The following is a 486,293-nucleotide window of genomic DNA, read 5'->3' on the forward strand; positions in this document are numbered from 1 at the left end:
ACAAAGAACTTCCCTTGAGGTGTTTTGTTTTGTTTTGTTTTTTTGCTTTTTCATTTACTAATGTAGTAATATGAGACCAGCACTATATCCTTATAGAAACCTGCTTTGAAAATATGGTATGTTGAGCATATACAGTAGATATTTCAAAATAGATGTGTTAAAAAGCATTTGGTACCTTCTAATAGTGATGTCCTCGTTTCTACTTTGGATTTTTGCTTGGATGCTCCCAAACATGACTTCTACACTCTTCTACTAGGCTCTAAACTTCTTGGGGGCAGGAAATGCGTCATATTAATCTATGTAGCCCTCCTGTGGTGTGCATACAGATTGGGCTCAATAAATATTTGCTAGATGGAAGACTGGCCACATTAGAAGAAAGAACTCTAAGCCACCCTGAGATTTACTTGTTACTCTAACTTCCCTTCAGGTTTACAATACTTCTGAGAATGCATTCATATGGAGAATAAAGATGTCTTGCTGTGGGGAACACAAGTGGTGGCGGCAGGAATTTTTTTCCTAGATGTCTAAAAAGTTTCACATCAACTTATAAATAAGTACGTGCTAGTGGCTGCAAACCAATGAGGAATCCTTTAGTGTAACTAATCAAAAATATTTTTACTTGTCAAAAATGCCTTAATTTTATTAGGATTACTGGTCAATGTTTAAAAAAATGTTTTTATACTTCTTGATAAATATCACAAATGCTTTTGAAACAAGTTTTCTTGTTTTCTAGCACTATTATAGAAGGATAAGAACATAACCTTTCACAGCACTTGCCCAACTCTGGATAGTAATCTTTTTTTTTTCTTTAAGTTTTACTCTCTTAATAAATTAAAAATACAAAGTTTCTTATGCTTTCCATTCTCATTTTTTGACTACTACTGAGGCTGAGCAGTTTCTCCTATTAATGTCCCCTCCTCATTTTTACCCTTAGCAGTCTTAGTGGCCTTCTTGCTAATTTGCATAAATTTTACTCATAAAAGTAAAACCTAGTATCCCCTGCCTTTGTGCTTATTGCAGATATAGTTTTTCCAGTCTATTTGTCTTTTGCTCGGTTATATATTTTTATGTGAGGAAGTTTTAAATTGTGTGCAGTGAAATCTCTCACTTTTGCAATTTCTCACTTTTGCAAGTTTGCAAGTTTAGACTGCCGAAGTTTGATAAATATTTTATTTTCTTCTGCTTTGAAAAAAATGGTCTGAGTTTTGTATATAAAGACTGAATCCATTTGAAATTTATTGGGATGTATGTGTGAGATAAAGATCTAAATAATATTTTTTCTGCCAATTTTTGACAAGGATTTTAATACCATTAACTGAATTATTGTTCTCTTCTATATTATTTGGTGATGCCTTTGTGAAAAATCACATATTAAATTATTATATGTAATAGGATCTACATCTTTTAAGTTTGCTCTAGTACAGTGATCTGTCTGATCTTGAAAGATTACTACACTATTTCAAATATTGCTTTAGAATCTTCTGTGTAGGACTCTTCACCACCCTATGTCTACCCCACCCACATTATTACTGCTCTTTGAAAGTTATTTTATATCCACCTTTGTTTATTGCTTCACACAAACTTTAAAAGATTTCTCCTCCCCCCCCCCATAAAAATAGTCCTGTTGGATTTTTTTTGGATGTCATTAATCTATGAATTAATTTGTGATGAATTGACATCTTATGCTATTTACTTTTTCAATATGATATACCTTCCATTAATCAGGTACTTCAACTCTCAGCAAAATTTTGGAATTTCTTTATAGAGGTCATACACATTTCTCATAAAAATTACTCTCAAGTACTTTATCTTTTTCTTGCTACTGCAACTAGGATTTCATTCTCATTATATTTCCTAATAGCTTCTCAGTGGTATGTAGATATGCTATTGATTTTCACAAAATGCATTTAACTCTCATCCTGCCTTTTTAAAACCATGGGTTCTATCTTTTGTAGGCAAGTATTAGGGGAAGCATTTGTGAGGAGAACATTTCTGTATCATTTGCAAAATCCAGAGTCACCATGTGTCTCAGTGCCCCTCATATGAAAGATGAACATAGGATTCTTTTTGGGTGAAGAGATATATCTATGTCCTTCATATCCCTGGTCCTAGAAATGCTGCTTTCCTTCTCGCCCCTTGGCCACCCCTGAAATTCCAGCTGTGCCCAACAGCTGTTACAAAGGGATGCACTTTTTGTCTTCTTGGTGTTCCAGTTTCTGCTTTGGGCCCTTGGCATGGTCATCCTGATCAGAATGCTCTTGTGGCTTGTAGAGTGTGATCTCTCACCCATGTCCTCACGATGCCACTCTCCTTGTTGCGATGTCTCCAGCTGCTCCCCACTGACTCTTTGTCTCCGTGTATCCTGCTCACCTGGGAATCCTTCTAGCCAGACTACGCCCTGGTGAGGATCCAGAAGCAATAGCCCATCTTGTTTCCTTTGTTGCCTAAGAAATCCAAAGTGAAACTTGTGACTCTTTAACTTGGTTCATGCTCGTCTCTTTTTTTGATGGATTTTCAGTCTTATAATTTGTTATTGTTCTGTTTTATATGGGACTCAGCATCATCAACCACATCAAATCTTTAAAAAAGATAGGCAAGATATAAATCATTAGCTAATAGAACTAGTAAATAAATTATACCATATACACTATTTAGATTGACAACATTAAAAAAAGACGAGGGGCTCCTGGGTAGTCCAGTTGGTTAAGGATCCAGCTCTTGATTTTGGCTCAGGTCATAATCTCATGGTTGTGGGATTGAGCCCCATGTTGGACCCAACACTGGGCATGGAGCCTGCTTGAGATTCTCTCTCTCCATCTGCCCATCCCCCCTCATAAAAAAAGAGGATGAAGTATTTAGGGATACAGCATGTAAAAATGTTACTACATGACTAATTTTCCATTCAGGAAACAAGCTAGAACACCTTCTGGGTATGTGTGTTTGTGTGTGTGTGTGTGTGTATTTGTATTTGTATTCGTATATATACCCATATATGTATGTGTACAGGTCGTTATTCAAATATACACATATGCACAGGTGATATGAAAAATATTTTAAAACAATATAGTCATTAACACCTGGAACTACATCATTCTGTTGAATTCCCTTAAAAACAGTTTTTAAAAGGCTCCAGCAACTTTAACAAGATAATTTTTGTTCTAGAATGGAAACTTCTAATCACTGCATCAAACTCTTCCAAATACTTCCTCCATTGAACTGATGGACATTAGGTTTCTGAATCTAGAGAGACTTTGTTACAGAGCAGCTAAGCCTGACTCCCACTATCACAGAAGGCAGCCTCTGGATGCCCGCACCTCCCATGTGGACTAGACCCAGATTATCTTCACCTCAACCTGCAATCCTGCTTGGGAAGTAGGAAAAGGAAGACCCAAATCATCTTCACTTCAACCTGCAATCCTTGTTCCCAAAATACTCCTGGCCAAACTCCCAAATCGAGTCAGGGAAATGAGGGCTACTACCTAGAGATTCTTGGAATCAATACTGATAGGACCCAGAACACCACCGTTCTTCTTTTTTTTTTTTTTTTTTTTTTTTTAATAAACAGAAGCAGACAACTACCGCCAGGTGGCGCCAAGCGCAGCGTCCTGGACTAGAACAGGTTTGGCTCTTGCAGCTCTGTTAAAACTTGCCTCATTTAATCAATCTGGCAATAATGACCCCTTATTTGTTCGATTTAGGATTTTGTTTTTGTTTTTGTTTTTGTTTTGTTTCTCATTCTGTATTATGGGTGGGGAGTACATTATTATGAGACTTTACCTTAATTTTTTTCCCCTTCCCATCAATATTTTATTTGGAAAAATTTGAAACCTGGAGAAAAATTACAGTACAATATGTAATGAACACCCATATACCTTCCACCTAGATTCACTGGCACATTTTTTTTCTCTCTCTCTTCAGATCTATGAGTACATTTTTCCCCCTGAACCATTTGAAAATTAGTTTCATCATCCTGACTTTTCATCCCTAAATACTTTAGCAAACTGTCTCCTAAGAACGAAGACATTCTTCTACACAACAGTCACACTCAGAAAATGTAACGTTGGTACAATATTATTATCTAATAGGTAGATCTCAGTACTGAATTTCCTAAATTGTCCTGGTAATACCATATATATATATATATATATATGTATATATATATATATTCAGGATCTAATCAAAGATCACACTCTATATTTAGTTGTCATGACTCTTGAGTCTCCTAAGTCTGATCTGGCATGGTTCCTCAGCCTTTTTTTTCCCCAGTCTTTTATGAAATTGACATCTTTGGAGAGTCCAAGCCAGTTTTTGTGCATTTGTCTGATTTTTTTTCATGATTAAATTTGGGTTAAATATTTTTGGCAAGAACACTGCAAGGTGATGCTGCATTCTCTTAAAAACAGTTTTTAAAAGATTCCAGCAACTCTATTTTAATAACAAACTTTTTGTTCTAGAAAGAAAACCACTAATTATTGGCTTCTACATTAATTTTTAAACACACACAGACTTTATTGGTGCTTCCAAGTTTGTCATTGCCTGCCACTTTCATAAGTACATCACCAATTATGGAGAGTACGTAAAAGGAAAGGAAATTAACACCATGAAAATTGGCAGGCCCAAGTTCATAGGGGATGGCTTCTAAATTAAGTCCCAACTAGTTCTCTTCACTTCTGTTTCTGATGGATACCTGAATTGTTTGACCAGCAACCTTCCTTTCAAAGAGCCACCACTTCCCTCTCCGCGTGGCCCTGCTCAGCTGTCAATTGTGGGTCTCAACCTCCCTATTGTGGTGACTGGTTTGAGGATAGGTGGGACATGACCTGAACAGAACTAGTATCTTCCCTGAGAAATTATGGATTCTGGAAAACAAAGTCTCTTTCTTCCCCTGGGATCATGAGATAAACTATAACACTGGCTGGACCCACTTGTGGCCATCTTTCTGATCTTAAAGGGCAGATTCTACAGAAGAAGAGAATAAAATTCACACACACTATATGAAGCAGTAGCAAGATGCTGGGATAAACAGATCAATGGAGAGATGGAGTTAGTCCGTGTGACATTTTTTTTAAAATCATGGATCTAGCTGTGTCTGAAATTAGTTAGATCATCTAAAAGTTATTTCCTGCCCCCCTTACCCCCAAGCTAGTTTGAGTTGGGGTTCTGTCTTTCGCAACTGAGTTTTGACTAATGCACTCATGATTTAAGGACTTGGTCAGAATCTCATGGATACTTTTCTTTGCGATTGTGGAAGCCGTATCAAATCACCAAGGAGCCCCGGTTCCTGGGCTATGCATAAGGATGTTAATACCCACTTCAGGGGTACCCATTGTGCAGATTAAGGACAGAGCTAAGTACTACACAGTGCCTGCCTCATATTAGGGAACTGATCAATGCTAGACACATGTACAAAAGTCTAGGGTATCTGTCAGGCTTCTGTCATTTGCTCTGTGCCCTTGAATTTTCTTTCACTCTGTGCAGACTAAGTCAGACTTTGCTGAGAACAGTGCTTGGTCAGGTAGTATTCATTGCTCACTGTCATCATCTTGGTTATATTCTCTCCATTTGTCCTATAAATGCAGCAACATGAACAGAGCATTGAATATGTCTTGAGGGTATCCAGCGTTTGTTAGGTTATTATTTTTCCAGGTAAGAGAGAAGCCATGGGTGAGGCTAAGCAGAACTTAATTGCACTGACATTTTTGGCAGCAGGCATTTCCAGGATAAGCTAAACCTGAGGCTGGGGGCGGGGGGTGGGGGGGTGGGTGCGAAAGGGGAGGGGCAGGGAGAAACCTTGGGGTTGTTTATGTTTTTGTTTTTGTTGTGTTTTGGTTTGCTTTGGTTACCATTTGTATTTGTTTTGGTCTCATTTGTTGTCTTTCTGCAATGGTTTCCAGAAGCAAGTTTGCTCTGTCAAAACCCATAATATCCTTGTATTTGTTGCTGTCAAAGGGACCAGTGTCAAATAGTCTTTCAGAAAAGTAAATTTCTCAGAGAAGAAATCATGAAGTTTCTGAAGCACCTTCGCAACTCAGGCATATCACAGGGATTCCAGAATTGCAAAGACCCTCACAATTGCTGCATTTTTTTTCTTGGCTCTTGCTCTAAAGCACCTTAGCAACCACTAAGAAGGGGTCACCCCAGGCAGGAAAGAACAGATATCCTTGCTTACTTCAGGCCTGGGAGACCAGTGGAGGTGACACAGAATTGCTGGCTGGGGCAAGCTGTCCCACAGCATGTATTTCTGCCCATTCTGTGTTGTGTCTGGAGCAGGGAGCAAGTGTGCTGCAGGGACCTCTCATGCCTGAACAATCTACCTCATGTGGGGAGAATCTGCAGGGCATGCTTTGCAGAAATCAACCAATCCAGTTTCCCGGCAACTTCCTGTATATTTTTGGGTTGAGTGATGGTAAACCCAGGGTTAGAAGCAGATGATTTGATCAGACCTTGGTTCTAAGGGTACTGATTAAAGAGCAATCTCTTTCTGCTATTTGGATTTACTTGCATAGGAAAAGGGCAGGTGAGCCTGGCAGAACCTCTTTGCTTGAGGGGCTATTAGACCTTCCTGGGAAAGAGTTGGTACTTAGGACAGAGATCCAGCACACAAATTCTGCCCAAGAACAATGTCCTAATGGTCTGAGGCAGGAGTGGTTTGAGTACAATGCAGTCCACCTCCCAGGTGCTCCCAAGAGAGCCCTAGAGGAAAAGCTACAATTAAAAACCCAAGAGCTGTTCTCACACATCTCTGTGAGTGTCTGGAACACAAGTCAGCACTACTTTGGGCCATGCTTCGGGGAGGGCGTTTCCTCCTTCTAGTAGCATAGCTGTGAGCATCACAATGAGACTTCAGGGTTCAATGCAGGGAGCATGAAAGATGGTGGGAGCCATGGTGGCCATCAGGAGGAATCTGGGTGGAGTTTTTGTGGGTCCCCATGCCTTGGCAAGCCAAGGCAGACAGTGGCATGATGGAGACAGTGCCCCCAGTGGGCACCAGAGGGAGTATCACACTGGCCTTGCTTGATGGATGAGACCTGGACAAAGACATCAGTGATGGGGCATAATTGGGACAGGGGGACAGATGTATGGGACAGAAATATGATTTGTTGCTGTAACAAATGGGGAGGCAGACACGAGTTCTCCCTGTAATTTCAAGTTTGATTATTCCAATGATAAAGAGCTGGTCCACAGAAAGGGAGAAATGAGAAACGATACAGTGTTGTTTTACTTAATTGGCTGGGAAGCAGAATTTGGAGGAAACCTGCTTTGGTGCCATTGTGCTCTGGACAGCATAAAAGGGTCTTGTGAAGATCAACTTGTGGCTTTCTCCTAATTACCCCTGAGGACCCAGAATTTAGAGGTAGATTTAGGAATGCCCAGGGATTTGTAAGCAAAGCTTCTCAGGAGAAGGTTCAAGCTGAAGTATTAATAGGAGTAATGATCACATCTAAATCAGATTTTGGGGCATCATCTACCTTCCAGTCTCAATAGTGGAACAATTCCATAATGACAATAAAGTGAATTAAAGGGGAGGGAATAACACTCATATGGCTCCAATACAGGCTCTTTGGAAACACCACTTGCAAAAACAGTGACTATATTGGATTGCCTTTTATTCTCTGGTGAGACTAGTTTGTAGTGTAGTGTAGTATGCTGTGAGACTAGCATAAATGTACAACATGATTGCTGAAGCCGCAGAACTGAGTCTTCTGATTGTTTTCTGATTTGGTTCTTGGGAAATTCAGTATGGCACAGTACAAAGGACATTTACATTGTACTCCTAACCTGGTTTGCTCTACTTTCACCAGCTTGTGTGCCCTGGAGAGGATCACATGACACCTCTCAGGTTCAGTTCTGTAGTACTGGGAAAACGTGGGTAATAACATCTGCTGGGTTCCCGTTCTTGTGTATAAGAAAGGAACATTTTTCATTTTCAGCATGAGTCATTAATACAGTGTAACATTTATTGAGATCTGATTGTTAACAAAGTGTGTGTAAGCAAAAATAGCTCTAAGAAACACATTGCAAATTAATCCCACCACCAAAATGATGATGACTGTTGCTAGCATCCAGAGCTTCAGCTTAGGTCCCCCTGCTTGCTCTTGCTTCTCTATTGACTGCAACGTTGGGTGATGCTGACTGCCAAGCTTAGCAACTCAAATCTGAGTCACAGCAGTTATAGTTTTAAATTGTTTGAATCTTGGTTTATCTACAGAAGTAGAATGGTTTAATACCTTATAGAAATGTCATTCGAATACTTGGATTAGACATTAAGCTATAGGGTACTGTGATTATGCTATATCAAGCATCCAGAAAATCCAAAACTGGAAGGGGGAATGGAGCTGAGCTCTACTTGTGCTGTTTAATTCTAGCTTCTACCCTTGGTCACCCTTAAAGTCATTCTCCATGGCTGTACCTTGTGACTGAGGATCCATGAAATCTGGATCCACCCCTGGGTAGGATATGCTGAGCATCACAAGGAGGAGGTAAAACTTATAAATGAGATTTGAAGGATGAGAAGGGGGTTTGCTCCACAATATGGGGAGAGCAGAGCAACATTCCAGGCAAAGGGAATAGTCACTGTGAGCAAATAAGTAAATGGATGGATGGATGGATGGATGGATAGATGGATGGATGGATGGGTGGATGGATAGATGGATGGATGGATGGGTGGATGGATGGATGGATGGATTGATGGGTGGATACCCTTGCCTAGAAGTAAAGTAAAGGTAGCTCCTAAATATGACTGGGGCTTATGCTACATAATAGCTAATACTGACTCTTCTCCCACTGGAAGCATCATAGTGGCTAAGGGCATACCCATTGTGTGATTGTTGAGGCTCCAATTTTTTAAAAACATAATTTATTGTCAAATTGGCTAACATACAGTATATACAGTGTGCTCGTGGTTTTGGGGGTAGATTCCCATGGTTCATCGCTTCCATACAACACCCAGTGCTCATCCCAACAAATGCCCTCCTTAATGCCTATCACCCATTTTCCCCTCATGTTCACTACTCTCAATTTGTTCTCTGTATTTAAGAGTCTCTTATGGTTTGCCTCCTTCCCTCTCTGTTTGTAACTATTTTTTTCCCATTCCCTTCCCCCATGGTCTTCTGTTAAGTTTCTCAAGTTCCACATATGAGTGAAGACATATGATATCTGTCTTTCTCTGACTGACTTATTTCACTTAGCATAATACCTTCCAGTTCCATCCACATTGCTGCAAATGGCAGGATTTCATTCTCCCTCATTGCCAAGTAGTATTCCATTGTATATATAAACCACATCTTCTTTATCCATTCAACAGTTGTACATTTAGGCTCTTTCCATGATTTGGCTATTGTTGAAAGCACTGCTACAAACATTGGGGTACATATGCCCCTATGAATCAGCACTCCTGTATCCTTTGGATAAATTCCTAGTAGTGCTATTTCTGGGTCATAGACTAGTTCTATTTTTAATTTTTTTGAGGAAACTCCACATTGTTTTTCAGAGCCTCGAGGCTCCAATTTGAATCCTGGCCATGCTGGTTACTTATTACCTGTGTGGTCTAAAACTAGTTATTTCTTGCAACTTCTTAGGCCTCAAGTGTCTCAATTTAAAAGATGGGGATGTTAACATCTACCTCAAAGATTGTTCAAAGAATGAAATGAAAGTTTGTAAGGCTGTTAGCACAGTCCTTGGCATGTATTAAGTACTGGATAAATGATAGCTTTAATCATCATCATCATCACCATCATCAACAGGTGATTTCCACTCAAGAAAAAGCAGCGACTGATTGCAACAACCACCCAAACAACATTTAGCCAACACCAAAGTAAGCTAAGTCATCTTAAAACCAGAGATTTCCAAAAGAAATACACAGGGATATCATCTGAAGATCTTCACTGATCCAAACACATGACTCAGCCTGAAAGATCAGAGGCTGGTTCGGGATGTAGGCTACTGAACCCCCCAGCAAACTGAACGCTGTGCTGGGTATAATAAATGCTGCATTCTGTCCAGGTAGTACAGACAAGCAGAATGGCTCATCTGAAAAGACATTCTAGGGATTGTTGCCCCTTGTAAGAACTGTCCCTGTGGACTGCAATTTTTGCCTTACGTGGAGAGTAGCAGCACGTCCAAAAGAGACGAGTTGGAATACTGTCTCCTGAGCTTTACTGTCTCTGTAACCTTATTTACTCTTTCTTGTGTTTCTTCATCTTTAAAATGGAGATGCTCTACTTAACACCCAAGGTTGCTGTGCTCATTAGACAAATGACCAACACAACGGACATGGAGTTGCTATGATTAGCATTGGTGGTGCTGTTACCCAAAGGCATCTAATTCTTAGACAACTTGCTTTTCTCAGAGAGCAGAAAAGCCACCTGCCTGTAATAAATATTTCAGGGAAGCTGAATTATTTATTTATTATATACTTGGGTTTACAAGGAAGGAAATTGGTTTCTTTAAAACAATAGCATTGATTGGCTTAAATGGCAAAAACAGCACTCTCCCATCCTTATTTACAGACCCTGGACTGAGTTCAAGCACGCAGTGGCACATTATAGACCTACCTCCTGACCTGAAGACAAATATCAGGGTCAAAAGATCAATTAAGTAATGTTAACTAGTGAGTGGCAGGGGCAATGTTTCAGCTAAAACATTGATCTTGGTTCTGAAATGTGAGACAGCAGAGTTAAATAAGTTCATGTGTTCACAAGCAGTGGCATCATTTTCTGGCTTTTATCCCAGCCGTGGGGCTATCTGACTGATGGAAGGCAAACAGAACCCAGGATGGGAAAAGAGAGTAAATACCTATTTACTTAGCACCTATTCTGGCCAGGCACCCTACCTGGATGCTTCACACAGGTGGCTCACCTAATGTCTTTTAATCTCTGGGAGGTTAAGTTCCTTATTTCTTGTCTTCCGGTAATACAACTGGTCAGTGGCTAGGGTCACTAAAACCAGGATCAGATGCAAAGTCCAATGTTCTTCCTCACCCCCAGCCTGGCCATTCAGTTAGTTAACAAACATCCACTGAGCTGCTTCTATGTACCAGGCACCCAGGATGAGAAGACACGCCACATAAGTTCTCTGCCTCCAAGGAGCTCACAGTCTAAGGAGAGAAACAGACAAGTGAAGCTACAATTACCATACAAGGTGGAAAGAATAGGCTCAGAAGGAGATTTTCTGTGAATCTTAATCTTTAGGACTCTAGGACTCCTCATTTTTATGTGTCCCTTCTAAATAAATACCCACTTTTATGCCTAAATCTGTATTCGTAATTTTGTAGTATTTTTCTTAAAGCGGTTCCCTCAAATTGTATAAGCTTCAGAACCCACTAAACCTGGATTCAGCCCTTGGTAGGATGCAGTGAGCACCAGGGACATGGAGATGAAACGTCTGTTATCAGCCAGGAAGGCTCCCAGAAGCTGGCACACAAAATGAGACTTAAGTAAGAGAGGGATTTTAGCTACACCAAGAAGTTGAGGTTGGGTAGGGGGTGGGCAAAGAGACCAGTTGAGAATAAGTTAACTTTTTCAGGAAGCAATGAGCTGGATGGTTGTCAGGAAAGATGTGTTGACTGTGGGGGTGGCCAGTAGGGGACAGGGTGCTGGTGGGGAGGGGCAGGAAAGATGTTGGGGGCCAGTGTAGGAAAGGACTTTTGTGCTGAGTTCTATAGAGCTTTAATTTTACCCTCCAAGCTGGAAGGAACCATTGAAGGATTTTTAGGACCCCCTTTTTAGGCATATATTTTGCAAACATCCCCCTGGCAGCAGGGTGTAGGATGACCTGGAATTATGGTGACCGACTGTTACCCAGGACTCTGCTGGTTTTAGAACTGATAGTTCTGCATTCCGGAAAACCCCTCGGTCCCAGGGAAGCCAAGGCAGTTTGTTATCCTACCTGGAGGAGAGTAGGCTCAAAGCAAGAGAACCACGTAGAATGTGTGCTCAGTGACCCCACCTGAACTCCTGAGTCTTCATGCACGCAGCTACCCTCGTCACAGCTCCACTTTGATGTCTAACTGGTATCTCAAAAATCAGTGTGTTTTAAAACCTTATGACCTTTGAACTTGCTGTTTCCTCTGCTGGAAATGCTGTTCCCCACATACCTCATAGATAGTTCACCCCTTCTCCTCCTTCCGGTCCCTACTCAGTCTTATTCTCCCAATGAGTCTTTCCCCAAAGCCCTTCTATACCTGCAACCCCTACTCCTGCTGTTTCCTATCCCTATCCTTGCTTTGAATTTGTTCTTAGCACTTGCCACCATCCAACATCCTTCATATTTATATGTTTTATGTTCAGTCTTCCCCACTACAAAGAACCTTCATGAGAGCAGGCATTTTTGTTTGTTCTATTAGCTGTGCCTAGGATGGCGTCTGCCAAGCAGCACATGTCGTTTTCCCGAATCGATCCAGTTCTCCTTGGCTCTTCTCTCCTCTCTCACATCCCGTATCCGACTCTTCCATGAATTCTGTTGTCTCTCTGTTCAAAATACATGCAGAACCATAACCACTTTTTACCACTCCCACCACCACCACCACCACCACCCTGGTCTAAGCCACATGATCGCTCACCTGGATTATTGCAAGAGCAGCCTTACTATTTCACTCTTGGACAGTCTATTCTCAAAGCAGCAGCCAGGAGAACCTGTTAAAATGGGTCAGGTCATGTCCTGCTTCTCATGCTCCTCCACTGACTTCCTGTCTCATGCTCAGTAAAGCCCCAGTACCTACAAGTCTCATCCTGGTCTTCTCTCTCTCTCTTTCTCTCTCTCTCTCTCTCTCTCTCTCTGCCCGCCACTCCCAACCCCCCACCCCTCACCTCAGCCTTTGGGAACAGTCTCCAACTGCCTCCAGTTGAAGTTTGCTCACTCCACTCCAGCCCACAAATTTCCTTTGTGTGCTTCAAACACACTAGGTACTTTCCTGTCTCAGGGCCTTTCCTGCCTCAGGGCCTTTGTACTTGCTGTTTCCCTCTGTCTGTAATACTCTTCCCCAGGTATTTGCATGGCTGACTCACTTCTTGCAGGTCATAGCTCAAATGTCTCTTACTAGAGAGCCTTCTCTCCCACACCCAAAGAAAATAACAAACCCTGCTTTGCACAAGTGAAGGCTGTTTGTTTTCTCCCTTAGTGCTTGATACCTCGTGAGTCACATATGGTGAATTTTCTATTGTTTTTCTTCTATTCCCCCTCCCCACCCCTGCCACCGCCACCCCACATTTGAGTGTAAACTCCATCAGAGCAGGAGCTTTTTCATGAGGTACCCTTAGTGCCTGGAACAGTATCTGGGCCAATATAGGTGTACAATAAATATTTGTGGGATAAATCAATGTTGAATGAGGGGCGCCTGGGTGGCTCAGTCAGTTAAGCATCTGACTTCAGCTCAGGTAATGATTTTGTGGTTTGTGGGTTGGGTCCTGCATCAGGCTCTGTGTTGACAGCTCAGAGCCTGGAGCCTACTTTGGATTCTGTGTCTCCCTCTCTCTCTCTGCCCCTCCCCCACTCGCTCTCTGTTTCTCTGTCTCAAAAAACAAATTAACACTTTTAAAAAAAGTAAATGTTGAATGAAGCATTCAATCTGAATTGAGAATCTAAACTAGGGAGGGAGCATCAGATATAAGACCCAGTAAGGAGGTCCTAACTATAGGACTTGTTGGAAGGAAAAAAAAGATAGAGTCCAGACCCATTACAAAAAAATTAATAAAATAAGTTAATTTAAAATTAATAAAAGCACTTTAATTTCATTTTTAAAAAACAGAGCTAACCCCGTTTTGAACCAATTTCCTTTCCCTTTTAGAAAAGGCATAAACCCCTGTGTGCTTGTCATATTGAAAGAACTAATTACTCTTCTCACCACTAAAGACATAAATAAGCTAGAAGAATAATTTCAGAAAAAAAAAAGATCCTTCTCTTCTCTCTTCTTTCTTGCCACTGTATTTATCAACCTTCAGGGAATGAAGAGTTTTGCTGTTCAGACCTTCTTCCTGACTCCCAAGAAGCAAATCTCTTGAAAGGTCTTTGTGGGAAACCCTGTTTGCTGCTGAAACTTGTTGAAGAATATTGCTTCTTTCACAAGTTTTGTTTAGTATTTTTAATTCATAACATTTATTTTTTTTTCCTATTTACCACCTCCTACTTCTCCCTACTCATTCCTCTTGGGTTTTCCATGTGCTTCCCTCCTTGTCTCACAATTCTCACATTTAGTGAACTCACATTTATTGCACCATGTGCGATGCAGGACATATGCATCATCTCATTTAATTCCATAGCTATCCTGTGAGCTGTTATGATTACTCCCACTTTATACATGGGGAAAACTCTCTCACTCTCCCCTTGGTGTTTCCTAGGATTACTTCCTAAATAAATACTGGCAATGGAATCTTCCTCCCAATGTCTGCTTCTAAGGGAACCACAGGCAAGTCCTTGCTTAAGTTTGAATAGCTCCCAGAGTAGAGCTACACTGCATATTCAAGCTGTGTGATGCCAGAGCCTCTGTGCTCAATCACAATGTCCTAACTTTTTTTTTCTAATGTGTCAAATCATAGTAAACAATAGCTTTTGGTTAAAAAAAAACTATCTTGATAAACCAACTGGAAAATGCTAGCATATTCTTCAGATTGAAAATTTGGTTTATAATGACAAAATTATTTTAGCTATGAAAGGACAAGTTTCTACAAGTCCGCAACCTAGCATTAATGGGGACACTGTACGATGTGAGTTATGACAGGAACAAGATCCAGGGTTGATTGATGATGAGTCAGGAGTCTTTTGTTAAGTTAAAACTGAATTTTCTGGAAGGTCTTGGTTAGCTTATGGGATTGAGAGAAAAGCTGGACAGTCAAGTCTCAGAAAGGATAGAAAAACCAGGGCAGCTTTGGGGAACCAGAGACTACAATCTTTTTGGTATTATGATCAGGTTGATTAAGCTTCAGTTATTCTCCATCTTGGTGAAGAAGCTAATTCCAGGGGGAAAAGTGGGACTGGTTGAGCTGAGACAGGGGTTAGGGGAGCATTTTGATTGACACAAGCAAGGGGGAAGATGCTGTTTTCCCTGCAAAAAGTCATCTTGCTGCTTTAGAAAATGAGGAGTGGGATTCTGGGCAGTCAAAATGATAAATGTTCTTGAGGAAGAAAAAGGAAAATTACTGTTGAGTAAAGAAAAGGCAAGAGAAGGGGAAAATAACAGCACACAGAGGAGACACATAAGGCATTCTATAGAGAAAAACAAGTATCAGTATTCCCAGCTATCTGCAGGAACTGTGGAATGTGTCTGTTCTCTTCTGGTGTAAATCTCCTACTATTCTCCCTTTTGTTCATTCTTCTCCAGACACACTGGTTTTCTTCCATCACACCAGATACATTCTTGCCTCAGTATGTTTGTGCTTGCAGTTCCCCTTTCTAGAACAGTGTTCTCTCAACCATTAGCATGGCTGTTTCCTTATCTCCTTCAGGTCTTTGTTGAAATTTCACCTTCCAAGAGATGCTTTCTCTGATCATCATGTCCCCTCACTTCCTGCCCTCCTTTCCTGTTTTATTTATCTCCATTTATATTGGATGTTGTCTACTATCTACCATTATATGTTTATTTGCTTAATATACGTGTTTTTTCATTGAGAATAAAAACTCCATGAGGGCAGAGATTCTGTAACCCCAGTTTCTAGAGTGCTCCTGACACATCATAGGTGCTTGATAAATATCTATCAAATGAACAATGAATGGTCTCTCCCCTTTCTCTCCATTAAGGCAATCAGCTCTGAACATCAGGTTTCAAAATGAGCCAGAGAAACAAGCTTAAAATGAGGTCCAAGGGCAGGCAATAGAGGGATAGAGGATGTCTAGCAGAGGCCTCTGTAGGAAATATGCCCAGAGGATTCTCTGCTCCTCCAGTCACTGCACACATGGAGAAGCCACGGGCAGATGGGGATTCCGGCAAGGCATGGAATTCTGGTTCCTATATGCCATTACTCTCTCAATGTTTTAATTGATTCCTGTTAAAGTTCAGTTTTATAACCTTGTGGTTATAACAATATTAGTATATAAGAATAAGAATAAGAATAAGAATACTGACGGACCCAGCGCAGCCAGCCTCTTGTCCAGACCAGCACAGCCACCAGCCCCAGGCACAGATACCTGTTTTCTTTGTTTTGTCTCGTCTCGTGCCTCTCCTCTCCTCTCCTTTCCTTTCCTCTCCTCTTCTCTCTTCTTCTTTCTCCCCTCTTCTTTTTTTTCTTTTGGAATCAGGCTCATAATTACTGATTTGGTTTTTGGTCAATTTTTATTATAATTTATAGATAGATAGATCAGGAATATTTATTCTATTCCTTTTCCATCTTTTTCTCTTTGTTTTCCTTTTTCTTTCTCTGGAATTAGCCTTATAGTTTTTTGATTCTCTGTTTTGTTTTCTTTTCTCCCCTCTCCTTTCTCTCCTTTTTGTGGGATCAGACTCCCCCGCTTTTTTCCAGGGTTACTTCAACAAACAAATCAAAGCACACCTAGTTAAAGGAACAAACACTCCACTGCTGCAAGCAATGAGGAGCTCTGCAGAGGACTGACCAATGGAACAAAGCAGGCAAAGTTCAACAGCAGAGTGCATGCAACATATACCAGAAACACTTCCTGGAGTGCCAGGCCCTGGACAGTGTATGACTCCTTTTTAATACAGTGGTACTCTCAGGTACAGGACACATAACAAGCTTTTAAAACATGCAAAAGACAGAAACTTAGCCAAAATGACAAGATGGAGGAAATCTCTGCAAATGAAAGGTCAAGAAGAAATCATAGCCAGAGAATTGCTCAAAAACAGATATAAGCAATGTAGCTGAACAAGAATTTAGAACAATAGTCATAAGACAACTAGATGGGCTTGGAAAAAAGCATAGAAGACACCAGAGAAACCCCTGCTGGGGAGATCAAACACCTAAGAACTAGTCAGGATGAATTAAAAAATGCTATAACTGAAATGCAAAAAAGCTAGATATAGTGACAGTGAGGATTGAAGAATCAGAGGAGAGAATAGGTAAAAAAAGAAGATAAAATTATGGAAAATAATGAAGCTGAAAAAAAAGAGGGAAAGGAAATTACTAGATCACAAGGGGAGAAATAGAAAACTAAGTGATTCCATGAAATGAAACAGTATCTGTATCACAGAAGTCCCAGAAGAAGCAGATTGAGAAATAGGGGAAGAAGGAATATTTAAATAAATTATAGTTCTCCCTATATATTAGGGAGAACCTCCCTAATCTGGGGAAGAAAACAGGCATCCAAGTCTAAGAAGAACAGAGAACTTCCTTCAAAATCAACAAAAACAGGTCAACACCATGACATACTTTAGTGAAACTGGCAAAATACAAAGATAAAGAGAATTCGGAAAGCAGCTAGGGACAGAAGGTCCTTAACCTGCATGGGTAGACACATAGGTTAATAGCTGACCTGTGCATTGAAACTTTGCAGGCCAGAAGGGAGTGGTGGGAAATATAGTATATTTAGTATAGTATATAGTATATATAATAACAGTAACCCTAAGAGGAGTGGTTGGATGATTATGTTATTTTATATGTTTCTAGGGCTCTGAGAAAGGAGGCAAGGTAGGCCAGTAAATATATGAAATTAATTCCCTGAGAAACTCATTAAAGGGTGAACTGACCCCGGTCTTAGTCAAATAAAAAATAATCCTTACCAGTCTTGAAGACCCACTTTCTATGTGGGTCTTAGAGTTTCCAAATACAAACAGTTGACATATATTTCTTATTTTGAAACTCATTGGACAACAGTATTAAGATGTGTGTGTGTGTGGGGGGGGTGGCTGATTCAGGTATAATTCTGCAAAATAATTCTTCTGAGTTAAACACATCTCAATCTCTTACTCCAAGTTTTCTGAGAACTAAGTAACAACAAATTAGCTAAAGTCTGAGAAATGATGAAAAATAGGTACGTGTCATCAAAAATAGATTTAATGACCACTATGACATTTATTGAGCACTAAAATGTACCAGGCACTGTGGGTATGGTTGACCAAAATCATCTAATTTAGCTCAAAAATCTTTTCAGTTTCAGATCTATGAACATTAAAAGGCTCTTATGCCAGGTTATGAATATACAAAAATAAATTGCAATTTCTGTCTTCAATTTTTTGCATGTGCTAGATTAATTTCTTTTATGTCAATGAAATAGCATGGAAAAGTCTCCATAGATATGAAGACACATGTGCCCATATTATCTTCATATGGGCACATGTAGACCTTCATGCTGGCTTCATGCTTGTCTATTTTCCCTGCTTCATTGTCTGTTTTCTCCATGAAATCATATCCTAATCCTATTCATTTTTCTAAATAAGCCATATGTTCTCACATCCTTAGGTCTTTATACATGTTCTTCTCTTTGCTTTGAATTCTCTGGTCTGTCAGCTCAATTCTCAATGCTGTAAGTTCAACTCTCCCCATACCTTTTCCGATGGGATCAGGAGCTGATCTGTAGTTATGGATGTTTTGCCTTCTCTGTGTCCGGTTTCCCATCATTTGGTAATAGGACCCACTTGTCTTGATGAAGCCACTCCTCCCACTCTTTTGTCCATAATGTTTATGTGGGACTGATCCCACCTCCAGCCCTCCAGAGAGGGTGCTTGAGCTTAAAGTCCCAGTCCAGAGTCCCTGAGTGGCTCAAGCATGGGCATGTGACTTACCCAGACCACTGAGAACTGGTTTCAGCACTTTTGTTAGAATTGTTTAGAAAGAGGCTCCAGATTTCAGAGGTTGCTAAGCTAGTTGACAAACCTGATGGCTCTCTTGAGTGCATGTGAGGAGAACCTGAGAATAAACCCAACACAGAGGAAAGCAGAGTTTAGAGGTACACAGAGAAAGACTTCTAGAGATGCGGATTCAAATTTGAAATGCTTGAGAGTTTCACAGTAAATATTTCAGCAATTTTTTGTTGAATAAATGAAGGAATGAACTAATAAATTCTCCCTTTCCTTTAAACTAGTCTGAGCTGGGTTTCAGCCATTTGCAACAGGAAGTATTCTACTAAATAGTCCCTTTCTCACTATTATTTGACAGATCAATAGACTAGATAGATAGAAAGATAGATAATGTTATGGACAATAACAGCATTAATTTTGGTATCCTGGATATCTGCTTTCCCACAAAACTGTGCAGTTATTTTTTTAAAAATTAATTTATTTACTTATTGTGTGGGAGAGAGCATGTGCAAGTGGGGGAGGGGCAGAGAGAGGGAGAGAGAGAGAGTCCCAAGCAGGTGCCACAGTGTCAGTGCTGAGCTCAATGTGGGGTCAAACTCACGAACCATTACATCATGACCTGAGGTGAAGTAGCTTGCTTAACCAACTGAACCCCCCAGATGACCCAAAACTGTGAGGTTCTTAAGGAAGGAGCACGTCTTGTGCCTCAGTGTACATAGTAGTATAGTGTTTGTTGAATGAAAAAAAGGAATGAATTGTTTCCTTTCTCTACATACCAACATAGTAGAATGCTACAGAACTTAAGACGGACATAGGGAATCCCAGGTACTTTCTGAGTCATGCTTAATACCTTTATGTCATATTGATATTGACTTGAATAGGTATAACCCTCAGAACCTCTGGGAAAATTATTATAATGATCACATCTATCATTTTGACACTACTCTTTCGATAAGAGATAAAAATCCCTGCTTTCAGAAAGTTATAGTAGAATGTGATATGGGCCAAAATTAAGTATAATAACCTTTATATGGTACTTACTATGTATCAGGCTCCATTTCAAGTGCTTTGCATGAATTAACTGATTTAATTTTATAAGATAGATACTATTATCATCTCTATTTACAGAGGCATAAAGGGATTTACAACTTGCCCAAGCTCACACAGAGCACATGGCAGGCCTTCCCTGAAGTAAAGGATTCAGTTGAAGCTGGTAGAGTGTGAGTCAAGAAAGTTACCTAGAAAATGTCATAGCTGAGTAGAAGGAGAAGAATATAAGGGAGAGGCTAATTTTATAGGGGGAAAAAAAAAGCTCAAAGATCCAGACTCTGTTTCATTTAAAAGTTCAGAGCCAGCTGTTTGCAAAATAAGGAATTAGGAGATGTTTATAATTTGTACCTATGCACCTCCTGTTTCAGTGTCCCACCACAGTGGTCCTTGTCTCTCCAGGTACCTTCATGGCTCCCTAACACTCCAGTGTCCTCTATGTATATATATTGTGGGCAGTGTCTGTGCCACACCTGTGATTCTAGTCTCACACTTGACTGAAATGTCTCACTTCCTTCCCTGCTTCCCCAGGGGACCTAGTACACACAGGAGCAATGAATCCTAATGCTTTAGTCACTTCTGCCTTTTAGTGGTTGCCCCTTCCAAGGGGTGTTTGGATTAAAAACATTTTTTTAATGTTTATTTATTTTTGAGAGAGAGAGAGACAGAGTGCAAGCAGGAGAAGGACAGAGAGAGAGGGAGACAGAATCTTAAGCAGGCTCCAGGCTCTGAGTTGTCAACACAGAGCCCGACACAGGGCTCAAACTCACCAAGGGTGAGATCATGACCTGAGCTGCAGTCTGATGCTTAACCGACTGAGCCACCCAGGTGCCCTGAGAGGTGTTTGGGTTTAGAGGGCTCCAGAAAATAGGAATATAAACCTTTAGCCAGGGGCACCTGGGTGGCTCAGTCGGTTAAGTCCAATTTAGTCTCAGGTCATAATCTCACAGTTCATGAGTTTGAGCCTTGAGTAGGGCTCTTCGCTGACAGTGTGGAGCCTGCTTGGAATTCTGTCTCCCTCTCTCTCTGCCCCTCTCCACTTGCACTCTCTCTCTCAAAATAAGTAAGCATTTGAAAAAAACAAAAACCAAAGCCTTTAGCCAAAAGAATACTTTGGCTTCTAACTTCCCATATAATTATAGGCATAGAGATACAGAATAATGTAGCTCTTGAATGTTTTTGATAAGAAAAAAATGATAAGTAATATTCACTAAATGTTTACTGTGAGCAATTTCTGTCTAATGTTTATATGCTGTGGCAGAGACTATTAATTTCTTCTCAATATCTGTTACTCATTTCTTACATATTAAAAGAAGTCCTAGTTTTTACCTAGGCATGTGGCCGGCTGGAATAAAATAAAAATCCCCAGCTTCCCTTGCAATTGGAATGGCCATACAGTTCAGTTCTGGCCAATGGGGTGCAAATATGTGTCACATTGTCCCTAAAGGAAGGAGGCATGCCCTTCTTTGTGCCTGCCTCTTTCTTGTAGACTGTATTGTGTACCTGATAGGGATGTTGGATATTGTGATTAATCATAAGAAATCTATATTCGGTCTTTGGTGCTGTTTGTGGCACAAATGTCCTAAAACTCTTGGAATTTCCTAAGTGATGAGAGTGATAAAGGTGTCTTTTGTTATGTTAATGAGCGACTTATAGAGCACCTGAGGATGGTGGCTGGTTGCCAGGAGAACCAATCCTGTGATTTGAGGGTTGGAACTTTCAGTCCCACCCCTGTGACCTCTCAGGAGGAAAGAGAGGCTGGAGGTTAAATCAATTACCAACACTCAATGATTTAAGCAGCCATACCTACATATGAAGCCTCCATCAAACCCCAGAAGGATAGGGTTTGGAAAGCTTCTAGGCTGGTGAACACATGGAGATTTGTGAGAATGTCTTTTCCTGAGAGCATGGAAAATCTACACCCCCTTGCCCAGGTCTGGCTGTTCCTCAGTTACATCTTCTTATAAAACAGTGATTAAGATGTTTCTCTGAGTTCTGTCAGCAAATTAATTGAACCTGAGGAGGGTGTTGTGAAAACCTCTGATTCATAGACAGTTGACCAGAAGAACAGGTGACAACCTGGACTCGGCTGGTGGCATCTGAAGTGGAGGTGGGGGCAGTCTTGTGGGACTGAGCCCTTAACCTATGGAATCTGATGCTGTCTCCTAGCAGACAGTGTCAGAATTGAGCCAAACTGTAGGACACCCAGTTGGTGTCTGAGAATTGCTTAGTGGTGTGGGGAACCTATCCCTGCCTCCCCTCACCCCTGGAATTGGGTGCAGAACTTTTAAATGCTCAAGCAACTCTCTTAGCCCATGACATTTGATGCCATGTGCTAGGATGGCAGAGTCACACATGCTGAACTGCTTTTCCTAAATTCACCAGTCACCCAAGTCACTCCTCCCTTGGAAATCAGAGAAAAGCCAGGAGTGTGACTCTAATGGAAGTTCTCCAAATGGAAACATGAAGAATGGGAAGTAAGTGTTACACAGCACAGTACTTTTTTAAAGCTTAATTTTATTTGGTGAAACGAATGTTAAGTAATATAGTAAGTGTGAAGCTAGGACTCTGGTTCAATTCAGCCTGACTCTCAAAACCTGTGGGCTTAACCAGTAAGTAGACTGCATAGTTTATCATTACTAATAGTAGTATACTGGTAAACAATTAACAACCAGCTGTGAGTGGGAGAGAAAACCATTATTTTTAGTGTTTGCCTATTTCCTTGGCGTAAATATTCCCACCATGTCAATTTTAACCTACCAATAATTGAACAACTGACTTGCAAAATTCCTGAAAATTTAACAATCTGCCCTTATGAGCCCATATAAGTCAGCTCTGGAACACCTCTCAGCTGTTAGCTGAGCCTAAGAGAAAAAGCTCCAGGCAACAGCAAGATGTTTCCAACTGTCCTGCCTAAAACCCAGATTTTGTGGCTTTGGGTCTATTTAGGATAACAGCATTCTAGAGCCAGTGGAACACCTGGTGAGCCCTCGTGATGTTGGATGGGAAGTGATTAAAGAGTAAAGGCTTGACTTATGGCCTCTGAGGAGCTGCATAGGATGTGTCCTGGCTTCCCTGTTTCTTTTTGATGGGCAATCCATTTTCAGAGAGATCACAAGTAGCAAGTGACTCTTCTGGTCAAAAAGAGTTTCAAATACTCCTCCTGCTGACAAAATGCTACCAATGCCATTGCTGGAGCTGAAGAATTGAAGGTCTGCAGAGAGAAGCAAGACCACAGTGCTTGGGAGAGACAGAGAGAGAAAGAGAGAGAAAGCTCTGCTGTCACAGATCCACAGTTGACATCTTGCAGGACATGTTGGAGGAATGCACTTCTTCCTCCAGTAATCAATGGAGGGCTATAGCTCAATGAGGGCTGTAATTTGAGCAAGTGCTGAGTGGAAAGATGAAGACTCTTTAATAAGGTGTCTGTGGTGACAAGGGCAATGCAGGGCACACAGATGAGGATTTGGACAAAATTTGCCCCGAGAAAGTTCTCTTACCACATCCTTAGGAGGAAGGCTGAAAACTGTTATTGAACCCACTGTACATCCTCTGTGGTATGTGGATGGTGAGTTTATGCCACAGCTAAAAATAGTTCTCCTAACAGAGTGGGTTCAGTCACACTCGATAAATCATTTTGTTAACTACACAAATTCCTGAGTTGAAGAAGCTCTTCAGCTTCATTGAATACAGATTCCAGACCTGGAGGCCCCCACTCGAGGATGAGAGATTCTCCACATGAACAGAACAAGGCCATCAGCCCCTCCTAGGATTGTAGCTCAACTGAGGCCTAATCCTGTCTTTCTGTGTTATGTAAGCTGGATGTTTTGACCTAGTTCTGTTCTCCTTCGCATCCCTTGGCTCCTTAACAGAATCTGTTCCAAGGCCCCAGTGTTTTTGATCCAGCTCACTTATTTCTAATCGTTTTATCACTCCCAAGGTTGAATTGCAAATTTCAATTTTCTAGTGGTGGCACAGTGCTTGTCTAGTGACAGGATTGTAGACATCTTACAAGCAGGTATTGGAGGGTGAGGATCTTGCCCTCTGGTCCCACCAGGTCCCTATTCATGAGGCAATAGTGCTCACCTATTAGTCCATAAACAAGCCTCAGAGGGACCATGGACTTTTAATTTGCATGCGTCGTGTCACTATGTCTGTTTTTCAGGGTAATGGGTCTATCAGATTCTAAAAGTATTCTGTGACCCCCCCCCACCCAATTAAGATCTGTTGAAATTGTTCCTACCTTTTGAAAAATGTGAGCATGAGACTTTGAATTATGTCCTCTTTTTGTTCCCGCTCCTCATTGGCATTTTCTTAAACTTAGAAACGTGAGTTGTCATCTTCTGCATTCTCTCTTCGTGATCTTCCTATCATTGTCCTCCTTCTCTTCATTATTATTAATTTTATTTTAGAGCTTTTTATAGAAGGCTTTTGAAAAGTAAGTAAACAAATGGGTGATCTTGAAACTGGTTTTTTTTTTGGTGGTATCCAATAAGCCTCAATTTTAATGAGATCCTCTACATACACATTTGCTACTGAAAATTGAACTACCACAAAAAAATTTTTATTACAACTCTAATTTTTGAAAACCAGAAAATCTAGCCTATGCACCCTGCCATAATTATAATTATGCTCTCTAGCCAAACCACCGAATATTCTCTATATATTCCTCCTGTGCAAGTTACTTGGCTTCCAATTTGATGTTAGGTTTTTTTTTTTTTTAATGTTTTTATTCTTGAGAGAGAGCATGAGTGGGAGAAGGGCAGAGAGAGAGAAACACACACACAGATCTGAAGCAGGCTCCAGCCTCCCAGCTGCCATCACAGAGCCCTATTATACAGAGCTCTAGTTGGATGCTTAATCCAACTGAGCCACCCAGGAGCCCCATGTTAACAGATTTTCATGACTTCAGGCTTCTCAAACACCCAGGCAACACTCAAAACCTACTAGTGCTTCCTTGGGTCATATCAAAAAGTGGAACTAGGGGCGCCTGGGTGGCTCAGTCGGTTGAGCGCCCGACTTCAGCTCAGGTCACGATCTCACTGACTGTGAGTTCGAGCCCTGCGTCGGGCTCTGGGCTGATGGCTCAGAGCCTGGAGCCTGCTTCCGGTTCTGTGTCTCCCTCTCTCTCTGCCCCTCCCCCGTTCATGCTGTCTCTCTCTGTCTCAAAAATAAATAAACGTTAAAAAAAAATTTAAAAAAAAGTGGAACTAAAGTATATTGAAGTCATTCAAATGCAAACTACAAGATTTCTCACAAATTATTGGTATCAAGGTAGAAAAGACAAGACAGAGATAATATCATAGATTATCAAAATATTATAGTTTGTCTTAATAGAGCAACTTTCCCAAGCTGCTGCAAACTGATTCTAAAATTACTAGCAAGAAAAACACCATATAATAATGTTTACATAGACTCCATGTCATAATTATTCTCCATGCTGGTATCCTCAGGAGGTCTATGATACAAGGAATAATAACATCTACATCTAAATCTTTCTACTCTGGATTCATCCGTGGAACGCTGGTTGAAGTAACAAAGGTTTTTAATAAACCACATCAGCCTTTCCATCCTTTCTTTCCGAGCAGTTAACAAAGTTTACTCCACCCCCCCTCCTGTTGCTGAGTGTTCAGTCCACAAGTCGCTGTGGTTTCTTCTCCCTGTCCTGCTGTTGGGGTGGATATTCTGGTAGAGGGGAAAGAAGTTTGATACTAGGGTCAAGAGTCAATTTACTAAGGTTCTTTATTAATACTTCAGAGATAGTTTGAGAGGCAGCTGAGCTTCCTTGGGAATTTTCTTCACTGGCCATCTGAGAAGGTTCCGGGGCACAGGATGGGTAAGGCTTCGTTGGCGAATCCATCGAAAGCCAAGTTGCAGACTTTTGGATTCCAGTGGAAAGTGATGGGCTCAACTAGCTGCAAAGTAGCCTGGAGAGAACGAGATAGCCCAGAAAGAGTGAGAAAAACTGAGTCTCCAACAAACTGTGGTGAGAGAAAGAACCTTGAAACTATTATTTCTGATCTGGGTCACAGAGTATGTCATGCAAAAATAATTGCATCCTGGAAATCAGAGCAGGTATCTGCAAGTGGTGACCATATGCTGGTTCCATGCCAACACTCGATGTGGATTATCTCTTGAATCTGGCAGTCCTTTGAGGTGGATACTGTTAACCTCATTTTATAGTTGAGGGAAGTGAGGGTTACAGAGTATGAGTAACTTGCATCGGCCTCCAGCCTGTGTGTGTCTGACTCTAAAGCCCAAGAAGCATTTAATTACCACCTTGAATAGATTTTTTTCTTCATCTAAAGAGGATCCTCTTACTCTTAAAAACTGAGAACAAACAGGGTAGATGGGGGGGTGGGAAGGAGGGGAGGGTGGGTGATGGGTATTGAGGAGGGCACGTTTTGGGATGAGTACTGGGTGTTATATGGAAACCAATTTGACAATAAATTTCATATATTGAAAAAATAAAAAAATAAATAAACATTAAAAAAATTTAAAGAAAAAAATTAAAGAGGATCCTCTTTCTTTTTCTAACTTTAGGCGAGAAGAGTATGGATCACAAAGAAGAAACTTGAAGCTATCAGGTAGGATATTTTTTCCTTGCCAACTTTTTATTTGGAAATATTTCAAACTACAGAGAAGTTGGGAGAATCATACAATGAATATCCACACATCCTTTATCTCAATTCACCAGTTGTTAGCATATGCCACATTTGTGTTTTCTCTATACAGATAGATCTCTTCTCAACCGTATGAAAATAAGTAGCAGATGTTAGGACATCTCATTCTGAAATTCTTCAGCATGCATTTCCCAAGAAAAGGGTTGTTCTACATTTACAATACTATTATCACATAAAGAAAATGAATAATTCTCGGCTATTTTCCAATATACAGTCTGTATTTAAATTTCTCCAGTTTTTCCTAAGAATATTGTTTATTCCTATTTTCACTTCTTTTTTTTTGATGCAGGATCCAATCACATTTTATGAATTGCATTTCCTTATGCTGAGTGTCTAGTTTGTTTAAATCAGAGCACAACCTCTGCTTTCCTTTGCTATCCTGTGACATGGACATTTTAAGAGTCTGAGCCAATTGTGTTGTAGTCCGTCCCACATTTTGGGTTTGCTTTGTTGTTCACTCATGATTAGATTCTGGTTAAACATTTTTGGCTGGAAAGTGTCATAGGTGATGTTTTATTGCATCTGATCAGTAGGTACCTCACGCCAGGTTGTCCCACTGTTGGTTGTACAATGTTTGATCTCTTGGTTAGTGTGATGGCCACAGAACTTTTCATTGTTAAGGTTACTCTCCTCATGTAATTAATAATTTGTGATTATTTGAGATTTTGTGAATTTTCTACTTCCCAACTATCTTTCATCCAATGGTTTTAGTATCTATTGATGATTGCCTTAATCAGTTAATATATGGAAGGTGGAAAAATTGTGTTTTTCTTCTTATTCTATTATTCCTTTTACTTTCTTTTCTTTCTTTATTTGATGACATTATTCTTTTAAAAAAAGCTTCTCCCTCCTCCTTTTATGAGTATCACAATGGAATCCTAATTTCTTAAAACTAAGTCAATGCTTCTTTGTCCTTTTGACACAGCCCCATTAACCTTTGAGCATTTCCTTGCTATCTGGCACAAGATGTCTCGATACTACCTTTTACATTTCCTGCTCCATACCTGGAACCATGTTGATAAGAAACCCTAATTTCCTTGAGTGGGAAATGGAATTACAAACAAAGAGCTCAGTGTGAGGTATACCTACTACTACTGGAGTATCATTGCTTCTGGTCCTTTTTATAGATAAAGCTAGAAAAAAATTAAATATGAGTTAATAATGATTCCTCAATTAAGATAAAAACTGACCCAATAAAAACCAAATAACATAAAAATCTTAATCCCCCATTCCATATATGCATGTATTTTCCTTATCCCACAGTGAAAACTTTGGTTTTCAACATCAATATATTTACTCGTTTATACTATTATGCAATAAACACAATGAGGTTTCAGAAACACAACAACCAATAAATACTGTCAATGATAAACCTATGAAGTAAAGTTCAAGATGTCTTTGCTTAAAATATATTGTTACGAATGTACAGTCTTGGGGCACCTGGGTGGCTCAGTCAGTTAAGCATTTGGCTCTTGGTTTTGGCTCAGGTCATGATCTAACAGTTTATGAGTTCGAGCCCAAGTTGGGCTCCGCGCTGACAGTGTAGAGCCTGCTTGTGATTTCTCTCTCCCTCTCTCTCTGCCCCTCTCCAGCTTGCACTCTCTCTCTCTCAATAAATAAATAAATAAATTAATTAATTAATTAACAAACAAACGTAAAAATTTTAAAAAAAGAATGTACAAAAAGTTGACTTCATTTATTATTCTATGTGGCTAGGTTATTTATTCGATGTACAGTAAGATTCACTTCTTTCTTTAGTCATTTTTAAGGTTTCCTTTCATTTAATTTTATGGTTTGACTATATAAAATATTTACACAGCTTAAAAGTTATAACTAGTAAAAAAAATTTCTAATCAGAGTAGTCTTGTAGCACCCTTATTCCCTACACCCCACTGGTTGCCCCCTGTAGGCATGCCAGCTGTACTCATTAGTTTTTTATTTATCCTTCCTAACTTTCTTTGTGCAAAAATAAGAAAATATGTACGTATACATTTTAGTTCCCTCTTTCTTATACAAAAGAGCATACTATGAACACTCTTATACTTTGCTTTTTATCACTTGACAGTATGTCCTGCATAGAGGTCTTCCTCATTCTTTTGGATGGCTGCATAGTATTCCACTGTATTTGGATATACCACAATTTATTTCTAATGTCCTATAGATGTGTATCTGGATTATCTTAATGTTTTGTTATTACAAATAATATAATGATAAATAACTTGTACATATTTTTTTCAAATGTCCATTTTATTTATTTTGAGAGAGAGAGAGAGAGCATGCAAGCAAGTGGGAGAGGGGCAGAGAATGGGGGAGAGAGAGAATCCCAAGCAGGCTCTATGCTGTCAGCACAGAGCCCAAAGCTGGGCTCAATCCCATGAAACTTGAGATCATGACCTGAGCAGAAACCAAGAATCAGAGTCTTAACTGACTGAGCCATCCAGGCACCCCATGTGTACATATTTTTTGCATCTGTAAAGGTATATTTTGTAAGGTAAATTTCTAGCAATGGGATTGATGGGTCAAAGGGTTAATACACATGTAATTTTGCTAGAAAATGCCAAATCCCGCCCCCCCCCATATAGGGTGTATCATTTTTCTCTCTCACTATCAGTATATGAAAGTCCTCTTTTATTCCCCATAGTCTTGCCCTAAGTGTATTGTCAAGTCTTGAATTTTTTGCCAATCATATAGTAGAGAAATGGCATCTCAGTGTAATTTTAATTTGTGTCTCTTTTATTATGGGTGAAATTGAGCATTATTATATATTTAAGGGCCACTTGTGTATCTTTTTCCATGAACTGTCTGCTCACACCTTTTACTATCTGGTAGGTTTTCAATGGATATTTTAGAAATCATCAAATTCTATTTATAGCATTGAGGTTTTCAAAAGACTTTCACAAATCATCTTATTTGATCCTAAAAGATTTTGAAAACCTCAGAAAGAATAAGGGCAGCACTGTTGAAACAGAACAGTTTCAAAGATAGTATTGTTAATCTGGAAAATATGAGAATCCCTGCAATTATACGCATGAACTGTCTTGTCTGATGCTGTTAGAACCCGTGAGCAGAATGTTTCACATAGAAGATTATTAATGCTGCCCGAGGGCAGCTTGTAACATCTGTATAATCATTTAATAAACTTTGTAAGATGTCCAAAGTGGTCACATAAAGCTCCAATTGTTTTCTGCTTACAGTAAGCCTAAAAGCAGCTGTGGGATGAAAATGGGGCTTAACAGAATAACATCTACACGTATCAGACATTACAGTCTCATGAGTCTGTTCACTTGGCTGATTTTGTGGTTTGTTTTTATTTTTAATTTCATTTATTTATTTTTAAAATTTTAATGTTGATTTATTTCAGAGAGAGAGAGAGAGACAGAGAGAGAGAGAGAGAGACAGAGAGAGACAGAGTGTGAGCAGTGGAAGGGCAGAGAGAGAGGGAGACACAGAATCCAAAGTAGGCTCCAGGCTCTGAGTTGTCAGCACAGAGCCTGATGCAGGACTTGAAATCACAAACTGTGAGATCATGACCTGAGCTGAAGTTGGACGCTTAACCAACTGAGCCACCCAGGTGCCCCATGGTTTGTTTTAAAATTTTTGCTTTTCTTCTCCCTTTTATTCAGAAAGTAACTTGAACTCTGCTCAATATCTAGACTGGCTACTAAGTCCAGCAATTCTCCTTAAGAGGTTCCCTGCTGAAAACTTTTTTTTAAATGTTTATTTACTTTTGATAGACAGAGCATGAGCAGAGAAGGGGCAGAGAGTGGTGGAGACACAGAATCTGAAGCAGGATCCAGGATCTGGGCTGTCAGCACAGAGCCTGATGTGAGGCTTTAACTCACTAACTGGGAGATCATTACCTAAGCCAAAGTCAGATGCTTAACTGACCAAGCAACCCAGGTGTCCCTGAAAACTTTTCATTTAACAAACCAAACCACTAAATGCAAGAGGGATTGAATTATTGGAATTGTTTGGCTAGTGCAGAGTGATCAACCCTGCCACACTGTGACACAAAGATTTTTGGAAAATAAAAATCATTTTCCTCAATTGGAATAAAACTACTCTGCAAGGAATCAAATTGGCTCTCTGGCAGCATGATCTTCTCAAGTAAAGAGAAAGATGAATGCGCTCTGTCCACAAATGAAGTTGGCCAAGCAAACTAAGGGGGGAGAAAAGCCTCACTAGCTTCCCTATTGATCTGAAAATCACCTTCTCGAAGAAGTAAGGTGAGAGAGAGCATACATCTCTAGTTTACAAACCACTTTCACTCATAGGCAGGAAGAAAGATACAATATAGTGTCTCTATTAAGCTTAGACTATCCTCAGAAATCATGCCAAAAATCAACACAGGGTTGAAAATGGAGGAAAATGGATGACTCGGGGCTTTTTTTCACGAAGGATGCAAAACAGCTACCCTCTGAGGCAGTCCCTTGACTAAAGTAGAGGTCAGAAATGACTAAACATAGTTTCCATCTGAGGTTAAGCGCTGACCACAGGCAATGATACCTGAGGCTTCCATATTTCTATAGGTTTGAAGGTTACAAAGGTAAACACCAGGGCCTATAATAAATTAGAGAAATAAGATAGTGCAGGTGGATTACAGAAGATTAAGAGTCAGGTACATAAGAGTTCATGTATTTTTAAAGTTTGTTTGTTTGTTTGTTTATAGAGAGCATGAGAATGAGTGGGAGAGGGGCAGAGAAAGAGAGAGAGAGAGAGAGAGAGAATCCCAACCAGGTTCCACACCGTCAGCATGGAGCCCATGGGGCTGGATCTCATGAACTGTGAGATCGTAACCTGAACTGAAATCAAGAGTTGGAAGCTTAACCGACTGAGCCACCTAAACACCCCAAGAGTTCATATATTTTTAAACCAACTTGATTGAGGTATGATATATAAACAACAAAATGCAGACATTTGAAGTGTAGTTTCAGGAGTTTTGACAAATGTATATACCCATACCCACCACTGCTGTCAAGATATAAGATGTTTCCAACACCCCCAAAAGTTTCCCGTTTTTCCCTTCTCATTTGTGGACTCAAGCAACCACTGACCTGCCTTCTGAAAATATAAATTAAATTGAAAATTCCTGTGAGTTTCACATAAATGGACTCATGTAGTATTTATACTTTGGTGACACACTTCTTGCATTTAGCATAATGTTTTGGGATGCATCCATGTTGTTTATACCAGGAGTTAGTTCCTTTTTATTTATCTGTTGTAAGGGTAGATGACAATTTGATTATCTATTCACACACTGATTGACATTTGAGTTGTTTACAGTTTGAGACTATTGTAAATAAAGTTGCTATGAACATTCATATACAAGTCTCTGTGTGGACTTATGTTTTCATTTCTCTTCTTTCTCTAGGAGTAGGATTTCTGTGTCATCAGGTAAGCATATGTTTAACTTTATAAGAAATCACCAGACTGCTTTCTGAAGTGGCTGTAATAATTCTACATTATTTATTATTATTATTATTATTATATATTTATTACCAGCAATAAATAAGATTTTTAGTTCCTCCACATCTTCACCAACACTTGGTATTGTTATTCTTTTAATTTTAGACATTCTAATGGTGTCTTGATTTGTATTTCCTTGTTAACTAATTATTTTAGCATCTTTTCATATGTTTATTGGTATTTACATGTCTTTTACATAGTTTTTGCCCACTTACAAAATGGGAGATTGTTTGCCTTATTGTGGTTGTAAGAGAGCTCTCTAGAAATATTTTTGATACAAATCCTTTGTCACCTATATTTATTGCTAATATTTTCACCTAGCCTGTGTCTTGCACAGAGTGCTATTGGTGGACAGAAAAAAAATGAACCCAAATGAGAGGTAAGAAAAAAAGCTTTCTGAAAGAGGAGGTGGCTTCTGAATTCAGACTTGAAAGAAGAAGAGTTAGTGGATAGGTGAGCCCACCATGATGGAACTTTCTCAAAGGCACTAAAAAGTGTTCCAACCTTACATCAGTTCTTTCTTTTCTCATAGATAAAGCTCCAATCTGGACTGATTATATCCAGGTGTGGATATCATTAAATTAATAGATAATAATATTTGAATCACTAATAAAGATATTCCTCCAAGGAGGTATTTGAAACTAAAAGTAACAATTTGCTTACCAAATTACTTTCAGTCCACTATTTTTCATAAATCTAAAACTGATGGAATTGTAGGGGGGAATTTTGGGGAAGGAAACTTCTAGTTTTGTCTGCAAATGTTTGTCAATAAGTGTCTGTCAATAAACTGAGGAATATGCTAAGACAACACTGAAGTTATTTGTTTCAACTTCATCACCAGTAAGTGGTGAAATAACCATCCTCTGTAAATAATCATTGTCAAAGTACTAAAACAATCCATCTCTAAGTCATCTGGACAGACCATAGCCTTGATAAAGTTGTTTCATTCTCTTTTCTGTAGTAGCAGCTAGAAATACTATGAAGTGAAGAAACTCAATAGTTTCTGGTCACAGAAACTGGGAGATAATAATGGTTGTTTCCTTTGGCAGTGTGTGTGTGGGGGAGGGGAGTTTCCTGTTGGTGTTGCCAGGAATTGAGCCCTTTCCTTCCAAAATGATGGGGATTCCTGAGATAGATAATGGGTAAATAGGTGAACAAGTGGATGGAAGAATGGATGGATGAATAACCAGGCAGCCAGAGGGGTTTTACCTGTCTGTCTGTGAAAACAATAGATAAAGGAGAAGTGGAAACATTATGCATTGAATGGGAAGGGATAGAAGAAGCCAAGAGAGAATAGATAACTGTGGTGCTAATCAGGGAAAACAGGAAAAAAAGCACAGAGAAGTTACCTGTAGCAGAAGCCCACATGCACCTTTCAGCACCTGTAACTGACTGGACAACGAAAGAGTAAGATTATTACCAGCTGGTTCAGCGGCTGGCCTTGCTGTACATCAGAAGGTGATGGGCAAGGTTGCAAGGCAGGAGAGAGAAACATCTTTGCTGTTTCCCTTCCCTCTTCTGTATTCCAGTGTCTCCTTGTCAAATGAAAAAGATAAGATCTTCATTCCACTCAGTACAAGGTTTTGATTTGTTTTATTGAGATATTCACATAATATGAAATCAGCCCTTTCAAAGTATAGACTTTGGTGGCTTTTAGTATAGTCAGAGACTTGTGCAAACATCACCACTATCTAATTTCAGCACATTTTCATCACCCCCCAAAAAACTCCAAATCCATTAACAGTTCTTCCTCATTACTTCCTCTCTTCAAGCTGCTGGCAACCAACATCCACTTAATTTTTTTAGAGCAGTTTTAGGTTACAAAAATTTGACAGGCATATACAGAGATTTCCCATATACCTCCTTCCCCCACACATGCATAGTCTCCCACATTATCAGCATCACTCACCAGAATGGAACATTGTTTACCGAGGACATCATGACACATCATAACACTGACCCATCACGATCACCCCAAATCTATAGTTTACATTAAGATTCACTCTCGGTGTTGCACATTCTATGGATTTGGACCAGTGTATAATGACGTGTATCAATCATTTAAATGTCATACAGAATATTTTTATTTCTCTAAAAATCCTCTGTGCTCTGCCTATTCATCCACTTCCCTCCCATCCTCCAATACACACTATCTATCTACTTTCTGTCTGCATAGATTTGCCTATACTGGGAATTTCATATAAATGGAATCAAACATATGTCATTTTGTATCTGGCTTCTTTCACTTAGCATAATGTGTTTTTTCTTTTTTTAATTAATAAATTTTATTTTTTTAGAGCAGTTTCAGTGTACAGAAAAATTTAGCAGAAAATAGAGAATTCTTGTACCTTCTTTCCTCACTCCTTACAGAGTTCCCCATTACTTTTTTCTTTAACATATTAGCCATTTTAAAATGTACACTTCAATAAAGTCAATTATATTCCAGTGGTTTTTTTAAAAAGTTTAGGTGGAGAATAGTATTTTAAGCCAAGGAGAAAAAAAAGTTGTGCCCTCCCTAGAACTGAGAGCTCATGGCCTTTAATAAGACTCTCATTTCTTATTGTCAAGTAGGACCCCAGAGGCAGCCACATTACCCCTTGCCAAGCTCCATGAAAGGTCTGAGGAGCAGTGGTGACTCTCCAAGAATGTGGACCTTCCTCCTTGACCTTGTAGCATTGATTTGTTCTCCTCCACTTTAGTAAATATTTTAAGGCATTGAATTGGATTTTAAATATCAGAGGCTTATTTTTATCCTGAATAAAACTTAACTGAACTAATATTGAAAGCACTAAATGATTCAACTTTAAATACTTGTTGAGTAAATCTTCTTAAAACTACTTAAATCATTTATTTGTAATATATCTCTTTGAGCACAGAGGGCACCTGATCTGGAATATTGATATTGATATTGATATAAGATCTGGAATATTGGTAATATTCTTAAACATTGGAGATTTTTGCATACATGGAAGATAATTTAGAAATAATTCCCATTCCCATAGGACTGGATTACTTTTCTATGAGTATCTATGAAAGACTAAATTGGAAAGTACAAAGACATATAATAAGATGTTCTCTGCAGTTTTAGTGTATCCATATCTGGTAGAAAAAACCCTGGATTGGAAATAATAATTGCTACCATTTGTTGAATGATTAATATGTACCAGGTACAGTGTTAAGCATTTTTACATGTGTTTTCTCTTTTGAAACTCACATTAGTCTTACAGTTAGATGTTATTATTTTTTTATTGAGATATACTTGACATATAGCATTATGTAAGTTTAAGGTGCACAGCATATTGGTTTGGTACATTTACTTAAAATATGATGGGTACTGTATCATTAAGTAACACCTCTATTACATTACATAACTATTATTTCTTCTTGTGGGAATAATTAAAGTTCTGGTCTCTTACTAAGTTTAATATTTATAATACAGTTTTGTTGTCTCTCATCACTGTACTGTGTTTTAGATCTCCAAGACTTATTTATATTTTAATTGCAAGTATGTACCCTTAAACAACATCTGTTTAGGAAGACAAGTACTTTTGCAGATGAATTTAATTTCAGAGTCAAAATGTTCAAGCACTCTTCTGGCATGCAAGTTCGATCAAGTAAATTCTTGCCCTGATTATGTGGTTTAATAGTTGGGCCTCACTTTCCACATCTGTGAAGTAGGGATATTGGACCATATCCATGATGCCTAACCTGTGGTTGCCTTGGAAATGTGCTGACCCATCTGGTGGGGAACATGGTTGACTAACTGCCCCCAGCTATTACCCTGTGAGCCTGAGGCCACACTTATACCAGGCTGCTTCCAGTCAATGACTGAACATGGGAGGGGTACCAATGCTGGCCTAATTTGGACTTCCCCTGCTAGGCAGGTTTGGCTCAGGGATTCCCCATCAGCCGGGTAAGAGTTCCTCAGAACTGCACTGCAGTCCAAGCCTCTCCCTACCTAATTCTTTCTTCCCTACCTCCTTCCCAGGGGTTGAACCAGCATCATGATCTGAAGCCTCTCCAAGCCTACTCTAGCCTATATCCCATTTACCCTTTACTGAAATATTCCTCAATAAATCCTTTGCACAGCTAATCCAGTCTTGATATCTGCTTGATATCTGGAAGAACCAACTTCCAACCTGGGTGGGAAGGTCAGGAGAATATTTAGAGTCTAGAAATTCCATGTTCAGTAAGCAATGTCTTTAGACTCTATGAATTCTAAGTCTCACATTTATATGAATTACTACTCTCCAAATGAATATAGGTGACAAATACAATGTAGAGTCATATAAGAGCATTATTGAATTTACAGCTACTTTTGTCACTATCACGTTTTCAACCAGTGAATTTTAGAAGAGAGATAACAAAGGTCTTCATGCTTGAAAATATTGGAAACCACCATGCTGGATGCCCACTCAGGGCCTCTCAGGACAGATATCCTTTGATTCCTGGCAGTGGCTTTGACAACAGTACAGCACAGTGGTTGCAGAAAAGGGATAAAAGCATGGGCTTTGGCACCAGATGGACGTGGGTATGAACCCTTACTCTGTTTCTCACTAGTTGTGTAAGCTCAGGCAAATTGCATAACTTCTCCAAGTCTTTATTTCCTCATCTATAAAATAAAGATCTTAATAGTGACTTCTGTATGGTATGGTTGTAAGGGTTAAATGAGAAAAATCAATGTAAAATACTTTGCCTGTCTTAGTGCTTCATAAAAGTCCACTGGAATTATCATCATTAATTATTCTTAGTTTCATTTTATATATTCATCTTCTAACTACTTCTAAACAAAAGATTGTTTATGGTGTATTTCATAGTCTTTAACTCTTACTTCATGAGAACAGGAGATAGTATTTCTTATCTTCCTAGATTACATGGTTCATCCTTCCAAAGAAATTGCATCTCATGTTGAATACACCCCCGCTGCATGAGCTTAGACCTTTTGTAACCAATTTGATTTAATCATCTGGGATAATCTGGACCTTCGTGTTTTCCCCTTATGTGATTTCCCTTCACAGCCAATTTGTCTTTAATGCTCAGAATGGGCCATAATAGTAACATGGAGGACTGAGGAAATCTATCATTCACACACCCCCATCACAAATAGATGACAACTTCAGGCAGATGCAGGGATTTGAGGTTCGGGAGCAGGGCAGCTTTTGGAATAATATAAATAATTGCTAATCTGAGTGCTGATTTTACAGTTGACAGCAAACAGTCATCTGGGGTGGCTCATTAGTGGGACAGGTGCACAGGCAGCTGTTCTAATTAATGTGTTAGGAATCCCCATTCTTGATTTCTATTAAGGATTAGTGAAAAGCTTTGCTATCTACCTGATTACACAAAAAGACTGGGCTGAGGAGGTGTAACCACTAGGAATGTTGTTAGCTGAAGGTAATAAAATACACGACTTCACTGGCTTAAACAAACGAGTTTATTTTTCTCATGTAAAACAAAGTCAGGGTGCAGATAGTTGCTTTTGTTGGTTTATTAGCTCAACAATGTCTATGCATATCTCTCTGAGATTCTTTTGGCCTTTCCTTCATTGTCTCAAAATGGTTATAGGAATTCCAGTCATCATGCTCACACTCAAGGCAAGAAGAAGGAGGAAGGAGGGGGGAATGAACAGGTCCTACAGATCGCCAGCAGACCATCAGGATGAGCAAACCCCTGCTTACGACTCGTTGGCTAGGACTGTGCATGTGGCCACTGCCCACCTTCAAAAGAAGCTGGGAAATGGAGTATTTAGCTGGGCACCTTGCTATCTTGTAAACAATCAGGATCCTATTAGTAAAGAAAAGTGAAGCAAGTATATTGAGAGGGCTACTGATTCAATCTGCTCTCAGCGGCAAGCCTAAGAATGTTATTGGTGTTTATGTCTTGGATCCACCTTGTTTTATTTGTGGGAAGAATGAGAAAAGTAAGAAATGCTGTAGCGAATATACTGGAGATCAAAACAGATCACAACAAACTTCAAAAGGTGTCAACTGCATTGAATTTAAACTTGCACCATACGGAGAAATACTTGTGGTAGAACTTACTAATCATATTTTTAGTAATGAAGAAATGTTTGCTGTGACCATGTCATGGCAATATGATTTACTGGAATTTCAGAATATAACAGAGATTCCTATGAAATTGTCTTGATTTCTCTGAAACAACAGGATATATTTAGGGGGAAATACATTCTGGAATCTGAGAGGCAGTTGTAATTCACTGGAATTAGTTGTCCCCAAATTCACAATTTAATTTTGAGCTACAAAAAGGATTCAAACTACATCAGGAGCTTAAGCAGAATATAAATAGATCTTAGAGTCCTGAGGTGTGCAATATAAAATAGGCCATGCCTCAGGAGTTTCTTATGAAGATGCCTGCAATATGAACTTTTGGACTCTGATTCTGCAAAAATTACCCATCATCGGAAATAGGTAAAAGTGTGAAAGGTGGGCAAGTGCCTATCTGTGCTCTTTATTCATTTGTATGATATTTGCTACCTTTGTCAGAAATGATAATGGATGTATATATAGTTTTCATTTATGTTTTAAATATTACTTAAAATTAATTACATATTTGTCACAGGTAAAATCAATTATCTTTTTGACTTGTAGCATATATTTATATTACTTAAATCATTCTCCTCTTCCCTGACATCTTTATTCTAACATCTTTAAGTCATTTAGGCTTCATATGTTCCTGTTAAAAAAATTAGTGATATTTTCACATTATGTTCTTCATGGAAAGTTTGAAAACTACAGAAAAGTAAAAAAGAAAACCTCATATTTAAGACACATTTATATGTATTTATTTGTTTCAACCCCTGCTGACCACTTGATGCAGTGTCCAGGATGTTTAAGACATACACAAGATACACAGTGATGTTATATTCCTGGAACATACCAATAAAATCATGTTCCTTTTTTCCCATCTTATTTTATTTTATTTTATTTTATTTTATTTTATTTTATTTTATTTTATTTTATTTTTAAATATGAAATTTATTGTCAAATTGGTTTCCATACAACACCCAGTGCTCATCCCAACAGGTGCCCTCCTCAATACCCATCACGTACCCTCCCCTCCCTCCCAACAATGTACTAATTGATGCATTTGGTGACAGCAGTCAATTTATAGGCCAATTTGAAAATGGGAATGAGGCATTTTATCATTTATCACACTCTGAGTAGCCCTGGTAACTCATTAATTTAATATATGTAAATACATATAACCAGAAAAGTTAAGTGACATAACAGGACAGAGAGACAGAGAACTAGAACCTAGAACTAGAACTAGAACCTGCCTGAGCTTTCTTATCCTTCCACTAATGAGTTGTCTCTCTAAAACTGGATGTTCAGATCATGCGTGTGAACTGTCGGTCTATTCAGCTACAAAGTCCCCTTTCTATATTTTCATATTTTGTATGTGCTTGAAGATATGTTGAGGAGATAGAACTATTTTAATATAATGCTCTTATTTCTTGCTTTGCTTTCCTCTCTCCTCCCTCCTCTTTATCTCCCTTCCTTCCTACTTCCCTTCATTCCTTCCTTCCTGCCAGGTGACGGACCAGGAAATTTAATGCAGGGACTTGGGAATCAGACAGACCTGGATCTGAATCCTGGGTCTGCCACTCACTAGATATAGGACTCTAGGCAGTTTGTTTAAACTGTCTATGCCTCAGTTTCTTCATCTATAAAATTGATTTACATGTATTTAGTGCCTAGTTGTCCAATTAAGCTTGGTTCTACTGCAGTAACAACTCAAGTTTATTTCTTACTCAAGCAAAGTCTGCTATGGGTCTGGGTGACTCCAGGCTCAACATTCCACATTGCCTCGATTTTATGGTATTTGCATATTAACATATTCTTGTATGATCACCATAGGAATTAAAAACTTCAGCCTAGGGGCACCTGGGTGGCTCAGTCAGTTAAGCACAGACTTCGGCTCAGGTCATGATCTCGCGGTTTGTGGGTTTGAGTCCTGTGTTGGGCTCTGTGCTGACAGCGTGGAGCCTGCTTCAGATTCTGCGTCTCCCTCTATTTCTGTCCCTCCCCCACTCACACTCTGTCTCTATCTCAAAAATAAATAAACATTAAAAAAATACTTCAGCCTACCAGTGACATGTATCATTTCTGCTCACATTTCTTTTTTAACTAATAAACAGTTTCATGGAAATACCTGATTTCAACAAGCTAAAGAAATGCAGTGCTTCTGTACGTGTAGGTTGGAAGAACTGGAAATGTTGGTAGGCACCACGTATATCTACCCCAACCTGCTTTCCTCATCACCAAGTGTGCTCTTTTCTGCACACAGAATCCATTCACCCTTCCTCAAGGAAACAACCCAGTAGTTCCATCTCTCTGAGTCCAGGATGAAGCATACTTCAGATCCAAATTTTGCTTCTCTTAATCCAGAGCCCTATGATATAAAGTTCATGAAGGGCTTAGTGCCTGGAACAGAGCAAATTCATTATGACTAGTAATCAGGAGGAGTAGGTTGACAACAGCAGCAGTAGCACTATCTTTTCAATCATGTTATAACATAGCAACATCTTTATCATCAGAATATTTTTATAGCTCAAGACACCCATTGTTTTGGCAGCTAAATACCAAGTCCCCTTATTAGAGAATTCTTAGGGAATTCACCTCTTCTCATCTTAGTCCATGTGATTTAGATGGAACTGCTCCTCCCCTCCTACCACTAAGGCTGGGCATATGACAAAGGCCTAAAGAATCAATTTATTCCTATCTTACTGGCCACTGAGACAGGTTCACTGAGACAGGTGCTTGACTTAACTCGGTCCAGAGATACTCCATCCTAAAACTTCCACTGGAAAGGGGTGGAAAACCCCACTTTTTTCTTAGAGTGTTGAGAGGTTAAGATGAAAGTCTGTACCTGCTGAAGGTCACCTTGTGACCAAAGTGAGAGCCTTCCAGAAATGAAATAAAAAAAGAAGGAATGCCAAGGAGTGGTGACAATGAGTTCTGCTGATAGCATTTGAACCCCTGGATTTAGCCACTGTTGGTTCTCTGGTATTTTCAATAACTTGAACCAGTAATTTCTCCTTTTGGTTAACTTGGACTGATTTGTGTTACTTACAGTGGTAGATTGCAAAAATGGCCACAAATTCTTTCCCTCCTTGTATTCATACCTACTTGCCATACAACTTTGAGGGCTTTTCCACACTGACTCTGGACCTGGTTAGGTGATTTGCTTTGGAAAAAGATGCCCACAAACATGATACAGAAGAGGTTTGAAAACCATGTGTACATCAGAGTTTTTCCTCTCTTGATGCTCTTTAGATACCTCATCACTGCTGCCATGTGAGTAAGTGTAGGTCACCTCCTTGAGGAGTTCTGAGAGATCATGAAGCCGAGAAGAATTGTCTTAGCTGAGCTATCTTAGATTAACCAACCCAGCCATTCTATTAACTAACCACAGACACATGAAAAAGCTCAGTAGAGATCGGCCAAGCTTCGTTCAGACCTGAAAAACTTCCCAGCAGGATCATGAGCCAAATAAATGATTGCTATTTTAAATTAATAAAATTTGGGGTGGTTGTGATGCAGCAAAAGCTGACTGATACATTTTCTAACAAAAGGGTGCTATTTGCTGCACCCTTTCTTTTATATCTTGTTCTTTATTTTATTTTACTAATTTTTTAAAAATTATTTATTTATTTTGAGAGAGAGAGAGCACAAGCAGGGGTGGGGCAGAGAGAAAGGGAGAGAGCAAATCCAAAGCAGGCTCTATCCTGTCAGTGCAGAGCCTGATGCTGGGCTTGATCTCATGAACCATGAGATTGTGACCTGAGCCAAAATCAAGAATCAGATGCTTAACCAACTGAGACACCCAGGTGCCCCTTGTTTTAACCTTTTTAAAACATACAATTTTTGTGGTAGTTTAATGATTGTGTAAGTAGGTGCTCAATAACTATTCCCTAAATAAATGCTTGAAATGAATAGGGGGACTTAAAAAACAATGTCTTAGCCCACAGAATTGATTCCAATGCTGACTGTTTTAGGAATCCGGGAAGAACTGTGGAGATGTTGATTATCTTTTCATGCACTTATCGACTATTTACAACCTTTTTTGGGGAAGTGTCTGTTAAAATAGTTTGCTTGTTTTTGGGGGGAGGGTCAGGGGGAATAGTTTCATCTTATTATCAAGTTGTACAAATTCTTTATATATTCTAGATACAAGTCCTCTATTAGATGCAAATACTGTGAATGCTTTTTTTTTTTTTTTCAATCTGGGGCTTACCTCTTTGTTTTCTTAATGGTGTTTTCTGAACAGAAAATTTTATAATTTTAAGTCTAAATCATCAATATTTTAAATGGTTCATGATTTTTATGTTGTATTTTAGAAATTTTTACTTAACTCAAGATCACAAAGATGTTCTTATTTGCTTTTTACTGGAAATTTTTACTGTTTTGGCTTTTTACATTTAAGGCTATGATCCATTTCAAATTAAATTTGTGTTTGGTGTGAGATAAAGGTCAAAGTTCATCTTTCTTCCTACCTCTCTTCTTCCCTGTCCCCTCCTACTACTTTCCCTCCCTTCTTTCTTTCCTTTCTTTGCATATGAATGTCCAATTATTCCAGAACCATTTGTTGACAAGACTATCCTTTCCTCATTGAATTACCTTGGCATGTTTGTTGAAAATCAATTGGCCATATAAATGTGTATCTATTTCTGGATGCTTTATTCTGTCTCATTGATCTACATGTCTATGCTTATGCCAATACTACACTGTCTTGATTCTGTAGGTTTAGAGTAAATTTTGAATTAGGTAGTGTAATCTTCCAGGATAGTTTTTCTCTTTTAAAATTGTTTTGGCTTTCCATTTTCATATAAACTTTAGAATTGGCTTATTAACTTTTTCCTGCTGGAATTTGCATATGGATTACATGTAATCTATAGTTCAATTTGGGGAGAATTGACAGCTCAACAATACTGAGTCTCTGAATCCACAAACGTAATATATTCATCCATCTATTTAGATCTTTACTTTCTTTCAGCAATGTTTTCTAGTTTTAAGAATACAGATTTTGTGCAATTTTCGTTAAATTTATTCTTAATTATTTTTTATGCTATTGTAACTGGAACTTTAAAAAATAGTTGCTGGTATTAGAAATAGAATGGCTTTTATTCAGTTATGGTAATTTGTGTCTCTAAAGTAATTTGTCCTTTTCATTCAAGTTGTCAAATTTATTGGCATGAAGTTATCATAATATTATTTTTTTAATATCTGTAAAATCTATAGTATTGGCCCTTCTTTCATCTCTAATATTGATGATTTGTGTCTTGATGAGACATTTTTTTCTTGATGAGTTAGGCTGGATGGTTTCTACTGTAGTAATCTTTTCAAAGAAACAGCTTTTTGTTTTATTGACTTTCTTTACTGCTTTTATGGTTTCTGTCCCTTTGGTTGCAACTGTTATGTCTATTGTTTCCTTTCTTCTACTTGCTTTGGGTTTAATTTATTCTTTTTTTTTGTAGTATATTTAGGTGGAAACTTAGATCATTGGTTTGAGACCTTTCTTATTTTCTAATATAAGCATTCAAAACTATACATTTCCCTTTAAGTGCTAATTTAGTGTACCCCACAAATTTTGATATACTTTTTTTCTGATTCTTATCCAGCTCAAAATATTTTCTCATTTCACTTATTTGTTCTTTGACCTATGGATTATTTAGAAGTGTATGTTTCATTTCCATGTATTTTAAGATTTTTCAGGTATCTATCAACTATTGATTTCTAATTTAATTCTATTGTAATGGGGCACACACTCTACAGGATTCAATCATTTTAAATTTGTTGAGACTTGCTCATGGCACAGGTATGGTTTATTTCAGTGATTGTTCCATATGCAATTGAAAAGAATATGCATTCTAATATTGTTCGGTGAAATGTTTTATAAATGTCGCTTAGGTAAAATTGATGCATAACGTTTCTCAAATCTATAGTCTTACCCAAATTATTTTGTTCTACTTGTTTTATCAGTTACTGAGAGAGAGAATGTTAAAGTAGTCAACTATAATTGTGGATTTGTTAATTTATTTCTTTAGTTCTGTCACTTTTTTGCTTCATCTATTTTGAAGTTTTGCTATTAGGTCCACAAATATTTAGGATTGTTGTGTTCTTTTGATGAGTTAATCCCTTTAATAGGAAATGTGCATCTTTATTATTGGCAACATTCCTTGTTTTAAAGTTTAATTAATCTGATGTTAATATACCCCTTCTAGCTTCTTATTAGTAGCGTTTTCATATTATATTTTTCTCACTCTTTAAACCTATCTGTGTCTATATTTAAAGCACATTTCTTGTAAATAGTATATAGTTGGGTCTTTTTTGTTTGATGTAAAAATCTCTTCCTTTTAATTGGCATATATAACATTTATATTTAACACAATTATTTTTATTGCTGGGTTTATTTCTACCTTCTTGCTATTTGTTTTATTTGTTCAACCTGTTTTTTATTCCTCTCTTCTTTTCTTGTCCTCTTTGGGATTAATTGAGGGTTATTTTTTTTCCCCTTTATTTCCACTATTGGTTTATTAGCTATCACTCTTTGTTATACTTTTTGTTTGAGGATTAGAGCAGGCTTCTTTAACTCATATAATAGTATGGATTAATAACATGCCTCTTCACATATAATGCAAAAATCTTTCAATTCTGTATGTTCTACTTATCACCTTTTATTTTCTTTTCTATTACATATTTTATATCTATAAATTTTATAAATCCTACAATATATTGCTATTACTTCTTACTTTAGTTATCTTAGTTGTAGTTAAGAAAATATATCTCATTTTTAAGCAAATTACCACATGAATAGCTGAATGCCATGAGTTGATTTACTCGTCTGATGAAGTGAATTGATCATTGTGCAAGGGGGATGGATTTGTCCTTAGACCACTAAGGCCCATAGAAACACTAAACTGGACACTTTTCCTGAAGAACATAGGGTTTTTAGAGAAGAAATAGAAACATGAAGAAACAAATTTTGTTCTGTTTTAAAGGGGAAAGGAAGTAATTGATGTGGTCTAGGTAACCAGCAATGGCCACTGGCTCAAGTCATTTACTTACTGACTTTTAATGGGTTTGGCTCTACTACTTTAAGTGGCTGTTATCCAGTAGAAACTCACATGGACACACTCTAAGAAGGATCAGTTCTGTGTGATTTGATTTATTAGGTTTCATTGGTATGGTTTAATATCATTATTATGTAACACACATGTCAATACATTGTTATGTGGGTTGCAATTAATTTTATGGATCGCAGGGGTATAATTTCTCTGTTTTGCCTAGCACTCCTGGGAATCTATGACATATAGAACAAGTATCTTACTATAAAGTTATATCAAGAACATTGATTAGCAGAAAATATTTAAATGGAATTTTTGAAAATCAGCTTATGTAAATCTATCACATCATTAGGCTAAAAAAGAAAAATCAAATTATTATATCAAAAAATGAAAAAATATTTGATAAATCCATCACTTATTCATATAAAAGCTCTCAGTAAACTAGAAATAGAGAGGAACTTCCTCAACTTAATAAAGATTATCTATAAAAACCTACAGCTAATATCACACTTAATGGTGAGAAACTCAAAGCTTTCCCATTAAGATCAGATACAAGACAAGGATGTCTCTCTCACCACTCCTTTTCAACATCATATTGGAAGTTCTAACTAATGCAAGAAAAGGAAACAAAAGCTATACAGATTGGGAAAGAAGAAATAAAATTATCCTTGTTTGCAGATGACATGATCATCTATGCAGAAAATCCAGAGCACCTGGGTGGCTCAGTCAGTTAAGCATCTGACTCTTGATCCTAGCTTAGGTGTTGATCTCAGGGTCATGAGTTCAAGCCCTGCACTGGTCTCTGTGTTGGGCATGAAGCCTACCTTACAAAAAAAAATCCAAAATATGACAACCACCCCTCCCCACCCCCAGCAAAAAACAAAAACAAAAAGAAAAACAAAACAAAACAAAACACCCAAAAACTCCTGGAATTAATAAGTGATTGTATCAAGGTTGCAGGATACCAGGTTAATATACAAAAATCAATCATTTCCTATATACCAACAATGAACAAATAGAATTTGAAATTAGAAACACAATACCAATTACATTAGCACCTCCCAAAAATTAAATACTCAAGTTTAAATATGACAAATACATACAAAACCTATGTGAGAAAAATCATAAAGCTGATGAACAAAATCAAAGAAGAAATAAATGAAGGCTCTTCCATGATAATGGATAGGAAGATTCAATACTATCAAGATGTCAATTTTTCCCAGCAAGTTATTTTGTGGATATTGACAAACTGATTCTAAAGTTTGTATGGAGAAGCAAAAGACCCAGAATGGCCAACACAATATTAAAGGAGAAGAACAAAGTTAGAGGTTGACACTACTTGACTTTAAGACTTACTATAAAGCTATAGTAATCAAGAAAGCTGTAGGATGAAAGAGTAGGCAAATAGATCAGTGGGATAGAACAGAGAGCCTACAAATAGACTCACATGAATATAGCCAACTGATCTTTGACAAAGGAGCAAAGGTAATACAATGGAGCAAAAATAATCTCTTCTACAGATGGTGCTGAACAACTGGTCACCTACATGCACAAACAAAATGAAACAATAAATCTAAACACAGATCTTACACATTTCACAAAAATTAACTAAAAATTTACCACAGACCTAAATATAAAATGCAAAACTATAAAACTCCTAAAAGGTAACATATTAGAAAACCTGGATAACTTTGGGTATGGTGATGACTCTTTTAGATACAATACTGGAGACATGATCCATGAAAGAAAGAACTGATGAGCAGGTCTTCATTAAAATTAAAAACTTCTGCTCTGTGAGGGGCACCTGGGTGGCTCAGTCCCCTGGGTGACTTTGGCTCAGGTCATGATCTCACAGTTCCTGAGTTCTAGCCCTGCATCAGGCTCTGTGCTGACAGCTCAGAGCCTAGAGCCTGCTTTGGATTCTGTGTCTCCCTCTCTTTCTGCCCTTCCTCTGCTCACACTCTCTGTCTCTTAAGAATAAATAAACATTGAAAATTAAAAAAAAAAAAAGAATGGGAAGACAAGCCACAGGCTGGGAGAAAATGATTGCAAAAGACACACTGATAAAAGGCTGTTATCCGAAAATATACAGAGAACTCTTAAAAGTCAATAATAAGAGGGGCACTTGAGTGGATCAGTCGTTTTTTTGTCTGACTTACAGCTCAGGTCATGATCTCACGGTTTGTGAGTTCAAGTCCCACGTTGGGCTTTCTGCTGTCAGCGCAGAGCCGCTTCAGATCCTCTGTCTCCCTCTCTCTCTCTCTCTCAAAAATAAACATTAAAAAAATAAAAAAGTTCTTAAAGAAATTCAACAATAGGAAAACAAACATCCTCATTAAAAACTGGGCCAATGACCTTAACGGATAGTTACTAAAGAAGATATGCAGATGGAAAATAAGCATATGAAAAGGTGCTTCACATTATATGCTATTAGGGAAATGCAAATTAAAACAACCAGGAGAAACCACTATATACCTATTTGCATGGCCCAAATCCAGAAAACTGACTGCACCAAACGCTTGAGAGGATTCATGGAGCAACAGGAACTCATTCATTTCTGGTGGGGATGTAAAGTGGTATAGCCACTTTGGAAAATAATTTGGCTATTTCTTACAAAGCCAAACAGTCTTATTAGACAATCCTTGGTATTTACCCAAAGGAGTTGAAAACTCACGTCCACACAAAAACCTGCACATTGATGTTTGTAGCAGCTTTATTCATAGTTGCTAAAATTTGGACGCAATCAAGATGTCCTTCAGTAGTTGAATAAACAGTAGTGTACCTAGACAATGGACTATTATTCAGCACTAAAAAGAAATGAGCTATGAAAAAAATGGAGGAAACTTAAATGCATTTTACTACATTAAGTGAAAGGAGCCAATCTGAAAAGGCTGCACATGGTATAATCCCAACTATATAACTTTCTGGAAAAAGCAAAACTATGGAGGCAATAAAAAGATCAGTGGTTGCCAGAAGTTGGGGGGAGGGGTGAATAGGCAGGGCACAGAGGATTTTTAGGGCAGTGAAAATACTCTGTATAATACCACATTGATGAATACATGTCATTATACATTTGTTCAAACCCATAGAATGTACAATACCAAGAGACCCTAATGTAAACTATGGACTATGAATGATTATGATGTGTCAATGTATGTTTACCAGTTGTAACAACTGTACCACTCTGGTGGAGAATGTTGGTATTGGGGGAGGTTATGCATGAGTAAGGTAGGGGTATATGGGAAATCTCTGTACCTTCCCTTAGTTTTGCTGTGAAGCTAAAACTGCTCTAAAAAAATAAAGTCTTAGTAAAAAAAAAAAGAATGAAATTCTCTTCTTTCTTTTTCTTTTTCCTTTCCTTTTTCCTGGACAGTGCCCCCCAAAACCAAAAGCAAAATGAATGAAAAATGTTTCATTCCAAAATGAGATGTTATTTTCCTCATCCAGAGCTTGCAAACAAGGTGGTCAAACACTGGTTTTGCAACCCCCAGCCCTACACTCACCTTAAAAATATAGTATTGCAAATGAGAAGGGTGAACTACCAGAGTCTTGAGGGCTGAGAGATGAAACACAAACAGCTAGTGAGAGGAGAAGATTGCCTATGTCCTGAGAAGTCTAGATGGATATTCCCAGAAGGGAAATCTCTGAGGAACCTACAAAAGTCCCCACAAGAGACAGAAAGGTCCAACTTGGCAAGAAAGGTTATTGTGACCCAGTATTAATTCTGGGGGCTTTGGGTTGTTTCACCAAATGGAGAACCCTTAGTTCAAGTCAGTGAGTGGAGAACTGGGGAGCTCTTTCATGTAACATGTTCTTTTCACTTAAGGATTCTACTGCCATTATTGTTTAAATCTTCTGTGGGTTTTGTTTACTTTTTATTTCTTGGTCTGCTTTTCTGCAGTGGAGGCAGATATTTTTCTCCCTAATGACCATATTCTTCTCACATGAAATTTGTTCTCAGTAGACAGCTAGCAAAATCCATTCAGCATTCTCTTGGTATTGAGTTTTTAAAATTTTGATTGGGTTGATGTTATTTTAAGCCACCTTTCCCCATAAATGTTGTATCAAACAGATATTTAAAATATCTCTTACTAACAAGTGCTCATAGATGGTTTAAATGTCTCCCCAAAATATCAATTTCTTATGTGCATTCTGATAACCCATTATGTTCACTTTTACTTCTCTCGGTGGGGAATTAGAAACTTAAATATGTTTCAGATGAGGTCTAGTTTGCTCTTTTGAGTGACCTTGAAGTTCAGTGGCTTGGATGTCTAGGGTGGGAAGGTGGGAATCAGGGCGGATATACAGCCAGGATACATGATACCAGTCACAAAGTATTAAAATACCTCCATACTTGGTTGGTAATAAATAGGCATTGCTCTAAGACCCCCATTGCCTGACACCTTGGTTCTTGAAGACTTTCCCCAGCAGCTAAAGGGTTAAGCCTGGCAAGCCTGGGGTGCCTGTTTGATTGGTGGTGACTGGTGCAGTACTGTCTGTTTAATTATTATGAAAAGCACCCCTTGGTGAAAGGAATGGAAAGGATTTACTGCTTGATTGGCATTCCTAAGGGAATCCTGAAAAACTGGACATAATAATCATAGGGGTTAATATCTACTGATAACTGTTCGAAAGGTTTTATAGATATTGACTCACTGGACACCCTCAAGAATCCTTTGCTGTGGCTGTTATTATTACCTGCATTTTGTAGATGAGAAACTGAGGCCCAGGTTAGGTTATTTGCCCACGGTCACATAACAAATACATGGTGGAATTTGGAGTATGAACTCAGGCTGACCCCAGAACCAGTGCTTTTTTTTTTTTTAAGTCTACTCATGGCTCTGACCTTCTGTGAGACTATAAGCAATAAGCATTTATTGGGTTTCTGCCATGTAGAGCACCATGTAAAGTACTGTGGGTGAAATAAAGAAAAACAAGACCTAAATTCTATCTTTCCATAGTTCATCATCTTGCGAATTTAATGGTCAAGTTCCTTTTCTCCTGACATGGACAACATAGGTCCCACATAATCCCTTTCCATTTGATGGTCCAGAGGGACCATTTGATAAACAAACTCCAGGGGAAATATTGGGTGCATAGGACTCCAATTTGATGGTGTTCACTGAAGATCAGAAAAGTAATGTTTTCATAGGTTGCTTTCTGGGACATGAGAAATAGTCATTTACCATTTAATGTAAACGCTTTGGCTTTCCCATTGAGATGGAATATGAATTTAGAATACGAATTTAGAATAAGGTAGACCAACCTGCTCCCCAACCAAATGGATCTGAATATACAGCATTTTTCACCTGTACAACTATTGCAACACTCAGAATTTTAGGATGAGATGTGTGTTTCTGTTTTCAGAAAAAAAATTATGTCATTTGTATAACAACATAAAGCATTTTTAAGGTAAATGTGATTGGATCCTATAATAAATTTCCTCGTATTCATGCATGGTATTTGATAAAAAGGCAGTGTCCTCTAAAAAGCAAATTCTATTTTATCATATATTCAGTTAAGTTGCCATGACAATAATTAGTGTGATATGTTATGAAAGGCATTCATACAAGGACAGAATGCACGAAGCTGACTCCAAACACATATTACTGGCAAAAGTTTTTCTGTTATAAATTGAAGAGAGATTTTTCATGACACTTGAGAAATGGAGACCAGGAAGCCAGAAATTAAATAATCTACTCTCTTCTCTGAGATAAGAACTCACTGTTCATGTTTACTTCTGCAGTGTGATTCAACTGGCTGGCCCTGATGTAGTTAGGAAGCCCTCACTTAGCCTCTTCTCGACCATTACACCTTTCGGTGCAACTTTCCTATTTTGTCTTAAGGAAAAAAAGTATAAATAACATTTTAAATTGAAGATTTAGAAAGAAAGATAACCAGATGGTTTATATATATTCAACAACATTTGGGAATAGGATATCATGAGCTCTGTAACCTGGTTTCAAATCTTAGCTCCAGTCCTTACTGACTGTTAATTGGTCACTCAGTGACTCAGTTTCCCTAACTATCAAATCATCAATAGTATCTATTTTGTTATCTTAATATTGATTAAGACTACATATATTATTATATATAAATATATAAGACTTTATATATGTGCTTACATATATATTAAAATAAATAAATTTGCATATATGTAATTAATTGTAAGATATGTAAATAAGTGTACCATTCATTGTTACAAATCTGCCAAATTTTATAGAAATGTGTTTTAAACATTCATTTAAAGTCCTAAAACATGAACTTGATATAGTTGTTTCTTTGACATCTTATGTTATTGGGTTTTTGTTTTTGTTTTGTTTCAGGAAAATAGTTTTGGGGATTTTACATTTCCATTTAATAGCCCCAGATTTGGGACACCTGGGTGGCTCAGTTGGTTAAGTGTCCAACTTCGGCTCAGGTCATGATCTCACAGTTCATGAGTTCGAGCCCCACATTGGGCTCCATGCTGACAGCTCAGAGCCTGGAGCCTGCTTTGGATTCTGTGTCTCCCTCTCTCTCTGCTTCTCCCCTGCTTGCACTCTGTCTCTCTCTCTCTCCCAAAAATAAACATTAAAAAAAAATTTAAAAAACACAGATTTAATCATGAAGGGCTAAATGTTTTATATAATTTAAATTTATTTAATTTTGGAATTTTGAAAAACAAAGATTGTCATTTCATTTTAGCTATAAATTTTTTTCAGGTGTAGAAAATTAAAGGATGGATCCAAGGGGGCCATTATTATTATAGTGAAAGGATCTAATATGTAGCTATAATTCCTCATTGTTGTAATTAGTTTTCTTTAAAGGCTATGTTTTGGATGCAAACTATTTGCTATGCCATTAATTTTTTATCTCTATTGGATCAGGCTTACCTCTAAAAATCTGATGAAAATTATGGATCCTCTCCCCATCCCAGAAAAAATGTATGTACATACCCAGTTCTGAATGTATTTCAGAAGTCATGATCTCCATGAAGCCCACCCATAGACTCTTTCTCCAATCTTCCAGGTCCAGGAAGAACTCCATTTGTGCCTCAATAGAACAAACACTGTAGTTCTGACAGAGTTCTCTGGCCTGGCCAAAGTGTTGCGTAGAATAGTTTGGTGCAATAATCTCTCTTGAGTGAGGAAGATGATTGAGATCTATAGAATAAACTTACCCACAACTCAGGTCTCCTAAGCACTGACCGTTTCTCAACTATCCTTCCCCCATAATCAAACATTTTTTTCTCTCACACTAATTGATTCAACTAATATTAATTGAATACTTAATATGGGCCAAATAATGTGCTAGGTGTTGTGATACACTGAGATATAAGACATGGCCCCTGCTTCCCAGTGGAGAGGTGTATGGATAAATAGACAAATTATAACATGATGTAATAAATGCTATAATAGAGATGTTATGTGTTACAGGAATACCAAGGACGTAGGGCTATAAAAGCTTTGATCTGTCAATAGCAGCAATATCTTAAAATGTTCAATTTGTTAAATCTTTTATAATTGGACCAAGTTGATCACGAATGAGTATTTGTAGTTACTAACCTACAGAATTAAAATAATTTGCTAAAAATGTTGATCACAGAGAGACTCTTTCACTGTCAAATGCATTATAATCACATTTAGGAAGTTAATAGTAAGTCAAATAGATCAAGTTTAGAGCATGCTGAGAAGAGGAGAACCAGTTTTCCTCAGTCTACCATCTGAAAAAAGCATTTTCCTGGAAAGATTTTGAATACAGCTTTCATCAAGGTTGTGGCAGTTCATATTTTACTCCTGAAAACACTGTGAATGAATAAAACATAAGAAAATTTGAATGACAAGCTTGGCTTCAAGAAGTCTTACTGGCAACCACACAAATCCTGAACCTCATCTTTCAAATGTCATTTCCTCGGTGAAGTCATCTGTGAATCCTGCAAAGACAGAACCACTTGCTCCTGGCGGCTAGGTTTAACAGCCTGAGTTCCAGGATACTGTCGCAACTGTTTGTTGGCCTTTGTTCCCCTCAAGAATGTGAGGCAGAGAGACCACCCCCTTCTGCTGCAGACATGAGACTGCTTAAAGACGTAGGTCAGTGTCAACTGACAGCACAGGGCTCTTAGCAAGTCTGAGGTGTATTTGACCAACAATTCCTCAACCCAGAGGCCCAGTATTTTCAATCTTAATTTTATTGAGGACACTGAATATCTCAAGGACTTGGAATGGTATTATGTGGGCAGAAGTTCAGGTGGCCTTAAGAGAGGTTAATTAATCAGACACCACATTTTAGTTCCTGCTAATTAGAAAGAGCTGCCAAGAAGAATTAAAGTGCAATTTGGAACTCATTTTGATTGTCCTTCTTCATGACCCTACCTGAGCTAAAATGTGGAGGTAAAGGGAGAGAAAATCTGGAAGTCAGAAGACAACTCTGCCCCCTCAGTACCTCCACCGAAGTTGGCACAACCCCAAATGCAGTTACTAGGCTCCACAGCATCGCCCCCCAATTTGTTGGACGCTGGCGTTTTTCAAGGCCGAGACTCTCTGGTCATCAGGCCAGTGGAAGCCCTGGGCAGCGCTCAGGAGCTTGTGAATTTAATTTACTCTTGGGATTTGCGAAACACCGGGTGTTCCTGACCCCAAGGGTAGTTAGGCGGCCTCTAGGTTTTCCTGTTCTCCCCACTCCCCTTTGCCTCCCATTTCTTTCTTTCTCCTCCCATTTGCCAGGGAGCTGATTCTTAAGTGGAGAACCAGCACGACAGAATGGGTGGGCTTCCAGGTAGAGAGAGCTGGGAGGGTGTTGGGTCTTTAGTCATTCAACAAATATTGAGTTCACGCCCTGATTGAAGCATGAGCAGAGCAGAATAGGACACTAGACGCAGCCTCACGGGGAGACAGACACACCAATAAAGGTGACAGGATGATGCTCTAGGACAGGTCTGGGCTGTTGGGGTCAGAAGTCTGTACTTAGCGGTCAAGGACTTCATTAATAAAAATCCACGGGACACAGTTGCCACTCTCCCTTGGGCTTCGGCCTCGGAGGCAAACCCTTCTTGAGACTGTCCCCTACGCTGGGAATCGCGCCCTAGAGTCACAGGCGGCCGGTCCCACCCCCTGCGTCCCCAGTCGTGTTCTCCAGTGGAACTTCCCTAGAAAAAGAGCTGGAGGCTCGAGGTCCGGGAGGCTGTGGCACCCTCGGGACTCCCCGATCCCACGTTTGCCCGCGTCACCCTGTCGCCCCCACCCCGAGGGCCACCCTGCTTGGAGTGGACCCAGCCGGGTCCTGCCCGACGTCCGCCCGTTGGGGCCACATCCGCTGCGCGCCCCAGCACCTCCCACCGCCTGCTTCGCTCCTCCTCTCTCCGGGTCGCCAGTCCTCCGCTGCAGGTTCAATCCCCGCGGGGACCCGGAGCACGGGGACCCGAAGCGCGGTTGACCGTCTGCCCTTGCAGCCGAGACCCGGCCAGGGGCACCTGCGAGCCGCGGGCACCTCTCGGGGCGACCGCGGCGGGCTGACTGGGCATGCTCAGCAGCGGGGCGGCCGGGCGCCGCGGGAGCCAAGCGCATGCACTCGCGGGGCCAGGCGCCGGCCGTCCAGGGGCGCGGCGCGCAGGCGGCCGCTCTGGCCGACGCCCTGGCCAGCCTGGGCAGGACGCGAGCCAGGATGGCCTCCCTTACGGCATACGGTAACGGCGGGCGATCGCGGGCTCTAGGGGCGGCTGGGGCGGGCGGGGCCGGGAAGCCGTCAGAGCATCCTGGGGAACTTCGGGGTTCGGCTCCCGAGAGGGTCAGGAAGGAAGGAAGGAAGGGGGCTGCAGCGCGCACTGCGTGGGGTTGGGGGTCCGACGCTCTGCGGGGTTGGAGCTGCCCGAAACCCGGGAAGGGAGTATGTGCAAAAGGAGTCGGTGGGGGTAAAAACGCCCAAAATTTGGGAGGTGTCTGGGAGCTCTGTGTCTCCAGAAAAATCCCACTAGCTTCAGAGCACCGAAGGGAAGGGATACGGGTGTTAAGTTCGTTTCTAGTGGTGCGAGGCTTGGGAGTTGGGAGGTCTGCGTTCAGTCAGCGCTTGCCTTGTCCCTGACTGACCTTGGGCAAGTTATTTAAACTTTTTTGTTTCTGTGTTTCTCCATCTGTAAATTAGAGATGAGAACATCTCCCTGACAGATGCTGTGGGGTTAAAATAATATGCACCAAAATATGCTTTTAATGCAAAAAAAAAATCAGCTTGTAAATAAAAGTTCCATGGGAATAGAAGGCATCATTCCCCCCCCCCCCCCGTTTTGGGTTAAAAAAAAATATATATATATACATTTATTTATTTTTATTATTATTATTATTATTATTATTATTATTATTATTATTTCTTAAAGGCATTGCAGAGTTCTGAGGAAAGCAAAATCACAGTATGAAGGTTTCCAACTCAGCTAGAAATCCCACTGCACTGGGGAAGCCAACAAGGCTTTTTATCAACATTCCTGCTTGCGTGGAAAAAGCAATTCTCTGTAGACCTTTGTCAGAGATGCTGCCGAGATTGGGTTATAGGAGGGAGAAACTCAAGTAGACCTCCCCCCTCTTCCCCTGGCAATCAGTTGCTGTGATAACATCTAGTTTTGGCGTTTTAAACGTGAAGCGGATGAGCAATTGTTGGAAAATGTTTTGCAGGGACATCTCCCAAGCCTCGGATTTGGGGGGGCGGGGGGCGGTGGATTTGCTGATCTTTGGTATGGTTGGTATGGAGGCTTCATTCTGCAGGCCAGTGATGTCCCCTGCTCATTTTGCCAAGGTTAAAGGAGTCAGTGTCTTTTTTTAACGGGGGATATAACTGTTTAAAGGGATCACTCAGGTGGCTCTGAGGGTTTGCAGTTGATCCTTGTGAACTGATAAGGAATTGTGAGAAGATTACCAACTGCATACTAGTGACTTTTTTTTTTTTTAACTTAATGCATCTTCTGCTGGGCTGTGAATTGTTCTTACTCCTGCCACACATTTAACACAGAACATTGTCATTCTTGGGTTACCATCTGGGGATAATCCAACATTCTGATGGTGTTTTAGGCATATTCATTGTCAGGAATCTATTTTTTACACCTTTTTTGATCAGTGATCCATCGTGTTGAATTTCACATGCTACTCTGTGGATACTGTCAGTGATAGTTAATAATAATCAGTTCTTTAAATTTCTAGAAACTTTAAAAGCCTAATTGGGCACCTAGGTAGAGAAAATGAAATCAGAAGAAGTGAAATTGTTTTTGAAAAGCAAGTATATTTCAATAATTAAAGGAAAAGGGTGGCAGACCTTTTGTTTGTTTGTTTCTTTTTTGGCAACAAAGAATTACACAGGTTTCTCTTTAGGGCCTTTAAGGGAACTAAAACAGACTTAAATATATATATCAATTAGAATTTGTGCTATTTTAAATATATTCTTGACACGCTCTTCTTTCTTTCCATCCCTAACGTGGTGAATACACTTGGCCACAAAGTGCACATTAGTTCTTCAGCCCATAGCAAAGTGACCCAAGACATGACAAGATAAGTTAGTCCATCAGGGTTTCCATTCTAGTGAACAAGTTAAGGAAAAACAAACTTGAGGACATTCAATATATTCCTCACCTGCTGAATGTTGTCGAGATCATTATCTGATGAGAGCTTGGCCCAGTCTGGAACCTTCTACAAATCATCTCTCTGACAACTGAACTGCTTTAAAAATGTTCCCTTTTGGTTCTGTTGGATTTGGATTTAGATATCATGATGGGGGATGATCTAAGATTCTTTCCTGGAACTTATAGGGTTCAATTTTGTATTCATTTGACTGATTTAATAAATGCCTTAGTCCTATCTTTAGCACAGAATGAACAGTTATACTGTAGACCGTGTGTTTTAGGTTCCTGAGAGAGAAATTTGGCTTATGTATGCATTTCATTAGCAGCAGCCTCCAGTAAACCTCATTAGCTTCCCATCCAAATATGCATTTTTGATCTTGTATTGGAACTTGTTCTGTATTTTAGCATGAATTTTTACTTTTAGACAGCCATCTAGGCTTATATATTCTGGAAATGTGAAATGAGATTCAGGTAATCAGTAACTGTAATATGCACTCTAACAAATATATGTTCAGTGGATGATGCAGTTTTTAAAATCCTGGATTTTTAATGCCTCAACCTTTTGAGCTTACCACTGATTTTTCTTTGCTTGTCTTTTAAATGGTTTGGGTTCTTATCCACTTTTAGCTCATTATATAACCAAGTGCATGACACCAAGGATGGGTGACAAGTCTCCTTTAGAGAGAAATGGCTGGGACTTGATTTGTTCTTGGCCATGCAAAAGAAGGCAGAGGGGCTATGTTCTAGTCTGAACCGGGAAGATGACTTATGTTTGGACCTGTCAGCTTCGTATCTGAAGAGGCTTAATATGGGGCCCAAGTTGCTTATAGAGCACAGTGGGGGCTATTTTAGGGAAAGTGTCTCTGAGGAGATATTTCAGCAGACATATAAATGAAATAAAGGAATGAACCATTGCCTTATGTGGGGAAAGAGCAATCCTGGCAAAGGGAATAGTGAGAGCAAAGGTCCTGGGGTAGGAATGAGTTTGTCATGTTCAGGGTTAGCCAGAAGGTCAGTGTGGCTTGAGCAGAGAGAGCAAGTAGAAGACAAGAAGGAAATGTAATCAGAGCCAGTATTGTTCTTATAATTATTCTCCCTCCCCCCGCCCCCCCATTCCTCCTATCTCTTAAGTTGCTTCTTTTTGGAGTTCTGTTTATATTGGTGTTTGCCTGGGTTGTGTCCTTGAGTTTATAATCTTACTCTCAACCATTTGGAAGACATTGATTAGCCACCTACCAAATGCTGGACAATGACCCTGAGTGCAGAATCAGTCCCTTGGTGGGATGCCTTTAAACTGGGGTGGTGAAGTTTTCTGTATTTTAAGTAGAAGTGTGGGGTATGCTGGGACATAATAATGGTACTTTATGTGAATTACCTTAGTTAAATCTCACAACAACTTTTAAGAAATTGGTCCAGTGTTAGCCCCATATTCATTTGAAGAAATCGAGGCATAGATAGGTTGAGGAACTTATTTAACCTCACATAATGAATGGGGAACCCCAGTGCAGATTTAGAGTTTGACTCTGGAGCCTGGGGTTATTGTTAATTAGGAGGAGGAAGGAAATGAACAAATGTGTGGATAATTCCAGGCAAAAAGCATGGCTTGAGCAAAGGCCAAAAGACAATGGGGGGCAGACGTTCAGTACTGGTAATTAGAAGAGGAAGCCAAGCCTAACCATGCAACATGGAAGTGAAATGGGGCAGAGAGCATAGGATATAATTTCCCTTCGTGCGACTTCGTCTTTATTTCGGTGACTCCCCCGTGGAACTCACCAGCTCAGAACTTCTTTCTTGTGTGTGCTATGCTTTTATACTTAGCTGTTGGCTAGACTTCTCTAGTTGTATGCCTCTCTGGCCTTTCAGCTTAGCTCAATGTGTCCAAAGGAGAATCCGCGCCCCCCTCCCCCAGCTGTTACCTGTTTCCCATAGAATAACTCCAGCTCTCCAGCTGCTGAGCTCAAAGTATGTGCCAGGCTCTAGCCTGGACCTAGGAGGGCCTGATTGAGTGAGATCTCATTATTTCTCTCATAGATGGCAGGATCAGCTAGAGGAGACAGACTTCTAAACAAAAATTATAATGCAGTGTTGTTGTAGTGGGCGGGGGGAGGCTGGGAGGAGTGAGGGATAGGTCAGGAATAGCTCCCTGGAGGGGATGATGTTAAGAGGCTAATTGGGAGAAGGAGGACATTCCAGCAAAGGACAACAACATGAACAAAGATAAAGGGGAGAGATGGCAGGGCGCATAAAGGTAGCTGCCAGGACCACACGTTCCTAGAGTGTGACAACCTGGAAAGGTTGGCAAAGACCACTGTGTTCTATGTAGGCACCTAGGCCAGACCCCTGGGAATCCTCTTTGACTCCTCTCTTTCTGGAACATACTAACCATAATACCTTGGGCAAAGGGATTCACCTCCTGTGTCTCAGTTTTCTTATCTGTAAAATGGGGTCACTGCAATAGTACTTGTAGGTGCATATGTGTGGTGCACAGTGAGTACTCAGTAAGCATGAGCTGTTACTATCGGCTTCTCCTCCAGCTGATATACTCTCAGTCACCAAATCCTGTTGATTCTTCTTCGTTAACATATTTCTACTCTATTTTCTCCTCTTTCTGCCCACTGTTCTTATGTTAGTGGAGGCCACCACCTTTGCAGTAGCAGCCTCCCATCTGGTTTCTCTACCTCTAGTTCTAATCCCTTCTGGTCCCATTTGCAAATCTGATCCTGTATTCTCCAGCTTAAAACTTTTCAGTGGCTCTCCTCCTCTGCTTACAAGTCACAATTTAACCTTCCTTGTTTGGCAAATAAGACCCTTAAGGAGCTGACCATCCTTCTCTCTTGTGGTCCCAGCACCCCACCTTTTTTGGGACACCGGTGGTTTAGCATGTCTGATTACATCAGGCTTTCTCAGGTGTCTGGACCTTGGCCCATGCTCTGAAACACACCTCCCTTCTCCTTTACAACACTCACTCCCCTTTCCCTTGGGGATGTCTCAGGGTAAGTCCTCTTCCACCCAATTCTCCGTTTTGTTTTGTGAATATTCCCCTTTGTGGATTGTAAAATCCCAAAGGACAAGGATGATATCTTTTATCTTTGAATTCCTGGTGCCTAGCACAATGCCTGACACATAGTAGGTGACCAGTACTGGGGTGTCTGAATAACTGCATAGACTGTGTCAGGGGGCAGTACACTGTGCACAAGTTTTTAAAACCTCATTATCCTATTGCAAATAACAAGCAAAATAACTTTAAGAGGAACAAGCAAAAGACCAAAAGCGTCCACACCATGTGGTACAATCAGATGCATGCTAACTAACTGGAACTCATGCTTTATTTACAAAATAAATCCAAGGAGGTATTTGATGACTTCTCTTGTTTTTGCCCTCCACCACCTGGCATGCTTGTTATTATGCAATCCAGACACTCATGGTCAACATTGATTAGGATCCTTTTGATTAAAAAGCTGCAGCAAAGCATGTACGCATTATTCTTTCACCTTCAGCCTTCACATTTTAAAAGTCTCTTTCTAGGGTAAGATTAAATTAAAATTTTATTTTGATCCTGCGAAGAAACATCTTAATCTTTTCCTTTAAAACATTATGTTCTTTGTAATAGCCACATGGAGTTTTCTATTAGAGCATAGTCCTAGACAAATAGTTCACAGCTACTAAGGAAGTTTCTAGAATAGATGTGTTTTGTGAGTGCTTACTATGTGCCAGGCACTGTTTTAGGTTCTGGAGGTAAACAAAAACCAAAACAACAACAACAACAAAAAGCCCGTTTTCATGAATCTTACATTGTACTAATAAGGGGGGCGCCTGGGTGGTGCAGTCGGTTAAGCGTCCGACTTCAGCCAGGTCACCATCTCGCAGTCCGTGAGTTCGAGCCCCGCGTCAGACTCTGGGCTGATGGCTCGGAGCCTGGAGCCTGTTTCCGATTCTGTGTCTCCCTCTCTCTCTGCCCCTCCCCCGTTCATGCTCTGTCTCTCTCTGTCCCAAAAATAAATAAACGTTGGAAAAAAAAAATTAAAAAAAAAAAAGAAATGGATCTTTACCTTCTGGAAAAAATGAAAATAGAATATAGGATTTTCAACACTGAATCAAATAGGTAATGTGGAAAAGAAAGGAAAGGAAAGGTTTTCTCTAATTAGGGTTCATGAAAGGGCTTTTGTCACTGTGGAGACTGTGAGTGGAATCAAAGGGAAGCTGAGCTAATGAGTATCAGGCACAGTGTTTAAAATTCAGGAATGGTGATTAATGTATTTGAAAGCTTACTAGAGGCTTTGGCAGACATTCATTGTGTCTTCTATGCATTAGGCAGAGCCAGGCACTGTGGGCACAAGATGAATAAAGGATGGCCTTGCCCTCCAGAAGTTTGGGTCTAGCACAGGTCTTGTGGGGGATGCAGAGGCTGCTACTACGAGTATTGTTACAACTAGTACCTCCTAGTGCTGTTGCAAAAGTCACATGAAAGAACAAATGCAAACATTTTATGAAAACCTAGAAAGCCCTATGGCAATTTAGTATACAGCACTATGATGTGTTGTTTTTGTTGCAGTAATAAAGAAATCTGTTTTTATGGGAAACACTGTGTTGAGTGGAAACATACTTTCTACACTTGGATTGATTCGTCAGCACCTTAGCAAGACCTCCCAAGACACCAATTTCTACCTGGGACCAGACTGTCTACTCTATGTGGTGGGCAGGCAACACTTTTCGAATGAATGAATTTCAGTCACAATATAAAGGAGGAAATTGAAGCCCAGGGAGATTGGGTGGTTATATGGCTGGGAGGAAAGAGTGGGTCCTGAATATTAACTTTTCTGTAAGCCTATAAAATGTACAGCAAACATGGAATAAATCACAGCACTATTTCTGGGGAATAGATACATGGATATGTACACACACGTATCATTTTATATATAATTTTTTTAACATTCATTTTTGAGAGACAGAGACAGAGCACGAGTAGGGGAGGGGCAGAAAAGAGGGAGACACATAGGCCAAAGCAGACTCCAGGCTCTTAGCTGTCAGCGCAGAGCGCAACGCTGGGCCCTAACTCATGAACTGTGAGATCATAACCTGAACTGAAGTCAGATGCCTAACTGACCGAGCTACCCAGGTGTCCCATCATTATATATTTTTAATAGTACGTTCTGTAGAATACTTTATAAACAATTTAAAGTGATTTAAAAAAAAATCAGCTGCAGTAGGCAGCTGTAGCTCCTGCTACACAATGAATATGTATTTTGTAAATTAAATAGTATTTCCAGTGCACTAGCATGGATAGTTATTAATGGAATTGTATGGTGAGTTTGTTTTTGTAGATTGGTAGCTATGCGTCATTTATCTGTTTGGCGAATTCTTGAGTTTCCTCTGTCCATGTGTATAAGCAGATTTATGATATGATCTTAAGGGTTTAGTGAAAACATTTTCTTTCCTTTTTAAAAAATTCCCTTCCTTTTTATTTTTATTTATTTATTTTTTTTGGAGAGAGGCTTTCCCAGACTTTGTGGATTCCAGGGGAGGGCTTTACCTCAGTCTGGAGTCCCTCAACCAGCAACGCTGGCACCAGCTGGAAGTCTATTCATGCGTTTGTCAATTGTATCTCAGTAAAACTTAAAACAAAAAAGGAAGAAAAGAAAGAAATGTAGACTTAAAGGCCCACCCCAGACCTATGAAATCAAGATCTTCATTTTTTTAAAGATCTTCATTTTAATAAGATGCCAAGTGATATGCAATATTAAATTGTCCTTATTTTTACTAAATTTTTGTTTGCTCCACCAATCAATTATTGTGTGTTAAAATCTCTCCTTATGATAGTGGAATTTGTCAGTTTCTCCCTGCAGCTATTAACTTTTGCTTCATATATTTTGAGGTTGTTTTATTTTGAGCACACAGATGTTATCTCTTCCTGAAGCATTGAACCTTGAACCTTTTATCATTATTTATTGACTCTGTATACTTAATGATGCTTTCTGCCTTAAAGCTTTTTTATCTAAAAATAACATAGCTACTCTGGCTTTATTTTGGTTAGTATTTGCTTGCTTTATTTTTTTCTTATATATATCTTTTACTTTTAACATGTCTGTGCCCTTATATTTGGAGCATTTCTTTTGTAAACAGCATTTGATTTTTTTTTTTTTTTAGAAATTCTTCTCACAATCTCTTAAATAGCAAATTTAGACCATTTACATGTATTGTGATTCAAATATATTTGAACTGAATTCTACCATTTTACTTTGTATTTTCTCTTTGTCTTATCTTTTATTCCTGTGCTTTATTCCAATTTGTTTCCTTTTTCTAAATTAATTAATTTTTTTTGTGTGTGTGCTAAATCCCCTCTCCCATTCTTCCCCACCACCTGTCTCTCCCTCCAACACAACAAACTGGTTTGGAAATATAGTCTATTTCTGTTGTTTTAATAATTGCTCTTCTAGTTTCACTTAAACCATACTTAACAAATTCTACACTTATTCATCATAGTTTTTTAAACTATGAATTTAATGTATTGACCTCTCCCCTGAATAGTTCTGAGCACCCAACTCCTGGCTCCTATACTATTATTATTCAGTATTTTAGTTTTATTCTTTGTTTTTAAATTTCCAAAATTAGGTATTATAATTATGATTTTATATTGAGAGTTTTGTTTAGGTTTGCATACATATTTCCTAGAATTCCACAGTCAGTGGAAGGATATAAATAGGCTCAGTGCTTTCTTTTTCCCCCTGTGGTTAAGATGAAAGTAAGATAGATTGCGTATTGAAATGGGTGAGGTTTTCTTTTTGTTGTAAGAGCATTCTGTTTATGAGTATAACCAAAATAATTTGAGATCAAAAAAGTGTGTTAATTTTGCCACACGTTTCTGATAACAGAAGTAAATAAGATGATGTCCACCTTGTTCCCTGGGGAACCTCAGTGCTTAGCACATCAGAGAAATGACTACCACAGGTATAGCACCAGATACCAGAGGACTCTACCTAACCCAGCTTGCAATAATAATCTGTTCTCCTTCTGTCTTCACCTCTGCTCTCATGTAAGACAAACATGGGTTTTAATTCCAGCTTTGTGACCTCTCAGAAGTGTGAGTTCTGCACGTTCTGTAATTTTGTGAACCTCTAGTTCCTGATCTGTATAGTGGCATAATCATACCTACCTAATAAGAGTTGTTTTGAAGCTTAAATGACCTAGGGATGTAAATGAAATAATCAATGTTTAGCATAGTGCCTGGTAAAGGTCAAGTGCTCAGTAACTAGTATTATCTGATTCTACCACTGTCTCATTTTCTTAGATATTTTTTTTTCAGAATTTGCATTCCTGGTTTGCCCTGTCATAATTTCTGCCCCTCTTTATTTCTTTAAAAAAAATTACTGTGAGTTGTAGTATATGTACAGGGAGGGGGGAGGGAGAGAAATTTATAATTTAACAAATAATTACAAAATGAATACCATGTGACCACCACCTAAGTCAAGAAACAGAACATTTTCAGTACTGCAGAACCCACCCCTGCTGCCCATACTCTCTCCCAAATCTAAGTTGCTTCTTTTCCACCAAATGGAACCACCAAATGCTAATTAATTTGTTACTTTTCTTTTTTTTTAATGTTTTATTTATTTTTGAGAGAGAGACAGACAGACAGACAGAGTGTGAGCAGGGTAGGGGCAGAGACAGAGGGAGACACAGAATCCAAAGCAGGTTGCATGCAGGCTCTGAGCTGTCATCACAGAGGCAGACATGGGGCTCAAACCCATGGACCATGAGATCATGACCTGACTCTAAGTCAGAGGCTTAACTGACTGAGCCACCCAGGCGTCCCTCTACCATCCATGTTACTTATCTTTACCATCCACATATGCATCCGTAAACAATTTAGTTTTGTTGTTGACACTTCACCAATAGAATCACGAATTGTTTTTTGGTTGCTTCTTTCATTCAGTATTGTGAGATGGATCTATAATATTTTGTGTAGCTTTACTTCATTTATTTTCTTTGCTATATGGCATTCCATTTTATGGATATCCTCATTCTTTTGCAGTATAAAATAAAGATTAGCTGACACTAATTGAACACTTTCTGTGTGTTGCCTTATAGGGTAAGTGCTTTTATTATTTTCATCATACATATGAGGAAACAGAGCCTCATAGAGATGAAGTAATGTGCCCAAGGGTTGGAGCCAGGTGTCTAATTTAGATACTGACTCCAGAACCCTCAAGGTTTATTAATCTCATTCATAGTCTCAAGTTTTCCCACTAGTTAACCTGATTTTTTTCTCTAACTGCAATTGGTTCCTAAAGGATTAAATGGATATTTAGCCCTCCAAAAAAATCTAGCTTTTTTGTTTTAATTCCTGTACAGGGGAAACATCTTCCTTTCCACAGAGTCATCTTGTTCCATAACTGCCACAGGTCTTTATACTTTTGCCCTTTGAGTCTCTTCAAAATATTGCCACCAAATTGTGCCCTAGTTTTACCATTCAGCTTTTGTTCAAATTTCAGTTGTTTTACCATTAAGTTTTATTTACAGCCTCTTTCCATGGATTCATTCCTTATTCAAGCATCCTGTTTCTTTGTTGATTACTAATTTCTAAGTATGCTTTTCTCCTTCATTTCTTTTCTCTTCTCCCCATGCATAGCTACTTCTGAGCTTGTGAATCTCTTTCTCTGTATATATTTATTTATATATCACCTTTGATGCCATTGACCTTATCCCTTGCAGGTCTCCTTCCTTCCAAAAATCTTTTAAGGACAGTTCATTAGTTAAGGGTTTATGAAGAATTAGGAATGACAACTTTAGAGTAGCTAGGTATATGTTAGGTCTGGATTTTGTTGATTCAGCTGATTCCACAAATATATACTGAATTATTTGCTAACTATGCATTTGTGTAGCCTATTTATTTTTATTAACCATATCACATCACCTCCCCAACCACCACTAAAAAAAAAGTGAGATAAGCATTATTGTCACTGTCAGGTAGAAACAGTCAACAGCTCAACCAAGTTGTAAGAGTTTATATGCAGAAGAACTGGGCCAACACTGGCCTGCGGATTCCCAGCCCAGTGTTCTTTTTGATCCCAGCCACCTCTAATGAAGTTATGCTAACAAGAAGGGGAAATGGTCATTTTTAATTTTTTTAATTTCATGCATCTTTTTTTCTTTCTTGCAACCAATGAACATGTTCCAAAAATTCACCTGATGACAGGCACAGCACTAAATTCTGGAAATTACAAATTGAATAAGGCATGGGTATGCTCTTGACAAGCCCATGGTTTAGGGTCCATGTCAACCAGTGCAGTCTTGCCTGCTCAGTGCTGTTGGGGGCGTGTCTGATGCTCAGGAAGCACCTTACAGAGTGGCAATGGTCTGGGGATGTTTCTTAGAGGATGAGTTGGCCACATGCACTTACTAAAATTATTTTTCCCCTGTTAAAATTAGTTTGAATTTTACCTCCCTGTTTGTGGACATACAGTGGCCTTTATGTGGCTTCTGAGGGCCACCACCATTTCTCTGCCCTCTGGCTCACCATTTGCTTTTTTAATATTCCCCAAGTGCTTTCAAACCCCAGGCATATAGGGACGTCCCTGCAGAAGTACCTGCTATTATTTCCTCCCAAGAGTGTTTACGTATAAAGCTATCTTTTCTACCAATCCATATTGTGCTCTCACTAAAATCTGACTCTCAGAATGTTTCTATAAACCCTTCTCTTGGAGCACAACTGACTTATTCTTAGTAATTATTTATTTCCCTGAGACCATTTGTAGATCAGAGTTTCAAAGTTTTCCTAGTATTACATACTAGGAAATATGTTATTACATAACGTATTTAAATAATTCTTTTAGGTCAGTTTTGTAACCATGATCATAATAACTGTCATAACCTGAAAAGTTTTATATTAGAAAATATATATTTATTTTGATATTTTAAAATCACTTATTTGTGCCCTGCTGTGTTTCATAAACAATTTGAAATGTTCTGACCTCGATGTGGGCTCCATTCTGCCTCATGCTGTCATGTGACCCTGGTGCCCAGACTCTCAGCCTTTCCATCAGAGAATAGGGTTGGGCTGCGTGGGGGTGATGACTGCCTGTCTGACCTCATGCGTGAGGTGATGTGGAGGAAAATGCTAAGATGCTATGTCAGCGGAGGCTTTGGGTTTCTTTGGCTCCTGGGCCTACAACATTTTCTGTTCACAATTGTGAGGAATTCAGTACAGCGTGTTGTACTTTTAGCTCTGAAGGGAGCTGCATCCACGTCTGTGGTATCCACTGGGACATCTCCCATGGCTCGGCCACCCTCACTGCTCATCAGGATTATTGCAGCGGCCTCAGAAAGGAGTCTTTTGCCTCTCATCTTGCTTCTTCCAGTCTGTTCTCCACATGGCCTCAAAGTGACCTTTCTAAAGTGAAAATGGGATCCTGTTCTTTAGGCAAAAGACAAACTTGTTAACATGGTTTATAAGACCTGTCGTAGTCTAGCTGCTGTGCACCTCTCCTTCTCTTTCTGTGCTCAGCTGCTAACTCAGGAGGCTATTTGTGGCCTCTGAGCCTCCAGACATAATGAAGCCTCTGCCTGGATCTTTCCCCTCAGTTCCTCCCTCTTTGGCTTAGTGAGGTGGTACTCATCTTTAGGTTTAATTTATATGTCGCTTCCTCCCGGAAGCCTTCCCTGCTACCCTCTCTAGATCAAGTGTTCTCTTGACTGTCCCTGCACTTCAGCATCCTTTGTCACCCCCCTTACAATAATAGTGGCATCCAACTGAAATTGCCTGTGTGGGGCTGTCTGGATTGTTGGCTGAACGTTTCAAGTGCCTGGCACTGAGTACTAGGTAAGTACCAATGAATGAACTGATAAAGGAGTATGAGACTGCCCAGAACAGGGAGCTGGTTAATCTACCAACGGTCATATATTTACACTGTGTTCGTGGTGTCTATCAGGATGTAATCCACTGTCTCTTATTTTCTTAACAGACAGAGATGTGAGCAGTGGGAGTTATAACCTTTCCTCCGCCACGACAGGCAGCTACTACAGTTGTGTCAGCCAGATCACCATAGGTGAGCAATTGTGACATTTTGTTTTATAAAAATTATTATTGCCTGGAAAGGCCCAGGGTAGTATAATAGCAGGAGTCTGTGTTTCCAGAATCAGAGCAAATGCTTGCGGACTTTCTTGCTGGGGCACCCTCTTGTGGATTGTTAGTGCTTTTGCATGGATATTGCTGGAGGCAATGTGGTTGGAAAAGCTAAAAAAAAAAATCCCCACGTTTTCCCAATGTTTCATCATTTACTTTAACTCTTTAATTTGTATATCACCTGATTATTATGTACTTGATATTAAAACTGACTTTTTAAGATTTATATTTAGCTATTGCTGCTCTTGGCCTTCGACATACATTATTTTGCTTAATCAGGACTGTATGAGGAAGGTATTATTACTTTTCCATCTCACAGATGAGAAAATTCGATCTTTACCATCTAGCCAATAATTAATGTATCCATGGTTTCAATCCAGGTGTGCTTGACACTAAAAGTTCATGCTCTAAAACACTATATCATCGTTTCTCAAACCTTAGTAATGTGGACACCTATAAAAGCAAATAATGATTATGAACCTCTAAAATTGGTTTAAATTATTTTTATTATAATAATACTTAAGTATGTTCAAACATAAAACTAAGTATAAATACCTTATAGCCATACCAATGGCCATTCAAATCAAATTGAATTTATAAATAAAGTTTAAAACACTGTAAAGCAAAAAATTACAAATTTATCACATTAATATTATAGACATCATTATTTTGCCAAAATACAATCACTTCTTGTAATGCAATGTGGGACTGGCTGCAGCAGCATGGGATCTTTGAGTTGAGTACAACTTTACTGCTACGTATTTATGATAACTCTGCTCTGCCCCCACCTTTCTCTGTTCAACTCACTGTGAAATCTCTGCTAATGCTGGTGAGGTTATTGGATCTTCATTTGGTGTGGATGCACCTTGACATATCCATCTGTCTCCTTTTCTCATTGAGTGTACCAATTGGTGCCAACTTGATGGAAACACAAAAACAAATCTAGGCACTAAAATTAAGTGGTAGAACTTGGTCTGCAATATGCATCTATTAATTTTAAGTGATTAAATTAGATTTTAATTTTTTTTTCAAAGTTTATTTATTTTTGGGACAGAGAGAGACAGAGCATGAACGGGGGAGGGGCAGAGAGAGAGGGAGACACAGAATCGGAAACAGGCTCCAGGCTCCGAGCCATCAGCCCAGAGCCTGTCGCGGGGCTCGAACTCACGGACCGCGAGATCGTGACCTGGCTGAAGTCGGACGCTTAACTGACTGCGCCACCCAGGCGCCCCTTAAATTAGATTTTAAATGAAAAATAAAAGCAGTTAAAAAAATTCTTGTGGAGAGTTCATGGACCCTGGTGTGAAAACACCAAACAACCTACAGTGACATTCCTAAAGACTTTTGTTGAGTAGTGGGAGGTTCAGAGCAGGAGGATGACAAGATGAATGCATGGATGAAAGAAGGGATTTTGATGGTGAACAAGGTGGATTTCATGCCGGGCAGAGGATCTCACGTCATAATAGAGTAAGTAGCTGTGACTTTAATTTTGACTTGAGACAGTAATGAACTTGGCAGGTGCGATAAAGAGCAGGTCTGGAGGGAGAGGTGTGGGAGAACTGGCAGGACTAGTCATTGATTGGATGAGGGAAAGACAGAAGTGCCCTGAGACTTTGATTCAGGGTGACAGGGAGTCTGAGCCATCTCTAGAAATATAGCAGTCAGGAAGAGGACTTGATGGCTACTGCTTGGATGTGGTGGGTTTGAGGTGCCTGTGAGACTCCCACCTCAGAATGACCCACAGGAGGGAATGGGCAGGAGATGAAGATATTGACATTCTCTGCACAGAGGAGTCAGTAGAATTTTTCCAAGAGGATGAGATTATAAGAGTCAGTATATTGAATGAGTGGAGGGCCAGCTCCCAGTCTTTGAGGGAAGCATAGTTAATGGAAATAATGACAGAGGTAGGAAGACCAAGTGAGCATGGTTTTTGGAAAGCCTAGGGAATTTCTAGGAGAGGCTGAGGAGGGTTAGAATTCAGGGACTGCCCTGGGGACATCCCTGAGAGCCACGGCAATGGATGGTGGGAGAGAAGTCAGGTTGCAAAGTTTGGAATAAAGAGTGAAGAGCTATGAATAGAAACTTATCTTTTAAGACACTTGTCAATGAAAGTGGAGGGTAAATAGGGAGGACCACATGAGAGCTTTCTCCATGCCAAGCTCTCTTCTAGGTACTTTTTCTGTATTTACTCATTTAATCCTCACAAAAATCTTACGAGTTAGATGCTGTTATTTTCCCCATTTTTCAGATGAGGAAGCTAAATTCTAGAGAAGTTAAAAAGTTCCTGGAAGATGCGTGGGTAGTAACAGCTGGGATTTGAACCCAGGTAATCTAGCTCCCATTAGATGACACTCTTGTTATTTGCCATGGGCCTAGTGCCCTTTCCTGGTCTTTTTGGGTTCCCAGACCCAAGTTCAGTGTGTGTGTGGGTACCCTCCCCCCACCTCCACAGTACAAAGCGATTTTTAGACACCAGCCCAGTGTCTGAGATTTCAATTCAATTCTTACACAAAAAGTCACCTTCATTAGTAACAAGACATCCTTGTCACTAAATTTTATGGCTCTGAAGCGTTTTCAGGTACTGTGTGTGGATGAAGACCAAATATATCTGGAAAATATATTTTGGCCATCTCAATGACCAAGTATATATTTATTATAAGTCATCATATTGCACCTAGTCTAGTCAGCTTCGGCCACTATGTCAGCATGTTATGGGTTGAATTATGTCCCCTGAAAGGATATGTTGGAGTCCTAACTTCTGAATGTGATCTTATTGGAAATAGGGTCTTTGCAGATACAATCAAGTTGAGACGAAGTTATTCTCCATTAGGGTGGGCTTCTAATCCAGTAGAACTGGTGTCCTTGTAAGTAGAGGAGAAGAGACACAGAGACACACAGGGAGAACATTATGTTATGATGGAGGCAGAGATTAGAGGGATATATCTGCAAGTCAAGGAACACCAAGGATTGCCAGCAACATCAGAAGCTAAGAGAAAGGAATGGAACAGATTCTCCCCTAGATACTTCAGAGAGAGCACAGCCCTGTCAACATCTTGATTTCAGACTTCTAGCCTCCAAAGCTATGAGAACAAATTTCTGTTTTCTTTTAAGCCATCCTGTTTGTGGTACTTCCTTAGCAGCCCTAGGAAACTAAGATAGCAAGTCTTACTGCCCTAGGGAGTCGCTTCTGAAGGGGAGGTGGGTATGACACTTAGTTTTCTCAGAAGGTGATGGGGTAACTGAAAGGCTTTTAAATGTTGCTTCGGTTCCCTGACTCAAAGTGGCTGAAACCATAAGGAAATTTATTTCACATAACAGGATGACCAGATGCAGGCCTGCCGTTAGGACCAGATGATTAAGCTATTCAGTGATGTTGTGAAAGACTTTCTCCCCTTTGCTTTTGTGGGAGAATTTATCTTAGTGTGGCAGCCATCTGGCCACCACAGTTCCAGGAATTGCATTCAGACACAACAGTGATCAGAGGGAGAGGAGCTCTGGTGCCTTCCTCAGGCTTTGACTTGAGGAACTGCGACTTCCCCCTGAAGCCCTCAGAGACTGCTCCTATCTCATTGAGCAGGATTGGGTCACATGACCACCCTTGAACCAATCATGATTCAGAGGAGATGAGCATCTCTTTAGATGAATCAGAGTTCATGCAGAGGAAAGAGGAGGATGTCAGCTTGCCCTGAGTGCCATGTCTGGGTAGGGGTACCCTCAGTTGCCAAAGTGGGACTCTGTTGGGAGGAAGGAGGGGGATGGATTCTGCACAGGCGTCAAGCAGTGTTCACTTCCCACAGTCTGTCCAGTACCAAATGCTTTTTGCACTTTGCAATATTTATAGTAAAGGCAGAAAATAATTAACAACCGTAGATTCCAAAGCACTCGAGGGAGGACAGATCTCTGGATCATCCAGAGATGTTCTTTTTTTTAAAGCTCTTTTTGTTCTCTTTCATTTCCTGCACTGCAGTGCTTCCCCTACAGAACACTCCATTTAAGAAAATAGCATACTCGTGGACTCCCTGTTAATAGTTCCTTGTAGGAACCTATGTCCTGCCAAAAGAAAAATTGCCAAACAAAATAACAACAAAAACAACTAAGAAACAGAAAAAGACTCCTTCTGAAATCTTTCTGTTTATCCATGAGACTCTTGGATAATTCCTTACATTCTGGTAGTGAACTCCCGGAGAGATTAAATTGAGAGATTTAAGAACTTCATAGTTAATTGACATTTTTTCCTCAAAGCAGTTTATAATTTTTGAGTGTTCCTTACATGTCTCTCTTCACAATTTGGGGTGATATGTTGACATAAAACTCCAAGGGAACTGAGACCTTTGCTCCTACCCCACTGTCCACCAAGGGATAGGATAATGGGTGAGGGAGAATGGGTTGGCTACCAATGTGGACATTTTCTATTACTTGCCTCTTAGACATTTGGGTGCCAGCTGTTCCCCTGGATAGTTCCTTATCCTCTCAAAATACTTTGACCTCATTGCGAATTTAGGCTGATCCATTTATACTCCATTATAATCATGCGGGAATGATCATAGCTAATTTGTATCAATAGCATGAATTAAAATATTTGCTAATGAACTCCATTTCTGGAGTAAATGATGTGGTGATTTTCTAAACTAAAAAAAAGAAAAGGCTTGTTAGCTATGTGAATGATGCCTTTTCAAAATTAAGTGTATACTATTAGTCAGCTATCATTTTAGAAAAGAAATGGTAAAATCTGAAGTTGAGGAGAGTGCAGAGTTCCTTGGGACTTTTAAACATAACATTTCTGCACTGTGCTCTATTCTGTATAATGACTCCAGAGGAGCTTAGAAATGTGGAAAGAGAAGAGGGATTTAAGCAAAGTTTCTGAATGAAGGATCAAGGCAAGGAAAAACATGGTCCTATTATTATTCTGGTAAAAGGATTCTCTGGTGCAAATAGAAGGTAATATGTCTTCTAGTCTTTAATAAAAACATAATGGAACATCAAGTTAAATGGAGACTTCTGGAATTGCATTCTATGGCCCAGTAGTAGGAGCTGTGGGAGAGTACTGATCACACAATAAACAAATTTGCATTAGAGGTTTAGTCAACAAACATGGTCAGGGCAGTTCTGGGGTCACCAGCATTCAGTTTAGTCTTATGCGACTCTGGCTTCATTGCAGTTCCAAAAGCCCTCACTCAAGAGACATGCTCACCTTCATCACAACATTCCATGTAGTGGAACTCACCTTTTAGGAAGGTGACTTACCAAGAAGAGTCTAAACAATCCAGTAGGCGAGTTCTCAGGTTTGTCACCATTTCCCTTTCCTTGAGTATTCTGGTCCATTAGGATTTGTCTGTGAAACATTGTTCAGAAAAGAATAAATCACCTAAGAGTGATTTCTAGGGGAATGGGCCCCATTTCAGGCCCAGAATCCCTCCTGCTACCTGCTCTATTAGCCAGACGGGACGGCTTAGTGGTCGTGAGTCTTACTTATCTTCAGTGAGCCTGGGCTTGAATCTTGACTGCTAACTTCTGTGGAGCAATAGCTCAGACCTTGGGGAAGTAATAATGTCCTTTGGCCTCAGTTTTCTTATCTGTCAAATGGGAATATTAGCATCTGCCTGACATGGTTATTGTGAGGTTTAAATGAGGTGGTGCTGGTAGATCCCTTAGCACAATGCCACTAAGTATTAGACAGTATTGTAATTTTTAGCAGATTTATTATTTTATGACACTGAAGCCGGTTGTTTATTCTTAGGTCTCACCCATGACTTCTATGTGGGTAACTACCATGTTGATGAGTCTGGTCCCATTTCCCCTGATCCTTATGTTCATTTTTTTCCCCAGCTACCTGCCAGACATCTCCATATAGATATTTCCACTAAGGCTCAAACTCCTCATTTCTAAAAACACGCTCGATCTTCCTGATCCCTTGCAAGGCTGGTCTTCCTGATTGCCACAGTTAGGCTGAGGAAATGCACCATTCTATTTGCAGTGAGTCTTCTCTGACATCTTGCGAGTGAGAGACAGAGCTCCCTGGTGGCCCCAAACCCCTTTCTTTTGTCAATGTCATGTATTTCTCTGGACTTGTTTTCCTTTCTTGCAGCCAACACTTCAATGTGGCCCCTTAATAATGCTCCCCTAGCCTCTGCCTCTCAGCTTTTTGCATCTTCTTCTTGCTGTTGACATCTAGGAACTCAGTGAACAGTGGGTATATACTGGGTGCCAGCTCTGAGCCTCGCCTTGTGCTAGGTACTGATGGGAGATGAGGGAGGGAAAGAGTGAAATAGATGTTGGGAGGAGTTTCAAAGATGACTAAGACATCCTCTAACCTTGAGGGAAGCTCAGTTCATGAGGGAGCCACACATAGAAAGAAAAAAAACAGTTTTCATTAAATGTAGGCAGGGACTGTTTGACATATGCCTGTGTTTAGGTGGTCTCCAGCACAGTGTGGGAAGGCTGCCCCAGGCACCCTCATCCAGGCTTCGGAATCTACACAGGTGTCCTTCACGTTACCTCTTTTGGGCTTTCTTGATTCCTCCACCTGCCATCCCCAATTTAGACTTTCTCTTCCAACACCTCAGTCCCCAGACACCAATACTCTTTAGTGAGGCTTCCTTCACAAATGGTTAAGAAAGCTTGGAGATGTCAGAGGAGGCCTCCTCAAAGAAATAACCACTGGAGCAAGAAGGGACAGATTCTGGCTGCTTTCTCTGCCATTAGTTTGATTATGGAAATGCTCACTTCACAAACTCTCAGGGATGTTTTGCTTGCCAAAATATTTAGTTTTCTTACATTGGCATTTGAGACCCACACTGTCCTGTATCAACCTACCTTTCTAGTTTTTTTTTTCTGGATTATACTTATATTCCTAAATTCTGTATCTATGTTGCAAATGTAAAGTCCTGCAGAAGTCAGGTGTGTAAGACAAATGAATGAAGCAGCCTGGGGGTAAGGTATTAGGGAGTGGTGGGGACTGTGGCAGATGGGAATCCCCCTACTCCGGCTGAAGAGGACAGCTGCTCTAGCTGACATTTGCCATGTGGGGATGTGGACTTCTCTTAAGGAGAAGATCAAGAGAATTTTTCAAGATAAGCCAGAAAGCTGGATTTCTCTTGAGAACTCTCTAGCCTTTTATTGTTGTCACTTTTAATTTGAGTTTCGCTTCAAATTAAGAAAAGTGTGGTTAAATAAAACATATCTGCAGAACAGAAATGTCCCTCTATTTCCTCTGGCCGCTAGGTTGCCACCATTGCCTATAAGGCCAAGTTCATACCACCTTCTCCATGACCTAGTCTCTCCACTCAGAGGAGCTTTCTCCCGTGAGACTGCGGTGACATTTCTGTCCTGCTTTAAACTATTTCTTTCATCTTTGTACTGTAGTTAGTTGTGGTTTGGGGGAAAGAACATAGATTTTGGAGTCAGATCTGGGCTTAAATTCTGCCTCTGGCATTTTCTGGCTACTTGACCTAGGACAAGGTGAGATCGAGTTTCCTCATCTGTGCAAGTGAAATAGTAACAGTCTCCTAGTACTGTTGCTGTGAGGATAGAATCACTTATGCAAAGTACTGTATCTAGCACATAGTAGGCTTTCAGTTATTTTTCTTTATGAACACACGACTTATCTCCTTTATTGGATTCTTAGCTCCTTAAGGGCAAAGGCTGGACAACCGCACATAGCATGTGCTTACTAAACGTATGTTGAGCAGTGAATGATCTGGTAAGTGTAATGATTCCTCCCTGTTTATTAGTAACATGCATCTTTATTTCAAGTGGTACTCAATTTGACTCACAGCTAAGACTTTTGGGGAATACAAAAACAAATATGGTATGAGGCTTTGCTTGCTGTTTCTAACCGAAGGTATGTGTCTCGCCAGGTTATGATGTTGCTGGGCCTGTTGCAATTGGGCTCACCCACTGGAAAAATCCATACGCACAAGGCAGACCCACCCTCCCATCAGATCTGCCTCTCTTCATCTCCAAAGATGCGGGCATCCCTGTGTATCACCGATCCCTCACCCGCAAGACTGAGCTGCCTACACCTTTGTCTTGCCCAGCCTCACTGTCCATCACTCCAGTGCCTTCTTACAGCAGCAGCAGCCAGGAAACCCTGAGTCAAGACACGACAGGTAACAGTGTTGGCTCCCTGTTGGAGATTCAGAACTCAGTGTATTTAAAGGTTCCTTCACACATTTGCCTGTTGAACAAATTACATCTGCGTTTTTGCTTGTGTGATGCTGTAGATTCCAACAATTCCCCCATGTTCACTGGCCTTTCATAGCGTCGCTGTGCCAGAAGGAAGGTTAGACGTATTTAGAAATATTTGATCTATGTGTTAGTTCTGTTTGGTAAAATGTCATCTGGAAATCAACTCTGAATCAGAATTCCAAGTTTTGTCTTATGAATATTTGTTTAATTTCTTGAATCCTCTGCTTAGTGACAAGGCATCTTTCTTGGATTAATGTATTCAGAAGAGTTATCAATAAGTCATTTTTGAACACCTTAGTTACTACGCATTCATGTGGCTTCACCAAATTGGTCTATGTCGGGGGTCTGCAAACCACTACCAATGGGCCAGATCTGAGATGCCACCTGTACAGCTCAAGAACTGGGAATAGTGTTTACTTTTTAAAGATTATTGGTGTCATTGTTCAGTCATTAAGTCTAACTTAGTGATAGCTTTTATAACAATACCTCAGACCAGGTAGTTTATAAACGACAGAAATTATTTTATTTTATTTTATTTTATTTTTATTTTGAGAGAGAGTGAGCATGTGACTGGGGCAGAGGGGCAGAGGGAGAGAGAGTGAGAGAAAGAGAGAGAGAGAGAGAGAGAGAGAGAGAGAGAGAGAGAAAGAGAGAAAGAGAGATTCCCAAGCAGGCTCCACACTCAGACACAGGACTCAATCTTATAACTATGAGATCATGACCTGAGCTGAAATCAAGAGTCAGACACTTAACTGACTGAGCTACCCAGGTGCCCCTATAAACAAGAGAAATTTATGTCTCACAGTTGTGGAGGCTGGAGGTTTGAGATCAGGGTGCCAACATGGTCAGATGTGGGCCCTTCGTCGGGTCTCAGACTTCTTATAGTTTTCTCATATGGTGGAAGGGGTGGAGGATCTCTTTGGGGTCTCTTTTATAAGAACACTAAATCCATTCCTGAGGGCTCCACCCTCATGACTTAAGCATCTCCCAAAGACCCCATCTCCTGATACCATCACATCAGGTATTAGGATCTCAATATATGAATTTGGTGGTTGGTGTGTGTGTGTGTGTGTGTGTGTGTGTGTGTGTGTGTTGGAAAAAAAATTAAAAGAATAGTAGTATTTTGAGACATGTAAAAGTTACATGAAATTCAAATTTGATTGTTCATATATAAAGTTTTATTGGGACATAGCTGCACTCATTTGTTTATGTATTGTCTCTGGCTGCTTTCGTGTGACAATGGCAGAACTGACGTAATTGTGACAGAGACTGTATGGCCTGCAAAGCCTAAAATATTTACTGTCTGGCCCTTTGCAGAAAATGTTTGCCAGTTGCTCATCTACATGATCTTTTGGAGTCATGACTTAAACAATAAAGGCAGGAAAAATGCTCACAACATATTGCCTTAAAATTTATCACTTGAAATGAGTTACAGAAAATTTTATGCAAGGATAACCAGTTGTTTTTATTTCTAAAGTCTAAGTTGGAAGTTTAAATCATGAAAAATCTATCATGCTACATTTTTCTTCTATAGATATAGCACTTAGAAGTAATGGTTTAGTTGGACAAATCCAGTGTGTAATTCCTGTTCTGGGAATAAGTCTTTTGAACCTTAACAGTCACAAGGACACTGAACAATTCACAAATGCTGCCACCTAGAGGTGAGATGCTGATGTTGCAGAAGTTCCAGATTATCAAAAGCAATCTCTAAAAGCAGTAAATGCGGACTTCACTAAATGTGAAGGATCACCATTGAACTTCTTAAAAATGAGGATTCCTGGGCCCCTCCAGGGGATGCCGTGTCCATGGCACAAAGTGGGCTTCAGCCGTCTGCACTGGGCAGGCTGCTCTCTTCTGAGATTTTGGTTTCTGAGGTTCCTATATATACCTTGGGGGACACCCTCCAAAGTGTCTTTGGTTAAGTGGATTGATGGTATTACAGAGCATTGAATAATATTTGCATTCCATTAGCTCTGCCATGGCAAAGCAAACTATCTTTCCAGTTGTCCTGATTGAGGGTCAATTTGAGAGTAGAAAAATCATGATCTGGGCTGAACTTTGAAATCTCTAGGGTTTTGATATTATCATGAATGAAAACTGACTCTGCTTGCTTTTAAAATTTAATAAAATCTGAAGTTAAGAAATGAAGTGTTGTTGCCTTTGGCCAGGGTAGCTGCAGGCTTCTGGCATTTCTTGGCAAAGAGGAGTGTGAAATGGCAGCTGCCACATTAACATTTTATCACGTTTCTCTGTGAGTTGACTTTTTTCTTTCCACAGAGCACCATACTCAGAAGCAATCCAATTTCTAGAAGAGGTTTCTATTTTTACCTTGCAGATTTTCAAAAACAAATTAAAAGTGCATAGTTTTCTTCATTCCTGGGAACTTTCCATTAGCAATAAAATACTGAGTTTTTCCAAGCAACTGTTTATTATTTTTATTTGTATACTTATAAAGTTAGCCTGAGCATTTAAAGATATATTAAACAAGCATGTAGTATTTTATTATAGAAAATTGTAGATGCTGGGACCTCCTGTAAGTCTCAGTTATGATTATATGTGGGTTAATTATTATATTTATTTGCTTTTTTACAGAAATTTATTGATTTTAATGTGTATTTTCAGTGTGAAAGCACCCAGTTTCCTTTCTCCGTCCTTCCTGTTTTTTTTTTTTAAATAAGGTTGATATTATTACTTATCTATATTTTAGTTTTTGCTTCTCTTACTAGTTTGAAGAGATCTCTGGGGTGAGGTAAACAGTTCAGCTTTACCAGAATTTCCTGAAGATTCCACATTTTGCTAGACCCCTCCTCACACTTGTAAGATATCTTTCTTCTGTGCAAACGGCAGGTCTGATGTGGAGGAGCTCACAAATTTTAGTCACAAAATCACTCTGTACTTGTTTATTGATTGTTGTTTTCTTATGTTTAAGAATTTCACCAGACTTCTTTATTTATTAATTAAAAAAAACTATTCTTTTTTTAAAGTTTATTTATTTTGAGAGACAAAGTGCGAGTGGGGGAGGAGCAGAGAGAGACAGAGAGAGAATCCCAAGCTGGCTCCACACTGCTAGTGCAGGGCTTGAACCCATGAACCATGAGATCATGACCTAACCTGAAGTCAGATGCTTAACCAACTGAGCCAGCCAGGCGCCCCTTCACCAAACATATTTAAAAATAACGTTTCCATTTATAAACCTCACCACTCTACAGTTCTAGAAACAACTAAAAAAACCCAGAATTCTCATTTTATTGAGCTGTTCTTACTCTTGCCACCACACTATGCTATCATCCTTTCCCTTCATTTGCATGGCTAACTTGCACATTAGGTTCTCTTGATTTGACTACACTTAACCCTACCTGCCACCTTGCACAGTGAACAACCTGCGAAACTGCATGGTGGCCCTGGACATGGCACTCCTTCCTCATGGTAGAGGATGTTTTACTCAGTAAATAAATTGTAGCAGGTTCAGTTGGAAAAACAGTCTCTATTGTCTGGCTGGCTTTAACCATTCATCCTTCTATCCATACATCCCTCTGATCCCACTCTGTTCTGTGTACTATGATAAGTCCTCGGAATAGAAAACTGAATAGGGCATCACTCCTAGGGAGCTCAAAGTCTACAGAACGAAGTATATAAGTAAATCAAGTATTTTAATTCAGTGTAGTAAGTGCTAAGATAGAAAATTTCACATTAGGTGATCACATACACATTTTTGTTATTGAATTATTTTATTAATATACTATTAAGGTACAAATAATAGAGTATTAAAATATGCTATTCCAAAAAAATGTAACATTAAAATATATTAGTAAAAATACATTGAGTACAAAAGATGTTATTAAATTATTTCCTCAATTAAAAGAAGATCAATTGGGGAGAACCATAGGAGGAAAGTCTGGAAACTGGTTCTGTCTCAGATATTCAATGTAGGTTTGATACCCGTTTTTGATGATCAAGCTTTACAATTTTCTTTACCACCAGCACATGACTTACATTTTTGGTCATTCCCTGGCATCAGCTGACTCTCAGTCACTTTCTCCCATTGTATTCATATCCTAGCTGCGTGCTCATGACTCCAAAGTGCCATTGCCATATCTGATTTCCCTGCCAGGCTTTAAAGATGTATTTACAACTGCCTTCCAGAACTTTCAGCCTGGATATATCCCAGACATCTAAAAACTACACGCTACAAAAGGAACTTTCTTCTGATAGCTCTCTGAATTGAATTTCTTACTCTGTTTAATGGTGTCACAGTCTGTCCAGACTCCCAAGCCAAAAAGTCAGTGTCCTCATGCTCAACACTGTGCTGGCTATCGGCCTCCACAGCCAGCTGGCTAACACATTCATTATGTTTACCTTAGATATATCTCTAATCTAGAACATCCTCATCATCCTTATTAATACTATCTCAGCTCAAACTCTCCTCATCTCTACCTAGACTAGTACAGCAGTCTTATACCAGCCTCCCTACATCTTAATTCTTCCATGTCCACAAGATTCACTTTTCCAAATTTATCTCTTTGTCTCTCTTTCTGTCTTCCTGTCTTCCTCCCTCCCTCTATTACTACCCTCCCCTGCCACCCATGAAAACCTCTGTTGCCTCCCCATTGGCAACAGAATAAAGTCTAAACGCTTCATATATGGTACTTGAGGGCCTTCCTAACTGGCTTTAACTGATGCCCTAACATCTCACCACTGTCTTCAGATGTATCCACACAGTAGTTATACATAATTCTTTACTGTTCCATTAAGATCCTGATTTTGCACATGCTGTGCCATTTGAGTGGATACCCTTCCTTACACTCTCCTAGAAATTTTTTTCTTCAAACCTACCTAAGAGGTGACTTCCTCTGTGAGTTCTTTTCCTTTTCCCCTCAGCATATTTAATTATTCTTTCCATTTCCATTGGCAATTCCTATTGACATCTTGAATTCTGCTCTTGTTAGACTGTTTTCTTTTCATGTATGGCTGGACAACTATATGTAAAGTTCTTGAAATGAGAATTAGTGTCTTAATTATGTATTTGTTTGGTCAGTGTAGAGCCTGAAATATAGTTAGCATATTTTGTATGACCATTTCAACTGCAGATTAGACAGTTGAAGAGAGAATTAGGCCTAGAAGATAGAGCCGAAGGAATTACCCCCAAGTGCAGGATAGAGAGATAGGAGGTAGGAAAAACAAGAAAGAGGAGGTTGAAATATAGAAGACAGAATGAGAAAGTCCAATATAAATTTAATAGAAATCCTGTTTTGGATTAAGAGAATAGAAAGAATGGAGAGAGATAGAATATTAAAAAAAAAGAAAATGAGAAGTTTCCAGAATTGATTCAAGAAACACAATGAGTGCCAAGCAGAATAAGTAAAACTAAATCCACATATTATAAACATATCATGGTGAGTCAGCAAAACACAAAGAGAAAAATATTAGAATTCTAAGGGAAAAAAACAGATTTCCTGCAAATGAGAAATAAACTGAGAATAAACTTTCCAACAATAATGCTAAAGGCCAGAAGACAGTGGACTGGTATCTTAAAAGTGCTGAAGGAATAACAGTCAGTTCAGAATTCTAAGTCCAGTTAAGTGATTATTGAAGAAGGAGGTCAGCATAAGAACATTTTTGGGAAAAGATTAGGAAAGTATACCCAGTGCACACCTACTGAAATAATGACTGAAAAGTCTATTTTGGAAAAGAAGGAAACTGAACCTAGAAGAAAGGACTAAGATGAAAGAAATAAGGGGAAAATGCATATATACATATATACATATATATACATATATATGTATATATGTAAATATCTATATATCTATATCTATATCTATATCTATATCTATATCTATATCTATATCTGTATCTATATTTATATCTATATCTATGTCTATATATATTTGTGTTTTTTTAATTCCAAAAGATACCTCTAGAACCTCTTGAATAGTTTTTAACCAAAAATGATTTTACCTCATGGTGGACATTTGGCAATTTCAGGAGATATTTTTGGTTGACACAAGTGGGCAGGAGGTATGACAGACATCCAGTGGGTAGAGGCCAGGAATGCTGCTAAGCATCCTGCAGTGCATGTGACATGGTCCCGAACTCATTGTTTCATGTTCACCACTAATTCTTAATGCTACTTTCTCCCTTGGAGTTTCTCTTCCTGTGTGTTACACCTTATCCTAGCAGTGGGCCCTGCCTTTGTGGCATTTCCAGGGTTCTGTTCTCTCTGCTCTATCTGGGCCTATCCTTGATAAAGTATGCCTTTGGCATTTTTGATTTTCCCTTTTCCATATTTCTTTGTGTCTTTTAACTATTCCTAAATCTTATCTCGTGCCAAACCTAGACCTTTTCTCTTTTTGTTCCTTTATATCAGTTTTTCACCCTTGGCATTATCGACATTTTAGAGTTGAGTAATTCTTTGCTGTGGGGCTGTCCTGTGCACTGTAGATGTTTAGCAGCATCGCTGGCCTCTACTCAAATGGCTGCTAGTTGTGACAACCAAAAATATCTCCAAACATTGCCAAATGTCCCCGGATGGATGGTGCAAAATTGCCCCCAGTTAAGAACCACTGATTTACACCAATTAATCTGGTCCTGTTCTCTGGAGTTCTGCTTAGTAGGAGTATTCTGATAACCTAATTGTTGAGAATGTGTTTGTAGGTTATAATGACTTTTAGCTTATATTTAACAAGAGCCTTTTGTGAACTGTATCCTAGTCAGAAGCATGGAGGGGATTTCCTTCCAAAGAGGGAGATTTACCCCCAAGTTTAAGGTGACACCTTTGTACTTGCCTACTGGCTCCCAGTTTGCAGTCCTCTGAGATTATGTCATAAATCAGAACTTTTCCATTTTTGTCCAAGACCATTGGTAATCTGCCTTCACACACAGGAATAAGCAAGAACTCATTCCTTGTGTGTTGTGGCCTCCTTCTTCCCCTCTTATGTTATGCCACTTTCCCCCTAGTGGGCTCCTAGTAGAGTTGGGTCTTAGAAAGAGATTCTTAATGAATTCCAAACACTCCTTATGGATTTTAAATATGTTCCTCATTTGTGAAAGGAAAGGAAGATGTGAAATGACTATTTTCTGTTTCAGATTGGTGATCATTTCCCAAGAGTCTTGCTTTTACCTGTGTACCTATAATCTAAGCACAGCACTATGTCTTGCTATAGGATGGAAGGTGTTCTCTTACCTTTCCCAGTGACCTCGTGGGGCTTACCAGTGCTTCTGTATGTGTGAGCTCTGAAAACTTGAGATATGACAAACTATGGTGATGCCAGGGATTTGCCTGAAGATATGGAGTACTTTAGAAGAGCTCTCTATTTAATAGCATGAATTTAATTTCTTTCAACAAATTGTGGCCAGATACATTCAGAATTGATGCTGAAGGAAACAGGGGAGTTCTAAATTTCAGAGGTAAGGTGCCACAAAAAGTGACCCTGCAACTTGAGCTACTGGTATGACCATGAGAGTAATCTGACCCAGCTGGGACATCAGTGGTCTCCCTTTTAGAGATGCCCAGAAATGCTCACTGGCCTGCCCCTGCTTGCATACTGTGTGCCCAGTCAGTCTAAAGCCAAAATGTCTGCTTGAGTGTTAGCCCAGCTCAATTCATGGTACAGAGTAATGGGAGGACATCTACAAAAAACAGGACAATATAGATTAGACACCAGTTTCTAAGCTATTATATTTTGAAAAGGTGAAGGAGGTCAAAAGAAAGGAAAGAACAAAAGAAGGAAAGAAAGAGGATTTCTTGTGCACGACATAGAGTTGGGTCTTATGTTTTTATCCATTCTGACAATCTGTCTTTTAAGTGATATATTAGACCATTCACATTTAAAATGATTATTGATATAGTTGGATTAATATCTACCATGTTTATAGCTGCTTTCTAGTCATTGCATTTGTTCATTGTTTCTTTTTTCTCCCTTTTTCTGCCATCTCTGGCTTTAATTGAATTTCTTATATGATTTTTTTTTTTTATTTTAGAGAGAGGGAGCGAGAGAGCATTCAAGTGGGGGAGAGTAGCAGAGGGAGAGAGACAGAATCTTAAGCAGGCTCCAGGCCCAGCACAGAGCCCAGCACAGATGTGGGGCTCGATTCCATGACTCTGGAATGATGATTTGAGCTGAAATCAAGAAACGGATGCTCATCTGACTGAGCCACCAGGCACCCCACCATATGAATCTTTTTTAGTGGAATGGGAATCTACCTGCTTCTCTCTCTGCCTTAACAGTCTTTCCTTTTGTTAAAATGTCCCTGAAGAAGTGTTTTAACTTTAATCTTAAACTATGGAAAAAATTTCCTGGTAAGGTTTATATGAAATGTGGGTCTGATGGTTAACCTACTTAAGTTGGGTAGTTATAACAAGTAAAATCACTTGTTCTGGCTTTTGGAAGGTGATGTGAATACTGGCTGGATAGAGGATGTCACAGAAAAAGAGCAGCCATTTGAGTAGAGGTTGTTTAGGTGAGGGACCAGTGTTTTAGGCAGTGGGCAGTGTACAGATTCCAGGGCAGCTGGGAGTAGCTGTATCCTTCATATTCAAGGTTGAGTACAGAATGCATTATCCACAGAGATACTCTTGCATGTGGTAGTTGGGTTCTCTTGGGCTATTACTCTGGTATTTCCAGGGTTTTTGTTTGTTTGTTTTTTGTTTGTTTGTTTTTGGCATTCCATGAGCTAATTGACATTTGTGATCAGGTCCAGAACCTTAACCACCACGTATATGCCACTTCTCCGAGAAAAACTGACATCATTAGGGGACCACCTGCACTTTAGAACAAAGAGGATCATCGGAAATGTTCATTTGACAAGAGAATTGGCTAAGATAAATAAATCACTGAACTTCCTTCAAGTTTCCTAATTTCCCTTCGTTCTCTTAAATTTGGCTATATTGTTCTTTTCAGAATTCAAGGCCATATCCATCATTTAATTTGTGATTCTAGCACAATCCTGTTAATTCCTTCTCTGCGTGTGGTGGTTATTTAGCTTTAGAAGATTGAAGACACCAGTGAATCAGGGAATGATTAATGGCACATGAGGACAAAGTCAATTAAATGATGCAGCTCTGAAGTTACTGGAGGATTTCTGATACAAGAAATTGAAAAGTTTGATTTAAAGCTGTATTAAATCTGATTTATAAAGAATGATCTATTTTAGAATCAAAGGCATTCAGATACTTGAATAAAGTCATCCATTCATCTAGTTATCTAAACTCTTGCTACTCAAAGTGTGGTCCTCAAGAGATAAGAGGGCTTGACTGAAATTGAGAAATATAATTCAAAAGGAGTGGGTGTGATGGACATTTTAGAGATAGCTTCAGTGGGGCTTGTGATTAATGGATGTGGTATGTGAGTGAGTGGAGATCCCAAGTATTTCCATAAGGTCAAAATATGATGAAGCTTTATGGTTTAGACCAGTGGTTTTTAAACTTTAATGTGAATAAAAATCACCTAGAGATCTTGTTAAACTGCAGATCCTCATTTAGGAGGGGTGTGTGTGGCATGAGATTCTGCATTTCTAACAAGTTCCTGTGTGGTGGTTGTGGAGCTTGGAATGTAGTGTGAGATGCAGATAACAATATTATACCGAAGAATGTATGGTTACCAGCAGGCGGATACTATGGAGGAAAGTGATCTTAAAGATCGTTGGTAGTATTGTTTTGATGAAAACATGCTTCTAAGTTCCCAAAAGAGCACTCTGCAAAAACATTTGCCTTACCACCAGCTGTAAGTGGAAGGTCTGCTTGTGATGGGAAAATTATTATTTATACCTCTGAGGTATAAATGTTCTAATTTTTTCATATACATTGTTTAGATACTAAAAATCAAACAAAAAACCCAACAACCATGGTATTGACTTGGGAGGGAGCTTAGTTATCTTGATTTGGGTTCCCTGGGAAATAGATTCTGAGCCAGAGATGTACATGTAAGAAGTTTATTGGGGAGAGCCCTTGGGATCAATGTGTATGTGTGTATGTGGTTGGTGGGGGAAGGGGGGTGATGGAAAGGTGGAGGATTAGGCAGAGAGAGGATCTGGGCTGTGACGATGTACAACAGCCTCAGGCCATCATAAAATTGAAATGCAGAGCTGGGATGTCCCTTCAAAATTGTCCCACCATGGGGTTTTTGGAGCCTCCCATCATGGCCTGAATGTAACCTGCTACAGGGAAGGCGGGGAATGACCTGGAGAAATTCTCTTTGAGAGCAAGGCCCAGAGGGAGACTCAGCTGAGAGCCATAAAGCACTAACACTAGCAGCAGCTGGGAGAGTGACATGGCACAGGCTAGCATCCACCACGTTGGCTAGTTGAAATGAAGTTGGGAAGAGGATATAAATGGGAAGGTGAGGCGGAGGAACCCTGGAACTCTCAAGCCCCGGGAAGGGTAAGTCTCCTCAGACCTTGGTGGTGGAAGGGGAGGAGATAACTGGCTACTTGTTTGAGTGCTGAGTTGAAGTCCGTTAGGAGTTTTGAGATATGGCTCATCAGAGTTCATCCAGCAAGTTTGTGGACACAGGGAGACTTGTAAATCATTTTAAAAGCGAAGACCCAGGTAGAGGGGTCAGGGCTCAGTTCTGTGGATAAAGACGTCGAGCATCTGGGCAGGTTTTCTGAGCACCTGGATTCAGATTCACTTTGTTATGAGTTCACCTTGTTATGAGGGTATATGTTTGGAAACTTTGTACAGTTTTTGTCTTTTTCGGGAAAATGACTCAGCTGACTTAAGGTTGTAATTGGAGACTGGGAGAGTTGGCTGTTCTTTTCTCATCAGAAGCAGTGATTCATATTCATTTATTCAACAGTTGTTCATCGAGTGCCTACCACGTGCCAAGCACTGCATCAGGTGCTGGGTATACTGTGCTGAACCCAGATAGGGTCCCTTTCTTTATGGAATGATAGTGATGCAGGCTAGTGGATGCAACAGATATTAAAGAATCACACAAATAACATTTGGTTAGCTCAGTGAAAGAAAAAAAAAACCACTAATTAGGGATTTCTCGCGGGCGGTGCTGGCCGGGTGCAGCGCAGCGCTAGCCCGTGTTCAGGCAGCGTGGGCGACATCGGGGGCTCGGGGACTCGGTGGTGGCTGCGGCGGGCTGGCTGCGGGGAAGCGTGGCGTGGGCGGCGCCGAGGGCTCCGCGGGGGAGGCGGCGGCGGCGGCGGCGGCGGCGGCGGGCGCCCGAGCGCAGCGCACCCTGCAGGGCCACCGAGGGCGAGCCCGGCCACCTGGCGGCGCAGTTGGATCCCAGCTCCTGCAGCGGGTGCTGCGTTTACTGGCCCCAAACAAACAAAACCGAAACCTTACTAGGAAGTCTATCAAGAGGGTGTTTACTTTAGATTTTGGAAACGGGTGCAGTCTCTGTGGCAGCAGGTTGAGCGCCATCTCCAGGATGCGTTGGAACTGGTGGAGATTATAGCGGGAATATGGAGACCAAAGACCTGGCTTCTCTCCCACGCTGTCACGTATGACCTACCTTCCCACGAAGGGCTTGACCTCTTTGAGCCTTGACTTCATCTGTGCAACGGTGCTCTTATGAGACTCAAATGAGGTACGGTAGACAAAAGTGTTTAAAATCCGAAAACGTGAGTGAAAGCTGCTCTTAATTACTCTGGCCCATTGATTCTTTCTCTTCTCTCTTTTAAAAAATTTTAAAAATGTTATTTATATTTGACAGAGACACAACAGAGTGTGTGAGCAGGAGGAGGGCAGAGAGAGGGAGACAGAATCTGAAGTGGGCTCCAGGCTCTGAGCTGTCAGTGCAGAGCGGATGCGTGGTTGAACTCACCAAGGGTGAGATCATGATCTGAGCTGAAGTATGACACTCAACCAACTGAGCCACCCAGGTGCCCCTTTTCTTTTTTTTCTTACCTGACTCCTCACTTCTCCTGGGGTGTGCTTGGATGCAGAGTTTGATGGGTTGTAAAATGCTATTTAGCTACTTTCTTTGAACTTGTGGCTTTTTTTTTTTTGACTCTTACCTAAAGTGAGAAATACTTTTGTATTGTGATCTCCCCCTCCCCCCATCTCCCGTGAAAAATGTTGCAGAAAATACTTAGCCTTATTTGTCATAAGCTCAGGTGTTTTTCATTCCATTCGTCCCCCAAAAAGTGCTCATCAATATCCATTAAAGTGATGTTATTGCCTACTAATGAGTTACAACTTCTACATTGAACAATATTATTATCTTTAATCCTTCTGAAACAATATAGGGATCGTAGGAAAAATTTTTTCTGGGGTATGTGTGAGGTCTATTGTACAAAGAAATTATTTCTTTCTGAAGACTGGTTAATAATGTACCTTCAATCCTGTATGATGCCTGTGGCAAGGGGACTGTCTCAAAGCTGGATGCCTCAGAGGGGCTCTATGTTCCCTGAAGTTTCCAACAGTGTTGAGTCAACAAAGAACTGTGGCAAAGAATCTTGTTTCAGTTGACCATTACCACAATAATACTGTATATCAAGCAACTGTAAAACTTCAGTGGCATATGATGCTAAGCATTTACTTGTGCATCTGGGATTAGGTGGCTCGGTTGATCTGTGTGGGCCTCATTCAGTGTCTTGAAGGGCTATTGGCTGATCCAGGCTGGCCTGACCTGGATCAGCTGGATGATTCTGTTCTGCTCCACAAGTATTTTATCCTCCAGTAGGTTAGCGCTGGAATGCAGTCATGCAAGAGAAAGCTTTGCAGGCAAGCTTATGCTGGCAACATACTTGCTCATATCCCATTGACCAAACCATGCTAAATGGCTGAGCCCAGTTAAGGACGGGGCAGAATGTCTGTCATTGGGAGGCACTGCAAAGTTACATAGCAAAAGGATGTGGACTTAGGGAAGGGTAAAGAATTAGAGCCAATGACACCATTTGTCACGGTTGATCTCACACACATTGTTTCCTTGACTCAAAGGAGGCTTTTTTTCTCAAGTAGGTCTTAGATCTCAGTCCGTGGGGCTGAGCTAGCGATATTTGAGAGAGACACCATGCTGTCCTCCTCTTACCCTGGTTATTTTGTCTTCCTTTTACCTAAACTTCCTTGTAGAAGCTCCTCCTTTCCAGTGCCACCTTAAGAAAGTAGATGCTTGAAGATTGCATGTTCTGCCAACATGAAATGTGCCTGGGGCTGAGTCCTAGCTGTGGGCCTAACTGAGATTAATCTACAATGCACACCACTGTTTTTGCTCATTTTCCCCAGTTCTTCCTAGGAAGATATTGATGCTATTGTATTATGGTATTTTGAGCTGATTTATGAAATTAGGGATCTCAATGAGAGATTCTAATGAGCAAAGCTGCCAATAGTGTATGTTGAAATACTGTCTTTTGTCTCCAATTTTTCCTGAGACTTCGTTCTGAATTTCTTGCTGTCTACTGGACATCTTTACCTTCATGTTTCCACAAACACCTGTCTAAACCACTTCCTGTTTCAACAAAATTCATCACTCTCCATCCTGTTTCTCAAAGAGTAAAAAGTCCTCTTTAACCCCTCATTTACAGTCATGATCTGCCAGTTGTTCTTTCATGAATAATAATGCAGGCATCATTATTCAATCAGACACAATATTGTTCTTGGATCACTTATGGACCAGGTTCCCTGTTAAGCACCAGGGATGTAGGAGTCACTAAGACAGGACTCTTCTTTGAAGCACAGCATCAGTTCAGAAGGAGGTGAATTGTCAACACATAGTCCATGATCTGACATAGCACTATGAACAAAATTTCTTCCATTTTTTTTCCCATATTGTTCATTAATTCTTGCTCATTCTGCCTCAGAAATGTACCTCAAATCTACCCTTTTCTCTTCACTCTTGTCACTTTCCTTGCCATGGATTGAAGCTCTCTTGACTGGGACAGTAGCCTCCTGGATGGCCTCCTGGCCTTGACTCTCTTCTCAATCTGTTCTCTTTCCTCAGCTACTGATTATCATTGGCTAAAACATTGATCCCAACATTCCATTACTTGACCTGAAAACCATCAGTGGATTTTGTATTTCTACAATAAGTAGAACATGGAATTATATAACCCAGCAATTCCACTCCTAGGTACATATCCAAAATTGAAAACTGGTGTTCAAACAAAAACTTGTACAACAATGCTCACAGCAAAATATTCACAATAGCCAAAAGGTGTAAACAGTCCAAATGTCAATTTACTGATGGATAAGCAAAATATGGTATACTCATACAATGGAACATTATTCAGCCATAAAAAATAATTAAGTACTGATATATGCTACAACATAGATGAGCCTTGAAAACATTGTGCTAAAAACAAAAGAAGCTGAACACAAGAGGCCATATATTTTATGATGCCATTTATGTGAAATATTCAGAATAGGCAAATCTGTAGGGACAGAAAGATGATTAGTGGTTGTCAGGGACTACGGGGAAGGGGAAAATGAGGAGTGATTCCTTAATGTATATAAGGTTTCCTTTTGGAGGGCTGAGAGTTTTCTGGAACTGGATAGTATGGTTGCACAGAATTATGAATATACTAAATGTTTCTAATGATAAATCTATTGTAATAATAAATTTAAAAAATGCAAAGTATCGGTGGTCCCTGACCACTGATAATTTGAGTCTGAATTTTAGAGTGTGGGGTTTAAGACTCTCATGCTCTTGCCTGGCCTATCTTCTTGGCTGTGTTGCCTCCAAAGATCCTGTGTTCCAGCCCTGCTGGTGTATTGTAATGTCTTCCCGCCTTTTTATGCTGAACTCTTACCTGGAGTGCCCTGTTCTTCCTTCTTTTCTCCCTGATACAATTTAAAATCTGGATCAAATACCACTTCTCTGTGAGGGCTACCTCATGCTCCTTCCTCTGTTTTCCCATAGCGCCCTATTCAGACAGTTAACCACAGTGACTTCTAGTTGAGTGTATATCCTCACCCTGAGCCATGCATGAGGGGAAAATGTCTGATTTGAATCCCTATGCCTTGGACAGTAAGTGATACATAATTGTCGATCAATATTTGTCAAATTAAATGGTTTGGTTGTTAAAGTCTTAGTTCTGTCCTTAAGCTAAGGCTGTATCCCTAATCCTTAATTTAAAACTTCTTTATAACAATCATAATACTTGGATTACAAGCGTCCTTGATCATCTTCATCTAATTACAATTAATAGACCTAACCTTAAATTTCTTCCCAGTTTATTGGCACCTGCTCAACACAATGATTTGTTTTCTTGGCTGTTTGAACACTCACTTTGCTCTTGCCTGCTCTCAAATTTGCTGATTTTGCAGCTGATGTACCTCCCTTCCCTATGCAGAGAAGTCTTTTGAAACCTTAACATTTAACCATTTTCCCTTTTCTGGGGAAAGTGTGACAGAGGAAAAATCTTTTATTATTTTAATCTATAACTCTTTTATCAGAGGATCATTTGGTCCTAGAATGTCGGTTTGCTAAGAGGAGTCTGAGTGGCAAAGCATGAAAAGAAATAGGGTAGTTTTCCCCACTTAATCCCAAGTCAGGGTTTCAAGTGTCATTAGTACTACTGTTACCATTTTATGAAGCCTTAGATGCCACTTCCTTACTAAATAAAATGCAACCACAAAGATTTGAAAGTTCCATCTAAGTGATTTTGGGTATTTTACATTATCCATCTGTACTGCTAGCTTTTCTCTCCCAGTTTTATTGGGATATAATTGATGTATGACATTGCATTAGTCTAAGGTGTATGACATAAGAATTTGTTACATGTATTCTGTAGATCACCTTTTCATTTTGTTGATGGCTTTCTTTGTGCAGAAGCTTTTAATTTGATGTAGTCCCACTTGTTTTTGCTTTTGTTGTCTTTGCAAATCCAAAAACCCAAAACGGTCATTGTCAAGACTGTTCAGGACCTTACCACCTCTCATGGTTTTTTTTCAAGAAATGTTATGGTTTGTACTCATAGCTTTGAATTTTCAACATAGTAAAGGCTATTGTAGCTAATACTTTTGAGTTGAAGATTCAGGATGAAACTGAAGGTGTCACTTTAATTTGTGCAAGAAAATTATTTTATAATGTGGTTTAGTGATGGAATAGGAATTGACCAGGAGGCCCAAAACTTAACAGGGGGCAGGAGAGCAGTTAGGTGATACCTCTTTTCACTCCACCCAACATTTGATTTCTTTTTTTTAAGTCTGTCTTGCATCTTGAGGGGAAAAAAATCGCTGTGTAAATTCAGTTGTACTACTTAGAAATATTTTCACCATTTGACTAAAACAGAATAGTAGCCAAAAAAAAAAAAAAATCTGAATTTTCAATTTGGTCTTACTTACCTGCTCTGGATATTTAAAAATAAAGTAGGGATGATGATAATACCATCATTGTATTTTTGTAAGGATTCAAAAAGTCAATCAACTTGAAGTTCTTAGAAAGGGCTGGCACCTAATTACTGCTATTTTCATGACCATAACTCTAGTTGGGTGCTTAATTCATCTAATAATTATTGAGCACCCCTTATGCATCTGCCATTGTGTCAAATAAAATGAAAATGTAGGGTCCCTGACCCCTTTGAAGCTTCTAGAAGAGACCATTATTACATAAATTGTTATGATTCATTGGAATACACTCCTCTCTCATCACCTCCTTCCCTCACACCCCTTCTTTGTTTCGTGGCTGCTCTTTGTAATACTGGGTTCTGTCCCTTTGGCCTTTTCAGGTACTTTACTTTCTTAGTTCCCCTTCTTTACAGTGAGAATATACATTCATTCATTATATATCTTATAAACAAAGAGACAAAACTCAATTCTCAATCTATAACAAAAATAAATTAAAAAAACCCAACAAAATAAGCAAAACCCAACTCAAAACTTGAATCTCCTCTAGCTACTGCCCAGTGTCCCAGCCAAACTTCATCCAAGAGAAAATAGAACTCCTTCTCCTCCCTCCCCTTTCCTTTTTAACCTCTTATTATTTAACTCTGTACCTGTCATCTCCCCTTACCCCTGCATGGGATATATTCTCAGGTCATCAGTGACCACCTAATTGTTAAACCCAGTAGATACTTTCCCATACTTATCTTTCCTCCTCTCTCTGTGGGATATTTCAACTCTTGGGAGATCTCCTCCTTAAAGCTCATTAGCCATGAGTTCTGTTCTACTTCTCTGTCCATCACTAGACCTTCTCCTCTATATGTCCCTTAAAAGACCGTCTACACCAAGAGTCTGCCCTTTGCCTCCTTTTTTACTCCATTTGCCCTTCCTGGTCTGTAGCCACAATTCCTATTTCACCTGAAGCCTGTATTTTAGGCTCAAATCTCTCACCTGACCCTTTCTGACTTCTTTCTTGACACATCCATATAGATGTCACACAGCACCATAACTCAGGTTAACCAAAAACCATCTTTTTGCCCCAAATTCTTATCCATCCTTTCTGTATTTTCTATCTTGTTGAATGCTCTGTTGTCTAAGCCAGAAAACTAGACTAATCCTAGGTTCTTTGCTCTCTCCTGTTGCCCACATTCAGGTGGTAAGTCTTGCTGAGTCTATCTCCTCCTCATCCCCACTCTCCCTGCCTGGGTCCAAACCTTGTTACCTTTGTCTGGACCATATTTAGTCCCTGGTCTTCCTTGGATTCTCTCCAGTCCATTCTCACATGGCTGTTGCCTTAATCTTTCTAAAGTACAGATTTTGGTTATATCACTCCATTTATAACTTTTGTGGTTCCCAGTTGTCTAGAGAATAAAGTTCAATCTCTTTAACCCTTCATGATTGGGCCTCTGCCTGTCTGTTTTCAATCTTATCTCTGATTACTCCTATACTCTTCTTCCCCTGGTTTAGCTATGAAGGTAAGCCTGATTGTGAGGGCCTTGAGTGTGGTATGCCAAGAACCTTGACCTTATGGAGGATGGGGTCACTGCAAACTTTGCATGTGAGGAAGATGAATTTCAGAATTGAAAGAAGCCATTGAAGGCCACCGAGTCTACTCCATTAATTCCTGATAAGTAGATGTCTATTCTCTGAACACAGATCCCTAACCTGCCCCCTGTTCTTTGTTCTCATTTATGAAATGGGAACAGTACCGGCTTTTATACAAGCATATTGTGAAGTTGAAAATTACCTTAAATTCATCAAAGAGGACCATCTCACCTTTCTCTTCCATTCCTTTTTCTTTATGGTTTATGCCACACTTTTTCCTTCCCTGTGTGTCTTTATCCATCTAGGATCTTACTCTTTTTGCTCTTTTGCACTGTCCATGTACTTCAATCAGTGCATATCTATTTTCCACTCCCTCAAGGACTATGGATTTTCATATAAAGGAAAATAATAAAACACCCAAGAGTCCTCAGATCACATTATACCTGGGAATGTCCTAGATGAGGCTTTTATGGATCTGAGATTGACGGTTGAGGGCCTTGCCTTGGACCCTTCCTTTTTCAGCCTGGAGTTCATCTGCTCTGAAATCTTTGTCCCAGAACTGCTCTGTTTGTGGAAAGACCCTGGCCCCAGAGTCACCTGCCCTTGTTCCTGGCTCATTCAGGATTAGAGGCAGGTTGACATTGAACTGTACTTGGAGGTGAGTTGTTAGTGCAGATGGTGACCTCAGAGTGGGATACTTGCCATGTGGTCAGTGTCTGAGAGCAGATGGGCCCTTCTTTACCAGCTGACACTTGAGTCCTCCTCAAAGGCACACCATACAAGTGGAGCGAGTGGGTCTGGAGCCGGCAAGACAAGGAGGCAGATGCCAGCATTCTAACAGTCCTATCTGGAGAGAGCTGTAGGGTATGTGCCCTTAGGGGCAGGTCAAGAATTTGTTTCCTCACAGATAAGTTACTCCTAAATTTTGTGACTCATGACAGCTACCACTTCTATCCCTGTAAGTAGTTCACCACGTGCTTTCACATGCATGCTCTTCTTTGATGTTCACATTGACACTATAAGGCATATATTAGTTTCCTATAATTGCTGCAACAAATTGCCACAAACTTAATGGCATAAAATAACAGAAATTTGTTCTCTCACAATTCTGGAGGCCGGAAAATTGAAATCAGTATACCAGTAGGACTGGACTCTGTCCAGAAACTCTAGGGAAGAACTTTTCTTTCCTCTTCCAGTTTCTGGTGACTCCCCTTTGTTTGTGACAGCATTACTCCAGTCTCTGGCTGCAAATGACCTTCTCTGGGTGTGTCTTCCCCTTCTCCATCTCTTATAAGGACAGCTGTCATTGGATTTAGGGTCCATTCTAATCCAGGATGAGTTCATCTCAAGATCCTTACCTTCATCATATCTGCAAAGACCTTTATTCCAAGTAAGGTCACATTCTGAGGTTCTAGGTAAACGTACATTTTAAGGGGCACTATTCAACTTACTATAATTATTAGTATACTCTCTTGAGGATGGGGAAACTTAAAGAGGGTGTTTTTTAAAAATTTTCTTTAATGTTCACTTATTTTTGAGAGAGAGACAGAGCACGAGCAGGTGAAGGGCAGAGAGAGAGACAACAGAATCTGAAGTGGGCTCCAGGCTCTGAGCTATCAGCACTGAGCCCGAAGTGGGGCTTGAACCTACGTACTGTGATATCATGACCTGAATTGAAGTTGCATGCTTAACCAATTGAGCCACCCAGACACCTCTTAAAGAGGGTGTTTTTGCTCAGAGACATTGGAGCATGTTAAGTCTTTGGACAACAGACCTCTTCTTTCCACTGGGTCTTACTAGTCCTCAGTCTCTCCAAACGTGGGCATCTGTATGCAGTGGGGGTACTGCTTTCATTCTATGTATTGAGAACCTACTGCCTGCTTTGTGAAATGCATGTATCTTTGTCAAATTAAGAACAGACTAATTTAAGAGCTTTTTAAAATTTGGCTGAGACCAGAATGAGGAGAGAATGAGTTCATAATGGATTCCTCTGTCTTGGCTCAGTTGTTTTTCTCCCCTGCTTCTTCTCTTTCCCACATCTTTTAGGGCTACCAGGAGGGGCTGGGCAGAGCCTACCTAAGGTTTGTGGGTGGTCAGTGTGGCTGAGCTGACTCGATGAGGACATGTGACCACTTCACTGTGGCTAGGGTTTTTTTTCTTTTGTCCCTGGACAAAAGGCACTTAAATTTCATGCCTGATGCTTGAAAGGAAATGTAAATATAAACAATGTTTTCTGTCTCTCTGTACATTTCTTAGGAGGGCCAGATGAAACTGTGATGGAGGTCAAAGTTGTGATGTGCTTTTCTTGAGCTCATTTGCCCAGGGACCACCCCAGCATCTTGCCGTTTTTCAGGACCTCTTTCGTGGGACACTGGCGCATATTCCCAAAGTGTTCCCTTGTCTGCCCCCTTATAAAGACTTTGTGGTCCCATGTGTCATTTCTTCAAGGATTTTTGTCTTGCTTTTATTTAAATACTTTATTATGAAATATTCCAGATATGAGAAAATGCATTAAAATATGAAACACACCTGCCACTTATCTGAAGACCTCAATATTGCTGGTACATTTGAAGCTCTCATGTTCCTTTCCTTTCCTCTCAGAAGCAACTGCTATTCTGAATTTGGGGTTTGTCATTGCCATGTATTTCTTTATACTGTTCTGCCATTGCCTCTGTCCCTACGTGACACAAAATCTTGTTCCCAAGGGAATGCAGAGTTTCTTTGGGCTTTGAAGAAGGCCATTAGTGATGGGAGATAAGTTGCTAATATTTATTTGGTACCTATTGTGTACCAGGTTCTGTGTCAGGTGTCTTCCATGCACTCATGACACTGACCGCATTGACGTCAACCATCAGCATTTGGAGTTGTTTTCCTTATTTTGCAGCCATGGACACCAGGAACCGAGATGGGAAGTAGTTGCCTGTCCAAGTTTAACCGTTAATACCTACCTGATGGCACCATGTTTTCCCTCAAATTGCTGCTCCTCTCTTAATACAGGGTGCTAGCTGGGAGCCTGGCTGTGTGACTCTGAATGAGTTTCCTGACCTCTCTGGTCTTTCTTCTTTTCTAAACAGATGGCTCCTGTGCCCCCTCCAGCCCTGGCACAGGAGCAACTGCTGGTGCACCCAGCATGATTCATCCTCAGTTCGTGGGTTTCAGTGCTTTATTTTAGTCATGTGGGCTTTTGTGAATTGGCCTTGAATTTTACCATGACTTATAATAACCCCACTTCTTCCATTCATTCACCAGTCTACCCCACATTTATTGAGCATGGGCCAGGATTGGTGTTTCACCCTGACCATATGAGAGGCATACATACTCTTTAGTCACACGGCAAGCTTCCTTTCTGTGTTCTAAACAAAAGGCCTAGTAACTACCTCTTTCCTAAACTGAGGACCACCTGTTAGCATCTCAAGGAGGGACCATATTTGGGTAAGAGTGGCCTCTAAGGAGACCTAATATGTTTAGCTGTAGACTACCTCTAAACTATAGAAGGCCACCTGATACTCATGGACAGCTGGGCTAATTACCAGGTGACCATTTTTGTTCATATGCTTCCTCAGTGCATCGTTCAATCAAGCATGTGTTCTGGAAAGAATAGTGCTGGTAATATATAAAGTGAAAGTTAATAATATTGGTCACACTCTTATTGAGGATGACAAGAGGTGAGTCCAGCAGCCATGGTGATTATAGGTGAGTTAATGGTATTGCTTGCTTGATTATATGGTCATTCTAGCTATTAGGATTTACAAGGAGAAAGCTGCCTGAGAAAGACATCAGTTAAAGTGAATAAAAATGTCGAATCGTTTTATTTACTTAGATGTACTGAGAAGGAATGAAAATGTGGCAAAACCTTGTTTTTCTGACAATGGAAGGAATGAAACATTTTATTGATATCCTGGATGAAACAGCAAAGTAGACTCTGGAGGGGGACTGCTAGGTTTGGATTTTGAGTCAGGCTCTAAGTTTCTAAGTATCAGTGCTACAACAGATTTGCCAGAGGATCTTACATCTAAGTTCTGGTCTGATAATGCTGCACTGAATTGCATATTACGCTGCCCAGGAGTACCATTTTTATGCTGGAAATTTGAGTTAATTAATATAATAAAGTTGTTTAACAAAATAGTAGGAAGAGGTATTCAGGTAAGATTTGAGGAATTCCAGAACCTATGCTGCTTGAGACCAGGTGGAATCACAGCAATGGAAGATGAGTCTTAGTACACACAGTGCTCACCTAAGAGTCTTGCCAGGGGCTGCTGGGTGGCTCAGTCAGTTAAGCATTCAACTCTTGGTTTTGGTTCAGGTCACGATCTCAGTTTGTGAGTTCCAGCCCTGCTTCAGGGTTTGCACTGACAGTGTGGAGCCTGCTTGGGATTCTCTCTCTCCCTCCCTCTCCCTTCCTCTCTGCCCCTCCCTTGCTCAATCTCTCTGTCTCTCTCTCTCTGTCTCTAAATGAATGAATGAATGAATGAATGAATAAATAAATAAATGCCTTTCTCTCCACTAGCTCAGCAGAAAATAAGGTCAAAACCAACCAGAGGGAAAAGAGACAAGTTCTTAATGCTTTGTAATACACATATTTCACATGGTGGGTGGAATGAAGGTTATGGAGATGACAGATTCTTTGAAACCCATGGAAAATGTTAGGACTCTGACCTTGTACATCTTACATTTATTTCAGCTCTCATCATGCTGCATTTTAACTTACAGGCTTACATATCCATCCCTCTCCTGGGTCTTGCAGTGCCCCTCAATCAGGAACTTCATCTTATTCCTGTATTTTCAGTATATATTTTTAAATGTTTGTTATCTTAGAGCAAGCACACACACACATGGGCATGTGCAAGCAGGAGAGGGGCAGAGAGAGGAGGACAAAGGATCCGAAGTCCTGATGCGGGGCTTGGACTCACAAACTGTGAGATCATGACCTGAGCTCAAGTTGGATGCTCAACCAACTGAGCTACCCAGGCGCTCCATTTTCCATGTATTTTTAACGCAGGGCCTGGGCATCATAGATCCTCAATGCATTCATTGAATCAAATTACTTTGGTTTGTTACAGCTTTGAGTAGTAAATGCTGTACTTTAAGTTAGTTTTTACTAGTATCTTTGAATGACAGGAGATAGATTTTTCTGTAACTTAAAATTCTGTAGTTTCCCCCAATTTTTAGTTTCCCCACACTGAGTTCACGTTATGTTTAGATGTTTCAGGGGGAGTGGGTGGGAGTAGCATTAATTTTGATGGCACAACTCTGTTTTTATAAAATCTCAGACTTTGACTCTTAAATAAGTAATTAGCACATATTAAAAATGTGTTGTGAATCTCTGTGCTTATGATGGCATCTAATGTGTGAGGAACCATTTGTTTAGGTAGCTATTTACAATGTGACAAATAGCTTCTCTGTTGAAACCAACAACCAACCAAAATACAATATAGAGAAACCTATTCATACAGTCATTTTTTTTTAATGTTTTTTTTTTTATGTACTTTTAAGGCAGAGAGAGGGACAGAGCATGTGCAGGGGAGGGGCAGAGAGAGAGGGAGACACAGAATCGGAAACAGGCTCCAGGCTCTGAGCCATCAGCCCAGAGCCTGACGCGGGGCTCGAACTCGCAGACCGCAAGATCGTGACCTGGCTGAAGTCGGACGCTTAACCGACTGCGCCACCCAGGCGCCCCCATACAGTCATTCTTAAACCCACAGAACATCCATGCTTTCTCACAGAACTTCTGAAATCAATTTTCTTGGCTGGCATTCATTTAATAACAAAACTATTCTTCCTTATCCATCTCACCTTTCTCATCAAAGATGCAAGGATATCCTGAGAAGTATGCAGCTGTGAGTTTTATACAAAGGAAAAATGCTAGTAATCTAGCTGGTTCCTACAATTGATCTGACCTCTTGATAAATAATTCAGAAAGATTAACAGGATATTTATGAAGATAATAAAAATGTAATTGTTACTTTGGTGTTATGCTGTAACAATGAGAGTTTCTAGTATGGTCATCCCACCAGGATGGAAGAAGACACCCTGGGATTTCATTCTTGCCTCTGCCCTTTTCAGCTATTGTCCCCTGGGCAACTCTCTTAGCATCTCTGAGCCTAGTTTCCCAATTTGTGATGTGAGGCTCCTAGAAATTTATATACAGTGTTATTGTGGTGTTCAAAGGAATATGGGAAATCTTGGTATGAACTCTAAAGGGATATACAAATACAAGGAATTATCATAGAAGGGCAGGCCATCTGGATTGTGGATTACTCCTAGGAAATCTTTGTTCTGTGGACATAATAAAGTACAAGTACGTTCTAGAATGATACATTCTAATTCCCATGTCTAATAGGACCTTTTTGTTTCCCACCCCAAAGTGCTATGGTAGGGCTCCATTAAATTTGTTGAACTTACATACCATGAAAGCCATCTCTTGTGAAGGCTTATGAGCCAGAGACAGAAGTATAATGGCTATAGGATATTGGCTTAACATATTATTTCCAGGAGTAAAATGAACTTAGAATTTTATTGACTACTATTTTTATAGATTTTTTTTTTCTCAGCCAAATTATCCAAAATTTTAGGAGCTGGTATTTACATATTTTAAGTAATTCAGTTTCTTACATAGATAGTAATAAAAACACATGTTATATTACTTCTAGAATTTATAAAATTTTTATCTCCCTGAGTAAATATAGAGATGGTTATATGATGCACCATGTTTCCCCTTTTTGCTTTGACTACCAGAAAACTCAAAGCTCAGCTTTCAGTTATAGTGAATATTCTGGCCAAAGTCAGTTTTTTTTTTTTTAATTTTTTTTTCTACGTTTATTTATTTTTGGGACAGAGAGAGACAGAGCATGAACGGGGGAGGGGCAGAGAGAGAGGGAGACACAGAATCAGAAACAGGCTCCAGGCTCCGAGCCATCAGCCCAGAGCCCGACGCGGGGCTCGAACTCCCGGACCGCGAGATCATGACCTGGCTGAAATCGGACACCCAACCGACTGCGCCACCCAGGCGCCCCTGGCCAAAGTCAGTTTTGTTTAAGAGGGCTCACCTTAGGGGAGCCTGAGTGGCTCAGTTGGTTGAGCATCCGACTTGGGTTCAAGGCATGATCTCATGGGTTCATCAATTCAAGCCCTGCATTGCATTGGGCTTGCTGCTGTCAGTGGGGAGTCTGCTTCAGGTCCTCTGTACTCCTCTCTCTCTATGCCCCTCCTCTGCTCACACTCTATCAAAAATAAATATTAAAAAAAGGGATCTCCTTAGACTATTGGCATCAGAATCACCTGGAGTGCTGTTCATATGGATTCTGGAACTCACCTACTGGTGTAGATTTCTTGGACCTTGGGCCTTAATAATCTGTATTTTATACAGGACGCTAGTTATTCTTGGGCATATTAAAGTTTGAAAATTACTGGCTTAAGATTTTAGAATCTTGATTCTTCCACTATATGAGTGAACTTTAAATAGCCATAATTTATATCTTAAAATCACCTGTAGCCTTTTCGGAATAGGCAAAGCAGAATAACTAAAAACATTTATGTCCATTTGGAAAAGATGATTCTGGTTGTCTTATAAAGTACTTTCTGCCAGTTCCCTTGTATTCCCTTTCCTTAAGTGTAAGTAAGGTCTTCAGATCTGCTCTTGTGTTGAAGGAGGTGAGAAAGAGGACTTGTGGCCCAGAACTGCGAGCTCCTATCTGACTCCTTTGCCCTGGCAGGAGTGATGGCATAGAGATATAAAAAGGCACTGGAGATCTATAGAGCTCAGAGTTAACAGCGTAAGAGGCTCTGTCTTCGGAAAGAGGGGTGGACGTTGCATTAACTTAACTGTTGCTAGTGCAATACTAAGATCCTTGAGTCAGGGACTTTTTCTGTTTCTTGGGCATAGCGCAGAGCCTGCACTAAGACCATCAGGAGGGGAAGAGGTGCTGATGGGTGTCCAGAATCCAAATTGAGAGAGAGAGAGAGAGCGAGCGAGCGCTAGAGAATCTTAAGCAGGCTCCACACTCAGTATGGAGCCCAACGTGGGGCTGCATCCCAGGACCCTGGGATCGTGATCTGAGGCCAAAATCAAGAGTCAGATGCTTAACCGACTGAGCCACCCAGGTGCCCCATGGATATGGTTATCTCTAAAAATACACATTTTAGAGCCAAATTTAAGTGATCTTACAATATGATTTACTCTGTAATACTCTCCCCACCGTGGACTCTATTGAAAAGGAATGGGTTAAATTAGAACTAACATTTTGGCCCAAAACCAAAATGCTCTTTGGTTTTCTTTAAATATGTGTACTGTTCTTTCCTCTCTACCTGACCCCTGTTCTTTCACTCCCAAATCTCTGCATCTCTTTCAGTGTCAAACACAGATGGCATTTAAGGGAGACCATGTGGCATAATGGAGTGACTCTAGGCCAGGAACACCTCAGTTCATGGGTGAGAAACCCTCCAGGGGTATTGACACTTTGAGACCTGTGACCAGGACATGCCTCTAATTGATTGTAGATCCCTGGTGGCCACCCCCCTCCCCCACCTTGGAGCCTGATACAGCTGCAGAATTCCAAGGCCATGCCATCAACCAGTTAGGCTGATAAGAAAGAAGAATCCTGGTGGCCATGATGACCAGCTTTTCCAGTTCCTCCCAGTCAGAAGTAATCTCTCCTTCTCCTTTAATTATTTTTTAAAAATATTAATTGTTGAGTAGACCTAGAAATATTTTTGAGGAGATATATAAAGTGTACATAAGATAAAGGATGACACAGCTTCAAACACCTGTTTATCCACCACAAGGTTTATTTATTTAATTACTTATTTTTTTATTATCATTTTTTTTATGTTGAAAAAACTTAGATTTAGCCAGCTGGACTCAGTTTAGATGATCCCAATTTTGTTGGCAACATCCAAAGCATCATAGTCAGGAGCCAGTCGAACATATGCTTTCTTTTCTTCATCGGACCCGATCAGAGTGTTGACCTTGGCCACTTGGTCAATGTCCTAGAGCTTCTTCACAGCCTGTTTGATCTGGTGCTTGTTGGCCTTGACATACACAATGAACACAAAAATGTTGTTGTCTTCTATTTTCTTTGTGGCTGACTCGATAGTCCGGGGAAACTTGATGATGGCATAGTGGTCAAGCTTGTTTCTCCTGGGGGCACTCTTTCGAGGATATCTGGGCTGCCTTCGGAGATGCAGTGTCTTGGGCCATTGGAATGTAGGTGACATGCAGATCTTCTTCTTCTTCTTTTTTTTTTTTTTTATGACTGTGGATGCCTTTCAGCACTGCTTTCTTGGCCTTCAAAGCCTTTGCTTTGGCTTCCGCTTAGGGAGGGGCAGGGGCTTCCTTCTTCGCCTTTGACACCATCTTCGCAAAAGGGCTCCACCACGAGGTTTAAACAAAAGATCATAAATATTGCCTTTCAGTGCTCTTGTGGCCTCTCCCCTATCGTATTTTTTTCTCTCCCCCATATTAAAGGTAACCATTCTCCAAAATTTGGTAATTTTCATATTCTTGATTTATTTTATAGTTTTATTACACATTCATATCCCTAAACTATACATAGTTTAGTTTAAAAAAACTTTTAAAAAGTTGTATTTCTTAAAATTCAAGTATAACTAGCATGAATCATTACACATAGTTTTGTTTTTATTAAATTTTATTTAAACTGGAGCAAACAGTATATTTTTTTAGACTTTTTCCACCTGAAGGTACGTTGGAGGAGATTCATCTGTGTTATGGACAGGAGTAGTTCCTTTATATCTGCTCCTATGTAGTATTCCATTATATTAGTATACCTACTATCTCTCTTACACCATTTACAGACACTTGTGTGATTCCAGTTTGGGGCTATTAAGAATTTTCTGAATTCGCTTTTGTATGTGTTCAGGTGCAGGAGGTTCTCTAGGGATCTACCCAGGAGTGGAATTGCTGGACCATAGGGTATAAACCTGCTCGGCTATATTAAAGACCAAATTGGTTTCCAAATTGGTTATAGCCATTTACACTTTGACCATCTGTACATAATTTCAACAACCATGGTGATGATGATGACTGATGGCTAAGTCACACAGTTTACTGCGTGCCTGCACTCATGTCAACTCATTCAATCCCCACAATAGCCCTGCGTGTCCTCATTGCTCCATATCCTTGCCAGCCCCTGAGAGTGTCTGGCTTGTACGTTTTGCTGGTCTGGTGGGTGCCAAATGGTACCTTAGTGTGGTTTTTACTTTGTACTTGTGTGGTAACTAATAACATGGAGCATCTCTTCCTAGGTCTGTGGAGTGCCTGTTCAAATCCTTCCCTCATTAAAACATTTTTTTAATGTTTACTTATTTTTGAGAGTGAGAGAGACAGAGTGCGAGTGGGGAGGGGCAGAGAGAGAGGGAGACACAGAATCCGAAGCAGGCTCCAGGCTCTGAGCTGTCAGCACAGAGCCTGACGTGGGGCTCGAACCCATGGACCACAAGATCATGACCTGAGCTGAAGTCAGACATTTAACCGACTGAGCCACCCAGGGCCCCCCTTCCCTCATTCTTAAATTGGGTTGTCTGTGGTCATCTTTAAGTCATAATAACTTTCTACTACTTCTACTTTCTGTTGTAACTATTTGCATCCTATCTTATTTCTTTCATTAGACTGTGAGCTCCCTACAGGACTGACAGTGTCAAGGATGTTTGTGTTCTCACAGGGTCAAGCCTTATGATTGGAACCTGGTCATTGCACAGGAAGATTTATTTTTGAAAGTTTGTACCCTTTTACCAACCTCTTCCTATTTCCCCCAGATACCCCTCTTCTAGTCTGTTTCTATGAGTTTGACTTTTTTTTCTTTTTTTTGGTTAAGATTCCACTTATAAATGACACCATGCAGTATTTGTCTTTTTGTCTGGCTTATTCACTTAAGCGTAATGTCCTCAAGGTTGTCCATGTTGCAAATGGCAGAATTTCCTTCATAGTTATTAAAGAATAATATTCGTGTGCGTGTGTGTGTGTGTGTGTGTGTGTGTGATATTATGATTTATAATAAGAAATGCTTGTTTTTTGTCCCTGTTTCTGGTACAGAGCTCCTAAAATGCTTGGAATTTTCTAAATGCAATAAAGCTCTTTTGTTAATGAGGTGACTTAAGCAGGTTAGAAAGGGGGCTGGTTGCCAGTGGGGCTAACCATGTGATTAGAGGGTTGGCACTTTTAGTCCCAGAAGGGAGGAGGAACTGGAGGGTTCATCAGTTGCCAATGGACAATGACTTAATTGTCATGGCTATGTAATGAAACCTCCCTAAAGCCCCAAAAGGTCAGGGTTCAGAGAGCCTCCAGGTTGGTGAACCCATGGAGCTGATGGGAGAGTGGTGTACCTAGAGAGGTCATGGAAGCTCTTTGCCCTTTCCCCAGGTCTTGCTCTATACTTCTCTTGCATCTGGCTGTTCCCAAGTTCTATCCTTTTGTAATAAACCAATGATCTAGTAGGTAAAATGTTTCTCTGGGTTCTGTAAGCTGTTCTAGCAAATTAATCAAATCCAGAGAAGGGGTTTTGGAAATCTCTGATTTTCACTTAGCTAGTTGATTGAGAAGCACAGGTAATAAATAACCTGGGCTTGCAAATGGCCCCTGAAGTGGAGGATGGTCTTGTGGGGCTGAGTTGTTTTGTCTGTGGAAGCTGATGTAATCTCCAGGTGTAGGTAGTGCCAAAATTGACTTAAATTGAGTTGAAATCTTGGAGACCATGCTAGTGTCTGAGAATTGCTTGTTGGTGTGAGGAAACACACACACACACACACACACACACACACACACACACACACAGTGCTGCAGTGAACATGGGAGTGCAGATATCTCTTCAATATCCTATTTTCATTTCCTTTGAATATATACCCAGAAGTAGGATTGCTGGATCATATGGTAGTTCTATTTCTAATTTTCTGAGGAACTTCCATACGGTTTTCCACAGTGGCTGTACCAATTTACATTTCTACCAACAGTGCGCAAGGGTTCCCTTTTCTCTACATTCTTGCCAGCACTTATTTCTTATCTTCTTGATGTAGCCATTCTAACAAGGGTGAGGTGATATTTGCATTTTGATTTGAATTTCCCCAGTTAGTGATGTTGAAAACCTTTTCAAGTATTATATCCCTATAAGCTATTTGTAGGTCTTTTAAAAAATGTCTATTTAGTTCATCTCAGTTTTTAATCAGATTTTTTTTTTTGGCTATTGACACAATTTGCAAATACTTTCTCACATTCTGCAGGTTGCCTTTTCATTTTGTTGCTAATTTGCTTTGCTATGCAGAAGCTTTTTAATTTGATGTAGTCCCACTTGTTTGTTTTTGCTTTTTTGGCTTTGCTTTTGTGTCCATAAGCATATGTATTGAATGAAATAGAGAGGACCAGTTTTGCTTTATAAATTGGTAATCCTTCCTCCCAATCTAGCCCAAAACATTTTCCCTCAGAGGTTAACTGAATACCTGCCAGGGGTGTTGCAAAAGAAATTCCTTCATTGGGAAGGAGATTGGACTGTGTAATAGTGCGTTGCGTCCAACTCCAAAGTTTCTCAGTCTCTGTAAAAATCTTTGACCCATCCAGAAAAGTTCCCTTTGTATCCTTCTTCTAAACCTTGACCAACCTTCCTGATCACTTGATCACTTTGAAAAAAACAAAAATCAAAAAACCCCCAAACTTCATTATGAAATAGAACACAGATATGCAGACAAGTGCATAAAAGGCAATATGGATAATCATAGCATCTCAATCACTAAATTTGTTAAACAACCTATGTTGTGGATTTGGGTAGAAGATCAGCAACCCTGAGAAATTTAGCCTTTTGATATGCTCCAGGGAGGGTTGGAAAACTATGACCTGTGGGCCACACGTGCATCACTGCCTGGTTTTGTGAATAAAGTTTTACTAGAACACAGTCATGATAGGTTGTCTGGTGGCTCAGTTGGTTGAGTGCCTGACTCTTGATTTTGGCTTAGGTCATGATTCCAAGGTCATGGGATCAAGCCCCAAGTCAGGCTCTGTGCTAAGCATGGAGCCTGCTTAAGATTCTCTCCCTCTCTCTCCCTCCCCCTCTCCCCCCACCTGCCCCCCCCCCCGCCCCTTTCCCCACTTGCTTCCATACACCTGCTCTCTAAAAAAAAAAAGAGCCCAGTCCTGCTAATTTGTTTCTATATCATCTATGGCTATTTCCATGCTACAATAGCAGAGTTGAGTAGTTGTAGAAAGAACTGCATAGTCTGCAAAGCAGAAAATATTTACTCTCTGGCCCTTCATAGAAAGTTTGCCAACTGCTCTTCTAGAGTCTGACTTGGAAAAACAGAACTGCCTCTGTCCTGTGTGGTTTCTACTTAACAAAAGTAGTTGAGAAAATCTTTGTTTGAGAAAAGCAAGTTAAATAATTATAACATTCAAAAACATTAAACTCTAGGATCTATTTTAATGAAATCTTAAGAATAGCCAGAAACTAAACCCAAAGAAAATTACCTCTCAATCTTGACCTCCTTAAGAGTGTGCTGAACTGCACCAACAACATTTTATAACGAAAAGACTGGAGCAACCCAATAATTTTTTAGGTCACAGGGTATATCTAATTGAATAGAAAAAGAGATCAACATCTTGAGATTATATCCCTGGAGAAAGTAACACCTGAAACAGATTGAGTTTTTTGATTAAGTTATTCCTTAGTGAGTAGAGGTTAAACAGTCAAACAGATGAAAATACTTGATAGGAAATAGAGCTGGAGCACACATGATTCTTGAAGTGACATTTGGGAAGTGCACGTGCACACCACATCCTTCCCCACACTGCACACACACACAATGATGCTTAGTCAAATACAAACCAAAATGAGATGACCCCTGTCTGCCTGTTTTCCACTTGAACACAGAAAGTTTTGACTTTCAAATTGTCAATTGTCATTTTCACTATAGCAAAATCAATCTAATTTTCTTTGGGCAATCTCACAAGTGAAGAGAAAAAGTAAGTAATAACTTTAATTTGCCTGCCTATAGGGGAAACGCAATTGAAACCCAAAGATTGTATCAAATTCATTAAAACAAGCAAGCAAAAAAAAAAAAAAAACCAACTCGGACTCTTGATTTTGGCTCAGGTCATGATCTCACAGTTCAATCTGTGAGATCGAGCCCCACGTCAGGCTCTGTGCACTGACAGTGTGGAGCCTGCCTGGGATTCTTTCTCTCCTTCTCTGAGCCTCTCTCTCCCTCCCTCCCTCCCTCTCTCTCTGTCTCTGTGTCTGTCTGTCTGTCTGTCTCTCTCTCTCTCTCTCTCTCTCAAAATAAGTAAACATTAAATAAAAAAGAAAAAAATATCCAGTGTAATCTTTCCTCCAAGCTGTATTTCGGTCTAAAGTCTGATAGGCTGAGAGTGGGGTACCTCTTGTGCTGCTTTGAGGCAAAGAGTGAGTTGTAGTCTAAGAAAGGGCTATACGGTTCAAAGCCTGATTACACCACCTTCCTCTTCCTCCCCTCTCCAATTATAAAAATCATTGTATGTAAAAATGCCTCACTTTTCAAATTTGCATTTAAAGAATGCTTGTTTGGGGCTTCTAAGTGAAAAGCTAAACACCTTAAAATAGCAGCCTCTCAAATAAAATAATTTTTCCTTCCTCCAGAAAGTAATTGCCCTTTGGAAATGCATTCTTAAAAATGATGTTTAGAACGTAGGTGAGTTGGAGATCAGAAGGAGGCCATAGACCCAGACGGAAACCCTGCCCTCTAAGAATGATCCATGTGCACGTGAATACGTAGCTCTTGTATTCTTCTTTTCTATGCTTCATTGAAGCAGGGTGTAAATGACATGTGGCAGTGGGGTAGATACAGTGCTTGGGAGTTCAGTGTTTATCATCAAACCTGGGATCACTTCCTAGATCCAAGATTGTGTGACCTTGGGGAACTTGTTTGTCCTTTAAATCACAGGTACCTGACCTGAAAAATGAAAATGGTACTAATCTTCACTAAAATGTTGTTTTAAGTGTTAAATGAAATAATACGTATAAAAAACCTTAACGTAGTACCTAGAATATAGTAAAGGGGTGAGAGAGAAATGAGCAGGATACTCATGTGCTTATTAGTGGCCGCTCCAGGAGTGAAACTACTGACAGCTAGTAGATGGGGTGTGTGTGTGTGTGTGTGTGTGTGTGTGTGTGTGTGTGTGTGTGTGATTGCCATTCTGATATCATAGAGATAAGAGCCTTTTGCTTGTTAAGGAAAACATTTAGTAGCTTTCTTCCAACTGTGTTTTTAGACACCTATGTCTTTTAAAAATTTGCAGTCTGGGGGTGCCTGGGTGTCTCAGTCAGTTGAGCGTCCAATTTTGGCTCAGCTCCTGATCTCACGGTTCATGCGTTGAGCCCTGTGTTGGGCTCTGTGCTGCCATCTTGGAGCCTGGAACCTTCTTTAGATTCTGTCTCCCTCTCTCTGCCCCTCCCCTGCTTGCGCGCATGTGCGCTCTCTCAAATGGATAACATTAAAAAAAATCTGCAATCTGTACTGAAACCATGGACTTCCTACCAATCAGTGATTAAAAGCAGCACTGAATGGGGCTCCTGGGTGGCTCAGTCGGTTGAGCCTCCAACTCTTGATTTTTGGCTCAGGTCATGATCCTAGCCATGGGTTGTGGGATCGAGCCCCATGTCAGGCTCTGTGCTCAGCTTTAATATTCTCCCTCTCCCCTTCTGCCCCTCTCCCCTGCTTGAGTGTTCTCTCTCTAAAATAAACAATAACGACAACAAAAACCAGCACTACGTTAAGGTGCCAAAATGTTAAATGATGATAGGAAAAACTCAGTGAGTGCTTGCTACAATGCCTGGTGCTATTCATTTGTGAACTAGTTTCCTTAATCTTCATAAAACCATAGAAGGTAGCAGTTATTATCCTTGTTATACAGGAGGGGAAGAGGAGGAAGAGGTAAAGTAACCTGTCCAGGTTACACAGCCAGGAACTGGTTGACCCAGTACTCAAGGTCAGGCAGTCTGGCTCCCAAACCTGTTCTGGGCATATCCTTGTGTCCTGGATACTGAGATTTTCCCAACCTCTTGTTGGCAGTGAGGAGAGGCTATCAGAACGAACTCCTGAGAGCAGTCTACAGAGATCTATACCCATGTTAGAACTCGTGTAAGTTAATGGTTTGGTTCAAAAACCACCCTAGGAATTCTGCACCAGAAATGACTCTGGGCCCTCCCTGCCAGGGAAGATGAGAACCTGATGCCTCAGTGTACTTTTCTTTCTAGACCTTTCATTATGGAGGTCAAAGAGTGTAGACTCGAGTATAATTTCTGGAATCTATTGATGATATACCTTTTGGGAACACTTTTAATGTGAAGGGGCTATTTGAATCTGTCATAAAAATAATTGTAGCCTTTAAGAGTTTTTAAGGATTAATTTAAGACTGAAGAAAATCGCTTTCATCTGCAGGGCCTATTCACGGTCACTTGAATTTTTTGCTTTTATTTCTTTTACAAATACTAATCAGAAGAGAAAAAGGGCATGTCTTTTCAAATAACTCCTGGCCTTTTCCTTTTGGGGTAATGTTTCCTTACAGACTACATTTTTAAGAACTGGTTGGGGATGAGTGGAGGATGAGCAAAAATGATAGGAGAAAAATATGCAGGTAGTGGTATTTAAGATAACTCTTTTGGGACACTGCTTACCAAATGTCTTAGATGGAATACACAGGTATTGAGTCCAGGGTTTTAGCATTCTAAGACACCTGAAAAGCCATTTAGACACCATTTTTGCAGGTAAGGAAGCTGAGAAAAAGCAATTTAGTGACAAAGCTGGGACTAGAAACCAGGTCTCCTGATTTATATGTCCTATCCTTATATTTTGAACTGACTGCTGGGAAGAACAAAAAGCCATGAGTTCTCCCTGGGCTGGCAGATGAAGCCTTAATATTTATCCCTAATGTTTGGGCTCTTCCACAAAGAGATTCCGTAAGTTAGACTTTTCCTAAGTTTTATGTGGGAATAGGAAAAAGTTGCCTTTCTTGCATATAAAATTTGGCAATAAACAGTGCCCTTATTTTGTAACGATACTGCTTGGAATTCAGACTAATTTAATTTAATCCCTGTCTTTCCACTTCCTTCCACAAAATTAATCTTAGCATCTATAAAGGTCATTTTCCAACCTTTTACTGATGCTAATATCCCCCATTCAGCAATTGCAATTTACTGTCTTATTATTCACTTATGATCAGGAATGTTCTTGTACTGTCATTTTGTTGTGACGTTTCCTCGTTGGCTTTAGAGGATAATGCTTAACATTTTTGAAAATGTCCTTTTTCTTCCTCTCTGTGACAACAAGGAGTTTCAGTGGGCTTTAATACTTCAGAAGGCAAATGAAGGTGAATGTATGCTGGAATTTTCTGTGGAATCTGAAAGTCCTTGAAGGCAGTGTGAATCAGTAAGGTAGAGAAGTGTAATTTAATGAACATACACAAAATAAAGATCGTAGCATCTGAGTTATAGTGTTGTTTTCTGCCACAAGGAAGAGTCAAAATACAAGAGTCTTGGTCATTTAAAGTTGAGAAAAGGCAACTTCTATGTCTCCTTGCCTTGTCTGCTCTGGGGCTGCTTCTCCTGTTGGAGATTGCATAGTATGTTGGAAAGAATACTAGACAGAAATCTGGAAGATCCGGGTTCATGGGCTGACTCTGACCCCTACCCTGTTAGATTTGGGGCAGATAGGATTACCTCTGTTGTCCAAAGTTTTCTCATTTGTAATTTTGGGTTATGCTTAAACCAGTGGTTGTCAACCCTGGCTGTGCGTTCTTATCAGCTGGAGAATTTTTGTTTCCTGGATATCTTATGATTACATCTTAAAACAGAAATATATAATGAATTTTTTAATGTTTGTTTATTTAATTTGAGAGGGAGAAGGAGACCAAAAATCCCAAGCAAGCTCTGTCTGTCAGTGCTGAGCCTGACCTGGGGCTCAATCTCATGAGTTGTGAGATCATGACCTGAGCCAGAATCAAGAGTTGGACACTTAGCCAACTGAGCCACCCACAGGTGCCCCTGTAGGATGAGTTTTATAGTGAACACCCACCACCCAGATTCTACTGTTAACACATTATCTATTAGTTGGGAGGCCTTTAAAATACACACACTCCCTCACATACTCCTACATGTTATGGAATAAATGCCTCTGGGATTAGAAAAGGTGAAGAAGGGAAATTTCTCTTTTTACTTCATATACTTGTGGTGTTCGAGATTTTGTTAAACAGTGAATATATATTACTAATACTGCTATTACTAAAAACCACCATAACAAAGTAAATATACACATTCTTGGGACTCCCCCCCTCCAACGAGTGATACAGCAGGTCCCAGATGGGGCTTTGGCATTTTTAGTTTTTTGAAATGTAGCTAGGATTGAGAATGCAGAAGTATGCGGTCTCTAAAGTGCCACTGAGGCTTAATATTCTAAGGGGCTACAAGTTCTCCTTTTCTATTAACCAGAAATTCTCCTCTATAGTAGATTGGTTCCAGTTTCTTCTAGTTTGGTTCCAGATTCTTCCTGGTTCAGAGACAGGCAGCTGAGTGCTGCTATTGTCATAATGATGAGCCTGCAGCCAGCAGAAAGAAGAACATCTTGTGTAAGCAGAGAAAACCTCAGTTTCAGGCAATACAGCCTAGCTTTTTGCCTTTTTTTTCTTTTCTCCTGGTTCTCCCGTGGAACTGTTTGAGATCTCTCTAAAGCCTTTAGAACCACCTCCTTTGCCTCTTTTCTTTGTAGATTATTGCCTGGTTTGCTGTGATTGAGACCATTATCAGCCATTGTTCAAGGTGGCCCCCTATTCCACTCCACAGGCTCAGTTCTCCAGGGAGATCTCCCTCAGATCAGGGCTGGCTGTGCCAACCTCCCCAGGCATCCTGGCCCTTCCTCCTTCTGAGGTACTTTTCTCCATGTTGTAGCTGCTCTTCTGTGCTCCTTTCTGTCTTCCCCACCATGCTGTCTTCGGTGTCTTTGTTCTCTCAGCTGGTGGCGCACAGTAGTAGGTGCCTGGTATGTAGGTTGCAGATGTTCGTCCCTCCATATCAGTGACCATGTCAATGTGAGCTTCTTGCTATCCTTGATGGGGCTCTTGTGCTCCCCAAGGACTTTGTATTTGCCAGCCATTTAAACATTAATATTTTATTAAGGTTACAAATTCAAGATTCTAGTTTTTCCTTTAACTTTTAAACACACACACCTTATTATTTAATTCTAAATCTATAAATGTTAATTGTCACAAGCAATCTGGTTACAGTTTGGCCTCATTTAAAGTCTCCTAAACATTCTAATGCATTGATAGTTTTAATATTCTGTTTCCTTTTTAAGACCTCATTTTCCTAATGAAGAAAATTTTTCATGATTCTTACAAATACAATAAATGTGTAACGTGGTAAAACTTCTCCTAAACCTCCCAGTATTGTGACAGACTTAAGCAAAGTTCTGCCATACATCTTAACTTGAAGTCACCGGGCTTAGTTATTCAACCACATAATTTACCTTGGAATTGAAATGGTCATCTGCTAGCTAGGCCAATGTGCCAGATTCTCATAAACATTATATACTCTTTAAATACTGAACACAAAAATATTGATATGATAGATTTAATTTATAACATTATTTCCATGTATTTCTAGATACTCCCAGGCTTAACAGATGTTTACCCACCAAGAAAACAATTCTGCCATCAGCCATTCTGCTAGGCTTTAAGGTCAGGAGGTGCTTGTGTCCAGGTGGATTTTTCTTAAAACTGTGGGGGACACATAGACCTCTCTTCCAAGGTTGCAATGCCAGGGAAGTCTCCAAATCCACATGTCCACGTGGAATGGTCTTCTAGTCCTCATCAGATGGATTCTGGTTATATCTTTAGTCTGATTTAGGTCTATAATCATCCATCTGGATTGCTTCACTATTAGATTGGTTAAATCCAATCTATTTACTGCTTGATTGTATTCCATTTTCTCTTTTCTCATTCCAATGTTTGTAGCTATTTAGATAATATCTGATTGTATTCTGTGTATTTCTGTAGTTCTGCTGACATAGTCTTCAGTGACAGTTAATAATTGTTTTGCTATGAAGGACCCTTTTCATTATCCCCTACCATGGATTTTGGAAGACTATGAAAATAAAAAGACCATCTTTAATAAATGATAATTACTGATCACTTTCTTTTGGCTGACCAAATACAAATTTAACTTCCTATCAGAGCTTCTTATCCGCATGAGCTAATCAGTGCTATGAAATAGATTGATAGAATTCCAATCAAAAGGAAAATTGTTTCGCTTTGCATGTAGCCTGATCAGTGCATATGCCTGACATCTGTTAGGTTTATTGGCAAACAAAGTAATTTGTTAGGTACTCAACGTTTGCTTTGTCAGTATCAGGTGGGGGACCACAACTCAATTTTAAAACTTTGTCTGTTGTCCTTCTTTTCTCAAAGGCTGCTTATCCATTCTTTGCATCTTTTTAAGACGTTTCTTACTCATTGCCTTCACCTCTTACATCTCTGATTTCTACCTTTCACTGTTCTCTTTGGCCCATAAGCATCTTGCTCTTGTTAAAGAAACTCCTGATTGACTTCTGATTCCTGTGAGCATCTTCTAGTCTACAGTCTTTTTTTTTTTTTATCTGCTTAATTGGCTTTTGTGTTCTGTCATTTCTCTACTTCTCTCCTTTCCTCTCTGACCAGTCCTTTGTCACTGTCACTAACTCCTTCTTCTCATGTCAGCTGAGGGAGAACAATGAGCACAGGTTTTAGAGTTGGGGAGACCTGGGTTTGAACCTCAGCTCTGTCCTCACCAGCTATGTGACCTTGGGCAGTTCTTCACTTTGCTGAGCTTCAGTTTCCTTCTCTGTAAGATGAGGATGATAACACCTCACTTATAAGTTGTTGTAAGATTAAAAGGACAGTGTACATATAGTGTCTCAAATGGTGACTGGCATTTTAGACTCTCTTCACTGTGTAATTATAATAATATGGGTATCACCCAAGCTTTATTGAGGCATCATCTTTTCCTGGGAAGTATTCAGCTTTCATTCTGTGCAGTAATTCTAAGATTTGTGCCAAAGCTCCTACTTCCCAACCACCAGACTCTTATGTCTACTGGTGTGCTAATATTCTTCACCTGGATTCCCCATGTAATCCAAGATTCAGTATTACTCAAGCAGTACTCAGCCTGTGACTACTTCCTTGGTTAATAGAATCTCAATCCTCACAGTGTCTCTGAGGTTAGAGATTTCCTTTCTCCCTTTCTATCCACCCAACCAGTGTCTACTGAGCATTCTATTAGGGGCTATTTGCTGTGCTCTGCACTTAGGCTGCAGCAAAGAACAGAAAGGTCTGAAGCCTGAAGAGAAGGATGACTTTTAAGGAAGTATGACAGGTCCTATGATGGTGAAGAACAGAGTGCAGAGGACCCCGGCAGGGTTGGGATGAAGTAGGGCGAAGTTTAAATTTCCTCTCTCATCTCCATTTTCAGTAGATCCTATAAATTCAACTTAGGGAGTATCGTATTGCCATTCCTTCTCGCTTCCCACTACAACTGTTTTATTCAGTCCCAGTATCCCAGGCACATTGGTCTAGGCTGGACATTCCTAAGAGTTTCGTAAATCTGTCTCCAGTTTGTTTTTGAAGCAGCCACCAAGGTCCCTTCATGAAGCACAAATCTCCTATCTCTCCCTTGCTTAAAACTCTTTATTGGCTATACTCATCAAAATTCAGTGTAGGAAGCAGAGGTCACTCTATGTATTTCAATCGGGAAAGGATTTAACATGGGGGTTAGGAATGATAATATCAGAGGAGGGTTAGAGGAACAGGTACAGGAAGGATGCACCAATGTCTACTAAAAGCCTGGAGTTTAAGAACTTCCAGCCATAGTTGTTCATGGATCAGGAATCCATGGTGCTACTGCCCCTCAACTGCTTTTCCTCACCCAGCAAGACATTGTACCCCAGAATGCTGCAGGAAAACATCATACCTTTATGGTCTTATCAAAGTGAAGAGCAGCCAAAAGAAGTCAAGAAAATAGTCTCCTTCTAATTTCCACCTTCCAGAGTTCATGCAAATGCATCAAATTGATGGAACCTAATTCTCCTTCAGAACCCTGGCTTCAAGGAGTGTAGTAAATGTAGGTTTTAATTTGCCAGCCTCTGTATGGGAAGGGACACTAGAAAGAGGGAGGAATCCACAGGGAGCAAGGCACCAATGGCATCCATCCCACCAGGCTCTCTGCTGCCTCTAAGAAATGTAACCTAATGTTCATATTTGTGTGAAGTTTCACCCTGATCATCGTATTTTGCCTAACTTCTTCCACCACCTACAATGTTTGCCATTGGCAGGTGCTAAAGAGATGTTTGTTGAATGTGAATGAATGAATGAATCCATTTATTCCTGACCCAGTTCTGTCTTACCTCTGGCCATAACTTTATCAGGCATGACCTTCATGGCTGGTCTTAACTTCTACCTGCAGGAGGCCTGCCATTTCTCTGAGGATCAGCCAAATCTGCCCTCCTCAGAAGGTCTTCTAAAATGGCCCTGCTTGCCTCCACCCCCCTTTCTTTTTGACCTTTGCATCTGTGTCATAGAGCTTATCACTGACTGCCTATATTGCATGTAGCTATGTGCTTACATTTTTTTTTACCTACCATGTTGTGAACTTCAGAAGAAGAGTGACTGTTTTATTCACTGACATGGCACCCTTCCCACCATGCCTCCATTAAGCTTTTCTCACCATTGTCTCCTTTCCTCCTCCTTTTCTCCAGACATAACCACTCTAAAACCCTTATTTTGTAAAGACATCCCTTTCAATTTTCTTATTTTCCTGTAATTTCAATTCAAAGTTGATAATTTGCAGGTGTGGTTTAGTCTTTAACTGCTTTTCTCTTGTCCTTCATGGAGACCGGTATGCCAATTTTTTCTTATCCTAACACATTGGTCTTGTTTTACTCCCGGGCAGTAATACAGAATAAACCTAAAAAGGGAAGAGCCTTAGAAAGAAAGAAAGGAAAAAATTTAAATTTCTTTTAAATTTTTCAGTGGAATTCACATTATGTTCCCAGTGTTCGGGTTTTCTAGGCCTTGATAATAGAAACTGTATTAGCAGAACATGACAGCCATTATCATGTTCATAATTGGGATTCTGAGGTATAAAGACAGGGCTATGTGATTTGTCTGTGTTTGTCACAGTGAATTTCTTAGAACTTCACTTTATTTGGGGTAAGGAGCATTCTCTTATTCTTTAAAGTTCATTTTCCAGAGGTATCTATCTCATAAGACAACTGAAATTTGGAAAAGCAAAACAAAAACAACAATGACAAAAAAAACAAACCACCTATTCAGAGAGACTGAGATTTTTTTTTTGTTTACTTAAATAGACTTTGTCTTGGAGGTTTTAGGTTCCCAACAAAACTGAGCAAAAGTACAGAACATTCACATACACCTTTTCCCTCATATTGATTGCCTCAACCACTGTCAACATAACACACCACAGTGGTACATCTCAAAGCTGATGGACCTAAATTAACACATAATAATCACCCAAAGTCCATAGTAAACATGAGGGATCACTCTCGATGTCATGCATTTGTCAAAACCCATGAAATATATGGTGTATCTACCATTACAGTATTAAATTTTTACACCATAAAATTCCTTTGTTCTGTACTTATTCATCTCTTACTTCCACTTAAGACCTGGCAAGCATTTATCTTAACTATCTCCATAGTTTTGCCTTTTCTAGAATGCCATATGGTTGGAAATATACAATATGTAACCTTTTAGTATTGACTTCTTTCATTTAGTAATATACATCTAAGTTTCTTTCATGTCTTTTCATGGCTTGATAGCCCATTTCTTTTTAATGCTGAATAATATTCCATTGTCTGGATGTACCACAGTTTTTGTGCTTTCACCTACTGAAGGACATGTTGGTTGTTTCCAAGTTTTGACAATTTTGAATAAAGCTGTTATAAATATTTGTGTACAGGTTTTTGTGTGGACATAGGTTTTCAACTCTTTTGGGGGGAAAAAACAGGTGCACAATTGCTGGATTGTATGGTAAGAGTATAAAAGTGTGTTTTAAAGAAACCACTAAACTGTTTTCTAACATGGCTGTATGACTTTTGCATTCCTGCCAGAGATACAGATTTATTTTTGTTACAGGTTCAAGGACTTCTTAAAAATTCATAAAAGGAAAAATCCATTCCTAAGAAGGTGTAGAATGGTCAGTGTATGGCCTACTTTCATTTTACCAAAATATGAACATGTTAGTTATTTAAAATGCTCATTCTGTTTCTCCTCTCAACTCAAATAATAGAACTCAAAATTGATTACAGAGAAATGAGGAGAAATTGTATAAAAAAAAAAGCAGGCAGGATAACCACATCTGTAGCACTAATACTATGGTTCATTCTTGATTTTTTTTTTTTTTTTTTGCTTGTGGATCAGCAACATTGGGAGAATGGGAGATGTAGGTATTCTTCTGACCCCCACCCCAGCTGACTTGGCCAGGTGTCTGCAATCGCTTTGGTGGGCTTCCTTGCCAATGAAGATGTTCCCCAGTTAGTCATACCAAGGGGAGACTGTTCTTTTAGGTGCTAATGGCCATTGCAGCTATGCACGAAGAGGAGTTTTATTCCTGTTCTTTAGGTCCATCATAGTTAATTTCCTGTGAGGTAGGGGGAGTGGGTGAGAAAATTAGATAATCCTTTGGCTGGTATAGAGGGTCTATTATAAGCCCTAGGTCTTGCCCTATTTCTTCAATCCATATCCCTTCTTGTAATGGTCCTGTATGTTGGATGGGGCACTGGATTTCCAAGTAACAGCCACAGCCCATTGGTGGCCCTGCTCTTAAGAGTAAAATTCTGCACATAGAAACACAGGGTTGGGGCGCCTGGGTGGCTCAGTCGGTTAAGCGTCCGACTTCAGCTCAGGTCACGATCTCGCGATCCCGCGGTCCGTGAGTTCGAGCCCCGCGTCGGGCTCTGGGCTGATGGCTCAGAGCCTGGAGCCTGCTTCCAGTTCTGTGTCTCCCTCTCTCTCTGCCCCTCCCCCGTTCATGCTCTGTCTCTCTCTGTCTCAAAAATAAATAAACATTAAAAAAAAAAAAAAAAAAAAAAAAAAAAAAAAAAGAAACACAGGGCTCTGTCCCCTCCAAAGTTAAATGCTGGTGAAATTTCTCCAAGAAGGCCCTTCTGCTCAAGAAAATCAATAGCCTTTCATCTGCCAGGCAATTCAAAGTAGAAAGTATGTTTGGAATGCCTTATTGTCCCCAAGGTGCCCCAATTAGTTGGGTTACCATTGAAAGCCAGGAGTTGCAGAGATTGAATCTTTGTGGAGTAAATTAATGCTTGCGGTGTTCTGTAATTTCAAGGAGAAGGAAAATTCTTAAATAAAAAAGTGAGCTAATTAAAAATAAGCTCACAGGGATTTTTAAATTTTTTGAACTGAAAGTTTTTTCCCAATCATATTAAAAACAATTCCACAAATACACACTGAGCATCCATATATACCAGGCATTGCAACAAGCGGAGAGGTTAGACAGATGGACAAGATACTCTTACATCACTCAAGGAACACAGGCTCTAATGAGACAGATACACAGGGGAGCCCAATCTCCCTATTACCATTTATTTGAGTATGTCCAGGGAGAGTTCACCTCTGGGGATACAAAGGTAAATAAAACTCAGGACTAGGACTTTCCTGAAGAAATCCAATAATAAGACCATTAGAATAACACGTGATCAGTGCCATAAGGTAGAAATGGTTAACTCTAGAATGTAGGGAGTGTGTATCTAGAAATGCTTCAAGGATGAGGGAGATGCTTGAGTTGGGTCTCAAGAGAACTCAGTAAGAGTTCAGGAGGAAGGCAGGGAGAAGAAATTCTAAGCAATGGAAAAAGCTTGTGCCAGGACCCTGGAATTGTTTTTTAAGTTTGTTTATTTTGAGAGAGAGCATGCACACATGGGTGGAGGGTCAGAGAGAGGCAGGGAGAGAGAATCCCAACCAGGCTATTAGGACATGGATGAATGGGAGGAGGCAAGTGGGGAGTGATGGCAAGAGGAATGACAGGAGGACGGTTATGGGGTATCCTTCATCCTGTACATGGTAAGAATCAGGCAAGAGTGTTGAGTGGGAGAGGGCATGATGGTGTTTTCACTTAAGAATTCTTAGGTGGCTGTGAGGGATGGATTGAACTGAGTGAGACGCGAGTCAGGAAAGCACATGTGCTCGCTCGCTCTCTCTCTCTCTCTCTCAAAAATAAACATTAAAAAAGGGGGGCACCTGGGTAGCTCAGTGGGTTAAGCGTCTTATTCTTGATTTCGACTCAGGTCATGATCTCACAGCTCGTGAATTTGAGCCCGGTGATGGGCTCTGCACTGATGGTGTGGAGCCTGCTTGGGATTCTCTCTGTCCTCCCTTTCTGCCCTTTCCTCCCTCCCCCCTTGAAAATAAGCAAACATTAAAAAAGAAAGAAAGCTGCTTCTAAGACCATCACATTAGACCAGCGGAGAATTGGTAATGAGACTGAGGTGGTGGAAATGGGGAGATGATGGATGGAAGAAATGTTTAGGAGGGACTATGGGCAAGATGAGTTAAACAATGATGCTGAGATTTCTAGACACCCTATAAAGGGTCCCAAATAGTCTTCCATGTAAGAGTCAATAAATGTCCTTTCATTTGGGCAGCAGAGTAGATAGTGATGCTCTTAAATGGAAAAAAAGGGGGAAGAAAAGGAAGTTCAGAGGAAGAACAGATTTGGGAGAAAAAGATATGTTTGGTATTGAGTCTAGGATTTTTTTTCCTTTGGTGGCTTTTTTTTTTAAATTTTTTTTTCAACGTTTATTTTTGGGACAGAGAGAGACAGAACATGAACAGGGGAGGGGCAGAGAGAGAGGGAGACACAGAATCGGAAAAAGGCTCCAGGCTCCGAGCCATCAGCCCAGAGCCCGACGCGGGGCTCGAACTCACGGACCGTGAGATCGTGACCTGGCTGAAGTCGGACGCTTAACCGACTGCGCCACCCAGGCGCCCCTCGGTGGCTTTTTTTTTTTTTTAAACAAAACTACCTGTTTCTGTTTCTTGCCAATGACAAATCCATATGCCTGTTTTGTAGATTGGCGTGCTATTGCTAATTGAAAATACTCTAATTGAAAACTATGTCCTTCCAGATGACCATTGGAAAATAACCTTCATACATTATACAGGATTGCCATGGTTATTTATTTATTAAGCCTCCTCTCAGGCTGGGTAATCAGAAACAGGGATGATGTGGTCAGGCCCAGAGGATTTCTATATCTTGCCTTCGAGGCAGCTCCCTGGGAGGAGAGAGAAATTGCCTAGATTCCTGGGCTCCTAGTATTCTGAAACTATTTGTTCTAGTTGATGCTTCAGAGATCAAGGACCTTGTCAACTTCTTCTCAGGATAAGTTTGGGCCAGAGCAATTTTAACATTAAAAAGAAGGACAATGTGAAATAAGGATCCATAAAATCTCTTGATTTATTAAATAAACATAATTTAACATTTTTGCTCAGTTTTTCAGTTCCTGTTATATAGGTGAGGATCAGCATGCAGTTCTTGGTAATTCCTGTTTCTAATGGGGCAGGAGTTGGCATATTACATGTAGGTACCCCCTGACCCTGGATACCACTTTAATGTCTGTTATACATTATTAAATACCTATATAAGCTTGAACATTGTGGTATGGTCCTGAGTACTATATTAAGTGACCTCCGAGATTTAATTCCTCAATAGTCAAGGATTATTGGAACTTTATATAGATGGTAGAAAGCATATGAACAGTTAATATAAGCATTGGTTGTCCTGTAAATATTCAAGAAATATATACTGAGTACCTATCATATTCTGGATACTTCAGGCTTTGGGGACACAATGAGTTCAAGAGACCATCCTTGCCTGAAGGGAGCATATTTTATAGTTTAGAGGACAAATGTTAAATCAGCAATCAAATAAGGAGACACATTACATAGACCACATGGTGGGAATGAGCTCTGTGAGTTCAAGAAACAGAAGGAGGATAGTAGTTGGGGTATATGCATATACTGTAGAATGAGGAAGAAATGGCTCACTTTTCCCAATGAGCAATGGAATGCTTATTAGAGACTCGTAACTATAATAGATTTATGTATACTGCATATAAATCATACCCCATCTTGTTCAACAACATAGTGAGGTGACTCCCATTTCCTTGACAAGGGAGCTGGCTATGTGGGACCGGGTCTCCAGGACCTGAGCCTGGGCCTTCTGACTCTTCCATTGCCCCTAACTGCAGACCTGTAGGATTGAACAAGGCACTTGGAATGAAGAAGTGCTGAGTCACTGGCCTCCTAGGCGGCCTTTCAGAAGATATGGGTCTTGAATTTTGTGATGGCTTTGATGGGATATTAATCATCAAGCAGTGATAGTGGCAGTAACTCTGCCTACTAACATATAGTTTTATACTTTGCAAAGTACTTTATATGGTTCCTCATTTGTGGCTCAGAAGAGCCCTCACAGGTAAGCAGAACTTGTTTTATTCTTCTCATTTAGGTTAAGAGATGACCTGAGGTGACACAGGGGACTGGGCTGGGACTTGGCTCCATTGATTATAATTCAGGGTCCTTGCGTTAAACCACAGAAACTCCTGAAGGAGGAGATCTATATGGCTCATAAGCTTATAGTTCTTCAGACTTCCAGAAAACAAATTTGTGCTTTCTTCAGAGTGCTTTTGATGGTGAAAAAGAGACATAAAAAATGGACTCTCTCATGAATATATTGAGCTCACCACACATACACACACACACACACACACACACACACACACACACACACCCCCACCCCTTGGTCTCCTCAGATTCAGCCCAATTCTGACTCTTCTGACCTATTGTGTGCCAGGGACTATCAAAGCATCTCAAATATGTTAAAAGATACTAATTATTTTAGCACAATGTTAATTGCCCTGTAATAAAAGACTAGAAATAATGGTATTTACATACATAGAGAGGAAGATGTGATTAAGTCACTTTGGGGAATTTGGGGAAAGCTTCACCAAGAAGATAATAGTAAACTGAGCTTTAAAGGATTATTCTAGGGGGAGAAGGTTATTCTAGGAAAAACATATTCTTCCTCAGATACACTATTCCTTTGTCATGGTAATTGGGTGTATACAGAATGTGGGATCTATGGGAAGGAATGGTGGGAAATGATGCTGGTAGATTGAAGTCTGGTTGCAAAGGGCCTTGAGTGCCAGGCTCAGGAGGTGCTATATTTGGCCTGAGCATGCAGGCCACTGTCATGCAGTGACATGATTAAACTTGCTGTGTTTTAGAAAGCAAATGCGGTTGGTAAGGGAAAGTCAGGTTGGGACAAGGGATAAGTCAGAAATTATTGTAATAGTTTAGGAGAAGGAAGATGGCCCTCACCCGGCCATCATGCCTAATTATACATTGAGGAGAATGGTAGCAACAACATTAGTGAGGCTTAAAGACCAATTGGATGTGGAGACACACCAGTTGGATTTTGGATGCACACACTGGTTGGTTTTTCATTGGTACACACACACACACACACACACACACACACACACCCTTTGCTCTCCCCAGATTCAGCCCAATTCTGACTCTTCAAGCTAACCATTGATGTAGTTTTCTATCCTCAAGAAGGAGAGAAAAAGTTTAGGTCTGTGATCTTAAGGATCCTTTCTGTGTGATGTGATTGTTGACCCCATAGGATTCTTCTGGCTGAGAAATGCTGAGTGTAAACACAGTTTTGAAGGCTTGGATGCGATGACTATATGTATTGCAGATTATTTACCTTTTATGTATTTGGAACTGTTGTTGCCTATTTGAAAGCCCGCCTACTAAGCACTTTGGGGAAATTACTCTCACTCATCGAGTGACCTCTGATAGGGAAACATTGGCAGGGCAACCTATTCTCCCTTCATTTCATGCTGAAGGAGAGCTGAGGTATTAGACAAGGGATTACACTGCAGTGCTTATGTCCAATCCCACACTTTTCTGGAATCCTCTCCACTCTTCTAGTAATTAGGGGTCACTCATCCTGACTTTCAATGTAATGCAAGGTAGAGTTAGGAAAAAGAAACCAACAAATACCAACTGCTTGCTCTTCAAATTACAAGCATCAAGAATTCATTTCTGTTGTATAAAGGGTTAAATTTAATCTGAGGTAAAAATGAGTGTTTCTTCTTTAATATGGATTTGCCTCATTCCTACTTCACCCAAATTCATGTAACACTGTGGGAAGAGTCCCCAAGTAATCTGACATGCTTAGTCAAAAAGATTTTGGGGGCGTCTGGGTGGCTCAGTCCATTAAGTGTCTGACTCTGTTTCTGCTCAGGTCATGCTCTCAGGGTAGTGAGATCGAGCCTTGTATTGGGGCTCCATGCTGGGTGTGGAGCCTGCTTAAGATTCTTTCTCTCCCTCTGCTCCTTACCTTCTAGCTCTCTCTCTTAAAACAACAGCAAAAAACAAAACACAGGGGTGCCTGGGTGGCTCAGTTGGTTGAGTGTCTGACTTTGGTTCAAGTTATGATCTCACAGTTCTTGAATTTGAGCTACACATTGGCTGTCTGCTGTCAGCCCAGAGCCACTGCAGATCCTCTGTCCCGTCCCCCCTCCCCCCACCTCTCCCCTGCTTGTGTTCTGGCACGCTCTCTTTCAAAAATAAATAAACATTAAAACACACACACACACAAAACAAAAAAACAAAACAAAAAAAACCTTCAAAAAGGTTTTTGGGTCCTCTTCTATGTCCAAGTCCTGTGTTTCCATGGATTAGAGAGGCATTTTGAGGCTGTCCTGGTTGTTAATATACTGGTATTGCCGCCTGGGCAAGCACCTTCAACCTCTCTGAGCCCCAGTTACTGCAGTGAACATAATCCTATTTGTGTTCTGGGAGTGTTGTGAAGGCTGAGACATGTGAGGCCACTTGAAAAAAGTCTGGTACAAGGTAGGGTTCAGTATATATTAGTTTCTTTAGATACTGGTTGATAGAAGTTAGGGCAGAGACAAGCTTTTCCTTTAGGGAGATTTTGACTTTGTTTTTAAAACCATTGGTTGGCAGCATGTTCCTTAAAATTTCTTGATTCTCATATCTCCATTAATAGATCCTGATGTCAAAAATGGAAGTATATGCAGGTGCCTGGGTGGTTCAGTGGGTTAAGCGTCTGACTTTGGCTCAGGTCATGATCTCATGGTTCGTGAGTTTGAGCCCCATGTCGGGCTCTGTGCTGACAGCTCAGAGCTTGGAGCCTGCTTTGATTCTGTGTCTCCCTCTCTCTCTGCCCCTACCCTGCTCATGCTCTCTCTCAAAAATAAATAAACACTTACTTTTAAAAATTTTTAAAAAATTTTTTTAAAAATGGAAGTATAAGGCCATGTACCCTCTTGATGATCTAGAAAATAGGTGTATTTTTACTTTGTCTCTTCAGGCTGATTACAGAAAGTAGAATCATTTTGGCATTGAAAGATGGAGATTTACAAATCCTTGTCTTTCAGACTTTATAAAACTCTGTCAGCATGCTTTTCTGAAGCAAATTTACTAAAACTATCTTTTTTTCTTATTTATTAAATTTTTTTTAATGCTTATTGTTGAGAGAGAGAAAGCGTGCGAACAATGCAGTACTAACAGGGAGGGACAGAAAGAGAGGGAGACACAGAATCTGAAGCAGGCTACAGGCTCTGAGCTGTCAGCACAGAGCCCGACCTGGGGCTCGAACTCATGAACTGTGAGATCATGACCTGAGCCAAAGTTGGACGCTTAACCAACTAAGTCACCCAGGTGCCCCTCTTTTTTTTTTTTCTTTTAAAACAAGTGACTGGTATAGGTACATAATTCAAATTACCTTCTAGTCTTCGAAAAGAAGTGTTAAATCATGCTGTTGTATAACTTTAGGTAAATTATCTTGGCCAGTCAAATAGCCGTCTAACATTTGGCTGCATCTCATTTATTGAGAACCTTTTATGCATTAAGTACTGGTGTTATACCAGGGAGCAAAATATAGTCCCAGAAATTGTCCCAAGTTTATTTGACTTGGATATTTTGTCCTTTACAAAATTCAGTGGGCGTTTGTTGCTATGTGGAATGTAAGGTGGTTCTCTTGTCTTTTCAGGAGGGAGGGGTAGAGAAGTGGCCAAACTTTAAAAAATTAATTGCATTAGAGTAAGTGATTGAAGTACCCGTTTTCATTGACCTAATTGCTACATAGATGTGCAATTATTTAATCTAAGTAATTTGTACTTCTGCAGTTTTATCATTTTCATGCTTCATCATCACCCTGTATATTCAAGGTATTGAACCTGTTCCATAAACAGTATTAATCTCAATTACTTTGTGAGCTTTAAATAATATTCCCTTATTAAATATATTCTTTGTTATGCTGCCCATGTTTTTACAGTGTCATAAGCTGTTGATGCTGATAAAAGCAAACATTTAGTTTAAAAACCTTTTCATGTTTTAATGAGATTAAAAAAATAATGTGTACATTTATATTTCCCAAGGTTTTGGTTATGGAAAACACCTTGTTAGGCAAATATAGAACTTTGAGTCCAGAGTCCAACTCATGGCTTGGGTTTTTATTCAGGGGACATTCAAATAGAACATTTTCAGTCTTGGCCAGAACCATGGTGTTGAAACATCGAAAAGAAGATTTAAATTGGCCCATGAGAGTATAAACTTCTTGAAGGCAGGGCCTGCCACTTGGATCTCTGTAGCTCTGAAACATGGTTGGCTGTTCTTTAAATGTTTGCTGGTTGAACTGAAGTGAGTAATGAAACTGAATTTGGGACTCTGTGTCCCAGGTTTTCCTTATTTTCTGTACATAGGCCTACCCTGGCAAACCATATTTTTTCTCAAAAATTTCATTTTCTTATGTTCATCTTTGTGGAACATTTTTATGGCCTGCTGTGACTCATTTGGGTAATGAGTTAACTGCTTCCTTGGAGCCCAGCCCTTCCTTTTAAGCTGTGGTATTCAGGTCCCCCAAAGTAGTTTGCCTCTGGGTAGAAATCACAACAAAGTATCCAAATAATACTTCAACTTCTAGGTAAAGACAGAACTAAAATTAAAAACTCTATATCATGTAAGCCATCTGAAAAACAAACCTAGGAGCATTTGTATCTTTCCATTAACTCTTGGCTACTGCAAGGGAATTCATCTTTTCTACAGAGATATAAAAAGGTTACCCAAGACTGTCTCCCCAGATTCAAAAGTTCTGAAGTTTTAGTGTGGAGTTCAGTTTGACTGGCATTTAACTTTAGAACCTATGCCCCTATCTAATTTAATTGTCACGACCAAAAACAGATTAATTCAGATATATGTGCAAAGTTTTTAGACTCATTGTTAGAATGGGGAAAAAGGCAAGAAGGAAAAGTGTCACTTTCTCTAGTCTCTAGTCACCACGAAGGGATTCACTCCTTTGCCTCTTCCTTTTTTTTTTAATTTTTAAAAAAACATTTTTATTTATTTTTGAGAGAGAGGGAGAGAGGGAGAGAGGAAGGAGCAGAGAGAGAGGGAGACACAGAATCCGAAGCAGGTTCCAGGCTCTGAGCTGTCAGCACAGAGCCCAATGAGGGCCTTGAACCCATGAACTGTGAGATCATGACCTGAGCTAAAGTCAGATGCTTAACCAACTGAGCCACCCAGGCACCCTGACTCCTGTGCCTCTTCTATTAGTCTAGCACAGTTTCGCATACTTCATTTCAGTGTGCCTGTGAACTTTTGTACAGGTTTGTATGCCTAAAACCACATTTTCCCTGTCTTACGGGTGACTTAAGAGACCTCAAAAGGAACTCTTAGCTATCTTGATGAATTCATCTCTGACAACGACTCCTGTGCATATAGTGCACAAGAAAATGATAAAACTAAGGGAGAAATTTCTGGAGAGACCTTTAACCCTTTTCTGCCTCAATTTCTCACTTGTGAAATAGGGAGACTAGTGCCTGGTCCTCACATCCTGTGCCTTGGCCATAAAGAAGCTTATGTCCAAAGTGCTTCTACTGTACTCAGGGTGATCTCTCCATGCCCACTATCAGGCTGTCTGGTCTGGAGATGCCAGCAGACCTCATTTAGGGTGGGTTCCAAGTCTGGCTTCTTGCCGAGATACTGTGGGATGCATAGGAAAACTTCCTGAGCCTTCTGGTGTCACTATGGGGCTTTGGAGCTTGTTTTTAATCACAAGCAAATATTATCAGCAACTGAATGGAGAGTGAGATGCCAACCCTGCCAAAGTTCTGTTGGAGGCAGGGGGCTGTCCTGTGTCTCTCAACCCACTGTCTCTGATGCTCTCTTGTCACACTGACAGGGCTCTCGCTGGCTGGGCTGATTGGTCGCCGGCAATAACTGATATGGAATACTGATATTCTCACGGGCAGTTCCTTCCACTCCAAAGAAGCTCCTTTCCTCCCCTCTTCCCACGTTCCCAACCCCAGCCTGGTGCCCAGCCACCCCCGACCGTGACGCCCCTTCACCCGGGGGAGGACAAGTCCTGGGCGTGATGCTCTGAGCTGGCGGTGAAATCCACCAGGCTGCTTTCACTCCAGCTCGCTCTCGGGAGAGTCCTGCTCCAGACTTCTCAGGGTTTTTACAGCACAAACAACTGCATGCGGGCCGAGGGGAGGCTGAAACGGACTTGTGTGTGGTGGTTTTATCGTCTTTCATCACTTTGCTGGCCTCATCCCGAGGCACTTGCCTGGATTTCTTTCTGCCTAAGACTGAGGAAGGATCCCTTCTCCTTCTTTTGACTCTTTCTATTTTTATGGTAAGTGCTTGCATTGAATGAGCTGCTCTGCTGCAGTGAACTGAAGGCTCTTGCTCGCTTGCTCCCTCTCTTCCCAGCTAAGCTTTAGTGACCTTCTCTCTGCGTTTCTCCTTTTTTCATGGATCCGTTGTCTGGGGTGAACCAGAGAACTAAAATGCCAGGGCTCATTTGTCTGGACTGTTTTTCTTTCTTTCTTTCTTTCTTTTTCTTTTTTTCATAAACCCGAGCTTCTCAGCTCTGATGGAAACATAAGCACTCTCTCTTTGTCCTTGAAGCGGCAGCCAGGGGAATGTGTTCACGCTGGTAAACTGCAGCAGTGTGCAGGGAATCTGTGGAGGGTGACTGACAAATTTGGGCAAGATGAATCCTTGGTGTGCTGAGGTTCACTCTCAGAATCCGGAAGGGCCGGGGCTGGGCGGCCCACATAGCAAACTATTCCATCTTTCCAGGTGAAGACAGCACCCGCGTGAGTTATGTCGGAGTCTGCCGTGGGCAGTGGCACTTGGAGCACCTGCCCCCCGAGAGTCCAGACCAGCCCTGTGTCTTGTGGGCTTCACAACTTGGGCAGTAACATTCGCGGCGGGAGGAATCCTGCACTGGCGGATGGAGTGATTCATGACCTCATTGCTTCCTTTTTCCTTTGGAATCTCAGGGTGCCTGCTTTGCAAACCATATTTTACATCCTTTTCAGAGGCTGGTGGGGCAGTGATGACAGGAACATTTTTGAGTTGGCAACACAGTTTCATCCTCCTGCTGGGAGAGAAAATGCTTTGAGGCTACTGGAATGGTTAGACTTTTTTAAGTGAAAATAAGCAGGTTTCCGAGGAAGAACATGTGTGTTGCAGCATCCACAGGCAGATTGTTTATTCCAGGACATCACTCTGAGAATAGTGTCCTAATTTTTCACCTGGTCTCCTGAGCCTTGCTGCAGACAGAAACACAACTTGAGGTCTATTACTGGCTTGCTGCCTCCTGTAGCCCAAAGGAAACGGAGAACATTTGGTATAGATCTCACTGGTGGTTGACTGAGTACCTCTCTTCACAGGGAGATGTCCTTCTCTTTTTGTTTTTGGTAGCAGGTGTGTTGAATTATTTTGGCATTCTAGAGAATAAGCTTCGCAGTGGTGTTTCTGCTTAGTTCTTTTCCAGCTTGGGCTGGAAGATGGGTTGTCTTATTTGATTTTTGTATGGGATTTCTAATTCTGGTCCATTTCACTCTAGGGAGGGTTCTGATCAAATGTAATTCAGCCTGTGATTTGTAAGATACTGCACTAATAAATGTGATTTTTTTTTGGTAACAAATGAGAGAAAAAAGGTGGGGTGAAATTTCTGGTCTTTCCCCTGTTGATTGGGAATTGGAATATAAAGTTCCTCAACTGTCTTGCTCATTCTCACCACTTTTATTTCTACTGCCTGTGTGGATTTTTCTTAAAATAGTGGTGATGACATCAGGCATATGCTTTCATTCTGTTCCCTGGGTTCAAAGTAGATACATTTGGTGGAGGGTTCTTATATGAAAGCATACATTTAAATAAAGAGCAAGAATTTGTAGATGTTTATGTGACAGTCCAGTTTCAGAGTGAAACCAGCAAATAGGTTAACAGCAACATAACAAAAAATTAGGATCCTTGCAGACTGAAAACTCTGAATCCTTAAGTAATGTTTGAAATACTTTTGGCATTGTTTGGATTAGCTCTTCTAATATCCGTTCTTTCCTACACTCAGTTATAGCTCATAGCAATGTTGTAATCTGACTGGTAGACTTCTCTGCTTCCTTGAATCATTCTTTCATTCTTACTTGTTTACTTACATCCTTAACGGTGTTTTCTTACCTTATTCTTTTATTCCTCCAATTGCAAGGATTTTTATCAGGTGCCTGGCAACACAGCCTGAGGTACTCAAGATGGGAAGCGTTAGAATCGGCTTGTATGTCAAGGAAATAGACTCTGCATTTCACACTGCAAGCAATTTTGCATGCATTAGAAAAATATATTTCCTTTTAATTAGTAGCAACTTCAGCTTTGAGAGAAGAGAATTCCTTAGGCTTCTTTATCTTGCTGAGCAGAATGTTTGCCTATACAGCCAGAAGTGTGTGTGTGTGTGTGTGTGTGTGTGTGTGTGGTATATGCAAGTATATACACAAATGTTTACTTAGGACTGTTATGTGAATATACTTTTAATAGTTGTAGCATGCTCATTTAGAGGACTGAAACAAAATTCCTAAGCTATTGCTTACCATTCTCTAGCTAACTTTTGTTGTTGTTGTTATTGTAGGGATTTCCCCACTTTTCACACCCCTCCTCCAGATAACGCCTTTGGGAATTTCTTTGAATTGGGAGAATTCTAAGGCATTTCCTTGTCTCACAGCATGGTGTCATGTTAATTCCTTTGCAGGGTCTCTGAAGGCAGCATAGAAAACTACAGCAGGAAAAACTGATAAAAGCTGTGCTGAGTGGAGCCAGTAGCCTCTTGTGATGAAGTCACCACAACATTTTATTTGTGTGTTGATTCAGCTGCTGTACCTTGCAACTGGTTTTGCTTGCCACTCTGGCAAATTGTAGTTATTTGAAATAGGTCTAGAAGCACCTACATTGGTGTAGATGCACTTATTCACTTTTCACACTTGTTAATTACAGCCATCCATAAAACCCGTGCTCTTACTGTTTCTTTCGGGGGTGGTTTAATTTGAAATCTGCAGCTTCTACTGTAAATCAGTATTCCATTTTTATCCTGTTCTTCTCTGTGTTCTTTCCTACTTCTGCTTTATATATGTTGCTATATGTGAGCACTCATATGTGTATGCTTAGAAACTCAGGCAGTGAAAATTGACAACTAATGAAGAGTTGGTTACAGCTTCTTGTTTAGTAGCTGAACTTAAGTGTTCAGAGGGAAGAAATTGCCCCCATTAATACAAATATAACCTCATGTTTCTACAGGCATTCTTGTCATTGAAACTGTTTTCCATAGTTGATTACCAGGACTAGAAATAGAATCAGTTTTGCATTTTAATTAATGACATTCTAGATCTGTCTAGGTTGGACTGCCCTCAAATCTTGACATGTTTACTACCCAAAAGGTCTTTGTATTTAGAGGGGGAGTTGATGGTGTCTATTTTTAAAAAGTAAAAACTTTGATTCTATAACACAGCCTTTTTGGGGGGGGGGAATTGGATGAACCATATCATTAAGGATGTTGGCTGATTTTTTTCTGTTGCTTTTTCCAGTACAATTAATATAGTCCCTTTACCATGTCTCCATGAGCCTTTTTTTTAAACAGAGGAAAAGAAGAGGAATGTACAACTCCCACATAAAGCTGCTTAGGGAGAGAACTGTTCTTTAACAGAGATTCAAGACCACTTCTAACACCAGCTATGGTGATCTACTTTGAAAGGAACTTGCTATTCAGTTGGCAACTTACATTGTATAAAATAGGAGAAATGCTTCATGAGCTGTGTTGAATGTTGCATTTTTGATCTGTGCTTCCCTATTGATTTCATTTAGGACTATAGTCACTAGACAGCTTTGCAGGAAAAAAAAATCATGTCCTCAGTAGCATAATAATCTAGCCAGACTGTCATAAATGTTTATGTTGCAAGTTATATCTCTTGGGTGGTAGAGGGAGATGGCAGAATTTTGGAGCAGAACCAAATCACAGCCCCAAAATAATGTAAGACGAAAGGGGAAATTCTTCCCTTTATGTAGCATTTAATTCTCCAGTCAAGCTGTTGGCCCTTAAGTCTGAAGATCCAAGAAATTGTTAAAAACAAATAATAACACGTTTTGTGGACCTTGTCTCTAATAGAAATCCTTGACCCTTAATTAGGCATCTGCTGAGTGGCCTTTCTTTCGGCTTGTGTGAACCAGCAGCCATTCTTATAGAAAACAGACATAGTGTCATGCAGTAGGAATTTACTTACTTACATTTTTCCTGTTGGTCTCCCACTGGGGACCTCCTGTGAGTGTCGGAGGGAATGAGTGTCTGGAGACAGAGAAGACAGCTAGTCACAGTGGGATGTCTTCAGGACCCCAGGGTTCCAGTGCAACCTCAGGCACCAACTGCTATGAGACTCCTACTCCTAACAGCTCCCTTGGGCTTGGGCCAGATAATCTCATTGGGTTCCCCCAGCCATTGAAAATTATGAACTGTTATTTTACCTCTATTTTTTACTAGATGGATGGTAATTTTTAAGGCAATGGATCCAGATTAGACATTCTTAGGAGGTGGGCTATACATGCCCTTGATAACCTTCCCTGAAACTATAACCATGACGTGAACATCAGATTCAGAAAAGTGTGATAATGGTGAGCCTTCATGAACAGAGCTCCTGTGTGTATGACTACTGCCTGATTACCCTGGGACATTTTGAAATGTTCCTCCTAACCATAGAAAAGGACCTTAAGGCATGTGTTATCAACCCTCTCATTTCCTATATAAGGAAGTTGACTCTCAGGGAAGTTAAATGTCCTCCCCAGGGTTGGAGACCTGATTAGCACCTGGGAGGACATTTCAGTGCAGTGTGCGTGGATTTACTCAGATCCCTTGTTCTATTCCTAGTGTGGGACCCTTTCCACAATACACAGCTGACACTTACTGTGTCATTCATTGCTCACAAAACTGCTTTGTGGCATCCAACTCACTGGTGTCCATTATTTCTGGGTTCATTTCATGCAGATTACGTGGCTGTACCAGTCAGAGTGAGTCACATCAAGCCAATGTTTATGGTAATTTGTTCATGCTTGTGTAGAAATGCATTTTTTATATTGAAGTTTTGCTTTTCTTATGAACATTTCAAGAATTTTACAAACATTATGCTCAGTTATTTTTTCCCCTGGCATTTCAACTGTTTGACTGATGATCAGTTTTGTAGAGGGGTTGATATATTTATAGATGGATTCTTTCATCCATTCATTCACCTAATACATATTGAGCACCTATTATGTCCATCCATATGCCAAGCAGTAGGGATCCAGTGATGAAACAGCTGGATGCCACCATTGCTGAGAGTGTTCAGAGTGTAGTTATGCTTCATGGAGTTTGTCTTGATTCTCAGCCAGTGATGTTACTGTTTCACATGGTTTCTCAATCCATTTGAAAAGCCATTTGCTTGGTCAGTTTCTGCCTGGGAGTATTCCACTGACAAGTTGTTTCCCCACAAAGGCACCTTTGCTGTCATTGCAACATGTATTTTCCAGTTTTCAAAATAATATTCTTAGCTCCTGTTCTGTTACCTGACTGAACAAAAGAGATTGATTGGCTAAACTTGTTTATACTATTATGATTCACAAAATGATTGTTTCCTTCTTTGGAAAAATTAGCTATTCCCTGGAAATCCTAAATGTGTAGTCTAGATAGCAAGGTGTTTGTGGAACTAATTGCCGGTTAAAGTCAAATCCCTTGACCTTGCATGGCAAGCCCATTATTACATACAGCCTTTGTTTGCTTGTTTGGCCTCTTGCTCTGCAGCTCCTATGGAATTTTTTTAGAAGTATCAAACCATTTGTAGTGCTCTCATTTGCCTCGGTGCCTTTGCATATGCTGGTTCCTCTGAAATGTGTCTGCTGTCTTCAGACTAACTTTCAAGGCAGGTTGAGATATCATCTCTTAAGGAAGCTCTGTGATACTTAACACCTTTACTAACCCCTGTCATGCAAAGCTGAGGTAGGTAGATCATGTCTATCCTCTTATATCCCTTAGTACAAAGATCTCATAGGATTTTATAGACTGTACTGTGATTGTTTGTCTATTGGTTCTCTTTCCCAAATAGACATTTTGTTCCTTGAGGACAAGGACTATATTTTCATCTCTATATCCCAAGGCATAGTTTAGTGACTGCAGATACCAATAGCAAATACCCAGTAATCCTTGAACAAGCTAGACTGGGAATCACCATGTAAAACCCATGGTGCTGGTATTGGTAGCTACTGCTCTATGTGGAGAAATTAATTTTTCAAAATAATCTGACTGTGAATTATACTGAGAAGGATAAAGAGATAGGCAGTCATCCTGATGGAGTCTATTAGAAAACCCCCAGAAAATGTTTGTCTCCAAAAGAGTTTCAACAAAGTAAACAACTAGAATTTATTAAGTGCCTTCTATAAGCAAAGCATTGTGTTAGGTCTCCAGGAATGCAAGATTTTTTAAAAAGCCAGAAACTAGTAAGGATTTGTGTCGTGTGTAAACGATCTGGTTACAAGGCAGATGATTACAGAGATTCTAATAGGCTGTAGATGTGCAGGTAAGGTAAGGGAGCTGGGTTTAGAGAGGGACAGAGTAACTGGCTTGAGCAAGAACTTAGAGATCTGGGGTGCCTGAGTAGCTCATTTGGTTAAGTATCTGACTCTTGGTTTTGGCTCAGGTCATGATCTCATGTTTTGTGAGTTCTGGCCCCACTTGGGCTCTGTGCTGACAGTGTGGAGCCTGCTTGGGATTCTTTCTCTCCTTCTCTCTGCTCCTCCCCTGCTCACATTCTCTGTCTCTCTGTCTCTCTGTCTCTCTGCCTCTCTCTCAATAAGTGAACATGTAAAAACAAAAAAGGACTTAGAGATTGATGGTGTGGTCAACAAGAAGATGGCTTGGGGAGTGGTGGTGGGAGGGAAATGGAAAAGGCAGAGAAAGTCCAGGGACCTTTGGGTGAAGATGGGGACAGTATTCAGAAGAAGTAAGGGCAGTTTATTATTTCTGAAAGATGGGAGATAATTAATAGGATCTGGATAAAGCCAAAAAGGAATCTCTCCTCAGGTTTAATTAATCAGAAGTCTATGTCCAGGGAAGGAGAGCAGTTGCTCAGTACATAAGCACATAAGACGTTTGCTTCTCACCCAGCCCGTTTACCCTTGAGGGTACACTTTGACATTCAGAGTCCTCACAAGGAAATGAAGCCAGGAAATCTAATCTAAATCAATCAGTTTAGACCTAGAGAGAATTTAGGATGGAGGTCACTGAAGTTCCTGTGAAAATACTGTCCAGAGTGTAAATAATCCCATGGTCCTTTGGTGCTTTATTGCCCATAACTTCTGTTTCTTTTTCTTTGGCAGTTAGCTTAGTGCTATTTACAAAGAATATAATCATTTTATAAATCAGTGTATATATGCATGGATAAGCTATGTTCATATATGTGAAAAAGTAGCTTATTAGAAACTTCTATCTGTAATCGATTCCATTCATCCCCAAGATATGATTTCTGTTGTGCCTTTTCCTACTTTTCTTTTCTCTAAAAGAATTGGGGAACATAGGTTTAGGGACTGGTAAGTTAAGTTTTGCGCATCTGAGAATTGGACCTGGTCAGATGTCTCTCCACCTTGATTGTAACCTAAGAAGATGGAGTTGGACAGTCTCTAGATACCTTGGCCAGAGCATGAAAGCAAATAGATTTTCAGTGAGAGATTAGAGGTAGAAAAGAAGCTCACGTCATTTGCTCACTCACTAAACAAGTGCTTATTATGCACTTACTATGCTTCAGGCATAGTTCTGGGCACTAGACAAACAACAGTGAACAAAACCATCTATATCTTGCTTTCACAGAGCCAACATTTGGGTAGAAACGGGAGGAGCAAACAAACAGACACCATTAGCAGACACAAAGCATGTCAGATGGTGATATGCACAATGGTGAAAGTGAAGACTGTTGATGCTACTGTTATCTTCATATTTAGGTTCTCCATTTATTGAACTTACTCGTTGTGTTTAAACTATTTTGTTCCATGCATTGTTTTTATAGCTTGCTGTTATGATATTTTACTTTCTAATTAGTCTCCATAAGCCACAATCTTGACAGATTTTTCCCCTAGGTAAGTGCAGCTATTGAAACAATTGGTACTGGGAACAAAAGTTATAATCAGGCATTTAGCTCTTGAATTGACTTAAAGGAGAAGTAAGATGGACACCAGAGCTCATGAGTATTTTTCTCCAGGGTAAAGTTGTCAGAATTTAGATGAAGAATATAGGAAAGAAATAGACCAGTCTCTCAGTTGAGTCTGAGGGGAGCGGATTGGAGTGTTCTTCTGGGAGACTGAGAGCTTGAGCTTCAGGAGCTCTGGCCCTGGGAGGGGGGCAGGGAAATTATGGACATCACCAGTGAGCACAGCTCATTAGGAAGAGATGAGATGATATAGAAAGTAAACATACAAGAAATTTAGCAAGTTATTTCATTTTGGGAGGGAAGAAGCATAAAGCCAGTGAGACACATATGTATCAATGAGCAACAGTTATAAAAAAAGGTTCTGCCTGATGTAGAACATCTGGATGAGTCCATTAATAGAAGTGGTGTCCTGAAACAAAAAGAAATGTTTATGAATTTTTAAAAATTCCTACCCTATTTGTGATCTTTAATTCAGTATCCATGTTCTATTTTATTCCAAGCATACTTTTGGTCAATACTTTCTACCTTTCTTCTAAAAGAATTTGGATTTAAAGAAAAATCTCTCCTGGTGGTGGAGAGCTTGGGCTCTGGGATAAGCAGTTCGGTTCCCATCCTGACTCTGCCACTTATTCACCTTTGGGCCTTGGATGAGTTGCATAGTCTTTTTGTATACCATTGTCCTCAATTATAAAAATGAGAGTAACTAACAACCCCTGCCTCATGGTTAGAGCTGTTGAGTGTTAAATGAGATAGTACATGGAAAGCACTCATCACAGTGCCTGCAAGATGGTTACGTTGACCAACAGTTGTTAATGTTACCATTATTTGTCTCTAGTGTTAGGAATTTGGAGGAATTTTCCTATGTATATGTATGTTTGTGTGGACATATTTACCTCCGTGGCAGACTTTCTTCTAATGCTCATGGTCATGCTTTCTTGGATGAATGATTTTATGATGAAGCTTTTTGGAAGGATCTCAGTTTTTGCTATCAGACTCTTAAATGCTTATTCAGTTCACTTGAATTACAAGTCTGTATCACAGTGACATATAAACAGGGGAATTGGAGACGTGAATGACCACAGGGGACTATGGAGGAGGACCTACTAGACACGTTAAGTGACTTTCTGGCAGGAAAAGAGAAATTGAGATGGAAGAGAACAAGGAGCAAGGTGGCAGTGGTTAAAATGAAATTCCTTTGATTCTGACAGAGGGCTTAGGGATGGTTGCTCCTTAGATGGTGTGTGGTCTAAGCAAGCTGTTGCCATAATGTCATTAGCAGTTTCCCAGGGGGAATAACCAAGGAGATGGGATTGCTGTAGACAAGGGCAGGGTGGTTAGAGAGGAGTTGCTACCTGGCAGTTTGTAGGAAAGATTTCTAAAAGCAGAATGGCTGGGTCACAGGACATGTGAGTTTAAAATTTTGATAATTCTACCTAATTCCTAGTGACAGAAGTGTGCCAATTTATACTTCCACAAGCACTGAACGAGAATGCCTGTTTTCTTATTCCTAAGCCCACAACAAACATTTTATTTAATGTTTATTTATTTTGAGAGAGAGCATGAGGTTCTGGGAAGGAAAGAAAGAGAATCTCAAGCAGGCTCTGCATTGTCAGTGCAGAGCCCAGTGTGGGCCTTGATCTCATAAACCCCAAGATCATGACCTGAGCCAAAATCAAGAGCCGGATGCTTAACTGACTGAGCCACCCAGGTGCCCCCACCAGCAAACACTTTGATCTTTGCTAACCTGCTATGTGAAAAGTAGTATCTCATAGTTTAGTTTGAGCATCTTTTCGTGTGCTCACCTATATTTTCCTCTTGTGTGAACATTCTGTTAATGTTCTTTGTGAGTACACTTTTGAGTTTTGGTCTTCTTGATTTTTAGGAGCTCTTTATATATTAAAGAAATTAAAATTTCCATTATGATTTGCCCCTATTTTGTCATCTGCCTTTTGATATTGTTTGTGGTATTTTGGGGATAAGAAATTCTCAAGTTTTATGAAATTGAAATTGTCATGTTACTTCTCTTATTTCTGTATAGATTTTGTATAGTAACAAAGCCAAACATGTAGGGATTATAAAACTAATTCAACAATTTGTTTTTTGTATTTTAATGATTTTATTCTTATTCACACTTAAGTAATGAAATAGAAATTCAATTTTATTTCTTCCCAATAACTACCTACTTGCTCCCAAATATTTTTTGAATGATGTATCTTTTCTTTGCCTGTCATATGTCGATTTTTGAAAAAGATGATCTTTACTTAGACCAGGGTGGAGGTGGCATGAAAGGGTAGCATCATCTATTAAATTCCCTTATACAGTTTGAACTGTTTGGGGAGTTTGCTCTGTTTTGTTAACTGTTAGTTTGTTGGCTAGCCTACACTGCTGATTTCTCTAGCTTTTTGTTTATTTAAAACATTTTTATTTTAGAAAGAGAGCATGAGCACAGGAGAGGAGCAAACAGAGAGGAAGAGAGAGAGAATCTTAAGCAGGCTCCAAGTTCAGCACAGTGCCCAACGCTGGGCTCAATCCCATGACCCTGGGATCTGACCTGAGCTGAAATTGAGAGTTGGATCCTCAACTGACTGAGCCATCCAGGTCCCCTGCCCCTGGCCTTTTTTGTTTGTTTTAATATCTGGTGTGGCTAGCATCTCTTATTTTCCTTTGTTCCAGAATTTTCCTGGGTCTTCTTACATCCTTGTTTTTCTTGTATAAACTTTAGATATTGTCTAGTACTGAAAAAAATAGTATTTTTGGGGAAGGGTTAAACTTATAAAATAATTTATTAAGAATTTATGAAATTGAATCAACCTTTCCCCAAACAGAGTATATGTTCCCATTTACTCAAACTTTTTATGGATCTAAGTAGTGTTTTTAAAGTATTTTTCATATATCTTGATAGTGTTTTTTGTTGAAATACTTTGTCCTTTTTTCAACGTTTTTTTAAATTTATTTTTGGGGGGACAGAGAGAGACAGAGCATGAACGGGGGAGGGGCAGAGAGAGAGGGAGACACAGAATCGGAAACAGGCTCCAGGCTCCGAGCCATCAGCCCAGAGCCTGACGCGGGGCTCGAACTCACGGACCGCGAGATCGTGACCTGGCTGAAGTCGGACGCTTAACCGACTGCGCCACCCAGGCGCCCCAATACTTTGTCCTTTTATGATAGGTTTTTGTCTAGCCTTCATATATTTCCAGAGGTATTGAGGGATGAGATGGGAATGGGAGTGTTCTTCAGGCACCATAGGATGAATGAATAATTTAGGGGAAGAATAGTGAAAATTTGCATAGATGGATATGACTGACTCATTTTTCTTTTAGCCCTATGTTAAAACCCCATCTTTTGCATTGTTGACCTAACTATAAATTCATATTTGCTTTAAATCTCTAATTAGTTTTAATGCCTGTTTTTCTCACTGTCAGATTGAGAGCACCAGTTGCTCAGATCCTTTTGCACAGTGTTTTGTAACATTGTCTTGGAATAATTTATTTGCCTATTAATAAATTAACTGAGGAGGCTTTTAACAAGTACTTACTATAGACCAAGCATTAGGAATATGCTAATAAAATGTCCCTTTCATCAAGGGGTTTGCTGTTCATTAGGAGACTGGCCTGAAAACAAATCATAATAAAATAATGTACTTTCTTGAAATTATATTAAGGGTGGAACTGAATGCTGCGGGAGAAGAGTGCTTAAGGCTATCCTGGGACAATCAGGGAAGGCTTCCCTGAGGAGATGGTATCTGAACTGGGACCATTTAAATGAGTTGCTACCAGGAGGGCAAAGCAGAGGAGGTTGTACCAGACCTAGCAAGTGCAAAGTCACTGGGACATGAGTGGGTTACAAGTAATGTAGTTTATGAGACTATGGTAGGAGATGATGCTTAGCCAATGGGCATGTGCCACATTTCAAAAGACCTTGTATGACAGAGGAAGTTTTCCTATATTCTATAGGCATTGGAAAAGATTTTGAGCAGAAAAGACAAGGTCAGATTGTAGATGACCTCAGTCTGGTAGCCATATGGAAGTTAAATGAAGGGCAGGGGTAAACAGTCAGGAATACTAGTATGGAGGTAACAACGCTAAGCCCAGCGAGAGGCTATTTTCTCTTAAACTAGGGCTTTGGCACTAAGAATGATAGAGAGGGGTCCTATGCAAGATCATTCAACAATCATTCATTACATTCACCTATAGGTCAGGCTTTGTACTTGGCTTCTAGGATGCAGCAGTGTATAAGATAGGTATGCTGTCTGCTTCCAAAGAGGTGACATTCAAGTGGGAGGAGACCGACAAGCTGATGAATAAGCTGATGTGAGAGGTGCTGGTAAGTTAAATGAAGCAGGATTAAAGGGAACAGGGGGGGGAGTGGTGTGGAGCATGCTCCTCAGGCAGTCTTCTCAGCAGGGTGATAGTTGAATAGAGACCTGAGGAGGAAGGGGAGAGAGTGTAAGCCAGAGGATATATGGGAAAGAGTGTCCAAGAAGAGGGAACAGCTAGTGCAAAGGCCCTGAGAAGAGATTGTGCATGCCATGATTAAATAGCAAAGAGGCCAGGTGGACTAGAACAGAGAGACAGAAGAACAGCTGGGAGCCAGTGGCCGTAGTAGGTATTAACTAAATGTTAGGGTGAGGTGGGAAGTCAGGAAAGTGTTTTGAGTACAGGGGTGTAGTGATTGATCTAGTAGCCTTGAAAGAATCTCACTTGTTGCTACATGGAGAACAGACCATTGGGAGTCAGGGTGTGAGTAGACTGGTTAAGGAGGCTGGTCCAGGAATTTAGGAGAGGTGATGATGGAGCAGGGTGTTGGCATTGGACGTGATTGAGGGGTGGCAGGATTATGGATCTATTTCCAAATTCAAACTAAAAGGGTGCAGGAAGATATGCCTAGGAAGTAAAATGGGCAAGTATGGATAACTGCTGCTAAAGAAGAAGGCAATATTTTATTTTTATTTTATTTTTTAATATGAAATTTATTGTCAAGTTGGTTTCCGTACAACACCCAGTGCTTATCCCAACAGGTGCCCTCCTCAATGCCCATCATCCACATTCCCCTCCCTCCCACCCCCCATCGACCCTCAGTTTATTCTCAGTTTTTAGGAGTCTCTTATGGTTTGGCCCCCTCTCTCTCTAACTTTTTTTTCCTTCCCTTTCCCCATGGTCTTCTGTTAACTTTCTCAGGATCCACATAAAAGTGAAAACATACGGTATCTGCCTTTCTCTTTATGACTTATTTCACTTAGCATAACACTCTCCAGTTCCATTCATGTTGCTACACAAGGCCAGATATCATTCTTTCTCACTGCCAAGTAGTATTCCATTGTGTGTATAAACCACAATTTCTTTATCCATTCATCAGTTGATGGACATTTAGGCTCCTTCCATAATTTGGCTATAGTTGAAAGTGCTGCTATAAACATTGGGGTACAAGTGCCCCTATGCATCAGCACTCCTGTATCCCTTGGGTAAATTCCTAGCATTGCTACTGCTGGGTCATAGGGTAGGTCTATTTTTAATTTTTTGAGGAACCTCCATACTGTTTTCCAGAGTGGCTGTACCAGTTTGCATTCCCACCAACAGTACAAGAGGGTTTCTCCACATCCTCTACAGCATCTATAGTCTACTGATTTGTTCATTTTAGCCACTCTGACTGGCGTGAGGTGATATCTCAGTGTGTTGTTTAATTTTTTTTTCAACGTTTATTTATTTTTTGGGACAGAGAGAGACAGAGCATGAATGGGGGAGGGGCAGAGAGAGAGGGAGACACAGAATCGGAAACAGGCTCCAGGCTCTGAGCCATCAGCCCAGAGCCTGACGCGGGGCTCGAACCCACGGACCGCGAGATCGTGACCTGGCTGAAGTCGGACGCTTAACCGACTGCGCCACCCAGGCGCCCCTCAGTGTGGTTTTGATTTGTATTTCCCTGATGAGGAGTGACGCTGAGCATCTTTTCATGTGAAAAACAGTATTTTAAAGGAAGGCAAGGATAGAATAGCGGGGAGGGCCACTGTAGCAAGAGCACTCAACGCAGCTGGTATGGTGAGTGGGCCATCATGAGCTCTTGCAGGGTCCTTTCATGCCTCTGTATACTTGTAAGCCACACTGGAATGTGTGAGATGATTCAATAGAGAATTCCCAGAATTGCCTTACTCTAAGAGGTGGTGTTAAATAGGGTTAATTGGAAGTATATGAATGGTGTCTACTTTCCTGGGCAATAAAATTGATAAAAAGACTACACTTAAATTGAACTTTAAGCAATTTCACAGCCTGAGAATTTTCAGCAAACAGTAATCAGGGCTCTCATAATATAAGAAATTGGCAGCCATTTGCATTGACATGGGTCAGAGGAACAATGTGAGGGGCACAGAAAAGGAGCCACATATTATGGATCTTAGGAATGTGGGGAAAATGAATTAAGTGTGGCTGAAAATTATAAATTGCCTAACATTTTATCCAAGTGCTTTTAGCTAAGAGTTTTCTCTAAAGCCTAGCTACTTTTTATTAGCAAAAGGTTATAAAATGTTCCAGGGAGTTGAGTCAAGGCTAGTTCCCTTATCTTTGGAAGTTACCTTTGAGTGATGCAGTGCTATCTGTTCCAAAAAGTAAGTATATTTCTGTAAATCATGTGGCGTGTTCTATTATGAAACTGAAAATACACTCCTGAAGGTTTTTTATGGATCCAAGCCAGGTACCCCTTTTGTCAGACCTTGCCTTTTGAAGGATTTTAGGCTGATCATAAGAATTCAGATTTCCCTTGCAAAATTGAGGATGAAAACCATGCTCAAAGCTGTTCCAGTCACCTTGGACTGGGTAAATTCCCACGGTATAAGGCAAGTTAGAGAGAAAAACTGGACAGGAATGGAGACTGTTCTCATGGCTGTACTGATCAAGGCATGTAGTTTGACACATCTTTTCCAGTTAATTGTATAGTAAACTATGCACAGTCCTCACTGAATTGCGGGAGGAGGCGTGTTTCATTCTTTCTTGAGTTCACCGGTGTTGTCCATCATAAGTCACAAATTAAAGAACTCTTCAGTTATAGCCAGAGTGATGGGTAAGAAAGAATCCCTTAAACCATGGCAGTGAATATGAAATCTTTCTTCTGTTAATTGGTCACTGTTTTTCATAACTTCATATAGGCTTATATAGACTTATGTCATTGTGTTAAGGATATAGTATATGTGTGTGCATATATACATATATGTAGACATATATACATACATCATTCCTCTTTTCCTCTCTATACTATAGTAGTCTTCTTGAAACATGAGCCATATTATTTTTCTCCTAATTCTTTACATATAGGGGTGCCTGGTGGCTCAGTCGGTTGAGTGTCCGACTTCAGCCTAGGTCATGATCTCACGGTTCATGAGTTCGAGTCCCGCGTCGGGCTCTGTGCTGACAGCTCAGAGCCTGGAGCCTGCTTTGGATTCTGTATCTCGCTCTCTCTCTGCCCGTCCCCTGCTCATGCTCTGTCTCTGTCTCAAAAATAAATAAAACATTAATTCTTTACATCTAGCTTAGTGTCTAGCACAAGGTAGAAGCTCAAAAAATGATCAGTGATCAAATCTAGAAACATTTTTTTATTGTTCTGTTGATTAAATACTATTGTACCCTGTTTAGTTTTGAATTAATTTTAGAAACCTTAATGATTGTACCTGGTAACTTGGTTTTATTTGACAGTCTATGGCATATTCATGACTCTAAATATTTTTAAAAAATAGGCAACATTTAATTAAATTATTTTTAATATTTTACTTTTAGAGAGTGTACAAGTGCTGGGGGTGGGGAAGAGGCAGGGAGAGGGAGAGAGAGAATATCCTAAGCAGGCTGCACACTTAGTGCACAGCCCAACGTGGGGCTCAATCCCATGACCAAACTCAAGAGTTGGATGCTTCACTGACTGGGACCACCCAGGAGCCCCCAAATAGGCAACAGAAAGTGGCTTTGTACATGAATTTAGAAGGATATGGAAGGATCATGAGATTATAGGACAAAACCCCAGTATGTATGTGTGTGTGTGTGTGTGTGTGTGTGTGTGTGGGTGGGTGTGTATATACATATACATATATATACATGTATATATATACACACACATATATACATATGTGTATGTGTGTGTGTATGTATATATATATGTAAGTATTTATAGGTCTATTATCTCCTACTAGAAGGAATTTAGGCTGCTGATAGGAATAGATGATATTTGACACAGTGAAAGTTCAAAAGCAAGGAAGAAATGTGGGGAACAAAACGGAACTAGGTATACAATTAAATTGCGTGTCAGAATGACCTAAGCTTAAGACACAGAGGCCACAACTTTGGCTCTAAGCTTTCTGTCAGCCAGCAGGAAGAGGAAGCTCTTGTAGGAGTAAAGAGAAGCCAGTTGCTCAGGATGATTATAACTATTCTTGGCACCAACATCAGACAAGAATTTCTCCCAGGAGTCCCCGTAAAGAGTACACTGTGTTTTGTTTTGAAAATCATCAAGTCTTGTAAGGCTGATTCTCCTAAAACACTTTTATTTTAATAGCATTGCTTCAAAGCAAATTTTTGTAAAAGCAACAGTAGGGTTCTGTTTAGGTACTCCATTCTCTGCTGATGTGGTTTGGCCCAGAGATCTGAAGAGTAGATGGACTACTTGTCCATAAGTTTTCCCTGTGTATTGTTTTTCACAGCTGAAGTTTTGAGAATTATTCATTGGCATTGAACTTAAAGGTGGCATTACTCCTCCCTACATAGACCTAGAGTTCAGCTATTTGGTGTGGCCAGTTAAGGCGAGACACAGTGCCCTAGCAGAGTGTCAAATTAAAGCTGGGGTTAGCTTCCCTTAGAGTGAGCTGAGTTGCTAACAAAGACGTTTGCCTGAATAGCAGGCTGCCCTCCTTATTTCCAAGGGCAGCACAGGGGGAACCAAAGAGCTAGGCCATGATTATACGTAGAAAGTTCTTTAGTACTCAAATGGGTGGTCTACTCCAGGGACTTTTAACAGGTATTCCTGGGGTGTACCTGAACACACAGCAAATTATGGAAGGTTCTAAGGGCATCAGTTTCCAAAATCTGGACTGTGCTCAGTCTTATTTCTCTCCACCCTTTCACAGTTACTCTTTCCCCACTTTAGTGAAGAAAGGCATCTCTCTTATCTGTCCTAAATCTTGCTGCTGTAATGTATTGTGCATGGATTTAGAATCCACCTGGGCACTGAACAGAGCAGCAATTTGAAATATTTTCTTACAAAGTAGTATGGCGATGTGAGCAATAAAAGACTTCCTAACATAAACATATGCTATCTTGGGATAAACTTCTGTGGGGAGGCAGACTGAATATAAGAGTTAAAGAAGAAAAACAGTATAAATTTTCCAACTGGTGAGGAGGAGCTTGAATTTAGTTATTTTTAAAATGGATGATGATGCTTATATTACGATTCTCTAGAGAAACAGAACCCAATAACATGCATAAATACACACACACACACACACACACACACACAAACACACACCTGGTTGTGGAGGGGCAGACAGAAAGAGAAAGAAGATGAGGGAAAGAGATTAAGAGATCATGAGGAATTGGCTCATGTGATTATGGAGGTTGCGAAGTCCCAAGTTCTGCAGTTGGCAAGCTACAGACAATGGTGCAAACTTCAGTCCAACAGCCAGCAGGCTTGACACCCAAGAAGAGCCATTGTTCAAGTTCAATGGCAGGAAGATACCAAAGTCCCAACTCAAGGCAGTCAAGAAGGGGGAATTCCCTCTTAGCTTTTTTGTTCTATTCAGGTCTTTAGTTGACTGGATTAAGTCCCATCTACTTTAGGGAGGACAGACTGCTTTATTCATTCAAATATTAATTTCATCCAGAAACACCTGATTCAGACTAATGTTGGACCGAAAGTCTGGGTAGCCTGTGGCCTAGTAATGTTGAAACATAAAATTAACAATCATGGTGGGAAATAGAAATTATGTCTCAAAATTATACTACTTACATATTCCAGAAATTATATTCTTTGTATTCTATATAATTTTATGATGATGTCAGCTTAAAATTTCACTGGGGAGTCCAAGTCAAAACTTTGTGAGGGGATACATAGGTTTTTGTTTTGTCTTTTGTTTTTACTTTTTTAGCAAAAGTGTTTGAAGACCATAAATTACTCCCTATAGTATTACCAAAATAACTGTTAGCTTGATGCATGCTTTACCCAAAACAAAATCTGAAAGGTAGTTAGAAGGTTAGTCCCTTCTTTACGAAAAGGGCATAGGTTCAGAATAGGTCATTTCAGCAGTTTTCACTACTTCCACGACCTCCACAGCCCTCTTATGACTGGATCATCACAGCAGCCTTCTTGCTTTGACCTTGACTGCTACACTGCGTTCACAGCACGAATGTCCAGAGTTATCTGGTTAAAACAGAAGTCCCGTCATGTCTGTCTTCTGCTCAAAATCCTATTTTGACTTCCCCTGGACCTAGATGATTTACTCACCCCATCTTATCCTGTTTTCCCCTACACTCAGCTAGATCACGGTCCTCCAGCCTCAGTGGCCTCCTTGCTTGTCCTGCAGTATGTCACCATGCCCTTCACAATCTCCGATCTTTGCACTGTTACTTCCTGTGCCTGAGAATACTCTTCTCTGCTTGTCTTCTTAGCCAATCCCTACCCCCAAGTCTGGGCAATTCTCAGTGAAGTCTTGCTTAACCACCCTATTTATGACTGCACCCCCAACCACTTCATATTTTGTCTCCTTTGCAGCTTCATTTTCTTCATAGTACTTCCCATCTTCTAACATACTGTAGAATTTACTCACTTGCCATGATATTATCACATTGACCAGAAAGCAAGGATTTTGTGTGTCTTGTTCACTGGTATTCCCCAGTGCCTGGAAAAGTACAGAGTAGGCACACAGTATGTATTTATCCAATGAGTAGTCCTACATTTTGTGTTCATAAATCAAGTTCAGTGTTTTATCTACATTTTAACAAATAACAAGTAGTACAAAAAAGAGTAAAGAATCTTGAAAAGACACAAGTATTTACTGTTTTACTAAATTTTTTCTTTACCCTAGTTTTCCCTTGTCCCTGATATTGATTTTGTTTAAGTTAAATTTTATTTTTTTATGTGTTTGTCTTGTTTGAATTTTTAACCTAAAAATGTTTATTTTGAAATCTTGGTTGAATGCCTGCATTTCTTAAACTGTCAAACCCATTTTAGAATGCATTGAGGTGAACATAACCATACTCAGCTGGGCTTTCTCGATGACTGCAATGCCAGAAGAGGAGATATTGCTCAGGGATACTTCGGTGTTGACTTTGTTTCTCCAAGTCTCCCCCACCTATTTACCTTGGGAATATGACCTTGCTCATGCTCAGCTAGGTTCAAGAACCAGGAGATGTTTGTAGCACCCTTTCAAAAGGAAAAGCAATGTTAGCATAAGTTCTTCCAGAGTAGTGAACTAAGGCTGAGAAGGAAAAGGAAGAAATATGGTGAGATTTAGGTTTCTCTCTAAATTCTGGCAATACCTGCCCTACATAGAGAGGGAGAGCATCCCACATCCTTCAAGGCAAAGGCAAATCTTTTGTTTTCCTATTAAGCCTATTAGCAGCATTGGCATCTTGATTCTACAGTGCATTTTTCAGCATACTTCACATACTCTTTTCCATTATCTCCTTACAATAGCCATGGGAGTTAGGCAAGGATTGTTATTATGTTTATATGTCATTTGAGGGTTCATTTTATAGATAACAAAAACGAAGACTCAGATAAAATGAATGACTCAGGTCAGTAAATCCCAAACAGAATCAGGACAAAGACCTGTGTCTTGTAACTCTTAATCCATTTATCAATCCATTGGTTTTCCTTTCTGATCCTTTGTGACTCCACTTCATCCTGTCCTTCTGACAGCAGAAGGGAACATCCTCCTTTTCAGCATTAGCTCCTTGCCCCGGGGTCATCAAATCCTTGCTCTAGGTCAGTTCTTTAGTTTTTGTACCAATATAGAATGTCAGGTCAGCCTCTACCTATAATTTTCCTTTTTGTTCCTATCGGCACCTGAATGAATTATATACTTGAATATAAATTCTAACAGATTAGATTGTGTCTATCCCAGTTCTTCTACAAATAGAAATATCTTTAGTTCTAGAAAACTGTATAACATTTCCCAGGATTTTTTGAGAGGTGGCTTATGTAATATAGAAAGACACACTTAAAAAATTAACTTTATTGAGATATATTGTACATAGCTATAATTCATCCATTTCAAGGATAATTGACCCTTGACCAATGTAGGGATTAGGGGTACTGATCCTCTCCACAGTCAGAAATCTGGGTATAGCTTTGGCTTCTAAGAACTGCAACTACTAGTAGCTTAATGTTGATTGGAAACCTTACCTATAACATAGTTGATGAACACATATTTTGTATGTTATATGTATTATATACTATATTATTAAAATATTTTTTCTTTTTTGTGTGTGTTTGTAGGCTAGCAGTTCATCTACGAGTTTTTCAAATCATCACAAATCTAAATTTTCTTTTTAAAAAAAATTTTTTTTAATGTTTATTTATTTTTGAGACAGAGAGAGACAGAGCATGAATGGGGGAGGGTCAGAGAGAGGGAGACACAGAATCTGAAACAGGCTCCAGGCTCTGAGTTGTCAGCACAGAGCCCGATGTGGGGCTCGAATTCACGGACCGCGAGATCATGACCTGAGCCGAAGTCGGCCGCTTAACCGACTGAGCCACCCAGGCGCCCCACAAATCTAAATTTTCTAACATATTTATTGAAAAAAATTCTGTATATAAGTGGAACGACACAGTCCAAACCTGTGCTATTTAAGGGTCAACTATATAGAATTCAATATAATTTTTAGTGAACTTTTAAGTTTTGAAATCATCACCACAAGCCAGGTTTAGAATATTTTCATCACCTTGGCGCGCCTGGGTGGCTCAGTCGGTTAAGCATCCGGCTTCGGCTCAGGTCATGATCTCACGGTTCGTGAGTTCAAGCCCCGCATCGGGCTCTGTGCTGACAGCTCAGAGCCTGGAGCCTGTTTCAGATTCTGTGTCTTCCTCTCTCTCTGACCCTCCCCCGTTCATGCTCTGTCTCTCTCTGTCTCAAAAATAAATAAACGTTAAAAAAAATTTTTTTTAAATTAAAAAAAAAAAGAATATTTTCATCACTCCCAAGAAGATTCATCACATCCATTTACATTAATCCTATGGGTTTTTTTTCTTCTTCTAATTTTTAAGAGACTGCAAGTTCATATGACAACATCCTCAGGAACAGTAAGCTAAGGATGGAAGAAAGCAAGAAGTGCGGGACCAGAATTTCATCATTTATCAAAGCATGAATGATAGCATCTCTTATTTTTATTTAAAAAAAAAAAACATGTTGGAGTGTCTAGGTTGCTCAGTCGGTTAAGCGTCCAACTTCGGCTCAGGTCGTGATCTCATGGTGCATAGGTTCAAGCCCCACATTGGGCTCTGTGCTGACAGCTCAGAGCCTGGACCATGCTTCAGATTCTGTGTCTCCCTCTCTCTCTGCCCCTCCCCTGCTCATGCTCTGTCTCTGTCTCTCAAAATAAACATTAAAAAATAAAAACCACAATGTTTTTCCCTGTTCTTCATATATTTTTACTGCTGTAAATGCAACAAGATATTAAGGCGGGCTCTGTCTATCTCACTTTTGCCAGAGATCCCAAAGGCCAAGACTAGTATGATAGGTTTGCCCATATCAGTTACCCATTCAGAAGATGCTAAGCATTGTGCAAGAATTAGTTATCGTTCTGTTACTGTGTGGCATGAGATTGAAGTTGGGTCCCATTGAGCATGTGAGGGTAGAAAGAGTGTGCTCATCCTTACTCCAAACTAAGTGAGGGCAACCCTAATTGAGCTTGATATGTATCCAGTGGCTGGAATTTGGGGGGCATGAGGTTCTGGAATCTCCTCTACATCCCAAACCTGAAAATGTGAAAGGCTGTGAGTAGAGTTCCCATGAGAACGGAGGGGGAGAAGGGACTGCATGGACAGGACTGTAAATTGGTGGGGCAGGATTGTGAGAATTTTTTTATGAATCAAGTAGATGGTCTGGGATTATTTTAAAAAGGGAGTGCATTCAGGAGGACTGCCTGAGAGGCTGAATGTGTGTGTGTGTGTGTGTGTGTGTGTGTGTGTGAGAGAGAGAGAGAGAGAGAGAGAGAGAGAGAAAATGTGCATATGAATGATTATTGGTTCCCTAAATATTCTTGAAAACATAGGAATGTAGACAGATCATCCAGCAAGTGACCCATTTGCAGTATGGCCATTGTATAGAACTCTGGAATCTGAGAAGCCTGGATTTAAGTCTCTCCATGATCCTCAGCAAGTTACTTCAAGCTTTCAGGAGTTATCACCAAAATTTGTTGTAATAATATAATCATTGACTTATAATCCTGAAACTTGGATTTCAAATACTGAAGTTTTTGATATGTGACATTGGTTGGTGAAAGACAAATATAAATATTCTATATAAATAATGTCCACGATTTAGCTAGAGATCTGAAATAGTCATTAATAGATAATTTGAGCATTCAGCCTATAACTCACTATTTAGCTATATTTTTAGTATTTCACTTACTGTCCTGCCATTTACTTATTTGCATTAAATTTGTTACAAATTTTTATAAGCCTGTTTTCATATACCTTGAAAGTGGAAATGAAATGAATATAAATGGTAATTCACCTTTTATCCTAGACTAAAATTTAGATTTACTAATTTTAAAATAAAGCCTATTTTAGGCATTATTGTTAATAAGACTTTTTTTTAGCAGATAACATCATATAAATATGTGTGTGTTGCAAATTTGAATGCATATTTTTCCCAACCAACAGAAGAGTGTTTTGAGGACAAGATTGAGTATTTACAACCATAAAACTGTAAACATTTGAAAAATTTGGCATATTTGGATATTACAATAAATAAGCAAGACCAATTAACTATTAATGCAATTTGTGTATAGAAACCTATTTTGCAGATTGGCAGATAGGATCCTTGAATGTTAAGAGGAAAGTTTGGTAAGATTTAGAAGAGAAGTTAATTTTTAAAATGTGTTTAATTCAGCGTTCTTTAATTATCTTCCCAAAGCATTTAAAATACGTAACTTTGATAGCACTTACTACGCGACATAAAAATTTTTTTTGTTGTTTAAAGTATTTACTGAACATCTACTGTATGCCAGGAAAACTGCTAAATATTGGGCATACAATAATGAATAAATATGGTATAATCTTTGTCCTTAAAGAATCTGGAGTTCAGTGGTATATGAGGTAAACAAATGACGACATAATAAATTGTGATTATTGCTATGAATAGTAAGCAAATGACGTGAGAGGATAATTGGGGAAGTATAACTTAATTTGTGGTATTGGTGAAGACCTTTTTGACAAAATGGTATTTACATCACGATCTGATAGATGAGGAGGCATTATTCAGTCCAGAGTAGGTAAGAGTAGTTCAGATGGAGGGAATAGCACCTGCAGAAGCTCTGTGTTGGGAAGGTTTATGAACCATTTAAGGAGGAGACAAGGAATGGATATGAGTAGCTGAGTTAGGAGGCTATGGGAGTAATTCAGTCTAGAAATGAGGTAGTCTAGAGACTAGACCAGATGAGGTTAGTGGCCATACAGTTACAAGTGAATGGATTTTAAGAAATACATAAATGATAGAATCAACTATGACTTGGGGATGAACTGAGTATAAGGGGAAAAGGAGGTATTGACAAAATGGGGCTATTGATAAAAATGGGTGAATTGGAATGTATCAGATTAAACTGTTATTGTTATATTTTATCATCTATGAACATGGCAAGGCAGTTTGTGTGCTTATGATGGTGTGCTAAGAGTACTAATTTTTTTCTAAGCTTTTCAATTGTAAGATTCTTAGAAATGAGATTTTTTAACTTCTTTTCTTGGTGTATCTTCAGAGTTTTTAGCCTTCTAAACTCAGTTGTTGAGTCAATTTTATGTAGAGAAAGAAATATTTAATTTTAGAGAAAAAAAATCTTAGGTATTCATTTGGTGGGGGGAATGACTTAGAGTTTTCTTGAAGGCAGAGATATAAAATGTAATTACTTGCCAATTTGCCTTTGGGTCGTTATTTTTTGTAGGGATTGGGGAAAATACAAAATTCAATTAAAGGGCATGATTGCTCATTTACATAGTTCCTTAAGTGTATGCCATAGAGACCTTTCAAAAGATATGTTAAAAAGGTAAATTGTACTTGATTATCTGACTCTGGGGTATATGTATAGAACTTGCCTGTTTGGTAAGATTCAAACAGGAAGATACAGTTTAAGTTCCATTAGTAATCATTGTATCTTAGTAATTTAACTGGTTTCCAACAGACAGAACCAAGGATAATCCTATTTGCACATAGCATAGAGCCTGGTTTAGGTCTTCTTTGGTTATGACTTGAGAATTTGAAAACGAAATACCTGAGAAGAATCAAACCAGTGTTATAGTGAAGCTAAAAGCAGGTTTACTGAGCAGCTCACTTTATCATGTGTCTAACAAATTATATGTGAAATGCAGCTTTTACTATGATATGATCACTATATTTCCTTACTAAAGTTGGTGGATAAACTTGATAGCCATGAATGACAAAGGAAACTTTGAGGTTCAATTGTTGGATTCTGTGTTTTTATCTGCTAAACTGACCATTGACGTTCATATTGTGGACTTTTTTTTTTGACTTAATATTTTTAAGAGCAGTTTTAAGCTCACAGCAAAATTGAGCAGAAAGTATAAAGAGTTCTTATATACCCCTGACCCCCACACATACACAGCCCATCCCATTATCAACATTGCCCACCAGAGTGGTAAATTTGTTAAAATTGACAAACCTATGTTGATTCATCATAATAGCTCAAATTCCATAGCTTACAGTATGCTTTATTCTTGGGGTTGTACATTCTGTGCATTTGGACAAATGTGTGACATTATTCATGCTTATGGTATGATAGAATATTTTCATTGCCCTAAAAATCCTTTGTGATGGGAATTCTCTGCCTGTTCATCCCTTCTCCACTCAACCACTAGGAACCACTGATCTTTTTACTGCCTCTGTAGTATTACTTTTTCCAGAATATCCTATAGTTGGAATTACACAGTATGTAGCTTTTTCAAATCAGCTTTTTTTCAGCGAGTAATATGGATTTTAACATTTTCCCTCTACTGCCGACCCCTCGTGTCTTTTCATGGCTTGATAGCTTATTTCTTTTTAGCACAGAATAATATTCCATTGTCTAGATATCTGTTCGCCTACTGAAGGACATCTTAGTTTCTTCTAAGTGTTAGCCATTATGACTAAAGCTGCTATAAGTATTTGTGTGCAGGTTTTTGCGTAGACATAAGTTTTCAACTCCTTGGAGTAAATATCAAGCAATATGATTGCTGGATCACATGATTGAAAGTATTTTTAGTTTTATAAGAAACTGAACTGTCAGCCAAGTGGCTGTACTATTTTGCATTCCCATCAGCACTGAATGATACTTCTTGTTTCTCCATATCCTCACCAGTTAATATTCTGGATTTCTACCATTCTATTAAGTGTGAGTGGTATCTAATAGTTTTAGTCTACATTTCCCTGATGGCTATGATGGAGTGAACTTTATTAATATCATCAGAAATAGTTAGAAGACATTTTACTCTAAATTGCTTAAGATAAATTTTGTTGATCAACGGAAAAAAAGTGTTTAAATAAGAAAATAATTAAGACAATTTCATATGCATTTTTTAAACATTTTAACTGAAAACACAAATTAGTCTGATTTGCTAATATTTTGTGTGGGACTAAGGGCTTTTCTTCAAGTAAGAATCTGTTGATTTATTAATCTTTTAATCTTTTAATTTGTTCTATGTTACCTTTAAAATTTTTTTTTTAACATTTATTTATTTTTGAGAGAAAGGACATGAGCAGGGGAGGGGCAGAGAGAGAGGCAGACACAGAATCCAAAGCAGGTTCCAGGCTCTGAGCTGTCAGCACAGAGCCTGACATGGGGCTGGAACCCATGAACTGTGAGGTCATGACCTGAGCTGAGATCAGATGCTTAACTGACTGAACAACCCAGGTGCCCCTCTACATTATCCCTTCTTACATAAACCATGCCTGTAATTCATCACTTATGATGACTTAGACACTTAAGAAAATAATCTAAGTGCATACTTCATTTAGTGTTTTATTTTTTGTCATTACTGTAGTTTCTTGTTGTATAGCAGCAATTTTTTTATGATTCAGCTTTATCAAATGTTTCCAAAGCTTTTTTTTAATTAAAAAAATTTTATTTTATTTTTGAGAGAGAGAGAAGGTGTGAGTGGGGAAGGGGCAGAGATAGAGAGAGGAACAGAGGATCTGAAGTAGGCTCTACACTGACAGCAGAGAGCCCCATCCGGGGCTTGAACTCACAAACCATGAAATCATGACCTGAGCTGAAGGCAGACGCTTAACCAACGGAGCCACCCAGGCGCCCCTTTCCAAAGCTTTTATTTAAAATTTTTCATAGAAACACAAGCTCTCTTCATGTATTTTTTTAAAGTTTATTTATTTATTTTGAGAGCGAGAAAGCAAGTGGAAGAGGGGCAGAGAGAGAGAGAGAGAGAGAGAGAGAGAGAGAGAGGAGAGAGAGAGAATCTCAAGCAGGCTCAGCACTGTCAGCACAGAGCCTGATGCAGGGCTCAAACTCATGAACTGTGAGATCATGACCTGAGCCAAAGTTGGATGCTCAAGCAACTGAGCCACCCAGGTGTCCCCCAGCTCTTTTTAAATAAATACTTAAATTTCATTGGTTTACACATTATTTAATTAAAAATCACAAAATTACAATAATTATAAATGGTGTAAGAAGGTTTGGGAACAAGCACAACTGATTTTTGAAAATTGTACAACTTGAAGGGAATAGAAGTAGATGAGTGTGCTAAAGATGAGTCCATTTAAACTATGTGTTTTGGTGAGTTGTAGTATTAGTCTTTACATTTTACAGAGAGACTGAATATTGTTGGTAAAGTTGAGGCTAAGTTGGTTCAGTTGGCAATGTCTAGAAATCACAACCTTGTAGGTTGTGATTGACAAGATTGGCCTGTTGGAAACTGATAGGATAATCTAGTTCCCTGCAATATGATTGATTATCCAAATTATTTTCTAACTTCTCCTTCATATAAGCTCTGTCATAACTTAGTACTTGGAGCATAGGACTGTGCTTCATAGGCAAAACTAAAATTTTTACTTTATAACTGTGTGTAGGTTTTATAATATACTTAATATAAATATAATTCATGTGTGTTAAAAACTAATATTTTTAAATGAAGAAATTTATGCTTTGGAACAAATTTATGAATGATCAGTTTTTGAAAACCCTTGTATCCTGGCCTCCTTAGCTCCCTAACCTAATCTTTGGTCATTCATTTCATGGTTTGAAAGATTAAATGACAAATTGCTGTTCCCACTGTTTCATTGTCTTGCCTTTGCTGTGGCCATTTCCTTTATTGATATGATCTTCCCACTTTTGATTAATTGGCTTTCTAATATAGTATCCTTAAAAACTCCGTTCATGTGTGGTTTTCTTCAGGAAACTCTTGGCAACACCCAGTTTGGGCTCATTTCTCCTGAATTTTGATACCATGGCACCCTTTTAACTGTGTATATTGTACATTGGATTGTACATATTTGAAAGGTAAGCACTGTGTCTCATTTAACTTTATACACAGGACTCATCAAGGTGAACATGCTGGACACTCAGTGCTTGTTCAACTGAAGAGCCATGTGCTGAAGCTCATGTTTTACAAAGTTCAAAACAACCATGCGGGTCTAGATCTTTATGATCTGCCCTTACGAAGGTTGGCTTTAGACATCAGACACTTGGCAAAGGAGTAAAAAAATGATAATGTGAAAATTGCATTTTAAAATTGCTGTTAGTATAATAGATTTGTTATCTTGGCTGCATACTGGTATTGTCATATTAGGCTGTGAAAAGTTTGGGTCAGCTACAGTAGATATACAAATGGTAGAAGCTTAAATATGTTCATCTACAGTTGAGCATTTTAATCATCCCAGGCTACTTTTTGGAAATCTTAGATTGCCCTCAAGTAGCTAAAGAAAACTGAAGGTGGGGGAAGTTTTCATGCAGCGCAAATAGTTAACTGATTTTTTTAAGTCGTAAAAAAAAATGTATTATTACATTTTACATTATTACAGCTTCATTGTAATAAACTGATAATTTAATTACCTAATATAGTACTGTCTAATGGGAGAAACAAAGGCATTGTTGAAAGAATATTAACCAAAGAATCCAATAATTTGGCTCTATTCCCAGTGATGCCTTATTCTAACTTTGTGGCCTTGAGTAAATTGCTGAAACTTTCTGTGATTCAACTTCCAAATATGCAGGCTGGTAGTTCTCATCTGTGGGTGATTTTGTTTCCCAGGGGACATATGGCAGCATCTGGAGACATTTTGATTATCATGATTTGGATGACATTACTGGCCATTCAGTGGATAGAGACCAGATCTACTGCTAACCTACCTATAGCAAAAGAAAAGCTGCCAACAACAAAGAATTACCCACTTCAAATCTCAGTAGTGGCAAGACTGAGACATCCTACGTTAGATCATCTATCTTATGAGGGACTGACTTTTCCAACCTAAGTGTCTCTTATTCTAAAACTTAGGCTGATCATGTATTTTTTTTCTTGCTTTAAATGACCTGAGTAATGTAAAGATGAGGACGTTCAATGAATTCAGTTGTTCAATAGGTCTTTAAGTGGTGTTTTAGTGATTTAGAATTAATTAAGTAATATAAGCAGAGGGGGGAAAAAGTCAAAATTTACTACTCTGCCCTTCCCTTTTTCTGATTCAGCATACTCAAATGTTAAAGTTCAATATAACTGTAGAAAACACAGGATAGAGGAGGATGTTTTATCTTTTCAGTAGTGTGACAGTTTCCCAATGCTAACTGTCAGATAGGTACTAGTAGCATTTATAGAAAAAGGGGAGAAAACTGTTTCATGTTGGAGAGCTTAAGTACTATAATTTATCTGAAAACCATATTTCAATAAATAGCTTTAGGGGTGGATATACATCCCTATGATTTAAAGTAAGATTCATCAGTGGTATAAAAATATTTTAGTATACTGAATTTTATGGCATGGGACAGTTAAGAATGACCATCAATGCTAGTAGAATTCTAAATTATTTTGGAGGAAATGTGTATTGTGAAATTCTTGGTGGCGATTAATGGTTATAACCTATCGGCTCCATATTTTTATGATCTAGAGGTTGATTTAAGGAACCTGAGAAGAGGTTTCAAAAGCAACAATATAGGTACCAAGTACACTTTTCTAAGCATAAGATAGTTTTTCATTTGTTGTCTAATGGTGGAGCATTTGACAGCATTTGTTGTCTACAAGGGCTTTTAAAGGCTGTGGTGAAAGCATGTAACACTTGAAGTACCTACGGAAGAAGTTGGAGTGGGTTTCTGTCTTTTGCCTTGTTACCTTTCCCTGTTTCTCCCTCTCTGCTTGCCTATTCCAACCCCATGCACACTTACTTACCCTGCATGGAACCCCCACTGAAGCCCATGCCAAGTTCCTTTGATGGTGGTGCCATGTCTTAATTGTCTGTCTCTTTTGGCTGGCCAGTGCTGGTTCTAAATTACTTTCCTGTCCTCAGCCTCTTTCCCTCAGGCAGCCCTGGAATAGTTTCTGCTTTTTGTTTTGTCATTGAGTCCCTTCTCTCCATTCCCCCCTCTTCCTGCTCCCCCCCTCCCTTCCTTCCAACTTGGCTTGGTATTTAAAACTTGTGTGGTTGTGTAGCTACATTTTGCCTAGCATTTGTAGTTGTTTAGAGAAGGAAAGAAGCCTTCCCAACTTACCTCATCCTGCCACACTGTTGGAACCCATTCATCCTTCAGTCTATTAAAATATTACACTTTCATTTTATTACCAAAGAAGCTCAAACAGCTAACTGATGGGTCTCCTGGTTTTCTTTCCACCCCAGCAAGATCAGTTTCTCAAAACCAATGTTCCCTTTCCCTACCCTGATTATTATGTAGCATGAGATTTGACAGAGCAAAGAAAGGAGATGATTACAGAATAATTCCTTTACTCTGTGTTGAAATACATTTGTGGCATTACTGTCTTAAGGAACACCAAACACTTGGCTCAAAATTGAGAAAAATGTGAGTTAGCAAGCTGATCTCTAACTCCCCATGATAAAAGAAATTGAGTGTGTCAGAGCTGTCAGTAGTGCTTGTACAGTTCTTTCTCTACTGCTATGTCAATTAGTTTTATCCCCCTCAAAATAGAACTGGTGTATGGGAAAAATTTAAGCTAGCAGTTGAGATTCTGGGCTACCTCCATCATTGGATTTAACTCCATAGTGTTTCCCAAGGGTCTGTTCATCCCTGGTTTGCAATTCAGAGTTGTAGTCTTAATCTCTTTTTTCATGTGCTGAAAAGGCAAATAATAAAGGAATGGATGCTCCTCTTTCTCTGCTTTGTCATCCTGACCCTGGCTGTGCTGATTGACTTCTTTATTCATGATGCAAGGTCCACTTACCTGTATTCCCAGATAGGCATCATTTTTCATATCCTTCTTTTTATTGGTCAGCACTATATTGAGTAGTCTTGGAACTCACTTACCTGGCATGCTTTAACTATGCTCTAGCCAGCATACTTTCAAATAAAAATGCTTATGGTTGTCAGAACCGAATGGACATGCCTGTATTTCTGATTGGCTCCAAAATTTGTTGATGCTCTGAAGGAAATTGTCAACTGTTCTATTTATAGAAATGGCTTATTCAGCTTATCTAGTAAGCTGCCATGTGGTACCTTGGTATGCCATGAAATGGGTAATCAAAGCTTAGGGACTAATTTCCAAGAACTAATAAAACAAATGTGATATGTAGAATGAGCTTTATTTGGGATAGTAGACGTGAGTAGTTGGGACACTGAGAAGGATTTTGCCTTTCTCTCAGCTCTTTGGTAAATAGCAGTTTTTAAACAGGTATGTCCAGTACAGTACTTTAAAATGCTTTGTTTTTATAATTATTTTATTTAAAAATCAGTATGGACTCGAAGAATAAGAATGACTCCAATTATCCCTTTGCTACTCTTATACTGCTCTTGGCAATATACTTTCAGATAATCATAGAAATAGAAATGGAGTCAGTCATATATATGAAATTAAAAAAAATGAATATATCATCTATGTATCTATCATCTATGTATCTATCATCTATGTATCTATCATCTATGTATCTATCATCTGTGTATCTATCATCTGTGTATCTATCATCTATGTATCTATCATCTATGTATCTATCATCTATGTTTCTATGTATCTATGTTTCTATGTATCTATGTTTCTATGTATCTATGTTTCTATGTATCTATCTATCTATCTATGTATTCAGCTTGTTTTTTCAGTTAATAGGTCTTGGAGCATGTTACATGTCAGGATATGTAGGTCCATCTCATTCTTTTTAACAGCAGTGTGGTACTATGGATCGTAGAAAAAATGTGCCATAATTTAGGTAAGTCTTCCACTATTGATAAACGTAAGGCTCTTTCCAGTATTTCATCATTATAAATAGCAACTTGGTTAACATTGTTGTATATATATCTTAGAGTAAATAGGCTGACATTTCTGTAGGATTTATATGTAGCAATGGAATTTATCACTCAATAGTGATACATATTTTGGATTTTGATATTCTCAAATTGCTTCTCCTCAGATATTCTTGTAATTGACATGTTCAACAGCTTTGAATATGAGTGCTTACTTCCCCCACACCCCACTCAGTGACCAGTACTTTTCCTTGATGGCAAAAAGTTTTAAGGTTCTTTGGTGTTTGGGCCCATAATCCCCAACCTGACCATACTCACCAAATAGATTCCTATTGCACTCCATGGAGAGCATAAAAATAAACAAGAAAATTCTGGGGATAGATACCTTTTGAGCAGCTTAACCAAACTTACGCAAATGAAGTGACTGTTATCAGCAGAGTCTTCTGCTCACCCTTGTGCTAAACATGCAGACAGGCTGGATCACATGGAGAACTCCTGCACAAAGCTGGATTGTCTTGAAACAGTTGGCAAGTAAAAGATTTTTTCCACTTCTTATTCCAAATTCCCAGCCTGAGTCTTGGATCTAACAACTTCCATTTGAAGAAAAAGTTCACACCTACTAGTGTTCAAGTGATAGCATTTGCTTTGAGACTTAGTAGTCACCCTTCTCAGATCTTCTCAAGCAAGACAGCAGCCCCTGGACCTGGGAGCAAGCGTGTGAGAGAGTCTGGTAGAAAGAGCACCCCCTCCCAACCCTGTGTACACATATGCACAGAGACAGAGCAAGACAGAAGGAAACATTTTTCCAAGGGAGTCCAAAAAATGAGCAAGGAGAATGAGTAAGAGTGTTAACTGAGTGGTATCCCAGCTACTGAGTGGGGTGAATTTCTTTTAAGAAAAGTCTTAAATCTTGATCACCCGTAGCCTATTACTTGATAGAATGAGAGGTAGAGGGGCAGGTGATAGGAGAACCTTAAACTTCCAGTAGGAATTGTTACACATTGTATTAGATGTGTACCCCTTATCTTTGGGTTCTTGCCCATACTTGCTTTACAGGTAAAACTCAATATATTTATATTTTGGTTTTTTTTCAGATCTTATTATTTACTACATTTTGCTTTGCTTTATATTTGCCTAACGCATCTCCTGATACGTTATTTGCTCTATAACAACAAATCCACTTGAAAAAAATCCAACCTTAACCTTTTCATTCAAGTATGTGTTTTTTAAAAAAAATCATATGTATGGATAAGACAGAACACACAGAAGTAATTGTATGCTGCAATTATATCTGGGTTCCTTGTCATCTTTGTCACCTACTTCCTGTATTATATAAACATTCAGTTTATTAAAAGCATAGAAATACTTTTTAAAACTGTGCCTTAGTAGGAAATTGGCAGCCAAATTATTTGTCTTCTACTTTAAAAATTAATGTACATATACACAGTAAATTCTAAAATAAGCCAGCTCAACTTCCATACCAATTCAGGAAGTCATCTATAAGTAGATTCTCATGAGGAAGAGTTGATAAAATCTGTTATATTACTTAAAGGGTCACTCCTTTTTGTTAAATACCTACCTCTTTTCCGCACTTGCCATTTTCCCTCATTTGTTGTGGTTGCTTACAAGACAGTTGGGACATATATTTCTGCTACCTTTTACTTTCACATGTAGGATAGAACTCTGGAAAATTAAAGGCTTTTGTGGTATCATCCTTGACTAAAACCGTGACCTAGATATTTAAAAACAATTTTATATTAGGCAATTTTTAAAACCAGTTTATTTGTATAAATCAAGAATTTTCCCCCCATAAAGTTCTTCCATTTTTTCCCCCTGTAAGCCACTTGGAATGGAACTACAAACTGTACAATTCCTAAGTACTTTATAAATATGATAAAGCTGTATTTTGTAGTTTGAGATGACTCTGCAGGTAGCAACAAAATCTATTTGGAGAATGAGCTATTATACACCCACAGTGCAGATTTGATGAAATGGTAGGCAATTAAAGTTTACACAAACATGTACTATTTTAGAATAGCTCATATATAGCAAAGATAATTGGATTTTTTTCTGTACAGTAACCAACCAGTTAGACTATAGGAATAAAAACGCTATAAAACTTATTTATGAAGACTGTCATTAAAAGATCTAGCTCTTGTTAATGTGGAGAATTTTGGGGGGTGTGAGTGGGCAGATGAGTAATTGAAAAAATAGCATCAACGGAACTGCAAAACAGCTTATTTTTCACAATTGGGAGCTTCTGAGGCTGTGTAGGAGACTGTGCACTTTTGAAAGAGCACTGGGACAGGAGCAGGAAGATCTGGTGTTGGACTTGGCTCTCATGTAAATTAGTCATGTCACTTGTTCCTCCAAGTCTCAAATTGCTCAAATTAAAAAGAAGGGCTCTGTACTGCAGAGCAAGGTCTTAATAAATGCTTATTGAATGAATGAAACTTAAATTCCTTTCCAAGATTAGGAAATTTCACTAGGAATAAAAGAATAAACAAAAAAGACAGCATCACAGATTAAAAAAAAAACAAACCTCCAGCCAAACATTCTATTTTTAGTTTAAATTTTTATATTTACAGATTTTCTAAAGAATACATTTTCTTAGATTGAGCACAAAATGACTTCTGGTCTCAGAATACAATGCCATATTAACTGGTTGAGAAAGAGTCTTGTATTCTACAGAAATACAACTCTGGATAATGCCAAGTTGTCACAGATGGGGATGAATTAGTTGTCCAAAACATGCAAGTATGTGATGCATAAAGCAACTTTGGCAGCCTGTGGGAAAGATCTTATCAATGAAGTACACAAAACTGTGAATGTTTACTTCACACAGGAAATGGCTTCAGAGACCAGAAAACTAAGTTGTCTTAGAAACTCCTATAACAGATATTTTAATTCTAGTATTGATACATAAAGTGAAGTCAGAAACAAAGGAAATGTATTCTGCCCTTTCTTTTTAACTTGCTTAGTTGTCTCTTTTCAAAAAGATGGTTAATATCTAGAATGGAGTAAAATATTTTTGTGCAAATTGCCATAGATTTTTGCTGAAAAGCTATATGATATTCAATCTATTTTACAAAATGGTGAGCTTTCTCATCATAAATTATCTTTTTACTTGAAATCAAAATAAGTTCACTGGTATCAATTAATGAAATAGGGAAGGAATATGTACCAACTGTCTGTATTTTCATACACAAGATCCTAAATCTTTTACTTAAGGAATCAGATGGTAGCTGTTACTGGTTTACAAATAAAAAGTAAGTTTTTCAATCCACTCAGTAGTCAGCCATCTAGGAAAATAGGCAAATACTGAATTACTTGATGATCTCTGAAGCAGTATTTATTGAGGGCCTGCTATGGGTCTGGTTAGGCTAGACTCTCTGTGTACATAATTCCCATTTAATCTTCTAACTACCTTGTAATATGTATTTTTATGTTTTGATGTATAAGCTAAGGCTAAGAGATATGAAATGATGTGGCCAAGATCTTACGTAAGTTAATAGGGTAAGGTGGAATTTAAACCCAGTTGACTTCCATAATGCACCATGCTGTCACATATAATTAACTGGAGACGACTATCTAAGGACAGAGTGGACATTTTATGATAAATAAGATGTGTCTGAGATAGGATAAAGAGTGTGGTAAGAAGAACTAGGATAATGTCCAGGCCTCACAAGTGAGGGGCCAAGTTAGATATGGAGTTAAATATTGACAACCATATTTACAGCCTTACATGAAAATTGGAAACACTCAATTATGGACACGAACATATTTCCACATAATTTACCTAATGCTACTTTGGCAAATGATCCAAAGTATGCCTGCCTTTGTTTTCAGTTTTTTTTTTTTTAAAGGGAATGATGTGATTCTGGATTTTTGATTATTTACAGCCTATTGACTGGACATTTTCAGATGTTTACCTGTAACATGTGTGTGTTATTTTCTAAAATATTACATATTACTTCAAAGCTTAAACTGTACAAAATATTTTATAATAAGACTTGTTACCAAAATTAACCATCTTATGAAGATATATCATTGAGAAATTTGGACTGGTCAAATCATTAGGCAGAGAAATGTAATCTAATCATCCATACCTCAGGCACGCACTAACTAATGATGGGCAGATTAGTTGCACCATGCTCTGCTGTGGTTGATGTGATATTTTGTAAGATGAACATAGATTATTTGAAAAAGAGTAACATTTAGAAGTGAAACACAATGTAATAGAGACTGAAAATTTGAATTGGAACACGAAAAATGACTGAAGAGGACAACTTTGGAAAATGTATAAGCAGATTTTCTGAAATATGTGCTTAAAAACAGAAAAATAAGTCTGAATATGCAGTTGAGAAAGAAAAATAAAGATATGGAAAATGGTGATTGGCTCCAGAAGATTCACAGAGCTCATTCATTCAGTACAATATGATTTGATAGAAGTAACTAATAAAATGGCTACAGAAAACCAAGATATTCTGTTAATATTGATACATTGAGTTTCACTAATTTAACTCATGGATGTACTGTAATGAGTACCTTTCTCTTTTTCTCTTTTATTCTTTTTGTATTTGCTCTTACCAATATATTGGGTGCTGTCCTTGGTGCTGAATTAGTATTGCCTGTGAAAGGTTGTGGCAATGTTTTTCTTTTCAGAAGAAAAGGGTGCCTTGTTTCCTTACCTTGCACTGTGTTTGGATTATAAATGCAATATATAATATTTCAGTAATATTTCTTCTTACTGCCATTTCCAAGTTTGGGATTTCAATAGTGGTCCCAAACTTGGCTAAAATTGAGCTCCTGATAATTCCCCAAACGAATTCCTCCCCATCTCCGTTAATGGCAGCTCTGTTCTGTGTTACTCAGGCAGACACCTTTGATATCATTCTTTACTGCACTGTCTTTCATATCCCACCCACATTTTATTGGGTCTACCTTCAAAATATATTCGGAATCTGACCAGTTTTCACCACCCTACTGTGACCATCCTGTGCAAGCCACCATTATCTCACTGTTAGACTTTTCACTGGTCTTCCTCTTATGTCCTGCCCCCACCTCATTTGACTTTCAAAGTCTGTTTTCAACCCAGAAACCAGAGTCATTTTGTAAAGTGTTAAAGTCCTATCATATAACTTATTTTCTGCAATCCTATGATTGCTTCATTCGTTAGTCAGAATAAAAGCCAAGGCTTTATAATGGCCCTTGCATGATGTGGCTTTCTTTACTGTTCTGTGTTGAACTTATCTACTTTTCATGTCCTCATGTACTTTGTTTCAGCCACCTAGGCCCTTTTGATGATCCTTGAACTCACCCAATTATGTTCTTGCTTAAGACCTTTGAACTTCTGATTTCTCTTCTGCCTGGGTTGTTTTCTCATCATTATATATATGGCTCACTTCCTCACTTTCTTCAGGTCTTTATTCAAAATCTCTTTCATTGGCTTTTCTCTGGTCTTCTTATCTAAACTTGTTTAAAAAAATCACAAGAAGCCCCTGCCCATTAATAATTATACTACCCCTTCCTTGACTTTTTCCCTTAGCATGTCTATGATCCAACAAACTATGTATTTTAATTAAATGTATTATTTTTTGTTTCTCTCTCTAAAATGTAAACTCAAAGTAGGGATTTCTTTTTCTGCTTTCTCTACTTCTATGCCTAGAATAATGCCTTGTACATAGTAGGAGCTCAACAAATATTAACTGAATGGATCTAATTTACAAATGATTGATTTGGAGGGAAATTAAATGTCAGTATTTGATATGTACAGACACGTCTCATTCTGTAAAACTGTGAGGAAACAAAGAAAATATTTTTAGCATTGATTGCTTTATAGTTTGGATTCTGGTATTGGTATTGATAAAATAGGTATGAAGTCTATCCATTTAAGATACAGGGGACGTTAGCAGAAGCTCCAGTGCAGGTGAGTTCCCCAGGAGAAAACTTACATGAAGTCCCTTTATCCTATATATTTTGCCTTCATTGTTTAACCCTACTTCTAACATATGTGTCTTAGAGACATTGAAGGCTTCTAGGGGTGTAGGGCTGAGAAAGGTATTTCCCTGAAACTATTAAGGATGGAAAGAGGTAGGTTGTATCTATCTTACTTCTAGAAACAATATTGAATATGTGTTCCTGATTAAATTTTTTTTTTTATAAATGAGCACCAGCCACAAGGGGGTGCTGGGCATTTATATTCAGAGTAGGGTCCACAGTCTCATTTGGCTTGGCCAGTTAGGATGTCTACTGTAACTTCATACCATTTCCTTATTTATGTCCCCTTTAGCATTTTGTACAAAACTTACATATATTTAATATTTTCCTCATTCACCTCTTCCCCAATATTTTCTGCAGTTGGAGAGGGAAATTATGGGAGCTTTTGGTTTCTCACCTTTAAGTACTGTGTTTAATTATTGATAACCTCATTCCCATTTGCCAAGGGGCAGTGACTCATGCAGGGGGGGTTATGGCACTGCAGCCCTGCTATTGCTTTCCCACCTTTAGCAATCCCTAACTTTCATTAAAAAAAAAAGGTGTAAAAGTGTTTTAAGTGATTTTGCCAATGTGTGTAACAGACTTTAAGGAAAAAAAAATGTTCAAAATTACTTGTATTTTGTACTTGTTATTAGTATTTGTACTTATGAGTCCTTGTTTTTTTCAAATTTTTGGTTTTATGCTATTTTAGTTTAGGAAAATAGCCCACACAACACCACCTTATTCTTTATAATTTTTGTAATGACTGATTGTAAAGGTAATGGGAGGATCAGTATTCCATTACCAAAAATTAAGCAGGAATCAGGTAAAAACAAGGGGCAAAAAGTGGAAGTAGAAATACATATACAAATAATTTTCTTCTCTCTAACCTAAATAGCTTACTAGATCCTTAAATTAAATTTTGTTCTTCTTTTGTTAGGAAAAAGTACCCTTATAGAGTACTCTGCTGGTAGAGATCCACATGCAAAAAAAAAAACATATCTTGGTTTCTTTGGAATATATTACCATATGGAAAAACTGAGTCAATTGTATGTTGTCATAATGTAGGGGTTAAAGTCAAGTTCTTTGTTATAGACCTTGGTTTAAAACTGACTCTGCTGTTTGTTAGGTGAGTTACTTCAGGCAAGTTACTTATTAGGTCTCTCTTGATACTCAATTTCCTTACCTAATGAATTTAATAATCCCTACCCCATAAAGTAATTGTGAGGTTTCCTAGAGATTTTTCTATCTATATCTGTATCATCAGTAGTACTTATGCCGTTCTTTATATATTCATATAAAAATACACATGCACATGTGTATGTATAATGACCAACAGCACAAAGTATGGCATGCAATGGCTGCTCTGTGGAAGTTAGTTCCCTTCCACTTTCGTATCACACTTTTTAATTTAGTTGTTAGATTATTCCAGTCCTAGTGGAAAAGTTAGAAATTGACTTTGTTCTCCCTTAGCATGGTACAATATGTGTATAGGAATTCTGTCATTAGAATTTTTAGATTGTAAGCAAAAATCAATATTTTGCTTTATGAAGATGATGTCTTTATTACTCCAGGGTGGAATTCAGAGAAGAAATCAGTACAAGGTAATTCACTCAATAGTAAGTCGTGCATATAGAATTATGCTTGATATGCTTAAAGAATCAACTTTAAGTATAGTGAGCTGCACAAAAAAACTTTGCACGCCATTCTTTCTCTGGCTCAATGAATGACAAGACCTAGTCCTCGATGAAATCGGGGCCATAGCTTTCAGTGATGCACTGTTCATGTAAGAGTATGTCACTCCATATTTTCTACAGGTTTCACAGGTCACGTGTCCACAATTTAAGATACTGCCCCATGTTAGAGAGTGATCACAGTACTATATTTAAGTCTCGGCTCTTCTGCTCTGTAATTGTGTGACCTTGGACAAGTTCATTAATTTGCTTGAAATACGGTTCTTGTCTAAAAATAAGAGTGTAATTTTGCCTATTGCATATTCTTGTATTGGGGCTTATGTGAAAATATAGACATGAGAGCCTTTATAAACTGTAAAATTCTCTCTAAATGTAAGATTTTTTTTTTATTGCCAGACTGGTGGTTTCTTCTTTCACTTGTCAACCATGTTTCCGGAGCAATATAGAGTAGCTGTTTAAAGTAGAGAATATATAAGAGGCCCCAGATGATGTGGGGAAACCATCTCTCTCTGCTTTCTTTTTCAAATGGCAGTGGTAAGAAGTCTGAAATGGAAAACCAGGGGATTTATTAGGGGATGATTCTATATTTGCTACAGAAAATGATTGATGTTTTTAGGATGCTTTGGAAGTTTAACAGTATGCAGGAGTTTACTACATTTTTCTATGTGTTTCAGTATATTTTTTTGTGTAGGACCCAAACAGATTCTCCTATCTAATCCCAACATGCCTTTTCCTTTACTTGGGATAACACTACGGTAGGTTCTGTCACCCCCAGGGCTGCCTCCTGGGCAATAATGAACATCATGTAGGCCCTCCAGCCTCTCATTCAGGGCTCTTTTGTCATCCTCCTTGACTAAACAAGGGTTCCATACAATGTTTTTCTTCTGCCATCAGTTGTGACCTGGCTACTGAGACAATGTTTCTCATGTTTTATTTCACTACTACAGCATATTTATCTTAAGACATAGTTAATCTGACTTATATTCATTGGTGGCTCTGCCATGAATTTGCTTTTACCTTATGCACCTACTTTGAGCCCAAAAATCTGGTGGATTTTTTTAAAGAGATTTTTGAAACTGTTTTTTTGTTTCTTTTTTGGCTGTTTCAGTGAGATAACAAAGCTTTTATAAGAAAGCTTTTATAAGAAACCTGTCTCTTGTGGAAAGTAAGCTGGACCTATACATTAGTGAGTAGCATAAAAATATATTTCTCTCTCATGAAGAGCTTAACATGTAGATAGTACATATTAAAATTTTAATGTGTTTACAACTTGTTTTGTTACAGTCCCTTTTCTGTTGCATTGTAACTTGGCTAAATGTGCTATTTTAAATTGATACTTAAAAGTGTATAAAGATCCTGTGGCTATTGATAAAAGTATGTAAGTAGAAAACACTGTGACATTTAACACATTGCCACAGTATACTGGGTGATTTTTCTTTGACGTTGTTGCAAACATCCCATAGTTGATATTTAGCCATTTTCCTGATGCCAGGTGCCTTCTGGTATATTGATGCTTGTGAATTTCATGTTTCAGAGGTATCTGAAGAGGGCCCCTTACAAAAACAAAACATTTTCTCTATCAGTTTTCTGATGGAGGTGTGCTAAAATTCCAGATTGGTTCCTTTTGAGTTTTTGTTTTTGAACAGATAGCTTCATAAGTAAAGTCACTCAGTGAATATTTCTGTATGCCTACTATGTGATATGTACCACAATCAGTCACTTCTACTATGTGATATGTACCATTTCTACTGGGGATAAAACAATGAGCTGGTTTCAATGGGACTGGGGAGGAAGAAAACAATTTGAAAACACTGGGCTCCTGAGTCTAGTAATAAAGGGCTGACACAAGGAAAGGGGTATGTGCAAGTTTGACCATAGGATATGTTTAGTAAATTCTTAAATGTAGTTGGTGAAATAAATCTGTAATCCCGGCTGCATCCTATAGTGGACTGCCTACTGGCCTAGATGTAGGCAGACATGGGTTTTGAATGGCTGTCAGCCACTAAGCCATTTAGCTATGACCCCTTTAACAAGTTGCTTCACTTCTCTGGGCTACAGCTTATTAGTGGAGCGATAGAGTAGAACTAAATAATTTATAAAATGAATATCTTTTCTTAAGCCTATACACCTGAATTTTAATGAACACATTGTTAATATTTATCGGGAAGTTAAAATATAGACGTCACCATCTTTATTCCCATATTACAAATGATATGATTTGTAAGTTAACAATCTTCTAATATGCTCTGGTGTCAGAGTCAGGATTTGAACTGAGACTCATTAGTCTCAGCTATCCCTATGCTTACCTGGTATGCTGTAAAGCCTGTGAGTGAAGTCTGATGAAGACAGGGAGGCTTATCCTCCCTTGATCCTCCGAGTAAGTCTTGAAGGTCCCTCTGAAAGATTCCACCTATCATGAAAGAACACAGATGACCTTTTCAGGAGAGTGATGTTTCTTATATTTCAGGGTGCCCAACAGGCACCTGGTAAGGATCTGGTAAGTTCCATATTTATCTTTTTGTTCAATGCAGCAATCTTTTCTATAAAATCTATGACCCAAACTGTATTTGCTAAAGGGTGGGTAGGAGCTGGTGTTGGGGTCAATTGGCCAAGAGGCAAGTCCAATAGTTTCTTTGAAACACCTATTAGAAATAGCAGTGAGAAAAGAATGTCTCTTTAAATAATGCAGTCTTCCAATCCACAAAGAATTGATGACATTTGCCAGCTTTTACTCATGACCTCAGGAGTCATTCTGGTTTCTCAGAAACATGTGTAGTGTTCACTAGGTTAACGTTATCTTATGTTGCGGATGTTAGAGTATTAGGTTTAGTCAGGAATATTCAGTTAATAATTCTTTTCCTTGCTGTGCTTGTGTGTGTGTGTGTGTGTGTGTGTGTGTGTGTGTATGCACATGAGCATGCACGTGAGCATGCACGTAGACCTACTGCTCAATGATTTCAGCTAGTCTCCTGCCAAGGCAAAACCACTTGCTTCTCAGATGTGCTGAGTTCATTTTATCTCATCACAGTAGAAATGAATTTTCTGGACCATTTGGGGCTACCTGGTCTTAAAGATACCATCTTATATGAAGAGAAAGTAAAAGAAACAAGATTTAAATCACTGCTTTCTTTCCGAGATCTGTTTCATCACCTTTAATATATTAAATGTTTATTTTCTGTTAATGCTTTAAACACTTAAGTTCAGTAAATATTTAAACTTGTGTATAAGCAACTGATTTTTAGACTTTTAGCAGATTGATTGCCTGGGACTGACACTTCTAACCAAGTAAAATCTTTTTTTTTCCAAAATACTTCTGTAGGTTATTTTCTCCATTTATTTGTGAACACTAGAACTTAGCCCATAGGAAGGGTATGGGGGAGAGAATACATGGTTTCAAAAAATTAAAGAACTGGACACTGTGATGAAAATGGAATATCAAACTTATGGTGCCCAGTCTCTCTCCATTTTTAAGTAATTGAGAAGTAAAAACTAACATTTAACACCTTCTTACAGCACCTGATGACAGTCATTGGGGTTTATTGCAGCTCAAGGAAAACATTGCATGAAAAGAATAATAAGCAAATGGACTATATCATCAGTAGTATACATAAATGCATTAGTTTACTATTTTAGATAGCTCATTTACTATTCCATATTCAAATTTGCGTTTCTTACCAAATTTGTTTCTAGTGTCACTTTCATTCCTGAATCATATTCAGAGTTGAATAGTCATAGCCTAAAGATTTAAATTGAGATATTCTATCATTTACTACCTCATACTTAATCTCAGACCTTTTCAGCTCCTCTCTAATTAAGCAGTTGTTTTTCTTTTTTTTTCTTTTTTAATTTTAATTTTAATTTTTTATTTTTTTCAATATATGAAATTTATTGTCAAGTTGGTTGCATACAACACCCAGTGCTCATCCCAAAAGGTGCCCTCCTCAATACCCCTCACCCACCCTCCCCTCCCTCCCAACCCCCCATCAACCCTCAGTTTGTCCTCAGTTTTTAAGAGTCTCGTATGCTTTCCCTCTCTTCCACTCTATCCTCTTTTTTTTCCCCCCTTCCCCTCCCCCATGGGTTTCTGTTAAGTTTCTCAGGATCCACATAAGAGTGAAAACATATGGTATCTGTCTTTCTCTGTATGGCTTATTTCACTTAGCATCACACTCTCCAGTTCCATCCACGTTGCTACAAAGGGCCATATTTCATTCTTTCTCATTGCCACATAGTACTCCATTGTGTATATAAACCACAATTTCTTTATCCATTCATCAGTTGATGGACGTTTAGGCTCTTTCCATAATTTGGCTATTGTTGAGAGTGCTGCTATAAACATTGGGGTACAAGTTAGGCAGTTTTTTTTCCTAAGTCACTTAATCTTGTATCCTCTTGAAACCCCACTTTTTTTTGCCTCTAATTGAGAGCTCCACCACTCTCTTGCTAGTTGTGGATTCTGGAGTCAGGTGTCTAGCAGAGTACCTGGCTCACAGGAGTTCTTAAAATCTTGGTTTTGTTTCCCTTGCCTCAGAGTTTCACCCTTCTCTACCATCCAGATTCTGTCTATTCTTCAAAGACTAGGTCTGGTCACATCTCTTACATGGAGCCTGTGGGACTTGTATCCTTCTCTGAGCCAAATAAGGAAAGTTATTTGTCACTAAATAGATACCATCTGAATTATTTTCTTTTTCATTCTGTATCAGTTGGGGCTCTTTGGCTAGAAGCATTAGAAATGGATTTGGCTAACATGAGTGAAAAGAGAAAATTTATGGGAAGGCTGTGGGTAACCCACTAAATTCACCAGAGCCTGGAGAACCAGGGCTGGAAATGGATGGGAACAAGGCAGTATCACATGGATGAGGAATGAGGAATCCGGTGCATGGTTTCCTAGCTGGAGCAGTCTGATCAACAGGCCACTGCTGAGATGAATGAACTCCAACCACCTCTTCTGTTGTGGCAGTTTCTCAGGATGCAAATAGGAAGACATCATGTAATGGGCTTGGCCCAGCCACACCAAAGCAATGAGTGAAAGATTTGCCTTTTTGATTGCCCTGGAAAAAGGCCAGGTGGCATCTCCAAAGGCTACACATAGTGGGAGACAGATAACTCCCCTAAAAGAAAACTGTGGTGCTGTTAAGGAGAAATAGGTGATTAGTGACCAAACAAGATGTTCCCTCCCAGTTATGCCCTTCAGTCTCCAGAAACTTTCAATTCTTTGAAGGCATAGATTATATCATACTATCTTTTTAGAGCTCCTATAGTTTATTTATTGCATATGTATTAATCCTTATGTGTGCACCAGCAATAATTTTAGGTGCCGCATATGCTGTATTCAGCAGTATACGCATAAGCATTCCTTTCTTCTGGAAGCTTGTCTTACGGTGAAGGAATGAGACAATGAGCAAAATGAAAATTTGGGTTGTGTTTTTAATGTTGGTTTTGGAGGAAAAATAAAGCATGGCAGGGTGGTAGAAAAGCTGTGGTATAGAACTTGCAGTTTTAAAAAGTGGTCAAGGCAGGACTCACTAGGAAGGGGACATTTGAACAAAAAACTGGGGTTTGCACAGGAAGCAAACAATGCAGATATGTGAAGGAAGAGTGATCAAGTCAAAGAGAACAGCAAGTGTAAAGGCCCCAAGGCATGTGTTTCTTTCACATGCTGAGGACCAGCATGGAGGTTGGTCTGGTTGGAGTGGAGTGAAGGAGAGGAAGAGGAGATCAGAGATGTAGGAGAGAACCAGGTCACCATGGAGTCATTGCATGAACTACATGTAACCTCTGTTTCCATGGGCCTTGTGGTCTAATAGGAACAGATGTGTGAAGACCTACTTTAGTACATTATGGTGAGTACCCACATTTGGCTTGGGGATGGGGCTCAATGCACCCAGGCAGTAGGAGAGGACTGGCTAGGTTTCTACCTTCCTGTGAGCTCTTTTTTTTTTTTAATTTTTTTTTTACGTTTATTTATTTTTGAGAGAGAGACAGAGCATGAATGGGGGAGGGGCAGAGAGAGAGGGAGACACAGAATCGGAAGCAGGCTCCAGGCTCTGAGCCATCAGCCCAGAGCCTGACGCGGGGCTCGAACTCACGGACCGTGAGATCGTGACCTGAGCTGAAGTCGGACGCTCAACCGACTGAGCCACCCAGGCGCCCCTCCTGTGAGCTCTTTAAGGGAAAGACTTATCTTACTCATTTTACAACCTGAACAGTTTGTAGAGTGCCTGGCATATATCGTTTATATATTTTTACATTTATTTTGAGTTACGGAACAATGAGTAGTTTGGGCACAATATTCAAGGACAAGCAGATTTTCCTTAATCACACATAGGTGAGGCTTACAGAGATGACAGAAAATAAGGAAAAATCACAGAGGATAGAAGAGCTGGGATTTGAATCTCTGCAATTTACTCTCTACCCAGTACTTTTCCTGTCCCTGGCATGATTGCCTCGATGTTGTGAAATACTGAAAACAAAAACTGCTAAAAATATTTGGGGGAGATAAACATAATATCTGTATTAGTTGCATGATTTGTAATGCCAGTGTAGTTGATTATTTCACTGCAATACTGGGATTTGATTTATTGGTTTATTTGTACTGTTTTATCTCCATGTGGAAATTTTTGTGCTTGTTATTGTAATTTTTCTCTGCGGTGTCCCCAAAGAACACCCAAATGTAAAATGGAACACATCCTGTATGGCTGCAGGCAGCTATCAGGGAGCTGATAATTTGAATTGTTCTGTTGCAACTGGTGCTGCCAGTATATTCAGCTATTTAGTGTTATTTAATGCTGAGTGCCTCCTTCCACCATGGCCTCTTGAATTGTGAAGTGGAAATTTGGTGCCCTTATGTAACCCAACACTTGTATTATTTAATTAAGCAAGGTGCTACATGAATCAACAAACAACCCGAGCTGAAATCAGGAAAACACATTTCAATTAGTGACAGCAGGACCACTGCCCGAGGGCCCTCATTCATCAGATGAAAATATGACAAAGCCAGAAAAACAAATGCATTTCTTATAACATTCTGTCTGTTAAACTACTATTTATTGGAGTTGATTATCTTTGTACATACACCTTGCTTACTTCCCTTTATATTCTATCTGTCAGTAAGTTTTTGGAGTCCCCACAAATAGAAATATAAATTTCTGTTAAGTATTTAAAATGTCTAGTAAGGCTTGCCTGAGCTCTGAAGCCTATTAATCAACTTGAAAAACATTTTGTGTCAGGTACTGTACTAGGCATTATGGGTACAAAAATGAATTTAAATGTGAAATCTTTCCTTAAACTCTTAATAAGAAAGAGAGAAGCCAGTAACTAACATACCATGTGCTAAGAGCTATGATGCTAGAATATTTGGAATAGCACATTTTGAGAGTCTAAAGGAAAGAGAAGGTGTTGTAGCAAGGCAGAGGAAATGCTTCTGAGAAGTTTTGTTGAAATGAAGAAAAAGGGAAAGAGATTCCAAGTGAAGGGAACAGCATGAGCCAAGGCCTAGATAACTGAAAAGAATAAGCACTGTTAGTGGATGCACACAAGAAGGCTGGCTGAGGGATTTGGATGTATCCCATTGGTAATGGAGAGCCAGGGAGAGATGTTATATGTGAAGTTCTTATGGAAGGAAGGATTGCTTAAGTGAAGATGTCAGAAAACCATTAAGAGACCATAAGTCACGAGGGAAGTAGGGTTGATATTACCAGAGAAGGAATTTATGTTGAAAGTGAAAAGGACTGGTGACAGGAGGTTAGAAAAAAGTACAATTTATGGATGGGTTGAGGAAAGGATGCCAGAGGAGTCAGGCTTTACCTTGTGTTTGGAATAGCTACTTTTAAATTAATAAAATATAAAAAAACAATGATAATGATAGTGGTAGCTAATATTTATTGACCACCTACTCTGTACCAGACACTGCTCTAAAAATTTTTCATTTAATTTTTATTGGAATCCTATGAGACAAGCAATATTGTCATTCCCATTTCACAGGTGAGGAAACAGATTTAAAGTCACTTACCCACAGTCACGCAGGTACTAAGCAGTGGGTCTGGGACTCCAACAGAGGCAGGCTGGCTCCAGAGTCTATACTCTCAACCTGCTGCCATATTGTATCGCTAAATAGCCTAACCATTGTTTGGGAGAAGTATTACAGATAAAAATTGTTTTCTTATGACCAAAAGTCAGGGCCCAAAGATTTTCGTGGTTAAGTCACATAAAACTATAGCTTTAACAGAGTTTTTTCTTCAGATTTCCAAGTCAGCATGGGATTGTCTTATATAAGTATCATAGACATATTGATGAAGCAATTCTACTTCTTAGAAAACCCCAATGCCTCTTGTAACTACCCCTCCCTTTCTAACACACCAGCTGATTCTGTTCAACATGAGTGAGCCTTGAGTACTCATTCCACAGAAACATATCTGGCCTGTTAGTGGTCAGGTAGGGGGCATGGCTGATCCTTGTGATTAAGTATGGGATGTACGATACAGTGGTGCCAGATGACTGAGGTTGGTGGTGGTGAAGGTGAAAGAATATAGTAGCAAATGGCTGGAAGGGGTATGGACTAAAAATGAATTGGGTGCCAACTTGATAGATGACTGAGACCCAAGATTGGTTAAGTTTTTGATGATTCTAAGCTGGCAGTCTCATAGGGTAGAAGAACAGAATGCACATTCGGTCTAAAACCAAGAAATATCATTAGTGTAACAAGAATACAGCAAAAGGGGGAAGTTCACAAGGCCTGGAAAAGTCAAGGAAGACTTTGCCAAGAGAAAGGGATTAGAACTGGATAAGTGCAATAGGAGATAGCTTGAGCAGATAGGTTGGGAATGCAGGTGGTGGGCACAAAACTTAGGAGAACAGCCACATGTGTGATGAAGGAGGTGGGAAATAAGTTGAGTAGAGGTCAGATTATGGGAGCCTTCAAGGGAGTTTGGTGTTTGAACCATGAATAAAAGGGAGCCAATGGAGATGCATGAAACAAGGAATTGATGAATACAGAAGTGTTTTAAGGAAGGTCATTGTTTCTAATACATTGGATTGCAGAGAGACTGTAAGAGGGAAGGGCAGTTTTACTGAGCTCCTATAGTGTATGAGATGGATAGAGACTTGGAAGAGGATGTGGCTGTGGGACTATGGAGCAAAGGGTAAGTCCATCAGGCAGTGTGAAGTGAGGATTTGAAAAGGATATAATTAGAGTAGATGAAAGAGAAGGGAGATGACTAGTAGGTTCCAAATCTGGTCTTGAGGAATGGAAAACCAAGAACATCACCAATGAGGTACCAGAGAAAATAAACCTATGCCATTAATAGTTAGAAGATTATTTGGAATTGGTTCTCCCAGGAATTATATACTATATTTTACTGACTCCAAGATGCAAGCCTTTATCTCTCTGGGATCAAGATGCATCCTATATGTGCTGTTGGCCAGTCTGTAGTTATGATGTCCTTGCCTTTAACTCAGAACTTGCAGAGTTGGTGTTAGTGACTCAGAAAATCACGGAGACAACACAGGATCCCTCTCAGTGGCACAGAGGATGATTTTGTGTGGAAACCACTGAGACTGGAAACACATAGTTAGCTTTGGGTAGTCAGACTCTGGTTAAGGTATCCCTAAACTTTTTTCATTTGCAATCTATTTCTTTTTAACTTGTGTACAAGAATGATATTTGATAAAATACCAATCTAAGTAGGTTTAAAAGAGCAATAGAGATAAAATAAAAATTATAAGTGATAAGAAAATATCATTTCATAATTTGGAAGTTGTGGGGTTTTTTGTTGTTGATTGGTTGTTTTTAATTCTCTGTACATATAATAGGGATCTTAAAATCAGATATCTTCCATTCATTGAGATAAGGTAAAATATCCAGAACCCACTGCTTGTTTGAAATTTGCTTGCTGAGGAATTAAGACAAACAAGCATTTCAGAGATGGCAGAACTTTGTTTCATTTATATAGGTGGAGTAGATTTGGATGCTGTCCATGGTTAATTTAGGGTGGCAAGAAACAATGATTCTGTGTCCGTGAACTTAGACTCTGAAAATTAATGAATTATTGTAAAATTTGCAGTAGTCTACAATGTGTCTTGATCTTCTCTGAAGCCTGAGTAAGTAATGCCTTGCACATAATTACACTGTTTTTCATATGAACATGGATACCATAGTACTTTTACATAGTATTTTTGGCTCTCAAGCATAGGATAAATGACTTCTTAAAGATAAATGATATCAGCCACATTGATAACCTGCATTTTTAGTTGCACTTTCAACTTACCCAGTTTGAAATAGTTTGTACTATGAGGTTGGTTCAGAAAAACAAAAACAAAAAACAGGCATTACGCCACGTAGAATTGGGGAACTGAGACCCAAGGGAGGGTAAGTGACTTGTTCAGGTCATGCTGGTTAGTAGTAAGTATCAGAACAGAGATAGATGGAGGTTGGCTGGCTTCTTGTTCAGTGTTCTTTTCTTTTTACTTGTTTCTGTTGAGTCATTCCAGAGGTTGGATTTAGGAGCAAAACAAAACTATACCCCTTTTTTACTGAGTGATAGCTTCCCAGGTATGTGAAGGCAGCTCTTATGAGTTGTCACTTGATATCTAGACCAAGAATGTCCCTTTTCTAGACTGTAGCAGTATAGGAACTCCCCCAAAGATCCTTGAACTGACAGAGGTAAAGACATTTACTGGAGTAAAAGGTCAGCTTTACTCAACTACGAATTGGCCAAAGGGGCACGTTGGGCTATAGAATGTTATTTCCTGCATTTGTCTTTGGTTAGCTTCCACTCAGTATACCATAAAACTACCTTTGAAACTACCACATCATGTTATTTTTGAGTTGGATCCCCAGCTCCTGCCAGAATCTTTTAGGTATGCATGCAACATTGGTTGACAAAATCCAGTGAAATGACCATTTGTCTAGCTACTGGTTCTTAAAGGAAAGTGAGCAATGGAAACTTGTTTAAAAAAAAATGTTCATGCCTCATCACATACTTCCTGGAACAGAAATTTGGGGAGAGGAGCCCAAAGATAGATATTATGAAAGTAAATACATGTGAGAGATTCTAATGTATCCTTGAGATATAACTGTTATACTAATAAGGCCTAAAATGACATTAAAAAAATACTCCTACCTAACTTTATTGGCTCATCTAATCTTACCACCATTTGATACCATTATGACTTTTTCACAAAAACTGTTACTGAGCTAGGTCTCCCTACTCATGCACATAATCATTTATTTATTCCTCCATTCAACAAATACACATTAAGTGCCTGGTATGTTTTAGGTGTGGTGGATAAGGTGGTGAATGAGCAAAATAGATAGTGCCATGGAGCATATATTCCAATGCAGAGGCAAACAACAAATAAGTGGAAGCATCTCTGAGGAAGTGGTAAATGCTATGAAGAAAGATGTAGCTGGATGAGAGGATAGGGAATAATGGATAGGAGGTTGCAAGCTGTACAAATAGGCTGGTCAGGGAAGGCTGAGGATGAGGTGAGAGGAGAGTCATGAACAAAGTGAAAAAGCAAACCATAAGACAATCCAGGGTGAAAGGTAGTCCAGCCAGAGGAAATAGTAAGTGCAAAGGCCCTCAGGCAAGGAAGAATCTGGACTGTAACATTTCATGTTAATATACAACCATTTTTTTTTAATTCAGCAAGACAGTTTGTCTAGTCCTTCAGAAACTTAGAATATAATTTATCAGAGCCTGAAGGTTGAACATGACCGAAATAGTTAAGAGATTTCTTATTATCATTTTCTTATCTTAGCTTCAAGTACTTTTTAACTATATTTAGTCTTTTTCTGCTTGCTCTTTGTAGAAGACTGATTGAAGTTTGATGGTTGTATATCTTGTATGACATTTTTGTTAGTATGTTTTAAGAAGGGTGCGTTGCCTCCTTGTGGGTGTCTAGAATCTTCCTGGCAGCTGAGTCAACCAGATAGGTGGACCCAACACTGGCATAGATTTCAGCCAAATATCCTATATAGCTCTGATAAATGCTAATACTGCAGTGTCCAACTCCCCCCCCCCCAACCCAAGGTCAAGGACATAATATTCTTTATTCCTTTTCTGGCTCTTAATGTCTTTGTTTTTACAGCCTAACCTTTTTATCATCTTTGGCATTTTTCACAGGCTCCATCTCATTCCTGGCTTTAGTTAAACTTTACTGACATTCTTACAGGTCAGTGCTTCTCTTCTATCTCATTCTGTTAGTTGTTTCCCCTTCCATCTTCTATACGCTTATTATTAAACCTGACCCCCTCAGAAACTACGTTACTTTATCTAGAAGCTTGTTCTTTGACCTCCTCTTTAGAGCTGTTTGTGCCTGTGTGTGCACATGTGTGTATGTAGATGTCATTCATAGAGTCTCTAGTTCCTTTTGAGGTAGGTGGGTTTCTATTTAGAAACTCTTGAGCATAACATCATGCTTGCTTTACTTCTCATGTTAATCAGTTTATTAAAATCCTAAGTTCATGTCTTAACCTTTCTCTTCTTTTGTGGACAAACTCCGAGATGACACAATTTCTTTTTCTCAAAATTCCTGTTCCACCAGCATCACCAGCTAGTGGTTCCTTGTTAGAATTATGCTAAAGGAGCTGTTATTCTTCTGTTAGCATAGTGATTAAGAGCAAGGGCAAATATGTGTTCAAGTCTAACTCTGTCATTTACTCTTGGGGTGACTCTAGGAAACTTGTTAGAAAGACTGAAATAGCACGCTTCAAGTGCCTAGGACAGTTTTTGGTACATCATCATTGCTTAATAATTTTAATGGTCACTACCACCACCACCACCACCATCATCATCATAATCAATCATGATTCTGAGAAAATGAATTTCCAAGGCCAGTCAAGAATTAGTAGGTTCCTAAAGAAGTGTCTGGATTGGTGATGTTCCCAATCACTATGATATTGTAACTCTCTAAAATTATTTCTCATCTATATTAAGAAAAAATATCCTTCACACCTTCTGTTCCTAAGAACTTCAATTTCTTTTTATAGAGCAGTTTAATTCTCAACTTCAGGCCCCATACTTATTTATCCAAACCCTCATCATGGTGTCCAACAGAAGGAAAGGGCCTTACCAGTATCAAAAAAGTAGCCTGTAAGTTAGAAGGCTGGGAGATAAAAGAAAATTCTGTTAGTGTTAGGAATGATTGCCAGTCCTACAAGATATACAGATTGCTTTTGACTTGATTAGAGTTTTGAACAAGGAGAAAGGAGTAGCTTCTGTAGTCATTTTAGGGTAAAATGGATATATATTTAGACTATGCTAGATAGAGTAGCATGGGATACTCTGAGAGTGGTGGTAATATATTTTTCATATTGAAAAACTGGCCAGAAGGGAAGAATGTTGTTGATTAGACACTTCTCTTCAGATAGAAATTAAGCTAATACATTTACTACTTTATTTCTGTTTCTTTGAAGTCAGAGATAAGAAAAGGCACATCAAAGATGTCAGTGCTTCATTCATTCATTCATTCATTCACTCACTCACTTATTCAGCAGTTACCTATTGAGTGTCCACTGTATGTCAGACACTGTTTTGTGCCTTACGGTTACAGAGGTGTAACAACGAGATAAACGAGGTGCCTGCCTTCACAGAGCTTATATTCTAGAGGCAGGAATTATATGTTAAGTAAATCCGAATGATAATTTCAGCTGGTGCTAAGGAGTATGAAGAACATAAAACAGTATAATGGAATGGGGGTGGTGAAAGAGGAAAGAAGTGAGATATTTAGGAAAGAGCAGGAAGGATAAAAAGTTACAGGTCTGGGGAGAGGTACTTGGAGGTGAAACTGGGTTTTAGGTTTTCTCCTACATGGATTGGGAAGCCATTTATAGGTTTGGGCAGAAGAGTAATATACTCTGAATTTCATTTCACAGCAATTCTTCTGTCTCTTGTCAATAATGTATTAGAAAAAGACTAGACTTGATGTGAGGAGACCAGTTAAGAGCTGGGTGCATAGAAAGGAGGATGGTGATTTGGACTGGATGCAGGAAGTGAGCTTGGAGAGAATGAATATGTTCAAGATATATTTTGGGAGATGAGTTAACAGGACTTTCCAGTAGACCAGCTGTGTGGAAGGATGTTTCTGGCCTATCTAATGGGTGAATGGTGGAGCAAGCCCTTAACTAGTATAAGCAGAAGAGAAACTGGCTTTTTGAAGAGAGGGGAGTTGGAGATTTGTTATGCTTGAAAAGCCTGTGAGGCATCCACATGGAGGTATAAATAGACAGCTGGTAAGTGGGACAGTCAAAACAAGAGTTAAATTTGGGAGTGTCTGCATATTCATAATATTAATACTATGGGGATGGGGGATGTTGACAAGGAGGAGAGAGAAGAAAATACCCCTGGATAACTCTTGGAGAAGTTCAGTTTGTTTGTTTGTTTGTTTATTATTTATTTTACTTCACATAAATTTTTATTGGGGCACAGGGAGAAAAAAGAATTGAGAATCATCCTCATTTCTGTTTGCACAGCATGATTGATATGTGTCCTTGTACAACACTCATTCATTGACAGGTAATTTCATATAATTCTCTGATAAATTTTTTGAATTGACATGTAATTCACAGACCATAAAATTCACCATTTCAAAAGCACACTCTAGAAATTTTTAGTGTGTTCACAAGGATGTACACTCATCACAACTAATTCCAGAAAATTTTCTCATTCCCTAAAGTAAAGCTGTACCCATTGAGTCACTCTCTAACCTTATTTTCCCCATTCTTCCCCTACCCTACCAGCAACCACTAATTCCCTTTCTGTCTCTATGGATTTACCTATTCTAAACAGGAGAAATCCAGTTTAATTGGTGGGTAGAGGAAGAAGAAATTGTTAAAAATAAAACGTTTTTAAACAATAGCATCATTTTTTCCCTTCATGATTCTGGGGGTTGAGTGGCCTCATCTAGGTAGTTCTCATTTGTGATTTCAGCAGCTGGGGCTGGGGTCCTCTCAAAACTTTTTAATACCACGAAGATTGCCTGGCTGGAAAGACTCCAGTGGCTGGGGCTCCTCAGGCAACTCTCTCTCCATGAGGTCTCTCCATATGGCAGCCTTGAGGATCTGAACTCCTTACACAACAGCTGAAAAATTGAAGAGGAACAGCCAGAGAGGAAGGGGGAAAGCCAGGAGAATATTTTATTGCTGAATCCAAGAAGAGAAATTTGAGGAGGGTAGTTGTATATCATGTCAAATTCTACTAGAAGATTAAAAAGCTGAAAGCACAGAAGGTACAATCGTATTGGCAAGATGGAAGTCCTCATTCCCTAAGCAAAAGTGGTTTTGGTGGGATTGGGGTAGGGGGGAGATTGGAGGGATTAAACAGTGAACAGAAGGAGAGGAAAGCAGATGGAGATGGTGGGTGCATAGAGTTCTCTTAAGCTGTGAAGGGGCCAGAGAGAGTAGGACCTGGAGGGGGATGTGAGTTAAGAGAATCTTAGACATTTGAGATGAAACCTAAAAGAAAAGTTCATATAGGCAGAGGACTGGCTGGCATATGGTAATTACTCTGGAGCTTAAAGGGTAGAGAAAGCTTGGAGTCAAGGTCTCTGTTCCCTTTTCAGCTTAAGGCAGTCTTTCTCCCTCTTTGTCTCTTGCCAGGGGCTTTTTGAGTATCCATCTGTGACTGAAGCTAGCCTGTAACATGAGCCAATAAATTTGCTTCCATTTTTCATGGCTTAACATACTTGCTGTAGACTCTTTTTATTGTCTGTATGATACATCTATATAGAATGCATGTCTACATGATGAGGTTTCAAAGAATTTTAAAAAGCATGTTGTGTAGCTCCCTCTAACAACCATGCAGACCAAAGAAGGGAGGAAATGGGGGAAAAGTAATATTTTATTACAGAGCTGTTGTTAGATAGCATATATGTAACATTGACTTTACCATTTCAATGTAAGTTACCAGATATTTAGAACTGGAAATGAAATCTGACACCATCTGGTTCAGATTCTTCACTGAACCGAAGACCTGGATTCCTGAAGCAAGTGAGTGACCTATGGAAGGAAAGAACCTAGCACCTGGGTTGTAACTTAGAAACCAGGTTTTAGGGTCATACAGACAGGGGTTTGAATCCTGGCACTGCCCCTCGGAAGTCTGGAGCTTATAAAAATTATCTAACTTCTTTGTGTTTATTTTCTAATATTTAATGTGAGTTGTTAATACATTGACCTTACAGTTATCATGAGGTATAAATGAGACTGCAAATTAATTAGTAAGCCATCTTGCACCTAGGTATCCTTGTTAAGTGTTAGTTGTATGTAGTCCCAAGAGCTTGAATGAATTAGTAGTGTAAACACTGAAAAATTGCAGATCACGATAATAAGGGTCATACTTTTATCTTCTTCCAATAATTTGATTTTTCAGTTGAAATTATTTTTCAGATGAATGTAGATTCACATGAAATCATAAGAAATATTACTGAGAAAACCCATATTTAGTTCACTCAGTTTCCCCCAATGGAAACATTTTGAAGAAAGCTATAATATCACTCAGTAATTTGGTGTTATAAAGAAAATTTTTTATTGATGCTAATATCTATTAAAACATCAGAAGTTATTCTTTAGTACACATAACTTCAATAGAAAATAAAATTATGAAGCTTCTAAGTTATATCATTGCTCAAATAGAAGTATGGATAGCATGCATTTTGATTCTCTTTTTTAAAGTTATGTTAACTTTACATAATTTGGAGCTAAAGCATTGTCCGATCTGAGCATTTGAAAGACCCATTAGTCAAGAGGATGTAGTGCAACAGACTTCTGATTTTACTCTGATTGGGCGACTTTGGCCAAGCCACTTAACTTTTATATCGAGTTAATTGTAAACTGGGGCAAAAGTACATAGCTCTGCCTAATCCATGGGAATGTTCTGCATGAATCAGATACCATGTTTATCCCCTGCCTATCTTTCCAGCCTCCTTTACTGATATTCTTTTGCCTTCTGTACTTAGCCATAATCCTCAAGCATAACGTGTTCTGTCTCATCTCTTCCCATTTTCTTATGCTCTTCTCTCTCCCTGGAATATACCCTCATTCCCTTCCTGCCATTCCTCCCAATCTATTCTCACATATATTCCCTCCTTCCCCACTCTGCTCTCAGTCCTACTTATTTTCCAGATCACATCTTTAGCAAAGTCAATAAGGGAAGCTCTCCATGATCTCCAGGCTGGATTAGGTTCCCACATTGTATGGTCTCTTAGCATTCTGTGCCTTCATTTCATGGGACTTATCCCATGTCCTTGCTCTGCTTTGTCTGGTGTCAGTTCTCACCAGTATATGAATTAAAGGCAGGAAAGAGTATGGCCTAGATCACTACTTTATCACAATTATTACAGTACCTGCCACAGAGTGGGTGCTCAATAAACACGCATGGAATGAGTGACTGAATAAATTTAATAAACATATGCTTAGCTTTTTGGAAGAAAATACTTTGCAGGTCAGGTGGAATTGTGGGTGGTATTTATTTAGTATGTGACTCATCTATCTAGATTTAAGACCATTAGATGTTTAAAAATACATCTTTGTGGGGTGGTTTGGTTTTCCTTATTTTTTCCCTTTTCTTTTGTTTTCATGTCCTCCAAATTGCTGTGTAATTATCTTGCAAAATACCCCAAAGTGTGGCCAAGACGAATTTTAAAAAAGAAGACAAGCCCAAAATAGAGATGAATGTTTACTTTGATGCATTAAAGAGTTGTGAGTGTCAAGCTTTTGCCAGTCCTCAGGAAAGCATGTACGGTAGCAAATCACTGCTTCTCATTTTGCCTCAGATGGTGAAACTACCTTGCGGTTTTCAGGTCAAATGAGGTTTTATGTGTTAGGTGCATCTGAATGTCCAATATGATGCTATACCTCTAACTATGTTGCTGAGATAAAGATAATGTTAAAGTGTGCTGTCTGCTTTGGTGTCTTGTACTGACTTTTAAGAAAAAAATCAAATTTTTGTGTCTCTGTCAACTGAGGTCTCATTGGGTTGTTTTTTTTTCCTTGTAAGAGGAGACTTATAAACATTACCTTCTGGGGGACTGGCCTTGATTTATCTCATTGTTCCTGCTTTCCATTTTCTTTCTCTCAGGTGTTGGGAACACCCCAGTGAAGCCAGCTTTGTGCTTGCTTATCAGTTACATTGGGAGGGAGGAGCCAAGACCTCTCTCTGTGTCTCTTTCGCATTCATCAACAGGGTATTTTGAACCTCAGCCAGGGGATTCTAGATACTAAGGGTTCTCACACTTGGTTTACCATCAAAACCACCAGGCAAGCATCTTTAAAAACTTAAATTCAGGGCCTAATGCTCTAAAATTCTCATCCAGTATGTCTGGAGTAGAACCTGAAAATCAAACTCTTTTGGTGATACTGATGTACAATCATGTTTGGAAACTCTATAGGAATACCAAATGCTTGAAAACATTTTTGTCCCTTTGATGCCTTTGGGCTAAAATCTCAACCCATGAGAGGCGTCTGGGTGGCTCAGTCGGTTAAGCGTCCGACTTTGGCTCAGGTTCGTGAATTCGAGCCCCATGTTGGGCTCTGTGCTGACAGCTCAGAGCCTGGAGCCTGCTTCAGATTCTGTGTCTCCTTCTCTCTCTGCCCCTCCCCTGTTCATGCTCCACTTCACTCTCTCTCAAAAATACATAAACATTTAAAAAATTTTTAATCTCAACCCATGAACATGGTCCTTTATGATCTCACTTCGGGTCCATTGCCCCCAGGTTCATTTCTCCTATAACCCCCTCAATACTTTCAAACCAAGCCAACCACTGGTAGGTTACAGAATGTACCACAGATTTTCTCCACCTTTGGACATGGTGGAGAGTTCTTACCCTTTCCATGCCCTGGGTAATTCCCACTTACCTCTTGGACTTCTTCCACTTCTTTTGATTGAGCTGGCATCCCTTATCTGGGCTGTCCTTGGCCTTTGCTCTTGCCTTCCTTTCCATACTTAACACACTGTATTAATTTGTCCTACACATAGTGGGTGCTAAATAAATAGTTGTGGACTGAATGGGTTGCCTGTCTTCCCTACTGTATAGTGAGCATCTTAAAATAAGACCTGTGTCTTTTCCACTTTGTAATCCTAGCATGGATGTTGGCACATGGAGAGTACTCTACTAATCATAGTTAAATCAATGAATGCATGAATTAACTGATAATGAAAATAAAAGAATCCTGACCTTTGGCTAGAAAGATATTATACTAGTTGTCATTGTTCTGAGTTGGAGAACATTTGTCAATTATAATAGACACATATTTTAGTAGAATAAAAAAGACCTGGGCTGTTATTGTGAATATTGGAGAAATAGAAACATACAGGTAAATTGTCCTGTATGTATTTTTCAAATGTGTTTTATTTTTATATCGGCAACACCTACATATCCTGTCACAAATTCTAAAGATATAGGAAGGTATACAGAAAAGTTTCCTTCCTGCCTCTCTTCCCCAGCTACCAGTTTCTTCAACCTGAAAGCAATCAGTGTTTCAGTTTTATGCCTTTTAAAAGAAATGGTACCATATGCTACACACTTGTTCTACTCTGAGGTTTTTTACTTACTGCTAGTTTCAGTAAACATCTGATATAAATGAATACACAGGATCTTCTTTTTATCTCTTTTACAACTTTAAAGTAATCCACTGTATTAATGTATCCCAATCCATTCATTCATTTTAGTCCCTTATTGATGGAAATTTAGGTTCCTAATTCAAATTCTGTGAAACTAATCTATGAATTCGTTTCCTTGTACATGTTATTTTGGATGTGCATTTGTATATTCAGGAAAATTTTTAGAGTTATACTTCCTAGATTATATGGTACATGCCTCATAATATTGGCAGATTGCTAAAAATAGGGATTATCTTAATTGTCCTCACGCGACTATGGTGGTGTCTTTAATATCTAGGACCTGTGGCTTTGTGCATCAAGCAGCTGGTCTTTTCTTAAGTAGAGTTGGTTGAAATGAGTTGAATGTATTTGGGGGCAGCTGGAACTTGGGGAGCTGCCTGTAAATTACCAGGGAGGCTGAGGTTTTAGAATGTTTGTGTTTATAGATTAAATATAAATAATGGTTAATTGGGAATACTTGATTAAATATTGTTAATAAAAATCTAAACATGTTCCCATCAGAATTTCATCAGTATTCTGCCATGGATTCTTGGAGAGGGGACTTTGTGTGTATGATTAAAGGAAGGAATTTGGAAATGGTAGTAAGTAGTAGCAAACATGACCATTGACTAAAACAGTTTAAAGATTGATCTGGGGTGCCTGGGTGACTCAGCGGGTTAAGCGTCTATCTTTGCCTCAGGCCATGATCTCACGGTTCGGTTCATAAGTTCGAGCCCCGTGTCAGGCTCTGTGCTGACAGTTTGGAGCCTGGAGCCTGCTTCGAGTTCTGTGTCTCCCTCTCTCCCTGCCCCTTCCCTGATCTCACATTCAATTTCTTTCTCTCTTAGTCTCTCTCTTTCTCTCTCTCTCAAAAATGAATATTAAAAAAATTTTTTTAGTTAAAAAAAATACAGATTGACCTAGATGGGCATGGTTCTCTCCTGTATATGTACTATCATACCTCCTAGGAGAATCATTATTCTCCTATTCATTCCATTTCAATAAGGGATCATGATAATGGGCAGCACTTTCTGGCAGAATTTCCCATAGTACTGGTGCCAGGTTCAGCATCACTTTCTTTTATATTTCTGTTTTGGAGCTATAGACTTTTGCCTTAGGTAGTTTTTTCTGGCATTAGAAAATGATAATCTATTATTCCTTATATCTAAATGATAGGCATAAATTTTACCTAATTAGAATGATTAGAAATACCCGGTTAGAATGATTAATATTCACTGTAACTCGTAATTAAACTGGTAGAACTTAGACCATGAGCACTGTGTTTTAAAATGTGCATTTTTATTGTCTTTTAAATAAGATTCATTTGTTCTGTTTTTTTTTCCCAATCATTGATGAAAATTTAGGAAATACAGAAATATATTTTAAAGAGGAAAAAATGCCCTAATTTTATAATGCAAAAGTTATTGATAGTTGGTTTCTTTGACATTTTTGATGATATAGGTATTGTAACGTATTCAAAAGTTTACTCTGTGTAATCTATGTGGCATCCTGCATTTTTCAACTACCATAATGTTAAAATATACATTTTCCCAGGTTGTTAAATTCTTTTAAATTAGCTTAATGGGGCATTAATAGTCCATGTTTATATATACAACATAATTTATTTACCCATCCTCTTATTGTGGGGTATGTTTCCAATTTTTAGCTTTTATAAAATATGCTGCAGTGACATTATCTTTAATGCTAGTCTGCATATATGATTACTGTGTGTGTGTGTGTATATATATATATATATATATATATATATATATGTATCTGGAAGTCTTAATACTGGATCATGGGGTATAAATATTTTCTAAACTCTTGATATAGAACACCAAAATACTTACAGAAAGACTCTACTAATTTATAGCTCCACCATCAATTTGAGATTCCCTTTATCACCATATTCTTTCAGCATTGTTATTTTTTAAAACCACATAAAATTATATTTTCCTTATTAAAATTTTAATCTTATGATTAGTGAAGTAGAATACATTAGAATTTTGTTACCCATTTTTCTCTCCCTTTTTATTAAATATCTATTCCTTTTGTATTTCTGTCTTTAGGAGACTCACTGTTCTTCGTGGATTTTAATGCTATTTCTATGTAAACTGTATTTCTATGGTCACAGATATTTTTTTCAGATAATGTTAGTTTGCTTGCCTTTTAATTTTCTTGAACTAGGCAAATTCAGGAAATTTTATTTAGATCAAGTCTATTGATGTTTTCCTTTGTGAATTTTTCCTTGCTTTTGTATTTAGAAATCCTTTCCACATCCACAATGTAGACAGAAATTTACCTATATTTTCTCCTATATATTTTTACACTCGACTGACTGAGCCACCCAGGCACCCCCCCAAAATTGAAATTTCTTAAGGAGTAAATCTATAAAGCATCAGGTGTAGTAACAGAAGAGGTGAAGTAAACCAACCATGAGGATATTTGAAGTGAGGCTGTGAAGGAACACCTCACTGCTCCCTATGCATTTGAGCAGAGACTTGAGGGGACCAGGGAGTGAGCCAAGCAGATATGTAGATGTGCATGTTTCAGGAAGAAGGATCAGCAAGTGTGAAGGTTATTAATGGGAGCATGCCTAACGTACTGAAGGAACATCAAGAAGGCTAGTGTGGGTGGAGCAGAGTGGGTGAAGAGGACACAGCAGGAAATGAAATCTGAAAAAGGATGGGCTGGAAGCAGTAGTCCAGCTCTTCATAAACCATTTTGAGTACATTTTTTACTCCTACTAATGACATGGGACCATTGCAAGAGTTTAAATAGACGAGTGATCTGACATGACTTGCTTTTTAAAAATTGCTCTAGCTGTTTGATAAAGCAGATACCTAAAGAAACACATCCAGGAAAGGGAAAACGACAGCAGGAACCCTGGATGGGAGCAGCCTGACATGTGGGAGGAATGACTGAACAGGGTGGGGGAAAGGAAGGTGAAGGGTGAGGTCAGAAAATGTGGGAGGTGGGTGGGGAAATGTTCTTCCTTTTCTTTCTTACTGGTTATCTTGTTTTACTCCTTTTTGGGTTAATTTTGCTAGTTGATAATTTATCAGAAAATTATTTAGGGGTGCCTGGTGGCTCAGTTGATTAAGTGTCTGACTTTGGCTCAGGTATTGATATCATGGTTCGTGAGTTCAAGCCCCCTCTGTGCTGACAGGTTGGAGCCTGAATCTTATTTCAGAGTCTGTGTCTCCCTCTCTCTCTGCCCCTCTTCTGCTTGTGCGTGCTCTCTCTCTTTTTCTCTCTGTCTCAAAAATACATATAAAAAAATTAGAAGAAATTGTTTACATTTCTACTTTTTTCAGTACTCAACTGTTTAATTTTCTCTTAAGAACTTTTCATCCATCTGTATTTACCATGTATACCCTTTTCTTTTGAAATTTGTATTTTCTTGATTATACATGTACTAAAATCCATTTGCAACATTAAATCATGAAAAGAATAGTATACTTAAAAATGATTTCTACTTATCCCTTTCTTATTCATCTGTAGTATCAGGTTGCATTCAAATGTATGTGATAAACCCTACTGCAGAGGCTTGACCCTAATGGGGCTTTATTTTTCTCATGTTAAAGTCAGTAGGTAGGTAATTCAAGGCTGGTTCAGAAGTCTCTAGGAAGGTGCCAAGGATATAGGCTTCTTCCACCATACTATGCATATATGTGGCTGTCATGCTATTCACAAAATTGTCCTCCAGATGGGAAGTTCTGATTCCAAAAAAGAGGAAGGACAGGGAGCAGCTAAGACTGTCCTTTTTCATTAGGAAACAAATAAGTTTCTTGGACCTCCAGTAGTAAGCATCTGATTACTTCATAGCCAAAATGGGGTCACATAACTGCTTTTATCTTTAGGGGAGTCTCTAGGAGCAGGTATTTTGAACTGAGCACATTGCTGCCTTGAACACAATCTGCACCTTCTTAGTTAAGAAAGAACTAACTGTATTTGCCACAATGGACAGCCTATAGTAGAAGCAGTGCAAGATAAGTCTCAAAAGAAAAATATATGTGGTCTAGTCAATACATACATAAAAATTACAAAATATAAAATTCCAAAAATGCAAGTTAAAACAGTTATCACTTTGGTTCATTAATTTTGCAAATTAAATAATAATGATAATACTCAAAATTAGCAAGCATAAAGTGAAACAGCACTCCTTTAGGAAGTATAACTTGGTATAACCTTTCTGGAAGCAATTTAATAATACATGTGGTGTGTGTATAAAGGTATCTTATTAAGGGTTTGTTTTGCATTTCCCTGATGACTAATGAAGTTGAGCACCTTTCATAGGTTTCGTGACCATTTGAATTACCTCTTTGGTGAGTTGTCTGTTCAAGTTTCTTGCCCATTTTTCTACTTAATTATTGTCTTTTTCTTATTAATATGAAGTTCTTTATAATTTCTGTATACAGACCATTTGTCTGGGATGTGTGTTGAAATCCCTTCTCCAAATCTGTAGCTTGACTTTGCTAAGCTCTCCTAATAATGTCTTTTATAAACAGAATTTCTTAATTTCAGTGTTGTCTAATTTATCAGTCTTGTCTTTATTGTTAGCACATTGTATGTCCTGTTGAATAAATTTTTCCTTACCCCAAGTTCATAAAGATATTTTCTAATAAGATGTTCTAGAAAATTTAGTATTTTTACCTTCATACTTAGATCTAAACACATTTATTTAAAAGATTTGCCTTTCTTAATTATTATCTTTCCCATAATTCAAATACCTTTATTTGCATCTGTCTTCTGAGCTCTTGCTTCTGCTGCATTGGTCTATTTATCAATCACTGCACCAAGACTACTCTTTCTTACTTGCTGTAGTTTTAAAATAACTTTTGATATCCAAGATTTGGCAGGTTCTTCTATGTTTTTTTTCCTCTCTGTTTGAAACCTACAAAGTCCTTCATCTCTCTTTACTGTAGAAATTATAGCATACTTCCTTGACCTATTAAAATCTAATGTTAATTGAGGTACGCATAAATGTTTAATATATGTACTTACTAAAGGCTAAAGATAGTGTCTGTCTCCCAAACAACATAAGGTTCTTGTTTATTCTTTTCAAGAGTGTCTTGTGTTCTGCCTATTCTGTTTACATATAAATTCTAGCATAAGCTTGTCATGTAAAACCTGTTAGGATTTTGACTAAGATTGTTTTATATTTGGAGACCAGTTTGGAGAGAATTGATATTTTAAACATATTGAGACTTTAAATCTGTGAACAAAGTATAGCTCTTCATTAGTTTAAGGCTACTTAATCATGTCTTCCAGTTTTCTGTGTACAAAATAATGCATAGCATTACTTTTAGGCTTAGTCTTAGATATTTGTTATTTTGATGATGATACAATGACATTTTCTTAAATTTTCTCTTTATTGCTGGCATTAGAAATATAATTAATGTTTAAATTATTTTAGCAACATGGCTAAATGTATTTGTAGGTTCTCTTTGATTTTGTATGAACATAATCATATCATCTGTAAATAATGATAGTTGTATTTATTTCCTTTCAAACCGCATACTTTGCTTGTCTTACTGTCCTTACTAAATTTCATCTGTTTAGTGTTGAACTGGTGATAGTAAGCATATGTACCTTGTACCCTATCTCCAAGAAAAACTTTCAGTAATTCACCATTTAAGTATGATGTTTGTAGCAGATTAATCATTAGATTAAGATTTCCCCTAATGTGCATATGACTTCTCTCTTTTATTCTGTTCACTTTTAAAACTTGTTATTTTGAAAAATTTCAAACTTACAGAAAGGTTGCAAGAAGAATGCAGTCTATTTTTTTTTTCAACATTTATTTATTTTTGGGACAGCAAGAGACAGAGCATGAACGGGGGAGGGGCAGAGAGAGAGAGAGACACAGAATCAGAAACAGGCTCCAGGCTCTGAGCCATCAGCCCAGAGCCTGACGCGGGGCTCGAACTCACAGACCGCGAGATCGTGACCTGGCTGAAGTCGGACGCTTAACCGACTGCACCACCCAGGCGCCCCTATTTCTTAATACTCTATTTAGATTCACTGATTGTTAATGTTTTCCCACATTTATTTTGTCACTGTCTATTCATATTCTTATTGTAACTATTCCTGAAACATTTGGGAGTCAGCTGCAGTTATATGACCCTGTAATCCTAGGTATCTTCTAAGAGCAAGGATATCCTCTTATAACACTCTACAATGGTAAAATTTAAGAAATTTAACATTGATTTGATTCTATTTTCTAATATACAGTCCATAGTCAAATTTACCCAGTTGTCCCAATGTCCTTTACAGCAAAGTTTTTCCTGTCTGGGCTCAGATATTGTATTTAGTTGGCTTATCTTTTTAGCTTTCTTTAAACTGTAACCTCAACTTTTCTTTGTCTTCTCTTTTACTATGTACTTTCTATTTTTTCTTCCTTTTGATTTGAACATTGAAAAAAAACCTGTTTTTTTTCTGTTAGTAAAAGACAGTCTTTCTTTTCAAACTTTCAAGATTATAGTCTTTTACTTACCTTTTCCTTATAAATCATAGCATTTTTCCTTGACTTATTAAAGTCTAGTGTTAGTAGTAGTATCCATAGGTGTTTTGAACATGTATAGTAGTCAAGAGCTAAAGATAATACCTGTCCTTTTCCCCAATAGCACAAGGATCCAAATACTGCTTAACCATCTTCGCACACCTTTATGTAGTATCTTGGTTTAATATTTTACTTATACCTGCTGTCTGGTCTTCTCTGTATTAACCATTACTTTTTTTCTTTTTTTAGTCAGTAGTTTTACATAGATTTGCCAACACAATAACCAGTTTGCTTATTCTTGCTTTTTGCATTTCACTTATTCCTTCTGGATTCAGCATGGTTCTTAACAAGGAACATCTTTTTGACTCTCTGCGTGGTAAAATCTTCCTTGTTTCTTGAAAATGTCTATTTTGCTTCATTCATGAATAATAGTGATGCTGAGTATAGAATTATAAGGTGAGTTATTTTTCCTCAATTCTTAGAAGATAATTTCTTAGCTGTTGGAAGATATTTTTTCATTGCTTCCTGCATCTTTTGTAGCTCATGAGAAATCTATCAGTCTGCTTATGATTTCTTTGTTGGCAGTTGTCTTTATTTGCTTTAGCTCTTTGCTCTTTCCTTTGAAGGAGTGCAGTTTTCAGTTGTGATAGCTATGGTCAGGTTAAGAAGTATTAGAGACGTATGTTTTCTTTCAATTGTGCACATTTTTCAACCACTATTTTGAATTTTCTCCCCTGCTATTCTTTCTTTCATTTTAAAACTATGTATAGACAGGTTTGACTATGCTTCATGTTTCTTAATGGATCTTGCATATTATTTATATCATTTCTGTGCTGCATTCTGCGTGATTTTCCTTGTTTTGTGTTCTAGTTTATTAATTCTCTCTTACGTTGGCTTCTTTGTTGGTTCTTTCTCAAAATAACCTTTTGTTCCCATAGAATTATGTCCTAGTCCTTTTTACTATTGTGATACAGTAAAATATTGTTTTTTAAAAAGACTTTTCTATTTTTAGTTCTTGAGGCACAATTATTATTTTTTATTATGCTTAATCTTCATCATCATATTCCATTTTCTTGTATAGTTTGTAGCTTTCCTTTGTGAACTGACCTTCTGCAGGAATTTTGATTATTGTGGTTGTTTACGTGTGCATTGGTGAATGGAGTTCCACGTGTCCTGGCTCCTACATGGGTCCTTTCAGAAACATTTCTTTTTTTAAGTTTGTTTGTTTATTTTGAGAGAAAGAGCACACACAAGCAGGGGAGGGGCAGAGAGAGAGGGAGAGAGAGAACCCCAAGCAGGCCCCGTGCTGTCATCATGGAGCCTGACACAGGTTTCAATCTCACAAACCGTGAGATCATGACCTGAGCTGAAATCTAGAGTTGGATGCTCAACTAGGTGAGCCACCCAGGTGCCCCTGGGTCCTTTAAGAAACATTTCATGTCTGCCTCTAAATGACCTAGATCTTGAGATGGTTCCTATTTTAATTTTTCAACTCAGGAGTCTCTCTTCATGCAAATACAAGTTTGAATTCTTTACCCACACATGGTCAAGTCTAGGGCTTGGATTTCTCATAGGTGGTTTTCTCTTTTCCTTCCTCATGGCATTGTTTAATCAGCAAGATTTTTTGCTATTTTTTTTTTTTTGAGTGAGTGGGCAATTTATTTACTGCCTTTTTCATGGACTGGGTGACATTTTGAGTTCTTGAACTTTGTTTAGGGAGTCTTAATACTAACTCTTACCTCAAGTGGTCCTAAGCCCATTTCTTTTACCTCCTCCTATGCCCTATGCCCCAAGTTCCTAGGTTCTTATGTCTTAATCTGAAACCCATTTGGACCACAATTATATCAGTTCCTGCTTTCTTATCAGGAATTAAGTTCCTTCTTTGTTTTTGTAGTAGGGAGTATTCCATTTCTTATTTTCAAACTTGGCTCTGATCACTTTATTTGCTATATCTGTATGTATAAAATTTCTCTGTGTTAGTAATGTCAGATTGGTTCAGCACACGCTTTTTCACCTTTATTTCTGTTATTTTCATTAACTTATACTTTCTGTCCATAAGCTTTTATTATTATCATTATTCACTAAAACAACTTTATATTGGCATTGAAGGAGGCTTATTAAAAAAAAAAGAAATCCCATAATTGTGGTAGAAGGGTCTGTTTGTGGTTTCTGGATATCCTTCAAATCTTTATTCATAGGATTTTATAGTTATAACTGTGACACATATTTAATTTTGTGTTCTAACTGTCTTGTTTACATTTTTTCCACATTTCTAAGTAATCCTTGAATTATCACTTTTAATGTCTCTGATAGTTTCTTGAATTGATGTACTTTATCATACTTAGTTTCCTGTTTTCAGTTTTTTATTATTTTAAACAAAATTTTCCCAGAATATCTTTTTGCATTTATAGCTTTTACCTTATTTTCTATGGCTAAAATTGAAGGAAGATGTTCAATTAAAAATGCTTGTTTAGAGGTTCTTGTGTGGCTTAGTTGGTTAAGCATCCATCTCTTGATTTCAGCTCAGGTCATGATCTCACAGTTCGTGAGATTGAGCCCCATGTCAGCATGAAGTCTGATTGAGATTCTCTCTCTCCCTGTCTCTCTGCCCCTGCCCTGCTCACAATAAATAAATAACTAAACACATACATACATTTATTCATATATACATTCATAATCTTGTTTTGGCATTGCCAATTTGTCCTTTGAGTGGACTTTCTTATTTTATAGTAACATCAGTAATACGTTTACATAGCAACCAAAAGGATTTATTTAACACCTACTGTGTGGGCAGCTCTGTGCATTTTGAATGCTAATAGTGATGAATAAGACCTACTTTGTGTTTCAAGTGGTTTATAGTGAAGTCAAGGATGTAGCTGTGTTAACTTTTATAATAGGGCAAAAGGAACAAGTGCTATGTCAAATCTAATCAAGGAAGAAATGTCACAGTAGAGCTTGCATTACAGCTATGGGTACAGAAGAGAGTGGGATCTCTCTGAGCAAGGAGAGGCTGGACAATGTTCCATGCTGAGAGAACTTAATGGACAAAACCAGAGGCATGGAAAAGTCTACAGTGCATTTAGAGAACATTGAAATTGATGGTGTGGCTGAAACAATGGGTGAGGGAAAGGCACAGGTGGCAGATGAAGTTGAAGGTAGGTTGTTGGGTTGTAGATCTTAAGTATGCTAAATGGTTTTGAACATAATCAGCAAGTTTTCATTTCTGCCTCTAATTGCAAATGCTGGTTTTAGAAAAGCACATATTGTAGAATCATGGTACCTTTTGGTTGACAGAGGACTTAGCCAGTTCTCCATTTTATAAATGAGGAAGATGATTGCCATGGAATTTAGGAAACTTTTCCAAGTTTACACTGATATGTTGAGCTGTATCTGAGGGTAAAGTTGCTCCCTCTTTCAGGAATTATTTGTTGAACATCTCTTCATGGCTCTGTACTGAACACTGGAAGAAGATAAGATGAATAAAGTATATGGTCAGCTGTCAAAGCTAGTTGGGGAAAATAGAAAAATCAATAATTGTAAAACAGCAGAGTGAGGACAATGATAGAGATGGATAGAGGGTATTCGGCGAATGCAGAAGAAGGGCAGCTATTTCAGCTTGGCAAAGGGGGTAGGAGAGAAGCTGTGGAAGATGATGTCTATATTGTATCATAAAGAGTGGGCAGGAAGAATTTTGCCAGTTATACAAAGACTATGGTGAAGGAAAGGCATTCTAGCATGAACAAAAGCATGAGGTGGGAAACGGCAAGGTGAATATGTGAACCAAAGCAGTTTCATATTATAGGAGAATCAAGTGTGAGGGGAGTACCAGGATCTAAATCAGGGGCTAGATGGCTAGATCATGTTTTCCATGGGAAGCAGTATGGGCTTTATCTTTTACGATTAACAGAGGATCTTAAAATATTTAAGAGGGAAACTTGGCAGGACTTTCTGATTGATTGGAGGTGGGGGTAAGGCTGAAGGAGAGATGAACAAAACATGATTCTCAGGTCGACATACCTTTTCTTCTCTGGTTAATTGGGTTCATCAAGATTTAAGGTGATGGTGCTTTTGTTTCTGTAGAAGCAGTGCAGTGTGGTGTCTGTGACAGTGGAGAAGACTTTATTGGGCATTTGGAGGCTCAAGCATTCTTTTTTTTTTTTTTACTGATAAAAAATGCTAGTTTTATTTATTTATATGTATTCTAATATATGAAATTTATTGTCAAATTGGTTTCCATACAACACCCAGTGCTCATCCCAAAAGATGAGAAAAGAAAAAAAAGAGGTTAGAGTGGGAGACAGCCAAAGCATAAGAGACTCTTAAAAACTGAGAACAAACTGAGGGTTGATGGGGGGGTGGGAGGGAGGGGAGGGTAGGTGATGGGCATTCAAGCATTCTTGAAATGCTTAAGAGGATGTCCAGGTACATTTGGAGGTCACTTCCAGGGTCCATGGACATTTTCACATTTTTAATAATACCCTTCTTTATTGCTAAGAAGTGTGCAAAAAAATTGCACAGTGTATAAAAAAATTGTAAGGTTCAGAAAACCTTAAATGGACAATCTCAAATGTGCAACAGGAAAAGCAGAATCAGACATTCTTACGGATAGATGGGTAGAGGACCTCCTCGTTACAGAATGACAATACTAGGTGGTTATAATATAACTAACATTTATGGGGTACTCCTTATTTTCCACATGTGGTGCTAAATGATTTACATTCATGATCTTATTTAATCCTCACTACAACCCTTAAATGAGCAAACAAAGATACAGAGAAGTAATTGCGTGCCCCAGGTCACTAATTAATGCAAATGCTGAGGGATACCAACTCTGAGGTCCTTACTCATAAGCTCCAGGCCATCCTGCCTCCCTGTGAAGCTGATAGGCAGACAGGTATGGTGCCACATGAAGATTTTCAGGGTTCACCTGTCAAAACAATAGCATCATTGAATCACCCATGTTAAATTAGAGGTTGAGGGCTTTATATCATATCAGCTGTGTTTGAGAAGTGGTAGATATGAGATGAAAGAAAGAAATTAGACTGTCTCTGAAGCTGAGTTTGTAACACTACTACAACCTCCTTAAAACAAAATTCTAAAATAATCTATGTTACTGCTTCTCTTATGAAGGATTATTCTTACTAAATAGGTCAATATGAGAAGATAAAATGAAGCAAATTAAATATTAAAGGCCTCCATTTGAAATCAAACCATTAGAGCCACAAAAGAAAATTAAAGGTAACCATTCCTTAATTTCTTGGCAGGGATATATGTGTGAAAACATTCTATTATCAGAGGTAGAAGAATTTGAGATTGAGGACTTCATGGGTTGGGAAGAGCATTTTTTTTTTAAAACTAAGCCTATGAAAACCACATATAATTTATATTTGCTAAAATAAAGCTATAAACATCATACTAAATATAGAAAACTGACATTTCCTATATTTATATGGGTGTGGATTATATAATTAATTTCTACATCATCCCTTGCTTCTTAGAAACTTTATTCTCCTTCATAGCTTAAAGAAGATCCCTTTTAATTTCTTCTGTTGACATTAATTTGGACATAAAAAGGCTTTTGTCTTATTTGAAATGGAGAATAAGGCAAAGAAAATAATCGACGCCTGTGTGACTTAGCTTCCCCTCTTCTTACAAATCTGAGTAAAGTTTCAGGATTTGGTGTCTATTTTCCCTTAGCTTCCTGTTTCTTGCCAATAATTTCATTGCAAAAACCACTTCTCCTCTGCCATCTTCCCTGCTTTCTTTCTCTATTTCCACCCTGTTTCCTCATTTTGTAATTACTCCCAACAGCAGTGACTCAAACAAGTATTGGAAGCAAGATTCACATAGTTGCCAAATAGGAGTAGGAATTCCACAAAAGTAGTCATTGTGCATCTGGATTTTCATCTCGCAAAGAAAAAGAGCAAGGACTCTTAAGGAAAGTCAAGCCTCAGGGCACAAAGTAACATGATAAACATATTCAGGAATAGCACTTTCCTGCTTCCACTTGTGTCACATCTTTAAGGCAGCTTTCCAGGATGTTCACAACTATTTGATTCCTTCCTTTTGAGATACAGTATCGTACAGTTGTTCTTCCCTACTCAACTCAGATATAGTCATGACTTGTCATAGCCAGCTAACTGTGAGTGGTAGAGACAGACATCACTTCTGGGCAGAATATTTGAGAACCAATGCATGCTTTGATATATTCTAATTCTTGACAGTAGCTACTCCCATCAGCTTGAGTCTCTCTGTGTGATGATGTGAACAGTTCTCTAGTTGACTCACAACAGGACATGTAACCTGAGCAAGAAATAAATCTTTGTTGTTTTAAGTTAGTGAGATTTGGGGGGTTGTTTGTTTGTGTGGCAAAACCTAATCCATCCTGACTAATACACTGAACTCTTCTAGCATCTTAGACCCATAAAAAAAACCTCCTACATACAGATCACAGATGATTTGTAGACATGAAAATCTAAAGTGTTTTTAGAGCATTAACTCTGAAATGTACTTTTTCTGCATCCCTATAGTAGGGCCTAACATATTGAACAATAGTTTTGTGTTTATAGATTTGCTGTCATACTGGAGGGTTCTTAGGGGCAGAGTGATGTCTCATTTTTTTTTAATGTTTATTTTTGAGAGAGAGACAGAGAGACAGAGAGTGAGCAAAGGAGGGGGCAGAGAGAGAGGGAGACACAGAATCTGAAGCAAGCTCTAGGCTCTGAGCTGTCAGCATAGAGCCGGATGCAGGGCTCAAACTAACGAACTGCGAGATCATGACCTGAACCGAAGTCAGAAGCTTAACCGACTGAGCTATCCAGGTACCCTGATGTCTCATTCTTTCTTAACCTTGGCCACCTAACACTGTGTGTGATGTTTAGTGGGCACTAGATGATGATAGATTAATGAAAAGGACCAAAAAATTCCTTGGCACTTAACAGGTGATGAATAACTATTTGGTGTTAAATATCTTAATATTTGTGGTTGCACAAAATGCGTGGTTGACATTTCACCTTTTTGTCGGTAACTAATTTGGCTAATTTTCGAGGCACAAAGTAGCAGTTTAATGTGGATTCTCAAGTTGTGTTTTCCATGCCATCAGGGCCTTTAAAAAGCTTTATTTAAAGAAGTACCATTAGTGTTTTGGCTGGAGGGATGATGTATTTGCATATAAACTTGTTTGGAGCTGGATGCTGAGCTTGCATCTTGACCATCTTTCCACTGGGCATTATAATTAGGAGAAAATCCTGATGCTAAAGCTTGGCTGGTGCATAGTTACTGATTCGGAGTTTATTATTTCACCAAGGATTGTGAAGAATTTTATTTGGTTCAAAAAATGCTTAATACATGTTATTCTGAATGCTGAAGAATTGTCAGCATAGGTGCTTTGTGTGCTAGCCTTGGTCCAGTGAAAGCTCTGTCTCAATCCCTCCCCTGCCCCATCAGCCTCCATTTTGTTTGTTTCTTCCTGGAAAGGATTTCAGGCATCGGGGAGAACATGCATGCACAAAGTTGTTGTGATCAGGTCCCTACTTGCCTACCCTTCCATTCTCTCTGTCTTCCCTAAATTTAAATTCCCTAAATAGAGCACAGTTTTTCATGTCTCTTTTGTTTAGGCAGATTCTCTAGTCCCCATTCCCTGGGTTCATTCATCTATTCTCAAATATCTATTAACAGCCTACTCTAGGTTGATGGAAGTAGGTGAGTGGGGGATAGGCTAGATGGGGATGGGTATTAAGGAGGGCACTTGTTATGATGAGCACTAGGTGTTGTATGTAAGTGATGAATCACTGAATTCTACTTCTGAAACCAATATTGCACTGTTAACTAAATAGAATTTAAACTAAAAGAAAAAAAAGAGCCTACTCTATACCAAGCAATAAGCCTCGTGAGTACAGCTTTTTGGGAATTTATATTCTATTGGAAAACACCTGTGATTAAGTAAATACATAGTATGTAAGGTGGTGATATGTGCTGTGGTGAATAATAAAGAGGGTAAGTGGGATCATCAATGTAGGGGTGGGGCAGGGCAATGCTGCTAAGTTTTGCAGGGAAAGGAAAGCCTAACAGGTAAGGTGCTTATCACATGCCTTAAGGAAGTGAGGAAAACCATGAGCACAGAGAATGAAGAGGAGCTGGAAGGGTTCACAGCAAAGAAAAAAGCCAAAGGTTCTGAAGTAGGACCATGCTTGGAGGACTCAAAGAATAGAATGGAATCCTTGCCAGAGTGAGAGGGGTGGGTTGGGGATGGGCTGTACAAATTATGTAGGACTTTTTGGTCAGTGTATTTTGATCTTTGGTCTAAATGAAGTGGGAAGCTTTGGGCAGAGGTATGTATATCTTTGGGCAGAGGTATGTATATCTTAAAAGGATCTGGCTGATATGCTGAGAATAGATTATAAGGTGGGTTGAACAGGGCAAGGGTGAGCAGTTAGGAATCTCTTAAACATATCTAGCATGAGATGAAGCATGAGATGAAGGCATTGACCTTCAATATTCAGCTCAAGTGTTGTCTTTTCTGGGAAGCCTCTCCTAATTTCCCTAGGCTGAGCTGGGCCCACTTCAGAGCTCCCATAATGAATTTATTTTTGAAATGTGTATAGTTGAGTTTGCTTAAGTCTGGAGGTCAACTATAGACTTGAGAGTTCTCTGAATTAATTTCCAATTAGAATACGAAGTTTATTTAAAGATAATAAAATAAGCTAATTTAAAACATATGTATAGTATGTTATTAAACTTAATAGTAACTGCAACAGTTATTTAGAACTTTGGGGGAGGAATACTTTGATGTTTAAAGTTACCATTGAATGGTAATAATAAAAAACAGATTGACTCATATGGGTTCTATTATTATTTTTAAATTCTTTATAATCCACCCTTTTAATACCTGCACACTGGGTGGGTTTGTCCTACCACCATGTCCTTGGTTTGTCACTGATAGTAAGAACTTTCTTCATTGCAGGTGATGGAGCACCCAACTCAGAGTGCCTTGAGCAGAAGAAAAGTTCAAAGGAATATCTAGCTTCAGGCATGATTTGATCCAGGGATTCAGTTTTCCTCTGGGTTGGCTTCATTCTCAGGCGTGGTATTCACTTTTAGCTGCAAGGTGGCTAATAGTGGCTCCAGCCATATGGATGCCTTGCTCCAGGTCACTGCAGCCAAAGTCCCAAAATATGACTCTAACACCGTCATATACTCACTTTCAAGCCAATCCCAATGGCCAAGAGGATGTGATGCTCTAACTGGCCAGAGAGGCCTGGGCATCTTGTCCCCTTTTCACTACAGCTTTCTCTCCCTTTAGGGTTAGGTTTCTCAATGGGAATCCCCTTTTCAATACCTCTCTGTCTCTCTCCCTGTCTGTCTGGCTGTCTGTCTGTGTATCTCTCTCTCACACACTCACGTTTCATATGCTGTGCTTTTGCCTCAAGAACTTGAGCTGATCTTATCAGATTTCTTGTGTGTCTGTGTTCAGAAAAACAAACTAATGCCTTACAAAAGCTGCATTTTGTTTTACCCTGTTGATGCTATATAAATCTGGGTCTCAGCAGGAAACAGATGGAACACTCAAATTAGGGTAATTTGAGAAGAATGTAATAAAGGGATCATTTGCAAAGGTGTGGGCAGGGTGTAAGGAAACTACAGGGACAGTACAGCACTCTGGGGATAGTAACTGCAGCTCTGTTTACTTCCCCTAGGCCGAAGGGGTAGAGGTAGATAGAACCCTCTGGCAGACTTGTGTAAGGAGACATGGCCAGTTGTTGCTGGAAATGGAGATACATAGTTGAATCTGCTGAAGTGTCCAGGCCAACTATGTAATTGGCCTCCAGATGGAAGCAATTAACACAGGGGCATTAACACCCTGACATCACTCTCCTTCTGCTCTTCTGTCTTTTACTGGTGGCTCCCGTTGGTAGGACCCAACCAGAAGCCACAGAGCAGAGGAGCCCACTGATATCATCCATCCTATTTAGCCTCTCAGTTCATAGGACAACATGGAGAAGGTAGAGAGAAAATCCGGAGGGACAGGGGTTGATACCTGGCACAGTCAGCCCCTTTTGCCCCTTAGTATATGCATTTATCTTTTGTCTAAGTGAAATGTTCTTGTTGCCTTTATAGGGGTGTCAGGAAGTCCCATCAGCTATGGGTCATTGTTGAATAATGTCACTAGAGTGGTGTTCCCTCTTCAAACCAGTAACAAGGGAATAAAGAACAATGAAAAGCCCAGCTGCCACAGCCCTGGATTCTGTTGCACAAGCTGTCTTCCTCCATCCTCACTCTACGTACCCCTTACTTGCTCTAGCTTCTCAGCTAGGTAGGGCTGGAAGAGGGTGACCCAAATCTTTGTTCCTGCAGAATCTCATTCCTGACAGTCCCTTCTTTATTGGGTTGCTTCAGTGTTCCCTGGTTCCATGGAGGAGGATAGTCCTCCATATTGTATTAGCAACCAAGTTTCTCTGTGGTAGAGGGGATTAGTCAGTGAGCCCTTCTTTCCTTCTTGGTTTATTGATATGGCCAACCCAAACTACCCAGGGCAATCTCAGCTTCCAACTAAGTGGAACTCTGGCTGTGTTTACTAATTAGAAGCATGTCACCAGGTACTAAGGCAATAAGACTTCCCATGTCAAGGTCAAGGTCATTGAGATGAAAACCAAAATTCTATAAGTGGGTTGTTAAGTGTTACAGTGAGAGTTAGGATAGGAACACTCACTTTTCCTCCTTTTTTTGGACCAGTATATTTTGGTGGAAGAGGAGATAAATTACATAAAGTGCTATTTACATGGGAAATATGGTAAGAGCAGTAAATCTATGATGATAGTACAATGCTGCACTTATTTTGTCTTAAAATACATTCCCTGGACACAGGCAATGTTCAATGAGATAACACAGCAAATGGATGAGGCATTCTGCATGTCCATGAATAGTGGTGCTGGCAGAAATGCTCCAGAGCATGATATGTCAGAGAGATCTGATGCTACAGTAAAGGTGTACTTTTTTTTCCCAGTAACAGAAAGCAAATTCATTGTGATTTTCTTTACTATGGGGATAGAGGGTAATAGTATTTGCCTGGCTAGTAGCTGCATACCATATGCCACAGTCTGTCGATTTCTACAATAAAAATGCTGCTGGAGCCACAGTTGTGATTGGCAATGCCACTTGATTCAGTTTGTGATTGTCTCCCAGTAGTCTCTATAAACCATCTGGCCTTTTCTGAGTTAAATAAAGATAAGATGGGAATCACCACCCTTAAATTCTTCCAGCCTTGGATAGTAACACCAATCTCTGCAATTCCCCTATGTGTGGCAATGATTTCAGTTTATTCTATTGGATGGAGTAGTTCTAGGAGTATCCGTTTGTCCCTCACTCAATGAATCAGTGAACCAATGTGGAGGGTTGCCAATTGATAAATATATCTATTTCCGCTGTACATCCTGGCAGTGGGGAAATAACCCTGAGGTAAGTCTCTGGGTTCACTGGATCTATAGTGAGGTGAACTCAAGCTAAGACTCCTATCACCTGTCTCCACTAGTTGCCTCCCACTGAATGGTGCACCAAAACAGTATTTCAGACAGCAGTGTGAATTCAGATCCAGTATCTAGTTTATGGAAGTTCTGAGTATTTTCCTTTCTCTAGTACATAGTCACCCTAGAAACAGCCACAGGATCCTCCATGGAAGACTTGAGGGATGCTTGAGGCAGCATTGTAGGGTCATCCTCAAAAGGACTCAGCCTCTCCCTCTGTTGAGAAGCTGTGGGTCAGTGAAACTTGGTAAGAGGCCGAGAATCCCCACTATAGTGACTGCATTAGATTTTGGCCCATCACACATAGAATTTTTCCTCTCATATGTGTCCAGAAGTAGCACTTTCATAGATCGATAATCTATTTTTATTTCATTTCTTCAAATCTTCCGATAATTTAGTTGTCACCACAGATCCTTGTGGATCAAGGCTCTGATTACCCCTCATCCCTGTGGTTGGTTGCATTCATCTTGTCACTGACAGTCAAGTACCACCAGCTGGCTCCTACCATTCTTGGATCCTTTTATCTCCATTGAGATCAAAGAACTCGATTTCACTTCAGCATCTTTCCTGCCCTGTACCATCTTTACCTGCAGAGGACAGCCACTGCAAGCTTTTCAAGGGTGCCACCCTCCTTAGTCCTCATGAAGAGTAGGAGTTATGGTTACGGAGTGATGATTGCTCATAATAGATCCTGTTCAGCATCCCATCTCTCTAAGGCTTTAGACTCTTTCTCCTAAAATAGAAGTCCACTCATGCAACTTCTATACAGAGCCAGATGGTAAATATTTTGTCAGGAGACAAAATTCAACAATTGTTCTTCCCAAAGACTGATAATTTTTGTTGTTGTTTGTGTGCTTGTTTCTTAACATTAAAAGAACTGAAAAACTATTCTTAGTTTGTGAACTATACCAAAACAGCAGTCCAGATTTGGCTCACAGGCCATAGTTTGCTGACCCCTACTGTACAGGATGGCAGGGAGGTTCAGTCTGATGTCATAAACTTAAGCCACCTTTGAGTTCAAGCTTTAATTTGACAGTTTGTCAGATCACTGATGCCACTCTCTGGTGCCCGAGCAAAAGCATTAAATCCTAAATCTTGGGTGAGTGTATACCGTCAATGAATTAATTCATTGACCGATGTCATTGGAAACTCATAAATCTCCTGGTTCCTGACAATGCAGATTGGCAAGGTTCTATAAATGTTAAGGTGTGTAGGCTGTCTGATACTCCTCCCTCTGGGCTTTACTATGACCTAATTTTAGGGTATAGACCTAGAGGCAATGAGAGGTGGTAGGAGTGGGTCCTAAGGGTGGGGCAGGGTGAGGGCCATGAAGCATCAACAGGTTATTATGCAGGGAGAGGTTTATCTGATTTTCTTAGGAAATGCCTAGCCCCCTGTATAGGAGGATTTTCTGGGTTCAGAGTTTTCAGCATTGTCTGTGTCTGCCCATTTATCAGGGTGTGGCCATACCTTAATATCCTGCACCTGATGAAACTGATTGTGTGATTGCACTAAAGCTCTACAGCCTTTACAGTCTGGCTCTGGGCTTGGTCCTTGGCCATATCTGCTCTGTGATTCTAGAAGATGAGAGATGCCTATACTGTAGGAGATGAGTAGCTATGGGAACTTTCTCGCTTATCCATGCATGCTCTTAATTGTATATTCACTGATTTAAATTTCTCATTTTCCATTTGTACACCTTCTAGGGCTGTGAGAAGAAGCCAAGACACTTGGTGCTATTTATAATCACTACCATCACCATAGCAATAAATGCCTTGGCCACTTAACTACCCAGCACCTTCCCTTCCAGCTGTCCTTCATTCCATGCCACCACTGGTTACAACCTGAGTAACTGATGTCACCCTTGGCCTGGGTCATGGGTCTTCCCTTTCCTCTTGGCAAAGAGGTTTTGCCTGTATTTCTCAAACACATGAGCAATCCGATGCCAGAATCCCACTTTAGAGTCTTAGTAGAGAGCAAAAAGCATGTTCAGATTAGGATACTTTGAGGAGAATTTCATAAAGGGATAGAGTGGCCTGAAGCAGTGATGGGAGGGACAAGTTGATGAAATGCAAGGCATACATAACTGTGTAGGAAGGGTTGCCAGAAAGGGGCTGAGAAGATCCCAAGTTCAGGGACACAATCAGCACTTTTGACATTTTCCTGTAGTATTTTATGCAGTTATGCAGCCAATCTCATTTTAAATGTACCTTATTTATAACTCCAGAGCATCATATGACTCCTGTTTCTAAAAGTCCACGAAGTAATTATTTCACTTTCTTTAGACATCTTTATCATGTTTTTCAGCTGATGGAATTCAGTTAAACAGCCTCAGTTGTCTATTGAAAAACGAAATGAATACAGTGAGGATTTATTTTCAGTTTTCATTATTTTTTTTACAGCATAGTCCTTGAAACACGACAGTTTGTCATTCCATATATTTGTCTGATTTTTTATTTTTTAGAAAACCATCCTGATCTTCTATTTTCTTCAAATACCATCATAGCATAATTTATTTTAATCCCTTAGCCAGTGGGTCACTTTTATCTGATGATTGCCTTCATTTGAATTTTAATTAGGGTTTTCAAGCCTTTCTTTTAGACACTGCAGGACAATAAATAAACTTTGGTAGTGTGGCAAGGTGATCCATAGTCCAGGAAATCAATATCCAGGCTTCCATATGCATTAGTTCAAGAACTGTTTTCTCATTTGTCCTTGAAATTACTTTAGATTTCCAAGCACAAAATTATACAACATTCTGTAAGTGGAGGATGTATGTTCATTGGTTCTTAGGTCTCTTTCTCCACAGTGGTACTTTTCAGGTATTATTGGGATGTGTCCTTATTTATCTGGAGAATGGTTCCTCACTCCTCTGCATCTTTCCTACCCAGTACTAGGAGATGACAAAAAACCTCATTTACTAGGTGGCATACATGCCTCTTAACATCACTGTCTCCATATATGGGGCTATTAATTATTCCCTGGAAATCATTTCACTAGGGCTCTTCCTAGTGGTCTATCTCCATCCATCACTTTGTGATTACTGAGTTTTTATATCACCTTAAATTTTGATGAACTGTTGCTAAAAGAAAGAAGGTCATTTATCATGTCTGTTTTATTGAAAGAACTAGACAAGATGAAGAGGTGCTACATAATCCATTATGTCCATGAAACTTTCTAAGCCATATTCCTCAATCAATAAAGATTTCTTTAATCAAACTCTGTGCAAAATAAATGGGGTGTTGTTTGTGAGAAACCCCTCTTTCTCCACACCAAACCTTTTAGCATCTTTCCATATAAAACTGAAAGTCTGCTTCTCTTTCAAGTGCCTTTTTTTTTGAGGCAATTAACTGTTCCCAGAGCTGTGCCCCAATGCACTTTGTATGCACTTCTGTTATAGCATTAAACACCTCTTGGCTTGTTAATGTATCTTTTTACAAGTCTTTCGCCTCCTGTAGACTGAGCACCCTGAGAGCACAGACTGTTAATTATTTACCATTGTGTACACAGGGCTGTTGAGTGCATGATGGCTGACTGAGTAAATTTTGAGCAGCAAGCTTAGTTGACGTCTTTGCATTTATGTGAGATTGCCACTAAGAACCCCAGTAACTGAATTTATGATGCATTGATGATGCTGTTTTCTTAGTCTCCAAATGACTACTGGATGAACTTTTTCAATATTTTTTCATTCATTCATTCAACATTTATTAAGCACCTACTAAATGCAAGTTCTGACTTGAACTTTGAGAATTATAGAAGAGTAACACCTTGTGCTGCCTTACCTTTCATTCAGTTAGGAAGAAAACACAAAAACAAAACAATTACATCATAGCACTATAGATGCTGTCACAGGGCAGAGTGTAAGCAAAAGGGGATCAAATGGAGCAGGGCAGCTGAAGGATGCTCACCAGTCCCACAAAAGAGAGTGAATGCATGATCATGAGATCAGCTTCATTTTCTGAGCAACGCTGGCAAGCCAGTATAGTCAGGAACAGGGGTTCATGTGTCCAGGTAACCATTTGCATTTCACTTGATGATGCTAAATGATAATGGGGATTAGCTGCAGAATTAACATACATTTTCAGCTAAGCAAGTCATTAAAAATAAATTTAAGTCCAATTTAGCTACCTTTTAGATTTAATAACTAATATGTTACCATAAGAACCTTGTTAATTTGTATGTTGATAGGAAAAAGCCACAAAAATGACCTGATTTGCACTTTTATTTATATTTAAGCAGCTGTAGTTTTATAAAAATGAGACACATTGGCCATCTACAAAGCACTTATGTAATTTCTACAAGTCATTGAAAGTAATTGTCCTATAATCCAAATGCTTCCCTGAGATTCCCATGGGAAGTAAAGAATATGCACTTCTAAGTACCAAGGGCTTTTTCTCCCCGTCATCTATTTATTTAACAAATACTTACTGAGTGCCCACTATGTGCCAGAGAACAAAAAGACAAAAATCCTAAGATTACTTTTGGCCTGACTCCTGAGGTCACATAGAATAATTACTGGAAAGGATACTTTCAGAGTCTACTTCCAACATCCTGCAACTGGGACTCTTAAGCCAGTCCTTTGTGGGGCTGTCCTTTTGAAACTGCACATACCTCAGAGACCTGCTGCTGTAGAAGTGATGAGTTTGTGTTGATTAAAGTAACTCTGGTTGCTATATCAAAAACATCAAAATTCTTGGGGCTGAACACAAAAGAAGTCTCCCACTCAGGTCAAGTCCAGTTGCCCTTCAGGGAGGAAGTCAAACTCTGCCCCATTTCCAGGGATCCAAGGCTCGCCTTTGCCATCATCAACACGTGGTTTCCAAGGTCAGCCTGGGGTATATCAACCCACTGACAGACCCTGAAGAGAGAGTGAATGATTTCATGCAGAGAAAGTTTCTATGAGCCAGGGAGGCACACATCACTTGTTCTACTGTTTGGAATTCAGGCATGTGGGCACGCATACTGCAGGAGAAGGAGCTTGGGAAATGACAGTCTAGCTGTGTGCCCAGGGAAAAAAAAACAAAACAACTAGGTTTGATGAATAACTAGCTAGTCTCTGCCACAATGATGATGTACTTTATTATTAATCACGTTATTTACAGTTACCACTTATTGAAAACCAACTTGTAATAAGAATTTTATACTAATTGCCTCATAATTTTCAAACAACCCCATTTGCCCATTGGTTCGTTGGCACATATTTATTGTGTTCCTCTTATGTGCCAAGTATCAAGCTAGAGTGCAAGCAGAACGTAGAAAGTTGATCAGGTTAGGGATATATTTTGATAGGGTTTTTTGATATATTGCATCTGATATAAACAGGAATCAAGAATTACTTTCAAGTTTGGGCATGAGCAACTGGGAGAATGAAGATGTCATTTACCAAAATCAGAGCACCAAGGCAGGGGCAGCTTTGTGCAGTGGATGTGGGCAAACTCAAAAGTTTTTTTTGTTTTGTTTTATTTTATTTTATTTTATTTTATTTTATTTTATTTTATTTTATTTTATTTTATTTTATTTTATTTTATTTTTTGGTCTTATCAAGTTTGAAATATCTCCTAGACATACTGGTGGAGATGCCAAGGAGGCAATTGGATAAAGAAATCTGGAGCTTAGGAGAAGTTGGGACCAGAGATGTAATTTAGATATCATCAGCATAGATATGATTATTAAACCTGGAGAACAAATGAGAGCATTAGGGGGAAGGCATAGACAGAAAGAAGAAAATGGTTTAATTTGTGCTTGTGGATCCTCTAACCTTGAGACAAAGAGGAACCAGAGCTAGCTTTATGGGCATGCAACTTTCACAGGTGTGTGCACAGGGTTCGGTTTAATGGTTTACTGTTGCTGTCTTGGAATTCTTAATTTTTTAAGGGCCCCACATTTTCATTTTTCAGTGGATCCTGTAAATTATATATAAATTCATCAGTCCTAGGAGAAGTTCCTAGTGAAGCAGAGGAAACGGAGTATGGTATCCTAAAGGCAAGGTATGGAAAAGATTTTAAGATGGAAGAGGTAGTGAGAGAACCAAGGAAAATAAAGACAGAGAAATAACTATGGGATTTGACAAAATGGGGATTTGCAGGTGACTTTGACAAGAGGTATAGAGTGGAATGGAAAGGGCAGAAAGCCCACTCGAATCGGTTGAAAAGAGAATGGTTTTATTGCTGACTCCACCCACAGTTTTGTGGTAGGCAGGTGTAGGGAAATGTGATAGTAGCTGGAAGGGGATTCTGAGTTGAGGAATGTTTTTGAAAGTAAAGGATGTTTATCTGCAATGTGAGTGACTCAGTGGAGAGGGAGACACTGCTGATGCAGTGAGAGAGGGAAGAATTCTAGGGGAAAGTCCTTGAGTGGGTGAAAGGGGATATGTGAAGGGGTGATTGTAAGAACAGACATCTTCATTTCAAAAGCAGAGAAGGCAGAAGCTATGGGTTCAGGTTGGTTGGCGATTTGGAGTTGGTTCTAAGCTGAGTGCCTCTTTTTATTATTTATTTATTTTTGAGAGAGAGAGAGCAAACACAAGAGAGGGGGATAGAGGATCTGAGCAGACTCTGTGCTGACAGCAATGAGCTCAGTGTGGAGATTGAACTCATGACCCTGAGATAATGACCTGAGCCGAAGTTGGATGCTGAACAGACTGAGCCACCCAGGTGTCCCCTGAGTGCCTCTTTAGAAATGGAATATGAAATGAAGTTAATATTTGAAGAAGGTGTCTTGAGTTTGGTGAGTTACTTTGGAGAATTGAAAGGTCAGTTTACTATAAAAAGGTAGGACTTTGGGGAAATCTTGTGCTAAGCTCCCATTTGAGATTTTGTGAACATTCATTTACAGTCAACATGGTTGAGTGGCTTTTTCCCAGCATCTTTCAATTGCTCTGGTGCAAGTCTAGAGTAGAAGAATAGTGGGGTTTAGACAGAATTTGTTCTATACTGTCCTTGTTATACAGAGGAAGAAACTGGGGTTTAGAGAACTTGCTAGTAATTGGCAGAATTTGAACATAAATCTTCTCTGACCCTAGACACCAACTTCTTGAGTACTATGTCATATTTCAGGGCTGTTCTTGATGTTGCACTAATCAGTATAGATTCTGTGATATTCTGCTCCTTCCCCCTGTGGTAAGCAGGTGAGTAATACCATAGTTTGTATCTCAATTTTTTTTGTTGTTGTTGTTGTCCAAAATGTCATGTTTTTCAGCTAGTCAACAAATCATGGCCTTCAGAATCCCAAAGGAATATTCCTCATTAAAAATATGCTGGTGGGGTGGAAAAAGTTTCACCAAGTCTGAGCACCACTTCAGCTGTCGACCATGTGATTTGCAGGGCTGTATAAGGATACATTCAACATTTATTGAGCACCTAGAGTATCCCAAGCAATATGGAACACACTAAGGAGATAGTCGTGAATTAGTCTTACCTCCAATGGAATTACACTCCAGTGAATTCAGTGACATAATATATGTACAATGTTGTGTTCAACATAAGTTGGGCACTTGATAGGTGTTAATTCTCTTTGCCTTCTTTATGCAGTTGTCCTCAAGTAACTGATGATACTTCATGGTGAGAACAACAACAACTTAGTATCCTGATCAGATACTAAGTGAAGGTCCCACTTACATATAAATATCCAACTGCATTACTATTTAAATATTGGTTCCTAGCCAACAAAATCAGAATCCACAACTTGGAGCCAAGAAAAGACTCCTACTGAATTGGTTCTCCATATATATATTATTTATATTTGTATATATTGTATTTATATTTATATTATAATATATAATATAAAATATATAATATATAAATAAAATATAAAAATAAATATTTATTTAAAATATTTATATAAAAATATAAAATATAAAAAATTATAAAATATATAATATATTTATATTAATATATTGTATTTATATTATTATATATATGGAGAGAGGGGAGGGAGGGAGAGAGAGACAAGAGGCATGTGTGTGTGTGTGTGTGTGTGTGTGTGTGTGTGTATATATGCCATTTTCTTAAAGCAATAGGAATGAACACAAGTTAACATGATTGTCTATTGTCATAATCCCTGAGTAGTGCTATTTGTATAGTTGGCAGTTATTTATTTTATTGTATTTTATTTTATAATGAAAGAAGCATCAGCTTTTTGTGATTTTATTTGACTTCTAAAACCAATGATAATTCTTAACTTTTATTTATTTTTGAGAGAGAGAGAGAGACAGAGCACGAGCAGGGGAAGGGTAGACAGAGAGGGAGACATAGAATCTGAAGCAGGCTCCACACTCTGAGCTGTCAGCACAGAGCCCAACATGGGGCTCAAGCCCATGAACTGTGAGATTATGACCCCTGCTGAAGTTGGACACTTAACTGACTGAGCTACCCAGGTGCCCCAAACCAATGAGAATTCTTTGAGTGAAATGATTCAACCATCGATAGATCTAAAATTTTACTCTCTCATTGATGTGTGCTGTGATTCACCCATCAATATTTATTTCTGAGCCTCAGACCTTGAAAGCTCCATCTATGGTGCTTGAATTCATGTTTCCCAAGAAGCTAACCCTTGGGGTAATGCTTGTTTTGTAACACAAATGAGAGTGGATTTTGTACTCCTGGAGGAGGAGGTATTTTGTCTTTCATCCCTGCATCAAAGGGTCTACTGCAGGAAAGTTTGTAAAATGAATGAAGAAATGGACCCACAGTAGGGAAAAGGGCTTGCTTGGTATTAATGCATTGAGTTTAGTACCATAAATCTCACTTTTTAAATTTCCTAGTACCATTAAAATTTCTGATAGTGAAGCAAACCATTGAAACGTATTCTTGTCAATATTAGCATATGCTCAACTTAACTTTTTATTTTTTATCATTCTTCTCCAAGTGGAAATCATGTTGTAGATAAGGGAGTAAGAAATTAAGTTTGGTGACCTGTAGATTAGTCTCAGCCTCCTCCAGTAGTGGAACTGATAGCTTTGGGTAACTGTGAGCCCCAGTTTCACTTGGAGATCATGGATTGGAGTAGAACTTGTGGTTGTAATTGTGGTCTGCCTATGAGATCAGGCATCCCTCAGGGCTGAGAGCAGATTGTCTCCTTTTACACCTATTTCAGCACTTAGCACAGTGCTAGGCACATTGCAAATGTGTAATATTTGAATTAAATGCTAAATATTCTGTTTGGAGAAAGATGTGTATAGACTTCTTTTGTATACTTGAAAGTTGCTGAGATCTTAAGAATTTTCACCAGACACAAAGAGGAATTAACTATGTATTGGGTGTGTGAATTATCCTGACCTTAGTAATCATTCTGTAATGTATATGTAAATCAAATCAGCATGTTTTATACTTTAAATATATATAACATTATTTCTCAATTATTCTTCAGTGAAGTTGGGACAAAATTAAGGCAGATACTATTTCTTTATCTTGTATTTCTAGCATCAGATAAAATAGTAAGGATGTAGTAGGTATTCAGTAATTGTTCATGGACCCTTTCTCTCCCTCTTTTTCTTTCATCCTTCTACAGAAATTTATTGAATGCCTTCTAAGTGCTAGACACTTGGGATACACCAATGAAAGAATAGTCTAGAGGGGACAGAGTTACATATGTAGACAATTACAAAATAAAAGGATAAAGCTTATAATAAAAGTATGCAGAGTCTCAGTGAGGCATGGAGGGAGGAGAACCTATATCCACTTGGGGATTGGGGAAGGGATCCAGAATGGTGATTTCTAGAAGAGGGAGAGTAGGGCTTGTCCTAATGGAGCAGGATTGAGGGGTGGAGGAAGCACTCCAGGTAGAAAAGATGTCATACACATGTTTATGGAGTTGTGACATAGCACAGTACATACTGTGGGGATAGTTTAGAATGGCTAGAGGCAGGAGTGGTAACGGGGAAAGGTTGTGGATAGACAGCTGAGAAATAGATAGTACTTAGAGGTTATTAGAGGTCACATCCTGAAGAACCTAACAAAATAGGAAAAATTGAATGGTGTATGTGCTTTTTTAGAAGACTAAATTCTTTAGGTCTTTCTTAGTAGTAACGAGCAATGACTAATATTTTATTGAGTGCTTGTTAGCAACAGGTACTGTTCTAAGTACATGACTCATCTAATCTTCATGATAAGTCTTTTGAGGTAGATTTTATCTTTATCCTTAGTTGACATATGAGGAAACTGAGGCCTAGAAGTGCCATATGCAAGGTCACAGGTCTTGTCCAGACTTGAATCCAGAATATCTGGCTCCAGAATCTGTTCTTAATCACTATGCTCTGCTGCAATGTGGAAAATATATTGTATGGTATTGTAAGTCTGAAGTTAATTTGTGAAATAAAAAGTCACATCAAAACTTAATTCTTATTTCTTTTTTAAAATTTATTTATTTATTTAGAGCAGGGGAGGGGAGAGAGAGAGAGAGAGAGAGAGAGAGAGGAGAGAGAGAGGAAGAGAGAATCTCAAGCAGGCTCTGCACTGTCAGCACACAGCTGGATGTGGGGCTCAGTCTCACTAAGTGTGAATCATGACCTGAGACAAAATCAAGAGTTGGACACTTAACTGACTTGATCCACCCAGGTGCCCTCAAAACTTAATTCTCATTTCATATCCAAAGAGCAGCATGGATCACTGCTTCCCTGCTAAAGCATTTAAAAAAAAACGCCTTAACTATATTTGTTCCTAATGATGTGATTTTTCTGTGAGGTGAGCAAGTCAGAGCCACTGCCAGTGGATCCTCACCACCATTGCCCATATGCAAGATCTCAGTAAAACGGGTCAGTATGTTTAGTGCAACTTACAACCAGGCCTTGTGCCACAAGAGTATCTGGTCTGTCTATGCTATGAAGATCTTTATCTATGTGACCATTTGCTCTGAAATTCACTTCTTTATACCCCTACACCTGTCATGCATCCACCCAGTGCACTCTTAGGACTCAGATTTTGTGGACAAGTATGCCTTTTCATCAGAGTTTATTTGCAGAATATACTCAAGTATTGATTGGTTCTGCTTATCACATTCTCCACTCTTTAGTAAGTAGATCACAATGTAAAATGATTTTTCATTAGGCTTCTATTGTTAAGTCTTATCAGTCATTGTGATTGAAGAGTTTGAGACAAGAAGATCTGATTTTAGTTTTTACTCTGCTGATGAAATTGTTGTATGGTTCTGGACCTATCATGGAACTGTTATAGACCCCAGCTTCCTCATCTGGAATATGAGGTGGTCGGAATAGATGATCTGTCAGCTTTCTCCCAACTCTGATGTTACCTGCTTGTGAGTTTTATAATCCAACATGGTTGTTTAAATGGGAGAAGAGCAGTTGTCATAGCAACAATGATTTAATACACAACTCTATTTCTCTTTTTTCAGATTTATTGAGGTATAATTTAAAAACAAAATAATATATTTAAACAGCATGATGATTAGATACATGTATAAATTGTGAAGAGTCCCACATTCATCATCTCATATATTACTTTGTATGTGTGTGTGTATATATGTATGTGTGTGTGGTGAGAACACTTAAGTTCTCTCAGCAAATTCCACTTGTATAATATAGTATTATCAACTGTATTCAGCATATTATACATTAGATCCACAGACATTATTCATTTTATAATTGACAGTTTGTACCCTTGTACCAACCTCACCCAGATTTCCCCACCCCTTGACTCTGGTGATCACCAATCATTCTGTTTCTATGAGTTTAATGGGTTTTTTTTTTGTTTTGCATTTGTTTTTGTTTATTTTTAGATTATACATTCAAGTGAGATCATACAGTATTTGTCGTCTTTGACTTATTTCATGAAGCATAATGCCCTCTAGGTTCACCCATGTATTGCAAATAGCAAGATTTCCTTCTTTTTTATGGCTGAATAATACTACATTAATAATATTAAATAATATTGTACAGATAATTACCAAATGTCCTTTATCCATTGATAGACCTTCAAGTTGCCTCTATGTCTTGGCTATTGTAAATAATGCTGCAATGAACATGGGGGTACAGATATCTCTTCAAGATAATGATTTAATTTTTTTTGGATACACACCTAGAAATAGGATTGCTGGATCATATAGTAGTTCTAGTGTTAGTTTTCTTAGGAACTTCCATACTGTTTTCTGTCGTTCCTGTACTAATTTATATTCTCACCAATAGTGTACAAGGGCCCCCTTCTCTTCACATTCTCATAAACATTTGTTATTTCTTGTCTTTTTGATAACAGAAACCCTAGTAGGTGTGAGGTGATACCTCGTTGTGGTTTTAATTTGCATTTCTCTGATGATTAGTGATATTGAGCATCTTTTCATGTACCTGTTAGCCATTTGTGTGTCATCTTAAGAAAAATGTCTATGTAGATCTTCTGCCATTTTTAAATTGATCATGTCCTTTTTGGTTATTGAGTTGTATGAGTTCTTTATATATTCTGGATATTAACCCCTTATCAGATACATGATTTGCAAATATTTTCTCCCATTGAATAGGTTGCCTTTTCTTTTTGTTGACAGCTTCCTTTGCTGTGCAGAAACTTTTTAGTTTGATGGAGTAACACATATTTATTTTCTTTTGTTGCCCTTGCTTTGGATATCAAATCTAAAAGAACATTGCCAAGACCAATGTCAAGGAGCTTACCTGACATTGTCAAGCTCCTATGTTTTCTTCTGGGAGTTTTACAGTTTCAGGTATTCCATTCAAGTATTTAATCCATTTTGAGTTGATTTTTGTGTATGGTGTAAGGTTAGAGGTCCAGTTTCATTCTTTTGAATGTGGCTGTTCTGTTTCCCTAGCATTTATTTATTGAAGAGACTTCCTTTTCCCATTGTGTATTCTTGGCTCTTTTGTCATAAATTAACTAACTATATATGCATGAATTTATTTCTGTACCCTCTTTTCTGTTCCATTGATCTATGTGTGATTTTTATCCTAATACCATATTGTATCAATCACTATAGCTTTGTAATATAGTTTGAAATCAGTAATTGTGATGCCTCCAGTTTTGGCCTTCTTTATTTATATTGTTTTGGCTATTGGAGTTTTTGTGTGTGTGTGTGAGTCCATACAAATTTTAGGATTGTTCTATTTCTGTGAAAAATGCCACTGGAATTTTGCAACAGATTTTATTCAATCTGTAGACTACTTTAGGTGGCATGGACATTATAACAATATTCTTCCAATTCATTAGCATGGGATATCTTATCACTTACTTGGGTCTTCTTCAATTTCTTTCATCAGCGTTTTGTGGTTTTCAGTGTACAAATCTTTCACCTGCTTGGTTAAATTTACTTCAAAATATTTTACTTTTTCTGACACTGTTGTTAATGAGATTGTTCTCTTTATTTTTCTTTCAGATAGGTTGTTGTTAATGTATAGAAATGTGACTGATTTTTGCATATTTTTATACCCTATAACTTTACTGAATATATTGTTCTAACAGTTTTTTTTGTGTGGAGTCTTTAGGGTTTTCTATAAATGATACATCATGCAAACTGAGAGAATTTTACTTGTACTTTCTCCTTTCCAATTTGGACATCTTTCTTTTTTTTTTTCGTACCTAATTGCTGTGGCTAGGACTTCTAGCACCATATTGAATACATGTGCATCCTTTTTTTCTTAATGTTTTTATTTATTTTTAAGATAGAGACAGAGCATGAGCAGGGGAGGGGCAGAGAGAGAGGGAGACACAAAATCTGAAGCAGGCTCCAGGCTCTGAGCTGTCAGCGCAGAGTCCGACGCGGGGCTTGAACTCACAGACTGTGAGATTGTGACCTCAGCTGAAGTCGGATGCTTAACCGACTGAGCCACCCAGGCGCCCCAGGATAGGCATCCTTATATTGTTCCTGATCTTACAGGATGATGTTAGCCATAGGCTTGTCATATCTTTTTATTTTTATTATGTTGAGGTACATTTCTTCTATACTCAGATTGTTGAGACTTTTTATCATGAAAGGATGCTGAATTTTGTCAAATACTTTTTCTGCATATATTGAGGTAATCATCACTTTTATCTTTCATTTTGTTAATGTTGTATATCACATATATTGATTTGCATGTATTGAACTATCTTTGAATTCCAGGAAGAAATCCTGGAATACACTTGATCATGGTGTATGATCCTTGTAATGTATTGTTGAATTGAATTTTCTAGTATTTTGTCTGAGGATTTTTGAGGATGTTCATCAGGGATATTGGCCTGAAATTTCCTTTCTTTGTAATGTCCTTGTCTGGCTTTGGTGTCAGGGTAATGTTGGCCTCATAACATGTTGAGAAGTATTCTCTTCTCTTCGATTGTTTTTTTTGAAGAGTTGGGAAATGAATGGTATTCATTTTTCTTTAAATATTTGGAGAATTCACCAATGAAGCCTTCTGTTCTTAGACTTTTGTTCCCTGGGAGGTGTTTTTTTAAAGTTCTTTATTTGGGGGGGGTGGTGAAGCATGGGTCAGTGCATGAGTGGGGGAGGAGCAAAGAGGGGAAGTGAGAATCCTAAGTAGGCTCCTTGACATTAGTGCAGAGCCCGATATAGGGCTCAATCTCATGAACCCTGAAATCATGATCTGAGCCAAAACTATGAGTTGGTTGCCCAACCAACTGAGCCACCCAGGCTCCCCATGAGGTTTTTGATTACTGATTTTTATCTCCTTCCTAGCAATTGGTCTATTCAGATCTTCTGTTTTTTCATGATTCAGTCCTGGTAGGTTATACATTTCTAGGAATTCATCCATTTTTTTCTAGGTTATCTAATTTGTCAGCATACAACTATTCATATTCGTTTTCTGCTGAATCTTAGTATTTCTGTGTTATCAGTTGTAATGCCTCTTTCATTTCTCATTTTTCTTGCTCTTTTTCTTAGTCCAGCTAAAGGTTTGTCAATTTTATCTTTAAAAAGAAAACAGCTTTCAGTTTCATTGATCTTTCAAGTCTGTTTTCTTTTCACTCTGATCTTTGTAACATAGTCTCTTCCTTCTGCTAAATTTGGCCAGAGTTTGCTTTTCTCTTTCTAGTTCTTTGGGGTATACAGTTAGGTTGTTTGAGATGTTTCTTTTTCCTTAATGTAAGTGTTTACCACTATGAGCTGCTCTCTTAACTGCTTTTGCTGCATCCTATACATTTTAGTATATTGTGTTTCTGTTTTATTTGGCTCATATTTTTATTTCCCAGTTGATTTCTTCTTTGACCTGTTGGTTGTTCAGGGGCATGCTGTTTAATCCCTATGTATTTGCAAATATTCCTTTTTTTTGCAATTCATCTCTAGTTTTATACCATTGTGGTCAGAAGTGATGCTTGATATGATTCCAATATCCTTAAATTTATTAGGAAATTTTTGTGGCCTAACTTATGATCTGTCCTGGATAATGTTCCAGGACCTCTTGAGAAAAATTTTTACTCTGCTGCTATTGGATGAAATGTTCTGTATATATCTATTAAGTCCATGTGATCTGGCATGTTGTTTAGGCCAGTGTTTCCTATGAACAGGCTTTCAACACTATATAACAGATGACAAAATAGCTTTAAAAAATCATATAGAGTAAAAATGTGTGACTATATGCCTTGCTTTGAGTTATCTCAAATCCTTTTGGTAAATATTTTTGCAAAGTAAGGGATAAATTATTTTAAATAAATGTTTAAGGAAGGAAAATATATATATTTATAATTTAAGACCTCTCAAATGGGCCTTACAATATAACAGTTGTCTGCCAGATGAATTTTTATTAATTATTAACAGTATCAGAAATTTAATTAAGACTGAAATTAGTCAAGATCAACTTTATAACTCAAATTGCATAAATAACCTTCATTGTTCCTTTGAAATAATCATTGTATATTTGATTAAAAAGTTGCAAAGTGCATGTAATTTAATGTAATTTTGTTGTTGTTCAAACATTTGTTATATCAGGTGTCTATAGAAGCACATTATATGGCTAAAAATTTAATTGCATTGTTATTAGCATAGAGCTATAACCAGTAAATAATTCGTGGGCTGTATTCTGAATTTAGTTTTGATAAATTTTTAAACTTTTCTAAATTAACATTTGTTTTATGGTCAGTTAAATCAAATATTGATTAAGGACATTCAGACAGAGCCAACTTCACCATCTGTCTCCTTCCCTGTCCCCAAAGTACACTGCCTTGAACATCTGGGAGACTGCGCTGACTTTGAGGAAGGTTCATTGTCAGTAGTGGTGGCCTGAGATAGACCAGGGGCTTGGAATCATTAGCAAAAATATCAATTAAATTAAGGAGAGATGGGGACCTGGATTACTGTTTCATTGCTATGGTAACAAATTACCACACACTTGGTGGCTTAAAATGGCACAAATTTATTATCTTAAAGTTCTGCAAGATGGAAGTTTGACACAGGTCTCAGTTACCTGCGATCAAATTGTTAGCAGAGCTATGTTCCTTTAGAAGGCTCTCTGAGAGAATGTTTTTCTCTTCCTTTTGCTTTTCCAGCTGCCACGTTCCTTGCCTTGTGGCCCCTTTGAGGAGCCAGCAATGGAGCATCTTTCTCTGACCCCAGCCACAAAAGGCTTTATTTTGGATTTAAAAGACTGCTTTTAAGGACTCATGATTAGATTAGGTTTCCCCATATAACCCAGCATAATCTCCCCATATCAAAGTCCTTAATCAAATTTGCAAAGTCATCTTTGCCATGTGTGGTAACATATTCACAGATTCCAGGGGTTAGGACTTGGGCGTTTTAGGGAAGCCATTATTCTGCCTGCCACAGGACCTGAATTCAATGTATTGAATTCACTGTCTGCACTTCCTGTGTTCAGTGCCCATCTTTTCATTCTCCAGCTTCTTGTGTTTTGGCATCTATTTCTGTCTCAGTTCACTTTAACCCTTTCTCTTCTCAGTTCTCAACTTCTTCCACCTTCCTTTAGCATGCAGTTAGTCCCTTGACTCCTTTCTCCTACTGAAAGCAATATTGCTGTGTAGGCTAATCAGGCTGCCTGGGTTCAAATCCTGGCTGAGCCACCTATGTGTGACCTTCAGTAAGTTACACACTATTTCTGTACCTCACTCGCCTCCTCTGTAAAATGGAGATAAAGAGTGTGTATGTACCATGTATGACTGACACAATGATTGAATGAGTTAATGTATTTATTACTCTTAGAATGATGCCTGACACATAGTAAACCCTCAACAAATACTAACTATTGTTGCTATTGTTTTGGTTACTCCCCTTCTGGAAGTTCCCTCAAGTTTATCTAGAAGATCTCATTTCTTTTCTCCAGAAATTACAGCATCCCTCAGAGCTTTATCATTAATCTGTCTCTTTCACTGGTCCCCTCAGTGCAGTTCTAGGCAAAGAACTCCAGCCAGAAACATTTCCAAACTCCACACCTCTATTTCTGACAGTGCTGGGTGAACGTTTTATTTTGATGTCTAAATCCAAAGAGTGTGGCTTAAAATTAATACCTTGTAAAAGACTTTTACTTCCAGGGGGAGCCAGAGACCTAGCATATCTAACATCTTACCTATCAAATACCCCATCTGTGTTTTTATTTGTTACTATCTTCAAATCCTAAGTTAATTTTGATTCTTTCCTCACACTCCTAAATCTCAAATAGGTCATCCAATTCTACAGAAGCTACTTTCAATCTCCCTTTAATCTGTTTGTATCATTATTGCCACTGCTCTGATCCAGGCCCCTATGGCTCTTACCCTGATCTATTTCCCCAGTTGAAGTAGGCAGTCTCTTCTTAAATCCCTGTTCTGATGATGCACCCTCCCAACCTTGCTCACATATCTTTGGTGATTCCTCACTGTCCTAAAATGAAGATTATACTCTAAGTTCAGTACTCAAGGCTCTTGACAAATTGTCTAAAAATTTTTAAATTCCATAGAAAAGAAAGTTGTTGTTATCATTACTTTTAGGCTAAAGAGCCAGTGTTACTGCTTATATATCTGTGTTTTTAAAAATTTTTTTAATGTTTATTTATTTTTGAGAGACAGAGACACAGAGTGTGAGCAGGGGAGGGACAGAGAGAAAGGGAGACAGAATATGAAGCAGGCTCCAGGCTCCGAACTGTGAGCACAGAACCCGATGCGGAGCTTGAACTCACCAACCACAAGATCATGACCTGAGCTGAAGTCAGACACTTAACTGACTTTGCAGGTGCCCCAATGCTCACATATCTTTTATTAATTAATTTTTTAATGTTTATTTTTGAGAGAAAGACAGAGAGATAGACAGAGCATGAGTAGGGGAGGGGCAGAGAGAGAAGGAGACACAGAATCTGAAGCAGGCTCCAGGCTCTGAGCTGTCAGCACAGAGCCTGACATGGGGCTCAAATTCACGAACCATGAGATCATGACCTGAGCCTAAGTCAGATGCTTAACTGATTGAGCCACCCAGGTGCCCCCACTGCTCACATATCTTAAACATGTTTGAAATTGGACACCTCTTCCTTCCATGAATTGGCTCTGTTCTTTAATACCCTCATGCCTTTGTTGCCAAGAATGCTCTTTTCCTCCTTCTCTGCTATTAGAAACTTACCCAGCAGTCTAGACTTAGTGACATGACATACTGCCTTCTTGAAGAGGCCTGATAGTCTTCCCCACAACTCTATGTGGGGAAAACTACAGCCCCTGGACCAAATCTGCCCCACTGCCTGGTTTTGAAATTAAAGCTTTATTGGAACTCAGCCACACTTCTTTATTTACATATTATCATGGCTGCTTTGGGGCTACCACAGCAGAGTTGAGTAATTGCAGCAGAGATCATATGGCCCGTAAAGCCAAAAATATTTACTCTGTGGCCCTTTAGAGGAAAGGTGTGCTGACCCCTTTCACCCCTTGGAGTGTATGTAGTCTGGATCTCCCCTCCCTTGTGGGCTTTCACCTCTCCCTACTGTTAGTTACTTCTACATACCTTTTTTCCTTGCAAGAACACAGATTCTGCCTTCATCATCTTTGTTTCTGTCATTGGGCCCAAGAGCATGTACAGCTTAGTAGTTTTCAATAGAAATAAACCATTCTGTAAAAAAGAATTCTTTTCAACTAAACTGTGCTCACTTGCCTAAATGAACAAAATCTTATATAAAGCATTGTTCCCTTTTGAGGGTTAATGATTATCATTTGAGGTTACTGGTAACTTCTAGAAGCATTTTATTGACTGCCAAGATAAGTTAAAGTTGAGTCCAAGGATTTTAAGAAATAATGTTCTTATGCTATTTGAGTCGCTCACTTGGTGATATCACTTAATCATTGGTTCCATTGAAGTTTAGGAATTGCATTGTGTACTTTTTCACAGTGTGTGGGTTTTACCATGTGAAGTAGATAACTAGCTTCTTGGTTACTTTTGTTGCCTACCCCCAGCTGTATGTGCTTGGGGTTTGATAACATTTGACCATGCCACTCTATTATGAAAAATGCCAAATAAATTTGTTTCAGGAATAGCAGAGATGCCTTTTCACTGGCTGCTTAAGGAAAGACCAAATGACCTGATCTTTCTCTCTTCTTTTTATTAAACCCAGGAAGTGTTGACATCTTTTTCTAGATTACATTAGAAACCCTAGCTTTTTGCTACTTTAGGACTAGGGTATGCCTTCTCTGTCAGACTGTGAGCACTTTGAACTGTAAAGACTCTATCCTTTAATCTCTGAATCCTCAGTGCTTAGCACGGAGTGAGCTCTTAACAAATGTTTCTTCCATGAACCGATCAGTTAACAACTGAAGATCTCAAAAAGAGCTCTTTCCCAAGGTATTAATTTTAAACCATACTCATGTAACTGCCTACTTCCATCTTATTTACATCCTTAAATATCATCTACGACAATTTTCTGTTATAAGTTTAATATGTGTTGGTGTGGGGGGTGGCGGGAATATGTTGTGCCTAAGGCCACAGAACACAAGGAAAACCCTTAAACTTTCATGGAGTAACAAGAATTCCATAGCCATTTTCTCAGTGCTTTCCTGAGTGAGAATGTAAAGATTTAGGATAAGTTAAATATCACAGGATGAGGTGAAGTGAGAAATTCAGGGTTTAGATTAGCCTTCAGAGTAGCGAAGAAAAAAAGTTGACCAAAGTGACACAGAACAAGACAACTTGGGAGAATAAAGGTGAAAGATAGCACGCATGGAGTTTTTGAGAAACTTCCAAGGAAATTTTCAGTGATACTGTTGTTCACTGATGAAGATGTGGAGCCTTTAAGGGTTAAAATTGAAAGGGATGAATTTCCAAATCTATGATAATCAAGGTTCAAGATAAAACAGAATTCTAACAAATGAAGAGATTTTAATAAAGGGGATTCTTCTGTTGCAAAGGAGGGGTTGCATTAAGGAAAGAGGTAGTGAAGAATTCAGAGTCTAGCAACAGTGGGAAGTTTAACTATGTGTAAAGAGGCAAGGGTAATATTAGAGCCCAGTAGAATGAGAGCCATGGAAATGGATGTAGCCACTGTAGGGAGGGAGCAGGGAAGAAGTAACTCAGGCAGAACTGTGCAGGCACATTTCATGTCTCTGCTTTCATTACATCCAGTAACATCCCATTGACTGAAGCAAGTCATGATCACCAAGTCCAAATCACTGGAGCGGGGAACACACTTTCCCTCCCAACTGGGAAGTACTGATGGGCCACATGGCAGAGAGGAGGTATGAACCGGGGACAGTAATCTACTGTGTCACTGTGGTTCCCTGAAATGAAGTGCTTCTGGTAGAATTCTGTAGCAGAAGGGAAAAAAGGAGACTTGAAATCTGCCTCAGCCACAGGAAATAAAGAAGTTACAAAAAGGCTATTTAGAATCTAGTGGTGGGTTTGAAGGAGAGAAACCCTAGTAATTTATATCCAGCACTTTATTTGAATTTAGTAATGCTGGTTAAATATTCTTTTTTTTAATTTTTTTTTTAAATTTTTTAAACATTTATTTATTTTTGAGACAGAGAGAGACAGAGCATGAACGGGGGAGGGTCAGAGAGAGGGAGACACAGAATCTGAAACAGGCTCCAGGCTCTGAGCTGTCAGCACAGAGCCTGACACGGGGCTCGAACTCACGGACCGCGAGATCATGACCTGAGCCGAAGTTGGCCGCTTAACCGACTGAGCCACCCAGGCGCCCCTGGTTAAATATTCTTATAGGCTCTTATCACTCTCTGGTTCTGTAAATTCTTTTTTTTCCAATATATGAAATTTATTGTCAAATTGGTTTCCATACTGTAAATTCTTCATGTAGACATTGAGCCAAAAGTTAAATCTCGGTAATATACCTAGTCTTTAGCATGTTGGTCTTTTTTCAAAGTGCTTGAGCATCTTACGATGCCATGGTAATCCCTGTTACAATGCAGACCAAACAGAAGGAGGCATGACACACCTAAGGACCTGATGTGATGGAGGAAGGTTGGATTGTTGCAAATCTTCTCATCAGGCCTACTGAGGCCAAACAGTGCTTCATCTTCAGCCCTCCAGGAGGGCCTCATATGGGTTAAATCTCAGCATCTGTGACTGCTCCCTGGAATGCACCCACATTCAGTTACCCACCATTTCTGGCACTCAAATCTCCTCAGAATGTTTGCTCTGGGTCCACCTGAGCTCATCTGACTGAGATTGCACAAATTCTGCCCCCTGTAATGGGAACATGCCTAAGCTTATGATAAGTGGGATGCATTCTTGGCCAAATGCATTCTATATGTTTGAGTCTTTTTTTTTTTTTCCTTAGGAGACTGAAGGGTATCAGCTATCTTATAAATATTTTGTAAACTGTATTTTGAGCCAAATGAGAGAAGATATTAGAAAAGCTCCAGAAGTTTGAGAAGTAATTCTAAGCCTCAGGAGCAGGCAGGAGAATTTTCACCTCCATTCTCATAAGTGTTCTGGGAAGAGGAAATGCTGGATTTGTTCTCCACTTTGTAGTTAAATCTAAGAAAAAGAGAAAACTAGAAATAAACATCCCCTTGCACAAATTAATTTTTTCCTTAATCAGGAATAGATGAGATTTTTGTTTTGCTCATGGTAGTGACATTCAAAACATAGGTTTTCAGTGTTTTGAAAAATAATTTATCTAAGAAATGATTAGGAGTGTGATAGAACACAGAGGTGCTATGGCTGCAAGTTGTAAAACACCAACAGAACTGCAGATGTTCCTGTGGCACAGAGCTCTTCTGAATCACAGGAGTGACATTTAGATGAAAGCAAATCGTTTTTCCACGGGCGCACTTGTACTGCGCAATGCAGCTGGAGCTAGTGCACCTTGGAAGTGAGCCAGAGAGAAGGAGCACCAAAGAATATTATTTTATTGAGAACAATATTCACATGTGAGATAGGATTTTAAGAGAAATTAAGGAGGTGCTTAAAATAAATCTGAGTTTGTTTTCTGTTCTCAAAATATTAAACATTTCTTGTGTTCTGTGGACTCACCAAATTTTTCGGGAAGAGATTCAGGCCAAGTGGGAAAGATGGGTTTGAAATATGGGAGACAGTGTAGAACAAGAGTGACTTTGGGACATGTCCACACAGCTGAAGACATGGAGTCTGGAAGATCACTTGGAGAAGGGGTGGAGAGAAAGAAAAGAGCAAAGTCAAAACCTTGGGGAACACCTGCTATGGTAGGCTGATAATGGCCCCCCGATATACATCCATGTTCTAATCCCCAGACCTTATTTGAAAAGAGTCTGTAGATGTGATTAAAGACCTTAAGGTGAAGAGATTATCTTGTATTATCCAGGTGGGCCTTATATGCCACCATGCCTGTCCTTGTAGAAAAAAGGCAGATGGAGATAGGAGGTGATGAGACTATGGAGACAAGAGATTGGAGTGATGTGGTCACAAGGCAAATACCAAGAAATGCCAGCACCCTTGAAAGGTTGAAAGTAGCAGGGAAATTTCACCCCCAGAGACTTCTGGAGGAATCACAGTCCTCCTAACACCTTGATTTCAGACTTCTAGCCTCCCAAACAGGGAGATAATAAATTTCTGTTGTTTCAAGCCACCAGAGCTGTGGCAATAAGTTATGGTAGCCCGAGGAAACTAACACTTTCACCCTTGAGAACAAGAGAGAGGAGAGTTTACAGTTAGGAGAGGAAGCAGTAAGAAGGGTGTCCTAGAATCCAAAGAGATTGTTTAAAAGCAGATGAGCAGAGCCAACAGTGTTAAATTCTAGGGCCTAAGGGGTGAGATTGAAAAGTTCAGCGGAGTCATTGATATGATAGAAGGCAGTGATGACCTCTGCCTTGCACTGAGCAGCTGCTGTGTGCTGGGCACTGCCCTGAGCACTTTGCAGATATTAACTCATTCTCACGATTCTGAGGTAGAAAACTGTCATTATTCTCATTTTACAGATGACTAAACTGAGGCACAAAAGATTAAGTAACTTGCACTAGGTAAAATAGGTAGAAAAAGGTGTGGCCAAGAATTGGACCCAGAAACCCTGACTCCAGTACTCACATGTTAATACCTACTGTACTTGCTGTCTTCGTTCCTAAAAAGATGTGTTTCTCAAGGTTCTGCCTACAGATTTTTTTTTTATCAAGTAAGGTAGATGATAGGTCTCAAGAGAAAAAGATACTCTTTTTTAAAGATATTTTAAGGTAGAAAAGTAGGAAGACTAGAAGCTTTACATTGTCTGGGCTCCACCTTTTCAGCTGAGTTGGGGAGGAAGCTATCTGCTGAAGCTGAGGAAAGCAGCCAAGTTTCAGGCCTGAAGAAGTCTAGGAAAGGCGATGAGTGTATAGTGAAACAGGAAGCATAAAATTAAAAGTTGCATGAGTCAACATACTCAGTATCATTTCCTTGCCTGTCTTGACTCTGCTCTGCCTATGCCGAAGGAGTCTTTGCACCATGTAGAATGCAGCGTGCAGAAGGAGAAGGAGATGAAGGCAAATTGTCATCCCATATCTCTGTATGGATTGTACTTTTTTCAGAGCTGAGGAAGGAATTGAAGTACATAGTGTGATCCTTGCCCTTAGAGACTCTTGAGATAGCTGGAGAAATGGGACAGCCATGTGCTGATGGGTGAAGGAGAGTACAAGAGCATAGCATGGTAAAGGCTAACTGCAAGATTAGAGACAGTGTTGACTCTGAGCCAGAGGAACCAGAAAGGCTTCAAGGAGAAGGTGCAGTTTCAGCTCATTCTTAACTAAGGCATTTGGTAGCTGTTTAAGAACCAGGAAGACATTTCAGAATGGATGGAAAAGAGGGTGAAGACATGGTTTGATAGGAGTTTGGGTTAAAGGAATGTCAGCATACCATACCTTCCAACCCTGCCTTGTTAAATTATTTAGAACCATTATACACTTAAAACTGTCTATGTATTGGTATATAGCTAATTTAATCAGTTTAATTACATTAACCAGGCTACATGCAATAGTGGAAAAGATTAGGGTTAAAATTTCAGTTACTTGTTTGACCTTGGACAAGTAACTTTGCCTCTTGGGCCTCAGGTTTCCTGTTGGTAAAATGTAGATGCCAATTCTCTGTCTTGTAGGATTGGGGTGAGGCATTAATGGGGTAATTATCAGTATTTACCACAGTGCCTGGCATTTAATAGATAATCATCAATGTTTTTTTCAAAGTAGTTAAGACCAAATTGGATGATGCAACTTATTGACTGATAATTCATTTCTGAAGATGTGACTGCTGAGTCTTCTATAAATGTTAACTTTTCATGTCTGGAGTATATTTGATGTTTTGTGTGCTATTTGTTTACATATCTCTCTGCCATGGACTTTGCCATTGTATGAGGAGAGCTCTGATGGGCCAGGTACTTTATCTGCAACTCTGAGAAATCTTAATTTCTGGAGGACCGTATGGATTTGCTGAGGCAATAAGGGTTTCTTCCCAATTCCCTTGTAACATACCCATCTTCCTCATTTCTATTCTCTCCTGGCCATACTCATGAATTTTTTTTTGTTTTTTACATTTTGACATCACACCACATGATCTACATTACTATATTTTTAACATGTAATGTTCAACAATTCCAAGTATCTGTGCCGTTTATTTCCACAGTGTGATTTTTATTCTCATTTCTAACATTTTATACCTCCTTGACAGGAGTTCTATAAGAACTAGAAGTGCCACAGTGAGTCACAGTTCTAGTTCCTTTAGCCCAATAATCCTCTGTAAAAGGGACAAGAAATGTTGAAAGAGTGGTCTGTTTCATGGTTGCAGACTCAGACTGCATGTACTCTCTGATGCTGACTTAAAACATCTCTCCCAGCCCCTTCATCTGACACCTAAAAATTTGTCTGCATTCTTCTGGAGTCTTTATGGGTCTGAAGATACTCATTTTGCATCTCTCTGGAAATGTGGAACATACAACCATGATAGAAAGCATGACATGGTGAAAATACCAGTTTGATGCCACTGTGTTAGTCCTGCCCACAGAGAGACACCTAGGAGTAGAAGGCCCACACTTGCCCAGGCATCTGAGCATCAGAGTGGGACATGTACTGTGAGGGCAAAGCTGCCAGGCTGTCTCCCAAGGGACCACCCAGCATGGCTGGCCTTACCTGGGTGAATTTCCCAAGAACAAATCTCAGACTTAAAGCATTGAGGGCTTAGAACCAGATCTTGTGGGCAGATTCATTCTAAGCAATCATGAGGAGATTGGTGTATAGAAAGAAACTCAGGATGCCAGTTTGTTAGCCCACACTGAGAACCTTGGTTCCTGGGTAGATAGGAACATTAGTATGATTACTCTCTTCCTGCAATGGAAGCCAAATCTTAATCTGAAGGTTGCCTGGTGAATGCTGTTAGAGCAAGGGCACTTAAATGGATAAAGGAGAGTAAAATTGTGTCTCAGGACTGTCTGGCTGTTGGAACTCTTTTTTAAAGTTTATTTATTTTGAGAGTGAGAGAAAAACAGTGAGCGGGGGAGGGGCAGAGAGAGGGAGGGAGAGAGAGAATCCCACTGTCAGCATGGAGCCTGATGCAGGACTCAAAGGAACCATGAGCTCAGAACCTGAACCAAAACTAAGAGTTGGATGCTTAACAAACTGAGCCACCCAGGCACTCCTGGCTGTTAGAACTCTTGAACTTAGAGGCTGTTACCTGGATGGGCACTGCTCATGTTTGTTTATTACAGGTTTTGTTATTGTTGTTCTTTTTATACTTGGCTGACCAAACTTCATTCTGATTTGAGGTTTCTTAAAATTTTTTAGAATTTACAGTCTGGCCCAAGTCACGTCTTTTTTCCTCCCCTTGGGGAAATTTAAGATGACTCTTTATATTTCTGACGTGACTCGTGATTGCTGATTTACAATTTACCTCTGAGTAGGCTTTTATATCCCTTATTTCTGAGTTTTTGGTAGACTTCTTACTGTGGCCTTCCAGGACTAATAAGTAGACTGATTGTTTTACCCTGACAGGGTCAGTTTCCTCATCTGTATAAAGCACCCGATTAAATGCCAGTCACTAAGGTAATTTTCAGGACTAAATTTCTACCTTCAAATTCAAGATATTCTCCTCTTAATAAAAGGTTTTGCAATTTGTTGAAACTCAGCTTTCCTCCATCAGATGGCATCATTCCTGACCATGTTTCCCTGACTGGTTGGCATTAAATAAGGCTAACACCTTTCCTTGGCTTTCTTTTTTTAAAGATCTGGATTTAGTTTTCCATGTGCTTGAATTCTAGCTCTTTCCTCATGGTGCTTCTTTGGACAAAACTTACTTTTATATTCACTGTAGCTTCTAAAATGATTTTCCAATTCTCTTTTCCATCGGTAATTTATTAGCTGGAAATCTGCAGTGAAGAACTTTATCTTATCAGCTATTTGGTTACCTTGAAATGTGGTTAGTAAAGGAAAGGCAGGGATAAATGCTTCTTTCCTTTTATTTATCAATTTTCTGAGCAATTGGTATTTTAGCAACCTCAAATGGTGATCAATGAGTGTTCTTTAAGAAAATCTTTTCATTATTAATTTGTTATTAATATTTTAAAAACTCTCTTGAATTTTTTATGTGGTTCATATGTATTAGTAGGTATAGTTCATATTGATATAATGTGTAAGGCAATACAATTAATATTGGTTTTGATCAGATTAACAAGATGTCTAGAGTTTGCTTTAAAATACTCCAGCACCTAAAAAACAAATCAACAACAAAGGGAGTGGAATAGATGAAAAAAGATTAGAAAAATATTTTATTCTCCTCAGCTTTATAGAAAAATCTTGATGTTTGTTAAAGCTAGGTGATGGATATGTGGGTTTTTTTATACTATTCTTTTTGCTTTTGGTATGTTTGAAATTTTCCTGGAAAAAATAGGTCTCAAAAGGTATATAATTCTAAGGTTATCAGAGGTGTAAATCCAAGTTCAGTCTTGAACTGTTCTCTACATGAGTCCTGTGGAAAAACTTCTCAATTATTTCTTAATTAAAAAGTTGCTTGGGGACTACCAGGAAGATGGTAGAGAAGGAGGACCCTAAACTTACTTTGTCTCACAGATACAACTAGATAATACTTGCTTCAGAGCAAACAACCCAGAAAAGGGCCCAAAGCCTGGCCAAACACACTCCACAAGTAGAGGTAGAGAAGAGGCCACACAGAAGAGGGTAGGAGGGGCAAGGACTCTGAGAACCTAAACCCCTAGAGTCTAATCACAGGAGGGAGGTAGCTGAAGGTACAGAGTGGTGAGAGACAGACTAGCACACTGGGGAGCCTATCAGGGGAAGAGAAATCCCCATAACATTTGGCTCTGAAAATCAGGGGCTGAATTTCATGAGTACTTACAATAACAGGACTTAAAGCTTAGAACTTTAAAAATCAGCGGGCTCAGCTCTAAGAGAGCCTAGAGGGTGATAGAAAGCTGAGCCCCTGACCTTAAAGAGAGCATAGCTAACAGCCTGTGGATATACAGCTTGAAGCAGCAGTTTAAAAGTCACCTGGAGTCCTCCTGTAAAGGAGGGAAAGTCAGTTACTAATCTGAGTTCCCTGAGAGACTTTTCTAGGAAAAAACAAGCTTTTCTATGAACAAACAAATGTTCCTTTTCTAGGAACATTTCACTCCCCTACCTCTCATCATAAACACACAGCCACCTGTGAGAACTAGTGTGGCGCCTGCACTCACTTCCTAATTTGCTTACACCATACCCTGCCTCTCCAGCCAGACCTGCCTCCGTCTGTGGATCCTCTCTCCCAAAAGACCCATGTAAACCTTGCCAGCACTGTATCTCCCCACCTTCCATGGAAGACGTGGGCACCTTGTTAAAACTGTACCCATTGCCTGGGGACTCTTTGTGGAGTGACCCAGCTGGCCCAGGTCTCCACTTCAGCTGTGCCTTTCATGTGGAGGAGGACCTGCACCACCTAGTTAAAAGTGCACAGCTGGTCTACTTTCAAGAACAGGGATGTAGCTGACTTCCTGAACACAGAGAAACACACAGAGAAACTAGACAAAATGAGGAGACAGAGGAATATATCACAAATGAAAGAATAGGACAAAACCACAGCAAGAGACCTAAGTGAAATGGATATGAGTAACATGTTTGAGAGAGAATTTAAAATACTAATCATAAAGATACTCACTGGACTTGATAAAAGGGTGGAGGACATCAATGAGACCCTTAACAAAGAGATAGATAACATAAAAAAAATGAACCAATAAGAGATGTGTAGAACATAATGAAATTAAAAATAAACTTGATGGAATAAATAGGCTGGAAGAAGCAGAGGAGTGAATTAATGAACTAGAAGACAGTATTGGAAAGTAATAAAGCTGAAGAAATGAGAGAAAAAGAATTATGCAAAAGGAGAATAGACTTAAGGAACTCAGTGAGTCCATTGCGCATAAGAGCATTTGCATTATAGGGATCCCAGAAGAAGAGAGAGAAAAGTGGGGGAAGAAAATTTATTTGAAGAAATAATGGCTGAAAATTTCCCTAATCTAGGGAAGGAAACTGATATCCAAGATCCAGGAGGCGCAGAGATTCTCCCAACAAAATCAACCAAAGGAAGTCCACACCAAGACATAGTAATTAAAATGGTAACAAGTAGTGATAAAGAAAAAATTTTAAAAGCAGCAAGAAAAAGAAGACAGCTACATACAAGAGAATCCCCATAAGGCGATCAGTGGGTTTTTCAGCAGAAACTTTACAAGCCCGAAGGAAGTGGCATGATATACTCCAAATGCTGAAAGGGAAATATCTACAGCCAAGAATATTCTTTATAGCAAGGCTATCATTCAGAATAAAAGGAGAGACAGAGTTTCACAGACAAAACCTAAAGGAGTTCATGACCACTAAACCAACGCTGTAAGAAATATTTTTAAAAAAATTTTGACAGTCGATTTATTTATTTTGAGAGAGACAGAGACAGCGTGAGGTTGGGAGAACCAGAGAAAGGGAGAGAGAGAGAGAGAGAGAGAGAGAGAGAGAGAGAGAGAATCCCAAGCAGGCTCTGTACTGCCAGCACAGAGCCCAACATGGGGCTCGAACTCACAAAACTGTGAGATCATGACCTGAGCTGAAACCATGAGTTGGCTGCTTAACCAACTAACTGAGCCCCCCAGATGCCCCTACTAGAAATATTAAAAGGACTCTTTAAAAAGGAAAGACCATAAGTAAAAGTATGGAAAAACTCACAAAAGCAGTTAAAAAAAAGTATTTCTTGGCACAAGAACAGACACTGAGATCAATGGAACAGAATACAGAACCCAGAAATGGACCCACAAACATATGGCCAACTAATCTTTGACAAAGCAGGAGAGAATATCCAATGGAATAAAGACAGTCTTTTCAGCAAGTGGTACTGGGAAAACTGGACAGCGACATGCAGAAGAATGAACCTGGATCACTTTCTTACGCCATACACAAAAATAAACTCAAAATGGATGCAAGACCTCAATGTAAGACAGGAAGCCATCAAAATCCTCGAGGAGAAAGCAGGCAAAAACCTCTTTGATCTTGCCTGCAGCAACTTCTTACTCAACACGTCTCCAGAGGCAAGGGAAACAAAAGCCAAAATGAACTACTGGGACTTCATCAAAATTAAAAGCTTCTGCACAGTGAAGGAACAATCAGCAAAACTAAAAGGCAACTGACAGAATGGGAGAAGATATTTGCAAATGACATAGAAGATAAAGGGTTAGTTTCCAAAATCTATAAAGAACTTATCAAACTCAACACCCACAAAACAAATAATCCAGTGAAGAAATGGGCAAAAGACATGAATAGACACTTCTCCAAGGAAGACATCCAGATGGCCAACCAACACATGAAAAAATGCTCAACATCACTCATCATCAGGGAAATACAAATCAAAACCACAAGGAGATACCACCTTAGGCCTGTCAGAATGGCTAACATTAACAACTCAGGCAACACAGATGTTGGTGAGGATGCGGAGAAAGAGAATCTGTTTTGCATTGTTGATGGCAATGCAAGCTGGTGCAGCCACTCTGGAAAACAGTATGGAGGTTCCTCAAAATACTAAAAATAGAACTACTCTACAACCCAGCAATTTCACTACTAGGCATTTATCCATGGGATACAGGGGTGCTGTTTCAAAGGGACACATGCACCCCCATGTTTATAGCAGCACTATCAACAATAGCCAAAGTATGGAAAGAGCCCAAATGTCCATTGATGGATGAAAGGATAAAGAAGATGTGGTATATATATATACTCAGCAATCAAAAAGAATGAAATCTTGACATTTGCAACTATGTGGATGGAACTGGAGGGTATTATGCTAAGTGGAATTAGTCAGAGAAAGACAAAAATCATATGACTTCATTCATATGAGGACTTTAAGAGACAAAACAGATGAACATAAGGGAAGAGAAACAAAAATAATATAAAAATAGGGAGGGGGACAAAATAGAAGAGACTCATAAATATGGAGAACAAACTGAGGGTTGCTGGAGCGTTTGTGGGAGGGGAGATGGGTAAATTGGTAAGAGGCATTAAGGAATCTACTCCTGAAATCATTGTTTCACTATATGCTAACTAATTTGGATGTAAATTTTTAAAAATAAAAAATTAAAAAAAATTATTTCTGTAATCAGTCAAGGGATCCACAAAATAAAAGGATGTAAAATATGACACCATGTAACTAAAACATGGTGGGAAGGAGAGAAGTAAATAATGGGTTCAAACTTAAGTGACAGTCAACTTAATATAGACTGCTATATACATAAGATGTTATACATAATCCTACTGGTAACCACAAAGCAAAACCTCCTAATATGCAAAAAATAAAGAGAAAGGAATACAAGTATATCACTAAAGAAAAGCAGCAAACCATGAAAGAAGAAAAATATCAGAGAAAACAACTATAAAAACAACCACAAAATAATTAACAAAATGGCAATAAATACATATCTGTCAATAATTACTTTGCATGTAAATGGACTAAATGCTCCAATCAAAAAAGACATAGGGTGACAGTGGATAAAAAAAAAAAAAGACCCATCTATATGCTGCCTACAGACTCATTTCAGACCTGAAGACCCCTGCGGATTGAAAGTGAGGGGATGGAGAAACATTTATCATGCAAATGGGGGTCAAAAGAAAGCTGGAGTAAATATCTTCTCCCATTCTGTCAGTTGCCTTTTAGTTTTGCTGATTGTTCCTTCATTGTGCAGAAGCTTTTAATTTTGATGAGGTCCCAGTAGTTCATTGTGCCTTTTGTTTCCCTTGCCTCTGGAGACGTGTTGAGTAAGAAGTTGCTGCGGGCAAGATCAAAGAAGTTTTTGCCTGCTTTCTCCTCGAGGATTTTGATGGCTTCCTGTCTTACATTGAGGTCTTGCATCCATTTTGAGTTTATTTTTGTGTCTGGTGTAAGAAAGTGGTCCAGGTTCATTCTTCTGCATGTATTTATCCAAGGGATGCAGGTGTGCTGTTTTAAAAGGACATATGCACCCCAATGTTTATAGCAGCACGTCAACAATAGCCAAAGTATGGAATGAGCCCAAATGTCCATCAATGGATGATTGAATAAAGAAGATGTGGTGTGTGTGTGTGCATCCACACACACACGCACACGCACACACACACAATAGAGTATTACTCGGTGATCAAAAAGGATGAAATCTTGCCATTTTCAACTACATGGGTGGAACTGGAGGGTATTATGCTAAACAAAATTAGAGAAAGACAAATATATGACTTCACTCATATGAGGACTTTAAGAGACAAAACAGATGAACATAAAGGAAGGGAAACAAAAATAGTATAAAAACAGAGGGGGGGACAAAACATAAGAGACTCTTAAATATGGAGAACAAACAGAGGGTTACTGGAGGGGTTGTGGGAGGGGGATGGACTAAATGGGTAAGGAGCATTAAGGAATCTACTCCTGAAATCATTGTTGCACTGTATGCTAACTAATTTGGATGTAAATTAAAAAAAAAAAAACAGTAGTAGCAATATTTAAATCAGACAAAATAGATTTTAAAACAAAATCTATAAAAAGATGCAGAGAAGAACACTATATAAATAAAAGCAAAAATAAACTATTGGGACTACATCAAAATAAAAAGTTTCTGTACAGTGAAGGAAATAATCAACAAAACTAAAAGGCAACCTACTTCAGAAGGTATTTGTGAATGACATATCTGATAAAGTGTTAGTATCCCAAGTACATAATAAACTGATACAACTCAACACCAAAAACCCCACAAATAATTCAACTAAAATATGTACAGAAGACATAAATAGACATTCTGCAAAGAAACAGACACATGAAAAGATGCTCAACATCACTAATCATCAAGGAAATGCAAATCAAAACTAGTGAGATAGCACCTCACACCTGTCAGAATGGCTAAAATCAGCAATACAAGAAATTAGTATTGCCAAGAATGCAGAGAAGGGGAAACCCTCTAGTACTGTTGGCGGGAATGCAAATTGGTGCAGCCATTGTGGAAAACGGTATGGGGGTCCTCAAAAAATTAAGAATAGAACTACTTTAGAACCCAGGAATTGCACTACTGGGTATTTACCCCCAAAATACAAAAACACTAACCCAAAGGGATACATGTACCTTTATTGTAGCATTATTTACAATAGGCAAATTATGGAAGCAGCCCAAGTGTTCATCAATGAATGAATGGATAAAGAAGATGTGGAATACATATATACACATATACATACATACAGTAGAATATTATTTAGCCATAAAAAAGAATGAAACCTTGCCATTTGCAACACCATGAGTGGAGCTAGAGAGTGTAGTACTAAGCAAAATAACTCAGGGAAAGAAAAATACCATGTGATTTCACTTATGTGGAATTTAAGAAACAAATGAGCAAAACTAAAAAAAAAAGAGAGACATGGCACAAAAACAGACACATAGACCAATGGAATAGAATAGAAACTCCAGAACTAGACCCACAAACGTATGGCCAACTCATCTTTGACAAAGCAGGAAAGAACATCCAATGGAAAAAAGACAGCCTCTTTAACAAATGGTGCTGGGAGAACTGGACAGCAACATGCAGAAGGTTGAAACTAGACCACTTTCTCACACCATTCACAAAAATAAACTCAAAATGGATAAAGGACCTAAATGTGAGACAGGAAACCATCAAAACCTTAGAGGAGAAAGCAGGAAAAGACCTCTCTGACCTCAGCCGTAGCAATCTCTTACTCGACACATCCCCAAAGGCAAGGGAATTAAAAGCAAAAGTGAATTACTGGGACCTTATGAAAATAAAAAGCTTCTGCACAGCAAAGGAAACAACCAACAAAACTAAAAGGCAACCAACGGAATGGGAAAAGATATTCGCAAATGACATATCGGACAAAGGGCTAGTATCTAAAATCTATAAAGAGCTCACCAAACTCCACACCCGAAAAACAAATAACCCAGTGAAGAAATGGGCAGAAAACATGAATAGACACTTCTCTAAAGAAGACATCCGGATGGCCAACAGGCACATGAAAAGATGTTCAGCGTCGCTACTCATCAGGGAAATACAAATCAAAACCACACTCAGGTATCACCTCACGCCAGTCAGAGTGGCCAAAATGAACAAATCAGGAGACTATAGATGCTGGAGAGGATGTGGAGAAACGGGAACCCTCTTGCACTGTTGGTGGGAATGCAAATTGGTGCAGCCGCTCTGGAAAGCAGTGTGGAGGTTCCTCAGAAAATTGAAAATAGACCTACCCTATGACCCAGCAATAGTACTGCTAGGAATTTACCCAAGGGATACAGGAGTACTGATGCATAGGGCCACTTGTACCCCAATGTTCATAGCAGCACTCTCAACAATAGCCAAATTATGGAAAGAGCCTAAATGTCCATCAACTGATGAATGGATAAAGAAATTGTGGTTTATATACACAATGGAATATTACGTGGCAATGAGAAAAAATGAAATATGGCCTTTTGTAGCAACGTGGATGGAACTGGAGAGTGTGATGCTAAGTGAAATAAGCCATACAGAGAAAGACAGATACCATATGGTTTCACTCTTATGTGGATCCTGAGAAACTTACCAGGAACCCATGGGGGAGGGGAAGGGAAGAAAAAAAAAAGAGGTTAGAGTGGGAGAGAGCCAAAGCATAAGAGACTCTTAAAAACTGAGAACAGGGGCGCCTGGGTGGCGCAGTTGGTTAAGCGTCCGACTTCAGCCAGGTCACGATCTCGCGGTCCGTGAGTTCGAGCCCCGCATCGGGCTCTGGGCTGATGGCTCAGAGCCTGGAGCCTGTTTCTGATTCTGTGTCTCCCTCTCTCTGCCCCTCCCCCGTTCATGCTCTGTCTCTCTCTGTCCCAAAAATAAATAAACGTTGAAAAAAAAATTAAAAAAAAAAAAAACAAAAAAAAACTGAGAACAGACTGAGGGTTGATGGGGGTGGGAGGGAGGAGAGGGTGGGTGATGGGTATTGAGAAGGGCACCTTTTGGGATGAGCACTGGGTGTTGTATGGAAACCAATTTGTCAATAAATTTCATATTAAAAAAAAAAGAGAGACAAAGCAAGAAACAGACTCTTAACTATAGAGAACAAACTGATGGTTACCAGAGGGGAGGTGGGTGGGGGGATAGGTTAAAAAGGTGATGGGAATGAAGTCGTACATTTGTTGTGATGAGCACTGAGTGATGTGTGGAATTGTTGAATCACTATATTGTACATCTGAAACTAATAGAACACTATATGTTAACTCTACTGCAATTAAAATATTTTTTAAAAAGAAAGAAAAAAAGTTTCTCAATTTTTATTGAAAATCCAAATAAACCAGCAACAGTTTCTAACTAAATAAATGCATATTTTCCCAGGATTTTGGGCAGAATTTTAATATTTGACTTTTTTGGGTCTCCATTCATAAAGCTTTTGTCATGATAACTGAGGATGTCCACTTCTGAATGAAATAATGTTCAGTATATAACGCAATGTGAAAATCAATTGGTGTCAAAATTGTAGTGTCATTAGCATCCCTTAACAAGTGAACCATAGTTACTTATGCTGCCTGTATCTCATGCCAGAAAATAATTTGGCATCTTAGCCATTCAGAACTGACTTATTTAATATAATGCTTCTATTTCTCATTCCAGGTTTAAGTTTATCTATTCATGGGGCTGAAAAGCGTTTGCAAATCCATCAACGGCGAAGTGTCGCAAGCCGCCCAGGGTCACGTCGCCTGCCTGTGGTCAGGCATTCCTCACTTCCACCAGGCAGAAGGTCAGTAAAAATGGAGGCAAGCTCTTCTGGAATCACTAATGGGAAAACCAAAGTCTTCCACCCAGGTAAGGCATGGGGAATGCTTAAGACACCCATTTTAGCAGCAACTTAATGCTGCCTGCATTATATCTTGTTACCTAATTATGCCATACTTCCAGTTAAACTTGCCTTTTTAAACAGTTTTGTTTTTTTCCTTGTCTTCTCTTTGGTCAGTGGTAAATGTCACCAAGACCAGTAAGAGAAAGAGCTTGACGTGTCAGAAAAGGTTAAGACTACATTCTACCTACAGTGGTAGAATCTAAATAAAAATCCAAGTGAGTAAACTTTCAGTTCAAAAAACCATATTGTACAATAAAACAAAAGAGAGATTTGACCACTTTCTTCATCATTTTCTCTATGATACTCCAGGGAAAAAGCCAAGCTAAAAATGCCCACTTTGAATTGTAAGTTATCTGGCTTGCCTTGACTATATTCTCTGGAGATTAGGAGAGCATACTGGAGCTGTATTAAGTTTCAAGGCTCTGGAAAATGTCTGTATTTCTTTAAAATGTTAAAATGAGTCGATATTAAAATAGGTAATTTCAACTAAAAGGTTTTATTTGCTTGTGTGGATGAGGAGCTCATCTAAGCATTGACTCATTCATTCATTCATTCAGTGAATTTAATGAGTACCTGCTCTATGCCAGGCATTGTTTTGGGTGCTGAGGCAACATTTCTGCCAGTCTGATTCATAGGCACATTGATTGAATTGTGAGGCAGTTCAGAAGTCCTTTAGTATAACTGTCATGTGATCCTTATTCCTCTGTGTTATGTCTTGACAGGTGGCTACCCAGCCTCAACTAAAGCCAAGCCTCCATCTCTAGATATGTCACACCATCTCTCTCTCAACTGATGACCTTGTTTCCTAACCTCACTGAGCGACCCCAGGGCTGTGGGGCATTAATTACTGAGGATTCCTTACTCTCCACCTCCAAATTTATCTCTACTTACTTTCATCAGACTTCTCTTTCCTTCAGAAAATGAAGGTCTTCCCACTGTCCTTGACTAAGCCTTCACCTGTGGGCTTGGCCACCCCTCTTCTCTTGAACCTCTCTCAAGAGGGTGTGTACCCTCGTTCTCATCTTTTCCCCTGCTTTACTGTTGGCTCTTCCTCCTCAGTCTATGAAGAAGGCTTAAGCTTCTCTCATTCTAATGTTTTTATTTAACACTGTCCTTTTCTCTCTACTGCCAGTTTTCCTCCTCCCTTTTAAGCCACGCTTGTAGAATAGTTTTATTTTCTCTTCTCTCTCACTTCTCAGCCACTCTTGAACCTAGTACAATCTGATTTGTAGATCATAGCTGTTCTTGAGTGACCTCCTTAGTGACCTCCTTTTATCGTAGTGTGCTGAATGGCAGACTCTTCTGATACACCAGACTGGGTGCTTCAGATTGCCACTGCTTCCCCACTACACTGTTCCCTGTCTTCCATGATAGCCTTCTTTCTTGGTTCTCCTCCTACCTCCCTGACAGGTAACATGGGTGGTTTCCCAGTCACTAGCATCTCTCTCTTCCCCTTGCTTCCTGTCCTAGGACCTTCTTCATATCAAATCCAAAATGATTCATCTCTACTCCTAATAATGCCGTTCACCTTGTTGGTCCTACTGATTATGAGGTAAAGTTACAACCTCTGAGCATGTTAAAAACAAATGCCCTTGCTGATTTAGTCCTCCTGCCTCTCATCCTTCATTTGTCCTCCCTCTGCCTGAAACTTTATATTCTAGTATATCAGTCCCAGTTCAATCAGAAAAGCAGAACCAGTAGAAGATGGATATTTAGAGATTTATTTCAAGGAATTGGCTTCCATAATTGGGAAGGTATATAGGCAAGTGTGAAATCCACAGAGCAGGCCATCATGAATGGCATGCTGTAAGTTTTGGGCAGAGGTGAAGCTGTTGTCAATACGAGGAATTTCTGCAGAGAGGCCTCAGCTCCGCTTTTGAGATCTTTCAACTGATTGAATCAGTCCTCCCTAGATTATTTAGGATAATCTTTCTTACTGAAAGCAACTGATTATGGACTTTAATTGTATCTACAAAATGTCTTCACAGGAACACCTAGGTTAGTGTTCATTGAGTAACTGGGGACTGTAGTTTACCCAAGTGGTTGCATCTACTAGATCATCACATCTAATCAGACTGACTTGCTTTCAACTCTCCAACATATGATGCTATTTCATGTCTCCCAACCTTTGTTCATGCTGCTCTCTCTAGGATGCCCTGGTTTTGCTCCTTTGTCTTTTAACATTTTTAAACTACCTGTCTTTCTACCATAAGGTCTTCAAGGACAGAGATTCTGGCTTATTTATCTTTGTACTTTCAATAAATATTTGCAGGGGAGGATTGAACTGAACCTTCATTCGTGGTTTTTCAGACTACTACAATAGTTTTTCTTAATTTTTTCCAGCTTTATTGGGGTATCATTGACAAATTTTAATACCTTTATAATTGTTCTACCTGCTTTTCATTGAACAAATATTTATTGAAGGCCTCTTAGGTTGCCAGGTACTCTTCAAGTTTTGGGCATACCTCATGGAATGAGGAAGGAGTCTGATAGTTTGAGGAACATTACAGAGACCCCTGAGCCTAGAGTGAGGGGGAAACATCAGTGTAGATAGAGACCAGATGGAGCAGGGCCTTGTAGACTATTATAAGGTCCTAGAGCTCTTTGCAAAATGGGAGTTCTTACAGGTTTTTGAGCAGAATAATCCCATTATATGACTTAAATTTTAAGAGGACTGCATTAGCTATTGTGTAAGAATACACTACAGATGGAGAGGGTGAAAGGGGAAAGGTCAAATAGGAGGCCACTATAATAGTCAAGTCAAGGGATGATGGTAGCTGTAACTAGGGGTGACAGAAATGGTAGTAAGAATTTGGATTCTGGAAGTATTTTAATGTTGGGTCATCAAGATTTCCCAATGAGTTAGACGTGGATTAAGAGAGAAAGGAGAGCTAAGGATGGCTCCAAGATTTTTGGCCTGAGTAAATTTGGCTGGTATCAACTGAGATGGAGAAGGCTGTAGGGGAAGATTTGGTGAGTTTTAGGGAAGAAGTAGGGCCAAGATTGGAAGTCTGGTTATGGACATGATAATAATCCAGAACTGGCCAGATCACATGAGTGGTGGGATAAGCATGTCTGGAGTTTGAGAGATTTGTCTGGGAAGGAGATATAAAATCAACTGTTGTTGACATTTAAATGGGCTTTAAAGCCATGTAATGAAAAGAGATGACAGAAAGAAGTAAAGATGGAGAAGGGGAGAGAATTAATGGCTGGAATTTGGGTGACCCCAATAATAAAGGTAGGTGCGAACAAAGACCAAGAAAGAATGACTGTAAAGGATGTTGAGAAACTAGAAATTACATGTTTTGGAAGTAAAGAAAGTCAATCAAGAGTTGAGGAGTGATTATGTAGTTTATTTTTTATTTTATTTTATTTTATTTATTTTATTTTTTTTTTATGAAATTTATTGACAAATTGGTTTCCATACAACACCCAGTGCTCATCCCAAAAGGTGCCCTCCTCAATACCCATCACCCACCCTCTCCTCCCTCCCACCCCCCATCAACCCTCAGTTTGTTCTCAGTTTTAAGAGTTGAGGAGTGATTATGTAGTTTAAATGTTGATGAAAATCAAGTAAGATGAGAGCTAAGAGTTGGCCATTGATTTGAGTAAAGTGGAGATCCATGGTGATTTTGATAAGAACAGTTTTGGTGCAGTGGTAGGGATGAACCCCTGAGTTAAGTGTAAGAGAGAATGGAAGGATATGAATTAGATATTGTGAATATGGACAACTTTTTAAAAGCCATTTTTCTGTGAAGGCTAATGAAGAAATAAGGCCCTGGCTAGAGAAGAGGTAAAGTCAAGAGATCATTTTGTTTTTTTCAAAATAGCATATCTCCAGCAGATAATTTATGATGTTCAGGATAGGGGAGAATTCATGATGTGGGTGTCAGTGAGAGACGAGGGCTATGCACAATAGAATCATGAATAATTTATCTGTGATAACAGATGGGAAGGGAGAGTATGTGTGGCTGTTGGCAGGGTGACGAGGGTCTAAGAGTTCTTTCCTACTGTATCAGTTTTATCTGTAATGTGGGAAGCAAGGTCATTACTGAGAATGAGAATAAAGCCTTGTTCAGAGAGGGAGGGAGAGGGAGATGGTATGATGATGTGTGGAATGGGCAGGGGAAATACAATTGCCAGCCAATCCACATTAAAAGCCCATTTGAGATTCATGGTCATGAAATTAAAGTAGGACAGGTCATCATGGTTGTGTGTTGTTCTTTAACCTTGTTTAGAGACATGTGTGAAGACATAGAACAGATGGACAGTTATATTTAGTCAGGGTTGTGATTTTGCCAAGGAATTAAGAAAAGAGAGAGGGTATCAAAGGTGCATAAGAGGGAATTAGAGCAATCAGTTATGTGATTCAGGCTTGGTAAGGTGGGGAGTGAGGCCATTAAGGGGATAAGGAACAGTGGAAAGTTGATAGATCAGTTGGTTGGAGGTTTCAGAGGGGTTGGAAGGGTGTCAAGGTTAGGATAGGAAGAAGAGCTAGAAAGTTAAGAGGTGGTTATGAGAGAGTGGAATGCTTGGCACTGATATTATGGAGGGGTTGCTGTTATTAGTAATAACAGGGTCTAGACTAGGGTATGAAATGAGTCGCTCTAATAGGGTGGAGGGCAAGAGTATTGGAGGAAAGAATTCTCAGAGACTTGAGAGGCCAGGGTTTGGGAAATATCACCTATATAGATACTGAAATGGTCAAGAATTAAATAGTGTTTGGAAGAGTGATAATAAGCCAGGAGTTTACCTCATCAAGAAATGAGGGAGCATGGCCTGGAAGGCAGCAAGTAAATGCAATGAAGAATTGAAGGTTCATATAACAACCTGAGACTTAAGGCTGGGGATGCTTAGAGAAAAGGAAAGACCAGTGGTCTAAAGGTGGCATTAAGACTCAATGAGGATATTTTCTCCCCTCCAGGTCCATTGGTGTGAGGACCGTAGGAGAAAAAGAGTACCATAGGAAAGAGCCACAAGGAAGCAGTGGCCTGTGGAAGAGCCAGACTTTCATAAGAACAAGATAATGAAGGGAACATTCTGAGAAAAGACTGATGATAGGAGGAGAACTATGGAGGGCCCAATGGAAGGGTTTTGGATGTTGGGGAATTGCCTTCCACAACTTTCTTTAATTATTTTTCTGGACCGTCTAAAGTTTTCCTCCAAATAAGACCATTAATAATATCCCTCCTCTACTTAATAATCTTTATGGCTGTCCAGAAGAAAACGCAACCTTGTGAGCCCAGTTTTTCAAGCCCTCTGCAATTTAACCTCTCCCAGTTTTTCTGGCTTATCTTTTGTACTCCATAACCTGTCTTATTCTATTTTAACCATCTACAGCTCCTCACTGTTTCTCAGATAAGCTCATGTCACTTTTGAAATGCCCCTTTCCCCAGTAAATCTCTATCCAGCCCTTATCATTACTCAAAATGTAACCCAATACCACATTCTCTCAAAAGTCTTCCTACATCTCACTAGTCAGAATTGACCTCCCACTTTCCAGTACTTCACACAATTTGGAAGCCTTATCAAAGTCAGTATGTTTTTTAGACTTCATAGTTCTCTTGGAATGCAGGAACTGTATTCAATTTATCTTTGTATTCTCCATAATTCAGAGAAGGTTTTACTAAATGATTATTTGCTGTTTGTTGAAATCTATTCCACCCCCTGGGTATAGGTTTGCATTCTGAAGTTACACAGGATAAATCTAAATTCTTTCAAATGATGTTCCTTTAGTTGTTTAAAAACTCATCTTGAGCTATTTGCCAACTGAAACATTTCCTAGTTTCTTCAGTTCTTCCTTCAATGATACGGTGTTAAGATTGTTTACCATTCTACCCACTTCTGCCTCTTTGAATTTACAGTGCCCAGAATTACATAGAATATTTGTTCATCTCTGACCCAGGTAGAGTTGAGTCAGTGTTTACTTGACATCCTATGCTGAAATTAATGTAATAAAAATTTAAAGAAGTATTATTTGCGAATGGTGTGATGTCAGTGTGGGATAATTTAGCATATCTCATGTCACTGATATCACCTTAAGAACACATCACTATGTTTATCCATAATTTTATCATAGATATTGAACCCTACTTGCATTGGATAATGGTAGAAAATATAAATAAGGCCAATTCTTTAGCATAGAATTATAATTAAAATTATATTAAATAAGTTATAATTAAAAACCCAAATACATATATTTAAAACTCCTATTCTGCAAGATAGATGTGACTTCAGTTACATCCTTTTATTTTTAGTGTACTTAGCAGTAATGCATCCTAGCTCTCTGTTGAGAGATAAGAGCTCTCAAACTTATTTCTAGCGAGTCATAGATTTTAGAAGCATCATGGACATTTTAGTACTATTGAGGCCTATCAAGTGATTCATCCACTTTTTACACAGTTAATAATCACAATTCTCAATGTGCTTTCCAAAAGCTCACTCAGACTGATTGTGAAGTACAAAAAGAAAAAACAAGAGAGCCTTGTAGATCTTCTGTGCTATCAGCTCTGAACAATTTCAGTTAATTTATCCCCCTTTGAGTTTGTAAGCATTTCTGAGTGCCTACTATATACAAATATGTATTTGGAAGATAACTCCTTGGGACTGGAATGGGGTAGAACTCTATTACACCTGGACCTTAGGGAGCTTAACACTCATGTCCAAAGAAACAATCAGTCAGGGTTCTTTGGTTATAAACAACTGAAACTATTTAATCCAAGCAAAGAAGGAATTTAAATCTGGAAGATATGGATGGAAAGCCTATAGAAACCAGCCTTGGAAAAGGAACAGAGACCAAGAAATAAATTACTTAATTATCTGAAATAAATGAACCCTTACCATCTGTCTTAGTTATTTATTATTTTTATTACCATTTGTCTTAGTTTTCAAGACTTAGGAGAGACAGTCTTATTTGCCATGCACCTTTTCCTTGGTTGGGAGGTGGTGATGAAAGAAAGGATAGGACAGAAGGAGACTTCCCCCTTCAGCTTTTATAATAGGATTGTAGGACCTCTTGATTTCTCCTCCCACCTGGGCTACATGTAGTAAGGGAAAGACACTGTCCCAAAAGGAAATAGAGGTGATGTTAGAAAAGAGAAATGCACATAGAAGAATGTCCACTACAGGGACCTGTATGTAACCTGCTGTAATAGAAATCAAACTGTTTTAAGGGCTGGAACAAAGATAAAAGTAAAGTTATAGGAATATTCTTATTTGGAAAAATCTAAGAAGGATTCACAAGGCATATAATCTACAAATTGGACTTCGAAGGTCAATTAGAGTATCAACAGGAGGATGGATGGATGGCTATTCCTATATAGGAAAGAGCATAATAAAAGAGACAGTGCATTATACTGGTTATGAATACAAGCTTTGTTGTTAGAGATTTTGAACCCAGATATGTTACCTGACAGCTATGCAGACTTGGGCAAATGACTTAATTTCTGTGAATCTCAGGTTTCTCACCAGGATATTAATACCTATTTCATGGCCTTAGGGTTGCCGGATGAAATACAGGACTCATAGCAATTTCAGATAAACAGCAAAACTTTTTGGTGTGTGCCCCAAATATTGCATGGGGTACACTTATAATAAAAAATTACTAGCTGTTATTTGAATTCAAATATAAATGGGCACCCTGTATTATTATGCACTATATCTGGCAACTCTATGTAGCACTGTTAGGACAAGTTAATAAATTCATTAATGTAAAATGTTCAGTATGATTTTTGGCACATAGTAGGTGCTCAGTAATAAATGGTAGTGATCACTTTTGTTCTCACCATCACAGACACAGTTCAGAAGCCTGAAAATGAATATGTCCCAGAACCCTCTCTTGCTCGGTCACTCTACCATAGAGCAGTTTTCCAGTTAACTCATGCTGGAATGAGTATCAGTAAGACAGCTTCTCACTGTGCTGTACTGACACAGGAGCCCTTTACCTCTATCTTGTATTGTGTGGTTTCACTTTCCTTCTGATTGTTTCAGATGTTGTTCTTGTGTGTTGATTTTATTTTGACCTTATCTTTCAGCCACTCATAATTTATGCATGTTATTTTCTATTCCCCTTTATAGGCAAATAATAGAAGTATTAAATGGCACTAGGCTTGGGACTATAATTTAAGGGTCAAGAGTAGAGTAAACTGAAGCATTGATTGCAATCTTTTGAATTTGAAACCATAAAGCTTGGTGTGAGTATAGATCACATTATCCCAGTTTAATGATTATGCCATATAAAATAGAATTAGAAGCCTTCTGCAATCTGAAATATTTCTATTGCCTTCCCTTAATCTGTTAGGCCTATCATACTGTCCCAGAGAAATATTATTGATCCCATTATATGTCCTATATTCTCTTTTAGAATTTGTGAATTGATTTTTTTTGCTGATACGTTTCATGGTTTTCCAAATAATTTCTAACACAATTTCTTTTATCTTTTAAAACCTGAGCAGCCCTTTATGCATGATTATGTAGACATGGTACCTAAATGCTGGGACACGTCAATTTCACACAAGAGGAACTTTAGTCCTCTTGTAGGACTAATGTCTGTAGTTCTGTCTGTATACAGAGGTGTTAAATGTTTGACATAAATCAAATTATAGCTATAATTTATTAAGCACTGTATCATATTCCTAACCTCAAAAACTGTTAAACTGCTTGAATTCCTTATCTTATTTAATTCCCCTAATATTCTCTGCTGTTATCCTTATTTTATGGCTGGGGCACAGAAAAGGTTAAGTAATTTGCCCAAGAACATACAGCCAGTAAATGGTAGAGGCAAGATTCCAAATCAGGTAGTTTGATTTTGTCATTCAGTGTGTGATGTTACCTTCTTCTTCAAACAACTTGGTGGCTGTATATTTCTAGCAAGTTAGTGTAGCAAAGTCTTGGAAAATTTAAATTAAAAGACCTGTAATAGTTAAAACCTTGATGTAAGAAGAACTTACTGAAAAAGGGACCAGTAGGATTCCATTGGAAACTTATCTAAGTGATGCTCTACTTTTTAACTTCTTTTTTGTTGTACTCTGCATTACACTTGGTTTTTTTTTATCCTCCCCTTTTCTAGTTCCAATATTATAAAACACATAACCATTGCCCTGAGTTTTAGTGATTACTTTCTGGCCCTCATGTCAAGGTCTGGTCTCAAATTAGGGAACAGATTGAACTTAGAATTGCCTTTCATGTTTACCAGGAGCTACAGTGAAAGGGACAGGGAGAGACAAGGAGCAAGTAGGGAGAGATTTAAAAATGGACAGCCAAGAAAGACTTGTGTCTTTATTTATTATTAAAATTTGTTAATGCAGCTCTGTCAGTGCAGAGCTGAAGCTGGGCTCAAACTCACAAACATGAGATCATGACCTGAGCCAAAATCAATAGTCGGATGCTTAACTGACTGAGCCACCCAGGCGCCCCTAGACTTATATCTTTCTTAAGAAGCCACACTAAGGCTGACTTGTCTCTAGTTCAGCCAAGATGAAAGTCAAGATTCAGCTCATTCCTTAGAGAAAAAAAAGTAAGGAAAAAGCAAATGGATGACCATTCTTTACAACAATAATAATCATGATACCACTACCTCACATTAGATGATGCTCCATTGTTTCCAAAGGGCTTTCATAAATATTTCTCCTACATCTTGCTAAGTTCTTTTAGCAGTCTCTGAGGTGGAATTATCCTGATTTTACTATGGGTCAGGAAATGAAATTTCTTGTCCCAAAGTACAAAATTAATAATTGATGCACCCTGACTAAAACCTACGTCTTGTATTTCTTATGAGTGTGTGTGTGTGTGTGTGTGTGTGTGTATGTGTGTTTTAAACTGTGCCACTTTTTTCCCCTTGAAGATGAGAATTACTTGAGTGTGAAATTTTGGTGTTTTTCTCATCACCTTATCTGGAAAGAAAAAATTGAGAATTGTGGCCGAAACTTTTTTACTGAACCTGAGGAACCTGGCTGCTCTCCTTGAATAGATCTGAAGTTTGGGTGAAATTACATATTTGTTTTACTTGTGAAATGGATTTTGGGTGTGACTGGAAGATAAGATCTTCCACATGGCTTTGAAATTATGTGGTAAAAAATGTATAAGAGTTACTTTGGACTTCTGTTTTATTTCTCATTGAATTGAAGGTGAATGTGGTATCTTTCAGAACAGTCAGTGGTGGGATTTGGAAATAACACTAATTATCCTTCATTTGAATCTCTTCCTCTTTAAGTGTTTTTTTTTGTGATGTGTGATGTGAGTTTAGTAAACAGGGGGTGCTTAGGAAAACAAGCTATTTTGGGCGTTGGTATCTGTGTTCCTTGCTCTCATTTGCTGAGTAACAGAATTGTGTTTTCTAAAAATATGTACTAAATTCTTCCCTTAGATATTTGCATTTTTGTTTCCCTTTGCTTAGAGACATATGCACATATTTTGACTTATATGATGCATGTAGAGAGAATTTTCTGAAGTCTTTTCACAACCAGTTGAACACACAAAGTGAGTGAAGAAAAGCTACAGAAAAGGCAGCCCCAGGGAAAACAAAATGACTAATTTCTGGAACAAGGATTGTGTTTTGTGAAGTATAAAACTGTATCTTCTGCCTGAGGTTATTTGAAACAATTTTATATTTAAGAAGCTTGGAGAAATTTAAATAATAATTTAACTAAAGATCATACAACTATAACTAGTTACCTGAGCCCATAATTGTGGTAGGTAGTTAATAGTAAGCTTCCATTCTGCTTAATTTCCTAAGTTAGAGGTAAGAGTCATGTACAAGATGGGCAGAACCCTAGCGCTCATGAAGCTTGCTGTCTTGCAAGGCCATACTCTTTCATACATTCATCTCAAGCCCATCTATAGATTTATCATGCAAGAAAGTAAACAACATTATAGTAATGCTGAAGGTCTCATGTTTTCTATTCTGCAACCCCTCCTAATCCTAAATACTGTCTTCTCTTCCTCTAAAGAATGCCTGTTATCATAGCAACAGAACTCACCAGCTAGGATATTGCAAGAGCCCCCTGCCCACCCACCAAGAAGCCCTGCCTACAGAACTCACAAATCTTTCCAGCTTTGTAGCTTTGCAGCTCTGGTTTCCAAACTCTCTTTGGAACTGCTAGTGCAAGGATGCATTATAATTTAGGAGATCACAGTCTTGCCAGTCCTGAGAAACATGGAAACAGTTTTGTTGAAAGTCAGCCATTATTGGCTAAAGCACTGGGATTATTATTTCCATTTTAGACCTGAGAAACTTCTACCCGCTATTAGCTAAATGCGATTTTCCAGTCAGGATCCAGTCCAGAATTGAGTCCTTAGAACTACTCAATGTTAAACATTTGAAAGAATATGTTTAGCTAGTGACTGGTATGGGTGAATCAGTCTGTTTATTCCTCTTAATACAATGCTGAGCTTTCTTTTGGAAGAGAATAATCTTCCAATATTACTAGATTTATAGTTATGAAACACTAATATGAAAGAGTGTGATCTGTGTGTCTTTTCACAATAGTACTTACGAAGCATCCTCTATTGTAAAGTCTTTTTAGCTTGTGGCACATTAAATAGATTTTGGTAAGCACCATAAATGAAGGTAAGACACGGAGATGGAAAGTTTTTCTAGAGCCAGCGGAATATCCCACATGTGAATCTAGGGTTTTCGACTTCAGATCCTTGAGAAGAACTGAAATCATTTTCTTCATTCTTAAAAGATACATTTTGAACCCTGGCTTGATGCAGGAAAAGTTTGTAAAGAAGACAGAATGTACTGCTTCCTCTCCTTAATACCATTCTTCATCTTAACATTGTCATAGAAACACTGAATTCACTATGAGGAATTGAAAACAAACTCTCAATTACAAAAAAGGGTATTTTTGCAGCCTATTAAATCCAAAAATATTACATATGAGGATTTATTTTAGATATTTATATAAAATTTTGGTATATCACTACTTCCTATATTGTAAAAATATTGCATTTGACAATTTGTATTAAAAAATGCCTCTCAGGACAGGAACTACCAATTTTTATTTACAGAATATAAGTAAAATGTAGACAGATGCTCACATCTAGCATCATTAATTATGAGGAAATCACAGAAAATACCATTTGTCCCCTCTGGCCTACTTTACAGAGTCCCCAGTCTTTTGTGTTGCATGGGGAAGGTAAGATTTGACCTGTCATACTTCTCTTTATTTCTCTTTCAGTGTGAAATAAATATTCCAAGTCCAAGTTACAGAATTTTTTTAAGGCACTGTTTTTGTTTAGTCTATACCCTAAACCTGGAATTGGCCTTCATTTTCCAGAGAAGGAATATGCCATATAAAATTAGATAAAACATAGAAAATAGATACTCACCTGGTGATCTAACACTATGAGCCATATTTGCATATATATATATATATAATTGTCCATAATTTTCAATGGAGCCTCCAAAAATTTCATCTTTTCCATTTTATAAATGAGAAAAACGAGGCTCAAAATAATGACATTAAATAAAATGTCTCAGGATCACATATAAACGAAATTCAAATCCAGGTCAATGTAATGTCAGAATCTGCTTTTTTGTACCATTTTGTGCTAATTTGCAAATATAAGATCTGTCTGAATTCGGTTGAACAAGAAATTGAATTTTAAGTCATTTAAAATTATTAAACTATAACAGAATATTATTATATATTATATAATATATTATTAAATGTAACAGAATAACTAAGAATAGTGATTTGATGGGAGGGTGGAGGACAAAGGGAAGTGGCAGTAATATAACTTATATTGTCTTACATCATAGCAGGTAATAATAAGTAATAAATAAAATGGATCAAGAAACAATGGAACACCTACACATAAATAGCCAAAAGAAGTAAAAACAAACTCTTGAGAGTGTACTCAGGGGATAGGTTTGGATTGAGAAAGGGGTAAGTTTGGCAACTCTTGACTTTCATTATAAGCTTTAAGATTTTGGTACCTCAGCATTTTCTTTATTATTTGACAAAATTTGAGAAGACTTCACAAAAAGTAAATGGATGATCTAGAACATGTCTTCCATAGTTATCTATAGATAACCTGTCAAGATGCCTTAAAATTATGGACGAGGAAAGAAAACTGGGATGTTTTCTTAGTCTGTATCCACTGTTACTAGTAATGTGAAATTGCAGTATAAGAGCATTAATTGAGCAATTAAAATGTTCAAGGCCTTGTTTTAGATTCTCTAGGAGATAAAAGTGAGTAAAGTTTGTTATCGGGCCTCCATCATGTTACAGTCTAGTTGAGAGTGCTAGAGATGAAGAAAAAACCTAGATGGGAAGAAATGAGAGCTCACATGTCTGTGTCTACTTTATCCTGTGCTAGGTACTTTACCTACCTTATTTTTGATAGAAAAATGTACCACAGAAAAGATAAAATATAGGTAGCCGTAGAAGTTCAAAATAGAAATAGTAGAAAGTGGTGTTTGCTTATTAGGATCAAGAAATGTTTTCTGAAGCAGAGTATTTAGGATGGGGCTTAGAAGTAGAAAAGGATTTCTATAGACAGAGATGGAATGGGAGAGGCATTGACATATTTGCTAATTGAGACTCCTATTTAGAGCTTGGTTTTTTTGGTTCCTTTTGTATGTAAGCATTTAGCTAAATCTGTGTAAGCTAGTTATAAATCTAAAATGAATTTTTAACCTATTGTTTGCCCAGCTGAAGATCTTTTATTAAATGTAAGCACTGCTGTCAAGGTTACTTTTTATTGAAACTACTTTCAACTTTACTCTCACACTGCAGAATCATAATTAAGATTTGAGTATAATCAATCAAGTGTGAGAGAATCTCAAGGCAAAATTGGAGATCACATGAATTTTGTGGCTATTTTTGATTTTTAAAATTATGCATTATGTTCTCCACATCTTTAGGAAAGTTTTCAGCTTCCCTCTTTAATGTAACTTGCTGGTTTAGTTTCGTTGGGATTACATTTGGTTTGCATGTCAGTTACTGTCAACAACAATGGGCGTTATATTTTATTTTAAAACTTGATCAGTTTGAAACCATGACGTTTTCACCATCTTGCCTCTGAAAAAAGACCTTTGTGTTTTGACTCAAGTCAGAGGCCTCTTTGACTACAGAAGATATGATTCTCAACATTTTAGAGATCACATTGAAGCTATAGGACTAACAATAAATAAATACCAGACATTCAAAGTAGACATAGAATGTTTTGTATTGAAGTAATTTAGTCTTGTTCAGTTGACAGTATGTGCTAAAGGTGAAGATTGTCACCTTGAAGGATTTATTTGAAAATGTCCTTGCACAAGTGATCACTTTCTATTTAGGAAAGTTTGCAAAAGCCCTACTTTGTCATGTTGGACTTTAATGAATGACTTCCTGTCAGAAGTTCCAGACCCTTATATTATTACACTTTATGAAAGTATATTTTTTATTTCTTCTAGAGCAGATGAAGAAAGATACCTTAAATGTTAAGGATTCTAAATGTGATCTTAAGGTTTTCCATGAAGAGAATGCTGCATCCTACAATTTTGAGCTCTTTAACGTATACATTTAAAGAATTGAATTAATTTAGAAAATTTTATATTAAATTATTCCCTTACTCGTTTAACATCTATAGTCTTTAAGACTTGAATCCTGAATTCTAAATATTTAATATTCTCTACTGACACAATCTGAATTTTTTAATGACTTTAAAATTATAAAAAAATTTTATTATAAAAAAAATAGAGAAGATAAAGAATAAAACAAAATATACCCATAATGTTATAGGTGAGATATAACCTGTGTACCCATTTGGACTAATTTCTTTCTGTCTTTTTTTCTAGTTATATAAAAGGGTGTTTTTTTAAATATACTTGAGACAAATCTATTTATCTGTATCTCTGTATTCATTTTCCTCACATTTTAATTTTATCTTAAGCATTAAATGTTCTTTAAAGAGACGTTAATGACCTGAATGCCCCCTTTATGTTGCTGTTTCTGTGACTTCTTATACTCCTATACTGCTCTTTAACAAAAAAAAATATTAAAAATTTGTGTAATTTTAGTTATTAAAATTTGTGGCTATTAGTCAAAACTACTTCCACATGAATTTATGAGCTTCTGACTAAGGCAAACAAAGGTAAATAAGTTGGGCTTCTATTGATTAGTCTATTTAGCAAGTCCTTTGCTTTTTAAGTTATGCAGTGGTATTTATCTTGGTCTGAAGTTCTAGAACATGGGACTGTTGGTAAATCCAGTTTTCTTATTTCTGACAGCCTCTATTTGTAACTGCTTTGATATAGGGGCTATTAAAGAATGGTAGTTATGAGCATGGATTGGTATTGCATCTTTACAACTTAGTAGCTGTGTGACATTGGGCAAGTTACTTCTCACTGCACCTTCTTTTCAAAGGTAAAGACTAAATGAGATGAACAAGCACATAGCCCAGAGCCAGCCTAGAGGCAGTAGTGAATATTCTTGTTCTTTATTTTTTTATCGTTGTTATTATAAGGTCTTTGGTTATTGAACAGAACAAAGGACTTAGTAGAGGTTGAAAAGCATCAGAACTTCTCCTTATTCACAGTGGCTGAACTTGGTGGAAATAAACCAAATAACCCATTTTAATTCCTGTTTGGAAGCTTAGTCTCAACTTCAGTAAGGCAACCGCATGCATGCATTTAAGAAGTTCACTGTGTCTACAGTGCTTGACAGTGCTTGACAGTCACTGAAATGCATGCTGGTATCACAAAAAATGGACTTGTGGCTTCTCATTATTCATAGCTAGATAGTTCTATACAAATGTCAGTGTTCCTTTGAAATATTATTATGGGTGATAATAGTAATGACTTCCAATTTACTGAGCACTGACTGTTTGACAGCTAAGAGCTTTTCATGCATTATCTCATCTAGTCCTCATGGCTATTCTGTGAGATTGTTATTAATATCACCCCTATCTTATAGATAAGGAAACCAAGATTTAGAGAGATTCAATGTTTCCTAATAAGAATTTGAATGCTCAGTTGTAAGACTCTAGTATCTGAGCTTAGCTTGCCTTGTAGCTCTATGGCCTTTATGTTTCATAACTACCACACAGCCTTAGTCATTCATTCAACCTACATTTGTTGAGGGCCTACTCTGTGCTAAGCACTGTTCTAAGTACCGAGTGATAGCATGCAGATAAAAGTTCCTGCCCTTCTAAAGCTCACCTTCTATTATGTTAAGTTACTTATGTCCTTGTCCCTCCTAGAATGAGTGTCCCTGTGCAATCATGACTATGTCATACTCTTTTTGAGTTTTAGGGACATAACAAGTTTATTGAAGGCTAAGAATAATTTCTGGGCTTATGAAATAATTATTTTTACAAAAGTATTGGAAGCTAGGGCATGGCCTACTCTGTTCATCAGGCTATCTTTTCCTTTTAGCACTGGCTTTTAACCCTACCAGACTCCTCAAATTGGAGATGTTGTTTGTAATTATTTTAAGAAGGATTTAAAGGTTTGTTAGTAGTAATTGAGCTACTTTTTGATATCTTGGTTTCCTTGACTTCTTTAAATGTTCTATAGGTATGTGGAGCAGCCTAAATAACCCTCTTTCTTTAGAACACACCAAAAATGCATCAGGCAAATCTAGTACAAGAGGTTTAATTATTTCATAGAATAAATAAAAGCATTCTGGTATAATTGAAAAATAAGTGATGTAGTAGGGAAGTCCAACTGTGAGGGGGAAAATGATATCTTTTTTCCTGTGATATCAAGAATATTAAACCCTTTTCTAAGAATGTATTATAATTTTAGAGAAGATGCTATAAAGTATTTGTATTGAATGTCACTTTTGAGCCATACGAAGCTAAAAATAATTTTAAATGTCCTTGGGTGGAGGCTAACATGTTTCATTCTTCACCTAGGAAATTATCAGTAAATACTATGAAGTGTGTGGTATTTTAAAAAAGTAATTGCCTTATTTTTTACATTGGAAATACAGTTAAACCTTTTTGGTCCCATAAGGATCAAATGGCTGGTAATGTTTCTCATTTTTTTTTTTAAGTAATTTTTCCAAGAGGGAGGATCACTGGCAAACCAGCTGGCTGTTCATTTTAGATTTTGACGTTGCCTCTCCTTGGGACCCTAATGCTGGGCTCTCTGATAACCAGTGCAAACTCCATGAATATCTTTCATTTCTCTAGAAGGAGGTGTGGATTTGCAAGGCTACCAGCTGGATATGCAAATACTACCTGACGGCCCAAAGAGTGATGTGGACTTTTCAGAGATTCTTAATGCAATACAAGAAAGTAAGTTTCACTCAAATTTTAATTTGACCATGAAAGGAGAAACTCTTCTAATACTTGGGAGGGATAATAAAACTAGAAACCTAGATGCCATGCTTTAAAAAATGTCTTAAAAGAGATACTGTGTAAGATAATTTTGAGACCAGAAAAGATGGCTACTGAACTGCAGGTTTAATTTGTGAAACTGAGTCACATAGTATTGGGGTGTTTGAAGAAACCTGATGGAAAACTGGAGTGGAATTATAAATTCTATATATTTAGTATTCTGTGATATTTAACCAATATCTAGGAATTGTAATTTTTAGATTCCTTGATTAATCATAATCAAATAAAACTCTTTGAGAAACCAGAATATTATTCCTTTGCTCAAATGTAAGAGTATTAAGAAGTAAATGTTGATGCAATAAACTGAAATCAGGAATTTATTCTCCAAAATGGGTATCTTGAATCTTTAATGATGGGCTGTGACCCAGGAATGACCCCTCTCTTGTAAGCATTTTGATTAATCAAGGTTTACTCTTCTTACATTACTTTGTGTTTGGTAGTTGTCACTACGAATTTGATCATAAACCATGCATTTACTCAAGTTGTAGATTCAGCATTGAGGATGGATGATGTAGTATCACATACTAAATCATTAACATTTGTGTCTCATTATTGGAGCTCTAATTCGAGATAATGATACTCCTCTTTTAAGATCCAATAGTATTGTACAGTTTCATGTTTGAAGGGGTTAGATCTGAAGAGCACTGCAGAAAGAACCGCTATAATTTTTTTGCTACTTTTGGTTTTGTGACACTGCATTTCTGTACTAAATTTTTAGTGAGAAGCTTTAAGCATTTTCATAGCAGTTATCCTCTTTTGTTATTATATTGCCCTCCTGACCTTCTGAGATAATTAATACTTTCCTTTCATAGGTAGGACAGCTGAGGGTGGCAGAGGTTACCTGTTGAGGTAATATGATCAAGATTGGAGACCAGAGGAGGATAGAGGGTCTCCTACCCTTCATTTAATTCCTTTCTGAATGTGCTCAGTATGGGGTTTAAACACATCAAGGGGTAGGATCCTGAAATTGAAGATAAGGCTGGTACTAAGAGAAATATTTTTAATGAAGAATACAAGAGGACCAGTTATTTGTTCTGGTTGGGCAGTCCCTTCATATTAGCTTAATGAATAAAAGAGAAAAATTTCCCCAAGAGATTAAAAATCCAATTAATAGACATTGGAGAGAAAATAATTTTTTCATGGGAAGTTATAAAATTCTGTAATTACTTCATCTGATTTGAAAGATGATAGATTATATAGTGCTGAGAGGATTTTAAAAAATTTTTAATAAATGATAAAAGTTGGCTTCTATGCAAGTGCAGGAGATGAACTTAGAAGTTTTTAGGGCTGCGTGAACTTACATAAATTTAAATGTTTATGAGATTATACTTATAGTAATTTTTGTTAGTATATTTTACTACAGACATTTATATATGATAACGCTGTGAACAAGTAGAAGAGTGGAGGCTTATGAGTAGTTAATATTTAAATGTAAAACTTGGGGCGCCTGGGTGGCGCAGTCGGTTAAGCGCCCGACTTCAGCCAGGTCACGATCTCGCCGCCCGTGAGTTCGAGCCCCGCGTCAGGCTCTGGGCTGATGGCTCAGAGCCTGGAGCCTGTTTCCGATTCTGTGTCTCCCTCTCTCTCTGCCCCTCCCCCGTTCATGCTCTGTCTCTCTCTGTCCCAAAAATAAATAAACGTTGAAAAAAAAAAAATTTAAAAAAAAAAAATAAATGTAAAACTAAGAAAAGGGAAGTATTTTACTTTAAAATGAAAATAAACTTTTTATAGGTTTAAGAATTTTCTAATACTTTGTAACTAATCTGTTTTCTTGTTAAAAAATAAGTTTGATGCTGGGACGCCTGGGTGGCTCAGTCTGTTAAGCTTTCGACTTCAGCTCAGATCATGATCTCGTGTTTTGTGGGCCCTGTATCAGGCTCTCTGCTGTCACTATAGAGCCTGCTTCACATCCTCTGGTCCCCTCTCTCTCTGCCCCTTCCCCTGCTGGTTCCTCTCTCTCTCTCTCTCAAAATAAATAAATAAACTTAAAAATATAATAATTTTTATGCTAAGTAGGTTTGAGAAGCTGGCCATGTGGCCTGAGTCATTACTGGTAGGAGGGATTTGGACCTTTTATCTCCCTTCAGTTTCTCCCTGCATTTCAAATGTGATTCAGATATTTAACAAGTTAATTGAAATTTCTAAGTATAAAAATACATAGTTTGGTTCTTCAAGGGACTGTATTATAGATTATTGTTTACAGGAAGCTTTAAGAGACCAACTTACAAAAATGTAAAAATATATAGGATTTGGACATCAGGAAAATTCTTTCTCTCCTACAAGTATTTTTCTTGAGATGATAGAAAGATTTCATTATTTTCTTGGAATTTCTTGGACATACATATATGACCTTTAAGAACAAGCTAGAAAAGAGAGAAAGAGTATTTGAAACATGTTTTGAGTGTCAAAGGTAGGCTGACTGTTACAGTAAGTGCTCTTCCATTCTATCTCTTCCTATTCTTAAAACAACCCTATAAGTAATAGATGCTATTTTTTCCATTTTAAAGGTGAAAAAAACGGAGTATACCTCCCTAAGGCTAAATGGTTAATATTTGACAGTCAATGTTTAGACATATGTTGGCCCTTGTTCTGATAAATAAAAGATTAACTAAAAATAATTAGGAAAAATGAACTCCAGATTAAAAAAAAATTATTCTTATTTTGGGCCAGCTAGGTGGCTCAGTTGGTTGAGCCTCTGACTTCAGCTCCGGTCATGATCTTGCAGTTTGTGGGTTTGAGCCCCATGTTAGGCTCTGTGCTGACAGCTCAGAGCCTGGAACCTACTTGGGTTTCTCTGTCTCTCTCCCTCTCTTTCTGCCCCTCCCTCACTTGTGCTCTCTCTCTCTCTCTCAAAAATGAACATTAAAATTAAAAAAAATTATTCTTACTTTGTTATGTCTTGATGCAAGAATTCTTCTCCATGCTTCTACATTATAAAATACATTTACATTTTTTTTCCTATAGTACTTACGCCCTAACAATAGTTACATCTGTCCAACAATAGTTTGATCTGTCCAAAAGGTGTCTTAGAATGGCTGGCCACCTATAAGTTTCTCAGCTTCCCCATATCAGATATACAGCTTCTAAGGAAGAAAAGAGTCATTTTATCCATTCATCCATCTATCCATCTCACCTGTCATGTGCCACACACTATGTTCCTCATAATCTTAAAGCACTGGTGAACATTTTGGTGCACAGTTAAGTTCAAGAAAAATTAAAACAGTCACAGATCACATTTGTTTTATTTTTCAAAATGAAAACTTGATTGCTTTCTAGGAAGAAAGCATTTATATGTGGCAGTATGACATAAGGGTGTATGTGTGTGTTTTCCTTCATTATTTTCCCCTCTTTCTTTATTCTAACCTTTTGTTCCCCATCCCCATCCTTTGTTTCAGTAGAGTTCTGTGTTCATGAAGTTTCTGGCTTTTGTTTTCTGAAAGCCTGGGCTTCTGAGTGACTAAAGCTTGGTAAAGGGAGAAAGAAACACACATAGATACCCAGAGACAGAGAAAAGGAATTCCTGTCCAGCTCACTTAGATTGCCCTGCAGTGGTAGCATGGCTTCCCTTCGGTGTGTAGAAAGGGAGGAAATGACTGGGTTGTGTGCTGGGAGCCTGCACCTGAGCCACCAGAACTGCCAGTCTTGGCTGAGATTCTCTAGCCTGAGGAAGAAGCAGATCTTCTAGCATTCAGGGAACTTTGAGGGTTCTGGGAAGGTGGCAGTCTTCTCTTCCTATTTCTTTGTTGTATCTCTAGTATCTTGAGCAGAAAATAGAGTATAGTAGCCACTCAACAAATTTTGTTAATGAATGAGTGAATGAATGAATTCTATTCTAGACTTGCAAAGGGGGTGGTTCATGAGTAGCAGTGTGGCTTGGAGAACTGAGCGGTCTCTTTAAACATTCTGCTGTTTACAAAACCTCTGTAACCTTTTACAGTCCTACATGTGTGAAGTAGAGGAATGTCAGCAATGGCTGAACTGAAATTGTCTACCAGGCCAGTGGGGTGGGGACTTAGAGACAGATTTCACTTGATGTAATGATGACAAGATCATGGGGGCAATTCTTAGTCTTGAATTTGTCTAGTAAGATTCATAGCCCCTAGTAGTCAAAGGATTTTAGTGCCTACTATAGTATATATAATAATAGCAACTAAAACAAAACTATTCTGATTTTTTTTGTCCCCAAATTTTTAAAATCTGGACTTTTTCGAGAAGGATCACTTAGAAAAATAATATATTTCATTCTGCAATTCGATTGAGAATCACATCTTAAAGATCTGCGGTCCATGAAGCATATGTGTGTGTACTTGTGAATGAGAATTTATTACATTAGAAAGCCATTAAAAAAATATACCATTCAAAGGTTATACTGAACCTTTTAATTCTTGTTTTAAATTATCATCAATGCCCATCCTTTTCTAGAGATCATTCCTTCCCCCCACTTTTTTGTTGTCCACTTCTGCTTTGTCCTCGGTTCTTGTTTTCTTGATTCCCAGCATATACAGATAACAGACTGTGGGGACTCTAGAGTGGCATTCACACCATGGCACATTATTGTGTCATAGTCCATTAGATTCTTGTGAGGGAAAGAGAGCAAAAAGCAAAATGTTTGAAATGAGAACTTGGAGGTTGGAAGGCTCATTGCTATCCTATAGTCTGACCCTCTGTGCTTGCACGTGTGCCCACATAATCACAGTGCTGTTCCTGCACTGGTGGTCCTCTGTGCTTCTGTGCCTGCAGAGACTGAGTCATTTCTCAGTGACATCCAGTGAGTCATTTTGAATCCAATTTTTTGAGCCCTGATTTCCAATTTTATTTTTAATCTGTATGGTCATGCTGTTTTCAAAGGGGAAGATGGGGAAGAGGGAGGTGCTGACATATATTGCACATGTAATCTTGCCTGGCAACTCTCGCTTGGCTTTTTACCTATATTATTGTATTCAGTCTTAAATTCTTTTTGCCTTAATTTCCACATCTGATAAAGGGGAATAGTTACAGTAAATCTGCATAAAGCCCTTAATGTAGTGCCTGGCACATGGCAAGTGTTGGCTGCTACCTTGTCCTCATTCCTCTCAATAATCCTGTATGGTAATTTGTATTATCCTCACTGAAAAGAGAAATGTATTAAAGCTTAAATAAGTTAAATAATCTAATGGCTAGTAGGTGTGAAGACTAGCATTTGAATCCAGGCTTGTCTGATTCCAAAGCTCATGCTCTTTCCAAAGAAAGGGAAATTATGGTCAGGAGACTCAGGATCTTTAATGTAGAACATCATTGACCTCCTTTCAAGTTGCTAAAAGGTAACCAAGGCTATTGAGCAAAGCTAGAATTAGGTACTCAGTTCTTCTCTAAGTATCACTCTCAGATTTTAAGAGGTGCTGTTATTATCTGCCTTGTTGTAGAAGTAACCACGGTGTCTGTCCGTTTCTTTAGAATGAAGTAGTGGCAAGAGAAGCTCTTCATAAGAAACATGCTGTCCCAGGAACAAGTTAATGATCTTGGCCCCATTGCAGAGTGCCCTGTGGGTACCCCATGCTATTGTCTATGCCCCGTTTTATATAAACCGCATCATTACTGAGCCAGAAAATGCCAATGACGTTTTTTTAATGACTACACATTTTAAAAAATTTTTATGACTTCTTTTTTCAGAGACCTATTTTTAATCTTAAAGTATTTCAAGTAAACTTTCCATGGCAGAAAAAAGTACCTACTCTCAGATCTGTAACAGTTAGAACCCCAGCTTTCTTACCCCAGGTTTTCTTTGGGGAGATGTTAACACAGCCATTTAATTGTTGCTGTAACACACTAGTAGAGATTTATAAACTTTTTTTTTTTTAATTTTTTTTTCCACGTTTTGTTATTTATTTTTGGGACAGAGAGAGACAGAGCATGAACGGGGGAGGGGCAGAGAGAGAGGGAGACACAGAATCGGAAACAGGCTCCAGGCTCTGAGCCATCAGCCCAGAGCCTGACGCGGGGCTCGAACTCCCGGACCGCGAGATCATGACCTGGCTGAAGTCGGACGCTTAACCGACTGCGCCACCCAGGCGCCCCAGAGATTTATAAACTTTTTAAAGCAGTAGAAGCTGTTGTTTCTTCCTCATATGTATTTTCACGTAATATCTCAATATATAAAACAGGTAACTGAGTTGTTGGGAGTAGCTGGGGGTAGAGGGTGTAGGGCTTTGCCCACTCAGTTTCCTCGTTGTCCCTTCCATGAAACTCCCCAAAAGGGTCCTGGGGTTCCAGGGAACACACTTTGAAAACCGCTGACCTTTGGCAAGAAGTAAAGCCAGCTAAGGGAAGATTCATGTCCTTTCCAATTGCTTTATTTATTTTGATTTTTCCAAATTTGCCTTTTTTTCCCTCCTCATTGTACACCAAGCCGTCTCTGCCTTAGAAACACCATAAGATTTCATTTGAAGCGTAATGAACAGAGAGTCCTAGGTTTGTTGGTATCATACAAATGTTAAGTAGTGTTTAGTTTTTAAAATCCCACCTTCAGGTACTCAAAGTTTTACTGCGTCTCTTGTGTTACTCTGAATTTTTAAAAACATTTAATTTGGTCTATTTGTTAAATTTTAAAAAGTGTCAGACCTGTCAGGTGACAGATGTAAAGTCTAGCTCTACTCAGATAAATATTAAAACTAGGGCAAGATAGTTGGTTGGTGGTTAAAGGACCTCCTGTGTACTTGAAAGCCAAACATGATTTAAGAACAGTAGGATTCTTTCCACAGAAACAGGAAGCCAGCTAGAAACATCGTGGATATGGGGGTCAGAACTGGGTTAGATTTCATCTCTGTCACTTACTGTGTGGCCATACTTTGTGTCTCTGAGCCTGGCTTCTTTCTCAGAATGTCCCTCTCTTAAAGTATTTTGAGGATGAAAAGGGAAAACAGACCTGAAAATCCTTAATACACAGTCGGCACTCAATACATTGTAATGCCCTTGCGTATGTCTCCCTTCCCACTTCCTTCATATTTAATTTCTGGGTCTGAGAGAGAAACAGATACTTCCAAGCAATCACACTAAGAGAACTAGAATAAGAAAAAAAAATTGATAGAACCTTACAACTAGTTTTTACTTATCTAGAAATGGGCATTGAGCGCCTCCTATTTGCTAGTCCTTACATCAGTTGTGGAGATGCCATGGGCCTTTCCCTGGAAGAGACCCTGGGGCTAGATGTGAAGGTGAACTTCTTATAAAACAGCCAGCTATGTTCAAATTAAGATTTTTATTAATGTTTATTAATTTTTGAGAGATAAAGAGACAGATGCGGGTGGGGGAGGGGCAGAGAGAGAGAGAGGGAGACACAGAATCTGAAGCAGGCTCCAGGCTCTGAGCTGTCAGCACACAGCCCAATGCGGGGCTGGAACTCGGAAACTGTGAGATCATGACCTGATCCGAATTCGATGCTTAATTATCTGAGCCACTCAGGCGCCCCTCAATTAAGATTTAAACAATTTTTTTTTGCATTCTAAATAATTCCCAAAGGTGTCCTTTTTTCGTGTTTTCTGATGAGGATTTGAGGCCAATACACAGTATCTTCAGAATTCTGAATATCAGATGTAATCATTGGAACTTGGGACAAAAATAGTAACATGAGCTGGTGCTCGGGAGGACAAATATAGATACCTGGATTACACTACACAGTCCTCTCATGTTGTCTTCAGTGACCTATAATTTCACTTTATTTTCTCTGCATCAGAAAATACTGAGATTAAAGTACTACTGTACTTTCATAGCAGTGTGGGGTTTTCCTGCTGCATTTGAGGAATAGAGTTAAAACAGCGGTGAGTGGAGCTATTTGATTTTTTGGTCTTTATTTCTTACTCTCTAAAAGACACACTGTTTGATTTCCCTTGCTTTTATAACACTGATTTGATTTCTTCCACTCATCTCTTGTTCATGTTTGTACCTCTAGCACCTAACTTAATGTTGCTTCAGTGAGCAAATGGTAGAAGGTAATTAACTTGTTTGCTTCTTTATTCGAGCCCTTGAAATATATTTGTGGTCTCTTTTCCCTAGAGAATGAATAATGGCTCATAACCTAAACTATTTTCATTGAAAAAATATTTAAATAATTGCAAATATTTAATGAGTAGATTTAGTACTATACAGGTAAATTTGCCTTTCCATCATATAAAGAATGTCAGGATCTACCTGCCTCCTAGCCCTCTGACTTCTCTGCTCTGTCTCTATTCTGGAATAGCATAGCAAGTCAGCCTACAGAAATCTCTTTCCTATGCTGTTTGATGATTTACTCAAGATTCTGATTTTTGATCTCCCAGGCAATTTAAGGTTCTTGACTTTTGTGTAGCTGATGTACATGACTCTTTGCTGTACGTGGTTTTTTTTAGGCTGAATGCCTGCTTTTTGCAGAGGTCATTTGGGTCTCTCATGCTTTTCAAATGCATGGTATCTACCTATACTGACTCAGCTTTCCAGTTCTGTTCACACAGCCCTTCCTGAGTTTATGCAGTGTAGGTCTGTTACGTGGGTTGAATAGAATTTTTTGCATTCTCATCTTATTATTCTTAATTGACTTCTCAAAACATTTGACTCTTTTTTATTTAATGGGTCTAATAGCAGAATTCTAATAAGTAGATAATTATCAAACTTATTTTGAGGAAAAAAAGTATAAGGAAAGTGAGGGGATCCTTTAAAAGTAACCTTGTTTGGATGTACAGTATCATTGTGATATCCATGCCATGGATAAAGCTGCCACCTTGGCTAGATGGTGAGCTCTGTGAGGACAGGGGCCATGGCTGGTACATCCAGTGCTTAAACCCCAGTTCCTAGCCCAGCACAGTGTCCAGGCAAGATAGGCATCCACTAAGTACTTGTTGAATAGATAGATTTTTAAAATTGATTAACTTTGGAAGTTGGGGATTTTTTCCTTAAAGAAATTATATAAATTTGCTTCAAAGGATATTGTACTTTGTTTCTAAATCTTAGCATGTAAAGCTGCTCTATCAGTAACAATGGTGAGATATTGATGAAGGGCACGTGTTTCTTCTGTCTGTGTAGTTGTCTACATGTTCTACAGTCTTATTGACTGTGTGTTCAGCTCAGCACTTTTTGACGGATCAGCATTTTTAATCTCTGCTAAGGCTCTTGAGAGACTGGCATGTGATAGTGATGCCTTAATATAACTTAATTCTCTAAAAATCAGATAGTACAGCATACTTATTTCTCTTGAGCATTCAGGTAACATCAGCTCCATAACAACTTCCAGATAGTAATACTGTTGGGCAGCAATATGAAAAACAAAGGACTTCTCTTCCCTTTCCCAAGTTATCTGGTCCCTTTAGAATCAAATAGTGGGTCCTTTAATATAAAGCAAAATTTTTCAACCTCAACACTGTTGACATTTTGGGCTAGACAACTTTTTATGGGGCTCTTCTGCACATTGTAGGATGTTTAGCAGCATCCCTGGCCTCTACCCTGCTAGATGCTAGCACCACCCTCTCTCCTTAGCCAGGACGATGAAAAATGTCTCCAGACATCTCCTGGGTGACAGCACGGTTCCATTTGGGAACCCCAAAAGATAGAGGGCTTTATTGAACTGATTGTGCCAACACCAGAAGGTGATACTGACAGAAGATGATCTGGTAATTTTTTATCTTTGGCAAAAGCAGAGGGGCAATTCTCATGGATGGATGAATGGATATTCAAGAGTTTGTCCCCATGGTGAGTCAGTAAGTCACCTAGACATGAATCTTAGTGTCCTCTTTAGCTTCCCCCTTTATTTCACACCTCACCCCAATCTACCCCTCATAACAACCAGTTAAACTTGCAAATGTTTCTTTTGACATCTTGTGTTGATAAGGTTTAAGTGGTAACTTAAGGCCCCAGTGTCCAAAATCAATAAACCAACATTTCTTGCAGATCCGCCATGCGTCAGCCACCCTGACTAACATGTATATGATCTCCTTGAATCCTCTCAGCCATCCTGAAAAAGAAGTTTTCCATACCTGCCTCATCAGTGACGAAATGAGAGCACAAGTTCATGAAGATGAGTGGTAGAGCCTAGAATAGTAAGCAGGAGGCACCAGCGTGGCTCATTCGGTTAAGTGTGCAACTTCAGCTCAGGTCATGATCTTGTGGTTGTGGGTTCAAGCCCCACATCAGGCTCTGTGCTGACAGCTCAGAGCCTGGGAGTCTTCTTTGGATTCTGTGTCTCCCTCTCTCTCTGACCCTCTCCCATCACACTCTTTGTCTCTCTCTCTCAAAATAAATAAACATTAAAAAATATTTTTTAACTAATAGTAAATCTTATACTTTGTTAAAATAATTTTATCCTGTTGTTCAAATATAATCAATATCTACTTGAAATGTAATCACTACGTACTTGAAAATTTAATCAGTCTCTACTTGAAACTATGGAGTGCCTGGCTTGTGAATAAGAATTGTGTTAGGAAAAATGAACATGCAAGGTCCTAGAACCATAGGATTTTGAGAAAAGGGGGCTCCCAGACATCCTTAGACTATGTCCCCCTTGAGGTCATCATTGTATCATTAAATATACATGTTGAGGGCTGTGCCAGGACCTCTGTACACCAGTCGAGACAGACAAGTTCCCTATTCTTATGTAACTTATATTCTCATAGAGTAAACATTCAGTATACAGGTAAACAAATGAATAAGCAATATAATTACATTGTGATAAGTGCTGTGAAGAAATGAGCAGTGAGAGGAGGTGGAGAATAATTGGACGAGAAGGAATCTCTTTATGTAGGGTTGTCAGGGAAGTTGCCTTTCCCCTTGATGTCTTCCACAACACTAGACATACCATGCCCCTTCAGAACTGTTCCTTTCCTTGAGTTCATGGCACAACATAGGTGTCCCTAAATCTTGGTTGTATAACAAGACCATGAGGTTTTTTTCTTTGGAGCTGCAGAGTCTAAAAACCTATAGTAAGTGTATTGGTTTACTTTTGTTGCTATCACAAATTACCACAAATGTAGTGACTTAAAAAAACACAAAATTATCTCACAGTTCTGGAGGTCAGAAGACATAAAGGTGTCAGCAAAACTGTGTTCCTTCTTCAGGCTCTAGGAGAGAATCTGCTTTCTTGCCTTTCTTTACTTTCTGGGGCACCTGCATTCCTTGACTCCTGGCTCTACCCCCATGTTCAAAGCCAGCATCATAGCATCTTCCAATCCATCTCTCTGATTTTGACCCTCGTGCCTGCCTTGTAATTAGTTTGGGCTCTCCCATATAATCCAAAATAATCTCCCACATTAAGATCCTTGAATTAAACACATCTACAGCATCCCTTTTGCCATAGAAGGTAAGATATTCACATGTTTCAGGTATCAGATTACCTTTGGGGACCATGATTCAGCCTATCACAGTAAACAATAAATGTTAATTTTATTGCCATACCCATTTTATTTTACATGAAAAAAAACTGAGTAGTTCAATGAATTGCCTAAAGTCACAAATTTGGATATAGCTATAGAACCTGGTCACACTCTCTAGGTAGATGATATCTGTTCTCTCTATATCCAAACTATGTTCTGTTCTTTATAGCGTTCAATGCAGTTTACATTTCTTTGACTATTTGTTTTGTTTACTCACCCTTATTCATCAAGGTATGGCTATCACACAACTCTGTGCACAACACAGTGTGCACATCCCTAAAAACATTTTGAATGAAAGGATGAATACTCTTGTATGTGCTATGTAAATAGTACCATATCACCTACAAATTATTCTGCGCAACAGCTTGTGGCAGGTTAAAAACCCTTGGCAATTTCTAAAGCATCAAAGGAAAAAGTGAGCTTCAATATTGGTCTCTCATTTGAGTTGCTAAGGAAGGGTCCTGGACCTGGCACCATATTTCTTCAGCCACTAGTGCTGAACTCTCATTTCTGGTATGCTATAAGGCACCATGCATTTGAATGTGATATTCTTTATTTGGAACTCTGATATATAGTGCTTCGTGTATTGGCATCAGCAATCTTTTGGGAAAGCCCCTGAATGGGTAACTTCATGATTTCAGTTCATGATTAGAGAAATAAGAAAGGCAGAAAACCTATCTGTATGTTTTCTTACTGTATTAGGTTTTCTTTATTAGACCTTAGGAAGTAACGCAGGAATAAAATTACAGATCTTACTGCATCTTTCAATTGGCACATGTATGGGTTCACTTAGCAAGTTGTATGACACTTTGATGAAAAATAAAATAAAATTTTAAAAGGTTATCTCCAACACAGAGAATGAGTTCTTAGAAGTCTTAAGTGAAAGTACTTTATGATAAACAACTATATGAAGGAAAACTAAACAAACATAATGCCTTCTCTTATCATGGAAGGTAAGTTATATTTATATTATGGAAGTACTTTACTTTGCTTCACATTGTCCTTAATCTTGCCTAATCAAGACACTGTTTGATAAAACATGTTTTACATCTGACCTCCTTTTCTCTTAGGAAATAATACACCTGTCATTCAAGGTGTTCTTGAAACAATGAAAAAAATATGAAGCCAAAGGGAGACACATTCTATTTCGGTATTTATTTTAAGATCCAAAATTCTTAACCCCACTTGTAATGTTTTTATTTTGGTTTTAGTGGCCAAGGATGTCAATATTCTTTTTGATGAATTAGAAGCTGTCAACAGTCCTTGCAAAGATGATGATTCTCTGCTTCACCCTGGAAACCTGACCAGTACTTCAGATGATGCTAGCAGATTGGAAGCAGGGGGAGAGGTAAGTGTGTAATTTTTTAAAAATACTGGTTTTCATCCAGGTGGGAACTGGGAATATGCCTCCAATGGATTGTCTAAAGTCATCGTCTCATTAAACTGTAGGTTTCCAGAAAACAAGGGGCAGGTCTTATATTCTTTTATTTCCCCCACAAGTCTAGCACATTTCAGGAATCCTGAATCTACCTATGTTTAAAACATTTTTCAGTGAGTCATGTATTTTCCTTCTTATACCCAGAGACATTTCATTTATATAAAGGGAGATTCTTGAAACTACCTGTCATTTTGTGATAATCTTCATTCTGAGTGTCCCTAGTAGATAGAAAGCCTTACAAGAAAGGACTTCCTTGTATACATCCCCCAGTGCATAGAACAGTGACACAGAATAGACCAGCTCTCAGTAGATTGTGTTGTCCAAAGCCTCCTTGAGTTGCCACTTGCCTATGTAATCTGGAAACTCATTGCAGTTGTTAATAGATCCATCTGTTCATATGTCATTTTGGAAGAAAAGGCTTTTGTTAGGGACATTCACTCTTGTTCAGATTGCACCTCAGTGGAGTTTAATATCTTCTTTGTATATGCATTAGCTTTGTATACGCATAGGTAATAGGAACACAGAATCAGAATCATTTATTTACTGCATATTCCTCCTGTTTTTATTATTCCAGAGCCAGTTAACTTTTGACAGGATGACACCTTTGAACAGGGAAAACTGTTTATTTCTACCAAGCTTCCTTGGACCTCTTTCTACAAACACCATATGCTACCATCCATGTATTTAAAAATTTTTTTTTAACTTTTATTTACTTTTGAGAAAGAGAGAGTATGAGCAGGGGAGGGAAGAGAGAGAAGGAGACCTACAATCCGAAGTAGGCTCCAGGCTCTGAGCTGTCAGCACAGAGCCCGACATGAGGCTCCAACTCATGAGCAGTGAGATCATGACCTGAGCTGAAGTTGGACACTTAAGTGACTGAGCCACCCAGGTGCCCCTGTATTGTTTTTCTCTAAAAAACTTCTTTCTGTTGTCATCTATTCACACAGTTACTTTGAATGCCATGATGTGGCATAAAGGAGGGATCTCAAAAGACCTAGTCTCCTCTCCTTAACTTACAGACAAGGAAACAGTCCCAGGAGGGTTAAGGCTTTGCTAATAAACCTTGCTCCAGATGCCATGCTGAAACCTTGTTTTTGCAGGCAGATGCTGACATGCTAAATCTACAAAGTAGTTCTCTCTTACTTGGCAAATAATTGTTAATAAAGTGCTTATTTGGGTGGACTTCTGAGTACTTCTTAAAGAAAAGCCAAAAAAAAAAAAAATAGTAAGGATCGGCCATCAATTGAAAATATCTGCACCAAGACAAAGTGATGTGACATTTCTATCCCTCCTGGCTGATATTTTCCCTTTTGCATGAGGGTGTATGCATGGCATTTGTACAAGAATGTAGGTTCTAGCAGTGACTTCGGAAGTCTGGTGCAATGATCTTGGAAGTCTGGCATGTTTGCCTCCCATATACCACTATTTGAAAACTGATGTAAACTGTGACCTACAGAAAAGGTAGCCAACTCCTCTTCCCCCATTTCCACTTGGTAGGTTCACAGACATGTTTTTGAAATCTATCAGCCTGAGAAATTTGTCTCTAGCCTAACCACCCTGTAATTGATGGTCTCTTTCAGCATTGTACATGATTACAACAAGTCCATGAAGCCTGATGAAAATTATACCTACTGTTTTGTTCTTTAATTTTTATATGTGTGCTCACTGCAAAATAATATTTGTAGCTTACTTGTAAGTCTTGAAGCATAATAGCAAAATGAACACCTTAATCTACCACCCAACGTATGAACTAGAATGGTCATTTTTCAAATTTCAAATCTACAACTAGGTTACTAACTTCAATTATTTTTAAGGGAATGGAAAATTAATATTAGCATGTATGTAAGTAGAAAGGGTAAGTATTGTCTTGTGAAACTTTTGTCTCAGATCCTTTCTATGTTTATGTATATATACAGATATCACAAAGCAAAATGTTTTTCTTATAGTGGACAAAAATTTTGAGAAACATTGAACTAGAATAATACTAAAACCATCAAAGCTGCTTTTAATCTCATCCCTCTACCTTATCAAAAGTCCCATATTCCTAAATTCTTGGTTTTTTCATACTCTTATTCTAAAAATAGCTTTATCATGCACATTTATAGCCTTAACAGCTTCTTTGTAGATTCATTGTATTTTTGTTTTATTAAAAATCATGTAGCATGAAGTCTTACGTGACTTGGTTTTTTTTCTGTCAATACAATTTTAAGATTCCATATTTTATGGAACTATAGTTCATTCATTTTTACTGATGTATAATATTCTACTGTATGACTGTTCTGCAATTTATTTACCTATTTGCCAGTCCATGGACATTTGAATTGATTCACGTTTTTTATTTTCTACTCTTATGAACAGTGCTTCTGTAGTCATATACATGTCTCCCAGTTGCTTTGAGGATATCTCTTATTATGGGTTGTATGTTATGCAAAAGTTCACTTTTTAAAAAATGTTTTTGTTTATTTTTGAGAGAGAGACAGAGTACGAGTGGAGGAGGGACAGAGAGAGGGAGACACATAATCTGAAGCAGGCTGCAGGCTCTGAACTGTCAGCACAAAGCCCGGCCTGGGGCTCAAACTCACGAACTGTGAGATCATGACCTGAGCCACCCAGGTGCCCCATCAAATGTTCACTTTTAATGCCAGTGTGTTTTTCAGAATAAGTATATCAATTTCCACTCTCACCTTTAGAGTGTGATCATTCTCGGTTGCTCCACATTCTACTGTTTACATTTTTCATTAATAAAAATGTTTTGATAAAACAGTAAAGAATTCATTTACTTTTCATTGTTCTTTAACATTCCTCACCGCAGACTCATTTTTATGAGTGTCTGAAACTGGTTCCTTTCTCGTTGTGTGCAGACAGTGCCGGAAAAAAACAAATCAAATGGACTTTACTTCAGAGATGGAAAGTGTCGAATTGACTACATTCTTGTGTACAGAAAATCCAACCCACAGACTGAAAAGAGAGAAGTATTTGAAAGAAATATTAGAGCAGAAGGATTACAAATGGAGAAAGAGGTAAATAGTTTGCTTGGGTGAGAAGAAACACAAATATGCGTCTATTCATATCGAGAGGCAATTAAAAAATAAGCCATGATGTTTTTGTTCATTATGTTAACTGAACATTTCATTTGGTCAGACTTGCCAGTCTGCAGTGTTTGGGGAATGTTCCAATAATTAGTTTTTCGAAGCACAGTTTGCCTTAGAGAGCATTTTAATGCCAAAAGGTTCCAAGAAAATCAAAATACTCTATTCCAATTAAATGAATTGTTTCAAAGTTTTTTTATTTCCCTGACTTCCTTCATCCACTGTTTTTCTATGTGAATGGAAGGTTCTATTGCGTGGATGTAAGAAAACTTTGGATAAAATGCAATCATTCCACTCTGGAGCCTCTTTTTACATTTCAGGAAACATAATGATTTTGGGTATCCTCACCTACCAGGAGAGACTGTTGACTGATTTGGCCAAAAACAGCTGGAGCTTAGAAAATGATTCCAGTTTTAAGAGACATTCACGTTCTATAACTCAAGGTTTTTAACACGTTCTATAACTCAAGGGTTACCTTACCAGTGTTTTGTTCTTTCCTTCCTTCTCTGCATAAGGAGTATTAAGGAACAAATTAGTAAAATACAAGAGGCCTAGCCATGCCTCTGACAATAAACCACAATGAGATTATTGAGTACCCCAAAATACCATGCACACTTAGAAAACTTGGCCCTGTTAGCTGGATTATGTAACTCTTCTTAGATTTTCCTTAAACATTGTGCAAATCTTCTGGAGCTTTTCAAAGTCAATAAGAAGAGCATATTGACAGTTAAAAATGTTTGCTTCTGATTCTGCTCCTCAAGGCTGAGGGGTTAGATCTTTGAAATCAGACATCCAGATTTTTCTCTATATGGTATATATGGGTTGCATCCTGATCTTGGGACACAATTAAATGTGATTTTTCCAGATCTGTTAGACTGACCTGAACTTGTGAGCATTTATGAAACAGAAGTAGTATTTTTCTTGAGCTTCTCCAAAAAGAGAATTAGAAAAATGGCAACATGGAAATTGTGGCCTCAAGTTAACAGGTTCTTATTCTCAGGTAAGTAAATCCGGGTTACTCAGAAGGCTGTCTCTGTTGGAGGTTTCCTCAGAACAACACACAGAATTAAATATGTTGTGTTTTTTTTCCACTTTGGCGGGGTTTCAGGAAATCTTTGCTATACCCATAGAACATATCTTTGATAAATCTTGTTCTTTAAGTTCTTATTGAGACAACTGTATTTTTACCCTTAAAAATCATTCACCTTTTATTCTTATTCCTTATTCAGAATTTGTTTCCATATTCAGAATTTGTATATAAAGAAATGTGAAGTTCCACGTGATCCTAAATAATGAAAATCCTTCTTGTCTATTCTGACTCTGTCAAAGTCTTAATTCCCATCAAAACTAGGTGGCTTTGTTCAATTACTGAGTGACTTCTATTTTAAGCTTCATAGCTATGTTCTCCATGCCTGGGGTTTTTTATGCCTAGGTCTTTTTTTTTTTAATTTTATTTTTTATTTTTAAAAATTTACATCCAAATTAGTTACCATATAGTGAAACAATGATTTCAGGAATAGATTCCTTAATGCCCCTTATCCATTTAGCCCATCCCCCGTCCCACAACCCCTCCAGCAACCCTCAGTTTGTTCTCCATATTTATGAGTCTCTTCTGTTTTGTCCCCCTCCCCGTTTAATGCCATTTTATGACTTAGTGGTTAAAACTCAAAAAGTCCAATACTTTCCAATAATACCCAATACTATGGAGATGGCAAAATTCATATGTGTCTCCTTAAATATCATGTATGCTATAGTATTTATCTATTAGAATTAAAGCATGCAGCAGAGAATTGTTCTGACTTTTGTTACCCAGTTATGCTGATGTGGTGTGCCGTATGATTGCTATATGATTGTATACAAGGTAATTTTTTTGGTTGTAATTTTTCAAAATTTTAATAGGTAGGTATTTATTTAATGGATACTAGAAGAAATAGCAGTAGAAAAAAGGTGGTCTTACCATATTGAAAACTTTATAAAGACTTATGTAAATATCTCTTTCTCCTTTTCCCTCCAGAACTTCCTCTCTGGGCGGCAGCTTTCCTATTCTTTACTCCCACAATCCTCTATCCACTACCAACATCTAGGTTTTCCTTTTTCTGGAACCTTGTTATGTTTTGGGGGTTTTTTTTCCCTTCAAATTTTTATTTAAATTCTAATTAGTTAACATATAGTGTAATAGTGTTTTCAGGGGTAGAATTTAGTGATTCATCACTTACACATAACATCCAGTGCTCATCCCAACAAGTGCCTTCCTTAATGCCCATCACCCATTTAGCCCATTCCCCACCCACATCCCTCCATCAACCCATAATTTGTTTTCTACTGTAAAGAGCTTCTTATGGTTTGTTTCCCTCACTTTTTTCCCCCTTCCCATATGTTCATCCATTTTGTTTCTTAAATTTTACTTATGAATGAAATCATATGGTATTTGTGTTTCTGACTGACTTATTTCACTTAGCATAATACACTCTAGCTCCATTCACGTTGTTGCAAATGGCAAGATTCCGTTCCTTTTGATGGCTGAATAATATTCCATAGTGTATGTATATACTACATTTTTTTTTAATCATCAGCCAATGGACATTGGGCTCTTTCCACAGTTTTGCTATTTTTGATCACGCTACTATAAACATTGGGGTACGTGTACCTCTTTGAATCTGTATTTTTGTATCCTTTGGGTGAATACCTAGTAGTGCGACTGCTGGATTATAGGGTAATTCTATTTTTAACTTTTTGAAGAACCTTCATACCATTTTCCAGATACCATTTTCCAATCTGGCTGCACAAGTTTACATTCCCACCAACGGTGCAAGAGGTGGACCCTTTTTTCTAAGCAGCCTTTCCCATTGCCTGTCTCTATTCTTTCCTTTTGAAACAATTCGAAAGGCCCACACCCTTTGCATATGTGGCCCAATGGGCTTTAACTCAGCCTCTTAACCCTGCTTTGTGTTCTCATGGCCTCAGCAGACTCAACAAGAGGGCCTTTACAGGTTCTCCTCTGATTGGGAGGCAGTAGGAAATTATAAATTAATTTTTCCCTGTCACAAATAATTAAAATGTCCCTTGGTTGAAAAATAGACCTATATCTATCTTGTGTTATTAGATTTAGAAATTATCAAAAGCACCCTTATTTAAATCATTTTGTAAACAGCTACAGAGAGACAATAATATTAATAGCTATTACATCTTCCAGAAGTTACTTTACTCTTTTATGAAGAATACAAAGAACTTAGTTCAAGGTAGAAAAGAAAAAAGGGAAACCCAGAAAGCCTACTATCAATCCATATATGTCTGAAATGATTAATACTAAATACATTTTATGGTTAATGTTTTCTTCATTAGCTGTGTGTCATGATGTCCAACAATTATAGAAAACATGTTTCACAGACTTCAAGGTTTTTGCTTTCAAATGGGTAAAGACAGGCTCTGTAGTTGAACATTTTGACAGTAAGATAATCGTTATCTCTTTTAACATTGAATTTCAAGAAACAACTAGGAGAATCTTTAATTCATTATAAAAGTGAAGACACAGTCAAATTTAATCTTTCCTAAAAACTTTGCCCCTGCCTGATTAGTCAGCAGCTAAGTGTTTGCTTTTGGCGCCCTGGGTCTTTAATATTCTGTAACTCATCTTTCAAATTAGCCTAGAGAAAGCAATTCACAGCAAAGTTCCCAAATAAAGTATCATTGAGCCCAAATGATCTGCTTCTTAGTGGCTATTTAAAGAAATCCCTTTTTAAAGGTAAACTCATACTTACTTATTTACATTTTCTATTTCAGACATTTTTTTCCACTTTACATTTAACTTCAAATTAAATGTCCATTGTTGGCCCTTTGGTATCTATTTTTGAAATGATTATTACCAATAAGTTTATCTTTTCCTTCATATAAGTAAGCAAATCATGGATGACTTTTGAATTATTCGGAATGTGTGAGGAGTAGTTGTGTTAATGAAGCACTCTTTGTCTTTAGAGTCACACAGAATGTGGTGGAAAACTTCTTTCATTAGTCATTACAAAATAACTATGATTAGGTAAATCGTAACATTTCGACGATAGTTAATTCATTCAGCAAATATGCACACTTCCTGTGTGCCAGGCACTGCTTCCAGGACTAGGAACTCAGCAGTAAATAAAACCAACAAAAAGCCCTTTTCTGTTGGAACTTAAGCACAAAATAAATAAGTAAATATATATAAAATGTCAATACATGCTATGGGGAAGAAAGTAAAGCAGAAAATTTCAGAAGAGGCTTGCAATTTTGTAGAAGTTGGCAAGGGTAGGCCTCTACTCCAAGAAAAGAGAACAGTAAGTTAAAAGGCCCTGAGGCAGAAGTTTCCCTGGTGTGTTCATGGAACAGTGAGGAGGCCAGGATGACAGGAGTTGCTGAGCAAGGTGAAGAATAGTAAGAAAAATTATACCAGAGAGCCAGTGGAAGCCAGATGACATCATGCCTTTGTAGTCACTGGGAAACTTTAGCTTTTCTGAGTGATAAGGACATCCTTGGATAGTTTTGAGCAGAGGCATGACAAGATCTGGTTTCTGTTTTATTAGAGTCACTAGGATTGCCTGGTGATTTTGGACTATGGAAGGGGGAGACATGGCAAGGGAAGAAGCAGGGAGATGAGTTAAGGAGATTTGTTGCAAGGATCCTGGAAGGAGAGGATGGTGGGTTGGTCAAGCACACAGCAGAGATGATGAGAAGAGTAGAAAGGAGACCTTATGGAAAGTTCGGACAGGTTGGATGACGGATGTAAGAGAGAAGAGTCACAGGCTGTTTATCTGTTACATGCTATTCATTTAAGGAGTTGCTGTTTACAGGAATGAAGAGAGGAGTGGGTCCTCTCATAGGCAGGTTAAGCTTGATGTGTCCCAGTGGTGGAGATATTGAGTAGGACAGAAGAGTCTCAAATACAGGAGAGCTCTGGCTGGGAGATATACTTTGTTATGAGGTTACCAAAGGAATGACTGCAAATGGTAAAGAGATCCAAGTATTGAGCTGTGGGACATACCCATGCTGTGAATTTGGAGGATAGAGGAGTCAGCTGAAAGGAGGCAGAGGGGAACCCAGAGGGTGTGGTGCCTGGAGGAGAGTGTTTCAGGAGGGAGAGATTGAGTCAATTGCTGCTTATATAGGGACTAAGATCGGGACCAAAGCTAACCATTGAATTTAGCAACGTGGTGGGATTTGGTAAACTGGGCAGGGGATGTTTCTTTGGAGAGGTGGAAGTGAAATCATGCGCAAAATATGGTCAGAAAGAGTAGGAGGAGAAAAGTGGAGAGAGCAGATATAAACAGTTCTTTCAAAAGAGAGAAATGGGGTGGTAACTGCAGTAAGAAGTTGGGTCAAGAAAGAATTCTTTCTGGGGCACCTGGGTTGTTCAGTCAGTTAAGCATCTGACTTTGGCCTAGGTCATGATCTCACAGCTTGGCTCGTGGGTTCGAGCCCTGCATTGGGCTCTGTGCTGACAGCTCAGAGCCTGGAGCCTGCTTCAGATTCTGTTTCTCTCTCTGTCCCTCCCCTGCTCTCTCGCTCTCTCGCTCTCTCTCTCTCTCTCTCTCTCTAGCAAAAACAAATAAATATGAAAATTTTTTTAAAAGAAAGAGTTCTTTCTATTTAAGATGGGAGAAATAACTGCATGTTTTCATGCTAATAGAAATCATTTACTTGAGAGGCAAAATTGATGTAAAAGAGTGAAGGAAGACTTTACAGAGCAATGTCCTTGAAGCAATAAGAAAAGAATGACTACAAGTTCCTCCCATCACAGGGACTTACTTGCTTGCATCTGTGCCCACAAAGGCAACCTTCTCTCTGGTGCTAAGGGCATACTGACCATGCTCCTAGCTAAGTCCAACCCTTTGCTTGGGGCACAAGACTCCATCCTGTCACTCCTACTCAAGGACATTGCCCCCCACAAAGAGACTAATTATAGTAATCTTTAAAAACAAACAAAAAACTGCACAATAATGCATTCTGTCAAAATTTTTTTTAGTTACCTCTAGAAGGATTGAAAACCTAGCTGCAATAAACACATACACAGCACTCAAGGTTAGGTATCTTGGACACTTTTCTTTGAGATTATGGTAAAAAAAAAAAGAAATTTTAACTCTTGCATTTATTAATCCCCTACTGTTATCATCCTCATATTATAGATGGGACAACTGAGGCAAAGCAATAACTACCCCCCCCTCATGACAAGGTCATTATAAGAGATAAAGCTAGGATTAAAACCTGAGCATACTTGCTCTTCATTCTCACATTGTGTTGATTTATGGTATTTGAAGATGGATCTCAGGGTTGCAGAGTTAGGAGACAGGCTGAGAAGACAGGCAGAGTTATGAGAAGGAAAAGGAACCAGGAAAGTTGGGATTCATAATGCAGTTGGGTGCTGTCTAGACTGTAGCTCTTGTGTATTTTGGCTGCCAGGAGCCATGGATTTGAATCTTGTTACAATTGCTTACAAGCTGTGTTGTCTTGAATGTTTTACCAAACTTTTCTGGAACTCAGCTTCCATTTGTTTGTTTGTTTATGAGAAAGAGAACACGAGCAATCCAGGAAGGGTCAGAGGGAGAGGGAGAGAGACAATCTTAAACGGGCTCCATACCGAGTGTGGAGCCTGACACAGGGCTTGATCTCATGACTGAGATCAGGATCTGAGCCGATATCGAGTCAAACACTTAACCAACTGAGCAACCCAGGGGCCCCATCCATATTTTCAATAAGGAGGATGATATTGCTTACCATGAACTGTGTGAGGATTAAGTGAGCCCATATTGGTAAACACATGGTACACTGTAAATCTTTGTTTTTTATATTACCTTACTTTTTATTTTGCTTTGGTTTTACCTTCTATTTATAGAAAGTAATATTGATTTTCCCCATATGCCTATGTTATAAAAGTTCTTTATAGAGTAATTATTTTAAGAATGAGCCAATTTAAGGAAACATAGGAAATTAAAATATTGTAGATGATATATAAATTTGAAAAAAAAATTAAGAAGGTGACACAAACATGTTTCCAGTCTGTTACTTGCCTAGTGGTTGTGGTGGAAAGACCTTAAAGTCAGTGAGCCTTGTGGTTTTCACACCTTGGTATATTTTCCTCCCCTTGAATGCAGGCAGGACTTGTGACTTGCTTTTAACCTATAGACTATGGCAAATGTAGTAGGAAGCCACTTCTGTGATTATGTTATGATGTATGAGACCCCATTTTGGCCAACTGGCACTAGAGACTCATTTGTTGGCTTTGAGGAAATGAGCTACTATGTTCCAAGATAGTCTATGAAGGGGGCCAGGTACAAGGGAAAATGAGGTGGCCTCTAGGAGCTGAGTTAGTCCTGGTTGACAGCCAGCTGGAGAACCAGGACCTCAGCCCCACAACCACAAGGAGATGAATTCTGCCAACAACCAGAAGAGCTTCCTCAGTTGAGCCTCTGATAACACTGTAGCCCTAACCAAGAGCTGTACTGGAGCCAGGTGAGACCCCACAGCAGAGAAGCCAGCTAAACTGTGCCTGGGTTTCTGACCTACAGAAACTCTGGGATCACTAATGCATGTTGTTTTAAGCCTCTAAATTCATGGTGTAATCTGTTATACAGTTGTAGGTAGCTAATAGAGTGGGTTAAGAATCCGGGGCTAGATATTATGAGTGCTCATTTTTTTTCCACCATTAAAGCTGTGTATTCTTGGGGAAGTTGGCTCATCTACAGAATGAGACTAATGAGATATATTCCCTGGCTCTTATGATAGTTAAATGAGATAATTCATATCAAGTGCATATCTCTATACTTGTCATATATTAAGCATTTAAAATATTATCATCATTATAGTTACACCAGCTAAATAAAGTATATTAACACATTTTTAAAATACTTTTTCAAGGCAAACTTTAGAAAAATTTTCATATAGTTTACAAATCCCTTAAAATGTAACCATCAGGAATAGCAACGTCTGCTGACCATATGTTGCTAATGCATATATACATTAATGAGATTAATGGTTATCTTTAATGCCCTTGGAAAAACTCAGAATACATTAGGTAACAAGTTTAGAATTGTCAAGGTTCAGGTATTTGTCTGATTCCAAAGGATTTGGTTTTGGATTAATCAGGGAATGAAATTATAAATTAATCTAGTTTTAAAAACCCTGTACTCTGTTGCCCATCTCGGTGTTGCTTTACCCCTATTCAAGGGAAAATTTTGCAATGATTTCTCCATTTAAAGTTCTAATTTCACTCAGATGTTCTCTGCCTACACAGGCTTCCTGCCCTTTCTATTTTTCACCTCTGTTTTTTCTGTGTCCACATCCAGCTAGTTGCTGTAGATGCTGGATCCAGAGCACTGAGATATGAGGAGAAGAGAACCAGGGACTTCCTCCCTTCCTTAACAGTTAAAATCCATGGGGATGAGTGTCTAAAATAAATGGGTTTCAGGACAAAATGAACTATCCAAATTCCTGTCCTCTAGTGCTTTCTGGCCTTAAAAGAGAGACTTAGACTTTACTTAATAATCTCCACTTTCTTAAGTCACAAGTAGTATTACCAAGGGTCTCAGGGTGAGGAGAAGAGAAAAGAAAATTAAGGACAATCATAAGCAAAGAGCAAAGAAAACAGGTTTTCTGTGAACATCAAAGGCCTGGAGATTCCTTAAAGATCTGTGTTAGTCCATTCAGGCTGCTAAACAAGATACCACAGACTGGATGATTTACAACAATAGAAATTTCTCACAGTTCTAGGGACTGGGAAGTCCAAGATCAAGCAACCCAATAGATTTGGTGCCTGCTGAGGCCCCACTTTGTGGTTCATAGTCATTGCCTTCTCACTGTGTGTTCACATGGCGGAAGAGGTGAACTATCTTTCTGGGGGGTCTTTTATATTATGAAGGCACTAATGCCATTCATGAAGGCTCCACCTTTGTGACCTAATCACCTTCCAAATGGTCCCATCTCTGAATGTCATCACACTCGGATTTCAACATATTTTGGGGGGGGGGGGGGGGACATAAAACATTCATACCATAACAGTGTCTTTCAGGGGTTACCATTGTTTTTTTGTTAAGTTTTTTATTTTAATTCTAGGATAGTTAACAATGTTATTAGTTTCAAGTGTACAAAATAGTGATTGAACAGTTCTATACATCATTACTCAGTGCTCATCAAGACAAGTATACTCTTAATCTCCTTCATCTATTTCATCTATCCCCCCACCTCCCCTCTGATATGCTTTCTTTTAAACAAGTAACCTCAGTTAAAGTTATTTTTTTCAACATTTTTTACTTGAAGCATACTTCAGAATACATGGTTCTAAAGATCTACATAAAACATTCCGTCCAAGAAAAATAGAATACACATTGTCTTCAAGTACACAGAGAAGAATCCCGATTAAATCACATAAAAAGAGAACTAACATATATTAAAAATTTAAGAAGACTGAAATCATACGAAGTATATTTTCTATTCACAGTTGTACAAAACTAAAGATCAACAGTAAAATAAAGCTGGAAAATCTACAATGTAAATATTAAATATTTAATATGTAAATATTAAACAGCACACTACTGCACAAACAATGGGCCAAGTAAGAAATCAAACGGCAAATCAAAATATGTCTCAAAACCAAAGAAAAAGAGAACACAATATTGCAAAACCTAAGAGATACAGCAAAAGCAGATGTTAGAGTGAAATTTATGTTATAAATGCTTGTAGTAAGAAAAAAGTTCAGGGACACCTGGATGGCTCAGCCAGTTGAGCATCAAACTGTTGATTTCAGCTAAGATCATGATCTCACAGTCATGAGATTGAGCCCTGAAATCAGGCTCCAGACTGAGCATAGAGCCTGCTTAAGATTCTCTCTCTCTCTCTCTCTCTCTCTCTCTCTCTCTCTCTCTCTCTCTCTTTTTCTGCCCCCTCCTCATATCCTCTCTGCCCCTCTACTCTCTTTCTTTCTTTCTATCACTCTCTCAAATAAAATTTTATAAAAATTCCAAAAAAAAAATTCAAATAAACAACATTACAAGGAATTAGAAAAAGAAGAAACATAGCTGAATTTTATTAGAGGAAGGAAATAACAAAAAAAATCAAATGAATAATAGAGACCAGAATAAATAACATAACGTTGAAAGTAATTATCAGTTTAAAAAAAAAATAGAATTGGCAATGTTTTAACTATATCAACTAAGAAAAAGAAGTCTCAAAAACAAAAATGATAAATGGGAGAAGAAACAACACAACAGATAACTAGAGAAATACATAGTGTGATAACAGATTCGTCTAAACAATTATATCTAAAAAATCATATAACTTAGGGGAAAAAAACAGATAATTCCTAAACACACACACACACACACACACACACACACACACACACACACCCATGATTGAATCATCAATCTTGATCCAAGAAATAGGAAATCTTCTTAGACCAATAATAAGAATGAAAGTTGAATTAGGAATCAAAAATCTCCCAGCAGAGAAAAATTCAAGACCACGTGGTTTCATTGGTGAATTCTACCAAACATTTTTCAAAATGACAATCTTTATTGAATCTTATAAATAATGGAATAGGAGGAACACATTCAGAATCATTCCATGAAGCCAGTACTACCCTGATACTAAAGCAGGATAAAAACAATACAAGAACAAAAATAGTTTGTCTGATACAAGCATTGCTACTCCAATATTCTTTTAACCTCTCTTTGTGTGATAAATGTTTCTCCACACCCTCACCTTTCAAGCTTTAGGTTGAAAATTAGTCTCTTGGGGGTTCCTTGGTGATTCAGTCAGTTAAGCGTCCAACTCTTGATTTTGGCTCAGGTCATGATCTCACAGTCACGAGATGGAGCCCTGTGATGGGCTCCACACTGAGTATGGAGCCTGGTTGGGATTCTGTCTCTCCCTCTGCCTCTCCCCGACTCAAGGGCATATGCTCGCCACTCTCTCTCTCTCAAAAAAAAAAAAAAAAAAAGAAAGAAAAAAAATGAATCTCTTGTAGATAGCATATAGATGATATAGATGGGTCTTGTGTTTTTTTGTTTGTTTGTTTTTTCCATTCTGATACCCTGTGCCTTTTGATTAAGCATTTAGTCCATTTACATTAAAAATAATTATTGACAGATATGTATTTATTGCCATTTTGTTATTTGTTTTGTTGTTGTTTCTGGAAATTTTTTTTCTGGTCCTTTCTTGTCTTTGTCACTTTTGGTCTCTCCTTTGCACTCAAAGTGTCCCCTTTAATATTTCTTACAGGGCTGGTTTAGTGGTCACAAATTCCTTTAGTTTTTGTCTGGGAAACGCTTTATCTCTTTCTATTTTGAATGATAGCCTTGCTGGATAGAGTATTCTTGGCTGCAGATTCTTCCCATTTAGCACTGTGAATATATCGTGCCATTCCTTTCTGACTTGCCAAGTTTTTGGTGAGACATCTCCAGCTAGTCTTATGGATTTTCCCTTGTAAGTAAGGAAAATTTCCTTCTTTTGTTTTACTACTTTTAAGATTTTTTTCCTTATCACTCTATTTTGCAAATGTAATTACAAAATGTCTTGGTGTTGGCCTGATTTTGTTGATTTTGTTGGAGTTCTCTGTGCTTTCTGGATCTGGATGTCTGTTTCCTTCTCCAGATTAGGAGAGTTTTCTGCTATTGTTTCTTGAAATAAATTTTCTGTATCCCTCCTCTTACTCTCTCTTTTTCTGGGACTCCTGTAATGTGAATGTTACTACATTTGATGGAGTCACTAAGTTCCCTAAGTCTATTCTCATGTTGTGGAATTGTTCTTTTTCTCTTTTGTGCAACTTCATTATTTTCCATTATTTTATCTTCTAGGTCACTGAATCGTTCCTCTGCTCCTTTCCGTTGCATCAAGCCTGTTTCTAATCTTGTTTATTACACTTTTCCTCTCTGATTGATTCTTTTTTAACTCTTTTATCTTTGTTGTAAGGGTTTCACTGATGTCTTCTATTCTTTTCTCAAACCCAGTGAGTATCCTTAGGATTGTTACTTTAAGTTCTCCCATCAGGGGGTGCCTGGTTGGCTCAGTTGGTTAAGCCTCAGACTGGATATCAGCTCAGGTCATGAGCTCACCATGAGGCTCTGCACTAATAGTGCAGAGCCTGCTTGAGATTCTCTCTCTCCCTGCCCCTCCTCCCTCTCTCTCTCTCTCTCTCTCTCTCTCTCTCTCTCTCTCAAAATAAATAAATAAACATTAAAAAAAATTCTCCATCAGGCATGTTGCTTATATCTGTTTCACTTAGATCTCTGGCTATGGCCTTGTTCATTCATTTGGGGTAAATTCCTCCATCTTAGCATTTTGTCTAAGTCTCTGCCTTCTCTGTTCAAAAAACCAGTTATGTCTCTTGCTCCTGAAAGTAATGACCTTATGAAAGAGGTCACGTGGTGCTCAGGGCTTGGTGCTTCAGGGAGTGTTTCTGGTGTGTGCTCGCTATTGTGTTTTGGCTGTTTTGTCCTTCAGGCCAGTCATCCATAGAGGCCCTCTTTGCCTGCTGTGGGCAATGTTTGGTCCCTGGCCACAGTGTGGTGAGTTTTAACTATTTGTGCCCTGGTCTGCTTGTGAAATGAGACGTGACACCACCTTCACCAAAACTGAGGCCCTGCAGAACTTTCTGATTGGGAGATGAGGTGTGGGCAAGAGTTTGTGCCAGTCTTCTGGGGGAAGGGTCTGCCATGACACCTGCCATAACACAAGCTTGACTGAGAAGTGCAGTTCCACAGCAGCTGAGGGGTGGTGGTGGCAGGGAGAGGGGGACTTGATGTAAGCATGTTAGGCAAATAGTGTCTGGACTGAGCTGCTTCCCTCAGGTGGCTATATGTTTATGCTAAGGGATGGGGCAGGGAAGTGATGCCAGACAGCTCCTTTGTTTCCAGAGAAGAGTCTCCCTGAAAACTGCTTCTCAGGTAAGCCTCCTAGAATAGCAAATAATTTCCCAGCTTTGTACCCCAGATGTTTCTCAGATCACTGTTTCCACACTGTCTGGCCCCCCTATTCCCCAAGTTATTTGTCTGGCTTCTCTCCAGGAGCAGCACAGTGCCCTCCTGGCTCTATGCCAGCCAGGCCTGCTGACCTTTAAAACTCCAGGCTTTAGGGATATGGTGTGGGCCAGAGTTTGTGCTGGTCTTCTGGGGGAGGGTCTGCTGTGCTGGGACTGTGACAACCTTGACTGAGAAGGGTAGTCCCCGCCAGAGTGCAGGGGGGATGGGGTTTGGTGTAAGCAAGTTAATCAGCCAGTGTTGGTGCTGTCCTGCTTCCCTGCTTCCTGCCAGTGGCTCTACATTTTTGCTGAGGGGTGGGGGAGGGAAATGGCATGAGTCAACTCCCCTCTTCCTGGAGAGGTTCTCCATGAACGTTGCCCCCCAGAGATGCTCTCTGAGGTGAGTGAATATTCTCCCCACTGTGTGTCCCAGGAGTTCCTTTGATCCCTGCTTCCATGCTGTCTGCCCCCAAGTAGTTTTCCTGCCTTATCTCTAGGAGCAGGACATTGCCCCCAGACCTCTGTCCTAGCCAAGCCTGATGACCTTTAAAACACCAACTGATTTAAACACTCTTAACTCTTGAATCTTACTCTTTAAACACTCAGACTCTTGAATCAGAAAGAGGCCTATGTATTTTGGGAGAAAAATCAGGTAAGATTGGCCTTTTGGGGAATGTAGACCCACTTACTACTTTATCACTTACTAGGTAAGGCTCTTCACCTCTTAATACCTCAGTTTTTTCATTTATTAAGTGGCAGATAATTCTAATGAGGCTGTTATAAGGATAAAGTGAGTTAATACATTATAATGTGCTTAGAGTTTTGCACATATTAAGTGCTCAATAAATGCTTGCTGCTGGTATTGATAATGAAGGGAGAGGCTTCAACCATTAGTTATCTGTTTCCTGATCTCAGGCATTCAATCTATCACCTCTTGGCCCACAGGTCCTTGCCCTGTATCTAGGGAAAGCTGAAGGGATCTGGTAGGTAGCAAGAGATACTAATGGTAAGTCTTATCTCATTGCCAGGGCTTAATCCTTTTTGGTGTCACCTACCACTGCCCCATATCAGTCTATCAGAATCACTTCCTGGTTCTCCCTGTTCCATCTTCTTAAGGCATTTTCATCAAATTGTGGGAAAGCCCCTTTCTCCTTCTCTGTTTCTCTCTCATTCTCTGCCTTCTCTTCTGTCTCTCTGTTTCCCTCTCTCTCTCCTTCTCCCCACCCATCCCCTTACTTTCTCTATAATTTATGAGACCAGTTAAAGTTCTGTAGGCCTAATTATTATTGCCTCCACTGCTTTTGCTTGTTTAGGAAGACATTTCTGTTTCCAGGTCAAGATGACCAGTACAAAGTTATCTTACACTGATTTACTCAAAAGGTTATTCTAAATCAATACATACTTCATATGACTCACACATATTCCTTTGCTAAAGACAGAAAAACATTAAGGGAAAAAAACCCACCCATTATACAAGACACAGCTGAAGAACGGAAGTGATATTATGAACTGTTGTTACCATCCCATGAGACAAACAATTAAAGACTTTCTCAGTGGTCTAAACTGAACTTGTCTGATGTATAACACACTCTGAATTATTGTAACTTACTGTATACCAAATGTAGGCGTTGCACTGTTGTAGCTCTGAAAGGAACTGAAGTCCTTTCTTTATGGTGGTATTTTTGTTCCTGTTGTTTTTACTACATGTTAGATTAAATTGCTGACGATTACTCAAAGTACATACTAGGGATATGGCACTAACTATTCGTTAATGAGATGGAGAGATTTTGAAGCTTTGAGGCAGTCCAGAGAACTATAAATCTATGATCTTCTGCTTATAATCCTTGCAAGTAGAAACTTTGAAAAAGATGAATTGTAAGCTGAATTTTATTAACAAAGCCTGATATACTTTGGTTGCAAAAGTGATGATGCAGCACTAACCCTTGAGGCAGGGACCAAGGCTTAACTCACTTCTTATTGTGTTTTGGGCATATTTTAAGAGCAGTCCTTGGTGTCTGATGACTCCATTTCCAGATGAATTCATTCTTTATTCGTTCGTAAAATATCTAATGAGAATCTGCTCTTATTGAGGGAAGAGAGGCATTAAATAATATGTCAGATGTGATGAGTGTTATGGAGAAAATATGCAGGAATACTAGGAAGGAGTCACTGTTTCATTCCAGAAGTTCAAAGAAATCTCTAAAATAATGGGGAAACTAAGCACAGAGAGAAATTGGAATTTGCATTTGTAAACCTTATTCTCTAAGGAAGTGTAGAGTTTTCCACTATTGGATTACTTTCGTCTTGCATTTCTGCTTATGTGGGCAGGGATGAGGTTAGGAAGAATAAGTAGAACAACTGAATAGGGAGGGTATACTACCAGAGGGGGAACTAGGTGGATTTGGCTGGGGGAAGGGGTGGGGAGGACTGTGGTGTTCTGCATCTAAATAACTTCTCCCGGGGTAAGGAGCAGAGACAAATCAAATGCTTGAGCAGTCTCTCTTTGAGGAGACCTGATCTGGTTACAACCCCCCTCCCTAATTTGTTCTTTGCCATTCATCAGTTTAGCTTCCACCTCTGTTGGTGCAACCTCACCAACAACAGAAAAGAGAGATTCCACGCTTTTGTCTACACATATACCAAAGTTTTTTCTTTTTTTAAGTTATGATTATTTTAATTTTTAGAGAAAGAGTGTGGGGGGCAGAGAGGGAGGCTAGCATGGAGCCAGACACGGGGCTTGATCTCACAACCCTGAGATCATGACCTGAGCTGAAATCAGGAGTCAGACACTTAACCACCTGAGCCACCAAGGTGCCTCACGTTTCTTCTTTTCAAGTCTTCCCTACTGCATGTAACTGCTTAGGATTAGGGTTCTGCATGAGGACAAACCATTCTGTGTCTCTCAAGAATGAAGTGCTCAATGTAGAGGCTTACACCACTGCTGAAAAGGCTGACATGTGAAGGATAGGGAGGCTACCTCCAGCTACTTCCTCAGGGACTATCAGGGTGGGTCTCAGGAGCTGGCCTGGAAGCCACTAGGGATCTCAAGAATGTCTGACTGTGGCACAGATGATTCTCAAAAAAAGTTACTGAAATTGTCTCTAACTTAATCAGATACCTTACACAACTGTCTCTAACTGCCTACCTGAGGTGGAAAAATAGCTTCTTTTCCACCTTCCAGATTTCATCTGAGTACCATTCATCTTTCCACAGGGAAGGGGTTTCTGGAAAATGTAGTCCTAGCTTCTTCTCAGCAACAGGGAGGAGGCCTTGGGAAAGGGCACAGATGCCAAGCCAACCAAAAAACAAAAAAATAAAACAACAACAACACAGTGTAGGGAAGCCATCAGCCCTCCTCCTATCATGGCAGGATGGCTCTTTCTGGTGTTTCACATGGGCATGGCTCAGAAAATTGCCCACAATCACAGTGCCTTCTCAACACCTACACCTTTGTTTAGATGCTGACACCAAGCAGTTCTCCTTGTTCAAAGCAGAGCTTAATTCTTTGAGACAAAATCTTTGAGGGGCAGTAACAGTCACAGCCTGCATAAAGAGACATTCATGTATTTGTGATGCAGGGGAAAAGGAAAGACAAGCTGAAAACTCCTTCTCCCATAATTTCCCACAAGAGGAATAAAGGAGGAAGGTCCTCTCCACCACTTCCAGCTCTTATGGTGTTAGAGTATCAATCATCATGCATATGTGTATTGAGTGTCTATCATATTCCAGGCACTTTGCCAGGCAGTGGAGAATCAAATATAAAAAAAGTGTTCTAGTTATCTGTTATTGCATAACAACTCCAGAACTGCTGGCTTAAAATAATACTCATTTATTTTACTCTCAAATCTCAACTGGCCAGGGCCAGCAGGAACAGCTTTTCTCTGCTCCATAGGGCATCAACTCTTCTAGGGGTCTGGGGGACCCCTTTTCATGATGGCTGCTTCACAGAGCTGGAAAGTTAGTGCTGGTTGTCAGCAGAGAGTTCAATCTGACCTGTGGGCTGTGGACCTTGGTTCCTTTCCATGTGGTCTCTCCACAGGCTTTTCTGAGGTGGCTCTGCTTCAGGCTTCCTCATGACATGGTGGCTAGGTTCCAAGAGGACAAAGCAGAAGTACATTTTTATGACCTAGACACAGAAGCGTGTCTTCTACACCCAATCCATTGGCAGAGAGAGGATCAAAGGGAAGGGACAGATTCTACCTCTTGATGGAGAGTGGCAAGGTTCTAGAAGATGTATGGGATGAAAGCTATCGTCAGCGCCATCTTTGGAATCTACAACCTGCCATAATACGCTCAGTATATTGAGGAGTTCATTGAGTAGGTGTGAAACCGATGATTAGTGTACAACCTGAAAAGTTCCTAGAAGGCACTAAGGGAATGTCCAGAGGTTTCAGGAAGGTAGAGGAAGTGACCAGGGTCTTGAAGGATGAATGGATATGTACTGAGCAGGAAAGTACAGGGCATGGCATTCTAGACAAGAAACAGTATGAGCAAAGGCATAACTTCTGATTGAGGCCTCAGGGCTCCTCTGTGCATCTCTGCTTCCCCATTTAATTCATTCATGGAAATCCTTATAGGACTACCAGGGGCTTCCTCACAGAACCTACCATATTGCCTGGATAATCACTTCATCTTGACTTTCACATTGTTTATGCTCATTCAGCAATTTCCCATGAATATAATTCATGTCAGATGTAATTGTTTTCCTAGGCCTTAATGACTGGACTGATACTAGCCAGGTAAGCATTTTTTAGTTATTTTTTAAGTGGTCTAACCTAGTACCATTTAGCTTCTTTGCAACCAAATCCATCCCATTGTGCTTCTATTTAAGTAGTCATCTCATTGCTACATTTCTTTCAGGCCAAGAGTTTTAGTAAATCAACCGTATGAGCTATTACCTGCAAATTTAACCAAGATTGTGAGGGTCTTCCAAGAAGATGATGTTTATTGCTCACTAGAGTTCTTTTTCATCTCTGTTCTAATTCTGACTTTTCCTACATGTATTGAAATTAAAAAGAGCTTTATGGAAGGCTGGGAGTAGAGCAGGCAAAGAATGAAACGTATTGCTTGCTATTTTCCTTGACCTTAGCAGTCTAGCAGACAGGAAAGAATATTACACACGGTAAGACCTCGTGTCCATTAGTGTTTCAAAAATGCATTATGTCTCCTCTTGGGGCCTCTCCTCCTCCACAGTCTGTAGGTTCCTTGGTTTAGCCAGGATATTATTTTGAAGCACACAGCAGTAAATCACTTTGGCATTCATTTGAGGCTTCCTTGATTCAGCTTTTCAGACTAATAAATGTCTGTGGGTCTTCTGAAATCTAGTCTGTATTTGGCAACTCATGGATAATACTGAATATGTTATGTTTGAGGCATCTACTGTTACTTCTGATTGCTAGAAGGGATCTCCCACCCTGCAGTTCTCTGTACAAATTCCAGTAGAATGAAAAACTATTAGCCTTGATTCATTATGTCTTATAGTGCTTTATTTGGTTGGCAAAACAAAGAAAAGCAATCAGCAAGTCAGTGCTGAATTTTAGTTTGTGATTTTCCTTTTTTCTTTTTCTGTTTATGCTTTGTGAAGCTGTACCTCTATCTCCCTTTAAAATGACGTCTCTTTAGGGAAAGAGAGGTCTAAGTAAACCCTTGAATATTTGGAGCTGAAACTTGCTTTGAATGAATTTAAATACTCTTAACATGTCACTGAGAAGTACATTGACTATGATAATGAGTCTGGGATGGGATAATTGTCCTAACCATGCTTTTAGCCATAATTTCATCAATATCAGCGAACAAAATAAAGAGGCCCTCTCCTCATGGCGCTCACATTCTAATGGGGGAGACAGTGAACAGTAAACATAATGAATAAGTCTATAGCATGGTTAGTATGTTAGAAGGTGACAAATGAGATAGCAAAGGAAAAAGTGAAACAGGATACAGGAGTACTGGGGGTGAAGGGATTTTATTGTAAAAAGGGTTTTGAGTAGGGGGCTCACTGAAGGTGACATCTGACCAAAGACTACATAGGTGAGAGAGTTTGCCAACTGGTCTTTCACACTTTCTTCTCACCCCTCAACCGTCTCATCTTTATCTGCACCTTCCCTAACCGCCACCATATAAAGGGGCTGTGCTGATAACCTTGCCCATGCTGTGACAGAGAATAGAAGGAGTCAGCCGGGGTCTTCTGCATCTATCCCCACCCCTGCCTTCCTTCTGTTACTATGCATGAAGTGTCTGCCACTGTGCATGAAATGTCTGCTGCTATCCCAGGAGCCCTTCCATTATGTGCTATATCCCCTCCCATTTCACCTTCTCAAGGACATTTCTCCTTTAACTGTCTCCTCTGTCTCCTGCATCATCAGTTTTTGCTCTCTTATCAATCATTACAAACATACACCTGTAACTCACATCTTTTTTTCCTCCTGTAACTTAACATCTTAAAAGGAAAAATCCCTTGATCCCCTATGTTCTCCTCCAACAACTGTTCCTTTCTTTTCTCTGCTTCACAGAAAATCTTCTTGAAAGATTTGTCTAGCATTATTGTCTCCATTTTCTCACCTACCATTTTCTTTTTAAACTACTCAGGCTCAGCTTTCTCCTTCATCATTCAACAGAAACTGCTTTCATAAAGGTCAGCCATGACCAAAACCAAAAGTCATGACATCTCTGTTATCTTACGGACATGGTCAGCAGCATCGCTGCCCACAGTCCATCATTTGTTCCTTGAAAAATGTTCTTTCCTTGACTCTGGAGCATGTCATGCTCTCCTAGCTTTCTCCCTTCTTCATTGGCTCTTTCTCAATCTCCCTTGCTGGCCCACCCCTTCTATTTGATATCCAAATACTAGAGCATCCTCATTCCTGCTCCTGAGTTATTCCTTATAAATCTCCTTATGATCTCATGAAGTTCCATACAGATCTTTATATTACTTCCACTTGCCACTCAAGGCTTTGTTATCTCAGGGACTTAAGAAAACAGGGTTTAGTTTTCCATCTCAGGATAATAGAGTTGGGGGAGGGGGAAGGGGAAGGGGGCTGCTCTTATAGTTACCAGGGACCCAGCATTACCGAAGCTTCACCCTGCCACCGTGGCAGGGAAAGGTGAATCACACAGCAGTCTTCAAGGTTCTGCTCACAACTCAATGGCTAGAGCTCATCATATGGTTCCAGCCTACCACAGTGGGCCAGGAAACTCAGAAGTCCATCTTTCCTGAAGGTGAGGAGAACCCAATGTCAGGGACCTATTAATGGAACCCACACAACATTAGCATTATCTAATATATATTAACACTTATAATATTATCTAATAATATTTAATCTAATATATTTAATATATGTATATAATATATAACATATAATAACATATATAGCTATATATCTATGTCTGTTGATATATAGGTAGCTAGCTAAGTCCTTTAAAGTAGGGAAAGGAGATATATCAGTTTCTCACTAGTATAATGCTGATATGAGTTATGTATAGTCTATCAGCTGCATTTCTCTGTTATAATAACTCATATGAGTCCCATTCTTGACAGCTTTTTTATAATCTTTAGGTAAAAGGCACTTTGTAAGCTATACAACTATGTGCCCTGTTATTGCATCTTCCAATTTTGATCAGCATTCCACCAAAAGATAAATAGAATAGGCCTCAGAAGGATGTCATAACCTTTCCAAGCTCATTAGAAAGTATTTCCAAAGTTAAATTGCTTCTTCCCTGGCAGCAGCCACCCTGTTCATCTGTCCTTTCTGGGTCATGCTTATTTTATGGCTGTTAATCACTGCAGTTTAGTAAGGGCATAATGACACATGGGTTATTGACTGAGTCATAACTGTAAATAGTTATCAGTGGGTTGATCATTTATGATAATACAAAGCATACCGGTGATGATATAGATGTCCCCACATTCAACTTCCATACTTCTACCTTGAAGGAGTAGGGAGATGTTATGATCTGTAACAAGTGAAAGGACTTCTCGCATGTGTAGATCAGAACTGAAATTGCTTACTTCTGAGGGGAGATTTAATGCTGCACAGAGAGAGCATCCACAAAGGAATCCTTTTCACTCCTGTGCTCTCATAGGACATTAAGCTAACTTCTGTTCATATCCATTGCATCATTTATAGTTAGTATCATAGTGGATCTGCTAAAATGTGAGTTCCTTGAGATGTAGGAACAATGTTTTAGCTTTCTTTGTATCCCTAGGGGCCAATGTAGTGCTTAGGATATAGTTAAGATTATCTTTAATAATGTTGTCTGTTTGAATGAATTTATGATTGGTTATGTTGTTAGAAAGAAAATACCATTGCTTTACACACTAGGTTTACTGTGATCCTGAGTAGGTGATGGAAGACTATTCTATACCAGTGTGGATTAGTTAGCACTACTCATTGGATATAATCCCTCTTCCTGATGGTCTTATAAACAAATGGATCCATATGACTATTTCTGTCCAGTGGGATGGGCACAGAAGTGGCATGTGTCTTTATGAGACCCGCTGAGATCTTTCTTCCTCTGGCACAGTGACCTATCATCATGCATCACTGAGTGAGCTCACTAAAATGAGCTGACCTGCAATGGACAGGTAGCATAAATAAGAAATAAACCTGGGGCGCCTAGGTGGCTCAGTCGGTTGAGCGTCCAACTTCGGCTCAGGTCATGATCTCACGTTTCATGAGTTCAAGGCCCGCGTTGGGCTCTGTGCTGACAGCTCGGAGCCTGGAGCCTGCTTCCAATTCTCTGTCTCCCTCTCTCTCTGCCCCTCCCCCACTCATGCTTCATCTCTCTCTCAGAAATAAACATTAAAAACATTTTTTTTAAAAAAGCAATAAACCTTTATCATTGCACCAGCCAATAAACATAGTGTAACTTTAAATACTCTACTTTTCATGTGAAAAGTAAAAAGGGATATCAAATTAATTTTAATAGCTTTATTTAATCCAATTGATCTAAATTATTTAAACCTGTAATCAACATAGAAGTTAGATATTTTATATTCTTTATTTCAGATATTCTAAGTTTTCAAAATTTAGTATATATTTTCTACAGAAAGTACATCTCAGTTTGGACTAGCTATATTTTAAGTGCTCAGTGGCCACATGTGGCCGGTAGCTACCATATTGACAGTATAGCTCTACCATTTTAAGTCACTGATATTTGGAGTTATTTGTTGCTGCAACATAACTTAACCCATCTTGACTGACACACCAAACATTGATTTTCTTCACATATCCTGATGCATAGTAGCCAAGAGCAGGTTGTCCATTTAATGGCAAGATAGGGAACTTTTGATGAACTGTGTGAAGATTAGCTCCTTAGCACTGGACCTGTCCTGATTGTGACCTAGAGGAATGTTTGCTTGAATTCATCATAAATTTAAGCCATATTGAAACCTTTGTGGTGGCAAGAAGATGACTTTTTTCTGTCTAATAGGGTTTTAACAAGGTAATCAACAACATGAAAAAGCTATTCAGTCTCGATTCCAAGATGTTCATAAATTAATTCAGGGAACATTCATTCTCAATGACTATGTACTTAATAACACACAGGGTACTGCGAACACAGCTGTGCAGAAGCTGAACAGTCTCCTAGAGACAACAGTGTAATACATAATTACAGGATTAATTCATTGAAATATGACCTGTATTAGTTTTATATTGCTGCATAAGAGATTACCTCAAACTTAGAAGCTTAAAATAACCCATGTTTATGATTTCATAGTTTCTGCAGGTGTCACGAGTCCGGGTATGTCTCTTTCGATCAGCATCCCATAAGACTGCCATCAGGTGTCAGCCGGGCTGCGTTCCTTTCTGGAGCTTAAGTTCCTCTCACGTGGCTATTGGCAGAATTTCATTTCTAGTGGTTTTAGGACCAATACCCCCATTTTCTTGCTGGCTGCCAACCAGGGATTGTTCTCAACTTCTAGAACCACTTGTGGTTCCTCGCCCTCATAGACCCTCTTACAATACAGTAGCTCATTTCCTCAAAACCAGGAGAATCTCTCTGATCTCAAGACTCTTTTAATGACTCACCTGATTAGTTCAGGCCAATCCAGGATAATCTGTGCTTGTGATTAATTAAAAATAAACAGATCAGTATCCTGATTCCAGGAGTGATAACCCCTCATATACACAGGTTCCACCCACACTGAAGAAGAGGTGGTTATACAGGACACCAGAAGGGTGAGAACCTTGGGGATAATATTCAAATTCTGCCTGCCACGTAACTTGAGACCTGAAAGAGCTTGGAATTTATGAGGCAGAGAAAATAGCACATGAGAGACCCCTGAGACTTGGCGATTAAGAAAGAAGGTCCATATGCCTGAAGCCTAGAGAAGGAAAAGGTGGGACAAAATAATCACTTAAGTGACTTTCCAGAGAGCCATAGGAAACCATGGGTTACAATGCATTTTTTAAATATTTATTTATTTAGAGAGAATGTATATGCGTGAGGCAGGGGACGAAGAGACAAAAGGGGGGAGAGAGAGAATCTCAAGCAGGCTCTGAACTGTCAGCATGGAGCCTGATGTGGAGCTTGAACCCATGAACCTGACACGATCATGACCTGAGCTGAAATCAAGAGTCACGCACTTAACTGATTAAGCCACCCAGGCACACTAAGATAACAGTGCATTTTTAAAGATCTCTCTGATGTTAGTGAGAATACACAAGGCAAGAATGGAATTGAAAGGAGCCCAACTAAGAAGCTGTTGTAATCATTGAGGAGATAGATGATGGTGGCTCAAAGGAGAATGATAGCAGTGGGGATGGTGAGAAGTGGACAGATTCAAAAGCATTTTAAGAGGTAGAATCAATAAGACATGGTGAATAATTATATGTAGGGTAAGAAAAAAGGATAAGTCAAAGACAACTCTTGGACTCAAGCACCTAGCTGGGTGGTTTTGCCATTCCCTGAATCCAGGGACACTCAGGAAAGCAGTTTTGCCAGAGAAGTGAATCTGTTTTAGGCACACTGAGACTGATGTGCCACTGAGACAGCCAAGGGCACATATGATGTTGATCATTGGCTATGCTGATCTGGAACTCAGAAGAGAGGTCTGGGCCAAAGATGAGAATCTGGGAGACATTGGATGATAGGTGTCATTGAAAGCCATTGGGAAAGGATAAGATCATCTAGCAAAAACAGGCAGGTGAGACTAGAGCCTGAATGAGCAACCCCATTTAAAGGTTTGCTGAAGAGGAGTGAGTGGTCATTTCACACATCTATTTCCTGTCACTGATGCTAATATCATCCTCAGGTAATAAACATTGGGACCATTTAGGAATATGCACAGTACTGCAGAGGTTTCTCTCCACCAGGAGACAGTGAGAATGTGTATGTGCATGAATTGTAGAGAGAGAATTACATCAGAATCAGCTGAGGAGCTTTTTTGAACTACACTTAAAATTCTCACGTGTCCCTGTGGGAATAAAGTATAAAAATGAAAAAAAGAAAAAAAATCTCCTTAGAGATGTGTGCCTCATTTTTCAGAGAAAGTGGAAGCTTAGAAAAGTACAAGTGATTTCCCCCATGACCCACAGCTGGCTAGAAGGCAGCCTTGCTGAGAGGAGCAGAAATTGCTTAGTGATTACCTCCAGCCCTTGACCCCACCAGAAATGTGCAATTCTTCATGAGTTTCAGAGAGTAGATTCCAGATCCACCAAGAAATTGTAGCATCAGTTAGGGGTTAGTAGAATGTCCACCAAGCATTCAGTAACTCTGGGAGGAAGAGGAAGTGCTTATTAAGCCATTTGAGCAATACAAGTCTGTCAGTTTCAGAACAACCCTAGAAGGTGTGTATTACTAATCCTCATTTTACAAATGAGGAAATGGGGGCTCCTGAACTAAATAATGTACCCAGTAATGTGAGTAGCACAACCAGACTTCAAATTTGTTTTTACTACTGGCCTTACATTCATTTTAGGATGTTTACAGGGAACTGTATGCATTATACCCTGGATTCCAATGTGTAACTAAGCATTTTTCCAAAAAATAAAACGACAGTGGAATTGAATCCATGAGACAATACATTCACATTAGCCCCAGCTCTCCTCTTGGGGAGCAGCTGCTCTGAAGTCCAGTTGTCTTGATGAGAACGCAGGTCCCACTCCTTCTGTGTGATCTTAGAAAAGGTACCCTACCTCTTCGTGCTTTGGTTCTTTTTGTCTGCAATAAATTAGGATAACAATAATGCCTGCTTCATAGGGTTTGGTGAAGATTCTATTATGTATGTAAAAGCCCTAAAATACTTCCTAGCATGTGGTAGACTATGTAACTGCTCCCACCTCTACCACTATGTTTTTTTATTGAACTATAGTTGACATACAATGTTATATTAGCTTCAGGTGTACAACATAGTGATTTGACAATTCTATACATTATTCTGTGCTCACCATAGATATAGTTACCATCTGTCATCAATAGCGTTATTACAATATTATTGACTATATTCCCTATGCTGTACTTTTCATCTTCATGACTTCTTTATTTTATAACTGTTAAGTTTGTACCTTCTAATCCCCTTTACCTATTTTGCGCCCCCCCCCAGCAACCACCTATTTGTCCTCTGTATTTATGATTCTATTTCTGTTTTGTTTTTTCAGTTTCCATATATAAATGAAATCATATGGTACTTGTCTTTATCTGTCTGACTTATTTCACTTAGCATCATATCCTCTAGGGTATAATATAGGGTAACACATACACACACAGCCTACACCTTCTTTACCCATTCATCTATCGATGGACACTTGGGTTGCTTCCATAACTTGGCTGTTATAAATAATGCTGCAACAAATATAGGGCTGTATATATCTTTTTGAATTAGTGTTTTCATTTTCTCTGGGTAAATATCTGGTAGTAAAATTACTGGATTGTAAGGTATTTCTATTTTTAATTGTTTGATGAACCACAAGGCTGTTTTCCACAGTGGTTGCACAAATTTATATTTCCACCAGTGGTGGAAATATCTTAACCCCTTATTGCATATATTATTTGTAAACATCTCCCATTCAGCGGGTTGACCTTTCATTTTGTTGATGGTTTCCTTCACTATGCAAAAGCTTTTTCTTTTGGTGTATTCCCAGTAGTTTATTTTTGCTTTTGTTCCCCTTATCTGGGGAGACATATCTAGAAAAATATTCTAAGGTTGATGTCCAAGCAATTACTGCCTGTGTTTTCTTTTAGGAGTTTTATGGTTTTAAGTTTCACATTTAGGTCTTTAATCCATTTTGAGTTTATGTTTGTGTATGGTGTAAGAAAGTGGTTCAGTTTCATTCTTTTGCAGTGGCTGTCCAGTTTTCCCAGCACCATTCATTAAAGAGACTGTTTTTTCCCCATTGTATATTTTTGCCTCCTTTGTCATAGATTAACTGACCATATAAATATGGGTTTCTTTCTGGGCCCTCTGTTGTGTTCCATTGATTCATGTGTCTATTTTTGCATCAGCACCATACTGTTTTTTTTTCTATAATGTTTTAGAAGTTTATTTATTTGAGAAAGAGCAAGTGAGTGGGGGTGGGGCAGAGAGGGAAAGAGAGAATCCCAAGAAGGCTCCACACTGTTAGCACAGAACCTAATGCAGAGCTCAAACTCATGAAAACCATGAGATCACAACCTGAGCTGAAACCAAGAGTTGTACGCTTAACTGACTGAGCCACCCAGGCACCTTGCACCACCACAGTTTTGTGGCATACCTTGAAATCTGGGACTGTGATGCCTCTAGCTTTGTTGTTCTTTCTCAAGATTGCTTTGGCTAGTTGGGGTCTTTTGTGGTTCCATTCAAATGTTATGATTCTGTTCTAGTTCTGTGAAAAATACTATTGGTATTTTGATAGGGATTACATTGAATCTGTAGATTGCTTTTGGTAGTATGGACATTTTAACAGTAATAATTCTTCCAATCCATAACCATGGTGTATCATCTTCAATTTCTTTTATCAATATCTTACAGTTTTCAGTGTGTAAGTCTTTTACCTCCTTGGTTAAATTTATTCCTAGCTATTTTACTCTTTTTGGTGCCCATTGCAAATGAGATATTGTTTTCTTAATTTTTCTTTCTGCTACTTCATTGTTAGTATATAGAAATATAACAGATTTCTGTATATTAATATTATATCCTGCACCTTTACTGAATTAATTTATTAGTTCTAACAGTTTTTGTTTTTGTTTTTTTGGTGGAGTCTTTAGGGTTTTCTACGTATAGTGTCATGTCATCCATCTACAAATAGTGACAATTTACTTCTTCATTTCTAATATGGATGCCTTTTATCTCTTTTTCCTGCCTGATTGCTATGGCTAGAACTTCCAGTTTTATGTTGAATAACAGTCTTGAGAGAGGACATCCTTGTTTTGTTTCTGATCTTATAGGAAAACCTCTAAGCTTTTCACCATTAAATATGATATTAGCTGTGGGTTTATATGGCCATTATATGTTGAGGTTTGGTCCCTCTAAACCCACTTTGTTGAGAGTTTTTATCATGAATTAATATTGAATTTTGTCAGATTCTTTTTCGGCATGTAATGAGATAATCCTATGGTTTTGTCCTTCATTTTGCTAATTTGATATATCACATTCATTGATTCGTGGATATTAAACCATCTTTGTATCCCAGGAATAAATCCCACATGATCATGGTGAATGATCCTCTTAATGTATTGTGGAATTCACTTTGCTAATATTTTGTTGGATGTTTTTGCATCTGTGTTCATCAGAGATGTGTAGTATAGTTTTCTTTTTTTCTAGTGTCTTTTTCTGGTTTTGGTATTAGAGTAATGTTGGTTTCATAGAATGAGTTTTAAAGTTTTCCTTCCTCTTCAATATTTTGGAATAGTTTGAGAATAGTTATTAACTGTTCTTTAAATATTTGGTAGAATTTACCTTTGATACCGTCTGGTCTTGGAGTTTTACTTCTTGGGAGTTTTTTGATTACCAATTGAATTTCATAACAGTAATCATTCTGTTCAGATTTTCTGTGATTTCCTAATTTAGTTTTAGAATATTGAATGTTTATAGGAAATTATTCATTTCTTCTAGGTTGTCTGATTTTTGGCATATATTTTTCATAGTAGTTTCATAATCCTTTGTATTCCTGTGGTATTCATTGTCACCTCTCTTTAATTTCCAGTTTATTTACTTGAATCCTCTCTTTTTGTCTTGATGAGTCTGGCTAAAGGTTTCTCAATTTTGTTTATCTTTTCAAAGAACCAGTTCTTTGTTTGATCTTTTCTATTGGTTTTTTGTTTGTTTGTTTGTTTGTTTTTGGTCTCCATTTCATTTATTTCTACTCTGACCTTTATTATTACTTTCCTTCTACTAACGTTGGGATTTACTTATTTTCTTTTTCTGGTTTCTTTGTGTGTGAGGTTAAATTGTTTGAGATTATTCTTGCTTCTTGAGGTAAGCTGTATCACTATAAATTCCCTTTTAGAACTCTTTTGCTCTGTCCCAAAGATTTGGGACAACTTTGTTTCCATTTACTTTTGTCTGCATGTATTTTTTATTTCCTTTTAGATTTCTTCATTTATCCATTGGTTGTTTAGAAGTATGTTGTTTAGCCTCCATGTGGTTGTGGGGTTTTTTTCTAGTTTTTTTTCCTTGTAATTGAGTTCTAGTCTAATGCCATTTTGGTTAGAAAACATAATTAGTATGATTTCAGTCTTCTTAATTTATTGAGACTTGTTTTGTGGTCTAACATGATCTATCCTGGAAAATCTTCAATGTGCAGTTGAAAAAAATGTGTCCTGCCAATTTTGGACAGAATGTTCTGTATATATCTCAAGTCCATCTGTTGTAATGTGTCATTAAAAGCCACTGTTTATTGATTTTCCTCTGTGGATGATCTATTCACTGATGTAAGTAGGATGTTAAAGTCTCCTAACTTTAATGTAATACTTTCAGTTCTTACCTTTATGTCTGTTAATATTTGTTTTATGTATTTACGTGCTCTATGTTGGGTGCTTAGATATTTACAGTTGTTATATCCTCTTGTTGGACTGATCACTTGGTCATTTTGTAATTCCCTTCTTTGTATCTTGTCACAGTATTTTTTAGCATATACATGTATTTTTAATTTTCTACCCACATTGTTTTTTTTCAATACATGAAATTTATTGTCAAATTGGTTTCCATACAACACCCAATGCTCATCCCAAAAGGTGCCCTCCTCAATACCCATCACCCACACTCCCGTCCCTCCCATGCCCCATCAACCCTCAGTTTGTTCTCAGTTTTTAAGAGTCTCTTATGCTTTGGCTCTCTCCCACTCTAACCTGTTTTTTTTTTCCTTCCCCTCCCCCATGGGTTTCTGTTAAGTTTCTCAGGATCCACATAAGAATGAAAACATACAGTATCTGTCTTTCTCTGTATGGCTTATTTCACTTAGCATCACACTCTCCAGTTTCATCCACATTGCTACAAAGGGCCATATTTCGTTCTTTCTCATTGCCATGTAGTACTCCATTGTGTATATAAACCACAATTTCTTTATCCATTCATCAGTTGATGGACATTTAGGCTCTTTCCACAATTTGGCTATTGTTGAGAGTGCTGCTATAAACATTGGGGTACAAGTGCCCCTATGCATCAGTACTCCTGTATCCCTTGGATAAATTCCTAGCAGTGCTATTGCTGGGTCATAGGGTAGGTCTATTTTTAACTTTCTGAGGAACCTCCACACTGTTTTCCAGAGTGGCTGCACCAATTTGCAATCCCACCAACAGTGCAAGAGGGTTCCCGTTTCTCCACATCCTCTCCAGCATCTATAGTCTCCTGATTTGTTCATTTTGGCCACTCTGACTGGCATGAGGTGATATCTGAGTGTGGTTTTGATTTGTATTTCCCTGATGAGGAGCAACGTTGAGCATCTTTTCATGTGCCTGTTGGCCATCCGGATGTCTCCTTTAGAGAAGTGTCTATTCATGTTTTCTGCCCATTTCTTCACTGGGTTATTTGTTTTTTGGGTGCGGAATTTGGTGAGCTCTTTATAGATTTTGGATACTAGCCCTTTGTCTGATATGTCATTTGCAAATATCTTTTCCTATTCCGTTGGTTGCCTTTTAGTTCTGTTGGTTGTTTCCTTTGCTGTGCAGAAGCTTTTTATCTTCATAAGGTCCCAGTAATTCATTTTTGCTTTTAACTCCCTTGCGTTTGGGGATGTGTCGAGTAAGAGATTGCTATGGCTAGGGTCAGAGAGGTCTTTTCCTGCTTTCTCCTCTAGGGTTTGGATGGTTTCTAGTCTCACATTCAGGTCCTTTATCCATTTTGAGTTTATTTTTGTGAATGGTGTGAGAAAGTGGTCTAGTTTCAACCTTCTGCATGTTGCTGTCCAGTTCTCCCAGCACCATTTGTTAAAGAGACTGTCTTTTTTCCATTGGATGTTCTTTCCTGCTTTGTCAAAGATTAGTTGGCCATACGTTTGTGGGTCTAGTCCTGGGGTTTCTATTCTATTCCGTTGGTCTATGTGTCTGTTTTTGTGCCAATACCATGCTGTCTTGATGATGACAGCTTTGTAGTAGAGGCTGAAGTCTGGGATTGTGATGCCTCCTGCTTTGGTCTTCTTCAAAATTACTTTGGCTATTCGGGGCCTTTTGTGGTTCCATATGAATTTTAGGATTGCATGTTCTAGCTTCGAGAAGAATGCTGGTGCAATTTTGATTGGGATTGCATTGAATGTGTAGATAGCTTTGGGTAGTATTGACATTTTGACAATATTTATTCTTCCAATCCATGAGCAGGGAATGTCTTTCCATTTCTTTATATCTTCTTCAACTACCTTCATAAGCTTTCTATAGTTTTCAGCATACAGATCTTTTACATCTTTGGTTAGATTTATTCCTAGGTATTTTATGCTTCTTGGTGCAATTGTGAATGGGATCAGTTTCTTTATTTGTCTTTCTGTTGCGTCATTGTTAGTGTATAAGAATGCAACTGATTTCTGTACATTGATTTTGTATCCTGCAACTTTGCTGAATTCATGTATCAGTTCTAGCAGACTTTTGGTGGAGTCTGTCGGATTTTCCATGTATAATATCATGTCATCTGCAAAAAGTGAAAGCTTGACTTCATCTTTGCCAATTTTGATGCTTTGATTTCCTTTTATTGTCTGATTGCTGAAGCTAGAACTTCCAACACTATGTTAAACAACAGCGGTGAGAGTGGGCATCCCTGTCATGTTCCTGATCTCAGGGAAAAAGTTCTCAGTTTTTCCCCATTGAGGATGATGTTAGCTGTGGGCTTTTCATAAATGGCTTTTATGATCTTTAAGTATGTTCCTTCTATCCCGACTTTCTCGAGGGTTTTTATTAAGAAAGGGTGCTGAATTTTGTCAAAGGCCTTTTCTGCATCGATTGACAGGATCATATGGTTCTTCTCTTTTATTAATGTGATGTATCACGTTGATTGATTTGCGAATGTTGAACCAGCCCTGCATCCCAGGAATGAATCCCACTTGATCATGGTGAATAATTCTTTTTATATGCTGTTGAATTCGATTTGCTAGTATCTTATTGAGAATTTTTGCATCCATATTCATCAGGGATATTGGCCTGTAGTTCTCTTTTTTTACTGGGTCTCTGTCTGGTTTAGGAATCAAAGTAATACTGGCTTCATAGAATGAATCTGGAAGTTTTCCTTCCCTTTCTATTTCTTGGAATAGCTTGAGAAGGATAGGTATTGTCTCTGCTTTAAACGTCTGGTAGAACTCCCCTGGGAAGCCATCTGGTCCTGGACTCTTATTTGTTGAGAGATTTTTGATAACCGATTCAATTTCTTCGCTGGTTATGGGTCTGTTCAAGCTTTCTATTTCCTCCTGATTGAGTTTTGGAAGAGTGTGGGTGTTTAGGAATTTGTCCATTTCTTCCAGGTTGTCCAATTTGTTGGCGTATAATTTTTCATAGTATTCCCTGATAATTGTTTGTATCTCTGAGGGATTGGTTGTAATAATTCCATTTTCATTCATGATTTTATCTATTTGGGTCATCTCCCTTTTCTTTTTGAGAAGCCTGGCTAGAGGTTTGTCAATTTTGTTTATTTTTTCAAAAAACCAACTCTTGGTTTCGTTGATCTGCTCTACAGTTTTTTTAGATTCTATATTGTTTATTTCTGCTCTGATCTTTATTATTTCTCTTCTTCTGCTGGGTTTAGGCTGCCTTTGCTGTTCTGCTTCTATTTCCTTTAGGTGTGCTGTTAGATTTTGTATTTGGGATTTTTCTTGTTACTTGAGATAGGCCTGGATTGCAATGTATTTTCCTCTCAGGACTGCCTTCGCTGCATCCCAAAGCATTTGGATTGTTGTATTTTCATTTTTGTTTGTTTCCATATATTTTTAAATTTCTTCTCTAATTGCCTGGTTGACCTACTCATTCTTTAGTAGGGTGTTCTTTAACCTCCATGCTTTTGTAGGTTTTCCAGACTTTTTCCTGTGGTTGATTTCAAGCTTCATAGCATTGTGGTCTGAAAGTATGCATGGTATGATTTCAATTCTTGTATACTTATGAAGGGCTCTTTTGTGACCCAGTATATGATCTGTTTTGGAGAATGTTCCATGTGCACTCGAGAAGAAACTATATTCTGTTGCTTTGAGATGCAGAGTTCTAAATATATCTGTCAAGTCCCTCTGATCCAATGTATCATTCAGGGCCCTTGTTTCTTTATTGACCGTGTGTCTAGATGATCTATCCATTTCTGTAAGTGGAGTGTTAAAGTCCCCTGCAATTACCACATTATTATCAATAAGGTTGCTTATGTTTATGAGTAATTGTTTTATATATTTGGGTGCTCCCGTATTCGGCGCATAGACATTTATAACTGTTAGCTCTTCCTGATGGATAGACCCTGTAATTATTATAGAATGCCCTCTTCATCTCTTGTTAATTTAATTTAAAGTCTTTAATTTAAAGTCTAGTTTGTCTGATATAAGTATGGCTACTCCAGCTTTCTTTTGGCTTCCAGTCGCATGATAAATAGTTCTCCATCCCCTCACTCGCAATCTAAAGGTGTCCTCAGGTCTAAAATGAGTCTCTTGTAGACAGCAAATAGATGGGTCTTGTTTTTTTATCCATTCTGATACCCTATGTCTTTTGGTTGGTGCATTTAGTTCATTTACATTCAGTGTTATTATAGAAAGATGTGGGTTTAGAGTCATTGTGATGTCCGTAGGTTTCATGCTTGTAGTGATGTCGCTGGTACTTTGTCTCACAAGATTCCCCGTAGGATCTCTTGTAGGGCTGGTTTAGTGGTGATGAATTCCTTCAGTTTTTGTTTGTTTGTGAAGACCTTTATCTCTCCTTCTATTCTAAATGACAGACTTGCTGGAGAAAGGATTCTCGGCTGCATATTTTTTCTGTTCATCACATTGAAGATCTCCTGCCATTCCTTTCTGGCCTGCCAAATTTCAGTAGAGAGATCAGTCATGAGTCTTATAGGTCTCCCTTTATATGTTAGAGCACGTTTATCTCTAGCTGTTTTCAGAATTTTCTCTTTATCCTTGTATTTTGCCAGTTTCACTATGATATGTCAGGCAGAAGATCGATTCAAGTTACGTCTGAAGGGAGTTCTCTATGCCTCTTGGATTTCAATGCTTTTTCCTTCCCCAGTTCAGGGAAGTTCTCAGCTATTTCTTCAAGTACACCTTCAGCACCTTTCCCTCTCTCTTCCTCCTCTGGGATACCAATAATGTGTATATTATTTTTTTTAGTGTATCACTTAGTTCTCTAATTTTCCCTTCATACTCCTGGATTTTTTTATCTCTCTTTTTCTCATCTTCCTCTTTTTCCATAATTTTATCTTCTAGTTCACCTATTCTCTCCTCTGCCTCTTCAGTCCAAGCCGTGGTCGTTTCCATTTTATTCTGCATCTCGTTAAAGCGGTTTTCAGCTCCTCGTGACTGTTCCTTAGTCCCTTGATCTCTGTAGCAAGAGATTCTCTGCTGTCCTCTATACTGTTTTCAAGCCCAGCGATTAATTTTATGACTATTTTTCTAAATTCACTTTCTGTTATATTATTTAAATCCTTTTTGATCAGTTCATTAGCTGTTGTTATTTCCTGGAGATTCTTTTGAGGGGAATTCTTCTGTTTGGTCATTTTGGATAGTCCCTGGAGTGGTGGGGACCTGCAGGGCACTTCCCCTGTGCTGTGGTGTGTAACTGGAGTTGGTGGGGGGGGGGGCCGCAGTCAGCCCTGATGTCTGCCCCTAGCCCACCGCTGGGGCCGCAGTCAGACTGGTGTGTGCCTACTCTTCCCTTCTCTTAGGGGCGGGATTCACTGTGGGGTGGAGTGGCCTGTCTGGGCTACTTGCACACTGCCAGGCTTGTGGTGCTGGGGATCTGGCGTATTAGCTGGGGTGGGTAGGCAAGGTGCACGGGGGCAGGAGGGGCAGGCTTAGCTCACTTCTCCTTATGTGATCCACTTCAGCAGGGGCCCTGTGGCAGCGGGAGGGAGTCAGACCCCCTGCTGGAGGGGTGGCTCCACAGAAGCACAGCGTTGGGTGTTTGCAAGGAGCAAGCAAGTTCCCTGGCAGAAACTGGTTCCCTTTGGGATTTTGGCTGGGGGATGGGTGAAGGAGATGGCGCTGGCGAGCGCCTTTGTTCCCTGCCAAGCTGAGCTCTGTCGTCTGGGGCTCAACAACTCTCCTCCCGTTGTCCTCCAGCCCTCCCACTCTCCCAGCAGAGCTGTTAACTTATAACCTTTCAGATGTCAAGTCCCGCTTGCTGTCAGAACACACTCCGTCCGGCCCCTCCACTTTGCCACCCAGACTCGGGGGCTCTGCTTGGCCGGCAGGCCGCCCCTCCGCCCCGGCTCCCTCCCGCCAGGCCGTGGAGCGCACACCGCCTCTCTGCCCTTCCTACCCTCTTCCGTGGGCCTCTCATCTGCGCTTGGCTCCAGAGACTCCATTCTGCTAATCCTCTGGTGGTTTTCTGGGTTATTTAGGCAGTTGTAAGTGGAATCTAAGTGATCAGCAGGATGCACGGTGAGCCCAGCGTCCTCCTATGCTGCCATCTTCGTAGTAACTCCTCGTCAAAGTATTTTTTTAAGTCTACATTTTTATGAGTATTGCTACTCTGCCTTTTTTTTCATTTCTATTTGCATGGAATATCTTTTTTCATTTCTTCACTTTCAATCTATATGTGTCTTCAGGTCTGAACCACTGTATTTTTTTCTCCAAGAGGCTTATCTCAATTCCTAGCTGAAATTAATATTTTTTGGCTGCAGCATTTTAAGAGTTTTCTTTGTTTTTCTACCAATATAGTTATGAGAAAGTGACACCCTGCTATTTGCCTAAGGGGATACAGAACAGGTGCAAGTAACTACCCTGATTTGACCCTTTGTGCTCAATAAATGAAAATGTGAAGCATATTATGCCTCAGGCCTTTTGCCTTTGACTCTGCTGCCTGGAATGTTCTGTCCCTGGATAATGAAACCACATTCTTATACACTTTCTTTGGGTGTCTGCTCAGATGTCACCTTATCAAAAAGCCTATTCATACCACTCTATCTAAAATAAAATCTTCCAACCATTACTTTTTATTTTCTTAACCTTATTTTTCTTCAAGGCATACCATCAGAAATATTATATACCTATTTATTCAAAGTTTCTCTCCCCAGTAGAATTCATGGGAGCAGAGATTCAGTCTGTTTTATTCACAGCTGTCCTCCCAACACTTTGTAGGTTCTCAATAATGGTTTGTGGAATACATAAATGGATAAGTGAGTGAGTGTTAAATTATAGTTCACAGGATGAGATTCATGGTCACCTGCAGAGAACACCATGATTTCCAAGGTATACTTCCACTGAATAAGTTTGGAACCAAGTGAATTATTCCAGCCCCTCCTTCTGTAGGTGAGGAAACTTAAGGCAGAAAGGAAAGGCCAGTTAGCAAATCTAAGGTCCACTCAGAGACCAGGCTGGGACCGGGCAATTTTCAACACGCTTTTACATGTTATTCCAATTTGAGCCTCAAAACAGCCTTAGACATTTGCAGCTCAGGGGCCATGTTATCTCTTTGTGGTCAGTGAGAAACTGAGAGTCAGAGGAGTGAAGTGACTTACCCAAGTGTGCAGTGAGCTGTGGGAGGACCTTCCCATGCGTTCTTTCTACTGCACAGTAGTACCCAGTTGTCTGTTGGCCAATGGTTACCTTTCAAGACAAACCAAGGATACTTCTAGATACTTTTGGGAAGTATCTATGCCTAGGTTTTCATTAGTCTTCTGTTCCTAAGCTCCAGCTCTCTTAAGACCATTTCTTTCAAATTTAAAAAATGGATTTGTGTCATCTTTTGAGCTCAGTTGGCCTAAGGATGATGGACAGGCCTTTTTAACTTTGATATCCTCTTTTAGGGCCCCAAGACTTCTTGGGGTTGCTACAGATAAACCTAGACCAATGGGAGGACTATTTCCAAATAGACCTCCATTTTCATTCCCCCATTCCACCTGTTCCTTCTTCCTATTTAGCACAAACATAACCCCAATCTTACTTTCTTATTTTTTATCTCTTAGATGAAACCAGAATCCAATGAGCTTGAAAGTGAGAGAGGCAGGCTCCCTTGAGCCAGACCTTCACTCTGTAATATCCTTGGAGAGGAACACTGTTCAATTTTCACATGCAGCTGCCTTTCCTAGTCCCTCCAAGCAAATACCTCTTCATTACTAATGTTCCATCACTATATTTTCATGGCCAAAATTTGCAAACCAGGTTGAAGAAAGCAATCCTTTTTATTCTTTGATCAAAGCTTTAACTTTTGAAAATGTTTTCATATGCCTTGATAAATCACATACCTTCTTTACCATTTAAAGAGCATTTTTAGTGCACAAGGAACTAGCTAAATACTTTGCATGTATTAAAACTCATAGTCCTCAGAAGAAATCTGAAGTGCTGTAATTCACATTTCACAGATGAAAGAATGGAGACTTATAGAGATGAAATATTTTGCTCAAGGTCATCAGTTACTAAGTAGCACATCTGGCCCTTGAACCTTGAATTCCAAAGCTTGGGAATTCCAAAGCTAGGACTTTTAATCATTACGCCATGTGTTTACTCTATTTTTTTTATGTATTAAGAAAGGTTACATGTCATGCACTTATTTGTTGTTTTATAATTCTACTCAAATTGCATATACAGTTATTATAACTGTCTTCTTTTTTTGTGTAGTCCAAGGTACATCGGAGTTAGTTGCCTTATTGTAACAGAAATGACCCTTTCCCAGCACAAAGCTAGTGATGAATACACATAAAATAAATGTTTGATAACAAGGGATTAACCAAATCCTTTTAAACTGCTTTCCCTTCTTTTGCTACTTTTTAAAGAATTGCTACCGTCCTGTTTTAGTATAACCTAGTCACTGAAAATGTATCTGAGGTGAAAATAGATTGATAAAAATTTCCCAGAATAAGGTTTCTGTGGCACATGTGCTTTCTGGTATATTGTCTTTATGTACATACACACAAACATATTATCCACGTGTGACTGTGTACAAGATCATGATCTCATTCAGACCTATATCATAGATGTAAAATGAAGCTCAAATTGCAATGATCTTTTTCTTTGAAATTAGCATATGTGTTTGTGAGGAGACCTGGAGGTAGAGGGGAGGTTGATTTGCATGCCCATCTCAGAAATTCTGGGAGGTTGCCAGCAGCTTTTGCCTGAGAATTCTTGGGAAAAGTTGGAGAACATACAGCCAGAGACAGGGAACTCCAGGTGCAGAGCAGAGACTCGAGCCACTTCTGCCCCCTTGACAAAGTGCTCTGAGGGCACTCCTGTCTCTCCCCAGCATGGGCAAAGGGACTCATGTGTGGGCTTCATTCTTTGCTGCTGGTTTGCATGTGGCAGGGAGTGGCACTTGGGAGAGACATAGCTTGGTACCCATGAGTCCTCCTTGAAATCAGCTCTGACTCCTCATGGAAGGTCCTAGCTTCAGGGAACAAGCTGAACACTACTGGAAGCAGTTCCATCTCAGCTCTGCATCAGCTTCAAAGCCAGGGCCAAGGGCAGTGTCAGCAAGCCCTAAGAGACAGCTGCAGCAGCAGAGATGGGACAAATGGCACTAACTTTAAGCATCAGCCCGGACTAGCTGTGGAAAGGGTTCCCTGAGCTGCTCCGTACTTGACACAGCTCATCCCTTCATCCTTCTAGAAACACCCATTCCTCGCAGCTTCTGTTTTGTCTCCTTTGTTATTTCCCATCTACCTCTCTGGTGGTTCCTCCTTAGTCTCCTTTGATGGTTGCTTTCTCTTCTTCCAAACCTTCTAAATGTTGTTGCACCCTAGTGCCTAGTCTTTGCTACTTCCTAAGGTGACCACATCAAGTTCTCTGCTTTTAAATATTAATGATGTGTCTGTAATTCTCAAATTAATAAGCCCCACTAGCCCTGAGGCCAACTCCCATACCCATTTGCCTACTTCACACTTGTATGTATATATCTCCCAGGTTCTCAAATATAGCATATCCTAAAGCAAACAGCCATCTTTCCCCTGATTATTCTCTAACTCATTGTGTGGTACTACCATCCATACAGTTTTCCAGGTGAAACAACGTGCACATTAATTTGGACACTGGATTTTTTTTTTCTCTCTCTCCTCATTTGACCAATCCCAAATACTTTCAAATCTGCCTCCAAATTGATCTCAAGTCTGTCCCATTTTTCCTTACTACATCTACCTCCTGGTTTCAGCCATCATCTTGTCTTACCTGGCTTGCTGGAATAACTTTCCTATTGAACTTCCAAGTCCTGGGTTCCCTCTGGAACATTTTCCATAGGCTATTTAGAGTATACTTTCTAAAACAAGCTTCATGTTCCCTTCCTGCTTTTAACCCATTGGTGACTTCTCACTGACCTTACAGAATAAAATCTAAACTCCTTACCACATTGAACTTGGCCTGGCATGGTCTGTCCACAGCCATTTTCTCCAACTCCATCTCAGGTAACTCTGCCTACCTCAAACTTAACAATTTCCAGTCACCTGAGCCTTTTAGTTTCTAGTACAATCTCCGGGTCTTCATACTTTCTATTCCCTCTGTCTGGAATGCTCTTCACTTGATTTCTCCCACAGCTAGCACCTTCTCATCTTTTGGATCTCAGGTTAGATGCCATACCTTCAGAGGTTAACCAGGAAATCTAAGGCAGGTACCCCCAATTCTTCTCTCTTATGGCATTATATATTTTTTCCTTTTGGCTACTTCTCATAATTTTAAATCCCATATTTATTTGTTGTTTAATATTTGTCCCCTACTCTATACTATAAATTCTAGCTATCTTGTATATTCAGCACCTAGCAGAGTACCTGATATATAGTAGTCAGTGAATGTCTGTTGAATCTTAATGAATGAATGTCCTTAACATATAAGAGACCTGGGGACCATGGAGGGACAGGAGACAGGAATTGAGGCTTGATTCTCAGGGTTTCTTCAGCCTTGTAGTCAAAGACTAGAAAATTCTCTTCAGATACTGGTTCCTTATTGGTCATATTCACAGGTTGTAACTTGGATGAGTAGGAAAGCTATGTTCCTCCCAACACTACCAGTATGGCATGGCCCATCTTGGAGATCATGACAACTAACATGTTTTTACATACATCTTATCTTTATTATGCCATTTAGTGTGATTCCATAGCTAGATATTGCTATCATTTTTCCATTTTACAGTTGAACAAACTGAGGCACAGAGAGGTAAATAGCTTACCCAAGATCACAGAGCTGGTAAAAGAGACAATAGGAATATGAATATGTATAGTCTGACCTCAGAGTCTGCATTCTTAACTAACCTCTGAAGTTCAGCTACCCATAGGTGGCTCTGCACCTATACTCTTTCTCAAAGTGCTCTCTTCCAATCCCATAGATTTAAATGCCGTCTATGTCCTGGCCACATTTACTTTGTATCTCTGGCCCATACTGCTCCCCTGAGTTCCAGACTAATTTAACTACCCACAAGGCATCTTCTCATGGGGAGCTGAAACTTAACATTTCCAAAACTGAGTTTATGCACTACCTCCATGCCCCCACATCCAAACCTGTTTTTCACTCAGTATCCCCTTCTCAGCAATGGTATTGATGCTCATGAGATATAAAGATGTGTACATTCATATACATGTCTTTGAGAGAGAGATTGCTTGATTTAGGTAATGGCACACTACTTCTTTTCTGTACTGCTGCTTGATTTAGCCTTCCCTTACTAAATTGTGACATACCCAGGCAAGGACCATGACTTACATATCCTTGCATTCTAGCATCTAGTGCATACAGGGTATTGAATGGGATCTTGCTGAATGAAGGAAAGAAAGAAGGAATGTTTTCTGTTTCCAGTTCAGGTAGTTTCCATGCTACTTCTTAATTTCTCCAGCCACTCTTCCAGAGATATTTTCCCAACTCCTTTAAATGGCCATTTTTCTTCTCCCCATGGTTCTAACCTAAGGGGCAGGATATTAAAGAAACAACTCTATGTTTCAAAAAACCATTTCATTTCTCTTCGCTTTGTCACTTGCACTCTTGGATTTATGTGGAAAGGAATACTTAATAATGAGGAAAAACCTATTTAGAAACAGTAGCATAATCATTCAGCAGTAGAGAAAAGAGTGATATATGAACCATATAATTAGCAGTAATCTGTTTCATATTTATTTTTCTGGGATGATGTTCAGTTCCTCCTTGAAAAACTGAATGTAAGTAATAAGTACCCCCCAACACACACACATACAACCTATGACTAAACATTCATTATCATTCAAGGCAATTCAGCTAAGATTTTTCTCAAGATTATGCAAGTAACTTTTAATAGTCTCAAATCAAATCTTAATTCATTAGTAGCTTACTTTTGCCTTGTTTTTGTTGCTTTGTTTTCTAAAATACAGAATTCTTTTCAGATTAGTTTGTATAGTTTGTATAAACTAATAAACAGATTAATTTATATAAACAATTCAGAAATTATGTATCTTCAATGCATGTACAAAGCCATAGATTTATTTAAACATCAGAATTTATTAGGTAAAATTGACAAGGGAGTCCAGGGATATGAGTGTTAGCTCTATCTGGGATAAACATTCAGTTTGGCTGTGAGTGAATTACTTGGCCTCTTTCCCCTTTAAGGAGTGGAAGGAAAGCCTCCCTTGCAAGGTTTGTGTAGGAATAAAATGAGGTAACAATGTGAAATTGTTTCCAAAATTATTAAGCTCTAAAAATAATAAAGTGTTGGTTTTATAATTATTATTATAATTGAAATAAGAAAAATGAAGATATTTTTATCCCGCTTGAATGAGTCAAAACAGCTATGCTTTTATGCAGAAAATGGTAGAGTCTACATTAGAATTTTAGTTGACTCCATGTGTGTTCAGATAATGAACTTGGCTTTTCCACACACAGAAATGTGACAGATATTTATTTATTTATTCATTTATAAATAAATGTTTATTTTATTTTTGAGAAAGTGTGAGCGAGGGAGGGACAGAGAGAGATGGGGACAGAAGATCCAAAGCGGGCTCTGCACTGACAGCAGCAAGCCTGACACAGGGCTCAGACTCGCAAACCATGAGATCATGACCTCAGCCAAAGTCAGCCACTCAATCGACTGAGCCACCCAGATGCCCCAGAAATGTGGCATTTAAAATGTGCCCTAAGTATAATATTTTAATGTAGTCTCCTTAATATTTTCACATATTCATGGAGTTCTACAAAATGATTTTTCTTCCACTGTATTTATTTTCTATAAATCTAGCAATTACAATAATTTCACAAAGAGTATATCTTAGGATTATATTCTGCCTGGGTGGCTCAGTCAGTTAGGCGTCCGACTTCGGCTCAGGTCATGATCTCACGGTTTGTGGATTTGAGCCCCACATCGGACTCTGTGCTGACAGCTCAGAGCCTGGGACCTGCTTCAGATTCTGTGTGTCCTTCTCTCTCTGCCCCTCCCCCACTTGTGCTCTGTCTCTCTCTGTCTCTAAAAAATAAATAAATGTAAAAAAATGTTTTTTAATTAAAAAGATTATATTCTGCTATAAGTCAGAGTTTGGTTGAGTCTGTGAATCAATTACATTCCCATATTCCTTGATGCACAGTTTCACTCTGTCTTGGGAAGATGAGAGAAGAAACAGGTGAGTGTAAAATCTTGTAGGAAGGCTAAGTGAACTTAAAGAATTCCCAATGTCAAAATTAACATTTTCAAGTGGGAAAGCCATAATACCTACCCAGAATCTGATGTATGTCTTTAATATAAACAAAAAGATCCATTTATTAGAAAATAGTCTTCTGTTTTATAACTTGGAAAACTGTACTATATATTGGAAAACAAATGGCAGTCTTTTCCAGTGCAAAAACTGCTCAGCTGATAAGCTGAGACTATCTCATATCTGCATCTACAGATGTGAATGGGACAGGATGGAGATTTTTGTGGGTATGTGCACTTTCTCTGTGTTCTGTATGGACATTGCTACCTATGAGCTCATTTACACTCCCCCTGGCTACGTAGCTATAAGCATCCAATCTAGAGAGGATTGGATATAATGGGTTACTCAATGGAAAACCAGTTCATGCAAAGAGATCCAACAGCTGGTTGTCACATCTTCAGTGCATATTGGCTTGTCTGTTCCCTGGATGGGTACCTCATTTGCAGTTACCAGCTATGTGGCTCCAAGAATCACTTCATCCTTCTTGCTTCACACAAGCAACTTTCACTTGGACCAGGACTAACTGTTCACATTTCACTAACCATACTCTAGATAAGTATTGATTGTGTGTTCCCTCTGGATCAGGCACTGTGCTAGGCCCGGAGGATTCGACTGTGAATAGCAGAAATGTTCCTTGTGCTTAGGGGGCTTCCAGCCAGAGGTCTCCTTGTCCCAATCTAGAATATAAAACCTCATTTCAGCCTGAATTGCTAGAAAGTTTGGTTTTCAGACCAATATCAAAGTTTGCCCTCCATCATTGTGGATTTGGGCCCAGGCTCTGGGAAATTCACCACCATCAGAGTTCCTGGGAACTTTGTAGTTGATACCAGTTTGATCTTCATAATATCTTGGGGAATTCTTATAAATTAAGTACAATATTTATAAACCCAGCAAGAAGACTCTGAATGAAAATATGAGCAATGAATTGCAACTGCACATCATCTGCAATTTAAAAACAATTCCCTGTAGCACAAATTTATCCCATAAAGTTGGGCTTCTATTTTTGTCAGTTGTGTAAAAGTAATGGATTGTTTATAAATATTGTTATAAGGAGAGCTTAGCCACACAAGCCTAAAATATCTGTTAACATTATTACACTATAAAAATTTAAATGGTATGCAGTCCAGAATGAGCTTGTGTGAAAGAGATATGGATAAACAATAGACCATTTTGCTAATTTAAACTGGTCTGGCTCACTGTTTTCTCATTTTTCTTCTACCTCCTTCCACAACCCAGCCCTGGGAGATGACTTCCAAAGGAAGTCTCCTAATTGGAGATATCCCTTGGCCAGAGACATAGACCAAAACTTGTTGGGTGGTTACTAAAATGTGAAGTCCTGGTTTTACTTTCCTGTCTATGTGCTGTATTGATAAAAAGCCCAAGAGGAGTTAAAAACCTTTGAAAAAGCCTTCCCTGATAGTGATCCAGATGCAAAACTCACCTCACTGAAGACCCTCTATCTCCACAACCACCAATTTTTTATTTTGCCTGGATGATTGAGAGCATCTCTTCTTCTCTTGCTTTCTCTGCAACTCTCCCTGATATATTTTTTTCTCCGTGCACTAGCCACAGTGATCTTTGAAAATCTCAATCAAAATGACTTCCCAGTGTTCCTGGGATAAAGTCCAGTTGTCTTATGGCTGGTGAAGCACTGCACATGCTGGCTCCCACTCACCTTTTCAACCTCTACTCACGCTAATCTTTATGATGAATACACTCCAGCCACTCTGCTCTCCTAACTGCTCCTCAAACACAGAGCATACCACGCGAGTTCTGAGCTTAGGGCCTTTGCCCCTGGAACATTTATTCCATGCTCTTACCCAGCTGGCTCCTTTGTGTCTCAACTTTGCATGTCCTCTCTGCAGAGGGGCCTTTCTGGACCCCTTGCCCAAAGTAGTGTGTGCCCCCCTCCCTATAATTTCTCCCATTATTTTGTTATCTTCAGAATATTCATCGCTATCTAAACTTATCTCTTTCTTTTAAACCTGTTTTTGCCTATTTCTTTTTTTTTGTATGTTTGTAGAATGTAAATGGCATTCATGTCTCTTTTCACAGCTGGGTGTCCAGTGCCAGACACATATTGGTATATTTTTTGAATGAATAGATGCACACACAAGGACCCAGTTTGGGCTGAAAATGCCCCAAATCCTAAACTCCTGTTCTAAATTCCAACTCAATTTAAACCATATGAAATTTGGATATACTTTTCAATTTTGTTTCTTTTTTCTGTTTCAGTCCTCTCTAATAAATAGTGACATTATCTTTGTGAAGTTGCATGCCCCATGGGAAGTGCTTGGAAGATATGCAGAACAAATGAATGTAAGAATGCCTTTCAGGTAGGTGTAAATATATTTTTTCCCACTCTCTACTGCTTCCCTGTAAAACTAATGTGCCCTTCTCTTGAAACAAATAAAACCGAAATGCAGACTGAAACATTATTAGAGAAGGTGTTTAAAATACTTAGGAAATACAGTCTTTATGGCTTATGATGACTTCATGGCTTTTTGTGAAAATTCCTGGCTAATTCAGTCCTTAGCAGGTAAATATGTCAACTGCCTCTGAGAAATAAGAATTTTTCAAGTGGTATTTTCATTTCCAAAATGTCATTTTCAAAAGCCCTGTGTACTGCTGCTTTGAATGGCCAGACCCCAGGCATCGATGGTGCAGGTTCTTACTGACATTAAAATCTGCCTCCATTAAAGCAAGTTCAAGAAATTTCACGAAAATGTGATCTACTTTTTAAATCATTTTTAAATTTTAAAAAGTCAGTTCACAAGTACTGTGCAAGCATAATCATTGATATTTATTCCAAAGGGAATAGAAAATACTTCATGTGGATTGCTTAGTTATTTAAAGGATTAATTTACCTTCATCTTGTAGTGGATATTCTTATTTTCCATATAGATTAAGGAAAAGGTATCTACATTTGCTAGATAAAGTTTTAAACTTGAAATTATAAATGCCAAAATATGTAGGAAGTAAATAATGGAATATCCTAAAGGAGATGGAGAGATTTAGTACCAAGGGAAGTTCCAAAGGGAATAGAGAATTAAAACCTTTTCGTTCACAATTTGCCAATAAGACCAAGTCAGATGACAGAAACCAAGCAAACTGGTGCCAATTCTAAAATATACCTCTTAATGAGCTGTGGGAAATTACAGAGACAGAGGCACTAGGGACACATTTAGAGAAGGGCAATTTCCACTCAGAGATCTGTAATGTATCTCCCTGGTGCATCTTACTTTCTTTGTTTATTGGCCTTTTTGTTCTAATACCAAGTCAAAATAGAGGCTGGGATTTCTAGTATCTGTTTACCTCAAGGCAAAATTCTCAAAGGAATTGAGATAAACATAGTTCTAAACTTTTGACTTATTTTTGTATTTAAAATGTGACAAAGGAAATCTGAGAACCCAAAGATTAAAAAAATTATATAAAATCACTGAGTCATTTATCAGTTTAGTTTCTATCGAAACTTGTTACACTATAATTATAATTAATTAAAGCCAGTTATTTATCAATGCTATAACTATTTAATACAGATTAATACCATATCACTCATAAAGACCAAAAGGAAAAGAAATCTATGCTTAGACACAGTCGTGTATCAGACCAACATCTTACAGCCAACAGTCAAAAGTCTGTGTTTTGATAAAAGTGAGATAGTAAAACTTAGTGAAATTGATAGTTCCTCCCCAGCAATCTCACAAAACCTTCTACAAGAACACAGTTTTCAAGCAAAAAACCCAAAGAGATTGTGGAAACTCGAGCAGTGTTAATGCACAGCAAGTTCCTAGTACATGGAACCATTTCATATATAAAGGGCCTGACTGTATCATAGCTAACATTTCTACATGCTCATTATATAGCAGAAAGGTGCAGCCTGGAAGCAGCATTAATACTTTCCTTATGCCGTATTAAGAGACTGTGATCCAGGGAATAAATGAAAAACTGTAATAACTATGAATAATAATCTTCTTTGTAAATGTAGTTATTCCTGCAGGACAATGTTAGGACAAAATAGTGTTAATAGTGGATACTAATTAGCCTCACTAATATTGATGTGATTTTACTTAAGCATAGCTTCACTAGATAGAACCTGATGCACTTAAATTTTATGCAGTTATTTTGTCCAGTGTTTCAGGTAAATAACTCTAGCCTAAGGAGATCTATGTATTTCCAAAGGAGGAATTTTCCTGCCATATCACTTCAACAAAATGTACAAACATCAGTTTGGCTAAATGTAAATGCCTCAAAGAATTGTGTGTGTATTTATTATTTTCTGTAGATTGCGCTTCTGAATCCTGGGTTAGTCTCCTTGGGTTTTTTACTCCTGCAATGTTTAAAGCAAAGTTGAATAATTTTCTTAAGGGAATTTGTGAACAAAATTTGCTTAAGTACTTATATGTCCATGGATATGGTCTCTTTTATTTTTATTTTTTTTAATTAATAGACTAATTTTAGGCCATTTTTAGGCTTACAGAAAATTGAGTTGATAGTATGGTGTTCTCATACATGCCTTCTCACCCCACTTTCAGTTTCCTTATTGTTAATATTTTGCATTAGTGTAGTATATTTGTTATATTTAATGGACCAATATTGATACATTATTATTATCTAAAGTACACAGTTTACTTTAGGGTTCACTCTTTGGGTTGTATAGTTCTATGAAGTTTGAAAAATCCATGTCATGTATCCACCATTATGGTGTCACACAGAATAGTTTTACTGACCTAAAAATCTTTTTTACTCCATCTGTTCATCCCTTCTACCTCAATACAAACCCCTAGCAGCTCGTGATCTTGTCTCTATTTTAGTAGTTTTGTCTACTAAAAACATGAATATGTTTATCAGTTTTCATAGATGGGCAAAGTTGTGTATAAACTTCTCATTTTCCATAAGTGAGATAGCTTAGTAACAGTTCAGAATATATATAAACCACATCAGTTTCATTACTACTCCATTGTTTGAAGCCCAAAATATGCAAGGGCTAATTGTTTGGTTTTTTTTATAAAGCATCTAATCCATACACTCTCCATTCAGATTACACCCAGAATTTTAATCTGGAGTGCTTTAAAAAATACAGATACACAGAAGTACAACACACCCTTACTAAGTCTGACTTTTAAAAGATTTTTTTTCCAAGATTCCTTGTTTTACCTCCTTAATTCATGTCCAATCAGAGCCAGTGGTTAGACAGTATTCCCTAGTGCGGTTATTTGCAGTAGGATGTTGATGCTGATTACTGTTCTTCCCATACTGGTTGTAAAATATGTACTTTTTATATTACCCTGGCTAAATCAAATGAGAGAAGTCTTCTGTAAACTTCAAGAGCTATATAAATATTAGTTAATATAATAGTATGCCCATTAAATTGTGCATGTTGCCAGCAGGCTGGCAATCCATTTCTTCATTCCTAAAAAAAAAAAAAAAAAAAAAAAAAAAAAAGGCTGACCTCGGCTAAATTCATACGAATACCAATTGCTCCAAATCATCGTTCTGCACAGGCTGTGTAGGCGAAGAGCAACCATAAAAAATTATGATAATGAGAGGAAGAAATACCAATGGAAAATATTTCATAAGATTTCATGACTCAAAAAATGCATGCCCTATGTTCCTACTACATTTCTCACTGTTAATCTCTTTTTAGTTTTTTCTTCTTCACCTCTTACAGGCTTCTATCTTCAATCTCCTTTCCTTCCTTGCTAGTTCAAACTGTAACTGACGATGGGTTTTCTTCTCGACTGGCTTCATTTTTGCTGTTCTTCCAGGAGAAAAATCTATTACCTGCCCCGCCGGTACAAGTTCATGAGCAGGTTAGTAGCATGCTCTGTCATGATGTGTTTGATCTGTTGGCCTGTTTGTTCCAACAATGACAAGGAATACAAGCTGGGGGCCTTTGTCACATGGCAAAACTGACCGCCATGAACATTCCAAAATAGGTATTTCAGGTTAGCCTGGAAAGATAAAAGATGAAAATGCTCTTCTCAGAATCTTCCCTGTAACTTCTTCACACTTAGGAGAACAGAATTTATAGCCCATTATATTATTAGATAAATTACCAAAAATCCCCAGCTGTTGAGTGCATCTTTGGTCTGAATGTTATTTCTTTTCCACAAAAATCCCACCCTCCACTATAAGTAACTTGAAATCTTGAAGTGCAGACAATAAATATGTCAAAAAGCAGATAGCTGTTCAGCAGCCCATGGGCGGGGCCCTCTTATGTTAGTAAGACTTTGTTTATAAAATATGTAGATGTATTACCTTACTCAGAAGCCCTTCCTACTTTCCTTTTTTCTTTAACCTTTCCCCACCCACCCAAAATTCTACTGGCTGAAAATTGCCTTCAGTGTACTGTATACGCTTCCAAAGCTTGTTTCTTGTTATTTTTTGAGAAGCCAGGGAGACAGAGGGGGGCATCAATGGAGTCCTTTAATTTGATACTGTTGTGATAACTAGAAACCTAATTTCAAAATTTTAATTAGTCTTATGTGACCATTCACCCTGAGCTGAGCTGACTATTAAACTTGGAGACCATTGCATTTCTCTGAAAATCCTATTGTTCTGTGAGAGTTAGGATTCAAGTTTACTCTGTTTATGTGCTATGCAGAATGATAATTATAAGATAAATTGATATATTTTAGTGGGTTTACTCAAATGCATGTGCACTCAACAAAGTAGGGTATAAGACTTGACATCCAAAGAAACTAAGATGTGGTTTCCATAAATGTCCCTGCACAGTATCCTTACTAGCAATTCTTCTTTCCTTAGACAGTAGTGATGGCATTTGGATTCACCATGATTTAAAATGTTTTTAAATGTTTACTCATTTCTGAGAGACGGAGAGAGACATAGCATTTGCAGGGGAGGGGCAGAGAGAGGGAGACACAAAATCTGAAGCAGGTTCCAGGCTCTGAGCTGTCAGTGCAGAGCCCCATGCAGGGCTCGAACCCACAAACCGTGAGATTATGACCTGAGCCGAAGTCAGACACTTAACCAACTGAGCCACCCAGGTGCCCTGGATTTACCATGATTTAGATTAGTCCCTTGTCATATAATGACCTTCTATAAAACTCTGATGGTAACATATTAGCCTATATCACTAGTTCTCAATAGCTCTCAAACTTTAACCAGCAAACCTGGAAAGCTTATTAAAACACAAGACTGCTGGGCCTGTGCTGTAACCTATGATGTAGGTGACCATCTATCCACCTGGATGGTGTGCGAAGGCAAGGATGGCTTGTCCAATTCTATATTTCGAGCACCTAGCACATAGTAGGTGCAGTGAATGGGCAAATGAACTTCTTTACACATGTGAGAGGATTTGAGTGAGGAAAAAGGAGGTCACACCAAAAAAGCACAGGAAGACCAGATCTGCCAAAAGTATCACAAACTTGGAACTGAAACAGTTACACTGTGGGGGAGGAGAGAGCAATGAGGACTTAAAAGAAAATGGTGATAAAAGGAACCATAAATCTCAAGGTTGGATTGGGTATCAAATGTCATCAAGTCCAACCACTCAATTGATACTTGAACTTCTGCTATAGGGTCAGCCAGCCCATGTTTGAATATCTGTGGAAATAGGGAGTTTCCGAATACAGCTGTGGGCACCTGACTATTAAAAAGTTTTTCCTTAAAATAAGTCATAATCTCTCTCTCTCTCTCTCTCTCTCTCTGTATGTCTTTAGTTTTTACTTGAAAAAACTGTTCAGATTATAGTTCTTCTCCCTGGATAAACAAACAAAAAATAATCTACAGCAGAAAGGCAAAGTGTATGAGAAAGATTGTGAAATTATAAGCAAAAGTAGTTAGCAAGTATTTGGAAATTGAGGGAGAGAAAGAGGTTTCCATACCTAAGGGATTGGGAAAATGTTGGAAGTAAAAGAAGAATGAAAATCCAGAAGAGGTACAGGTGAGAAAGATGATGATTTTTGTTTAATAATTCTGTGGTATAACTCACAGTAGGTCTTTGACACATAGGTGTCTTGAAGGCCTCTGGAAATGATGGCAAAGCAGTTGAGCTTAGAGGTGAAGCTAGAGAATCCAATTTTGGACTCAGAAATATAGAAGTCATGACTTGAACGAGGGGAGTAGATGGAATTTCCCAGGGAAGGAGGCAAAGTACAAAAAGAGGGCCAGTGGCAATTCCTTGGAGAATCTGTACTAAAGAGGAAGGAAGAAATGGAAGAAGGATGAAAACGAACAATTTAAGGAGGAGACCCAAGAGAGGACTGTGTCAAAGGTACCAGGAATGAGTTCCCATAAGAATAGGTGTTCTTCAACTTCTGATGAAGGCTGAGAGATGAGAATCGATTTTGAATATTTAGGAGTTAGGGGCGCCTGGGTGGCTCAGTTGGGTAAGCGTCCAACTTTGGCTCAGTTCATGATCTCACAGTTCGTGAGTTCGAGCCCCGCATCTGGCTCTGTGCTAACGGCTTGGAACCTTGATCCCACTTCAGATTCTATGTCTCCCTCTCTCTCTGCCCCTCCCCTGCTCACACTCTGTCTCTATCTCTCTCTCTCAAAATTAAATAAACATTTAAAATAATTTAGAAGTTAGTGATAACTGCCATGATAGCTGTCCCATGAGAGGTGGTTCTCAAATGTGAGCGGACATCAGGATTATCTTCAGGGTTTTTTAGTACTGAGATTATTTGGCCCATCCCCAGTGTTTCTGAGGTGAGGCACAATAATTTGCACTTCTGTCAAGATCCCAAGTGATGTTAATGCGGCTGGTCTGGGAATATATTTTGAGAATGATGACCACATTAGAGGAGGATAATGGAAACCAAATTATAGCTGGTGGAGAATGGACAAGGCCCTGATAAATCAGAAGCAGGGAGGATTCACTACTACCTTGGTAGATTTTGAGATAGAGGAAAAGAAAGGGGATAGGCTTAAGAACAGTAGCCAAGAGGAAGGAAGCAGAAGAGATTGTGACAGGTGACCAACCACATATTCTCCATGCGTGTAGAGGAGAGGTTTTGAGTGAGTAAGGGTTTGGGGAATCCTTGTTTCTTGAACAACTTACTAAACATCAATCTTTAGCCTGAAAAAGTCGATGCTACTTCAACTGCATAAGTCATAATCATAGAAGAATTTGGGCATTGAAAGTCACTGGAAGACTCCGACAAAGAGAAGGGAAAAGAAACCCTAACTGGTAGTATGACGCACTGATTCAGAATGCCTCTTAAGCTTCATTGCTTACCACATTCCTGTAGTAGTGTACCTTAGTGAAGCCCAGTATCTGGTGTAATTTTTAAAATGCAGTTTGTCAGAAATGTTGTTATCTATTTTAACTCTTATGAAGAGTGTCTCTGATATGCCATCTTGAAGGTGCATCTATATCTTGCTATCCTGATTGTACACCATTAATAAAACACTGACTCCAATATTCTAAAATTCTCATGTCATCCTAGATATGGATATTTAATTTAGCTTTTAGTTTCATCCACATAAATGATATTTAATTTCATTACTTCATGAAAGAATCCCTGAAACACATTTATCTCTTTTAATGATAAGATAAATTATAAATTATAATAAACTTGTGTTGAACAGGCAGAGAATTAAGCATCTTTTCACAAATAACTTTATTTTTAAAAGTCACCTGACTCCCATAAAGTACACTCAGGCATTTCAGACATATATTCTGGAGGTAAATGCTATTTTCATCATGTACTTGGTCTATTAAATGCTCCTTTGACTTTTCGGGCAAACTTAAAAGCATTATAAATTGCCTATCCAATAAAGAGAGGAAATTTATCATCTATCTTCTGCCTGTTTTTTTTTTTTTTGCCTTCACCAAATAATTCAAATATAGTCTGTAGAAAATGTGATTACAAAGTAACAAATTTGATAATTGTGAGTGGCTTGTAGCTGAAGTCTCACTACTACTCATTCCTTTTCCATCCACTGCCCACACGCACCTGCCTGATGTTATCCTTTGCAATTCTTTGGCAGAATGTTGCCCCTACTACATTATACATTCAGTGCAGTTGTAATCTTATCAGTTGAGTATACAGGCACATGACAAAATGACTTGTATTTTCCATCCTTGTTTTAAAAAATTAATATATGTAAATGTTCCAAAGCCTTTAGACTCTTCTATAAGATATTTAGGTTGTGCCCCAGTTAGTAGCCTTGTGACCTAAAAGAATCCTAACTCCTATCCAAGGAGAGGCTATAAATACAGGAGACTTGGCTCTCTGAAGAGGAAAAAGAAATCCAAGGCTCCTGTTGTCTGTTATCAGTCCAGAAGGGCTTCATTTATTGCAATGTCAGGCTCTGTGTGGTACCTCCACTATAAAAAAAAAAAAAAAGATTTATCTGTAGGTTCCCTCAGATATGTCATTCCTGAAAATGTAATCTGTTTGAAGTGTGATGCTATTATAATATTCTGGTCTGGGGAAAAGTAGGTGTCTCTGAAGTAGCCTATTTCATTTAATTTAGCCTAATTAAGTTGTCATTAGTACAGGCTCCCTCCTGGGTTGTTAGTGGTTCCAGGGTAAAGGCCTTTGTCTTCTTCAGTGTATATCCACAGCTTCCAGGTGGGGACTCTGCACGCAGTAGGTAATTTATGAAGACCTACTGATAGGTTAGTATGTGGGGAGTGAAGTCCGTTGGCCTGTGGCCTTTTCTTTAATTCTCACCACTCCTAAGGTAGGTAAGAGAGTCTCCCCTTTACATCTCAGGAAAACCAAGGGCCAAACAGCTTTAAGCAGAGCCTTCCCAAAGCACATTTCTAAGACACACCTTGGGAAGGCACAGCACATCAGAGGTGGCACTTCCTGCCCATTTGCTTGTGCTGTGCTGCGCTGCCAGCTCTTTGCAGCTACTCGGGACCTGACCTGCCATGAACCAGAATCTACGGGGGGGGGGGGGGGGGGGGGAGGGGGGATGAACTTTCTGTAATATCAACTTTCTGTAAAGTGCCCACCTTTTAGCTCAGATATTAACTTGACAGTTTAGGCCAGAAATGCCCAAGTGGATGCTCAGTTCATTGTGTCTCTATTGATTTGCCTATGCATTCTGTAAGAGGGCTTTTGCTTAGCAAATGGCAGAAATGGAAGAGAGTTGCAATGTGTCCAACCAAAATTAATACTAAATCATTAAGCTAACATTTTCTTTTTGCTATTCCATGTCAGTGGAAAGAGATTTTGTTAAGTAGGCTCAACTCGTATACTAAAGACACAAATGTGATACTTTCTGGTTAGTTGGTTTCTCGACTCCTGTATCTAAGAGATTTCAAGATTGACAATTTAGGGAAGTTTATTAGATGAAGATGAGAGCACAGACCTCAATCTGTGCTTCAGTATACAATCTTAGCTCTTGAATTCCCATCAATAATTCTACATAAAAGTTTATCATCATCATCTTCTTCTTCATCCTAGATACTACCACTGAACTGAGCATTTTGTACATTGAAGACATTGAACAAATACCTGATATTTTTTATCTTGTGTAGTCCTCACCATGCCTCATGAAGCAAGTGTGTTAGCTCAGAGAGGTTTAGTCATTTGCTTAGCATGGCACCCACCACTAGGGGGATGTACAACTAAGATGTGAACCTACTTCAACTTCAGAGTCCATCATTCTATATGAAAAATTACCCATTGTGAAAAGCAAAGCTCTTTATTAACTCAAGTTTTTTTAGGGTTATATCGCCAAGGTATTATTTCCGAAGTCACCAGAAACATGTAGTATCTAAGAAGCAGCAGAATCAGAAACCCAACTTGGGTCTCATGTTTTCCAGCCTGGTGGATTTTGCACTATGTATTTCTTCTTGCACTGTGGAAGAAGATCCTCAGTGATGTCTAAACACAGTCTGGGATGGGAGTGTTTGTTGAAGAATGGCCAGTTGTCATCCAGCCACAGAGAAACAGACCCTTGTTCCCAGAGCCACCAGACTGGCAGGTGGAGTAGCATGTGGTGCATCATCCTCAGCATTGGGAGCCTGACCAGCCATGGTCTTCTCAAGGAGAAGATCAGACCAAGACTTTTTTAAGATGTATATTAGTTTCCTAATTAGTTTGCTATTGTGATAGATTCCTGAAAACTTAGCTGCATAAAACAACACAAGTTTATTCTATAGGCCAGTAGTCCAAGGGAGGAGACTTAACTGGTTTCTCTGCTCAGGGTCTCTCAAGGCTAAAGTCCAGGTATTGGTTGTCCTGGGCTTTTCTTGAGGCTTTCAGGGAGAATCTTCTTCCAGGTTCATTCAGGTTGCTGGCATAATTTAGTTCTGTGCAGTTTTTTTACAGGCTCTTAGACAAAGGTCATTCCCAGCTTCTAGAGGGTGCCTGCACTTCCTGGATCCTGGCCCTCCCTCTTCATCCTCAAAGATAGCAATAGCCTGTTGAGTCTCTCTGACCACCCCCTACCTTTTGCCTCATCTTTGCTATCTCTAGCTGGAGAAAGTTCTCTCCTTTTAAATGGCTCATATGACTAGGTTGGGTCCACCTGAGTAAACCAGGATGCTCTCCTCTCTAAAGGTTCCTTAATCCTGCTTAAATCTACAAAGTCCCTTTTGCCATGTCACATAACATATTCACAAGTTCCAGTGATTAGTGTGCATACATCTTTGAGGAGACATTCTGCCAACCAGAAGAGCACAGACCTCTGACCACATTTGATTTGTTTATATCATTTAACAGCGTATAATATGGACCAGCCTGTGTGATGGAAGCTATCCAGTCCATGCTTTGTTCTTCTGCTTCTGCTCAGCTACCCCAGTGAAGACCGATTCATACATTCCCCACCCCAGTTGGTGTCTCAGGTGTTTTGTTTTTAAGATATCTTTTGAATATCTTTATTCCATCCTAATGTTTTTAAAGTACAGTTCCTCTGCTTTTGATCACTTTCAGATTAGCCTCCATGGTACTCAAGAAGTTATTAATAACACTCTATTTGCCTGGCAGCTTCTCCAAAGCATTTCATGCACACCATTTTTTGTAAGCTTCCTAACCACCCTGCAAGGTCAGTAAGATGGGGATCGTGATGATTATTCCATTTTAAAACCCTTAAAAAGGTGAGTGATTTGTGGAGGGTCACACAGCTGATAAGCAACAGAGCCAGGATTTAGGCACCCCAATTACACATCCCAGCTTCTTTCAGGAGTCTCTCTTCTCTTCCTTCCACTTCTTCTGGCCCCTCCTCATTTTTCAATGAATCATTTTCATTACCCCGTTCTACTCTCTCTTCACCATTTCCACATTTCTTTTAAATTGTACTACTACAAGCTGTTGCTGAAAGCTGCCATTTCATTCCCATAGAGTATTTATGCCCGATTTTTCACAGCTTTATTTGTTTTTATCCATGCTGAGCACTGTACCCAGCTGGATTTAATTCATAGTTGTTGCACGCAGAGCCCAGATTCTATAAGAATGTGAACTTTGCAAAGTGTAATCCGATTAGTGCTGCAGACTAGAGATGTGTGGGAGGTAAAAGCTCTATTATGAAAAGCCTCTGGGCCAATGTCCTCTTTCTTGAACGAATTTAAAGGCAATCAGATGAAATAAAGCCAAGAGTTATGGAGAAGGCCACCAGCCTAGCCTAAGAAGTATAATTTATGAGTCCATTTAAGGACTAAATCATTAAACTTGGACAAGTTGTAGATGCTGGTGAAGCACAATTAACTTTCAATTGAAAATAAAGAAATCTTAAGAGACAAGCAGGTTGTTCAAACTCTTATTTTGGGGGGAAAAGACTGTAATAAGAGCCAGTACTTAGTTTACACCAGACACTCTTCTGGAGACTTTATATACATAGTGATTAGCTAATCACCACAACCCTATGAATTGAGTATCATTATCCTGCCCACTTTATAGATAAGGAAATTAAGGCACAGCAAAGTTAAATAACTTGGCCAAGGTCACACTGCTAATATTTACAGAACCAGGATTTGAATCTAGGCACTTCACCCCCATGTTCTCAATTACTGTGTCATACTACCTCTCAGCATCATGTCACTATACTTCATGTATCCTTAAAGAGATGGTGAGGGAGGAGAGGACCAGGAGGAGAAAGGATAGAGGAGATGAGAACTTTCACCCCTTCTTAGGGCCTTGAGCCCTTCCACTGTACTGTTCTTTTCTGGGTACGTGACAATGAGTAGAATCTTTATTTCTGTGTGTGTATAGATGGTAGGTATGAGTTGTCTTTGAGAGGAAGGACCTAGAGAAGCTATGAGATGCTTTCTACTTTGAACTTTGAAGGGTTCCAAAGAAAGGTCAGCCACCAGGCACAATGGACTTGTAGTGAGGCTGGAATTCTGCTGAGAATAAAAGAAGTGGCAAAAGAGTTAACCATTATTTTTCATCTTGGAGCGGACTGGCTATGTAAAAAGTAATTCCTTCACCTGGGAGTTTCATTGAAAAGGATAAATTGCCATTTAAAATTTTTTCTAATTAGAAAAAAAAAAAAACCTGCCCAAACTCCATGTGTTTTTAATTACTAGACTGAAAAGGCATTTAGATATTTTCTTCTGTAGAGCAGTCTATTCCTTCTGTAGCCCTTAAGTGAAGATTTCTAGTATGAATTACTTTGATAGGATGATCCCTAAAATCAAGAATTCAAAACCTGAATTCTGTTCCTGGCTTTATTCACTGGCTGGGTAATTTGAGCTTGATACTTACTCACCATGGGTCTCTTTTGGATGTGTAAAATGAGTATGGTTCCTGTTCATTCTACCTCATGGAGATGCTACTTGATATGTGCTTTTGGAAAATACTTTCTTTAGTGGTATAGATACCGCAGGTAGCAAAGTTGTTTTAAAGTGTGCTGTCAATTTTGCTCCTTCTAGTGGTTTTCTGTGAATGATTGACAGTTTGGTCACTTGGAAGACAGATGTTTTCATCAGCAGAAGTCAGAAGGAATGGGGAGGGGGCCAAGGGAAATCTGTGGCTTGTAGACCACCTGTAACAACTCTGTTTTCTGTGACTTGGCATCATTGTGCACTCTGGCCAAAATGACACGTGTGTGTGGGTCATCATGTCCCAGTATCTTGGGAGCCATGGAGTCAGCTTGAAGGACAGATACGAAAACTGAACAGTCTGCTATCTGCTGAGAGGCAGCTCAGGGATGATGTGAGAGGCAGGAAACAAATCATGACATCACGCTCTCTGCACACAGTCAACCCACTGGGATGTGCTGTCAGCTTCCCTGCCAAAAGTTAACTACAGCTTGACCACGTCCCTAACCAAGGAAACTTTACAAATACAAAATAAGTTTCTAGAACCTACAGAACGTAATAAGCTGAGGTCTCTGCTGCTTTGCTTAAGGGGCTATCCACTTCCTTCCCAGAGCCTTCAGTCTTGGTCATTTATTGGCATGTGGGTGGACATTTAACTCTCGGCTACTATTTCATAGACAATGATATTGAGGCCCCTTAGTGAGATCTTAAAAAACACTTGAGTTGAGGCTTTCTTCTTTCTGTGTATAAAATGGGGGTATCATGAGTACAGTGAGAGTGCCTAAGGTGTGTGGTGTCATAATTACAGCTCTATGGAGACTTCCATCCTGTGTTTTGGGACAATGCTGATATGCTGTACCCTTTGGTTTTTTGCCTTTCATGTACAGGATCGATAAACAAATAAGCAGGTTTCGGAGATGGTTACCTAAGAAGCCCATGAGGCTGGACAAGGAGACACTGCCAGACCTGGAGGAGAATGACTGCTACACTGCCCCTTTCAGCCAGCAAAGGATCCACCAGTGAGTGTTTCGTGTGAAAGCCTTTGTCTTACTAAGGACATGCAACTGTGGTAGAGCCTTCTCCTGCACGCCTTTGAGTCCTTGGCATGTGGAAGGAACAGCTTAGTGCCCTTCTTTCCTGAAAGCCCTGTGAGTGTTCATATCCTTTTGTATTAGGGTAAGCTAACTGTTCTAACAAACAATCCCTGTATCTCAGTGGCTTGACACAATAGAACATGCATTCATATGTGTGTTGGGTGAACAACCTTCTTCTTGGTGATTCCAAGACCCAGGCTTCTTCTGTTTTGTGGCTTTGCCAGTCCCTATTGCTCAGAGCCCCTAGAGGCTCATCAACATCTAACCAGCAGACAGGGAAACACCTTTTCTTCAGCAACCCACCAAGTTGCCCCAGGAAAAGCCATATCCCTTAGCAGCCCACTTGCTGGCTCATCTGTCAGACAGTCTCCAAACAGTAATTTGTCACTTTTGATATACTGGGGGGGGGGGGGGGCAGGGGTGGAGGTGGGGCTAAGTAATTGAGCCTTTGAGGAACTGCAAAAGTGATAGGGAGTTGACTCTGAAGTTTCTGAGATGGCAAGAAATCAGGTGGTAGGGTCAGTGGTAGGAAAGAAGACATGCCAAAGACTGTAAGCAGCTAGGCAAAAACAGTCTCTCAGAAGGCAAATAGATAAGTTGGGCATAGCCTTGTTCTCAGCCCGACATCAGGAATTCCTGGCTCTCCCTACTCCAGCCATAGAGACAGCCTCAGTAAAAATGACTTACCCAAGTGGAGGGAAAGGATGACATCTTTAAAAAATAGCTTTCAGGGCACCTGGGTAGCTCAGTTAGTTGAGTGCCTGACTCTCGATGTCGGCTCAGGTGATGATCCCATAGTTCATGAGATTGAGCCTTGTGTCAGGCTCTGCACTCTCAGAGCTGCTTGGGATTCTCTCTCTCCCTCTCTCTGCATCCCTCCCTAGCTCGTTCATTCATTCATATTCTCTCTCTCTCTCTCTCTCTCTCTCTCTCTCTCTCTCTCTCTCAAAATAAATTTAAAAAATAGGTTGCTAACTTTGAGGAAAAAAAGATAATAAACCAAAGGGCAATTGTCAAGTTGCAGGGAACATACAATTGGGGGTTTGTTTCAGCAACAGAAAATCAGTTAATGTCTTTGGACTTTAAGAGGGCGAAGGAGAAAAGAACAAGAGTAAATGTTCTGCATCAACATATATAATGTATTAATGCAAAGGAAGGAACTTTGTAAGCCTCTGAAATAGCCAAACTCTGGATCCCCACAAGTCAGATTGATGCCAACCCAGCCACATTATGTGAACATTTAAAAGACTTTGAAGAAGATCTAAAACTCACAACTTGGCCTCAGAATCCTAGTTAAATCTTCCACAGGAAATAGGAAATTAAAAAGGTTTCATGTTAACTTACAGATTATAACATATGGGTTTTTTTAAGAGCAAAAGACAGATGAAAGCGGACATGGTCCTGCTCTTAATTTAAACCTTTGCTATGCCTATTCTGTTCATCTTGAAGTTTCTTAGACAAGTGGTTGTATGTTTTAAATCTTCTGGAGTAGACGCTGATTTACATGCAGAATTTTCCCTTTACTTCTCACCTGCCTAAGAGAGTATCTAGCACAGTTCAGGAACATCTCATGGTCTTTGGATGGATAGGTGGATGAATGGATACGTAGGCGGCTAGATGAGTGGAAGAATCAATGAAATACACAGTATGTGCCTGGGGTTTTGCTTTACTTTAAAGGGATATAGTTAAGTAGAAGAGGAAGGTTTGTCACTACTCATCTTCTTGCTGGTTACATTTTCTGATGTTCTTTCTTGCTTTAGAACAAATTTTTAGCAGGGTTCTCAAAGTCAGAAGCACCTTGGCACCCATCAGGATCTCTAGGGAATAGAACCAAGAATCCTATCTTTATAAGTATTTTAAAGTATATGATAAATTAAGGATAATAGTTTGTGGGATCACAGAGGTATTTAGCCATCTCTATTACAAATTTGAGAGGCCTTTTTGATGTTTGGGCATCGATTCACTGAGTAGTTGATTCAAGTAGCTGTCACTTATTTGATGTCTACTTCTTGCCAGGCACCATCTGGGTACAGAGGATATAAAGATAAATACAGAGTCTTTACCCCAGCCTAGTAAAGATAGAAGACCATTTTGAATAATTGTAAACAGTATGATGGGTGTGCCTTAAAAGAAAGAGTGCTCCATACTCCAGATTAGGAGGGAGGTTCTAAGAAATAAGGGTTGAACACACAAAATAATGCTTGGGGTGGGTCTTACCTACATCCAGGTATGTAAGTGGGGGGAGGGGGGGAGGGGCGGAAGCATATCTCGAGAGAGAATAACATGTGTACAAAAGTAAACAAGCACTAAACAATGGGGTGTTTGAAGAACTACAGGTGGTTTTCTGTGAATGGGAAGAGTATGAGAAAACTTGGTGTTATTGTTTGAAAAAAGAGAGTGATCAGTGGAAGATGAGCTTTCGAGAAGATGAGCTTTCGAGATAGGAGAACCAAGGAGGAAAAAGCAGAGGGACTGCTGGAATGAAGGAAACATGTGAACCAGGCCTCAGTGGCACCAAAAGGGTAGTTTAGGCAGTTCCATCATGCAGTTGGGAGATGAAGGATTAAACAAAGGTCTATGAACATCATTGGGCAGTGGGGATTTCTTTCTCCTTGAGAATTGTCATGCCACACAGCCAACATCCCTTTTGTGGAGATGGGGTGGGGTGGGGTGTATGAACTCAGGTAAAAGATGAGGGCATGTTCCGGATAGGTCTTTTTTTTTTTTTTTTACCCATTTTTAATTTATTTATTGTTTAATTTACATCCAATTTAGTTAGCATAACTAACAGACAAATAACATCCCTTTAATAAATGTGTAAAAGTAAGACTTATAGAGCACTGACTGTCAAGTTAGAAGTGATTGGTACACGAGCACCCAGGTGGCTCAGTCAGTTAAGTGTCTGATTTTGGCTCAGGTCATGATCTCATGGTTTGTGGGTTTGAGCCCTACATCAGCCTCCACGCTGGCAGTGCAGAGCCAGAGTCTTCTTAGGATTCTTTCTCTCTGTCTCTCTCTGCCCCTCACTCCACTTGTGCGTTCTCTTTCTCTCTCTCTCTCTCTCCCCCCCCCCTCTCTCTCAATAAACTTTTAAATAAACTTTTAAATAATGAAATGATTGGTACAATCAGAAAAAAAAATCCCCCAAAGATGCTTCCCTAAGGTGACATTAATGGGTTTAAAGTAATTAGAAGTAGCTGATAAATGGGCTGTAGGGGTTATGATATGATTTCTTGATTTTCCAAATGCAGTCCAGAATCCCATGTGACTTCTTGGTTTTGCAGACTATTTAATATTGTGTTTGTCTAGGAATAAGAGAGAATAATAGATATGTGTGTGTGTGTGTGTGTGTGTGTGTGTGTGTGTGTGTGTGTGTGTATCCACATGAATGTAGTGGAAAAAGAAAGAAAAAAATTAGGAGGTTAATGTGCTCAAAGTGGAAAAGATGTCTTAAAAATATTTTGCACTCAGGATAAAACCCAGACTCCTAAGTTGGCTCACTAGCTCCTGCTTCCATTCCCCTGTTGAGCACTTCGGCCATAATGCACTGCTCTGAACTTCTTAACTCATGATGCCCTCTTGTCTCCTGTTGCACATGGTCTTCCCTCTGCTTGGTGTACCCTTCCCTTTAGGCTCCCTTCTTTTAGGTTTTAGATGTGTTTCCTTCAGAAAACCTTCCAAGATTTCCTACCTCCACCCCCAATTCTGGGTGAGGTGCATTCTTCTATATCTGATAATATTTATTTTTTCTATCATAGTTCTTAATATATTATCATATACACTATAATGTCCTTGAAAGACTATATCTGTGTCATCATTTTTTGAATCTCATAGCTGGTGCTTGATAATGATTTATTAGATGAGAAGTGAGTACATAAAAGTGAAAATAGAACAATTATGTGAGCAAAGAATATAGATGGTATATATAGACAATTAGATCACTGCACACTCATTTCAAACCAAATTCAATTCAACACGTTCTCTCCTCTAGTGTGGTCCACTTCCATTGTCCCCAGTCCAATTTATGGCACTAATATTTGTGCAGTTGCTGAAATCAGAGTCAGGAACCTATTCTAATCCTCTTCTTCACTTCCACTTCCCACATCCACTACATTTCCAAGGGCTGATGATTTTACAAGCTAAGTGTCTCTGTAATCTAACAATTTTGTCTATCTCCACCATCATTATCTCACTTATAAAACCTAGAGGTAATACAACAGATCTCGCTGGTTTTATCCTTGCCCACCATCAATCCATTCTCCCAAGTGCAAACAGAAGGATGTTTTCAAAATACACATCTACTCATGTCACTTGACCCTGTTTAAAAACCTTGGAATAAATACCAAAATTACTGAAGTGACCTACAAGACCTTGGATGGCCTGGCTACATGGTCAATTCCTCTCTAACCTCATCTCCCTTTGCTGTCTCCCACCCTCACTTCTTATTTTTTGAACATTTAAAATTTATTACAAATGCAGTAAGTTAAACTCTCATAGAAAGTGCAAATTACAATTAAAATTTTAATGTGACTAAAACTCTTGAACACTATACTTTGAAGAGTAGGCAAAATAACTATAATTATAATGTTTTCTAAATTTGTCACTTTATACCAAAACTATTCAAAATTATTGATGCTCTGATTTCTTTACTATTTTGATAAATATTCTTAAATGTCTTTGTAGGATTACAATAAAACTTTTAATTTAACTTAAAATTATAGTAGTTTATATTGTCATTATCCCAGGATTACAAGGTCTTTGCTGGTTCCAAAAAAAATCCCCCCAATAAAACAACTCCAGTATCGTCTCACACTACTTTGGTTCTAGGACCTGGATTATCAACAAGATAATTTCTGATGTGTAAATGGGACTGATTGCTTGTCCCAAATTGATTTGAACAAGACCTACTGAGCATTTGGCAAGGTCCCTTATGAAACTATACTTTATTTGTTATATTATTGACATGATTTGAATTCTGCAATTAGATATTTGCAATTATGATCCAGATACATAGAGCCTCTCTCAGTTCTTCAGATGCACTCTCCCTCAGGGCATTTGCACACATGGTTTTCTCTCTCAGAATTCTCTTCCCATTTCTTCCCTTTCCCCCTAGTTTACTCTTACTAATCCTTCAAAAACTAACTCCAGAACTCTTCCCAGGGAAGCCCTCATCTCCTCCTTCCAAAGACCAGGTCTCCTTGCTGTATTCTCTTTTAGTCACATGTTTCCTATGGAGCATTTTTTTTTATTTTCAATTCCATAACTATATAATTATTTGGGCAAAATATGATTAATACCTCTCCAGAAAACTGAACTGCAGGGAGGCATATGCTATGTCTGGTTTTGCTCATAATTATATCTCCAATACCTAACACAATGCCTAGCATACCATAGATGCTCAGTATTTGTCCATTAAATGCATGGGGTAAGGATGAAAGTAATAAAAACAACACAGGATAATCTAATCATGAACCTTTATACTCTGAACTACCTTGTACAAAAAATTAAAGTTGAGAATAAATTCAAAAACAAATAGCCTAGCATTCTATTTCAGTATCTATCAATGTTTGAGAAACAATAAAAGCAAATCTGTGAGTATACATGTCTATAAGAGACATTATGCCATCAGTCATTTTATATATCGCCGAAGGTGGACCTACACATAGGAAAACTCTTACTAGATGCCAAACACTATTTTAAGACCTTAATCCTTACAACAACCCTATAAGAGAGGAGGTATTATTGCCACCCTTTTATAGATAAGGAAAGTAAAGCACAAGCAGGTTAAGGAATCTGTAGTAGGTCACATAGGTAGGCTAGTCCACCCGATGAAACAACTCCCAAATATCAGTGCTTTAGCACTATTGAAGTTTATGTGTGGTTCACATCATTGTCTAGTGTAGGCTACCATGAGGAAGGAAGCGCAGTGTCTCTGTTCCATGCAGTCATTCAAGTACCCAGGCTGCTTCTTTCCAGTAACTGCCATCCCCTGGATCCCTTGCATCTGGTTGACACACGGGAAAAGAGAGATGAGTAATTTTGTAGGAAGCTTATATGGGCCAGGCTTAAAAGTGATTTACTGCACTTATACCCACATTTCATGGGCCAGAGTTCAGTCATATGGTTACCCCAAACGCAAGGAATGCTAAGGTAACTAGTCTATCTGTATGCCCAAGAGGGAAAGTGAAACAGGTTTGCTGAACAACTAGGCATTCTGTCTCAGTGATGGAGTAGGAATTAAGATTCAGACAGGGATGCTTCAGACTCCACACTCTTAAGCATTACACTCTACTACCTGTGTACTGTTGACATTTTGGACCAAATAACTCTGCTGTAGGAAGCTGTCTTGTGTGTTGTAGGATCATTAGGATATCACTGGCCTCTACCCATTTGATGCTAGCAGCTGCTCCCTCCCTGCTCAGTTATTATAATAAAAAATGTCTCCATACATTGCCAAATTTTCCTTGCCAGGGTTGGAGGGGTGGGGATGATGGATGGGCTCAAAATCACACCACTCTCTCCACTTGAGAACTATTGTTCTACTGGTTTTTATTACATGACATCCTTCAGGCAGGACCACCCACTCTCTAAATCAATTAAACTCTAGTTGCATCTGATAATTATGATAGACAAATCTATTTAAGATTTAATTTTTTCCTCAGCACCTCCTTGCCTGTGAATGTTGGCTTCCTTGAGTATCATTGCCCTTCATTTTTACAATGGCATTACCAGTAATATCCTTGAGGCAATTACTTGTTAAGGTTGGTACTTATAATAAAGGTTTTTGCTGGTAGACCGAGAAAAGGAAATGTAGAAAAGATTTATGCCACTTTTTATAATAGATATATAATATATACTTTCAAGAAATAGATCAATTCTGAAGTGCCTTTCAGGAAAAAGTTTGTGCTAGATACACACAGAAAAAAACCGTTTCTCCCTGTAATTTGATTCCTGTTATTACCATTAATTTATTTTTATGAAAACCTGTAAAAATGAGGTAAAATTAAATATTGACCATTTCCTAATAGAATATTCTGAAATTTATGTTTGTGGTATGTGCATATGTTTAAATAGGTACTCATTCATTCACACGCTGCATGCCTGTTATTTTTCTGTGTGCTTGGGAACCAACTGTGAATAAATAGGCCAAGATCCTTGCTCTCCTGGAGCTTAGCTTGTAGTTGGGGCTAACTGGCAACAAACTATAAACTAGTGGTTCTCAACAGGGGCATGATTTGGCAAGATCTGGAAACATTTTTGGTTGTCACAGTGGAAGTAGAGAGTGCCACTGGTATCTAGGGGATGGAGGGCAGGGATGCCGCTAAACATCCCTCAGTACACAGGTGACCCCCATAACAAAGAGGTCTCTAGCCACACATGTCAGTAGTGCTGAGGTAAACATTTTTTAAAAATCAATTGTAAAACATGTTAGAATGTGATAAGTACTATGGAAAAGGAAAAAGAGGAGTAGGGGTTAGAGAATGAAGAACAGTGGCATGGGGAGGTGGATGCAGGTTAAATTTTCAAAAGACCATGTTTATATTCTTCAGGAGGCCTCATAGAAGTCGTGATTGGAAAAAGACTTGAAGGATACCCAAAGGGTATAAAAATACAGATTTGGAGGGACACATGAAGCCAGTGTTTACAGCAGCATTATCAACAATAGCCAAACTATGGAAAGAGCCCAAATGTCTATCAACTGATGAATAAAGAAGATGTGATATATACATACATATACATATATATATATATATATATATATATGTGTGTGTGTGTGTGTGTGTGTGTGTGTATACACACACACATACACACACTATGGAATATTACTCAACCATCAAAAAGAATGAAATCTTGTCATTTACAATGATACGGATGGAGCTAGAATGTATTATGCTAAATGAAATAAATCAATCAGAGAAGGACAAATGCCATATAATTTCACTCATATGTGGAATTTAAGAAACAGATGAACATATTGGAAGCGGTGGGAAGAGAAGAGAGGGAAACAAACCACAAGAGACTCTTAATGATAGAGAACAAACTATGGGTTGATGCAGGGAGGTGGGTGGAAGATGGGCTAGATGGGCTAGATGGGTGACGGGTACTAAGGAGGGCACTTGTGATGAGCACTAGGTGTTGTATGTAATTGATGAATCACTGAATTCAGCTCCTGAAACCAATACTGCCCTGTATGTTAACTAACTAAAATTTAAATAAAATTTAAATAAAAATGGGAAAGAAAGACCTGAAGGAGATAAGAGGGAAGTACTTAGAGGGAGTTCCAGGTAAGGGAACAACCAAAGCACAGACCCTAATCTGTGAGCACATTTGTGTGTTTGGGGGGAAAGTAAGATCCTGTGGCTGGAAAAAAATGATGATACAGTCAACAGTGATGAGTTAGAAAGGAAAGAGGGAGGCTGATTATATACCGCCTTGGCTTTTACAAAGGAAAGAGATAGTCTAACCTAACTATTGAAAGTATCATTGTGACTACATTGTTAAGAACAGGCTGTAGCAAAGAGTAGAAGCAGGAGCCAGTAAGGAGGCAACTGCAGACATCCCAGTGAGAGAATTTCTAGCTTTTGAAAGTCTACAGTGAAAATCACATCACATATAACTCAGTATCAACCAATTTCCTTGCAAAGGTTGGTTGTACACAAAACATTTTAGTTTGTATCCTGTGCATATATGAAATAGACATGATAAAAAGACTCTTTGAAATGAAATTTGCCTACATGCCTTTATCCCCTTGCTAGACTGTGAGCTACTGAGGGCAGGAAGTTCCTGCCTGACAGCCAGTGGCACCCAGGGTATGATTTTGATCATAAGACCTAACAGAACAGGAAAGGGGCACAGCAGAGTTGGCACTATTGCCACTGCTGGAGAATGGAGATGGGACTTTAGAGTCTGGTTCTCTTATCTAAACCTGCAATATCCACATGAGAAGTTGAAAACCATAGTCAAATAGTCAATTGTGGTCTCCATGTTCTACTTGAATTTACCCTTGGCTTATTGATTTGTTTTTAGTCTCAATTTTGCTAATAGACTTTCCTATCAAGTTTTTTGGTTATTAAATTCTATTATCAGGATTAATGCCTGACCCCAAGATCCTGAAATCCTGTATCATATATTTTAATTCATTGTCACGTGCATATGTGAAATGTAATTGTGTACATAAAAGACCACTTGATATGAAATTGGCTTACGTGCCTTTTTCTCCCCTTATAAATTATGAGCTAGGGAATTTAAAAAAAAGTCTAGAGAATAACAAAACAACACAGCTCTTAGTGCTAAGAAAGCACTGACCATGGAAATCTTGGTGCTGGGGCCAATGAGGGCTGTTAAGGACAGGAGGAAATTGCTGAAGGGTTGTTGGTGGGAGGTTCTCTGTAACCTCCGTTTGATTACCTTCTTATTGGTTAACCTTCTCAGCTGCATAAGCCAGAAAACCATGGCAGTGAGGTATGGATGGTAGTGATCAGTCAAATAACTGTCTGATGGTCATCTTCAAGTAGTGGTAGCAACAATTGCAAGGATAAAAGGTGATAGTGGCCACCATTTATAAACAACTCCTGTATTCCAGAGTTGCACCATAGACTCATTACAACTCTGAGGATGCAGTGGTATGATGAGGGTCACAGAGACTGAGTGGTTTGCTCATAGTCACTCCAGTCAATGGCAGATGAATGAACAGGAGAAAAGTGTGTTTTCTCTATAATGCTGACACCTCAGATACGTGCCACATGGGCAGAACCAAAGTACACTTTATTTTCCAGTCGCATTAAACTAGTGTGAACAGGTGCATACAAACATATCTGATTGCCTTTGGAATTTGTTAAAGCATTTGGGGGCGGATGTAAACAAACAAATGGTAAAATGTAAGTAAATATTCTTAACCAAGGAGAATATCATTTAGAGTAGGCACTCAAGTTCAGGGGGGGGGAAAGGCTCAGATTTGCAGGCCTCAATGTCCTATGTATCTGTAATGGTTGATCAATGAGCCAGTAAATTGGGCTTTAATCATAGTGGGTAAAGCAGAGGGAGAAACACAGGAAGTCATGTGGTTCTGATTGTCAGAGAGGAAGAAAACCAATCTCTTAGTGAAGCAGAGCCTTTCTTAGCATTTTCCTAGCATTTGCAAGAAATAAAATTCTTGCACAAAAAAGGGAGGAGGGCTGTAAATAAAGCAGTGAACAATTTCCTTAGCAACCTCCTTATAGCAAACATCTTGTAGGCTTTTCCAGGGATTGTTTTTGGTATGTCGCTCAGCATGGTTCTGGAGGATTAATTGCTCGTGGCTATAATGTTTTGTAGGAATTTAAACTTGTCTTCAGCAGTATATCCTAAACTAACCTCATGTAAATCTTTGTTATTTAAACTACATTCTGCAAAAATTATAGCTGAGAATTGATTAAAAAGCAAATAGCCTCATGTTCCATTTCAATGTATATTTGTGTTTGAGAAGTAATAAAAACAACCAATGGGTACATATTTTTATAAATCAGTGTATGATACCATTTGGTCATTTTACATGGTGTCACCAAGACTGGGCCTACAAGTTGCTTACCAGTCATAATTGTATGGGAGCCTAAGAATCTGACCCCACAGAAAGTTCTCCTGCACTAGACAGCTGTGGGGCCCGAGGCTGTTAGCATTAGGGCAAGTCATTTCTTGGAGCATTGTATTTCCAGAAGGCCCCTCTCAAAACTCAGACAACTTCAGAGGCAGTAGTTCAATACAACAGTAGGGAGTTTGTTGAATGTTAGACCTATGAGGAAGGTATAGTCATTATCTCCATTTTTACAGAGGAGGAAACAGGCACAGAGAGGTTAAATAACTTGCCCAAGGAAACACAGCGGGTAAGTGGTAGGTTGTGGATTCTAAGATAAGGCACTATGGCTCCAGTCTTATCCTTTTAACGTTATATATCAGTTTTCTATGGCTACTATAACAAATCACCATGAATTTCATGGCTTAACACAAATGTACTATGGCCCTGCAGGTTAGAAGTCTGCCATGGGTCTCACTGGGCTAAAGTCAAGGTATGGCAGTGCTGCATTCTTTTGTAGAGGCTCTGGGGGAGAACTGTTTCCTTATCCTGTCTAGCTTCTAGAGGCTGCTACATTCTTGGCTCCGGGCCCTTCCCTTCATCTTCAAAGCCAGAAACAGTGGTTGAATTCTTCTAACATCGCATCATTTCACTCTGACCCTGTTTCTGTCATCCTACCTCCCTCTCTGACTCTTATTCTTTCCTTTCCCATTTTTAAGGATCCTTATGATTACACTGAGCCTGCCTGAATGGTCCAAGATAATCTCCCTCCCTCCCTACTCCCTACCTTAGGGTCAGCTGACAAGGAACCTTAATTCTATCTGAAATATTAATTCCCCTTTGACATATGGCTTAAAATCCCTAATACTGGGATTAAGATGTTGACATTATTCTGCCTAGCACGTCTTTATAGACTGGCCAATCTACAGAGCCCTAAGGGTCTAGAACAGAGGATAGGTAAGTTTTGACAGAAGGAAAAGAAAGAAGCAAGGAAGAAAGGATTGTGGTAATAAGATTTAAGGACATTAAATGAAATGAGTTGTGTAAAATATTTAGTTCACTACCTGGCCCAGATAAAGCACTCAATAATTGATAGATGTGGTGGTGGTGGTGGTGGTGACGGACGTGGAGAAGGAGGATGACCATAAGTACAATGAGAATTCTTGGGAAAAATCCCTAAAAAGTTGTAGTTGGTGTAAAAAAGTTTGAGGTGACAAAAACTAATTTTTGCAAAGTTAAATATCTGACCTGAACTGGCATAGCATTCCTTTTAAGCTAAATGTCGTTCAGTGTTGCGGGTATGTTATGGACAGAATGTTTATGTTCCCCACCTCCAAATTCATATGTTGACAGTTCTTACTGTGATGGTATTAGGAGGTGAGACCTCAGGTTGGTGATTAGGTCATGATGGTGGAGCCCTCATGAATGAGATTAGTGCCTTAAAGAAGAGACCAGAGAGCTAGATTACTGACCACCATAGGAGAATACAATCAGAAGTCTGCAACCAGAAGAGGACCCTCACCAGACCTTGACCATACGAACACCCTGGTCTCAGATTTCCAGTCTCCAGGAAATAAATTTCAGTTGTTGAGAAGCCACCCAGTCTATGGTAATTTGTTACAGCAGCTCTAAAGGCAGGACACATTGCCATTTCACATTTATCAGAAATGTATGCACATGTGTTTTCTAAACCCTGTCAACATGGGTAGCTAAAGCCATGCATTCTTCCAGCATGTACCTTTTTCTTATTTTCTGTTTGAAGTTTTTCTGGTGTTTTCATTGATCTGACATCTTTAGAGAGTCCTTTAGGCAAAGAGATACTGATATTGATTTAGGTAGGATTAATGTTCTTTTAGTGCCCCCGTGACTTACAGCTGTCTCAGAACACTTTTTTTATTGCAATCACTTATTCAGCATTAGTATACCCAATATGCAGGTTGTTTTCTATTGATCTGTAAAGTCAAGGGAAACCCATCTATATCCTGGAAAGTTTTATACTGAAATGAAAATGAAACCAGCCACACAGCCTGAGATTTGTGTTTCTGAAGATGAGGTGGCTTCTTTTAGATAGAACATAACTTAATGCATCTAGTTTAAGAGGCAAAAGATGCACCCAGTCATGTGGGTAAAATGCACCATTGGGTGTCTGGAGACCCAGTAGTTAGTTAGCTGTGTTCTCTTAGTACTTGTAGGACCAACTATGAATTCAGTTACTTAGAAACCTTTTATTTTTTTGTCATTTATCCATCTGTAAATAGTTTTTTCATTTACTAACTCATTATTTCAATAATTTTTATTGAAGTATTATTAGCATACAATGTTATATTAGTTTCAGGTATACAACATATTGATTCAACAAGTCTATGCATTACTCAGGGCTCACCATGGTAAGTGTAGTCACCATGTGTCATCATATAACATTATTACAATATTATTGACTATATTCCCCATGTTGTATTTTACACTTCTGTGACATATTTATTTTATAACTGGAAGTTTGTGCCTCCTAATCCTCTTCACCTATTTTACCTATTCCCTCATCTCCTGTCCTATGGCAACCACCAGTTTATTCTCCATATTTAAGAGTCTGTTTTTTGGATTGTTTCTTCATTCATTTGTTTTGTTTCTTAGATTCCACATATAAGAGAAGTCATATAGTTTTTGTCTTTTCCTGTCTGACTTATTTCACTTAGCATAATACCCTCTAGGTCCATTTATGTTGTCACAAATGGCAAGATTTCATTCTTTTTTATGGATGAGTAATATTCTATTGTATATATTTATTACCTGTTCTTTATCCATTCATCCATGGATAGGAACTTGAGTTGTTTTCATATCTTGGCTATTGTAAATAATGCTGTAATAAACATAGGGGTGCACATATCTTTTGAATTAGTGTTTTTATTTTTATTAAATAGTAGTGGGATTACTGGGTCATCTGTTATTTCTATTTTTAATATTTTGAGGAAACTTCATACTATTTTCCACATTCCCACCAATAATGCATGAGGGTTCCTTTTTCTCCACATCTTCTCCAACATGTATTTTTCTTGTCCATTTGACTCTAGCCATTCTGATAAGTGTGAGGTGATGTCTCATTATGGTTTTGATTTGCATTTCCTTGATGATGAGTGATGTTGAGCACCCTTTATTGTGTCTGTTGACCATTTGTATATCTTCTTTGGAAAAATGTCTGTTCAGGTTCTTTGCCCATTTTTAAATGAGATTAGGGAGTTTTTTGATTTGGTTCGGTTTTGGGTTTTTTTGGTTGTTTTTTGGTGTCAGGTTGAATCCATTCTTTATATATTTTAGGATATTAACTCCTTATTGGATATATCATTTACAAATAGCTTCTTCCATTCAATAGGTTGTCCTTTCATTTTTTTGATGGTTTCCTTTGCTGTACAAAAGCTTTTCATTTTGGGGTATTCCCAATAGTTTATTTTTATACTCATTTTCCTTGCCTGAGGAGGCATATCTAGAAAAATGTTGCTATGGCTGATATCCAGAGATTACTGCCTATGTTCTCTTCTAGGATTTTTATGGGTTCAGATCTCACATTTAGGTCTTTAGTCAATTTTGAGTTCATTTTTTGTATGGTGTAATAAAATGGTCTAGTTTCATTTTTTTGCATGTAGCTTTCCAGTTTTCCCATTATCAGTTATTGAAAAAGACTGTCATTTTTCCATTGTATATTCTTGCCTCCTTTGTTGTAGATTAATTGACCATATAAGCATGGGCTTATTTCTGAACACTCTGTTCTGTTCCATGGATCTATGTGTCTGTTTTTGTGCCAGTACCATAATGTTTTGATTGTTACAGCTTTGTAGTATATCTTGAAATCTGAGATTGTGATACCTCCAGCTTTCTTCTTCTTTTTTTAAGATTGCTTTGGCTACTCAGGGTCTTTTGTGGCTCCATACAGTTTTAGTATCATTTGTTCTAGTTCTGTGAAAAATTCTCTTGGTATTTAGATAGGAATTGCATCAAGTCTGTAGATTGCTTTGGGTAGTATGGACATTTTAACAGTATTAATTGTTCCAGTCCATCATCATGGAATATCTTTCCACCTGTTGGTGTCATGTTCAATTTCTTTCATCAATTCATTCAACACATACTTTTAATATATTTTGTGCCAAGTATTATACTATAGTAGAGAATGTGATTTTGTGTTCATAAATATATTTATGTGTGCATATTTTTAATTTAAAATTTTAACTTGAGCATATTAAATTTGATGGGAAAGACACCATTTTACACACAAAATGGTAGAAAGGCAATGTAAAGCATTTATAGGAAAAGGGAAGATTTGCCAAATTTACATACGATAAAATAAGCGAGGGTTAACATAAAGGGAAGAAAGGGAGCTAGGACTGCATCTGTGGATGGATTGCATACTGTGTAATTACACTGTGCGTTACGTCATCTGGAACAATGGTCAGTAGGAACAAGGGAGATCAGTGGGGAGCTCTGTGCTGCCTGTTCTTCCTTCATTCATTGTCTCATTTGACCTTTGCGACAACCCTGCAACATCATTTCATTGTCCTTGCTTTACAGAAGGTAGAATCCAGGGTCCTAAAAGTTAAACAGTTTGTCCAAGGGTACACAGTAACAAGCAGACTTTGGGGTCTGCTTAGAACCCAAATGTGCCTGACTTCAAACCCATGCCCCTTCCATGATACACAGCCAACACTCATCAAGCAATCACTAGATATCAGGTTACTCATGAGACCAGTAGTAGTATTATATCCATTTAGAAATGGAAAAATGGAACAGAGAAGATAAGTCAGTTCAGGAAACACTCCTGGACAGTCAGATTCCATAAGCTCACTCTTACTCTGCTAGCACACTCAAACCCAGGCTCTCATATTTATCTTCATTAGGATTTGGGGATGAAAGACAATAGATTTATCTCTTTTAAATCCACACTCTTAAATCTAAAGGAAGGGCAGACCTGCTTAGAAGAATTGTAAGGCTTGGGGCAAGAGTACAAGTGAAGCCTATAGACCATATCTCTAAATAATTAGAAGTAATAAATCATGTTAACAAGTACAACAGTTTCATTTTCTATCTTGACAAATACACCTGCATAAAGACCTGAATGTCTAAGTTCTCAGGATTCTTGGAAACCCATTCCATTGGTGGAAAAATGGTTTCACCCACACTCATGGCCTGCCCTCTTCTCTTCCTGTCCCCAGCTCCATCCCACCCTGAGGGGCCTCAGGCTCATGTGTGTGTACACCCTGGCCCCATGTCCACATGTCATTCATGTCCCCTGAAAACAGCTTGGATACTTGGTAGGCATAGAATTGTCTCAGGTAGACCTGAGAGGCCCACAAAGACCCTAAAGTGGCCTAGGTGATTTTGGGGTCAGACTCTAGGTGGTCACTTCCTCTTTGCCTGGCTAATACCTCACCCTGTGGAAAGCAACCCATTGGGAGGCTGATTTATGAGCCCTCTAAAATCCAGGACCTGGGCAGGGTGCATCTTATATCTGAGAATGGTACTTGTTGGGCGAGGGGCAACGACCAGAGTTAAATCTATGGCTTTTGTGAATAGTATTTTATTCAAATGACTGCTAATTCAGAACCATGTCTTAGAAATGTTTTTATCCCTGGAGATAAATTTGATTCTTCTCATTTCCCACTTCACTCACCCCCAATACTACACCAACACCATAAGCTTTGTGTTTTCCACTACATGTTGACCAGCCTTGACACTACCATCTTTTTCATCACCCACCATCACCACTCACTCCTTTTGGTCCTAGCTCCTCCTTTCTGACCTCACTGCCACTGCCTTAGTCAAAGCAGCCACCAACTCTTGCATACACAATTATAAGTTTGCTCAACTCCTTCATCTTTCCCTACTCCCATATCTATCCATCACACCCATGTAGCTGGGTCACATGCAAGTCTCCTACCATGGGCCCACATGGCACCTTAGAAGGACACCCTTCCTCTAAGAATTCACAGCCCACAGTTTGACAAGCAGAATATCGTGGATTTCCACCCTTCCTCATCCCTTTGCCAAGCACCTTAAGCAGTGAATAAAACACACTGCCACATGTAGCATTGCTTCCTTGCTTAAGAGCCTTCAAAGATTCCCTAGGCCCTTTGGGATCAAGTTCAAAGTCCTTAGCACGTGGCACACAAAACTGCTTTATTTCCCCCTCCCCACCAGTCTCCTAGGCTGAATGGGCCAAATGCTCTACTACGTAGCAGTGGAGGCTACCTAACTATCCCATGACTGATGTTTTATCTTTCTAAAGTGTGCTCTTCCTCTCACTATCTGGTGAAAGCCAATTCTTCTCTCAGGATCTAGTTCAGATGTTGTCATTTTTACATTTTTTTATTTTTCAGAGAGAGAGAGAGCACAGTTGAGGAACAGAGAAAAAGGGGGAAAGAATTCCAAGCAGGCTTCAAACTGTCAGCACAGAACCCAATGTGGGGCTGGAACTCAAAAACTGTGAAACCATGACCTGAACCGAAATCGAGAGTCGGATGCTTAACTGACTGAGCCACCCTGGTGCCCCGGATGTTGTCATTTTTATTAAACCCCTCATGTCTCATGCAGATGGCATTAGACTTCTGGGCCCATTAGCCTTTGTAAATACTGTGATTATGCAGTGATTATATTGTACCACAACTATTTGTTTCCATATTGCACAAAGCACAGTTCAGCAGCCAAAAGTAATTAGCAGGGATTTCCAGTTTTTACTCAAGTTTCTCAAAGGACACAAAAAAGAAGCCAAGTACATGGTCTCAGCAACTGTTGGCTATCATCATTTCTTCTTCCTTCATACCCTGTCTTCACACCCTCTGACAGAAACATCCCTCCTCCACTGAAGCCTCCACAGCCTAAAGTTCCTCTCCTCCCCACAAACCTCCTCCCTCTCTGCCATCACTTTGCTATGTGGACTGGCATAGCTTATCCACAAGGGAGGAAAAAAATCCATCCTCTTCAGGACAGAGTAAATTAAGCCATAGATTACAGGATTGTCTTTGTTGGGTTAGAGACTGTGCCCGTCAGATTACACTAGGTTCTGCTGCACTGACATTTCTCAAATCCCAGTGTCTTACTCAAAGCAGCTGATTTATTTCTTGTTCACATAGCATACTAGCTGTGGGTCAGCTGAAGCTCTGCTTTCCATGTCTTCTCATGTAACATTGGCTGATGATGCAGCCTGTACCTAAGACATGCATTCTTATGGAAGAGGGAAACGGTAATGGTAGAGCCACACATTAGCTCTTCAAAGTTCTGCTCATATATGCGATAATCACTTCTGCTTATATTCCATTGGCCAAAACAAGTCTTATGGCCAAGCATGGTAATAGGGTGGGAAATTAGACTTCTCCCCAGGAAAAGGGACTGCAAGTCCATGATAATGGGTAGTGGTATATAATCTTCACAAAGAAAAACAGCAAATTGGAAATAATAAAGCAATCCACCGAGGAATACCTTATGTTAATAGTATTTTGTACCTATATAACACTTTAGTCTATGAGCTCTTCTAGGGTGCAGATATCTTGCACTGTTTTACTTTGTTTTAAATACCTTCCATATTTTTAGGAAAGAAAGTTTCTATACAAATTAACAAAGACAAGCAGAAGAAAGGGGAAAAAATTCTGTAGGGTAGAAATCAGACTTGGAATTTAAATATTTTGAAATATAAATTCAGAAACCATGTTGATACCAAGGTGATATTCCTGTCAGATTAACAAGCAGGATAGGTGGGTGGTCGTTTATGTGGTATGTGATTTCAGATAGAGAAAGAGAGAAGATAGAGAGATAGAGAAGATAGAGAGATTCAGATAGAGATAGAGATAGATAGAAGATTTCAGATAGAGAAAGAAAGAAGGGACCCTCCCTTCCCCAAAGAATCTTTCTTTTTCTAGCTCCCTGGACCTCTCAGGCTCCCCTCGGGAAAACTGAAACCCAGCAGTTATTTTAGCAGAAATTAATGTGAGGAATCTGTTACATAAGCATTGGAGAACTAAAATGTCACAAAGCGAGCACTGAGTCTACACAGATATTAACTACAGGAGGTACAGGAAGCAGCATATTGCCCCTAGGGCTAGAGGGTCCAGAGGAAGAGGTTGGGTTTATCAGAACCTTGAAGCTCAGAGAAGGTTGCCCCCTGGAGCTGACCCCCCATGCCTCTGAGGAGAAAATGCTGCCCTGCCTGTGCTAGTACCTCTGGGGTACAGGGCAATGCAGTGAGTCTAGTTTGGGGTGTTTATTTTTTAAGATGGAAACTGGAACCAACTGCCACTGTGAGGTTGAAGAATCACTGCTGGAGCAACATTGACAGGACAATGGGCAAACAGGAAAGACCAGATCCTTTCACTCCATTTGTTCCCCTTCCAGTCTGCTCGTAGGACCCCCTACTGGCAGAACGTTATCAGAGAGCCAGCCACAGAGTAGGACTGTAGTTGGCAGAGTCCCTGCTCCAGCATTATAGAGGAGGGTATAGAAGAGAGAAGCTAGGAGAGAACTCAGGGACTGGAACATCTCCCTAATATCTGGAATTTTACAGTATGAACTTTAATCCTTTGGCTAAAGTCATCTGTATTTGAAATAAATGTACCTTTTGGCGGGGGTGGCTCAGTGGGTTAAGCATCTGACTCTTAATTTCGACTCAGGTCATGATCTCACAGTTGTGAGATCGAGCCCCACCTCTGCACTGTCAGGGAGGAGCCTGCTTGGAATTCCCTCTCTCCCTCTACCCAACCCTCCCCCCCCCACTCTCTCTCTGTCTCTCTCTCTCTGTCTCTCTCTCTCTGTCTCTCTCTCTCAAATATAAATAAGTGTAAGTAGGTAAATTAATTAACTAACTAAATGTCCCTGGGAAAGATTAAAAGTTTCAATGTTATTCTTCATTTATACCCCATAATGAGTAATCTTATCAGCTCTTTTTTAGAGAGCCAAAAATAAAGAAGGGGAGGAAGAAAGAGCTAAGAGGGGGTACTTTGGCTGTAGCAGGAATAGACAAAGGATCTCACTAAGATGGGAGAGGGAGGTAAATGTCAAAAAAGAAAAAAGATTGGGGAATTATGGAAAATAAATTTTACCAACTTTGAAGTTTTATGGATGCTTGGCAGGTTTCTAGATCTTTGCTGACTAGAGCAATACAGATGAACCACAAGAAAGACAGATCTGTCCCTTTGGTCAGCACTCAGTCCTGCTCAGCTCTAATAAGGGAATATAAAAATAAGACCCATCACCAAGACCAGACTAAGACAGTGGCCACAGATGAATCACTGGATGATCAATTTATGCAGTGACAATTGCTTCAGTAATTCAGGCAAAACCTTACTATCGACTCAATTACAGTAGCACCCTAATTAGTAGAAAGCTGAGGCCTGGGTTATTCTAAATTGGATTTTTCTGCTCTGAGGATTAATTATGAAATCACTAGGTCTCCAAACTTGTTTTTATGGATTTAAAACAAATGATTTCCTCTTCATTCTGTCTCACTTTTCAATGGGAAATAACAGTGATCTCTAATAAATGTAAATACCGCAGTGCTTTCATGTTTTCCTTCTGAATATCCATTTCCATTCAGTCGGCATCAGGCACTCGTTCTGTGACAGGCACTGTGTAGGGCTGGACGAGGATGAATGAATCCCAGTTTCTGTCCTTAAGGCTTAGTGGCTGAGCCCACACAGGCTCTGGAGTCTGTGAGACCTGGGCCCCAAATCCCAGCTCTGCAACTCACGAACTGTATGACTCTGAGCTTCAGTCATATCTTGAGTATTTTTTCACAATTACAATAACTTTCTGAGCATAATTATTATTTTCAATGTTTCCTCACTCCACATAGCCTCATATACTCTAACACATTACTTTCTGATTATTTTTACTCTCTTCATTATTCTCTATCTTTTATAGATACCCAGTTATCTTTCGCTGACTGTCCATGCTAAAGAATAGGAAATGCAAAACTCGAGTAGAATTTCAGAGTAATGGGTGGGACCTATCAACTTGTAGCTTTGTTGTAGGGAAATGGCTGGGGGGTTTCAATTTTGGAGTCTCCAGTCTATTCCTCTTCAGATCTTTCATCTTTAAGCTGGTCAGATTCCCCAGAGAAGTCTCTGCCAGTGTTCTCCCTGGAAAGTCAAAACCTGGTTGCCAATGTTCTGGAGCCTAAGTGAATGAAGACAGCTGGGAATCTCAGCTTCCAGGATGCAAGTATTCACTTGGTCCTCTAGATTTCAGAATGGCTCCCCTACCCCTAACCATCTCTGGTATCTTACAGTTCAGGGGTTGTATTATTACCCTATGCAAAGAAAAATCTCCAAGTTTCTGTGAAAATACAAGTGAAGCTCTGAGGATCTACCTTCTTCCTAAATGGCTTTCAACCAATACTTATTTTAGCACCCCCTTCGCCCCACTTCTAGAGGCCCCTGATGCCCCAGTTCTTAAGATTTTATGAGATTTTGTAGAGTATAAATACGATTGTTCTTGGTCTTGTCCAGAGCTGGTTTAGGATTCTGTTACCACCTGTCTGTCCGCTTTTCACATTCCAGCATTTTGTTGCTGTTGCTTTCTGCTGTCTTTGTTCCTTGAGGATTTATACCTGTATGTAAACGCACACACACACACACACACACACATACACACACGCTACTGTTATTTGCATGGGGTTGTTTTTTTTGTGTTGTTTTTTTTTTTAATTTTTTTTTCAACGTTTATTTATTTTTGGGACAGAGAGAGACAGAGCATGAACGGGGGAGGGGCAGAGAGAGAGGGAGACACAGAATCGGAAACAGGCTCCAGGTTCCGAGCCATCAGCCCAGAACCCGACGCGGGGCTCGAACTCGCGGACCGCGAGATCGTGACCTGGCTGAAGTCGGACGCTTAACCGACTGCGCCACCCAGGCGCCCCTGCATGGGGTTTTGAGAGAGAGCCAAATTAAATGCAAGTGTTTAATTTTCCATTTTACCTGAAAGTCTCATATTTATTGGTGTTTAAAGTTCAAATAGAAAAAATGATGTCATGAAGTACAATTAGAAATGACCAATGGAATAAGAAAAATGTGTTCACATTGCTTTAGATTTCACCCATTTATCACCTTAATCCTACAAAGAGGCTTTAAAATCTTCACCAAATGGTCAGAACTCTGAATATTATGTATATCACATATTTGGTCTGATAATTATCTCCTCCTTTTACTCCTAACAATTACACTTAAGAAGTTAGTTATTGCATTATGGTGCCTAAAGCCAAAAAAAAAAAAAATTCTCAAAATAGGCCTTGTCACATAAAAAAATTAATTGGTTGCTTTGTTCCTACTTAGATTTTCATTAATTTGAGGACATAATTTAAGTGACAGTTAACTGTATGACCTTTGCATCTCCTTGTTAAAAAAGAAATCTCTATTTAAAAGTATAATTGAGAAAGTTTTCTGAAATATTTAAGGCATTAGCTTTCACTTTTCTTTTTGTGTTATGAATTAATACAACTAGCCATCCAAAAAGACTGGCATATTGGTCACGGATTGCTACATAACAATCTACCCAAAATTTAGTAACTTAAAACCCATTTTACTTGTGCGTGATTCTTTTGTTTCAGCAATTATGCTGGGTTAAGCTGGTCAGTTCTTCCACTGGTTCCATTTAGAGTCAATATGTGGTTGCAGTCATTCTGTAAGGAAAGATAGTTAGACAAGGAACATGTAGATACATCTCCTCACCCCACCCCCCAAAATTCAAAAAGTAAAACAAGAAAAAAAAATAAAACAAGGTAATGGAAGAGAGAGTGTGGCTTTCAGGGCACGAGAGTAACTGTCTTAGCTAACATATTCAGGAGGTGACATTTACGTTGAGGCCCAAATGTTGGAAAGAAACAGGTTGTGCAAAAATCTAAGGATCACATGAGCTAAAGTCCTGGGTAGTGGCAAGTTGAGTTTTTTCAAGGGCAGAAGAAAAGACAATGTTGCCGGTTTATAATGAACAAGAGGAAGAGGAGAAGAGGTAAGTACACTGGCATAGGGAGGACCAGACCATAGGAGAAGCAGTAGACCTTGGAAAGTAGTTAGGCTTTATATCAAATCTGTGGGAAGTTGGTGAAGAGTTTTAAGCAGAAGAGAGATGAGATTTTATTTATGTTTTAAAATATCCTTGCTATGTAGAGAATGAACTAATGGGAGGAAGTGAAATTGGAATAGTCAGGAAATCTCACAGTGGTCTTAGAAACAACTTCAGCACAGTGAGGGTGGTAAAGGATCAGATTCAGGATGACATTTGGGAAGAACAAAAACTTGATTGGAGATTGGACATGAGAGAAAGAGAGGATAGAGTATGCATCTCAAGTTTGTGACTTGAGAAATTAGATGTGTCAGTGCCATTTTTTAAGATAGAAAAGATGAGGAGGAAAGGAGATTTTACTTTACAAGGGTATAGATCAAGAGTTCTTTTTGGGATATATTGGGTTTGAATTGTCTCTTAGACTCATATGGAGTCCTGTCATCTACCAACTAGGTTTGATGATCTACCTCAGTACTTTATAGTGTCACTTTGTGATTAACCCCATCGTTGGGCAACTAAGACATAATGACCCTCATTTTCCTGACAAGTAACTGTGTCCCAGAGAAACTCAATGGCTTCCCCAAGGCCACACAGCTGAAATGAAGACTTGAACCCAAGACCTGTATGCAGTCCTGTAGGGCATTTTTACCCCTTGCCCAATCTCCTCCAGTTTTTGTGGTCAAAGGGAGATGCCAGATAAGGATACCATTATTGAGGCTTTGCCCACATGCTCAAATTGTCATCCATATTTGAGGCAATATTCTACTAGCCACATGTGAGTATTTATATTTTGATTTTATTTAGTTAAAATTAAGTTAAAGTAAAAATTTACCTTCCTTTTTGTTTATCCACAGTTTCAGTGTTCAGTAGCTACATGTGACTAGTGGCTACCATATTGGATAGCATAATTAAAGAACATTTTTCATCATCTCAGAAATTTCTATTCAATAATACTAGACTCTACATAATTCATACCAAGTTAATTGTGAAAAAAGTCATATTCCAATAGCTATTGCCTAAGAAGAAAGTTTTTAAAAAACGAGGTGGCATTTGCTTTAAAAGTAACACATTTCACGATAATCTTTAATTTCATACACAGCTGTAATGAACACCTTTTCCCAATTCACACCCTTGATTCTTTGTGTATTTCTCATTTTTCCTAATAAGAATAGAGGCTTCTCTGAGGAGAGAAGCTAGGTTCTTTCCATCTTTGCATTACCCTCACTCAAAATAAATACATGCATAACATTCACATCGCTTCCTACCCACCACCCACCTCACAGATAACACCCTCAGCTAACAGTTCTTTGCACAGAACAAGCAGAATGTTTACAACCAGCCACTGCTGTGGCCGGTTGGCTTCAGGAGAACATAAAACAGAGTGTAAATAACCACAGCTTTAGGGAGTCTATAGCTAAAACCTAATTTCATGGCATATTCTATTCCAAGTTTTTGCCCTTTCTAGCAGGGAGGAGATTGGGAGGCTCATCAGGTAAAACTGAAGGCTGCTTATCTCTGGAGGGTGGGGACCTTGGAGGGGAGATGGTGGGAACTTGAGATTTGCCTATTACTTGATGAAGAGGTGAGCAGGGCCTTCCTCACATGGTAAGATGAAAGTGTCCAGAAAATCCCATTCACACCCACATGCATACAGGCAGGCATGTGCTCTCAGCAGTTCCTTTCACAAATGAATGGGAAAATTTGGAAGCGACAGATGGGTTTTGAATCCTTCCTCAGTTGTATGACTTCAGGTATATTACATAAACACTCTAAAGAGTAGGAGAAGGAGATGTATGTGTAGAGCCTTGATCACATAATTATTCCTCTTCTCACCCTTTAGAGTGAAGGGGAGAATAAACCCAGAAAGAAATTGCATTTTCCCTTTGGAATTTTTTTAACAAGAGTGCCTGGGTGGCTTAGTCGGTTAAGTTTCCAGCTTTGGCTCAGGTCATGATCTCACCATTCATAGGTTCAAGCCCTGTTTTAGGCTCTGTGCTGACAGCTCAAACCTGGAGCCTGCTTCAAATTCTGTCTTTCCCTCTCTCTGTCCCTTCCCTGTTCGTGCTCTGCCTCAGTCTCTCAAAAATAAATAAACGTTAAAAAATTTTAATAAAAAATATTTCGTGTTTTTTATAGGTGGTACTTACATAAAAATTTCCTAAGTGTGTCAGTGAAGTTTCCTTCCTTTCCAGGCACCTAGTTCTCCCAGAGGCAGCTAGTATTTCCAGATGTCTATGTGTCCATTCCATATTATCCTGTGCATGTGCAAGCAAATAAATACGTCATTACACTTATATCTTCCTTATATATGTGTTTTTCTCTTTGATACAAATAGCTGTGTGACTATTTTAAATCTTATTTTCCCCTATAGTATCTTGAAGATTTTTTTTATATCTACCCTGAACACCTTCAGTCTCTTCACAGATTCAGAGTATTGTAGAATTGTACAATAACTTGTTTATCTTAATGCCCACTGATGAATTGTTTAGGTCATTTTTAGAATTTTGCTGTTATAACCCATGCCATAATGAATGTTTTTGGTTATCTGTCACTTTGCACATGGGTAAAGTGTATTTGTAGAATAAATTTCTAAAAGAATTGCTGGTCAGAAGATATGTATATATTATATATAACATAATTATATAGCTATTAATATAATTAGCCTATATATAATTTTGATAGATGTGGTCAAATGACCCTTGTAGAATTTGTACTAGTTTTCTGACCCATCAGTAATGTATGAAAGCAGAGTTTCTAAGCCTTTGTGGATCCCTGATACCTCTGAGACTGAGCTCTCAAGTTTTATGTTTACTGTAACAGCTCAGCTTACATAATGCATGCATGTGTGCATGCATGTATGTGTGTGATTTTATTTGAAGAAAGTTGTTTTGGCTAAGTTACTAAGGAAGACTTGAGAACAATGATGTCAAGAAACATCATTGTTCCTTCTCTTAGCCCTTCAGTTTGAAAGGGTGACATAGAAAATGAGATTGTTCCACATCCTGTAAGAAAACCCTTTGGCAGCATAGAGAGAATGGTTCAGGTGGTAGCTGGAAAGATTAAATGGGTGGAAATATTTCCAGGAAGCAGTAAGTAGCTGCCAAGTTATAAAGAGGTGATATTTAGTCTCATAGCCCCCAATGTTAACAAGTGTTCTCCAGAAGGTCAGCTCATTTGAGCCAGTTGTCAACCCCTGTATTAGTGCTGGAAGTATAGAGATGAGCATGGCTAGTCCTTGCCCTCAAGTTCATCCAGAGAAGTCAGGCATGTAGTCAGGCAAATTCTCTATGATGTCATAGAAGCAAAGCAATGATGACAGCTAACTCTGAGAGCTTATTAAGCACCAGACAGTGAGGTTCTCCAATGCTTGTCATCTCACCTGATTCTACAGAAATGCCATGAGAGTGATTATGGTGTTATCCCAATTTCACAGATGAGGAAACCAAGATTCAGGGAAATTGAGGGAGAGTCCCAATACCACATAGTATGTGACAGAGCTAGGGTTTAGTCTGTGGACTGTCTCACTTCAAAGTCTTAAAGGGAATAAGGGGTAATGTTAGAACTTAATGCTCATCTTCCTCTTCTATTAAATGGTTTTCTCCTTTCTCTTGTTATGACACCAAATTACTTTTCAGGGGAGGGGGGAGGGGGTCAAGGAAGACCCTTGGAGATGTGTCCTGAATCGATGCTCAAAGAATGACTAGAAGCAAGGAAAGCATTCCAGGCAAAGCAGCTCTTGGGCTGATCACAAGAGTCAGCCCTCAGGAATCAGGAGGTTTCTGACAAAGGGAGATGAGTGGAGTGGGTAAGAGGGCAGCCTCTGGAGCCATACTGCCTGAGTTTAAATCCTAGCTCTCCCCCTTAGTTGAGTGACTTTGGGTGCATCATTCACCTTCTCTGATTCTTCATCTGTAAGATGGATCTATAAAATATTATGTCCTGCATTATTGTAAGGATTGAATGAGTTAATGTACCTGGAACATTTAGAATAGTGCTTGGCACGTGCCCTATATATTTGTTCCCACTGTAGAATCTCCAAGCTCCAGGTACAACCTAGATATAAGGAAGAGGAAAACAAAATTTTGAAGCTCATCTGTGGTGCTTATTATAGAGAACTATTACATGAGCTCACAAAATGTAATTGGTACTATAAAAGGAGGAGAAAGTAGAAAACTGTTTAATGGAGGAGGGACATGGGCTTTTAGGCCAGAATTGTCCTGTCAAGGATGGTCATGCTTATCAGCTTTCAGTTATCTTCTAGTATTGTGAGTCAAAAATGGGCTTTTTTATTTGTCTATTTCTTCATGGCATCTTTATTTGGTATTAAAATGAGATGGTCTGTCTTAAAGAAAGTGGAAAAGCAGAGGAAGATAAGATAAAAGGAACTGCATTCAATGTAACTTTTGGTTTCCTCTCTTCCTCTTTGATGCAATAAAATGTTTTCAGAAAACCTTGAAGAAAATACAAGATAAGCTCTGCAGCTTTCTAATTCACCCACATAGCATTTATCTGTCATCCACCAAGTCAAATTACTTTTTCTGAGAACAGTTTTCTATAACATAATCCTGGGGAGTTAAAAGTGAGAGGAAAAATACTTCTCCAGGGAATCAGCTCACATGATTTATATTTTATCTTCATATTCTTTGGCCTTTCTCCCCTTTTTATGTTATCCCAAATTCATCTTCCCAGTTGTTCCCAAACTAAACCCTATGCCCGGACTATCTTCTGTAGGCCAGTTTTATTTTTTCCTTCCACCATTTGAACAACTCTTGGAAATCTATCTACTTGAAGAAAAACATTGGCAAATTTCCCCAACATTAACCCCAAAGGCCCTCAGTTACTACAATTCAGAAACCTGTACCTGTATTTGTACCAGCCACTCAATAGATCCTGGGGCTACAGAAATTAGTATGATTAAGCCTTGTGTCCTGAATGAGTTCACAGTCTTGTGTGAGATACAGACCTGCAAAGAGAGGTTGATTCTGCCTATCTCAGCCATACAATCATGTTCATTTCCTTTATGGTTTGTCTTCCCCCCTAGACTGTAAGCCTCTCAAAGACTAAGTTTTTATCTGTTTTGTTTACTACTGTGTAATCAGTACCCTAGATAGTGCCCTCAATAAACATTTGTTGAATGAATGAGTGAATGAATGAATGAAAACAAATGAATTACAACATAGAATAATCAGTAAATTGATGTGCTTACAAGAGAAGAAGGAGCACAGAGGAGGGAGTACTGAACTCTTGCCGGGGAGCAGTGGAGTTGGAGGGGTGAGGAGGCCTGCTGGGGGAGGTGACTTCTGAGCTTGGTTCTGAAGGTAATGGCTGCCAACCTTGATATGCCTTGCATGGTGTCTGACTCAGAGGAGGTACCCAATAAAAGTTTTCTGAGTTAATAAACTTTACAATTTATGAAGCAGTTATACTTATAGTATCTCTAATATTGTACCACTTATCACTTAACACATCCTGGGAAGGGAGGACATGGCCACTTCATGCTGGATTATGTGGTTTTAGAAGCTCTGTCACCTGAAAAACCTCTCAGTAGGGTAGGGACATCTGGAAAACCCAGTGTCTTGGTGTGTGATGCCTGTAAGAAACTTTAGAGGCTGGGTCAGCCACTGGCTGAGAAAGAAAGCAATTTTAAGTATTGCTTTAGGAGAGGAGTCCCATCCAGCAAGGTGCGTGGGAATGGAACAGACAGAGGCCCTGAGCCAGACCAGAGCTTATTACCTAACTTCCATATCTACCACCCAAACCAGCTTGAGATCTTAAAATTTCTGAAAAATCAGGTGGTTGACATGACAGGGAAGGAGGTGGGTTAGAAGACAAGAGGAGATAAAAACAAAATAAATTTTTGGTTGAATTTATCTAATGACCTTACTGAGGGGAAAAAAACAATGATGACAACAAACAAACAAACAAACAACAACAACAAAAAAAAACAAGATATGAGGCCTAGACTTACTACTAGTTTATTTTAAGGATTCTTAATTGTTTTTAGCTCCAGCTCCTTCCTGACATAATTATATTAATGCTCAGGAGACTAAGAACCAAAACTACTGAGATTGTGAGCCTCCTGCCTCTGGTGTGATTTCTGGGCTCTCTCATGCTATTCCAGACCCACCCTCCGTGACTGATTGAAGACACCTCTGTATGAGTAACACCAAATTATGTCAAAGATTAGATTCATCACCTCCAATTAACCTTCAGCTTGTGTTTTCAATATGTGTGTGCAGCTTCATCATACACAACAAAGACACTTTCTTCAACAATGCCACAAGAAGTAGAATCGTACATCACATTTTACAAAGAATAAAGTATGAAGAAGGAAAAAACAAAATTGGTAAGTAGCATATTAGTATAATAAGCTACATTTGATTTGGGAGATTACAGACTTTTTTTCCTTTGGTTTTATAAAGTGTATATCAATTCTATAACTTCTCATGATTTATAAAACCTCTACTCCCCTGATGGATAACTCACAAGTGTAAAACCTTAATAGCACCCTTAGATCTTTTAAAAATAGCATGTTATCTCATGTATGTAAGATCAGGGAAAAATTCTCTTAGTTCAATAAATATTTATGGTGTTCCCATTATGTGCCAGGCAGTGGGCTAGATGTTGGGGGAGATGGGCATGGTTATCTTCTGGAGCATATGTTCAAGAAGTTAAAAGCCAGCAATAAACAAATAAGTAAATACAGTGAATAACATGAAGAAATTGAAATGGGTGATCTTACAGAGATAGACTGGCAAGGGGTGGAGGGTGGAGATCAAGATGAGATGGAGTGGTCAAAGGAAGCTTCACTGAGAAGCCAGGATTTGAACCGATACCTGATGACAAGAAGGGGACAACATGGGAAGATAGCGGGGGAGTTGTTCTAGGCAAGTGCAGAGATGAACTGTCACACATAAGGAAATTCTCCAAATAATCACCTCCTCCATTAAATAACTTCCATTATTCTTTTTTTTTAAATGAAATTTATTGTCAGATTGGTTTCCATACAACACCCAGTGCTCATACCAGCAGGTGCCCTCCTCAATACCCATCACTCACTTTCCCCTCCCTCCCACCCCCATAAACCCTCAGTTTATTCTGTTTTTAAGCGTCTCTTATGGTTTACCTCCCTCCCTAACTTTTTTTTCCCTTCCCCTCCCCCATGGTCTTCTGTTAAGTTTCTCAGGATCCACATAAGAGTGAAAGCACATGGTATCTGTCTTTCTCTGTATGACTTATTTCACTTAGCATATTCTTATATATGTATTTTATTTTTCATTTTATTTAACTTCATTTTAAAATTCCACTATAATTAATATACAGTGTTGTGTTAATTTCAGGTGTACAATATAGTGATTCAACAATTCTATGCACAGTGCTCATCATAATAAGTGCACCTTAATCCCCTTCGCCTATTTCACACACACATACACACACACACACACACACACACACACACACACACACACACCAACTACTAAGTTGTTTCTGTAATTAAAAGTCTGTCATTTGGTTTGTCTCCTTTATTTCTTTGTTTCTTATATTCTACATATAAGTGAAATCATACGATTTTTGTCTTTCTCTGACTTCACTTAGTATTATACCCTCTAGATCCATCTATGTTGTTGCAAATGGCATGATTTCATTCTTTTTTAATGGCTGAGTATTATTCTAGTGTGTGTGTGTGCACGTGTGTGTCTGTGTGTGTGTGTGTGTGTGTGTGTGTGTATAAATATATAAACACACAACGCATCTGTATCCATTCATCTATCAATGGACATTCACAATTCATATTTGGGACTTTTTTATGAGAACCTTTCCATATTATTTTATCACATTTTCTACATTATTAAACAGATTATCATCTATCAGGAGGATTTGGGTGGCTTTGTCCTTATTTCTGTCCAAACAAGCTTTTTATCAGTAGTTTAAATAATGACCTATAGCACTCAGGATCTAGTCAGGAGACAAAAATCACACATAATTTTTATAGGGAAAATGTAATATAAAAACTATGACAGAGGATTGGAGTAATCAGGGATTGGCTAGTAAAGGGTAAAGAGAACTCTAAAGGATAAAGAAATAGCAGATATTAAGGGTATCTACCACTTTTGGGAAGACTCCCCCCAGCAAAGCTGTGATTCAGACTCTGCTGGAAATGGTGCGGCTGTGGTTCACTAGGTGGCAGAGCAGTGTTCTGGAGTTGCTGGCAGAAATTGCCTGGAGGGGCTCCAGGGAAGCCATTCATTGGGAGGTGTTGCACCAACAGCACTACTCTGTGAAACTGTTTAAGGAAATACCTGCCCTTGGGGCAGTACCATGTGCTACCGGCCACCATGCACTGCCGGAAGTTGGTGCCATAGAAGCCATGTGTTGCAGAAGCCTGCTGAGAGGAGCATACTGGTACCAGGAAGGCAAACTCCTTACTCTTCCAGAGTCCTTCCAGTGCCCTCTACTGACAAAGCCTAACATTGTACAGCCTGGTAAAGAAGAAATATTTACAAGGTCCAGCTCCATTATGGCAAAGTAGGCAATGAAAATATATTTGGAATTAAGAGGCAAATAAATTGATACCTGGTATATGGCTTAAACAGCCTGTCCATCAAGCTTTCAGGTCGGGTGGACTCTGGAGGGATGCATTAAATATGTTTGTCTTTGGAGTCCAGAGCATAAGAGATCTCAGTGATCTGGAAATCTTAGCCAAATCCAACAAGGTGACATTTAATAGTTTGTAAATGTAAAGTCCTACACTCGAATTCAGCAAAACAACTACCCTGGTACAGTGTGGGAGAAATGTTGCTCAACAACATCATGAGAGGAACAGACTTGAGAGGCTTAGTTGAATGCAAGCTCAGTGAGTCATTAGTATGGTGAAGCTGCCAAAAACTGCTTTGATCCCAAGCTGAATAAATTAAAATATAATACAGAGAAAATGAGAGCTATCTAGTCCAAATCTGAAAACACCTGAAATAATAAGTTCAGTGAGAGTCTATGTAGGTGGGTATCGTAAAATTGAACCTGATTTAGGTCTTTATTAACTTCAGTGGGGTTGTGGGTTAGCACATCTTTATATTTTCTGCAACAGTCAACCATCCTTGAGACACATCCTCTCCATAAAGTCCTCCATGACCATTCCAGCTTGAAGGTATTCTTTCTTCTTCCTGTGAATTCCTATGGCAACTATTTCTGAAATGTTTATTTAATAAGCAACCATGTACAACTCTTCTTTCATTATCTTGAATTCTTTATTTTCAATGATATTATGAAAATTCTACCACGCAAAAAGAACCACCATTAATATTTTGGTGTATTAAATAACTTAAATAAAAGAAAGGATAATAACCATATGATCTTCTCAATAGATGCAGAAAAAGCATTTTACAAAGTATAGCATCCATTCTTGATAAAAACTCTCAACAAAGTAGGGATAGATGGAACATACCTCAACATCATAAAGGCCATATGTGAAAGACCCATGCTAATCTCATCCTCAGTGGGGAAAAACTGAGAGTCTTCTCCCTATGGTGAGGAACAAGACAAGGATGTCCACTCTCACCATTACTATTTAACATAGTACTGGAAGTCTTAGCCTCAGCAATGAGACCACAAAAAGAAATAAAAGGCAGCTAAATCAGCAAGGGAGAAGTCAAGCTTTTACTATTTGCAAACAAAATGATAGTCTATGTAAAAAACCCAAAAGACTCCACCAAAAATTTCTAGAACTAATACATGAATTCAGCAAAATCACAGGTTATAAAATCAATGTACAAAAATCTGTTGCATTTCTATACATCAGTAATGAGGCAGCAGAAAAAGAAATCAAGGAATCAATCCCATTTGCAACTGCACCAAAAACAAGAGACCTAGGAATAAACCTAACCAAAGAGGTAAAAGACCTGTACTCTGAAAATTATAGAAAGAAATTGAAGAGGATACAAAGAAATGGAAATGCATTCCATGCACATGGCTGGGAAGAACAAAGATTGTTAAAATGTCTATACTATCCAAAGCAGTCTATACATCTACTGCGATCCCCATCAAAATACCACCAGCATTTTTCACAGTGGTAGAAAAAAAAACAATTGTGAAATTTGTATAGAGCCACAAAAGACCCCAAATAGCCAAAGCAATCCCAAAAAAGAAGAACGAAACTGGAGGCATCATGATTCCAGATTTCAAGCTATTTTATAAAGCTATAGTCATCAAGACAGTATGGTGCTGACACAAAAACAGACAGATCAATGGAACAGAATTAGAAAACTCAGAAACGGACCCACAATTATATGGTCAACTCATACTTGACTAAGCAGGAAAGAATTTCCAATGGAAAAAAGGCTGTGTCTTCAACAAATGGTGTTGGGAAAACTGGACAGCAACATGCATAAGAATGAAATCAACCACTTTCTTATATCATATACAAAAACAAATTCAAAATAGATTAAAAAAACCTAAATGTGAGGCAAGAAACCATCAAAATCCTAGGGGAGAATACAGGCAGCAACCTCTTTGACCTCAGCTATAGCAACTTCTTACTAGACATGTCTCCAAAGGCAAAGGAAACAAAAGCAAAAATGAACTGTTGGGACTTCATCAAAATAAAAATCTTCTGCACAGCAAAGAAAACAATCAACAAAACTAAAAGGCATCCTATGGAATGAGAGAAGATATTTGCAAATGACCTATCAGATAAAAGGTTAGTATCCAAAATCGATAAAGAACTCCTCAAACTCATCACCCAAAAAACAAATAATCCAGTGAAGAAATGGACAGAAGATAGGAATAGACTCTTTTCCAAAGAAGACATACATATGGCCAGCAGACACATGAAAAGATGCTCACCATCACTCATCATCAGGGAAATGCAAATCAAAACCACAGTGGGATACCACCTCACACTTGTCAGAATGGCTAAACTCAACAACATAAATATTATATTAATTACTTTTTAAATATGTATCCCCTATTTGCTCATGTAATTTTAACAAACAAGATATATTACACTTCACTTTTATCATAACTTTTTCAGTTAACATTGTATCATAAAAATGCTAGGAAAGAAATGAGCAGAAGTGAAATGATTATGATAGTAGCTATTCTGAATTATTTCATAAAATACAAATTTTTAAAGACAGTGCCTTCGCTAATATTGGTGCTATAACTTGCAATACATCTCACAATTTATTATAACATGCTAGTATATTGAGACTGTAGCTAAAAACTGCTAGTCTGGACAGTAAGCTCTTTAGTTGTAAATACGCTGCCTTATTCATCTTCGTATCATCATTGCCTAGCACACTCTCTGGCATGTAGTATGAGTGCTTCTTGAACTGAATTGAAAATGTTTTAAACACAATATCTAATCATCAGCATCCTTAGACAGTAAAAAAATTGTGTACAATGAGGCCATTCATCAATAACTTAACTTTTGCATCTCAAAATGTGAGCTATTTTTACAAATAGCCAAGATGAAGACCAAAGGACAGAGACAGTGATTTGTAAATATTCTGGAGGAGTGCGGGAAATGTTGTATTGCTACCAGTTATAAATGATCTTTGTAAAAGTTTCTCATTTGTTAAAAGGAGAATTCTATTCAAGAACCCCAATGCTTTTTATCTTTTAAGGTTTTATTTAAATTCCAGTTAGTTAACATAGTGTGTAATAATAGTTTCAAGGGTACAACATAGTGATTCAACACTTCAACCCAACATCCAGCGCTCATCACGAGTGCACTCCTTAATCCCCATCACCTGTTTCACCCATCACCACCCCTCCCCCCCATCTGGTAACTATCAATTTGTTCTCTGTAGTTAAGAGTCTGTTTCTTGGTTTGCCCCTCCCTCTTTTTTTTCCCCTTTGCTCATTTGTTTTGTTTCTTAACTTCCACACATGAGTGAAATCACTTGGTATTTGTCTTTGACTGACTTATATTGCTTAGCATAATACTAACTCCATCCATGTCATTGCAAATAGCAAGATTTCATTCTTCTTTATGACTGAGGAAAAAGTCCATTTTGTGTGTGTGTGTGTGTGTGTGTGTGTGTGTGTGTGTATGGTGTGTGTATATATATGGTACACACATATATATCTCACATATTCTTTATTCATCAGTTCAGTGCTTTGAAAATTGGTAATGATGACCTGGAGAAGTATCTAATTTAGAAATGACCAATCACAGAGTAAATTATTAACACAGAGTCAGGCATTATGCTAAAAAACATGGAGTAAAACTACAAATGCTCGGTTGACCCAGTGTTTCATTGTCATCTTTGGTTTTACAAATAAAAGAAACAACAGAAGAAATTTTAATTTATTGATAGAATAATGTTTATCTAATGTTATTTTCTACCTAAACTCTTTCTGAAAGTGACATCTTCCATGAGCCAATAGTGATCAAAAATAATACAAAAATACTGATTTGTAAACATGATTCATAAGGATATTTTGCTGGAGTGTAAACTACCACTATGTAAGTTTTCCTGATTCACTCTGAATTTGTTACAACTGTGAAAATCAAACCTGTTGAAATCCATTTTCAAAATAGAGCAATTAATAGATCAACTAAGATTTTTTAACAATATAAGTACATGAAATAAATTTTGAAATTGACTTGTATTTTCAAAATTGGTACTCAAAGGGGAAGTTAGTGGAGTAGTAGACTTCAAGTAGGAACTATTTTCTCACTTTGCAGGACTTTGATAAATTATGATAAGTTTACAGAGGTCATCAACAGAGTCTGTTATTAGGTCCCTGTCAATTCTGTTTTTTCTAATATCTGGGATGTTTGAAAGTTGATTGCTGAGATATGTGGAATTCTCAATAGAGACTCCAGGGAATCAGAGTTTTCCACATAATCATTTTTATTCATTTGTTGCAAAGGTATTTATTGAGGGCCTCCTGCCTGCTAGACAAAATACAAAAGCAATACAGATACTTATACTTCACATGTTTTTCTTAGACATTTAGTGTTAATGTCAAGCATCTTAAAACAGTACTGTGTTACGGTGGTTAAAAGTACATGAACATTGATTGACCCTCCATCAGTAAAAAGTGAATCAGCGTATGTTCTATTTCCCACTGAGGCTAAGCCTATGCACTCTAATCAGAATCTAAAGCATAGGGAGCATTCCCCTACTAGTCACTTGAGAGACGTTGTTCTAGTCAACTTCTTTGAGGTACATTTTAGGAAGTAGCATAATTCTTGATCTGAAAGAAACTTCAAAGGTCAACACATTCAACTTCTGATGGCCAAGAAGGAGTGACAGGCACAAGATCAAAGGGAAAACAGAAAAAAAAGTATGAGACTACTATTTTCAAGACATCAAATGTTGGGCAGCCAAGAATAGGGATCCCTGAGAAACAGAAAACAAATAAGGTGAGCCCCATAATTGTCTCCACTTGCTATTTTGACATAGTTTCTAGATAGCAGGCTAGGGAAGGAGAACCCAGGCAGAACCTGGTAGCCTGCCTGAGTTGAGAAGATGTTGCTGAGAGTCCAAGGAGACCAAGGCAGTTAGAGTTCACAGAACAGAGTACCATAAAGTAGAAAGTTCCACCAAGAGAGAACTCTGAAGATCAGCAGCAGGTCCCCGCTCAAGTATTTAGCTGACTACTGATTAGTGGATATGTATTAGGAAACTATCCAAAGTCAGTGAAAGAACAACCACAAAGGATTTCCAATGTTATTGGAACACCTCATCATTCGCAGAGCATGGAACATAAATGCTCTAAAGAGCCCAATCCAAAATCGAGAAGTTAATAAACCAAGTAAAAAAAAAAAAAAAGCAAGGCCTAATTCTTTGCTGCCTGCAAGAAACACACTTTAAATATAAAGACAGAAATAGGTTAAAAGTAAAAGGTTCAAAAAAGTTATACCATGCCAACCAAAAGAAAGCTGAAGAAGCTATACTGATTATCAGATAAAAATAGATTTCAGAGAAAAGAATATTACCAGGGATAAAAATGAATTTAGTCAATTCATCAGGAGGACATAACAATCCTAAAAGCCTACAGCTTCAAATGACACGAAGCAAAAACTGACAGAAATGCAAAGAGAAATAGACAACTTCACAGTTATATATTTCCAATACTTTTTTCTCAGTGATTAATAGAATAAATAGACAGAAAATCAGTAGGAGTTAGAAGACCTGAATAACATTACCAGTGAACTTAAATGATCTTTTAGATCAGTCCACTACCAACAACAGCAGAATATGTACTTTTTTTTTCAAGTACACCTAGAACATTACCAAGATTGGCATATTTGGGGGGGAATAAAACATGATTGATGGATTTAAAGGGATTCAAGTCCTACAGAGTATGTTTTTTGACCACAGAGGAAGTAGATTATATGTTAATAAGATAATTTCTGGAAATTTTACAAATATTTAAAGCTAATACACTTTTAAATAGCTCATCAGTGGAAGAAGAAATCAAAAGAGAAGTCAGTATGTTGTATTCATTGAAAAAACAACATATCGAAAAGTGTGCAGTACTTAGGGATAAATTTATAATACTATATGCCTATATATGAAAAGAAATACCCAAATTAATGATCTCCCCTTCCACCTTAAGAAACAAAAAGAAAAGGGAATTAAAGTAGGTAGATGAAAGGAAATAATAAAAGAGAAGAAATCAGTGAAATAGAAAACAGAAAAAACAATAGAGAAAATCATTGAAACCAAAAGCTGTTTCTTTGGGGAAAAATATAAAACAAACAAAAAAATTTATAAACCTTGTGGTGGATACACCCAAGGCGACTTCCCAGTGAGTCATGCCCTGTGTAATTCCTTCTCCTTAAGTGTGAGCAGAAACTGTAGCTTAAATTTAACCAATAGAATATTGCAAAGGTGATTGTGTCACTCCTGTGATTATGTTACATTACAAAGCTTAAGAGATCTTCCAGATGTGGAAAAGTTCTTAATCAGTTTGACTTTGACTTAATCAAAAGGAAGATCATTCTGGGTGGGCCTGACCTAATCAGGTTTAGGCCTGTCCCCAGCTCAGAAACTTGCAGTGACACAGATTCCCTCTCTCCTTTGCTGGTTTTGATCAAGCAAGTTGCCATGAATACTGTAGCCACAAGGAAATCAATTCTGTCAATCATGTAAGGCAGCTTGGAAGTGGCTCCTCTCCTAGCTGAACTTCCAGGTAAGAATGCAGTATAGCCAAAACCTTTGCTTTGGCTTTGTGAGACCCAAAACAGAGAACCTAGGTGAAGCATATATCCAGACTTCTGACTAAAAGAAGCTGTGAGATAATAATGTTTTTAGCTACAATATATCTTATAATTTGTTACACAGTGATAGAACACTAATGCAGACTTCTAGCCAGGCTTATCAGGTAGTAAAGAGAGAAAACACAAATTCCTAAATTTCTAGGAATAGGAAAGGTGATCTCACCAAAAATTTTCTGAATATTTTTAATAATCTTTTATTATGAATAATCTTTGTCAATAAATTTGACAAATGAAATGGACAAATTTCTTGACAGATGAAAATAAAACCCATTCAAGAAGAAATAACCTTGTGTTGTTGATTTTGGCCATTCTGACAGGTGTGGGGTGATATCGCATTGTAGTTTTGATTTGCACTTTTCCTGATGATCAGTAACGTTGAGCATCTTTTCATGTGTTTCTCGGCCATCTGGATGTCTTTTGAAAAATGTCTATTCATGTCTTCTGCACATTTCTAAATTGCGTTATTTGTTTTTTGGGTGTTGAGTTGTGTAAGTTCTTTATATATTCTGGAATGTGTATCTCAGATATGTCATTTGCATATATCTTCTCCCATTCCATAGGTTGCCTTGTAGTTTGGTGGATTGTTTCCTTCACTGTGCAGAAACTTCTTATTTTGATGTGGTCCCAGTAGTTTATTTTTGCTTTTGTTTCCTTTGCCTCGGGAGACATATCTAGAAAGAAGTTGCTGTGTATGGCTGATATCAAAGAAGTTTTGGGTTTCCTGTCTCACATTTAGGTCTTTCATCCATTTTGAATTTATTTTTGTGTATGGTGTAAGAAAGTGGTCCAGTTTCATTCTTTTGCATGTTGCTGTCCAGTTTTCCCAAAACCATTTGTTAGAGAGACTGTCTTTTATCCACTGGATATTCTTCCCTGTTTTGTTGAAGATTAACTGACCATAATTGTGGGCTCATTTCTGGGTGTTTTATTCTATTCCGTTGATCTTTGTGTCTGTTTTTGTGCCAGTACCATACTGTTGTGATCACTACAGCTTTGTAATATAACTTGAAGTCCAAAATTGTGATGCCTCCGGCTTTGCTCTTCTTTTTCAAGATTAGTTTGGCTCTTTAGGTTCTTCTGTGGTTCCATACAAATGTTTTTTGTTCTATTTCTGTGAAAAATTCTGTCGGTATTTTGATAGGGATTGCATTAAATGTGTAGATTGCACAGATGTGGAGAAAGGGGAACCCCCTTACACTGTTGGTGAGAATACAAACTGGTGCAGCCACTATGGAAAACATTATGGAGGTTCTCCCAAAAGTTAAAAATAGAACTACCCTACAATCCAGCAATTGCACTGCTAGGTATTTATCAAAAAAATACAAAAATACTAACTCAAAACAAGACATGCATCCCAATGTTTATAGCAGCATTATCTACAGTAACCAACCCAAGTGTCCACAAGCTGATGAATGGGTAAGGAAGATGTGGTACACATACACAATGGAATATTACTCGGCCATAGGAATGAAATCTCACCATTTGCAATGACATGAATGGAGCTAAAGAGTATTATGCTAAGCAAAATAATTTAGGGAAAGGCAAATACCATATGATTTCACTCGTATGTAGAATTTAAGAAACAAAACAGATGAGCCAAGGAACAAAAAGTGAGAGTGGCAAATCAAGAAACAGACTTTTAACTATAGAGAATAAACTGATGGTTACCAGAAGGGAGATGGGTGGGGGATGGGTTAAATAAATGGGATTAAGGAGTGCACTTGTGATGAGCACCAGCTGATGTATGAAAATGTTGAATCACTGTATTGTACACCTGAAACTAACATAACACTATATGTTAACTGGAATTTAAATAAAAACAAAAAAATAAACTTATGTATATAAGCTTAAAAAAAGAAGAAATAACCTAGTTAGCCCCGTATGTATTAAAGAAATTGAATTTGTACTTTAGAATCTTCTCACAAAAATACCCCTGCAGGCCCAGATTATTTTATATATGAATTCTATGAGCCATTCAAGAAATAATACCAATTTAAAAAAGCTCTTTCACAAAATTGAAACAAATAGTTATATATCCGTATGATGGAATACTCAACAATGAAAATGAGCTACAACATGGGTGAATTTCAAAGTAATTATCCTGAGTGAAAGAATTCAGACAAAAAAAGAGTAAATGCTAGATGATTCCATTTATACAAAACTCTAGAAAATGCAAACCAATAATGACAGAAAGCAGATCAGTGTTGCCTTGGAGATGGCATAGGGAGGAGTGCCGTTCCAAAGTGGCATGATAAACTTTAGGGTATTTGGGGTAATGGATATATTTGCTATCTTGGTGCTGATGGTTTCAGGTGTGCATATGTAAGTCAAATCTTCTCAGATTGTGTGTTTTACATCTCTGTCATCTGTCGTATGTCAGTTATGCCTCAGTAAAGCTATTTTAAAAATAATCCACATACCTAACACCCTTCCCCCATTTTATATATGAGAAAATTAAAGCCTGAGGGCAAGAGAACTTTTTCAAAGTCATACCACTAGTCCAATGCAGAAGGGTTAGATTTATCTACATTGAAGCTTCTAGATCAAAATATAAAAAGAGCTCCTGGAAGAAAATCATTTTTTGGTATGATAAATGTATCCACTTTTCTCAATACATTCTTGTCTCTGTGCCAGGTATGCGTCACTGTTTGGTTTCTATTTGAAAATCTGATTTCCCAGCCCTTGATTCCAATTTGCTAGCACATAGCAAAACTTTCCAAACTGAGTCCCCAACTGGGTTCAAATCATTTTTGAAAACCTAGATTGCTTGCTCCAAAAAGTACCACCCTCACATTAGTCTTGAACATTGTGAGGATTCAAACTCAGTATTAGTTCAAACTGAACTTTTTTATCATTTTAGGTCTGAATCGTTTGCTTACCAATGGCTCCTATGAAGCTGCATTTCCTTTGCACGAGGTATTGTCCTGCCTTTCCTCCTCCTCTGTCAATTTCTTGTTATTAAATCACCTTCTGGGAATAGTCATTAATTGAGTTTGCTGATACGACATTTGTTCAGAGTGAAATTAATTTGTTCAATGGATAATGAGGGAGGGCCTACTTGCATTGTGACGTCTCTCCCCCAGCACAGATTTATTTTATGTATCTTTATGTAATTGTAAGAATACTTGAGTCAAGAGTCACTCAGCATGAGTTCAGAGGAATCGCTGAGGGACTCCAAGTCATAAAATTAGAGAAGCATTGAAAATTTGCATGAGGCACCACACCCATGGGGAAAATGTTGCTGAAATATATAGTCTCTGCAACAAAGAAATTTATAGCTATTTCTTCGAGAGTAGGGGGGAGCCATTTTGAAAAGTCTCTGGTAACCAGAGGGTGATGAATGGAAATGAATAGTATTGTACATATTATTGCTCATTTAAGTTACATAAATTTTGATATTCTCTTTATTTGCTTCATGGTTTTTGTCATCTATAAGGATTTTAGTAAATGTAATTGTGATTACCCTTAACTCTGTTTTGGGTTATTTAACCCAGAATTCTCTTTTACACATAGGTTTACAGGGACTTAATCCTCATGATTGGTGAAAGATGGTTCTCATCTTCATGGTATTGAGCCCCTACTTTGTACCAGTCACGGTGTGACACAGCAGAAAGATGACTATCACAGCCCATGCCTTGTAGGACCTCACAAACTAGCCAGGCTGGAACTCCTGGGAGTGATTTCCAGAAGCCTTATACTAGCAATGATGATAACAGTTTGCCAATAAACTTTGGAGAACTGTTCCAACAGTTAAATGGCAAGTCTTTCCAAAACATACCTTTTATTATTTGGCTTAGAGTACTGCCCCTGTTGTTTTAAATACTACAAGCACACAAAGGTGATACAGAATTTTACAAATCTTATTCATTAAGAAAACTAGAAGCTTTAGTCTGAGACCCTGTTTACAGACTGCCATGAAACATTTTAGGAATGATTCTTTCAGTATGACAAAAGCAAACATTTTGACCCAGAGGTATTCTAGAGCCGCACACAGGTGATTCTGAACTCTAAAGACAGATTTCCCCAGAAAACATCATGTGGCCTCCTGTAGTTATTAGTTGGCATGGCCCCAAAAAGGTTTCGAAGACAACTGCATTCTCCCACAGCCAAGCCCTTGTCCGTAGTGAGCAATAGTAGGGGAGCAGAAGTATCTGTGTAGGCGAGTAGGTGGCAGGTATGAGGAGGTCTAAGAAGATGCAGCTTTGAAACCCCATGGAGTAACTCAAGGTGTCTTTGTGGCTTCCATATCTTAGTAAAGCCCTGTATTCTATGAGAAGAGAACTTCCAAATCAGTAATAGCAACAACAATAACATAATTGCTCTTTTGACTCTTTACTCTCAGTTTAGCTTAATTATATTATTTAATCTCATAATAACCTCTAAAGGCAGGAAAGCAGGAAGAGCAGACATTGTTGCCAACGCTTCATGTTAAAATTTTAAATAGCGGTTTAGAGAAAGGTTAACCCACCTCTAGTCACTGTGTGAGCTTGTTGACCTGAGACTAGAACCTGAGTTTCTTGTCTTTCAGCCTGGTTCACCTTCCACAAGAAAGAACTTCTCAGATTAACGTTAATAATTAGTCCACTTCCAGAAAATGCTTTTTCTGTTTGTGAAACTAGCATTGCCATTAACTGAACTCAGAAAAACCTGCACCTGTCCCGGCCCTTTGTCTTGTCATTTGTTCCATGAAGTGGTTGAATTATATTTGAATTGTTGTAATTTTGAGGTTATATCCAGATTTTGTATTTTAGATTTTTGTGTGGACAAGGCAAGGGAACAGCTATGGCTGTTTACCAACTACCCTGTCTTGAGACAAGTGGAACTAAGTCTTTGGCATGTGTTCTGGTCAAGACACTTTATTCATTCAAACCATGAAAGACATTTAATGAGGCAGATATTTTAGTTCCATTATGAATTAGGAATCCAGGGCTCAGAGAATTTAAGGTCTTCCAGCTAAAAAATAGCAGAACTGAGTTCGAACTCAGTTCAAACCTGCCTGATTCTAACAAGCATGTGCTTTTTACTACACAGCACCATCAACAAGATTATGTCCACAATAACTGCTTTGCCTTCAATAATATGTATCCATTTCTTTCCTATATGACCCCTATCACTACTCTTGCCATAATAGACTAGTATTACTGTCAGATTTTCCTTATGACTTTTTTTGGGTATTACCTCACTGGCAGTGGTGTTTTTATCCCAGGGAAGTTACAGAAGTAAAAACTCCATTAGAACCCATGGAGCGGAAAACCACCGACATCTGCTCTATGAGTGCTGGGCCTCCTGGGGCGTGTGGTATAAATACCAGCCTTTGGATCTTGTAAGGTGAGTTTTTAACCAGCTGCAAATATAAAGCTTGCACAGAATGATTAGGGAAGACTGTCAGCTGGGACAAGAAGAAAGTCTGAATTACATAGCTCTTGATCACATCTGGCTTTATCTCAAAAAGGCAACTTGGCCAGGCCTCCCACAGGACTTTATAAGGAGCAGGCCATCCATGTGACTGTTATTGACAAAGTATCAATAACGACGGCAGAAAGATGCTTACATATATTAGTGACAAATAGAATATTAGTTACTGTGTAAGTAGGAAATACGGATTCTGTCATTGTAATAAATTTCAGGCTTATTTTAATTTTCAACTGATAAATTTTAAAGATTGTTTTGGTTTTGCAAGTCAAATCAGTACATCTGCTTTTAACTTGTGATGACATTGGAAATGTATGCTTTTTAACTGTTTATGTATGTTCAACTTTCAGCATTCATGGCAGCATTATTCTCTGACATCTCATTATTTATTTACAGAATGGTTATTATTAACATTGGGTACCAACAGTCCATACTTTGTGGATTCCTTAGAAAAGAGAAAGTCATGTCTCATTTCCTAGATTAGCTTGATTTGATTTACTCTGACTAGTGCCCTCAAAAATTGAGCCCAGAGGAAAATGAAATAATAAGACAACTCACTTTATATTTTTGTCTCCCTGGGCAATTAGCCATTCTTCCTGCCAGAGTCCTTGTTACTAAGTATTTACTCCTATTGACCCAAGGGCACTGACGAATTGTGTACTATTCTATGTATCAGTAACAAATAAACCAGATGATCTGGGTGAGTGGAAAATATTTTCTGAGATGAGATCATTTTCTTTTGACCAGTCTCAATACATGCTAAAACAGTGGGGGTGGGGAGGATACAAGTAAGTGCTCTTCCCAGCCTCACTCCCAATATTACAGGGATACACTGATTAAAAATTACAGAAAAGTACTGCAGGCAAAATATCTGTCCTTGACATTGTTTTGATTAAGACTTTGCAGTTTATCATTGTGTTAAACCCATTGTGTTTCTAGTATGATGCTAAATACCTTTGGCAAAGACAGTTGGAAGGCACCATGTCCAAGAAATTCAGTTTCCTTCATAAAAACAGGCTCTGCATACTCGAAACAACTAGAAAACAGTACAAGACTATACACAGTTAGGTAAAATGTATTATGATAAGTTTTATAACAATTTGGAAAAATGGGAAGGATAGATATGGGTAGGTGCTTCTGTGGAAACCTCTGTAGAGTTGAGCCTGGAAGAGATTGGGATTTGTATTGCCCAAAAGGAAGGGAGAGGAAAAGCACAAGCAAGATTTGAGTAGTATGAAGTTTTGGAGTATCTAGGAAATCTCATCTCTTAAATAGCTCTTATCCTATAAATTTTGCTTCTTCCATGTCTCTTGAATCTGGCCACACCCTAGTATCTCCTCTACCATACTGCCTCCTTCACCTTTCAACCTGGACTATGGCTGTTGTCCCACACTTGGTCTTCCTTTTCCCTCTCTGGTCCCTTCCAGTCCATTCTCTAACCGGCAGACAGAGTGATATTTTTGGAATGTGAATCTGATAATGCCCCTCGAATGTTAAAACTCTCTTATGATTTTCCCTTTCCCCCAAGATAAGGATCAATGCATTTAGCATGGTTTACAAGACTCTCTGAGGTCCAGCCTCCACCTACCTTACCAGCCCACCTCTTGTTATCAGTGTTCCAGGCACACTGCCCTTATTTTACCTGGTTCCTTCTGCTACAGGTTCTTTGTACTTATGGTTCCTCTGATGGAAATACTCTATCCTGTCCCCAGTCCTTCCTAGCTAATAGTCATCTCCTCAGAGAAGTCTTCCCTAATTAAGGTGATCACATGGTCTTAGTTTATATACTTGTGGAATTATGTTTCTCTCCTTTTGTGGAGAGGACTCCACAAAAGGAAAGGGAGAACACTCCCTTTTCCCAGTGTTCTAATTATAAACTTATTTCTTTAATTGATTGATGTATATCTACTCTATCAGCCTGTGAGCTGCACAAGAGCAGGGACCATGCTTATTTTGTTCATCATTTTATCTTCAGTTCATAGCACAATATTTGCCACCTGGAAGGTAGTTTCTATTTGTTGAATGAATAAAAGAATATTTATCTGTGTATTTGAATGTATGTTGAAAAAGCCTTCAGGGAGTGAAAAATTTCTGTTGGAAAACAGTGGAAGATAGGATAAAGGGGATAATCTTTATTCCATCTTTTAGGAGCTTTTAGGAACCATTGGACATTCTAAGAGGAAAGCAGAAGCCAGTATTTGGAAATAGGTGGTAAACAACATTTGTTTAGAATGAGAATAAAAAAATAATTAGAATATTCTTATATTAAACTAAAAAATAATGAACTTCTGGGGTACTTGGATGGCTCAGTCGGTTAAGTGTCTGACTCTTGATTTCAGCTCAGATCATGATCTCACGGATTGTGAGTTCAAGCCTCACATAAGGCTCTGCGCTAACAGCATGGAGCCTGCTTGGGATTCTGTCTCCCTCTCTCTCTGTGCCTCCCCCAATTGCTATCTCCAAAAATAAATAAAAATAAACTTTAAACAAAATAATGAACTTCTAACTAATAGCATGTAGCATTTGAGAGGCATAGAAAGTACAGTTTGGGTTGTATTCTAGTGTAAGTCAATTATGTTATTAATGGTGTTTGAAAATAAAATAAAAAAAACAAACAAGGAATTCCCTGGATACCTCTGAACTTCACAGACTGCAGGGCACTAGGCAGACTGGTTAGTCTCTGAAAAACATTTTTAGAGGTGCATGTTGAAACTTGTGAAAAATCATCACTTAAGAGGAAAAGTTGCTCTCAGTGTCCCTTCATATTGAATCTCAGTAATTAGAGTTCTTTTCTTTATAATATCATGCAATTCTAGCATTGTAAACATCTTATAAGGCTACAGAATATTGAGAGGGGTGTTTAAAGTTTTTTACAGTAACTTTGTTTCCTGTTTTTAAAAATATACGTCATTATAATACATGTGCTACAAACAAGCATACGCTAGGAAATGGCAAAGATGAGATGATGTGTTGTCACCAACACTTCAAGTTCTCCTGGTTCTGTAGTAAGAAATGTCATATCTTCCGGGGCGCCTGGGTGGCGCAGTCTGTTAAGCGTCCGACTTCAGCCAGGTCATGATCTCGCAGTCCGTGAGTTCAAGCCCCCCGTCAGGCTCTGGGCTGATGGCTCAGAGCCTGGAGCCTGTTTCCGATTCTGTGTCTCCCTCTCTCTGACCCTCCCCCGTTCATGCTCTGTCTCTCTCTGTCCCAAAAATAAATAAACGCTGAAAAAAAAAATTAAAAAAAAAAAAAAGAAATGTCATATCTTCCTGAATGCACATGGGTTTTGCTCTGTGTTCTTACACAAGCTTGTGTATAATCATGTTCCTTTATGGAAGAGTTTATTCTATTTCCAATATATAATAATAGGAGAAGAAATTGAAGCCCAGAGCCTTAATTTGGTTAAGTATCTATTCTCTTAGATGCATGTTTATCAGCAAGGACACTACAAAGTAAACTTACTGAGTAAAGTGTTAAAATGCTGTTGTGTCTTACACAGGCGGTACTTTGGAGAGAAGATTGGGTTGTATTTTGCCTGGTTGGGCTGGTATACCGGCATGCTCTTCCCAGCTGCCTTCATTGGATTGTTTGTCTTTTTGTATGGAGTCATTACTCTGGATCACTGCCAAGTCAGGTATGGGGAGCTCTGGGTGAACCTACCTTTGCTTCTATTTAGAGATGGGTGGTAGTACTTTGGGGATGTTCCCAGATCATGGGCCCACTTTTTCTTCTAACCTCCTTCTCAGTCACTCCTAAAAGAAATCAAAAGGCTCAGTTCACAAGATCTTCCATCCATTATCCATGCTGTTGTAGTCTTCATATACAAGGGAAGCAGGGTTTACATTTGTAGGCATATAAGCCACTCTGTATCCACAGAAAATATCACTTCCATTCACTGGGTAAAAGTTACTATCTTTCTGACTTTTTACTTTTTCTCTTCTAATATTGCAAAGTGGCAGGTTCACAATCCCTTTTTATGAATTCTGTGTTTTTGTAAGGACCCTTTAAACCTAAACCAGAAAGACATCTTACCAACTTGTTGGGCCTTGAGAATGATTGATGTTGAGGATTGTTAGCTCTCTCACCATAATATAGTTTAAGGTATTTGTACAGAGTTTATTGCCAGGCTGAACAGTGATCCTAAATAATAAATGTGCCTTTTAGAAGTGATTACAAAAGTAAAAGGGATTGATTCTCCTGCCTATAAAAATATTTTACTTTTTGGTGAAATTGTTAATGGGTATGTAGTTTCCCCCCAGAACTAATGCATCATATTTTTATTTATTACTCCATTATTAGTTTTCACTTACCATACACATAGAGTTTGAGGCAGACACTTTTAGGTACCTTGTTGTTCCTAAAATTCAGTACAAAACTGTTTCAAATCTGTGCAATGTTGTGAATTACTTTTGTGTAATTTAGGGTATAACATCCAATGTTTTGCTTCATGTATTTTCAGAGTTTAACTTATTAATATTTAAAGCCAAGAAACAGCCTCATAAATAAGTAGGTTTATCAAATTACTAAAATCTTCAGGCATTTGTTTACATTAGTAACAGATAAGGCTAGGAATCTAATCAGGACAAAAATCTGGTCTACTGGGTCTTATTTAGTGGTTGAATATTCTGGTGAAATTGGATGGAAAAACATGCTCTTATGTCATTAAAAAGTGGTCCTTTTATATTCTCTTTTCCAGTAAAGAAGTCTGCCAAGCTACAGATATCATCATGTGCCCTGTGTGTGATAAATACTGTCCATTCATGAGGCTGTCAGACAGCTGCGTTTATGCCAAGGTAATTTCACATCTGCAGCATTTTAGGTGGATTGAATCTTTCATACATTTTCCTGAGGAACAGAGGGTAACTGTATTCTCTTTGTAATATCTGGTCCTTGATTCTCAAGTTTATGTTGTAGGAGAGAGTTACCTCTATCACTTGGTATTCTAATTCAAATATGTTTTTTACTGTATATGTATTTTAAATGTATTAGCTCTGATTATCATCACAAGAAGCTTCAGTGTGCAAACTGCAAAGAGTACAGTTGTTAGAGTCAGAGAAAGATTCAAATCTTGGCTCTGCTCTTTACCACCTGTCAGTCCAAGAACAAGTTACTTAATTCTCTGAGCCACGGTTTTCTTATCTGTAAAATGGAGAACATGATGCTTGTTTCATACAATGGTTATAAGAAATAAGCTGAAATGTATACTGAGTCACGTGCTTGGCAAATGGTAAGATCTTGGTAAATGAGAGCCGCAGTCATTTTTCTCCTTCATCATTATTATTGTCAAATAAATTTTAGATTCAAGACTAGTTCAGCTACTTACCTCCTTGATCTTGCACATGGACAGTCTCTTTGAGGCTGAACTTTTTCATCTGTAAGATGCCCACAGTGATAGCTGCCTTCTCTGCTCCATGGAATGTCCTGAAGACCAAAGAAGGTAGTCTTATATGGAAAAGTGCTTTGAAAAGAACAAATACATAGCATCATTATGTCTATTATGTATCATTGCATGTCCCTTTCCCATGTTATGCTTTTACTTAAACTTTAGACACATTCATTGAATTCCTTATTTTTTACTTACGGTCAGTCTCACTAATGCAAAGCAATAGCTGGAGTATGGGCTGTTGAAGACTTTCCAAACACCACTGCCTGTCAACTTGCCCAGACTTCAGATACAAAGAGGGTTGGCAGACTTTATTGAATGTCTGCAATCCCTGCAGCTTGGATCTACCTAATTATACTGTTGGCATGGCAGGGTTTTGTTCATTTTTAACGAGAACATTTGATAGACAGCCCAGGAGCCCGCCCATCCATGATGTCATCAGCAATGCAGGTGTCCAGTCCATGTGGGTGGAGGCCAAACCACAGCAGCCAGGTGTGATTTTAGGAAAATTTGGCTAAATGCTGCAAGGGGCCAAAAAAGCACAAAATATTCTCCCTGTCTTTGGAGAACATATAGATAGACCCAAGAAAGTGAGACAAACTTAACAGAATGAGCTTGGGAAATACAGATTTGGTGAGGCCCAAAGAGGTCTGTCAGCAGTATAACTTGTTTAAAGATCATGAATTAAGCTTGAATGACTCAGGTGTAAAAAGTCTGCTTTTTGGGGGGCACCTGGGTGGCTCAGTCGGTTAAGCGTCCGACTTGAGCTCAGGTCACGATCTCACGGTCCGTGAGTTCGAGCCCCACGTCGGGCTCTGGGCTGATGGCTCAGAGCCTGGAGCCTGTTTCCGATTCTGTGTCTCCCTCTCTCTCTGCCCCTCCCCCGTTCATGCTCTGTCTCTCTCTGTCTCAAAAATAAATAAACGTTAAAAAAAATTTTTTAAAAAGTCTGCTTTTTGGGAGTCTCAGAAAACCAATGTTTTGTTGTTATTGTTGCTTAGGAGTATTTGTTTTCTACGTGGAAAAATATGACTGGAGTGAAGTTCTCTCTTTAGGAGATCCATGACAATCCCTTAAAAGGATCATAATGGACAGTTTAGAGTATTCAGATTTTATAGGAGCTAGTTGAGCAGCTATCCTACTGAACATAAGATCTAGAACAATAATAATTATAATAACAGCTAGGCTATAGATATCAAAGTAGCTAGGCAACCTACATTTTTATTTCTAATTCTTACAGCAACTTTAAGGTAGATGTTATTACTCTGATTTTACTCAGGTAAAAATTACTTTTCCATGGTCACACAGCAGTGAGTAGCTAGGCCTTGGTTTATCTCACTGGAAAACATATCATTGTGCCATATTGAAGCTACAAGATGTTTAGATTCTGGATTTCAGATTGGTCTTGCCTTTAAAAACTTAATAAAATGAAAGCTAAAACGCTACAGAATGAAATAACTGAAGTTCTATAGTGTTTCCTTTAGAAATACTTATTAGAAATGCCAAACTGATTTCATGGAACTGAGGATACACTGGAATGTTGGATCAAATCAGAGTCTCGATCCAATGTAATCACTGGCTGTTCTGCTGGTTAAGAATGCTTCATTCTCAACCTTTACATTCGCAAGGTCAGCAGAAAGGCCTTATTGGCTTGTTTCACTGGAAAAGATACTGGAAGCCCACACTGTCTGGGAAGAAAGCGCTCACAGCCCAGAACTTGGCCTCCAGGCCCCCCGATGTCTCTCTTCGGCTACCTGTCTACATGTTCATTTTGCAGACAAGTTCTCATCACATGCTCGGGAAGGTGGCTGCTGACTGCCACAACACAAGGCTTATATCTTCCTTTCTTTATCTCCTTAGGCATATTTTTATAAAAATTCTTGGTCTACCATTACAGAATGTCTCTTTCAGAACCTGTATGTTGTCTAGTTTGGAATTCTTTGGAGGCAGATGTCTTCTCCAAATACTTCATTGTTTTGGCCTGTGCATGTTTGTCTCTTGGAGTTGTCAACTACTTTGGGTAACGGTCATAGGACAAGCACTCAGCTGTCAGTCCTGGCGATTTTACAGAAGGAGAGGACAATGTGTCCTAGGCACCACTATGCGCTGCACTTTTCCAGAGGACTTTTTGGTCAGAGTTTCTTTTTTAAGCCTGCCTAGAACAAAAGAGAATTGGGCAGAGCCACTGTCCCTTGATTGTTATCCACTAGCCCTGGAGTTTAACAGGAATGGACTGAGGAGAGAATGCGTAAGGACAGCTGGCCAGGGAGCACCTCCTCATCTCCTCAACCAGGCAGGACTCTGAGCACCCTTATATTACCCCGAGAACCAACACCTGCAGCTTGTCCTCCCTGTTGCAGGTGATTTGATGGGGGAAACTAACTGTCCAGGGACTGTGAAGGGAGAGGCTGGAGTAGAAATTATGTATTTCTCCAAGCTGAGCTCCCATACTGTTTGGGAACTGCCACTAACTGTCTCCATATACCACCATATACTACAACCTACACACACACACACACACACACACACACACACACGCCAACTCAAGGCAACTTTCCATCTCCCCTGGGGTTTCTCAGAGTCTTTGTTTGTTTTTGTGTTTTGTTAGTTCCCTGAATCTACTATCTTGCTTCTCCAGGGTTGATTTTGGCAGAGGGAGGCATCAGTCTATCTTAACTTACATTTTAGTAGGAACCAGAAGTCCATATTAACTCGCCCCTCCTGATTCACATGTTCCCAGATAACTGCAGCCGAAAAATGTCTCTCTCCACATGTTTGTACATCAGTCCCAGGGAGGGACTCTAATTGGTTCTGTTTCAACCACATGCCCCCTAGTGACCTACATGAGAGAGATCTATTACCAGGAAAAGGGAGGAAAGATCATGTGAGCAGCCAAAAACAATGACCACCACAATTCATTCCAGAATCTACACTGATGGTGCAGGCTACGACTTCCACCAACTCCCTATAAATACCCTAATAGCACAGACCAGCCACATATAACTGGAACTCTCAAGCTTGATTTAATTCTCAGTGCATTATACAATATGCAATATACAACTTAACACTCCCTTTGGTGTATGAATAAAATGGCTTTTGCCTTTTGTCTACATTAAATATTTGAATGCTGCTCATCTCTCCTATGTTCAAAGAAAAAAGAAGGCATAAACTTTTGGAAAATTTTGAAATACTTCACAATATGATATAACAGGAAAAGACCTGTTTATAGTTGGTGCATTCTCCAAGGGACAGTAAACTATATTTTATACAGAGCTATAAAGCACCCCAAAAAAGGTTATGCTTTATGAATGTATCAGTCATCATTTCAATTTGGCATGACATTGGTGTGATTTATCCTGGAGGTGGAAATGAGCATAGCAGTTTTGCAAGACAAATATCTTTGCTTTCTGCTGTGGTATTTGTGATAGAATATATTATTCTAGCAATAAAGTATTTGCTAGATAAAGTATTTGTGTTGTGTGTAATAGGTAAATACAATGATTACCCAAGGCTTTAATAAAGGTGGAAGTGGATTTTGTTAATGGTCTGCTCGCTCTTCTTTGTAATATTAAAATCCAGAGGGCAACCCAGAAAAAGGTTTGCCCAAAACTACACAAACAAAATATCCATGTTTCCAAAGTGAATAAATGAGGCATTAAAAATAGAAATCAGAAGACTTTAAAGCAGCAATAATCACACCTTTCTGGTCTTAAATATAAATTTTCCATATACATATGTGCACATATAATATTTTTTATGGTGTACAAAAGAAAATTCTTAGCATTCTTGGGGCTGCTAATTAATTTCTAACTAGATGATACCCATATACAGGGTACAGATTCTCTTTTGCATATCCAAACTATTTCTCAGTTGGAGGAACTCCCTTCTTGATTATGATCCAAAATGAGTATCTCCCAAAGAAACCCTGCAAAATTCATTTATTTGTATAGAATTGAAACAAATGTGAATTGAAATATAGTATATGAGAAACTAGTTTAACTATGATTCATAATGTTCCCAGGTAACTCACCTCTTTGACAACGGAGCTACTGTATTCTTTGCTGTTTTCATGGCAGTCTGGGGTAAGTGTCCTGCATCCATGTAACTTGAGTTCCCCTTATATGCTTTATAATATGTTCCTTCAGAAATCTGACTTTGTCCTGTGGATGTGAAAGGAAGAAGCTTGCATAAATTCAGTTTGGCCATTCTATTAGACACAAGCTGATAAATAATTCATTTATTTATTTAAAAAATAATGTTATAGAGAAGAAATATGTCTGATTTCTCTTACACCTTCAAGATTTTCATCAACATTTCATTATTAACATAAAATTCACCTTCTGTTGGAGACAAAAATAAAGCTTATAATATATCAAAAATTCTAGTGAGATCTAAGTACTCACAGAAGTATATATTGGACTTTCTGCTGTGAGTGGAATCATTTCATCCAGCTAATGTATGAGTACCCACCTCTGGGTTTCTTTCAGTTCTGGTTAAAAAGACCCCCTATAAACGGAGCTCCTTATAAAGCTGAATTGAGTCCTTCTATATCAGTTTAAGTCAACAGCTCCATAATAACAAGGTGTGATGGAACATTCACTTAAATATTTTCTTAACCCAAAGAAAGTACTTTACCTACTTCTTTGTAAAATGAGTTTCATAGTATCTTTCTCATGAAATCATTATAAAGTTTTAATTTAGTAGTATAGAAGAGTCTGGGCAGATTCATAATAAACAATTGTGGTTATCTTTGGAGAGAGGTTAAGTGAGCAGTGATGGGTAAGGGAAAGGGTAAGTGAGCAGTGATGAAAGACAGGTTTTTACACTATATGTTTTCAATTTGGTTTGAAATTTTCACAATTTTTATGCATTTCTTCTAGAAATTAAAATTCCAGAATCTCAGTTTTGATGTTACAAAACTCTGCTAACTCAAGACTTAGGCTCATGTTGTTCCTTGTGTCTGGAATGAATATCAGATCTTCTCCATCTTTCAGAGGCTAACTGAATTGTCATCTTCCTCCTTTGAACTTCACAACATTTGACTGACTTCTAGCCTTCTTTGGACACTTAAAATGAGCTGCATACACACATTATTTCCCTTAGTAGGTTCATGTTCCTCAAGGATCATTATAGTGATTGAAGATTCATACATTTCTTTTGAAGACAGAGATTCATATTTGTTGGATGGATGGATGGATGGATGGATGGAAAAAAGAAAAGAGAAGGGAAAGAGAAGCAAATTATCAAAACAGTTTCTTTATAAGACAAGGAATGTATTTAAATAGTCTCTTTGACAACTAGAAATACAAAAGCTTTGTTCTCTTGAGAAGACTTGTTCTAGATATATTCTGTTTTCCCTACCTAGAGATATTCAAAGAAAAAATTGCCTCTCCCAGTACATATCTGTTGAAGGGACATATTTTTTTAATTTTTTAATGTTTATTTATTTTTGAAAGAGAGAGCAGGTGGGGGGGCAGAGAGAGGGGGGGACACAGAATCTGAAGCATGCTTCAGGCTCCAAGCTGTCCGCACAGAGCCTGACACAGGGCTCGAACCCATGAACTATGAGATTATGACCTGAGCCAAAGTCAGACACTTAAGTAACTGAGCCACCCAGGCCCCCTGAAGGGATATATTTTTAAACCTGTGACTCTAGCCCCTCTGTCAGTGGGCATTGGACCCAAAACCCATAGGTTAGTAAGTGGCCTGGGAGAAGACCTGAAGTTCTGTCCAAAGAGGAACTAGCAAGATCACCCACAGTCTTATTCTAAAGAATATGGATTGAAAAATGTGGAGAGAGACAGGGAGTTAGCTATAGGAATTGACACTGAAATGTGCAGAAAGGTCAGGAGGGAGGGAGGAAGAAGGAAATTGAGATTGAACATAAGGTGGAAGTAGGAAGAATTATGAGCATGTTGAAGTTATGAGAAATCAGAACCTTGGAATAAGCAAAAGCAAAGTGCTAGTGGAAACGATAGAAAACAGAGAGTCCAGAAGCTAACTGGTAGCCAACTAGGAGGAAATGCAAGACAGTCCCCCAAAGAGAAACAGGTAGAATATAGCCAAGCTGTGTTATTAGTGGAGTATCAGGGTAAAGACCTAGAATCTCCTATGGCTGAAGTCTCTTGAACTGCTGGCTTCTGTATCCAGTCTCTGAATAGGCTCAGTCTTTTAATCCCCATGGGATTCCTGCCTCCCTTGACAGGGAGGGCTTTGTGAAAAGCCCTCATTATTTGTTCTACCCCTTAGTACATCTATGTCCCTTGCAAACAAAAGAATCTAATCATAACAGAATTTTGGTTATGGGACTGAACTCTTAGATCAAGAATTGTATATCTGGTTTTTCTAGAATATACTTGTATTGGTAACCATGATCAGGAAGTATAATAAGCCATCCAGTGCTTAAGCTATGCCATAGTTACAAATGAGGATACTTTAGAAAATGTCTTCATTTATTAAACCAGGAGTTCTCAAACTTTTTCAGTTGTGGCACACATATGAAATACTATTTGCATAGCATCCTGATGTACATGAATGAGTCTGCTCATGGCCAGGGATAATACTGCCCTCAGCACCTTACCTGCCTGAAGGTTTGAAGGGATTATTACCTCATGCACACCTATAATCTGTCCCTGGCATATCCACTGGTCTGCTCTGCTTTGGACCATGAGTCTACTATGTAATGAGTTAATTCTTCTGCATAGAGAGTAATTTTCTGGAAGATTTAATACATAAATATACATTACCTACTTTAGTATTTCATCAATTTTTACTGAAATGATGTTTTCTTCTCCTAATTTATCCTCTGAGACTATAGAGAAGTAAAGTTCTGGGGTATTATAATGTTTGTCTAAAGTACAGAGGTCAAGATCTCCTCTACCCCTCACACAGTACCACCATTATAAAGGGGATTGCATCCCTTCTTTGCAAGTTGGAATGCCTTATGCTGGTGATAACAAATATGTGTATTTTATCCCTACTAACTTCAGTTGATTGGGGGTGGCTTTCTGGAACACAAAGCTGAGAAACTTCTGAGTTCCAAGTGGGTGGATTGGAGATTTGACAATCCTTGGGCTTTGTAGGGTACCCAGTAAGAATCTGATAGATGTATTGTAATAACCTTTGGGAAGAAGCGAACATTTTAGGACCACTTCAGGCAAGGCAAGCCTGGAATAATTCATTGTCTGAATTGCTTTGTCTTAGTTGACAACTTACTGCTTAAATCTTGGATGGTTCCCAGAAATGTAATCATTTGAGAAGAAGAATGACTTACCCCAGGTGTTTCTTTGTAGATGTTTTTTGCAGAAATCTGGAATGGCCAATAATAACAGCTATAATAATAGCACACACTTGTTGGTTTCCTATGTGCTGGACACTATCCTAAGAATTGTACAGTATCCTCTCAGTTAATTTTTATAGCAGCATTTGAGGAAGGTACTGTTATTATCCTCATGTGATAGATGAGGGAACTGGGGTAGTAGCTAGAAAGTGGCAAGCCCAGGAGTTAAACGGGGCACTCTTAGCTTCTACAGTCTATTGCTAGATCATGTACTATTTGTAGCCCTGTTTGCTTCTGCTTCAGAGATATAAACTTTATGATAAAGGACTGTTAAACTCATCCCAAGCCCCATTTATACTGCTTTGAGACGATGATGTTCCATAAAAGTGTGTCACTTCTAATGGAGCTCAGCTTAGTGGTGTCAGGCTTATCCTTTATGATTGACAAGTTACATTTAAGAAAACAAATGCACTTTATTTTTGGGAAACTGCTAGATGCAGAGATGCTGAGAATAGATATAAGTGGTTTACAAGACCTGTAAAGGATGGGGCTGATATGTTTATTTTGTTGCCCTTTGCTTTGTGTGTTCAAGACAGAAACAATAGGGCTCCATTTAGAATCATTCTGCAGCAGCTGGGAAGGGCCTTTGTATGGGGTTAAAAAGCTTTACAGAACCCCACTACCTTTGTGATAGCAGGGCCTCCCGGGGACCCTCGAGGTACACTGTGAGCCTACAGCTCTGGGCTTGAACCACAGTGTCGCTTTTTCCTCAGTGCTCATTTTTGTGCAGAAAGATTGAAGAAACAGAACAATTATGGCCTAAATTAGCTTCTCTCCCTAGGGGGGAAAATGAGTCACTAGGGAACTAGATGTTGGCAGAGACTTGTGAGGAAGCAGATTATATTTCTCTTTTCTTCATTTTTGGGTTTTTTAAAATCAGTTTTCTTTTTTTTCTTTTTACTTTCATTGCCAAAAATTTATTTGCCCTCAGTAAATAAATCAAGGTCCTCAGTGTTCTCCAAAACAGAATACCGGGATTGTGGTTATTTTAATGGAAATTCAAAGATTCTTTAAATGCTTCTGTCAAAAATTTGTTAGTGAAGTATGTCTCATTTTTAAAATAAATTTTATAATAATTTCCTTTTATTTGTAGATATTTACAGCAATTACATCTTTATAGTCTTACCTATATGTCCAACAAAAAAAAATAGTGGTTGCATTTTCAAAAAAATGGTATACATTTACTGAATACCTATTAGGTGTGTAGGTATAATCACCTATGACACCTCATCAATTTCTCATAACCCACCAGAAAGAAATTACGGCTCCAGTTTTATAGATGAACATATTGAGGTTCAGAGAGGTTATGCAACTTGGCCAAGATTACCCAGTAACTGCTAAGTGGTGGAGTCTAGATTTTAAACCAGATCTGGTCTGCCTATTTCAAGTCATTCCAAAGTTTGTATATCATGTCATGTACCTTTGATAGGATATATTAAGATTTCATTACTCACCAGACAATGCATTCTCACTATCACTTGACAATGGGAGTACAAAAATGAGTAAAATGTGATCTCAGCTGTCAAAAATTTCATAGTGTATTGAGATTGGTAATTATAACGTAAGATATTAAGTACAGTTTACAATCAGACAATGAGGGTCCATGCTGCCAACTTCCTGAAGCAAAATGGAAGCGCAGAGAAGGTTTTATACAAAAGGAGATCCTGAAACCAAGTCTTAAATTTGCCAGGCAAAGGAGAGGGGTTGGAGGGAGGTGTAGAAAACATTCTGAACTGAGAACAGTGTGGGCAAAGCTCTGAAAAGAGAGGATGTTCAGTGCAATAGGAATATATAGTATGTATTAGTTTCCTAGAGTGCTGTAACAAAGTGCCACAAACTGGATGGCTTAAAACAACTGAAATTTATTCTCTCACCGTTCTGCAGGCTCAAAGTAAAAAATTAAGGTATAAAAAGAGTCATTTCTTTTCGAGGGCTCTGAGGGGGCATCTGTCCCATGTATTTCTCCTAAATTCTTGTGACAGCCAGCAATCCTTGACACTCCTTGGTTTGTAGATGCATCACTTGAATCTCTGTCTCCATTTTCACCTGTATTCTCCCTGTGTCTCTGTGTCTTCACAGGGCAGTCTTCTTATAAGGACACTAAAATGCATTGGATTAAGAGCCTACCCTACTCCAGTATGATTTCATCTTAACTAGTTAGTCTGCAGTTACCTTATTTCCAAATAAGGTCACATTTTGAGGTTAAAACATCAACATCTCTTTTATGAAAGGCACAATTCAACCCCTAACAGACAGTATGTTGGGGGCTGAGGTTTACTTATTGTAGGACATTTGTGCTGCAACAGGGAACCATGACTTCACCCTATAGGCAACAGAAGGCCAACTGAAGTTATAAACTGGAGAGTGATGTCATCAGTTGTATTTGGGAAGTAACCCTGGCAACAGCATGGGAGGAGTGAAAGTGGGGACCAGTAGGTAGCAGGTAGGCCACTTAGAAAGCTGTTCCAGTGTTCAGTCAAAATATTATGCAGAATTGGTCTTTAGAAAAGATCTAAATTACAGAGTAAAAACCTTATACATAAATGTGTTTTCCTAGTTTTAGTTATTTATGATATGCAAAATAAATATCCAATGATAGAAGAATGAATTACAAAATTATAAGCAGCCACTAAAAACTAGTCTTTCAAAGTAGGTAATAGAGCACAAAGATTATATTTTAAAAACTGGTAAATATATATTAAGTATACAGATAAATGTGATTTCAGGTATATTAAATACTAATGAAAACAAATTATGTCATAATAGTAATGGTGATTTTCTCCATGTGGCGGGATTATGAGAAGTTTTTGTCAGCTTTTATTTAGGTATAATTTACATAAAATCTAGCAATTTTATTTTGTTTTTTTAAATATTGGTCAGACATTTCACGTTTTTTTTTAAGTTTATTCATTTATTTTTGAGAAAGATCAAAAGAGTGGGGGAGGAGCAAAGAAAGAGAGAGAGGGAGAGAGAGAATCCCAAGTGGCTCCATGCTGTCAGCACAGAGCCCAACATGGGGCCCAAACCCACAAACTATGTGATCACAACCTGAGCAGATATCAAGAGTCAGACACAATAGACTGAGCCACCCAGCAATTTTAAGTGTACAATTTGACAAGTTATGTCAAATGTATGTAGTAACCATCACCATAATGATGATATAGAACATTTTCATCCTCCAGAAAGTTTCCCCATGACTTTGCATTGAGACCCTTGGCAACCTCTAACCTGCTTTCTACCACTGTACTTTCACCTGTTTTAGAATCTCATGCAAATAGAATCATTCACAATTTAGCATTTTGTGTCTGGCTTTGTTCATTAAGCTTAATGTGATTGAAATTAGTTTATGTAACAACATGTCAGCATACGTAAGTAGTTTGTTCTTTTATTTGACATTTATTTTATAGTTGGAAATAGGTACCTTTTGACCACATTCACCCATTTCACCCAGCCCCAGCCGCCACCTCACCACACTCTGGTCTCTGTATCTCTGAGCTTAGAGGTTTTGTTTGTTTGTTTGTTTGTTTGTTTGTCTGCGTTTAGACTCTATGTATAAATGAGATCATAAACTTATTTAAATGAAAATTCAAAGGTTCTTTATGTGGTTCTGTCAGGGAGAGTGATGCCTCCATAACTGTTCTTCTTTCTCAAGATTGCTTTGACTATTTAGGGTCTATTTTGGTTCCATAAAATTTTAGGATTGCTTTTTCTGTTTCTGTGAAAAAATGCCATTGGAATTTTGATATGAATTGCACTGAATCTGTAGGTTATGGGTATTTTAACAATATTAGGAGGGTTGCGGCAAGATGGCGGCTTAGGAGGACGCTGGGCTCACCGCACGTCCTGCTGATCACTTAGATTCCATCTACACCTGCCTAAATAACCCAGAAAACCGCCAGAGGATTAGCAGAACAGAGTCGCCGGAGCCAAACGCAGACGAGAGGCCCACGGAAGAGGGTAGGAAGGGCGGCGAGGCGGTGCGCGCTCCACGGACTGGCGGGAGGGAGCCGGGGCGGAGGGGCGGCTCGCCGGCCAAGCAGAGCCCCCGAGTCTGGCTTGCAAAAGCGGAGGGGCCGGGCGGACTGTGTTCCGACAGCAAGCGCGACTTAGCGTCTGGGAGGTCAGAAATTAACAGCTCTGCTCGGAAAGCGGGAAGGCTGGAGGACAAAGGGAGGGAGAGCTGCTGAGCCCCCTGACAACAGAGCTCAGTTTGGTGGGGAACAAAGGCGCTCGCCAGCGCCATTTCCCCCGCCCATCCCCCAGCCGAAATCCCAAAGGGAACCGGTTCCTGCCAGGGAACTTGCTCGCTCCGCGCAAACACCCAACTCTGCGCTTCTGCGGAGCCAAACCTCCGGCAGCGGATCTGACTCCCTCCCGCTGCCACAGGGCCCCTCCTGAAGTGGATCACCTAAGGAGAAGCGATCTAAGCCTGCCCCTCCTGCCCCCGAGCACCTTGCCTACCCACCCCAGCTAATACGCCAGATCCCCAGCATCACAAGCCTGGCAGGGTGCAAGTAGCCCAGACGAGCCACACCACCCCACAGTGAATCCCGCCCCTAGGAGAGGGGAAGAGAAGGCACACACCAGTCTGACTGTGGCCCCAGCGGTGGGCTGGGGGCAGACATCAGGTCTGACTGCGGCCCCGCCCACCAACTCCAGGTATACACCACAGCACAGGGGAAGTGCCCTGCAGGTCCTCACCACGCCAGGGACTATCCAAAATGACCAAGCGGAAGAACTCCCCTCAGAAGAATCTCCAGGAAATAACAACAGCTAATGAGCTGATCAAAAAGGATTTAAATAATATAACAGAAAGTGAATTTAGAATAATAGTCATAAAATTAATCGCTGGGCTTGAAAACAGTATACAGGACAGCAGAGAATCTCTTGCTACAGAGATCAAGGGACTAAGGAACAGTCACGAGGAGCTGAAAAACGCTTTAAACGAAATGCATAACAAAATGGAAACCACCACAGCTCGGCTTGAAGAGGCAGAGGAGAGAATAGGTGAACTAGAAGATAAAGTTATGGAAAAAGAGGAAGCTGAGAAAAAGAGAGATAAAAAAATCCAGGAGTATGAGGGGAAAATTAGAGAATTAAGTGATACACTAAAAAGAAATAATATACGCATAATTGGTATCCCAGAGGAGGAAGAGAGAGGGAAAGGTGCTGAAGGGGTACTTGAAGAAATCATAGCTGAGAACTTCCCTGAACTGGGGAAGGAAAAAGGCATTGAAATCCAAGAGGCACAGAGAACTCCCTTCAGACGTAACTTGAATCGATCTTCTGCACGACATATCATAGTGAAACTGGCAAAATACAAGGATAAAGAGAAAATTCTGAAAGCAGCAAGGGGTAAACGTGCCCTCACATATAAAGGGAGACCTATAAGACTCGTGACTGATCTCTCTTTTGAAACTTGGCAGGCCAGAAAGAATTGGCACGAGATTTTCAGGGTGCTAGACAGAAAAAATATGCAGCCAAGAATCCTTTATCCAGCAAGTCTGTCATTTAGAATAGAAGGAGAGATAAAGGTCTTCCCAAACAAACAAAAACTGAAGGAATTTGTCACCACTAAACCAGCCCTACAAGAGATCCTAAGGGGGACCCTGTGAGACAAAGTCCCAGAGACATCACTATAAGCATAAAACATACAGACATCACAATGACTCTAAACCCGTATCTTTCTATAATAACACTGAATGTAAATGGATTAAATGCGCCAACCAAAAGACATAGGGTATCAGAATGGATAAAAAAACAAGACCCATCTATTTGCTGTCTACAAGAGACTCATTTTAGACCTGAGGACACCTTTAGATTGAGAGTGAGGGGATGGAGAACTATTTATCATGCGACTGGAAGCCAAAAGAAAGCTGGAGTAGCCATACTTATATCAGACAAACTAGACTTTAAATTAAAGGCTGTAACAAGAGATGAAGAAGGACATTATATAATAGTTACAGGGTCTATCCATCAGGAAGAGCTAACAATTATCAATGTCTATGCACCGAATACCGGAGCCCCCAAATATATAAAACAATTACTCATAAACATAAGCAACCTTATTGATAAGAATGTGGTAATTGCAGGGGACTTTAATACACCACTTACAGAAATGGATAGATCATCTAGACACACGGTCAATAAAGAAACAAGGGCCCTGAATGAGACATTGGATGAGATGGACTTGACAGATATATTTAGAACTCTGCATCCCAAAGCAACAGAATATACTTTCTTCTCGAGTGCACATGGAACATTCTCCAAGATAGATCATATACTGGGTCACAAAACAGCCCTTCATAAGTTTACAAGAATTGAAATTATACCATGCTTACTTTCAGACCACAATGCCATGAAGCTTGAAATCAACCACAGGAAAAAGTCTGGAAAACCTCCAAAAGCATGGAGGTTAAAGAACACCCTACTAACGAATGAGTGGGTCAACCAGGCAATTAGAGAAGAAATTAAAAAATATATGGAAACAAACGAAAATGAAAATACAACAATCCAAACGCTTTGGGACGCAGCAAAGGCAGTCCTGAGAGGAAAATACATTGCAATCCAGGCCTATCTCAAGAAACAAGAAAAATCCCAAATACAAAATCTAACAGCACACCTAAAGGAACTAGAAGCAGAACAGCAAAGGCAGCCTAAGCCCAGCAGAAGAAGAGAAATAATAAAGATCAGAGCAGAAATAAACAATATAGAAACTAAAAAAACTGTAGAGCAGATCAACGAAACCAAGAGTTGGTTTTTTGAAAAAATAAACAAAATTGACAAACCTCTAGCCAGGCTTCTCAAAAAGAAAAGGGAGATGACCCAAATAGATAAAATCATGAATGAAAATGGAATGATTACAACCAATCCCTCAGAGATACAAACAATTATCAGGGAATACTATGAAAACTTATATGCCAACAAATTGGACAACCTGGAAGAAATGGACGAATTCCTGAACACCCACACGCTTCCAAAACTCAATCAGGAGGAAATAGAAAGCTTGAACAGACCCATAACCAGCGAAGAAATTGAATCGGTTATCAAAAATCTCCCAACAAATAAGAGTCCAGGACCAGATGGCTTCCCAGGGGAGTTCTACCAGACGTTTAAAGCAGAGATAATACCTATCCTTCTCAAGCTATTCCAAGAAATAGAAAGGGAAGGAAAACTTCCAGACTCATTCTATGAAGCCAGTATTACTTTGATTCCTAAACCAGACAGAGACCCAGTAAAAAAAGAGAACTACAGGCCAATATCCCTGATGAATATGGATGCAAAAATTCTCAATAAGATACTAGCAAATCGAATTCAACGGCATATAAAAAGAATTATTCACCATGATCAAGTGGGATTCATTCCTGGGATGCAGGGCTGGTTCAACATTCGCAAATCAATCAACGTGATACATCACATTAACAAAAAAAGAGAGAAGAACCATATGATCCTGTCAATCGATGCAGAAAAGGCCTTCGACAAAATCCAGCACCCTTTCTTAATAAAAACCCTTGAGAAAGTCGGGATAGAAGGAACATACTTAAAGATCATAAAAGCCATTTATGAAAAGCCCACAGCTAACATCATCCTCAACGGGGAAAAACTGAAAGCTTTTTCCCTGAGATCAGGAACACGACAAGGATGCCCACTCTCACCGCTGCTGTTTAACATAGTGCTGGAAGTTCTAGCATCAGCAATCAGACAACAAAAGGAAATCAAAGGCATCAAAATTGGCAAAGATGAAGTCAAGCTTTCGCTTTTTGCAGATGACATGATATTATACATGGAAAATCCGATAGACTCCACCAAAAGTCTGCTAGAACTGATACAGGAATTCAGCAAAGTTGCAGGATACAAAATCAATGTACAGAAATCAGTTGCATTCTTATACACTAACAATGAAGCAACAGAAAGACAAATAAAGAAACTGATCCCATTCACAATTGCACCAAGAAGCATAAAATACCTAGGAATAAATCTAACCAAAGATGTAAAGGATCTGTATGCTGAAAACTATAGAAAGCTTCTGAAGGAAATTGAAGAAGATTTAAAGAAATGGAAAGACATTCCCTGCTCATGGATTGGAAAAATAAATATTGTCAAAATGTCAATACTACCCAAAGCTATCTACACATTCAATGCAATCCCAATCAAAATTGCACCAGCATTCTTCTCGAAACTAGAACAAGCAATCCTAAAATTCATATGGAACCACAAAAGGCCCCGAATAGCCAAAGGAATTTTGAAGAAGAAGACCAAAGCAGGAGGCATCACAATCCCAGACTTTAGCCTCTACTACAAAGCTGTCATCATCAAGACAGCATGGTATTGGCACCAAAACAGACACATAGACCAATGGAATAGAATAGAAACCCCAGAACTAGACCCACAAACGTATGGCCAACTCATCTTTGACAAAGCAGGAAAGAACATCCAATGGAAAAAAGACAGCCTCTTTAACAAATGGTGCTGGGAGAACTGGACAGCAACATGCAGAAGGTTGAAACTAGACCACTTTCTCACACCATTCACAAAAATAAACTCAAAATGGATAAAGGACCTAAATGTGAGACAGGAAACCATCAAAACCTTAGAGGAGAAAGCAGGAAAAGACCTCTCTGACCTCAGCCGTAGCAATCTCTTACTCGACACATCCCCAAAGGCAAGGGAATTAAAAGCAAAAGTGAATTCCTGGGACCTTATGAAGATAAAAAGCTTCTGCACAGCAAAGGAAACAACCAACAAAACTAAAAGGCAACCAACGGAATGGGAAAAGATATTTGCAAATGACATATCGGACAAAGGGCTAGTATCCAAAATCTATAAAGAGCTCACCAAACTCCACACCCGAAAAACAAATAACCCAGTGAAGAAATGGGCAGAAAACATGAATAGACACTTCTCTAAAGAAGACATCCGGATGGCCAACAGGCACATGAAAAGATGTTCAGCGTCGCTCCTTATCAGGGAAATACAAATCAAAACCACACTCAGGTATCACCTCACGCCAGTCAGAGTGGCCAAAATGAACAAATCAGGAGACTATAGATGCTGGAGAGGATGTGGAGAAACGGGAACCCTCTTGCACTGTTGGTGGGAATGCAAATTGGTGCAGCCGCTCTGGAAAGCAGTGTGGAGGTTCCTCAGAAAGTTAAAAATAGACCTACCCTATGACCCAGCAATAGCACTGCTAGGAATTTATCCAAGGGATACAGGAGCACTGATGCATAGGGCCACTTGTACACCAATGTTCATAGCAGCACTCTCAACAATAGCCAAATTATGGAAAGAGCCTAAATGTCCATCAACTGATGAATGGATAAAGAAATTGTGGTTTATATACACAATGGAATATTACATGGCAATGAGAAAAAATGAAATATGGCCTTTTGTAGCAACGTGGATGGAACTGGAGAGTGTGATGCTAAGTGAAATAAGCCATACAGAGAAAGACAGATACCATATGGTCTCACTCTTATGTGGATCCTGAGAAACTTAACAGGAACCCATGGGGGAGGGGAAGGAAAAAAAAAAAAAAAAAGAGGCTAGAATGGGAGAGAGCCAAAGCATAAGAGACTGTTAAAAACTGAGAACAAACTGAGGGTTGATGGGGGGTGGGAGGGAGGAGAGGGTGGGTGATGGGTATTGGGGAGGGCACCTTTTGGGATGAGCACTGGGTGTTGTATGGAAACCAATTTGTCAATAAATTTCAGAAAAAAAAAAAAATAAAAAATAAAAAAATAAAAAAAATTTGAATAAACAAAACAAAAAAAAAAAAAAAAAAAAAAAAAACAATATTAATATTCTTCCAATCCATGGGCACAGAATATCTTTCCATTTAATTGTATCTTATTCAATTTATTTCATCAATGTCTTATAGTTTTCAGTGTATAGGTCTTTCAAACTCCTTGGATATATGTATTTCTAGCTATTTTATTCTTTTTGATGCAATTATGTATTATATAAATTTTTTATGTTTCTTTTTTTGTGTCCTGAAACTTTACTGAATTTGTTTATTAATGGTTTTTGGTTAACAGTTGTTTTACTGGAGTCTTTAGGGTTTTCTATACATTACATCATGTTATCTGCAAGTAGTGACAGTTTTACTTCTTCCTTTTTAATTTGGATGCTTCTTATTTCTCTTTCTTGCGTAACTGCTGTGGCTAAGACTTCCAGTACTGTGTTGATAAAAGTGGTGAGAGTAGGCATCCTTGTCTTGTTCCTGGTGTTAGAGGAAAAGCTTCCAGCTTTTCACCACTGAGCATAATATTAGTTGTAGGCTTGTCATACATGACCTTTAATATGTTGAGGTGCATTCCCTTTATACCCAATTCTCAATTTGTTGAGAATTTTTATCATAAATTCATATTGAATTTTTTCAGATGCTTTCTCTGTGTCTATTGAGAGGATCATATGATTTGTATCATTCATTTCGTTAATGTGGTCTATCATGTTGACTGATTTATGGGTGTTGAACCTCCTTGCATCCCTGGAATAAATCCCACTTGATCCTAGTGAATGATCATTTTAGTGTCACACTGAATTTAATTTTCTAATATATATTTTTTTTACTTTTTCTATTTTTTTAAGTTTTTATTTAAATTCCAGTTACTTAACATATAGTGTAATATCAGTTTCAGGAGTAGAATTTAGGGATTCATCACTAACATATATAACACCAGTGGTTTGCTAATCATTAAAACCTTGGATTGTGAGTAACTTGTTCTGCGAGTGCTCCACAAGACAAGCAAGCATTTCTAACAAATTTTAACTTGATAAATGAGCGAGGTGTTGTAATACAAATAGTACGTGATGCGGAACATCACATGATCACAACTGAATCAATGGTTATTGAACTTTGCGTTGAAATACAGGTGCTTTGGATTACAAGCTTGTTTCCAGAACAAATGTATTTTGTTGAGGACTTTTGCATCTGTATTTATCAGGATATTGGCCTTTTGTTGTGGCATCCTTGTCTGGTTTTGGTATCATAATAATTCTAGCCTCACAAAATGAATTTAGAAATGATACCTCCTCTTCTATTTTTGGAAGAATTTTGAAAAGGAGTAGTATTCTTCTTTAGATATCTGGTAGAATTCTGTCTAGTCCTCGGCTTTTGTTTGTTAGAATATGTGTACTTTAATGGCAATAACACTTATTATAGCATAGTAAGCCTTGAAGTGTTACTCTTTTTAAAAATTGTTCTGGCTATATTAGGGACTGTGCATTTCCATTTATATTTTAGAATCAGCTTGTCGGTTACTACCAGAAAAGATGCTGATAGTTTGACTGTGGTGGTGTTGAATCAAGAGATCATTTTGGGGAGGTTGAAAAACTCAGTATCAAATATGTCTGTCTGTGAACATTATTTATTTAAATGATCTGTAATTTCTCTGCAATTTTGTACTGTTTTCAATGTGCAGTTTTGGATATTTTGTTAAATTTATCCCTATGTATTTAATATTTCTTTATTTTTTTATAAGTAGTTTCATTTCTATAATGTTAATTTCCAGTTGTTCATTGCTACTCTGTAGAAATACAATTGACTTTTGTATATTTATCTCATATCCTATGACCTTTCTAAACTCACTTGTAAAGCTACTGACTTTTTTGTAGATTCCTTAGGATTTTCAATATAGATGATTATGATATTCATAAATAAATACAATTTTGTTTCTTCTTTTCAAACCCATATGGGTTTAATTTTTTCTTGCCATATTACAGTGACAGAATAATGTTAGATAGAAGTTGTGATATCAGACACCCTTTCTTTGTTCTGTGTTGGGGGAAAAGCATTAAGTGTTATACTATTAAGTATGCTAGAAAATATAAGTTTTTATAAATACCCTTTGTCAAGCTGAAGAATTTTATCATGAATGGGTATTGAGTTTTGTTAAAAGTTGTCATCTGTATTAATAAGATAATCCTTTTTTAAATTTTTTTAATGTTTATTTTTGAGAGAGAGACACACACACAGCATGAGCAGGAGAGGGGCAGAGAGAGAGAGGGGGACACAGAATCTGCAACAGGCTCCAGGCTCTGGGCTGTCAGCACAGAGCCTGATGTGGGGCTTGAACTCATGAGCCTTTGAGCCATGAGATAATGAAGCCTGAGCAGAAGTTGGCCGCTTAACTGACTGAGCCACCCAGATGCCCCGATAATTCTGTTTCTTAAAAGGTAGTTAATATATTCATTAAATTGATTCACTTTCAAACCTACAATGATATTGAATTCCTAGCATAAACCCATTTTATTGTATATATAGTTGACTCTTGACAGTGTGGAGATTAGGTTTACCAACCTCCATGCAGTTGAAAATCTTTGACTCCCCCAAAACTTTACTAATAGCTACTGTTGATTGGAAGCTTTACCAATAACAGAAACATAAATAATTTTGTATGTTATATGTGTTATATACTGTATTCTTACAATAATGTAAGCTAGAGAAAGAAAACGTTATTTAAAAATCATAAGGAAATGAGGTGCCTGGGTGGCTCAGTTGGTTAAGCCTCCAACTTCAGCCCAGGTCATGATCTCACGGTTCGTGAGTTTGGACCCCACATTGGGCTCTGTGCTGACAGCTCAGAGCCTGGAGCCTGCTTCGGATTCTGTGTCTCCCTCCTTCTCTGCCTCTCCCCTGCTTGCACTCTGTCTCTCTCTCAAAAATAAATAAACATTAAAAAAATTTTTTTCAAATAAAAAAATCATAAGCAATAGAAAAAAAATTTAGAGTACTGTATGGTATTAAAAAAAAAAACCCATGTATAAGTGAACCCACACAGTTCAAGGGTCCGTATTGTTCAAATCCGTATTGTTCAAGGGTCAACTGTATTATCTTTTTTTCTATATTACTGTATTTGATTTGCTAAAACATTTTTAAGATTTTTGCATCTATTTTTGTAAGTGTTGTCTTTAATTTTCTTCCAGTGTATTTTTTAGTTTTGAGGTAATGTTGGCCTCAAAGAGTGAATTAAGAAGTGTCCTTTCTTCTGTTTGTGGAGAGGTTTATATAAAAATGATATTACTTCTTTTTTTTTCAACATTTATTTATTTTTTGGGACAGAGAGAGACAGAGCATGAACGGGGGAGGGGCAGAGAGAGAGGGAGACACAGAATCGGAAACAGGTTCCAGGCTCTGAGCCATCAGCCCAGAGCCCGACGCGGGGCTCGAACTCACAGACCGCGAGATCGTGACCTGGCTGAAGTCGGACGCTTAACCAACTGCGCCACCCAGGCGCCCCAAAATGATATTACTTCTTATATGTTTGATAGAATTCACCAGTAAAGCCACTTGGGCCTAGAGTTTTCTTTGCAGGAAAATGTTTAATACGAACGTAATCTCCTTAACAGATAGAGAGCTCTTTAGATTATCTACTTCTTCCTGTCTTCAAGGACTCTGTAATTTTATCTAAGCTTGCAAATTTATTGGCATAAATGTGTTCTTAATAATTTCTTATATTGTACCTTCAGTAGGATCTTTTGTGATACATTTTGTTCATTCCTGAAATTGTAGTTCATGTCTTTTTTGTTTTCCTGTTCATTCTGTGTAGAAGCTTATCAATTATATTCATTTTTTAATGAACCTTTTCAATGTTAGTGATGTCTTTATATTGTTTTTATGTTTTTTTATTTATGCTGTTATCTTACGTTTCTCATGCTTACTTTGGGTTTAGTTTCCTCTTCTTTTTTAATTTCTTAAGGTGAATGCCTAGTTTGTTGATGTAAGACCTTTCTTCTTTTCAAATATAAGAGTTTAATGCTATAAATTTCCTCTAAGTACTGCCTTAGTTGCATCCTCCACATTGTATTTTCATTTTTTGTGAATTAAGAATATTTTCTAATTTCCCTTCTGACTTTCTCTTTTATCCATGAGTTATATAGATGTATATAGTTTACTTACCAAATATTTGGGAGATTTTCTAGGTATCTGCTTGCTATTGATTTCTAGTTTAATTAAGAGAACATATTTTGTATTATTTAAATCCTTCTACATTTACTGAGATTTGTTTTATAGCCCACAGTATAGTATCCCAGCAAATGTCCCCTGCACATTTGAAAAGACTACATTTTATGCTGTTGTTAAGTTGTACATTCTGTAAGTTTTGTTTGGGTCCACTTGGGTGATTAGTCTTGTTTTAGTCTTCTACATTTATACTAATTCTAAATTTATTTGTGGATTTATCTAGTTTGCCTCTCAGTTATATCAGATTTTGTTTCATGTATTTTAAATATAGGATTTTTATGTTTACTTGAAGCCCCGTAGTCATTATGTAATTTCCCTCATAATTCCTGATAGTATTTCTTATTGTCAAGTATACTTTGCTATTAATATTGCCATCCTAGGCTTTCTTAAATTGAGTTTGTATGGTATATTTTTTATTTTCTTTACATTTACCTATCTCTGTCTTTATATTTGCAGTGTTATTTTTACAGACAGGTCTTACTCAAAAATCTTCACTCATATGAGGACTTTAAGAGACAAAACATATGAACATAAGGGAAGGGGAAAAAATAATATAAAAACAGGGAGGGGGACAAAACAGAAGAGACTCATAAATATGGAGAATAAACTGAGGGTTACTAGAGGGGTTGTGAGAGGGGGAATGGACTAAATGGGTAAGGGGCATTAAGGAATCTACTCCTGAAATCATTGTTGCACTATATGCTAACTAATTTGGATGTAAATTTTAAAAAATAAAAAATCAAATCAAATATAGACAGGTCTTACTTTTTATCCAATCCAATAATCTCAGCTTTTTCATTAGAGTTTTAATGTCATTTACATTTAATATAATTATCAATACATTTAGTTTAAATATGCCTTTTTTAAATTTGATTTATATGTGTTTAATGAGCCTTTGTTTTATTTTCTTTTTCTCTCCTTTTTAATTAATTAGATATTTTCATGATTCAGTTTTGTCTCTGTTGATTTATTAGCTATACTTGTTTTAATCTTATAATGGTTATTCAAGGATTTATAATATACATCTTTAATTTATAGCAGCCTACTTTCAAATAGTATAATGCTATTTCACATGTGGTATAAGAACTGTAAAAAGGTATACTTTACCTTTTATTTTCTGTCCCTTGTATTATTGCTAGATATTTTACTTCTATTTTTGTCCTACATCTTATTGCTATTCTTGTTATATTTTTTTCTTCTACATATTATAAACCTCTTGATACATTGTTATTTTTGCTTTCAGCAGGTAGTTATTAAAGATATTGAAATGAGGAAAAAATTCTATTTACCCATATAGTTATTTGTTTTTTTTATTATTTTTTGTTTTGAGAGAGAGAGAGAGAGAGTGGGAGAGGGCCAGAGAGAGAGGGAGACAGAGAATCCCAAGCAGGCTCCATGCTATCAGCATGGAGCCTGATGTAGGGCTCAGTTTCACACACCATGAGATCATAACCTCAGCCAAATTCATGAGTAGGACACTTAACCAGCTGAGCCACCCAGGAGCCCCTACTTGTTTTATGTGATCTTCCTATGTTTGTATCAATCCAGATTTCCATCTGGTGTCATTTCCTTCTGCTTGAAGAACTTCCTTTAAAGTTTCTTATAATGCAAGGCTGTTAGTGATGAATTTTCTCTGATTTTTAAGGTCTAAAAATATCTTTGCTTCATTTTAACTTTTTAAAGATACTTTGCTGGATGTAAAATTCTAAGTTGGAAGGGTTTTCTTTTTACCTTTAAATACATTAGAGAACATGTTCTCAATTAGGAGTTATTTTTGCCTCTCAAGAGACATTAGACAATGTGCAGACACATTTTTGGTTGTCACAACTGACAGAAGGGAGTGCTACTGGCATTTTGATCTAATGCATAGAGGCCAGGGATGCTGCTAAACATCATACAATGCACAGAACAACAATCCCCACCCTGAAGGAGGAATTAAATGTTCTAAGACATCGTTGATGTTGAGTTTGAGAAGCACTGCTAAATTTATAATCTTTCTTTTTCTGAAGTCACATGGCCTATTTGAGTTTCTTTTGGAAAGTCATCTGACACTTCTATCTCAGCATTCTCATCTACAAGTGAAGATTAAAGTACCACTAACATATGGAATGTTTTGATGTAGAATAATGACTTACATTTTCAAAACAGTTGACACAGTGTCAGTTGTGTCCAGATTGAAAAACATTGCCTTAAGGGATGCCTTTCCATCGTATGAAGGCTTAAATAGTCTTTTATAAGATGTCGCTGACATTCTTTTTTTTTTCTATAAAAGATTTTCCTCCTTTGTATTTGCTTTAAAGATTTTTATTTTTTATTCTCAGGAATTTGATTGAGATGTGTTTTGGTGTCATTTTCTTTGTCTTTCTTATAATTAGGGTTCATTTAATTTGGATCAGTAATTTTGTAATTTTTATCAAATTTTTAAATTTTTCCAGAATCATATTGTCACAGTCTCCGATTATGTGAATGTATGCTAGACCACTCAATACTGTCCTACAGGTCACTTAATGCGTTGTTCACATATTCCAGTCTTTTTTAGTCTTTGTGTTGTCTATACTTTTTGGATTGTTCCTATTGGTTTGTCTTAAGATTCACTGAATCTTCTGAACAGTCTAATCTGTTAATTCTATCCAGTGTATTTTTCTTTCCATAACTTAGATTCTCCATCCCATATCTCAGTCAGTTGGGTCTTTGTATGCCTGGTATTAGTCTCCTCATTGTGTTCATGTTTTCATCTCCCTTCTTGACAAAGTATACTTATAACAGTTGTTTTATCATCTTTGTTCTATCATTTCTGTCAGTTCTGGGCTGTTTCCCTGGGATTGATTGAATATTCTCCTGCTTATAGGTTTTATTTTCCTGCTTATTTGTATGTCTGGTAAAATTTTTTAAATGTTCATTTATTTTTGAGAGAGAGAGAGAGAGAGAAGGGAAGGAGGGGGTAGAGAGAATATGTGAGTGGGTGAGGGGGAGAGGGAGAGGGAGACAGAAAATCCCAAGCAGGCTCCACATTGATGGAATAATGCCGGGCTGCAACTCATGAACCATGAGATCGTGACCTGAGCCAAAATGAAGGAGTCAGACTTTTAACCAACTGAGCCACCCAGGCACCCCTGTCTGGTGGTTTTATTAAATACTGAGAAGTGTTGAATTTTGTTTTTTTGTTGTGTTTCTTTAGCGTTGGACTTTATTCAGGTATGTAGTTAACTTACTTGCATCCCAGTTAGATTCTCTTGAGATTTGTTTTTAGCTTGTTAGGATAGATCCAGAGACCCACTACTAGGAGACAGCCTTTATGAGGCCTCTCATAAAATTCTATGTGTTGCAACATCTCTGTACTCTGACTAGTGAGATGGTAAACTTCTTTTAGCCCTCTGTGAATTCTGAGGATTCTTTATCTACCAACAAGCCACCTCATGTAGTTTCACCCCATGCATGTCAAGAGCAGAAGGGACTTCATTGCTGATACCTTGATCTTTCTTTCAATATTAGCTCCTTTCTCTCTGGTATTGTGCCCCACAAACTCGTGCCACTTCACTTTCTCCACTCTAATCTCTCAAGCTCAGTAAGACCACTAGGCTTTGTTTGGGTTCCTCCAGCTGAAAATGGCCTCCAAACAATGAGCTGGTGCCATCCTAAACCTTACCTCACTTATTTTTCTCTCAGAGATCACAGTGCTGCACTATCTGCTGTCCAGTGCTGAAAAAAGTTGTTTCTTATATTGAAGCAGTTAGTCTGATGGGTAGAAACAAAAAATCGCAGTCACCTGTAGCTTGATGGCTTTTTATAGAAGGGAAGCATACACTCAGGCAGGGCGTCAAAGAATTTTGGTTACTTTGGAAAACTGCCATTATCCATGGTGTCTCCTCATTTTTACCAGTTCAGAAACACTGTTGGACTACCCAGAGCTAATTGCACTTGGACAAACAGACACCTCTTATAAACTCTGCAAGCACTAGTACATTATCCAGAATATGAAATGCAAGTATATTATAGAGAATATTATTTTATAATGACCATCTAGGGCATTTTCTTCCTGTATCAGGATACTTAGGAAGCTAGATTAATCATTATATGGTGTTTGAGCTTGGAAATCAGTGCAGCTGGCAAAATCCCTGGCACATCAAAAGAGTGCAATTAATAACTGTTAAATGAATGGAAGAGGGATACAAGAACTATTTTTTTCTGCTGAATTAGTCATCTTTATTCCATTTCAAAAAACACCCCTAGAGACTGGTTTATGTCAGGACACCCTTCTAATATCCTCCATTAGATCAAACTCTGCAAAATTTATATTCTTAGACCCTTGTTTTTCTTAACTTACAGGTTGACTATCTGGATACATTGACTTTTCTCCAGAAAGGTTCTAATACCAATAATTAAACTTCAACTTCTTAAAATATAGTCACGTTCCTGTTTTTCCTGGATTCTGAGATTAACCTTATCTTGTATGTTGGGGAGTTTCACAAATTCTCTAGTCACTTGTTTACATTCACTTGCATTATTATTGCCAATGACCCACCTCAGATGTTGCAAATTAGCAACCAATAAAAATACTCTGGTCGTCACCAATTTTAAAAATATACAAATTAAGTATTACTTTGAAACTGAGATAGTTCACATGAAGAAACATTGTGGCCAGATCCTTGAACTTTTGAAAAGTTTGAAAATCTAGCCACAGTGTAGTCAATGGAAACTGAAGAACACCTACCACTTCATATGGTGCACACACACTCCAACTGGTCTCATTCCCCACCACTCCCAATTGTGTGGTTTACTCTTATAAGTTTTGTAATGATCTGGTCATTTTAGCATTTGAGTTTGTGACTCCTCACTAAGCTCATTCAATATGTGTAGATTTTACGAGTTAAGTTCTCAGGAGATGACCTCATTCCTCTACTTCTAAGTTCTTGGGAAGCATCCTTGTAACTCCTCTGTACCTTCTTCAAATGAACATTCTTGGAAAGTTATAAAGGACAGAGATAATCAAATCTGTTAGTATTATCCATTTCACTTTTTAAAAAGAAGGAAATTAGAATTTGGAGAAAAATGACTATGTGTATGAAGGAAGTTCATTCTAATTTCCTAGGAAGAGAATCACGTTAACCAGGTTTCTGAAAATGCTTTGAGTCATCAGACAGAAGGTCACTTTTCTGAAATAAAAATAATTCTTTCCTTTCCCTATCTACTGCCAATTTTATTGCTGACCACAGTTCATTTCTTGTTTTTATACAAATATATAATAATCTTTTGACAAGTTAAGGAAGGAAGTTAGACTCTAGGATGTTTAAGCCCTTGTTTTTCTCAAAAAAGAAGTAAACATGCCTTTATAATTATATTGTGGCATTAGACATAATTCTCCTCTGGACTTCCAGGGTAGAAATTTTCAAAATGAAGAATCAAATTATGCCTCTGTATACCTGTTATGTTACCAAAGGGCAAATACTGGTAGCATGTATCCCTATCAGCTTTGGGAATAAATGTGGGTTTTTTCAGGTCTACAGAAGAAAAGAATAGATCTACAGGAAGGATAGAGATTAATGCCAGGCTCTCACAGTAAAGCTATAACCCGAGGTATGGTACTTTGGTTTTTATAACTGTTTCAGCAAAGTGATCTTACGGTTTCAGCAAAGTGCTTTCTTTTTGGCTCTTCTTGATTCAATAGAAATTAGAAGTCCCAGATTAGACTGTGACCTTCTAGCTAACGGACCAGATAGCACCCCTGGCTCTTACCCTAAATGTCAGTTGCTCCTAGTCATTGTGATAGCCCAAATAACCCTGCTATGGGTTGAATTGTGTTCTCCAAAAAGATATATTTAAGTCCTAGCCCCCAGCACCTGTGCAAGTGACTTTACTTGGAAATAGGGTCTTTGAAGATATAATCAAGTTAAGATAAGGCCATAATGGATTCCCAGTATGACTGGTGTCTTTACAAGAAGAGAAAATGTAAAGACAGACACAGGGTAGAATGCCATATGAAGACAGGCAGGGAGATTGGAACAGTGCCTTCACAAGCCAAGGGATGCCAAAGATTACCCAGGCACTAAGAAGAGAGGCATAGAAGATGTTCTCCCTCAGAGCCTCCAGTAGGAACTCACCCTGACAACACCTGATTTTGAACTTCTAAACCTCTAGAACTGTAACAGAATAAATTTGCTGTTTTAAGCTCCCCCCCCCCCGCCAAAAAAAAAAAAGGCATATTAGGGCCAAATCCCAGTTCTGTCATTTACTAGCCATGTGACTCCTCTTCAACCTCAGACTTCTTATTCATAGGATGATGAAAATAATACCAACCTGGACAGACTTTTTAGAAAATAAAACATAGTACCTAACATGTAATAAATTTTTACTGTACAGTGACTAAATAGTATAGTATTTCAACCCTGTTATGGAACCCAAGGTATGCAGCTTAAAGGAGAGATTTTCCTGCATAAGACTATCTAAATGCCTTAAGAAGGTGACAAAAAATAGAAACTCAGTGGGTTTTTTCTTCCTATTTGCAAAATGTTTACCATGGTTATACTTTCAAAAAAAAAACCTGTATCAGGATGACTCAAGTTAATTGCCAAAATACACAAAAAAACAAAACCTAGATGTTTAATAGAACCCATGCACATGAAGCCCAACCAGGTGTTTCTGGTTGTCAGCCTTCTATGTGGTCATTTAAGTACCCAGGTTCCTTTTATTTTGTGGCTCTATCCTGGGTGGGATCCTTAGAGTCCTCTCCATTCATCCCTCAAAAGGAGTAAAGAAACATAGAGATGATAAACTTACTTCCTAATTATTTAGTCCCAAGCTGACATATGTCACTTCTACTTCCTTTCCATTTTCCAAAACTTGGCTACATCTAACTGTAATAAAGGCCAGGAAATGTAATCTAACTATGCCTAGAAAGATAAGAAATGGTTTTTGGTAAATGCATAGAAGTCTGACACAAATTGATTTGAAATTGATAATAAGTATTCTATTTAAAGAAATGATCATAACATGGCCCACAGAACACTGTTACATCCTTTTTGTGTCCTTTATGGGCTCATGTGACAACCTTCTCAACTGTGTACAATTCCGAGCCAATGGTGTTCTGCTATATGAAAACAAACCTACCTGAACACTAACCTTGACCCTACTAGTACTTAAAAGGCAGAAGTCTCAGATTTTTCTAATGTGTCAACTAATGTTGTGAGAAGATTGTTATTTGGGATTGGTGTTAATATCTCAGATGAGTTTCATTTGTGGGTAGGTTAGATAGTAGTACAGAGTATTACAGAGTAGAAGAGAGAAGAGAGCATGCAGAAGTCTGTCTTATAACTAAAACTAATAAAGCTTCAGATATTGTGGCTTGATACTGCCCTACCTAAAATCTGTAAGGGAAGTAACTCATAAGTTTTTTTTCATCTTCGTGCCTCATGCAATGTCAGTGATTAAATGGGAGAAGCATTCCAGGCTGGCAGATAGCTCTACGTGGTCACTCAGGGACTCGTAGTCCTGCACACAAGTTGTTGGTCATCCCCCAGGCCTTGGCAACATTTGCATAGTCTCAGCTGAGTCTCTTGGTTCCACCTATCCAAAAGGGTAAAGAGAATATCTTAAGATATCGACAGGTAAGTGACATACATCACATTACTTCTGTTCACACTCCACCAGTGAGAAGTGTTCTCTGGCCATATCTAACAGCAAGGACATCTGGGAAATACAGTATAATGGGTAGCCATGACATCAGCAGCAGTCCTTTTACTGTGGAACAAGGCAAGAATGCATCTTAGAGGACAATAGGTAGTCTTTGCCACAGGGTCCATGCAACCAAATAGTGAGAGTGCTAATTAGAACAGAATGATATTTCAAGGCAAAAGAGAAACACAAAAGTTTCAACTTTTCATCTTAGTAAGTTATTATTTATTTAACTGACACTGATGTATAAAGACACTCACAAGATATAGTTGCATATTTTTCAAACATATACCATAATGCCTTAAAGGTTTAGATAAATAAGAGTAATTTGCCATATTATTCTCATTTTCATGACAGCATGTCAACTGTACATTTACTGTGCCTCTGTGGATTTAGTTACTGTGATGAACCCTGGGGATATAGAGATAAAGACAGCAAAGATTTAGCCCTTATTCTCAAGAAGCCCACAAGCTAATGGTAGAAACTATCCAATTTTTCTATTGTTTTTTAAGTGGTGAATCCTGTGCTCAGCACTGACCTAGAGTTATCTGCACAACTCAGCATGGGTTTAGAGAAGGTTCAAAGGGAGTGGTTGCAGAACACATAGGGCCAAATCTGGAAGCAAGAGTAGGAGTTGGCTAAGTAGACTCAAATAGGGAAGAACATTATAAGCTGAAGAAATAGTGTGGGCAAAGCTAAGAAGGTTATGCAATAGCTCAGGTGTGAAAACTGCTGGTGAGTTACCCTGGAGTCTAGGGTGCAAGTTAGGGCAGAGAGAGTTAGGCACAGGCAGGGTCATTAGGAGCCTTGCATCCTGGGCTGGTAGTGGGGGCTTTTTCTATAGTTGGTGTGGCTCCTTGACACCCAGGAAAACTGGTCATACCTTGTTTTAGAAAAACCATTATCTCCATAGAAATATAGATAGGAATCTAAGGAGTTCAAAATGCTAGAAGTAAAGTTAAGCCTTCTGATGCTTTGAAAAAAAAGATATTTTTAGACCAAATTTTTATAGGAAGGATTCCATATAGCAGAGTTTTAAGTGTTTTGAGGATCAACCCATAAAAGAAATAATACTTCTTTTTTTTTACAATATATGAAATTTATTGTCAAATTGGTTTCCATACAACACCCAGTGCTCATCCCAAAAGGTGCCCTCCTCAATACCCATCACCCACCCTCCCCTCCCTCCCACGCCCCATCAACCCTCAGTTTGTTCTCAGTTTTTAAGAGTCTCTTATGCTTTGGCTCTCTCCCACTCTAACCTCTTTTTTTTTCCTTCCCCTCCCCCATGGGTTTCTGTTAAGTTTCTCAGGATCCACATAAGAGTGAAAACATATGGTATCTGTCATTCTCTGTATGGCTTATTTCACTTAGCATCACACTCTCCAGTTCCATCCACGTTGCTACAAAGGACCATATTTTGTTCTTTCTCATTGCCGTGTAGTACTCCATGGTGTATATAAACCACAATTTCTTTATCCATTCATCAGTTGATGGACATTTAGGCTCTTTCCATAATTTGGCTATTGTTGAGAGTGCTGCTATAAACATTGGGGTACAAGCGCCCCTATGCATCAGTACTCCTGTATCCCTTGGGTAAATTCCTAGCAGTGCTATTGCTAGGTCATAGGGTAGGTCTATTTTTAATTTTCTGAGGAACCTCCACACTGTTTTCCAGAGTGGCTGCACCAATTTGCAATCCCACCAACAGTGCAGGAGTGTTCCCTTTTCTCCACATCCTCTCCAGCATCTATAGTCTCCTGATTTGTTCATTTTGGCCACTCTGACTGGCATCAGGTGATATCTGAGTGTGGTTTTGATTTGTATTTCCCTGATGAGGAGCAACGTTGAGCATCTTTTCATGTGCCTGTTGGCCATCCGGATGGCTTCTTTAGAGAAGTGTCTATTCATGTTTTCTGCCCATTTCTTCACTGGGTTATTTGTTTTTCGGGTGTGGAGTTTGGTGAGCTCTTTATAGATTTTGGATCCTAGCCCTTTGTCCGATATGTCATTTGCAAATATTTTTTCCCATTCCGTTGGTTGCCTTTTAGTTCTGTTGGTTGTTTCCTTTGCTGTGCAGAAGCTTTTTATCTTCATAAGGTACCAGTAATTCATTTTTGCTTTTAACTCCCTTGCGTTTGGGGATGTGTCGAGTAAGAGATTGCTATGGCTGAGGTCAGAGAGGTCTTTTCCTGCTTTCTCCTCTAGTGTTTTGATGGTTTCCTGTCTCACATTCAGGTCCTTTATCCATTTTGAGCTTATTTTTGTGAATGGTGTGAGAAAGTGGTCTAGTTTCAACCTTCTGCATGTTGCTGTCCAGTTCTCCCAGCACCATTTGTAAAAGAGACTGTCATTTTTCCATTGGATGTTCTTTCCTGCTTTGTCAAAGATTAGCTGGCCATACGTGTGTGGGTCTAGTTCTGGGGTTTCTATTCTATTCCATTGGTCTATGTGTCTGTTTTTGTGCCAATACCATGCTGTCCTGATGATTACAGCTTTGTAGTAGAGGCTAAAGTCTGGGATTGTGATGCCTCCTGCTTTGGTCTTCTTCTTCAAAATTCCTTTGGCTATTCGGGGCCTTTTCTGGTTCCATATGAATTTTAGGATTGCTTGTTCTAGCTTCGAGAAGAATGCTGGTGCAATTTTGATTGGGATTGCATTGAATGTGTAGATAGCTTTGGGTAGTATTGACATTTTGACAATATTTATTCTTCCAATCCATGAGCAGGGAATGTCTTTCCATTTCTTTATATCTTCTTCAACTACCTTCATAAGCTTTCTATAGTTTTCAGCATACAGATCTTTTACATCTTTGGTTAGATTTATTCCCAGGTATTTTATGCTTCTTGGTGCAATTGTGAATGGGATAAGTTTCTTTATTTGTCTTTCTGTTGCTTCATTGTTAGTGTATAAGAATGCAACTGATTTCTGTACATTGATTTTGTATCCTGCAACTTTGCTGAATTCATGTATCAGTTCTAGCAGACTTTTGGTGGAGTCTATTGGATTTTCCATGTATAATATCATGTCATCTGCAAAAAGTGAAAGCTTGACTTCATCTTTGCTAATTTTGATGCCTTTGATTTCATTTTGTTGTCTGATTGCTGATGCTAGCACTTCCAACACTATGTTAAACAAGAGCGGTGAGAGTGGGCATCCCTGTCGTGTTCCTGATCTCAGGTAAAAAGTTCTCAGTTTTTCCCCATTGAGGATGATGTTAGCTGTGGGCTTTTCATAAATGGCTTTTATGATGTTTAAGTATGTTCCTTCTATCCCGACTTTCTCAAGGGTTTTTATTAAGAAATGTTGTTGAATTTTGTCAAAGGCCTTTTCTGCATCGATTGACAGGATCGTATGGTTCTTCTCTTTTCTTTTATTAATGTGATGTATCACGTTGATTGATTTGCAAATGTTGAACCAGCCCTGCATCCCAGGAATGAATCCCACTTGATCATGGTGAATAATTCTTCTTATATGCTGTTGAATTCGATTTGCTAGTATCTTATTGAGAATTATTGCATCCATATTCATCAGGGATATTGGCCTGTTCTCTTTTTTTACTGGGTCTCTGTCTGATTTAGGAATCAAAGTAATACTGGCTTCATAGAATGAGTCTGGAAGTTTTCCTTCCCCTTCTATTTCTTGGAATAGCTTGAGAAGGATAGGTATTATTTCTGCTTTAAATGTCTGGTAGAACTCCCCTGGGAAGCCATCTGGTCCTGGACTCTTATTTGTTGGGAGATTTTTGATAACCGATTCAATTTCTTCGCTGGTTATGGGTCTGTTCAAGCTTTCTATTTCCTCCTGATTGAGTTTTGGAAGAATATGGGTGTTTAGGAATTTGTCCATTTCTTCCAGGTTGTCCAATTTGTTGGCATATAATTTTTCATAGTATTCCCTGATAATTGTTTGTATCTCTGAGGGATTGGTTGTAATAATTCCATTTTTATTCATGATTTTATCTATTTGGGTCATCTCCCTTTTCTTTTTGAGAAGCCTGGCTAGAGGTTTGTCAATTTTGTTTATTTTTTCAAAAAACCAACTCTTGGTTTCATTGATTTATTTTTTTAGATTCTATATTGTTTATTACTGCTCTGATCTTTATTATTTTCTTCTGCTGCTGGGTTTAGGCTGCCTTTGCTGTTCTGCTTCTATTTCCTTTAGGTGTACTGTTAGATTTTGTATTGGGATTTTTCTTGTTTCTTGAGATAGGCCTGGATTGCAATGTATTTTCCTCTCAGGACTACCTTCACTGCATCCCAAAGCATTTGGATTGTTGTATTTTCATTTTTGTTTGTTTCCATATATTTTTTGATTTCTTCTCTAATTGCCTGGTTGACCCACTCTTTCTTTAGTAGGGTGTTCCTTAACCTCCATGCTTTTGGAGGTTTTCCAGACTTTTTCCTGTGGTTGATTTCAAGCTTCATAGCATTGTGGTCTGAAAGTATGCATGGTATGATTTCAATTCTTGTATACTTATGAAGGGCTCTTTTGTGACCTAGTATATGATCTATCTTGGAGAATGTTCCATGTGCACTTGAGAAGAAAGTATATTCTGTTGCTTTGGGATGCAGAGTTCTAAATATATGTGTCAAGTCCCTCTGATCCAATGTATCATTCAGGGCCCTTGTTTCTTTATTGACCGTGTGTCAAGATGATCTATCCATTTCTGTAAGTGGAGTGTTAAAGTCCCCTGCAATTGCCACATTATTATCAATAAGGTTGCTTATATTTATGAGTAATTGTTTTATATACTTGGGGGCTCCCGTATTTGGCGCACATTTATAACTGTTAGCTCTTCCTGATGGATAGACCCTGTAATTAATATAGAATGCCCTTCTTCATCTCTTGTTAATTTAATTTAAAGTCTTTAATTTAAAGTCTAGTTTGTCTGATATAAGTATGGCTACCCCAACTTTCTTTTGGCTTCCAGTAGCATGATAAATAGTTCTCCATCCCCTCACTCTCAATCTAAAGGTGTCCTCAGGTCTAAAATGAGTCTCTTGTAGACAGCAAATAGATGGGTCTTGTTTTTTTTTTATCCATTCTGATATGCTGTGTCTTTTGGTTGGTGCATTTAGTCCATTTACATGCAGTGTTATTATAGAAAGATACGGGTTTAGAGTCATTGTGATGTCCGTAGGTTTCATGCTTGTAGCGATGTCGCTGGTACTTTGTCTCACAAGATTCCCCTTAGGATCTCTTGTAGGGCTGGTTTAGTGGTGACGAATTCCTTCAGTTTTTGTTTGTTTGCGAAGACCTTTATCTCTCCTTCTATTCTAAATGACAGACTTGCTGGAGAAAGGATTCTCGGCTGCATATTTTTTCTGTTCATCACATTGAAGATCTCCTGCCATTCCTTTCTGGCCTGCCAAATTTCAGTAGAGAGATCAGTCATGAGTCTTATAGGTCTCCCTTTATATGTTAGAGCACGTTTATCTCTAGCTGTTTTCAGAATTTTCTCTTTATCCTTGTATTTTGCCAGTTTGACTATGATATGTCATGCAGAAGATCGATTCAAGTTACGTCTGAAGGCAGTTCTCTGTGCCTCTTGGATTTCAATGCCTTTTTCCTTCCCCAGTTCAGGGAAGTTCTCAGCTATTATTTCTTCAAGTACACCTTCAGCATCTTTCCCTCTCTCTTCCTCCTCTGGGATACCAATTATGCATACATTATTTCTTTTTAGTGTATCACTTAGTTCTCTAATTTTCCCCTCATACTCCTGGATTTTTTTATCTCTCTTTTTCTCAGCTTCCTCTTTTTCCATAATTTTATCTTCTAGTTCACCTATTCTCTCCTCTGCCTCTTCAATCCGAGCCGTGGTCATTTCCATTTTATTTTGCATGTCGTTTAAAGCGTTTTTCAGCTCCTCGTGACTGTTCCTTAGTCCCTTGATCTCTGTAGCAAGAGATTCTCTGCTGTCCTCTATACTGTTTTCAAGCCCAGCGATTAATTTTATGACTATTTTTCGAAATTCACTTTCTGTTATATTATTTAAATCCTTTTTGATCAGTTCATTAGCTGTTGTTATTTCCTGGAGATTCTTTTGAGGGGAATTCTTCTGTTTGGTCATTTTGGATAGTCCCTCGAGTGGTGAGGACCTGCAGGGCACTTCCCCTGTGCTGTGGTGTATAACTGGAGTTGGTGGGCGGGGCCGCAGTCAGCCCTGATGTCTGCCCCCAGCCCACCGCTGGGGCCGCAGTCAGACTGGTGTGTGCCTTCTCTTCCCCTCTCCTAGGGCGGGATTCACTGTGGGGTGGCGTGGCCCATCTGGGCTACTTGCACACTGCCAGGCTTGTGGTGCTGGGGATCTGGCGTATTAGCTGGGGTGGGTAGGCAAGGTGCACAGGGCAGGAGGGGCAGGCTTAGCTCGCTTCTCCTTAGGTGATCCACTTCAGGAGGGGCCCTGTGGCAACGGGAGGCAGTCAGACCCGCTGCTGGAGGGGTGGCTCCGCAGAAGCACAGAGTTGGGTGTTTGAGTGGAGCAAGCAAGTTCCCCGGCAGGAACTGGTTCCCTTTGGGATTTTGGCTGGGGGATGGGCGGGGGAGATGGCGCTGGCTAGCGCCTTTGTTCCCTGCCAAACTGAGCTCTGTCATCCTGGGGCTCAGCAACTCTCCCTCCCTTTGTCCTCCAGCATTCCCGCTTTCCGAACAGAGCTGTTAACTTATGACCTCCCAGATGCTAAGTCCCGCTTGCTGTCAGAACACACTCCATCTGGCCCCTGCGCTTTTGCAAGCCAGACTCGGGGGCTCTACTTGGTGGGCGTGCAGCCCCTCTGCCCCGGCTCCCTCCTGCCAGTCCATGCAGCGCGCACCGCCTCTCCGCCCTTCCTACCCTCTTCCGTGGGCCTCTCATCTGTGCTTGGCTCCAGAGACTCCATTCTGCTAGTCTTCTGGTGGTTTTCTGGGTTATTTAGGCAGGTGTAGGTGGAATCTAAGTGATCAGCAGGACGCGCGGTGAACCCAGCGTCCTCCTATGCTGCCATCTTCCGAGGATCCTCCAAGAATACTTCTTAATCAAACATATAGTACTGAGTGCTATAGTAATATAAGACAAAAGAGATATATTAACAACAAGCCAGCTTCAAAGGAGACAAAGAGGAAAATGTGAACTCTGATGTAAGGCAGCATATAACTGTACACAATCAAAGTACATTGGGCTCCCAGGGCTTTGAGTATTTAGACAAAGCGATTTAAATCATGGAATAGTAAGGATATGGGATTTAAAAAAAGAGGGGGAGGTTATGAAATTGAAGCTTTTCCTTGAAGGAGACAACCTAATATTCTTATAACGTAGTTCATGGTAAGAAGTTCTTCCTCAGATGCAGATTCCTCAAACGCAGAAGCAGATTCTTCCCCAGATTCATTTTCACACAAAAACACAAAAGATTGGCAATTGTGCAAGCAACTAAATTCTTCTAATCCTCCCAAGTTCTAGAATGGAAGGGAGGAGAGGATTATTAGCCACAAAAGGGAATTCCTTGTTAGAGTTTCTCTCTCCTCCATGCAGAGTTCAGCACATACTGGTGGGAAGAAAGGTGGTGGAATATTTCTGACAGCCACTGGTTTGTCTTAGAAGTCAGTTCCTCTAGGTGAGAACCACAGATGCGTTGGTAGGTTTTGGTGAGAGTAGCAATAGCCAGGAAGACAGATTGGATATGTATCCTGTGGCCTTAGGCTTTTCAGAATGGTCCCCCATCAAGCCTCTCTGAGGCCACAGAATACAGTCCTGACTTTTAATGAAGAATAACCACATATTCAAGGACTGGCTGCTTTTTCTCTTCAAGACCAGGGGACACTCCGGAGACAAAAAAAGAGATAAAGTCTTTAGCCAGTGCCATTTGCTCGAGAGTCCAGAGGACCTAATAAAAGAATTGTCCCAGGGAGCCGATGCAAAGACAAGATAATTTGGTAAGGCAGAACAAGTGTAGAGAAAATAGTTAACATAACAGGCCTGCTTTAGAAAATCCTGCTCACCAGCTTGGCTCTTGGCCCTTGCCTCTGTAATTCTTAAGTACACAGCAAGGCGAGAGAGAGATCTATCAATTCTGTGCCCTGGGTGTCTCTGTAATATCCTTAGTTGCATTCATCCTCAAAGTTTGAGTGTGTGTGTGTGTGTGTGTGTGTCTCCTATCATTTAGCTTATGACTTACAAGGCAGCAAGATTATGTCTTGATTATTTTTCTTTCCTCTCTGTCATTGTATAATGCTCAATAATTGATTTTGGCAGATAATTTTTAACTGAATTGAGTAGAAAGTTACTTTGGTTGAATGAGGATAACCTCCAGATTTCCCTGGGTGGAAAGGCCAGCTACCCCACACCTCGTTGAAAAAGGTTCTTAGAATTTGCACACTTTTTCCTTTAATGTGACAACCAAGAAATAGTTTGGAGAAAAAGGGTAAAAGAGCTTCTTTCAGTAAAACAGCAAAATACATTTTACATAGCTATTGTGGTGAGGACGATTTGGCAGACAAGAAATCCCTGCCAGTCAAATCCATGTGAACTGCTAAGTTTTATTTTTGCTTTTATGCCCCTACCTGCTCCTCACTTTTAAAAATAAATACTCTTATCAATAAGAGAGATGCTGGTAACCTAGTTTTCTGTATTCTTGTATACCAGGAGCTTTGTCATTCTAATAAGTCTGTTCTGCCTCAACTTGGAAATCAGCTTAATATAATTCTAAATGAAATAGCTAATTTTTCATTATGTTTGACACAAACTTAGTAATTCTCAGAAGTGGTCCTTGTTAAATGGGGGCTAGCAGAAATTCTGATATTCAAGGATGCTTACACAAACAACTGTCATTCTCTGCAATGACTTCATTATTCAGTGACAGTTAACAGCATTGTTTTATTCAAAAACGTCTTTGTCTTTCTCTGCTTGTTCCAGCAACAGTTTTCCTGGAATTTTGGAAAAGAAGGCGAGCAGTAATTGCTTATGACTGGGATTTGATAGACTGGGAAGAAGAGGAGGTTTGTATTATTTACCTCAGAATTTTTCAAAAAGCCAATCAACAAACACACAGTCCCCCTGAGTATATCACTCTATGCTGACAGAAGTTAGGTTTCTTCACAAAGCATTTCAATACCTGTCTTTGCAAAAAACTTCGGGTAGTATAAAAACTAGCAGAATTTAAAAGAAAGAAGACATGGTGCCTGGATGCCTCAGTTGGTTAACCATCTGACTCTTAGTTTTGGCTCAGGTCATGATCTCACAGTTTGTGAGTTCAAGCCCTGCATTGGGCTCCAAGCGGACAGCATGGAGCCTGCTTGGGATTCTTTCTCTCTTCCTCTCTCTCTCTCTCTCTGCCCCTCCCCCTTCACTTTCAAAATAAATAAATAAACTTAAAGAAAGAAAGAAAACATTTTGATTGCAAAGCATCACTTGTAGGTAGAGACATCAGAATAATTAGTAGTAAGATTTGTTTAGTTTTCTTAAACAGTATCCATTTTCTTTACTTCAGCAGAGAGTATTAGTTTTACAACTCTAGGTACATGGAAGCAACCCTCATAAGCGAACTCCAAGGAAATGTTTCTTTGAGCTCTCCAGAGCCCTGAACAGTGCCCAGAGCTGCACAGACTCAGAAGTATTACCTCAAGTCGGTGAACACTGAGCAGAAACCACTCCTCAAGAGGCCTCATGGGTAGAAGTGGCTAAATGCCTCTTATTCTAGCCTGTCATGCTCAGATAGCGTGCAGAAAATCCCCAGCTTGCTACATGACTTCTTCATGGATAACCCAGGGTAACCATTTGCTGGGGCTGCCATAACAAAGTACCACATACTGAGTGGCTTAAACAACAGAAATTTAGGTGCTCACATTTCTGGAAGCTAGAAGTCTGAGTTCAAAGCATTGGCAGAGTTGATTTCTTCTGAGGGCTGTGGGGGAAGGATCTGTTGCAAGCTCCTCTCCTTGGCTTGTAGATGGCCATGTACTCCCTATGTCTTCACATAGTCCTCTCTCTGTGCATGTCTGTGTCTAAAATTTTTTTTTATAAAGAACCAGTCCTATTGGATTAGGGGGCCACTCTTCACTTGACCTTAATTACCTCCGTAAGAACTCTGTCCAAATACAGTCACAATCGGAGGTATTGCAAGTTATGGCTTCAACAAATGAATTTGCAGGGATTGGGACCGGAGACACAATTTAGCCCATAAAACCCAGAGACACAGGTCTGGCTCAGTGATTGGCCTCAGCCTCTGGATAATTAACTCAGTGACTCTTAGATGACACAGCCTTATAAACTCAGAGTTTCCCAAAGAAGCAGAAGATTCTAGGTCTGTTCTGTTTATATCCTCAAGTGTAACTGCCTAAAATAAGTAAAAGAAGGCAGAACCTATTTATCATTGTATCTCCCCCTGTCCTTCCCCATTACCTGCCCCTGAGTGAAGGCCAGCCTTGGGCTTATTCTGCAGCAGGAGCAAGGCTGCCCTTCCTCCTACACAGGCAGGCTACTGCCAAACTCTGCCCAGTATCCATAACCACTCTTCTGTCAGCTCCTTCGTCACTTTCTGTCTCTCCCTCCATCGGAGTCTTGAGCATTTCTTTCTGGATTAACTCAATCTCTATTTTATCAGACTTGCCGCTCATTTTCCCTCCTCTTGCAAGACATTCAAATAGAACAGGTACTTAATTAATGGAACCACTTGAGGATACCCTCTTGCTGATTTCCGGTTTCTAATCCCATAATTGCTTTTTAGTCAGAAGCTTTTCACATTAGATGGGTCTCAACTAAATAAAACAAAGCCTCAGCTTGATTTCGAATTAGAGTTGCCTTGATTTTAGCTGGATTTGAAAGATGTTTACCTGCTATTCAATACCAATTAATACATTTAAAATCTACTGATTAAAGGTGAATGACTCTTATAGGAGCTTATTAAAAGATAGATTCACCATGTTTTGGGCTGCCTCAATTGAAAAAAAAATTTTTAGGTAATCTCTATACCCAATGTGGGGCTCAAACTTACAACACTGAGTTCAAGAGTTGCATGATCCACCAGCTGAGACAGCCAGGAGCCCCCCCCCCACCAAAAAAATGTTTTTGTAATTGTAGGAGGAAACTAAAAATTATATTGCCATTATAACTCACAACATGGATTGTGGACACTTTGGTGTTAAGAAATTTTCTTTGTCCTGTGTCTGTCTCATTCCCTGGTAATAAAAGTAAAAGCTTAATAGTTATTTCATACTACTAGGGACAAAGAGAAGTGGTCCCTTTTCTCATTCTGTTTGTTTCTTCTAGCACAGCTTAATATGATAACAGAGGCACTTAACTATTAGTCTAAATTATACTGCCTTGAGGAACCTGGGTAGCTCAGTCAGTTAAGCTTCCAGCTCTTAATCTTGGCTCAGGTCCTGATCTCATGGTTCATGAGATTGAGCCCCCATGGAGCCTGCTTGGGATTCTCTCTCTTCCTCTCTCTCTGCCCCTCCCCTACTCACATGCACACTGTCTCTCTCAAATAAACTTAAAAAAAATAAAATAAATTACACTGCCTTGATGATAATAAGTCTAGATCACCATCCTTTAGATTTTCTTCAGGTGGCCAATTTCCAAACATTTAAACCTGGGTCTCTGAGCTCACCTCACTGATTGACTGATTAGTGTAGTAGCTGTTGATTCAGTTTTACAGTAGAATAAAAAAGTTTTTTATTGTGTGCATATCTCTCCATTGCATAAAAATATGTCTGTTTGTTCTTTAGGAAGAAATACGGCCCCAGTTTGAAGCCAAGTACTCCAAGAAAGAGCGGATGAATCCCATTTCGGGAAAGCCAGAACCCTATCAGGCATTTGCAGATAAATGCAGCCGACTTATCGTTTCTGCATCTGGGATATTTTTTATGGTTCGAAATTTTTCTACAAAACTCTTTGTTTCATAAAGTACAAACCTATAGCGTGGTAACAACAATAATCATAGCAGGCCTTTGCATAATTCCACAAAACATTTTTACACATTCTTGCTGTGTAATACAGTGACTCCGTGAGGTAGTCGGAGATGGTACTGCTGTCCCCAAGTCACAGATGGAGCAACTGAGACTCCAGAAGGTGAAGGGCTTGTTCGGAGTCAGGCAGTAAATAACTCAGAGCTCCAGTTCTTTCTGCTCCCCTCCCTATTCCATGCCGAAAGGAAGTAAATTTGAGATAGGACCTGCAGCAGTGTTGGTCAGGCTTTTTGCTTGTCATTCCTGCGTAAGAAATACATTATCTGTCATGACCCAGTATATTCTGTGCCAGTAGATGTATAGAACTAGAGTAACTGAAACAATGCTCACCTTTGCAATATGCAGTGAACACTGATTTTTCGTTTGTTTTACTATGGTCTTTTTTAAAAATACCAGCTATAACCCCCTAAAATTGATTTCCAGATTCACTAATGGTTCTGTCAATTTGAGAAACACTAACTTGAACCTGCATTGTTGACTTTTCCTAAAAAGAAGTCATTCAGTAATCAGCTTCGACCCTGTTAATTACTGAAAACTTACTCGTATTTTCCGAAATGTCATTTTAGAACAGTAAGGGGTTATTAGGATTCTCCTCTCCTCTTTTCAAATAGTAAGTGTGTAAATAAGTATCATAGATCTTTATATCAGGAAGAACAAGATGACAGCAAATCTAGACACTTGACCCCCTTTTAGCCGGAAATAAATTGGGAAGATGAAAGGGTAGGCAGCATGCCCAGGAATCTCTTGGCTCAGACCAAGATTCAGATCCATATCTTTCTACAGACACTGCTCTGTAAGCAGTTGTGCCTGCCTTGCCTTCCATAAGCAAAGTCATATTTACCGTCTTGTTTTTTAAGTTTCTTATAAGATCTATAGATGTAGAGTAAGGACTCAGACCTGACTTCTGACTGACTGAGTCCAACAAGCTCTCCATTCCACCACATTGCCACCCTTGTCTGAAAGTCAATGTAGATTTCACCTATCTTCCCATCCATAGCTCGAGGATTAAGATGTGGGCAGTTGTTGTTGTATTTTGACCAGTTGCAGCTAGGGTTCATGCCCAACCTTTTAGAGCATGTCACCTATAGGAAGCCAAAATAAGTTTTAGTAAAACAGAGGAATGCTTTTATAAAGAAAGCAGTCTGTAACTCAGCAACGTCCATCCTGAGGCCCAGCTTAAAGTTTTAATAACTAAGTAGGTTAAGGCCTTTAATATATTGAATCACCTAATGAAAGACAAAAAACCTTTTGGAATCTCAGATTCCCAGTAGATAGAAGACATGTCATATTCTTCTCAAATACAATGAAATCTTCAGAGAAAGATTCCTCATTTCAGTGTTTATAAATGATTAATAAAAGATTATGTACCTATCACGTAGTTGGTGTATTCAGCAACAAATAGCTGAACACTTACTGTGCACCTGTAATTAAGTTAAGGTGCCATGGAAACCGTGGTATGCAAAACAGATGCCATACCTGCCCTAATGGAACTTACAATGGTTTCCGCCCCCCCCCCCCACCCCTTTATCTGCAGTTTTGCTTTCTAGGGTTTTAGTTACCTACAGTCAACCCCAGGCCAGAAGCAGATAATCCTTTTCCTGACATATCTTTAGAAGGTCAATAGTAGCCTAACAGTATGTTATAATGCCTACATCATTCACCTCACTTCATCTCATCACACAGGCATTTTATCATCTCACATCATCACAAGAAGAGTACAATACAATAAGATATTTTGAGGGAGAGAAACATTTATATAGCCTTTATTACAGTATATTATTATTTTATCATTAGTTACTGTTGTTAATCTCTTACTGTGCCTAATTTGTGAATTAAACTTTCTCATAGGTATGTGTGTATAGGAAAAAACACAATATATACAGGATTCCATACTGTCTGAAGTATCAAGCATTCACTGGGGGTCTTGGAAATATCCCCCACAGACAAGGGGGGTGGATAGTGTACTTTCTAAGTGGTGGAAACTGGCAATAATCAAACTGACAAACTATTAGAAATTATAAATAGGCTACTAAAAGAAGAGTATAGGTACCATGTAACAATTACAAAAAAGTCTGGAGGGCATGAAAAGCTTTAGTTATGAAGTGGTTCTTGAGCTGAGGTGTGAATAATGAGTAGGTGTTAACTAGGTTGCTTGTGTGTGTGCACATATGTGTGTTTGGCAGGGGAAGGGGGTGGGTCAGCATTTTAGGCAAAGGAAATGGTCTTGAAGAATAAGGGTGCTTAGCCCATTTGAAACAATGAAAGAGGTTCTGGAGTCCCTAGACAGAAAGGAAAATGACCTTCAACAAGGTGGAGAAAGTCTTGCAGGCCACCATACAGACTTTGCTTTTATTCTAAGAGTGAAAGAAACCAATAGATTTACATAGAAGAGTGACATCATAAGATTTCCATAGTAAATATGCTCAATCTGATATTCTGCTAATGTTACTCCACAGCTAACACAGTTAATCAGCTTTCAAGCACTATGATTTTTCTATTTGAATAACAAAGAAAATACAGGCAAGAGAAAGTAATAATCACAATAAAAAGCAAGCATTTTGTTGTGGTTGCTTGAGTCAGTATCACCATTGTTTTATATCCTTTTCTCATTTTCCAGGGGTGGGATTTTACAGTGGTGGGAACCCTTTTCCTGAGACATTCTACTGAGGTGCTCACGGGGTCTCTGTCTTCTTGCCAGATCTGCGTGGTGATCGCGGCCGTGTTCGGGATCGTCATTTACCGGGTGGTGACAGTCAGCACTTTCGCTGCCTTTAAGTGGGCGTTAATCAGGAATAACTCTCAGGTTGCAACAACAGGGACTGCCGTGTGCATCAACTTCTGCATCATTATGCTGCTGAATGTGGTAAGTGAGCTGCACGGTAACTAGCCCAATGGTTAAAATATGTGGCCTACAGTTTTCTGCTGCTGCTAAAAGGGATCCAGCTTCAGAGGGGCTAGCCTGTCACGTGGTGCTGATGGCTGGGCAGCAAACTGCCTGGCATACGGAGGATTGAGAAGGATTGAGTCAAATCTAGGCTCCAGGATTTTTTAGTGTAAGATTAGGCAAGGCACTTGCTCTCTCTGAATCTTAGTTCCCTTCTTTACCCAATAAGATAACACTGTGTATATATGCCTTGGGGAAACTTAAAGAAAGAAGATACTTTAAAGGCCCAGCTTAGAATCTGTAACATAGCTCAGAAGTGTTGGTTCCCATTTCCTTTTGATTCTGAATGATAGAAAAGTGGTCAGTTTCCAAAGCATTCCTTGGAATAGCCATGCAAGGGGATGGCACATGTAACTTGTGTTAATTTCATGCTTTTTTCAGTTCTGTATTTCATCCCAGATGTCTCCCTTAAACCCCAAATTTATACATCCAACTGTCTGCTCCACTATCCTCCCCAAACCCCCTCTCCTCCCTCCAGAATCAGCCCCTCCACAATCTCCCCCATGTAGCTGCTCAGGCTGAAAACCTTCAGCATTACCCTTGATTCCTCTGTTTCTCTCACTGTTTCCAGAATTTGATCGCTTTTCACACATTTCCAAGTCCCACCTTGGTCCAAGACCCCAACATCTCCCTCTTGGGCTATTGCAGTGCCTTCCTAACTGGTCTTCCTGGCTGCTAGGTCTGCTCCTTCAGTTAGACTCATCACAGCAGCTGGAGTGAGCTTCTTACCTGTAAGCCAGCTCCTGTCACTGCTCTGTTCACCATGTCTGATGGCTTTCCTCTTGCTCAGAATAAAAGTTCACATCTTCATGTGGCCTCCAGGACTCTTCTTCTGGCCCCAGTGACATCTCTGACCTTGTCTTCTCCCTACTCACCCTGCTTCTCCTGTTCCATTTGTTCCCTGGATGTGCCAGGCATGCTCTCACCCTAGACTTTTTATTCGCTCTTTTCTCTGCCTGGAATATTCTTCCCCATGGGGTCTGCATGACTTACTCCCTCACCTGCTTCAGGTATTTGTTCCAATGTCACTCTTCTAATATAAGGCTTCCATGGTCACTCAGTTTTAGAATTATAACCACTCCTGCTTCTGACAATTTCCTATCTCCTTACCTGCTCTGTTTTTCTCTGTGGTGCTTATCACCACCTAATATGCTTTTTAAAACTTATTTTATTATCTGTCTTCTCTATTAGAATGTAGGCCTATGAGGGCAGACACTTTTGTCTATTTTTTTTTTTTACTGTTTTTATTTTCCAGTGCCTGGATCAGGGCCTGGCACATAGTAGGCTCTCAGTAAATTGTTGTTGTTATTTGCAGAATGAATAATATTATTTGCTGACATTGTTAGATTTGAAGTCAACCTATACATAAAAATCCTGACATTAGAGATTTGTGGCAGGGGATGAATAAGATATGTATTTCAAGTGCCAAGCACAGTGTTAGGCATGGAGTAGCTGTTCAATTAATTATGGTGCCCTCACCCTTAATTATATTGCATCTTAAATCTGGGCCATAGTGCTGAAATGCTCTCATCATTAAAAAAGGGTTTTCCAAAGGCCAAGCAATTTAATACTGTTGCCAATATTGTTTAATCTGTTTGGATTGTCGTTTCTAGTTCTTTAAACAATTCTAAATTCTATAACCAATATACTCAGAGTGATCCCTAAGAGAATTCAACCCACCCAATATTGAAAAACTTCATTTATGATTCTTAAGTGAATTAGTAACCACTGAGCTAATAAAATGTAGGTGATTTAGTATTATTACTGCTACTAATATTACTATTATTATTGTTATTAATAACAGGAACTTGGAGATTGAGAGTAGATATGTGGTACCCCCTGGCACTCCCTCCTCTAGGACTTAGCTGGTCTCCAAGTTAATTGTGGAACATACACATTGTGAAGGGGAGTGATTCATAGTGAAATTAAACAAACAGCCAGGGCAGTGAAAGATTCTATGTCTAGGTAGTTTGCAATGACTTAAAGCTCTCTTTTCTCTAATGTCTTATTAAAATTTAATTTGTACATCTTAATAAATTCCTGTATACATGTAATGAGTCTATAAATACATGGTTGCTCATACATTTTGAGCAGATACCAATGTTGTCAGTGTAACATTTTGTTTAACTAGAAATCAGTTACCCTGCAATCTCTACTTCATGAGACACACCAAGAAAAGAGGAAGTAAACAAAAAATGAAGGAGGGAGCATAGGGGGTAGGAAAACTATATAGTTGTGGACATTGCAAAGCACCTACTATGTGCTGGGAGCTAGACTACTAGGCATTTATATGTTTTATCTAACAAGCACATCAGAGTCACTGAAATGGATGATGTAGAGTCCACACACTAAAGGTAATATGTATTTTTATAATGCCTTTAAGGTATGTTTTCATTTATTTTAGGTACATGTGAACACCTTTGATGTTCTGATTTCTCACCAACAACAAACTAGAAAAACAGAAGGTTACTAAGGCAAGAATTCTGACAAGAGCAGGAAATGACAAGCCATAGCAAGGGGAAGGAAGGAAAATTTTAAAAATATATATGTAAAAACTCTCAAAGCAGCAGCATCCAAGACCCTTTATGTAGGAAGCAGTTGCCTTACTCTCCTTAGCCATCTCTGATGACGTCCCCATCTGAGCACACACATTTACAGTCCTATCTTATTCCCTGAAGCCTTGCACATTCCATTATGAAGGCAACCAAGTGTGTAATATAGTTTGGAAAGATTTTCATCAGAATATCAAAAAATAAATTAAAAAGTAAGTCCTTAAGAAGCAAATATCACTTAAAGGACAGATGACAGACTAATAACTATAACGTAGCTTTGACCAGTTCAGAATTCAACTATCTACTGGCTTCTGAAATTATTCAACTTAAGATAGTTTCATGCACATTTTCATATGCATTTTTATGCTACATAAGTTATTTTCAACTACTTAAAATTTTGGCCATACTTGTCTTGCAAAAAAGAAATCATCATTTAGTCATGAATCATTACTACTTTACATTAATTGAATATAAAAATCTTGAGAGCTAGATTGGCTTTTATCTTATGTTCATTACAGCCTCTAATTTTTAAATAATATTGTTATAGATCACATACCCTGTTTCTGACTTTATGCTAGAGTTCTCCAACCCTAACTGAAGAAGCAGATGTATAAGGGATGTCTATTTTCTAGGTTTTATGATATGTATTTACTTCTTACTAAGTTTAAGTGGCAGTTATTAGTTTTCATTTTATTTCTTCTTGAAAAATAAATACTTGAAAGATAGAGTGAGTAGGATGGATTTTCTTGCTCCTTGTCATACTGTTTCACTCTCATTCTGTTTCTATTGTGACCAAAGAACATCTTAATATGGTTACAAACAAAAGATGTCAATTAGAATATATCCCAGGAGGAGACTAAAAGTTATTGCCATCCTTTTTACTCAGGCATACCAATATGAATCAGATGTTTCATTATACTCTAAACAGTGAAAACCACAATGTCTTGTTCCAAAAAGAAGTAAACCATAAAACATGGCTTGCATCAGAACATGCCCACCTACATTGATCAGGTGGACAAGATCAAATTAGAAGCACTCATAGTTTCTTTTGGAAATATACTTAAGGTCAGAAAGCTTTCTGTCAATTACAGATTTTAACTTTCCCAATTTGTGGCATCCAGTTTGAGAAGAGATTTTCTACTGCTTTTATCAGAACAAATCATCCATTATTTCTATCTCAACTGCCTAATGAGAAACCAGACCTTTTCCAGAAACCACTCATCTGAAGGTCTCTTGCTAGTCACCACACCCTCTGCTTATGTGCCCTTTCCAGCTGCATCCTGTTCAAAACCTCAGTGTCCATCCCCTTGCATCTGTGAACATTTTATAAATGTTTTATAAATTGTTCATAGATGCCATGGATCCCTACTGTGTCCCCATACACTTTGCCTTATTTTTCACAAGGTTAATATTAATCATATTTTGACTCCTGCATTGTTCTTTCTCTAAGTTCCTTTTTTTTTTCAGTGTCCAAACCAAAATAATGTTGGCATGTCACCAGCTATCAAGACCTTTGACACAGGAGTGCAAAGTGCAGCACTTGAACAAACATTAAAGATACAAATGATAAACTAGATAATCAGAAATTGTATTTTGAGGGCTACCTGGGGGGCTCAGTCAGTTAATCATCCAACTCTTCATTTTGGCTAAGGTCATGATCTTGCAGTTTATGAGATCAAGCCCTGCATCAGCCTCTGCGCTGACAGTGTGGAACCTGCTTGTGATATTCTCTCTCTCTGTCTCCGTCTCTGTCTCTCTCTCTCTCTCTCTCTCTGCCCCTCCCCTGCTCGCTCTTGCCCTCTCCTCCTCTCTCTTTCAAAATCAACAAATAAACTTTTTTTTTCAAGTTGTATTTTGAGAAAGGTTGTCTCACCAGTCAAATCTAATTTTCCTTGAAAATTACATAATTAACTTTAATGATAAAATGTGTTAACAGTAAAATATATTTTATTAAAAAACACCTGTCCTAATCTGTGGTTAACCAGTATTTTTAAGATAAAATTAAAATGTATGACTACACCACAGGATTTCTTATGAAAAACTGCACCAATCTCTTTTAACACTGGATTCCAAGAGTCTGAAGTTTCTATACACAAAATTTGATACTATGGCCATATTATCTTACTATAGCAAAGCATAGTCATTGCTGAAAGTTTAGAATCATACAGTCAGTATTTTATCTATTTCTGTAGTTAGCCAAAATCCCAAATAAGGGAATTGAGAAGCTTGAAGGACGTTAAGATCAATGAGTCCAATACCCATTCTCAACCACATAAAATGAAAACAATGGTTTGAAGAAGAGATAAGGTAACATGCCCAAGCCCTACAGCTTGCTAGCTGGTAAAGTTATAATTCCAGCCAGGGGAATTTTAACCAGTGCATTTTCACCATTTCAGTCTAAATAGGATCTTAATTTTCATGTTGTTCAAATATATTTCACTAGTTTTCTGAAATTTCCATTTTATTATCTTTCATTTTAGAGAAGGCACTTTTTCTTTTTCTCAATTTATACCCTCTCTGGGGATGCAAACCTGGGTTTGCCCTGAACTGTACTCTGCACTTTTATAAATCATGTACACACACACACACACACACACACACACACACACACACACCACACCACACACACCACACACACACACTATCCCTTTCCTCTTAGGACCCTCTATTTACCAAACGGCTGGGTAAGTGAAGGATGCATCCAATCCACTAATGGAAAAGCAGAGTATAAGCTTAGGAGTTCCCAGTAAGGTTTCATCACTTTAGTATTTATTAATGCTCTAATCTAGAAAATACAGCAGTCCATAAACAGTGAGATTACAGAATTTTTTATATTTTTTAAGTTTATCTATTTATTTTGAGAGAGAGAGAGAGAGAGAGAGAGAGAGAGAGAGAGAGAGAGAAAGAACACGCAGAGGAAGGGCAGAGAGACAGGGAGAGAGAGAGAATCCCAAGCAGACTCCATGCTATCAGCACAGAAACCGATGGGGGACTCAAACTCACAAGCCTTGAGATCATGACCCGAGCCAACACCAAGAGTCAGATGCTTAACCAACTGAGCCACCCAGGTGCCCTGAGATTATAGAATCTTACCATCAGAATCAGTTTTAGAGATCCTAAGGTTTGGACCCAAGAATTTCCATTCTTGGGAATGGAAATTTCCATTCCATTCTTGGGAATGTTGTGATTTGCCCACCATCACATAGCAAGCTGCTCATCAGTGGCAGCTAGTCTTGTTGCCACAGAATTATTCACTCCAACATAAGAAGTGAAATTTTAAAAATAGTAAAATGGGACCTTGTGCGTTTCTTTCTTGCCCAGAAAGGACACAATGTTTGTTTACAGTGTTTTCATTGTTCAAGTAATGGGCGGTTAATGAAATTATTTTCACTCATGACTTGATTACCTATTTCCTTTATAATTACATATTTTGTAGCATCTAGGGTCTTTTTGTTAAATGTATGAAATTTGTTTTACAGCTCTATGAAAAAGTTGCACTTCTTCTGACAAATTTAGGTAAGTGAGACCCTTCTTATTTCATGGTACAGTACTGTGGTCTGGAAAGCATCCTTTCAAAGATTCATTTATGAAATACTGCTGAAAAGAAATATTCTTTTTATTTCAAATTGCATACAATAAGTTCTTTGCTTTCAATGGAACATTTTAAGTATGTCTAGCAATTGAGGGATCTTTTCTGTCTAAAGCTTTAAAGCTTGTCATAAATATTATCTATCATGAGGTAATATAATTTTAGACAGGTTTTCTCTTAATGCACAAAAAATATAGCGTCACAAAAGTACATGTGAATAAAGTGCCCAGAATCATTTAGAAAATTGTTCACTTGCTATTGCGTACAATTTTCATTTAAATAAAAATGTATCAAGTTTTTCATGGTATATATAAAACCACAGCAAGGTTAGCTGTTTTGGGGACTGGGAGCCTTCTACCAGGAATGTAGGTGGCCTAACCACTACTGATGTTTGTAGAAATAACATTCACCTGGACAAGTCACCTTTAAGAACATGTCTCTGACTCCATAAAGCATTAGAACAATCTGGAAGCCTACTATATACTGTGCATTTTCCATGTTTTCAAGGTATAGAAATTGTCCCAATTTTGTTAATGAAACATCAGTCATTTTACTGTATACAATTTCAGAAAATTACAGGCTCCCACAGGTAACCTATTTTAGCACATTCCCATATATAGCTTGTCCAGAGGGGGGAAAAATCACAAAAGTGCTTTCATTTATAATAATCATAATACAAGATGCCATGTATCGAGCTTTTCTATGTACCAGGTACAGGGGTAGGCACGTGGCATATCTCCTTTAATGTCGTTGAAACCTCCATCCTTACTTCTCCTTCCCCAAAAAGATAGAAAGAGGTTCATATCCACAGAAGAGGTAACTGCATTGGCAGATTGTATCCAATGGCACCTTGATCCAGGCTGGCAAAGATGCCGAGGTGATACAGTCCTGGTCCATCTGTGGTCGAGATACCTGGGAACCCACCCAGCTGGCAAACAACGTGGGACACCTTCCTAGGTTACCAGTAGTTCAGTAGCAGAAGTGAAACAAAGCCAAAACCCTTTTATTATCTTTTAAAAAAATTTTTTTAATGTTTATTTATTTTTCAGAGAGAGACAGCATGAATGGGGGAGGGGCAGAGAGAGAGGGAGACACAGAATCCAAAGCAGGCTCCAAGCTCTGAGATGTCAGCACTGAGCCTGATGCAGGGCTTGAACTCATGAGCTGTGAGATCACTACCTGAGCCAAAGTCAGTCGCTTAACCAACTGAGCCACCCAGGGACCCTTATCTTTTTAATGTGATTTATTGTCAAATTGACTAACATACAGTGTGTAAAGTGTGCTCTTGGTTTTGGGGGTAGATTCCCATGGTTCATCACTTACATACAACACCCAGCGCTCATCCCAACAAGCGCCCTCCTCAATGCCCATCACTCACTTTCCCCTCTCCCCCACCCCCACATCAATCCTGTATTTTCTTCCCTCATCAGCAGTACACCCTTGTTAAATTATATTCTCCCCTCCCTTCTCAGATATGCTCCAGCAAGCATTTTGAATTATAATTAGTGGAAAAGGAACTGATGGGGTGAAATGGTAAAAAGCAATAGAAGCTCAGGGAATGTGGAAACAGAAAAAGTACTATTGTATTAAATACATTTTCCTTGACATTGTTTGGGATGAGGTTGAAGCTCCAAGGGAAGGATAGGTGCATTTGACATGAGATGTCAAGTTGGAAGTTTGATTTATGCTTTGATTCATATCAGTGTCCAAAGAGCATTTGCTTTATGGAAGTCAAAATATAAAGAGATGAGAACTGGCACATGACTGAGGTCAGGATATTATAAGATGCAGATGGTGATATACAGTAAAAGCTCTAAAAATGAGGTCGTCTCCTTTTTATTTGTCCATGGGAATGAAAAATGATGGATGAGGGTGACAGGCAAAGAAGTCAGATACTCAGCATTCTGGGAGGGGGGGGTCTGACTCCCTCTTGCCCAACAGCACCTGACATTTCACCAGAATAGATATTGAGAACAAGGAATTATTAGGAGCTGGAAGAGAAACTGACCCCACACAGACCCTACCTCGCGGGGGAAACTAAGAGCAACGGAAAGACTCCTGCAGGGTGCCAGGCTTGGGAATGAGGCCCCTTAAGCCTGGCTGCCTCTACTCCAGGCTCTCTGGGCATCCTGTCACAGCAGAACAAACTGGATATTCCATCCCTTCAGACATGTCAGTAGCTGCTTTCCACCACAGCCTGGATGGGACTGGTCTGCAAGCTTAAGGCTCGATCCCCTGGGTGGTCCATTCCATCACATACCATCTACAGGCACTGTGGTCTCCTGCAGCTTCCTTAGAACACCTCTGCTCCTGTGTGTATAGGGAGCAGGACAGAGGGAGTTGAGAAGGGGTCAAATGCAGCCTCTCAAATTCTACTCCCCTTTTGTCCACAGAACAGCCTCGCACAGAGTCTGAGTGGGAGAACAGCTTCACCCTGAAAATGTTTCTTTTTCAGTTTGTCAATCTGAACAGCTCCACATTTTACATCGCATTCTTCCTTGGAAGGTAAGAACCTGATCTCTCCACGCTTTTGGAGGCCAGGACAGAGCACTCAGAGGTCGCTGACCAGGGTGACAGAGAAGCACCTCCTTTAGAGTGATTTTTGCAAAGGCTAAAAAGAGAAGATCAGCCTCCTCCTTTCCCTTCCTATTCTCCTCGTGGGGAATGGTCGCTCCACTCAAGTGTTACCTGTGCACCTTTTCTCAGTGTAAGGTACACAGAGGAGAAGCATTTGCACAAGTGAAGGATGAATTTAAAACTTGTGGGCTCCATCCACACCTGAATCAGGACCCTGGGTCTCACACCAATGCAAGCAGGTGGTATAATGGGGACAGTGATCTGCAGTGTATCCTGGATGCCGGCCTTCACAGAAAAGGGAAAGGCATCCAGACAGGAAAGGGGCTGACGTAGGACTCCAGAGGAGAGTAGGCAACTTCCGAATCCAGCAGTTATGAGGATTTGGAAAGGCTCCTGTGTGGAGAAGTCCTGTCCTATGGATTCCATTGCTCCAGGAAGTGTTTCCCAGGAGATGAGAACCAGAGGAGGGTGGAGCGTTGGGTTTTGCTGGGATGGATGCAGCAGCCTCTCCTCGGTTTCGAGCTACTTCAGCATGCAATTCTAGTCAAATAGTGAAGCTGGTTATTTTTTTAAATTAAACGTTCATTCAAAAAGATCAGAATGTGTTTCAATCCAACATGCTGTTACACAGGCCAGAGCACTTGATACTTAGCAGAAAATGTTCAAAGTCACAGCAAGCAACAAGAGCTGGCCTCTGTGGTTAGCAGCCAGGCAGTCCAGAAGGGATATATCCCCCGGAGAATTCCAGAAGCTGCAGTTTTGACAGCTCTGGAGAGTTTCCTAATTCTCTCAGACCTGATTGTACCCGTAATTTTCACTGGAGGATAGGCTACCCTGAACATAATAGTCACCAAAAGCTTAGACCTACAGGATGCTAATGGTCTGTTTTTCTGTGTGTTAAAGATTTACAGGACACCCAGGTGCCTACTTGAGGCTGATAAACAGATGGAGACTAGAAGAGGTCTGTATTCTTCCCTATCTCCTTGTTTGCTACAGACTTCTATTAAACAGCCTAGGGCCACTTTGTGCAGATTAGAAACCAGACACTCTTTCTTCCTCTCCATTGATTCTGGAATTTCTGTGTTTGCTTACCTCGCAGTGCCACCCTAGTGGATGCCTTATTGATCTCTGTATGCAAATGGGTATTATAATGGTGCTAAAGCAGACCTGGAATAATTTCATGGAACTTGGCTACCCGTAAGTACCTTAGACATGTGTAGTAGAGATGCAGCATTGCTCATTACTGGCTTTTCTAGGTGTGGCAAGTAAGATAAGCAATGCAGACTCAGCAGTTACACCAGGGCGTGTACCTGGAGCTAAGCGTTTATGCTCAGTTATTCAAAGACGGTCATGAAAGTAATAAACATTAGCTCTTTAGGAAGATTTAGCATAAGAAGTATGAATGATAGTGAATATCCTTTTAAAAAGTCTCTGTGGGGCCCTAAATATTGAACACTTGCTTGGAAGTTTCTTTAAATGATGCCTCTGACCCTCATACCATAGCACTGCAAGGCTCTCACTAGTTAGGACACATTAACTAGAGCTCTGCTCTCCCAAGCCCATGATAAATCAGGAATTAATTTTTTTTAAATATCTTAAATTCAAACTCTACAGAAAAGGAACTTATGGGAAAAAAAAAGTTTAGAGATGCAGAAAAGAAACTGGAGTATTTCTAAGTCAACATATCCTAACCAGCAAAAATATGTTCACCTGGTGATAAGAGTTTATGTTGATGACAATAGGCAAAAAACATGCATCACTTTTATAAGGATAACTGAATTCTGCTGTGTTTGCTCAGCTCTGGTCAGTTAAGTTTTAAAGGAACATTAATCAGCAACTTCTCTTCCTGATTTTTTTTTTATGTTTATTTTTGAGAGAGAAAGAAAGAGTGCAAGCAGGGGACGGGCAGAGAGAGGGGACAGAGAATCTGAAGCAGGCTCAGAGGTATTGTCAGCACAGAGTCCGACATGGGGCTCAAACCCACAATCTGTGAGATCGTGACCTGATCCAAAATCAAGAGTCGTACAGTTAACTGACTGAGCCACCCAGGAGCCCCTCTCTTTCTGCTTTAATTCCTTCCACACCTACTGGTTTTCATGGCAGCTTGGTGTCTCCATAGAGAACTCCAGGTTTCAGGGAGGACCATTCAACCAGAACAATTAGCTAGAACTTGGATCGCTTTGAAAAAGTCCCCTCTTGGCTCTTTGTCGGAGCCAATGCCAGTAGTTTTCGATTCTTAGAATTCTTTTTAAAAAACGTATTCCAAGTGCTTGATGTTTTCTATAAAACTTTTTTAAATGCATAAAGTTTAAAAATTAACAGCATTGTATGCTTCTTTAAAGTATAAACCATAATTTATCAAATGTCAGAGACATCAAGGGAACTATATATTTTTTTTTAACATTTATTTGTTTTTGAGAGAGAGAGACAGAGAACAAGCAGGGGAGGGGCAGAGAAAGAGGGAGACACAGAATCTGAAGCAGGCTCTAGGCTCTGAGCTGTCAGCACAGAGCCTGATGCAGGGCTCAAACCCACATACTGTGAGATCATGACCTGAGCTGAAGTCAGTTATTTAACCAACCAAGCCACCTAGGTGCCCCCAAGGGAACTATATTTTATCTTCTAGTATTATGGACATAGAGCAAAATTGTAAAATAGGTCATTTGTCTTCGATACCCCCTCTCATTTTTTTCCTTTATTTCACATTTTGTTTCTGGTTAGGTTTTTGTTTGTTTGTTTGTTGGGTTGGTTGGTTGGTTGGTTGGTTTTGTTTTTGGGGGGTTTTGGGGGCATTTCTACCCTTGGATACCCTTCAATTTTTCCTTGTCCCCTACGGCACACAGACCTGACCCCCCACCCATTTCCTTAACCCCATTCCGTATCATAAGATGCACTCCTGAACATTACTAAGGATTAATGTGCTAACCTCACCAGTATAGGATGCATTTTACTGGGAATCAGAGCCCCATCTCAAGATCAAGCTAAAAGCAGGCAAGTCCAACTGTGGAACTGCATGCAGACTTCAGTGTGCCAAAAAGAGGAAGCATTTAGTGGGTTTGCAGATCTTCCAGGACCTCCCTCAGAATATGCAGATCAGCACCCACATGGTTAAGACTGCTCATGGGTCCTGAGTTAAGTCAGCTAAGCCAAACCTTCCTCTACTCCAAGGTCAGGGTATTGCCTTCGTGCCAGAGGATCAGTTTATAGATGCTCTCTGTCCTCTATCCAGCCCTCGAAGGCAACACTAAACATGAAACAATTTCATGAATATTTAAAATAAGTTCATCAGACATTCTGTTCACTTGCAAGTACAAATGCATGAAGTATAGCCTCCATTGTTATTTTCTTCCTAATCCAAGGTTTTATGTCCTTGGCAGCCTATCCTAAAAAGTTTTAAACGATGGTTCCATATTTGAATTCTGTCTTATTACGTATGTCTTACGAACAGCCATATATTTTTTTAAAGGAACTTATCTTGTCGTGCAGGTTAATTCAGAATTGGTGGACCAGAAGGAAAGTACGACAGGAACGTGGACCTGAAAGAAAAATAAGTTTCCCACAGTGGGAAAAGGACTACAACCTTCAGCCCATGAACGCCTATGGACTCTTCGATGAATACTTAGAAATGAGTATGGAACTATCCTATTTTATCCTATTAAGTCTAAATTCAGATTCTAGATCTCAAGCTATAATTCAGCTAGACATGCACCCATTATCACTGAGGCCAGAACCATGTGGGGATTCTTAAGTGCTTCAGAGGAGAGAGTTTCTTGCTTTAAGAAGTTCAATCCTTAGAGATGGTGCCAAAAGCCTGGTCGCTTCAAACTCCTCATGATATTGCATCCTGTCCCTTATAATCAATCACCAGAAAACAAGAATGGGTTGGAAAATTTGGTGGGCCAAAGAAAAAGGAGTTATCACTCATGGCATGATTGATTCTCTCATTTAGCAGACATGTATTGAGCCATGTTATGTCCAGACAGACCATATGCTTGGCACTAGAACTACAAGAAGGAATAAGGCATAGTCCCAGCTCTCAAAGAACTTATGTGGAGGGAAAGTCAGAGATGTAAAAATAAGTGCAGTAAAGTATAATAGATGCTGCAGGATGCATCAGGGGAGGCTTAGGGGGAGAAGCCATTTCTCTTGGAGATGATGGCAGGAAGCCAGGAATGCTTAAACTATGCAACTTACATTTAAGCAATTAGATTTCTCTATTATTCAAACCCAAGTTATTTATCTTAGCATGTTATTTAAGAGCATGGGCTATGGAAACAGATTGCCTGCGTTTAAATCCCAGCCCTATCACTTATTAACTATGAAATCTTGGATAATAACTTAATCTCTGTCTCAATTTGCTCACCTCTAAAGTGGGGATAATAATGAGTGTAACCACTTCATAAGGTCTTTGTGTGGATTAAATGAGTTAATGAATGGAAAGGGCCTAGAACAATGACTGGCTCATAGTATATACTTGGTACATGTTATCTGTATCATTGTTATTATTTTCCTGTTCTTATCTCCCAGGGGAGAAAAGCTAACAAAATCTCTTAGCAGATATATTGAGTGTGTATAGGTTTGTTTGTTTTTTTCAATTATGTTTATGCTCTGTAACATGGGGGTAAAAGTGGGGGTACGAGTGAACAAGAAGCATTACTTCTGAAAGGAGTTCTTTCTGGGAAAAATCTGAAAATTAAAGGAATAGCAGAACTGATGCTTAACGTTTTTTAGATTGCTTATGTCTTAAGCATCTACTGATGTTTTTGGAGTTTCAATTATAGAAGGGCAGAATGATATAACTCAGAGAAGAAATCAATGTGGGCATTAATAATAAAACTTAATAAAGGGAATTCATTAAGAGAACTAACCCCTTTGAGGTCTCTTAATGGACTCTTCTCCCATAAAGAAGGAAATGAACAATAATGTTGGTATATTGAGTGCTTGAAAAGAAGCTTTTATGTGGCTGGAATTAGTACAGTTCCAAGTACTGCGGTATCTGTAACAAGAAACAAATCTTGGAAGCATCACAAGCAGACCAGAGAATCCTGACTGCTTCCTTCTATTCTCATTTTATTTTCTTAATGACTTCCCTGCTTTGTTTTATATATTTTTAAATGTGTTCAGTAAAGTATAACAGATAATGCAAAACTATACAAGTAAGTGTACAGATCCATAAATTTTTACAAATTTTCCCGTCTGTGTAAGTAACAGTTTGACAGACTACTAGCCCTCAGGCCAAATTGAGCCCACTGCCTATTTTTATAAATAAAGTTTTATTGGTACATAGCAATATCCATTTAGTTACATATTATCTATAGTTCATTTTACACAACAGTAGAATTGAGTAGTTGTGCCAGACACTGTATAGCCCAGCCCATCAAGTCTGAAATATTTACTGACTCCTTAAAGAAAATGTTTGCCATTCTTTGTGATAGATCAAGAAGCAGAATATTATCATTATCAAAGAAGGCTCCTTTGTTTTCTTTCCACGTCATAACACCCTCACTAACTACTTTTCTGGGTTTTAATGCCATAGATTAATTGTAGCTTTTTAAAATTTCCATGTGAATGAAATTATACAATACATACTGTTCTTTCATTCAACATCATGTTTATAAGATTCTTCTATGTTGCTACAGGTAGTAAAATTTTATTTTCATTACCATATAGTATTCTTAGAATGTATACCTGAAGGAAAATTATGAAGCAGGTGGAATTTCTCCTTGATACTCACCTCCATCTTTAGGCATATGTGGGGTTTTTTTTGCGTTTCTACTCCCAGATAGTCCCCAATTTTCTCTTCTGTTCCCCTAAATCACATAGACCCCACCCCCAACTTTCAACCCTCTTCCATATCATAAAATTTACTTTATGAGTATGAAACTTCATGAGCACTGCTAAGGATAAACGTGCTAGATAAATGCTTTCTAATAGGAATCAAAGCCTCTGTCAAGCTTGAATCAAAAAAAAAAAAAGTCAAATTTACTTGTGGAAATGCAGATGTCACTGTGCCAATAGATGAACTATTTTGTGAGTCTGCAGATCTTCTAGGCTCCTGGAAATAAATAGGAATACAGCAATATTTATCTATCCATTCTACTGGGGATAGATATGTGGGATATTTCCAGGTTTGAGCTTTTACAAATAATATTGCTGTGAACGTTTTGTACCTGTGCTTTGGTTAACATATGTACATATTTCTGAAGGGAATTTATGTAGGAGTGGAGTTACTGGGCCATAAGATAGGCACCTGTTGATCTTCAGCAAACACTGAGTTTTTAAAACTAAGTTGTACCAATTTACAACTTAGAAGTCTTAGAGTATTAGTTATTCCACACACTCACTAAAACTTGTTAGTCCTTGCAAATATTAGCCTCTCTGGTTGGTATGTCGTAGTATTGTCATGGTTTTAATTTGAAATTTCGTGGTGACTAGTAACGCTGAGCACCTTTTCATATGTTTATGGCTATAAGGCTATGCTTTTTTTTTGTGAATTCCCATTCAAATCCATGATCTTATTGTTTCTTTTTCTTAGTGATTTGTAGAAGTTATTAACCTATTTTGGATATGGGTCCTTTGTCAGGTATCTAGGTTGCAAATCAAATAGCCTTTCCCAGTTGGTGACTTGGCTTCTTACTCTCTTGCTGGTATATTAAAGTTAACAAAAACTTCAACTTTGTTCTTCTTCAAAATTGGTTCCCTGTAACTTTTAGAATCAGATTTATAATTTCTACACTTAGCTTACTTTTATATTGGGATTTTCTTTTCTCATTGATTTTTTAAAATGTTTTTAAATTTTAAGTTCAAGATAGTTAACATACAGTGTAGTCTTGGCTTCATGAGTAGAACCCAGTGATTATCTCTTATATATGACACCCACTGCTCATCCCAAAAAGTGCCCTCCATAATGTCCCCCACCCTCCAGCAACCCTCAGTTTGTTCTCTATATTTAAGTCTTTTATGGTTTGCCTCCCTCTTTGTTTTTATCTTATTTTTCCTTTGGTATAAGAAAATGGTCCAGGTTCATTCCTCTGCATATTGCTGTCCAGTTTCCTTTTATATGCCCTATGTTCATCTGTCGTTTCTCAAATTCCAAATATGAGTGAAATCATATGATATCCGTTTTTCTCTGACTTATTTTGCTTAGCATAATACCTTCTCATTCCATCCACGTTGTTGCAAATGGCAAGATTTCATTCTTTTTCATTGCTAAGTAGTATTTCATTTTGTGTGTGTGTGTGTGTGTGTGTGTGTGTGTGTGTGTTCCCCCCCCACACACACACACCAGCTGATGGACATGTGGGCTCCTTCCATAATTTGGCTATTGTTGATAGTGCTGCTATAAACATTGGGATGCATATACCCTTTCAAATCAGCATTTTTGTATCCTTTGGGTAAATTCATGCTAGTGCAATTGCTGGGTCATAAGGTAGTTCTATTTTTAATTTTTTGAGGAACCTCCATACTGTTTTCCAGAGTGGCTGTACCAGTTTGCATTCAATGCAGTCCCTATCAAAATAACACCAACAAGGGCCCCTGGTGGCACTCAGTTGAGTGTCCAACTCAGTCGCAACTCAGGTCATGATTTTATGGTTTGTGAGTTCGAGCCCCACATTGAGCAGTGTGCTGATGATGCAAAGGCTGCTTGGGATTCTGTCTCTCCTTCTCTCTGCCCCTCTCTCTCAATAAATAAATAAACTTAAAGAAAATTTTTTAATGATACCAGCTTCTTCACAGAGCTAGAACAAACAAGCCTAAAATTTATATGGAACCACAAAAGGCCCCAGATAGCTAAAGCAGTCCTGAAAGAGAAAACCAAAGTGGAAGACATCACAATTCTGGACTTTAAGCATATTACAAAGCTGTAATCATCAAGATAGTATGGTACTGGCACAAAAACAGACACATAGATCAATGGTATAGAATAAAGAACTCAAAAATGGGCCCACAAATATATGGCCAACTAATCTTCAAGAAAGCAGCAAAGAGTATTCAATAGAAAAAAGAAAGTCTCTTTAGCATAGTGCTGGGAGAACTGGACAGTAACATGCAGAAGAATGAACCTGGACCACTTTCTTACACCATACACAAAAATAAACTCAAAATGGGTGAAACACCTAAATGCGAGACAGGAAACCATCAAAATCCTACAGATGATAAGCAGCAACCTCTTCCACCTCGGTTGCAACAACTTCTTACTTGACATATCTCCAGAGGCAAGAAAAGTAAAGGCAAAAATGAACTATTAGGACTTCATCAAGATAAAAAGCTTCTGCACAGCAAAGGAAGCAATCAGCAAAACTAAAAGGCAACCAACAGAAATAGAGAAGATATTTGCAAATGACATATCAGATAAAGGGTTAGTATCCAAAATCTATAAAGAACTTACCAAACTCAACACTCGAAAAACAAATAATCTAGTGAAGAAATGGCCAAAGGACATGAATAGACACTTTTCCAAAGCAGACATCCAGATGGCCAACAGACACATGAAAAGATCCTCAACATCACTCGTCATCATGGAAAAACAAATCAAAACCATAATGAGATACCACCTCACACCTGTCAGAATGGCTGAAATTAACTCAGGAAAAAAACAGATGTTGGTGAGGATGCACAGAAAGGGGAACCCTCTTACACTGTTGGTGGGAAGTCTGATAGATTTTTTAAGACTTTGTTTTTAGAGCAGTTTTTGATTTACCACAAAATTGAGAAGAGTGGCACATTTCTTACCAAGGATGAACCTACATTAACACATCATAATCACCCTAAGCCCATAGTTTACTTTACTTTTGGTGTTTTACATTCTATGGATTTGGACAAATGTACTATGACATATATCTATTCTTATAATATTATATAGAGTATTTTCACTGTCCTAAAAATCCTCTGTGCCCTGCCTACTCATTTATCCCCCAACCTTGCCATGTACATACCTTTTGTTAAGTTTAAGAACTTTACTTATATCCCTAGGTTGCTAAGCGTTATCATAAGTTGTAATTAAATTCTATCAAATCATTTTTCTAAATCTAAAATCATGTGTTTCTTCTTTATTAATGTGGCGAATTTCATTGATTGATTTTATTGGTTGTTAAAGTTTTATTGGTTGTTCCACTGACCTAGCAGACTTGGAAAAAATAATCACATGGTCATCCTTTTTTTGCTTGTATTGCCAAATTTAATTTGCTAATATTTGTATGTAAGTTCATGAAACATATACTATACTTTCTTTTTTGTAATGTTTCAGAATTTGGTGTCATTGTTATGATGACCTCTGATTCAGATAATTTTCCCCTTTTTTCGTATTCTCTTAAACAGCTTGTGTAAGATTATTATTTCTTACATACATATCTGGAAGAACTCAGTGAAGTTAGCTAGACTTGGAATTTTCTTTGTGGGAAGATTTCTAACTGTATATTTAATTTACTTAATAGTATAGGACTGTTTCAATTGTCTATTTTGAGTATCCATTTTGATAGCTGTTTCTTAGTTGTTTTTTTAACAAATTTATCCATTTCGTGTAAATATTCAGATTTAGTGGAACAAAATTGTTTGAAATACCCTCTTCTTAACTTTTTGTTTATATAAGGCCTGTAATATTGTTCTCTTTTTCATTTATAATTCTATAGTTTGTACTTTTCTTTTTTCTCTTTAACAGTCTGTCAAGAGACTTGTTAATCTTTTCCAAAAAAAAAAAAAAATCAACTTGTGCTTTGTTGATTTTATTTCTCTATTACTCATTTGCCTTATATTTCATTCATTTCTGCTTTTATCTTTATTTCCTTTCTTATGTGTTATTTGGGCTTAATTTTCTCTTTTACCAGTATCTTAAGAGGGAAGCTTAAATCACTGATTTTCAGCTTTTATTCTTATCCAATATAGGCATTTAGAGCTATAATTTTCTCTATGAACACTTCTTTAGCTGCATCCCATAAATTTTGGCATGTTTTATTTTCATTGTTAAGATATATTCCATTGCCATTCATATTTGATCTATGTATTTTTTTAGTAATGTTGCTTACTTTTATGTTTATGTTACTAAAGTAAGCAACTTTAGTAATGTTGCTTTAGTAATGTTACATGTTTAGATAGTTGCTTACTATCAAAAGATGGGAATTTTCTAGTTCTAGTTATCCCTCTGTCACTGATTTCTAATTTAATTTCATTGTGGTCAGAGGATATTCTCTATATTATTTCAGTTGTTTGATATATGATGAGATTTGCTTTATGCCCTGGTATATTGTCTATTTTGGTGAGTGCTTCAAGTGTGTCCTGCAATTATTTGATACAATGCTCTACATATGTCAATTAGTCAACACTGTTTGTGTTGTCTTTATCTTCTGTGGTCTTATTAAACTTCGTCTACTTTATCTACTAAGTTATTTTATCTACTATTTTCTCTACTAGATATTATCTACTAAGATACTATTTTATTCACTAAGAAAAGTATATTAAAATTCCCACATATGGTCATGAATTTATTATCCTTTTAGTACTGTCAACTTTTCTTTTATGCATTTTGAAGATGTGTTATGTGTAAACAGTTTAGGATTTTCCTAGTTTACTGTTGACCTTTTTAGCTTTATGTAAAACCACTTTTTGTCTCTAATAATGTAATATTTTGAAGATGTGATGAGGAAGAAGCTAAGGAGCTAACATTGAAATCTTCCAAAGGACAGAACTGAACCTCTCACAGTCTTTCAGGACTAAGAAAATAAAGACCCACCAGGTTCTCAATCACAGCCAAAGAACAAGAAAAAAACCAGAGGTGAACCACACTTTATAAAAACTACCATCTATAACCAGCCCAGCTTAATCAATGACCATATTTGAAGTGATCATCTCCCTCTTTATCTGCCTTAACAGCAGCACAAGGAACATTTTCTTGTAGAAAAAAACATAACTGATAACAGAGATCAAGAACCTTGCTAGATAGTAAATAATTTAAGCTTTGGAGTCAAGAGGAAAATATTATATAAGTACTTATAAATATAAGCACTTCACATATAAAAAACCATGTTTAGTTCAGAGATGGTTTTCAAAAAGAAACAAAACCAAGTATCTGGCTGGAACTAGCCTGAAAGCAATAGTTTACTATTTCTTCATCTAGAGTTTCCATATGTTTGGCAAACTATAAAAGTTATTAGGCATGTAGCCTGTTGAGTTATAAGAAATGTAAACATAAATTCATAACAAAGGAAAATGTCTGCTACTTCCAATGCAAAATTGGAGGTTCCTACCATTAAATACTATGAAAAAATCAAGGAAATATGGTATTACAAAAAGAAAATAATTCTCCAGCAACAAAATTCTAAGGCACATAATATTATAATTTAACTGATAAAGAATTCAAAACTGTTATTAAGAAATTCAGTGAGCTACAAGAAAACTCAGGCAATTCAATAACTCAGGAATAAAATGAATGAACAGAAGGAGTTCTTTACCAAAGAGATTGAATTTATAAAAAAAAAATTCTGGAGCTGAAGAATTCAGTAAATGAGATAAAGAATTCAATGGAGAGCATAGGTTAGGTACTAGAGAAAGTAGATGGAAGAAAAAATAAATGATTTAGAGGATAGGAATATAGAAATAAAGGATAGAGAATTTAGATTTTTAAAAACTGAAGAAACCCTATAAGAGCTCTCAGATTCAGTTATAATGGCAAATATAAGAATAACTGCTATACCAGAAAGAGAAGAGAGGGATAAGGAGGGAGAGAGTTTGTTTAAAGAAATAATAGCTGAAAACTTCTTAAATCATGGGAAGGAATTGGACACACAAATGCACAAAGCTAGTTGAACACCCTCTTATCTCAATGCAAACAAACAAACAAACTTCTCCAACACACATTATAATGAAACTGTTAGAAATCAGTAATAAAGAATTTTAAAGGAAGCAGGGACAGGAAGTGAGGTGGGGGGGGGCGGTGGGGGGGGGGAAGTAACCTAAAAAGAATCCTCATGAGGCTGTAAGCAGATTTCTCAGCAGAAACTCTACAGGCCAGGAAGCATGGAATGACATATTTAAAGTACTGAAAGATAAAAATTACCCACCAAGAACACTTTACCTGGCAGTTTTCCCTCTGATATGAAGAATAAATAAAGGCTTTCCCAGACAAACAAAAGCTAAAAGTTTACCACCACTGCACCTCCCTTGCAAGTAATGTTGATGAGTTCTTCAAGCTAAAAATGAAAAGATGCTGATTGGTGACATAAAAACATATGAGAGTACATAAAACTTTGGTAAAGGTGAAAAATAAATTCAAAATAGAAGACTGTAATAGGATGGTGTATTAACCCCTTAATATAGTATAAAGATTGAAAGAAAAGAGGATTAAAAATAATTATAACTACTATAATTTGTTAATGAATTGACAGCATAAAAAGAAGTAAATTGTAACATCAAAAATACAAAAAGGGAGGTGTAAAAGTGTGGAGGCTTTATAGGCAAATGAAGATACATTGCTATCAGCATAAAATGGACTGTTTTCTTCCTGAGACATTTTATGTAAGCCTGATGGTAACCACAAAAGCAAAATTCTGGAGTAGATTCATGCAACATAAAAAAAAAAAAAAAGACTGAGCATATTACAATGGAAAACACCAGCTTCAGAGGTAGAAAGAAACAAAGGAGAAAAGAAACAAAATAAATACAAAATAGCCAAAAGGTTATTGGTTATGGTAAGATGACAGTAGTAAGTTCCTATGTATCCATAATCACTCTAAATGTAAATGAATTGAATTCACCAATTAAAAGGTACAGAGTGGCTGGCTGGATTAAAAAATAAGAGTCACCTATATGCTGCCTACAGGAGTCTCGTTTCAATTCTAAAGACACACATGGGCCCAAAGTAAAGGAATGGAAGAAGATACTCCATGCAAGTAGAAATGAAAAGAAAGTGGGATTAGCTACACTTATGTCAAACAGTTCCAGGCAAAAACAGTAACAAGACAAAGTCATTATATAATGATAAAGGAAGCAATACATCCAGAAGATATAATAGTCATAAATATATATGAACTCAGCATCAGAACACCTAAATATATTAAGCAAATACTAATAGATCTGAAGAGAAAAATAGACCAACAGTACAATAATACTAGAGGACTTCAATATTCCACTATCAGCAGTGGATAAATCATCCAGACAGAAAATCAACAAGGAAACATTGGAACTGAACCAAACATTAGACCAAATGGACTTAAACATATATAGAACAGTCCATCCAACAGCAGAATACATATTCTTCTCATTGTGTACATGGAATATTCTCCATGATAGATCATATGGTAGGACATAAAATCAACAAATTTAAGAAGATTGAAATCATACCAACTAAATATTCCAACCACAGTGGTATAAAACTGGAAAGTTACAAGAAAAAAGTTCTAATCCACAAATGTGTGGAAACTAAAAAACATACTTCTGAACAACTAATGGGTCAAAGTAGAAATCAAAAGAAAAACAAAGTATCCCAAAACAAATAAAAATGAAACACAACATAGCAAAACTTATAGGACAAAGATAGGTTTTTTTTATTTCAATGTAATTAACATAGAGTGTTATATTAATTTCAGGTGTACAATATAGTGATTCAACTATTCTATACATTACTCAGGGCTCATCATGGTAAGTGTACTCAGCATCCCCTTCACCTCTTTTACCCATGCCCTCCAGCTTCCTCCCCTCTGTTAATTACCAGTTTGTTCTTTGTATTTAAGAGTCAGGATTATTTTTTTTTGTCTTTTTTTTTTTTTTTGCTTTGTTTCGTAAATACCACAAAGGAGTGAAACCATATGGTTTTTGTTTTTATCTCACTGATTTATTTCACTTAGCATTGTACACTCTAGATCCACTCATGTTGTTGCAAATGTCAAGATTTCATTTCCTTTTTGATGACTGAGTATCCCATTGTATATAAATACCACCTCTTTATCCATTCATACCTCTATCAGTGGACTCCTGGGTTGCTTCCGTATCTTAGCTATTGTAAATAATGCTGCAGTAAACATAGGGATGCATTTTTTTTTAATTAGTGTTTTTGTATTCTTTGGGTAAATACTGAACAGTGGAGTAACCGAATCATATGGTAATAGTATTTTCAGTTTTTTGAGGAACCTCCATACTGTTTTTCCACAGTGGTTGCACCATTTGCATTTCCACCAGCAGTGCACAAGGGTGCATTTTTTTCCATATCCTCTCCAACACTTGTTTCTTGTGCTTTTGATTTTAGCTATTCCAATAGGTGTGAGGTAATATCTCATTGTGGTTTTGATTTGCATTTCCCTGATGATGAATGATGTTGAGCACCCTTTAATGTATCTGTTGGCCATCTGTATGTCCTCTTTGAAGAACTGTATGTTCATGTCTTTTGCCCAACTTTTAATTTCATTATTTGGGGGAGGGGGGTTGGTGAAGTTCTTTATTTATTTTGGATATTAACTCCTTATCATATGTATCATTTGCAAGTATCTTCTTCCATTCAACAGGTTGTCTCTTTGTTTTTTGAATGGTTTCTTTTGCTGTGCAAAAGCTTTTTATTTTGATATAGTCTCAATAGTTTATTTTTGCTTTTGTTTCCCTTGCCTTAGAAGACATATCTAGAAAAATATTGCTATAGCCAATGTCAGAGAAGTTACTGTGTGTGCTCTCTTCTAGGATTTTTATGGTTTCGGGTCTCACCTTTAGATCTTTAATCCATTTTTAGTTTATTTTTGTGTATGCAGTGACAAAGTGGTCCAGTTTTATTCTTTCCATGTACTGTCCAATTTTCCCAGCATTTGTTGAAGAGACTGTCTTCCATTGCATATTCGTTCTTCCTTTGTCATAGATTATTTGACCATGTAATTGTGGTTTATTTCTGGACTCTCTGTTGTGTTCCATGGATCTATGTATCTATTTTTGTGCCAGTACCATAGTGTTTTGATTACTGTACCTTTGAAGTATATCTTGAAATCTGGGATTATGATGCCTCCAATTTTATTCTTCTGTTTCAAGATTATTTTAGCTATTTGGGGGTCTTTGGTGATTCCATACAAATTTTTGGATTATTTGTTTTAGTTTTACGAAAAATACTCTTGGTGTTTTGATAGAGATTTCATTAAATCTGTAGATTGCTTTGGGGAGTATAGACATTTTAACAATATTAATTTTCCCAATCTATGAGTATGGAATATATTTCCATTTGTGTCATCTTCGATTTCTTTGATCAAAGTTTTATGGTTTTCAGAGTACAGGTTTTTCATGTTCTTGGTTAAGTTTATTCCTAGATATTTTATTATTTGGGGTGCAATTGTAAATGAGATTATTTTCCTAATTTCTCTTTCTGCTACTTCAATATTAATATATGGAAATGCAACTGATTTCTGTATATTGATATTACATCCCACAACTTTACTGAACTCATTTATCAGTGTTTGTTGGTAGGGTTTTTTTGGTGAAGTTTTTAGGGTTTCCCCTATATGGTATCATGTCATCTGCAAATAATGAAAGTTTTACTTCTTCCTTAGCAATTTGGATGCCTTTTATTTCTTTTTCTTGTCTGATTGCTGTGGCTAGTACTTCCAGGACTATGTTGAATAAAATTGGTGAGAGTGGACATCTTCGTCTTGTTCCTGATTGTAGGGGGAAAGGTCTCAGTTTTCCCCATTAAGTATGATGTTAGTTGTGGGTTTTTCATATATAGCCTTTATTATATTGAAATACGTTCCCCCTAAACCTACTTTGTTGAGGGTTTTTTATCATGAATGGATATTTTATTTTGTTGAATTCTTTTTCTGTATCTATTGAAATGATCATATGGTTCTTACCCTGTGTCTTATGAATTGTGTTGATTCATTTATGAATTTTGAGCCCACCTTTGTATCACAGGAATCCCACTTGATCATGGTGAATGCTTTTTTTAGTGTATTATTTGATTTGATTAGCTAATATTTTGTTGAGGATTTTTGCATTTGTGTTCATCAGAAATACTGGCTTATAGTTCTCACTTTTGTGATATCTTTATCTGGTTTTGGTATCAGGGTAATTCTGGCCTCATAGAATTAATTTGGAAGTTTTCCTTCCTCTTCTATCTTTAGGAGTAGTTTGAGAAGAATAGAAATTAACTCTTCCTTAAATGTTTGGTAGAATTCTGTGAGTCTATCTGTCCTGAACTTTTGTTTGTTGGGAGTTTTTGATTACTGATTCAATTCCATTGCTGGTAATCAATCTGTTCAAATTTTCTATTTCTTCCTGATCTAGTTTTAGGAGATTATATATTAGGAAATTATTCCTTTCTTCTAGGTTGTCCAATTTGTTGGCATATAGTTTACATAATGTTCTCTTATAATCTTTAGCTGTGATGTTGGTTATTATTTCTCCTTTTTCATTTACTGATTTTGTTTATGTGAGTCTGACTAAAAGTTTATCATTTATGTTGATCTTTTCAAAGAACTACCTCCTGGTTTCATTGATTTGTCCTAATGTGTTTTAATTTTCTATTTCTTTTGTAATCTTTTTTCTTTATTTCTACTGGTTTGGGGGTTTTGTTTGTTCTTCTTTTTATAGCTCCTTTAATTTTAAGGTTAGCTTGTTTGAGATTTTTCTTACTTCATGAGGTAGGTCTATAGTACTATAATCTTCCCTCTTAGAACAGTTTTTGCTACATCCCAAAGATTTAGGATCATTGTATTTTCATTTTCATTTGTCTCCATGTATTCTTTGATTTCCTCTTTGATTTCCATTTTTTATGTGGCCTCTGTATGATTAGTTGTGAAAAGTCTGTTCTGCCCATCTTTGGGTCATTTTCTCAGTTATTTACACTGATGTGGGTGTTATCTAGGTGTATCCAGGGGACAAGGTGAGCTTAGGATCCTTTTACTCTGCTCTCTTCCCCAGAAGTAACAAAGACAGTTTTTGAAAGTAAAATTTATAGCAATAAATGCATATATTAAGAAATTAAAAAGATTTCAAATAACCTAACTTTATACCTCAATAAACTAGAAAAAAAGAACAAACTATGCCCAAAGTTACCAGGAAGAAGGAAATAATAAATATCAGAGCTGAAATAAATGAAATAGAGACCAGAAAACCAATAGACAAAATCAACAAAACTGAGAGCTGATGTGCTGAAAAAGTAAACATAATTTACAAACCTTTAGCTAGACTAAGGAAAAAGAGAAGACTCAAAATTAGAAATGAAAAAGGAGATAATACAACAGGTACTTTGAAATACATAGGATAATAAGAGGCTCTAATGAAAAATTACATGCTGACAAATTAGGTAACCAGAAGAAATGGATATATTTCTAAAAATACAACCTCAAGAGCAAATCAAGAAGGAATAGAAAATCTGAACAGACCACTAACAAGTAAAGAGAATAAGCTGATAATAAAAAAATATCCCACCACAGCAAACCCTGGGACCATATGGCTTCACTAATGGATTCTATTAAACATGTAAAGAAAAATAATACCAATCCTTCTCAAACTATTCCAAAAAATGGAAGAGAGAAAACTTCCAAACTCATTCTGTGAGGCCATTACCCTGATACTAAAGGCCAATGGGTAAATATAAATGCAAAAATTCTCAACAAAATATTAGCAAACTAATCATCTTAATATGTTCTTTACTTCAAAAATCATGACCACATGGGATTTATCTTTGGGATTCAGGTTGGTTGAAAATATGCAAGTCAACTGTAATCCATTAATAGAATAAGAGATAAAAATCATATGATTATCTCAATAGCATCAGAAAAAGCATTGGATAAAATACATTATCTTCTCATTATAAAAACTTTCAAGGGGCGCCTGGGTGGCTCAGTCGGTTAAGCGGCCGACTTCGGCTCAGGTCATGATCTCGCGGTCCGTGAGTTCGAGCCCCGCGTCAGGCTCTGTGCTGACAGCTCAGAGCCTGGAGCCTGTTTCAGATTCTGCATCTCCCTTGCTCTGACCCTCCCCCGTTCATGTTCTGTCTCTCTCTATCTCAAAAATAAATAAATGTTAAAAAAAATTAAAGTAAAATAAAAATAAAAAAAATAAAAACTTCCAACATATTGGGTATAGAAGGAACATCCCTCAAAATAATAAAAGCCATACATGATAAACCTAAATCTAATATTATACTCAGTGGAGAACAATTGAAAGCTTTTCTTTAAGATCAAGAAGACAAGAATGTCCACTCTCCCTACTTTTACTCAATATAGTACTGGAAGTCCTAGTTAGCACAATTAGGCAAGACAAAGAAAAGGGATCCAGATCAGAAAAGAAGTAAAATTGTCACTATTTGCAGATGATATGATTTTGCATATAGGAAATTTCAAAGACTCAACCAAAACAAAAACAAAACTGTCAGCACTAAACAATTTCAGTAAAGTTGTAGGATATACAATCAACTGAAATCATTTGCATTTCTATACACTAATAATGAAACATCTGAAAGAGAAATAAAGAAAACTGTTCCATTTATAATAGCATCAAAATCAATAACTAAGAATAAATTTAACCAAGGAAGTGAAAGATGTGTACAATGAAAACTACAAGACTTTGCTGAATGAAACTGAAGAAAACACAAATGAAGACATCCTGTGTTCGTGGATTGGAAGAATTAATGTGGTGGAAATGTCCATATCACACCACAGAAATGATGTACGCACCTCAGTACATCATATAGTGGTATGGGATGTCAATATGTCTTATTATTGGTAATATTTACTTGGTGAAGGTGATGGTACCAGGTTTTTCCACGGTAAGGATAATGTTTTTCCCTTTGTAATTACTATCATGAAGGGAGATACTTTGAGAATATACAAATGTCCTATTTTTTCACTATCATTCTTTGGTGATTCTTGCCTGCAACAATTACTATTGTGATGTTTTTGACCACTAGTGATTTTCTATCTTTAACATTCCTTTAGATTTATTTTTACACATTTGTTTTCTAATTTGCTAATTAAGATTCTGCCATAAGGACGAGCTATACCTTTGCCCCCATTTATTCAGTTATTTATATCAGTATGGACTTATATACTTAGTCTTTGGATTGTAACTCAATACTATCATTATCTATTTTGTTGTATATATTGTTCCAGCTTTGGCTATTGGTAGCTTCTTCAAGTTTGTCCTGTGTTCTACTGATATGTTCCCCATTCTATTTCAAGGACTTCCTAACATCATGAGATATTCCAGACTCCCCTTGTATTTTCCCATTTATTCAAGGACCTCTGTCCCATTTATTAGAAAATGGTATTTAGAAAACAAGATCTGCATCTTAGGTGTGGTCATTTCTCCTAGGATGTCATTACTTTCAAGCCCAGGAAGTGCCTGTTTCTCCAATGTCCTGGCCATTTTTCTGTAGAGATGTTTCCTGTGCTTCTATATTGGGAAAAATATGGGTGAAGACATGGACACATTCAGATTATTATCCTTTTGAAAATAGTAATAAAAAACCAATACTCTTTGTTCTTTTTCCTTTTCTATTCTCTAGTTCTTCAGTTTGGATTCACAACTATCTTTGTGGCAGCTTTTCCCCTAGCACCACTTCTGGCCTTACTGAACAACATAATTGAAATCCGACTTGATGCTTACAAATTTGTCACACAGTGGAGACGACCTTTAGCTTCAAGGGCCAAAGACATAGGTAAGTTAGATTTGAATTTTTTTAAGATATTAACCATCTAGTGGATAAAATCAGATACCAACTTTAGATTTTTACTTATGGTTTCCATGTAAGATGACTTAATAATTCTTGCAAGAGCATAATTATGTTAGCTTTAAATAACATTAGACAAGTAAAGCTACCTTTTCAGAAATTTATTATTTCTGGTACTAGAGAATTTGTGCTTAAATAGATTCTCAGTTTGGTTATTTCTATCTTAAGAACTTGGAATCTAAAATATTGACTTATCACTTACATCCTTTTTAAAGTAATCCTCCATTTGCTTTACTTTGTTTTACCCTTCCCCTAAACGTTTGCCTTAGTCACAGAAATCATGATCCAGTTTTTCTAAAGACAGATGGCCTTTGGTCTTTGATGAGAAAAGCTGAGTTGAATCAGATGCAGCCTCTTGAGAACTGCCTGGGGTCAGAGACCACCTTTGATTCATTTCTGCATCCAGTTCTTAGTACAGAGGCAGCAGGCACTTAGCCAATGTGTACAGAAGAGAATTGAATGTGGATACACTTGGCTCACAGTGTTCTTTAACTTCCATATGAAACAAACACACATTCAGTGAGCACCTACCCTGGGCCAATGCAACAGGGACTGGGCCCACACAGATGTCAGCATGCTTCGGGAGCTCCCAGGCTGGTATTGGCTTGACAGTGTGAGTGCCCATCTTACTGGCTAGCATATTGGTGCCTCATCATTGACCAGAACTCTCTGACTTAAGTCTAATCCTGACTGAGTTGTTAAGTGATGAACATTAGTACTTCCACAGGAACTCCTTCAGTGACAAGATATTTGCAAGTACAAATTCTTACTGTTGGTTACAAGTGCCAGTATTTGGGATGTAAGGATCCATGGAAAGGACTATTGAAATTACTTACCCCAGTTGTTTTTTGTGTTTGTTATCTCTACTGTTATGTCTGGAACTAATATAACACTTCTCCTTGAATAGGAATTTGGTATGGAATTCTTGAAGGCATTGGAATTCTCTCTGTTATTACAAATGCATTTGTCATAGCAATAACATCTGACTTTATTCCTCGCTTGGTGTATGCTTATAAGTATGGACCTTGTGCAGGTCAAGGAGAAGCTGGACAAAAGTAAGTTTGTCATAAAACTATCATGAAATCCCATTTCCTATGCACTGTGTGATGCTGGTTCACTCAGACAGAAGCTTCTGCACTGGAGTAACCCAGGATTAGAATGGTGGGGAGTGGGGGAGGGAGGTGAAATTATGATGATGCTTTTAGCCAAAGAAAACACATCCTGAAGAGGTGGGGTCAATATAGGTCAGACAAGTTCTAGGTGGAATCCAGTGTGAGAGCAGCAATTAATCATTTCCCCTATCCATGACCTGTGCCCACTATGAACTGAGAAATGTGTGGTATACTAATGTGTGTAGACAAAAAAATAGCACATGATATAGTATAGTTATACCATTTTTATTTTAAGAGGACAGTTATAATCTGATTACTCTTGTATCATCATATGGAGATTCTACAAATTCTACATGGGAAATATACAACCACATGATAAATACCCTATAGATACTCAATAAGTATTTGTAGAATAAGTAATCCTTCCTGGCTACTGACCTAACCAATGTATATATGATCCCAGGCAGATTCAATTCTATGGCATCACCTAAGTGATTCCCAAAAGTCAGGGCTTTCTGGGTATTTCTCGTCAGGTAAAGCCCAGGCAAAATTATAGCATGCCCCTAGATTTCTTAACATACTTTAGTGGGAGAAAAATACCTGTTTGGCTAGAGTAAAAATAATCAATTCTAATTGTAGAATTTAGAGGTTTGTAGGTCAGAGTAGGATATGTTTGGGAGTCTTTTCAATGCCCCAGAAGTCATCCCACATGGGCTATGATTACCTGCACAGGCAGCCCTACCTTTGGGTTTACTTTCAGAACTAAACTAATCCTGTATAGCCACTGTGATTCAATTAGCCCCAAGGAGTAAAGTGCCACCAAATCAAGTCAGCCAAATTTATGCACCCCTGGTCTAGGTCCAATTTCATTATTAATCCTACATAAGTACTCTAAGGCATGGACAGCTGAATGTAATAAAACCTACATTCCAGCTATTTGAAGAAGCTTCTATAAAGTTCTTTACTATAATAACCATGTGGACATTAGACACTAATTATCTAGCAACTTTAAGTGAACATGCCATCCCATTTTAAGAGATTTAAAGACTTATGTTGTACTACTCACATACTCTTTCTAATTGTAACTGATGCCAACATTCTCTGCTTGACTGAGCCTGGAAAAACTTGCCTTTGTTTAAACCACTTTCCCATCTGTTTTGCATTTGACTCTCAAAACAACCCTAGGAGTGGGACATGCATTATTACCCTCACTTTGAAGAGCAGAAAGAGATTAGAGGTTAAGTCCAGAATATCAAGGCAGAGTACCTATGAGAACCCACATGAAGGCAAAGCCTAGACTCATACAGTGCTCTCCATCCTGAACAAAACAGCCCTCAGGGCCATTGCCAATAAATTGTCAATCAGCTCATCTAACAGGAGAGAACTCCCAGGGGTTTACATTCCAATGGTTATTTAAATTCTTTTCCACCCCCAAATAGAATGAAACCTGTCTTGGTTTGGGGGAGCCCAAAAATAAAGTGGAAACATATATGTACAGTTATGATAGTGAATCAAAGCTTTAGAATGTTGACAATTTAGATTTAAGACAGTGTTCATGGGGTTTAAAATTTCCCTAATAGCCTCCTTGTTTCAGTTTTCTTAGGCTCCCCTGAGCTATTTTTTATAAATAACTTTTCTCTTTCACTTATGAGTCTTCTGCCACTTTCAATATTTATAGATCTACCTTCTATCTTCTAATCCATTGGTCATTTTTCTTGTTTTCAAATAGTTGCATTTGTATTCATTTCTTCATGAATCTTATTTTCTGCCCCACCAACTACTCTATTATCCTTTTTAAGTTTTTTTCCTGATAAAAATTCTTTAGAAATGATTTAACTAATAGGGGAGCAGCATTGTCAAAATTTAGAATGTTAAGGCTTTTGAGGTAGTATGTCCAATTTCTTATTATGATTTAATGCATCTGTAGAAATGCCATCTTTCAACTGAAACTTACTCTAAATCAAAAGTACTGCAACCAAACCAACTACCTTTCTCCGAATTCTCACCATTTTTTCAGCTTTCCCTGGCTTCCCCAAGGATAATTTCATGCATATATCCAGAGTCACTCAGTTCACATGCCCCTTGTCCCTATGACAGGATATCTCAACTTCTCCCTGGATGTGCTCTCCAACCGCAGTCTTCCCACTGTCATGAGTGTTCAGGGAATGCATCTTCAGTGGCATAGAGGGGAAGATATTCTCCTTTTCTAGCCAGATCTGAACATGAAAGGAATGCCATAATTTGAGGCAATGTTCTCCACACAGTGGGTACACGAGAATGTTTCAAATATTTCATCTCTGCTCTCAAGAAATTCCTTCCTTTTGACTACAGCCTACAGTAGGTGGATTCCTGGACCAATGCCCCTGCTCAGATTGTTTATGGTTTGTAAAATGAAGTCACTGTCTCTTTCAAGAGATCTTCATATAAACCTTTTTAGAAAAGTGCTTAGAGAACTAAAATCTCCTCCAGGTATGCATCAGAGGACAGAAATTACAAAGCACCGTTGAAGTTGTATACTATAAAATTGTTCTGTTAATCAGAACTAAATTTTAACCAACTAAAATTATTTTCAAATAGCACAAATAACCATTTTGAGCTCCCCTACCCATCCATTGAATGTGAGAAACTAATTACTGTTGTTATCAGGCTAGACTTGTGGAACATTCTCTAAAGATATATGCAGGCCTTAGGACTATTGTGAGGTATAGATCTGATTTAGTGATCTAAACCAAAGCTGATTTTCATGTATAAATAGTGTACATAAGGAGTTAGAGACTTGATCAAGGACATAATTCTCAAATTGTCACAGAATGAATCATAAATACATTACTTAGTTTGCAAGATATTTTTGCAAATTATAATCCAATAGATCAACATCATAACCAATTGCAAAGTTGTATTTAAAAACATAAAGCCTACTGTACAGAGATTGAATCTTCCTTTTTCATAATGTCTGGCATTTTTATTGCAATAAGTCAGAATTCCACTTTCTTCTGTCATCATCTCATTAGCCTAAGTATCTATAGATAAGTTAATATATAAATTTGTCATTTATCAATAAGGCACATTTGACTTTAAATGCGTAAACCAGATCTGATTTCTCCTAGCTTTTTCATCATTTGAGTCCTATCCCCATGCCATTTGTGTCACTATATGTAAAACCTCAAAGGCAAATGAATAGCAAAACTCAAAGATACTCTGCAGTAATTTTGGTCAGGAATCTACAAACTCAAGAGTCAATTTCTGGTTCTGTTCTTTCCCTTAAAACTGATGATTAGTGATTACTACTCGCTCATCTTTTTCCTTGTAGTAAAGGATTGAAACAATTAGTCATGAATGGTTTTAAAACCATTATTCTCACATTTAAATGAATGTGTTCTTTGCAGAAGTTACTTGGAAGAGGTATGCATCCTAATTTAAATAATGCTACCCTTACGTAAGATATTTTCTGAATCTCCTTTTTTGGAAGTACCTTCAGAGGCCATCTACCAACCCCTTAAGAAAATTAACTTCATTATTTTATATTCACAGAAACTCTTTGTCTGATACCTTCCTCTCTGTATCTCTTACCTCTGCCTGAACGTCAGTGCTTCATTGTTCCTCTAACTGGCAACTGGTAGTGTGTCACAGTGAGGGTATAGAGATCTCCTGCTAGCAAACAGGGACAGATGGGATCTGCCACTGCCTGTGGCCTCCCTGCTGTAACAGTAGGTTACTGAGTTGACACATGAATGCCACTGGCTAAACTTCATACAGTGAACTGTGGGAAATCTCATTTCCCTGATTTGATGACTGCCTCAACTACTTATTATGGACAATAGCGAAGATTCTACCACAGTGAAAAGACTTCGAGAAATGCCTAGCCAGTTCAGTATTAGCAGTCCCTCTTCTTCCCTGATTATGGAAAGGATATGGAAGGGAGACTTACACAGCTGATAACTAGGTGTGTGTATATATATGTGTGTGTGTGTGTGTGTGTGTGTGTGTGTGTACACACACACACACACACGGACTGTGTCCATGTGTGATGCTTTATACACAGGAGTACAGAACCACCAAAGGCATATTGTCAACTTGGATTTATGACTGGCAATACATGAATATGCTTAATAAATAGTTCAAAGATATAGCCTCTTTATTTTGAAGGCTGGGTATTGTCCATGAGACCAGTATTTTATTTAAATTTAGACTTTTCTCAATTGAGTTTTTGGACAGAGCAGCCATCAAACTGCAGCTTTAATCTTAATAAAGCCACAGGGCTGCTTTGGGAGATAAGAAAGAGTACAGGAGGGGTTGTAAATATTTCATTTCAGTGTTGGGTCTGTTTTCTGCCAGTTTCCAGAGGAACTTTCCTTTCTCACTGTTTGGGTCTTGAGAAGACTCTGCTATATTCTATAGCTCACAAAAGCTGGCTCCCTCTCTGTGACAGCTAATAATCAAGGCACTAATTTTCTTTCATGTCATGTTCTAGGCAGTTCCAAATTGTCCTTCTGATGAGTTGTAGGGGAGACCTCCTGCCAGTTGGATTAAGGCATGTTACACACCCACTGACCATTTGTTTCATCCATGAGTGACTTGACAAATGGGTCTTTTTGCTTGCTTCATTTTTTTAAGGCCATGATCAAACCCCAGTGATTTGTCTTGAGCAAGACAACATACAGAACTCATGTGGTCTCAGTACTGTGTTTGTGTCATTGTTTTGGTTCGGTGTTCAGCAGCTTGGAGTAATCATGCCAGACAAGTTAATGAAGGGAATTTGAAAGCTATGATTTACTCATTAAATTAATAATTATTTGTTGACCTCCTGCAAGGTAAAAATAAATAAATAAAATTCATAATAGCCATTCACACTTAATTAAGATCTTGCTATAGGTTAAGCACTCTGTCACACTTGCTTTACAGGTATCATTTCATTTAATCCCCACAATGACCCTATTAGGTAGGCCCTGTGGTTGTCTAAGGAAGTTACATAACTTGCTGAATTTGCATGACTAGAAAGCAGAAGAGCTACAATATGACCCTCTAATCCAAGTTTTTAGTATTATAATATACTAACTCCCAGTACAGAATGGAAGCTGTGTCCTCAAGAAGCTTATTATCCCTGCAGTGTATAGGCAGTAGTCTATATGCCCATATGAAATCAATTGAATTTGGTATTTACTGGATTCCTACACTACATAAGACCATCCTAGGAAACAAAAATACCTAGGACACCTGTTCTCCAAAAACAACTACAATCTAAAGAAGACCTACATGTATGCGGCCAACTCTAGCACAAGCTGTATGGTAATGGTGAAGTTAAGTGCAGCACCATACAGAGGAGGGAATGAGCTTTTTGGCCAGGATTAGGACATCTTCCCAGAAAGCGTGCCATTTCAGTTGGTCATTGGAAAAGGAGCACTATTTCCACTTATAAAGAAATGAATAGGGAATCCCAATAGAAAAGACAACCTGAACAAAAGCATGACAGAGAATGTAGTCTATCATGACTGTAGCAAGGGATGTGAGTTGGGAGGGAGTCATGGTCACACAAGTCACATTCATGACATTATGAGAGAATATAGATATTCATTAATAAAGGAATGTGTTTATATGTGCATGTGTGTTTATATCATCAAGGAAAGAAGCAGTGACTTGCCTATAATTTGTACTGATTATGCAATGCTGTCTTTCACCTATTTCTCTGAAGTAGTGATTGGTGCAGTGATGCTTTATATGATGATTTTGAACAAAAAGTACTAGAATAAAAGAATGACTTGTTCCTGATTTCACATACCCAGGATTTTTCGGTGTGCCCTGAGTGCTTGTGACAAGGCAGAGCCAGCTAAAGGCATTTATAAGTGCAAGAGCTTCTAGGAAGTAGAGCCTTTATTGAATTGGATGCAGAAGTGATCAGAGATCTAATTATAGCATTTGTTTTCTCTTTCAGGTGCATGGTTGGCTATGTGAATGCCAGCTTATCTGTGTTTCGAATTTCTGACTTTGAGAACCGATCTGAGCCTGAGTCTGATGGCAGTGAGTTCTCGGGGACTCCTCTCAAGTACTGCAGGTGAGCACTCAGCCTAACCTGTGCTGACTCTACCATGGGGAGGTTTTGCTCAGACAGTCCTTTCTGACTGAGCAGTTTAAAGCAGTGGTTCTCAATCTTGATCATGCATTAACATCCACTGGAGAATTTTAAAACTCCTCTTGACCAGGGCTGTGACCTAGAAGATTAAAACAGAATCTCTGGGGTGGAACCGAGATGTCCAGATCCAGGAAGCCAAACAAGAGAACCCAAAGAGACCCACGCCAAGACATTATAATGAAAGGGTCAAAAGTTAAAGACAAGAATATTAAAAGCAGGAAGAGAAAAGCAACTTGTTATATACAAGGGAAACCCCCGTAAAACTATCAGATTTCTCAGGAGAAATTTTATAGGCCAGAAGGGAGTGACATGATATATTCAAAGTGCTGAAAGGAACATATCTGCCAACCAAGAATGCCCTGCCCAGCAACAATGTCCTTCAAAATTGAAGGAGAGATAAAGAGTTTTCCAGACAAGCAAAACGGAAAGGAGTTCATCACCATTAGACCAGCCTAACAAGAAATGGTAAAGGGACTTCTTTAAGTTGAAATGAAGGGGTGCTAATTAGTAACAAGGAAACAGTTGAAAGTATAAATCTCACGGGTAAATATATAGGAAAAAAAGAGGAATGATCACTTATAAAGCTAGTATGAGGTTAAAAGACAAAAGTAGTAAAAATACTTACAACTACAATAATCAGTTAAGAGATACATAAAATATAGAAATTGTGACATGAAAAACAAAATGTTAGGGGGAGAACAAAAATGTAGAGCTTTAGAACGTGATCAAGTTTTAATAATTATCAACTTAAAATAGGCTGTTATTATATGTAACAGCATATACCACGGTTGTGGTAACCACAAAGCAAAAAATATATAGATACACAAAAGAGAAAGAGTAAGAAATATAAGCATACCACTAAAAAAATGCCATCAGATCATAAAGGGAGAGAGCTGGAAAAGAAATGAACAGAGAGTAACTACAAAACAGCCAGAAAATAATTAACAAATGGCAGTAAGTACATACCTATCAGTAACTACTTTAAATACAAATAAATTGTTCAATCAAAAGACATAGAATGGCTGAATGGATAAAAAGACAAGACCTATCTATTCGCTGCTCACTTCTGATGTAAGGACACAAACAGACTGAATGTAAAGGGATGGAAAAAGATAATCACATGCAAATAAAAACCTAATGAAAGTTGGGATATATTGTCTGTTCTAAATATAGACTTTCGAAAGAAGATCATTACATAATGATAAAGGGGTCAGTCAATCCAACAAGAAGATACAACATTTCTCCCAATGTACCCAACAAAGGGGTACCTAATATATAAAACAAATATTAATAAATCTAAGGGAAAAATGCATAGCAATTCACCCATAGTAGGGAACTTTAATACCCCACTTACATCAATGATAAATCATCCATGCAGAAAATCAATAAAGTAACATTGGCCCAGACAACATGTTACAGACATATGTACAACTTTCCATCCAAAAGCATCAGAATACATCCTTCTCAAGTGCACATGAGACATTCTCCAGGACAGATCATGTTATGCCACAAAACAAGTTTAATAAATTTAAGATTGAAATCACATCAAGCATCTTTTCTGACCCCAACGGTATAAATGATAAATTACAAGAAAAAAACTGGAAAAAAATCACAAGTATGTGGAGATTAAACATCCTACTAAACATCTAATGAATCAAAGAAGAATTCAAGGAGTAATCAGACAGAGCTTGAGACATTTGGAAGTTATTACAACATACCAAAACATACGGAATGCAGCAAAAACAATCCTAAGAGGGAAGTTCATAGCACTAAATGCCTACCTCAAGTAATAAGAAAACCCTCAAACAACCTAACTATACCTCAAGGAACTAAAAAAAAAAAAAGAACAAATGAAGACCCAAGTTAGTAGAAGGGAAAAAGTAACAAAGATCAGAGGAAAAATGAAACTAAAAACAAATAGAGAAGATCAATAAAACCAGGAGGTGCTTCCTTGAAAATATAAATAAATTGACAACATTGACAAACATTTAGCTAGACTCACCAAGAAAAAGAAGACTGGGGAAAAAACTGGAACAAGATACATTATAACTGACACTACAGAACAATGGATCATAAGAGACCAGTGAACAATTATACACCAACAATTTGACAACCTGGAAGAAATGGACAAATTTCTTGAAACATACAAACTACCAAGACCAAATTGAGAAGAAACAAGAAATTGGAACATACCAATTACTAGTAAAGAGATTGAATCAGTAAAAAAAAAACTCACAACAAACAAAAGTCCAGGACCAGACAGCTTCACTGATGAGTTCTACCACACATTCTAAGAATTAATACCAATTCTCAAAATCTTCCGAACACTAGAAAAGGAGGAAACCCCTCCAAACTCATTTTACATGGCTGGCATTACCCTAATTCCAAAACCAGGCAAGGACACCTCAAGGAAATAAATTACAGGCTAATATCCATGGTGAATATAAGTGTAAAATTCTTCAACAAAATATTAGTAAACTGAATTCAACAATACATTAGAAGGACCACACACCATGATCAATGATTTATTCCAGGAATGCAAGGATGGTGATTCCACATCCACCAATCAATGTGATATGCCACATTAACAAAATAAAATATAAAAATGATATGATCATCTCAACAGATGAATCATTTGACAAAATTCAACGTCCTTTCACAATAACAACTCTCAACAACCTGAGTATAGAAGAAATGTACCTCAACATAATAATAAAGACGATATATGACAAGCCCATGGCTATGTCATACTTAATGGCAAAAAGCTAACAGCTTTTCATCTAAGATCAGGAGCAATACAAGGATGCCCAGTCTAGCCACTTTTATCCAACATAGTATTGTAGGTCCTAACTAGAGCAGTTAGATAAGAAAAAGATGTAAAATGCGTCCAAATGGGAAATAAAGTAAAATTATCATTATTTGCAGATGACATTATATTATATATAGACAACCCTAAGACTCCAGCAGAAAAATGCTAGAACTAACAAACATTAAGTAAATTTGTAGGATACAATATCAATACACAGAAATCATTTGTTTTTCTATACACTAACAACAAACTATCAGAGAAATTAAGAAAACAATTCCATTTACATTGCATCAAAAAGAATAAAGTATCGAGGAATAAATTTAACCAGGGAGGTAAAATACCTACCTGTATACTAAAAACTGTAAGACAATGATAAAAGAAATAGAAGATATAAATAATTGGAAAGATAATCTGTGCTCATGGCTTAGAACAATTTTTAGGATAGTTCTATTTTTAATTTTTTGAGGAAACTCCATACTGTTTTCTAGAGTGGCTGCACTATTTGCATTCCCACCAAAGTCCAAAGGGTTCCCCTTTCTCCACAACCTTACCAACATCTGTTGTTTCCTGAGTTGTTATTTTTTGCCATTCTGACAAGTGTGAGGTGGTATCTCATTATGGTTTTGATTTCTTTTTCCATGATGATGAGTGTTGTTGAGCATCTTTTCAGTTGCACAACTGGGTATTGATCTAAAGGACACAAAAATGCTGATTTGAAGGGGCACATGCACCCCCAGTGTTTATAGCTGCACTATCAACAATAGCCAAATTATGCAGAGTTCAGATGTCCATCAACTGATGAATAAAGAAGATGTGGTATACACGTGCACGCACACACACAATGGAATGCTACTCAGCAATGAAAAAGAATGGCATCTGGCCATTTGTAACAGTAAGGATGGATTTAGAGTGTATTAAGCTAAGCAAAATAAATCAGAGAAAGACAGATATATGATTTCACTCCTATGTGGAATTTGAGAGACACAGCAGATGAACATAGGGGAAGAGAAGGAAAAATAAGATATAAACAGAGAGGGAGGCAAACAATAAAAGACTCTTAAATACAGAGAACAAACAGGGTTGCTGGAGAAGAGGTAGTAGGTGGATGTGTTAAATGGGTAGTGGGCACTTGTTGGGGTGAGCACTGGGTCTCATATATAAGAGATGAATCACTGGGTTCTACTGCTAAAGCCAAGAATACACTATATGTTAACTAACTTGAATTTAAATGTAAAAAAAAAAATTTTTTAAAGAATTGTTAAAATGTCCATACTACCCAAATTAATCTATAGAGTCAGTGCAATTCCTAATTCCAATAGCATTTTTCACAGAAATAGAAAAAACAATCCTAAAATTTGCACAGAACCACAAAGACCTCAAATATCCAAAGCAATCTTGAGAAAGAAAAACAAAAATGGAGGCATCATGTTCCTGATTTCAAACTATGTTGTAAAGCTATAGTAATCAAAACAGTATGGTACTGTCATAAAGCAGTCACATATAGATTAACAGAACAGAGAACCCAGAAATAAGCCCATGCATAATTAATTTCTAACAGAGCCAAGAATTGACAATGGAGAAAGGACGGTCTCTTCAATAAATGGTGTTGGGAAAACTGGACATCCCCATGTTGAAGAATGAAACTGGGCAAACATCTTACATCATACATAAAAATTAACTCAAAATAGATTAAAGCTTTGAACATAAGACCCGAAACAATGTAACTCTTAGAAGAAAACATAGGCATTAAGCTATTTGACATTGGTTGTGGTGGTGATTTCTTGAATCTGACATCAAAAGCAAAGGCAACAAAAGCAAAAATAAATAAGTGGGAATAAATCAAACTGAAAGCTTCTTCACAGCAAAGGAAATCATCAACAACATGAAAAGACAACCTGCTTACTGGAAAAATATTTGCCAATCATATCTGATAAGGGGGTAATATCCAAAATATACAAAGAACACATACAATGGAAAAAATGAACAATTCAACTTAAAAATGGGTAGAGAACCTAAATAGACATTTTTCTGGAGAATACATACAGCTGGCCAAAAGGTACATGAAAAGCCAGTCAACATCACTAACGATCAGGGAAATGTAAGCCAAACCACAATGAGATAGCACTTCACAGTTGTCTTTTTAATAATAGCCATTCTAATAAGTTTTGGAATGCTTGTATAGGAAAAGGAACCCTTGTGCACTGGGCCGGTGAGAATGTAAATTGGTACAGCTACTATGGAAATAGTATGGAGGTTCCTCAAAAAACAAAAAATAGAAATTCATATGATCCAGCAATTCTTCTTCCAAGTATTATCCAAACACTAACTCAAAAAGACACCTGTTCCCTCACATTTATTGAAGCATAGTCAAGACAATACTGAAATGCAGAAACAACCTAAGTGCCCATTCATGAATGAATGAGTAAAGAAAATGTGATACACACATATACACACAAGAATATTCTTCAGCCATAAAATAGAAGGAAATCCTGACTTTTATGGATACCATGGATGAACCCTGAGGACATTATGCTAAATTAAGTAAGTCATATAGGGAAAAACAAATACTGTATGATCTCACTTATATGTAGAATCAAAACAAAACAAAAAACTCAAACTCATACAAAGAACATATTGGTAATTACCAAAGCAAAATTTGTGAACATAGTCAAAAGATACAAACTTCCAGTTATAAAATAAATCTTGAGATGTAATACACAGCATGGTGACCATAGTTAATAATACTGTATTTCAAATCTGAAATTTGCTAGAAGAGTAGATCTTAAAAGTTCTCATTATAGGAAAAAATAATTTTTCATAATAAAAAAAGGTGAACCCAGAATGGAATGTAGAAGTACTTTTATCCAAACTTAATAAACTTGAGCTTTGTTTTTCACAACTTACATGGTTAGACAAGTTGAAAGAAAATAAAGAAATGACCAATATGTGAGAATATATCTAAACATGCACTACATAGAACAACCACAATATATTCATACTAGGGTCTGTTTTATAGCAATGGAAATAAATAGGCAACAGCATGGATGAATCTTAGTAGCCATGGTAGTAAAAAAAGAAAAAAAAAGCCTCAGAAGACTGCATACAGTATACTATCCTTTCTAGAAAATTCAATACCAAAACTAAACAGTATAATATTCAGACAATTATGAATGAATGAATATACATACAAACAGTTGTTAATGATAAGAATAAAATTCAGGATAAGGAAAGCAAGGGGATGAGGAAAAGGAGGAATACAGAGGGTAAGATAAGTTCCTGATAATATTTTAAGTCTTGTGTTGCATGGTGGATTTATGAGAGTTCATCATATTATTAAGGTATTAAATAAATATAGAAAAAACACAAATGGGCCAATGAGTTTACTTATAAATTGAGATCTAGGAGTGGAACAATTCTGTGCACCTAATGTCAAAAATAGTGTTATATGGAAACGCAAAGGATGAAGAATAGTCAAGATACTTTTGAATAATGAAGGGGAGATGTACTTTACATTAGAAATAGTATAAAATTTTAGTAATTAGTGTAGTGGTGTCACAGAATCAAATAGAAAATGGAATAGAATTGAGAACTCAATTAAAGATATAATCACAAAATAACACTATATGATTTCATTTATACAGAGTTCAAAGCAGACGAAAACTAAGCACTGTTTTATTTAGGAACACTTGAGCAAGTAGTATAACTATAGAGAAAAGAAGAAAATTAAATAGCAGTTACCTTTCAGGGTGTCTGGGATTGACAATGAGGCATTTGTAAGCCCCTGACCATGCTCTAGGTCTTACCTTGGATGGGGTTACATGAAGTTCACTATCATTCTTTCAAATGTACATACATTTTTACATTTTTAAAAAATGGGAACGAATTAACTATACCTGGCACTAGGAAAAAAAATATGCTTGCAAGCCAATAATCCATTTCCTGAGAAACAAAAGCAGCTTTACAGAATGCACTAACTTGTCAAAAGGGAACATCCTGCCTTTCCCACATGTAAAACTGAAGCCAAGAAATTACAAGTGTTACTTTCTGAAAACAACTGTGACTCACTCAAAAAAATTCCTCCAAACATTAATGCTCCTGGACCACTTAATGTCTTTGAAGATACTAAATTAAGATTAGAGCAGTAAAACATTGATTGAATTGGTTTTGAAACTTGGCTTTCTGTCTGTTTCTACAGCAGGGCCAGGAAAGTGTTTTCTTTGCACAAGTAAACATGTAGTCTGTCATTTGGCAAATCAAATAAACAGCACTACATCAAAAAACAGAGACATGGGGCACAAATGACATCTGAGCATCTCTCAGATCTCTGCCTCATTGAAAAGACCAGTGGGATCAGGAGTAGGCTGGCACATCAACTGAGAGCTCCCCTTGAAACAGTCATCGGCAAACTCATACCAGAAAAGAGGGAGAATCCAAAATATTAGGGCCTGGTGAGATAAAGAGACCCTAATTGTGTTACCAGGGAAAACTGATGTCTAGAGAAGCTTCCTGAATTTCCCAAGATCATAAAGTCAGGCAGACCCCAACTTGGTTTCAGTGTGCTTTCCAGTACAGAGTTTTGGAGATAGCTGTGGGCAGTGAAGCAGATGACAGCCAAATTCATTAGCACCACTGCATCTTAATTGCCTTAGGGTAGCAATAAGGAATTTTCTAGAGAGAAACTTGACTGTGATACAATAGCTTAAAAGAGTAGGAAGGCCAGAAACCTGCTGCTTCTGAAAAGTGAAACTTTTAAAAATTTCGTAGGTCCTAAGAACAAGAATCAGAAGTTAAGTGCCAATGTAGGAACATCGCAATCCTTTGGACACATATTAGCAGAGCTCTGTGATAGATCCACAAATGGATGTATCCTAGACAGAGGCAGAGCAAATAGATGCATATTCTCAACAACTGGATCTCTATATAGAAATTACTTCAAATATTCCCAACTCACCATAGCCAAGAGTATAAGTGTTTTCTAAATATTAAAAATGTAAGGAATGTTCATTTTTAAAATATAAAAATCTACAAATTAAAATTTAAGACCACCACCTAAAAACAAGTGTTTTCATTTTTGCATATTGCAGTAGTCATCCCTTATCTGAGGGAGATACATTCCAAGACCCAAATGGATGCCTGAAATTGTGGATGGTACCAAACCCTATATACACTATGTTTTTCCTATATATACATACATACATGAGAAAGTTTAATTTATAAATTTGTCACAGTAAGATGGAAAACTAATAGCAATTATCACAATATACTGTAAGAAAAATTATGTGAATGTGGTCTCTATGAAAATACAACATTGTACTTGCCATTCTTCTTGTGATAATGTGAAGTAAAAATGCCTATGTGATGAGATGAATTGAGGCAAATGACATAGGCATTGTGACCTAGCATTAGGCTCCTGTTGACATTGTGACAATAGTCAGCAACAGGATCCTCTCCCTCCTGACTGTGGTAGGGAGGATGTGGTAACTGAAACCATGGAAAACAAAACAGCAGAATGGGGGTGGGGTAAAACTACTTGCATATATGTACAATTTTATAAATAGTCATGTTTGATAATCATCTTTGGGTCATAAAAAAGTATTTCATCTTTCTAGTTTTCATGCTTATATTTAATGAATGGTTATATTTGATGTATAAATGAATTCACTTAATACTACCAAACTTGTAGCAGAAATTTAAGAATGATACATCTATATTGTGGTTTGGGGAACAGTCAAGGGAAAACCATAATTTTCCACACAATGAATTTACAAGAGATATGGGGAGAAAAAGATTTAGTAAGATTCCTCAAATGAAAAGCTGAACAAGGTCTGAGAAGCTAGGAGATAGAGCAGTCACAATGAAGGGCACCAGTTAAGAGCAGAACAGAGGCATAAATAGGAAGGGGAGCAGTGGGTTCTGAAAAGAATTTTGTTTTAGCAAATGCTGTTGTGTAAAAGGTTTAAGGAGTTAGGGTGATTCTTGAAACAATTCAGTTTCCCTCCTTTTATAAATATACTTTTGTCTAATAATCAACCATATGTATAATAAAAAGCATACTGCCATTTTTCTTCTAGAAAGACTAGTCCATGCAAACTTTTAGTCCCCAATAAATTGGACCTTTGACAGAAACCATTTATGTAATCATATATTAGAAAAAAGGTGTTTTAGACAATGACCAATCCTCATCATTACAGAGAGAGCCAACAGCTTGAAGGCACTAGTAGATTCATTCTTAAGTTCAGCACCAGATACTCATCATAAACATAATTTTACTGACAAAACAATTGTAATACATTATTATATACCATAGACAGTAATGATAATTAATATGATAATTGTGATAATAGTGACAGCTCATTTTTGTAGTCTTTGCTTCTTTTCAAAGATATTCTGCATACATCTTTTGGGATGAGCACTGAGTGTTGTATGGAAACCAATTTGACAATAAATTTAATATATTTAAATTTAAAAAAAGGAAAGATTATGGAGCCGCCAAAGTGTGCAGGAAGCCAACATGAATATGAGGAAATTCATGAACAAATCTGCCCAAATGTGTTTATAAATGATTAAATTTATGAATAAAATGATATGGTTCTGGAAAAAAAAGATATTCTGCATAGAACAAAAATAGACACATAGATCAATGGAACATGATAGACAGTCCAGAAGTAAACCCACACCTATATGGTCAATCTATGAAAAAGGGGACAAGATATACAATAGGGAAAAGGTAGTCCTTTCAACAAATGGTGTTGGGAAAATTGGACAGCTACATGCAAAAGAATAAAACTGGACTACTTTTTTTTTTAAAGAGTGTGAGTGTGAGCAGGGGAAAGGGGGCAGAAGGGGTGGGGGAGAGAGAGAGAGAGAGAGAGAGAGAGAGAGAGAGAGATTATCTTAAGCAGGCTCCATGCTCAGCACGGAGCCTGATGGAGGGCTTGATCCCACAACACTGGGATCATGACCTGAGCTGAAATCAAGAGTCAGACACTCAACCAACTGAGCCACCCAGGTGCCCTGGACCACTTTCTTATACCATACACAAAAATAAATTCAGAATGCTTTAAAGACCTAAATGTAAGACTGGAAACTATAAAAATCCTAGAGGAAAACATGGGCAGTATTCTCTTGGACATCAGGAATAGCAAAATATTTATGGGTAGGTGTCCTCAGGCAAGGGAAACAAAAGCAAAAATAAAGTAGTGGGACTACACCAAAATAAAAAGCTTCTGCACAGCAAAAGAAATCATCAACAAAACTAAAAGGCAACCTAGTAAATGGGAGTGGATATTTGCAATTGATACAGCTGATAAGGGGTTAATATCCAAAATATATAAAGAATTTCTGTAACTCAACACCAGAAAACAATCATATTAAAAAATAGAGTACCTGAATAGCCATTTTCCCCAAAGAAGACACACCAGTGGCCAACAGATAGTACTAATTATCAGGGAAATACAACAAAATCACAATGAGATACCACCTCACATCAGCCAGAATGGCTAGTATCAAAAAGACAACAAGTGTTGGCGGAGGATGTGGAGAAAAGAGAATCCACATGCACTGTTAGTGGGAATGTAAATTGGTGCAATCACTGTGGGAAACATTATGGAGGTTCCTCAAAAAATTAGATATATGATATAATCCAGTAATTCTACTACTATGTATTTACCTAAAGAAAATGAAAATGCAGATTCAACAAAAATACATGCACTCCCATATTTATTGAAGCATTATTCACAATAGCTAAGGTATGGAAGCAACCCAAGTATCTACCGATAGATAAACGGTGAAAGAAGAGGTGGTTTATATGTGTATAATGGAATATCAGCCACAAAAAGAATAAGATCTTGCCATTTGCGGCAACATAGATGGACGTAGACGGTATTATGCTAGGTGAAATAAGTCAGAAAAAGATAAATATCATATGATTTCACTTATACATGGAATTTAAAAAGCAAAACAAATGAACAAAAAACCAGACTCTTAAACACAGAGAACAAACTGCTGATTGTCAGAGGGGTGGTGGATAGGATAGATAATGGAGATTAAGAGATACAGACCTCCAGTTACAAAATAAATAAATCCTGTGATGAAAAGTACAGCACAGGGAATATCGTCAATGTTTAATAACATTGTATGATGACAAATGGTGACAATACTTATTGTGATGAGCACTGAGTAATGTATAGAATTGTCAAATCAATATAACATCTAATATAAACTAATATAACATCATCTGTCAATTATACTTAATTTTAAGAACAGATACCCTGCATAGGAATTGTCTTGTATTCTCACACATAAGATAGTGCTGATCTTGAGGTTAGGTACTATCCAGGTTAGGAGTCTGGATGATCATAATTTTTACTGAGACAATGGAATTTGGTAAGTTTACATACAGAACTGTTAGAAGAACTAGCACTTCCAGATCTTTACACATTTCTAGAGCTAATGAAAAGAATACTGGGCTCAAGACTAATGAAAACTCTGTAATATTGAGAGTCATTTTTCTGTTTCCCCACCTGTCATTACAGCAATGATAATGGCAAAGATAAAATGGAGTTACATGGATTTAAGTTCTTAGGACCAGTGCCTTGCTTCTAGTAGGTACTCAACATATATTTGTGGAATTTGATGCTGATTCATAAGTTATAGTCGGAGCATATGTTGGGAAGGACTCTATTGTCAAGTGGGAGAAATCCAGTATAAACTGACTTTTAAAAAGTCATTGGTTCAGGTAACTGGGAGGTTGGCAGAATGATACATTAGTAATGGCTAAATCTCAAGCCTCCAGCAGTGTCCACCAACACAGTGCCTCTCTCCTGGCTCTGAGTTGTTCAAATTACCATTCTCAAAGAAGCTCTCTCCACATAGTCTGTGATAGCCAGCAGCAGCTCCAGGCGTTTACCCTCTGTGGACGTAGCGATAATTCGCTAAATGACCATTCTAGCAGAAGTCCTGGTGAAGATTCTCACTGATCATCTTTTGAGCTGGAGTCAGGGTAGGGGGTGAACCCTGCCTAACCCACATGGATAATTTCCCAGAGGAGAGGAGATCTTCTTTTACCAAAAGAAGAAAGGATGGACAAGTAAAGTGACAAATGTCTAGAAGAGAGAAACTTTTTAAACCATCTGTCATGAATGAGGACTACATAGTGGGAATGGATGAGATATGGGAGTCAGGAAAATCATAGCTTGGAATGTAACATTCATTCTCCTATATATTTATAGATACCGAGACTACCGTGACCCTCCTCATTCACTGGTGCCCTATGGCTACACACTGCAGTTCTGGCACGTCCTAGCAGCTCGATTGGCTTTTATCATTGTGTTTGAGGTATCTTCTCTTAACCAATTCCTTTACTACCTTTGCCATAATGAAGTAACTGAGAATAATGCATAAATGCAACTGTGAGAACTTTCAATGTGATTACATATGTCCAGAAGTATTAGAGTAATATTATATAGCCTCTTTTTTAAATCTTTTTTACCTTGAGTTGTTCAAGAAATAATTGAAAGTCCATTGTTGATTGTTAATGGATAAACCAGAAATCATTAGTCCTAATACTCTAGGGCCATTGTTGGAAAATTGTAGGTTTTATTATCACTACTCACAGAGATTCAGATACATCAGGTCTGTAATTTGCTTTTCACAAGCTCTCCAAGATGATTCTTCCTGATGTAGGTGTTCAAAGACTATAGTCTGGAAAACATTGAACTGGGTATTATACAAGTGGTTACCTCTGGTTGTGTGTCATCATGACATTATATTTAAGACACAAATAAGTATTCATTACTTGGACTGAGGGGCAGAGAGAGAGAGGGAGACACAGAATCCGAAGCAGACTCCAGGCTCTGAGCTGTCAGCACAAAGCCCAACATGGGGCTCGAACTCATAAATGGTGAGATCATGACCTGAGCCGAAGTCAGACACTTAACCGACTGAGCCACCCAGATGCCCCAAATCATTTGTATTTCTATGACTATACTTATAAGTGGAAATTTGATACCCATTTGTATATGTTAAAAGCCAGATTAAAGAAAAACCAAGACTGCCTCTTGGCTTGGACTGGAAGTTTCCTATACCTCTTTTTCATTTGTTTTTTTCTTCACTCCAGGAAACTAAGAGAAGACAAGTTGTTCTTCCCTGGGAATTCACTTATCAATGACTCAGTCCCTCTTTAAAGTTTTTAATACTTTAGAATTATGAAAGCCTTTAAATTATCATCTGGTACTTTACTGATAATCCTCATATAGGCAAATAGAAATGACAGTGATTCTAGAGTTTCCGCTATTAGTAAGTCAGGTAAAGAATTTGTGGCAGTTTACCGGAAAAAAGTTTCTTCCTGAAATGATCACTTCCCTTAGGCCTACTGATAATTCTTACAATTAAAATTTGCAAAGCAAATTTAGAAATTTGTATTTGCAACATTTTCTTATAATTTTCACAATAATGCCCATCTTACACATGAGTAAATTGAAGCTCAGAGTGACTTATTCTCAGCTAAACAAACAGCTCGTAAGTAATAAAAGCTACAGAGCCAAGATTCAACCCTAGGTTTTCTGATTCCACAGTGTATGTACTTCTGGCTCTCCTTTGCATTCTCTGACCACTAGTTCTCCACATTCTTTCCTTATTCCTTTTCTCATTCCCTATGAAGTCTCATCAGACCAAGTTCGGTCCTCACCTATCCCTATGGTTGTCTTTCCTCACACACACTTCCCTTGACCTCATTCCACTTTCCAGACACTTGAGAGGCTCCATGTCCCTGGAGTGAGAGGCATTCTTGCACCAATTCCCAGAGCTCTTTCCACTAAGGATGGGCAATAAACCTAACTTGTTGTATTCTCCTTTATGTTTTTAGCATCTCGTGTTTTGTATAAAGCACCTCATTTCATATCTGATCCCAGACCTCCCAAAAGATCTAAGGGATCGAATGAGAAGAGAGAAATACTTGATTCAAGAGATGATGTACGAAGCAGAACTGGAGCGTCTCCAGAAGGAACGAAAGGAGAGGAAGAAAAATGGAAAAGCACACCACAATGAGTGGCCATGACCAGGTAGGTGAGAGGTGTGCTCATGGTCTGAAACCTCTCCTTGGGTTGAAGTTAGTGCTTTAAACTCCTTGAATCAAAGCTTGCCATCATTCTACTGACATGAGTCAAACTCCTTAGAAGCTTCTCAAGCCAGCTTATTTCTTAATTGCACAATTTAACTTTATCTTCCATTTGCACATAATTCCTGCAACTCTTCTCTACCTCCATGACACTCTTGGCCTGGTAGTCAAGGTCTTTATGACTTGGCCTTCTTATTCCCTGAAATAAACCTTTTCTGCCTTCTACTCCTGTTTGGCAGTTCTCTTTCAACAGAAAAGAGTCCTGTTGCCTTGGAGATATTAAAGTCACCTTTTTATCTCACCCAAGATGGCCCTCCCTCCATCACCCACTTATTGTTTCCTTCCAGGATGGTCCATGTCACACCATACCCTCTAGTAAGTTTTTCCCAGACTTACCAGCCTGCTGAGATTCACTTCTTAGAAACTTCTCCGGTTATGGCATCATTACTACGTGTATTGACCTATATATTGAACTGTATGATTTATGATTTTCAAATAGTTATCAGGCTTCCCCAGCACAATTGTAAGCGTCTTTAGGAATGGTATCTTTATGGATGGTAATTTTATTCTTCCAACTAGTTAGTATAGCATTAAGCACATGGCACCCATTAAATGCAATTCAGTGAATAAAGGAGGTGGATTAAGGCTAAAAGCATTGTAAGACAGTTTCATAATGTTTTCACATATCTTATCAGGAAGTTTTCCTGGGACCTTCTCTCAGGTAAGTCAATTATTGGCTGTGTGTCCTTGGACAACTCAGTTCACCTCTGGGCCTCAGTTTCCTCACAAATGAAATGATTAGATGAGCTCTCAGTTTTGGTACTCTGTAAATCTAATATTATAGCATTTCTTTTGCCTTCCTCACCCTCATTTCTCCCCTTCCACTTGTTTGAAGACTAACTTTGAAAATATTTTTCAAAATTTTGCCTCCAAAGAAAAATGAGATATACAGGGGAAAAAAAAGTATGTTTTTCATTTTTCATATTGATTACGATGTAGACAATATCTACAGGGATATTTGTTGTTCAGCTAGTGAAGTTGTGTTGCCCCAGATCTGTGTTAAGAGTCTAGGAGGTTATTTTGAGTTGGATATGAAGGTGGACTTAGAGGAAATCACCCAGACCCCAGGCCCACAAGGATAATAGTATATAGATATTGAACAATGCCCCTCCCTCAATTCCAAAGTAGGTCTTGGTTTCACTAAAAGTAAGACATTTTTTGCAACGTAATAATTTTGCCATTTCCTAGATTTGCCATCTGACTATGCGACTTTGGGAAAATTGCCTACTTTTTCTGAGCCTGTTTATTTGACAGAACTAATATGCAGCTCAAATAAGGCAATGTATGTGAGACATGTAGGAAACAATAAAGTGCTACCGAATACTATACGGGATTTGTATTGTTAAACGTTGTGTTATGCTCCACCAGATTCTAGACCTGGCTTTTCCATTCTCTGTACAACCTGGAATGGAATATTCATGTGGATTTGATTTCCACATTTACAAAAGTAAAGAAGTTGGACTGAACAATACTTTAAGAGTCTATCCAGTTTTTAATATTACACTGTATGTTAACTAACTAGAATTTAATTTAAGAACTTAAAAAGAAAATAAAAATAAAAAAAGAGCCTATCCAGTTTTAACGCTCTGGGATTCTAGAATTTGTTCCAAGCCCCATTCTGATCACCTTTTCTCTGGCTCTGGTCAGCCTTCAAAGGAAAATGGCTGACTATCCAGACGGCTTTGTTTAGGGTAGGAGGCAGACATTAGTGAAGAGAATTGCTCCCAGGAGCTCCAGTAGCCAAGACCAAGGTGCAGTAAGCGGCATTACCTACACTTCTAGGGGCTGCACTGGGCTATAAGGCTAGTAACCAATTGGGAGTTTTTTCTGGCCTCATCATTATGGGTTGCTTTCTCCCCAGAGGCCATTTCTAATTTTTACTTGAAAGCATAGTATTTGTCTGTCTTATTCCTCCAACAGTTGGCAGGATGTCACCTTGCTTCAGACTGCCTTTCTGACTCAGTCTGTTCATCTGTAAAGCAGGCACAATAATGTTTATACCATACCTGACTCGGTTTGGGGTTGCAAATTCTTTCAATGCCTTTGATTCATGGTGAGTACAAATAAACCATTGCACACCGTGTTCTTAAGCCATTGTGTGTACATGGGGTTTCAATGCCTTCTTTCCTCTTTCTAGGTAACAGTTCATTTCCAAGCCAAGGACCTGAAACCTGTTTACTTCTCCCAGCTGTGCAAAAGCACATTCAAGTGAATGACTAAAATGCAACCGCAGTGCATGTCGCAGACATTGGCAGCAGCAGGGGAGTCAGCACCCTTAAAGGACTACCTGGGAAATCATGCTGCTGTGAAATCACGTTGCAGCACACAATTGCTCTCTATCCATAGACCATTCTTGACCAAGCAAGCATGCACATCATGGGCAGTTACATTCTCAAGTTTTTAAAACCAAGGGGAACTTGTATACTGGGCCTGTTTTTCAGCCTGTTTGCTACCTTTTTTGCATTCTGTCCCATGTGAATTTTACAGACACTGGGCTAATAAGGGTATTCAGACACCTGGACACACATTCCTAGAATGTCATTATATGGTCCAATTTCCACGTCACTGAACGATACAGACAAGACCCTGTTTACAACTTTTTCTTTTTTTTTAATTTCAGATCTTTCTGAGGAGATTATTATATATGACATATCTATAGCTATGTGTATGGCCATAGATGTATTTCTGTGTGTACATATGTATAGTCATGTATTCTTACATATGTACATACAAATACAGAGATATATAAAGTACATAGAAATTCCTTACTTGTAAATAGCCAAAGGGTACTGACATGAATGACAAATTTTCACATTTAAATAGTCATCAACATGAAGCCATGTTTAATGCTTGTATAATGTGATGCAATAAAATTTAAAATAAATTTATGCACATGGAATATTTTCAGTTGGGTCTTCTGAAATTCTGTCATATTTTTTTCTCATAGAATAAGAGAAATTAGAGTGAGATCTTTAAAGGAAGGTTTATTACTCCCACACTCCTGAGAAATCACTTCAGACAGAGTACATTTTTTTTTTCCATCTTGTTTCTAGGCTACTTTTTTAGAATATCAAGCCAACTAATTAGAGATCTCTCAGAAGAACTTGGAAAATGTCATTGACATAACTTTGTTGAGGAAATATGAAATATAGCCAATGACACTTACGTATGATGTTTTAATTGCCCTGATTAATTTGGTCTGCTAATCTTTGGAAGAGGCCATACATCTGTTTAAAAAAAAGGGGGGGGGGGGGGTTTCTAAACAATGCCTGTTGTGGTTAACTCTTTTCTAAAGAGAGCAGAACCTGCCCTTGAACTATGTTATCATCTTGCCTATGTGAGTTAAGGAGATGAAATGCTCCCATTACCAGATCCATCAAACACTGTCCTAGTTTAGATATGTATTCACATAAGCCGGTTGATTCCCAAAGACCTTAGGTGTTTTCTTAGCCTATATAGTACCAGCAGTCAGAGTGGCATTGGACAGGGTAGAACTTCAACCATTTCTTAGTTTTCTCTATGACCTGATATTCCTGGGAGTGAAGTCCTAACCCTAGCAGGGCCTAAACTAAGGAGATACACTTTATGGAAACTGAGACAAAAAGCCATTGAAAGAGTTTTCTTTTCAATCACTGGCTGAGAAGTCTGTGAACTTTTTCACAGCAGCCCCAGGGAAAAGGAATTTCCATGAAAAGTCTCCAGAGATGAAATGCAAAGAGATTCCAATAAGACAACTTGCCATACTGACTCAGCTTGTCATTTTTGTTCAGTATGCCTGAAGCTCCACCCCAAGCATCATGGCCCAATAAATCCTTGGGGCAGGTAGAACAATGGGGGCAAAGAATTGTGAGTCCCTCTTTGGGTTTGGAATGGGCCATGAACAGTCACAGCTAGGCAGAGGATTACCAAAGGCACTGATCAGGATAAAGAAGTAAACATTTATTAAGTGCAACTTTCTCCCTGGTCTGAGCATAAACTGAACTTAACTCCGTGACCAAAACCTTTTTCTGCCTGTGGTGTCCTGCCTTTGCTATTCCAAGTGTTTCTGTCAATCACAATTCCTGATTCCCTGTTTGGGGTACAAGGGAAATGTGGTGAATATCTTAAGATGTCTTTAGGCTTGTAGGGAGGAGGAAGGCAAAGAAAGAGAAGAGAATTTCTGATGTACTTAATAAGAAATCAAGTGTTAGGAATAACATCACCAAATTGGAGACATAGGTTCCTCTCTTTGTTCCCCCTCACAAGAAGAAAACTAACAACCATTCATGGATAAGACCACAGAGAGAAACTTAGAATGCAACAGTGATGCTGAAGCACCCCCTGTACTATGGGGACCAAAAACGACCACATTAGAAGGGTAAGAGGAACAGCTACTCGCTGACCAGATTGCCCCTCTTCCAGGCTGGTACAGTGCTATGCCAAGAGGTCTCCTCTGAGCCTGCAGTTCTTTCAGGGGGAAAATAGAGCTCAGTGTGAACATCCAGCACCCCCAGTATTGTGGGTCACTTCTTAGCAGTCCTTATTCTAATTTTGCCCCACAGGAATTGCAGGGGAACATGCAGAACTTGACCACTGGGAACCTGATTGTGATGGAGGACAGGGAGGAGCTTGCAACAACCAGCAGTCAGATCTTGGAAAATTGAGTTCCTAGCTGCAATGCCCAAGAAATGATCCCAACCAGTGGCTTTATCTGCAGAGCCATGACCAGGGAACTTGGTGGGATGCCTGATTCAGGATGGCTGAATAAAAACAAAATCCAATTATATGCTGCCTAAAAGATACACATTGACTGAAGAGAAAGAAAAAGATATTTCAATTAAATGGTAACCAACAAAACAACCCAAAAGGTAGCTATACTTATCAGAAAAAATAGGTGTTAAAATGGTAAAAGGAGGCAAAGGAGTCATTATATAATGATAAAGGGGTTAACCCATCTAGAAAATATAATAATTGTAAATATTTGCACCCAGCATCAGAACACCTAAACATATAAACCAAAGGTAATGTAGGGGCGCCTAGGTGGCTCAGTTGGTTGAGCGTCCAACTTCGGCTCAGGTCATGATCTCACAGTTCGTGGGTTCGAGTCCCACATCAGGCTCTGTGCTGACAGCTCGGAGCCTGGAGCCTACTTCTGATTCTGTGCCTCCCTCTCTCTCTGCCCCTAACCCAGTTGTGTTCTGTCTCTGTCTCTCTCAAAAATAAACATTAAAAAAAAGTTTAAATCAAAGGTAATAGAGTTAAAAGGAGAAATGAATGGCAATACACTACTAGTTAGAGACTTCAATACCCCTTTCAATAATGGATAGATCATCCAGACAGAAAATCAATAAGAAAATGGCAGATTTGAATAACACTATAGACCAAATGGACATAACAGACCTATGGAGAACATCTATCTGACAATACCAGAATACACATTCTTCTCAAATGCACATGGAACTTTTTCTAGGATAGACCCTATGTTAAACTACACAATAAGTCTTTGCACGTTCAGAAAGATTGAAATCATACCAACTATTCTCTTTGTCCATAATGGTATGAAACTACACATCCATAAAAAAGGGAAACTGGAAAATTCATGAACGCACAGAGATTAAACAACACTCTCCTTAACAACCTGGATCAAAAAAGAAATTAAAAATATCTTGGGACAAATGAAAGTGGAAATACAACATACAGGAACTTACGGAATGCAGCAAAGCAGTTCTAAGAGGGAAGTTCACAACAGTAAATGCCTACATTAATAAACAAGAAATACCTCAAATAACCTAATTCTACACCCTAAGGAACTAGAAACAGAAGAACAAACTGAGCCCAAAGTTAACAGAGGAACAAAATAATAAAGATTAGAACAGAAATAAGAGAACAGTAAACAATTCAAAAGATTATCTTTTCATAAAATCAACTCTTAGTTTTGTTAAAATTGACAAACTTTTAGCAAGGCTGACCAAGGGAAAAAGAAAAGACCCAAATCAGCAAGGTTATAAATGAGAAAGGAGACATTACAACTGAATACACAGAAATGCAAAGATCATAAGAGGCAACTAAGAAAAATTACATGCCAATAAACTGGAATACCTCGAATAAATGAAAAAAATTCCTAGAAACATGTAACTTACCAAGACTGAGTCAGGAAGAAATAGAAAATCTGAACAGACTAGGAACTCCACCTGGGTGGCTCAGTTAAGCATCTGACTTCTGCTCAGGTCATGATCTTGGGGTTCATGAGTTCAAGCCCTGCATCAGGCTGTCTGCTGTTAGTGTGGAGCCTATGGATCCTATGTCCCCCTCTCTCTCTGCCCTTTCTGTGCTTGCACTCTGTGTCTCACTCAAAATAAATAAATAAACTTGAAGAAAAAAAAATGTGAACAGAACAATTTCTAGTAAGGTAATTAGTAATCAAAATTTTCCCACTAAAGAAAAACTCCAGGCCCGACAGCTTCAATGGTATATTTTGCCAAACATTTAAGCAAGAATTAATGCCAATCTTTTGCATATCTTTCCAAAAAAATCAAAGAAGATGGAAGACTTCAAAACTCATTTTTCAAGGTCAGGTTACTCTGATACCAAAATCGGAAAAGGGACACTATAAGGGAAAGAAAACTAGAGGCCAATGTCTCTAATGAATAAGATGCAAACATTCTCAAGAACATACTAGCAAGCTGAATTCAGAAGCACGTTAAGAGTATTATCATTCACCAGGATCTGATGGGATTTATCTCTGGGTGCAATGATGATTCAACATACACAATTCAATAAATATGATACATCACATTAATCGAATGAAAGAAAAAAAAGCATATGATTATATCAGTAGGTAACACCAAGTTTTTGACAAAATTCAACATTTGTTCATAATAACTCCTAACAAATTACGTATAGAAGGAACATATTTCAACATAATAAAGGTCACATATGACTATCCCACAGCTAATATCATATTCAATAGTGAAAGGCTGAAAAGCTTTTCCTCTAAGAACAAGAACAAAGGTGACGACTATGACCATTCCTATTCAACACAGTAATTGAAGTCCTATCCAGAGCAATCAGGTAAGAAATAAAAGACATCAGAAATGCAAAGGAAGAAGTAAAATTGTCTCTATTTACAGATGATTTTATATAGAGAAGAGAAAATCTATAAAGACTGACTACAATTACTAAAAAATTGTTAGATCTAGTCAATGAATTCAGTAAAGTTGTAGGAAACAAAATTAACATAAAGAATCACTAGCAACTCTCATGCATTGGAAGAACAAATATTGTTAATGTCCATATACCCAAAGCAATCTACAGACTTAATGCAATCCCTACCAAAATACTGACAGCATTTTTCACAGAACTAGAACAAACAATCCTAAAATTTGTACAGAACCACAAGACACTGAATAGCCGAAGCAATCTTGAAAAAACAAAACAAAACTGGTATCATGCTGGAGAGGGGATTGGGAAGATGGTGGAGTAGGAGAACCCTAAGCTCACCTCATCCCAGCTTTACAGCTAGATTTATCACTCACATCCAAGTAAATAAACTGGAGAGTGATCCAAAGATGGGCAGAACAAACTCTACAACTAAATGTAGATAAGAAGCTGCATTGGAGAGGTTAGGAAGGGCAGAAACAGTGGTTAGGATCTGCCTGCAGGAGGGAGGGGGCTGCAGTCATGCTGAGGGGAAAGCACCAGGGAGGCCACATGGGGAAAATGAATTCCCATGTCTGGCCTTGGAAACTAGAAGGGACTGAATTCCCTGCTTTCAGGGGACTTTAAGAGTCAGCTGACTTAGGGGTACCTGTGTGGCCCAGTCCGTTGAGCATCAGATTTCACCTCAGGTCATGATCTCAAGACTTGTGGGTTGGAGCCCCATGTCAGACTCTGTGCTGACAGCTCCGAGCCTGCTTCAGATCCTGTGTCTCCCTCTCTCTCTGTCTCTCCCCCACTCACACTCAATCTCCCTCTCTCAAAAATAATGAAAACATTTTTTAAAATCTCTAGAAAAACAAGCCAGCTGACTCAGCACTGGGCAAGCCAGGAGGGGGAGTGATAGCCAGTCTCCACCCTTAAAGAAACGGTAGTCCAAGGAGAAGTAACATAGAAACAACAGCTTACACAATGGGAAGGAGCTCTGTTTATATTGATTTGGGAGCATGTTGGGGGAAGGGGAACAAAGTAGCTGGCAGGTGACATTTTCCTCCCCCACCCCTCAGCATGAACACAGAGCCACGTGTGGGAGGCAACAATGAACAGACACTTGCTATTCAACCTGTTAGCAGTGTGCCTGCCCATGAGTTCTCCCTGAGGACTCCAAGCCTGCTGGCCTTGGCCCTGGGCTCAGTGCAAATCTTGCTAAAGCCCGCACACCCTACCCAGCTACTGTATGCACAGATGTGACACGCCACAGTTGCCATACTTCTTACCCAGCCATTGTGCACAAAGACACTGGGAGCATAGATGCTGCACCCAGCCACTGCAGGAGAAGATGCTGCAGACCGCTGGCCACTACAGCTGCTGCATTTCATGCCCCCAGTGGCCACTGGGCTGTGAGGAAGAGAGCAGGACTAGTAGCTCAGTGCAAATCTTGCTAACAGTGCCACCCAGCACCTGAGCCCTTCTGCTGTCACAGCCCCTCAAAGCCAGCCTGCCTGGGGCTCACTAGTATCACAGAGAGCAAGCACAGTCCATCACAGGCAGAGTCAGTGCAGATGTCTGGAGTGAAAGGAAAAGCGATTCAGATTCAATAGCAGGATGCAAGCAACACACATAGGAGACTCCTTTGAAGAGCCAGGTTCTGATGAACAGGAGACATTGCACTGGAGGTCACTACAGGACCTCTTCTTCATATGTCTTCTACTCTGAAGAGCAGAAGATGTATGTATCTGACCTTCTTAACACACAGAAACAGACACGGTGAGGTGGACAAAATGAGGAGACAGAGAAATATGTCCCAAATGAAAGAATAGGACAAAATTACAACAGATATAAGCAAAAGAGAAATAAGTAATATGCCTGATGAAAATTTAAAGTAGTGATCATATGCAAAAATTCTCAACGAGATACTAGCAAATCAGATCCAACCATACATTAAGAGAATTATTCAGCATAATCAAGTGGGATTTATTCCTGTGATGCAGGGCTGGTTCAATAACCACAAATCAATGTGATACATCATATTAATAAAAGGGTCAGAACCACATGATCCTCTCAACAGATGCGGAAAAAGCATTTGACAAAATACAGCATTGTTTTTTGATAAAAACCCTCAAGAAAGTAGAGATAAAAGGATCATACCTCAGGATCATAAAGGCCATATACGAAAGACCCACTGCTAAAATCATCCTCAAAGGGGAAAAACTGAGAGCTTTTCCCCTACAGTCAGGAATACGACAAGGATGTCCATTCAACAAGGATGTTATTCAACATAGTGTTGGAAGTCCTAGCCTCAGCAATCAGACAACATAAAGAAATAAAAGGCATCCAAATCAGCAAGGAGGAAGTCAAACTTTCACTCTCCACAGACAACATGATACTCTATGTGGAAAACCTGCCAGAACGGATACATGAATTCAGCAAAGTCACAGGATATAAAATCAATGCACAGAAATCAGTTGCATTTCTATACACCAATAATGACGCAACAGAAAGATTGAGGAATTGATCCCCTTTACAACTGCACCAAAATATCTAGGAATAAACCTAACCAAAGAAGTAAAAAATCTATACACCCAAAACTATACAAAACTTATGAAAGAAATTGAAGACAAAAAAAAATGGAAAAACATTCCATGCTCATGAATTGGAAGAACAAATATTGCTAAAATGTCGATACTACCCAAAGTAATCTACATATTCAATGTAATCCCTATCAAAAGAACACCAGCATTCTTCACAGAGCTAGAACAAACAGTCCTAAAATTTATATGGAACTAGAAAAGACCCTGAATAGCCAAAGCAATCCTCAAAAAGCAAACCAAAGCTGGAGGCATCACAATTCCAGACTTCAAGCTGTATTACAAAGCTGTAATCATTAAGACAGTATGGCACTGGCACAAAAACAGACACATAGATCAATGGTACAGAACCCAGAACCCAGAAATGGACCCACAAATGTATGACCAACTAATCTTCAACAAAGCAGGAAAGAATATCCAATAGAAGACAGACAATCTTTTCAACAAATTGTGTTGAGAAAACTGGACAGCTGCATGCAAGGGAATGAAACTGGGCCACTTTCTTATATCATACACAAAAATAAATTCAAAATGGATTAAAGTCCTAAATATAAGACCTGAAACCATAAAAGTCCTAGAAAAGAGCACAGGTAGTAACTTCCATGATACGAGCCAAAAAAATTTGTCTTGAGGTAAGGGAAATAAAAGCAAAAATAAACTCTTGGGACTATATCAAAATAAAAACCTTCTGCACAATGAAGGAAATAATCAGCAAAACTAAAAGAAAACCTACAGAATAGGAGGAGATATTTGCAAATAATATATCTGATAAAGGGTTAGTATCCAAAATAAACAAAAAACTGGTACAACTCAATTCTCAAAAAGCAAATAAACCAATTTTAAAACGGGCAGAAGACATGAATAAGCATTTCTCCAAAGAGGGCATACATATGGTCAATGGACACATGGGAAGATGTTCAACATCAGTCACCATCAGGGAAATGCAAATCAAAACCAGAATGAGATATCACCTCATACCTCTCTGAATGGTTAGAATCAACAACACAAGAAACAGATATTGGTAAGAATGTGGAGAAAAACAAATTCTCTTACACAGTTGGTGGGAATGCAAACTGGTGCAGCCACTGTAAAAAATAGTATGGAGGTTCTTCAAAAAGTTATAAATAGAACTACCCTACAATCCAGTAATCACACTACTATTTACCCCCAAAATACAAAAACATTAACTGAAAGGGACATGAACTCCTATGTTTATTGCAGCACCATTTACAATGGCCAAATTATGGAAGCAACCCAAGTATCCATCAACAGGTGAATGGATAAAGAAGATGTAGGGTATACATATGTACACACACACACACACAAAAATATCATAAAAAGGAATGAAATCTTGCCATTTGCAATAACATCGAGGGAGCTAGAAAGTATAATGCTAAGTGAAATAAGTCAGAGAAAAACAAATACCATATGATTTCACTCATATGGAATATAAGAAACAAAGAAGATAAAAAACAAAAAAATGAAGAGGCAAACCAAGAATGGCACTCCTTTTTAAAATTTTTTTATGTTTATTTATTTTTGAGACAAAGAGAAACAGAGCATGAGTGGGCAAGGGGCTGAGAGAGGAGACATAGAATCCTAAGCAGGCTCTAGGCTCAGAACTGTCAGCACAGAGCCCGACATGGGGCTCGAACTTATGAACCTGAGCTCGATCATGACCTGAGCTGAAGTCAGATGCTTAATGGACTGAGCCACCCAGGCACCCCAAGAATTATACTATTATAGAAAACAAACTGATGATTACTAGAGGGGCGGTGGGTGGAGGAATGGGTGAAATAGGCCATAGGGATTAAAGAGTACACTTATCATGATGAACACTAAGTAATGTATACAATTGTTGAGTCACTGTATTGTATACCTGAAACAAATATAACACTGTATAACTTACTATACTGGAATCAAACAAAAGGCAGATGAAAACACCAGAAAAAAGAAAACACAAATCAATATGTCTAATTAACATAGATGCAAAACTCAAAGTATTAGCAAACTAAATTCAACAATACATTTAAATGGAGTACTACGTGGCAATGAGAAAGAATGCAATATGGCCCTTTGTAGCAACGTGGATGGAACTGGAGAGTGTGATGCTAAGTGAAATAAGCCATACAGAGAAAGACAGATACCATATGTTTTCACTCTTATGTGGATCCTGAGAAACTTAACAGAAACCCATGAGGGAGGGGAAGGAAAAAAAAAAAAGAGGTTAGAGTGGGAGAGAGCCAAAGCATAAGAGACTCTTAAAAACTGAGAACAAACTGAGGGTTGACAGGGGGTGGGAGGGCGGGGAGAGTGGGTGATGGGTATTGAGGAGGGCACCTTTTGGGATGAGCACTGGGTGTTGTATGGAAACCAATTTGACAATAAATATCATATATTGAAAAAAAAACAAAAAAAAACAAAAAAAACCAATACATTTAAAAAAATCATTCACAACAATAAAGTGGTATTTATTCCAGGGATAGAATGGTGGTTCAATATTTGCCAATCAATCAATGTGATACATCACATTC

The 486,293-nt window shown here is 38.6% G+C and overlaps 1 protein-coding gene and 1 pseudogene across 5 annotated transcripts; one reads left to right on the forward strand and one right to left on the reverse strand.

Annotated features, from left to right (window-relative positions):
- Positions 1-54,490: 54,490 nt before the first annotated feature.
- On the forward strand, positions 54,491-476,936 carry ANO4 (anoctamin 4). Of its 5 annotated transcripts, XM_043562306.1 has the most exons (30): positions 54,491-54,626; positions 67,499-67,582; positions 75,516-75,767; positions 240,570-240,761; positions 257,923-258,027; positions 270,710-270,846; positions 273,798-273,956; positions 318,386-318,486; positions 321,919-321,963; positions 331,727-331,858; positions 360,755-360,861; positions 372,611-372,666; positions 374,957-375,078; positions 378,662-378,796; positions 379,859-379,955; positions 384,567-384,627; positions 418,406-418,488; positions 421,219-421,359; positions 424,157-424,321; positions 430,434-430,470; positions 432,937-433,048; positions 434,024-434,081; positions 434,220-434,317; positions 436,607-436,749; positions 452,589-452,741; positions 453,721-453,868; positions 459,855-459,974; positions 472,092-472,197; positions 473,726-473,921; positions 476,175-476,936. In XM_043562306.1, the coding sequence occupies exons 1-29, from the start codon at positions 54,506-54,508 to the stop codon at positions 473,915-473,917; spliced, it is 3,462 nt and encodes a 1,153-aa protein (XP_043418241.1). In that variant the 5' UTR covers positions 54,491-54,505; the 3' UTR covers positions 473,918-473,921; positions 476,175-476,936. The 5 variants fall into 5 exon arrangements, with proteins under 5 accessions (XP_043418241.1, XP_043418242.1, XP_043418243.1 ...); XM_043562307.1 differs by lacking the exon at positions 321,919-321,963; XM_043562308.1 differs by lacking the exon at positions 257,923-258,027.
- On the reverse strand, positions 102,503-103,019 carry LOC122472584 (annotated as a pseudogene).
- Positions 476,937-486,293: the final 9,357 nt, after the last annotated feature.

The sequence above is a fragment of the Prionailurus bengalensis genome, chromosome B4, assembly GCF_016509475.1.
Source record: "Prionailurus bengalensis isolate Pbe53 chromosome B4, Fcat_Pben_1.1_paternal_pri, whole genome shotgun sequence".
Classification (NCBI taxonomy): Eukaryota; Metazoa; Chordata; class Mammalia; order Carnivora; family Felidae; genus Prionailurus; species Prionailurus bengalensis.

Bases quoted from the DNA above. Each gene is read 5' to 3' on its own strand.
- ANO4 (XM_043562306.1), top strand. From the start codon at position 54,506: ATGCACTCGCGGGGCCAGGCGCCGGCCGTCCAGGGGCGCGGCGCGCAG. The intron at 331,859-360,754 runs GTGAGTGTTTCG...ATGTGTGTGCAG, and splicing joins AGCCAGCAAAGGATCCACCA to CTTCATCATACACAACAAAG. The intron at 434,082-434,219 runs GTCTGTATTCTT...CTTACCTCGCAG, and splicing joins ACAGATGGAGACTAGAAGAG to TGCCACCCTAGTGGATGCCT.